The 570,491-nt window shown below is 42.9% G+C and overlaps 43 protein-coding genes and 3 long non-coding RNA genes across 95 annotated transcripts; 24 read left to right on the forward strand and 22 right to left on the reverse strand.

The window, feature by feature from the left end:
- Positions 1 to 10,314: 10,314 nt before the first annotated feature.
- LOC125761434 (heparan-sulfate 6-O-sulfotransferase 1) lies at positions 10,315 to 79,766 on the reverse strand. The gene is made up of 7 exons (XM_049422558.1): positions 77,283 to 79,766; positions 73,195 to 73,473; positions 59,992 to 60,325; positions 45,864 to 46,263; positions 41,803 to 43,651; positions 30,406 to 31,114; positions 10,315 to 13,455 (listed from the first exon to the last, which is right to left on the reverse strand). The coding sequence occupies exons 1-5, from the start codon at positions 77,487 to 77,489 to the stop codon at positions 43,513 to 43,515; spliced, it is 1,359 nt and encodes a 452-aa protein (XP_049278515.1). The 5' UTR covers positions 77,490 to 79,766; the 3' UTR covers positions 10,315 to 13,455; positions 30,406 to 31,114; positions 41,803 to 43,512.
- LOC125761447 (transmembrane protein 68-like) lies at positions 73,361 to 124,201 on the reverse strand. 5 transcript variants are annotated; one of them, XM_049422586.1, is made up of 7 exons: positions 91,618 to 91,865; positions 90,657 to 90,772; positions 90,453 to 90,585; positions 90,298 to 90,395; positions 89,861 to 90,222; positions 89,464 to 89,795; positions 73,361 to 73,473 (listed from the first exon to the last, which is right to left on the reverse strand). In XM_049422586.1, exons 2-6 carry the CDS (start codon positions 90,709 to 90,711, stop codon positions 89,478 to 89,480), a joined length of 966 nt encoding a protein of 321 aa, XP_049278543.1. In that variant the 5' UTR covers positions 90,712 to 90,772; positions 91,618 to 91,865; the 3' UTR covers positions 73,361 to 73,473; positions 89,464 to 89,477. The 5 variants fall into 5 exon arrangements, with proteins under 5 accessions (XP_049278543.1, XP_049278541.1, XP_049278542.1 ...); XM_049422584.1 differs by lacking the exon at positions 73,361 to 73,473 and adding an exon at positions 124,137 to 124,201 and having other exon boundaries at positions 89,279 to 89,795; positions 91,618 to 91,750; XM_049422585.1 differs by lacking the exon at positions 73,361 to 73,473 and having other exon boundaries at positions 89,279 to 89,795; positions 91,618 to 91,750; positions 91,823 to 91,885.
- Positions 79,802 to 84,656, forward strand: LOC125761427 (cytochrome P450 4g15-like). 3 transcript variants are annotated; one of them, XM_049422539.1, is made up of 3 exons: positions 79,802 to 80,623; positions 80,695 to 80,764; positions 83,813 to 84,656. In XM_049422539.1, the coding sequence occupies exons 1-3, from the start codon at positions 80,083 to 80,085 to the stop codon at positions 84,645 to 84,647; spliced, it is 1,446 nt and encodes a 481-aa protein (XP_049278496.1). In that variant the 5' UTR covers positions 79,802 to 80,082; the 3' UTR covers positions 84,648 to 84,656. The 3 variants fall into 3 exon arrangements, with proteins under 3 accessions (XP_049278496.1, XP_049278497.1, XP_049278495.1); XM_049422540.1 differs by lacking the exon at positions 80,695 to 80,764 and adding an exon at positions 83,677 to 83,746; XM_049422538.1 differs by lacking the exon at positions 83,813 to 84,656 and adding an exon at positions 80,830 to 82,508.
- Positions 82,565 to 87,664, forward strand: LOC125761426 (cytochrome P450 4C1-like). Of its 2 annotated transcripts, none has more exons than XM_049422537.1 (3): positions 82,565 to 83,601; positions 86,679 to 86,748; positions 86,814 to 87,664. In XM_049422537.1, the coding sequence occupies exons 1-3, from the start codon at positions 83,061 to 83,063 to the stop codon at positions 87,646 to 87,648; spliced, it is 1,446 nt and encodes a 481-aa protein (XP_049278494.1). In that variant the 5' UTR covers positions 82,565 to 83,060; the 3' UTR covers positions 87,649 to 87,664. The 2 variants fall into 2 exon arrangements, with proteins under 2 accessions (XP_049278494.1, XP_049278493.1); XM_049422536.1 differs by lacking the exon at positions 82,565 to 83,601 and adding an exon at positions 86,063 to 86,603.
- On the reverse strand, positions 87,671 to 89,079 carry LOC125761437 (protein HGH1 homolog). Of its 2 annotated transcripts, none has more exons than XM_049422572.1 (4): positions 88,891 to 89,079; positions 88,651 to 88,814; positions 87,847 to 88,571; positions 87,671 to 87,785 (listed from the first exon to the last, which is right to left on the reverse strand). In XM_049422572.1, the coding sequence occupies exons 1-4, from the start codon at positions 88,973 to 88,975 to the stop codon at positions 87,686 to 87,688; spliced, it is 1,074 nt and encodes a 357-aa protein (XP_049278529.1). In that variant the 5' UTR covers positions 88,976 to 89,079; the 3' UTR covers positions 87,671 to 87,685. The 2 variants fall into 2 exon arrangements, with proteins under 2 accessions (XP_049278529.1, XP_049278528.1); XM_049422571.1 differs by having other exon boundaries at positions 88,651 to 88,832.
- LOC125761445 (transmembrane protein 68) lies at positions 92,166 to 94,634 on the reverse strand. Its single transcript, XM_049422583.1, has 6 exons — positions 93,889 to 94,634; positions 93,580 to 93,778; positions 93,373 to 93,511; positions 93,193 to 93,296; positions 92,752 to 93,113; positions 92,166 to 92,677 (listed from the first exon to the last, which is right to left on the reverse strand). The coding sequence occupies exons 2-6, from the start codon at positions 93,650 to 93,652 to the stop codon at positions 92,366 to 92,368; spliced, it is 990 nt and encodes a 329-aa protein (XP_049278540.1). The 5' UTR covers positions 93,653 to 93,778; positions 93,889 to 94,634; the 3' UTR covers positions 92,166 to 92,365.
- LOC125761435 (26S proteasome non-ATPase regulatory subunit 11) lies at positions 95,063 to 97,052 on the reverse strand. The gene is made up of 4 exons (XM_049422559.1): positions 96,920 to 97,052; positions 95,993 to 96,660; positions 95,647 to 95,916; positions 95,063 to 95,584 (listed from the first exon to the last, which is right to left on the reverse strand). The coding sequence occupies exons 2-4, from the start codon at positions 96,527 to 96,529 to the stop codon at positions 95,141 to 95,143; spliced, it is 1,251 nt and encodes a 416-aa protein (XP_049278516.1). The 5' UTR covers positions 96,530 to 96,660; positions 96,920 to 97,052; the 3' UTR covers positions 95,063 to 95,140.
- LOC125761430 (translation initiation factor IF-2-like) lies at positions 97,293 to 102,643 on the forward strand. Its single transcript, XM_049422556.1, has 7 exons — positions 97,293 to 97,438; positions 97,532 to 97,691; positions 97,910 to 98,293; positions 98,361 to 98,497; positions 99,490 to 100,224; positions 101,879 to 102,036; positions 102,114 to 102,643. The coding sequence occupies exons 3-7, from the start codon at positions 98,078 to 98,080 to the stop codon at positions 102,263 to 102,265; spliced, it is 1,398 nt and encodes a 465-aa protein (XP_049278513.1). The 5' UTR covers positions 97,293 to 97,438; positions 97,532 to 97,691; positions 97,910 to 98,077; the 3' UTR covers positions 102,266 to 102,643.
- LOC125761436 (uncharacterized) lies at positions 102,745 to 160,613 on the forward strand. 10 transcript variants are annotated; one of them, XM_049422569.1, is made up of 9 exons: positions 102,745 to 103,044; positions 130,980 to 131,065; positions 146,991 to 147,177; positions 151,624 to 151,728; positions 154,453 to 154,587; positions 154,693 to 154,821; positions 154,891 to 155,059; positions 157,425 to 157,567; positions 158,039 to 160,613. In XM_049422569.1, the coding sequence occupies exons 1-9, from the start codon at positions 103,006 to 103,008 to the stop codon at positions 158,195 to 158,197; spliced, it is 1,152 nt and encodes a 383-aa protein (XP_049278526.1). In that variant the 5' UTR covers positions 102,745 to 103,005; the 3' UTR covers positions 158,198 to 160,613. The 10 variants fall into 10 exon arrangements, with proteins under 10 accessions (XP_049278526.1, XP_049278517.1, XP_049278520.1 ...); XM_049422560.1 differs by having other exon boundaries at positions 154,693 to 155,059; XM_049422563.1 differs by having other exon boundaries at positions 130,983 to 131,065; positions 154,693 to 155,059.
- A 9,868-nt stretch (positions 160,614 to 170,481) lies between these two features.
- On the forward strand, positions 170,482 to 261,877 carry LOC125761428 (glutamate-gated chloride channel). 14 transcript variants are annotated; one of them, XM_049422542.1, is made up of 13 exons: positions 170,482 to 171,498; positions 172,989 to 173,500; positions 210,092 to 210,177; positions 210,488 to 210,600; positions 232,994 to 233,064; positions 246,401 to 246,470; positions 249,997 to 250,233; positions 250,512 to 250,646; positions 250,805 to 251,122; positions 252,615 to 252,736; positions 253,247 to 253,371; positions 254,217 to 254,249; positions 256,210 to 261,877. In XM_049422542.1, exons 3-13 carry the CDS (start codon positions 210,116 to 210,118, stop codon positions 256,328 to 256,330), a joined length of 1,407 nt encoding a protein of 468 aa, XP_049278499.1. In that variant the 5' UTR covers positions 170,482 to 171,498; positions 172,989 to 173,500; positions 210,092 to 210,115; the 3' UTR covers positions 256,331 to 261,877. The 14 variants fall into 14 exon arrangements, with proteins under 14 accessions (XP_049278499.1, XP_049278501.1, XP_049278498.1 ...); XM_049422544.1 differs by lacking the exon at positions 232,994 to 233,064 and adding an exon at positions 227,265 to 227,332 and having other exon boundaries at positions 170,482 to 171,265; XM_049422541.1 differs by having other exon boundaries at positions 170,482 to 171,265.
- On the reverse strand, positions 261,321 to 278,713 carry LOC125761419 (serine proteinase stubble). 2 transcript variants are annotated; one of them, XM_049422527.1, is made up of 5 exons: positions 277,353 to 278,713; positions 264,239 to 264,346; positions 263,309 to 264,157; positions 262,390 to 263,238; positions 261,321 to 262,319 (listed from the first exon to the last, which is right to left on the reverse strand). In XM_049422527.1, the coding sequence occupies exons 1-5, from the start codon at positions 277,387 to 277,389 to the stop codon at positions 261,979 to 261,981; spliced, it is 2,184 nt and encodes a 727-aa protein (XP_049278484.1). In that variant the 5' UTR covers positions 277,390 to 278,713; the 3' UTR covers positions 261,321 to 261,978. The 2 variants fall into 2 exon arrangements, with proteins under 2 accessions (XP_049278484.1, XP_049278483.1); XM_049422526.1 differs by lacking the exon at positions 277,353 to 278,713 and having other exon boundaries at positions 264,239 to 265,748.
- A 752-nt stretch (positions 278,714 to 279,465) lies between these two features.
- LOC125761416 (uncharacterized) lies at positions 279,466 to 304,479 on the reverse strand. The gene is made up of 2 exons (XM_049422514.1): positions 300,559 to 304,479; positions 279,466 to 282,089 (listed from the first exon to the last, which is right to left on the reverse strand). The coding sequence occupies exons 1-2, from the start codon at positions 302,486 to 302,488 to the stop codon at positions 280,534 to 280,536; spliced, it is 3,486 nt and encodes a 1,161-aa protein (XP_049278471.1). The 5' UTR covers positions 302,489 to 304,479; the 3' UTR covers positions 279,466 to 280,533.
- A 462-nt stretch (positions 304,480 to 304,941) lies between these two features.
- Positions 304,942 to 306,530, reverse strand: LOC125761441 (uncharacterized). Its single transcript, XM_049422578.1, has 2 exons — positions 306,023 to 306,530; positions 304,942 to 305,952 (listed from the first exon to the last, which is right to left on the reverse strand). Exons 1-2 carry the CDS (start codon positions 306,384 to 306,386, stop codon positions 305,270 to 305,272), a joined length of 1,047 nt encoding a protein of 348 aa, XP_049278535.1. The 5' UTR covers positions 306,387 to 306,530; the 3' UTR covers positions 304,942 to 305,269.
- Positions 306,531 to 306,816: 286 nt separating this feature from the next.
- LOC125761443 (lysM and putative peptidoglycan-binding domain-containing protein 1) lies at positions 306,817 to 314,136 on the forward strand. Of its 2 annotated transcripts, XM_049422580.1 has the most exons (4): positions 306,817 to 307,360; positions 307,442 to 307,573; positions 309,326 to 309,541; positions 309,627 to 314,136. In XM_049422580.1, the coding sequence occupies exons 2-4, from the start codon at positions 307,508 to 307,510 to the stop codon at positions 310,359 to 310,361; spliced, it is 1,017 nt and encodes a 338-aa protein (XP_049278537.1). In that variant the 5' UTR covers positions 306,817 to 307,360; positions 307,442 to 307,507; the 3' UTR covers positions 310,362 to 314,136. The 2 variants fall into 2 exon arrangements, with proteins under 2 accessions (XP_049278537.1, XP_049278538.1); XM_049422581.1 differs by lacking the exons at positions 306,817 to 307,360; positions 307,442 to 307,573 and adding an exon at positions 307,580 to 309,105.
- A 34-nt stretch (positions 314,137 to 314,170) lies between these two features.
- On the reverse strand, positions 314,171 to 317,696 carry LOC125761423 (TRAF3-interacting protein 1). Its single transcript, XM_049422530.1, has 5 exons — positions 317,223 to 317,696; positions 316,980 to 317,097; positions 314,884 to 316,319; positions 314,614 to 314,816; positions 314,171 to 314,531 (listed from the first exon to the last, which is right to left on the reverse strand). Exons 1-5 carry the CDS (start codon positions 317,355 to 317,357, stop codon positions 314,381 to 314,383), a joined length of 2,043 nt encoding a protein of 680 aa, XP_049278487.1. The 5' UTR covers positions 317,358 to 317,696; the 3' UTR covers positions 314,171 to 314,380.
- A 99-nt stretch (positions 317,697 to 317,795) lies between these two features.
- Positions 317,796 to 318,650, reverse strand: LOC125761457 (UPF0547 protein C16orf87-like). The gene is made up of 3 exons (XM_049422602.1): positions 318,263 to 318,650; positions 318,033 to 318,184; positions 317,796 to 317,965 (listed from the first exon to the last, which is right to left on the reverse strand). The coding sequence occupies exons 1-3, from the start codon at positions 318,563 to 318,565 to the stop codon at positions 317,878 to 317,880; spliced, it is 543 nt and encodes a 180-aa protein (XP_049278559.1). The 5' UTR covers positions 318,566 to 318,650; the 3' UTR covers positions 317,796 to 317,877.
- Positions 318,651 to 318,773: 123 nt separating this feature from the next.
- On the forward strand, positions 318,774 to 331,906 carry LOC125761439 (formylglycine-generating enzyme). The gene is made up of 2 exons (XM_049422573.1): positions 318,774 to 320,736; positions 330,341 to 331,906. Exon 1 carries the CDS (start codon positions 318,977 to 318,979, stop codon positions 320,045 to 320,047), a length of 1,071 nt encoding a protein of 356 aa, XP_049278530.1. The 5' UTR covers positions 318,774 to 318,976; the 3' UTR covers positions 320,048 to 320,736; positions 330,341 to 331,906.
- A 139-nt stretch (positions 331,907 to 332,045) lies between these two features.
- Positions 332,046 to 342,979, forward strand: LOC125764626 (serine-rich adhesin for platelets). The gene is made up of 4 exons (XM_049429047.1): positions 332,046 to 334,284; positions 334,978 to 335,636; positions 335,708 to 337,864; positions 337,941 to 342,979. Exons 1-4 carry the CDS (start codon positions 332,046 to 332,048, stop codon positions 341,274 to 341,276), a joined length of 8,391 nt encoding a protein of 2,796 aa, XP_049285004.1. The 3' UTR covers positions 341,277 to 342,979.
- Positions 342,980 to 345,977: 2,998 nt separating this feature from the next.
- On the reverse strand, positions 345,978 to 347,259 carry LOC125761448 (RPII140-upstream gene protein). The gene is made up of 3 exons (XM_049422590.1): positions 346,870 to 347,259; positions 346,530 to 346,784; positions 345,978 to 346,459 (listed from the first exon to the last, which is right to left on the reverse strand). The coding sequence occupies exons 1-3, from the start codon at positions 347,067 to 347,069 to the stop codon at positions 346,009 to 346,011; spliced, it is 906 nt and encodes a 301-aa protein (XP_049278547.1). The 5' UTR covers positions 347,070 to 347,259; the 3' UTR covers positions 345,978 to 346,008.
- Positions 347,260 to 347,276: 17 nt separating this feature from the next.
- On the forward strand, positions 347,277 to 350,004 carry LOC125761425 (putative glycerol kinase 5). Its single transcript, XM_049422535.1, has 5 exons — positions 347,277 to 348,058; positions 348,125 to 348,218; positions 348,376 to 348,875; positions 348,944 to 349,381; positions 349,450 to 350,004. Exons 1-5 carry the CDS (start codon positions 347,936 to 347,938, stop codon positions 349,915 to 349,917), a joined length of 1,623 nt encoding a protein of 540 aa, XP_049278492.1. The 5' UTR covers positions 347,277 to 347,935; the 3' UTR covers positions 349,918 to 350,004.
- Positions 350,005 to 350,530: 526 nt separating this feature from the next.
- On the forward strand, positions 350,531 to 352,817 carry LOC125761442 (luciferin sulfotransferase). Its single transcript, XM_049422579.1, has 6 exons — positions 350,531 to 350,887; positions 350,955 to 351,067; positions 351,142 to 351,263; positions 351,335 to 351,533; positions 351,601 to 351,727; positions 351,793 to 352,817. The coding sequence occupies exons 1-6, from the start codon at positions 350,818 to 350,820 to the stop codon at positions 352,179 to 352,181; spliced, it is 1,020 nt and encodes a 339-aa protein (XP_049278536.1). The 5' UTR covers positions 350,531 to 350,817; the 3' UTR covers positions 352,182 to 352,817.
- Positions 352,818 to 352,952: 135 nt separating this feature from the next.
- LOC125761420 (endoplasmin) lies at positions 352,953 to 356,345 on the forward strand. Its single transcript, XM_049422528.1, has 2 exons — positions 352,953 to 353,126; positions 353,288 to 356,345. Exons 1-2 carry the CDS (start codon positions 353,081 to 353,083, stop codon positions 355,636 to 355,638), a joined length of 2,397 nt encoding a protein of 798 aa, XP_049278485.1. The 5' UTR covers positions 352,953 to 353,080; the 3' UTR covers positions 355,639 to 356,345.
- Positions 356,346 to 356,877: 532 nt separating this feature from the next.
- Positions 356,878 to 359,581, forward strand: LOC125761424 (bifunctional purine biosynthesis protein ATIC). 3 transcript variants are annotated; one of them, XM_049422531.1, is made up of 3 exons: positions 356,878 to 356,986; positions 357,516 to 357,614; positions 357,687 to 359,581. In XM_049422531.1, exons 1-3 carry the CDS (start codon positions 356,947 to 356,949, stop codon positions 359,438 to 359,440), a joined length of 1,893 nt encoding a protein of 630 aa, XP_049278488.1. In that variant the 5' UTR covers positions 356,878 to 356,946; the 3' UTR covers positions 359,441 to 359,581. The 3 variants fall into 3 exon arrangements, with proteins under 3 accessions (XP_049278488.1, XP_049278489.1, XP_049278491.1); XM_049422532.1 differs by having other exon boundaries at positions 356,880 to 356,986; positions 357,544 to 357,614; XM_049422534.1 differs by having other exon boundaries at positions 356,886 to 357,141; positions 357,687 to 359,580.
- A 497-nt stretch (positions 359,582 to 360,078) lies between these two features.
- Positions 360,079 to 361,363, forward strand: LOC125761461 (cyclin-dependent kinase 2-associated protein 1). The gene has a single exon (XM_049422606.1). It carries the CDS (start codon positions 360,293 to 360,295, stop codon positions 360,785 to 360,787), a length of 495 nt encoding a protein of 164 aa, XP_049278563.1. The 5' UTR covers positions 360,079 to 360,292; the 3' UTR covers positions 360,788 to 361,363.
- Positions 361,364 to 361,570: 207 nt separating this feature from the next.
- Positions 361,571 to 368,418, forward strand: LOC125764627 (uncharacterized). The gene is made up of 4 exons (XM_049429049.1): positions 361,571 to 361,696; positions 362,009 to 363,367; positions 364,193 to 365,583; positions 366,670 to 368,418. The coding sequence occupies exons 2-4, from the start codon at positions 362,312 to 362,314 to the stop codon at positions 367,886 to 367,888; spliced, it is 3,666 nt and encodes a 1,221-aa protein (XP_049285006.1). The 5' UTR covers positions 361,571 to 361,696; positions 362,009 to 362,311; the 3' UTR covers positions 367,889 to 368,418.
- LOC125761431 (translation initiation factor IF-2-like) lies at positions 363,883 to 366,137 on the forward strand. Its single transcript, XM_049422557.1, has one exon. It carries the CDS (start codon positions 364,226 to 364,228, stop codon positions 365,585 to 365,587), a length of 1,362 nt encoding a protein of 453 aa, XP_049278514.1. The 5' UTR covers positions 363,883 to 364,225; the 3' UTR covers positions 365,588 to 366,137.
- A 162-nt stretch (positions 368,419 to 368,580) lies between the features above and the next one.
- On the forward strand, positions 368,581 to 370,104 carry LOC125761440 (diphthine methyltransferase). Of its 3 annotated transcripts, none has more exons than XM_049422574.1 (3): positions 368,581 to 368,702; positions 368,872 to 369,511; positions 369,579 to 370,104. In XM_049422574.1, the coding sequence occupies exons 2-3, from the start codon at positions 368,944 to 368,946 to the stop codon at positions 370,055 to 370,057; spliced, it is 1,047 nt and encodes a 348-aa protein (XP_049278531.1). In that variant the 5' UTR covers positions 368,581 to 368,702; positions 368,872 to 368,943; the 3' UTR covers positions 370,058 to 370,104. The 3 variants fall into 3 exon arrangements, with proteins under 3 accessions (XP_049278531.1, XP_049278534.1, XP_049278533.1); XM_049422577.1 differs by having other exon boundaries at positions 368,594 to 368,810; XM_049422576.1 differs by having other exon boundaries at positions 368,594 to 368,795.
- Positions 370,105 to 370,211: 107 nt separating this feature from the next.
- Positions 370,212 to 372,980, forward strand: LOC125761421 (zinc finger MYND domain-containing protein 11). Its single transcript, XM_049422529.1, has 5 exons — positions 370,212 to 370,465; positions 370,541 to 371,325; positions 371,401 to 371,623; positions 371,707 to 372,434; positions 372,503 to 372,980. Exons 1-5 carry the CDS (start codon positions 370,324 to 370,326, stop codon positions 372,674 to 372,676), a joined length of 2,052 nt encoding a protein of 683 aa, XP_049278486.1. The 5' UTR covers positions 370,212 to 370,323; the 3' UTR covers positions 372,677 to 372,980.
- Positions 372,695 to 374,453, reverse strand: LOC125761450 (pyridoxal phosphate phosphatase PHOSPHO2). The gene is made up of 2 exons (XM_049422592.1): positions 373,277 to 374,453; positions 372,695 to 373,202 (listed from the first exon to the last, which is right to left on the reverse strand). Exon 1 carries the CDS (start codon positions 374,438 to 374,440, stop codon positions 373,685 to 373,687), a length of 756 nt encoding a protein of 251 aa, XP_049278549.1. The 5' UTR covers positions 374,441 to 374,453; the 3' UTR covers positions 372,695 to 373,202; positions 373,277 to 373,684.
- Positions 374,454 to 374,923: 470 nt separating this feature from the next.
- LOC125761468 (uncharacterized) lies at positions 374,924 to 409,280 on the forward strand. The gene is made up of 2 exons (XR_007418112.1): positions 374,924 to 375,081; positions 406,398 to 409,280. It is a non-coding gene; the product is annotated as an uncharacterized LOC125761468 (long non-coding RNA).
- On the reverse strand, positions 376,791 to 379,688 carry LOC125761452 (serine protease snake-like). The gene is made up of 2 exons (XM_049422594.1): positions 379,275 to 379,688; positions 376,791 to 378,409 (listed from the first exon to the last, which is right to left on the reverse strand). Exons 1-2 carry the CDS (start codon positions 379,648 to 379,650, stop codon positions 378,060 to 378,062), a joined length of 726 nt encoding a protein of 241 aa, XP_049278551.1. The 5' UTR covers positions 379,651 to 379,688; the 3' UTR covers positions 376,791 to 378,059.
- LOC125761467 (uncharacterized) lies at positions 386,649 to 400,391 on the reverse strand. Its single transcript, XR_007418111.1, has 2 exons — positions 389,511 to 400,391; positions 386,649 to 388,701 (listed from the first exon to the last, which is right to left on the reverse strand). It is a non-coding gene; the product is annotated as an uncharacterized LOC125761467 (long non-coding RNA).
- Positions 403,223 to 415,624, reverse strand: LOC125761465 (uncharacterized). The gene is made up of 2 exons (XR_007418107.1): positions 411,460 to 415,624; positions 403,223 to 406,107 (listed from the first exon to the last, which is right to left on the reverse strand). It is a non-coding gene; the product is annotated as an uncharacterized LOC125761465 (long non-coding RNA).
- A 9,947-nt stretch (positions 415,625 to 425,571) lies between these two features.
- LOC125764632 (uncharacterized) lies at positions 425,572 to 435,713 on the reverse strand. The gene is made up of 3 exons (XM_049429059.1): positions 428,097 to 435,713; positions 427,512 to 428,040; positions 425,572 to 427,271 (listed from the first exon to the last, which is right to left on the reverse strand). Exons 1-3 carry the CDS (start codon positions 429,601 to 429,603, stop codon positions 427,235 to 427,237), a joined length of 2,073 nt encoding a protein of 690 aa, XP_049285016.1. The 5' UTR covers positions 429,604 to 435,713; the 3' UTR covers positions 425,572 to 427,234.
- A 7,034-nt stretch (positions 435,714 to 442,747) lies between these two features.
- LOC125761449 (protein trunk) lies at positions 442,748 to 446,085 on the forward strand. Its single transcript, XM_049422591.1, has one exon. The coding sequence runs from the start codon at positions 444,246 to 444,248 to the stop codon at positions 445,071 to 445,073; it is 828 nt and encodes a 275-aa protein (XP_049278548.1). The 5' UTR covers positions 442,748 to 444,245; the 3' UTR covers positions 445,074 to 446,085.
- A 423-nt stretch (positions 446,086 to 446,508) lies between these two features.
- Positions 446,509 to 449,006, forward strand: LOC125761463 (NPC intracellular cholesterol transporter 2-like). Its single transcript, XM_049422610.1, has 2 exons — positions 446,509 to 448,428; positions 448,516 to 449,006. Exons 1-2 carry the CDS (start codon positions 448,362 to 448,364, stop codon positions 448,899 to 448,901), a joined length of 453 nt encoding a protein of 150 aa, XP_049278567.1. The 5' UTR covers positions 446,509 to 448,361; the 3' UTR covers positions 448,902 to 449,006.
- A 30-nt stretch (positions 449,007 to 449,036) lies between these two features.
- Positions 449,037 to 449,745, forward strand: LOC125761464 (uncharacterized). The gene is made up of 2 exons (XM_049422611.1): positions 449,037 to 449,244; positions 449,329 to 449,745. Exons 1-2 carry the CDS (start codon positions 449,175 to 449,177, stop codon positions 449,703 to 449,705), a joined length of 447 nt encoding a protein of 148 aa, XP_049278568.1. The 5' UTR covers positions 449,037 to 449,174; the 3' UTR covers positions 449,706 to 449,745.
- Positions 449,746 to 455,441: 5,696 nt separating this feature from the next.
- Positions 455,442 to 459,156, forward strand: LOC125764638 (uncharacterized). Its single transcript, XM_049429071.1, has 4 exons — positions 455,442 to 456,287; positions 456,372 to 456,640; positions 458,562 to 458,763; positions 458,843 to 459,156. Exons 1-4 carry the CDS (start codon positions 455,972 to 455,974, stop codon positions 459,118 to 459,120), a joined length of 1,065 nt encoding a protein of 354 aa, XP_049285028.1. The 5' UTR covers positions 455,442 to 455,971; the 3' UTR covers positions 459,121 to 459,156.
- Positions 458,997 to 459,932, reverse strand: LOC125761462 (NPC intracellular cholesterol transporter 2-like). Of its 2 annotated transcripts, XM_049422608.1 has the most exons (3): positions 459,803 to 459,932; positions 459,317 to 459,731; positions 458,997 to 459,112 (listed from the first exon to the last, which is right to left on the reverse strand). In XM_049422608.1, the coding sequence occupies exons 1-2, from the start codon at positions 459,876 to 459,878 to the stop codon at positions 459,355 to 459,357; spliced, it is 453 nt and encodes a 150-aa protein (XP_049278565.1). In that variant the 5' UTR covers positions 459,879 to 459,932; the 3' UTR covers positions 458,997 to 459,112; positions 459,317 to 459,354. The 2 variants fall into 2 exon arrangements, with proteins under 2 accessions (XP_049278565.1, XP_049278564.1); XM_049422607.1 differs by lacking the exon at positions 458,997 to 459,112 and having other exon boundaries at positions 459,141 to 459,731.
- A 1,130-nt stretch (positions 459,933 to 461,062) lies between these two features.
- LOC125761458 (NPC intracellular cholesterol transporter 2) lies at positions 461,063 to 463,140 on the reverse strand. The gene is made up of 4 exons (XM_049422603.1): positions 462,702 to 463,140; positions 461,853 to 461,960; positions 461,361 to 461,530; positions 461,063 to 461,246 (listed from the first exon to the last, which is right to left on the reverse strand). The coding sequence occupies exons 1-4, from the start codon at positions 462,844 to 462,846 to the stop codon at positions 461,163 to 461,165; spliced, it is 507 nt and encodes a 168-aa protein (XP_049278560.1). The 5' UTR covers positions 462,847 to 463,140; the 3' UTR covers positions 461,063 to 461,162.
- A 117-nt stretch (positions 463,141 to 463,257) lies between these two features.
- Positions 463,258 to 464,038, forward strand: LOC125761456 (uncharacterized). The gene is made up of 2 exons (XM_049422600.1): positions 463,258 to 463,393; positions 463,463 to 464,038. Exons 1-2 carry the CDS (start codon positions 463,316 to 463,318, stop codon positions 463,937 to 463,939), a joined length of 555 nt encoding a protein of 184 aa, XP_049278557.1. The 5' UTR covers positions 463,258 to 463,315; the 3' UTR covers positions 463,940 to 464,038.
- Positions 464,039 to 468,302: 4,264 nt separating this feature from the next.
- Positions 468,303 to 469,239, reverse strand: LOC125761455 (uncharacterized). Its single transcript, XM_049422599.1, has 2 exons — positions 468,800 to 469,239; positions 468,303 to 468,721 (listed from the first exon to the last, which is right to left on the reverse strand). Exons 1-2 carry the CDS (start codon positions 469,022 to 469,024, stop codon positions 468,377 to 468,379), a joined length of 570 nt encoding a protein of 189 aa, XP_049278556.1. The 5' UTR covers positions 469,025 to 469,239; the 3' UTR covers positions 468,303 to 468,376.
- Positions 469,240 to 469,735: 496 nt separating this feature from the next.
- On the reverse strand, positions 469,736 to 472,411 carry LOC125761454 (uncharacterized). Of its 2 annotated transcripts, XM_049422598.1 has the most exons (3): positions 471,780 to 472,411; positions 470,467 to 471,716; positions 469,736 to 470,401 (listed from the first exon to the last, which is right to left on the reverse strand). In XM_049422598.1, the coding sequence occupies exons 1-2, from the start codon at positions 471,999 to 472,001 to the stop codon at positions 471,372 to 471,374; spliced, it is 567 nt and encodes a 188-aa protein (XP_049278555.1). In that variant the 5' UTR covers positions 472,002 to 472,411; the 3' UTR covers positions 469,736 to 470,401; positions 470,467 to 471,371. The 2 variants fall into 2 exon arrangements, with proteins under 2 accessions (XP_049278555.1, XP_049278554.1); XM_049422597.1 differs by lacking the exon at positions 471,780 to 472,411 and having other exon boundaries at positions 470,467 to 471,357.
- A 12,530-nt stretch (positions 472,412 to 484,941) lies between these two features.
- Positions 484,942 to 487,014, reverse strand: LOC125761453 (uncharacterized). Its single transcript, XM_049422595.1, has 3 exons — positions 486,919 to 487,014; positions 486,607 to 486,842; positions 484,942 to 486,542 (listed from the first exon to the last, which is right to left on the reverse strand). The coding sequence occupies exons 1-3, from the start codon at positions 486,935 to 486,937 to the stop codon at positions 486,204 to 486,206; spliced, it is 594 nt and encodes a 197-aa protein (XP_049278552.1). The 5' UTR covers positions 486,938 to 487,014; the 3' UTR covers positions 484,942 to 486,203.
- Positions 487,015 to 487,065: 51 nt separating this feature from the next.
- On the reverse strand, positions 487,066 to 490,826 carry LOC125761459 (ecdysteroid-regulated 16 kDa protein). 2 transcript variants are annotated; one of them, XM_049422604.1, is made up of 4 exons: positions 490,693 to 490,826; positions 487,829 to 487,989; positions 487,600 to 487,716; positions 487,066 to 487,513 (listed from the first exon to the last, which is right to left on the reverse strand). In XM_049422604.1, the coding sequence occupies exons 2-4, from the start codon at positions 487,923 to 487,925 to the stop codon at positions 487,227 to 487,229; spliced, it is 501 nt and encodes a 166-aa protein (XP_049278561.1). In that variant the 5' UTR covers positions 487,926 to 487,989; positions 490,693 to 490,826; the 3' UTR covers positions 487,066 to 487,226. The 2 variants fall into 2 exon arrangements, with proteins under 2 accessions (XP_049278561.1, XP_049278562.1); XM_049422605.1 differs by lacking the exon at positions 490,693 to 490,826 and adding an exon at positions 488,969 to 489,174.
- Positions 490,827 to 492,419: 1,593 nt separating this feature from the next.
- On the forward strand, positions 492,420 to 553,410 carry LOC125761417 (sodium/potassium-transporting ATPase subunit alpha). Of its 11 annotated transcripts, XM_049422519.1 has the most exons (12): positions 522,873 to 523,339; positions 526,898 to 527,035; positions 534,689 to 534,769; positions 538,060 to 538,185; positions 538,984 to 539,250; positions 539,349 to 539,534; positions 540,570 to 542,165; positions 542,269 to 542,484; positions 543,926 to 544,020; positions 551,818 to 551,992; positions 552,081 to 552,313; positions 552,411 to 553,410. In XM_049422519.1, exons 2-12 carry the CDS (start codon positions 527,027 to 527,029, stop codon positions 552,529 to 552,531), a joined length of 3,105 nt encoding a protein of 1,034 aa, XP_049278476.1. In that variant the 5' UTR covers positions 522,873 to 523,339; positions 526,898 to 527,026; the 3' UTR covers positions 552,532 to 553,410. The 11 variants fall into 11 exon arrangements, with proteins under 11 accessions (XP_049278482.1, XP_049278480.1, XP_049278475.1 ...); XM_049422518.1 differs by lacking the exons at positions 522,873 to 523,339; positions 526,898 to 527,035 and adding an exon at positions 492,841 to 492,961; XM_049422517.1 differs by lacking the exons at positions 522,873 to 523,339; positions 526,898 to 527,035; positions 543,926 to 544,020 and adding exons at positions 492,868 to 492,961; positions 542,980 to 543,074.
- The last annotated feature ends 17,081 nt before the right edge of the window (positions 553,411 to 570,491 follow it).

The following is a 570,491-nucleotide window of genomic DNA, read 5'->3' on the forward strand; positions in this document are numbered from 1 at the left end:
GTAAGCCTTATGAAATTTTCGAGTTGAAAATTTTTTTAAATTTTTTTTCCGATTTTTTATTCTTTTTTGAATTTAAAGCATTATTTGAGCGAAAAGAAACTTATTGCAACAAATTCCCATTAAAATATATCACATTTAAAAATTTTGCTTCATTGCTCAAAAATGAGGAAAATTTTACATTTTCTCGAACAGGGTAAGGAACTTAGTTCCTCGAATATCTTCTGGCACAGACATCTGAGGGCATGGCCGTCCAAGAAGAAAATGTAGCCATTGATGCCATCTATCGACCACATTTTAAAGATTGACGATCCGTTGGATACCGACCGAGTTATAGGCAAAAGTTGGTGCAAAAATGAGCCTTAGTAAATTTTCATTTTTTTAGAATTTTCTGATTTTTTCATTATTTTTCACTCATTTTTTATTTAAAACATTATTTGAGTGAAAAGTAACTCATTGCAATCAATTGGCATCAAAATAAAACAATTTAAATTTTTTTGCAAAATTTCCCAAAAAAATCGTAAGGGGTAAGCCTTATGAAATTTTCGAGTTGAAAATTTTTTTAAATTTTTTTTCCGATTTTTTATTCTTTTTTGAATTTAAAGCATTATTTGAGTGAAAAGAAACTTATTGCAACAAATTCCCATTAAAATATATCACATTTAAAAATTTTGCTACATTGCTCAAAAATGAAGAAAATTTTACATTTTCTCGAACAGGGTAAGGAACTTGGTTCCTCGAATATCTTCTGGCACAGACATCTGAGGGCATGGTCGTCCAAGAAGAAAATGTAGCCATTGATGCCATCTATCGACCACAGGTTAAAGATTGACGATTCGTTGAATAACGACCGAGTTATAGGCAAAGTTGGTGCAAAAATGAGAAAAATTTTACATTTTCTCGAACAGGGTAAGGAACTTGGTTCCTCGAATATCTTCTGGCACAGACATCTGAGGGCATGGCCGTCCAAGAAGAAAATGTAGCCATTGATGCCATCTATCGACCACATTTTAAAGATTGACGATCCGTTGGATACCGACCGAGTTATAGGCAAAAGTTGGTGCAAAAATGAGAAAAATTTAACATTTTCTCGAACAGGGTAAGGAACTTGGTTCCTCGAATATCTTCTGGCACAGACATCTGAGGGCATGGCCGTCCAAGAAGAAAATGTAGCCATTGATGCCATCTATCGACCACATTTTAAAGATTGACGATCCGTTGAATACCGACCGAGTTATAGGCAAAAGTTGGTGCAAAAATGAGCCTTAGTAAATTTTCATTTTTTTAGAATTTTCTGATTTTTTCATTATTTTTCACTCTTTTTTTATTTAAAACATTATTTGAGTGAAAAGTAACTCATTGCAATCAATTGGCATCAAAATAAAACAATTTAAATTTTTTTGCAAAATTTCCCAAAAAAATCGTAAGGGGTAAGCCTTATGAAATTTTCGAGTTGAAAATTTTTTTAAATTTTTTTTCCGATTTTTTATTCTTTTTTTAATTTAAAGCATTATTTGAGTGAAAAGAAACTTATTGCAACAAATTCCCATTAAAATATATCACATTTAAAAATTTTGCTTCATTGCTCAAAAATGAGGAAAATTTTACATTTTCTCGAACAGGGTAAGGAACTTGGTTCCTCGAATATCTTCTGGCACAGACATCTGAGGGCATGGCCGTCCAAGAAGAAAATGTAGCCATTGATGCCATCTATCGACCACAGGTTAAAGATTGACGATTCGTTGAATAACGACCGAGTTATAGGCAAAGTTGGTGCAAAAATGAGAAAAATTTTTCATTTTCTCGAACAGGGTAAGGAACTTGGTTCCTCGAATATCTTCTGGCATAGACATCTGAGGGCATGGTCGTCCAAGAAGAAAATGTAGCCATTGATGCCATCTATCGACCACATTTTAAAGATTAACGATCCGTTGGATACCGACCGAGTTATAGGCAAAAGTTGGTGCAAAAATGAGAAAAATTTTACATTTTCTCGAACAGGGTAAGGAACTTGGTTCCTCGAATATCTTCTGGCACAGACATCTGAGGGCATGGCCGTCCAAGAAGAAAATGTAGCCATGGATGCCATCTATCGACCACATTTTAAAGATTGACGATCCGTTGGATACCGACCGAGTTATAGGCAAAAGTTGGTGCAAAAATGAGCCTTAGTAAATTTTCATTTTTTTGAATTTTTCGATTTTTTCATTATTTTTCACTCTTTTTTTATTTAAAACATTATTTGAGTGAAAAGTAACTCATTGCAATCAATTGGCATCAAAATAAAACAATTTAATTTTTTTTGCAAAATTTCCCAAAAAAATCGTAAGGGGTAAGCCTTATGAAATTTTCGAGTTGAAAATTTTTTTAATTTTTTTTCCGATTTTTTATTCTTTTTTGAATTTAAAGCATTATTTGAGTGAAAAGAAACTTATTGCAACAAATTCCCATTAAAATATATCACATTTAAAAATTTTGCTTCATTGCTCAAAAATGAGGAAAATTTTACATTTTCTCGAACAGGGTAAGGAACTTGGTTCCTCGAATATCTTCTGGCACAGACATCTGAGGGCATGGCCGTCCAAGAAGAAAATGTAGCCATTGATGCCATCTATCGACCACAGGTTAAAGATTGACGATTCGTTGAATAACGACCGAGTTATAGGCAAAGTTGGTGCAAAAATGAGAAAAATTTTACATTTTCTCGAACAGGGTAAGGAACTTGGTTCCTCGAATATCTTCTGGCACAGACATCTGAGGGCATGGCCGTCCAAGAAGAAAATGTAGCCATTGATGCCATCTATCGACCACATTTTAAAGATTGACGATCCGTTGGACACCGACCGAGTTATAGGCAAAAGTTGGTGCAAAAATGAGAAAAATTTTACATTTTCTCGAACAGGGTAAGGAACTTGGTTCCTCGAATATCTTCTGGCACAGACATCTGAGGGCATGGCCGTCCAAGAAGAAAATGTAGCCATTGATGCCATCTATCGACCACATTTTAAAGATTGACGATCCGTTGGATACCGACCGAGTTATAGGCAAAAGTTGGTGCAAAAATGAGCCTTAGTAAATTTTCATTTTTTTGAAATTTTTGATTTTTTCATTATTTTTCACTCTTTTTTTATTTAAAACATTATTTGAGTGAAAAGTAACTCATTGCAATCAATTGGCATCAAAATAAAACAATTTAAATTTTTTTGCAAAATTTCCCAAAAAAATCGTAAGGGGTAAGCCTTATGAAATTTTCGAGTTGAAAATTTTTTTAAATTTTTTTTCCGATTTTTTATTCTTTTTTGAATTTAAAGCATTATTTGAGCGAAAAGAAACTTATTGCAACAAATTCCCATTAAAATATATCACATTTAAAAATTTTGCTTCATTGCTCAAAAATGAGGAAAATTTTACATTTTCTCGAACAGGGTAAGGAACTTAGTTCCTCGAATATCTTCTGGCACAGACATCTGAGGGCATGGCCGTCCAAGAAGAAAATGTAGCCATTGATGCCATCTATCGACCACATTTTAAAGATTGACGATCCGTTGGATACCGACCGAGTTATAGGCAAAAGTTGGTGCAAAAATGAGCCTTAGTAAATTTTCATTTTTTTGAATTTTTCGATTTTTTCATTATTTTTCACTCATTTTTTATTTAAAACATTATTTGAGTGAAAAGTAACTCATTGCAATCAATTGGCATCAAAATAAAACAATTTAAATTTTTTTGCAAAATTTCCCAAAAAAATCGTAAGGGGTAAGCCTTATGAAATTTTCGAGTTGAAAATTTTTTTAAATTTTTTTTCCGATTTTTTATTCTTTTTTGAATTTAAAGCATTATTTGAGTGAAAAGAAACTTATTGCAACAAATTCCCATTAAAATATATCACATTTAAAAATTTTGCTACATTGCTCAAAAATGAAGAAAATTTTACATTTTCTCGAACAGGGTAAGGAACTTGGTTCCTCGAATATCTTCTGGCACAGACATCTGAGGGCATGGTCGTCCAAGAAGAAAATGTAGCCATTGATGCCATCTATCGACCACAGGTTAAAGATTGACGATTCGTTGAATAACGACCGAGTTATAGGCAAAGTTGGTGCAAAAATGAGAAAAATTTTACATTTTCTCGAACAGGGTAAGGAACTTGGTTCCTCGAATATCTTCTGGCACAGACATCTGAGGGCATGGCCGTCCAAGAAGAAAATGTAGCCATTGATGCCATCTATCGACCACATTTTAAAGATTGACGATCCGTTGGATACCGACCGAGTTATAGGCAAAAGTTGGTGCAAAAATGAGAAAAATTTAACATTTTCTCGAACAGGGTAAGGAACTTGGTTCCTCGAATATCTTCTGGCACAGACATCTGAGGGCATGGCCGTCCAAGAAGAAAATGTAGCCATTGATGCCATCTATCGACCACATTTTAAAGATTGACGATCCGTTGGATACCGACCGAGTTATAGGCAAAAGTTGGTGCAAAAATGAGCCTTAGTAAATTTTCATTTTTTTGAATTTTTTGATTTTTTCATTATTTTTCACTCTTTTTTTATTTAAAACATTATTTGAGTGAAAAGTAACTCATTGCAATCAATTGGCATCAAAATAAAACAATTTAAATTTTTTTGCAAAATTTCCCAAAAAAATCGTAAGGGGTAAGCCTTATGAAATTTTCGAGTTGAAAATTTTTTTAAATTTTTTTTCCGATTTTTTATTCTTTTTTGAATTTAAAGCATTATTTGAGTGAAAAGAAACTTATTGCAACAAATTCCCATTAAAATATATCACATTTAAAAATTTTGCTTCATTGCTCAAAAATGAGGAAAATTTTACATTTTCTCGAACAGGGTAAGGAACTTGGTTCCTCGAATATCTTCTGGCACAGACATCTGAGGGCATGGCCGTCCAAGAAGAAAATGTAGCCATTGATGCCATCTATCGACCACAGGTTAAAGATTGACGATTCGTTGAATAACGACCGAGTTATAGGCAAAGTTGTTGCAAAAATGAGAAAAATTTTTCATTTTCTCGAACAGGGTAAGGAACTTGGTTCCTCGAATATCTTCTGGCACAGACATCTGAGGGCATGGCCGTCCAAGAAGAAAATGTAGCCATTGATGCCATCTATCGACCACATTTTAAAGATTGACGATCCGTTGGATACCGACCGAGTTATAGGCAAAAGTTGGTGCAAAAATGAAGAAAATTTTACATTTTCTCGAACAGGGTAAGGAACTTGGTTCCTCGAATATCTTCTGGCACAGACATCTGAGGGCATGGCCGTCCAAGAAGAAAATGTAGCCATTGATGCCATCTATCGACCACATTTTAAAGATTGGCGATCCGTCGGATACCGACCGAGTTATAGGCAAAAGTTGGTGCAAAAATGAGCCTTAGTAAATTTTCATTTTTTTGAATTTTTCGATTTTTTCATTATTTTTCACTCTTTTTTTATTTAAAACATTATTTGAGTGAAAAGTAACTCATTGCAATCAATTGGCATCAAATTAAACCATTTTAAATTTTTTTGCAAAATTTCCCAAAAAAATCGTAAGGGGTAAGCCTTATGAAATTTTCGAGTTGAAAATTTTTTTCCGATTTTTTATTCTTTTTTGAATTTAAAGCATTATTTGAGTGAAAAGAAACTTATTGCAACAAATTCCCATTAAAATATATCACATTTAAAAATTTTGCTACATTGCTCAAAAATGAGGAAAATTTTACATTTTCTCGAACAGGGTAAGGAACTTGGTTCCTCGAATATCTTCTGGCACAGACATCTGAGGGCATGGCCGTCCAAGAAGAAAATGTAGCCATTGATGCCATCTATCGACCACAGGTTAAAGATTGACGATTCGTTGAATAACGACCGAGTTATAGGCAAAGTTGGTGCAAAAATGAGAAAAATTTTACATTTTCTCGAACAGGGTAAGGAACTTGGTTCCTCGAATATCTTCTGGCACAGACATCTGAGGGCATGGCCGTCCAAGAAGAAAATGTAGCCATTGATGCCATCTATCGACCACATTTTAAAGATTGACGATCCGTTGGATACCGACCGAGTTATAGGCAAAAGTTGGTGCAAAAATGAGAAAAATTTTACATTTTCTCGAACAGGGTAAGGAACTTGGTTCCTCGAATATCTTCTGGCACAGACATCTGAGGGCATGGCCGTCCAAGAAGAAAATGTAGCCATTGATGCCATCTATCGACCACAGGTTAAAGATTGGCGATCCGTTGGATACCGACCGAGTTATAGGCAAAAGTTGGTGCAAAAATGAGCCTTAGTAAATTTTCATTTTTTTGAATTTTTTGATTTTTTCATTATTTTTCACTCTTTTTTTATTTAAAACATTATTTGAGTGAAAAGTAACTCATTGCAATCAATTGGCATCAAAATAAAACAATTTAATTTTTTTTGCAAAATTTCCCAAAAAAATCGTAAGGGGTAAGCCTTATGAAATTTTCGAGTTGAAAATTTTTGTAAAATTTTTTTCCGATTTTTTATTCTTTTTTGAATTTAAAGCATTATTTGAGTGAAAAGAAACTTATTGTAGCCATTAGTGCCATCTATCGACCACAGGTTAAAGATTGACGATTCGTTGAATAACGACCGAGTTATAGGCAAAAGTTGGCGCAAAAATGAGAAAAATTTTACATTTTCTCGAACAGGGTAAGGAAGTTGGTTCCTCGAATATCTTCTGGCACAGACATCTGAGGGCATGGCCGTCCAAGAAGTAAATGTAGCCATTGATACCATCTATCGACCACAGGTTAAAGATTGACGATCCGTTGGATACCGACCGAGTTATAGGCAAAAGTTGGTGCAAAAATGAGCCTTAGTAAATTTTCATTTTTTTGAATTTTTCGATTTTTTTATTATTTTTCACTCTTTTTTTATTTAAAACATTATTTGAGTGAAAAGTAACTCATTGCAATCAATTGGCATCAAAATAAAACAATTTAAATTTTTTTGCAAAATTTCCCAAAAAAATCGTAAGGGGTAAGCCTTATGAAATTTTCGAGTTGAAAATTTTTTAAAATTTTTTTCCGATTTTTTATTCTTTTTTGAATTTCAAGCATTATTTGAGTGAAAAGAAACTTATTGCAACAAATTCCCATTAAAATATATCACATTTAAAAATTTTGCTTCATTGCTCAAAAATGAGGAAAGTTTAACATTTTCTCGAACAGGGTAAGGAACTTGGTTCCTCGAATATCTTCTGGCACAGACATCTGAGGGCATGGCCGTCCAAGAAGAAAATGTAGCCATTGATGCCATCTATCGACCACAGGTTAAAGATTGACGATTCGTTGAATAACGACCGAGTTATAGGCAAAAGTTGGTGCAAAAATGAGAAAAATTTTATATTTTCTCAAACAGGGTAAGGAACTTGGTTCCTCGAATATCTTCTGGCACAGACATCTGAGGGCATGGCCGTCCAAGAAGTAAATGTAGCCATTGATACCATCTATCGACCACAGGTTAAAGATTGACGATCCGTTGGATACCGACCGAGTTATAGGCAAAAGTTGGTGCAAAAATGAGCCTTAGTAAATTTTCATTTTTTTGAATTTTTTGATTTTTTTATTATTTTTCACTCTTTTTTTATTTAAAACATTATTTAAGTGAAAAGTAACTCATTGCAATCAATTGGCATCAAAATAAAACAATTTAAATTTTTTTGCAAAATTTCCCAAAAAAATCGTAAGGGGTAAGCCTTATGAAATTTTCGAGTTGAAAATTTTTGTAAAATTTTTTTCCGATTTTTTATTCTTTTTTGAATTTAAAGCATTATTTGAGTGAAAAGAAACTTATTGTAGCCATTAGTGCCATCTATCGACCACAGGTTAAAGATTGACGATTCGTTGAATAACGACCGAGTTATAGGCAAAAGTTGGCGCAAAAATGAGAAAAATTTAACATTTTCTCGAACAGGGTAAGGAAGTTGGTTCCTCGAATAACTTCTGGCACAGACATCTGAGGGCATGGCCGTCCAAGAAGAAAATGTAGCCATTAGTGCCATCTATCGACCACAGGTTAAAGATTGGCGATCCGTTGGATACCGACCGAGTTATAGGCAAAAGTTGGTGCAAAAATGAGGAAAATTTAACATTTTCTCAAACAGGGTAAGGAAGTTGGTTCCTCGAATAACTTCTGGCACAGACATCTGAGGGCATGGCCGTCCAAGAAGAAAATGTAGCCATTGATGCCATCTATCGACCACATTTTAAAGATTGGCGATCCGTTGGATACCGACCGAGTTATAGGCAAAAGTTGGTGCAAAAATGAGCCTTAGTAAATTTTCATTTTTTTGAATTTTTTGATTTTTTCATTATTTTCACTCTTTTTTATTTAAAACATTATTTGAGTGAAAAGTAACTCATTGCAATCAATTGGCATCAAAATAAAACAATTTAAATTTTTTTGCAAAATTTCCCAAAAAAATCGTAAGGGGTAAGCCTTATGAAATTTTCGAGTTGAAAATTTTTTTAAAATTTTTTTCCGATTTTTTATTCTTTTTTGAATTTAAAGCATTATTTCAGTGAAAAGAAACTTATTGCAACAAATTCCCATTAAAATATATCACATTTAAAAATTTTGCTACATTGCTCAAAAATGAAGAAAATTTTACATTTTCTCGAACAGGGTAAGGAACTTGGTTCCTCGAATATCTTCTGGCACAGACATCTGAGGGCATGGCCGTCCAAGAAGAAAATGTAGCCATTGATGCCATCTATCGACCACAGGTTAAAGATTGACGATTCGTTGAATAACGACCGAGTTATAGGCAAAGTTGGTGCAAAAATGAGAAAAATTTTACATTTTCTCGAACAGGGTAAGGAACTTGGTTCCTCGAATATCTTCTGGCACAGACATCTGAGGGCATGGCCGTCCAAGAAGAAAATGTAGCCATTGATGCCATCTATCGACCACATTTTAAAGATTGACGATCCGTTGGATACCGACCGAGTTATAGGCAAAAGTTGGTGCAAAAATGAGCCTTATATAATTTTCGAATTTATAGATTTTTTTTAATTTTTTTTCATTTTTCATTCTTTTTTATTTAAAGCATTATTTGAGTGCAACGAAACTTATTACAAAGAATTCGCATCAAAATAAATCAATTTATCAGCCTTAGGAGTAGTGGCGTATCAAGCTTCTGGGATGCCCTAAGTGGCAAGGTAATTGTTATTCTCATCTCTAAAATGAACAGACGCATGACCGACTTCAATGCATTACTCATTGCTAGCATCAGTTTCCGGATTATACATATTTTTATTCATATTGTATAACATTCTCACAAGAGTGTGTTCCTTCTATTTATCTATTTATGAATATTGCTTGAAAAACATCGTAAAATTGTAGCTTTAAAAAATTGTAAAACAGGTTAAAATTTCATGGTGCTAGAAATCCGCAGAAAACTCATCCAAAATCTATAGAATAAACATCTTAAATACACAAACCCTCGTTTAAAATATTGCTTAATCATTTAAAGAAAATGAAAAAAAACATCTGGGAAATCCGGTTGGCGGATTTCGATAGATTTCAAATTAATTACAGTGGCTGTGTGCACATAAACAGCCAAACCGTTAATGCACAGTGGTTATTTTCGTTGAATAAAATATTCTGGCTGCGTACATTACGCACGCAGCCACTTTCGTCGCACAGTGCATAGTGTTTCATTATCCTAAAAAAACGTTTATCGAAATAACAAGACAGTATCCCTCAAAAAATAGTAATTACCATCGTTCACTAGTTCCGCTGAAAGCATCCAACAAAGTGGTTCGGTTCGACCGTTCGTTTTTGCCGCAAGCGGCCGCTGAAAAGTACCGAAAACTGATTTTTCAACACCAAGAGAGCATCCAACCGAGGAGGTAACACCAGCTGGTCAAAATCAATACATCAAATTGCATACCCCTTAGGCGCAGCAAGAGTTACGTTTTGCGTTATATGCACACTGGTTTTCTTCCATCATAATTGGGGTCATTTAAGCGTTTTGCGCCTAACAGTATGCAATCGCATTGCATGGCGTTAGCTGTCATGTGGGAGGACCGTTGTGAATGTAACGCCTTTTTGCGCCTGAAGGGTATGCAATTCGATGTATTGATTTTGACCAGCTGGTGTTACCTCTTCGGTTGGATGCTCTCTTGGTGTTGAAAAATCAGTTTTTGGTAGATTTTCGTTTCGTTTTCGTGCGATCATCGTAGTGAAATTTTCGACCAGCGATTTGAAGAGCTGCTGTGAAACTGTTTAACAACGAAAAAGACGATTTGCAATTAAACTTTCGCATGAAATAAAACATCGGACCATTAAATTTATGCACCTCACTCGGTAAGATTTTATTTTGTTCATATCATAATATAATCTTTGTTTATGCGTACTCGTTACGCGTTTTGCAACGTGGTGTATGTGGATTTTTTTGCGTGTTGTTTCTATCCTTTCTCCGTTCACAAATTTTCCTTCGCCCCAACATTTTATTTCTACTGCACCTTACTAATGCCTAACAAAATGCTTCCGTTCTGTACAAATGGCCTGTATTCTCAACCTGAAAGTATTTCGCTTACAATCTAAACGTTGCTTTTTCGCACTATATTTTTCAATCACTTTTTGCGCTTATACATTATAGTAACGCTACATACAAAATTGAGGGGGTTAAGATCGGAAAAGAACCAAACAGAAGATGGGCAACGCACCTGTTTTGTTGCTATATTTGGTTTAATTGTATCCGTTTGTTGTTCCTTTCCCTGTTAACCTACTCCTTACAGACAAACCACACACGCACACGCACGGGTTCTGTGGCCCTTTGAAGTCAGTTTTTCAGCTATGAAATATTCGTTTACTCCTTTAAATGCAACTAGTTTTGTTTGATTTGCGCGTGTTATAATTGAAACATGGTTTTTTTGGTTGAAAATAATAAAACAGACAGTACAACGAATTGTGAAAAACAAACAAAACCATTGACAAAAGCTTCACCGAACAAGAAAATAAGCTCGCCAACTACGATTATCTCATACCCAGGTGCGTGTTTTTGTCCTTGGCTACCCCTCTGGCAACCGCATGGGTGTGTGGGATTTTTCCCGTTCACACATAAAGCTCTCTTTTGAATTTACTGCTTTTTTCGCCACAACCCTGGAAAAAGGTCCCTTTTTCACATGCCACTGTTGTTACAGATGGGATTAACATTTCACATCGCGCATCTTCTTGCACAGCCCCGGGGGGTGGTGGAGGGGTTTGGGAAATTTATGGCGAAAATTAGCGAATCACAAAAACGCTTCTTCCTACAACGGCAATCAAATAATAAATGAACGCATCCCGCCCCCTCTTTCCATCCGCAAACCCGCGGTTTTATCCCTTGCTCCCTGTCCCGTTTTTATCGAAGTATCGCAAACAATAAATTGTTATAATTTCCTCGCATCCGTCCTACATCAAAACAAAGAGCCAATGGTGACCGACCCTAGGCACGTCTCTGTCTAGGAGAGGCTGAGGATTTGTGTTAATGCCTGTACTGGCTGCCTGTTAAGGAACTACAGTCCCTTCGAACCTTGCTAAAGGTTTATTTGTGTGGGGTTTCGGGCAAAAAGATCCGCCAAACCGCACGAAGCATAACTAAATTAACCTCATTCACAAAGTTCAATGTGTTTTTTTGGGGGAGGGTGGCGCTGTATTGGTGGTATATATCGTGTAGCTGTTCTCTTCTATCTCCTGTGAGTTTTTATGTGTAAAGCGATAGGGAGATGAATGACAAAAAGAAAGAAAAATTAAATAAAAAGAAAAGTTACAATACGAGCTAAAGTTGATTAAGCTTTGTTTGTGTGCTTTCGATGAATTGTGTGTAATGGACACTGTGTGGTGCAAGATGACTGGATAGTGATTTTAGAAAAAAAAACCTGATATAGAACCCCTTTTGGTTGCTTACAGAGTTTTGCTATTCCTCGTTTCATTTCAAACCGGTGGGAATTTGTATGCTTCCTTGCGCGTCTTCTTACAATCGCAGCAATAAGGGAAAGGTTCTTATGAAAATTGTGATTCTTCTTACAATTTTTTTTCTTCAAAAAGGGAAAGTAGTGCTGATAAAATTCATCCTTTTTGTTTTTGGGTAAAACATATAACAAAATCCAGAATGTTAAAATCCATTACCAACGTTAATTGCTATCATGTTTTTAAACTTTGTCCCCATTTTAACGTGTAATTTTGTTGATTTGAAGTGTTACACCTGTTTTCCTATAATTCGCTCTTATAGGTAATATTTACTTTTCCCTCGCTTATTAACTCTTCTGCACTTGTCATGAACCTTTTTCACTCTCTATTCTATCGTTCTATTTCGTTTTGATATGATTTTGTCGTATTTTTGAATGTTGTGTAATGTTTGTTATGCCATGTTATTGAAATAAGACACACACACACACTCACATGTGTTGATGCTTGCTTTTCCTCCATGCTTTCATACTATTGCACTATGGTTTATGAAATTGCATTTGATGAAAAGTTGAAAAGTGTTCCCCCGCCTAATTCACACACACTTCCGGGCTTTCCCCATAACCCTATACACGGCGAAGGACAGCCCTCCGATGGGTTGAGGAATTAGGAAAAAAAAGGAAACAAAGTTTAAAACTAAACACTTCTACTCGTTATTAGCTTTGCAAGCTAGCTATAAAACATAAAAGCACGCATCGAGATCTTCTCTAGCACATGATGATGCGCGTGGTAGTACTTGTGTGCTTCCTGCTTTAGTTATTTGTCTGACTAACTTTCTTCTGGCACCGGTTGCAATTTATCGTATAAAAAATGACACACACACACACATCACCGTTGTGCGGATGTAACACATAATGCAGATGTGCCACAAACTAAAACCCCCTTGACTGTCCCCCGATGCAAAAACAAGTGCAAAAGCTCTCGCTTTTATAATCTTTGGTACGCCACCGCTCACTCTTCTAGCGGCGTTGCGGAAACATTCTCTTCACGGTTGTTCGCTTTGCGTGTTCCATTCTCTGTTCCTGATGTCCTGATCCAATTTTCAAGATTGTTTCCTTCACAGTGACAATTCTTTCTTCCTATCCTTTTTTGGGGATTATAACAATATAAAACGTAGTAGTTTTAACCCTAAATCTAACAAAATCTAAATGTCTAAATGAAAAGATGTGTCCAGTTAGGGAACACGCACTATGGGTAAGGCTGCTTTTACCTATTCACATGCCCTAGAGGTTGCGCTTATATACTACACGCTAAAAGCTTATTAACTAAAACTGTACAAGTGTTGCGAGTTATGCGGCGCCGTTCTCCATATGTTTTTTGTCTGGATGAATTTGTTGTTGAAGAGAGCATTATCAGAGCATTAAGCAGGATAGTACTGTGTTGTAGAGTACGTGGTGGTGCTTCCAAAAGCGTAAAATAGAGTTTCATCCATTATTAGCACGGACTGCTGGCATTATTAGAAGCAACCGGATCTTCTGCAATGAGAAAGAAATTAAAGGAAAAGATATTAATGAAACGAATAAAATATCAAGCTTTTCATTTAATTAACAAATAATAGTAGACATGACAAAAATATTATACAGACACCTATACACGACCAAAAATGATGTAAAAATAATTTTGAAGAAAGTCGTCACCTATAGGAGACTCGTCGAAGAATAAACGATACAAGGAATACGCAGAAGATCATTGATGCAACACAACTGATGGAGTTAATGGACATATACTCCGCACAGGAGGAATTTATTCGGAAGACCTTAATCAATTAAGTGGTTAAAATCTACGAAGAGATGATTTTGCTCCATTTTCTTTTAGAGAATTCCATTTTGCGTCTCAAAGTTTCAGGCTTTGGGAATCATCAATCAATTAGGTTCTTGACATACGCTGACAAAGGTGTTATTTACCAGGTGTTAGTCTTATATACTAAAAGCTTGTGATCCCCAGGACAACGGAGAGATGAAGTACAAGAAGAGGTTGATCATTATACTATTAAGTCCATACATTTGTACAGATTTTGTTCACAAGTCCGGTATATCTTATTTAAGAAGGAAAAGGAGCTTAATAGGCACGCAATTAAAAAAATACGAAGGGATCAATAAGGTAATAAAGGACACTTTCGATCTGTAATCAAACTTCTGTGTGTCTCCTGGATGATCGTGGCTTAAGATAACAAAACTTCACAGAGATATCCGAGAGCATTTTTTTTGCTATACGGAATAAATGATCTGTTGGTGTCGACGGATTCGTTTTTGAAGGTTTTTACTAGACGATCATGGAGAAATTTACTCGAGTAAAGAGTCGAATAATACTTTACTTGTCATCCTACTTACTCACACTATTATCGATCATCCCTCCACAAAAATTTACCTGCAACAAGCAGAAGAATTTTTCGATCCAAAAGCACTAGGTTAAAACGTTAAGATGTACAGAACAACCATCCATTCGCTTCAAAAGCATTCGGAACAACATTCCACGCTTGTTTCCCTATTTGATCTCCTCTGGTTCCCACGAACCAATTTCACACATACCGGATTTTAAAAAGTAAACCAAAGTCCGCAAAACGGTTGCGGTTGCTGACGTTTAAAGGAGCAAAGTTTCGAAGTCGGTTGAAAAGCAAAAAAAAAAAACGACGATACACTTGGATGTTGTGTATTGGGGAGTTTTTTGTTGGCAGCACTACACTGTAATGGTAAAAATGGTTTTACAGTGAAACCACAAAACCTGTGAAAGGAAAAAGCTCGTACCAAAGATTGATGAGTTTGCCACCAGTTACTTTTGTACATTTTTGTTTGGTTTTAGTAGATCGGAGGGGAAAAACAAGGTTGCATGTAGTGCAAAGTAAGTAAATGAAATCAAACACTTTAATAGAAAATCAATCTATCATAACAACCAGTCTTCATCGAAATCAAAACACCATATTTAGTGATTTACTTTAGAACAATCCCTGATTGTGCTTTCCATTGCAACAGTGCAAGAATAGTCAGCAACACATCTCTCGAAGCATACTTCACAAACACAGTGCCGAGAACGTGACACGAATGCGTCCGTTCAGATTAAGAGAAGAAATGTGAATCAAAAATACGTAAGCAGCGCAATCTTGGAAATGGAATGGATGGAATAATATTTGCACTGTTTGCAACACGATACGATGTGTGTTTCATGTTGTGCTATAACCAACAAATGGCATTTAGAAGCAGCACTTCGGTAAGTAGTGAAGCGGCCATATTGCGAATGGGAGAGAGAATGTGTGTTTTGTTAGTATACAGTGGTTAATTCGTTTCCTATTGCGCGTCAGTGCGATGACACATTTATAATCTGTCCGGAAGGAATTGTTCACCCACAACAATGAACACAGACACTAACGATACATTAAATTGTACCAATTAACTTGTAATAATCAATTGTTTCATTTCAGTGCTGTGCGCCTTTTTTATACTAACTTCCCGCCCAGCATAATTGGATTCACCACCACCACGCGGGAGGGTCACGACCATTCAAAGTGAACAATTGTCCATTAGCAACGCAACTCATCGCTTTTCGCCCTCGCTGTAATAGAGCGTAATTTTAATCGTTTTCAAAAGGATTCTTTTTTATTATACGATCTCTCCTACACAAAAGTGGCTCGCTAGTAGTAAGGGGCTTTTGTACGATAATACAGTTAGCGGCTCAATTGTCTATCAGTGATTCGATGTGCTCTCGAAACCCAGCTGTCCAACAGATTGCGCTTTCCATCTGGTGCGTTGCGTTCTTCAGTATATTCGACTGATGGCATAAAGGAGTTAGTTGAAGTTTCTGATATCTCTGAGCCATCATCATATCTACTCTTTAAGCTATGTTTAAATATGGATGTGTATTAAATTTTAAACTCCGATCAGATTTTCCCGCGTGTCGTCAGATTTATTGGAACACATTCCGCATATCTCATATTTCCCAACTTCCTCCATTACTCGTAATGCATTCAGAATTTCGGCTGACTCTCGGAAAGAAAACCTTCATAAAGATAGAGATTAAAAATTGATCAGTGTTTTAACTTGTTTAAACCACAAACCCAAAATTCAACACGAGAGATTGTTTAACCAAGTTATTCAAGGTTTTCTATAGCAAACCAAATGACATGTTAATCAACAAAGATCATGTTAAAGAAATTATCTTTAGGTGTAACATTAACAATATCTGGATACGTTGTTAATCTGTAAAACTTTCGCTAGAAAACATTTTTGTGTAGCGGGACAAATGCCTTTCACAGTGAGGCACATTTTTAATAAAGCTGTTCATATTTTGTTATAATTAATTAGACCAGTACCACAATGAACCACAGCATTAAAACCTCAAACATGAAAAAAGTAAATATGCTGTAATTATACAAATTGTTACATCGTACATACATTCACAGCAGCAACACACAGCTAAAACTTATAATTTCCATCCAATTGAAACTGCGTGGTTCAATCACATTGTGTTCAGCAACATGTCCCTCCCTTTAGCCTAAGCTACAATTCAACGTTAAATCGTCCGTTAAAGGACGAACCATATCCTGAACCGTATCATAATTGCTATCACGACCGGGTATTTCACATAAACTTTCACCCCCCTCAGTATGTGTGTGTGTGTATTGTGGTTGCTTTTTTTGTCTCGCGTGCGATTAAAAAGCGCTCTCATTAATTAACCATTCTAATTAGCAGGGAAAGCCATTTACATTTCCCGTCGGCTTCATCGTTACACAAATCTGCTCGTATCAGCGGGATTTTTTTTTGTTGGTTTGATAACATCACCAGGAGAACAGTTAGTCAGACATTCAAATCCATCCAGACGGCTGGCAGTTGTTACCTCCTGCTGATCCATCCCTGATCTATCAATGGCACCAGCACCTTTTGCAGCCATTATATGATGGTATTCCATATTCAAGTAGATTTAACCAAAAGTTCAACGAAGCATCATCAACCCACCTCCCCGCAGAAAGGACATCCATTTCGAATGGAATTTAAACTGAAAGAGCTATCTCCTGGGGACTCGGGGATGATAAATTTGTGTGCGTGTGTGTGTGTGTGTGTGTGTCTGGTGTTTGCATATATGAGCAAGCTCCATCGTCAACGGAGAAAATGTTGCTGATGTAGGCTACTTATGCATGGCCGAATTTCATATATATTCTACCCAGCAGCTTACAACGCTTCATCGGATCAACGGATAGGGAAGCGGATGATTTCGCGGCACTGTATCTCGATGCCAAGACAAATTCCCGTGCTGATCTCTGTTCGCGTATAATGACTTCTATTCTAGCCGAGAAGACGAGGCTTTGTGAACAGGTCTCTCACCACTACTACGTCCCTAGACGACGAATAGACGACCGTCAACGCCAATGTGTTCTGATGCGTTGGAATGATTATGCTAGAAAATGAAGAATAAGGTCACCTCATGTTTCTCTGTTTCAGTCGAGTTTTGCCGAACGTTGTGAGCCACCGAATGTAAATATCGAAATGTATGCTCCACATGATGTGACGATGGGCGTGTGAAGAGTTAGTTCGTGCCATGGTTGCTTTCCTTCGAATGGAGTCTGCGAAAAGATAAACTTCTACTTGTGCATCTGTGCGTGTGTGGTGTGCACTTTTTTTTTCTTGTTTTACACAAAAACTCTTTGACATTTGTCCTTTCAATTCTATGCCTCTGAACCTGTCCCTATTGGAACTTCCGTCTCTACTGGTCCTTTCTTTTAGTTCGAAAACAGCAAAATCAGGAAGCAGAGGAGCAAACCATACCCAGCATGGCATTACATCAAGTCAGAGTGTCACAACAGAACATAGCAGCCGGAGTCTGCCAGCAGCCACATCAAAATGGTACACACCTCCTGCTAGAATTAGCCTTCCGGGTGTGGAGAGTAGCTGTGAAAGACAGCATTCATTCACTGCCAGGGAAGGTGGGTCTTTCAAGCCGAATTTTACAACGAAACCAACGCTCGCAATCACCGCACACGGTTGTTATCGTACACCCACAGGACGATGAATGTCCTAAGGTCACGGCGGTTGGTTGTAAGGAGCCCCCATGGCTGGTGAGGTGGAGAGGTGAGTGAATGATGATGATGATGGTGCTCGATTAGGCCTATAGAGTCCCACATGCTTCTCTGGTAAACGATGTGACATCACACCACCATTAGGATGTAAAAGGAATGTGTCTCCACGTTTTTAGCTCGCTTTACACTTCAGGAATAGTTTTTGAAGATATTACTTCCTGTACAGTGATAAACTTTTACTATTACAGTGACTTTAAGAGAATACTCTTAAACAAAGAGATGTTGAAAGTTAGGAATCCTTACAACATGTCCTTCGTAACAGTTTTTTCCCTACAATTCTATTATAATCACTGGTGGCTAGTAGCTTATCCTTCAGTATCAGTTTTACAATGATAAACAAACCTAAAAATACTGTTCTTACGACGTCGAAAAGCAATACTCCACGACGATTTACTCCTCTTCTTCTTCTTGGCTTAACGACCTTACAGGTCACGCCGGCCATTTCTGGCTTACTAGACTTATTTTACCACGTAGCCGGATAGTCAGTCCTTGCTACGGGGGGACGGTCCGGATGGGATTTGAACCCGGTCCGGCCGTGTGGACTGGCGCCGTTTATCACATGCACCACCGAGCCGCCCCGATTTACTCCTCTTCTAGAGCATGAAATTGAGGGACATTTTGTACTAAATATTGTACAATTTTCCAACTTTGTAACATATTTCAACAGCGATTAAGTGTGCTACTGCAATTTGATTTGAGACTAAATGTTTAGCACTCTACTGTAAAGCCACCATTACTCAATCCATGTAGTGTAGGACCCGATATTCCTCTTGTCGAATCCAAACACATCGTAAACCTTCGACCGGAACGGGGGCTCGCCATTCAAACGACGTGTTACAATGCTGCAGGCATCTCAAATTCGCAACCTGTCAACCAGCGTATACCGGAGCCTGGGAACGATTCCGAATCGGTACGGGTCATACATTTGTTCCGTTGTCAACGGTATCATCCCGAGGGCGGCATCGTATAAATATAGCGTGTCCTTCTCATTTTACCAAACCAACACTAACACCCTTCGACGTGCTGCCTAAAAACGGGAGGAGCAGAAGTTTTGCTGCCAGCAAAAGCCGAAGCTTTGGACGGAGAAGACGAACTCGGGTTGCACTTTGGGATGAAGTTTGATCCATGGCGCAAAACCAGAATCAACGAATGACCTGTAGCGTGTGTAGGGCTGAGGTTCATCGAGCGGTTATTGGGGAGTTGTATACGTGCACGGTATGAGGAGCAGTTTCGCGTGAGTGACGATACAATGCGACAGCTTCCGGCGGTTCTCCGTATTGCCGGTATTTTGCCGCTTTTCCGATAGTATCACGAGGAAACGACTAGCAGCAGAGGCAGCAACGGCAGGAGGAGCAGTAGCAGGAGTAGTAGTACTATTGTGCTCAGCTGTCCCGTACCTACGATGCGATGGCCTACGGTGGGCATCATCAAAGGCAAAGGTGCCAAGTTCATCGAAGCAAAGCATCGTTCAGCCTTGTAATTCTCAGTTTACTCGACTGGTTGCGCTCGAGGAAGGAAAAAAGGGCAGCACAGCACACACACACACACGTAGACGACGATGCGTATATGGGCTTAGTGTATGGGCGTTGTGCGAGTCCGGTACCAAATCGATAAAAGGACCCTTCCGTTCTGCAATGTTTGGTTTGGACGTGCACATGACAAAACGAAGATTTACAGCTCAATAACGTCCGAGACCCTTTGGGTCGTATCTTATGTTCCGATTCCCATACAGCAGGATATCAGTGGAGGTGGGAGAGAGAAAGAGAGACGTGCCCGTGACACACAACCGCTCTTGGATCTATCAGGGAGGATATTCTTGATGGTCCCTTTTCTGGATCTTGTGATTGTGTTTACAAATCTTCACAGCAATTCATTGCTGGCCTCCGGTTTGCCGACAGGAAGTCGTCGGCCCGTTGATCAAACGAATCGTTGCTTTGGATCCGATGGAAAATATATCACTTTCCTCGCAACACTGGAAACCAATTGGATTGATTAAAGCACTTTTCGATTGATAGGAGATAAGATATGCGTATTCATTGCATATCAACCATAGGGAATCAATAACAATCGTTTGAGGGAAAATTAAGAAAAGAAATAAACAATTTGTTTAGAACTTTATGAATAATTCACCAAGGTGAGAATTTTTTAATATCGTTTGGCATTAAAGACAATCAATTGTTAAAAGTCAAGGAAATATTCCGTATATTAATTATTTTTTGCCATGACACTCCCCTATACTACAACAAGAAGACATTATTGACTTGGTAAGGAGTGACGAAAATCAATCAATCTTTTCTTATGATTTTCTTCAATACTTGAAGAATAAGCGGACCGAACGTATATAAGCCGAGTCACAAAAGCAAAAACGAAGGAAAGGAAACGTAAAAATGATTATCTAACTTCTCAGGTACGTTCGGAATGTCGCCTGAAGTGCCACTTTCCTTCATAATTTACTTTCCTCAACTGATTACGGTAATCATCGGGAAAACACATGCATTCCCCGCATCCACATCGTTCAATTTGCCACCCCCCAACAGTGAAAGCAATTTAACTAACGTCTGTTCGCTTTCGGATCCTTCAGCCGGTGTTTGGTGTTGTGGAAGGGTGGGTTATTCTTTTGCAAATCCCGTAGAGTAAGAGTAAAAGAAACGATCCAATTCAATTGGAGCACTCTCGAAGGAAGGGCAAAATTATTTGCATATCTACGAAGGTTAGGGGTAGTTCTTCCTTGAGGGCAGGCAGGGAACACATCACACGGCCTATCATTAGAAGGTTCAGTGATCCACAAGCTTACCATTGTACCATCTCTTTGGGGCGAAGAAGTGAAACAGAGTTCTGATGGTTGCAAAATGCAAAAAATTGCTCTCAAAACACAATCACCAGAGGAATGAAAAAGAACGCAAGGGAATTTTTCAAAGGATATGGGGATTTGCACAAAAAAAAAACAATATCTAACTCGCCCCATTCCAAAAACAAGGAGACAAACGGTCCTCCCCAAAAAAGGAAAGCATTCTACAGAAAAGCCACACCACAAAGCCGGATGCGAGAGAGCAAGGTTTTACGATCTGCAGGGCTGTTACAGAAGTCTCGATTTAAAAACCGCGAAATCCGCGCCAAGCCACTTGAAATCCGCGCCAGATTTTCAAAACCGCGCCAATACGAAAGTAACTCATTGAACTTATTGAATCAAGGTATTGACAATGAAAAAAACGTACTCAGTAATATAGAACGAAACCAATAGTCTTATTTTTATTTTAGGTTAGAACATTTGTAACAAAATATAGTAAATTAACCCTATACGCTTTTCAAATGAATAACAGATTTATGCGCTTATGGGGCAAAAAAATGTACGTCTAAATTTTGTATTCCTAAAGAGATCTATTCTGCTAAGTTCTATTCTATTCTATTCTGATCAGGTTTCTGGAAACCAATAATTTTATTCTGATCAAATTTACGAATTTTTAAATCGGGTTGGTTGGGCAAAGTTTATGAGGTTGAAAAGATAGACAATGTTTTTGAAACCAAACATTTGGGTTTAGACAGTGGATTAAAGAAAGTCGAAGAGATAATTTTGCCCAATTGCTTAGCAATGTAACATACTTGCTTGATAATAACACGATAATAATAACGAATTTTACTACCTCGTTTCATACATGAGCCCTTCCAAAATTTTTTTGATAAACAAAATGTTGGTGGTAGTTCATCATTACGTATTACTATATCATATGCTATTCTATTCTGCTAATAAACACAATTTTTGGTGGAAGTTCATCATTACGTATTAAGCTAAACTAAGTTATTCGATCATCAGTGCCTGGCACTACCAATATGCTAGAAATTCATGAAATCTGATTCAGTAGCTTATGTTGTCAAAAAATGCGTAAGAAAAAATAATTACAAAATTACTACACTCTATAACCATAGAATTCAAAAAAACATGCATTCAAAACGCCCGATAATTAAAAATGTATAAAAAAACGGATTAGAATTGTATTACTTATCTTTCTTTAGCTCACCTAGTTTTTTCTGCGCATCTGCCTCTTCACTCAGTAATTTTTCGTGTTGTTCCACCATGATTTTTAAGCAGGCTACTTGAGGGTTGTCATTTTTAAGCTTTTTCAACTGAGTTGTTATAATACTCGTTAACTCCTCTCTTGCTTCTCGTTTCATTTTTACAACATTCTTCTGTTCGTCAAGTTCTTTTTTTTTGCTGCTCAATCGTAGATCTTCATTCTTCTTTTCTTGTTTTTCTTTTTCTATTTTTTCGTAGTGCGTCTGCCTAGCTATCTTTGCTTTTAACAACAATTCCTTTGGTGGAATAAACTTTTCAAGATCGTTGTTGAAAAATTGCATTCCATTAATAATGTTTTTTCGATGGTTGAATAGTTCTTCCGACATGCATGAACTTTTTTCTGTCATAACCATTTTGGAAGACGAGAAGCGTCGTTCAGCCTCCGCATTGGAGTGGGAAATGGTGATAATAATTTGGAACAGCTTCTTCAGTTCCACGAAATCGTGCAGCCGAAAAAGAACAGCATAAAACTCCAAGTCATTATTATATGTTGGAAGCGAAAGCTTTAAATTTTTTAGGACCACAATTTCATCAAAAACGCGAATTTTATCGAGTTTAAAATCGACTTTTTCAGCTAATTTCATAATTGTTTCCTCTGATTTTGTCGAAAAAATCTTGGAAGGGCTCATGTATGAAACGAGATAGTAAAATTCGTGGGGAATGTTGTTATCAAGCAAGTATGTTACTAGTTTTACTACAAACTTTTTCATACCTTCTTTAAGAGTGATGATAACCTGTTCATTTGTCTCAGTCATTGCTAAGCAACTGGGCAAAATAATCTCTTCGACTTTCTTGAATCCACTGTCTAAACCCAAATGTTTGGTTTCAAAAACATTGTCAATCTTTTCAACCTCATAAACTTTGCCCAACCAACCCGACATAAAAGCTTTTATATATTCGTAAATTTTAAACAGAACAAAATCATTGGTTTCGAGAAACTTGATCAATTTTTCAGCATCAGTGCACACCTCAATAACAAATCTAATGATTGACCTGATACCTTTAATCGACAGTACTCTAACAATGACGTCTTCATGATAACTAAGTTTTTTTCTTCCGGAGTGTGTCAATTTGGCCTTCAGTTCGAAAAGTTCGTCAATGTTATGAAGCAGGACCTGTGCTGCATTGCCTAACATTACCCAACGAGTTTCAACAAATTTTACAAATTTTTTTGGTTTTTTTTTACAATTTTTTTTAAATTCTTCCCATCTGGATGGCACATCAAAATAGTAATAAACTACCTTTGCCAACTCAGACACCTCAATCCCAAATTCTTTCAATGCATATTTCACAGCATTGTGTATTATGTGGGCTGGGCATGATCCTGTATCTACTAGCTGGAATCCTCTTTCACGCATCAGCTTGCTGTTAATTTTTCGCTCAAGGCTTTGGTTTACTTTTGGCCCATCCTTGCTTATCATGACAAGGAGTTCTAAAGGGAGTTTTGCAGCTTCCAGCCCTTCGAGAATTTTCCCCAGAAGAATTTCAGCTGTTGCTTTGCCAAGAAAAGCGGAATCCAAATGGAAGAACATGAGTTTCGTCAAATGGCTTGAAAAATATTTAACCGTCACTTCCATTTCCTTGAGTCTGTTGTTTCCTTCGGTCTCGTCGAACAACAGTGAATAGTATTCCCCCCGAACATCCTTCAAAAAAAGGTCCCTGAAGAATGGTCCGATTGCGTAATTGACCATATCGGTCATTTTCTGCCGATACAAACTGAATCCCTTCAAATCATTAGGCGCTATCGCGCGTAGCACCTTGGTATCCTTTTCAGCTGAGTTGAACGATGCGTTCTTCATTACTGTGTGTATGATCCAAGTAACCTCTTTTTCGAGAATGCCTCCGTCCATGAGGTGAAGACGCAAACTCACTGGAAATTTTGACGTGCATGGTTGGGGTTCCCCTTGTAAAGAAACTACGGCGTCGTTTGCTCCAGCCGAAGCACGAGCACTTTCCTAAAAATATATGCACATAAAACAGTAAATTGAGTTTTGAGTTTGATGCTTCCTGCATTGTCAAACATACCTGATCCAAAGGTACCAATCGTAGTTGACTTGTGCTCTTATGCGATTTGGCAAGGTTAGTATGTTTTGCGGTTTTAGCATGATCATTGAGTGCAGTTATTCCTCGGTTCTCGAAAGTTATTTTCTTTCGATTGCAAATTTTACAATATACCTCTCCGGACTTCAACGAACGATCATCGTAAACAATATACGATTCGTATTTTGACCCATTGGGATCTTGTTTCTGGAGCCAACTAATCTCGAATCGTGTCTTTCCTACAAAGCATAAACTTCTATCAATATATACTAAAAATACCAAGTTTTTTCCTTACCCATGTTTTTGTGGATACTTGGGTACAATCACAAAAGAATGTGTAACTAAAATTCGAGTATTTGCTTTTTCAAAATCGCGTCAAAACGTTTTCGTCACCATGCACCAGAGCACAAAATGATATGACAAACAGACAGAATAGTTTGACATTTGATGCATAATCCCGCCAAAATAAGTTCATGTATGCTGTGTACTATAAAACAGTGATGTCAAACTCTATTTGGCTTCTAATGGGTCAGTTGCAAATAAAATGAGTAGTCGGAAGGAATTAGAACTCAACAGTTGTTTGGACTACACTAACACGCTTTTGATTTCCTCTTGAAGTTTAAGAAGAATACACACACGACGAATATAAATTATTCCTTAAATTTCTAAGTTATACCTCAATCAAAATCGGAAAGTCGAAAATAATCGAAGTTCTCGTTATTCTTTAGCGAGCGGGATGTTTGACATGTCTGCCCTAAAAGTACCCGTAGAGACGGCCCGGTGATGTATGTGATAAACGGCGCTGGTCTAACGACTGTCTATTCTGCTATGTAATAAAATAAGTCTTGATGCGGTCTAGTTATTCTTAAGAAGTAAAACAAACTAGAACCGAGTACATGTACCCGATTAAAAAAGAAACAATTTGGGTTTTTTTTCTAACGTAAATTCGTTTCATCCTGTTTCTTTCTCCGTATGAATGAAAAGTTTCAATCCACACACTCAAATAAAAATCCGCCCGCTTTCTCGCTCCGTTCGTTTGAAATCACATGTGCCAGAGTGAGAAGTTGGTCTGTTTTGTTGTATGATGCACTCAACCATATTGAAAACTTTCAGCGCGAGACTTGTTTGTGACTGGCAAAGATGAAAATAGGTGTTCAAAACATGTAATCACTTTTTTGCATTGTATGTCCTACAAACAAAATAAGTATGCTTTCTCATTACGTTCATTACATTCAGAATTGTTAAAATGAGCAATTTTTCGATTTTGATTGTGAGGAAATTTGCTCTGAAGTAAAAATAATGAAAATTTTAGACGTTATTTTTTACATTTACGCAAAATCCGCGCCGATGAAGAGTAAAAACGCGCGAAATCCGCGCGAAACGCAAAATCCGCGCGAAACGCAAAATACGCGCCAGCTGTAACAGCCCTGGATCTGTTTACGAATGCATAAATTACGGCGCAGACAAAGAATGTTCCGTCGTCAGTACAGTATTCGCATACACGCACCCCAAAAACAGATCACTGTGGCAACATTTGTCCGCCAGTTTAAAGAAGGAAGGAAGGTCAGCAGCCGAAAAATAAAACCCCCCCCCCCCCCCCCCAAACACTGGAGGTTTATTGTTATAACAATTTATATTTCTTTTTAAACGGGAAAACACACCCGTAAACAAATTTGTGTCAAGCTGCGCGTCTAGGCTTTTAAAGTTTTATGAGTCCTCCATGTTCAAATTGGATCAAACTGGCGATCATCTTCTCAGTGTAAACATTGTTTGCTGTCCTGGTATGGTTCATCATATTGAAACCTACAAGCAGAATTTATTAAATTTGTTTATTCTCCCCCCCCGGGTGCAGATTGTTCTGCCCTTCCCTACTCTCGTCGCTCATTCCAGCCATTTGATGATGTTCGATTAAACGAAAGTAAAAACGTGCAAAATGTATATTTATTAATCGCTTTTTTGTACCCTTCATCTCATAACACCCATCCTTCCCCCTTAAAACGGAAAGTGACTTGATCAAACATTTATAATACGATTTTATTTACACTTCATTATCGATGGACACCATCGCCGCCGCTTCCACATCGGATGGACACGGAAGGGAAAGCAGAGCACGCGCTTTGTGTCGTAATTTACATATTGATCTCGTGAAAATTGCCCATCCATTTCCTATCGAGCGTTCCGAACCGCGAATGGAAGGACATTTCGTTCCAAACCGTTTGTGGTTCAGCTGGCACGATGTTGGCCACAACAAATTTTGTTAATAATTTTCAAACGATCTGTCGGTGGTTGCTACTGTGAACAGCGTGACTAACGTGACTAAACGTTGTGCCGAAGGATGAAATAGAGCCAAACAGTGTGAGAAGGATGAACATTTTCAAATTAATTTATTTTCAGTATTTTCCTCTACCTGTGACGCTTTCCGCAGCCATGTGTTTCGTACGAATATTGTTTAATTGAAAATGTTCAAAAACCTTTCCCATCAAATGCGGGAGGATATAAGCAAAGTATCCGGGTGACTTTGGTTGGTGGTTCTAATTTCCCACGCGCCAAGCTTTCCTTCCCGCAAGAAACGGGAAAAGTGCGCCCATTAAAGTATAGCTAAAGCTGGTGCTGCGAGTGGCCCCCCGGAGGGCTAGGCAATTAAAATTTAGCAAACAAAAACCGTGCACGGATTCGTGGATTCCATCGCCGGATGACTGTATCCGGTAAACCCATTGAGCTTCCGCATGGAAAACGATGATCAACCATCTCTTCGATCGTATGACGTGTTGGAGGAGGATGAGGAGTCGATGAGCGCGCGAGGAATGGAAAGCTGTTGGCAAATTGAATAAAACGTTGGGAAATTTGGTGGCTTTCCATCGACATTACCACATTCCCAAAAAGGAACGATGATTCGACATCCTCTCGAACTCGCACCGTTCAGTGAAGCAAAACACTGGTGTGCCGAATCCGACAGGCATTCTTCATTATACTTAACGGGGGCAGATGCGATAGCAAATGAGGTTTCGACAGGGCAATGCATCGGATGCACTTTCCATGGCGCGCTCCTAGACGTGGTTCTTGGCAAACGTGTGTCTGCTATTCGTAAAGTGAATGACTTTATACTACACTGTCACCGAGGGGGGCACTAACACTAAACCGACGAACATCACCCCCAACGAAACCCAGAGCGTTCTGATGTTCGATTTTCGAGAAAATTTGTGGAATATCCCAGGCTTGATGAAAGGTGCATAATTTACAGCAGTTTACGAGGACATAACTTTCGGTACGTATGGATGAGGGACAAAAACACACACACAACTGTGGGGCACACGGATAGGAGTTTTCACGCAAATAAAACTAAAACCCCAATGATGGGCCAGCTCGCGTACACGTTTATCGTTTTGCATAAACAGTGAACTCATCAAAATTGCATTCCATTTTCGAGAACTATCATTTTAGTGGTGCTCACAGATGAATAAACTACTACTACATGTTGCCCTTTCATTGCACTGCATGTTTGAGGTGGATGGAAACTGATGGACGGTGTCCTTTTTTCATTTTGTTTCGATAAAATTTCAACACCATGTGTAGGTTGACGTTACAAACTGCTGCAAAGAGGTTTCTATCATCGAAACTCAAATAAGGTTTTATATTAAGGGAAAGTAGACATGTGTAAATCATTCATTCAACGATTAATTAAGAAATAAAAATATAGCGACAAACAACAAGAGAAACTTTTCGACCAAAAGCAAGACTTCCATTTTGGTATTATTCGCTTTGTCTTTTTTTCCAATACAAGATTAATCACTTAAAGCACAAATAACTGCCAGTAACCTTCAGTAACATTTTTGAAACCAATTTTAAAACGATCTAATGATCAATTAGAATCGCTTTGTAAAAATTCTTTCAATAGTGCAAATTTCTTTTCATCAACTCTTCGCATCAATTTCGAAAATTGCCCATCAACATGCAAACAAATTAGGCATTCAAATTACTTCTTTTTAGCCCAAGGGAATTGGTTTAATAACTAAACTTTCATCGTAATCGATGACGAGCTAGGGTCAATTCTTCTTATTCATCTTACAGCCGGTTCCGGTACCTTGAATACGGGCAACACTACAAAAGCATTTCCCAACTGGAAGCACAAATCACACCATCCATCAAATGAGGGGGATGGTAGAATGAAAGCGAATTTCCATAGTCCTTAAGCACCAACGAAGCTAATAACAACAATATCAGTGATGATCGAAATAATTGTACAAGCCTCCTGGTACGCAGGATCCTGCCTTTGCTCTGCAGACAAGACGTTACCAACCACCAAAAGGAACAATCTGGAGAGCAACCTTTCGTGATAGCCACAAATTTTCCACAACTGCGACAACAAAGACGAGAAACCAAGGTAACGCCTTCGCGTACGACTTGTTTATCGCACCCTCTCGAATGGGGAGGAGAAATTAAATGGGCTTTCATTCAATTAGCAGCATCCCTCTGGCATTATTCGCACCATTTCCGGCAGCGAAATTGGACGCACCAAGTGTTGTTTGCGCAAAGGATACACTAGATGTCGCCAGTAAGCACACATTCAAAACCTTTGATACAGTGCACTATGTGGGGATGATGGTTTTTCCGAGGTAGCTAACTTGTGTATTTCCTACTCCATTATTCACCATTCACCAGAGCAGCTACAACGCGAATCCTTCGCCCGATAGTTTACCCAGTTTCGGTTTGCAATAGCAAATGAACCATTTACTGGTTATACATACAACATGGAGTGTTAACTACGTGCACGAAAACAGCAGTTCAATTTCCGGTACATTTCACACTTTCCCTCGAAAGGTGTTGGGAAGCCACTCGTTCGACGTATAATTAGAAACCACAACTGATCCTACTCGAATGCTATCGATGCTGGATGGCAGTAACCACACATGTGGATCGTGGAATTTAAGAAAAGCGTGTGAAATCCTTGTACACCATTAACAAGATGCAGCGCTGAAACTACCGCCATTGCTCTGGGAAAGATATTTCAAAGCACCACGAAAAAAGGGAAATTTTAGAGCCAAATTTATGAGCATCCCTTTCCAACAACGACGATGTGCAGCGTTAGAAGGGTGCTCCAAAAACAGCAAATTAAACACCCATCGAGCGAGTGTGTTCCACGTGGGTAACCTGGCTCCGTGCTACTGGTTCGTGGTTCTAGCATGCACGTCCACGTGTATGTGTGTGTGTAGGTTTAGTTCAACCAATTCTTTTCCCTCCAACCGATCGATTGTCGATCGATGGCTTTAGTCCACCACCCTTGGGACAACTAAAACCGCTGGCACGAACACTGCAACGTTGGTGCATGGCGCCGACAAAATCCCTAAAAACGATGAAACCGGCATAAGCTGGGGGAAGGAAAGAAAACACGGATGGTTGGAAAATGGTGTGCCTTTTCCCGTTTATAAAACCGAAGCGAGAAAAGCACCGAATACGTGCTCGAGATTCTTCTCCGTCCTTCCGACACTTGAATTGGAAGTTGGTGGAATTCAAAGAGATCAAAAGCTGCTAAGAAGCTATTGGAAAACTAGTGGAATGGAAAGTGGGAAAATGAATGCATATAGCGTACGTATAGGGCACGAATAGAAGGGAAATATGTTGCAATGAAAGCATTTCTCAGACCAAACAAAAACGGTATAAGAAACATACGAAAGACCATCCGGGCCCTTGCAGAGTAAAAATGTCTTAAAGGTAACGATTTTCTTGCCACTAAAACTGCAGCGATAGGTTGTAAAAGTTGTTATAGAAAAAAAATTTAAATTGCTTACTTAACGCAACAAACAATATTTTAGCACTTTGTGACACGACACAAAACCAGTTTCAAACGGGTCCTACTAAAATACTTAGGAAAAAGCTTTTATGAACTCTCCCTCTCTCCCTCTCTTGTCTCCCTGCAATCCTTTTTCTTTGTTGACTAACTGATTAGATCAGGCCCATCCATTTCCCGTGCAGTTATTGCACCACCCGAGTACGTGTTAAAATGACCGAGTCGTCGCAACAAAACATCGCAGTAGAGAGAGAGAGGAGCAGAAAAAAACACTCGAATAGCAAAAGTCACGCAGCACCGGACACATTCCTTGTTTCCCTTATTTCCTCTTCCCTCTCTCCTATCCAGGCAGTACTTTCATTGGTGTGAAATTACATTCTTCCGAGGTTAAATCAAAGGAAACAACCCCCAGACAGGGGTGTGTACAACGAGACAGCGAGCCTTTACAGCAAGTGTGTACTCACCCCAAAGCTATCCAGCATCAAGAAGTCTTCGTTCGTCTGCTACCGCCGAAGGGGGAGCGCGTCGTTATGATCCGGCAACACCGAGACGCGTTTGTCGGGCAGTCTACTATTGCTTAACCGCGCTTGGAGAAAGCTGCCTGTTTCTGTGTGTTTTTTTACATTATTCCAACCGTTCTGGCTCCTGTGAGTGGATCATTCCTGTTCGCGGCGTCAGCTTTATCCTGTCGAGTTGTTTCGAGTAGTGTGTGTGTGTCGGACTAGCCCCCACCCGTGGAGGAGGTCCTTCCCGTCGTGGAACACTAATCACTGAAGAAAGCGACCACAATGACGGGATGGGAGGAGGAGATGGAACCAGGCATAACATCAGCGACAGCACAAAAATGGTAGCTGCTTGTATACCTTCCTCAGACGTCCACGTGTACATCTCCACATACGACCCCAAGTCACATAGCAAACATTGTGTGCTTCCTTCATGCCAGAGCTTGATTGCTCACCAACATACATTGCGCTCGAATACGTAAACGAGGTCATAGGCCAGAGGACCGTCGTTCGCATCGCTAGTGAACAACCGGTGTGACGTTCTTGGAACATGGTGCACTCTTATTCGTCTGACGTGTCGGAAGATTTGTGCCTTTTCTGCTCATTCTCTCGGTAAATCTCGGTCGGTCGGACCGTGCACCACACAGTCTGCCCTTCAAGATGTTGCACTCTGAAAATAGCACAAACAAAAAAAAAGAAATGAATAAATGAGTTGAAATTAAAATATATTCTAATGAAATTAGCTAACAGAACCGACATGTTTTCTAAGCCCACACAGTGGAGCGACTTTTGCTTGAAGTGTGTTCTTTGTTTAATCCCGCTCTCATAAAGAAGTCCTCTTACCACACTTGGAAGTATCTCCACTTAATGCATCTCTTATTTTCTGTTCTTTTTATTTTAATGTAAAAAAAAAGATTTTTCTGAATGGGATAAACTGTTGTAGAACGTTGCGTGGGCCTAAAGGAAAGTTTTATAACTGGATGCAGAACGGTAAATATGAAAACAAGTACGCCTGCGTTTGTACAAATATATGCATGCGTATAAATCGGCTATACAGAACGTAAAGAAAAAAGCTGTAGCATAACTTTATCCGAAATCAAGACGCACAACAATTCTACGGATATATGCTCTCGCTTGCCAACCCTCCCTCATTCCGATGCATGTTGAACCGCGGTACAACCGAAAAAGGCTTTTTACCCCGCACCTAAAACAGTTATTCCACTTTTAAGAAAAACAAAATGTGATGAAATTAATGCAACTGGAAATCGGGTGGAGAAACAAGCAGAATGGACCCATTTTTTTCCACTCGGAAAAGTTTAACGGTTCAAAAAGTTTTCAACGTGCTTTTTTACCGTATTTTTTTTTTTACTTTCCCCTGGCAGAACGAAGACATTTATGTGTGTGATAAAGCAACGTTGTGTGTCCTGAAAGAAGGCACGGGGTTCACAGTTAGTTGGCAAGCGGAATGAAAAAAAGGGTTTGAATGTTTTAATCAACCGGTCAACTTTTCACTACACTCCGGCTTTGCCGCTCTCGTATACTCTCCATACAGAGGGATCTTGGATTCGTGGGGTATGGGTATGTTTGATAAGTCCGTTTTTTTATACCACGGATCTTCTCGCTACTGTGAACGCATACTGTCGGACTGTACTGACAGTGGAATTTTTGATTTTGGATCCCCTCTGGCAATGAAGGGGAAGGGATTTTCGGTAGGTTCGAGAATTTGTGTTGACTTATAACAATCTGGGTTCTTCATGTCGAAAGATTCCTTTTTTGTATTAGGTGTAATTGTTGAGCAGATTCTCCTTTTCAACTGGAAGCACCAAAAAAAAACGAACGTATTAATTAAGTTTATTTTACGTTCAACAAACATTCCCCATCCGAAGCATATAGTATGCGCCATTTCGCTAAATATCCTACCGCAACGGTTGTTGATGTTTTACGCGAACAAGACAAAAACATATAAATTCCCTAAAATCAACAGCGACCACAACAGCAAGCGAGCATAAATTATGAAACGCTACCAACTGCAAAGTTTCCGCATCGAAACATTCCCACTGGCTGCATGTTTCCTTATCATACTTATTGGTTTAGCGGGTGATGAAATAACTCGCGTAAGACAACGAACTTCCGGTGTCTCCGTCCACCGTCAACAGCCACAGCCATCTGACATCCATCCAACCCCACCCGCGCGATACACGGTATCCCCAACGATGGTGTGGAATGTTTTTGATCCGATAACATTCTTCCACCACTTTCGCGCGGGTAACCCCTGCAACTTTGGAGGAGCGAGTGTTTGTGTCCCCGGACAGGTGACGTGCCGTGATGTGTCGGAAAACTAAGGCCTAGACACTACCATCTTCCATTAGATAATGCACTACGACTTTTGGAAAGGTGGAAAGAGCAAACTTTTTGGAACAATTTGGCACGGAAACAGCGACAACAGGACGAGAGGGTTGTTATTCGCAAGCATTCGGATTGAGTACTGTTTCGTCCGTTCAAGAGTTTATCCTTTTTTTTAATATCCTTCCTTTCGCTCATCGTGACTGTTTTGTTGAAGGGATTGAAATGAGGGCTTTCTAGCATAAACAGGCTCATCACTTTGGAAACGGCCAGGAACCTGCGTGAGAAGAGCGTGGAAAATCAGGTGACTATCTTCCCATTCAGAACGGTTCTACTTCCCAGTTTCGACAAGAAGAAAGTGCCTATAGAAAGACTACGTGGAAAGGTAACGACTTGGCGCTACTCGATAGAAAGTAGAGTTCGCTCCACTTGAATCTATCTTTCGTCTTGGATAACACAGGACTTCTCCTTTTTGGGGAAAGTTTACGATTCTGACACGTGCAGACATACCCCAGCGCTCCATTGTATATCCTTGGAGTTTATCGACAAAATTTGCTGCTTGGTTTTCTTTGCTTTTCTCCATATTTTTTTCAGATCTTCGTTTTAATAATCACATTGTTTACCTGGTAGCTCACAGCTGAAAACCGAAGAAAAGATAAAATAATAAAAAAATATAGCAACACACGGAAGAAGCGTCATTTTGCTTTGCGCCATCTTGGAAAACACTTATCACCAAGGGAGAGCAACCTACAAACTACCCCACAACATGGGCTCGAAGAATACTCGAGTCGCTACACGGTACATGGTGCTAACTAGGGGTGGTGACTTTTGGAGCTAGGACACCCTCCAGGAAACGAATAACCAACAGCCACTTATTACGGCGCGGGTACGACTGTTATCATCATCAACAATGGGGAGGCGCACAATGTTTTATTATTATTTTTTTTAGGAAAACGTCCTCCCCGTTTTGGGGGGCACACCCAGGCTGATGTTGACACGGAACTTGAGACCTATTCATAAAACTTGGAACAATACAGCGCGCATCTGACGTTTAAACGCTAATGATAATAGGACGGTTCGTGGTAAATCGACCACCTTGGGGATCCTTGGGGATCGTGTCCTTTAAAGAGCTGAGTAAGATGAAAGATAAAACGGAGAAATATCTATTTAAGATGAATCTTATTTTGCATTTTCGTACAACCGTCTCGTGGGAACTCAAAAACAAAGACACGCATGCAACCGAGGCGCTTCTCTAAATCATCTCTGCAATATTATTCGACCAAACAAAAGTATGTCTTACGCTGCCTGAGAAGCCAAGATGCACACCAATATTTGGAGACTTTAGTCACCCGAAGGTGTACGTGTGTGCTCAACATCCTAATGCTCACGTGTTTCGAAGCATAAATGTCATCAGCTGGGGCATGGAATTGGTAGTTAAGAAAATACAGTACAAACATCCTTCGTAGAAACTTCAAGGCTCGAGATAAAGCATGATCTAGGAGCGTGCGGGTTAACACAGTCCCTCATTGGCCATTAGACGGTGCCACGGTCTTCTAGGAACGGTCGTGCAATCTTCGGAAAATCCACTAAATGTTGTCGACGGTTTGGCCACGCCGGGTTAGAAAAGTACCCCGGTTTGGATGGTATAACATTACATTACTGCCGGCGCCTACACATCCGATCTCTGGAAATGGTTTCCATCCTTGCATCTTCTACTGTCTTGTAAGGAAAGGGCGAGTGAGTCTCTCAAAGAATTAACGATGGTCACTAATCAGAGGACGGCTTTTCTTAGTACCATCGGTGTAAAGATCACCGTTATGGTTGGGGGAGGCGTTCAAAGCAATCTCCATGTCCAGCCGTAATAGAGCCTTTTCCTTCTATCACGTGTCCTTTTGGAAGAGTGAAGCGAGATGAACCGTTAAACAGCTACGCCAGCAACCGGCACCGTCGTATTAGCTTTTGCCGTAGACTAGAGAAATCTAATTTAAGCCAACAACGTCCAGAAGTACACCAATAGCCGGCGGCCCAAGCTGTCATTGTGTGACTTCGGTCAGCACGCATATTACTTACAGCCGGCTCAAATGTGACGTGGAGAACGAACCTTACAGTGTGTTCAATCAGAATATGTACAACAATTTATTCTTTTTTTAGCGATTTTTCCCCTTATTATAAAGACAATTTACGGGAAGGTTTCTGTTAGGTTTAAAAGAATGTTCAATAGAACTAATAAATGTATAGAACATTGTATAGAAAATGAGTTCTAAAAAAATAAAACATTTATACTGGTTGCGTTTGTCTACCAGGAGGTAACACAATAGAAATTCTGTACACAATCATGTTGTGCACACTGTAGACTTACAGTAGGAAAAGCGTTGAACAAATCTCACCATAATAAAGAATGACCCAAAGGTTCAATGATGCTAGACCGAATTATTACCACCTTGGGCAATATTATCATGATCGTGATTCACCATCAATAGCCTACACACACATAAAACCATTTCCATTCCCTTGAATGTGAATGATAATAATTCTCTACACGCTTCTTGTAATATCTACCTTTGAAGTACAAGAAACAGAAACAAATATTTATACGAACACAGGGACGCTCTGCGATGGTGGACGTACTTTGATGATGACAAAATTGCGTCTCAAAACGACCCGAGCCAAAGTACAATGGCGCCATGTTTTCACGATCGTTCAACATTACAACCGTAATAATATGACACATTTTACTATTGCACACAATATTCAATCATTTTACTATTTCGTGAAGCATGGCCCGTACGTGAAGCATACCCGAATATGATGCACAGTAGGGAAAAAAAGCTTCCCATTGCATGTGAATATAAAAAAGCAGTGCCGGTCACATAAAACCATGAAACACGCGAAGAAATTATCCGTAAAAAATAATGTTATTCGCGCTGATTGCAACGTTTATGTTTCGCCAGTGACACGTAACACCGTGCTGGAAATTGAGGAACGAAGAATCATAAAGGAAAGGTCCTCTGTCTGTCTGGTACTACACAGCGCACACCTATGCGAGGCACGGAACAACCCCATGCCGAAACATGACCGCTTACACGATGATCCGCGCGTTCCCAACAAAACACGACATGGCCGGCGGTTTTTTTCCCCACATTTCCTTCAGTTTTGTTGGTTTTATAGGTTCGAATAACGGCGACACCAACCGACCGGTGCGCGGTAGTAGCTCGTCGCTCGCCCGGTGTTCTTGGGGTTCGATTCCAATTCGTTTCAATTCCGCTTCCGATCTCATCCCTTTGCTTCCAATTTCACTAATTGCTAGCATAAAACCGATAATGACATTACGATGATGGCCATTCTGGAATCGTTATCTCGTCGTTTTCGTGCCATTGCCGGTCGGCGGCGGCGGCGACAGACGTGTGCGCGCCCCGGGAAAGCTTTCTACCCCACCCCAGGGTGGATCGATCTAATAAAGAAGAAGTAAAGAAGCGATGCTTCGATCGCTGCGAATATGAAACTGAGCGTATATTTTCCGTGTTGTGGTGGCATGGTGAATGTCTGATGGGAAATGGGCCACCCCGTTAGAAAGATGTTAAGAGAAGCAACAAAAAACAAAAAAGGACATCGACATCGATGAACCGTGAACCGAAGTGTACCGTGGCAGCACCAAAACGGGTGACCTAATCGTCATCATATTCGATTTTAGGACGAACACGCGGCCCTTTTTTTGTTGCACGTATTGGAAATAGTGATTTTCACCTAATTCAACCACAGGGTAACGAGCGGAGAGAATTTTTGATACAACACGAACCAATGAATAAAAAGGGATTCATTTTCAGCACTCACAGGAAGTTTTGTGCAACAACGATCAGCTTTGGATAGCATTTGATGTTAACTTTTTTGCGGCCTATTCCGTACGGTTGGTCGCACATTATGTTCATGTTGAAATTTGAGAACATAACATAAAACATTTCAACATTGTATTTCAACAAATAAGGGCATTAATTTCCGAGAAAGGATCGTTCAAACAAATGATTCATCCAGGACTCCTTACCATACAGGCCCGTAGAGGAGCTTATCGTTTTCTCTATCATGGTTTGACCGAAAGGAAAACTTTATTTAGCTAGTCTACATAATCCTTCAGCACATGATTTGACATGGTTCGTTTGGTAAAGCGATTCCTTTACCCTGTACTGTACGGAATTTCCACAAGGGGGTTTTTCCGGTCAACGCAAACTAATGCGCTGGTTCTCCCATACGGCGCACACATGTTCACTAGCCCGTAATGATGGGTTTGGTCCAGTAGTAAAAAATACGAACCTTTTCCTTTTCTGACTAGATCCATCCATCTGTCACAACCCATATCTGAAACTCCGAGAGGGCGACCACCAACCGCGAACGCTAGAAGATCTGAAACTGCGCACATAAACACCAACATCGTTGATGGTTTCGCTTCGGGACTTCTCACTGTCAGTCACATCCTCCGCCGACCATATGTTGCCGTGAAATGGTTCGGGGTCCAGTTCATCGTCAATATACCGAACACATCACTATGTCCACCGTCACCACCGCTAGCAGCCAAGCGACCATCGATGAAGTAATTGAGAAATGGAAATGAGTGACTTTTATGGATCTCCATTTTTTCTACACCCTCGACAAGAACCTTGGGAAGGTCATTCGGCATTAGACCGGACACAAGGTAACTGGCCACAATCGAACACACCCCTTCATCTGCAAATGCTGCAAGCTACGACCCATATTCCATCACCGGTTATTGGTTTTTCTGGCTTGCCTTCTCTCTCTCTCTCTCTCTCTTGATCCGAACGATTTATTTATGCTCATTTGCAAACCGCGACAGACAGCGGAATATCCAGATCCTTCCTTCCACGGACTTCTTTCTCGTCGCTCGGTAAAGCAGCAGTAGTTAATGAGCGACCATTGAACATCTGACGGAAGGCACAGATATTTGGGGAGCCCAATAAAAAAATAACCACCCCACAGCATGGGTTTGGGTGGTCCTTGGGCAGCGCGGAAGAGTAACACACACAATGATTGATTCCACGCGCGTTGGTCACCGAGGTTGGGCTGGTCGTACGAATGCGCCCCACCGGACAGGGTATAAGTGATTCGTGCCATCAAAAGCGAAATCAGTAGAACACATCGAAGAAATTTATATCGGAATAAATTATGCAAATAATATCATCGACGATTGTGAGCTTTTACTGAGCGATCCGGTTTTGTAAGGCATTGGGTAGGAAAGGAAAACAGAAAAACCACAAACAGAGAGAAAGAGAGAGAGAGAGAGAGAGAGAGAGAGAGAGAGAGAGAGAGAGAGGGAGTGTGTGGTTGATGCATCGAAGCGATTTTCGTACATAACAATGGGGTAAAGCGATAGAATGACGCTTTTTGCTTTTAATGAAATTAAAATTGTTTTATATTACAACACTGGCGAAAGTGCTCGTAGTGTTGGGAATGGGAAGAATAGTTACGGATCAAGATATTCAAACTGCAGCGACAATATCCCCCCAAAAGCTCGCGAACCATTCAAAAACAAAGAAACCAGAGTGGGACACCCAATCAATGCAAATGTAAGCGATGAAGTTATTAATAACAATTCAATGACATTCTGAAGCAACAACAGATTAAGCTATTTAAATAATGATTTGATTACTTTTCTGTACTCAACTCCATCTGCTCGTTCCTAGGTCCAACTCTACAAGTGACTAGGTCAAAGATTGTATTTGTACAACAACACCATACCGAAAATGCAAAGGATCCGGTGGACTAGGTCACCAATAACATTATTTCCACTTATGGAGAAGATCCATCAAACTTCCCTCCAGCTATCAGCGAGGATTTTCACTAAAATTTTTCTTGGTGGCAAGAAGAAAGGCAACTTGGTTAATATGACATTGGAGAAGGTTATCTGTCACTCGGAAGGGGGAATCTCGAGGACCTTCTCAAACAAACATTAACTTCACATCCATATACACTATGCCCAGACGTTATTAGACCATAGGCACATTAATCGGCAGCGTTAATATAATATTTAACAGTAATTAATTAAAGATTCTGGCCGACCCTAGGTGAGCTGATTGCGTCGTGAGAATGAAACCGGATGCCTGAACTTTTGTTATCCATCGCACAAGATTTGTAATATTCTGCAACATATATCGAGAATAATTCCTTCTATTAGGAGACTATTTTCAATTAAACTTCAAATTAGATTTGAAGAGTAAAGTTCACTACTGTATTGAAGTTGTCACAAACAGAAACCAAGTCAAATGTTTACTTACTACTGCATTGTATAATTCAATTTCATTCTCACGTATTTACCAAAGCTCTTTTTCTTCACTGCAATGTAAATATATGTACAAGTCTTCAAATGGCGTTCATGTGCTGATTTTCAACACCTCAATATCAACATTCTTGCGAAAGCATTTTGTGTATTTACTATAACTTTGTCTACTAAAAAATACGCAAAAAATACCTCAAGCAAAACGCAATCGATGGCAAATGTACGTTCAGCGACAACGCTTCACCTGTGTGGATATCTTCAATTCGTTTGAAATCAACTATCGTGGACAAATAATTATCATAACACAAACTGCTTGCAATTAACGTTGATACGAGAAACTTCCCTCTCAGAGCTCGCACGACTATTAAACGGCCGTCTAAAAGCCAGGGGTTTGTTCCAGGAAATATTTGTATATAAATTGACGTAAAGCAGTTGTATTGCATTACTTGGCTAGAATTGCACGAGCACAATACCCCAGCAACACGTTGCACTCGTTGCAAATTAATTCATCTGCCTTCAAGTCACAATCGTTGGCTCTAATACGGCATCCATCAAAACTGAACCTGCCTGATAGTGGTAGTTCCCAACCATGCGCACCAGAATAGCGGACGCGGGTGTAGTTAAATTAATGAATTTATGGTTTTATGTCTGCTGTGAGGGTTTTATTTCTATCTGTGGCCCCTTCTTTCCTCTCCGCGTTCTTCCAGCCACCCCGGTTGCGCCCTGGCGTTCATGTAAGCGTTATAGTGATAGCGCAGACGACCATTTAGTGGCGACCAATCAACGGACCAAGTGACGCAGCACCCGACGCACCCGAATATGCTGGCGTCGAAGCTTGTTGACGGTCGTTTGTATAAGCTTTTGCCGGAAGCGAACGACGCCAACATCTTCTAGCGATGCTGTACAGTGTGTCTACTCCGCAAGCGTTATGGAGATGCGAGCGTGCAAAATGAGAAATAATTGACACAAACAGGGACGTTTGTCTAGTGCCCTCTGTTCCAACGGGTTCAAGCACTCAATGAACGTCCAGCTGAAAATGAGAATGATTTCTCCAGGTTCCCAGGAAAGCGAAAGGGAGGATGATAAAAATGTATCTCGTCACAAGTATACCGGACGGTAGGGATTACTGGAGAGCAGCAAAGAAGAGGTGGACGGAGGGAGAAGAGGTCAGCGACAAACACTGGTGTCAATAGCAAATTAAGTTACTCGACGCAGAAATAGCGCTCACACCGTACGCAATGTTCGAGCGATGGACGCGAGCTAATCGAGCAGGACATGATACCGTCAACTTTGGGGTTCATCATCCACCCATTCCTTCGTGGTCTGGAACGAATCTCACCCACCGACCAGGACGTATTGCGAACGACAGATGAACGGAATGGACATGAGTTTTTTCTTCTTCTTACTTTCCCCTCTTTCTAGCATCTACTACATTTTTTGGAGCTCCGTGATATAGTGTGTCCTTTCAGTTTGGGCCATCAATACTAGGCTTTAGCACGCACAAGATACACCAAAAGCCGCCCCCGAATGAATGTTTTATCGTTTCCATTGCGCGTTGTTATGGATGCTGAAGGACTGGACGAAAACAGCAGGGGGAGGATCGATTTATACGAAATGCCATTTGCGAAGATGTGTGATGGGAATTAGAAACGCGGGCGAGGACCTTTGCCAACAACGGTTCGAAACGAACCGAACGAACGAGAGCCTGATTACGTTTCTTCTTCATCTGCACTCACGCATGCACACACACACATACGCGCACGGACGCTATTTCTGACGATGATCCCGTACCCGAAATGGCCGAAACGGTGGCAACCGTACAGTTCATCCTATAACCGATCGAATTGGTTATTCCAAACTCCCTAACCTAATTCTCGTCAGCTCATCATCTACCGAAGACCTCCAGGGATGGCTGAAATGACCGTGCGGTTCCGTGAGACGCGCGCGCGCGCGCGCCACCCTCTTACTTTCACTATCGATAGGTCCGTGTCCGTCGAGGCGGAAAGAACATACCGAAACGCTTTCCGCAACGTATATCGTGGACATTTCATAATGGAAACCGATGAAACGTGCCCTTTTTTTTGGCCAGCGGGTGTCCTCGTCCAGGAGTACGGGTGGCAGGGGGGTGGAGCCAAACAAAATGGAATGGATTCACCCTTATTGGATTACTGTTTCTCGTGGCACAAAATAGCGTGACCGCCATCGAAACCGCAACGGCCAAACAGAGACCGGATTGAACCGAAGAAACAAGCGAACGATAGCCAGGCCCTTGTCCCTGTGCATAATAGAAGCAATGGTGCTTCGTTTCGAACTAAACTCAATCGAATGTTTCAGTCACATTCCATTAATTCGTGCGATTGCGAGAAGACTAGCTTTGAATGGCCGGGAAAATCATCATTTCATTATACTTCCACCAAACAACCTCGTCGGGTTGTTGACGAATTGTAGGAAAAGTTTCATTTCGATAGTCACCGACTAAAGTGGAGAGAGAGAGAAAGAGAGAGAGAGAAAGGAATCAAATAATTTATGTTCGCATTTGTTTTTGAACAAACTCAGCCCAAAGAGATGTATGAAAATCATCCAATCCAGCGATAAATCCTTTTGAGCATTAATCACACCCGGAGCCCATTAATGAGTGTGCGCATTAGAACAATCTGCGACGCAGAATGTATGTATGAGTGTTTCGGAGAAATTTAAAAGCATTTTTCAAAACGACTACATTATCTACTTACATGGTATTACACACATCCATTTCCGGTGACGCGAAATGGAGATGACTGTGCGTCTAAGGACGATCCTGGATGATGAAACCAGCGGGATGACGATGCACGGGTACCGAGCATGGTGACATGATGACAGGTTACATTAACTCGTTAACTCGAAGATTTCAGTGAGTACGAGTTTCACATTTCACTTTTCATCACCCGGTCGGTCGGTAGTATACGCGTGCCTCGTCTCGCGACGATACCATTAAACCGTACACGAATGGGGCGTTTCATCAGTCGTCGGAGTATTTTCGGTTCTGTTTTGTTCTGTGAGTCGTTTCCAGTACGGTATCACAAGTAGGACGAACGAGAAACAAACGGAAGTCAATCTTCACTGCATATCCGCGCGTTCAACGGCACAGATGATGCATTCACGACTGAACCACCAACACTTTCTACACCTTCTAGCAACATCTTTTCAAAACTTCATTTCGCTCTACAGCTGCCCTTGTTTCGCACACTTCTGGATTTCTACTGCTCGTGAGTTTCATTTTTAAAAACTCTTACCATTTGTAAACCGCCGCTTTACAAGCGAACGTTTTAAAATTAATGCAGTTTACACTTTGCTGTCACTTTTCGTTTTCCCCTGAGAATGCATTTGTGCGGATATGCCTACAAGAGCAAACAACCACAGGTGAATGTGTGTTTAACTGACTTTTTTGTCTAAGTCCGCGATATTCAACGTGTTGTTACTTGTTGCTAGCGTTTCGACAAAACACTTCACTGTCTATTTTTTTATGATAAATTTCTTACAGCTAAACTAAAGCCTTACACAGTACACCACCACTGCCTTGACACCATCCGTACGGTCTGAAATCGTAACGAAAGAGCTCCCGATCTGGGGAAGGTCAAATATACGCAACGAAAGCTCTGCACGTCCAGCGCGTTGCTTCTCCATTCCAGCATGGATGACGAATCGATGCTAATGAAGCATTATGTGCAACACGGGGCAACGATTGAATGAATTTTTTAAAAGCTTATACTGTCACCTTTACACTACTACTGCTGGTGGTGGGGTATAGGGCGGCCCATTGTCCAATAATCTCTTTGATCCACTTTGGCGCCCATCTCATCACTGTTATCCCGTTTCGTATTCGATATCCAATTTAGTAACCGCAACAGCACGCATCCGATCCATACCGTTCCCGGTAAGTATGCTACCGTGCGCAGAACATTGCGCACTACGATCATATCATCGCTCAGGCTTTGTATCGCACGACGACGGTTCTATCGCTGCAACAGCTTAGTTGCATCAACGGTCGGGTGCGTATTCTCGTGCTTGCGGATGCGTTGTTCGGGGTGTTGCTTATTAGTCTTCTTACGCCTACGTTCACTGCTAGGACTAGTCGTCAGATTGAGCTTAGCACTAATGGGGTTGTCAACGTCACCGTGTGACGGTCTCGCGTATCCACCGCCACCGCTTCCGGCGCGCTGATGATTGATTGAGTTTTGATGAGCGACGGTACCGGCATTGGCCACGGTACTGTGGTTACCGCCTCCGCTAGACACCGCTGCACGAAACGACGATGGTCCGATGGCCGGCAACGGTCCACCGCTGCCACTGTCCGACTTCCAGCGCCGCCGTCCTCCACCAGCAGTGCCGGTGGTGATGATACGGTCGCGGTCATCCTGCGGTGTCATCATCGCCGGAGCCGAACGGGCCCGCGGGGCCCGATATCAGTGATGCTCGTTGCTGGGCATGTCGTCAATGTTGCTGTCCCAGTTGAACTCCGTCACGCCACTCCGCACGCCCAGATTGCCCAGATGCGCGAACCGGACCTCGAAGTCGTTATCTTTGGCTTTGAGTCTTTCGAATCTGTTGCGGTGGGACGACAAAACCGCACAACATCCAGCCAACGGGCCAGCCAAAACACCGGGAAAAGAGAAATGCCAAACAAACAGAAGAATATTTTAGTATATGGTAAGCAGCAAATCGTGCCGAGCTGGTGACGGTAATGGATTGTCAACTTTTGGGCTGGAAGATTTGGTAGAGCCGTTGGGTGTGTTGGGTAACACCAACAGGTTAATGGCTTCGTGACTTCCTGACGAGGCGCGATATCCCCGTACGGGGATGCTTTCCGTGATTTCGTAATTTATTTCTAGCTGCCATTGAATACGATTATACAGCGTTAATCGATAAGCTAATGGTTTCACCACTTTGCCCTCTATCCACCGGTTTCATCCTAAAAAAAAGGATACACAGAGTGTGTGGTTTAAATGTTACCCAACGGTAAACAAATGTTTTGACAATGTATCGTTACATTTAGAACTGTCCTTCGCCTTTTCCCTGCCTTTAGCGCAAGGAAGCATTTATTCACTTTTTTATGACTGATTTTATCTGCTTTCTTTATCCGAACAAACTTCTCACTTCAAACCCTAGTAAAGTAACAAAAGACCACAACCAGTTTACAATTTAATAAAATGCTCGCCCCAACTTTATTATCCTGCGCTAAAAAAGTCATAAAGTAGCAGCAGTCCAACAGCCACAATAACTTCCCTTTTATCGCGATGGTCAGTTAATGCGCTTCCACTAGCTTAATCCGCTTGAAATGACCCGGATAAGCCGCAAATGCAATAGAGAGTTACAACACAATTCTTACGTTTCTGCACTGCAGCGCAGCACAACGGTAAGCGCCCATTTCGGGAAGGTGTCGAACGAAAGTCTACGTACAAACACACTTTTTTGCTCCCATGAAAAATGCCTTAAGCTACAGAGATTTACACACAGCTCCGAGCGTGCCCCGAGCGTGCAAAACAAATGCAACCAAAGCCAACGTGTGTGGCGTGCGGTTGTCTCATAATAATTCGCTAGTTTTTATTGCGCCAATCGTTTGTATGCCAAGTCGTGTTTAGAGTTAATAGTCGATTGTGGTCGTGCCAAATATTAAGGACGGTGGGTAGCAGGTAAACACTGCAAAGCATTAAACGCACTCACAATTACCAGACGGGTCAGTTTAGCACCTTTTGTCAGGATGGGAAAACCACGTGAAACTATTTTGCCAAAAGATCGTACCGGTTGCGGGGACAGGAATTTATGTTACTGTCACAACAAACCACACTATCGTGTAACTGTCTTCGATTGTCTGGTTAACTTCTTGGCCCCGATTTATGGTAAGATGCAACTGACGAGCAAGTAGCGCACACGGCAACTCTTATCTCTAGTCATTTATCACACTTGAACGAGTGCAGTGAAGATTATGTTTTTTGGGGCGGAGTGTGTGCCTCAACAGGAATAGTTTTAACATGCGGCAGCGACGATGAGTCTTTAGCATGCCACATACACACACACACACACACAAACACACCGTTGGTGTATTTTCCGTGTCGGGAAGGAAACAAAAATCAAGCCATCGAAATATGCATTCCATTCCGGACGGAACGACCGTATGATAAGTGCACAGAACATGCACTGCTAGATAATGCCGTGCACGGAAACTATGAGAGACGGTGCAAACGCAAGCAGTAGCTGCAGCTGAAGTAACAAGCGAGAAAAAATACAATTGTACAAACAGATTGCATGTCAGGATGGTATTAGAAATAGAATCGCTTTCATTCTTCTTTTCTTTTTCATCGGAGTACCACCACTACCACGTCCAGGCAATCAAACGTTCCGTACGCTTTGTGGAGCACTTTCAATTAATAACTGTTCCGCCCAGAACGAAAGATGCATCACCGCACCATTACACCGCCACCTGCCGAAGCGAGGAGCCTTTTTTTGCCTGTTCGTCCTCTACGGACGAGCGGATTAAAAAAAAAGCGTTGAGAACATGTTGGTCGCCGGAAGAAAATACAAACTGCTAAACGAAAGTGTATCTAGAACCTGACCGGATAGTATCGGACCGGGTGAGAAAGTTCTTCAGTGTTCGCCGTTGTTGCACGCGACCCTGCCGTTTCGTGCTACGTTAATAAACGCTTCGAGGCCGGAAGTGCCCACTTGCCACAACGCCACACAAAATTTAAACCACACGAGGGTTCTTGCATCCTTTTGCCGACCAGCTTGCCGAAAGGGCAGGGATTATGGATTGTACCTTTGGAACATTAGCTTCTTCGCGAACGCGTACAGCTCGAGGTCTAGCGCGTTCAGCTGGTCGATGCGGGCCCGCTGGCCCGGTGTCAGGCTGTTCATCGTCACCGTCGACACGGTGGTGTTATGCTGCTCGAACGGTATCGCGAACCGTAGGTTGAACGTTTCTTCGAAGATGTACTGCGAAATCTTCTGGTACTCGGTCAGACCGAAGTAGGACATGGCCGCTAGGTTGCGCTTGGCGCTGGCCAACATGATACGGTCCCGTTCGGCACCCGGCATGTACGTTTTGTTGTAACAACCGACCAGGGCCAGGTCGGCGAGCATGCGCGTCTGTCGGTTGGCGGCCAGATTGCTTTCGCACCCGGCGAACTCATCCAGCGCCACACCATTCCAGTTGGCACCTGTACAAGAAGGGGAGAAAAACAGAAATTCATTAATAATGACAAGTATTTCTTACGGGTAACTTCAAACTACACCACAAACAAAACCGTGCGATAGGCACATGAAAACAGCGTCCAGATTCCAGTCTCGTCGAAGCTGTGACAAGGTTTTCTCACACCATATTACACTATTCATTTGCACAGCATAATTTGGACAACGTAATAAAAGACCATCCCATCTTTCTACATCCCCACATGACGACCTATGGGAGTGTGTTTTGTGTAAACAAGCTGTTGATACCTTTCCGCGACCGAAAGACCAGCGGAGTTTTAAAAGCAAACAACAGAGTAGCAGCGAGGTCACAGCCAAACATCTTGGATGTGAACGGGAACAGTAAAGGCCGGCTGTGAAAGATGTTTCGTGCAGCAGGAACCCTTGATGCCCCGTACAACCAAACAATCAAACGCTCTTAAGTACTACAATATTTGATTACACGCGGTGTATTGAGACAGCCGCTTCGGAGTCAAACATCAAGCAAGTGAAAATCGTATCTTCGGTTCGGTTTCTTCGGTTTCCTTTTCCCAAGCTTCAACATGCATTGAGGGCCGTCAAACATTTTGAACACTTAACTGAGAGCATCAAAAATGGCAATAAAAAATATGAAAATTTCATTATTAAATATGTATGCTTGCTTTTATCATTGTCATAAAAATCAAAGGCTCTTTTCCATTGGATCGCATTTTCTGTGTGATCTCGGTGATCGACTTTTGAATATGTTGACACCGAAGGTGCCGCACAATAAAACACACTCTCATACGTACAGTGAGTGTTTCAATTCGCACAAATTAATGTTGATTCGATTCAATTACGTTACGCCACAACACTCTGCACATGATTGACATATAACACCGCCTAAACCATAAATGAAGAATTTCAAAACACAGTCGTGTTTCTTCAAGTACGTGTTACTTCGTTTGGCGAAATTTGAACGAACGCCATTGAACGAACTGTACATTAATTAATGAACAAGCGTCGTGTTTCAAAAACACAACTTTATACCACACCACAACGTCATCACCAGATCATTCCAGTTGGTTATATTGTGTGAAGTAATAAGAACAAACAGTTTCCACACCAACTCGAGTAGCTTACCCAAGATGCTTGAAAAGACATCCTGGATGAACGAAATGGATGAAGGTACACAAATAAATTTAATTACATTAGAGATGGAAGGTGAAGATAGCTGGTAACTCATCTAACTAAATCACAAACACGCCATCAAAGACAGGGATGTGTTTGAATACGCCAGAGCCAAAGCCAACACTTCAATGCCTTCGCTGAATGGCAAATCTATCAATCTTTGAGTAATTGAGCGCGAACTCGTCAGCACACGTCCGGTTCGATTATGCTGACGATGTGTGCATTTTCCGAATATAAATATTGATAGTGAACTTCGCTTGCCAAGGAGACACCTAGTCTCATACGGACCAGTGCAGCAAATGTCCGTGACCCATGAGAATGACGTCGATGACATGGTGCTCGTCGATGGTTCTCATTTGTTTCCATCCGACACGGTTGATTTCACAGATCAATTACAAAATCGGAATCATCCAGTCAGAGCGTTACATTTCTCTTCACCCCACCCGTTATGTTCACGGGGCGAAGCAAGATTATCATAATCGTTCAATCACATCCTGTGCTTGTGCTAGTTAACCCTGGTAGAGCTAGACTCCTTAAAGCATGCTTACATCTCGTGCAACTTGCCATAACTCGCTATAGAAACTTCGGGTTGCTTGGGTACAACGGGTGACCACCAATGCTGGTAATGTGGAGAATAGACAACAATCGCCTATCTTCTTCCACTTTCTTCAAAAAGACATAAAGTATTGTTCATACTGATGTCTGTCTTACGGTCGTCATTGTCATCATCTGCGTGTCGTCGTATCGGTGTACACAAATGCAACATTTTTATGAAATCCCACAAAGCATTAAATTGCAACAATATGAACTTCATCGTTTGCATCACCTTTTGTTTTTGATCCTGTACCGCGAAACACCTCCGCATCGACACAGCGAGAGCGCTCTGGCACAACCAACCAACATAGCGCTAGCCGAACGCTTCACATCGAAAGGCCAAACCCTTTGGGGAGCCATTTCTTGAGCCATCGACCCGAACTCAACTTTCACGGAACTTAGGGGCACACAGGATGATGTCATGTCCCGGGCGGGTTAAAGTTATTTGGATCGGGAATAGATTTTGTGGAAGGCATCACAACACCCGGTAGAGCGAACACGGTGTCGGCGGCCGGCATCGTTGTCGGTATGCAAATTTACAATCGTTGTTATTACTTTGCACCACGTGGCAACGAAGAGAGCAGCATCAATAAAAGGGAACACCCAAGCCAAGCCTCCGCACAGGTTCTGTAAAAAAAATACAGAACCGAGAACACTCCACGATTGGCTTCTAGTGTGCAAAGAGCAGCATCTTGGCGCCACAGCATGGTGTTAGCTTCATTTGGTGGAGCATACTAGAATCAAACTCAGCACAACCGTGTCTACCGGGATCTCCAAGATGCTGCGCTGTGTATCTTTGCTTTCTTGGCGTTTTTTTTTTAAATGTTCTTCGTATACGGCGAGCGGTTTTACACACCCAGTACATCCGAAAGCCCGCTGGGAAGCATCGAGGCGTGTAGAAAAACAATTATATTCGCGAACATTTCGAGGTTGGCAAATACATTCGGGAACAGAGCGCACTAGGGCCGAACGAAAAAAAAGGGAAGACATCCAAATGGAAAAACCACCGTCTCTGTTGAGCGAAAATTCTGCTGTTATTCCGTTCATGTCAGTGGTCGGCAACCATCATGAAAAGATGAACCATCATGTGGGATCATCTTTTTTCACTTTGAAGTTGGCTGTTATAAATTGTACCACAAATTGTACGTGTAATTGAACTATAATTCTGGTGCCTGAGAATAATCAAAAAATCGAATTAATTGTTCAAATTTTCCTTGAGAAGAATGTGGCATTGGGATCTCTCTTAATGACTTATACCATGCTACAAGGTTGGAAACATATAAGAACTGAAATAATGTCTGATTTTTAAACAAAAAGCCCTTTAGGCTCGAGATATTTGCCGACCACTGGTTAAGATTCATCATTTGTCCTTTGTGCTTCGTCAACTTTTCTTTCAAACGAAGTAATGAATGTGCAATACGAGAAGGCAATGGAAAATTACGTGGAACTTTTCATTCTCCTCCTAACAGCACACAAGGACGTCTGCTTCGTAGCCAAATAATTCCCCAAACGCGATTCGAATGGTTCTGTTTGAAGAGATGGCAAATGGCGAGAAAAAAAGAAAAAGCACATCGGGACATTTAAAAGAAAAACCCCCAATGGACACAGTAAGCAGCGAGTGATCAAAACATAGAATGGAAAATATATATAATTTCTACCCTGGCACACTGGAAACTACGGTCAAACTAACATTGGATAGAGAAACGGTGCGCTGGGACAGCGAAATAAAAATTCCCATTCCCGATTGTGGTCATTCCAAAGTGCCTAAGGAGAAACAACCACACACACATACACAAGTAGTAACAGTGTTCCCGAGCGAACATTTCGGAACAAACATTGAAGCATTTACTTTTTTGTATAATAAACCAAATAAAGGAACCAAACATACCTCAGCCAACCAGACGTAGGAGTTTAGAAAAGATGTGATCAAAGTTTGAACAGCGGAAATATGATGCCTGAGCAATTCCGACCAGAGTCTTGAACGGCTTCATCTTCGCCTTTTCCCTCCGGACGGGGAGAGAAAAAAAAGGAAAGCTTTTGTCAAACAAACGATTACAACTCAAACAAAGTACAATCCCTCCAGAGATTGTTCGACATTTTCCAGCAGCCAAACTAAACTTGCCATGGATCTTTCTTCGTACTTCGGCGTTCGATCCCGTGGAAATGAAGTTTACTTTTAGTAAGCTTGTTTTTTTCATCTCCTCATCCGGTACCAATAGTTAACGAAGAATTATTTAAGAACGAATTTTCATTACATTGTAACGTTTTTAGCACACAACACGCTGGCGAACCAGAACGTATGAAGGAAGGAAAATGTCCCCTTCCTCCGAAGAACGAAAAACCCCATCTCGTCACTTTCATTTTCCAGGTCACCGGGGTTTAGAAGGAGACTTTGTGTGATGTTCGTTAGCTTATATCGTATGCCGGGGGGCTGTTTAAATCAAAGTCTCAATGCTCCATTTCTTTTGCTGCTACGACTGCTAACGTTGCGTTATGCCCAAACGTGGGCCAAGTAAGTGAAGGGATACCCGAACAGGGAATGATCATTTATGGAAGGCGTAGACGGAAAACACCTTTTTGGAACCGGCAAACAGTGAGACGAAAAATGTTACTTATTTTTTCCCCCATCCGGAAGCCAACAAATGAGAAGAAAGGACAAACCTGGTGGCTTCGGCTTCCGGATACACTAAGGAGAGTCGCGCACATACACCAAGGCCAGCACCACATCAAGCTTCCACTATGTGTGGGCATCAAACCGTAGAGTACGATTATTTTCTTATGCAAATAGATGCATGTTAGGGAAGATTAAAAACTTGGCCATGAATTATTCATTTCCCATCCTTTGGAGACGAGCAAAGGGATTTTTATGCTATTTTTTTTCACTCTCTCATTTTTCTCCATCGCGGACACGTTGCTGTGCGGGGAAAAAAGCATCGACCACAAACGGTTTCAACACGCAAACCAAAATCAACTCCCCTGTTTGTAAGCGTACACCCCCGAGCAGACCTTCTTCTACCCTATTTGACAAATCTAACCACCGCCGGTAGACATCATCATCAACAACGGCTTTCAGTGCGCCACCGAACCATTATTGGAAGCTTCCACACCGTGTGTATGGGGGTGTAATGGTTGGGGAACACATTCGAACATCACCTGGTGCGCATCGTCCTTCGGTCTTCCGGTATTACGAGCTGATCATATACCGGTTGAACAATTTTTGCCGGCACGGGGAATCCCCATCATTTTCCATCACTTTATTTTCACTGCTCGCTGCGGTGTACGCGATAAGCAACATGGAAAACGATATTCATTTTCCATTTTCATGAGCCCTACGATCGAGGAGATGGGAAAGCCACCCTTGTACACCCCCCCCCCCCCCCCCCCCCCCCCTTGGAGACAGTGTTCTTTACGCTCACGACGAAAGACACGACCCAACAAGCAACAAAACCGGTGACATGCAAATGTATAACCGCAATCTGTAACTGAAAGATGGTTCGGGGAAAATTTGCAAAAACATACACCCGGATATCACACAACCGGTATTGCGAATGGAAGAAAGTTTTTCTCCAATTAAAAATAATGAGCAGCGGTGTCGATTCGCCGAGGAAGATCGTTTTCCTCGGTGTCGCTTGCAAACGAAACACGGCGAAGTGCGTATTTCTTTCATTCTTTCCCACGGCTTTGCTTGCACTCGCTAGTTGTTATTAAAAGCTTGTTTGTTTTGCTATTATTTCTTCCTTACTTGTAGCAGGTATGATTGAAGTTGTACGTGACTCAACATACGGAGAAATTGAAATGAAGAAACTAAATTAATTCGATTGCCCATCACAATAAAACACTAAAGAAATAAAGCTTTTGAAATGAGGTAGAATATTTAATGTTTAATTCATCGCAGAATAATGATGATTGAAGCAATCACTCCAATTTAAATGCCATCTTCAACTGTTGAGGCTTTGCTGGGCAATGTTGAAATTCCGGATTAATCCTTCAACGGAATGATTTAAAGCCCATTACAAAGATGACAACGACATTTCAACCACGGAACCACGGAGCCAAAAAGCTTATTTGAGGACCAATAATCCATATAATCCCATAACGATTGGATCAAGTCATTTGCAGAGCTTCATTTTCCATCAGCACGCAAAACAGAATAATTCATGAATGATGCTATCCTTGCTTATTTACGACATTTGCAGAGATAATTGTTTTAAAGCTAGTTTTAAATCTATTACTGAATTTCAGCGAGGAGTCGCTACCACATAAGCGGCGAAGATTTCTACACGACAGGACCGGGTGTCAAATCATTTCCGGACTGATTCTTGTGCGTAGAACTGACTATCCGCCGCCTACGGGTAAATCTAGGCAAGGAAATCCATAAAAGGCAGGCCCTCAATATCTATTCTGAGGTTGTAGTGACCACAGAAAAAGAAGAATAGCATCACCAAACAACATTAGGAATATTTATGATAAATCTTTACAATTGGCAAGCCTAAGGTAAGGTACTAACTATCATTCACTCAGGGCTCAATGACCTATTAGGACATTTGCTTACTATTAAGATTTAATTTAAGCGAGTATTTGGAAACATTCTTTACATGACACGATGGCATAATTTGTTTCCTCCTAGAGGCTCCAGAATTATAAATATCTCTCAAGGATTTACCGTGATTAGATTCTCGGTATAAGCCGTACATGTTTAGAATAATTATTTTGATTAAAAACATTAATAGAAGATATACGAACGAAATAAGTTTAAAAAAACGCAAGAAGATTCTTCATTGTATAAAAATCTATGATCACGTCTCATGCAAAACATTGGTGCAGCGCGCATCTTCATGAAATTGAGTACACTCAGCCCTTCAAGGTAACCCAATTTGCTGGCCCTTGTGAAATGATAGTGTCCAGTGTTGGCGAATAAATTTATGGCGACCCTCCTTTGCCGACTCCATCGCCGTCTCCATTCCGCAAGCGTACCTCAGGATTTAAAGACAATAATGGCTACGCCATGGCAAACATTCGCACACTTTATCGTCTCTTGCCTTGCGATGCTGATTGCTCCGGAAAATGGTGTAAATTTGCTTCCTTGAGATGTGCACAAGACCCAACCCTGGTTGCTGGTTGTGGCCAATCGTTTCGAGTGGACGATGGGTTCTAAAATAAAACCGCAATGATTTCGTTTTTATTTCCATCGTTCAATCGTATTTCGGGTTTCCGGACCGCGAAGAAAGCAGATAGTATTGCCAAGGAAAGATAACATAAAAACCGATACCATGCTGGAATTGGTGGTACGGAGAGGGTTGTTTTTTGGAAAATTGCCGTATCGTTGGGCTTCGTGACTATAGAGGGAAAGCAATTTTCGTTTTCTCCATCCTTTCGGGAGATGGGACAAAGAAAGTGGAAACTTTGTACAGACGGCACATGTTGGCACCTTGCATGTTTGATACTTGAATGGTGAAACCGGAAGAACGTCACTAGAGCACTAAGAGATTTTTCATGTATAACTTAACTTCTCTGCTATCGTGGAATCCCGTATTTGACAATTTTTTTTGGGATAGTATGTTTCGCATGGACCTGGGTAAGTATCCCCATATTAGTATAAGGCAAAAAGGAATTTATTCAAAACGGTAAATAGATAAACCAAGAAAGGAATGAACGATTCGTGACATGGTTAAACTCTAACAAGATAAGCATAAGACACTTATTACCTTGGGCCTCAATATACCACGGCAACGTTTGAATTTTTCTTACCAAACGAAGTGATTAAAGTATTGCTTTTCGCAAACATTTTCCACTACAGTTTCTGCATTTCGTTGTTTTTTTTCACTTCCTTTTACTTAAATGCAAACTCGATTCGACCACATCAAAAACCAAACTTTTAGTACAGAAAAGCTTAATAAAAGTGAATTGAAATTGTGAAGAAAAGGATACTTGAGTAAGGACCGAACCGAAGAGAACTAGCCTTCCGAGAACAACGGGAACCTGGTGAGTACACTTGAGAGAACCGAACTTCAGAACGGACAACGGAACAACGAACCGACATATAAATCCGCCTTTCAACCGGGCCACGAACTGACGAACTGCCTGATGCCTAGAACTGATCGGAATGGTGCAGAGGTGGTAGAAAGGATTGCGATTTTCGCTATTCATCTATTTCAGTTCCGAGAGCAGAATAAACGAAATCAAACTCATCTGAGTTGGGACTCCGTGTGCGTGCTTGTGTATGTTCAGGACTAGAATGTGGGGGGTGAGTAATCCCTAGGGTGTGCTTTAGTAGTGCCAGAGTATGTCCTTCGCAGAACAAACTCAGCTCGAGTTGGATAGCAACAGAGCGCTGGCGGTGGCTGTGTTGACTAGCTTCTTCATTTGGCTGTGTATTTCGTTAACTATACCGGGTTCCTCTTTGCATGATCTGAACATATAAATCTTTCAACCGTGCTTACATTTGCCCATGTATATGGTACAAGAAAGTGAGCAAAAAAAAACATAAAAGAACAAGAAACGAAATTTCCACACCCAACCATAACGAAAAATCCTTATATTTGCCCCACATTCTCGAGACATCCGAACAGACCGGAAAGGGGAAATAAATGTAAACCAACGAAAGCGTATAATTTAACTCCAGGGGGAAAAAGACACCAATATGTATTCGAAATTTTCTCGTCCATAAGCACTTACGGCGAGAGTTAGACAAAGGATAAAAGGTGGTAAAAGGTTTGGCTTACAATATCGCATGGTTGGTGGATGCATGATCGCGAATCGCTCTGCTTGAGAAAGGAAAATTCACATTTCGTTACTATTGGAGTGAAAAAAAAGATTTCCTTTCTCAACACCTCCGAGTCCTTTTAATGCTAAGCATTTGTTGCAAAGGAATAACACAATTCAATAATGCATGTGTTACGCTAGCTGATGCATTTCGAATCGTCAAAATAACTAAGCGAACGGCTTCATACCTCAGTCCAACGTATATTACTTTGATGTTAAAAGCCAGAGTATTACACCTAAATCTTTTATGGTTTCATTTTTCACATTAGGAAATGAAATATAATATTAGTTAGAAACTTCAAAAAGGGAAAATTTCACGTGAAAACTTCATGCGTGAATTAAAACATAATCCACCTTCCATGGATGGATGGATGAAAGCACAATCGCCCAGTACCAGAATATTGCCGTAATGCTGTGGTTTCCCAAAAAACTGACCCAAACCAACCACCATTGTTTAGTGTTTCGTCCTACGGTAGTACTTTCTCGTGTATAGCATTGAATTGTTATATTGAAATTTTCCTGTTTCCGTTTCCGGCCCAGTGGGTCAGAATGGAATGGCAACCAAATGATTGAATTGAAGGAGAGAAAGGTGCAGAGGAACCTCATCATTGCCAGCCAACGTCCCCATTGTCGGTGCTGAGGAGAAATGGATTCCGTTGGGAGACACAATTTGATGAAATTAAACGAATTGCCATTTCCGGTTCCATTGGTATTTATGCAGCTTTTCCCAACCGGACAGAACCAAAACTCCGACGAGACGTCCAAATCTACCGATTTTCTGTCGACCCTTGATGTCCCAAAACATTTTCGGTGATCTGCAAATGGCTTCAAGTTCGAAAGTTCGAAGGAAATGGACGATCGAGGTTACACACGGAATGTAGAGGTGGAGTAGTTCCTTCTTTTTTTTTACACGATAACTGGAAAATGATGAAGGAAGGTAAATTGCGATTAAGCAAAAAGAAAAAAAGTATACATCCGCAGCCAGATCCAATCCTAACCATTTGGTTGACATCCAACTCTCGAAACCCAATTCCATTGGCACAAATCGCTTCCGGCGACAAACGGAAAGGATTTCTTTTTTGATCGTTCTATTCTAAAAAGGAAAAAGTTTTACGAGTTAGCACCAAAAAAAAAACGCTACCACAAAACCTTTTGAATACTGAAAAGTGATGCAAAATAAGGAAAAGTTGCGCAACACCGTTTGGAACATTTTTTTGCCCTCTTTTTTTTATTTGAACACACGTTCAATCCCTCAACGTCAGATACAAACAATAATAAAAAAAAACGTAAAAGCTTCCTGAAAATGCAAATGCTGCTTGCTAAATCCGGAAAAAGGATCTTTACGAGAAAACGGAAATTCAAATTATCTTATCCTTCTTTCAATGATTAATTCTTTTTTTTTTCAATCAAATTCTTTGCCCTGTTTCCATATCCCCAAGTTGCTTTAGATTACTGCCGGGCTCCACACCAACATTTCACAGCATTGACATACCATTACACTGATCAATATCCCTCTCGACTGGAAGCGTTTCACATCATTGCATGACTAAATCGTACTAACACGGCGGGGAGGACTTGGATTCCTTTCAAAATGGATGAATTTAAAACAACCAACTGAAAGGCATAACAATGTTCCGGGATAACGTCAGCTTCCAGGACAGTAATCGTTCTACCGCTTTTGTTTCGGAACTGTTCCGGCACTTCAACATAAAATCTAAAACAATCCTTACATTTGCTCATTGAAGCGTGCCAGGTAGCTCCATTTCTAACAGAGCTATTCTTCCGACCAGCTAGCACAAATTGATCACGACGATAGTTGACTATTTTTAACCAATAAAAAGTCGTTCTATCAAGCCCACCCAGTTAGTACAGAGGAAATGCGAACAAGCTCGAAACGATCCGGCCGCTTTTCCCGACCACAGCACCAGAGCAGGGAATCTCGAACCAGGGTTTGAGACTTTTTTCGCCCATTTCCTGTTGTTCATCCAAGGTCGCGTTGCAACAAACTAGGGCGACTATGAAAATCGTTGAGAGAGAGAAAAAAAAGGGAAAACAAACTACTTTTCCCCACAATTCGCTCGTTTTATTCTTCCATTTTCATTCGCGACGAAACGCTAACGATCCTCGAAGTGAAAGGTGAATGCCGAACGGTTGAACTTCATTATCCTGACAAAAGAAAAAGTCTGAACCAATATTTTTCTCTATCCATTCTTCTGCGACGCCGTTTTTTTTCCTCAGGAGTGTGATTACGGATGGATGTTTAGCCCTAATGGAAACTATTTTCCGACGTTGCTTACACACTGATTATGATGAAGGGGACCACACTTTTGTGTCCCAACTCTCTTACTGACATAAGAGCGGCAAAACGATGATATACTAACAGCATGAATACCACACAACGTTCTAGTGCCGAACGGAAATGCAAACACGTGCCATCGCACACCCTATATATGGTTGTAAATGATTGAAAAGGTGAAAATCAGTATTTATGAATTGCAATTTACGCTTCTCGCGATACGAATTGCTTTATCCTGCGTATAATATGATGAAAAATTGCCGTCCTGATGCTTTCTAATTAACCTTGGTGCTTAGAATGAAATTTTGGCTGGAAGTTACACCCGAACACACCCGATTATAGCTCTCTTGGGGGTAATGCTAAGTTTGTCATGTTAATTAATCTCTAGTTTTAGTGCCCACGATTCATACATCTGCCATACTAGTTTAATTTCAACATGGCAATAAATATAGGTAATGAAATAAATGACTTTTGCTGCACGATTTCTTGCGCTTTTCAATCGCATTTTTTCAGATCTGCCTGTTGAGTTGTGTGTATGTCATGTCATCGATATAGAGCCATTTAGGCAACCTAACTACAGAATATATATGGTAGCTAATCAACTATTGAAGAACTCGGAAACCATCACAAACTTCACCCATATTGAATACATTGCATAATTATAGGCGTAAACATCCCTACATTTTCACTATGGGAAAATTAACTTTAAACAAGTAAACATAATTTAATAAATTTCCCTAAACGGACATGATAAGAGATTTGTACAAAAAAAGGTATCCATTCATCCATTTTTTTGGACTCAAAAACACATATCTCAAACAGTTTGTTTGCGATAAACATACCCCCCCATCACATAGGTAACATTTATTTGATGTACGAATAAATTGGTTCAGTGTTTGAATCACTTCGCTTCCATTAATCAAACATAATAAATACGTTTCAGGCTTCAATGAATATTTCTCATTTTTGCCATGCACGAAACGGTGAAACTAAAATACTCGCTTGATTAAATGCAAACACATTTGTTTGTACGCTCAGGCTGTATGAAAGCGCACGCGGCATGCGAGATAGAATCATCATCAGGATATTCTGTTTGTTTTATAGATTTTTCCAAATTATAAGAGAAAAAGTTACTAAAGTACACATCTATGCTGTAGAGTTTTCGGGTGTACATTTGTATGAAAAGAAAATTCCGATTGAATTAATCTGTAGGTTTAATGCGGTTCCAGCAGCGATTCTGGTAGTTTACGTGATTAATTTTTTTTTACGGTACAGCAATCCTCTTAATTCAACTCCAAAAATTCTCCCTATTTTCAATTGCAAACACGTACGCATCGGCGATTATTCGCTTAAAATCTCTGCCACTTTATACAACCACTTTTCAGCAACAGATGAGCACAGTATTAGTGGATCATCAATTTTTAAAACCGATCTGTACGCTGCCGAATATCTCCAACTGCTTTGTTTGCTGTTTTTGGGAGTGTTTGGTAACGTTGCGCCACGACCAAAAACAAAAAATGCAAATTTTAATCATCCAAACTCACCAGAATTTTGATGACCTTACAACAAAAACCGCAAGCCAACAGAATGCAAAATGCAACACATGCAAGCAATAGTCCTTTTGTAACATTCTCTTCTGTCCCAAATGAACCCATCTCATCAGACAGTATGTGAATACTAATTGCTAGAACCCTAGTGGACGAACTCCAAAAGATCCGCAGCGTCTGTTACCAAGTTTTTGCACATATTTACACCCATGTAGACCCATTTAGACAACACGTACTAAATAACTATTTTCCAGTTCACCCAGTTGCGGCACATCACAAATATCTTGCCCCAAGCACTGGTTCATCGTTTCTGAACGGAAATATGTGTGTTAATGGATCTGCACGCACACGCACTAAGAGCCATCTCGCCTAAATCCACACACCGCAATGGCAAAAACTATTTTTATAATCCTTTGCCCCATCATATCGCCGCTGGTGCCGAATGTTACGATCCGAATGGATCACGCCGGAAGTCCGTGCGGACCTCGTTCCGTTTCAATTACGGTGGTTTTCAAGCTTTACACTTCAAATTGGTATCCCGAAGCACGTCCAGCTGCGCATCCCGAGGTTGCTGGTTGTCGATGCGCAACAAATGATGGTCCCTACCATCCACGTGCTTCCTTCTCCTTCGTTACCGACTTTTGCCTCAAGCTCAACCACACAGTCTCTGTCTACGAAATCTTTTTCCCCCAAACTTAGTCAACCGTGCTTGTAGGTTTAAGCACATTCCGTCCTGCCCTGTTCCGGATCACCATCCGAACACGGATAGGGAACGAAGGACATCAACGCCACGGACGAGTCTATCGCCGATGAAGGCACATCTCGGCACACAGCGTTTCGTGCTGTTCGTGTTGGGTAAAAATTCACCCCACGTCCTTCTAATTACAATGCAAGACACGACTACGATCCACAAACAGTGGCGAATATGCTCGCGGTGACCCGGCGTACAGTTTCGTCTGCTGCACAACGAGTCGGATGTACAAATTGTCAAAATGATGGCGCGAGTCCCCCACCCACGAAATGTCCTTGCATGCATTACTATGCACGCTGGGAATAAATCCGTAAATGCAGACGAAGGAGCGCATATGTTCGGAATGGAAGCGCATATTTTGTATCATGTCGATTGCAGCTTTAAGCTTTCCATCGATCGGAACGGCACGTTCTGATGCAAGAGGACCCCACCAAAAAGAAAAGATAGCATCCGACAAACACTGAGCTGATTCTTGAACATCTACAAAAAATGCACAGTGGAGATAGACACGCCTATATGTATAAAACAAAACATATTTCAAAACTCCCACAAGACGGTACCATTATTTCCCAGTTCCGGTTCCCATTTCCAAACTCACCGTTGTAGCAGGGCGGAAGCTCGTCGGGCGTTGCGTGCCGCCCCAGGCACCAATGGCGAGCATTTTTCCACGTGGCACCACGCTGCACGTGCCGGAACTCGGACAGGTAGCGCGCGATCGGTTCGCGCAGTAACGTGATGTAGAAGTAGCGTCGCTTGGCCGTTTCGCCCTCGTTCTTGTCCAGCTCCTGATCGACGCACCCGGTCAGTTCGGTCCAGTCCGCGTGCAGACCACATTTCCAGCCGGTGGAATAGCGCGAAAATAGCCAGTTTTCGTTCCGGTGCGGTCGGAAGCAATAGCAGCGTTTCTTTTTACGCTGGCAAGTGCACGGACGCTGGAAAGGAAAAAGAGTGAATGGAGAGAAAAATAAATAAATTGACTGCTATTATTATATCACGTTGCAAGAGGATATAAGATTAACTGTTTGACATGAATCAAATAGTTTGTACGAACCGTTAGACACTTCTTTATAGAAAATATAAACATTTGATTATCCGTATTGCGGTCAGGCCGTTCTACATGAATAAAACAACCTTTGATTCTTCATTATATCTTGTAAAATAATTTATACAGACACATAAATTATGTATTACACTTCCTTTCAAAATTAAACTCCATCCCCCCGCTTGGGTACATATTGTAAAGCTCAACGAGATAAACGTTACGGAGCGAAAGCGCGTAAGGAATCTCTAGAAACGAACGCATAAAACAATCCATCCCAAAGATCTCCGGCTGCGGTTGTCGATGGTGATAGAATTTGTTATCTGCACCTTTCGACCGCGCTGCGGTTAGCTCTCCGCATCCGCCCCACACTGCCCAACCTGCGCGGATAGGTTGCTGCATCAACAAAACGATTCGTGAACGAATACCGTGACGCGGATACGGGTTGAAATAGGTTTGTTTGCGAATACTGTGTACTGTACCGCGACTTAAAATAGACTCCAAAAGGTACAAGACATGGGAAAAGGTGACGACGTGCACTGGAAGATGCGCACGGATGTTGAGCATTTATTTACATTTCACCCTCCTGACCAGTTGCACACCCTACACCCTAGTGATCTTCCCGTCTCGGGCGGAGTGCAACGAGATCAAGACAAAACACACCGCTGTGCGCTCGGTCGTTGTTTCGTTTTAAGGGATCTTAAGTTTATTTAAATTCATTCATCTCCGCGTTTGGAGTTTTCCTTCGTCGTTCGCTGTCCGTCCGTTGGCTTCCGACGCGCACGATACGCCTGTCCGCGGGAGGAACAAATTTGAATTAACAATAAGTGCATAATTTCATTGCTTTATTGCGCTCGGGCCCTGTGTGTCTCTTCTCCTTCGGGTAGCTACTCTTCAGAGCCGCTACACGACGTTGCGCGTTGCGCGACGACAGCTGGATGGGTTTGGAGAAAAGATAGTAAAAGATGTTTACGTACAATAGAACCGGTACGAATGGTGTTTTTTTTGTTGGGAAGCACACAGAAGTATTGAACAGGGGTACCCAACACCATCACCAGATAAAATGGAAACATTGAACGCAATATTTATGACCCGGTCTAAGAATGCAGCATATGATTGGACAATTACGATAACTCACCAGGAGATGGAACAAAACAGATATACCAAACGTTTCATGGCATATGTTCCCTTTTTCGTACAGTACTGAAAACAAACCATCTATAGCAGTGCAGCTATCTATCGGGCAGAGTTCCATTGAAGTAGTAGCATAATATTTACACTTTATTGCACTTTCCCTTAGAACGGTTCTATAAAACATCCGCTTGAGGGAAGGAAAGCACAACAAAACAAAATAAACGGATACTTCACATCCCATACGAAAATGATCATTCTTTCCGCTTTCCATTTACAAGCAAGACTGCACTTTAGCGGGTTTGTTTACGTAGCACAATTATGGTTTTCCCATTCGAAAGCTTCGTTCATTCTCCATTCTCTATACCCGACTCTCGCTATTCATGGCACGGTCACATTTCAAACGTCCAAGAAGCAACATTTAAATCATCATGTCAGAGATTTATCACAAATAAAATCCTTCTGGTACTACACAACCATGGTCAGATAATGGTCAGTGATTCGTGGAATGTTCCCCGAACGCATGGCGACTGTAAACTGCATATTCCAATCCCCTTGTCCCCTTGGGTGCAATCATAAATGCAAGCACTGCGCACACACAAACACACGGGGCCATTGCAGTAAACGCACGGCCCATTTGGCAACGGATTTCAATCCGGATTGGGTGGGCCCCTCGTTTATGTTTCTCCTCATTTCAACCGCAACAATTCGAACTCAACCGGTTCGGGTCAATGGATCGTAACGTGTATATATATATATATCCGGAGATAAGCTTCCTCGTTCCTTTTTTTACTTTTCCTTCCTTCACATTCATCTTTGGCTGTGACAGAAGCACCGAGATATGGAATTAATATTCCAAAAAAGAAACATACATTAAAAATGACAACATCCGTTCGTGCAACTTCGCGTCACCCGGTAGACCACGCACTCACCGGTCACGACATAAACGACGCTGACAACTGCGTTGAGACGGAAGCTCAAGCTCATCACGCTTGACAGTGCATGTGGCTGAACGGGCACAAACGCAACCGCACATCATGTCAATCAGAAAGATGTGCGCTCGATACATGCCGACCAATCTAAAGAACTACGTCGCTGCGCTGAAACTACTCAGGCCCCGGTTGTTCAGTAAAAGTACATATGGTTGGCTTATCGAAAGGTGAAATCTTGAAACCAGCACACACGCACGGGTATGGTTGCGTACAGCTCGGTGTTTATCGACGCAGGAAAGAAATTAGCCCTCCGTACAGATGATGCTGTGCGTTGAAAACAGGATTATGACGCACACAAACCATCACCGACAGCACGGCCTTGACGAGCGGTTTGCCGAGATGAAGTTATTTTGATAAAATTTCAAAACCATACAACCAACTCGCTAGGCGCTTGGATAGGAATCTGAAATTTTAGGATAAAACTACCCGCAAAAATTCCTTCCCCTGAAAGCTGATTTAGGTTGTCGCCTTTGCCACACGAAACCCAAAAAAGGGGCTTCCGTGAAGCCGCTAGAACGGAGAAAGATGTCTGTTTTGGCGGAACAAACACAAAAGTTAATTTAGATTGACTTGATTTTTCAACCTCCGTGTCAAGATTGCTGCATACAGTCGGAACGGGGAAAGAACTTTCTTCATTTTGCAACCGAGAAAACGAAACGAAGCATAAACGATCCTGCTCCGGTGTTCCCGCTCTTACACGTAAAAGCCGGAAGAAACAGGTTGACAAGCTTTATCGAAATTATCGTAAGCAACCAAACCACCCGCTGGGACTGTTGGTAAAGCTGACACATGCAAGCGTACCCATCGTTTTACCTCCTATGGTGAGAAAACACAGTGAAACTTTGGATCGTATTGCTTCAAAATGTATGCTTGCCTATCGCAGAAGCTCTGTTTCGGCTTATGAACGATCCGGTATATTGCCCACCGCAGGCGACACTAACAAACTTCCAATCTTCTTCGCTCCCAACCACCACTAATCGGTTGTGTCACATTGCGTACGGAAACTTCATCTTGAGGAACATAACGCGTCAGCTGTATCATGACGATAGATATACAGAATGATATGCTGAAACCGTGGTGTGTGGTGTATGCATTCGAATGAGAGACACCCATCGCCATCGAACTATCTTTTGCTCAAACGGTAAACGCCATGCGTCGGTTAAGATGCTAGCGTCTGTGACGGGCACAAAAATAGATGTGAACAGATGATTTACGAAACATCATCACACCCATAGTTCTAGACGTTGTAACAATTTTAAAAGAGCTGTCTATGTCGATTGAAGACTCAAGCAGTGTAGTTCGTAATGCACGACACAATAATAACCCGGGCCGGGTTTCAACTCCGTGCTTCGACTGAAGCATACGCGCATTGCGCAGGATTTGTTAACATTCCGCTTGTGGATAATTCAAGGTTGAATTTCATCTCCCTAAAATGAAATAACATTATCACATTTAATGATGCATTTACCTAATTTGTACAAATAAAACGATGCCACAGTTCATTACCTCAGAAGAATTCCTTTTACCTTCAGAGTTGCATAACGTAACATTAGCTTTATACTGCACCGACGCTACCGTGTTTGTACTCCAATCGAAATCAAATTATACCGGACGACAAAGCGGCTTTATACGTCCACCGCTACACCTACAGGCTGTCTAATAACGATCGGGTTCTTCTCCACAAAAATCCTCACCCTACCGCATGCATATGCCGCATTTTCTCACATGTGTCACATGTGCTACATAAAATCAATTAACAAGTTATGAAAATAGATTCAAATTAGGGCATCAGCTACCGATGAGAGCAGCAGATGGGAGTTGCAAGCGTACTGCAACCTATCCGGATATCATATTTGACCAAATACACAGTGTGCACAGACACGAAGCGAAACATTATGATTTATAAAATTTTAATATTATTCAAATAATGAAATATATAACATTCCTGGGACCGGGTCGGTGGTGTACATGATAACCGGCGCCATAGCAAGGACTCACTGTCCAGCTACGTGGTAAAAATAAGCCTAGACATATGAAAAATTTAATTTTGTTACAAACCATTTTTGCCAATCTGTATTTTCGATACATACATACAGCGCACTGAACTAATTTCAAGCGATCTCTATGCAACGAAAGATTTTTTTTCATTATTCACGAAACCTTCGAAGCTTTTTTTATATTTCTCATATAATCGTATTAAAATAACACTATCAAAAGCTGGCTTACTTTGCTGTCGTCAACGATATAGCGGCTGAAAGGGTGCAGAAACATCAGACGGATGGTAGAAAATGATGAACACATTTCACCGTGAGCACACATGACGAGAAAAGCGGACAATGATGGGAATATTAAAAGAAAAAAAGCATCCAAAACGCGCAACATGCAAAATACGGCGACATCGGGTTGAACAAGGAATTTCGTGTCGCCAGCAGAAAAGCAAGTTCGCATAGTACAATGGTTGAGTTATGATGCATTGGCATCCGGTGGTACAGATTTTCCAAATACTAAAGTTCCTGCTAAACTCCTTTCACTACTATTCTCCCAGCTTTCCACGGTGTATCGATCTGATTTCATGTCGGAAATTCAACTCGATGAACTATTGCCTAAAATTTGGGTATATTAATAGACCGAAATGGCGGAAGAAGAAAAAAGATTTCCCCCCATTCGCCATAACAATCGCAACTCGGTTGGGGTCTCGGTGTACGTGTGTCTACAGCAAGAGGAAATGCATCGAAACGTGATCGCGATAGTAATTGCTAGCTTGCGCTAAAAATGATCGATTCACCAAGCGCACTGCATGTACACCACAGACTTCCACAATGTTCACCATAAACGCCACACACCAAAAAAAATAAAAATGGTCCGAGCATTGTCGTACTTCCCATTCATGATCGCAATTCAAATAGCCGGTGCCGGTGGAGTGGTGTGAATGGCAGAGACACGGTAAGCAACCACTCAGTTTGTAGCGCCATATGCGCTGACTCGACTAGACTCCGACTGGGTGCCGGTTCTTCTCCGTTCCGTCGAGCAATAGGGTTTTGCTTAACAAAAAAACAATCTCCGGTGCATTGCAAAAACCGACGACGAAAGCTGTGTGGGCGAAACGTGCGTTCTATGGTATGGTTTTCGATGCTTCATTTTTTGCCTCCTGTGGAGAACAGTTAGTCGAACGTTTTCGCGCGTTCTATCCGTCAACAGTTTTATGAGCCGAGCTAGGGTAGCCGTACCGCCGTAGTACCGCCGTGTGAAGAACCTTCTCCCTAGCTGGCCCGACTCCACCCAATGTCTGTCTCAGTCGTCTTTCACGGGTCTTTACCCTGAAAATCGAACAGCTCCGCGCGGCCCTACTACTAAGTGGGGGTATAAGTGATTTTGGCTATTTTTCATTCCCGAAATTCTAAAAAAAAAATAGAAAAAATAAATGTGAATGAAAATTGAAACGGACCGAGCAGCACCGAGCTTCTCACACCCACTCCCGACCGATGTTGATAGTTTTCAATTTGTTCCCAGCTACCACCCTAGCTCCAAAAGGTTGCGGACGCTTCTGTTTTCTGTTCCGTTTCGAAGCGTACTTCCATTTCCGCCCGTGACAGTTGATATATTTCGCACGCTTTGTACACCACGGATATGCGCTGGCAGGGGGAATGTTACCAAATATTCTCATCCAAACCACTAGGACTAAGGTGCCTTCACCCTTACACTCTGCAATACATATGCAACTTGTTGCAACAACTTTCCACCCTTTGAGAGGAACACAGTCGAAGGGAATGGCGCTTTCTGTCAAAGCGACCGATGGGAAGATCATTTGTGACCTGTCAACACGGGTCGTTGCGCGCTTGGCGGTGAATGAAGAAGGGAAAAAATCCTTACCCATTACCACCATTGTAGCCACCACAAACCAGAAAGAGGTGCTAACAGTTTAATAATGTTTTATAGTCAAATTCCGCCAAAGCGGGAGAAAAAAGCATGTTTATGTTTCACATTCTTACGGCGCCAAAAAGAAAGAGAAACATTCCAGCAGCATTGGTGAAATGAAAATGTTATTAACAGCGTGATGAAAACTGTGGCATCCAATTGAACAGACGGTCGGGTCTTACGGGCAAGTGTAACGCACTTCAAAAAAAGCGTCTTTTTCGCTATACTCTGTTGAGAATTTCTGTTTCCCACCCCTCCCAAAAAACTGGATCCTTTTATGTTTTTTTGCGCCCGATTGAAACGTCTCCCCGATGGTCGACGTCTTCGTGTACTTGAGAGTGCACCGTATGGCGCCGTCACAGCAATAAGATGTTTGAAATTCTTTGTTTTACATCACCAGTGAAATGGAAGATGGCAAGATACAATAATATCGAGTGACGAATGGGAGAAGAGAACAGCAGGCACAAGCAATTCTTCCAAAAACTTCGATTCGTTTATTGATTGTTCACTGCGTTTTACATCCATTTCAGATTAATAGCGACCATAAATAAAATGTGTTGAAATAATGTGGGAAACAGATTTGAGTGAGCGGTGAGCCACAGGGGCAAGAACACTGCCATAAGCCAAACATAAAAGATTATATTTTACATCCATTTTCAGCCGCTAGTAATGGTTCCAGCTTCAGCAAAGTATGTTTAAATTTTTTAAAAACCAACAGCGAAAAATGAAAATGAATCATCCCCACTTGTGGAAGATAACAAAACCAGAAACGTATCGTTGTAGTTATGATTCGACAATAACTTCGTTCGGATATAGACAGAAACAATATGTAGAACAATATAGAACAATATAAAATAGCTCTTTGCCTGTGAATATTTCCCTTTGGAATCAATTGAAATTGCTCAACGGCCTTGTTGTTAATATTAATCCAAAGATTTCTACAACTGATGAAGTATTTTTTTTCTGTATACAATGAATCACCATCTCGTAATTGTCTATAAGAAACTTTTTTCACCTTCTTTCTATGGTCGTAAACCTGTGCGCTGTTTCATTGAATGTCACGATTAAATTTACAAACAAAAGAATCCAAAACATAAAGCTCTAGCAATGAATTACGAAACCTTGCTTGTCCTACAATAAACCACAAAGCCCATCGAATTTATCCCGTTGCCGTATCTTCGCTGGCAAAAAGGTGAAACCCATTTCTATCTTGGATCATCTTCAAGATGCTTCCTCTGTCCCCTCGAAACGCATTATCACATCTTTCCACCCGCGTAGTGTTTACATCGTTACAAAGGAAAATATTTCACCGTGTGCAAATTTATATATAATATTCCTTCCATTTCTTCACACGGGGAGGGTGATTACACTGTCACACAGATTCAGGTCGCTTCCAGGGTTTAAAACACCCCCCCCCCCCCCCCCCCCTCCCCAAAACAATAACTATTCGTCATCGTAATGGGCCGCATTTCGGCGTCAATCGTCCTCCAAGTCCTACAAGACACAAAGTTACCCAAATGTTAGCCATCTTTAAACGAAATGACTTCAATGGAAGGATCGCCATTTTCCTCACCCACCAGACGCTTTCTTTTCCTTTCACTCGTAACGAAATGATTTATCCCGGTGCGATATTTATGTACGGTTTGGTCTCCTGTTTTTTTCCCCACTTTTATTCGTTTTGAAATCTTTAATAGCGGCTACCAACGTAAGAAAACACATCGACACAGAGTCTCCCACCGTAGACGTGCACACCCGTTGTCATTAAAATGCCTAACATGAGGTAAGTTTTTTTTTCGTTTATTTCAGCACCGTTTATCGTGGCGCATTTGACGCCACCTCATGGTGTTTCTACAGGGGGAAATAGAGGCCGCCGGTCAAAATCGGAGCCAGTCTCGTGGGGAAATACAGATGTATTATCCTCGCCGTAATCACCGCGAAATCGGATTTTTTTTCTGTGTTGTTACAATATGCACACAACACACACACAGACCGAGAGGGTTCACACTCACCCAATCAAGGCATGGAATGTGGGGCCCCCACGTACGCACTCATATGCGGGGCCAGAATTGCTTTCGAGACACCTCTCGTAAAGCGTTCACTTCCTTTTTTCGCTCGTTCTCTCCCCTTCTCTATTGCTCAGGCGGCTTGGGGTGATCAAATTACGAAACGGAAATAATTCCAACCAAATAAAACCAACAGGTTGGCGCCACCAGTCAAGTCCAACAGGGAGGGAGTACTGAATTAACCAACCCGACCGGCGGATAAGGGCGGCGCGTACGATTAGCAGCAGGCTAGCGCGAAAGAGCAAACCCCCAAAGGTGCAGAGGTTTGCTTGTGGAGCATCGGCTCCCAAGAGCAACACATCGGCCGAACCTTAGTTTGGTGGTTCGTATTTCCGGAAGCCCCCTTTTGCGTAGAGCAAATGAAACGTAAAGCATCGTAATACCCAAAAATAGGTTCTTCCAAGGAAAGCAAAAAGATCGATAATGCCGCCGTTACGCACCAACCTAAATCGAAGAAGTACACAACCGTACCACAGAGTTCGCTAGACACCGGGTCGATTGACTCTAACCCCTCCGCGCACGTTGTGTGCCAACCGATTTCCCTCAAGAAGAACCCATCTCCAAATCCCAATCACAACGCGAACAAAAAATCCCCAAAACAAGAGCAAAACATCACAAACACACAGTGGAACACGGCTGCAGCAATCGGCCGGTAGTCAGGCATCAATCTGTCGATAAAACCGAACAACGCCGACGGAGCCGCTGTGCGTCTTAATGCGTACACACCACAGGGAAAAAGGTATGTGTTAGGGCTAAAAGACGACTGCCGCCGTAGACCTTTGGCTTCACTTTCAAACCACCTGCGCTTCGTCCCCTCCGTAAACATCAGCAACCCGAATGCGGATAAGCCACAGGTTTCGGGAGTTTATGGGACACAATAAAAATAGATTTTCGGCCATTTCCTGATTTAAATGTCAACGTGAATAAAATAATGAACGTACGCGCCGGGGTGAGGTTTTACGTTTAGGTACGCATTGGCAGGGGTTTTGATTCTGACATTGATGCAAACGGACGTAGTGGAAGAAACATCGAAAAATGGCTGACGCACGATACAGGGTTTTAGCTTCCTTTGGTAGATCTTTACTGACGGAATTTCTTTTTTTTTCGCTTGGCACTTTCGTATGTAGTGAAACTGATGGACAACATTTAATACGATCAGAGAGTTTTATAACCAGAATGGCGTAGGTAGTTGCAACGGATAAGAAACTGCTTCTGTGCTTTTGGTGCTCCAATAATCTGCTAGGTCATGCCGACTTGCGAGACTCGGCGGACAAGACTCGGTCTGTTTCGATTCTCTTGTGTGAAAACCAAGCACCTCAAACTCAAAACTCCATTAACCTACAAATAAAAAATACTCCATAAAATAACATCAATCAATTGCTTCCATAAACTAAGTGTTCAATTCGAATTCTCCAAAAGCTCCATATGTTTGTGTTGTACTAATTAACGAAAGTAAATAAAATGATCCATTTAAAGTTTGTTACTGTAGTACTCACAAAGACACACACTAAGACGGCTCTCCCTTCAACGGAACCAAGTGGGGTATTCTTACTGCCACGGTCAAGATAAACTGTGTAAGCAATTTAGAGCGCCCAACACATCACACCCCAAACATGGAACGCAACTGTAGCCAATAAAAATGAGAGAATGATAGGGAATTATTTTGACACTGTCCTTTTAAGGGGGAACCTGCCCGAACGCACGGGCATCGAACGAAGAAGCGCATGTGTCAATCCGCTGCCATTTACGGTGACCGAGACACGTCTAACCATCCATGCCTTCCCGCTTTCTTGCCCTCCACACTCCACTAAAGGGCAATTGCGGGTGTGTGCGTGTGTGGGGTGGGGAGAAAAAAAACTGTCTCATAAGAAAGAATGTGTCTTTCCCCCGGAGAGACCACCAACGATTTCAGCACATATCAGCGCTTTGTCTGTGACACCCGGCTTAGCGGGCAACTAACCAGACAGGACATACCCCAAAACGTTTGTTGTAGTTTTTTTTTCTTTTCTTTCACGGATCACCCGCACATTACAACCATAAAGAACATAATTTACGCTCATTTTCACAGAGACGTGCCAAAGCACCGAAACAACACACGCTTGCCAAACGATGGTGGTCAGCCAAGACAGACGCACTTCAACCCGACCTGCGAATCAACTTGGAAAAAGCAAGCTGCACGAAAGACACAATGTACAATGTCCCTGGTGCCGGTATTCGCACTGTGCCGCTTAATCATCATCTCACCATGTATGAATGGACAGCATTTTGGTTACAGCAGAAACCAGAAGTGAAGCCAAATTTTTGGCCAAAAACCGCGCAACAAACACAGTCAACAAGACAAAAAAAAATGCGTTTGCCACAAAACATGCGCCTGCGTCCGATTTACGGCTAAACATAATGCAACATCATTTACATTCATGGGGACAATATCCGGTGTCGATTCACCGTCTGAAACCGCACCGTGATGCATTGTTTAGTGACAGAGTTTCATGATAAAAAAAGTCAAAAAAGGAATATCATTTAGATGTTTGCAGGTATAAAATAATAAAATAATATCAAAGAAAATTCTTTCTTCTAATACAAATGCATCCAGCTATTCACGATACATGCAAACCATGTTTTCTCAATAAAACTCTTAATGAATTGGAATTGACTGATAAATGACTCTAGTAAAGTAACTCTCAGCACCGAACTTTAACAACATTCCAACAACAAGATGTCACATAACCTGAACCATTACTTCCCAGGGTGTGTTTGTGTGTTCCAGTAAGTGAGCACAGTGAGTACAAAAACAGCAATACATCATCCGCCCAACATCCCACATGAAATGGATGCTCTTCACTCTAAGCGAACATTCGCCTTTTTATGTTTCCTGCTATTTAATCCTACGTTTAATGGCGAGTATTAGTGCAATACAGACGGCACTAAAAGTAAGCGTTAGAGCGCGCAAACTAACGAAACAGTGGTACGACTATTCTACCCTCCAACGGTATAGTTTTACGCGAGTTACAAAACCATTTACTCATATGGATGATGATTGCTACTGTCACTGGGCATCATCGACTGTCCATCAGGCGGCTTTTGACATTCGATCAACGATACTTTTTTTTCAATAAAAAGATTTCAATTCACTCCATACTTGCATTTCCCTAGCGCCGTTTGCCCTTTGCTACCAAAGAGGTGGATCGATTTAAACCGAACCGAACGGCTCAACTGTACCGGGGACAAGCTTCTCTTGCCACCTTTTCACCAGAGATCGATCGCGATGTTGTGACTGGCTAACCTTTCACATATTCTGTGGAACACTCAGCTCCCGAAGGACCCCCGAAGGGAGAGAAACCGGGCAACCGAATGAAGAAGGCATCATTTGAGCTTGCTAATTGGAAGATATTCGTGCAATTTAACTACCACTTAAAAGATCGCAAAATATTTCCACTTCCGGCAAGCATGGTTCTCTCTGCTGGACACAGTTGTTTTTTAGCCGGCAGAAAAGGATTTCTAATTTACGAAATTCCATTCCAGTGCTGGATGTTGTTCCAGTGCGATTCTTTGTAGTGGACTGCAGAGAGAGAAAGGGTGGACCATAAATCACGTCAGTTGAACGGTTGCTCATGCAAGAGAATTCAGTTCTTTTTTTCTTCGATTCGGTTCATCTACACCACATACCCGGTTTTAGTGCCCCATATGCAATCCCGGTGCAATCGAGGTCCATTTGGTACCAGGTGGGCACATATGAATTAGTGCTGACAGGGACACAACAATGCCGACGCTCCAGTAACGGTAGGACGAGACGGTGGATTGTCCATTTCAGTGTCCCGATCCACCTGGAAACCATTGCAGGTAACATATATGCAGGGAGCTTCACTATCAGAAAATATTCTTTCGATCTAGTACAGAGCATACCAAGGTACAACCATTGGAAGATGGAAAATGGAACTAAAATCCTTCAACGCCACAATCGGGAAAGCAGAAATGGAAACAAATAGTCCCGTCTCGAACGAAATCATTAGAGAGGGGCCACACCACGACGTACTCCAGTTATCTCGACTGGCTCCCCGAAAATGTCCCGCCACCGTTTACGACCAATCGGAAATTTTTGCTGAATTTACGGAAACAGGATACTTATACCTTCCCTGCCGTCTCGCTGCGGGCGAAGATGAAAGCATAGCCGAGAGAAAGAATAACAAAAAAAACGAGTGTCAAGAGTATTCACAAAACAAAATCGGGCAAAAGAATACTTCATCTGTGTGCACACAAGGAAAAACAACATTCCGCCGAGAATCTGACCGTGTGACGGGGTGGTTCGTTCCGTAACGTTTCGTCTGATTTTTTTTTTCCTGGCCAGAAGTGCTCCTTTGTGACTACTTTAACTTTCAACATTCAGGTGCAATCTTCTTTAATTCCTTTCCGGCGATAGGGTGAAACAAACAAAAAAAAAAGATACGAACAAAGAAGTTGCTGCCTTTTTTGGCACGAGAATATATCCTGTTTTTTTTTCTTATTTTTAAAATCATTCCAAAGAAAAGTACACAAAACAGTTAAAGAACGGGAGGGAAAACCCTTAATCGTATTGTGTAGTACCAACAAACCAAACGTGACAATGGTTTTGCACCACACTTGGTACCCTATTCCGCCCAACCACCCCAGGTTCAATTGCTTACCTTCAGGTCCAGATCACGCACCAAATGTTTACCGAAGGAGGTGCCGCCCGTTTTCTGGATGTGCAGAAACACCATCACGTCGTGTGCGTTCATGTCGAACTGGAAGTCATCGTTCAGCACCTCCTCGTAGCTGAGGCCCGGGTTCGCCAGCAGATTCTGCTGGACCGGTTTGCCGAGATTATCGTGCTCGTAACCAGCCGTTAGCTCCAGGCCGGAACTACCGCTCGACAGACCGAGCCCTGCCGATGAGGTGCTGTCCCGGCGCGAAAGGGCACACACCTGCAATGAGAATAAGCGAAAAATCAGACGAAAAACATTAGCAATGGCGTGAGGCAGGTGTAGGTGATATGGGTTTGTACGCTGCGCGGGGGGGGGGGACACGATTTACGACTCTGCAGGAAGACCAGAAAAGGGAACCGGAGTTTACTTTCAAGGGGACGAAATACACTTGCGCTTTCTTGGGTGCGAAAGAATGGGTTAAGTACACAAGAGATAGCGAGGAAATCAAACAGTACGCCACGGGTACCACGTTCAAGATTCGCCCTCAGCACACACACAAAAAACACACACAGTACGCGTAATCTCAATGTTTATGTTTGCTCTCTAATTGAAATGGCTAGAACAGCTTCCTAATGCCACGGGCCTACATGCCCGTCCCAGGGCAAGATTAATCGCTATCAAAGACCATTGACTGATAGGTCGGCCGACATTGCTGGAGAAAGCAATCCACTGATTTGTTATAGGATTTTGTTTTAAGAAAGCTCCTCTGTCTGCTTCACTAAATTACTTCCTTTCCTGCAATTCTTACGACCTTTACAATCTGTCCAAGGATAGAAACCAAGTAATCTCAGTGCTTTAGCTGGTCGCAACACACACTCAGGAGCAAAGACTAAAATAAAACAAACAAAAAAAACAGTTATAAAAAGCATTTCCAATATATAGGGATGGTACCGGTTACAGCATTTTTGTCAACGTGATTTTTTATTTTTTGCTCGTTAACTCCTTTACGTAGCGCCAACGGTAATGGAAGTCTCAACAAACAACTACAACGAAACAAAAAAAAAACTTAAAGGAACACAAACACACACACACAGATACATGCATGGTCCTTGGGGTGCGATAATTTATGATGCAAAGATCCCAACTTCGCAAACAACTTTGCCCACTGAAGAAGCGCCTTCAGAAATTACATCATCGTGCAAGGAACTTCATCGTCTTTTCGGACGGAAAGTTTACTGACACGTAAAATCGTGACAGTGGCCGCACCAAACCAGCACCATCTGTTGACACATTTGACGATTGTCTGGAGCATCCGATCGAATTCCTTCAGCGTCGTTTCTGGTCCTACAACACAAAAAAAACACCGACAAACTTCGCATCACATGAATACTGGGCGATGGGTTTGGAACTTTATCAAAACATCGTTAGCATGAACGAGCAAAAAGTTTGAGCGCTTTAGTTTTGCTGTGTGTACTTGGCGTTACAAAACCCCGGGAAACGAGAAGCGATCTCAAAGCCAACTATTGCAGTTGGTCACCGCCAGTGCCTTTCGGGTTCGACGGCACGTTCACTTCAGGCAAAAACATCTTAAAAGTAAATCAACTCCTTCCCAGCTTACAACAGGCGAATGCTAATCAATTCGGTGTGGAAGAAGTATGCGCGGTAAAGGGATGTTGATTAGAGCCGTGCGTTAGTGGCCTCCTTACTAATTCTGCTGAGAAAGATGGCGTACCTATCAGTTTGCTACATCTCCGGCAGATGTGTCCCGTGGATAAGATGGAACGGTTAACGATATCCACAAAACCCTTCAACAATATCCTGCGCTGTACCCCTTTTTGGTTTTTGGTTCTCATCAGCCAATATGCTACAGGGGCGTCTATTTCCTCGCTTCTTCTACATCTACTCTCCGTGCGTACCGCTGTCCGGCAACACATATAGAGTGGCGCTGCCAAAAATGGCAAAATTATGATTGATATGGGAACGTTTAATGTCCACCGGCCGGTCGTCTACAGTGCCCGAAACACTACCCAATCCCAATGGACAGTGGGCATGGAGACGGATGAATGATGAAATCAACGCTACATCACCGAAACCGCACAAGTTAGCCGAAATGTGTCCAACGGCCCAACATATGTTGGGCCTCTCTTCGAATGATGATGGTACCAGTTTTCTGGTTCGCTTGTTCGCTATGGCACGTCTGCTTGGTTGATGGTTTTATGAGACATTCCGACATGCCGTCACCCTCTCTGTCTCCTGCGCTAGCACAGACAAAAAAAAACTATGCGAAATTGTAACGGTCGGCCGAACAAATGAGATCACATACATAAAGGTTCTCGTCGGAAGCGGCAGCAATTGTTGATGGCAGCATGCGCTCGTGATTGAATGCTAAAATGAAAGAAATAAATTGTCCGATAGACGCTGGTCTGGGTCATAACTCACGCACAGCTAAAGAACCACTGGAGCTGTGATGAAGAGCAACGGAATCAATCACCCCTTGAAGGACGAAACGGCAAAACGAAACCGTTATGACTTGACTCCTACACATCTAGGGTAGGAAAACTACGCATTCCTGAACGTTCCAAGCATTTGTTCTTGGACAGGCCACCAAAAATTCTGAAGTCAGGTTTCTTCGCGAGAGAAAATGCTCTTTGGAATCCAGTCGCGAAAACCCCGATGTAATAGGAAACATTCAAACATAGACCACGATTTGTTTCGTACGGTTCTCCAATCCTACAAACCAACCCCCACACTTCACAGCATCGATGAATTTTCGAGTGTTTCATTAAACAAAAGCAAAACAAAAAATACAACGGTCGGAAAAACCAAAAAGCCGACCAGTACACCACTTGAACACAGCAATTGAAGGATGCTCGGAACCCGCTACTTCCTTCTGAACCGGTACGCATAGCATTTTGCAAAAGTAGAACCTCAACAACCAAAAAAATAAAAATACAAACGAAACTCACCACAGGAAAATTGTGTGAGTATTTTCGAGTGGTGCTCCTACTTTGGGAAATGTTCCCGCCACATTCAACAAAGAGAACGCTGGAATATAATTTTTAGAATTAAAGCCAAAAACGCCGCTCATCAACCACAGCAGCAAAAAAAAGGGCAATATTAGGAAGAAAATTACACACCAAACCCGGTAAACGATAGGGATGAAGGAGGAGATGCCATCGACGATTTGCATGGCTGTCTTTGCGGCGTGGTAGAAGAATAATTCAGGAAGCGCACTGGACGAGGATGTGGCGGATGTGGTAAAATTTTAATCAAGAAATTCATTCCATGCTCTGAGAAATTGAAGTTTGTCTCGATGGGGCGCGCGATGAAAACCGCAGCGAAAAACTTATTAGCGGTTGGGTTACGTTTTCGCAGTGTCCACAGTCTTTGCATTGGAAAGACCAGATGACCCAGGGAGAAGGAAAAAAACATTTCCTTTTCGGGGCTTTTCATTGAATGATGTACGTTTAAAAAATAAGAACTGTATGCTACATTAATGAAACCATTTCAGAACGTTCTGCTCGTGTGAAGACCACAGAAAACGATGGATGTGTTCTTCTTGGTTTCTGACAGTGACTTGTTAGCGCTTTTGTCGCGTATCCATTTTTAGAATACTTTAGTGATGATAGTTTAAGAAAAGGCCACAGCCAGAGTATAATGCTCTACAATCATCAGCGCATGTTGCGTATTGACATTAGACTGAAGATCTTCAATATTAAAGAGAATCAGATGATCAAGCAGACCACAAGCAGAGATAAAATAGTGTTAGTTTATTATCGCCCCAACATGAGGCACTTTGGAATGGTCTTCAAGTCCATTAGAAACTGCCGAAAATTCCGAATTCCAGTCCAGTAAAGGACATGTCATGTATATCTATAAACAAGACCTTACTTTAACATATTTTTAATTCATCCAATTAGGGAAAAACAGCATTTTTACTATTTCAGAATGATCTTTCCATGGCAAGAACTTCGAGCTTCTGAAGCGAAATTTCCTTTTTTTCCAAACCAAATAAATGCTACAAATATAACACCTAAAATGATAAAAATGATTCCCGTTAATCCCGAACTATTCACACTTTCTCTTACCTGATCCGGACAGTAGTAGCCAAAGCCGATGATACCGGCAATGGTGAGAAACAGACAGAAGATGATGATCGGTCGTCGGAACCTCCAGCGGGGCTCCATCTTCTTGATTTCGTACACTCCACTGGACAGTAGCAATGTCAGATCACTATCTACCTTCACGGAAATACTCTTTTTCATATCCAACGAAGGGATCATTACCTTCTTCATTTGCACGGTAAATAGTGTACACCTCGTGTATGTGTGTATGAGCTGTTCTTTAATAATTGGTCCGCTTTTTTTCGCTATAACGGTCACTACTCCGGTTGCGGTTGTGTGTCACGTTACGCTACGCAGATGAGATCTTCACTTTCCCTCACGCTTGCGTTCGGAGGATGATGTTTCAATAGTACACACACACACACACGCACACATACGCACATCAATGCAGGGTGGGAAACGTGCTCAACGAGGTGATAATGATATGATTGGAAGGCCGGCAAACAACAATTGGAATCGGAAGAACCACACTAGACACCCTTTCCGATCGCACACTAAACAGCCAGCCAGTCGATGAACTCTGGTTCAGGTAGGGGGTGTGTTTCAGACAGATCGAAAAGCTGGCTCACTCAACCCGTTGGGATATATCGTTACGAAGCAAAACAACCGATGCACGTTATGTCAGAACCACAATTTTCTTCATGGCTTGCTGAGCTATTTGCCATCCACCGTAATGCAGGTGTGTGAGTAGCTAGATTGGGCCTTGGGGATTGGTTTATGCTTTTCACTTCTTCTTAGAAATGACCTTCGAACTGCAAACTGCACGAATTGCACAGAAAAGCGCACACTGTGAGTCACCGAAATAGAGACAAACTGGAACACTGCACCATTGGATTTGTGCGAAACGCGTGTTTTTCTTTACGATGAAACGATCGATGCTCCCGTAAACGTTCTCCCACCATCGCTAACCCAAGGACCGCATAGCTCTACCCTGTGCGATGTTTACCACAAACATCGTCTCGATTGCATCGTACTGGACAGAAGGGGCTACGATTTCTACCGACCCATCGAAATTAACACCTCCAAATGGCTTCTCCACATCTATCGTACAATCGCTTCCATCTCCATTTCTCTATCTTTCATTGTTAGTTAACGCCAAAATCGGACCCTTGCTCACATCATCGCCATCTAGGGCCGCGTTGGACACATCGTGCGAACGGTGTATGGGGCAAAGAAAAAACCAACATTTAGCCTTCACCGTAGGATGTTATTTCGTTTCCCAGAAGGAGAATCTTCGCCACCGTCGTCGTCTCGTAGTTCTGGTTTCACCACTGACGACAACAACACACGCTCCTCTCCACACAGCTCCCCAACCCGCGTGAGCGTGTGTGTGCGCACTTCTTCGGGATAACAACAGCAGCAATGATGCTTTGTTTTGCTCGTATTTTTCACACTGTCGCAGCCGGATTGCTGCTTTCTGGTACTTTCTTTAGCATGGAAAACACAGACGTAAAGTGCACGGCACTGAACGAACCACACGCGACTTTATCGTTTGCGATTTGGCTGGGGAAGTTTGATATTTTTGGCTAAAGAACAAAACGTACGATGGCCGCGCGCGGAGAACCGTACTTTCATGTTCCTTCGAGTTTCGCGGAATTTGTTTGACTGTGTCCGTCCGCAGTCCACAGAACGTAGTCAACTTCGCGGCTCGTTTCTTTACCAACACACTGACACGCAACTTTGACAGCACCCATTTGGAAACGGCGGTAACGTAAATGAATCTTTTTTTTTCTACGCCATGGTTAATTTTGTAGCTTGATACAACACAATTCACAGCACAACTAGTGATTTAAGAAAAGGCCATATTATACTCTTCTCGTAGAAATTTTCCGATCTTCATAACGCATCAAAGAAAATGTTGTTTAATGGTGATATTATTTCGAAGAAGCTATTCGAACTTCAAACATCTGTCGAAGAAATGTCAATTGTCTGACATTCTGCGCCCCGATGAAAATACTATTCAAATGATAAGATACGCGCACAAATGCGTTCGCATATTTTTCAAATCGATAAAATAAAATGTGTCGTCGAATTGGCGACTTTTCCAGTCTTTTTGAGACTCTAAAAATTATGCATAACACCACAAAATCTCCTTTTCTCCTTCGCAATCTCCTCCTCTCTTTCTCATCACGTTAATGAAACTTTCCACTTTTGTTCGAAACAGTGAAAGGAATGTTTTTGCATTATCGTTGGTTCTATCTAAGTTTAAATATGTATGTAGAGATGGAGATAACATCATACGCAAATCGTCTCAATGATTTGTTCGATGGATGTATCATTTACCTAATACGAGATAGCCGTTTTGAGATCGTAGTATTTAATGGCGCGACGAACCAAATACGTTAAAATTAACTCACTACACTGTAACAGCGGAAAGATACGCAGCGAAATATTAAAATTCTTCCAATATCCGTACTCCCTATCTGCGGCTTGATTTGTTTAGAAACTTTTCCATGCCATATGCTTATATAATATGCATATAATAACACGAAACAAAAGCAACGGTTGTTGAGGTACATTGAAGTGACACTTTTCCCAGTACCCCCCATGCTTACGCACGAAAAAAGCACGTGTCATGCACAAAGCTAGCCGCCAGCAATTAGCGTTAAATGATAATTCGTTAAACAAATGAGCAGCAATGATACGACAATCGCATCAGCGTTGTACACGCTGGATTAATTATCCCCTTTTCTTCTATTTGAGAAACATCTTGCAAGATGAAAACATAAAAACTCCCTCACAATGTTGACCGGAAGCATTCAAAATGTTTCACGCGATCGCGCAGTGCGTTCTGTTTTTCGTTACCGTCTACTGTTATCGGTTATGGCAAAATCGTCGAACGTGGAAGTTACTGGGCCGTTTACCTGGCCCACCGAATTTTCCTCTCATCGGTTCGATGTATCTCATCCCCGGTAGAGATACATCCCGATATCTTAAAACATTGATCGACCTAACCGCCACTTGTGGACCTGCTTACTGCATCTGGCTCGGACCCATACCGGTAGTCATCGTTAGTTCGGCTGATCATGCTCGAACAATACTGAACTCACCAGCAACGGTGGACAAAGCGGACTTCTATCGCTTTACACCACTTCATGGAATTTTTTCGCTTGCAGCACATAAATGGCGAGTCCATCGGAAATTGATTCAACCCACCTTTAATCAGTCCATTCTTCGTAGCTTCATACCGGTGTTTGAGAAAAAGGCTGAAACATTGGTGCTTCGATTGTCTGAGCTCGCCGAGAAGGATCAACCGTTTGATATCTATCGCTTTACCGCCAAGTGTACGTTGGATATGATTTTTGGTAAGTAACGCAGAAGGATGGCAAAGATATCGTTGTTCATAAATACAAAAAAACGCTTTTTTCTCTTTTAGCCACAACGCTAGGAACTGATATGCACATTCAGGAAGCTTCTACTTACCGCTATTTGGATATACTTGAAGAGTAAGTGACTCATATACCTCTTCCCTACAAATGCGAACTTTAAGATATTCTATTTATTTATCCAGGCTTTTCGAAATCGCAACCATACGAGCGGTCAACATTTTCCTTCATCCACAGTGGCTTTACCGTTGTACCTCGTTGTATCGTAAGGAGGTAAAAGCATTGAAAGAATTTTGTCGTCCAGCTAAAACAATTTTACACGAGAAACGAACTACTGGAATGTTTAGCGAATGTTCAGACAAACACTTCAGTCTTGTTGATCAGCTACAGACCACAACACTCGATAGCGAAGCCGTCGAGAAAGAGTTAAACACAATCATATTCGCTGGCAACGAAACAAGTGCCATGACCGTGGCCAACACTATCCTTCTGCTAGCGATGCATCCAGAGGTGCAAGGAAAACTTTTCAACGAATTGCGAATTAACTGTGGCCTTGAGGTGGAAAACATTGATAACGAAACTTTGAACCGTCTCACCTACATGGAGATGGTACTGAAGGAATCACTGCGATTCCTACCAATTGCCCCCGTCATTGGTCGAAGAACCTCAGAAGAAATCGATCTTGGTGAGTATCGTCTGCCAGCCAATATCAACGTCGTTATCGACATATTCGATATTCATCGCAACCCGGATTATTGGGGACATGATGCCGACCGATTTCGTCCAGAGCGGTTTGAAGGGCTCCAGTACGATCGGTATGCATTCCTGCCCTTCAGTGGTGGGTCACGGAATTGTATCGGCTATCGGTACGCCTGGCTTTCGATGAAGATAATGCTGCTGAAGGTACTCACACGCTACCGAATTGAAACCGATCTAAAGCTGGAAGATTTAGGCACGAAAATAGCTCTTACGTTGAAAATTGCTAACGGACATATGGTGCGCCTGAAAAAGAGACAATAAACACACGATTGCCAGTGCAAAATTGATGTCTACCCTTCTTGCTAAGCTAAGCTTGTCTACCTTCTTGAACATGGGGTTGATTGTCATGCCAAATTTTAAACATGCAGGGAACTCCCACTTCCAGTGCCTCTGAATACTTTTTTCGTACCGTCCGCTGAACAAATATCTGGTTGTGTTGATAGATTACATGTATTATTGCATACTTAGATGTTTATGCGCATTGTTCTATTAGGTATTGTAAAAAAATATGATAAATAAATGACTTATATCTTGGGGCGGCCCTGTGGTGCATGTGAAAAACGGCGCTCGTCCACACGGCAGGGACCGGGTTCAAATCCCATCCGGACCGTCTCCCCGTAGCATGGACTGACTATCCGGCTACGTGGTAAAATAAGTCTTGATACGGCCAGGCCGTTCTAACTGAGCAAAAAAAAATGACTTATAGACGGATTTGTTTTTAGCGCAGCAGATGCGAATACACTATTTTGGTCTAAATAATGAGAACACATCGGTTATACAATCTGGTGGCAGCTAATCTTAAGTCTTCGTTTAACGGTTTTACACCAACTAGCTATTGTACAGGTCTGTGTCTGTGGCTTGTGTATGTTATCATATTAATAACGACCATTTGACAATCTAATGTTCCCAAGCATCCCAAGTATATCTAAACATCCCAAGTATATCACAGACGGAGAACACGAAACATTTGGAATCAATTTCGTGACTAGCGTAATATAGAGCAGACGCGTGTAACTGTATTTCATGGGATATCACAACGAACAGGGATAAAAAGGGGAAAGTAGTGAGCTTCATCGACTTGTGATTTTCTTCACAGTCAAAGTGATTGTTGCCAACCTCAATAATCAAAATATCCGGTAACCGAAAACTTGTTTCAATTGCTCTGAAGGTCGCTTAAGATTTATCTTACAAAATGAAAACGTAAAACCTTTCACTCGGAAATAGTGATGAGCAAATAAGACTTTCGATCCAACCGATCCGAATCTACTTCGCGATCGATTCTCCGCATCCGATCCGAATCTTTCTTTCGAAACAAGTTGTTTGTTTTTGTGATGAAGGTGAAAGGAGAATGGTTTTTGGGATGGATGGATTGAACGCAATATGTGGAGCTTAACAACATCTCGACACATCCGACCACAAGTAAGAATAATTTTCGGGTTCCGATGCTAACTGATCCGGAACATTTCGATCGCAATCCGAATTCCTTTGAATCCCATTTCTGAATCCAGTATCAAGATCCAAGATCGATACGATCGGTCCGGATCAATCCAAACACGAATCGAAACTCCGAAATCCGATTCCGCATCCAGTATGCCCAACACTACAAAGAGACTCGAATCTCCGGAATTTTATCACTAACCAGAGACATTCATTCAAAATGTTTCACGCGATCGTGCAGTGCGTTCTGTTTTTCGTTACCGTCTACTGTTATCGGCTATGGCAAAATCGTCGAACGTGGAAGTTACTGGGCCGTTTACCTGGCCCACCGAATTTTCCACTCATCGGTTCGATGTATCTCATCCCCGGTAGAGATACATCCCGATATCTTAAAACATTGATCGACCTAACAGCCACTTGTGGACCTGCTTACTGCTTCTGGCTCGGACCCATACCGGTAGTCATCGTTAGTTCGGCTGATCATGCTCGAACAATATTGAACTCACCAGCAGCGGTAGACAAAGCGTACTTCTATCGCTTTGCACAACTCCATGGAATTTTTTCGCTTCCAGCACATAAATGGCGAGTCCATCGGAAATTGATTCAACCCACCTTTAATCAGTCCATTCTTCGTAGCTTCATACCGGTGTTTGAGAAAAAGGCTGAAACATTGGTGCTTCGATTGTCTGAGCTCGCCGAGAAGGATCAACCGTTTGATATCTATCGCTTTACCGCCAAGTGTACGTTGGATATGATTTTTGGTAAGTAACGCAGAAGGATGTCAAAGATATCGTTGTTCGTAAATACAAAAAAATATACGCTTTTTTCTCTTTTAGCCACAATGCTAGGAACTGATATGCACATTCAGGAAGCTTCTACTTGCCGCTATTTGGATATACTTGAAGAGTAAGTGACTCATAATACCTCTTCCCTACAAATGCGAACTTTAAGATATTCTATTTATTTATCCAGGCTTTTCGAAATCGTAACCATACGAATCTTCAACATTTTCCTTCATCCACAGTGGCTTTACCGTTGTACCTCGTTGTATCGTAAGGAGGTAAAAGCATTGAAAGAATTTTGTCGTCCAGCTAAAACAATTTTACACGAGAAACGAACTACTGGAATGTTGAGCGAATGTTCAGACAAGCCCTTCAGTCTTGTTGATCAGCTACAGAGCACAACACTCGATAGCGAAGCCATCGAGAAAGAGATAATCGCAATCATATTCGCTGGCAACGAAACAAGTGCCATGACCGTGGCCAACACTATCCTTCTGCTAGCGATGCATCCAGAGGTGCAAGGAAAACTTTTCAACGAATTGCGAATTAACTGTGGCCTTGAGGTGGAAAACATTGATTACGAAACTTTGAACCGTCTCACCTACATGGAGATGGTACTGAAGGAATCGCTGCGATTCCTACCAACTGTCCCAATCGTTGCACGAAAAATCTCAGAAGAAATCGATCTTGGTGAGTATCGTCTGCCAGCCAATATCAACGTCGTTATCGACATATTCGATATTCATCGCAACCCGGATTATTGGGGACATGATGCCGACCGATTTCGTCCAGAGCGGTTTGAAGGGCTCCAGTACGATCGGTATGCATTCCTGCCCTTCAGTGGTGGGTCACGGAATTGTATCGGCTATCGGTACGCCTGGCTTTCGATGAAGATAATGCTGCTGAAGGTACTCACACGCTACCGAATTGAAACCGATCTAAAGCTGGAAGATTTAGGCACGAAAATAGCTCTTACGTTGAAAATTGCTAACGGACATATGGTGCGCCTGAAAAAGAGACAATAAACACACGATTGCCAGTGCAAAATTGATGTCTACCCTTCTTGCTAAGCTAAGCTTGTCTACCTTCTTGAACATGGGGTTGATTGTCATGCCAAATTTTAAACATGCAAGGAACTCCCACTTCCAGTGCCTCTGAATACTTTTTTCGTACCGTCCGCTGAACAAATATCTGGTTGTCTTGATAGATTACATGTATTATTGCATACTTAGATGTTTATGCGCATTGTTCTATTAGGTATTGTAAAAAAATATGATAAATAAATGACTTATATCTTGGGGCGGCCCTGTGGTGCATGTGAAAAACGGCGCTCGTCCACACGGCAGGGACCGGGTTCAAATCCCATCCGGACCGTCTCCCCGTAGCATGGACTGACTATCCGGCTACGTGGTAAAATAAGTCTTGATACGGCCAGGCCGTTCTAACTGAGCAAAAAAAAATGACTTATAGACGGATTTGTTTTTAGCGCAGCAGATGCGAATACACTATTTTGGTCTAAATAATGAGAACACATCGGTTATACAATCTGGTGGCAGCTAATCTTAAGTCTTCGTTTAACGGTTTTACACCAACTAGCTATTGTACAGGTCTGTGTCTGTGGCTTGTGTATGTTATCATATTAATAACGACCATTTGACAATCTAATGTTCCCAAGCATCCCAAGTATATCTAAACATCCCAAGTATATCACAGACGGAGAACACGAAACATTTGGAATCAATTTCGTGACTAGCGTAATATAGAGCAGACGCGTGTAACTGTATTTCATGGGATATCACAACGAACAGGGATAAAAAGGGGAAAGTAGTGAGCTTCATCGACTTGTGATTTTCTTCACAGTCAAAGTGATTGTTGCCAACCTCAATAATCAAAATATCTGGTAACCGAAAACTTGTTTCAATTGCTCTGAAGGTCGCTTAAGATTTATCTTACAAAATGAAAACGTAAAACCTTTCACTCGGAAATAGTGATGAGCAAATAAGACTTTCGATCCAACCGATCCGAATCTACTTCGCGATCGATTCTCCGCATCCGATCCGAATCTTTCTTTCGAAACAAGTTGTTTGTTTTTGTGATGAAGGTGAAAGGAGAATGGTTTTTGGGATGGATGGATTGAACGCAATATGTGGAGCTTAACAACATCTCGACACATCCGACCACAAGTAAGAATAATTTTCGGGTTCCGATGCTAACTGATCCGGAACATTTCGATCGCAATCCGAATTCCTTTGAATCCCATTTCTGAATCCAGTATCAAGATCCAAGATCGATACGATCGGTCCGGATCAATCCAAACACGAATCGAAACTCCGAAATCCGATTCCGCATCCAGTATGCCCAACACTACAAAGAGACTCGAATCTCCGGAATTTTATCCGCATCTCGTACGCTTAACACTAACCAGAGACATTCATTCAAAATGTTTCACGCGATCGCGCAGTGCGTTCTGTTTTTCGTTACCGTCTACTGTTATCGGTTATGGCAAAATCGTCGAACGTGGAAGTTACTGGGCCGTTTACCTGGCCCACCGAATTTTCCTCTCATCGGTTCGATGTATCTCATCCCCGGTAGAGATACATCCCGATATCTTAAAACATTGATCGACCTAACAGCCACTTGTGGACCTGCTTACTGCTTCTGGCTCGGACCCATACCGGTAGTCATCGTTAGTTCGGCTGATCATGCTCGAACAATATTGAACTCACCAGCAGCGGTGGAAAAAGCGTACTTCTATCGCTTTGCACAACTCCATGGAATTTTTTCGCTTCCAGCACATAAATGGCGAGTCCATCGGAAATTGATTCAACCCACCTTTAATCAGTCCATTCTTCGTAGCTTCATACCGGTGTTTGAGAAAAAGGCTGAAACATTGGTGCTTCGATTGTCTGAGCTCGCCGAGAAGGATCAACCGTTTGATATCTATCGCTTTACCGCCAAGTGTACGTTGGATATGATTTTTGGTAAGTAACGCAGAAGGATGTCAAAGATATCGTTGTTCGTAAATACAAAAAAATATACGCTTTTTTCTCTTTTAGCCACAACGCTAGGAACTGATATGCACATTCAGGAAGCTTCTACTTGCCGCTATTTGGATATACTTGAAGAGTAAGTGACTCATATACCTCTTCCCTACAAATGCGAACTTTAAGATATTCTATTTATTTATCCAGGCTTTTCGAAATCGTAACCATACGAATCGCCAATGTTTTCCTTCATCCACAGTGGCTTTTCTGTTGTACCTCGTTGTATCGTAAGGAGGTAAAAGCATTGAAAGAATTTTGTCGTCCAGCTAAAACAATTTTACACGAGAAACGAACTACTGGAATGTTGAGCGAATGTTCAGACAAGCCCTTCAGTCTTGTTGATCAGCTACAGAGCACAACACTCGATAGCGAAGCCATCGAGAAAGAGATAATCGCAATCATATTCGCTGGCAACGAAACAAGTGCCCTGACCGTGGCCAACACTATCCTTCTGCTAGCGATGCATCCAGAGGTACAGGGAAAACTTTTCAACGAATTGCGAATTAACTGTGGCCTTGAGGTGGAAAACATTAATAACGAAACTTTGAACCGTCTCACCTACATGGAGATGGTACTGAAGGAATCGCTGCGATTCCTACCAATTGTCCCACTCGTTGCACGAAAAATCTCAGAAGAAATCGATCTTGGTGAGTATCGTCTGCCAGCCAATATCAACGTCGTTATCGACATATTCGATATTCATCGCAACCCGGATTATTGGGGATATGATGCCGACCGATTTCGTCCAGAGCGGTTTGAAGGGCTCCAGTACGATCGGTATGCATTTCTGCCCTTCAGTGGTGGGTCACGGAATTGTATCGGCTATCGGTACGCCTGGCTTTCGATGAAGATAATGCTGCTGAAGGTACTCACACGCTACCGAATTGAAACCGATCTAAAGCTGGAAGATTTAGGCACGAAAATAGCTCTTACGTTGAAAATTGCTAACGGACATATGGTGCGCCTGAAAAAGAGACAATAAATACACGATTGCCAATGCGAAATTGATGTGTTTGGTTCTATTTTCCAGCCTCTTCACTCATGCTATCAATCTTCGCTTTCACATCATCCGGAATTTCTAGTTCCTTCAGATTATCTTCCCCAATTTCCTCTTCCGTCCTGCGAAACAACATAATTGTGTTAGAAAGCAATGTATTATGTAGCGATAATATTTACTCACCTAATCAATATGTCCACAACATTCTCTACCGCGCTCAGTACGACCTTGTCTCCATCCGGACTGCATTCGAATTTGTGCAACTCCCGCAAAATCTCGTACGTACCCTGTCCTCGCAAATGCGATCTGCCCTTACGTGTCGCACATAGCTGTGCTAATGATTCCACCAGCATTTTGCGCACATCCGGATCCTCCTCGCGCTTCTTATCCGGTCCTAAGTATTGTAAATCTACGGGCAGTTTGTCATTCGTCTCATCATCAAGTTCCTCCGGGCCAGCGAGTGGCAGCAAGATAAACGGCAGAACGTTAATTTCCTCGCTCAAAAGCCATTCGTGCACGGAGGAATCGAAGCAGACATTTTTAAGCAAACCGACAGCACCACCCCGACGCACAATGCTTCCCTCATGGTGTACGAAGGGAAGCAACCGTCTCAACAATCCTGTCGCCTGATTACAAAACACATCACGACCTGCCTTGCTTTGCGACACGTTGCTAAACAGTGGACCGAGGTAATTGAGATGGCACTTTTGCTTGTTGTAGTTAATGCGCGTAAAGCATGTGGTTAGCTTTTCCAATGCGAACTCTATCGCCAGCAGATGCTTCAAGACTCGCTCGACGAGATGCTCAGGGCGGGTGATATTGCACAGTACCATGCACCAAGCATCGCTCAATCGGCAACCTTCGTCGAGTATCGCCTCGTACGCTGCTGGAACTAATCGTTCGGAGAGCTAAAAACAACAGCCCAAAGAGTTTTAGATCTGTTTTTGGAACTACCTTTTCCACAGCAGTAAACATCAAGGAGGGTACCTTATCTACTACGACAGCCGCTCCGATCACTTCAGCTGTGATGTTAACGAGACACAGAACAGCGTCCTTCGCTACGGATTCTTCGCTTGTCAAATTGAGCAGATTATTCAGTAGCGTTTCATTTTTCACCAGCAATTGTATGCCTTCCGCCGAGCCAGTAAGACCTGAAAGAAAGAATCCACCTATTGGAACTATAGCTAAACCCCAACCCATAAACTTCCCTTGATAATCTTCACTTACCTAGTACATGGGACAGAGACACAACCCTTAAATCGAGACGCGCGTTTTTTGATAAAAATGGAACGATTTCTTCTAATGCTTCCATTGGAGTAAAAAAAAACGGAAAATGCGCTAAAACTGACCGACTTTGACCGCAGCGGGTTACGAATGGCACTTGAAATTGCGGTTTGTTTTGATGTTAGCACATGGTTTGTTATGACGCAAGTGCAATAGCTAATCAAACCAACATGCTTTCTCGTTTTGGCAGGTGGGATTTTTAGTTAGGTAGAGCCAAAAAGCATATTAAACAGATTTGGACATTTGAATGACATATTGTACAACAATTTGTCGTAAACTTTACATGATATTGAAGCGAATTAAAAATCGTTCAAGTGATTCATATTATCCAACATACAGAACAAAAATATATAATTTCACTCATGAGAGATGCTCACTGTGCAGTTACTTGCTATAAATTTTAAATTCATATTTTACTGATTCATTCTCAATAGCAATGCCGCATTGAAGCAACATTACTTAAGTTCGCTTTTTATTCGAAAGATAAAAAACTAATAGAAAAATAAACACACTTACATCATGGACTATAATTACGTTTCCTTTCTCTGCAAGTGCACTGCTTCAAATCGATCACCGATGGCTTGCAAAATTTCACCGGGACGTCGCTGGTGTTCTTGAACTAGCTCTGCAATAGCACCGGCAACCTTTTCCTGCAAATCGGCAGGGCTCAGCGAACCATCGTACGGTATCGGTTTGCCAAGCACCGTGCGCAACTTGACAGGAAAGCCGCCATAAATGGGCAGGACGGGAATTTTCAACACGTTATAGATGCGTACAAACAGCCACCTGGCCAACGATACGGTACGAAAGCATTCACGTATGTTAACCGTGAACATGGGAATGATGGGCTGAAACGAGATGATGTGTGTACAACCGTTGCTTTGGCTTTCGGCTATAGCTTCACTTTACTTACCACCTTCGCTTCCAGCGCTACTCTCGCGAATCCAGTTCGATTTTTCCATAGCACCTCATACATATTATCACCAAACTGGGCCTCATACACGCCACCCGGTGCAATCGACAGCAGCTCACCGGCACGCAACGTAGACACGCATGACTGCACCGAGCCAGAAGTGACCTTCATTACGCGCGAAACAAGCCGCCAGCCGGGAATATGATCCAGAAACCGATCGCCAACCGTGTGGATCAGACGGTTTCGTTTCAACATCGTGTCGGCCGTCAGATAGTACATATCGATGGGTAGTGCACCGTGATAATAGATCAACAGTGCGGGCCCTGTCTCGGGCAGATTTTCCAGACCAGTTACTTCATATCCTGCAAGAAAAGAAGTATGCAAAAAGATACTTTTAAAATGCCATTCTGATATATTAATTACCAACAACATATTACCATGAAATATTCTACTATGAAGGTTCCAAACGTACGCCATTAACCATCGAGCCTTGTTCCAGAATTCATTTTCATTGCTATTTCTCCAGAACTGCAAGCTAACACAGAACATTTGTTATCCACTAGTAAGTAGTGCAGCACATCGCCCAACTTACCGAACGATATTGCAAAGATGTAAATACGGAATGGATGATAAAATCAATAACACATACATCCACGGCAGTACAAACATCACCAACAGGGGTAGCGATAAATTATGCATCCATCCAAACCACTCCGGAACTGCAGCTGAAAATTATGAGTTGTAAAGATTGTTATTAGTTTCCTTTTTTTGGGGAGTGAGTTTTGCGAACATTTACCAATCAATGTGCTGCCCAGTCCAGGGAAAATCGTCGAGCCGCTTCCGTTGTCCATGCCTTATGTTGTGTCTGCGCACGATGGTCTCGTTGTGAAGACCTAGCCCAACATGCGGAATCTACAGCATGCAAAAATAATGGAGGGTTGAAAGGTTATGTAAAATTGGTAACCGACGTGACCGCATGCACCGCACTTGCAAAATTATCATTGCAAGCGCGGGTTATCTAATGGGACTGCCTCACTCTGTTGGGTTGGTGGGTCTTATCAACGGATTTCGTTTTGAACTGTAGTGTTCTACTTAATCTACCGTTTTAAGCAGTGGTCGGCAACGTTTGGTGTAATTGATTTTAAATGACTGCGCGCGAAAAACAAATGTTTGGCTTATTTACTAGGTCACCGAAGCCGTCCGCTCGATCAGGCGATCGAAACGCTTTGGCTAAAAAATGCTACGTTGCATTTTTTTATGATAATAAGCATCGCCGCGCTCGAGCGTCCCCTTTGCCCACAAGTTCGCTGTCAATTGGTTCCTGTGATCACATGCGCGATCACATTGATGATCGGCTGTTTGACCATGCTACGGTTTAAACATGAAGACCAAAAACAAGTGCAAATTGTAAGCTTAAGAATTATATATCTAGCCGCATTGTGCAATTTGAATAAAGTTAGTGTGAAATCACATCAGCAAGGCGTTACTATTATTACTTCCGGTTGCTCCGGAGTAAGTTTCATGCGTGATAAATACGTTGGCAATAATTTGAAGTCAAATTAATGATCATTTGAAACGTAATGAAGGCTAATTTTTTCGTGTACAGAACTGACTTTATAATGAAATCAAATATAACTGTTAAACGTTGAACGATAAAAATTATATTTATGTATGAAAGCTTCATTTTTAAATTGTTCCATCGAGTGTAAAGTTTATCAATCCCTGCATTTAAAACAAATGATTTAGATTATTGTTACCTTTTTTTTTGTTAGTCTGCCACTGCGCTCTGTCCAATGCGCCAAACGTATGCAGCAGAAGAAAATCGATATCGACGTATCATGCGTGCAGTCGAAGTGCATGTGCACCTGTTGAGCTTCAGTAAATGTTGAACTGTGAAAAAAATAATAAAATAAAACATAAATGAAAACAAACAAACAAAGCGCGTGCTATTGTTTTAACCACCAATGATTCACTTTGAAGACCCTACTCCCCAGTGGGCCAACAAACAAACCAAACTAACCGACCGAATCGTCTGTCAACGATGTTCCCTTATCGCGTACGATAGGAAATTGTAGTGTAATTTACGACCGTTAATCTAATTTGCTTCCATGCGTGCTTGTTTGCTACGCCAAAACGGCAATTTTGGGGTGCGTAATACGTAGCGACGCGTCTAGTAGAGTCTCAATTGCCATCACGGTATGGCGGAGCGCGATGACTTGTGACGTAGCAATACGAAACAATTCTTGTTGTCTTATGTCCCACTACTTTCGGAGGCAACTTTGGCAAGCAACGGTAATGTAAATCGTTTGTTTAAATCTCATTTGTAATTTACACATCTATTAAGTACAGATATATTAAATACATCCGATCGTTTTGTTCTGTTACGTGTTTTACGTTTTGGGACACGCAGAACCACAATAGCACCTACCACGAAAAAAGGTAAAACATTTAATCGTACGGAAAGGAAACATAAACCGGTGAATGCGCACGTTCGGGCCACGGGTTTCATCTTGCTTTTGCCTTTCTGGTGATGAAACGATCCATCAGTGCATGGAATATGCTGCCTGGGATACGCTGGTGCTTGTTGATAAGCTCCTCGATCGCATACGCGACCTTCTCCTGCAGATCCTCGGGCGTCAGGGACGGATCGTACGGTATCGGTGCGCCCAAATGTGTACGGAACTTGACCGGAAACCCACCGTAGATTGGTCGTACCGGGAACCGGACCGCGTTGTACAGTTTGATGAATAGGCGTTTTGCTAGACCGACGGAACGAAAGCCTTCGCGAAGATTTTCGGTAAACATCGGAATGATGGGCTAAAAAAGTGCAAAATAGTAATCATTAGTGGATCCATACGAAAACCCTCTTTTTTTCGCCACCCCGTACTAACCGCTTTCGAATCGATGGCCACCTTAGCGAAGCCAACCCGTTGCCGCCAGAGAAGTTCATAGTTGCTGTCACCAAACTGTGCTTCGTACACGCCTCCCGGTGCAATCGACAGCATGTTTCCGTCGCGCAATACGCTCGCACACGATTGTACCGTGCCGGGACTGATCTTCATGACGCGGGCAAGCAGCTTCCACCCGGGTACTTTGTTAAGGAACCGATCACCGACGGTATAAATCAGACGTTGTCTCTTCAGGTAGATGCGTGCAGTAAAGTAATACATATCGATCGGGATCGCACCGTGGTAGTAGATGATCAGCGCTGGGCCAGTTTCCGGTAAATTCTCTAAGCCACAAACTTCATAACCTATTAAGAGAGGTGGGGGGGGGGGGGGGGGGGGGGAACGATTAAGCATTGGAATGCAAAAGATAATTAAGAGTCTTACCATGAAATATCCACCCGTGGGCATCCCATACAACGGCGACGAGGGTTCGAGCAACATCCCAGAAGTCAAAATCTCCCTCATTATAAACCTGCAATATAAACCGGCTATTCCGAGCAATATAAAACGGACATTATTTATATACTCTTACAATAGAAGGAAGGTGAACCTGTATCTCATTACCTGTGCAGCTTGTAAATGTAGAGAAATGATATGGTACAGTAAATTAACAGCACAAATGCGCAAGGCAGTAGGAATGTAACCAGCACCGGTGTAAGCAACCGGTACAACCATATCGAATAGTCCAAGTCAATGTATTGTCCTGGGCATAGGGGTGGGAAATGGTAAAACGTTGTCTTCGTTGTAAGAGTCGTGTGTTGGATGTCTTACCAATATATGCGAAAAAAGTGGAATTGCCTACAGTCTCATTACTCAGTGGTATCAAATCGTCTACCGTGCTCATCTTGAAGCGGCAGCAGCAACGTAAGCCTTACGTTCTTCCAATCTGTTCTTACCAACCAACCGTCGTCCAATCGGGAATAGAAGCGGTACGTTCTGGATTCGTTAGTCAAGCCGAGTGCACTGCAAACTACACAAAATGGCATAGCATTAGTCGATAGTGTTTTAAGGCCAATGCTAATTAACCTGACTACTGATGACCATGACCGTTTTGCGATGTCGCGGTTGGAGCAAACTTACCCGCTCTAAACGTACAAAATCGCACAGCTGGCAGAATGGTTTCACGTAGATCCAGCAATGGGGTAGCAGTCACGGAATATCGCACCGATCGTCGTTTGTGGCGGTTGTGCATTGAGAAGAAAATGTCACCAAAAGCTGTGCACAAACTGTGGCAGCCTTGTCTTTACCAGCTCCAGAACTTTTCTTTCTTATCGGCGGTCACAAGGGATAGCGATGATGACGACACGGAGCATCATCAATACGCTATGCATTGTGTTTCTGCGCTCGAATGCACAACTAACTGAAGCACTGACGGCCACACAAAACACTTTGTCCCTACGTTCGATTTCTTTGTGGGACGCGCGTTTCGTTTAGCAGACTGCTTGTGTTTGTACACATTGGCCACAGCCTTGTGGTTTGCGTTTTCTCCTAATTACGAATCAATCGCGTCAATATACTGTGAATGACACATCAAAATAAAAAAAAAAACCCACGATAAACCACCCTTCTCTGTCCTCGCGCAACCCTTAACAAAATGTGTTGTTTTGTTTACGCTACCCTTGTTTGACAGCTGATCGTTACCGGTGTGTGAGTCCGATGAGCGACCTTAATGTATGTGTATGTGTGTTGGGCAAGCGAACACAACATTCCAAACGTCAAAAGTTAAACCGCACACAATTCGCTTTCGTTTTGGCCAATTTCTCTCTTGATGAATGGAACTTTCTATTTTGATTCGCATTTTCGGTGAAATAATTTATTCGTAGCATCCTTGAATTTCGGTTCTGCACGACAATGGAATTTTGTGAGTCTTTTGAGCAGAGTTATGAACCAAGTTTCGACATACTTCAAATTATGGAATAGACTAATGCATTGTCAGGCGTTGGTTAGTTAGCTGTGCAAATGATTTTCTTCTTGTACGGACAATTTATTCCTTTACGGCGGAAGATTTCATTTCAAGGATGCACTTACATTGGCCAACTAACTTACATATTTGCAATTTTAACTTTCAGCCTGACTACGGAGCAGTGAACATTCAGATTTAAAAATGAAATTTTACATTCGTCAGTCGGATTTGTTTTGAATGAAAGAAGAGATAGAGAGAGTTTTGTAATAGATAACCCGTGGTATGGATTCTCTACACAAGTGGGGAGTTTTGTTTCTTTGAGCCGGAAAAAAAACAACACGATACGGAGGGTAGAGGTTAAGACTGGTAGACAAATTAATTAATTTGCATTATGCGCTAACCGTTGCCGGGAACAAAAACCACCACGTTTTACGTCAGCTTCTTCGCCTTCTGATAGAGCGTATCGACCACCTTGCCCATGTGCTGTATCGTTTCCAGTGCAGTCTCGTAAGTTTTGTCGACCGGCGTTTCTTCGAACACGATCAACACGCCTATACCTTGATCCAGAATGCCACTAAACTTCTTGTCCAGAATCATCTGTGAGAGCTTCTTTTCAACCTGAGCGATGGGCAGGGCAATCTGTTCTGCGATGAAGCTCACCTCACACTGTGAGTACGGCTCGATAATACGACACAGGTTCTGCTCGAGCATCGTATCGTACAGTGTGCCCAGATGTGCCTTCACGATCACATCGTCCTCCAGTTCCTTCTTGTACTGCTTCAGAGCGTCCTGAAAGTCGGCCAGCGAGCGTTTGTGCGATGCTTCCGCGACCGCCTTCATGGCGTCGATATCGCGGCCCGAGTATGTGATGGCCTGTAACGGAAATCACATCTATCACATTCTTAACACACTTTACAGCTAGTTTTGGTACGTACCAGCTTGCCACTGACAATTTGATTCACATCGTCTGACTGACCGAGCATGATCTTGCACAGCAGCATGTACTTCAGTGCGGTCAGTGCCTTGCTGCTCTGCACAGAATCGAATCCTTCGAACGCTTCATAGAAATACGAGAAGGCGGTTTTGAAATCACGCTCGTCGGCCGCATGCAAAATTCCCGATTGCAGATCAAGCGTAGCCTGCACCTTCGGTGCACAGTAGATTGCATTAGCTGTAGTACGTGCGGACGTGAGGGCGGCACGGGCCTACAATGGAGAAACAAAATGTTTGAGATAGATTCCTTCTTCGCTAATACGGATAAGCTTCCGGATTTGTTCATACCTTCGGTAAATTGCTCAAGGCGTGATACGTTTTGCTCTCGAGCAGCTGTACCTCGACGAGCAGATTTTTATCGTCCAGCTTCTTCAGTTCCTTTAACAGCTGGCTGCCAAGATTAAGCGCTTCCGTGTACATGCCCGTGTCGAAGTAGAGCGCAATCAGTCGAGCCTCAAGCGACTGCCGGAGGAAGGTGCGCTTTTCCTGCTTCGCCCATTCGATGCACTCCTTACACAACTGCACTTCTATACCTGTTTCGGCTTCCAGATCAAGAAACAGATCAACTAGCGAACGTACCAGTTTGGCAGCTTTCGCCTTGCTCAGGAAGCTCAGGAACGGACGGGTCACTTTGATAAGATCAGCCAGCTCCTTGGCCTTGCCTTCCTTCTTGTACGTTTCGCCCAGTTCGAGAATTTTCTGTTCCTTCTGTCTGATCTGTTCTTCATCGTTTTCGTCCACCTCGAGATCACGGGCAAAGTTGGTCATATCCTGCCGATTCAGCGAGTGCGATTGGGCACGGTCGATCAGCATAGCACCAGCCATCTCGATACAACTGTGGTTCAGTAGTACTGTGCCTTTGTATGTTCTATCGTTGCTAGGGTTGTCTCCGTACTGTCAATGCAAACGACTCTCGCTACACGGTAATGTGAATCAGCGTTTAAAACGTTGAGTGGCTGAAAGTGTTTGATTCAAGATTTTAAATGCCTTTTGTTTCCAGCCAACCATTCGTCAGGGACAAAGAAGAGGCAGGAATGCGGAAAGCCGTGCATGTGTCTCGGTTCGAGGACAATGACGTTCAAAATCGCACAAGTCATCGGAACGCTACGCCGAAGCAGATGTCAACAAGTTCGGATTTTGTACATTTTCGAACGCAAAACACATGCCCTTCTGCTAGTCCTTCACGTTTGCCTTTGCACCAGAAGCTTGACTCACCGAAAACGGAATGATTTGCACTTGAAGATCAATTATATTTCGTGAAATTCGCGCAACAATTAGACGAAATGTTCGTGGACGATTGGTTTTTGATGAAGCGGTTTGACAGTACTATTTCTGTTCAGTCATTCTATGACGTTTCGCGCGGCTAGATTGGCAGCGCTGGTTTCAGATTGGAAACCAACCGTTTCCGAAGCGTTCCAGCGTTTATGTTGGCAAATATTAATTTATTTTTCAATTATTTTGGGTTATGTTGGGTAAAATTACAACAGTTTTTTAAAAAAAAAAAAAAATGGAGAATTTTAAATTTACAAATGGTAATGTAGCCAAAGTATTTTTACGATAATGTGTATCAAACGTCTACAATAAGGCCAAACGTCTTCGGCTTGCGTCTTATGCCCGATATTTGTTCCTGTTGTCAACGCATTCGTTCGCTGGCAGGCACAAATTCAGAACGTGGGTAGCAAGAGAAGCTTTCATAAAAATTATTAAAACCAGGGTAACTGCTGAAACGAACAGGTACGTTTAGCTTGAAATCAAAGGTATCGATAGCCCTTCACATGCGAAAAGTATTTAAAACCCTTTTCTGCATCTTTCCCTTGGTCATTACAGCCCGAAACGGATCACGTCGTAGTTGTACGCGGTGTTGTGGCGGAAGTGCAGAGAAAAAGTTAGATTGTAAAAATCTAAGCAAAAGACTAGAGAAAAAGTGGTTTTCGTGGTACATTAACAAATATCGTCTCGTGTAAAAGTGATTTGTGGATTGTGTGAGGTGAGTTCGTTTGGTATTTGCTTCCTTGGTTCATGTGATTTTTTTTGCGCATCTAAGCACACTGTTGAATTTCGTCATCATGGCGGCGTTCACGGTTCCGAAAATAGAATCCCTGCCTGCACGAGTGATCTCATGCGCACGGACGCAGGATGCAACAGATCAGTTGTGGTTTTTATTTTAATTGACTGCTTTTTTTGTTGTTGCTTTTTCTTCGGCAGAAAATCACCATTTTGACAAAGACCAGCCTAAAGTACACACCTTCCCCATCATTCCTGGTACATACCGCACACTTGTGTGAAGGTGTTTGTGTGAGTGTGTAGACGCGCTCGAGATTGCGCTTGTGTGTTGCAAAGTGTAAAGCCGTTGCTTCTATCAGAATCGCCAAGATGAATGCAGGGATGAGCAAAATACATTTCGTCAACACGACGGGTGTGTCGTTGAATGATCGCTTCACATCGATGACCAAAACGCATGTTGGATACGGCGCGGCTCCGGTAATGATGGAAGCACCGCTTGCCCGGCCGAATCCTGTTGCCATGGTAGATAGCAACCGTCGACTAATTGATCAGTGGGATCGTTTACATGCGCTGCTGGCCACAAAAGTAAGTTAAAAGCTTGAAGAACGAGGTGTAGGAGTTTGGTACTAATATCACATCGGTGTATTTTTAGACGACCAGTAACATTCGTTCGGCCAGGCAACGGCTTCAGCGTAATACATTGGCGCAGCAGATGAAGCGTACCATGACTCGGCTGCCCGGCGGTGTACGCCGTTTGCAGCGATCAAACAGCTTTACCGATGTAGCAACGTAAGTATTTAAGAATACTGTTAAAACATTTATCATATTTTCAGTCGCAAACTAATAATGTTCATGCTCCTTGAACATAGGTTAACATCACCTTCGTTTCTTTTAATCGAATTTGATGTCATAATTCAAGGGAAAATATATTCACTGTCACGAATCAGAACAGATAGTTTCTCTCTCTGTTGTGATGCAATGGCATAGTACAGGCCAATGGAAATACAACTCTTCGTTACGATTGTCCTTGAATATAGGTTAACATCACTTTTGATTTTGTTCCTCAAATTTGATGTCATAATTCAAGGGAAACTATATTCACTGCCACGAATCAGGACAGATAGTTTCTTTTTCTGTTGTGATGCAATGGCATAGTACAGGCCAATGGAAATACAACTCTTCGTTACGATTGTCCTTGAATATAGGTTAACATCACTTTTGATTTTGTTCCTCAAATTTGATGTCATAATTCAAGGGAAACTATATTCACTGCCACGAATCAGGACAGATAGTTTCTTTTTCTGTTGTGATGCAATGGCAAAGTACAGGCCAATGGAAATACAACTCTTCGTTACGATTGACCTTGAATATAGGTTAACATCACTTTTGATTTTGTTCCTCAAATTTGATGTCATAATTCAAGGAAGATTAAACTCTGTGCCACGAATCAGTCTTGAGCCTTTTGCTGCTCGATTCTGAGGCAAAGGTACAGTACACCGTGCTAAACGTACGCAGTTGTCCTTGGGTAAAGGTTAGCATCATTTTCGAAACCTGTGTTTCTGAATTTTGTGTCGTACTGTAAGGGAACAGTAAAAAAAAAACGACGGAAAAGCCAGAAATAAATTCTGTCATGTTTGATTTCTGGGACTTACGCTTCTTTACATGAAATTGAAAGTCTTTCGCTATCATCCGACGATCGAAATGATCGTCCGTTGTGATGTGAATTTAATTTAGTTTTAACTGATAAAACTTAATTTCCCCTTTTTCCAATTTATCTCCAGGATGAATGCTGATCGGGTGGAACTGTTGCAGAGGGTGCGTGGTCGTACACCGACGGTCTCTTCCCGCCTGGGTGCGGCCCGTAACGTAAGCCGCGGTCGCAGTATGTCACGAGGACGAAGTGCTTCACGGAATCGCAGCACATCCCGCGGACGACAGCCTTCGCTTACTCGTTCGAACTCACAGACCAACCTACAACGTGCCGGTTCTCGCACCAACTTGACTCGCGCCGGATCCCGCACCAACTTGACCCGTGCCGGATCCCGCACCAACTTAACTCGGGCCGGATCCCGTACCAACTTGGCTCGCGCCGGAAGTCGTAATGGACTGAACACAGCTCGTAAAACGATCGCACCAAATGATGCCCGACGGCGTATAAACCGCAACAACCTGATTGCCAATCGGTTGGGTACAGTTAACGGTGCGGTCGGCGCACGTGGCCGTAGCCGCAGTCGAAGCCGTGTCCGTGGAGCAGCAGCAGCAGCAGCAGCTAATGCGCCGCCGTCTGGAGCCCAAAATGGCCGAGCACGATCGCGATCGCGTAAACGTGTCGGATCTAGAACACGAGCGGGAAGCGTGAACAGCCGGCTCGGTATGAATCGTACGAACGAGCCAACCAACGCTGCCAGTGGCCGACGGGCCAATGGAGGCCGAGTGACTAAACGAAGCCGTAGCACCCGCCGCGGTGTGCCTAATGCCTCAACGGCCGGTGCACGCGCTGGACGCCCGCTGAAGAGGTAATGCTAGTTGAAATTCAAAGGCGCGCGGTGATCCATAAAATGGGCTATCCCACCTGACACGTGCTATACACCACTGACGGAAAGAGTCTGCATATCTTGAAAAGGAAAACGGACAGAGAGAAAGCATTTCCCTCCCCCCCCAAGGCTGGCAGATGTGAGGGAGCAATATTTATTCCACCACTTAACCTTAATAGGGGTCAACTGAAGCAATCCGCAGGCGGGTTCGAATGCTTCTTTCTAAAGTTCTGCAGTTACTTATGTAAAGGGTTTGATTCGTATGTTAGTCACAAAGCTGACGATGACATGTTAAACGATTCACCAAGCTTATTTGCGCCCTTTGATGTGGACGATTCCTTACGCCAAACACGGAAGAAGCACGAACAGTACGAGACAAGCATGTTTTCATACTCCTCCGAAATGAAGACGCCCGATGCAAAAAGAATCGTCACTGTCATATAGTTTGTCATACGGATTAATTCAGTCGGAAACCATCGATCCGTCCGTACCACTACCAACGACCTTCTCATTTTAGCTCCGGCCCCAGCGGAGGATAGAAACGGCATCTCATCGTGTTGAATAATGATTGTCATATTTGCAGTAAAGCTACTATCGCCGGTTTGAGATTGACTTACGAAGCAACGCTGGTAAAAGAGTCGCACTCCTCGATTGTCCAGTTCTTTTGTCGTTCCAAAGGAATCGATAGCATTGAATGGGCAGAGCATAATCGAGTATTTACCGCGTTGCATACCGTGTTCTGCTCAGGACACGTGCCGTAGTCTCTAACTCGCCGTGTTGATACGCAGTTAAGCATTTCTGTTTCTGGCTGTGCAATGGAGATAACAGAAAGCGTCCGCGTCCTGGAGTCGTTATGGTTGCTATAGCAACTTTGAGCAATTGAGATGACGAGCAGTAATTGAACATTTGGGTGAGAAAACGCGCATATTGTTGGAAAAGTGACAGTACGCGTTACCCCAGCAACAAAAACATGACTCCTGCTCGTTTCGAACGGATGGCAAATATAAACTGTCGTTTGTATGCGCTTCTGCTGCTGCGTAATCGCACTGAAGCGCAATGTCAGACAACATCATCATCAACAACAGCCATATGTGTGTGTGTGTATGTGGCCGCAACGAACGAGAAAGGGAAAGGACATTTTCCAACTTGCTTCATCTGCTGTGTTGGGCGGGCTAGCTAGATGCGCATCGGAGATGTGAAAAGGAAAGCGCGTAAAGATCGTAATCTTCTCTACTAGTGTCGTTGTTGGTGTGAAAGCGGTTGTTGGGACTGGTCGTTGTGCTGTACTGGTGAGATAACCATTAACGAAACCTCATGTGTGGTTTAAACATATTTCTGATTGAAGGTATTTGCCGGGGAATATTTGCTCTATCACTATCGCTAAATGTATTTGTTTTCCTTCGAGATGTAGCGATATTGTCTGCATCTTGAAAACTGTCCTGCAAACGATCATCCCACCGAACGATGATGGGTGTGGTGCAAGCGGATTGGTCTACTTCGCCTTCGTCTATCGGAACTGGATCATACATTCTCTTCCGTTCTTCTCCGTAAAGCAACATCATCGAATGCAGCATGAGGGTGTACAGCATCCGGATGACTGAATTTTGAACAACGACCATCACTATTTTCTTTGCAGAGAAGCGCCCAAACGCAAAGGAGCGGGTGGTAAAGCAATGGCGGGAGCAGCCAACAACGGCGGCAGAGCTAATGGTGGAGGAGGTGCAGGTGCAGCATCCAGTAGACGTGGACGATCCCGATCACGCCGTGCAAATTCGCGCGTTCGTGGACGCAGTGGTGAGTGGTGTCACATTTGCTTGCTTGGTCGTGAGATTTGTAAATTGTAACCGTTCGCCTTAACTTTCTCTTTACAGCTTCAAACAATCGTACCGGACATGTAAAGCAGCAGCCCAAGAGCCGCGAAGAGCTGGACTGTGAGCTGGATCAGTATATGGCAAACACGAAGTCGTCGCTCGATAAAGAAATGGATCAGTATATGAATGGCTTCGATTCGGTACGCATCTGAAGCAGCTCATCGATCGATCCAGCCATACATTAACCTACACTAACAGGCAAGCCGTTTTAAACTAATATCCGCTACTGTGGACATTAGGTGAACTCTATACCTTTAAATGGGTATTATTACGACGTATCATTAAGCAAGACACACGAATGCATTTGCGGGACTCTGGTAAAGTTTGTACACCTATATATTGCCAGGAGTGACGACATCGTGACTTACAATATAAGTTCGAAGTTAGTTTTATTCAACTATACTACCAGTAAACGCTATATATGAAACAGTGTATCATGTACAAAGGATTCTCACGTAGTTTGTTAACATTATATGAATAAAGAAGAAAAAAAAAGAATTTTAATTCACATTTAGGTGAACACAAGCGAAGTATTGCGAGTTTTTGTGTTGCTGCATATGGCATTTCTAGCGCTGTCTGATGACATTTACTAGCTTCACCCACTCATTCGGTGGCGTTCGATCTCACCATAATATACGCGATGCGTGACTTGCGCGGAAGCGTACGTTTTGTTTGACAGTTTTGTCAAAGGGTAGGTCACGGAACAGATGACATAAACAACAACAGTGAAGTTCACTGCCGGTAAACATTGTGTTTTTTAGGCAGGAAAATAGGAAGAAAGTAAGATAAAATTGTTCGTGAAAAGTGTTCCCAGAGTGCGTGAATTGTGTGCGTTGTGCGTGTGGTATATACTAACAGAAGATTAGAGAGAGAGACAGAGAGAGTGTAACCAATGGCAACGATGATTTCCGAGGAAGAAACCCTCGTACAGGTGAGTTTGTTTTGCTTAGTAAAAGAAGCGCCCTTCAGCATTGTTTTCCAGGGTGGAATGTTTAACGGTAATAAGCACATTATGAATGTGAATCCATGATGATAATACATAAATCCTAAAGCCCATCGATCGTTCGAAAAAAAAAACTTTTCAATACTAACATCGTTATTGTTTCGCTGAGCTCCATCACTTTCAATGTCATACAGCTGATAAGTGGTGAGCTCACAAACATAAAATTGATATGCACTTGTGAGGAGAGAGAGAGATAGAGGGAACTGGCAAGATTGTGGCGTGCAATATTTGTAGCAAAAAATAAAAACACGTACAGTTTTAATTGCACATTTTAATTCCTTCCCAAGAACGTGCTTAATTGTCTGCCCTGAAACTTTTGTTTTATGCAACAGCAAATGCGTAACATCCTTTTCTACAAATTTAAGGTAAATCGTCCCAAAACATGCACACTGTTTCGCAATGTACGATCGAAAACGTTTCTTTATGGGCGAATCATTAACAAACGACATGGTTTCGGCTTCCGAACGTGTACAGTGACTGCACCAGTGAGAGCAGCGCGAAGATAAGATGTGATAAGTTGATGGGAGAATGATACGATATGGCAAAGTTTCACTTACACGGCTCGTTGGGTCGTATATGGACGTGATTGATGTGCTGTTACAATTTTATCATCACATAAAAGTTTGTAATACCTCTCGGTGCTTTAGGACGGTAATTCCATTACCGATTTGTTGCTCTCCGTACCCACCATTAAGATGATGGACCGACACAGTGGTAAGGGAAAGAAGTTTTGGGCAAAGATGCTTTGTGGAATTCACTTGTACAGTAAAACCATGATATGAGATGTGAAGAAGAACGAAGACTCAAGAGCAAACAGCAGGGCAAAAGTTGCACTTGGCAACTTTTATGTGCTGTCTTTTTCGAAGCATGGAAGCATAATTAAATCTTCGCAAAGTCAATTTATTACCCATCGATGATCTACATGCAATGGAATGGAACACATTTTTTGTATGGCTTTTTTGTTTTTTTTTTCTTCTTCTGTTCAGCATTAAACAACGGACGCACAAATTCCCAACAAGCCAAGCTGTTAGCTGTGGGGTAATAAAACAAAACGACTGCTTCCGGCATGTTGGGTACGTTTTTGTTTTACCATCCTACGTACACCCCATTTACTCCAAAGTACGGCATGAAGGATGTGCATTTTTTTACCATTTCACTACCATGAACAAAACAAGGCTCCATCAACCTTAAGCTTAAGCCTTTCCTTATTGAATTCTTCACACGGGCAATATCCAGGACACTGTTGTGTGTGTGTGTGTGCGTGTGTGTCTTGGGGCCTGGGGGCCATGCATGTTTTCTGCATGTACGTTCTTTGTTTCCCATATTGGTGACGTACTACCACCCAGACGTTCTCCACCAAGCACTCCGCCATGTCTTACCGAGGTAGATAGATCAGGGAAGATTTAGTTCCCCGTTGCCGGTTGGTACTGGTTCTAGTTTTACCGCACACCAAATGGTTTTAGCTTTGCGCAAGAGTATGTGTCTGTGTGCGCTTGAGTGTGTCTAAAACCGCAGAGACTTGAGGGTTTTTGCAAATCGCTTCCAAACTCCCAAACATACACGCGTTCGTGAGTGATGGTGCTTATCGTGGAAATTCAAACATGAGGTTTCCATTCCACTATAAATCCACCCATTTTTTTCCATTCCTGCCTCACGTGTGTAGACATTCTTTGGCATTATCCTTACCTCTCTGCAGAGAAGTGGTGAGGAGTAATCGACTGTAGGGGGACAAAAAAAGGGAACTGCTCCATAAGCGAAACGGCAAAAATGTCAACCAACGTTTTTACCCGCTTCACCAGTGCGACACCCGATGATGCGTGTGTAAACGTAGTTGAAAAGATTATGTTTGATCGCTTAAAAAAAAAGAAAGAAAAAGGATCACCTTCACGAGCCAGAGAAACTGGGTGATGGCATATGTGTGTGACACTCGCTCTGGTAAATTCCGATGAGGGAAAGTTCTGTACCACACCAACATACCTTGAAGCTTTCAGCAAACTAAAGAAAAAAAAACGAACCTGATGATGGTTACAAAATCACTCCGAACCGGGACGTGGTGCCAGGAGCAGGTGTCGAAAGGATATCATATTTCCCGGTTCGGTGCGAAAGCGAACAAACAACGGAGCAAAAAAAACCACCTTCCCTTTCGCGGTATAAGCAACTACTTTACCGACGCTTTCGAGTGGTATGCCGATTGTTTAGACGCCTGGCATGTGGGGTTATATCAAATAAGCCCGAATGAGCTTTTTCGACTTAATCACCGCTCCGGAAAGACATCCGCGGCAGCACGACGGATTTCGGCGATGGAAGATGAGGATGAGTGCGTGTGTGTGGGTGTGTGTGTTTGTGATTGCATGCCTTCATATTTCTTCCTTGCAAGTCGTCCTTGTAAAAAGAACTGCAACCACCTGCCAAAGCCCTCCGGTGATGCAGTAGTGCGCGCAGAAGTTTACACCCGAAGATAACTCCGTGTAACGTCTGCAATGATCAAGGGTGTGGGAGAAAGGGAAAAAAAGAAACGGAAAACTCCCCACACAATACACTCACATATACATTTAGCCACATTCTTTCTTAGCGCGAATCCTCTAAGGGTAAATGGAAATACGCAGAATAACGGCGTAACGGTAGTAAGATAAAGCTTCGTGAGATTGTTTTACGTGGTTTCCCATTCCCTTTGGAGGAGGGTAATTACTTTCTGTAAAAGCTGCCAACTATTTACTACGGTACCAAAGGGTAGGGAACGATGTAGATGAGGATGATCGAGTAGAAGTGTATTAATACTAAATAAGTATCTTTAGAATTGTTAAGCTTCCTTCAGTGTACGAAAATGTTAACTCTGAATCTCTGATGAATCTGGGTTTGAATATGTCATTTAGTATTGCAGTCGACGGGCAATTGTCGACTTGGGCAGAAAACTGGAAGAACCTTTGTTGGGAAATGTCAGCCAAACACGCATCAGTGGAGCGTGTCAGTACAGGACTCCATGCGCCTTCACCTGATATAGACAGCTATTACTTCCATGCTGGTCAAGGAGAATTTCAAGACATTAGTCGATGGTAATGCTCTCAATAAAATTCTCATAAGAACAAGAGATGAAATATGTCTGAGGATCTTCGCAGAAATAGAAATATACACTACAGAGGAGATCGCAGTCCAAGAAAACACGTGATCACATGACCCATATTACTCTAGGCACCTTCAATTATTAGCTCAACAAAACTGGGACTGATGTACTGCTATTCACGTAGTCCCTATCACGTTAAGCGACTTTCTACAAGAGTAAACTCTATCGTCCACGTAATGATGTTCTGTCCAAACTTTGGTTGAGACGCCAGTCTCTACAAGACAGGACCGGGAATCAAATCCCATCCGGTCCAAACCTCCGTACGCAGGACTAACTATCTTCTTGAGGCTGTAGTGCTACAAAAGTAGAAGACAAGTATGCGGATTGTATCACCAATTCGTGATAAATGTAGTTTACCATAATCATAAGATACAGGTACTAAAACGTTGTTGTAGAGATCATTTATTGAAGCGGCATAGGACAACTTATCACAAAGAAACAAATTTCCGATTAGTACTGAGAGACGTAGTGTAGTATCCCACGTACTGATATAAATTAGACAAATGGGATTCGTTTGAAGGTGGATTGAGTTGTATCAATGAATAAAGTTTTGTCTCCACACTCCCACCTTAACCAAAGCTCACACGCCGCGATCCTTTGTACGGATTGCAGCTATTGTGAGTCATTCTGTCGGTCATTCATATTTAATAAACAGATACGACCAACGCACTAAAGATAAATTAGTACTTCTCGGCAAGCGGCAACTACGTTTTTATATGTTCCAGCTATTTCCAGACTGTTCAACTTAATTTGCTACTTGCTAAGAATGCTTACCCAAGACAACCCGTATTTCTTGTTGCCACACGAACCACACGAGCCACACACACACACACATACCCTTTCCGAAAGCGAACGGTCGTAAGAAATCAGTAAGACGAACTCGCCGCCAAAACCGCCTATCCCAGCAGTATTCGCTATTAATGTCCTGTTATGGTTTTAGGTTGCCTTTAGCACGGTTCTTGGTTGCTGTTGCCCGGTAATGTCTCAACAGGCCCCCCGAACAAGCGTCTCTCGCTAAAGCCCCTAAATTGCTACAATTCATTTGCTACTTCTACTGCTGCTGTTGCTGAGCCTAACCAAACTACGGCCAGGAGTAACACCAGATTCTGGAGGGGATATTAACGCAACATGAAACATCCCCCGCATCCCATTTCCAACCTTTTTTCCTTCCGAACGGAACGGATTGATTGAATAACATCAATCAATTAGCAGCGGGACGGACGACACTTCGACGGGAGTGCATGAGACAGAGGGTGCGAGTGCGAGTTAAAGCTGGGGCGCAAGCAGTCCTACGCCTAGTACCGACGAAACGAATATCCAATATCGGAACTCAGCTTGCGTTCTTATGTTCTGCGGCAAATGGAAGTAGATTTCCGCTTATTTTCGTGTGAACCCTGCTCCACCCGATCCGACTCTCCCCCATCCCAGGGTCCACCTGCAAGTAGAGGAAGGCTAAGTGGATTTTGAAGACACTCTTAAGGGATTTGTTTTAGCCCCCCGAGGGGGGTAGTAGTTGTGTCCGCGTGTGTTTCCTTAGTCCGTTTTCGGCTTCATCATCCATCAGGCAATTTGATTGAACCGATACTACGGCGATACAATGTTTCCCCATTTCACCATGGTCGCCGACGACTTGGCCCGGATAAAAGGAGATCGGCGAGCTGTGAACCGAAGGGCGGGTGGTGTACGGTTACTGTTTTATGCCAAAGAAACATTGTCGGATCGTGAACTTGCGTCCTGTGCGTCATGGGCACGGATTTACTCGCGGCGCTATCAAGTTATCGTAATCGTGAATTTGCAACATAAGACGCCGGGTACACGCGGCGGTGGTGGCGGCTGCCAGAGCAAAGCGTCGGAGAATGTAAAAGTAATTTGTATTTTTATGAACCATCGTAAAAGCTTCCAGCACAACCACCGCAACGTTTCGTTTCGGACCTATCCGGTGAAGAAAATTTGCCTGTGTGTGTGTTTGTTCGGGTGAGTTTTAAGGGAAAGGTACAAACATTTCGGTGGAAATAATTCAAGTTGTTTCAACATTAACGCGAAACATTCTGGGAGGGTCGTTGATCATCAGCACTCATTCCAGTACTCCGGAGGTGCCATCAGGCTCAAACCCGAGCAGCACGAAGACTTTCACGTATCGTCAATTTCGCAAATGAAGAGGTGAACGAGTCACGACACAGTATCCTGCAAAAAGGAAGCTCCTGCTTCAAGCCCGCTGCTAGTACTATCCCACAATTCTCTCAGCAAGTACCGAAATGTTCGTGTTTTGTAAAATGGAGCTTTCGGTTCGTGCTTGGATGAAGTATTCCCAGTTCTGGGTTGGAAAATTGTCAACAAGAAAAGATTGACAAAATACTCCATCTCACTGATCTTTTTTTGTTGTTACCACCCATCGTAACATTCAACCCATTTCACCACCCTCCCTCGCTTTCTCCCAAAACTTTTCCCTCCCTCAACACATGGTGAAATAATTAAGCAGTGCAGTGCTATAAAAAGTTAATCAAACGATTGCTAATTTGTTTACCACCGGGGTGTGCCGGTTTTGCTTTGCTCGGTTATATTTTTTATTTTCGCTTTGTTTTGCCCTGTTGCCCAATCGAGGCACACGGGGTTCTCCTTATGGGGTGGGGGAGGGTAAAAATTTACGGTTATCTGGTTGTCACTTTAAGCTGCCCCGGGAGTGGGCGAAATTGAGGTTCATTTTTTAAGCAGGTCTGGTCGTTCTTGTGCCAGTAAGGGCACCCGGTGGTACACCGGGACAGTAAAGCGGTTACACCAAGCGATTAAACCGCACGAGAAAGGTAGGTCGTTTTTTTGCAGATGGTTGGAAAGGAGGATGGCCACAAGTATGGTTTCTACAATGTCCTGGACCTGTGCTCAAGCCCTCTCTCGCTCGCCCTTCTCCTTCGTCCCCTGTTGAATCGGCCGTATGCCGTTGATCATTTCGATTGTTATTTGTTTTCTCGCCGCGTTGTGTTCTAACCAATGCATGGTGGAAACTGGAGGTTTCGCCAGGAGGAATACGAGAAAAATTCGTGATAATCATCAGCATAACGAAGCCTTCTCGCCCCCTTTGCCGCTTTTGGTGGAAGGTTCTCATTCATTTGTTTGAATAAATATACATACCAACTGGGCTATCTTTTATGTTTTGTTCGCGCACCAAAGGGACGAATATACTCGTCGCTGATCGCCATCGCCCATAACGAGTGAAGCGCAAACAAAAAAGCAACGGAAACACCGATAAAAGGATATATTAACAACCAACTGAAGGAAGAACGAAAAAAAAAGAAACAAACGATAACACAGGAAACCAACCAACTCGGATCTCTTGGTCAGGCGTTGGATTATGGTACGAGTTGCGAGTGTGGTAGGTACGCGCGCCCTGGGTATAATTTACCTTTATAATTTATTCCATCAATTCGCGTGGGCTAATTTTGGAGTGGGTTCAGCGAAACAAACCAAAAACAAAACAAAAAAAAACATTTTGAACTGAAAACTCTCGCTGTTTGTGATTTTTGGAGCGAATGTAGCAAAGGGACAAGAATATTGATGATGAAATTGACTAACTGACGTTCAACATTGTCAGCAACATGGATGTGTGGGTCATTAGTGATGATGAACGGGGCCGTAAGTACGGGTCAATAGAGTCGATAAATTACTTTTGCAAGCATGCTTTCTAGCGTTTGTTTTTTTTGGTTAAAAGTAATTTACCTCCATTGTTATAGTAATCTGTTGTCGTTTGATACTCTCGACGCAAAGATTGTGATAAAAAGCTCTGTTTTGGTAAAATTTTTGCATTGATTTTATATGATAAATTATATGTGGTTTGGTTATAATCGTAAGAAAAGATGGCAATTTTTAATGTTTGCTTTTGAGATATTCACATTTTATTTTTTTGCTGGAATTCAATTCACAACTTCAACTCAACCATTATAGCATAATGTTTTGTAATTTGAAACGATACGAAAGATGAATAGTCCGCACGTTTTAGATATTTATGGAATTGACTAGCTTTAGATCAAAAAAATGTTGAATCCTTAGAGGTAATTCCGTTGACTTGGTTTTGGGTTCCTATCACCTAAAAGTATGTAGCCAACATTTCAAGGAACAATTGTTATAGCTTTAGGAGAATTATAGAAGATAGGTGACGTGTTTCAGTTGGAGTAAGTTATCATTCCCGGAAATCTTCAAGATCGCAAGGATTCCTTCAGGATGTCAGTCGGATAGTAAACATTAACATTTTTTGATTTTTGCATTTACTACAGTTTTAAATATGAATCTGAAATAGTGTCTTCAATAAGCAATAAAAAAATTAATTAATGATAAAAGAAAGAAATGGAAATCTTCAGATACACATCACTTTTTTTTTTAATTTGTTTGAAATGTAGCCAAGATGGTCCAACTTGGAAAAATGGAGAAGAAATTTAATATTCTTATCTGTTGAATATTTGCAAAAATTATGTATCAACATAAATGCGACTGTAAAAATTTGCACTGGGTTATAAATTCTAGCCCAGATTTTGTTCCCCAATTGTTAGGCCTAAAGCTACTTCCCTTAAATACAAGCAAAAGAGTCATAATTTCCCCCAATCCTCTCATGATCCAATTACTCATGCAAAATGGCAATAAAATGAAGCATTTTGCTTATACTTCATTCACATCAACTTTTATGACGCATCATGTTGCTGCTGGCGAAAGACCTTGAAGCACACGATGAACGAGATGAAGAAACGATCCTTCTTTTTATCTGCAAATGCGACGTAATTTAGCTTGTGGTACGATGGGTTGCCGCCTGTACTCCCATAAGCTGGAGAGAATTTATTGTTTTACAACAATCAAACCCCACCGGCACTGGCCAGACGGACATAGGGAAATGGATATGGATGAGCGAAAGATTTATGCGTTTGCGAAATGCGGGGATAGTTAAGGCTCAATGAGGCCTTTGTCCCGTGTGTGCCATTGTGTGTGTGTCGTAAAAGTGCTGATTCTTAACGGACCTTTGAAGACAGTTGTCAGTCGAAGGATGAAGCTTTGCCGCTACTAATTGCACTCAGCAGCACACTAACTACCGGCTGTCAAAATAGCTACTTGACAGTTCGCCCTTTTGACAGCGTACGTCCATTCGTCGCGTCGATTGTTTTATGGTTTCACACGTTCCAGCGTGAAGGTATCGAAGGTCTATGGCACGGGGCAACTTCCCTCAAATGAAGGATAAAAACACACTCACAGCATGTGGTAAAAGGGCCATTTCGGAACCGGCTTTCCCTCGGCTCGTGTCACCTTTTCCATTGTTGTCTGCGGCACTTTCGGCCATTATCGGACCAACCGTTCTTCGTTTCTTGTTTGTTTGTTTTTTTTTGTTTTGCTTTTTCGTTGGTTTGGTGGTGCTTTCACCATTCGACCGTTCCCCCCCCCCCCCCCACCCTTTGTGGTTGTTTTATATCATCGGTTTGCCGCAAGCAGTCAGTCCAACTGTGGGAAACATACACACGTACACAGCAGGCACACGATGGCCGTAGTGTCAAATGACAACGATTTATTTGCGTCACCAGTGGCATTAATTTTATTTCTCCCATACGTGCTGAATTGCGTATACAATTCGATTAAATGGCACCCATTTGGAGTTCGGGTCCATTGTCGTCCCCGTGTTCAGCAACATCAACATCAGCGTCCAAATGAGTCTCCTGAACCGGCAAAATGGTGCACACAGTGGAAATGAAATTGCAATTGATGGAACAAGATGAAGTTCGGATAAAATGGGAAGGAGTAAGGGAGGCAGGCGGGAAGGGGGCTGTGTTTCCGGAGGAGGAAAAATGGGGCAGCAAGCGGAATGCGAAGGGAGGGAGCCGTGGGAAAATGCTCTAGATACAGAAACTATCCGAAATGGCAAGACAGTAGCAAATCGAAATGGAATCGAGAAAAATAGCCACCAGTTGGGATGGAGCCGCCTAGTCGTGGAAGTGGTTTGCTTGGTTTGGGGTGGGGGGAGAGGCTGCTTGGTGCCGGTTGCAGGGGAAATTCGATTTCGGTGCAAAATCGAATATGTTGAACCGACCGATCACAGTTGGATGGTTGGATTTTATTTACTTTCCGCAGCGGCCACGCGGTGCTGCTGCAGTCGATCGAATTATTTCTGCCGATTTGTTTGCCATCATCGGTGCTGTAGTAAATGACAGTTGTTTTTGGGGTGTTTCGCCCCTTTCAAAGGGCAAGGGGAGAGAGGGGGAGGGGGTCACTTATTTTCCATTGCTTTCGATCAGAGATTTTCACCGGGGGAAATGAGAAGGAGGGAACCTTTTTCGCACCGTATCCTTCATCGCACGCATCCCGAAAATCCACGGAGACGGAAATGATATGTTATGCGTCAGTTGGCCTGCCGTTAGGCTCCCGTGAGGATTCGGCAACCATAATGTGCGGAATAGCCCGCTGCGGAAACGGTCGACGTCGCAGAATAATGCAAAAATGACACGCAGCAGAGCAAGCAGTTGCGGTTGTCTATTGATTATTCAACCAACCACCACTGGCCCCCGGTGCTGTCCCGCTTTGCGCAAAAGCTTTGCAGTCCGCCAGAACTATTGTGTGGTGCGTGTGTTTCTTGCGTCGCATGGTTTGGCGTAATCTGTGGCGCGGAACTGCGTTCCTAGCATGGTAAGGTGAGATTGAAATTGGGTGATGTAAATTTTGACGCTCCCTTTGACGGAAAACTTGCATGTTTTTGTTGGAATAATTTTAAGGAAACATTTTTTACTCCAATCCGACTGGATTGACATATCATTTTCGTATGCGATAAGGTAAAAGTTGACTAAAATAGAAATTATAATGAGATTTCAATTAAACTCGATGTAAAAAAACTCGATGCTATTACACACGATTGAAATGAAATGTTAGTATGCCATTAGTATTTTTGCAATACTGATTGCATACATTTAGGCGTTAATAACCCCGAAAGGTGTTGTCGATATATTTGTATTTTTCAACGCCTAAATGTATGCAATCTCTAGTTTGTAAAATCATTGTTAACATTCAACATTTGTATTCTCGATGGTTCTTCTGTTACAAAGTTATAACAAACCCGTCTGACTGTCGATTTGCCATGTTAACAAACTCAACATGGCGTAAAATTCGTACGTTTGCAACCTTCAACTCATTGAGTTCATGCACTTGAGCAAATCACATTAGGCCATCATTGCGGCCGATTGGTTAAATGTCAAATCCCGTTCAAATTGCCTATGTTCCCCGGCTCAGTACGTCAACTAGTGAAACCTAGTGCCCCGCTTCGAAACCGTCCCAAATCTGTTGCGCTGACATTTGGAAACGGTTGCAACTGTAAACACACAAGTTCGTAGGTCAATTAAACCGATTTCGTACGTCTGGTGTACCCCGGTACCCCGTACCAACGTGGCATGGTGAAACAGCCTGTCAGGAAGCTACTTTCGAACATGGAATCCATCCATCCGAGGTTGGCCCGTGTCCCTTCGGGGGTGCCAGCTGCAAGACGATAACACGATTTACGTACTGCACACGCAGTACCACCACATCCTGCGTATGGGCGCGGTTGTGGTAGGTTTGCGCCACAGGCGAATATTGATCAACCATCCAGCCATCGGGCTGGAGTGTGCAACAATAACGCCACCGTCGACAACAAGAACAACAGGAATCGGTTGGCGCCCCATCAGCCCAGCGCGGTCTCGGTGTAAGGATGATCGAAAGCCGCGAGATCCGTGCCACCGATATACAGCGTTACCGTTGCAATGCGGCGTACGGGCGGCACTGTTACGCTGCTGTGCGGGGTAACCGTGGTGGTGACTCCCGATGGGACCGAGGTGTCTATTCGGTGGCGCAAAATTAAGTGCTCCCATGAATGCTCACCGTGAGCACTAACGATTGCAATGCAGGCAGTCGAGAAAGCGGTGACGAACAATGTATTGAAGCTGTGCACTGGTACGGATTAACACCGGGTAAGGGATTGTGCCGGATAGGAAAGTGTAGCCGAGTGGCGAGGATTAATCTGCATAATGCAGACACAGGGTCGGTGTTAAGCGGGGGGCAAGAGAAGGACGATCGGTAGGCCGTACGAGCGGACGAAGGTTAAGGGTATAAATATTTTATAGAGCACGAATATGCGTGCCCAGGCCCACTATGAATTGATGCAGCAGTGGCGCATGGTAGAGCGAAATAGATCCGCTGGAAGTTTATTGAATAATGCAAAGAAGATGGCCTCCTCGGTTTGCCGAAGCGTTATTGGTTCACGTCGATACGATACGGTAACACACTTCATTCTGTTTGCTCGTCAACAAAGTTCGTTTCATGAAACCAGGCAGAACTTTACGACTTGAATTTGGGAGCTTTTTAAAGGTTTTACCATCGTAGTATGGCGTAGTTTACTTCACAATAGCTCATAATTTTAGCCAATTGTACTTTATAAGTAAAAAAAACTGATAAGAAACTTCACGCAACAGAAACGTTCCATATAAATATTCATCAACTTGTTTCAAAGATAAAAACAAAGATGATAGCAAAATTAAAAAAAAAATCAGATGTGACGCCTGAATTTATGCAAACTGCAAGGCGCACCTATATTTTTAATTGTTTGTCAAGGTTTAAATTTGCCATTTCTTAAAAATAAAAATGAAATTAAATGTAAGAAAAACACGAAAATGTAATCTAAATCTTCTTAAATAAAAAAAAAAGTTAGAAGTACGTATTGTTGCTTTTATTTGATTTTATATCAGTAAACTATTAGCAGCTCAATGTTGCAGAACGATCTCTGGGTTGATTGAGCCAGGTCAGTTTGAAAATAGTACATTTTTTTAGCAGGACTCTAACCCGACTTTTAAGCTCAAAATTTAATACTAGCAACTCATAGTGAAATTATGCCCAAAAACCTATTTAAGGCATATGAAAGCTATAGATAAAATTTTATGTTTATTACCACTGATGACAACCTACCCGAATTGCTAGAATGCTAGTTTGTTAGCACAATTTATTCTTCCTTCTGAAATGTTGCTAGTAGTCAAATCCTGAATCTAATTCATATGCAAAGCCTCACAGCTCAAATATATAAAAGATGGATGTAACAAATCGGAAAATATGCAGCTTTTCGCCAACAAACTGCAGCGCAGACCTGTCACTAAATATTACCACTAATCCTTTCCCTCTGGCTTTGCTTTGTGTGACAACAATACAGTGTGTTGTAAAAATTTGCCACGCCAAAAAAATACATACATAGCCATCAAATCACAGTCGAAGCAAAAACGTGTCCGACGTATGTACCATCGAGAGGTGACTTTGTGAAACAATGCAGATTTAATTACCGTTTGGTGTGTTTGGCGGCGCAGGGATCGCTAGCGCGTACATATGTCTTCGTTCGGTATGATTTTTTTTCATGCCAGTCTCAACATTGAAGCTGCGCACCTAAATGTGCTTTGGCATCGATTTATTTTCACACCCAAAAAAAAGAAAAAAAAAGTTTTTCAAAACTGTTCCGTGCCGTACGCAAAAAGGAAAAGCTCTTCTCGCACGCGCTCTTTATCTACTATTGCGCTTTTTGGGGTGAGTGTCACCCTATTGTGTTCTGCGTGAAACGATGCACATTAAAAAAGCAAACGTTATTTTATGCACTCTCGTGCATAATTAATTTTCTCTCCCGACCACCACCTTTACCACCGTTCGTGGATTACCCTTAAGGCGGGGTAGACGCTTTGGTTGAGCCGGTCAAAAATTGCTTTCAACAGCGAACAGTGATGCCCGGTGGATGCTTGCACGCTCCGAGGCGGATCGTTGGAAATATATGGTATCGGGCAACCATGGCACTACCGGGCACCGGATCCGAATACCTAGCGATGATGCCCGCTGAAGGCTGTTGTGCTTTTTCGTCTCCTCTTACTATTTGCGCACGATTGTTTTAGGAGAGTGTTTGTTTGAAAGCACGCGTGATTCATGCTTTTCGTGGCCACGAACCCCAATTGCTTTGGGGCCCAAAAGAGAACCGTGGGGAGGACGCTTTCGCAGCTAGGATTCCCACCCCTTTTGGGGTGCAAGGGTACATAAATAATAATAATATCGCACAAAACGGATGGCAGTTCGGGAACGCCATCAGAGTGCAAAACGGCACGGCGATGCATATCGGATGCATCCACTGCTATCGGGCATCGATGCACGCAACATGCAACAACATGCACCTTATGTATGAGAACCAATAAACGCAATCGAGGTCAACCTGTCTTCCGCTACGGAGGCACAATAAAACCCTACCCCATGAAATAACAGCAAAACGCTGAAATGGCTGCTATGCGCTTGAAAGGAGAATGTGTTTCTTTTTTTTTTTTTGAAATTTCCCCCCCCCCCTTTTTGCTGCTTTTCTAATGATGTGTATCCCGCGCTGACGGGTAACCGATTGCATTGTGAATATTGGAAATGCCAAATGGGAACAAGCCGTTGTGTTTTTTGGGCAGGATCGCTTTTTATCAGTGTACCGTTCATCAAATAAATCGGACTCCCGTTTTTTTTCTATTCGCTGCTCGCTTTCATACTTTGCCAACCGGCGAAGAAGAGATTGGTGCGTTGTGTTGGCCACTTTTTTTCTCAAAAAATGTTGGTAAAGCTCGCGTGTCATAACGAGCTGGTACAGCCGGAAATGCGCCAAGAACTGGAACTTTGTTTGGTTGCGCGCGTGCGGACATTTAGTCGGAGTGCACGAATGCATTTTGGGTTGAGTTGATTTGGTGAATGATTGCATGCCGACAGCGTTAATGCAATTCGTGGATGGAAAATCCACGCTTGTGGGTGGGTGCTATTTATATAAGGGCTGTGTTTGCACTGCTTATTGAGACTGTTTTTAAATGTAAATAGGCAATTGTTGTCCTGTCACTGTGTTTGTTGAACTATTTGTAATGTTCTACACGCTGTAGATAATTGAGACAAGGCTTTTTGGTGGTTGAGAAACGAGTATTTGTGGAACTGTAATCAACGAGCTGTTACATTGATAAAATCTGTCAGCATTACTCATTCCTTTCGTTACGTTATGAGAACGAATTCCAGACAGCAGAGTTTTTGGTTTTTAGGGCGTAAAAAAGGGCGTCTAAATATTTTTAAAAAAATGTTCGTTTTTGACTGTATAGCGCCTGAAAGTATGCCACCACAATTAGGGGTCTACAAGTAATTGGGAAATAATGTTAATATGTAGTTTGCTTGTTGATAATTACTTTTTGAGAATTTATTGCATACATTTAGGCGCTTAGTACCATGAAATGATAAAATTGTTCTTTGGTATGTACGTTTACCATACACTGTTATTAGTTGGATAAATTATTCACCATCTCGAGAACTTACCCTCCCGTAGGAAACAGCAAGCTAATTTAGCGCACCACAAAATGTGCTAATTGTGCGCGATCCCGTTGGAAATTATCCATTTGATAGATTGCATCGAATATCACCGGTGACGTTAGGGTTTGTGATTAGATCGTGATTAAGTTTGCCCTAAAATCCCATTGAAATCCGATCACACACAGCTGCTCTGTGCAATTTTACATACAGCGCAAAAGCATCACCAGCTAGAAAATCCACTACAAAGGGTTAGTGCCTGTGTAGTCCGCTATCGGGGAGGGTGATGTGTGCAAGCATTTTGAGTTGATTGGTTCCAGTGGCGTAATTCTATTGCATGTATGTCGAGCACGATTGACCGCACTGTGCTGTGTGGCTATGTTTGTCTTGACAATCGTGTCTGTCCATCCGGTTGGGGGGGGGGGGGGGGGGGGGGGGTTTGCGGTGTTGTGTGTTTATTGTAAACAACTGGCCTTCACCGTGAACCATGGCGCTTGTACCAGAGCACAGATAATGACACATCTTCTAGCCATGGACGGGGGTTGTAAGTTGTAAAGCCATTGCAAGCGTTGTATATTTTTTGCTAGAATCACAATACAATCGATCGATCATCAAACGAACAAATCGGAATGATTACGATATGGTATTCTAATTTTGTACAATAAAACATGTCGAAATCAACATAACATAAATCACTGTGCAGAACTTGAATATATTACATAACCTTGTTTCTCTCATTGTAACTAATAGAATAAATAAATAAATAAATAAAAACTTCAACTGCCGCACGTCACCATGCAAAAGGGAGGGAAAAAACTATTCAATCCACACAGATTGCTCGTAGGGGGGTTTTCAAATAGGAGTAGGATCGCTCTTCAATCGCTAAAGTGCCGCTTCACCACAGACGAAGCTCAGTTCAGTCGTCAATTGTAAGCGCATCGCATACGATCACCATATTAGCCCGGAGTAGTGTTTCAAGAGAGTTGTGTTCTACTAGGGAAAAAACGTGTGTGATCAGTATTTTACATAGCTCTGTGAAGTGTTTGTTTGATAGAACGTAAAATCTAACTAACACATCAGTAAGCATGTCATTGGTAGAGAATATTCCCGTACTAGTTGAGGTTTGTATCGCTTCGTTGCTCATAAATTATGGAAACGGTTTGATCGGAACATATGTAGATTTCAAGTGTTCTTTTTCCCGTAATTATGTGGTTTATGCTAGTGTTGATTAATTGACATTTTTGCTTTTAGATTGCACTACTTCAATTTCAATTTAATTTTTAGTGTCGTTAATAAAGAAAAGGGAATAAGCATGAACTGATTTGCGTACCTTTATGCAATGAACTATCAACTAAAACATGAAACTATTTTCAATTGAGATTGTTTCTTCGGGGGTTCCATCGGGGGTTTCAATTTTTTCTGTTTCTGTTTCCTAATATCTTGTAGAATGTTACACAAATAATGATTGCATACTGTCAGACGTTGATGATCAACATTATTTGTAAAACAAAAATTTTTCGCTTCCTGCTAAGAAATATTTCATTCTTAAGTAATATTATCTACTAAGCTTTGTTTTTTATTAGTCTGTTTCGAGGTATCGAACTTGCCCGGAAAATAATTATGCTTCGTAGGACATATTTTTAGAATTCTACCTTTCCGCAACATAATCCATCATGCAAACAATTCATCTGTACTATTCGAAGAGCGACAATGGAGGGCGCAAAGTTTCGCGAGTTCCACTTGCTTTTCAACTAGTAATTGGAAAAGTTCTAGTTGCTCACAGCTTTCGCCATAAAGTCACCATAATAACTGTGAATCCCCGCTCGTGATCGTTCCAACCGTCACGAATGTGACCCGTCGCTAGCTCGTTCTTAAACTTTGCCTCGTTAGCATTGTTACGCCTGTGGACCGGCCATAGTAGACGGATGCCGATGTGTCTGCAATATACATGTACATGCCCATCACACCCATTGCAATCAATCAGTTAATTATTGCACTTGCGGCGCGAATATTGAAGTTTGGAAAATACAACGCAGCTGACTGGGTCGTTTAATTGTGGACAGAGCGTTGCCAACTGCTACAATCGATCTGTACACCGATCGTTTGTTATGTGAAGTAAAATGTTGTGTCGGGTAGTGGTTGTCACCGTTTATTGTTACCGTTCCTCCTGATGAAGGTGCATCATCGTCTAGCTATTCACCTGCACTGCCTTCAAAGGTGATGGGTTTATGACATTTCTAGTACGACCCTTGCTTACCAAGCATGCAAATACACGGTTCCTGGGACGTAAACAGTTCACCCCCCGAAAGGTGAAAGGTCAAAAGGTAATCTTGTTTTTCCAGCCCACACAAATTTCCTTCCCGCGTGTAGGAGGGAAAGGTTATATATTTGTGTTGGTTCGTTAGCGTGTGATAACTGTGTGATTGAGTTGTTGTTTTTTGTTTAAATTATGTGGTAAATGCATCACAGACGAATGCCCAATTGATAACCCTGCTGACAGTTTCAATAGCAGGCAGAATTTATAGTAAGTTAATAATTGTATGTAATTTGCATAAATTTAGGCGTGTTTTTTCTCTCTCGAAGATGCTTTGCATACCTTGCCAAGTGTGTCATATTTTCAAGGAAAGTAATTGAATGCTGCACAGCTTGTTTATCGCTTCTATCAAGGCTATCAACTGGGCCAGTGCAGTGCAAACAGATGTCTGAAGAGATGCTGCACAAGCCAGTCGGTCGGAAAGCTCTAGCCGGTAATGAATTTGCATTGCAAATGTCACCAAGGAAATGTTTTATTTGCCATTTTTTTCCACCGCTCCACTATTTCTCCTTCTTGACCTTTTGTACCGGTGCATCATATGCAGATAGATGCTGATGATGATGATGATGCGTTGCATTCCTTCACCCTTGTGGGTTGTGTGCAGTGTTTCAGATGAATGTTTAATTAAGCAACTGTTCCATTAGGTGAACCAAATCGTAGCTAGTAAGTTAATTATGTTGATTAAACTGCGCCGCACGAGCAAACACAAACGGCACCATCGGAGAGTGTTGAATGCAAAACAAAAACATCCAACGTTTACATCTCGCGCCTTGTTTTTCTTTCGCCACACTACATCCGGCCAAGCGAAAGCTTTTAAAGTACGCGAAGGCCCATTAAATCGACCACTCCATCAGATCCTCCCAAAATGCGAAGTGTTTGGCAAGAGAATTTATTATTTATTCACACATTAGCGCGCGCAAGCCCGCTCCTTCTGCCCTCATATACTGAAGCCTTCTGCTTCTTTTGCTACTGCTGCTGCTAAGTGCTGAGCAAACTGTTGCTTTTGCGAATCTCAATAAATTTCCCATGAACCGGTAAATGGCAGGCATGGCGCATTTTTTCTTCTTCTCTTTTTTTCTCCACTCGTTCGTGTTCTGTTTGCTTGGGCCTGGGATGGGTTTTCCTTTTCCAGCTGTGAGCAATTGCGCTTTTTTCCCGTCGGCTATTTTATACGCTCAAAATACTCTTTCCCCCGCGTTCGATTGGTTTTTGGTGGCTTCGGTAAAGGTAAAAGGGTTAGGCATCGTCCACACATCGACACACACATGGTTCAGCTAGCGGGCACACGTACGCGCCAGGTCTTAAAAGGCAATAATCGTACAATCGTCAAGAAGTACTGTAGCACCCATATTGCCCCATACCAAACGATTGCCAACGTGCGAGGTTGGGATGTAGGCTGCAAAAAATGGCCCACATGTTGATGGGGGTGTAGAAAGTACGGTAAGAAAAGGGTGTTGGGATAAGATCAAAATGGCGCTTTTTGTACAGGGTGAGACAGGCATATGGGAACAAGACATTTTTATAAAATTGAACTATTCAGTAGAGTTTATTTATTTATATTTATTTTTCTGGATGAATAAAACAAAAAAAAAATATTATTCAATGAAAATTAATGTTGGCAGTTTGATGATTATTTGGAAGCTTCTGTAAGGCACGTTGGAGTGAAAGGTTGGATAGGTCAGACTGTGGGAACTGACTCAGGTTGACTAAAACCACAAAAGGGATAGATCTTTTAACTCGTTTTTCATACAATAACAGATATATCGGACCATTCGGAAGATGTTAGTATCGAGATGACCCCTTCAAAGTTAAGCTGGTGTTCATATATAAAGCTTTTCTAGCTGCATTAAAATAATAAATAAATCAAGATGTACATTTTTTATATGCCATGTAGTACCTTCCTTACATCTAATTTACATGGTGCCAGCTGTTTATCAAATCTATCGAAAGACATGACATTTTATTTGATTTGTTCTTAAAAAAACATGTGTACCACACTGTACAGGAAGCAGTGTACTTAAAAATACAAAACAAAAGGCAAACAAAAATTCTATACTGGAAGCCTTGTCGGCAGGCAAGGGACTTCTGCCCTGAAACATGTTTCCTCCCTCCGTTCGCTGAACATGAACGAATGAATCATATCACCACGATGGCAACCGACGGTACAAGATCATTGGAATGGTTCGATGTTTATGCATTCAGAGGACAGATAAAATGGTGAAAAAGTCATGTGTGAAGTCACAAATGTGCCTTCGGATGACTTTCGATGGGAAAACCCAAAAGCAATTGCTTCCCAGTATCGTATCCTTCTTTCGAATCTCCTTGTAGAATTGCTTGTCCGATACGTTTTTTTTTCTCTTTGGAAGCATGACAGTTCATCTTTGAGTATTTGTATGAAAAACCTCTCTGTGTAAAGAACGAGAGGGAAGGGAAGAAAGCGAGTGTTGGCACAAAAGACGATTGCCAAAAAGTCCTGATGCACCCCCGGTACCAGGGGGGGGCAGTATCACAATTTGCGAAATCCCAACGGCTGTTGTGCGTGTAAAACCCATTCACATGTTCCAATGTTCGAATGGTTGGGTCGAACGGTCGAGGGAGCATTTTGTGGAGCATGCAGTGACGGCCATAGACTCAGAACGCCCAGGACACATTGTTTAGCTTCTGCAGACGGCAGGACACCACACAAAAACCAGACCCACCTAGACGGGACTGTGTGTGTGTATGTCTGTGGCACTGTACAACTAGCTCGTATCCGCTAGTAACAGCCAAGCGGACACACTGGGTTGTGCAAACCCAGGACCGGTTCGAAGCCCTCAAGATCGTGCTCGAAATGAGCCAAAAATGGGACACACCACCACCCTGAAAATGGGAAGGTGGCTTTTTATTCCGATTTTTTCTTCTTCCCCCTACCCTCATTCCAGCTAACAACCACCAGCCTCCCTCCACATACAAAGAACCTGCAACAAAGTTCCTCCAAACAGCCTCAAACAGCTATTCGTACCAGCAGGGGGAGCGTAGGGCCCGTGGAGGAAACGGCACAGATAAGTTGTAGTCCTGTTGGTCCTGGCACTGTACGGTTGTCCTCCATCTACTAATTCCGTAAGGCACTTGGGCCACACTTCAGTTGGATGATAAATATTTGCACACATATTTGCTGACAGTTTGCAGCACTTTCGGAGTTTGCGTTCGTGATTGTAATTTCGTTTCACTTCCGCCCATGTAGGCACCAACACCGCTCTCCCGTTCCTCATCCCCCAAAAAACCCCATGGAACAATAGAAACACAAACGGCTCCACTTGCTCCATCTCGTCTTGCGTCCAGCGATATCAGACAACCCGGTTGCCGGTTGCAGACCCGTTTAGCATGTGTTGAAAGCGACAGGAAGTCCGGTGGCTCATTTCTTTTTTCTCCCCCCTTTTTTCCGCTATAGTGTGTTGTTTGCTTGCTCGTTGGCCGTTGGGTGCGCTGGAGCTCGGCTTGCTCACTTACGAGGCACCTTCCGGTTACAGTGTGCCAACCGGGAAGGGCGAGGCTACGAGCTGGGAGTATTGTTTTTTTCCACCACACATTTTGCTGTATGCGTGCCAGCGGAACATTTAGAGACAGACGGCATGGCGACGGTCCGAAAAGCAACCTCGAGTGTCCGGTTTAATTTCTCTTTAATGCGCAACACACACGCCGTTAAATCACAGCACAGCGAGGCGAGGTGCAGCTTAAATTCATTGCCACGCTATGCATGCTCTCGTCGCCCCGGCTTTGATTAATCCACACCCGGGTCAATTTCTAACTTTGTCTAACCACGAAGTTTTTTGCGACCGTTCGTGTTTTTGTCTCACCACATCGTTGCTAATTAAAATGAAGCAGGGCGAGTTTTTTTGTGTTTAATTCATGTACCTCATCCGACTGACTGGTTGTACGAGTTAAGATTATTTAATTATCCTCTTGCAAGAAGGGCATGCACATTGTGAGCGGCTTTGTGTATTTTTTTAATCATCTCATTGTGACGATTCTTTCTTGTGCCAGGGGGGGGGGTGACAAAAAAAAATCAGACCTTCTTATGATTTGCCCCGGAGGAACTTTGGAGCGACATTGAATATGATACTTATACCGAGTTTGATAAGTATCACTATGGGGTAGAAAGTATTTCTATATGGACAAAACAAAGCTGTAATGATTTGTCACTTAAATCATACAATTTACATTCTAAGCGCCTAAATTTATACTATCCCGAAAGCAATATATTTTAATTAATGGTTTACTTACCCTTTTAACCCTCGTTGTCTCGAAATCTGAAATGAGAAAATAAAATTGTTGCTTCATTATTTTTTTACTTATTTGTAATGGTTACCGTATGGAGACTTATATTAGGATACAGATACATTAGGATACAGATTTTCGGTACAAAATTAAAATTAATATGTTTGCTACCAAATCGTTCGGTATAATCTTCAAACTAGTTATTTTGCAATGAGCAAGAGTTGTTGAAATGTTTATAATTTTACGATAGGACATTTTTGTTAACCATTAAAAAAATGCATTAAACAACAGTATCTTGCCATTTCCCACTGTGCATCGATTTCCAGCCATTTGTCTTAAACTTTTACAAGTGACGTAAACCCATTGCCGTGTCACTGTCAGTCAGAGTGGAGTCACTTTTCTTTCAATTTGAAAGAAAAGCTTAAACTCGCATTGAAAGCAAGAAAAAGAACTCAGTTCCCGTTTCCACCCGCACTAACCCGCTTCAACCACAATCAGATTCGCAAGATTGCATAGAGAAAATGATCCCGGCCAGAGCAAGCAGCCCCGGCTGCTCCGTTCCCATAGCACGGAGCGCTAAAAACATCTTAATGAATTTTAATGAGCGCTTTTTTCTCCGTGTCCTGTTTCTTGGCTGTTGCTTTTAAGGGGAGGCCCCCGTATTACCGTGCTTTGACCACCGCATTTAAGAAAACTGCCGATCTGTTTAAGAGATGCTGGTTTGTCATATCGTAGCGTTGGGTGCCGCCGGCTTTTGCGGACCACTTTTCGTTTTGTGGAATCGATTCTTCGTGTTTCTTTTTACGCTGCCAGGCCGGGCATTTGGGAAGAAGCGGTACGGAAAAGTCATTTGAATGGAGGTATCTCACAAACGGGCATCAAGAAAATGGGCGAGAAAAAGAAAGAAAGAAAGATACGTAACAACCGAATGGCTGGGGAATGTATTTTGGAAGCTGTGAACCTTCACCGTGTTGGGGCAGAGAGGCTGGAAGGACTACAGCCAGGAAAAGCCCATCTAACCTGAAAAGTTGGATGCTGCAAGAGCTCATAAATTATGCATACCGGTGGCGGGGTTTCGGGCTTTCGGCGTGCAAATAGCTTTTCGGTTTTCGGTGTGTCTCTCCGTTGCCGTTTCCAAAAACAGGAGCAATAACCCAATCGGTGGGAGGAAAAAAATCTACACTGAAACACAAACAAACACACACCCACACATATAAAAATCGGGAAACAAATCACAGAAGAAATATGGAATACAATCATCGACGGTTGGATCGTTGGCTTCGTAACGCCGTTTCTGTGGTCTTATGGGAAAGTCTTGACAGCACGGCAACGAAGGAGCGGTGCCGATGGAAACGATCGAAAATGTAACCGAATTTCGGCATCCGTTTTTGATGGAAAATCTTCAAAGTATCATCGCCACAGCCATAGTACGGAGACAAATGGAGCTTACGGTGTGAGCTTTACGAGATGGGGACGGGATAAAAAAGGGTCCTCTCTCCAGCTCCATGCGTATCTACACGTGTTGCGTCCTTGCGTGGTGAGGAAAAATTGTACGCCCGTGTGTGTGTAAGTGCTTGAAGGAGTCAGCACCATAACCGGGAATCTGATTTCGTAGAAATGTCGTAACGCGAACGGCAGCGTATCATCGTGTGCCGGTTTTCCCTAGGACCCGCCGGTTTTAGATGAAATTTCCAAACCGAATAGCATTCAAATCCTTCAGCTTAAGTTTCCCTATTTCCATCTGCCTCCGTAGCTAATTGCAACGGAACAATTTCTGTGCTTGGTGTAGCCGAGAAGTATTTATAGACTTTCCAGTTTCCTGGAAGGGGATCCCTGGGATCTTTTTGGGATGGCGTGCGAAGTTGTCTCGGGGAGGTTTTCTTCTAGATACATAACGGATGGATGGAATGTGTTTCATAAGTGGCTTTCATTGTTTTAATATATTTTTGGTGAAAGATTCCATCACACCGTCATTTTGTGGCTGTTGGAAATCACATCACTGCATACCATTGGTTGGAATTGGAATTCTGCTTTATTACTATTTCTTTTCAAGTATTCCTATTCCAATCAAATTACATGATATAGCTAAAATAATTGGTAAAGTCTATTGTCATTAATGGGTTTATATATTTTTAAAAATGTTTCTTAATTTATTTTTTTTAAATATTATTGAGATGGAGATGCTGGTGCTTTTATCAAGAAATCAGAGCTTTGTTTAAGAATACTTTACATCTTTCAATACAATATGATACAATTTTCAAGCAGATACTTCAGAAATGAGTCGACGATGTGAGACGACATTACCGAGTTACAATTTTCTGTTAATATCACTAAAATTGAATATTCATTCTTCAACCTTCATGATCTCCTGGAGGTGGTGCGGTCAAGACACCTTCAAAACCCACCATGGTTTCGCAGAGGATTCTAATAGAATCCTGAAATACTAATGGAAATGTATCTCCACAAGGTTTGCGGATACAGTTATCTATTAATCTATTAGCACACCACGCAGAACTGAGAAACGGTAGTACAGAAACAACAATGCGATTCGGTCGATTACGACATTTTGTTGAGGTCGAGATCTTCAATCGAAATTGAAGTAGATATAAATTTCGTAGTTGTCCTTTCAATCCACCGAAAGTATAATTCCTTTCCTTTAGCTCTTTTTAAAGAGCCAGTAAGAGCTAGTAGTTTAAAGAGCTAAACCTAGTAACAAACACTGGAACTTTTCTCTCATTTAAAATGAAGCAACTTGCCACACGCATGCTTAATATCCGTCAATGATCTGGGCGTACACCGATGATGCTAACCTGTTCTTGTTCGTCCCGCATCAGTAAAACGAAACACTCCTACCGTGTTATTGAAATTGATTTTATCGCATTACGACATAAACCAAACCCCTGATTCCTACCTTTTATGCTTCAACCGGTTCCTCACTCGGTTAGTGGCATTATACGAAACATGCAATGGGTTAATAATAACCGCTAAACTTCGCTTCAATCTCAACCGAACCGCAGGGCCGTCAGCTTCATGCCGGCTTTCGTTGAACTCAGTTTCAACCCTGCCCAAAAGCTCTCCCCGGGAGTTGGAGTTTATTTCCCGGCCACATTACGGACCACAGTTTCTTCCGCTGCAGTCGCAACTTCACTCAAACCACCGGTCGTAGACGAGTTAATGATGGAAATATTTTCGGAAAAGCATCATCATACCCGACCCCGAACGGACAGCATAATCGGTTTCCATCCGTTCCCGTCTTTGGCTGGACGAGTATATTTTGTTTTCGACATGTTTTCCCCCACCCACCGACCGTTCGTGGCCCACCGCGCTCCGGTTAATCCTGCCGGTGCTTGTTGTAATCATAGTACCGCGCAAAGGCAGATGAGATGTACGGAGGCGAGCAGAGGCAAGCAAGCAGGATGGGGTTGTGTGCAGCGAGGTCTCATTACTCGTAACTCGAAGGATATGCCGGGGAACTACACAACGAGCTCAAACAGGCTCCATTATTTTGAAGCTTCGAGACAATCTTCGCACCAGTTTTTGGCGCGCCGAGAAAATAATCCCCGGGTGAAAGCGAAGGAAGTGAAGCGCATTAAAGGAGTATTTAATTTTCTCCCAAACGGGTTTCCTTGCGGAAACGGTTTAGGAAAACGATGTTCGGTACGGTTGCGAAGGAGTGCTGTGTCCGGGTCCGATGCGAATCTTCCGGCCGATCGTTCGCGTCGTCGTCGTCGTCGTGTGGTCGAACGGTGCTCTACGCCAGGACGAATGGAGGCAAAGAAGAATGTGGTGCCGGTAATGAATGGCGGTACGATGGGTCGGGTTCTTACCGAGTTTACTTCACCGTTCGAAGCGAACTTGCAGTACGACAGAAGAAAAGACTTCCGTTCTGCCGTCGTTCACCGACGAGGGCGAAGGATAATTCACAGTGGCGCTAATGTTAAAAGGATTACGCCTGAAAAAGCCGTGTCGTGTTGTAAATGGTCTTTCGCGTTCCGCCGGTTCGCTGGGTGCCCGGTAGCAGCCTAACACTTTACCCTCCGACGGCTTTCTTCGTGGAGACGTTCTGCTCAAGGGGAGGCTGTTCTGAAGCGGTGGATTTTCACACGCAATCAAAAAGAAATTTACCTTGCAATTTGGAGCAAAACTTTCCCGCACACTAGAAAGGAAATGGTGAACACCAGCCACAACATGTGTGTGCGATGGAGAATGACAATGACGATGAAACAAAACAACAACGACGCACACACACACACACAAATTCGCAGAACAGCAACTTAAGTCGTTCGGGTTTAGTTTAACTATTCCGGGCAGCATCTTAGGCGTTAATTTGCTGTTAACATTCTATCCATTGCTCGCACGAACCCGGACGAGAAACGATCCACAGGCATACGGCCATAATTTCGATGCATGAGGCAGGGTTTTAAATGGATTGTGTCACTGGAAATAACACTCGTGAAGAAGGGTATTACATGTACCCGGGCTGCATGTCCCTTCTGATCCAGAAGTGAAAAACCATTACTGCTTCTGCTGGCCGTAAGTTTACGATTGAGACCATCGGCCGTTCGAAACTGTTACTCAGCTTTTACAGAAACCCATAGTGCTGTAGTTTATTTAACAGTATGTTTGAGTTGAGGAAACAAGACACGAAAAGTATTCCTGTAATTGTCTTAGTTTTCTCTTCCAATGAAAATGCTTCTCTTGCGAAATCGATCCCATGTTTAGTGGTGTACTGCGTGTTACTAACATTAATAAAATTTAATGCGTTTAAGGCTTAGAAGATCTTTATTCAGTTTGAAGAATTCCTTCAACTATCTCTACTCTTGGTATTTGTATAGATTATCAGATTCTAATGATAATTCCTAACTAAAATATGGAGAATGTTGCTAAAATGACTAAAGCATTCATCTGGTCTGGTACTATCTGTTGATAGTCAATTGAAGTATTCGGTTAAATTATTCTCCTCTTGTAGAATAAGGCTACTGTGAATGTCGTCGGTCATATGATGGGAACGATATTGGACGATCAGAAACGTCATAAGCCTTAGACCTCCTGGAGTCCTTTTCTGGAGTCTGGAGTTTCCCAGATATTCGAACAACTGTCGAAGGAATTGAAGAACTCTCTCTTCCCCTATACTGTTTTTTAGTAATATAACCCCAAAAGTATACGGATATTCATATCCATTTATCGATCGTTCCTTCTAATTTTCCTATCCCGAGGATCTACAACAGTAGCGAGGTGTTTCAGGTAGGATAAATCTCCCTGTTAAGAGCTTCGTTTTGGATAGAGAACCGAATCTACGGTAGAACATAAGTCCAATTTCCATGTCTAATTGAAAAGCATTGCTCTGGAGGCTACTAACCAAGGTCTCTATTAAGTCTGTTCTTCAAGGAATTAACAATAACTCACGCTTTTAAAAGCTTTATATAATTGGCAGTAAGGCTCATTCCCCCTCTGGTCCTCATTCATTACATTATTTTGCAAACGTTCGTGCTACCCAGGATCTCACATCCAGTGTGACGTGTTTTGACCTACTCCAACTCCCAGCCTACGTCTACCTACCGAACCCAGCGAGCAACTGTCAATCTGGCCTAAAAATTCAAATTCCTTCAAAACCAACGTCAAATGCCACGGTCCGTAAACTTTCGCCATGCGCCAGGCACCAAAGCGAAGGCACCTGCGGAACCGATGCGTAGCAACGGACGTCATCGGCAGGTTCGGTTCACGGTAGGAACTATTTACCCCGTCGCTATAGTAACCGTGCGGTTAAGGTTTCTTCAATAAGCACGTTGCCAACGCGGCAATGGGTTCCACGGTACTTTCAGTGCACGGGAAAGTCAGAACCGTGGCCGACCATACGGGTCCATTTTCACGTTTTCCTCCCGTGCGGTCAGACCAGGTCGCTTGTTTGGTGCTGTCTCCCGTGATCTAGCTCAAGCAGCGTGTGCTCCGGCGTTTTCAGTAAACCGTACCGGAGAACCGTGTGTTTTGAGCTCCAAGCGTGCGTGCGTGCGCCTTTGCGTGTGTGTGTGTGTGTGTGCTTGTGTGTGGGCGTGTGCAGTACATGGGCTTGTACTGCAGTGTTTTCGATTGCCAGTCACCAGTTAGTGCAGAAATTTTCACCCTTTTTTCCAATCAGCCGCACGGCTGGTATTGCCCCATTGTGTGTGCGCGTTACTGACATCCATCGCACCATAGACAACAGCAACAAAACGTGCCCCTGCCTGGAGAGCCGGTAGCTGGCAAAAATCCGATTGGCTTAGTAGTTTTAGTGTTGGTGGTGGTGCCGACTAGAACCCCGTACGGCTAAGTGACGTACCACCGTTCCTTCCGAATCGTACCGACGATTTGTGTGTGTTGTTATGGTGCTTACCTTTTGACAGTTGGCTAATTATTGGAGATGCGTTTGTGTCGTTGTTTCGTTGCTCTTTTCCCCTAACCTCTCTTTAGCGCTAATTCCTAACCTTATTTCTATTTCTATGCGCCCTTTCCTACCATTTCCCGTACAAAACATGTACCGATGTCAACCATCGCTTGTGTTCCGCATGTTCGGCTGACATTGGAAGTGCTTTCTAGAAACCGTTTGTTTGTTGTTTGTTGCTTTGTTGTTTTACATTACTACTTCTGTGTGTGTGTTTCATCTCGTTTCACCCTTCGGACACGGACCGAAAAACCAGTGTCACTTGTTGGTGCAGCGTGTACTAATGAAATGCTTTTGTGTTTTCTTTTTTTGCCATGTTCTCCTGCTGCTAACTCCTGCCGTGCTTTTGGCTTCCTGTCGACTTAACCATGATTAACCGGCCCGCTGTAATGCCCAACATCGGATCAACGTACTTACGCGTCGGTACCCAGCAGCCGACGGAGCTCCCAGACGAGGACTTTATGACGAATCCTTCGCTGGCCATGGACGCTTGTTTCACCGCTTTCGATAAGGATGGGTAAGTAGTGATATGAAGGGGTCGTAGTTAAGTTAAGCAAAGATGGATGTTTTCCACGAAGGTCCATCGGATAAGGAAGGATAAAATATTTGTGCTTCGCCTATCTAACGATGTTGAGACTGAATTTTATTTTGATATGTTATACAAAACGTGTAATGAGAGTAGCGCTAGTGAGTGAGTTGAAGGTGAACGTGAGGATTGTGCCGGTGAGAACATGCCCGTGAGAACAGTAAAGCTCCTGTCCTTATTTCCCCCCCCCCTTTTTTATGCAACTTTCTACAAAGCCTTTCGAAGGACATGCGATAAAATGGTTATTTTTAATCTGTAATAATTTGAAATTATCCTTCCACGCTATCGTAAAACTCCAGTACTTGAGGCCATGAAATCAGCGTTCATACTTTTCTGTCTGTACACCTTTCCCGAACCCCCTCATCACGGCGGCAAACTTTCTTTCTGGTGACATCTGCAATTCACGTGCCTTGGTTGAAGGTCTCGCTTCTTGCGACGACGAATGATGGGGTTTCGACCATTTGTTTGTATCCCTTTTGATGGAAGCGCGTCCTATTGAAACGTTGTGTGCCCGCGGCACAACAAAGCGCGGCAAACCGGAGAATATGTCGCAGTGTGGGATAAAAATAAATCCCATTTTATGGCAATTCAATAAAATGCACTATCGCGCTACCGTGAGGCGCTTTGTTGCCCCACCCCCAAAGGGGTCTTTGTCGACCATCAGAGAGTTCCGTCAGGATGGGCGAGCGTATGTTTCCACCCGGTACCGCGGTTGTACGTACCTTCTCACTCGAGAAATTCGCATTCTGCAGCAAATAAGCGGCATCGGGGGTAAGGTTGATTGGTTGATTTCATGCCATCGGTTTTATGTTCTCAAATGAGCGAACGATTCCGCTCTTGGGGCTGTTGGCTGTGGGTACCTCTTTTATGTACCCGTACTGTGTATTTGATGGGCGGGTGGGGGATATAAAAATTGACACTTGCGTGTTCCACTTTTCACATTTCAATGATTCACTCTCAACACTACAGGATCTGTGTTGTGTGTTTAATCCGGTTTTGATTGCGGATGGTTAAATCAATCTTTACGATTGCATTACCATCATCACCATCCCGGTCCAGGTGCATCGGTATGACGTGTGGTTGCACTTTGGAACTCGAATAGTGGCAGCAAAACGATTTAAATCAATCGTAAACCGGGGTATGATGATTAGCATATGCTAAATGCTAAATGGAGGATGTATGTGTGTGTGTGGGAATGGAAAAAGTGACTGTTAAAGGGCATATCAATTATTGCCATACCACTCGCACTACAACATTCGGTGGAGGAGAAACAAAGCTAAACGAGCGATTGGAAATCGAACTGTATCGATCGTGATATACATTCCTGCTCATCATGAATCATATTTCTGCACATTTTCCCTCCATACTCAGCTCCCCCCAAGGGGTGGGGAGCCGGTGGGAGCATACATACATATCCTTTTCATGCTGTCAGGTCACGTACGTGATCGTACAAATCGCAGCAATACACCAGAACCAGAAACCAGCTACTGCGGCGTGGTGAATTGATTTTGATTTATAGCCCTCCTCCCACCCCCCCCCCCCCCCCCCCCCCCCCCCCCTCCAAATCTATTTCTCCTATGTGACACATACACACACGCACGCTACACGTTATGCATGTTCTTATTTCATGCAAATTGTCCTCCATTTATGGTTGATGGTACCGATGGATAAGGCTTGGCAGAAGATCCAGCTACTGACAACTGGATCGTCTTCTGCCACGCCCACCAGTCCACAAAATGTGTGTGGATAAAATTTCAAATCATATTGCTGCCGTGCTGCCATCGGGAAACGGGACAGAAATTGTTCGCTGTTGAAATATGGGAAGGAGAAAGCAAGAAAAAACAGAACGGTTTTACAAAAATTGCTTCCCACACGGTTTGTGAAAATTACGCGCGCACATCTCCTGTACGTACCAACAGAGGTGACGACCATGGTCACAATTTTCCTTTACACACCTCAACAAATCGGTGCTCTAGCATCCACTGCTTTTTTTTCGCTTCTTTGCGTACATGTAGTTGTTGTTGTGTTGCTGCAGGCGCCTCTCGCCATGGCGAAAGGAAAATGTATTACCTTTTGATCGGGCAATAAATTTCAAATTTTCTCACTGTTTAAACGCCCTGAACGACACTCACACATAGACCAACACACACACACAAACACTGTTGGTAGCACATCGTCACGGGGTGTATGTTCCGGTCGTGGCATGTCGAACCATTGAACGTGAAGCTTGTCGAAGTTTTCTTGACAAAAACTTCCCTACCCGCAAAAGAAACGGCTTCCGGTTTGGTGCCGTAGGTTTCAAACGGTCCGGGAAACGGGAGACGGTTCGAAAGAATAAGGGAACGCACCAAGAGCTTGGGTTGGAAAATTTATGTCTCACGCTCGGTTGAGATGTGACCTTCTTTTTTTTCTTTGGCCAAGGATGTGGTAAGCTGCCGAATGCATCGGAAGTTGCACGAGAGCACTGTTTTGCTCTTTTTTCATCTTTCCTAAAGATCCTCCCCCTCCCCCCGTGCTCCCACACCTCCCCCGATCATAAGAAAGGTAAGCCCGGGCTATAAAAAAGCACAACGGTTTCCTTCAACGCGTCCGCTGCAGCGTCGAGTGCAACAGCAACCAGGCGAGAACAGCGCAAAGCACATCCTATTTTGGCAACTCGAATCGCTAGTGTTTTATTCCTATTGTGTGAGGCTGTAAAGTTTTACGAGTGCCGGAGAGAGTGTCGTGTCGGATGCCCTGACTTTCGTTTGCCACGATTGCAATCGGCCCAGCGCACAGTGATTGTACGTTCGCGCTAAAATACCGATAGCATCGCGGTTCCCGTGTCTTACCCGTTTGGCTTTCGACACGTACCGTAGATAAATGTTAATCTGCCGTTTTTGGTGCTGGGATGCAATGCTGGTTTGGCGCGCACGGCAGAACACTGGCGAATTTATGGCAACAGAACTGTTTTTTCGGGACTCATCTTCCCTCGGGGATATATGCATGGTGGATGGTGGCTTTTACGATCGTTATTGTTAACATTGATGGGGAACCGGGGGTTTTATGGGCGAAAGTTTAAGCTTTCGATTGATTTGTGAAGTTAAGAGTTTTACGCTGCTGCTTTTGAATTGTGCCATTTTCTAACAAATGATAACTGCTACTATTTTCGACTTTGTATTTTAACGCGGGTTGTTATGTTCTGAGCTGGGCTCGTTTGGATATAACAGTTGAGGTAGTTTGTTTCTTTATCCGGAATGGTAGTTTTGAATGAGAATAAATTGGGCTAATTGTGTGTCTTATCGAAAAGTAAGTTAAAACAAGTGATGAGTTGGATGCAAACCATGTCTAAAAGTATGCAATGAAAGCCTTAAAGCAAATAAATTGCATACCTTTAGGCTTGTAGAGGTAGTAATAAACGAACAAATTGAGTTTAATTTTGTTTAAAATCTAACTGTGTCCGTGATAGAAGTGAATTGGAATAAATGTGCTATTTCCCGATTAACTCAATAAACAGAGGATGTATCATAATGCTTGAGGTATAGTCAGTAAACTTTCTGAGAGCTAAAGCGAAAGTAATTTATATTTGAAATTCCATCTGCCTGACCAATGGGTAATGGACGTCAGTATCCCCAAATACCTCCAGCAGTTTTATCATGCTTTTTCCCTAAGGGAGTTTAATGAAGCTATATCAAAACCCTTTATGAATAGAGAACTAAACTGTGAACATTGTAGAAATATTTACTTAATATTGTGCAGACATTATTGCGTACCTTAAAGGGGCCTTTAGTATATGCTCTTATGCTTTAAATAATAACAACTCTGGCACATCGCCAGATTAACAACATTCCTTCCTTGGCAATAGATTTTCATCCAGAAAAAAGACCTATCGTTAATTATGATTTATCCTTATCTTCATATGTCCTAGAGTTGGATATCCTATTGATTGTAACATTATACCTTTGCATGACATAACAACTGAAGGAAAATGCTTAGCTGCGGTATAAAAGAACATTTTTTCATCCCATTAAATTGGTATCATAAGGCACGAGATATTCATTTGCATGTCTGCTAGTGACGCGAAAGAACATCGGCCATTTCAATCAACAATTTGATATAATTGGATTGCATTGATACGGCATCGTTTTTTTTCTCTGCTTCCCAAAGGGCAGGAAGTGATAGTATGTAATAAAATAAAACTGCACAACAATTCTCGAGCCGAGGGTAGTGTCGGTACCGTGCAAAAGAAAAGGAACAAACAAAAAAAAAGAAAAAGGTCACCAAGTCATTTCCTTTTGCCAAAACTCCAGACGCCCGTCTCTGCGGGTTGCACTGGCAACATCGTCTTTATGTTCGTGCTGCTTCCGTGGCAGCCGGTGGTGGGCCATGCTCATGTTTGCATACTTCATCCAGCGTTCGCAACCGGGCGGTGGTAGTGCTTCACGCGCTCGTGGGTATATTTCTGTCCCAATATTTCCCTGTCCTCGCGTCAGCTTCATTCTATTGTGTTCGGGGTTCGGGTGTCGCCACGCCAGCGAGAACCAAGAATGGGTGTTTCCACGCTTCACACAAAGCGAAACACGGCTGGCGCTAGAAAGGTGTTGTCTCGCTATCGTTGCTACCGCAGATGCACAACTGCACAATGGGGTTGGCTGTAGCCCATGCCGCGGAGCAGCGAAGCAACATCGAGAGACAGTGACGGCCAGCCGGTGACAATGGAACCGACAACGAGTGACACTCGATTTGCTGTCACAATATTCCAGTGACAATGATTAGAGAAAGTCTGTCGGTGGTCCCCCGGTGCAAAGGAGGGGACCTGTGTGGACGTGTGAAAGGAGCAATAACACGCCCTGCCCTCCTGCCGCAAGCTTTATCAAAAGGAAGGAAGAGCGAGAGTGAGAGAGAAAGAGAAGAAAAAAAAAACATAGCAACAGTAAAAGAGTTGCACAGGAAGTGTGCAGGGGTTCGGTTCGGTTTCGGGGGTTTTTCATTTTTCTCGAACAACCGAACAGGGACGGTTCCCGGGGACGGGCCCACTTCTAGGCTAGTAAGTCCATGACGCTGACAGCTGCCTCCCTGTCCGGTGATGTTCGTGTCTGCTGAACTCCGATTGTGTGTGCCTCCATCGTCTATTGTTTTCGAGCCTGGCGAGCATCAAATTGGAAGCCTGTCATCGCTTTCGGTATGTGTGTATAGCTGCCTTAGCCATTGTACCAGGCACACGAGCCTGCACACGTCACTATTAATGGCTGGCGTGTTATGGGAAGGAGAACCGCTTGGCAGGCGGGTTTTTGCTTAGGGTGGATATTATTTGCCACCTAGCTAAACTCACCCATTTTCCCGCGAACTAATTTTGCCAGACACGACCGTCTCGTGTTGTGAGAGCTTTTCCATTTTAAGGGACGATAAAGGATGTTATTGGCGGTGATAGTTTGAGCCTTTTTCATGAGGAAAAAAATGCAACACACATTTGAGAAGGCAAATGTCTTCATAATCTATAGACGGTAGGGCTATTAGGCAATAAATGGGAATCGTACGACGATGTTAAGTAGCGTTCTTTCTTTAACGCCTAGATGAATGTGTTTAAACTAATCTTTTTGTACTGATTTTACACGATTCTCAATCGAGTTAAGTTTATATTGGTTGAATTTTGAAACACACAGCAATTTTTTTTCTTCAAAAAATTGTGCCTAAAAGCTTCTATAAATGTAGTTCCGTTATTTTAGAACTTTTTTTTCAAACGCATGTCCATCATTTACTAAATACTGGCTCGCGTTATCATAGCGCCTGAAAGTATGCAAATACTGTCCATAGAATTCCTTTTAATGGTTTAAGGAAAAAGTGTAGATTATTCTTGCCGATTTCTTTAACGGGTTTTAACCACCATTCCAGACAAAAACTCACAGTTTCACAAGTAAGAAATTCTTATTGTTCTATTAGTATTATTCGACTCTAATAGTGACAAACACTAAACTTTTATACTATCACTGAATATATCTCATCTAATATAGAGTATTTTTAGATAGATTTTTTATAAATATTTTGTTGAAACTGGCTCTTTCTGCCTTCATTTCTGTTTTATAGTCGACCACCATTAAAAATCACCTACGAGAAAAAAAAACTCACTACATCACTGTTGTAATGATCATTTCCTTATTCTTCATCTCATCCTGTTTCCTGCCCGCGTTTTCATTCCCCCGCACACGATCCACGCACACGGATATTAAAAGGTCCTTCCAAATGTCATCCAAACCTGGCCGCAAAAGTACCGCACAGAACAAATGAATCACAATTGCCTTTCATATAACGCAAGGGCAAGTTCACCGTTCGATCCGGTACGATGGGTTTTTTTGCGCGGGAGCGCACCATCAAGCACCATCAAAAAATTGTGCATATAAAGTGCAAAAAGTGCTTGCCCATTCCACCCGTTTCAGGCGGAGGGCGTCCTGTTTCCCGTCCAAAAGTTCGAATACGGGAATAACCGAAACCGCTCTCTCCGTGTGGGAGAGCCCCGGATACAGTCCCCCGGTCCGGAAGGCGGTGGAAAGACGAACAGGGGAAGGAAAACATTTCCGGATATCCGAAGTAATTTATTTTTTTGTGTGTGTGTCCTTCCTTGTGCTTTCCGAGGCCCGAGAAGAGCGCGGTGCTTGGGCGGTGTGTCAGCTACAGGCTCACAGCAGCAGCCGCACAACGAACGGGTTCGTTGATAAATTTCGATAGCGTGCTACCTTTTTCGGATGGGTTCACTTTTTTGTGGCCCTCTTTGGTTCACCACCACCACCACCAGCACCGCCAGTGAGCCGGGGCGTGCGTTCGTGTTCGTTCCGTGCTGCCATTTTGGAAAATCCGCTTCCATACGTAGGGCGAGGATTTTGTCTACCGTTTATTGAGAAGTATGGCGAATCCGCACGATTCCCCGGGTGCTTCGAAAGGTGGATCCATCTAAAAATGGAACCCCTGTTTCCTACCGTTCACCGTTTCACCCTTTCTCTACTGCTCAAAAGAGTTAAGGACTTGAGTGTGTGTGTGAGTGGGAGCGAGAAGGCACAAGAGCACAGGTTTTTTTGCGAACTGCATTTATCTACCATCCCCAGGAAGCCAGGGGTTATTGGACACCATTCGTCAGCTCGTGGCAGTGATCAGATCAAATAAATAAACCCACAGAGCTATGAGGGAATATTTCCTTTTTTCTATTCGCAATACCACACATCCCGGACACGTGTGTGTCCTCGTGTATGTAGATGCGTGTATGTGTGTGTGTGTGAGACCGAATAAAGGTTAGCAAATTTATTCATGGCTTGGAAAAATTGGTCCACTTTGGTGTATCCCGCAACCGGGGCGGTTTTCTGCACGATCCCATGAGCAACAAAATTAAATGAATCGAAATCGAGTTATATTTTCTCATTTGCGGTTATGATACCGCCATTAGTTTTCATCGATGAACATCAATTGTTTTCATTTATTTTCTGCACACCCGGATATTCGGAAGCTTACCAGTGAGGGTGAGGGTCCCCGGTATTCTATTTATGTATTTATTATCAAATTTTTACATTCTTCTCTCGGTAGACCACCAGGGTCGGAAAATCTCTTTAGCCCTTTCTTTTTGGTTTTGTTTTTTTTTATACCGGGCAAACGAGAAAGGTCGTCCGCTGGCCGGTGTAATGTTCTACTTTGTTCGCAAACTGGCAAGCAAACGGACCTTTGGCGCACATTTCACTGATGCATGATCCTCATCATCATCAGTTTCGTACCGTACCGTGTGTCCGCTTTGTGGAAAGATGGAAATTTATTACGGGTTTATCCTAAAGAGGGATCCCCTATTTCCTTGCTGCTGATGATGATGGGTGTAAATCCTTCTTTGTTTTACAGCGATATAATGTTTAGCCGTTTTTGATGTGTCTTTTCCTTAACATCTTCCCACCCTAACCCGAAGATGTTTCGAGTTTGCAGGTGAAACAAATGTGAACAAAACCTGTAATGACCAGGCGTCACTTTCAGTGGAAGGACATTTTCTAAATTTCATTCACCAGTTAGCGGTTCGCTGTCTCGTCAACCGGATACCACGTTGGTACCCGGTTGTCAACGGGAGGTTAGGAAATGGGTGGCAAGAAAAACACATCACATCGGGGTATGTGCTAATCGTGCGCTCGTTTATCTGCTGGCAACAATACCACCGTGCTGGGGGAAATAGTTTTCCGGTATGCAAAACACAAACACTCACACACGCGATATAATAAATCACTCATAAAGCGGTGGCAGTAAGATATGGCACTGATACGGGGGGGGGGACCATGTGCCGGGGAACGAAGCCGGTGGGTGGGTTCTCATGTAAATTGTTGTAGTTTTGGACGCTGCTCGACGTGTTGCTGGCACTGGCAGTGACAAAGTGCCGTTTGAAATGTTGTCGTAGCGGATGAGGGCAAATTTATGGTGCTCATGTTTTAAAACGCGCCACCGTTTCGTAAGTTGATGTTAAATAGTTGTATGACTGCAGTTACAAGAGTTTGTAGCACAAGCGTTTTTGGTGATTAGTTTGTGGGACACCTGTTTTTTGGTTGACCTGGGTGCGGGCGGAGGGAGAGAAGTTAATGTTTGATTTGGGCCGGTGAAAGGGCATCCGTTTTGTGCCAGAGGGGCATAAAAGTGACATTTGATACGATGTTGTGGTTATAAGTGGTCATGTTTTATAGGGATTAATAATTCAGTTTTATATCACGTGAAGCAGGGAAGTTTTTCCTATTAGACTTGATTGACATTAGACAACATTATCAGCCACAAATAAAAATATGTTTACTTTCTACATTAAAAATTATGTTTGTAGTAAGATTATACACATTTCTGTGATCTGTTAGCCAATGTTTTACTATTTTACAGAGCGACTAGGTCAGTTGGTAATATAAATTCATGGAACCCTTTTCTGCTATAATTTAGAAAAACGAATAATTTTTGTATGTCACAAGACAATGAAAAGCATAAAAAAGCTTTTGATTTCTATAAATTTCATTGAATTATTTCATACAATCGAAAAGTTTACGTCCAACTTAATAGCACACCATCTATTTCATGTTTGTTCTACGACGAAAAAATGAAAATATCCATACAAATCGTATTGTCTACTCGGTAGATATGAAGAAAAAAAGAACAAAACCAGAATTTTTAAAATTCTCATCTAAATGGTATTAGTTGGACAACTAAAAAAAACCCATCTTTCATGAAAGTTTCACGCAAATACGACGATGATGTACGATGAAAAGATGTACGCTTTAGAATTCGAAAAAACTAAAACTCCCATAAGGGGTATCAATCGAAAAATGTTAAAAATATTTAAAACATTTTTAAGTTTTTTCTTTTCTCACAAAATGGTGAAAACATTTTTTTTTACGCATTTTAAAAATTTCACGTCCGCACAAATTTCCTATAAAAAGATATGAGGAAATAAAAATGCAAAACTTACCCAGGTAGGCGGTCATTGACATCATATTGAGTAACGGTCCTGTTTGGATGAGATTGTGAACGGAACATTAAATAATGTTTAAAGCTACTTACAGTACATATCTAATACAATTGAATAAATTGTCTAACTGAAGAAGATAAATATAAAAATACATCTTTTTTCAAGCAGATAATTGTGGGATCAATAATTTGATTTTATATACTGTTGATCGTGGAATAACGATAGAATAATAACCGATAACGGCTGGAATAACAAAAGGAAATTAAATATCTCGAAAATATGTGTTAATAATAAAAATAATAATAAAAAGACTCATGTAAAATCATGTTTCCGTTCGCGTAGCGTTCGCCCATACAGCTTTATGCATACAATCCGCACACACAAAGCCCAAACAATAGTCACATATTAATCACCCATTTTCCCATCCACCGGCGGGGGATAGAGACTACAGAACAACGGGTTACCCCATGGGACGGCAAATGTGAGACGTCGTGTTCGATCGATCGAACCCACGACCACCGAGCGGTAGTTTCGTTCGGTTCGGGTGTGAACACATGAAATTCAATCAATCCCATATGCCACAAGACAGACGGGATGACGAAGCGAGAGCTAGCCCGGGCATGATTCGAAAGTAATTAGCGAACAGTTTGACGAGGCTATTCTTGAAAGACAATAATGGCAACGATGATGATGATGATATTTTGATGGAAATGAATAGATTTGCAAACCCCTCCCCATCGTCACCGGTTTGCCAGCGCCAGGGTGGGATTATGCTCTGCTGGAATTCGACACATTGCATCGAATTGGAAAGGATTGACGTCATGGATGGAACTCCCACATACATGCCCATCGAACGATGACGTCTGATGTGAAATTAAATCCAAACTGACCTCGGCAAATTCCATTAACGCTAGTTGATGAAGAATGGTATCTCTGGGCAAAAAGCGGTCCTACCCCGGAACTTGTTTTCTATCGTGTTGCATGTATAATTAACATCTTGTGCTGGCAATGGCAGCACGAGCATAAAAGTTCCCTTAAAGTAGCGTTTTGAATTGCTTGTTCGCGAGCACTTTACAAATTTCCCCTCGAGATGAACCATTTAGCTTAATTCGTTTTTGTGCTTAAATGATGAACCGTTTCTGGCAAACAAAAGCAACCGTCAGTGTGTGTGTGTCTGTGTGCGCGTGAAAAGTAACAGAGTGTTGCAAAAGGACGCATTCCGGGGTAAGTGAGTACCGGAAATAAAGCAACACAGTTCATTCAATGCACATACAATGCGCGCTCACCACCATTTATAAGGCTGCAAAAGTGCAGCAAAGAAATTAGGAAATGATGGGCCCCACACATACATAAAGGGGCCACCCCATCGGGCGGAAAAAGAGTTGGAGAGAGAAAAAGTTTTGCACTTGCGTTTCGATTTCATTTTCTTTTGAACTCTTTTTTTTCCTTCTTTCTTTCTGTGCCATTTCCCGCGAGACCGGCCGACAAACCCACTAGCCGGCAAAGCAAACGAGCGAGCACATGGTTCATGGCAATTAAACTTTTCCTCTCCAGCTGCTTAAAGGACAGGCCATTTTTCTTGAAACTTTCCACCCTCACTTCCGACTGCGACATCTCAGCCGCATCGTACATCGTAAAGGATCTGTTTTGCACGTCTTAAGCTAAAAACGACGACACGCTGCAGCTGGGTGCAATTATTCATGTGATACGTACCGATTCGGTAGTGGCTTGTTTCATTGCGCGCAAAGAAACTTTTATGACCATTGTTACGCTCTCGGGTAACCGGTGCACTTGGTTACAAACGCGTCATGTTGTGTATTTTAAAATTGTATTCCATTATCCGGGAGTGTTTCGGGGTTTGTACTTAAGAACCCGCTGGGGATTGGCTAGCCAAGGCAATGGGATGTTATTTGTTAGCCACCAGGCGTCTCCATTAACGGTTCTGTATGCAGCTAGAAAATGTTTTTAAAAACAAATATCCACCATATGGTGGGGTACTGCAATTTTGCAATACAAATAAATTTCTCTTGTGTTTATTGCTTGCTCAGAATTCAGAAAGTAAGATTTTTTTACGAGTTTTACAATAATCATCGACTTTTGATCGACTTTTCATTTTTCACTTTCTCTCTCTCTTTCACTGTAAAAGAAGTGAATGACAAACGTAAAAATGTGAAAATCATAAAATTTTACCCTTATTCATGAGAAATAAAGAAAGAAAAAAGGTGTAGAGCGGATATTGATTGAGCACTGCTAGGGGAAGGGTAAAATGGTTTGGTTTTGTTCGGGGAGGAAAACTTTTACCCGGAGCGTTGTCAAACGGCACAAAACAAATGCCTACGTCATGGGAATGCTCACGCCCGTTAGAAGCTCGAAAAGGGGAACCGGGGAGGGCGGAACGTCAGCGAACACCGGGTGGAGATGGGAAAAAGAAAAATGGTTCCGGGTTCTGGCAAACAACTAATCGTCGTTCCGACACGATATTGAATCCTGCCGCTACTGCTGATGTTAGCTTTCGTTTCGGGCCCATGTTTAGTCCCTTTTCCGCTCCGAAAATCCACTATGGCGCTCTTCGCCGTTCTAACCATTTTTACCTCGACTATTTTTCTCCCTTTTACCGCATCAATTTCAGCCAGTTTTGAACACGACGGTACATGATGGAGGACCTACCTCAGTTCTTCTCTTTTCCCTCTGTCTGGGAGGAAAACGCCAATAGTTTTAAATTTCCGCTGAACATGCAAATCCCTTCCCCCGTAAACGTCGGGGGGAACATCGCAGTGTGAAGATTTATACGAGTTTGAACTTGGATAATTGAGCAGTAATCGGGAGGCCAAATCTACACCGGTGTGTGTCCCTGAGAAACACTGGCAAGGGTACGAAATGTGCTGAAATTAGCTTGTTTTTAAGGTTTGCTTCTTACTCTTCTGCGAGATACATATCATTCATTCGTACCATGGACACGAAAATGGTTGCCACCACGACGGGGGTTTGCGCCATGACGCCCTATGAAGGACCCACTCAGGAAAGCGAAATTTGTTACAATTATACAATCTCGGCTAGTACCACCCTGGTGCTGTAGAGTTGTCGTTTCTCATGCTATGGCATAAAAAACACGGAGGTAAGCTCAAAACAGTGCACCTTTGGGGTGGAGTGAGTTTCATTAGGAACTTTTCTTTTTACATTCAACCAGTCACAGCATGGTCGTTTTGATGAATTGTGGAACGAAAAGTTGTGCTGCTGATAAATCTTAGCGATCGGATCGAATTGGGGTTTTCGTTGATTGTAAGCATGCGGCAGAACATGCCAAATGTTTCGCTAGTGTTTCGTAAGTTTGGCAATATAAAAATATAGAGTAATTATGTACGACATAAAATATTCAAGTCACGCAATTATTCATGTTATATTTATTACTTAAGAATATTAAATACAGCGTTAATTGTAGTGAATAAATGTTTTGAATAGGCTTCGAAATGATCTTAAAGCCACGAAAAGCGAAAGAACACAATATTTTACCAAAGTGTCCAAAGGACTTGTACTAAGGAATAAAGTCTTGTCTACCCAAATAACATTCTAAGTTGTATATAACCATAATTATGTAATGGCTGAGAGAGTCTACTCTACAAAACGCTGTTAAAATCTTGTTCTTAGTGAGAGAAATCAAATCTACTCTCCTTTGTTTACTCGCTAATGTCTATAAATCTTTCTTCGGTTTTAAGAAATCTATATACATTGAGTTTTTATGGTTTGATTAAAAAAATGGCTGCTCTACAATGGAGTTTGTAGAAAAGTTAATTTGATGCTCAGATACAAATCCTTCAACTGCTTCTACAGATAAGCTTGACGACGTACTTAATAGCGTATTTAACTTTTAATAATTTAAAGCTTTTTAAGAAGTTAAAGAAAACAAAACTGGTCAGTAGCATAGAAAGCTTGATTCAATACATCTGTGATAAAACTTTAATAAGACATGTTTCAGGCTAAAAAGCATAGGAAAAGCTTCTTGGGTAACTTGGTTCAACACAGCAAGGCAATGTACTTTTTCTGCTGCCATATCACAGTTATTTTTAGGGAAATAATTTCGTAGCATGGTTTACATAATATTCTATTACCCCAACAATAAATCAAAAGTGTTGCCATGACTTGAAAAGTGACATACGAAACTGCTGATGCGGCATCCTAATTTCGTCTAACTCATTTACATGTTTCCAAATGCTTTTACATGCCTAATTGAAAACAATTGTCCTATCTTCAAAACAGTGTAAAGCAAACCCCGAAAACGGAACGTTTGATTTGTTACTTACTCTTGTGCGCACGTCCCACATTCAGCGTACGAAAACTTTCTCCTTTGGTAAAGTGTAATATTTACCCATACCATACGGCACGATGGGTTCTTCCACATACCAGTCGCGCGGGAAAGAACGAACCGAGTCTACGAATTTCTCGAGATAAACTAGCGCTAACTGCAGAAGCGTTTACTGTTGCAGTGTTCTGCAAAGCGAAAGAGCGATGCCATCGTCGGTCACGATGATGATGATGATGATGATGACGTGTCGTGGCATAATTTTCGATAAAAGAGAAAAGGCAATGGGCGGCGACAATAAGCGCCGGTTCAGCGATTATGATTTTCTATGGAACCGTCAGTTCCGGATGCCGAAGCATAATCACAATCCTATTAGAAACTGCAACCATCAACCCGTTTTGGTTTGGTACGAGGCGCGTTTAACGAGGTAGGATAAATCTGGGCAAAAGTTTTCCACCCCAAAAGTTGAGTTGCCCAGCAGTCAGTTTCTTCACAGATTGGGGGTAGGGGAAAAAATGGAAGTAGTAAATAATTTTTCATCCTTAATTTTTTTTTTTCGTTTGTTCAATGCCAATCCGCCGTGAAAATGGTGTTTGTCAAGTAGTTGTGCATGAGAGAAAATCATATCGCTGGGTTGATCATTGCCAAGTATTGTGTCGGCCTGTGCATCCGATCGCCGGACTGCTCCCGGGACGAGATGCGACAGTACCGAAAGAATGTCGTTTTGTTTTGACTCTCGCCTCTTTCTAGGTTTCACACTTCATGTCTCTCTCTCTCTCTCTCTCTCTCTCTCTCTCTGTCTCTTTCGCTGACGGCTGAGCGCTTTCAAAGTCAGCAGCAAGCAATCGGTGTCGATTGCGGTGAAGCATAAAAATATGCAAATTAAACCCATAAATTGTCCATGGGACGGAAGGCGCAAGCATGCTGCCATAAAATAAAGTTGTCCAAACCGGCGGAGTTTGACGTGTGCACGGGGGGGGGGGGGGTGGTTGTGCGCAGAGAGGATGAATCGCCAAGCGACTTCTCGGGGTACGAATTGCAAACTTTGCCCCTATGTATGTGTGGCGCACAAATCAGAAAATCTTACCGATACTGAAACTGTCGCAATTCCCAAGATGCTGAAGCGTTTCTCAATTTTCTGTGCAGCTTTCAAATGAAATAATCCTCACCGCAAAAACCGTGCGCCAACATTGGGGGGGGAGGAAACAAATAGAACTGAACAGGGTGAAAGCTTTCACTCGGTCTTGATGGTCGATGGACGCGGACGTTCACCGCGTCCGCAAATGGAACTGACACTAATAAAGTTATAAAGTTGAGTTATTCATGGTGCGAAATAAAATTCAATCCCCATCGCCGGTAGGCAAGCGGAACGGCGATTGTACGGCTGTTGGAAAATTGACCAACCGCGGGAGGTGGAGAGGTAAGGAGGAAGGGAGGGTGGGGAAATAACCAGGGTAGAAAATCAACACCCAGACGGGATTTATTTCCACCCACCAGCCAGTATCGATGTACGTCAATCAGACATTTTAGGCTTGTTGTTTTCAAGGTTCTATTCGCGGTAGGAAATGTCTGCATGACCAGACCATTTCCCTTTTTATTTCGCTCACTCACCATCTTCCAGTAAACCGACCGAGAGGGTCGGACAAAAAAAATTTGAATACGACTAAAAATCCTACACCTATACAAGCACGCAGCAAAAAACAGAAACTTCGTATTGATTTATTTAATTTGCATCGTCTACGGTTTCGGTTCGGAGCGTTTTCGCTAGTCGCCCCCTTCGCGGGGAGGGAGGAAAGTTTTCCTTTCGGAAACCATCCCGCACCAAAATCCTTCGCAACATGCATATAAACGGTACGTTTGGTACGAGCCGGTCTCGCGGAGAAACTTTTGCAGTTCGCTCAACTGCATGTAATGTGCAGGGACGCGTCCGTAGAACCATGAAGAGAAACTTCGATTAAACCTTGCCCATTGACCTTTAGCATAGTGTCAAGGCAGAAACAAAAAGAAAAACCAAAGAAGGAGGTACGTGTACTCACATTCCCTATGCATCCAGCGTACGTAAAAGGGTTAGTTTTTTTTTATAAAATACATTAAATGTTTCTCTCACTCACTCTACTTCACAGAGATGATCGGCTTTCACTGAACGAGTTTACACTGATCTGTCGGGCACTGTTCCGGAATGATAAAGGTCACATCTACGTGGTACCGTCCGATCGTCTGGAGCAGATGTTTGCCGTGTTCGACAAGAACGAGGACGGCTACATCGATCGGGAGGAGTTCCAGTTCTGCTGGAACCAATGGATCAAGACGGTGAGTGTTCTACCCAAATAGGAAAAAGAAGCAATAAAAAAAGGGCTTGTGCCCTCGGCAAACTCTCAGAAGGTGTATTGATTGTATTTCTATATAACGTTTTTGCCGCGAAAATCAAATTTCCCGGCCAGCATTTTTCCGTGCAGTGCACTGGAATGTGTATGGAAATTAAATTTATTTCCCAAAAAAAGTAACAACACGACAAAGTGACGTAATAACGCGCTTTGTGTGGGTTGCAGTTGTTGTTCAAGTTCAATCGCTCGCTCGCGTTAGCGAATCGTACCTTCGTCCCGCGCACCAGTCCGGACGTGCAAAAATGGCAATCGATTTCAATCAACGTTCTGTTCCGGGGTGGTAAACCTTCAGCGGAGAAAGCCCGCCGCACCCCCCAAAAAACCCCGTTCCGTTCGCGCTCGGAATGGAAATGGAACGAGTTTGGTTCTTTGAGCAGCTAGAAAAAAGTACGCCCTGCGAACTAGTTCAAAGGCCACCACCATCGTGTTAGGTAGTGAATGCTGCTCAAGGCCAACAAGGAGGGGGGGGGGGGGGGGGAAGGAAGCAATGAAATGAGAAAGGGGGAGCGGAAGAAAAAGTAAGCAAAAGAACAGAAAAAAATCTGGCTCGTAACGTATAACCAAAGCCAATCCGGAGAAGTACCCAGGCACCGGAGTATTGCTTGGAAGAAAATCAATCATTCCGGTTTGAGGAGTCCTTCGATTGCCGGTGGAACGGCAACGGCAACGGCGACGCGGACAGTTGTCGAGCGACGGGCGAGAGCAATCTGTCTTCATTCCGTACGGGATGAGTCGAAGCATTTGAAGTCGCACAGCTCACCACCTGTTCCATCCGCCATCCAATAATAGGAGTCCCAATTTCCTTCCGGAAATGGCAGTTCTGGTTTGACTGCCGTGGCACATGAATGACTTTCGGCTTTCGGAGACGGGGATATGCAATCCTGCAGGCAACTGACCTTGCAGTATTGACTTTTCGTTTGCCCTGTTTAATTTTCTACGCTGCATCAAACAACCGCTGCTTAACCGCTTTTAAATTGTGCAGAGGTGATTTCTCAACTTTTGGGGCGAAGAAAATCAACATTTGAGCAAAGCAACTTAGTGGTAGGAGAAGAAAAAATTTATAAAGAAAATAATGTTATCAGTTTTGCATACTTTTAGGCGTTTTCATTTAAACACATCTAACATTTGATTTGTAATACTTATGATAAACAGGAAAACTTGCAGTGAAAATAGAATTTAAAAAACATGTATTGCTTCCTTTGAAATTGTAAAATTGACGGGTCTGTTGGTATGTCCATATTTATTTATTTCATATTAGAGTTGTGCCAGTGTGCACGAGCACATTATTAATTAAAATTGACAAATATGTCTTTTTGAAAAAAGTACTGGGCATGCATTTTCCATTGTCAAACCGATGTCCATTAAACAGAATACGACAAAGGATTCTAACATTCCTTTCATCTGATATGGCATGAAAAAATGGAATTTCAGTGCCCACAATTTTGCATAAATCAATGGACTAAAAATTTCAAATTTTTACAAAATCATACAACTCCTGTCGAAGTGTGAAGCACACAGAAGAAAGAAAAAAACACACGCATATAAAACAATTCCATCCATTTCAATCAACGTCAACGGCTTGTCGGCTTATCAATCAATGTGCAAAAAAGGGAAAAGGGCGTTGAGCACTCGCTGTTAACATTTACGACTGACGTACGCATTAATTAAACCACGGGCAAAAGTTTCACGAGATGGAAATGGAGACACAGTAAATCAATTAAAATGTCGATATTTGATTTCGGATAGCAAACGCGAATAGCTATCGCTACTGCACCCAGAACCATTTTTGGGGCGGACGGTGGCGCGAGGGGGAGTTTTTTTCGGTAGCATTATTGTGGTAAATTTTATATGAGAACTGGAGAGAAGATAAAAAAGCGTAAATATGAAACGATGGTCGTAATTTAACTGTAAAATAAAATTATAATCATTCAATTAAATCGTACCGAACAGATAACGCTCTCCATTGCAAGCAGGTTAGATTGATCGGAGGAAAATTAATTTGGTTTTTGCTGATTTATGTCCGAGGTTTTTCACACACGAGTGAAAAAAAACCCTTCAAATCCCCATTTCCTTCCACCATGACATGCTTCTTCCGTCTCCCATCGGGGGAAAAAAATAGCAAAGCATTTGGTGGTATTAGTCACTTGAGGAAGTAAGCAATACGAGAAAATCTGCTCGTCAATAAATTAGACCTCACCTTCTGCAGTTCTGCCGCAAAAGTTGATGAAGTCATCTATTGCTCCATTAGCTAGCCGTTTAAGCAACCAACCTCATTGCTAAGCTTGAAACGTTTCGCTTGCGGACGAATTCATTTTGCCAAGGTAGGTTACCTTCTTTTCCTTGTGCCGTTGGGGTTTTAGAAGCCTCTCCCCTGTTATGGGAAGCGTGTATATTCCCTCTCATGCGGGGGGGAAAAACACCATCCACTCTGTGTGTCTATCTGTGATCGAAACGACTTATGGCGAAAGCCTTAAAGAAGTTTCATGATTGGAATGTTTTATTTTTTGCCAACCTTAACGTACTGTGTAGTTTTATTTCACCCAATAATACGCACATTGCTTCGATTAGGTGAGGCAGGTTCGATTTTTACGCTCCCAGTTCCTGGCTCGGGACACATTGCTTTAGCGATTGCACACGCTATCAGGGTTCTGGTAAAGGTGTTCCCGACTTCCGCGTTCAAGAAGCTCTACCCGTAACGAATAGGACCGGTAAAAATCGGTTCGATTTGCAAACTCGATTTCAACACAACCTTCATTATTTCGGGAGGGAGGAAATGAAGTGTGTATGGCCAATACCAACTGAACCGGCCGGAAAAGCATTGCGTGAAATGAAGTGCCAACCTGAGTGCGCTTGTTCTGAATTTTTGCAAACCTTCTTTTTTTTGTGTGAAATTGAAGTAGGAGGTACTGCAGTGCGTTCTTCACAGTTTGTTCACAGTACACGGACACTTAACACGCTCCTTCAACTCGAACAGTGTTCGCTTCAAACAACACCCTCGAGCGGACGAAACGAAACCAAAAAAAAAAAACCCTCCCGCCGGTACCGCCTACAACGGAAAAAAGCACAATCCCATCAGTATAATGACGCCAAGAGCATACCGGATAATGTTGGTCAAGGGGTTGTTTCTGGGGGTGTAGTAGTACGGTGTACCCACATTTTTTCGTTTGTTTCTGTCCGGGGTGTGTTTGGTGAACGGTACACCAAATGAGCCACAATCGGGTGAAGTCAAACTCGTCCAACCGCAACGCTGCATATCCGATGCAGCTCAAGCATCCAGTGTTGGGCCACCGACTGTGTTGGGCGTCCAGCAAAGCGTTTTGTTTAAAATAACTCGATCCCTCCGGTGTGTGTGTGTGTTGGGCGTACGTCGTCGTGTTGCGCGTCTGGAACAAAAAAAAAGCTGGCACACACTTGTGCAGCCTCGATGGTTGTACGTTTTGCGGTAACATCAGACAAGACGACACTCGTCACGGAGTAGACCCCGGGTACGGACAATCAAAGTACCCAGTTCGGTGAAATATCTTTCACACTGAGGCCGGGCAAACGTTACCGTGTGCGTGAGACGTGAGACAACGATGGGCAAGAACATGAACCACCTTTCCGTTCCCTATCCACCGTTCGTCGTTTGAAACGTGCATCACGCGGGGATAAACGGTTTGATTGATGATAATTTTGTGAGAAGGATCTCTCACACACACACACACGCCGACCGGGGGCGATTACGTGACGTGAGAGGATTTTATCTTCCGGAAAGGTTTTCGACACATGAGAAGTGGCTTTTTTGTGTCGGTGTGGCCACACATGGTAGTAGTTCGCCTACCATCTATTTGCCGTTTTTGCGCTTGTGGAACCGACCATAGGAATGTGTTGTTGTTTTTTTTTTCTTCTTTTCCACATTCCCTTTTTATCGCTTCATCGGCGGGAAGTCCGGGTGTCCTATTATGCAAAAGCGGGTATAATGAGTACGATAGAAAAGATACATCCGCCCCGAGGGTGGCTTTTGTAGAACACGGTACCTTTTCGTCTTTCCTCTTTTTTTTTGGCTGTTGTTGTTGTTGTTGATGTTGTGGCATGAAAACGTATATAATGGACATGGCTTATTGGTTGCCAGGATATGACCGTAACACACACACACACACGCGCGCGCGTGGTTTAAATGCGCTACAAACAACGTTGTAGCGGTTCCCGTGATGAGTTGCAGCTTTCCCTGGTGTGAGATGGATTTGTTTTTTTTTTGTCATTTTTTTCCTCTTCATGCGGTTTGTTTGCTGCTTAAAAAACAGCTTTCCTACCGTATAAGTGTCTTCTTATTTTCGATGTGAAGTTTTTTTTCTACCACGCTTTCCGTTTATCCGGTTTCTTTTCGTTGCAGATCGTGCGTCCCATCAGCGCTTTTCTCATCGTCGACGTTCAGAACGACTTCATCAGCGGTTCGCTTAACATCAGCAACTGCAGCGCACAGCAGAACGGACTGGAGGTAGGTAACCGCTGTTGATGGACGTTAAAATTAACAACACTGTCAACTATTAATACGTTATCGCCTTTAGGAGATGGAGATTTTGGATTAGGGATTAGGGTCGAACGAGTGTTGAAGTTTTGATTAATTTAAAATTAAATACAAATGATTAACTTAATTTTATTTATGATTGATTATTTTGGTATTGGTAATTATTTTGCCTGCACTATTGTAAATTGTTTAGTTATGTCATATGAATGTCCTAACGAGTAGTGTTGAGTGATTCCGATTCACGACTTTAAACTGGAGAAATGACTCTTAACTGCAATATTTAAGATTCATTTATCTGCGGGAATCTATGAGAACGAATGAATCTTTTGAGACTCGACTCTTGATTTGAACGACTCTTCAAAGACTCTTTTCGTAAGATTCATGAAGTTGATCTTACTTTCAGAAAGTTGATTTAAAAACATATGCTTTTATTTACTCCTTCCGTATTTCATCGGTTTTCCAATTTTGTTTACAATGATTTGATCTTATTTATAAAGAAAGACTTCTTTCTAAAAATTTGAGTCGTTCAACGACTCACAACAAAAAATAATTTGTGCACTGGAGTTGCGTTTCTAAACAGATTTAAAACAGTTGACGAGAAACACATTGTCCACAACCTGCATTAGCACCATCCAGTTCGTGCTAAACTACTCTCCGCTTCCTGGGTCTAGACCGTATCATTATGCTGAGGTTCAAGCGTCGCTGAAAACAATATCGAGCTCGTTGCTAAAGGTTCGATAAAACGTGCACTGGAATTTCCATTCGTCTGCCGACTCGCCCCGACCATTTTCGCCAAGCGAGTTGACAGCAATGGGAAACACAAGCTAAAAGGGGCACCCCGGTTGGTGACCTTTTTTTCCCCCTCGTATGCTACTGCCACCATGCAATATCCTCAATTTGTAGCTACATTTCCTACTCCGGGGCCGGTATCGTCCGGACCACTTTTGACCTGGGTCTCTCCCTCTCTGTCGCGTACGTTTGCACGCAACAAACCATGCAGATGCATCGCCGCAAGGAATCGGATGGGACGACCAACGATGAAAGGATGGCTATTTTCAACTTGCAAGTGTAGGCGCCATTTTAAGATGCCGGATGAAATGACTTGGGTTGTGCTGGTTCCATCGGGAACAAGTCAACACATTAACACACACACGCCACACGGCCACGCAGACAATGTGGGAGATGGGTGATGTGAAATGGAACGGCAGAGAAGGTAACGACGCAGATTGGTAAACAAAAGGTGCAGGTCGAAAGGTCTCCTCCTGCTCCTGCTGTTGGAGCTGGTGAAGTTCGTTTGCTTTTAAGGCTTATCTTTAGCAGCGTGTATGAGATCCTTGGTCGGCTGATGTTTGCCCGGCTGTCGAGGAACCACACCGGCCAAGAGTGAAAGATGCGACGAGTTTCGAGGTTTTTAGCACCTTCTCCATTCTGTTGGGGTAGTGTGCAAAAAAACAAAAAAACACACACCCAGGATGCTGCTTCTACGTCTATCGCAACGATGCACAAATACAAACACACACACACGTACCCGCACCGGAGCGGATGCCAATCCGTGCTCGGAAATTTAATATACTCCGGCTGTTGGGGCCTGCCCGATGTGAAAGGTCAGTTTGTCAAACCGAGGCCGTTGGTTGGTGGAACCCCGATGTGCCAGGGTGTGGACTGTGCGAACGCAGATAAGGAGAAGCTATAAGATGGTCCATACAGCTTCAAGCTGGTCCGCTGGTTCGTGAGACGACGGACGTTAATTAACTTCCTTTTGTGTTCGATGCAAAACTTTCGATAGTTTTCCTTCTCGTGTTGATGATGATAGGGGGACAAAGCAGGATGTAGCAGGCAGAAGGCTCGGGGTTTGTTCCTAAGAATGGTGCCAGCAAAACGCAACATTTATGATGTGTAATTAATGCCAAAGACGTGAGCACAGGTTTTGGGGGAGGGCATGTGCTGCCCTGGTAGAAGATTGATGTTGTCCGCAGCGTAGTGACGTAATTTTTAAACGCAAACAATCTTCTTCTCTGCCCTGTTGGCCCGGGGTGACAAACATGGGTTTAGAAATTTGTTTTGAGATGTGCGCAGTTTGAGGATGGGTAACAACATTCGGGTGAGGTGTACGTGATTAATGAATGTGCCACGTTCGAATCAATGAGCGAAGCGTTCTAAAATTTGGCCTCAAGTGAGCTCATCAAGCTTACCATCGCCATTATGACGTTTTAAGCCATGCTGATCCACCAGTGTGCACTGGGTAGACGAATGTCTTATCTTTTGCTTCCTAAATAAAGTAAACCACACCCATAACCTGTTGCCCGCACGATGGTCCCACTGAGTGAGAACACTTATTAAGCCCACGCTCTTACCACCGATCGTTCATTAAGACTCCATTTTGTACGCACTGATGTATCCTCGGACGGGTACGTTTGCGTGACTTGCGTGACATCGCTGACAGTAGCCCGCGGACACTGAAAGGCCGTCAGATTTTTGTATTCTCTCACGTACTGCCCGCCGCACGGGCATGAAGTGCCCACCGGTGAACGGTGAATTAAATTACGACAGCTGTCAGGATCGGATCGCGTTCGAGGCGTTGAAATTGAAACCAACGTGCCGTCATCGTGGCAGTGTATCAACATTTCAATGTCTGCCTATTTTTCTCCTTTCTTTTCTTGCTTTTTCCCACTGACACACCATGCTCTCGGTTAGGTTATCGAGCCGATCAATAAGCTGCTGGATACGGTTGACTTCGATGCGGTGTTTTACTCGCTGGATTGGCACCCGAGCGATCACGTTTCCTTCATCGACAACATCAAACAGCGTCCTATTCATCCGACCAGTCCGGTAAGTTGCGAGACCTCTGTGTTGCGTTTTTCTTCTCGTTATCAGTACTTCTTTACTTTTCCGGTTGACTTATTAACGTTCCTAACGCCCGCATCTTCCTCACAGCTGAATGCGGACAACGCGCAGGTTTACGATACGGTCATTTTTGCCGGACCACCACCGATGAAGCAACGGCTTTGGCCACGCCACTGCGTACAAGATTCGTGGGGTTCCGAGCTGCATAAAGATTTAAAGGTGAGTCGAAGGATGAATGGTGAGGAACCTTTTTGCTTATCAAATTCACCGCTTTCCCATCCGTTGCAGGTTGTCGAGCACGGTGTGAAGGTGTATAAAGGCACTAACCCGGAGGTGGACTCGTACTCGGTGTTCTGGGACAACAAGAAGCTCTCCGACACGACACTGTGCGCTCAGCTGCGGCTTAAAGGCTCAACCGACATCTACGTGTGTGGACTAGCGTACGACGTGTGTGTCGGTAAGTTACAAGCTGGCAAGCAGACGCAGACGGCACAATAATGTTGTTACCGGATTCTGCTAAATAGTTATGCAAGACGGGGAAGTGCGCACAAAACAAACCAAAAAAAAAAAACTACCAATCGCACTCATTATCTGCTCGTGGATTCGAAATCGAATTGCATAAACTTAAAATCGACCAGGCGGAATTGAAGAATCGGAATTGCTGCGGTTGTTGTATCATTTCACAACGGGTACATTGTGTGCGTGTTTGGGGTTAAAAAATATTGTTTGACTCGATAGTCTTCCAGAGCTGGTTTTGTTAGATTTTAATAGTTTATATCGGACAGCATTTTTAGCATTCCGAAATGGAAATTGTGATTAAATCTATTTTAAATTATAATTTTTCTTCTGACCCAGTATAGCATTGTTTTCCCTACTTGGGTTAAATTTACCAAAATATATTGCACTAACTGTGCGATTACCAACTTAATGGAGGCGCATGGTACTTCATAAAACGTTGGTGTTTGAATTAATACTGTTTCGCTGAGTTATGGTTCTTTGCAATATGGAAATAATCATTACTTCTTCTTCTTCTTCTTGTTCAGTTAGAACGGCTTGGCCGTATCAAGACTTATTTTACCACGTAGCAGGATAGTCAGTCCGTGTTACGGGTAGACGATGCGGATGGGATTTGAAACCCCGTTCTGCTATGTGGACCGACGCCGTTTATCACATACACCACCGGGCCACCCCTAGAAATAATTATTAAATCGCTACTAAATCATATTTTTTGATTCCAACTCGGTACCGTAATGTTTGCGAATAACACCTTGATGGAGGCGCATGGTACTTCATAAAACTTTGATGTTTGAATTAGTACTGTTTCGCTGAGATGTGGTTCTTTGAAATTAATAAATCCCTTTTAAATCATAATTCCATACGTTGGAAGAAAAACACACAAATGCAACATAAACTTTTAAAAAAATATTTCACCACCGCCTTGTTGGAGACGCATGGTACTTCATACAATATTGATGTTTCATTTAATACGTTTAAACGTTATGTAATTGAGCGCAATTTTACATCATGAAGCCTCTTTATACATTAAAAACAACTGAACCAAAATTATACTTTCCATTGCTTCATTCACAAACTTGAATAAATTACTATAATGCAAAAAAAAGCAAATAGCAACATTTTGGACACCCATTCTAACGAGTGACCGTTGTGCATTAGTGCGCGATACGCGGTTGAAGCTGTGCTCAGACAGAGCATACTAGCGGCCGCATTGCCATTTTCAATTTCGACCACGTACTCAGTAATTAAGTTTGTTTCAATCTTGACAGATCGTTCGTATGCAGCATGGTTGGCGCCCTCTAGCGTACACTAGACGTTTAAGCGCACAAATAGCTATCGATTTTCTCGAAATGTTTTACACCGCCATGTGAAAACGTTTCATACTATTTCATTATCGCCGTTTAGCGATACTATACCTAAGCGGCATTGAAGATGGACACACAGTTTGTAGCTTATGGGAAGAATGTATTGCAAAGCATTCTTAAATGGTGGTTCACTACAAATACTATTGAAAATTACCATCTCCATTGAAGCATAACAAGAATGTACAAAAACGGATAAAATGATTACTAAAAAAAAGCCACATTTTACATTTTTCTTTGCAATGTGATATTTTCATTGAAATCTCATTACTTGTTGTTTGAAATAAAATGAACGAGCAAAAAGAAGCGAACGTAAAACGGACTCTGGGAAATGATTCAATTTCCTCGTAAGTAAGGAAATTAAATCGAACTTCAACCCACTCATCAAACCCTTTTGGCACTAAAAAAAAAGGGGAGAAAAATCAGGTACGAGCTCTTTCACCCGTGCTTTCGGATCGAGGTCATTTCCGGCGTAGTCACCCAAACCTCGTAGTAGCGCAATAGTAGTAAGGATGCGCATCTCTCGTATGCATGGGGTTTGCTTTTGCTACACCTTTAATAGCAAACACGATGGAGAAAAAAAAAATACGTTAGAACAAACCCTCAGGCACAGTGCATTAAAAATAGTGAACGGATGCAAAACAAGGAAGCTGAAAGCGAGAGCGAGAAAGATTACAAAACCGCTTCAGATGAATCAAACTGAACTCACCATGGGCAAGGGTACAAACTGGCAGGTATTGGGAGGTTGCGGTAGAGTGCTTCATTAAATAAATGAAAATCTACCAAATTAATCTACTAATAGGCTGGTCCGAGCGTGCCATTGCTTCCCCTCGTCGCTGTTTTTCCATCCAAATTGTCGCATCCATGCAGCCCTTCCTTCGCAGCACACTACATGCGGACTCTGAAATTTCATCCGAATTTTACGCTTTCAACTACTTTGCACAGGTGCAACAGCCATCGATGCGCTGTCGGCCGGCTACCGGACAATACTGATCGACGACTGTTGCCGGGGCGTCGATCTGAATGACATCGAGAGCACCAAGCAGACGGTAATTTCGAGCAATGGCGTCATCGTTTCATCCCGCGAGGTAAGTTTGCAATGAGGGTGAAAAAAGCCGCCCACTGCCCCTTCACGCTATTCTGGACGAAAAAAGGGAAATTAATTACTATCCAAAAGGGACTACAGTGCGAGATTGGAAAATGCGGGAAAAGAAAACACATAAGAGCACTCAGCAAAATTACCAACTCCTAAAATTGAATACCGAAGCTTTCGGATTCATCCGAACCCTCTACCCGCTGGTAGTGAGTGTTCCGGTTGGAAGAACCAACAAAGAGTGAAACCCCGGAATGGGGAAACTCCCTCTCAGCCGTTTCCGTACCAACTCTCATCGTGTTTCTCAAGCACTCGAAAAGCGTGTATTTATTTTTTGGCCACTTTTCCGATCACTACGACCGATCCATGTTGCGAAGATTTATCTCATCTCGCTTTTGCTGTTCCTCTTTCCGTTTGATGCATTGTTTTCCACCCATTTGTTTGCTTCTTGTTCTTCCGGTTTCAGGTCAAAGCCATGGTGGAAGGGCGGGACCGTCGCCCCGAGCTCGGCTACAAGTTGGCGATGGAGCTGAAAAATTCCGAATCGGACCTGTCGAAGAACAACGCCTGCAGAAGACAGTCCCAGCAGCAGCAGCAACAGCAACAGCAGCAACCATCACAGTAAACACATCGCGGACCCATTTCGTTTTCCCATCCGTGCTGGTTCCCATGGCTACAAGGCGAAATCATTTCGTGCGGCATAATATTAGGCAGACGGGAGCGCATCATCATCGGCTGGAACACATGAAAACCCTCTGTTTTACCGTTTACCATGTTTAGTTTGTCCAGCATCAGGTTTACATATTGCGTTAAGCCAGAACGCAACTTGTTGTTTTGTTTTCTCATCCCTTTTTTTTGTTTTGTTTTCTTATGTCCAGAACGCAAAAGCTTATAAACCATTGAAGGTTAGGGATTTTTTGTGTGTTCTATTACTTCCATTTCCCTGGAAGGTTGGAAAAGCAAAAAAAAAAAAGGGGGCGTAAATGCTTCCGAGAGAGTCATAAAGCTCCTTTCATTCGAATCCGTTTTAGCCCAACCGTTTCCTATTCCGGTATTCGGTTCGTGTTCATGCTTGCGGTGCTGGGTTTCCTTGGCGTATGTGTGTGCTTTCGCATTTCTTCACACACTCATAGCTCCCAGCTACCAGCAACCAGGTTATGTTGCACCCATTACCGTTTTATTGGTTTCGGCTGCCACACCGACCGGCAAGCCGAACTACCCAAGCCCAAACTTGAATGCTTCAATCTTGTGCGGTATTCGAATAGAAACTCAAAAAAAAGAAACAGGAACACTCAAATAAAACGAAACCGATGCAAAGCCCCGGGGCTGGGCTGGATCTGATTTAACCGAACGACGTCCGTAACGATTCTGGCTGGTCATCGAAGTTTATGGACCGATCGGAGAAAAAAAAAACCCCTCCAGTGATGGACGTGACACATCGTGCAAACATATCCTTGATTGGTGGCATCGGAAGGCAGCAGGAGGTTGTTCTATAGGGTGGAATGGTGGATTCTATCCAGCCACCCATCCTATAAACGGAAAGCCAATGATTTTGTTGTGGGTCAAGGTGTAAATTACTTTTTACAACCATGCGTACATACGTGTGTGAGTGTGTGTGTGTGTGCATGCATGCGCTTGTGTTGTACCGTCATAAAGCGACGCCTGCTGGTGTTCTGCTCTGCTGCAATCTGGGGCGAGGATTTGCTGTTATTGTTTATATTCACCTCACACTGGGTGGGAAAGCTATTTTATCGGGACGATTGAATTTAAATCCATGGTTACCTTTTCTTTTTTTTTTGGTAAAACATTTTTTATTGTTTATATTTTCATTCAACGCAACGGACACCAACTAGTGCGGAAACCTTTATTGCCCAAAAATGGTTCCCGATATGTGGCGGGTAAGGGAAAGGATGGACATAAGCAGCAACAACAACAAAATCATTGTGCCGATCATTATTAAAGGACACTTTTGTGCTTAACGATTGTATAAAATATGGTGATGGGAAGATCGTTTGTGGTTTGTTTAAAATTATAATATTATTTCGTCGTTTTTAATCGCTTTGTCTGGGGTGGTGGTGAGTAGGATCATGTGAAAAAGAAAATATTTTGCATCACAGCGTACAACATAAGTAGAAAATGTTCCATCAGTACACAAGAAAAAAAAGCATAAAAAAACTGCAAAAACCAGGGTCAAGCTAGGGAAACTTCGTTGTGAAACTAAGAGGAACATAAATTAAAGCACAAAAAAAAATCGGTTACCTAAAATATATTGTGTTCGTTTGCCCCTATTATCTCTAAACATAATTTAAGTGATTCGTTTCACCACTTTATAACTTGTAAAAAAAAAGAATCATGTTCAAATTTGTCCCCTTTTTAGCGGTGTGCAGTGTGTAGAGCTATTATTGTAGATACTTAATCATTCGGAGCGCTTAGCTAAGCTTTCTGACAGCGGCAGAAGGCTAAAGAAGCTAAATCGAACAAATAGACAAACACTTACAAAAGGAGAATAATAAAGCAAAAATAAAAAAACAAACTACACACACCAGAGAGCTTACGGCACACCGTTTTGGTACTACCAACATTGTTTAGAGCAATTGTTACATCGATGTTGCTTTCGTTAGGAGAAGCAAACGAAACGCGCACATTTGTAAGTGAAGTGAGCAGAACCGGAATATTGGAATGAAACAGAAACGTGACGAAGGGTACGCTTAGAACGTAGAACACATTTCGAGATGATTTTCCAAAATTATTGTACGTCCCATTGTCCCATTGTGTGTGCGTGCGTGTGCGTGCGTGTGCGTGCGTGTGTGTTTGCGAAGGAAAAGCTTACTGAGTATACAATTCCAGGATTCTGCTCACAAAGCGTTAATAATTCCATGGACAAAGTATTTCGAACGCGGCAAGGGAAGATTGCAAAATACAGATAGAGAAACGATAAGAACGGCAACAGCGGTGGGGACAGTTGAGGCGTGATTGAGGTGAAACTTTTCGGTGATTCGATAGAAAATAAAATGGTGCATCATCTGCAGCTAAATGTTTAATGCTTCGGAGTGGTACCTTTCTTTATGTGTACGGTTTTCTTTCTGCGTTACATTACGGCGTTGTTCTCTATCTTCGTTTATTTGCGCAAGGTACAGGAAGTTTGTTGCTTTGCTTTCTCACCCTATCATCAATTGTCGGATGTTTTCGAAAGTAAAGGCAACATGACGTCAGCGCAATATCTACAAATACTAGGAAAGCTCTTTTAATCATTCCTTATTCAAAAAGCCCAAGATGTACCGTTTCGTTTGATACTATCACGTTTATTTATAGGTTCGTTCAAACTGCAACAAGGGATGTGGTATGCTTTATTTTACAACTTGAGGTTCTACTAAAAGATTCCATTTGAGAATATTCAAACAGTTAGATTAGAGCTTTGTGGAATGATTACAACATTTAGGTATATTTGTTCCCTAACATGACGCATTGAAATTTGGCCGTTAGCTGATAGATCTTCTCCAAGGATAAGGACTAAATTATGCCTAAACTTCTTACTCTTGAACTCAAACTGAAGTGACCTGCTTCTATTCTGTATGTTGTGCAGAACTTTGGGTATTCCTCATGGTTCTGACCTTCGTGACGGATTTGTTGGGTAAAACAGTTTGTTTAGGTCCCATGTTAGTCAATATTATCAATAATGACCTTTGATTTCAAGTGATATGCTGTACAGAATCTTCATGAAAAAAAAATTCAACTACTTCTGCGTCAAAAGTGTTTTGCTTTTCCTAGAAGAATGACCTTCCAGAAACAGTACTCTTTTTTTCTCTTGGTTCTAAATTCAATAAATTCTCAACATTAAATAAATTTTTACGACACTATAGTGATATAACCTCCATTTAAAAATAACACAGTTCGCTAACCGCAATAAATATCCTAGCGATTTACGCGATCCGAAATAACATCTTATTAATGACAAAAAAAAATTCTATGTAACATAATTCAATTTTTAATATTATTTAACTCGCAACCAATATACGGGTTTAAAATAATCGTAAATAGTTAAACAACTCGTTCCAACGTCTGTATGAAAGTGTTTCATAAGCAGTTTCTTCTCGATATACCATTACACTTCCTCACCCCCTCAAGCTACTTCTTCGGCTGCTCCTAGCAATAACCTATCTGAGCCCCTCCACAGAAGCGACCGAAACCAGTCCCTTTTTGCCAGACATCCAGAAATTCATCTCCACTCATCAAACAACCAAGCAAAACAGCTTCACAAACGAGCAGAGCATGTAATGTCAAGATAGAGGCATCGGACAAGTGTAATCCGGCTAAATGTTTTCCCCGCTTCCTATCCAACCCTACCACAACCCCACCCACCGACACACACACACATACACAATGGCGCACGATGGAGGGTGGAAACCGATAAATCGACCCTTCGGCGCACGGTGAACGATAAAGCTTTCATTAGTGTGGCTGTAGCTGAGTGTAGTTTGGCGGGCTTGCGTTAGCTTGCGGGTTGCCACACACTGGGCGTCACCTTTGACCTATTGCCGGGCTGCGGTTCGGCACATGGTTGTGTGCCTGCTCCTGCAGGTAAGCACTAGCGACCCAGATGACGGATCAAAACTTCGGCTCCGAGTGGAACGGGCGAAAGCAATGGTAAATGCCAACTCTTTGCGTAAAGTTCTTAACGCCCGGAAAGCCCGGATCGTCTGAGCGGGGACCATTTGCTTTACCTGCAAGCAAAGCACAATTTTCATACACGATCCAGAGCGAGCATAGGAAACTGGAACGACACGTGAGGGGTGAAGGTGGTAGCGGCCACTAAGAATCTTATCGGTAGAGCTTTTGTTTTCACTGCACGGTAACGATTATTCAGAAAACGGAGGATGTAATTTATCACCCGTTCGGAGGCATCTCCTGGATAGAATAGGATGTATTGGTCTCCATGAACTGTCATCGATGTCATCGACCCCTCCCTGTCTTACATCGATTGACCCGAGTGCAATCGATCGCTACAACGAGCTGCATACAATGCAGTTTTGCTATTTCGATGCGTGTGCTGCTTTGCATCACATTTCATCATACCATGTCCCGGTAGGGTATCGCGTTACAAAGAGGCTTTTCCCGAGCGTACCTTTAAAATCAACCCCTTTCCGAAGCAATGGCCGAGGCTATGTTGTGTTAACGCGCTTCCCGATAAAGGGATGATATTAAAATAATCGATTTTGCCCGATAAATGTATGGAGCGGTGTGTAATGGATGCTGTTTAACCCTCAAGTAGGCAACCGGATACCCGGGTATTTTTTTCTACTTTGAACTGCAATAACTTTTATTTCATTGCTTTTATTGACCTGAAATTTTCAGTAGCCTCCCAACTTTTTATTTCCGAATTTTGGTACAAAAATTGTAATTTTAAACAAACAGTAAGTATTTTATTTTGATTTATTTTAAACTTTACCACGTAAGTTGGCAACCAGCATACCCGGGTATTCCATACATTTTGTATGGAGAATGACGTTTCTCTTCTTTTTCTTTTCGGATTTAAAATTTCAAATGGATCGTTAGTATTATCGTATCTAAAAAAATATAATAAATGATAATCTTTAATTATCATTATATTATTATTATTATAGTATATTATAGTATAGTATAGTATATAGTAAATAATTTATATAATATAATAAAAAAAACATTAATTGTATGCTTCAAAACGTATGGAATGCCCGGGTATGCCGGTTGCCAACTTACGTGTGTAAATTTGGTTGCCAACTCTACGGTTAATGTGAGTGCTTGTCTGAGAAATTTTGCCAGTACGCCTGAAGTTATGCAATATATGTTTTATAGGGATTAATTATCATCGTTTAGTGTGTTTCAAAAAATTACATTTTTAAATTGAAAACAGCCTTTCGCAAGGCTAATAAACAACACGGACCAAGCGGCATCGGAACTTTTTTATCATGCGATTATATAAAGTTTTATTTTGTCAAACACACAAAAGCATCTTATTAAAAAAACGCTGTCCAATTAACACCTCATTATAATTGTCGATCTATAAAAGTTTGCCAACGTAAGCTGTTAAATAATGCGCTTACTAAGCTTGTGGCTTGTTAATCTTCTCACCGAAAAAAAACATAATGAAATGAAAATTATGAGAACAATTGAATATTAACTTCCAACCGAACGTTATTGCACGAAAGCAAAAAAAGAAGAAGGCTATAATCTGTTGGGCAAGTTTTTCACAACAAAATGAAAGACAGAAACACTCACTTGTGCCGCACATCGCTTACTCCCTGAAGGAATCACAACTCATTTGAGATCGATAACAATATATTGATAAGAATTTTATGAAGCAACTACCGTTCTTGCCTTGCTTTTACCGCAATCGCCATTGCCACAGGGCAAAACAAAACCTCTTCGTGATAAAATGGGGGAAAAAAGGAACTTCAGGACTGCTACCCTTCGCTTCTTTTCCCACTGCCAGCCAACACCGCTGGCTTGTAAAGCTTCTCGTTTCGGAAATGTATGAGTTCGAACCATTCTTGAAGTAAGCGCTCGCATGTACCCGTGGCTCAAAATGGCTCGTTAGCGAAGACCGCACGGTCTATGTGGCAGAAACGGTAGGTTCAGTTTTATTTCTATTATGAAAACATTTTTCCACTCCCAACCGGCAACCGTGTCCCGGAATTTCCTTTCAATTTGCCCCTCCTCCACCCCCGGAACTATTCTCTCCCCCAATTTCAGGGTCTGAAAGGAAAGTTTATTTCTTCAAGCTCGAAAGCTCCCACAGGAAAGCAAGATCTATGTCGGGGTTTGTTTCTTCGTTTCGTTATCAACCCAGGGCACTAGCAGCTGTCTGCATTCCTGCTTCGGTACCAGGAAAAAAAGGTGCACCAAATGGGACGGGAGTGAAGAACGAACGGCACACAAACTATGCACACAATAACAACCCGAGCACACTGGCGGCCCAGCTTCCGTTACTAGTTTTCTTCACATTAACCTAGGCTTCTGGGGGCCGTTCCGACCGAAAACGGCACGGGATCTTACGGGGACGGTACACGGTACTGGGGCGTAGTATAGCAAGATAAACATATCAGCGATGAAACTTTCGCGACGTGAAGATGTATCTTTTCCTCTCGAGGGTTTTACCAGTACGCTCTTCATCTCGTTGCCTCTCGTTAGGCATTGGTTGAGTGTGTTCTATTTCTTTGTTTCTTTTTTCAGTTCTTTTTGCATGCATGGATTGCTGGCTGCAATCCACTCAAACTGGCCGGCAGTTGTAGTGAGGGGGAGGGAGAAGGGGAAAAACACCATGACAGGGAAGTGCAGCAACGACGATAAAGTAAGGAAGCGAAAAGTGCAGGATATGGACATTCTTTATCCAACTCAACAGCCCCATTGCCACGTATAACTAGAGGATAGGAATAAGCATGAAAAATGGACGGCCGTTGTAGCGGTTACTTCGAACAGGGAAAATCAAGCTTCGGTTTATACGTTCTTCGGTGGGTGGAAAGAGACTAGAGGGAATTCATCCCACCACCCCCAGGTTGGTGGTTAGAGCAGTGGTTGGGAAGCTTTTTTGGGAAAGGTATAAACAATTAATATATAAGATTAATAAACTTCGAAAGTGATGGAAGTCTCAGCTGTTTCTAACCAAATCATCAGGACTCTAAAAACTCCACATCAAAAACTATAATTAAGAATTATTTCAAAAAGCTTTTTGACCCTACAAGACCCTGCCAGACCCATTTTTAAAGCTAGAGTGCCTTGGTGTTTTAACGACGCAAGTCTCTACATAGATAATATCACAAAAATACTCAGATTTTCTCAGGAAAGCGTAAGGATATCGACATAAATCTGATCGATTGATCGTCAAAGGCATTGTTTAGCAAGATCCAAAAAAACATTAATACATTTGTATTAGTGTCGAAACACCTCAAAAACAACCTTTTTTGGTGCAGTTTGCCAACCACTGAAACATGGACGTCCATGAACTTAACCAGCATGACGTCATTAAGCTATTTTTTTTTGTACAATTTTCTTTGGAACTCGTCATCGTTGACAGTGCAGTTAGATTGCGTACAGCAAACGTTCCCATATCCGTGTGTCCTGCCGGTCGCGAAGTGTATCTTAGCGAAGGGCCTTTTTCCGCTGAACCCCGTACCCCGTCCTCCTCGTCAACTGTCCAGCGTCATCCATCCAACAAGAAGCGGAAAACACATAATCAATCTCAATTATTTTTTATGCTGCTTATTCCATTATGAACCGAAGAAGCGCATATACTGGTCGGTCTGACTGTCGTCCACAGTCCGCAGGCTTCATTTAGTCCGTATTCATCACTAAACTCTGCCTGGCCTTTTCGCTGGATTGTGTGTGGTACGAGACGATGGGCGAAACCAACCAAACGGTAAGATGTGCCAGGAAGGTAGTGTTGGTGGTTTAGCTGTTGGCTTCATTTTTGCATCGAATTACTCGTCGCTCACTCAGGATAGTCTGCTGTTATTGTTTTTCCTCGTGTTGCGTGCTGCTTTTCTTCATGTTCGTCTTTTTTATCCACTTCTTCTCCGCCTTTCTGCGGTGCAATCAAAGTAAGAGATACCGTTTGCTGCTGGTTTTCTTTCTTTCTTTCTTCTGTTTGTGATTTTTTTACCCTCCCTATTATGCCGCCATTCTCAAGAAGCTTGTTTGCGCAGACCAATCAACAAGCACGATAAAGAAGATGAAAAAAAGGAAGAAGGAAAAAAACGCATGGACCGTCTCGTTGCATCGTTACATCGTTTGTTTGGGATCGGTTCGGTGCTCAGCATGTGGCCGTTCATGTGATTGCTTGTGCAAGAAGAAAATGAACCTTTCCACTATGAGTGTGGCAGGGGAATGCACAAGGCAAGCGAAAGGCATCATCCTCTACCGACCGGCACACGGCGCACACCCGGACTGTTTGCACCGGACCGGAAAAGCTGCCACCACGGGAGGAAAACTCCCTACGGGGAAGTAAGAAACGATTGTTTTCGGAATCTGTACCACTTGTCCCTTTAACACACGCACACACACACACGTGCGCACACAGGCCACACCCTTACCGGGCAGGATTCAAATCAGGTTCGATTGAAACAAACTGAAACAGTTCGTTCCTTCGAAACAGACGCTTGTTTTTGCATGGTATTACAGGAAGCTTACACATTCGGTCCTGTATTGCATCTCCACCGATTCCTGGACCAGTTTTACCGCACCATATCCCAGCAACGGCAGTTCCACATTCGACACATACACGAACCGTTTTTCCGTTTCGTGTCCAAAAGCCCTCGTACCCGCGTCCTGTCCTGTCCGCGATTGCAGCGCGCGCAATATTCATTACTCAAAATGATTAATGCTTTCCATCATTATTCGCAGCACACTCTCACCACCGACGCAGCACTCGGCCGCAAGACAAATGACGACTCTTGTCCGGACAGCATCGCACAATTAGTTACATTTCACGCTCCAGCGTTAGCTCACGGTTTGGTGGCCCTGCCCCCCGGGTGCCACGTCTGTTTCGTCATATTTATGATTTAGCTTCTTGTTTCACTTTGTATTACCTTTTTTTTGGTTTTGTTTTTTGGTTTCTACTTGTTTACCCGTATTGCTTCGTACATGCGGCAGTTGATAGTTTTGCGAGTAGCTTTACATGCTGTTGAGAGGTCGAGATTACGATTTCAAAAAAGAAAAAAATTAAGAAACAAAGGTAGGAAAAACGATTCCGCAGTATCATGGTGTTGGTGTCAAATAAATGATGTATGAAAATAAACAAAAAGAAAATTTTGTTAACGTCTTGCAAACTTGTCAACCTGGTCTAGCTTTCATAAATAAATTGTTAAAATAGTAATTTCATTGGTTGCTTATCGTAAAACTTATCACAACGTGGAATCTTTATAAAGCAAAGACAATAAATATGACATATTATATGGGAAATATTGCTATAACACATCGATATGCTATTTCTAAGCTTCATTGAACCGCTTAACCTACCATGGCAAGTATGAACTCAAGCACAACTGCGCTGTTTCTCTTCAATTTCCATTCCATTCATCACTGTCATCGCCGTTTGCCCTCGGAGGACAAGGATCAGGCAACGATTGTGCAAACCGCGTCCCTTTGCGGTAGCGACCGAATCGGACAGTTGATGTGGAAGAACGCACCAGACGGCCGACGGTCCCCTTTCAATCCCAAATGCGGCCCCATTTTCCGTACTGATACGATTATGATCGAAGGTCCGGTTGAGTTGTGTAAGAATTGCTTCATTAACCGAACGATACAGGGCCGACCGATCCAATTCCCCTGGTCCGATAGCGGGCCAAGGCACACAATTATGCAAACTCAACATATACACCACAGTCACACGCATAGCCCTTCGTGCCTGATAGGACCGGTTGGAGTGTTTGATGAGAACGCTGGCCAGCTGTACGATAAATCACACCAGCAATGGCAAAAGTTGAGCAAAAGGACGGTTTCAACTCTCGAAGGGCGCGCACCGCTGAATGTTAAAACAGTGACAATCACGTCACTATCAGTAAAGCATTGCAAAAGCCCGAACCAAGTGGCGTTAGGAATGGAAATTTGCCATCGGGCTTTCTACTGGCAAATGGCCGTTTTCGGGTTACGTGGTTATGTGATGAAGAAACGATCGAACTACGCTACTATCACCGTTCCGTCGGTCGAAGGGAAGGAAAACTTTTAACCTAGCTCCCCATGCACCATGCCTCCAACCCATCAATCCCGGTCTGGGTAGGCTAAAACTCCTTTGGGGATAAGTTTTCCCCCGGGCAGATTTGCCAGCCGCAAAAGGATGTTTTCTTTCGGCCCGGAGCCGAATGCAGATGGTGGTGCGTTTATTTAAGCCATAACTCAACATCACCATCTGCCGGTTGATGGTGGTTTCAATAATTTTCCCCTATGGAAACATACACACACCGTGTATAAACGAATGGAAAGCACCATGGAAACTCATCACCGCAATGAGAAAGGAATGCTAATGTTAGGGGGATCCGCAAACCGCTGTACACATTGTTCGTTGGACGAGCGCGAACGAAAGCAAAAAAAACCCGAAAGCAAAAGAAGAAACAACAGATTGTCCTGACCGCTAGTGCTGCTGCATTTAAATTTCCCAATTTCTGGACGGATTCTTACACGAACGTACCAGCTCCAAAAGCCGCTAGGTGGCTTAAGAAGCGACACACTCGCGCGAAACGAAAGTTCGGAACCATGGGCCAGGATCCTTACCCATAATCGTATCAATTCGTTCAAATGGCTCATTCGTTTCCTCGCTGTCGGCACAAATTGGTCACAAACGATGTGATGCCGTCCGCCGCCATCATCGTTGCTGTCAGCGGCATCATCGTTTCGTTCCCTTTTTTCCCCCCAGCGCCCGAACCGTCCAGCTGTTTCGGAGGCATTTCGGAAGCGCGGAAAAATAAAGCCATAAGCACGGGATTTGCTACTGAAGTAAATGGTAATAAACGTAACAGAATTGATGTCCTGCCGTTTCCTTCCCTTCGGCGAAACAATAACTTCCTTCCCGTTTTGCAACCCCCTTGGCCAGCCGCTTCATCTGCTGTGTCACTGCTTCCTGTCCAAAATTACCTACCTACCTTCACCTTCCTACTGACCACCTTCTCTTCCTGTCAGCGAACGAAAATTAGACACGGTGCGGTGAACCAGACGAGAAGAACTACCAGGCGTCTCCATGAGCTATAACGAGCTCACTGCTCATCTCACGCGTAAGCGAGAGAGAACGAAACAGCAACTCACGGCCACAGCTCACCACTGCTCACTACTAGCCGTCCGGAGCGAAAACGAACAATTCCCACGCCATTACGTCACGCAATGCATCCCGTGCATATGTATGTAGACGTATCCCCGGTATGGATCGGGGACCATCCCACCGGGGAGTGATTGCACTGATTTCTGAGCCCGTTTCCTGTTCGCCTTTTGCCCCCCCCCCCTTTCTCAGTGATTTTGCGTGTGTATGTGTAGTAAACAAACAGCTGAGCTACAACTGAGACAGATCGGAGCTCAGCGTGAGTGCCTCACTCATCTTTGAGCGATGAGCAACTGCTAAGCGTCTCGCGAGAACCATCCCGAGAGCACGTGGAGTTGTTCGTAAAATGTGTTGGCTGGATGTGTGTGTGTGTGCATGTTTCAGGCATTCAAATGGCGGTTGAAATTTGCATCTGCCTTATCAGCATATCTGGTTGGTTGTTGTTTTTTTTTTTTCATTCTTCCCACTTGCTAAAATGGGGGGCCGCCTTTGGTCTATCGGCCGTTTGGCAAGATAATCGAAGTCGATTGGCAATAATAAAAAGGCCAGGATTACTACACTACATTTAGCGGGAACGACAGCGATGAATACGCGATGCGAAGGCTAAAAATGGCTGCAGACTGGAATTTTAAAAACATAAACAGCTTTAGAAGTACCACCTGCAAGATAAGGCTGAAGGTCATACTGTCACTTCTTGTACGAAAATACTTTAGACGGTCGGCAAACAAAAAGGGAAGCAAACTAGACTTCCATGGTAGAAACCCTTTTTTTGTAGCAGTTTATTGTTATGGTACTCAAGCTAGACACGTGCGGATTTGTATTTTAAATTGTTAGCATTGCAGGTTACTGATTCAATTTAACGATTCAAAGTAAAACGCAATCTTCTCCATTCTAAGAATATTTTCTCGTTGAAGAATGTAGATAGGAAATTTATAAAACATCGTAAATAACGAAGATTATATCAAAGGATGGATGGAAAAAAATTCAATTGCTAAATTTTTCAACTTTGTACGAAACGACAGTTATAGTTGGTGAAGTTGGTAATTGAAATTACGAATTAATTTTAAAAGTATTAAAAAGATGTTTATAGAACTACAACCATAATATTCCCATATTTATAATATTAAATAGGTATCTCAAGCTCATTTGTGTTGCAATTAAATTTGGAGAAATTTTAGTAAAATAGCTCACAAAATGGTCAACCCATTTTTATGAGAATAGTAAAGTAACGAATGCAATTGTTGACTGGTTGCGCAAATATCTAAGCAGACAAATAGACTGCAACATAATTTCCAAAAAAGCTAATTTCAATTATTACATTGTCGGTTCAGAACACTAACTCCATGTGTTCGCTCACACTGTTGAGATTTGACGCTCCCAAATTTGCTCCATCGTGTCCTTCTGCTCCCCAGTAACGCCACAAATCCTCGCGAGCGTATTTATGTACAAAAGTTTCGAAAGAGAGCTAGTGAGGGAGAGCAGAATCGTCACCGAACGCAATGCGTGAGAGTGTCAACAAATAGGGTACGAGCAAGATCATACCTTAATGACCGGATAAAGAGTAAAATCAGAGCCAAATAAACGAGTCAACAAAAGAAGCAACAAAAAACACACATCACCCTCTGGCTCTCGCTCTCTCGATTCACACACAGTAGAAGCTTCAACCACGCGGTACATTCGCTCTCTCGCGCGCACGGGAGCATAACGCGAACGAACTTACCCCCGCCAATCATAGCGACGGGTGAGTGTGAAATTCGCACAGGACTCACAGCGAAGCAACCCCAGCAGCAGCAGCAAGCAGCATCCAGGGCAAAAATTGGTCACCATCGATTTCAGTCAGGTGTAGTCTGCGTTGCGAACTGGTCGGAAGTGTTCTGCCTTTGCTCTCCACCAGCTGGTCAGCGTTTTCACTCAGTGAGTCTGCCTTTTTTTCTGCCTTTTTTGAATGGTCAAAGTGAAGTGCAAAAGTGTGTGCGAGCAAGTAGGAAAATTCGCACACAACACCAAAAAAGAAAAACGAAAGCTCAACAAAGCCCTAGATGTACCGTGTTTGAGGCTGTTCTCAATCGTATCGCATTCCTGCTACTTAGTCAGCAGATTTAGTTTCGTGGTTTCGTTTCCGTGGTGCGTGTACGTGTGAGTGTTGGGTACGTGTGTACGTGTGCATGGTTTTAGGCCTCCCCACAAAAAAAAACCCCAGCCTCAGCGAAACGGTGCCTGAAGTTTTCCGAACTGGAGCAAACAAGATCTGGATCGCTTCGGTGCGTTTAACGCCCCATTCCGTGACGCGAGTGGGCCTGTTTCTCAGTGCAGTTAACGCAAAATAGCAGTTCCTCGCAATGATAATCCTGTAACAAAACACTCACTACTACCTTGTTGTTTTGCAACAGCAAGCAAGCAAGCAACAACAACAAAAAAAGGGTCACAAGAAAACCAGAAGGTTTCTGGCCGTGGAGGTACGCTTTATGTGGATGGAAGTGGGCGAACAGAAGTACAACTACAACGGAAAGGAAACATAAAAATCCATCAAAAATCGACAGTGAGAGAGAAGCAGAGAGCAGCAACCGTATACGCGATATTTTTTTGCCTTTTTTTTTTTGGTTGAGTTTTCCCTTTTTTGCGTGTGTTGTAGCGCGACCGTGTAACGTAGGAGTGCCCTTTGCCGTTTCATCTGCAATATATAACAACAAAATTGACGGTCCTTCATCGAATGAACGGTTAGCGATTTGCTAAAAGCCCATTTACTTTCGCTGATCAAAGATCAAAGCGTTCACCAGTGCTTCCCGAGAAAAAGTCGACCTTTTGCGTGCTACCGAAGTAGGTAGGCACAAACCGTGAAAGTAGTGAAAGGAACGAAAAGCGAGAAAAAATAGATTAAATTCATCCAAAAATGCGTCTTTCCTTCGGCATGCCGTGTGTGTGTGTGCGTTTATGTGGTTGGTTTGTGGCAGATACCTTGGGGTTTACCACTGCCATCTCCGACGGACGGCAAAGTTTGGCTCCGGTCCAGTCATTTTCATTACATTCCTACGCTTTCGCGTTCGGTCCGTCGTATTCACACGCGCGATGCGAAGAATTATAAACGGTCAGCACACGGTGGAAACAAAACAAGTAGAAGAAAAAAAAACAATTTGTCGATCACAACAATTTCCTATTTTATATGAGTTAACCGGTAGCGCGTGGAGGTAAAGTTAGCCACACAATAGACCCCCGGGCTGATCGAAAACCCGTACGAAAGGGGGTCGAATCTAGACAGGGGGTCCGGAAAATGGTAAATGGCAAAGAAATAGAAAATTAATTTCAGCACTTTTTCTTCCCGTTTTCCGGACGATTGATGAGATTCTTTTGGTTAAAACTGTGTAAAAAGTTTAATCGGTTTCATTGCGGTTCGCTAGCAATGATAAACATTAAGATTAAAATACTTTTGGTGCAAAGCATTGGTGATATATTTGATGTTTTTATTAAAAAAAAAATTTATTTTCAAAAATCCGTTTCCTTTAACAAGACTCGAGTAATTTTAAATTTCAGACACTGATGAATAATAACGATGTTCGAGAGAGTTTAATTTAGCCTTTTGCTGGCCCTAAATCACCAACTTTCAATTGTCACTTTCTTTCGAAATCTCCCTCCTTATCAGCGTTGTATCGCAAAACAAAAAATCAAACAGTTCCGACACAAGAGGAAATGTTCGCAAACGACCCGACAAACAACGCGACGTACCACCAGCCGTGTGAATTTTCATTTACCGCCCGATAAATGACGTGAATAGCGCGCGTACAGGTGCTAGGTGACGTGTTTCGTTCGAAAATCGGGGCCACTTTTGTGCCGAGTTTTCCACCGTAGACCGTGCAACGATAGTTGTGACGAAATATGTGCACGTGTATGTGTGTGTGAGTGGGTGAGTGATTGTGCTTGAAGGGCCTTAAAGTCGGAGTCTCAATCCGACAGGCAAGCGAAACCTTCCACGGCCGAATACGTTGAAATTTATCGATACACAAACCGTAAACCACAAACGCGCCGTGCGTGAACGAGAGCGAGTTGGAAGCGAACGGGAAGGTGTTACGAACGTGGGCGTGATCTTCGAAGGGTACCAGTCGACGGGAACGGTGGAAAACCTCTAAACGCAACCAAAGAAATTACATCTTCCAGGTAAGCAAGATCAATCTTCACCTTCTTCGTCCCGTAGAACAGGAACAACAAAAAATTGTACAAAAGACCAGGCGTCTCCATGGTGTGGAGAAAAACGGCACATGCTAGAAACATTCCTAGGCAGTGACCGCAATCCGTTAGAGAAAGAGCTTTTGCACCATGGTTCAGCGATGCTCGAGTGGTTCGGAATGAAAAGCGAAGTCACAAAACAATTGCCTCACACACACCCCGCTGTATGTGTGCGTGAATGTGTGGATGAGAGTTTTCAAATGGGGGTGCGTTATTTAATGATGTTGCTAGAGCGGCTTCCACTGCGATAGAACACACTGTTTTTGTGTGTCAGTCAACAACGTTCCATGCATTCAGCAATGGGTCTTGTTGATAGCCACTGACTGACTTTCCTACTCTCCATCTTACGCGCCGCAATTACACACACACTCATCCCCAAGTGAAAGGGGTAGACTTTTGAATTTCGTTTCATTTATATATAGGGGTTTTATCTGCGAAGAATTTTTGCACTACTTCTATCGCGTATCCACCCACCTTTCTACACCATATTCAGCATTACCCGTACACTACACTCCGGTGAGTGTAACGGAACCTCACTCTACCGGGGTGGGTACCGCTACCAAAAAGGTGTTAAAATATAAAACTTTAAACATTTCATCCCCATCTGATGCTAAGCCTCTTCGGCTGAGAGATGGTAAGCTTACGGTGCGCGTTAGACACCCAGCCGTGGAAAAAAGGGTTGCACAAGTTACAGCAAAAAACAAAAACGGAATGAAAGCGATAAGAACCTGAAGCAAAAACAAACAAACATAAAAATGAATGACATAAAAAAAAGATGCAAAATCCTGCTTGGATGCCCAAACCCCCAAACCTTCGGTTTGAAAATGTTTTTTTTCCTCTCCTCTTCCTTTTTGTTTGACGTAAGAAATAAGGCCAGAGTATGCAAAAACGAATCACTACGGACGATGGACGATCATCACCAAGGGATGTTGGTACCCTACGAACTTGGTTGTAGAGCGAGAGAGAGAGAAGGAGAGAATGAGTGCGTAAAAGTAAGCGAAAGGACAGCTACCGAACCGCGTAGCAACGGACACGTAGCCGTGTGCACCAGTACCAACACTAGCAAACCGTTATCAACAACCAACAACAACCCGTCAGTACCCGCCGTCACGACTACAGAAGCTCGACGCGTACTTCATCGCATGGTACTGTGGATGCTGCAACGAAGCACACCACATTCACGCAGCATTCAAAACGCCCTGAATCGAGCTTTCTCTCCCACCGGTGCTCGCTCTCTCTCGCTGTTTACTGCTTTCTCCGAATCACTTCTCGGGAACTGCGTGTGTATGTGTGTGTGTCTTTTTTCATTTTATTCTTTGCTGCTTTTCTCCATGGTAGCATGGTTTCCTTCGTATTGTTTTGTGCGTGCCATAATATGGAAAAGAGAAAAAGCCCCCGACGAATGAGAGAGAGAGTGAGAGAGAGCGAGCGGGGAATAAACAGCAAGTTGTTTATGTGGCTGTGTGTATACGGTTGTACACTTTCGCTTCTCGTTGTTCTCTTGTGCTTGCCTTACGAACACAAAACTGCGTGCGGTAAGTTGTAATAGAAAACGACCAATACACAAACACACACAAACTTGACGAAGGGACAGGAGGGAAAAACCATTTCCCTATCATCTGTGAGCGCGCAAATCCCTTCCAATTCCAAACTGACGGATGACACTGACTGGCTGTGTTTTTGAGGGTGTATGTGACAAGGGTGGAGGTGACTAACACACAGTTAAAAAGGCATGAGCGTGCTTAAATATGTAACGGTAGTGTAACATTCTCATCCTTCATACCTTTTTGTTGTTGTTGCCGTAACGGCAGGGAGGCAGCGTGCGTGTCGAGAAAATTGAGCTATTCTCCTTCTCTATCCTGCATGCTGAAGAAAGGCTGAAGGAAGAAGCCGGAACAGTGGAGACTCATCTCGCGGGTTCTTTTACCTGTCCCATACACACATACACACATCGTTAACGGACCAGTTTACCATGGTGACGGTTTTATAACAGCGTTCAGTCCCGAACGGTGTACAATATTAATATTTTTTCGTTACACTTCAACTTGTAACGTCAAAGCGTTCGTTTGATAAATGGCCACTGTTTGATAGTAACGTTAAGCAGCGAAAAAATAGCTTGCTAAAATGCTTGTTTATCGATCTAAACTACTAAAGCCCGTGGTAGGTTGAAGAGGTAGGAAATCACGGAAAATGTCCCTCTGATAATCCGTGGAAATATGATTGAGTGTACAGCAATCGTTGATGGTCGCTTTCATTGCCATGTTCTACAACCAGTGTGCAGAGGGAAACAGCTGCAAACCATTGATTTTTCTTCTCTATTTCCATCTTCCATCTTCAGTTTTTGGGAATGGGGGAAAATCCAACCATCGCCGATCGTAGGGTGGAGTAATTAAAAATCAATTTTCCATCCATCCGCTGGTCGAGAGGGGATGGTTGCAAACGCACACACCCACACACACACACACAGTGAGTGAGCATAGCGTCCGAACAGAAGCAATGAATAAAAAAAGCACTCACACACACCTCATCTCAGTCAGGCACTCGAACTCTAAAGGACGATAGATAAAGACAGGGAAGAAGAAACATGACAGCAAATAAACCGATTGATAAGCGAGAGCACTCTCCGCCAAAAATGTGCACGTGTGAGAAAGAGGGAAATAGAGAGGAAAAGAGAGAACGAATGATAAAATGATTTTTATAGATGCGTGTGCAAGAAAGAGAGAGAATGAGAGAGATAGTGAGGAGGGTGAAGGGAGGGTTAGGTTGTTTTTTTTATTGTTGTTATTGCTGTTGCCGACGACGACAATGTTGTGAAATGGCAATAAATAAATACTATCGCATTCACACGCCCCCCACACACACACAAACCGGCACAGAGACACACATTTTAATGTTGTTCGTGACGCACACACCCAGACTTAGCACGGCAAAAGCGATTGATAGCGAAATCCATCATAAACATAGCAAAAAGGTTCCTCCCTCCTAGGACTGCTTCTTGTGCTTTTGGTGACACGTCCACCCACTCACCCCTCGCAAAAGCTGAAGCAGCGGGTTTTGCTCGAGCTATGAGAAAATGGCTGCTGCTTGCTGCTGTCTCCGGTTCGCATCCGGTTTGCATGATGGTCTCACTAAAGAGTGGGTGGGCAGAGGGAGAAGGGAGGAGGGAGGAGTTGAAATCACGGCAACCCATGGCAACCTCCATGGCGTACGGTACCAAACCGTGTGGTGGTGTGTTTTTCGGGAGGGGGCACAGAAAGCAGTGCTACGCGTGTGTGTGGGAAAATGTGCTGTTGCTCGTGCCTACTGCTCCAAAATGGGTGGCGGCCCCTTGTTGCTGTAGTGCGCGCTGATGAGAGGATACGCTATGTCGATGGGTAATAATGTTGCCCTTAGCTTGTATACTACCGTCACCTCCACATCACGGCTTCCGGTACACTTAGCGATCCGGCTGTCAATGTTACGAAGGGGCACGAATCGGGTGGGCGAATGAATGTTCCGTTCCTGGTGTGACTGATTCGCCTTTCTTGTCTCGTTCTCGCCCGCTCATCTTTCAAAACATCACCAATGCCCACCAAACCGAAAACCCTCGGTCAATCGTCAATTTGTCATCAAAAAGTGATCACTTGGGTGTGTCCATTTTGGGGAGGCCCGGCTCCCGGATCGGCCGGAACGGCAAATCTGTGATGTTGATGTTTTCGCATAAGGATTAGAGCGGATTTCAGCAGAATAGAGGATGGATCGGTCCCCTAGCACAAAGCGTCATGCACCACTACTGCTCTGTGTATTGCCCTGTAGAGAATGAGCAATTGATGGAGATGCTTCCTCGGTTCCGTGCTGAGTGGGGTTGCGTGGCGTGGAAATGCATTTGCTACTGAAAGCCGTACCGCCTGAATGGATATGTTTTTTTGGAACATGTCTTTTTTCTTTCATCCTCTCTGACCGGAAAAGCACTCTATACAATGATTTCGAAATTTACATGCCTTCGAGAGCACTAAAATAAATATTTTTATCTCTCGGCAAGTTTCACAAGTAGCAAGAAACGATGCCATTTTTTATCGCTCTGCTTCGTATCAATTTGTGGTAGAGATTGAAGAAAGCTTGGCGAAGGTGTCTATCAACGTCGTGAACATCATCATTCAATAATATTGATCATCTTGACATGCCAGTGAAGGCATCTTGTTCTTTTTTTGTTTTGTTTGCTACTGCAATACATTCATGCGTGAATATAAAGAATTGATGGCATCACGCAGATGAAAGAATTTAGGAAAGGACCATAAAGCTGGGCAATCAGTACTTCGGTGTGTAGAAGCTCACATTCCAGCTAAAAATGTTTTTTTATTCTGATTTTCGTTTATGATTTAAGCTTTTCATTGAATTTTTAAAGATCAATACGATAATTAAAGCTTGTCAGCAATTGAAAAACTGAAAAACGAGCGAAAATATTGCTTTCAATAATTGAAAAAAGGGCATTTCATTGAAATATAATCTCCGATTTGCATTTTGGGCTTGAACTAAGCTTGAAGTTCTGCAACAACTGTTTTTAATATACCGATGTGTTAGACGATATCTAAAACAAATATTCTTTATTGATATTCGCTTCTCTTGTAGTACGAACTAAACGGATTAAGATAGTTAATCCTTGTCCTGTATAATTCACAAAGCCTTAAAATATTCCTTTGAGCACACTTAAAAACTTTCCTAGCCACAGGTAAAAACTGCTGCTTTCGATTAGTGGCAACAAAAAAACAGGACCCTTTTGATTGATTTCCGATGACTCAGCACGAGTTCAATTTGTAGTTTTCTTCGATCGTGCTTAAAACTTTCGCATTCCCTGAAGAACACCGAAGAAAAGTTTTCCGATAAAATTTATCACAAAAACTGCAAAACAGAAAACTTTTTTTTAACATTTCTATGTTTAATGAGGTAAATAAATATAGTTGATAAAACATAAATAATGTTACATCTCTGCAACCGTTACAAATTAAATTAAATGCTAAAATTGTTGAATGAAATATTTTTATGTAAAAATTCACTTCAAAATCAACTTTGTGAGGCCGTTAAGAAACATTCAGGCACGGGTGAAGTTATTCATTCAAAATTTTGTACCATCACTACTAGACAGCAATTCTGCCCTGCCAATCTACAGATTGCCGGCACATTGAGAGAAAAATGAAAAAAAACCACGAAGAGAAACGTATCGACGAAGCAAAAGAAGAAGAAACCACTGTTTCTCGTAAATTTACCCAGCAAAAATGTAATAGAACGCTAAGTGACAGGTGTCAGAGGATGGATTCTGATCGGCAAACGCAGACAAGAGGATGAAGGAGTAAAATATTCCCCAACAAGCAGAATGTGTTTTCCCATCGCACCGTTACTTTGGGCCGGTAAGGGCCGGTGATGAAGGGAGTAGAAAAGGAAGAGAGGGAACAATTTTTGTCACTTTCTTTCACCCCTTTTTTACTCATCCCGCCTTGAGGGACCACGACCTAGCTGACGCGTTTTTCTTGCCGGTCTGGTGTATATGTCGCCTCTCATCTCAGTTGATTTTGCCGTTCGTGTACTTGAAGAATCGCTCGGCGGTGGACAAAAAAAACACAACCACTTGCGATCGATTCGTCGCCTGCAGCGGAAAAGATTGGCCGATTGGCCCGTCGCCAAGGTGTCTGCAAGCCGCTGAGACAGGCTGTAAAATTGCACACCAGCGAAGGTGGTCATCAACGGAAACGGTACCGGTGAGAGAGACGGTGCGATCCCTCGGCCACGGCAGTAATGCATTAATGGCTATCGTTGGCTACCCCGAGCGTTGTCTACGAAAGATTAGCAATCAGTGCTGTACGGCAACCTACATATTTTGGTGTCCGACAACAAACTTTGCGGATAACAAAAACACGACCACGACTTCGGACACTTGTAGAAGATGTGTACCGAGGTGTGGATGGATATGCGGTGGAGGTCAAGTAGACCGGTTCCGTACCGTGATGTTGATTGGGTTATTAATAAGCACTATTTTCGAACACTTAGCGGAAGTATGGTAGCAACACCGTCAACAACCACCAGGCACTTTAAATACGTTTGACGTTCACGGTATTAGTTAAACGGGAACGATTGCGAGAACGAACCGCGTGATGCGAAAGGGTATGGGCAAGTGAATTAAATTAATTATGCGTTTTGTGTGGGAAAAGGATGCAATGGTCTCCCGGTGGGAAATCTGCACCATGTGGTGATGATGCGTCCACGACACGGGCGACACAGCTGAATCATTATCGTCCCTCGGCTGCAATTTGATGAAATTTTATCTGACATAAATGGAAAACGCATCCGCGCAAAGGGAACGTGGTGGAGACTAATGCCGAATTAAGTCATCTAATGCAATCGAACGTGCCCATTTATACAGTGGGAGATTAAAATGAAATGGGCTGCCTCTTTAATGCCAAGGGAAACACGCGGCAAGGCTTAAGTGCTTTTCGCTAATTAACTATGCTATCGATGCCGGCAGCATTCTGTGCTGGTGGGCCAGGTGAGGTTCCCGATGAAGCAATCGATTCCATTTAGCAGAATTCATTTTTTTTTTCAACTCACAAGTTCGTTAAACCTGCCTGCTGCATCCAGCGGGTGCACACTTTCTCCGCCGATGCGTTCACGACGACTCGCGTCCGAATGGTGCGACATTTTCCGCCGACGGTGTTTCGTGTGTCCGCCAACACTCGGTGCTAAAAATACTATCCTACAGCCCCCAAGAAGCACAACACAACCCTACCGGTAAAGATCATCATCGGCCGTGCCATGGATGTGAATCTGTCTGTTAAAAATAGTTCAACTCAATTTCATCAAAAAATGGTTTCCACCGCGGTATGTGATGGGAGTCGTGAATTCTGCTGATGGATCTCCAATTGATCGGCATTTGTCCAGTTTTCGCGACAAGAAAGCTTTTTTTCTAGATGTAGGCTGTGTGAGATAATGCACGGAAATGACTGTAAAAGCACAACGATTGTTTTTGTGGTGAAATTTGGCAGAAATACCGGTAATTACCATTACACCAAGCGTCTTTTCCGTTGTCGGGGGAGAAAAGAAAATTTCACCTTCATTTACTGTACAGCTAATGGGACAAAAACAAAACGTTGTTTTGATTGTGGTGGGAAAAAATAACAAAAAACATCCACTAGGGAGCGAAAAAAAACTGCGGAACAACACGATATAGATCCGTATCGATGATGATGGATTTGTTGCTCACATTACATGGAAGGAGTTTTTTTTGTTCCAACTAACTTTGTTATGTTTCGATCTGTGTTGCTGTGGGTTTGCTCCATACGGCAGGCCATGCGACAGAGCGAACGGTGAATTTGCTTTAGTAAAATTAAAGAACAACAAACTGCACGCTCAAAAACCATTTCCCAAACGGTGGAATTTTCAGACGAGAAAAATGTGTTTATTTAAAATGGACAGCTTTTAGCACAATGTTTATGTGCACTGGTAGAGGGAACATGGGCACTTTCCATAGCTTAGAAGAAGCAGAATTCATTTTATGACTCACGAATTGAAAACAGAATATTGAGAAAAATTTCTTTACTTTCTTTAAAATGAAAAGAAAATTATTTTGACTATTTTCAATATATATATATACAAATGACATTAAAATTCGTGAAGCAAATTAAGTTGCAAAGTTGCTGTCAACACAGCATTCTAAATTGAAATGAAGTAGAAAACAATTCAAAAACAAAGCACCCACCGCGCAGACTTCCGATCCAAATTTATTCTAAGAAATGCTCCAATGAATAAAGCACTGAGCGTAATTAAAATAGCAACAAAAAAAACACCCTCTAACGTAAACAAAGCGACACTAAGCGTGCAGTGAAAATTCTAATTTCATGCTTCAAATTTACGGCGTCTCTAATTCAAAATGACGGCGTGGATAGATAAGTTTCCTTCCGCGCCGGTGGCGCCATGAAAGGTGGGAAAATTATTTTCACGACGAATATTTAAAACGTCATTAAATTGTTTCACCACCGCCCCAAAAGCAGTTCCTCACGGCGGTGCCGGTTAGCGATGCTCGGGAGCCGGCTTGATTTTCCGCACACATGTCATAAAGAAAAGCAAACGCGGCTAAGGTGAAAAGGAACCATAACCGTGCGCAGCTGCAGGTCGTTTGGACGTGGCCGTGGGAAAAGGAAAAAGCCACAACAACCAGTACTTCTTTTACGAGTCTAATACACTCTACACGTACAGGGTCTTCCATTTACTGGGTGGGTCGCCAGGCTAATGTCGCGAAATGTTGCATCCGTTCCGCAAAATCAACGAGAAAAAGGATTTTTTTATGGGCAAACTTCAAAAGAAAAACACCTTTTGCGCCCGTACACGAAGCAACGTAATCAATCTTTCATTCAGTTAATGACTTCTTTTTTATAGCACCTCCCGATATGGTGTTACGAGTTTTTGGGCATTTTTTCTCTCTCTCTCCCTTCTGCTCACCACGCGAATTTAATGATCAAACTTTGGGTGAAAACAAAAAAGGAAAGTTTTGCTTGCAAATGTGATACCTTACCGTATTGCTGTTAACAATGGAAGCCCACTTTGCTATTTATAACAGATTGGGTAATGGTAACATTCTTTTTCAGTTTTTATTGCCTTTTTTTGCGCCTTTACCAAGCTTAATTCATTAACAAGAATTATAACGGACGAAGCGCCAGTTGTGATCGCTCTTTTGTTGTAACATCGTGCCAAGCGCGTGAAGCATATCTAAACGCAATAAAGCATAGAGTGGAATGAACCAAAGAAGAAAAAAAATGAAAGCAAATTCTCACCACTCCAACTTCACACACACACACCTCTTTAAACAACATGGATAATAATCTTGCGAACACAAAAACTGACTCCACCCCAACTCCTCCCCCTCCCCCACCCTCTCCCACTCGACGGTTCCGTTTCATCTTCCTAACCTAACCTCAAACACGCGTTTCGTACATTTATGGGCAGGCATTCATCATTCCGCATTGCTGAAAGGTAGTTTGGCCAGTCGCTTAAAGGATACGCGCGCGTACGGTAACATAACGCGCACCATCACGACGGCTTGAATCGTCGCCATCATTAACCGGCCCGGGGGTCCGGGGTTTGGTGGATGATATTTTTTAAGCACTTAACGCACCATCCGCTTCACGGCAACGAACGGCGTAACACAGCAAAAACCACAGCCTAATTAACAACGCACCTTATCAACTTCGGGCGCCGGCGTCGGGCGCCGCCGTAAGTTCAATGGTGCCGATGGTGAGAGCGTTATATAAAGCGTAACATTATCGGTCTCCCGTTGTTGCTTCGACTGGTAGGCCTGGTGGCAAACAATCGCAACCCGATACCCGAACAATCCTTCATAATGTGCTTCATAATTGTTCCACCATCGGTTGAGCAATTTATTTGATTTATTAACGGCCACACGATGTAAAACCCTGCCCCAGAACGGTTGCCCTGTGTTGCCATTCTATCAACCACGGGCGGCAGTTTATCTTGTGGCTGGTTGGTATCACCAGACCACCCCCATTTCGCTCAGCGCCACTTACCTGGTGACATTTCGGTGAAAATCTTTCCTCCTTTCGGCACTCACGGGCGACCGGCGTGATAGTGCCCTACCGAAAACGGTATACAAATTGACGACGGTGCACCCGTACGCGCGTACGAGCTGCTTCGGTTTTCGGAAAATGATCGCTAATTTGCTTCACCTATTATGGAGCTTCATTTTCGCCGTCGCCGTCGCCGTTCCGCCCACCGCCCACCACTCCAGCGCCTTGGCCATGGTTTTGCTAATGCGATAGGCATGGGGTCGCCACGCACCTCATAAATTAGTCACACCAATCTTCATCGGTGATGGTGGTGGTGGTGGTTTTCTCTACTCACACCTTCAAACCCTTGCTCCCACTTCCCTTTCCAACCTGTCCGGAAGTTTCGGTAACATGGTTTCGGTTAAAAAAAAAGCGTAACCCAACCTGGCAAAGGGGAACATCTAGATCGCAACATCATTCTGCTCACGGTTCTGAGCAGACGGTAGGTCGTAGTGAGCCACCGCCTAATGGCAAGGCAAGATTTGGCTTAATGTTTACATTTCAATCATTTCGTGTCTTGATGTGAGAAATACACACAAAGAGGTAAGGAGGAGGTGGAGAGGAAGGTGACGTAGGAGGAGAGAAAAACGTTACACACAGACGGTACAAAACGATAACGATGACTTCTTCGATCGTCATCGGAAATGCGGTACCGGGCGCCTCCATCAATTTCGCTCCTACTTGATGGAGACGCCTGGTCGTTTTTGGGTTGGGGAGGTACCGCTGTTGATTTGGGTTTCGGTGTACGATCGGTGCTGGCGTTAGCCAATCATACTTCGGTTGCGTGTTGTTTCATTAAAAATGCATCACTTTTAGTGTGTGTGTGTGGGTAGTGGGTTACCGCCCTAGCCATTATCCTTAGTCGGTGCGCGGCCATGGGTAAAATGAACGGAAATTTGGATTGTAAATTAGCGGAAGTCTGATGCCGGTGTGTTGTTTGCAAAAGGGGTTGCCGGTTCTAGTTAGTTTTAGCTAGATTTGATTAATTGCCTTCGGATCGGATCAGCATTCATGCATGCGTAATGTAACGAGGTTATTTATTTATTAAAAGAAAATATTTCAAAACTTTGCCCAAGAAGGTGTCGAACACTTTCTTGGACTGTTTTACATAATGCAATGAAAAACATGTTATCAAGAATATTGTGCCACTGAAAAGTAGGACTGGCTTTTCGATGGCTAGAAAATACAAACTTTTTTATCAAATTACTTTGAATAACGCCACATTTAGAAAATTGTTGGAAAATCTATCCAACAATTAACATGCTTATTTGTCTTGTAAGTTAGTTCTGGTTCTTCAAAACATCAAAATGAGTTTAGAATATCTTGTCCAAGCGCCAAAGAGAGAAGCTACAGACGACAACTGACAGTTGTTTTTCTTTTAAAAAACGTTGCTCGAACCATCTCCTTAATAAATTAATAAAAAACACACAATAAACAATAAAAAAACCCGAGTTAGCATGCTTGATTTGTAGGTTTCTGTGTGAAAACACGACCCCACAAAAACATGTACGAAAATAGAAAAACCATGTTTGTGCATCAAGTTAAAACTGTTTCACGATTCAAAACTCTTTACCCATGCAAAGCACACTGATACGCCACCCGGTACAGACACTTGTCGGGCGAAATAAAATGAAACGAGTGGCCAGATTACGCACCCAGAACTTTCCAAAAAACCAGTTTGACCACTGATAGCATCAACGGTTAGCTTCATCAACTAATTCCCAGCCCCAGAAAACGGGTTGGGGTTGGAAACCCGTAAAGTAAACTACAATACGACCGAACTGTCTAAATAGCGTCTCACCATTGCGGCATAAAAGTTAAAGCCCAATGCAAACACACACACACACAGCATACCATAAATGGACCGATCACCATGCTCCACCAAACCCCGAAAACCGAACCATCACCGAACCACCTCGAGATAACGTTTTTATTTAATTTTATGCGGTAATTTTCTCCCTGACCAACCGAACCTTGATCTACTTCCATGCGGTAAGAGGCATAACGTTCTGGGCTGTGCCTTCGAGTTCGTCCTTTCACCAATTTAGGGTAGGACGGTCCTGTTCCGTTAATTCTGCCAACTCTTGCCTTTCCGCAGCAGCAGGCGGGCAACAGTGATGAAGCAATAACTGGCCATCGTCAGAAAATTGGGCCTCTAGCTGACAAAAGCGAAAAACTTTTCCTTTTTTTTTGGCACACGTTTGCACTAGAGCGCAAAAGCTAAAACCGGCGCTAAGATAGAAAGCATCACAAACCTACCAGAGGGAAGGAAGAAACAAAACACAAAAAAACTGCATGGAAAAGACGACGCCTCGAACTCACCTAAAAGCATGCCGTTAGTACCGAGGCTCGCGCGTTTCGTGACGCGGTCCATTCAGCAGCAGCAGCATCTCCATTTATGAAGCATCAATTTCACGCTCTACTCTAAATGGACGGCCATTTCCCGGCGTGTCCTTTTAGTGGCTTCACTTGGGAATGTTTTTTTCGTTGTTGTTGTTACCCTCTTTGTCCCATTGCCCTGTTTTGTTCATCTCATCCATCTATAAAGCTTTTCTTTTTTGGTTGCTTGCTTTCCAAATACTTTCCCTCGCTTTCGTGATGTCAGTTTGGTTTTGTTTTGTTCGTTTCACCCATTCCACCGTCCACCACCATGGTCACCACTTCGGCGTCCATTTCAACCACCAAGCATTTCCTCCATTTTCATTCAATATTTTCCTCTGAATGGGGTCCCTGGTTATGCTGCTAAAAATATTGCATCCTTTCCCGGGGCGCTACTACCAATTTCATGGCCTATTTTCGGTGCGCCACATTGCTTACGGTGCGTGCTTTCGTTCCACTTTTCGTCCACTCACCATTAGGCCCAGGGGTTTTGCGTGACGGTCGTGTTTCCGGGGGGGTAGGATTCGAACAGAACCCTTACCACAAGACGGATGGGTCATGAATGAAACCGGGAATCAACTCCCGGTGCAAGTGCGGTCGTGCGTGGCCAGCATCACGCGACCATAGCGAAGCGGTAAGGTGATGCTGCACCATTGTGGAGGGTTTTTTATTTTATTATCAAAAAGGATCACGGTGGCCTTCACCTTATACACTACCGTCTCCAGTAAGGCTTGGGGATGAAATTTCGGGATTTCGTTTCGGTGAAGTCTCACGGATTGCGAATGTGATTTATGGTGATGGCTCATGGATTTTTGGGGATGGCCACCATCGAATGGCTCTGGCAAAGTCTTGGGCGTTGGTTCTCGATCGGTTCATGCCTGAAAATCGGCTCACCGAAGAAAGTAATAACAATCGAGATGATGATGCACGGACGCTTGCCTGTTTGAAAATCCGACAAAACAGCCCCGAAAATCGAGGGGAAAAGGAAACAAAATGGGAACCCGGCAAAAACACACACACACCGGTTCGAGAGCGTTTTGGTCCCGATGCTGTAATCCGATAAAGACATTACCGAGGCCGTATGGGTCGGTGCCCTAAGCCAAGCGGGAAAGGTCGGCCTTAACGATGAGCTAATGATTTATGAAATTTTCTTCAATCTCCTTACCGTATATGTTCTGTGTTTGTGTGTTTGAATGGCTGCACATCCCAGGCAGCTAATGTGACAGGTAATGTATTAAATTTTTAATCAATAAAACAACACACGATCGAATAATCTTTTATGACGGTTCTATTTGATGATTCATCATTTGGGATAAAATGGGGGAAATATCCGTAACATCTGAGCAGATCAAAAGCATATTTATAAGAATTGTTTTTTTTATTTAAAAAAAAAAGCAGGGAAGAATTTTATTAACTTCCGAAGTAACATCTGTAGAATATAAATATTAATGTTAGCTTGTTTTAAGCCATGAACAATTTGTTAAATGGCTTTTCGCTAGGAATCGTCGAAACGGATTAATTTAATGATTGGGATCCTTTAGATGAAATTTAATAAATATTTATTTTTTCGAAATTTGTACAGGAAAGGAATCATTTTACTCATTTACCATTTTTACTATAAATGGCACCAGGTGCTTCAAGGCAGTGATGTGGAATATCAGCGTCTGAACATATTTAATCACGATTACAATAAATGGATTTGTCTATCCCTATGATCTGTTGCCCAGCTCCATGTTAGGGGTCGTTTAATATACTTATTACAATGTCTAATGTCTAAAACTTGGTCTAAGTCAAATACCATTTCCACCCTTTCTGGTGAACGTATTCTTACTATTCCACTATTTGGACTATGAAGGATTAACTTAGGAAGCTCAAGATTTAAGACAGCATCTGTCAAACATTCCAGCATATTTCGGGAATTGAAAACAGACTTTATAATGCAGAACCATTCGTTGCTTTTTGGTCGAAACTTTTGTTCTGCTGATATGTCAAATATCGCGAGGAATTTATTGAAGAGTTTTCTGGAAAACATCATGTACGTTTAAATTGCTTATTCAACCATTCTGAAGTATATTATAGATTGAAAAAAATGTTTATTAACAGTTTGTTTACATTTTTACCACATGTCAGCTGACTTTGCCAAATAGCTGCGATAAATGCTTTGTTTAGAATGTACGTCAAAGTACTTTGCTTGTTGCTAATAGCGTTCCAACGCCAAAAAGGCATACAATAAAACTAGATTAAAGCATAAAAAAAATTACACTTATTTCGTTTTATTCATACCATATAAAAAAACGGATTAACACAAAAAGCCAAAAACACAAACTGAACAAGGTTTGCAATAAAATAATTTTACCGTTACCTATAACTCCACTGTTTGCCTTTCTCCACGTGCATCGGATTGTAAATACGCTCACGTTTGCCACTATACTAATAAGCGATCGTTTGCCTATTTGGGTGTAAATAAACCCCTACTTTTCTTCAGTACACAAGCGACTGGTTGTACGGCAAACAGTCCCGGAATCGAAACCGTCAATTTCATTCAAATAAAATCCTAACCAAAAGCCTGCACTAACATCCGTCCGGGGCACATTTCAGTCGATCAAAATCAGAGCTCGCAAACAATAGACCACGAATAGACCGAAAAGGAGCTGAGGAAGGCAAGCGGCAAACGGAACAGTATGGATCATCAGCATCATCATCGTTGTGCTCATCATCATCACACCCATCGTCAACACGGTCGCTCTATAAACGCGACGAGCGACCGTTTGTTCGAAGTTTTGTCAAGCGCTTGGCAGCAGGCCAAGCGACAGAGCGTGCAGGAACTCAGTTGTTGTTGTGGCACCTCGGTTCTCGGTTGTACTCACGCTCATCATAGTGGTGCTGCTCATGAATAAAATAATCAAACCTACTCGACCGTTCGCTAGTGCCCTTACGCAGGGCCGGAGGGGGCGGTGGGCTTGGTACATGTGAAAAATCGAACCGTTTTACGCTACCCAATCCAACCCAAATCCGCACGTCCAACCCGTACCCACAAATAACAGCAAAGAAAAAAAAACCCCACGACGAGACCTTAAGACGTCGCGCGCGAGACGATCGTAAACGGTTTGATTCAGTTTTCCCGGCCCCGGTCTTAGTCTCGCGTCTCGCGAGGGTTTGTTTCACCCCTCGGTGGAACGGCCGAAAGCTACTGCCACCGCGCTAGGATCTAGGACCCGTAGGGACTTAACACGGGGAAGGGTCGCCCGGCACGGTTACGCATTTGTTCCAATTTATGCTACCGAATCGAATCAAGGCCACATGGCGGAGCGTGTTATAGACGCGTGTGTTTCTTTTTTTTTTGGTTTTGTTCTTGTTTCGCTTTTCGTTGATGTTTGATTTTTTGTTGTTGTTTATGCTTTCCATTCAACGAAAGCAAAACCGCCGGTGTGTCTTGGCGGTTAACGATAAAGTAAAACGACCAACCGAATCTGTGCCGAATGCCCGAATGGTTTTCCGGCAACACGGCAACCACACAGCCAGCGAGAAACGATCAGCTTTTCTAGCACACATGGCACCATGGAGGACTCGTAAACGTAACCTCAAATTGTCGTTTGAATGAAGAAAGAAAGCATGTACACGATTTCGTTTTTCTTTTTACCGCATACACATAAAAATAAACCCATACGGACCCCTGACCATTGTATGTTCGGCGAAAATAAAAGGCCATCTTCGCAAGAAGTAATAAATGTTATATGATTTTTCAATATATAATTATTTATAAACATGAAATCGAACGCATTTCTTATTGAAAAGAAAATAAATGACTTTCAAAAGGACATAAAAATATCGCACATCGATTTAGACCCGCTTCAGGCGAAACCGTGTTTTCCCCCTTTCGAAGCAAAACGAGGCGCAACCAGGAAGAAAGCGCATTTTATCGCTGCCCTTCTACAAACCTTCCGTCAGTACCGGAACTTTGAATGAAAACAATGCCATAAAAAGCAATTTTACTGCTATCGAGGATTGGGGACCCGCACCGTCAGTTGGTCGCTCCGGTCATTGCCGGTCAATTCGGGGCCAGCCTTGCGGTTCAACAATTGATCTGTGAACATTCCAATGTACTTCTCCCGCCCGCTTGCCCTTCCCACCCCCTCCTCCCTTGGTGTAACATCAGTCTGTTCCCACCCACTCCAGAACCGATCTCCGTGATTCGATTTTTTTTTTCATTTTCATTTAAACCCTAGACAACCCTCTTTATACTTAAGATGGTCGTCATTTATTCGCCAACATCCGTTACGGTGGCGTGGGATAGGTGGTAATGGTGGGAAGGGTGGACACATTTTTATGTATCACCCCTTTCCCGCTGCCATTCTACGTACTTCAATCCTGTTTGGAAAGTGATTTTTCCCAACCTGACCACGCTTCTGGCTCGCAAAAGGAGCTCCAGGATTAAGATCCTCATCTTCTTTTCAAACTCGTAAATCCTTTCTTCCGCTTCGACACTGTACGGAACGTGAAGATGTTGCTGCTTCGTGGCACAACCGAACAGCACCACCATTTGGGTTTTCCATTTGTTCGATGGAAAGCGCTCGCAGGCTTTGAACCGCGGCAAGGAAAAATAGGGTCTAGCTTTCCCTTCATTTTATGTTGATACTTTTACTGATTGTATTCCCCACGTTTTCGGGTCTTTCCCGCGGCGGTTGCCACTAGGGTGGGTTTTCTTTTCTTTCCTTTTTTTTGCTCCACTCCACGTGCATGTCGATTGTTTTGCTCGCGCGATGGGTATGGGGCGAACAATCGATGTTCGATTTATTTTTACTACCCAACTCCCACCCTACACCAGTGAGTGAGCGGTACACTCGCATGCGAGGCAGCGCGTAAGTCTACGTCAGCTTGCCAAAAAGGCTTTACGTTGCTGCAGGAGTCTGTTTTTCGCGCGCGCGTCTTTGGGCGCCCCGAAATTTAAGCTGCTTGAAAATATTTACCACCCTCTCGAGATTTATGTCACTTCATTCATTCATTGTCACGGCGCGGAGAGCGAGTAGTCGGAATAGTATATCACCCGTAGCCTTCCTTATCGGCACCGAACAAAGGATCTGGGGCGCGCTACAGCAGCGGGACATGTTTATGAAAAGGAAAAGGAAAATTATCATGCCCACACGGTGGTGCATGGTACACCACCACATCGGGGGTGGTGTTTTCCGTCCTGCTGTACATTTTTTTCCATCTAACCCTCCAAGTACGTTATGTACGTTCGCTTGGGAAAGGAAACGCTGCCACACAACTTGCATTAGTGACGGGCCACACGACGAAAAGCTCTTAAAGTAACCGGAAAAACTGGGAATATTTTTACCGTTTTTCGAACGATTGCATAAATTGTGGCGCTAATGGTTCGGATTCGATTTTTGTCATTTTGTTACGGACGGCGTGATACAGCTTGGCGAAGAAGAACACATTTATGCTTCGCATATCTGTTCCGAAAAACATTCATCGTACCTCCAAAAAAAAGGGCCGCAACGCTCATTCATTTAAACGCCTTGCTCCTTACGATGGATATTTGTTTAGCAGCGCAGCTGAATCGATAAGGATTTATAAATATCGAAACACTTGAACGAACATTCGTTCCTGAAGACGTTTTGCTAGAAAATCCTCCACTTTCCAGTGTGATCCTCCTTTAGGGATGATAGCGACATATATGGGGACCCGGTGCTTTCATAGAAATAGACGAAGTGAGAGAAAAAAAATCACACACTCATACACACCGAAGCAACGGGAAATAACGAAACCGAAGCGAAACATCGCAACGAACGACCGGGAAAATCCATCCGCAAGTCGTAAGCTGGCTGTTCGTACTGCTGGGGCCAACTTCTCGCCCCAGAGCAGGGGAGGGGAGGGCGGGTGGAAGCGATTTCCTTTCTGTCCATCCAGGACATCCTTGCTAGCACTCGAAACCAATGATGATGACGACTTCATCGCATAGCCTACATTTTCAAACCCAGTGAAACGCGTGAAGCGACAAACCGAAGAACTCCAGAAACTCGTGCGACCGTCAACGGTGGACGGATTTCCATCCGAAACACGAAAGATAATCCTACCTCCGTTGGCGAGGTTTGGAACAAAGGGTAGCATACCGGAGAAGGAGGAGGTTGTGTGGGGAAGTGGTGTGAGTTGTTTATTCCTTAATCCTTGGCACCATTGGAACGGAATTATACGGAACTACACCAATGGCCATGTGTGTGTTTGTATGTGTTGGTGTGTGTAGGTACATGACGGTGCGTCGATGGAAAATGAAACGACACTTCTGCTTCTCGGTCGCCTTTTTCGTCTAAGCCGCAATTTGAAGCTGTCCGTAATTGGAGTTTGCACTGTTTGCATAAGCAAATGATGATTTTGTGCGTGTATGTGTGTCTGTGCACGTGTTTTTGTGCGAATTCGAAAGAGGAAGGAGGTGTATGTGATGTGTGTTTTTTTTTCTTCTTCTCTCCCACCCGTTATACTTTCCCATTGCCATTGAGCCATGTTTAACGGTGGAAGTTAGCACAAAAGCAATCTTCCTTTGAATCTGGCTACCAGTGCCAGGGTCATTACAGGGCTTGCTTGTATTTGCTTTCTCTGCACGGGACGCTCATATTCAACGCAGAAGAATTAAAACATAACAACCAATGACACGACGCGTGTTATGATCGTTTGATCGATGCAGATGGAAAAAAACGTTGTATGGTGTGCATTTTTGTTAAGTCATAATTTGCGTAAAAATACAAATCAATCCACAGTTGGTCGGTTTTCGTTTGTTAGATCTGCATTAGTCGTCCAGAATGGTAATCGATTTATTTTTCTATTAGCAATCATATTATTTACCTTTGCTGCTTTTAGAAAGACATTTTGTTTACTCATAAGGTGCTGGGCAACGAGCGCTGACAAAAAGGTGAAAAATTTGACAAAACGGAGCTTTTGTCACTTTTTTGAGCTTTCGACAAAATTTTATTTTGTGGAAAATCCACGAAAAATGTTGACAAGAATGGTGACAAAAAGTTGACAAAATTTTGACGTTCGCTCAAAACGTAAACAAGCGCGCTTTAAAGAATTGCAGACCATTGCGGTGTTCTCTTTTGTTAAATTAACTGTATTTTATCCCTGTAAGGACACAGACCATCTTAATCAATTAATTTGTAGCGAAAATCACTGTAAAACTGCTTACATCGCGTTGAACATTCGTGTACGTTGAAGATGATGAAGATTTTGTCAATCATGGGTTGCTATGTTTTGTCAAAGTGTACAAATGTGTGCACGGCCACGGGAAAAACTATTTTTCGCAGTTGACAAGCGGTTTTTGTCACTTGAAAAATTTGTCACCTTTTTGTCAGCGCTCGTTGCCCAGCACCTATACGCGAAGTGTATTACCACGTATCGAAATGATAAACTGATTTAGTAAAACAAATTGCATAACATTAGGCGTATGGTTTAACGTACCGTCAATTTCAATTCAAAATGGCGGACCGAAGAGGTTCGAATATCTCGAAGTTCCCCGTAAGACAAATCCGAGTGTAATATCAATTCGAAGTTATGGACTCTCCTTATTTGTTCTTGAAGTATTTAGCGTTTCGTGCGACGTTAAAAAAATAAATTAATACAATTTTGTATGATTGAATAGGAAGGAACTTACCTGAATGTTCTGCAATAGACTCAATAATCTGTAAAATTTTCAAAAGCACACTTTTACAATACAATCTGTATTACTTTAAAAAAATAATTTAAATGTAGCGACGGTTCTATTTCTTGATAAATCACATCTAAAAAACGCCTATAATTATACAAACAGTGCGACAAAAATGATGTAATCACGTGTTATATTCAATATTTAACCCTACTTTTGCTTGCTCGATATGAATCAGAAACGAAGCAATGTCAACGACCGATTTCTAGGAGCTCTAGTTGGAGTAATATTATGTACCTTTCATTCTTAACGTTTCTTTTCAAATTTTTCAAACCCCACGTTACACATTTGTTATTGCACTTTCGTTAAGAATTATGTTCCACCAACCTGGCAGGCGAATCACCATTGTCGTTTGGTATGAATTAGCACTGCAACGAATTAATGGCCCTCCACTGTTTGTGGCAATGAATTGAGAAAGAAAAAAAAAAACAGAAGACGAACCAAAAAAAAAACAACAGTGAAAACGTTCCACATTCCACCCTTACCAACCGAGGTGTACGCATATTTCTTGGCGAATTGGAATTTCCACCACACTCATCACTGGCTTTTGCGCTGATGTCGCGTGGTAAAAACTTTCATGATTTATGTCTTCTGCAAAGCGCACCGCATCGACGTGATAGCAAACGTGCGGAGTTGGTTGATCAAAATGGACTAAGAAACCAAAAACAAAAAAAAATGAAAACTCCAGTGCATGAGGGAAAATGAAAGAAAAAGAAAAGTGCTTTCACAGAAAACGCAAAACTACCCATCCCATTACACCACAATGCAAACGCGCATTCGAGTGAGATTCGTCCTCGGCATTCGTTCCGTGGCAGCGGGTATGGACGAGGGGAGGGGGGGTTCCGGGTGGTCAGCAGGGAGGATTGCACAAGGACAAGAAAATCATTCAACATTTCACCACCTGCAGCGCGTGAGCAGGAGGCGAACGAGTGCACCCGTGCACACCGTGGAACTGTCATTAGGATAGAAGACAGGGGCGACCCAAATAAAAGTTGCAAGAGATGTAGGAAAAGTAAAGCAAAAAAAGAAAACGACGACCAACGGAATGCCTCCCCTATCTTTCTTTCTCTCTGTCGTTACCTCCCCATTTTTCTTCCATTTCCATACTTTCTTCAGCGCATCGCTGAAGCACTTTAACGATGTACCATCCTCAGTGGTTTTGCTTTTCATCGAAGCGTCCCCGATCCGGCGAAGGAGCCCACTTGCGAACCTCCGGGGAGGTTCGCTCCCAACAACAACCATTCATTTTCCAGCGCTTGGTCATGAATTTTCGCCTCACCGTTTCCACTCGAAAGGCAGGACAAATGAACAGAAGAAGAAGGAGAAAAAAAACCTTCCCCTCGAACACACAAATATAGCGACAACGTTTCGTTGGGTTTGTAATTTATCACAATCATATTCTTGGCCGCCGAAGCGACAGACACCACTGTTGTCAAAGCGTTACTGCTGCTGCGGCAACTTTTTATGTGCTGTCTCTCTGCTCTCCCATTTTTCTCATATGATTGGGAAAGGAAAACCGAGCAGGGATGATGCAGGAAAAAAGCTAGAGGAAATGTGAGGTAGGATTTGAAATGTGTCTTAACTCACTCGCTTGACACGCTCAGTATGCGCGCTGTCAACATTACACTGGTTGGTGGGTCGGCCTGATTTCTTTTTTGCAGTACTACAATTTCGCCCATTTTGACGTGCCTTGACGCATTACGATCTGTGATAGGGCTGGGGTACCGAAAATGCAAACCTCAAAGCTGCCGTATGCAACCGAGCGCGTATGATTAGAGTGAATGCTGTGAATCGCTTCATGCTATCGGACACCAGGGGGCTCCACCGGTAACTGGTGCTGGTCTGAGCAGCAAACACAACGACGCATTACCAACGGACAACCGGGCAGCCGATAACGGCCAAGCAACGTGACAACGTCCTCTTTACGTGCCTATCAGTACGTGTGTTTCTAGTTGCGTTGCGCTTGTGCTAAAGCATATTTCGAACCGAAAGATTACTGAGCAGAATGCATAAGTAGCAACTGGTGCAGCGGCAAGCACACCAAACGAGCGCATCCATTTGCGAGAGAGCCCCATTTCCCTCCCCCGGCCATGATGGGCAGATCTCGGACAGAGGATTCTTTGCCGGTCCCCATCACAGTAGTAGACGCACCATGGCATACAGGACAGGATTCCCTTCTTAGTGATGACACACGGGCCAGCACAAGAAGCCAGCAGGCAGCGCATTACGTGCAACGTGAGCTGGAAAGCAATGGAAACGCCCAGCCATTCGGACGTGAGTGGAATTTTAATGGCAGCACGATTGCATTCTCCAAGCACCGTTCCTCAGCAAAGGCACTTCTTTGTTTTTTTTTTGCACTACAATCCACACCAAACGGACGGGAACGAAGAGATCAACGCTCAAGGAGGCATGAAATTTATCATTTAATTACGCAAACCTCGGCCCTCGGTCGAGTAGTGCGCGTTTCGTTCGATCGATTCTTTGCTTCACTAGTCCAACAACGAGAACAAGGGCGGAAAATCGAAAGCAACAAAAAAACCAAGAAACTCGATCGAATTAATGCTGTCAAAATGTTTGTAAATACTGTGTGAAACCTTCATTCCATCCATTAGTGGTTCACGCTTTAAAACTGGCAAACAAATCGTTGCTCATCAATCATCGGTATACTTCCTTCCCCAGCCTCTGTTCCCGCCTCCCGGCATTCGCGATCGATTCATTCACGTACGCCCGGGTTAAGTACATTTGTTGAGTGAGAATTGCCCCATTCAAACGATGGACGAATTGAGGGAAAACCGCATGAGCGAAAGATTTCGAACTGCCATTACATTCCCTCTTAGCGTTACCATTATTATCGTGACCATAATCATCATTAGCACGTGCCGGTACGGCCCCCAACTACCGACAGACCCCTGAATCAGCATCCCCTACTACTAGATAGCGATCCGTTTGTTCCCGATACACCACCGGGAAAGCGGTGGCGTTTCTCGACATTTAAACAGTTGCATCTTCGCCCCCTACCGAAAGACAACGGTCGGTCGGTGATTGGGTTTTGTTGGCTAAAAATAAAGCAACTGTCAGCATGTACCGTACCATGGTTACTGGCCACGCGCTACCATCTCGAACGGGTGTGGAAAAACGTGCAGGAAAAACTACTCCAAACAGTTCATTTGTATTATTTGCTACTGGTGGAAAGGGACCATTTGCCAATTTAACCGTACTACTACCAATACTGTTTTTGTTCCATTCACACCCACTCGCAACAAACAACGGCACTGTGCAAGCTGTTGCCAATTTACATGGCAGTAACTCGTGGTCTTGTGCTGGAGGATGTAATCTGACCGGCACTGTTGGGCAATAGGGGATGATAAACCTCGATCAAATGATATTATGATGCGCATGGTATTTTCCGTAAGCAAGTATGATTGTTTGCAACTGGACGTTGGAGCTCAAGACTCTACGAATTGACACTGGAATATCACGTGTCTGGAATAATATACTTGGCACGTTTTGTGAACTATTCTGTTGTGATTACATTCTTAATGAAACATTCTATTTTGTATGGTAATGAAGATGACGCAAAGACCATAAAAAAATAATGAAACGATAGGTACCGGTTTCCAATAAATGTTCCTACTTGGGGTGAGGTATATTCCCCAGGAAATAATCTTCGACGCCTGAAAGTATGTAATCACTGTTATAGATACTTTTTAGTCTATTGTCGTATCAGATGAATCTTTTTTGAAGCATATTGCATACCTCTAGGCGATAAAGATGTTATATCTCTAAAACCTGCATGATCTACCGGACAAATACCAGTTATTACCAATAACTTAATACCAAATTCAGTTATTACCCAAAACTACAGTTGGAATATCTTTTTCTTTATGCAAAATGTAATCGAAAATGATGTTAATCATTAGACCATTCAGTCATAACAGCTACAATAGGATTTTAATGAACAGAACGATGATAAACCATGATTTAGCTACATTGCACTACTTTTTAATTAACTACAGTCCCTGTTTTACATACAAACATCTTGTAAATCTATAAAACGTCACCAAATAATACTACTAAGTGCCACCCCTGAGCAGACTTTACAACTTGGCCTCTCGACGGTTAATAAAAATGTTAAAGAACAGCATCGGTGTCCACCTTACCACTGTATGATGCCATTTTACACGCACCATGGGACAACCATCCCATGTTTTCCCAGTGTCCGTTTACACTTTTACAACCTTACGATGGTCGCGGCTCCCACGTGCTCCCCTCTTCACCGTTTGGCATCATTCTCATAAAGCCGGTTTCGATCGTTAATCGGTACCCGAAAACGCGTAAAAAAATCCACAGCTCATAATATGTCCATCTTTCTTCTGCTTTCAATAGTCTGTTCCGCCCGCATGGAATGGTATTTTTTACGGCCTTTTCACACTTTCTTCGCACTCGTTTGGATGCTCAGTATTTGGCAAGGAAAATTACTTGTGTTTTGTTTTTTTTTCGTTTTGCATTGCTTCACTCTTGATCACTCAGCTTGGTATGGCACTGTCGTGTGCCAGTATACACCCACTATCGAAAACAACGTCCTAGTGATAATTTTGTCTTTCGTGCCAACAGCGCCTGTATGTATGTGCAGCCGTCGCCGCCACCATCTTCAAAGTGCCGACGGTTGTCATTTTAATCTTCGTACAATTTGTAAGATTTATGGCGTTTGGCGTGGATTAAAATATGGGACCGATTGGTGTTTGCTATCGCACGCACGAGTTCTTTCTCATCAGTTGTTTTTTTTATTTGCCTGTGTATTGTTAGAAAATTTTACACCTCCCAAAACAAAGTGACAAAAAAGAATGAAAACTCCCACCAGTTGGCGGTCGTACGATTTATGACCTACCGATCCTCGCAGGAATAATCAAACAATTTTTTGATTACATACCACGGTTTCGCTCATTCTGTAAGGGAATCCACTTTCCAGAAACGACGAAGCAATGTCGTCTAGGGCAGGGATCGACAAAGCGTCTGAATTTGTGTAATATAATCGTTTTTTTTTAGGAAAAGGGTAGGAATAAAAACCAAATGCAATTAGATCAATCCTTAAACAGCTCGAGAAAAAAACCAATAAAAATTTTAATATCATACTTTGTATGGTGTTAAGGGCAACGTTTTGGAATTTTGAAACTCTTTTCGAAGTAATTTCCTAGTAAACTCATTTACGCTCTCCGTAATGCATATATTTAGGCGCCTTTCACTTTTTTCGCTTAAATCTTAAACAAAAAATGCCTGCCAACCCCTGCTGTTCGTGACTCTTACACTTTCTACAAGCGTCTAGCCTGTCGAGCTCGATAAGGATCGTCAAGCAAGCGTAACCGGCAACCGGTTTCACACATGTCGCGTTCCATAAAACATCCTTCGTCTCCACGGAGAGGACATCTTTTGTCACACCCACAACCACAGTCCACCCCCAAATAGCAATCTCTCTAGCAAAGGTTTGTTGAAGCAAAAATAAAAAAAAAATCTTACTTGACGCAAAGGTTCTCCCCGATTTTTATTGCTCCAGTTGTCGACAAACGGGCGCCACCGCCTTCCGAATGATGAGAAAAAAGACAACAACAGCAAAAACTGTAAAAAAATAAGGCCCCAGGACGACGCGATCCTTCCAGCTCGGTAGATAGAAAATTTAACTTTTCACCATCCGCACACAAAAGTCCCCGATCTTTTCCCGATCGGGACAAGCTGACGATGCGGAGCCTCGAAATCCCGTGATACCAAGAGACAGGAAGCATAAAAACGCACACACACACAACATCTCCTTCCTTGTAGAACTGTCATTGCGGGTGAAAGGAGCATTTTTTTCGCCACTCCTTCGTTGTTACTGCCATCACCCATACCCCAAAAAAAACCATCCGGTGTATGCAAAGGTAGCATCAAATGTGCACCAGGTGTGCTGAAGTATCCTTAAGACAACCGGTAAATAAAAATAGAGCACCATCGTTTAACCTTTCCCTGCGAAAACAAAATAAGAACCAAAATAAAAAGAACGTTCCCTCGTGCCCCTTGCTTATGCGATTTGGGAAGGGTGGGGGGTCATGCCTGATAATATCATAAAACGACAGCAAAAATGACTGCTCTCTGATCGCGACTTTGTCGCACTTTATCCGATGGGAACCGAGTCGATTTGAACTTTAGCCCCACCATGTACGGAAGAGCATTTCTCTAGCTTTTTTCCCCCGTGTTTTGTTTTAGAAACTCTTGAACCAAAATACGAACAAGTCACCCCAATATGCGAGCTTAGTAAGAGACGCACATCCTTGTTTGAGCCTGCCCACACACAAACACACACGCAAAACGGTATAGGGAGTCACTTTTTTTACGCGCGACAGAAACTCGCTTATCAAAATGCTAATCGCCTGCCTGCCGATTAAAGGCGTCGCTTACTCTTCCTGGACGATTTTCCGAGTTCTTCTTTGTTCTGTGTCGTTGCTCGTTGGGTTGTTGTTTTCCAGATGCTTGCGACATTCTATCGTGTTCGCGTTATTTTTTTTTCAGTTGGCCACTTTCCCATCCCGGACCGAAGCGGCCGTGTAAAACGCTGGGTACAGGTCGGCAAACTTCGAAGAAAATGTCGTCCCGAACACGTGGAACACGTTTCCTTACTCCAAACTCAGTAGGAAAAGAACACAAAATAAACAAAACGCAACTTAGCTTCAACGGGGATTTCGGTTTTCGGTGGAGTGAAGCGATAGTGCATTTGATTTGATATTCATGATCTTTAATGCTAAGCTCGTTTTGGTGTGTGCTATCCTTACTACCGCACGAATCAACCACCATTTGCCGGGGGAATGAAAGGCGCAAGAGGGTGATATGTAGGACGACGCAAAACGGCGCTCGTCGGTGTGAAATGAAATTATAATTTTAGTATATTAATGGCACACGCGTTCGGTGGTGCTTTCGAGTTCGAAAAACCCAGCGCAGCACTTCCGGTCCCGTGATGGTGGGTGTATGTGTTCCTCTTTTACGGTTGCGCTACCATCGCATGAATAACGCAGCAGGTGATTATTGGTTTTCGGAATGGGGGTAAACCTATCCGTCCCGCCTTGCTTCCGACACTCACGCGTTAATGGTGTGCACGCGACTCCATAAGCCAATGGGGCCGGATATTTATGCAAGTGGTTTAATAGAATTATTTTAGAATGCTTTGATGCTTTCGGCAGGTCATCAAAACCATAAGCTCGTCTAGTTGGTGCGCTGACGCGGATACTCTGGTTTTTTTTGTCGGAGCCTAAATCAATGATGAAATTTAAGAACCGAAATAAAATCCTTTCGGTATTGTATATTTGTTGTATGAAGTTATGCGTTCATTGGTCAAAAGGTAATTCATGCCCAATTGAACTCGGTTTCATGGTTATGCATTGGGTAAGCAGATTAACTGTGAGCATGTGCCATACAAACGACCGAAAGTAATTTGAGAAGAATATGTTTCAATTACTACATCACTACAGCTTCATAATCACTATACTATAATTCCGTAACAAGAGCATATACATACTTTCAGGCTTCATGTTTTTAACCTGATTGCATCCAAATTGCATACTTTACGGGGTCAATAAAAGCCCCTTTTAATTGGCAAATCTAACGCCAAATTTTAAATATTTTGTTTGCCCTCTTGGTCTTTCTTACACAGCTTTAGTGATCAGATCTTTCGGTGTCATTTTAATGACATGATCAACCCATCAAAACCTGTCGAGTCAAATTCTCCGCACAATAATGCGGTAAGCAATCAGGACTATAAGATACAACAAAAATTATGTATAAATAATACAAAAATGAAAGTTATTAGGAGTATTTTAGAAATGATTAGTTCAATAACTAGCACACAAAAATATAATAATAATAGTTTTGGACGCCCTATAAACCCGTCAGAAATTGCTTTAAAATTCAGTACAACGCAAGAACACCACGGAATTTAAAAACCTTGAGGTTGTTTGGTCTCATAATTGTTTCATTCATGAAGCGTATACCAACAAACCAACTGCTTGTTATGCGATTTTATACACAACATTCGAAACTTTTATCTCATCTCCATATCTCGCACGACACCACACAATTTGCCAAACAATTGTCACCTATTAAACGTGACAAAAGCAATCGGGATTACATCAACACCGAACAGCAAAGGATAATCTCTAACTTTCTGGCCAAACAGAAAACTCTTTCCATCTCCACCAAAACGCCAGTACGATAGCCACCGAAGGACCCACCGAGGAAAAAGGGACAAAGATTAACGGACAACATGCTGCACACTAATAATGCCCTTCCAGCGTCACTTTGCAGCAGCATTGCAAACTAGCGTCCGTTATGGACAGTTAATGGCCCTACTATTACCAACTGTGCTTGCACTATAATTCCCCACTATAATAATTAATCAAATGTACAAAGCTCGGTGCGTAATGAGCAGATTATGCAATCGTTAAATGTCTGCAAGGGGCAAAAAACAAGTGAAACACACGCACAGATGCTACTAAAAATATTATCCTCCCTTATTTTCCATTCTGCTGTGTCCTGACTGTCTATGATAATCGTTCATACTTTTTTTGTTTCTCTCCCACAATGAACCATCTACTTCTGTCTATTTCTAGCATCCACCATTTTTGGGTCACGTTGCACGCTTCGCACGAGCGTTCGTTAATTTGTTGTAGTTGTTTTTTTTCGTCTTGCTTCTGCCTTTTTTGTGTCTTCCCTACCCTTGGATGGGCTTACGCAACGGAAGTCGCGACTGAATCATGAAACAAAAACCGCCCGATTGTCTTTCGCTGTGGGGTTATTATTTTTGTTTCCCAAAAAATCCGCACGCTCCTAAAAACAAAAAACCCCGTCGACACGGACCAGTCGTAGATAGCAAGATAGCGTAACCTACCTAACATTCCCGAACCCACGAACGATCAAGCAAAAAAAAAACACAAAGAAGCAAAAAACGGAAAACATACAGAAAGCTCGTCGCACTTTGTATTTAATTATTTAATTAAATTCAGCATTTGTGGGCACCCGATATTGTGATCTCCGTCATGGTAGGGAAGCAAACGACGATTGGCCACTGTTCGCCTGCCAGCTGTCGTCGTCTGGCCACAAATGACAGAGTGAAGCATCCTTCTATTTCCTCCAACCCTGCCTGGGTATCATTTTATGGCAGTCGCAATTTTTTTTTTGTAATGTTCTGCCTCTCTTCACATCTCATCGTCCCTCAGACAATTGCGTCAATCTGGCGGAGCAACAAAAACCGTAGGGTTGTAGTAGTGCGAAGGTTTCGAAGGGTAGTTCTCATTACGGTTGGTCACTGTAAACTGCAACCGAGTCATTTGCGATTATGCACTTTTGCGGTCAGTGGCAGCGAGCGAAATAGCGCGCTCTAAATTATCCATTACACTACACCCCACCCCCTTCGGGCACGCCACGGCACCATTCGCTATCGAGCGGAAAGCGAAAATTAAGGTTTCATTAGCCTTACGTCACCGACCGATACACCGGAAAATGAGCCAGGGAAGGCCACTGTTACGCGGATTGAATTAAAACATCGATGCGCAAAGAAGATGAGCCCGAAATGGAATGGGAAGCGGGGAAGTGGGTTTGGGGTTGCGATGGGGGGAGAAGATCCCGGTCGCCTTTTGGGTCGAAAAATACGAGCAAAAGAAACCATTGAAACTTTGCACGCTAAAGGGAAATTAGATTGTTAAACCTCCCCCCCCCCTTTCCCCTCTCTCTCTCTCCACCCCTCCCTTAGCCGGAATGTAGAGGACCGGTGGGAGACAGGTAGACGAGTAGCACGTCGCGACCAGAATTGATTGCACGATTTACACGAGAGCTCCCCCTTTTAATGCTTCTCCGTACCATTTTTCCCCCTCTGTCCTTCCTTTGCCCTCTCCCCTTCCTCTCCCACATCCCGTTACACTACCGGGCGTGTGGGTCGCTTTAATTAAGTTAAACTTTTATTATCATTCTAATTTAATTGGATAATTTAAGCGCGACATTGCGCAGCACTGTCGCGAAACAACCGATGCTACTGATGCTACTGGTTTGTTGAGCGGATTTTTCAACCGTCTCCCGTCCACCTTCCACGACAAATTCCCCTCCTCGCGAAATCGACGCCCCACGAGGCAAAAGTGGCTCGATAGTCTTCGTTCCACCCGTCCCCAAACACACACACTTTTTTTGAGAAGTAAAGCTTGAAGAAATAGATGACTTTATCTAACTTCCGGTCGGTTACTGTGTCTCACATTGCCCATCCTTCCCGTTCTCCTCACCAAAAACCACCAAAAAACTCACCCGCACTTCCATAAAGAAAGAAACAGCACCAGAAAGCATGGGGACCCACACATTCCAGCATGAAATCTCCCATTTTCTGCGTATGACTTCTCTTCCGGACGGGCGCCCGGTAACTGTTACGGATGATGTCGGTTAATGGAAATGGCTACATTGGAAATGGTTTCTATTTTTTTTCGAAACTTCCGCCCCACTTACATATTTTCGTGCTGGTTGGGAGAATGTTTTTTCGGAGGATTGGGTCCGTTGATAACGAGCAGGTTTAGCACGGTTTGCCGTACGCAAGTGACGCACAGTAGGATTATTCACGTAATCACACGGGATTTTTTTTTTTCGTTTGCTTGCGCTAGCTCACTACCACCAAACATGTTCCCATTGTGGGGCTGCAATGATTTAGTGTTTGCAAATAAAAAACAGTGTCGAATTACATTCACATCTTATGTTGGGATATTTTTTTTAATTTGATACTGAGTGTGACGAAGGGACATTTTAATATTAGGCTGTTGACTCTTAAGAGCTTTAGGAACAATTTTCGTAGGATTTAGCATTTCAACGACTGTTACCTTTTCTGATTTATTATTCTTGAATGTTGGTTTATTGCTAATTCGTTACTTTTACGATATTGTTCAAATTATCATATTTTTCTTGGAGTATGTTTAAGGATGTTGAATATATTAAATGTTTAAAATTGTGTGTACTAAAACGCAGTAAAGTAAAACATAACAAATTACACATTGAAATATATTTCACACAAGGAAAACATTGCACTTAACCTTTGTTCGATAATGAACGTGCCTCTAAACGTTACCGTTTGTGACAAGTACCTTCACCAAGTGTTTCCAATGTCCCATCAACATTAATCACTTCACTCATTAATTATATTTTCTGTTTCCGACGGTTAAACAATGTTTGACTACGCTAACAGCTTTGCACATCAAAATGTAACTTTCAAAAAACTTTACCAACTCATCGCACACGCTTTCGCACTCCACTGTCTGCACTACACACCTGGCAAAAGGTAAAGTAGTAAAAGCCGACGAAGGAAAAGCAAGGAAAAAAATCGTTAATCGCCTACATGCACACCGTTCCCTTTAAATGCTGCTCGTACAGAGGTTGAGATGCCCAAGAGCAAAATAAAAGAAAAAAAAGGCGAAACCCAATATACGTTGTGTAGGTACTGGGAAAAGCAGAGCAACAGAAAAAAACCTAATTACCATAAGTATCAATTTTCTCCAGCATCCTACGCGTGAGGACAACCTCGTGATAAAAGTCGACGCAATCACGGGTAGAAGAGGCATAACACCTCCAATCCCGCCTTTTTTCCGCTCCATCACTCCACTGCCGAATAAACTTTTGGGTCCTTCTCCTCCTTAGTTTCTTCTTCCCCTGCACGATCGTCAACCCTCCAAGCGAATGCCACGCGCTTCGGAATTCGGCCCCGAAACTAACCCGAAAGCATCACCAAAAATCCTGGAACGGAACGACACCCAATTAACGGGACATTCGCATTTTTTTCGCTTCGCATCGTCTTCATTTTTGCTTCCACCATTCGCTTTCTCTCCCTCTCTCCCGGTGCCACCTCATCCTTCAGCACGCAAATCAAATCGTGAGGATAAATCCTTCACACGACCTTCGAGCAGGACGTAGAACCCGGTTGCGAACGGTTACCGGGAGCGCACCGGGTGGCAAATGGCCCCCGGATGTGACCCTCCGGGTGCTACCTTTTGGGCCGCAGTAAGAAAAAAAGGGGTCGGTAAAGAAATGACACGACACGGTGAGTGAACGAGTCACATGTACCAAAAAAAACCGGCCAAAAAAAACCCCAGAATTCCTCACCAAAAGCAACTCCCGGTGATAATATTTTCCCCCTTTTTCACTTTGCTCTTTGCTCAAAAGATTCCAACGAAGGATAAGAAATGGGAAGGTTAGTGTGCCGGGCGGAGCGAAAGCCAACCAAAGTGTCACACTTATTTCTGGAAGGAATCGAAAAAGATGGACCTCCCCCCTCCGCCTTCCTATCATCCAGTGCGAATTTCATGTCATTTTTTTTGGTACAGCATCTCAGAAACGATCATCAGAACATCTTTTAGAACGGCCCATCCTCACCATAATTTCTTTACCAGCGTCGACAGAAGGGAAGAGTGACATCGAAAGCTTCGCCTCATCACGATACATAAGCTCAATGTCCTGTGCACAATGTCGTTAGAGATAAGGACACTCGAGCGAGAGCGGTCACCGAGTAAAAGTTTGACACTTGAGAATACAATTTCAGCTTCTACTACTGCTGCTACTACCGCTACTACTACTACTACTACTACTACAAGTACTCATGGCTACTAGCACACTAACTCCTTTTTATTTCTCGATACAAGTTAGGATTATTCACTCACCGGGTATAAGCGAACCTGCGTAAGAAGCGCTTGTCTGCAGGAAAAGGATAGAAAAGAACATACTGAAAAGAGATGGAAAAAAGCGGAAACATAAACATGAAAAATGTACACCCAAATACTCAACACACACACACATACACACACACAGACAGAGACGCATATTCACAGTTTCCACGGTCCACCGAACGAAAAAGGACTCTCATCCGGATCCGTCCGTTCGTGAAGTGAACCGAACTGATCGTAACCCTCTGCCAGCACACGGGTCGACACACTTTACGCATCGATACCGTCCGTCATCATCGTCGTTCGTCCACGTGCCAATACACGGGTACCGAATAACGGCAAACAAGAAACTTAGTTAGAGCGAAGCCTCTTGAGAAAGTGACCAACAGATACGGATGACGCTTGCCATCGTCGTCGGTCCGGGTGGGATTTTTTTTCCGCCCGATCCGAATCCGAAAGGAACGGTTCTTCATGTAGAGTGCCGGAAGGATCAAGCAAATGAGAAATCGAATGGTTTGTTTATCGACGAACTTGAGCAGTGTTGTTGAATGTCGAATCAATCAAGCGAGTTTCGGAGTTTCGAGCATTTTTTTTATTTCGTTCTTGCTCTCTCTCTCTCTCCCCAATAAGGAGATGGGGAGGGAAAGAAGAGAAAACAGCGGAAGGGAAGGGAAGAAAAGGATTAGTTTTTCAGGCGTGTCGCTGCTTGAACCTAGTGACGCGAGAGGTAGGACATTGGGATATTAAAAGAACAGAAATGTCAACCAGATCGGTGCCGCCCGGCATCGGTTCTTGACATATTGCAAAGATTATTTGGGGAACACTTGTGGACAAAAGAAGAACAAAAAAGCTAGAATACGTATGTTTTCTTGATGTATTGGTTTTTTTTTGTATATGACAAATAAACTCTAACGCCTGAAACGCCATTAAGCTTTAGATGAGGTTAGATTGAATTTAAATATGAGCCTGTTTGTTAAACATGTTTTGTTATGTGATTTGCATAACTTTTAAAGTTCTTTGATATGCGCCTGAATGTATGCAAGATAGCAAAAATGCAGACGACGACCGTTTTGGGTTTTTATCTACATTCCTGGTTATAATTGACTTCACTTACCCAGTCAATATAGCCGATTCTACCTAATGGGGGATTAGCCCGAATGGAATTTAGTATCGTTCCTTGCGTATAAACGACTTGCGCCTCCACCGTTTCTGTGAATCCGGATCCCAAAAGAATTTCAAAACCAATTTTTTGGGAAAACGAAATAAAAACAATTACAAACATTTAAAACTTTAACTAAACTTACCACATCATTAGCTCTTGTTTCTACAATAAAAAAAGAACCACAACGGAGAAGAAAAAAAACAAAACAAAAAATCAGTCTAAATAAATAAAATTATAAATTATTCAACCATTACAACTGGTGCCAGTACGAAGCATTCCTGTTTCACTTCCAAAAACAATAATTTATCATTCGTGCGCATAAATCATGCCCGCTCGCGTTTCGCTGCATTCGAAATGTATATTCATGCAATTTTTCCCCATAAGAAACAAAACACACGCAAACAAAAAAAAACCCTGGGCACACTTTATCATAACGGAGACCACCACCCTCCATTGTTTCCACCCTTGTTCTAACCCCCCGGCCCCCCCCCCCCCCCCTGCCAATCGTACACGATTTCCCTTACGGTCCTCGACCGTGCTCATCACACGAACAAAGTGAATCAAATCGTCATGATTTTTCTTCTCAAATTGCCCATAATGATGTTCATTCGAGAAAGCTTTCCCGTGTTACGGTACTGTTTCCACGCGAACCGACAGTGGAACCGTGTGGTACCGGTCCCATCGGGTGTAGCAGGCGAAAGCGATTTCTTCAAAGCATTAAAACAAGATATGAAACAGGGCACAGGGTAATATGTTGAGTGTAAAAAGAGCGACATCAAACAAAAAAAACAAGCTCCCTTCACTAGTACGGTTTGGCATGGCATACGCAGTGGAGAAAAAAGATTCATGTTACAACGTAATTTACTTCCCCGTGCCATTAGTCTTCCGGAGGAACGATGGTTCAGTCGCACACACACACACACACACACTTCCTGGATGTCGTTGGGATGGGAAAGGTATTTGCAATCGGCATCGCACGCCATTCGATGTCGTCCCTTTGTACGTTTCACTTTCACTTTTAGCACACGTCATTTATTCACTGGTGGATGGCTTCGGATGGTGAAAAATTATCCTTCACATGCAAACCAGAAAGAAGCTCACGCGGTATGGTTTTCCACGCATTCATGTGTGTGAGTGTGTGTTGTTTGAAAATTTTCCCACCGTCGATACACAGTGGACCCATAAAAACTTCCCATTCGCAAAGGGAATTTGCGGGTTGGAAGGTTGGAAATAAAACACCGAAACACTACCCCCCCCCCCATTCCTCCATTCCAGTTGGCCGGGACAGGTTAGCGGTCGGTCAAACAAAAACGATCACCTTGCGTAAATGGAAAAGATTGTTGGTTAACCGGAACAACTTCGAGCGTTATGTATCGGCTAACTTTGACGGAAAAGCAAAATAAAAAAAAAACACAACAAATCCTCATCCCCACCTGAACTTGTAGTGAACCGAAAAGTTCTATTGTTTCCATCCCTTTCCCCATACATCGCGGCTTTAATCATTGCCGATTTACCGCAACTTTCAGGTCAGGGAAAACTTTCCCTTTTCCGATCGAGGGCGCACTCGGTTGGGCCAGGTACGGCGGGTGGAAAGATGGTGAAAGGGTACGCGCGAACACACGTGTGGAAAACTTTTCCACCCGTACCGAGGTGTGCTGGATTGACCTTAGCGCCAAAGGACGTTCGAAAGCTCAAAGGATTGATAGCATAACCGTACCGCATAAGCAAGAGCACACATAAACATACGCGCACACGATCAATTTTGGACCATCTAAACAAACGGAACCAAACGGAACGGCATGGAAGGCACTAACAAAATAGAACAACAATAACAAAAAAAGGTCAACCGGAACCTAACGCTAACCCCCAAGTTAGGCTGTGGTTCGAGAGCCAAAACCGTCGTTCATCAATCGTCGTTACGCAACGTGCCGTAGATTAACGACTGCTTCCCTCCTTTTTGAGGTGGTAGAAGAATGTTTGGTTTCGCTCTCCCCGGTGGGACACCAAATTCAATCTATTCCCAATAGGTTTATAGTGTGGATAAGTGGAAAACCCCGAACGGAAAAGGAAACAAAAAAAACTTACTCACACTCATTCGAACCAACGAACAGAGAAGAATTCCCTTTTGGGATGGAGTGCGTGGTTACCCACAAGCTTTGCGATTTGATGTGGCTTTTACTTACACTGTTGCGCAACAAGAAAAATGACAGACGGCGAAGCGAAGAAGCATCTTCCTATTACATTCCAAGAGACATTTTTTATTTCCTCCTCCCTTTTTTTATGAAGTCAGTTTGAAGTTGAGCTACTCCTAGGTTCCGCTTATACCCACCACCCCGCTTGATAAGTATCTGTCAATAAAAGCCTCCATTCTGCCACGCTTCTTCACAGTGTAAAGCGGAATGGCTCAAATAGTTCACCTTCACTCTGACACCGGCATAACCGGAGGATACGACACCATCCGAGCCGGAACAGTTTTGCGGCCCCCTCGGGGTGGGTATGGTGCTAGAACCATCCAAACACTGATCGTTTGTAATTTCCCATCGAGACCGGTAGCGATGAGTACCGAAGCTTTATAACAAAACCCCTTTCGGGGCCGGACGGTCCGGAAGACTGTAATAAACTCGGCGCATCGAGTACTATGCCGTGAGCTGTCCACTCACTGCTGGCGCCATACCACGAAAACGGGAAGGTATTAAAAAGCTCGTTTAGCTATATCGCTGCGTTTTATCTGGGAAACGAGCTGGTCGCACCTCACCGTACCGGGTGAGGCCAGGGATCGTTTTGAAGTAAAGTGACTGATATAAAAGCTGAGTTAGTGTCAACTTATGCTGGAATGCTACCGCTGTACGTGTGCCTTTCCCTTTGCGATTGTCATCTTACGATCTAATAATGAGCCAACCGTTTCTCTTTATAAAACTGTCGTTAGAAATTTTACTACCTAGAGGTTTTTCAAATGCACGATGCTATTTTTTATTTCTCCGCTCTCTTTACTTGCAGGATCCATAATCGAACGTTACCAGAATGGCCTCGGGCCATTTCTTTTGGGCCATATTTTACTTCGCTTGCCTGTGCAGTGCATCGCTGTAAGTATATAATAAGATAATTTCGTTTTACTGCAAACGCCCAAAGTTATGCAATTCGTCAAACAAAGAACACAAATGTATTGTTTTATGATAAAAAAGCACTAATTTTAAGTCATTATTTTTAGATAATTCATGATAAAAATGTTACTTGTCACTGTAACTTATGAAATTCATACAATACATGATTACACGAAAAATATGCAATGAAATTCGATTTTTTGTCCGAATTCAATTTAAATTATATTAATAACGCATCACAGTTCACGGACCACAAACAATTGAACTCCTCACTTTTTCCGCCCCTTTCCAGTGCCAACAATGCCAAAGTTAACTTTCGCGAGAAGGAAAAGAAGATTCTAGATCAAATTCTGGGCGCCGGCAAGTACGACGCTCGTATCCGACCGTCGGGCATCAACGGAACCGGTAAGGCCAGCCTTTGTGTCCAGTTTTGTTTCGCTTACTCGGTTTCGGCCTGTTCTACTCTACTTTCTGCCCTTAAGTTTAGCTTTTGATTTTCGTGTCCTGGGTTTTGTGCATTCGATGCCGTTTTCTTTTCTTTGTTTAGACTTTTATTTTGTTCTTAGTGGATTGAAAATTCTCTCTTACGTTGGCTAATTTATAAATGAGTAAAAGTAATTTGCTTTGGAGTAGAAAATATTAAATTATAGTTCGATTTTTTCTTTATTTAACACCGCGAAATTAAGCGCGGTAATGTTTGGAAGATTTTTATATACTGCCATATCAGTTGAATTTAAGTTCACTATCAACATCACTCAAATCCAGTTGAGTTGATGTGTTCAATAATTGTTTCTAATGTTTCAAATTTTTTTCCATGTTACTATTATAAATTTTCATTTTTTATTTAAATTTAAATCAAGTGAAAATCGAGTTCTTTTCGATTCCACTGTGACGTTCACTAGTGAATGTCCTATTTTAGAAAAAAAAACAATTAGATTGAAGGGGAAGAAAACAAACATTGAATTGTTTCATAATTTATAAAAATGACACCAAAAGATGACGCGCCAAAAAAAAATCGCGAAAATAAATCAAATGAAAAAGTGAAAGTTACTTGCACCCTCTACCAACAAACTTTTGTGCTTCTCTCGAGAGTATTTTATTTAACACCAACAAGTGACTCTCCTTTGATATACCCGCAAAACGAAAAAAAATCCAAGCCAAATAAACCAGTGGCAACTCTCAAAGGATTTTCGAACTTTTGACGGAGGTTGAACGATTCTGGGCACTATGGCACCGCTTTTTTGTAGGGCGCCATTTCCTTCGCCCTACATTTCCAAGAATGCTTTCCCAACTTCCAAGGGATTGGGGTTATATCTGCTCTAATCCCGAGCTGCAATAGAGTGACAGCTTTTGTTTTGCTTTGCTTTTTTTTCTTCTTATCGTTCTGATTTAAAATCACCGATCTCAAACCAATCATTTGGAACACCCCCCGCAAAAAAAAAAACGATGGAAAACCGAAGCACTTGACAAAAATCACAAAAAAAATCTCTGAAAACAAATCACCCACAAGCTTTAGTGTTCATTTTCCCCTTTTTGGTAAAGTTTCCATTTCCAAGCGTTTCTTGTCGCTTTTGTTTTGTTACGTTTTTTGGGTGACCCGTACATGGGCAAAGGGTCCCGATGGTGCCCGTATGGTGGGTGGTGCCGTGCATTTTAATCGCATGTAAATGAGATGCCAAAAACATAACCCCACTCTCATGGAAAGGAAAATGGCAGTTGCAAAACACAACCTCCAGCTGTGAAGATGGAGAGCAAATTTAGTAACTGACGGCGTACACGGGGAAGGGACAAACAGCGACGGGTGGTAAACACACGGTGGTCTGTAGAAATATTCGGACAAATTGCCCAACAACCTTAACCTGACGGTCAAACACTAACACACACGTACCCATTGGTCAACCACTATAACTGAGGTGATCGGGATGGCACCAGCACTGAGGAGAAGATGTCCTGCTAAAACAACACATTTTCAAATATTGTTTTTTTTTTGTTGTCCTCTTCTTTGGACATCTTAACCCTCGCCTTTTGTTAAAGCAACATACAAAAAATTCCTCCCAAAAAAAAGGATAAAAAACACGGAATGACATTACTTAAAAACGTCCAACACAACTTTTACTTCCACGATAACTTGGAACGCCGTGGACATACATATACACACACACTTTTCGGTTATTTTTTGTTTTTTGTTTCAGGCCCCAAAAAATCACATAAAAACCCCGCTCAAAACGCAAACGCCGTTCGTCCTTCAATCATACAAATTGCCAAATTAGGCAAAAAACTTCACGACACCACCAGGCTTCTCGACATTTTGCTTTGCCACATCTCCTTAAGGTGGGGTGGGCCCATTTACCTTCTGGATGGCCGGTAACCAAAAAAAGCTTCTACCCTGCAAAATGGCTTCCGGCTTTCGGTGTGGTTGTACGGCAAAAGCAAGTGAAGTGACATTTTGTGTGTTCTTCCCAAGCAGTATTTCGATAGTATACGGTGTATCGGGGACACCACCGCTGAGCGGACATGTAAAATCAGCTATTTGAATTTCGCTCAACCAAATCGACTGCTGATGAGCTGCTTGGCTGAGTGTCTGAAGTTGAGAATTCTGCTGGCAAATGTTGTTGAAGCTTGAAATGGAAAACTTTTCCCCAAATCCATCAAACCACGTGCAGGGTGTGAGATGGAGAGTTGTGCTGTGTTTCTTGGTCCTGGTTAGGAATGTGGATGTGGAAGACCTTGCCTTAAGAGCACCAGCCGTGTTAGAGGTTAGGCACGGCTGGCGGACACAAATTGAGCCACCCATAATTTACCTAAGCTCATCGTGCAAGTTAAGTTGGGATGATGTGCTCGTACACGGGGGCTTAGACAAACGGACGAGAAAGCGTGTTCGTCTGCCAGCGTGATCCATTTGGAAACACATCCCCACCAAAAACCGCTGTCCATTTTCGTAACACAGCAACCAGTTAGTGTTGCTTTCGGGCAACCCCTGCTACGGTTCTGTGGTTGATTTGTTTTCTCCGATTTTTTTGTTGCTGTTGAAGTCTTCATGCCTTTTAACAAAGAAGAAAAAATCTCCTTTTTCTCGTAATCTTGAACACATAAAAAATATGTACAACCAAACCCGAAACCCGAAAAAGGAGAAGGCAAAACCTAAAAAAAAACCCGGAGCCTCGCATTAGCGCGCACTCCCTGAAGATATTTCAAGTTTTGCCTGTCTTAAATTGATACCCCAGTCTGTGTGGATCAGAACACAAATAAGGGCGGACTGGAAACAACTTACAATCTTCCCTTCTTTCTCCCTGCGCGAGAGTTACCCAAAAGAGTTTTACCGTACGCTACGCGAAAGTAAAAGTTTGTTCGACCTATTAGTGAGTTAAGCAAATTGTCTGCACAGCCCATTGTTTGCCGTTGGTCATTTTTCTGAAAGATTGCCCCCTAAACTGAGCTGGCACTAGAGCAGGCGCGATACAACGTGCAGCCCCCAGCCCCAAGTGAACGAACGAAACTTGGAGTTTCGGTATTGATGAAGGTCAAAATTGTGGACCTCAGTTCACACTCCCCCATCGAATGAACTTTGCGGTAGCTATAGCTGACTGACTTAGGGTGAACGGAAGGCAGACACCTTCACCACAGCAGCAGTAGCAGCAGAAGTGTTTACTTTTTTGGGGATGTTTACCTTTCTTTTCTCGATTGTCCCACTCCTAACGCGAAAAAAAAATCTCCCTCTTGTCCATTGCTTAGCTTTGCAGCAAAGAAAAACCCCCCAAAAATGTATTAAGGGAGTCAAACGAACGTTCGCCAAAGTTCGTGCTATTGGAAATTTTCTTCATCCAACTTATTGCCGCTCTCCCTCTTTAACATGAACGCAACGTTCTCGGATGGTGGGATGTTCTTTATACAACCATTCAACCACCGTAATCGACCTAGATGACTTGGGCATTAATCTTTAAACGGTTCGTCAACACACAGCTACACATATTCACCGTGCACGGGGTGTAGTAGTGGCTCGTGGTTTTGTCCCGCACGCCATAAACGATGATATTATTGCACTCTCAGACAAACATTTGACTTAAATCGCTCCCATCAAGCACCGGGAATACAAATCGCCGGCAATATGTGTGCACCACTTATGTGGCCCGGGTGCTCGTAAAACTTTCTCTCGGTCCCGTATGCACAAAAAAAAACCCGCTCCCGTACGGGAGGACGTTTGCCCAATTGGATAGTTTTTACTACGGGCATCGTAAAATAAGCGACGAGCCACGAAGGTCCATACCAAGGAGTGTATGTATAGTTTAATGCTGAGACGAACATAAAATATCCATGTGAAGCTTGTGGTGGATACGTGCCTGACCGACGGCACGGCTTACCTTTCCTGTGTGTTCGATGGATGATTCCAAAAAGAAAAAAAGTAATCACAAAGAAAACGGTGTTTAAAGATGAAACACACGTATCTTGTGCATTGTACATAAGGCAAGAATTTTAGAACCTTCAAAAAGAACTACTTCCCATCAACACTAACCTTTCGCTTGGTTTCGGCTAATCTGTCATGTTTTGTGTAAGACGTATCAGTATGGTGGTGGCAAACAGGGAACTCTCGTCTAGAGATGTACATTAGGCAAAGCTTCCGCTTCCGTTGTAAATAAGCTTCCTATCGTTTTGAATGTGTACTTCAAACGCTGTACTTTAGTTTATTTTCACTTACGCAATAAAACAAAATACCGTCGCACCAGAAACAACATCCACCACAACACAGCAACAGACCCGAATACACACGTCTGGTGTAAATAGTAACCACGAATACACTACCTCCATTAGCATACACTTTTTGAGTGATGAAAAATGTAAAATTTTCACTAGATTTATTCCCATCTGTATTTTTTTCAAAATAGCTCCAATAAGTTGCTACTAAAAACCACTACAAAACGTTACCACACACAAGCCAGTAAGACGTAAGACGTTTCACTTATACGTTTGATATGACAGTTCGTCCCACTGTAAGACGATTAAAACAAATGCTTTCACGCTGTACACGTTAGCTTGCCACTGTGTAAAGTCACACATTCAGAAGCACCAACATGAAGTTAATTAATGTTGCACAAAAGTGTCTCCTTATTTGAACAACACAACTGTTGTGAAGAACAGTTGCGTTCGGCCAGCGTTTATTGTTTTAGTGAAACTTGCCGCAGTTAAGAGACTAACAGTGGGTTATTAGATTTCCGTTTTTAAATGTATTTAATGATACTGAAACCCATTAACAAGCACGATAAAAAGCAGATAAAACCGTCCACATCTGGTACGCTGCATCGTAAACAAGGATATACCCTTCGCGATTCTGCTGGAAGAGATGATCAACAAATTTCACTCACTCTAAAGCGATACAAATCGTGTACAAACTTTTGCACACAATTTACAGCACCCCTTAATTCGACGGCGGGCATCATTTTATCATCCAAGTTAAAATGAAACAAAAAAAAAAAACAACTAAAAACACAATATTTTGACCATTTTTCTTTTTCAATTTTCTCTCTTTTCCTGAATGGCGCGCGCGCTTGAACGCAAAAAAACCAAAAAAAAAAACCACAAAAACAAAACATTCTGTATCGTGCTCGTGTCACTGTCGAACTTGGTCGCTTTCTTCGTTTGCAAACCAACTAACTGAAACTGGTCACGATCCACAACCTGCGACTGCAACTTTCTCCATGCACACAAAAACACCAAAAATGAATCAAATATTGGAACAAAAACCGTTCTACAAAATACAACCACATACTCCATCTTATCAATAACACTGTGAACTGAAAACATTTCTACATTTTGTCGCATTATAAACAATGATAAAAAAACTGCAAAACGCAATAAACGAAATTCCACACGTTCTCCAAATCTCACCAAACAAAACAAAACCAAAAAACAAACAAAACAAACAACAAACCAAACAACTCCTACGCCAGATGGTCCGGCGATCGTTCGTATCAATCTGTTCGTTCGAAGCATTATGACCATCAGTGACATTAAGATGGTAAGTTTCCGTTTGTCTTCTGCCAAAAACCAGCCTTGTGCAATCAATGCATAAACAACAAAAAATCAAACTACCCCTCGTTCGACTCTGCATCTCCTCATTTCGCCTATTTAGAGCAAAACCACACGAACAATCACATCCTTATGAATGAATGAGTTAGTAAATAAAAACAGAATGTACATCAAGCGTTCTTAATAGTTCCGCCATTTGCTTTAAAAAAAAAAACACCACAACTTCCTAACGCAACAAACACGTTACTTTTTGTTAGTGTAGTAACCAGTCAGTTCCCCGCCCGTAGTACGGCCAGGATATCGCTCGGTTTTTTTTCCGTTCGAATTTGTAATTTTTTCGTATTTTCTTCTCGAGCGTTCTTCTCTAGAACTTGTTCGTTGCATTCCCGTTGCGTCCTTTTACTCGCTTGCGCGTAGTCCTAATGATGTTTTGGTTTGCTACTGTGCGATCTACGGTTTGATTGCGTTACTAATAGTGCTCATTGCTGTGTATGTGTGTGCGTGACTCAAGGATCGTTCGAGTTCGGTTGTGATAGATAAAATTTTAATTCGAACTTAAGTACTCTGATTGGAACATTTCTTTAAACTGACGACGATGTCTAAATCTCCAATCAAATCTTATCCTCAAGATCAAAGAGTCGACGATGTGTTACACACATACACAGGCTCCAGAAGGGATGAAATGCAATCCAGTGTTGGAAAAGTCATTCTAAAATGGCGATCGCTTGCTTTTAGCGTTTTTATTGTTTTGGTTTTGCTCGATAACTTCTTTTTCGATTTCGACCTCCCAATTTCGTATACAACACTGCAAATGCGTGACGAATGGCTTAGCGGTTATATTATTCAAATTTAATTACCTAAATACGCTCTTCAAATGTCATGTCATTTCCACCATCCGATCACGAAATGGTTAACCATTTGCTACGAAAAGAAAAAAATCCATTTTAATAAAATTGTAACTTTTAAACCTACTATCACACCATTACGGATCGGAATCGGTTCGGAACTCGTTAGTGGCATCCCATCGTTACCAATATTTCTTTGAACTATATTCATCTAGATTGATTGATCGCGCAATTAACGCCTTTGACCGATGGCTTACCCCGCAAGTTTTTCTAGCGTTTGTTTGTTTGCTTACATGTTTGCCTTTTTAATTAATATTACTCTTACAGTTACAAATAATCCCTTCAGTCTAATTTTTGAACCATTTCCTGTCTTGCTGTTTGCGTTTCCTTGGCCATGTTTTGTATTTTTCTCCGCAAGCAATATGCGATGCGTGTTTTGATTAGCGTTAGATACACACCCATAGTGGTTTTTTGTTTGTTTTATTCTCAACCGCATCTGCCACAGTAGCGCGCAAAAGGGTTCATTAATTCCATTTTCATCATATCATATTTGGTAGCTCAGTGTTGTTGTTTTTTTTTTACATTAAAACAGGCAATACTGTCGATAGAGCATGAACGTTGCTAATCCGACAGCCATCCCAACCGGGCTGTTTGATCAAAGTAAATAACGTCAAAATAAATCTTGACACTGTGAGCAATCAAAACCATTTCAAGCTCAACCGGTCAGTGGTCGGTTTGTACTTTGGGTTTCTTTTTTTGTTTGTTTTTATTTCCATCGATGCCATGCAACGTACGCATCTCCACAATGTGTTTTGTCTGCAGCACACCATGGTCAAAAAGTGTAAACGTATAAAATGTTATACCAGTTTGCGAAGGCAGCCAGGGAAAGTGAGTGTTAACCTAAAAAAAAAACAAAAAGAAGTAATAAAATCCGCAATACGGAAAATCTCACCCTCGTCGTTTCACACCATCGCGCGCCATGGGGCTTTTGCTGCATCGATTAAAGAGCCCGACCAGTGTTATTAAAAGCGCACACCTTCACCCCGGCTTATGACACCGGAGCGGAGGCTTCATCATCTTTAGCCCCGAATCCTGACCCCGCCCGTTCTCCCAAGGGGGAAAGAGAGTGTTGCTTGTGCCGGGGCGAACACTCAGCCGGATTAGCTCACCGTACTTTCTTTTATCCTCTGCATTTTCTTTCCCCCTTCCCATATTATAGTGTTGTTGTTGAGCTTCTAGTGCTGCTGCTGCTGCTGCTGCTGTTGCAGGTGTTTGCCGCCTATCCACCGCAGAGCCAAACCGTTCCCACCTTTTCAACAATTCCCCCCACCGATACCTGTGTCTCGGAAAGTTCCGACCGGTGCGACTCAGCTACAAACCACAGAATTGCAATCTCCTGTTGAAAACGGACGGGGGACCCTCCGGCGTTCATTTATTCATTTCATTTCAGCTCGATGCCTCAAATTGCTGCGGCCGGCACAAATTGGGGACTGCTACTGCAGTCGAATCCTATAAATAAATAAGACCACCACACACACACATCCACACACTCGACTCGCGTCTCGGTTCCCTTCGCTTTCATCAAGTGGTCCCACCGTTCGGAACAAACGCGCACGATGCGCTTCCTTTAATCCAGAGTAAACTCTCCTGGGTGTACCGGGATACGTTTTTCTTTTCGTTTCCCCACATTTTCATTCCTACCCTGCCGGTATTATTATGTTCGTCGCTCATTGCCACACACGCTAACGGAATGGAGGCTGCACCACCCCACGTAAAGAAAAGTGCTTGCATATTAAACATCCATTCTCCCGTTCGCTCATGCCTTCTTCATATCATCACGATAAAAAGGACTACCCCAAATTGGGTGCTTCATTTCGGTTTGCTTGATTGTGGGCGGTTTTCAATGCTTTCTTTCCCGACCTTCCACACGCCCTTGTCCACCTTTAGTATGTGCCAAAAAACCTCTGACAGCTTTTGGGCAGCATGGTGGAACCGCAAAATAATGCTCCACTTATTACGATCATCATCACCGTCAGCAGCAGCAGCAGCAGCAGCACCAGAGACACACATGCACCATGACCTTTTCCCACTTCCCGCACAACGTACAAATGAGGATGAGTTTTAATGAAACATTTGCCTTCCGCTCTGATGACAGGCTAGTTGTCATATCCAGGCACAGACACAGAAATACAGATACACATTTTCATATGTGGCCACCGATGATGGTTTGACCGTGACAGTGGGTTCCTTCTCGAAAAGGATGCTGCTGGTGTTTTTTTTGCTGGGCTTCCCAAACTGAAGCCATAAATTTAATTTTGTTTCCCTTGTCACTCTCCTGTATCGCTTGTCTAGCTTTAATCCTATAATCATAAATACTGCTTGCAATAGGGAGAAACAATATTAAACGTTTAACGGGAGTTACTTTAAACAAAAACAGCTCTTTTGTGTCATTGTGCGTCAGTGAAAGTAAAACGCCTAAATGTATGCAATAGCGAGCATAAGGATCACTTTTTATAACCAATGGAATGCTTTTTAGCACAATTTGCACACCGAACATGGTTTAGAATGTTTTGAAAGCCATTTTAATGGTACAATTTAACCCCAAAATTTGAGTCCTAGAACGGATAATCAAAAGATTATTCCATACAAAAATCTAAACCAATAAAGTACGACTCATGACCTATAGCGAATGGTCATCAAGGCATTCATGAATTTGGATTTCCAGCTCAATATGATTGCTCATGCATGATGGTTGAAGCTGTACGATTTTCACCACAAGTGAGCTTTATGAAATATGCAGCCCCTAACACCGGCTGTTGGAGTAGTGGAGCACGAACAAAAAAGCTGGAAAAAATAAATGTGTTCTCTAAACTAGCACATGATATGCTTTTACTTCACGTAAGAAAAAAAGACCAAAGAAGAAAAAAATCCAACACTTGAATTCAACTTCATCGGTAACAAAAAAAACGGGAAACCATTTGTGCTTTACTGGTACATTTTTCTTTCTACACCTGTACCAGTCAAGTACGCCTAACACACGGAACATGATGTTTTTAAAAGTTAGTCAGAAACGAATGTTATCCCTTGCTTTCTACGAAACCCAGCAAAAGCGGCAACTTCCATCGGTACAAGGAACCGGAGTAAGGATGTTGTACCATAGCCAGCCACACTAAGCCGTCACACTAACAGCCCAGTTCACACCACAAAAACAACAACAACAACAACACACCCAATTCCGCTTTCCTGTGCCAACTTGGGCGAAGTGCAAATCCTGAGAACAAATAAACAAATCACGCAAACACATGTTGTACCGTGCGCTTATGCACCTGGATTGCAACCACCCTACAAAAACCTACCCCCATCCATCGTCCTTTGGCCAGTTTTCCGGTGTTCCTTCCTTTCTTGGTGGGTATTGGGTGGGGTGTAAGAAAATGTTTACGGGTCGCGCATTTTCGCACTCCTTCGCCCAGCAGAGCTTAGGTTCCATTTTCATTAAAAAATGCTAGCCATCCATGGTCGGGTTTGTGCCTCGAATCATGAATCGTAAAACCGTGCAACAGCTTGTGACCTTTCCACCCCAAAACCCCTATACACGCAGCTGAACGGTTAAAACGAGTTTTTGTTGTTGTCTCGTTTCTCATTTCCTCAGTTTCATAATTTGCCCATTTCAAAACGATGAAAAAGTTTACCAACTGGATTACTGCCGATGCATGCGGCTACCCTTATGTTCTGTTGCCGTTGTTCCGACCCGTGTTACAAGCAAAAGGGCCAACAGCAAAAGCAGTAGTACTAGCACCTTTACCTAGCAAATGGTAAACGGAAAAGCCAATTAGACGCTTACACCTGCCTACACCGGGAACTGACTGCCAACCCGATAAAAAAGCAAGAAAACGAGAAATAGAGGAGAGAGAATGAAAAAAAAAAGATAAAATAAAACACTTGACCATGGTTGTGTTCAGTCATACTTATCACATTTAACCTTTTTTTTCTTCCTCGATTTTCATTTTTTACCACAAGTCAGCGCGAACAAGTTTCGGTGTAGAATTTATAGTACACGTTGCTTTCTTCCGTATGTACTTTTTTTTGTTTTGTTTCGTTTTGTTTCGCTCATCTTGCTCACCTTCTTCACTTTGCTAACATCGCTTATGCTAACGTTTTTGAGACACGCCATTTTTCCATTCAAAAACGTTCCTTCTCTCACATAATTCTGCCTGGTCTGGTTTGCCGCCTTGTGCATTTAGTTTTTACAACTTTTTAGCTAACCATTTACATTTCAATGCAAATTGTACTTTTTTTTCTCCTATCCTTCATTTTTCTCGTTCAAATTTTGGTTTTATGTGTGCGTTTGTAATTGAACTTTAAACCGGTGTGTACCGGGTTCCATTGTTACCCCCGCCCGCCAGTGGATGGGGCACAATCATTTACAAGAATCAACCAAACAACCATAATAATCACCAGCCTTTACGATAGGCCATGACCACTGGTGGAATGTACAAAATGTGTACAATTGCACAGCAGCAACCGGAAGTTGACATTTTTCATTTCAAAACCCCTTTCAAAACCTGCTCAATGGTTTGCCTCGTGGCAAACTATTTTTAAATAAGCAACGTAATGGCAATGTCAGTTTTGCTAGTTCTGTCAACAAAATATGCTTCCTTTCGGTTCAACTTTCTTTCTCCTAATGGAATTTCTTAATGGCAGTTTTTCCTCGGTTGTTGATTGATTCTTGTTCGTTTCCATTTCTTGTTTGTGGTATTTTTTTTTGTAATAGCTTCTGCTACTGGTAGGGTAGCATGATTTCTCAATTTTGAATAGTTGTACTTCACCTACATTTCTTGAACTTTCCTTATTTCTGGTCTTTGTAATTGGGTATGCGTTTTTTTTGGAAAAATGGTTCTTTAAACATTCGCTATTAGCTAGGGATTTTGTTCGCAAGCTTTTCGAGAGTTGCATTGTGTTTAATAAACTTTTTGAGCCTATCAAAAGTAGCACAGTTAAACATATTAGAATCGTTTAAACAATCATGCACATTATGCGCTATACACTGGAAATGCGAACTTCATCATTCACAAGCTCATTTAGCTCTGTTCTCCAATAAAGCTTCATCCAATCCCTAAATTCTTCATCGCTAAGTTTAAACTGTTACATTCACATTCTCAGTTGAATTCTAAACTCCAACTTCATCCCTACATTAAGACTTTTGATCGCCTCTTCTTTTTGGGGGTATAAAACCCAACATCGTCCCATTTGTCGCATTCCAGCATTAAAGCGCATAAAAGCAAAGAAACAATGTGCAAAAAAAAGCTCACTACCATCGGTGATTAAATTAGCTTCACTTTTTCCCCCCCACGAGCTGGCCATGCTCTAGTCCCTAGGCGCTAATGCGCTAAGCTGATAATACGCTTCTTCCATGGTTGGTTTGCCCGTGTGTTTCATCGCTTATTCATTACACGTTTTTCCATTCGTTCCCGGTTCGGTGATGCTGCATGCATGCGCTGCCAGTTCGGTGGCCCCCCTTTTTGGCGGGCAAGAAGTTTCCGCTTTTTCTGTTCGCTTTCCCTCCTACTATTTTACTGGTTCGCTGCATCCGTGGTTCTTAACTTTTCTGCTCAGTTTGTGTGCTGTTTCCGCTTCCGTTCTAGGTAGTAGCATTTTCCCACTATCTTCACTTTGCTCCAAACCCGAAGAGCTGCCGCACTATCCGTTCGATCAGCCGCGAAGCGCGAATGAGCTAAAAGTATTGTTTCATTGTTGTTATTTACAAACTCTGCTGGTAGCGAATGGAAATGATGGGCCATGAGCCGTAATCGATCGATGGCTTTAGCTTTAGCGGGAGGGAAGTGACAGTGCAAGAAAACTTGCAGTGCTTCACGCGAAGCACGCTGGACGATCAGTCCGGGGTAAGCGGGTTCAGAAAGTGAAGAACGCGCTACTCCTTTCCCGTCAGCTGCTGCTGCTGCTGCTGCTGCTGCTAAACATGCGCCAAAAATGTCTCTTAATTGCCTGTTCTTTTCCCGTATTTCGATCGTAATGGAAAAAGACGTACGATCCAAAATGCGCATCCCTTAAACCACTAATGGAAAAATGGACGACACTCGGGGGTGTGGGTGAAAGCAAAGGACGGGTTGGGCAAAAACTTTCACAAATGCTCGCGGTGGATCCATTTTGGCCTGGTCCGCCTCATGCCCGCCCATCCGCACGACGTCGAACCAAACGAGCTTTTGCATTTTGTCGTCAGCTGCCGAAAATGGATTCGGTACCACTTTTGTTTGCTAGTGTTTTGGGTTTTTGCAAAACGGTAGAAAGCTCTCCATTAACAACTCCAAAAAACCGACACTCGACAGGCACGGAATGGGACAGGTTTTGATCCCCCAGAGATTCATGGTGAGTGAAACCATACGCAGGCAAAAGAAACTGAGCGTCTGCGAACAAAACCTGAGCCCAACCCTCGCCTCCGCTTGGGAGGAGTATTGCAGAACATTGTGTCGTCGTCATCGTTGGATATTGGTGGAAACAAGAAATTTTCACTTTTTGGCCGTAGCAGCATCAAACAGCTAGCCATATGCTACCCGACGTTCTTGGCCCCGGTCGAGCACGAAACGGGGGAAAACGTCCCCCAAAAAGGATGAGGTGCAAATGGTAGCGTGGAAAAAGGCATGTTCTACGGCCAAATCCGTCCGGTAATGCACCGGCACGTACTTGAAATTCTTCGAAACGTGATGTTGCATGTGGTCCCCATTTAGAATGCCGCTCGGTGCTGTTTCGATGGTATTGGAGTACGATTTTCCCCCAAGGAGGCAAGCGGTAAAAGCTGGTTGAAAAACACAACCCGCTTTGCTAGTTGGCAAAACTATTTGCACAACTTGCCTTGCAAAAAAACAAGGGAGACGGAGCACCTGATCCGCTTTTCCATTTCGGTCCGGTACGTGTGTTAGGTTTGCATCTCAATCTGAGAGTGACATGTTGATCAATATTAAAGAAAATTGTACTTTTTCCTCGACTGTTCAGTGAAACGATTGGAACACTACACTGCTAACATTTTACCGCCGTGGTATGGGAATTGCCCCTTTAGGAGAACCCACCCTTCGGCCGAAAACGGAATGATACACACAAGTACACTAAAATGTACAAACACGCCTTCGCTGAAGGGTACTACAATCGTTGGAAGAAAATAATGAAAGAACAACGCACATCACTGTACATGCTATCGCTCGGAACCATATCAATTACATCGTTGAAATTGCTACATTTCTACTGCTGCTGGCTTGACCATCGGCCACTCGAGCGATAGGAGAGGATAAATTCTAGCATCCTCAGGCAAGCCTGTACCGTACCGTTTTCCACTCTTCGGGCTGCCACACAGCATCGGGTCCAATTTCCCAACATTGCCAAATTATTTCCGAGGACGTTTCTCGCCGAGCCATGCCGCCCGGACAATATGGCAAAATAATCCCGGTACCGGAAAAGCATCCCCTCGGGGCCAGTCGGCAGAAGGACAAGGACGATAAAAATAACACAATAATCGACTCGAACCTTGTTCGAGCACGCGTTTGCTAGGAAGTAATTGCTTCTGCTTGGAGTTTTGCTTTTTTTCCTCCTGGAAGTGCACACATACTTGAGAGAACCGATACCTTCCGGTTTCTCATTGAATTTTAGCTACTGTGGCCGTCTCTATTGACCGAACAGATCGTCAATTATTTGTGTGCTGAAAGGAACATGTCGCGCTTAAAGCAACAGCCCCTAGTGTCGATGAGGTCGATCATCAAGCCATAAAAAGAGAACCCGGTGGGCAAGATGAATTTTACCAAACTTTATGTTTAAAGTTTGTTTTGTTGGGAGAATATTTTTATGATCCACCTATCCGTCGGGGTGGGTACCTCTTTTACAGAGCACTCCAGTTCCCATTCATCCAGTTCCATTTAAAATAGGTTTATGGTTCTTTCGAAGAAGAAAAAAAAACAGACGGAAGTCCAATTAAAACATCCCTTTCGACGTAATAAATGCTCCAGCGGTAGCACACCAAAGGGTCTATGGAAACCAACCGAAAACAAGCTGCATGGGCCGTAAGGTTCGAGCATGAAATTTCCCTCGAGCACACTGGAACCATCGACACGGCACTATCGGGTTGCCATTGCCAGCAACAACAATAGCAACAAATACCGAAAAGCTCAGTGTACGTCAGAGGTCGGAGCGCGTTTTCAAGCCAAATTAGGAACGCCCTTAACGTCGTACCTTCCTTTCGGCACCTTCGGTCTGGGTTGGGACCAATGCAGGGCGGCGCATTCAGGGAGCTTGAAAGTTTAAAAGCATTCTCAATAAACGCTAATGGAACTGCTACCCACGGGACAAAAGGGGGTATGCAAATAGTTGGGATTGCATCTCGAGAGTGCTTCGGGTAGACGGTGGATTAGCTCACAGTTTCCCTCAACCGTGTGATGCGGTAATGCTGAAACTTAGCATCGGTACCTCGAAAGTAGTTTACGCATTGTAAGTTGATTGCACTGTCACTTACCCAAGAGCATGTGTAGGAGATTCTTTCCCTTGCAGTTCACCTAAAAAGGGGGAAAAAACAAGTTATTGAAACGTTACGTTTTGTGTTAGTGCGTATGAATTGTGAGCTAACTTACTTCTATGCTCATCAGAAATTGTTTCGTCCGCCATTCGCAGGATATTCCTGTTGAAAGTTTCCTTTCACAAGCTTGCAACGATTCGCCAGAGTATTACTAGCGCGTTACTTTGTAGCTTACACTCTGTACTCAATAGTTACAAGATCTCGTTCACTGATTATAGCGATATGTGCACCAATTTGCCAATACTTCCCTGCTTTGATGCATACTAAACACTTTCCCCTTTGCACACACAACACTCACTCACAACACCTCACACAACACGATCGAACGCTTTTACAGTAATGATGACGGACCCGCGAACTGCTACGTGAACGTTCCGCTCTGTTGGCATCATTGTTTTCATCAGATTGAGGGCATTTACTGTATCCTCATTGGTCTATTTCACTTAACGAATTCGAAACCATTGCTAAATTGCCATCCCGTACATCTCGGGATCATAATACTATACACACACACACATACGCAAACACACTCACTCAGTATCGACTGATTTGTACCAAATATGAACTCTTCACTGTAAAACACTACACAGAAACACAACCACAGTCTTGTAAATACACCCGTATTCGGAAATACTAGCTGGAAAAGCTCTATTGCTACACAATTTTCAGCATTTCTATTGTTCATGATTTCCAGCATTACTAGCCGTACCACGCTTCTTTACTTCACGCAATCGAACTTGTCAACAAGCTGTCAGCGAGGCCACAGTTTGACAGCTGGTTATTACGATACGTGCGGGATTTTGGTGCAAACTTCTTCTACACTATTTCTAGCTGTTTTTGTTTGATTTAAGGTGTTTAATTTTGTTCTTACTTTTTTATATCAAAGTTTACCACCACGTGGGTGTTATCTTTTTGGTTGACGATTTTTGATTTTGTATTTTGAAAGCGCACCGCGGAAAAAGGAAGCACAACAACGGTTTTTGGCAGCAAAACAGCATGCTAGAGCTGGTTGGTTTTGCGCGGCGCATTCAATGATGATTTATGTTCCACAATCTTAATCTTTAAGTATTACAACAACAGCAGCCGTGACTTATGTTTCTATACCACTCTAATACAAGCATCTAATCTTTCTACCGCCAACTCAACTGCCAACATCTCTTCTCTCTTTTCATTATGGGCATCGTCGTCATCTGTTTATGTGCAACTTTTTAACGCATTTTGTCGTATATAAAACAAACGAACAAACAAATATGTACAAAACAAACTATATAACGATTGTGGCATTCCAAAACCACCTCATTGTGTGATGATCGTGCAAAAAAAAATGAAACAAAATAAAAAAAAAAATATCTAATACTACGTCACTGTTTCAACTGCGCCTCAAAAACGGTATCGTACGCTTCGTTCGATCGACGGTTTCGGGACGACCGGAAACGTCAAACACAAACGTCGACTGCAACCGACTGCAAAAATGACGAACTACCGAAATCGTACGAACTAAAACTAAAAACAAACCAAAAAAAAATTCAAACCGATACCATATCAAACCAATGTAACTAAAAAAACCACCCCAACTGTCGCTCAAAATGCAACTACTTTCGCAAATCGATTCGCTCGTGCACACCACACAGATGGTCCGGCCGTTGTTCGCGTCAACATTTTTGTAAGAAGTATATCAAAAATCGATGACGTGACTATGGTAAGTGTAGAAGTGCGACGGTATCAGCTCCTCTAAAACAAAATAAAACCAAGAAAAAAAAATACTATCGAAACATCCCGTATCGAAACCATAGAGCACAGTAACGATAAACAGAACCCTACAACAGTCGGAATGAAATTTTAAACTAAAGTATTTCAAAACCACTCTCTCCTGCCCTAGTTTTTAAAAAGATCACATACACACACAGAAACATATTCCACAGTTTCACGTTTACTTCCTTTCACTCCCAATTTTGTGTTTTGTTTTTAAACGTCACTCGTTTTAGTGCAAACATTTCTCTACCGGCGAGTAGGTATCGAATACCTGTCGAAGCAAACTGCAAATAGTCACATTCGTACATATAACATGATCACTCCACTAAATGCAATCACCATCTTCTCCCTAACCGATCTAATCGCCATATCACCAACGCCACCCTTCACCACTACATCACACTGAAGGCCAAAGGATTTCTTCTGCGAGGCCAAACACTCCGGTCCGAGCGCGAAATCACAAAATGGCGCGGACTGTTCGAAGAGCTTGATTATCTTTCAATGTTCCATGTTACGTTTTGGATTTGGTTTCGGTTCGGTTCCGGTTTGACCTCAACACTTCTCCCGTGTTCGCTCTTGTGTGTGCGTTTTGTTTGCTTTTGTTTGTGTGCCATTCACTTACACTCCTTCCGCGTGTTCCTTGCGCAAGCGTAGTGTAACGATCAGTAACGCCATCTTTGACTTTTGCTTTCGTTAGTGCAGTTAAGTAGGGCTTCTTTATTATTCATTTAAATGTTCGTTTGTCATTTCATTTGTGTTTTCTGTTGGATTTACCTTGGTTTCATGCTGTTTTTTTTTCTTGCAGGGATGTTGTTTATTTTTCTCACCATAGTTCCACCGGTGTTTAATTTCTTGTTTTGGTCTTTCAAAATTTTCAAATTCAAAATTTTCTTATGACTTGGATTTTGATTTTTGGCATACTGATTTTATCCCGTCACGATTGACTATGTGCCTTCCAGTTTTGTTTTACTCATTGTGCAAAATGGTTACACCAATTTTCTTTCCTAAGTTTCGTTAACTTTTTTGTTGTTGTTGTTATCCTACACGTTCGCATTGGTTTGTTGAACTAACAGTCAGTTGTCAGTTGTGTTTTTTTTCTTTTATACTCATTACTTTACTGCTCTCACTTCTTGTTTGGGGGTTCTTCTTTTTTGTTCAAGGCATACATTATTACATTATTTCTAGCTACTGTTATGACTGTCTTGTTTGATTATTACTTATTTAATTATCTTTTTAGTGTTATCTTTCATTATTTCCAGTTTTATTGAGAAATGAATACTTTAGTAGGTTTTTTTTTCTTCGTTTGTTTTACACTCATTGGTATAATTTATCTATATGCACGATCAGATGGAATCAAAATATGTGAACGGCATTGTGTGTCCATAACATCCACAAACTTTTATCTTCGAAATTTTCCTTCCGATTCTTTGTCACAATGTACTGATAGAAAAGGAAAATCGTCTAACGATTTACTTCTCTCGTAACAAGAGCAAACGCATCTGAAACACTTTTAGATCGCTGTCGATCACATCTATTATTGCTCATTGTACCGTAGCTTAAAACACTCCGGCATTGCAGCAAAAACAACAAAAACACAAAGTCAACGATTAGCTCTATCTGAATTTACAAGCTGATACTGTCTCTGAAACTTTTACCATTAGTACAAAGAAACACAGTAATTCATATTCTATTTCGCATTCGCATTGTTCACGTAGAATTTTATCTCGTCTTGCGCTATAACCGTACTTCTTCATGTAGTTATTCACTCCAGTCAGTTTTTGTCTCGAAGTAATGCGTTTGTTATTTCATACATTTGTCCAAAGTTTTGAAATTTTGCAAATTCGTATTCTTGCTTTTGCATTTTTGAATGTCTTTTTTCATTTATCTTTTCGTTCTTCTATTATCTGCTTTATTAATTATTTTGCTTTGGATTTTGTGTTGTGTCTCTTTTTATTCCTTTGTACAGATCCATCAAAATGATGAAAATGATTTATTTTCCACAATTTTTATTTACTATAATCGGATATCTTGATTGTAATATTATTAAACTAAATGTATTACACTTTTGCCGAGTCTACTCGGTTCAGCTCAGCATAACACGTGCCACGTGACGCACTACGCAATGCAACATTCAGTGAACTAATCGTTGGCTTTCTTGCAGGATCGAAATAATTGGCCCGATATGCGCGAGCAGTTCACACGTTTTCTTTCCCATGCTTGCACCATCCCAAATGGCACGATTCGCTGATCCTATCGCCGTTTCTAACACCAATTCCTTACTTATCCTGCTGTAGCTTAATTCCTATCCCAGGTTTACGGCTGACATTAGTTGTTGATTCAAACAATTTTAGTTTTTTTTAAATCCTTTTTACAATTTGTTACTTAACGTTGCACCGGAAAGTCATCAGCGTAGTGTCCACCTTTAAATATGTTTTACGCTCCTTGCAATTTTTTCCCCTTACAATCGTCCCATGTGAATTGGTCTGTATTCGGTTTGTTTTTTTCATGCTTCCCTTGCGTTTTTGTCCATCTTCCTTTAATTTACCATTTAAAGTTAATTACTGTGATACTCAAAAAGTGTGAATTTGTTGTTTGTTCGGCAATTGATATTTATATTTCATATTCCCATATTCCATCTCGTTCTCGTTGACACTGGTGTGTTTTATTTTCGGTGTTTACACGAAATTTTATTAAAAATATATAAAGCAACTAAAAGGTTTTTAAACCTCCGTTTTTTCCCCTTACCATTTGATGTTAATTTTATCCGACTATTTCGTTTCCTGTTTCGTTCTCTAACACTAATTGCGTCTCGATTGTGAATGTGTTTGTCGTAAATGGTATTTGCTTCTTATCAATAACTTTAAGCGTGCGTAACTATATTTAATAATTCCTATTTTTTTCACACACTGCTAACCAAACAATACAAGTAACTGGTAGATTTGTTGTGGACAATAAAAAAAACTAAAATTACCAAAAATCATCAGTGAACTGTTCAATGCTACTTACTACTATCGGCTAACCGAACACAGCAGACAAAATTGACGATGGGTAGGGTCACGCACACCGACCTTCCTACAACAGTTCCTTAATCGGTGTAGATAAAGCCATCTGTCACCCTGTCGTTGTCAATAAATGTTAGCGTAAACAGTAGCGAAGCGTCCGTTCTGTCTTAGCGCCTTTCTCTCACGTCACCGCAAGTGCAACGCAACTGTCACTAGCTGTATATCTCCATCTTGTTGTGATCCTTTTGATCCTCGGCGTGTACGACATGTACGGCATGTAAAGTTTGGTTCCAACTTCCCCACAGTTCAACCTAGTTGCTGTGCTGTGCGATCTGTTCATTGTATCTAATCTGCCTCTCTTTTCAGTGTTACTGTTAAGCACGTAGGTGTCTCTCTGTTGTGTGGTATTCTAAGTCGTAGAGTAATTGTAGATTATTTTGCTAGTATTTTTTCTTTTTATAAAACTGATGAACAATCCACCTATTTACACTATCTTGTACTGTACGTATATCTGTATGGATTCGTCAATCGTGAACGATCCTGACAACGAAACGAATCTCCCGTATAGAAGCGACGTCTGCAACACTTCTACTGAACAACGTACGACCACCGGAGCTCATACGCTCCATTTATTTCGTTACAACCGAGTAGTTTGATTAATGTACAAAAATTAAACAAGCACCAAAACGGCCTAGATTCCCTGTATAGTCAGCTTCGAAATTGCTTAATAGTATGGAACAAAATATCATTACCAGCCAATGGAAATTCTCTGCTATTCGTTCGATCATCAACCAACCATACAATAGTTCGCTGAATGTCACTGTAGCTTTATGCAATATATTTGCTTCGATATTGCGTTTGATTACTATTCTTTTGTGCTGTTATTTTTACATTATTGTTTTCGCTTTCTCTTTTTGCCTACTCTCTTGCGCATCCAATGTTTTTAGCTATACTAATTCTTACACTTCTAATGATTCTCCGTTTTATTCTGATTCTTTGTTTTATTTTACCATTTTTTAAATATATATTTGGTATCTTTTTTGTCTCGCTCTTCTTCGTTTTTATTCTTCTAACTACGTGCGTTGTAGTTATTTGCCAATTCTCTTTCAGTCATGCGCTTTCTCTATGTCTCTTTTGCTGTAAAAAAAAGAAAACATTTATACCCGTTTGTCCTACTATTTACAGTCAACGAAATTGGTACTAAATAACATTGTGTATCTAATCTAAAATGTTCTACTTATAGTACCTTCTACTGTTGTTTCTTGTTAGTCTACGTATACCACTCCTCTAGGCGAGTTTACTAAGAACGTAACGATTGTTATCCGTGTATATGAATAAATATATTGTACTCTCTCTCTTTCTCTCTCTCTCTCTCCTCACATAGTTACTTAATGGCACCTAGGTAAAGACGCACATTCGGCGTTACGGGGTGCGATTCTTAAACAAACCGTTGTATGTTGTATACGACGGGATACGGGTTTCTGTGCTCTCGATGAAACTTCAGCTCAAAAGTCGTCCTTTGAAAACTAAAACATCAATCATAACCTTTTTTGCCAAACCAAGTACCAGTTTGAGTAGGAATTTTACGTTTAACTGCTATCTTTGGTAGTGTGTAGAGCATATCAAGCAACATTGTTATGGGCGTAGTGTTTTCTGTTAAGCCTTCTCATCACATGCAATTCATGCGAAAAACCGAATTCATACGATTCCATTCACTCATTACCTACCGTAGTGTAATTAGATGCGCAAGCAGCAATGTAAAACAAAAAAAACAGCAAACTGCATCAGGATGTTATACGATCTGCAGCGAACGTTTCACTGCATCCAATTTTTGTGAGAAAAAATAAGCAAAACCGTTGCCATCGTTAGAATGTACGGTGCTGCGGCGCTAGTGCAACCGGTGTATAAGTTTTTTGGTGCAATTTGAATCCACTCTAAACTCTAACCGTAAGCTAGTACATTTGATGCATTCATTGCATTCATTTTTGCCGATTTTTTGGTTGCCGTTTTCGTTTCTAGTTAAGGTTTTTCCGTTTGTGATCGACTACATATGATTTGTGTTCTATATATATACATATGTTTTTGGGTTTCTTTTTCTGTATTTCCAATGATAATTATTCTCTCTTTCCTTCGTTGATCTTAGTTCGTAAGTGTACTCAAAAGCTAAACCATTCAGTGACCACCACTGTCGTCAACTACTACCGATACAATCGATATGCAGTGCTAATTAATTTTCTCTCTTTTTTTTACACTCGTACCCGTACTCGCAAACTGCTTTTACAATCGATCTAAACCAAACCAAAAAAAAAATACCACACCTCCGTACCTCCCTGCTGTACCGATCCGGGTTGTGAAATACACATAACTGGCCAACAACAATTATCCTGAAAAAAACAAACAAACAAACAAAACCGGTCGCAAAACTTCGTTGAACTGAACACCCGCAACATCATAAAACAAAACCCCGAAACAAAACGCACCCAACATTCAATTTGTCGCCCGTTGTGTTGAACGTGCGTTTGCCCGGCATTCCCATCGATACAAATAAAAAAAAATACTCACAAAAAATATAATCAAATTCAAACCAAAAAAAAATCAACCCATAGACGATAAGGCCACACAGGTGTACGTCAACATGTTCCTAAGATCGATCTCAAAAATCGACGATTACAAAATGGTGAGTTAGTGTGCATTTGTAACAGTCCCAGACAACAACCAAAAAAAAAGAAATACAAGTCCGTAAATTAATCTGTTCAATCAAATCACACCAGTTTGTACAGTGTTTCTCGTTTTCCTGTGCGTCCTCTTGTGCCGTCATTGTTGCGGAATAGTTGCTAATGCAAAACCAAAAAAAAAAACATTAAATTTAACTCATTGTTGTGTTGTGTGTCTCAGCGCACCGGTGTTATATACGTCTACGTTAAGGAAACAATGCATCACCGCCTACACACACTTGTACAAACTACACAGCCAAAAAAGGCCAGTTCAATCTGGCCGGGTGCCCGCCCTTAAATGCCAAATTGTCTTTCGGCTTCTCTGTCTCTGTCTCTGTTTTGTTTCCCTGTTTCTTTACCTTTCCTTACGTTGATTCAGTGTCTATCTCGTGTCCGTTCATGTACGTTACGTTGTTACGAAAACATAAAATCAATAAAACATATCAATAAACGCTATCACATTCAACCAGAACAACAACAAATATTTCAGTTATAGTTTTTCGCACGGAGGTTTCATTCAATTCAAGGCTAGATTCAGCGCATAAAGTGTTAACTGTAATACTTTCATATCCTTTCATCTACATTCCCTCTGCCACACCTACACGATCTTCCTGAGCAAATAGTTTTCCATCGTTAGTTGCCTTCCTCCAAAAACCTGCTCCTATTTCATACGAACTATCTACATAAGACATCAGACTCCCTCCGGTTAGCATCATTTTCTACCACCTATACAAGACATTTATACGCATAAATACAAAAACCACACACACACACACACACACATGGACCTACATATATGAAATCGATCCCAATCAGTCTCGATCGTTCAATATCACTAAACTGTTTCACCAAGAAGAAAAAAAAAGATTCATTCATCGTTTTTGTTTTACTTTCATTTTTGTTTATCTTTGTTTAATGTTGAGTTTTTACTTTTATGTGTTTTTCTTTGTTTTCCAGTGTTTTTTTTTTTAATTTTGTTTCTAATAATCTAACAAACGTGTATTGTTATGCCGACACACTAGTGTGCCAGTGGCATGCCTAACCGAATCTCTCTAAACTATTAATCTTACACATTTTCTTCTAATACACCATATCTCGTGCGTGGTGACGCCAAAGTGCAATCATTCAACTGTTCAGTGTAAACAATCGCAGTACATCTGTCAGTGTTGATTTGACAGCTAGTAGCTGACAGCATCCGACGCCGTCCGGCCCAAAAGTATATCTATCTGATCGTGTTTGTTTGTATGTGTGTGTGTGTGTGTGTAAACGTGCGTGTGCGCTTTTTTTCGTGTGTTTCGTGTGTGCGTGATTAATGTACGTTTTGCATACTTCATCGATGTCTACTGATTAAACACGTGTGTTGATGTCTAATATAACACGCTCACCAACTCGTGCATCCTTGTGATTTTACTGTTTTTGTCCGCACAAACGAATGATGCCGTCCCAATGGTATTGTTACCAAGCAAAGAACCGTGATCGGAAATTAAAAGCTTGGTCCGGTGCTTAGCGCACGTTGTTCTAAACATCAAAGTTACTTCTCAAAACATGTTCACACTTGAACAGGAATACTTACAACAGTACCGATCCAATTTTCTTTATCTCTCTTTCTCTCTCTGTCTCTCTCTCTTCCGGAATACACTCAGAATATACTACCATTATTCGCACAGACACACATGGAAACACAGCTGTACACAGATACCAGCGTACATGACCGTTCCCTTTCACAGTATAAAGTGAGTGGACCAGTCGATCTACTAGGCCACGTTACCATTGTTCACGTTCTCGTTTGTTCTTTACTTTCAAGTGTTTCTGTTGCCCCGGTTGTTCTTTCTATCGTGATCTTCTGCTATTCGCTTGTTTCGTACCATTCCATTCTTACTACCGAACGTGTGTTTCTGTGCGTGTGCGTATGTGTGTGTGTGTGTGTATGTATTTTGTATGTGTTTGTATGTGTGCAGGGTACAATTTTTACTTCGACTTCCGGTAACAGCATCCTGCCGTACGGAGAAACAACAGCATTGTTATAACATGCAAAAGGCGCCAACCGGATTCGAAGGAACCCGTTTTTCTTTACATCCCCTTTTCCGTCGGAAGAACCCATCCAGTTACACACCAGACGTGTTTTGGGTGAACTGAACACGAACAGAAGAAGAAGAAGAAAAACATATATACACACATACATTAAAACACACCAAAACAACTGTCTTTGTGTCTGGTCAACTGTTCCCACAATGCGGAAACTTGTCTTAGTTCTATGCAAAGTGTGTTTGTTATGCATAAAACAACGTCGCATACCGATTGCATTGTTTTGCTCTTTTTCTATAAGTTCAGTTCTAGTTCTGGTAAGATACTTTACATTCTCATAGTTTGATTACATATTTTTGCTTCGTAGTTAAATTATGAAATGTTTCGTTCTGTTTTATTATATGTAAATGATATTTTGCATTAAATTTACTATTTTCTCAATGTTCTGCTTTTTTACATTTCAATCTTGCTTTTCTTTGTTATTTCTTTAAGAACTTTTTTATCTTTTCTACCACAACACTTGAAATGTATTTCATGTATACACATTTGAAGTCATTCATTCACTATACAAAATGCTTTCATCTATCAAACTCACCCTTATCAGTGTATCTTCATTTGTTGCATTCGTTTCATGTTTATGGGTACAAAAGATTTAAACTATTCATTCTAATAGAAAGTTTTGCTTTTATATAAAAAAATCCTTTACTTACTCCCTTCGAACATTCTCCCAATCTCGTCATCTCAATAAACGAATTAATTGTGTTAATTGATTAACGTTAATTGATATTCGCATTGAAACCTTCTTCGTCTCTCTGTTCTAGTTATAATCAATCAAAAATTTTCAATTACTTCGTCGTTCCCGTTACACATCAGAATGTGCAACTCATTAAGCTCACGCCCTAACAAACAAAACATTCGATAAGGGAACGTTTCCAAAGCGTTTTGTGTTTAATTATCATGTATCTCATGCAAAGCAACTTTTCCATTCGGAAAAGTGATAATAATTTGCCAATTTAGCGGAACTCGTCGGATAACACGTTCTACCATTTTTTATCGCTCTCTTCACTACTCACCGTTTCCTCACGGTGGAGTTCCACTTGCGCATTAATCCAATCAAGCTGGAAAGAGAGACATTTTGAATGCAAATGTTTTTTTTTCACTAGAATTAATTATCATCTACCTATCTATGGTGGATTGAAAAAGCACTACGATATAGCAGGTGTTGTTCCATTGCTATCTTAGTCAAGCTGAAGGTAGCGTGCAGCAGAGCGAACAGCGCATCAACATCAACAATAAAAAAGAGAAACGAAAACACCCGGCAGCAACAACGAAAAAATGCTAATCAAATCCAAGGTCCTGATTTGATGAGCACATTTACATTTTCACTCGTTCCACTAGCCGACTTGCCGAGTGATTCACAATTCGCATCCCAGTACCCCGTGGCAAAATAATTCAAAAACATCCTCATCATCTTCATCACCATTTCCGTATCCGCTTGCAAAACAACATTTTGCGAACAGCGACCAAAAAAGGATCACACACCGTGTCGCTCGCATTCCTGTCGCGTTGTCATCGCCAGGCCTGGCTGGTGACTGTTGGTTTGGCGGTATTGGTGAGCCGAAGGGATTACTATTGCAAAAGCCCAAACAGACCGAACCCCCGTGCATGTGGCGTCCCGACCACTTGACACGATTGTCGAGCACTGTTTGCTGCTTCCGCCTACGAATGACATCATTAGCGTACCCGCACTGAGGGACATACGGCCCGGGACATCTTCCTCACCCTTCTCCGCCCCAACCCTGGTTGACCTTCGACAGAAAGAAAGGGGCTGACCTTATACTGGTTCGTATGTAGTGCCGACAAACAAACAAACAAACAAACAAAAAAACGCACTGACAATGTTAGTATGCGGATGAAACCCTTCAGCGTTAGCAAACCCGGATGGAAGATTTACATCTCATTAAGCGAAACCTGCGTGATGGACCTGCTGCTGCGTTGCGGATCCGGAAGCAGGGCAAACCGAACAACCGAAGGAATGGGTGCGTGATTGCTTTCGTAGCAAATTTTACAAATCACCATGCGTCTCCATCGTGGTACTAATGGAGGAACCATCGACCCATTCGTAGCACAACCATTTTCTGGTACTTATGGACCATTCGTTGAATTGATTTAAAGTGAAGTTCATTTCGTGCATCAAAAGCGTGCGGTTAAAATTCACCAAACGATTCCAAAATGAAAATGTTGCAAACAATGCCATAAACAACCAGGCGTCTCCATTGCTCATTGCTTCACGTTTTTATTACGGGCCACACCAAAACGGTAAACCGAAAACCATGTACCAATGGACCGAGGATGGTGATTTTATCCTCTAAATAATTATTCTGTCACTGTGCTAAGATCATAAAATATGGCGCGCAATGACCAAACGACTAGCGTTCGCAAACATTTGCGACCCAAAATGTACCACAGCCTAAGCACCGATCCATGTATTTGAAACGATTTTTATGGAAATAAAAATACAAACACACACACACGCGCGTGCTCACAAAATTAAGCTCACAAATGGTGCCTGTACCGGGGCGCAAGCGCTGGTAGAATTATCTCAACGAGGCACACCAATGGCCGACCTCGACCGGGTTCGAACCGGCTTAAACTCTAGACCGTAAAATTAATAAGCTATTAAATTTGCACCGACACAAGCGCTTCGGCCAGCATCCGTCCAGGCTGGCACTCGACACACGACGAAGACGATTTCGAGCTTGTTCGAGCTCTACTTTAGCGCTACTACGGTTTACCGGTAGCTAACAAAAAAGGAAATAGAACGAAATAAAAAAAACCCCCGCCTCACGAACGACACGAGGCTGCCGAGTCCGTTTCGCATTTATTGGCCCAAAAGTTCCCCTAGTAAAGTGCATTTTACGGTTATCGGTCCGCCATAAGTCAGCCTACCCCTTAGCGGGTACCGGTTTGTCCCGAGCGAAATCTTACCGAGCTGCCGAGGTGTATGTGCATTGGCCACAAATTTTGAAAGTGCGCTTCCCACCGTCTAACCAGCGCTATACTGTTTGTGCCCCCAGCCCGGCGAGTTGCGAGCGTATGATCGCTTCAGGAAAACTTTTCCAATTAACTTTAAAACCCATCCCGAAATGTTCGCTCGTCTCGGTTCTTCCCTTGGTTTTTACTTTTTTTTCCTTCTTCTTCTTCTTCTTCTTCTTCCTCCACCACCATTTCAGTTGGGACACAGCCCAGCAGCAGCATCTTTTAGCACACTCGACTCGTAATGTGCTTTGACCACTCGACCACATTCAAAATGCAGACGATCGAACACCGTTCTTCCATGTTTCACCGTTTTCCATCGGTGTTTTGTGGAACTGATACGTGTAGCACTGGTGGTACCACCGGTTAGCATTTTGCAAAACTCAACTACCGTTCCCTTGGTTTGCATGACGGAGGGTAGCCGGGTTCCGTTTATTTTATTGACGTTACTTTACGATTGCAATCCATTTCCCCGACGGTGGTTCAATTTTACGAAATTGCACGAGTTAAATATTGCAACGAATTGGTGGTAGTACAGATAAAGCTCATCGAATCGGTTGTCAATCTGGCACAGGAGGAAGTTCTGGTGAGCACAACCGGAGGAAGCGAAGAACTTCCTTCCTAACTTACACCGAGAGCTTACAGTGCGATGCACTGCAGTGAGTTATATTTATGTTTGTAGCCACATGGAACAATCTTCTATCTCAGTGCTTTTTAATGCACGCCACGGTTACGGTTATTGAAGGGGGTGGGGGGTCAAAAAAACCCCCACCTTCCTCCCCAAAAAACCCAAATGCGGCGCAACGATAACAAGCTTGATTTCTGTAAACATTAAGATGGTGGTTTGTTTGCTTTCTTTTCCTGCAATTGCTGTGCATAAATTACCATTCATTTGCAGCAGTACAAACATTTCGTACCGATGCAAAACGCAGTTAATCTTTCCACCCCGTACCGTATCGGTAACAGGCGGGATACAGATACACGGAAGAGCGAACGACAGCAGAAGAGAAAGCGTGGAATAAAATATGGTAACTTGTGAAACCATCCCCGCCCTCAACATGCCCTCCTTCTATCTCCTTTGCCAACGATAACACGAATACGAACCGCATTGTTCAAGTTGTTGAATAATGCAATAACTCGTGCCCGGCCCGCAAGCTACATACACGATGGCTGCGTCTTGCATTCGCGATGCCATAAAAAATGAATGCAAATAAATCCCCAAAGACACAAAGTCCGGAGGGGGGGCAAAATCGGCAGGGAGAAACCTTCCACCCGCCCGCCGCGTTCGGGATGCTTTTCGCTGACCACGGGCCACCGTCGGGTTTTGGCCACAAATGGTGAGAATAAATTATGACGCCACACTGCATCACAGTGTCCGTATCTTCATCTTCATCATCATCGTCGTCATCAGCGTAAAGCTGGCGCACATGCCTCCCGGCGCGTAGAACGCAGGCTCTTTTGGATTCTTTGTTTTATTATAACCAACTGCAAGAAGGTGTGTATTTCTTTGTATGGCACAAAGAGGCAAGCAAATGCTGCAACACCGTTCAAAGTTTGCTCACAGCTCGGGCCAAAACGGTACGGTACTTCTGGTTTCGAACTAGAAATGATATGCGGGCTTTATAGTATGGGCAATGGTTTTAAACATAAGCTAATGCTATTTTTCAAACTAAATTGCATTCACATGAGGCTAAAAAATGGTGAGAAAGGATTTTAATTAATAGAGACAACAAATCCCCACAGTTCGGTGCCAGATTTTTAGGAAGAAAATGGTTTCCCTTTAAAGAAAATTACACGCTTTTTGGGGAAATATTAGAAATTTTGAGTATATTTTTATACAATGTCAAATGTCTATTTTATATTTCTTAGAATCGAGATTGAAATTTTTGGTCATTTTCTTTTCTATTTTGTTATAAAATTTAAGTAATTTAAAGACAATTGAAGGATAAACGAAATGTCTTCTATTTAGGTTTCCAAAATTCCATATTCACAGTACATATCGAAGAATATATTGTACTTTCTGTTTGTAATAAAGTCGATACAAGTTAACATAAAACAGACTTTTGTAAATGAATCTCCTCATCTACAAACCTTTTTAGTAAAATTGAATAAGCTTCATTACAAGTAGTAATTTTGTCTTAACGTAAACAGTTAAATAGATGTAAAATTATTCGCCATCTTTTACCAGAAGTGCCACTGTATCCGAGGTTCATAATTAACGCTTATTGTGTCATCATATTCATTTATTCACATCATCATCAACGTGCATCTTCTGTATGCTTTCTCTGCTTTTAACCATCTGTTATGTTGTAACCTTCCCCTCAATTCATCGTAACTGTACCCTGAAGTGTCATTCTCTTTCGTACACTCCCACAAAAACACACACACACATACAAACTCATCCACACATACTGGCACACATGTAAATTATTCCCTACACCCTCGGCAAAACATTTTAACAACCTGAACCACTGTTTGAAGGAACCCGTTCCACCCAAGCCCAGTGGAACTCGATGCAAAACCTACCACGCTGCATAAAGCTCATGATCATATTTTGCATAATTGATTAATGTTTGATCAAACTTTGTGTGGAAAAGCACCTTCCTCCGGAATCGTTAGATAAATAAATGACGATGCTAAACACCTCTTGGTGAAGCTTTTTCACGAAACGATAACTTTCTTCCCAAAAAACAAAATAAAACTCAATTTAAACGTTACACCTGGCTGATCGATAAAAAATCGACACACATGATCCGTCACTATCACAGGGCTGGGGGCTCGGAACGGTAAAACACACACCGCTTCAGCACCCTGAGAACCCCATGAAACAAATCAACCAATCTATAAAAGCAACATAAAATACGTGTCCATAAGAAGTTAAAGAAAATAAAAACTGAAACCCCCCAAAAAAAGAGAGAGAAAATTTACACCACAAGCAGCTGTCGTTGGTTTGCAGCCATCAATGAATTGATTTGCCATTACAGCGTTGATTCCTTGCGCCGATAAACCGAGGAAAAAACTAAGTAAAAATCTACACCTAACCAAAACCGGACCCAGCGCGCGTAAAACTCTTTTCGCAATAATCAAATCAAATATTGTTTTCTTCAATTTTTTTTTGTTATGGTTTCCTATTCGGTTCGGTCAGATGGTTTATTTTCTCTTCCATTCTTTGTGTACACGTTTCATTTCGATATTCATTTCGCTCATACTGTGGAATGGTGAATGTGATAAAAGATAAACGCACCCCATGTAGCGGCAGCGTGTGCACGCGCCCGCCCTAGCGTATGTATGTGTGTGCGTGTGTGTTGTAAGTGTGTGCGTATGTGTGTGTAAGTGTGTCTGTTTGTATGTATGTAAAGACAACATGCTGGCAAATAGTGGTTTGCCAGCGACTGGAACAAACGCTTTGACGTTCGACACTAGACTCCAAAACAGCATAAAAATCAGGTATTTCACGAACAAACTCCACGAGACGAGACAGCTCGGTGCTGCCTGTCGTAAGAATGAATGTTGTAGGTTGGAGGCTGGAGCGAAAGAGGCATTAAGAGAATCCAAGCGTCAGCTACGACACTTCAATGCCAGACTACTAGTAGTGTACGAGAACGCTTCGCGTCGTAACTGTCAAAGTGACAGCATCTCTTAAGCTACTTAGATGAGTTGAACGCGTATACTAAAGCACTTGTAACTCGGAATCCGTACCGACTAAAGTGTGGCGGAGTGACACGTTTGAATTCTCATAATTGCCTCACCTTAACTCCTTCTCTACCTTCCATCATCTTACTTATCAGGCGTTTACTCCACAGCCTAATGCAGTCTGTGAAGGATATGCGCATCACAGGAGATGTTCCAAAAACGAAACTCAATTTTACGCTAAGAAAAACAAAACAAACTAATGACAAACACACACTTTTCAAACTATCTTTTTTCTGCTGCCCACTGTTCACAAATTAATTCGATCCTTTCAATACATTACATACAAAACAGACGTTACAGATCTTTAACCATCACTATGGTAACGACGGTCTGTTTATTACTACTACTACATACTAAGCTATCTAACTGTCAACTGGATGCTAACCTTGAAACAAAATGAGGTTACGTTTCCCCGGGCAACCGGATCTAAAAAGTTACAGAAACTTGACAATGTATCCACCACTACTACAACCACCACCACCACCACCATCACCACACACGACAACGTCACGTGTATTTCGAAAAAATATAAAAGAACCAGCATTTCTTTCTGACGATCGTGCCTGACACAAGATGGCTGGTGGCTGGTGGTTGGTTGGTTCCGCTGCGAAACATACTTCAAACGTTCGTGTTTTGGTCGGTTTTGTTTTGTTCATTTCTGTTGACGAGTGTGTATATTTTGATGTGTTTATTTTTTTCTAGGCGTCTTTCTTCCCATAGCGGACTTGCACCCTATCCGACCCTACCGAAAAAATGGGGCGGGAAAAACAGTTGGGTTTTGGGACGTCTCCGCACGTACAGGATCTACGGGGATCCAGCACTTCAAACCTCGCGCAATAATAGCCTTAGCCAAGCGAAAACGAAAAACAAAAACGAAAAGAAATCAAGAAAAACAAATACAAATGTATGTTCCGCGAATGCATGCTCGCGGACGTTCTGCGACTCCTTCTCTAGGTTTCTTCATACATAGTTACGGATGCACGTATGTTTTTAGCTGCATGCGCATCATTCTCGTCAAAAAAAACACACACATAGAGACACACTCTTTCTATCTGTCTCACTCTATCTCTATCTCTTAGTGCATGTTTCATAGCTGCCTTCGATGTGCAAGTATGCATGACGTGATGCATGTAGCTCGCGCGCGCATGTATGTTCTCGCACGTAAAAGCATGGGCACGGGAAAGTAGATAACGATGAAAGCATGCCGATGATGATGATGATGATAATGCATGATGATTGTTGCATGTTGTGCTGCATGTGTATCACCGATTCCCTTTCTCTCGCCTCCCCCATCCTTGCATCCCCCCTTGCACACACACACTCGCAGTAGTTTCCCTGGTTTGCATGGTGCATCGTGGTTGTGCATGTTCGAAAACAATCGCCGTGTCTCAGCCGTTTTGTCGCATGAAATGTTTCTCTCGCATGATAGCATTAAGCATTAGATTTGCGTTGGTCTTTTTTTTTGCGGCCCTTTTCTTTCTCTCACACCCCGGTTTTGTACCTTTCCTATTACTTACGTGGTGCTTTCAAACGCTGCTACTGCAAAACAATAAAAGCACGTTATAAAATGTACGTTACCACTACACCGAAATTTGCCTTTTGTTTGCATGGTTCGATAAATCGCATCTTCATGGCATGGCATGTGCCTGTTTTTTTTTCAACCCCCTCACCCTACCCCTTCTGGGTTGTTATGCTACTTCTCGGCTACAATTTCATCCGCACATCAACAGCGGCCAAATCATTCAGGTGCATGCTGCCTGCATGTATGCATGTTGCGCTTCTGCACGACACCTAGTGCATGTTCGCCTGGTGCCTGATGCATGATTGCATGACAAAGATTGCATGTTGTCTTTTATTTTCTCCACCCCCACCCCCCCAACCACGCTCCCTCTTCATGCTCCACCTACCTGGTCCCATATCAGTAATGGTTTCCTTTAGCATGGGCACACTCTTCCATCCCTTCCGTCACGAAAACACCGGCCAATTGGAATGTTTTTAGATAAGAAGAACCAAAAATAAAAAAAAAAACACCCACCCATACACAAGAAATAAGTTTAAAATTTTAAATCTTCTCAACCTTCCCAAGTAAAAACCAAAAAAAGAAAAGAAAGTTATACACACCAAGACACAAACCACACCACACAGAGAGCGAACAGAATGCACCCAACACGGCGATGGCATTTTCCGCATCTGCCACCGTACCCAGGCACCGGAAATAAAATCCCCCCATTTCCACCAATTCTTACTCTCTATTTTTTTTTACCTTCACCTGCATGAACGGATTTTTTTTCTTTACGTTTGTCTGTTTAATGGAAATTCAACACTTGGAAAAGAGGGCACACATATGAGGGGGGGTGGCGCCGCAGGGTGGCATTTAAAAGGGTGGGACGGGGAAAAGAACTAGAGAAACATTGTCCATTTGTCTGTCGCATTTTCTTTTTTGTGGTCCCATCATGCAATCCTTACCTATATTTGGTGGAATGTATTGTTAAAAGATAAAAAAAACTATGTTAGAAAAAACGACTACCTAGAGGGAAAATTATCCTCCCTTGCGCCCATTTCTTTAATGCCACCCGTAGCACCTACACCAGCGTGTGTGCTTTTTGTGTTGTTTTCCCCCAAACAGTACTACTCCCCTCTACCTGCTACATGCTGCCTTCCGCAACCAAACACAAGAAATAAAATAAACAAACGATATCAAGCTTTCGGTTCATGGATTTTCCCAGTGCTATTTTCCCTACCCACCCCCCAAAAAATGGTATTTTGTACGGTTTTTATTCGGGCTTTAATTTACATACTTTCGAGCGGCTTTCTGCCACCCTCTAGTGTTCTTATCGACACCGATTTTCCGAAATTTCCTGACCTCCCATCTCCCCACCACCGGTACATTTTCCCCCCTTTAGTTGTGAGTTCCACCGTTACGATTAACATTCTTCACATTCTGATCCCCGTTTTTTACCTTCCTTCTTTCTTTCTTTCTTTTATACCGCAATTTTTTTCCATTTCCTAGTGTGCATCGTTTTTTTTTTCTCTCGTTTACATTCTCTTTGCTTTATAAAGTCTCGAGTTTTCTCATTTTATAATCCCATTTTTATCTACTTTGGGGATCCTTTATTAGTAATTACACTCCACTGTCCCTCTAACACACGTTTTCTTCTTTAGATTTTTTGTCTCATTTTCTTATCTCGAGTAATTTGTCTCTTTTATCTTTCTCCTTCCTCTGTCTATTTCTCTTTTACATACGAAGGAATAGTTTCAAAAGTTGTATTTCTCTGTCTTTCCCACTTTTTCTCTCATGCGTTCCAAACAAAAGACTTTTAAAACTCATTTCAATGTATTAATTATTTAGACGGGGGGCACATCATGGCACTCATCCATGATGGTCCCAACTGATGTGACCAACTGGATGGAAACTACCTTCCCTAGCCCTAACCAATTCCCTTTTTCCATCTAATTGTTTTTCATTTGATATCTCATCCTTCTACTCCATCGTCCGATAAGGATATGTGGGATCGAAATATCGACATTCTTCCCATTCTTGTACCTTGTGAAATAACTCACAAAGAATGTCTCTTCTTTTTTTTCAAACCAAATTCCTCTCCTACATAGTTCAGTATTTTTTTGGTGTTTAGGAGCTCCCGGACTATTGCTAAGGCTTAACCTGATTTTAGACAATACCACAGATCCAGCGAGGGAAAGTTCTAGGGAAAGTTCGATTCCATCCACACATCCATACACACATGAAATATTGCTCAATTAGAGAAAAAACATCCTCCGTCTCCTTTGGTCCTGTTTTTTTTACGTTTCTCCATCCATTTCCCAGCGTATCCTCTGTCCAGTCGTTTCCGGTTTATATTTTTATTAGCCAATACCATGAGCAACAAGTGGAAACAAGAAACATGATATCGATTTGAATAACTTCCTCACATCCTAACATTAGTTGGAACATTGTGAAACCGCCAAACTCGAGCTAGCAAAATAGACCGGAAAAACATGATTTTATAAAATAAATTCCCTTCCTTACCAAACAACCAAACCCCCTGTACCTAGCTGCATCGAACCTACCCTCGTAGTGACAATCAATTCCACTCCCCAAACCCCTTTCTCGCTCTCTGTTTTTCACTCTTTTGCTCTAGTTTCCCCGCCCCCGCCAAAATGATACCCCTTGACCAAATTAGTCAGCTCTCGTTTGTTTTAAATACCTATAACAATCATTCCAAAATTAACAAACTCCAAAATAAAAAAAAACAATATACAATCATCGCCGTCTTTAATTTAAGTGCACATCGTATGCATACAAAAGTTGCGCCATATTACTAATGCCTTTCTTTTTCTTCCGTCTTCCAACATGGCTGCCATCATACGCAAACGCACACACGCGTGTCGTTCAACTGTCTGCGCATCGAAACCGTTGATCTCCAACCAATAACGTGCGAAACAAAACATTACAAACAAAACACACTTACATCATGCATACATCATGTAAACACGAAATATAACGCACACCAAACCAAAAAAAAAACAAACAACATGACGACCCCGTAGGAGTACAGTGTACAGCTTACGTTCCGAGAACAGTGGCTGGACGAACGATTAAAGTTCGATGACATCGGAGGTAAGTATGGTGTGGAAATAGTACCTTTTTGGGTAGTAACCCCGGGAAAGATGGCTTTGAAAAACGTTTGCCCCCCCAAAAAGGCAAATTAATTTTGCCTCTAAAATCTGTAACAGATTTTATTAAAAGTCTTCCTTTTTTCTTAATGTTTGTCTTATATATAAACTTATTTTTCGGGGAATCAGAGTAGACCTTGCTGTAGTTGGATGTACCTTCTCACTAGCATCTTTCTGCTGTAGTGTGTCATCTTGTCAGTCCTTGCGTGTTCACCCACCGTGTTTGCTACTACAGCAAAAGCAAACCCATCCGCAGGCGGGCGAGCTCGTCGACGTCGTACAGATTAAATTTTCGCTAAACGTCATAAGCGTTTCAATCATCTCCTTTAGCGGGAAATTAGAGTAGGCTTTGCGCCCACCATCGACACCATCACCATCACCACCACCACGGACCTGAGTGGAGCAACCTGCCTCAGCAAAACGACGAAACGAAACCCCAGTTGCCAATTTCAGGCACTAAAGGACCCTCCCCCTCTGGAACGGAGGAGGCGGTGTTTTGTACCGAAAATCATTTTCATCGCCTTGCTCGATCGTAAATTCGATATGTTACACTTGGCTTGCCACTCGTTTGATGTGCAGGAGAGTGTGGGATCTGGGGAAGCCATAATAATGTTTTTCCACCCCTTCCTACAAAAATCATTTCTATATCCATCGCTACCGGAGCGAGCGCCTGCATGTAGGCATACCGCATTACAACAGCGCCATCTCTCATCATCCAAACCCCGGTCGCGTTAGCCGAATCCGAACGGTACGGCGTCCCGTTCGTTTCCCGATCAAACGTCGCGCACACGTGCTTGTTTCGCAGTTCCGGTTCCACTTCCACCAACCCGCAAGCGAATGAAAGCTTCCGAACACCATCGATTACCGGAACAAACTTGAAATTCTTCCCCAACTGAAACGTACCCCCAATAGCCCCCTCGGGGTAACTTTGCCTAGCGCCTAGATTGCTGACGAAATTCGATTACGCTTCATCGACCGATCCCAAAAGGCTACGACGACGACACACACACAAACAAGAACGTCCCCCAGAACGTGCCAATCAAGGGCTTTTCGTTCCCTCGGGGAAGAACAAGGTTGGGACAACTTTTACCAACGCGCTGTGTCCGTCTCTTTTCCCTCTAGAATTCTTCTCCAAACACCAAAAAGAGAGTAGAAAAAAACCTCTCCCCCATACCAGTTCATGTGAACGGAGGCAATCAGCGTTTGAGAAAAATCGCGAACTCTTGCAAAATATTGATATTCCTATCCAAGACGACCGGTCCCATCAATCTCACGCGAAGAAAGAAACCCTGGGTGACACTTCCCAGGGCCAAACTTCACCAGCTCGTTGGGCATTTCCGGTTCGAATCTTTAAACATTGACACATATGCCCCGTACAAACCCCGTGCACATATGTATGTATGTGTTGACTCCTCATCCATAATATGATTCCTCATCCTTTCCGCCCTGCTAGCAGCAAATAAACCCGGAACTCATGTTTTCTGTACGCTTCCTACTTACTCTACTTCATCATACCATCCGGTAGACGGTAGAAAACGTCCGTTCCCCCGGAGGGAAGTCCCAGAAACGCAATAATGTTGATAAAATGAGTCCCCGGTGGAGTACGGCGGGGATCGTCGCAAAACAGTAAACACATGTTCTCTATCCGTTTCCGGCACCGGAAGCGATGGACGAGTTTCGACGAGCAGAGAAAAATTTTCGTTAAAAAAAAACCAAATGGAAAGAAATCAATTTGGTCTCGGTCGGCTCGTTAGGATCGACGCAAAGAAATAAATATGTGTATCTACGTGTATCTAGAGGAGCAAGCAAAGCAAGAAGCGTCCGTCGTACAACCGTACACCATCGTCGCTGCTGGTCATGTGGTTATCCGTGGTGAGATGCGAAAAACCATTACCAGTTCCTCACATACCCGCCTGAAACACCGTCACCATCGTCGCAGTTGTCCCGCAGTTCTAACGGGAACAGCACCAAGATTGTCCAACTTCCCTTTCGGCTTCACCGGGGAAGCGGCTGCTCGAGGCTCGAGGCAACTCACGCACAAGCACACAAGCACGCACACCTCTCCGCCGGACGCGCACATACAAGCACACACCAACAAAAAAAAAGAAAACAAGCGGTACGGATGAACGGTTAAAGGGCTGGTCGACGAGGGCGATGAAACACGGATCTATCATCGACTACGGTCTATAGCAGTCTACGCCTTCGTTCGGTCTTCGGTCAGTGTATGTCTAACAAGGGCTGTAAAGTTTACATATCAATCATAATTTACCTACCCACCAACCCATCGTCGAAACTCTCACAATACCCCTCTCTACTCTCCCCCCTGTCGCCCTTGCCGAGCCCTTCGGCACAACCAAAACGGTCTCCAAGCAGAGACGCGACGTCTAAGCATAAAATTCAAACAGGTCCTCTCGCCAAAAACCTTCCAAGATAGACGAAACTGCGTGTTCTATGTGTTCATGCAGCAGTCAAAACTAGACCCATCCCACGATGGCCGATGGTGTCTGTTATGAGGTTACCCTCATCTCCATGACTCGGGAAGGAGAAAGGAAGGGCCCTCCTCTTCCATCCCGCAGTCTCCTCACCTGCTCTTTTAACGGAGTACGTGATAAAAAATGGATCAAAATTGATACTCTACAATCTTAACGGCTCGTTCGTATTTCGTAGCCAGTTCCTGTGTGAATTTCCCCAGGAACAGCTCAACTAGAACCAAGCGTGCCCGGTTCGCCCACGAGAAAATGGTTGCTATTGGATAGCAAAATGCGAACGCGAACACAAACTGTCCTAAGCAAACAGAGTGGCCAGAGTTCGTAGAATCACAATCCGGAGTCGGCTGCTTTGTTTTTTTTCATCATCCTCCTATCACATTTAATTCCTCTTTAAACTACTCCCCGATGACCCATTTCGGGAGGAAATAAAATGAAATAATGGAAGATTTATTGTTTCGGGTGCACTTTGGTTCTTAATCAGATTTTCTCAATTCTCGTTAGAGGTTTTTTGAAAGAGCGCACAGTCGACTCCGGTCGGCTTAGGTTCTAGTGCCAAGCGTGACAGATAATTAATCAGAAGATAAATGTGAAAAGTTGATCACCAGTTTGAAAAGGCACCAGCAATGGTGAAGATAGGACAAAAAAATTGTGTTCTCTTTTTTTAATGCTCCATTTCGACTCGAAGTGAAGCGTAAGCGTCGTCTGTCTGCTTTGGGACAGTAGTAGTAGGTAGGAAGAAATGTCACATCTGTCAGAAAAGATGCAAAATCGTCAGCCATGACAGGAGAATCCAGCTGAAGTATACTAACAAGTTTCGTTTATACAAATTTAAATTGCCATCTACGCCGAAAAAAAAGAAGCCAAAGCTCTACACCACCGCTCGTGCAATCTCTCTTTCTCTCTGTCTCTCTCTCTCTCACACACACACAAACACAATCTTCTTTCACCGTCTTCACTTCTTCTTCCTCGCTCTTCACGCAGGCCGCTTAAAGTACCTTACACTGACCGAAGCAAACCGTGTGTGGATGCCTGACTTGTTCTTCTCGAACGAGAAGGAAGGTCACTTCCACAACATCATTATGCCGAACGTCTATATCCGTATCTTCCCGTACGGATCGGTACTATATAGCATACGTATTTCACTCACGTTGGCCTGCCCGATGAATCTCAAGCTGTACCCACTGGATCGTCAGGTGTGCTCGCTGCGTATGGCAAGTTGTAAGTACCGTTTTTTCCCACCCAAAGACGTACCTACATACTCAAACGCTACTCGTACAGACACACACAACACACACAACAGACAGCGTCCTTCGTCCTTCCCGATGTACGTTCCCCTTTTTTTCCTTTTCCAACAACCCAATTCCCACAAACAACACAATACACGAGCTGCCCAAATAAAAAAACATGGCAGAAACCTCGCTGCCCCATGAAATGTTCCGACGTTGCCCGACGGATGTAAACGACGGACTAATCGGGTGTGCCGTGCTTCTCCGCAGATGGTTGGACGACGGCCGATCTAGTGTTTCTGTGGAAGGAGGGCGATCCTGTGCAGGTGGTGAAGAATCTGCATCTGCCCCGGTTCACGCTGGAGAAGTTCTTGACCGATTACTGCAACAGCAAGACCAACACCGGTAAGTGCTTTGCGTTATGGACGCGGCACTCGCATGAGAACGGTCTTGCGAACACAGCAACAACATCCAGCGTGACAGTTTACACAGCGTCACTAACGTTACGTCTTCTTGTCCCGCTTCCTGTCCCGCTTGCTACTCGCCTCCTCACATCTCCGCAGGTGAATACAGTTGCCTGAAGGTGGATCTGCTGTTCAAGCGCGAGTTCTCGTACTATCTGATCCAGATCTACATCCCCTGCTGCATGTTGGTCATCGTGTCCTGGGTCTCGTTCTGGCTCGATCAGGGTGCGGTACCGGCTCGGGTGTCGCTCGGCGTTACCACCCTGCTTACGATGGCGACGCAAACGTCGGGCATCAACGCATCGCTACCGCCCGTCTCCTACACGAAAGCCATCGACGTGTGGACCGGCGTCTGTTTGACGTTTGTGTTCGGGGCACTGCTCGAGTTTGCCCTGGTCAACTACGCGTCCCGTTCAGGTTTGCTAATTTTATTGTTCGTGTATGTGTTTATCTGTGTCGCCGTGATGCGTTTATGATTTCCGTTTTGTTCTTTTTTATTTACTTTACTTTACTTTACAAGCCCACTTACTCTTCTATCCGCCTTTTCCTTACGTCCACGAACGGTACACGTCCCGGTCCCTTGGGCTACTTGACAGCGACCGTTTTCCCGCTACTAACAGCAGCACGTGACAGCAGACAGCAGCAGCAGTCGTAGTGCAAGCATAGTAGTAACCGGAAAGCAGCAGCAGCAGTCCCAATAGACAGCTGTCAAGTGTCAAAGTCGCTGCCAAGTCAGCCCTACTGCCGGCACGTTACTGTTTTGCTGGACGGCCATTTCCCTAAGCATTCCAAGGTGCACGAGTGCACAATAACATTCGCTCGCGTGCCTCAATGCTGTACAGTAGCCGTTTTATCTTCGCTTCATTTATCTGTGTACGTCCGTCTTTTGTCTTTATTATCGGCCAGCAACACTAGAAACAGACCAACCTATACAAAACCATTTTAGTTTCCCACGTCCGCGTTATCACATGTGCTCGTCGTTCTTACGTTCTATATATTTCTGGGCTAGTTTTCCGTTGTTTTCTAATGCAATAACCTTAAATAATACAACCGTAGTACGAACCGATTATAATGATGTCACCCGCATCTCTTTTTTCGTTTCTTTTCTCCTCTCCTCCTGCTGCTCACGTCACTCACGTTACGTTACGTTACCGGTTGCGTTACTCGTCCGCTGCATCGATACACACACACAAACACATTTATGTCATTTTTTGCGCGATCACCTATTCGTTTTATATATCGTTTCTTTCGTTCGACAAACTTTATATCCACCATTCCGTCCGTCACCATCTTACGTTGTCGTTTGCGCTCATTTTCATCCCGCCACCATTCGTAATTCAATCGTATTCCTTTCACGCGATACCGTAAATCAATCACAAAATGACACTTTCGCCCATCGCTGTCAACTCATCTGTCATACCGTATAACACTATGATCGATACTACGGGCGCACACGCACACGCGCGTACTTGATTCACGTTTTGTGTCTACGCTGTCAATCAACAATAACAATCACTTTCGAACACAAATCGAACACTTGTGCCGGTCGAATCACTGTCTCACGCATTACTGTTTGCTCAAACTAACGTTTTCCATTACCTATCGCGCATTTATTACCTTTTGGCTGCCCTTGTGCATTACTTAAATTACATTCTACACAATATCAACAACAATAATCAAACAACCTCGCGCACTCGCATACAACCCTTGATGTATTTGCTGTCTATTTTGACATTCCTTAATAACTGGAAATCCTCTAATCATCTACGCATACGAATGTCGTACACATTTCATACACATCGTCATGTATCGTCACCATCGAAACGCCACATCCTTCATTTTTTCCTCCCATTTTTGGAACACATAAATTCTTTTGCGCTTCTATATCAATCCATTCATGCTCACCAAGCGGATAGGGCAGCAGACATGCACCGAGAGAATATGAAGAAAAAGCGCCGCGAAATGGAACAGGCCAGCCTGGACGCGGCTTCAGATCTGCTGGACACCGACAGTAACGCCACCTTTGCGATGGTTTGTATCGGGCAGGGTTTCGCTAGGGGGGTATGCAAAGCGCCGGGACCTAACCTCAACCCTAACCCTTTTGGACAAAAAGCAAAACACAAAAAACCAAGACCGACAAAGCATCGGCCAGAAAATCGTTTCGTTCAACAATGATCTTATCACCGTTTCCGTTAGGGATGAGCGTATAAATACTGTCATACAGTAGTACCAAACATAGTAGTCGCTAGTAGTAATCGTCGTTTACGCTAGAACAACCACATGTTCGAGCGTATGTGTGTAAAGTCATCAATGTTACCATGCCAACGTGGTACAGTAAAGCTCTTTCAATTTCCATTTTCCTACCTACTTCCAAACTTGTTTCGCCAAACCGCCAGTAAAAAAAACCCAATTTCTCGAAGCCATTTCGGTTTTGGAAATTAAGGAACAACTTCATCTCAAGCAACACAAACTGCTAACATGTTCTAACCAGAGTTACGTCTGTCTGTCAGTTCGAGTAATTGCCTGCATTACATTTTCCAGAAACCGCTGGTGCGCCACCCTGGTGATCCGTTGGCACTGGAAAAGCTTCGCCAGTGCGAAGTGCATATGCAGGCCCCGAAGCGGCCAAACTGCTGCCGTAGCTGGCTGTCAAAGTTCCCAACCAGGTAAGCTTAGTCGTGCTACTATGTCCTCGTACTGCGTGCCTTGCTCCACCAAACCAAACCGTACGTGTGCCCTATCGCTCTTTTGCGCGCTCTCTCTCTCTCTCTTTCTCTATCCCTCTGTGTGTGTCTCTCTCTCTGTTTCTTTGTCAAAAAAACCCCTTTTGAAAACCCTTCTAAAAATGGCGCACGCACGTCACTGGCATCATCCAGATAGCGACAGAACCCAAAAACGTAACTGGAAGGATCGTTTTGCCGAGCAAAGTTTTTAACGTATTTTTTTCCGTTTTCCATCATTCCGTTCCGTTACACGTGTACACACTGTGGTTGTGTTCTGTTTTTGTCTACTTTCTCTTCTGTCCGTTGTTTTAGTCGATTGGTTTTGTGCAACCTTTTTCGTTTCCCAACAGACACACTGGCACAAACAGTTACTTACATTCACCGAACACCACCACTGTTCACAAGAATAAATTCACAATGAATCTACAAAACAAAAAACAGCCAGCGCTTGACACGAGGTCTCTCTTTCTTCTCCCTCTGTTTGGTCACACTTTGAGTCCCCGTCCCTGTGTCCCTGTGATCTTGAGCAACTAGCGTGCAAAACAAAAGATCGCTGGTGCCTCACCAATCGGTGATACATAAGCGTATCGCGTATAGCCTCCTACCGATGGCAGGAATTAAGTAGTCCGCATTGTAACGTGGATTGTACGTGCGAAAAATATGTAATGTCATCTGTTTATTCTTCCATGTTACGGAAATCACGGCCAATTGAAAACAAACAAACAAATCTTCATACTCAAACCAATTGAATCGAATAACTTCATCCCCGAACACCCGACTACGTAAAGCCCCTTCAAAAAGGTGCCGTGTCTGGGACGAGGGTAATTACTTTTACTACTACCACTTTACTAATTTCGCCTACTTACTATCGCCTTTAATTACTACCATCAAGCAAGCTCTCGTACTTGTGCTCTGTTTTTAAATTCATTTCATTTTCATTTTTGTGCTACCTCTTTGCTACCAACTTACATATACATACTAACCCGTTCTACTGTTTGTTGTTTTCGTATTTCATGCGCCTTGCAAAAAAACAAACCCGTTTGGTTTTCGGTCTTTCTTATCATCCTTCTATTACAAACTAGCGTCTTTTGCGTCATTCATACTCGGATTCTGCTTTTCGCTGAGCATATCCTTCGCTGACAGTTTTGGTAAAAGAAACAGCACGAGCGTATTTGAATCGCCCGAAATAGCGTCCATTTGGGACGTTTTCTGGCAATCTGGTAGCACTTGAAAGTATGCAATCAAGATTTTGTGGAAAGTTTGCTATAAATGGTCTGAGAGACTGTAGCGATACGCTGAACCGTTCAGCGACCTCCAAAGTCTGTCGTTGAACGAAACAAAAAAATATAAATTGCATACCTTTAGGCGCATTGGAAAGTAGATGAGTGGAGTAATACACTTAGTAATAAAAAACATATTTTGTAAAGAGTATTGCATAACTAAAGGCGTGTTATCTAGCTGAAAAGTATATGTCGATGCCTGTTTCTTTAAACAGAACTGTCAAAGAGACGATCATTGTTCAAGTAAATGCTAATAGAAAGTAAACATCATTCTCAACATCATGCATCTTGCAAATAAAAAAAACAAAAACATTAACCAAAGATCTGTTACATTTTAATTTCCTATCCTAGCACTAGCAAAAACGGAACCTTTTGCATATTGTGTTTGAGTTTTTGTTTTTGGCAGCTTGGTTTGGTTTAGTTTTGTAACCCAAGTAGAAACACATTAGCTTCGGTTTCATGCTCGACCGCTTTCCGATTCGATGCGTATCCTTGCCTCAATACAATTTTTCCATCCACTGTCTACATTCTCATACGAAATTGGACGATCTATGCTATGCTAGATGGAAAGTAATAACACATTTCGCCCCCAAAAAAAACCCCCCATTCCACCGGAACAAAAACTGTAGCAGCAATTTTGTTTGTAAATATTCATCCCATTTCATGTCGTCCATGACGGTTTCGTCCTTCGCGGTAACAATGCAAAAGAAGTAGGTTTTCCCGGTCGTCTTCAGCCTATGGAGGCGTAGATTCGCCCAAGGCTCACCATCCAACCGGCGGCAGGCCTAACATGCCCCGAACCGAACCGTGGCGAACCGGATGCTCATTCATACACGCTCATGTAACACACACTGCATACACAGATACCAGATAAAGCACACACACACAAATTCGTTCATTTCTTGATGCGCTCCTAATTTTAGTCTTCTATTTCGTTAGTTTACCTTCCGAAACCTTCCACAACAATAAAACGAAACAAAAACTACTAAAGCCTCTTCCGTCATTTCACTACTGTCCGATCCTTTTGTGGCTCCTCCTAGTACGTTTAGTCTCGAACGGATCGGTCCCATACCATCAGAAAATAGCAACAAAATGCAATCCCTTAACATCACCGTATTGAGCTACTGTTACCGACTTTCTCCTCCCATCTTACTCACAGTTTGTCGTTTTTTTCTTTCTTTCTTTTGTATGCATCGAATGAAATTTTATCATGCTCATTGAAATAGCTCAAACACACATAAATATATATATATTCTTTAGATACTTACCTTGTCTTGTCTGCATACGTTTTTTCGTTGTGTGACGTGATGATCAATCTAGTCCAGTTAGTTGATCGATCTTGATCACCTAGTAGCTCGCGTATACGTACCATCGCACGTGCGCACCCGCATGCCACAATCACCTAGCTAATGGAAAATTGTTTCTCTTCCTCTGTCTCTGTTCCCCGCCTTCACTTGTCTCCTACGCTCGATCTTCTACGCTCGATCACGGACGTGTACAGACAATGTTCGCGCTCGAAACGCATCGACGTTATCTCGCGGATAACGTTCCCGCTGGTGTTTGCCCTGTTCAACCTGGTCTACTGGAGCACCTATCTCTTCCGCGAAGAGGAGGAGGACTAAGCGAGTAACGAAGTTGCAATAGCAAAACCCACGTAGCAGAATAGCACCATGTCCACTATTGCTCTAAGTGACCGGTTCCAGCAAACACTACGTGCTACGTCAGCTCTCAGCAACCCTAGATGGTAACGGTGCGTGAGATGACTTCGAACGTAAACGCAACACGCTTTACATGCCGACGGTTGGAAGGATGAAGCAGCAAACGGTCGCCATGGCAACACGCATACAGTCAATCGCTCAACAACAACATCAACAGTCATAACGCACTAAGTCTACGATCGTGCCGTAAATGTTACGCACGACAAACAATGTTACGCACAGTTTCATCAGCACCGCAATAAGCTCAGCTCAGTATATCAACTCACACCCCCCCAATAAAAACAACAACAAATCAAGCATGCCTGTTAATATGTAGCACATAGTTCGGTTTATAGCAAAAGCAGCAGCATTTATGGAGAGAAATAAAACAATTATACCGGTTCACACAAAATACCCGTTCACTGCACAGCAGTAATCAACACTTCTAACTTCTCGCCACTATCATGGTGAGCTGATGGAATCAGGTCTAGTCATACAAGGACAGCAACACAGTAGAGCCACGTCGCGACAGGATAATGTTTCATTCTAAGGCAGGATCATTTCTTCAAGACAGCGCCGAAAAAGGTAGAGTTGTTAGGGGAATTGCATACTTTCAGGCCCAAAGGAAAATTATTTCACTCTCATCGTTTATATTAAGGTCATGTTCAACTATATGCTCAACTCATTTTAGTTCACCCATCGGTCACACAGAAACACGCACACCTAAGTAAACCCCATGCTGCCATTTGCTCGGTTTCTTCGGTAGTTTGGACAGACAGAGTGCCTTTAGCTTGGAATTAGTTCACCTTTTCATCGGTAAGCTCAACAGTTCGGTTTTGTTTCTATTCTATTGTTTTCCTCAGACAAGGCAGGAAGAGGTTGTAACGGTACGGTAAGCACACATTAATCACACAAAAATATACATTCAGTGTACGTCCCGATCTCATTAAGCTAGTGCCATAGTTGTTAAAACATTTGCGGTTGTGAATGCGGACCGGGACAAATCACACGTACAAGCATACACACAAAAACACACACGTTGTCGGTTTTTCTTTGCCAGAAACAAATCCATGTTTTCCAACATTCGTTTGTTCTTTGAAAACCAAAAACAGACCGTTAAACTTGTTCAAAAATGGCTTATTCGAAAACGAAATTATAGGCACAATTTCTTGCACTGGGAAGATTTTCTATCCTTACTAAGAACTATACTGCTAAAGCAACAATCAGACAGATGTGCGTGCTTTTGTTGTCCTTTTACGTCGCCAAGTTTTGTTTTATCCTGTTGCTCATGTTGCATAGTAAAAAACAAACAAACAAAAGAGAATTAAAACTACCAATACAATAGTAAGTACCCGTAGAGCGTTTGGGACGCAGTCCAACATTATGAAGTGCTAGTGCGTGCGAGGTGTTGCAAAACCGTTTGGTATTTTTGTACAAAAACAAAACGCATTACAAAAAAAAACAAACGAAAAAAAACTCTATGTGCGAAACAAGCAAAAGGAAAACAATGTTCTTTCATAAAGCTATATCCAAAACAAAACAATTTAAATACGCATATACTAATGCAGTAATCACCTAGGCATGGAAGGGAGGCCACACAGATAACACAATGCAAACAATCGTATAAACTATTCACGTGCAGGAAGATAAATAGTTCACCAGTTTTCTTAAACGTATAAAGGCACTAAGCATTATAAAAACGAAACAACAACACACACACACCCACACAGCAGGAAGCGAAACACGAGCGATAATTAGCGAAGGAAGAAAACTTTAATGTAGTGGATTAAATTAAAGCAAACAAACAAACAAAAAAACCAAGGGGGAAACTCTTTAAAAAATTACAGGGTCATAGCTATTGTTGGCACGAAAGCACAACATTAAGTAAAACGAGATTCTATCATCACCGCTAACAGATTATAAACTGATAACAAGATCGTGTAAAGTATAAGCAGCAAATGAATAACAAACAAGCTATCCATAGTGAACACTATGAACAACCACTACACACAGGACACCAGCACGTCAAAAGAAAAAAACAACACACACACACGATCGCAGCAACCCTAGGGGATAAATCTTAGTACTGTAAGCGAAAGACATGTCAAACAAATCGAACGAAGATTATTTTAGATGTTATAAATGGTAGAGTATCACTTTACTGTGCTGTGTGCGAATGCGCGTATTGAACGGAAAATGAATGGAACCGGTGTGCGTGTGTACATGTGTCCGTGTGTGTGTGTGTGTGTGTGTGTGCATTTAGAAGATAAACGAAAGTGGAAACGAAAGTGTGTAGTAAGGTAGAACAAACAAAATGGAAACGAAATGGCGTATGATGCGGAAGAAAGAATCGTACCGAAACAAAAATGGCGCAAGTTAGCTGATGGCGTGTTAAAGCATTACCGAATCAAAACAACAACAAAAAAAACAAAAACCAAAACTGAAAACTGTTCTCTGTAGTGTTTTTTTCTAAGTAAGTACACAACAAGAAAAACATAAGAAATCTTTGCTAGAAAGAGAGAGGGGAAGATAGGGAGAGAGAGTGGAAGAGAGATGATAGAGGTAGAAAAACAAAAACAAAAAACTTTAACAAGCTAGATCCCAGCCATTCGATGAGCTGCGTTATGTGGTTGCACGTGTTTTTATATGAAATTTTAAAACGTATTTTCTAGATCAAAACGCTCTAGAGACCGAATCCTGGAGGGATCCGGCTGGGTATGAAGAAAAAAAAAAATGCGCGAACAGAATGTGGAATCAAATAAGCGAGTGTGAACTAGAACTAGATCTTCTTCATGCGCTAGATAGTTTGTTTTCTTTCCGTTCGTTTCTGTTTGTTGTTTGTTTTTTGCTTAGCAAATTTTCCAAACAAACAAAAAATCCACCATTTTGGGTTCATGAAACAATATACACGGTACGAGCCGGGCCCGTACCACCGAAAGGTTTTGTTTGTTTGTTTCGAGCGAGGGAAGGCGATCGGAAGTGACACAAAAATGGTAGTTTCTGCTAGTTCTGGATGTTAAAACGATGAGAAAAAAAATATATACGCAGTGTATAGTTTACAACATTTTCACGCAGCATTGCGAAATTCGTAGTTTCAGCAGCGAACCCAGCAGGTCGCGAACAAAACAAATCGAATTTTGCCCACTAAACTGTATAGTTCGAATCGGGTTTGTGGTTATATTTTGCCGTTGCCGTGGCGACCGTTGTAGGGTTTCGCCCGCCGGACTGAAATATTTCCATTTCATAATGAAAGATTTCATGCACGCGTGCGTGTGCAGCCGTTGTACGGTGTTGTATGTGGCCTTCCCTTCTTGTCGGCCGGCTCATCGGATTTTAGAAAACGAAGCAAACAAAAAGCAAACTCACCCTGTCCGGCGTTAATGCGATATTATCGTCGCGTAATATTTTGTTTAAATGTGTTGTGAGGTGTTATATGCATACTGTTAGCCGCTGTTTCTCTGTATCGCGTTGTATCACTTCGTGCAGCAAAGCAGCAAAACAAAAATGGGACGCTCTGTAAGCGCGTGTCCAGGACACGTGTACCGGCGTGGTGCAAGACGTGGGTGCACACAAGCAAAAGCAGAGCAAAACCTACTGAAGTATCGCTAATCGAGTGTAATAAACAATCAAAGAGAAAATCTTATCTACGTAAATATGGCAAAAGGTGTCAAACAATCTGTCTATAAAAACATAAAACTGTAGATTTTCCTACGTGACGTTGGTGTTAAGTGGGGTGAAAGGTAGAAGAAAAAGAAGAAGAAGAAGAAGAAAAAAAACCCTTGTAACTGTGGTGCTGTGCATTAAACAAAAAAAAATGAAAACAAAAAAAAAACAACACAAGATTTTAACGAAAATGTTATTCGTATTCGAGCCGAATCCCATACACCGAGAACCATACGGCCTAGCTGCGTTGGTTCGTAACCGAAAACAAATATTAAGCAGAATCTAACTGATAGCAGCTAATTATATTAAAGTTGTACGACGAGCAGCTCCACACAATTGGCATCTTCCAACCGTTCTGCCATTGCCACTTTACACGGAACTTTAACGGCAAGTAGGTTTGCCAGCGAGCCACTGATATACCATCAAGCAAGATGTTGTCCATAAGAAGCCTAGAAGCCGAACTAACGATATACTCTCAATATACTCTCCCAGCACACCTTTCTCAGCTGCAAGAGCGAAAAAAAAACACAAACCTAATGCCCAACTAATGTCGGTCAGCGTGTTTGACCAACCGAGGGCAGGATGAAGGACGGTCAAGATATCAGCACAAATGGGAGAGTAAATCGTGTAGTAAGAAACCCCGTAATGTACTTGTGTAAAATATACTAGTGTCGAATCTTTGAACGTTTCATGTTACAAAAAAACAAACAAAAAAAACACACACACACAAAAACTGCAAACACAAAACTCCCCGTGCGGATGTGCATGGCAGCGCCAAAACCAAAAACAAAAAATTAAATAAAACTAGATTTAAAAACAAAAGCAAAAAACAATGAGATATAAATGCCCATGGTCACTGATTTCATGCCGTGGGCACACTGACGATGGTGGATCAGTTTGAATGAGGATGATGTCTATCGATAAGTAGTAGTTTACTTAAATGCACGTTTCTCACACGATGGAAGAAAACATATGTGACCGCAGCAGCCAGCCAGAGAGGGAATACTGTTTCGTTTTATCGCTAAACCACAGCTCACTGCGATGCAACGCGGAAAACTGCACAGTATGAATCGGCATGGAAAAGGGAAATACAATTATATAGGAAACCAGGAACGAACAGGATGCTATTGTTTGTATAGTGATGGAGGGAGGAAGGGAGAGGAGGATGGGATAATGCAAAACAAAAAAAAAACATGGGAAAAACATGAAAAACAACAAATAATGAAAAACCCGATTGAATGCGATACACGTGTTAATTGTTTGACATTTTGAAATATTTCATTATTTCGCTGCATCAGCATGGTTGCTGCTGTTCTTGGGTCAATTGTTTCATACACAATTATCTTCCGTTGTTCTTGTTAGTGTTCTTAATGCACTAGATCTCTATCTCCATGCGTCCCCATTTGCTAAGCTCGGTTCCCTGTGTCTCTCGTTACTACGCTACAGCGTTTCGCGTTGTAGTTTTGTTATTATTACTATAAAATAATGGTTATACTACATCAGCTTTACGGTACGTTTTATTGATCAGCTTCATTCGTTCCATCAGCGTTATCAATTAGACACGATCAGGAATGCGGCACTGGCTCTCTCTCTCTCTCTGTCACTAGCGCGATGCATAGTCTCGTATAAGTTAGTTTATAAATTAGGATAAACAAAAAAAAACACAAGAAAAGGCTAACACTAATTGATTACCGATAGTGGAGCGCGGAACGTGAATGAGTGGGATAGCGAACAAAAAAAAAACACGAGCCGGAACGGATGAAGAATTAAGCAGAAATAAATTATATACAAAAAACCGAAAACACGAAACATGTGTTTCATTTCCATTATGCTCTAGGTTCTGGGATCCGAAATTGGACGTAACTCCGTATCACACTAACTGCCAGGGGGTTATATGGCCTTTCCTCTGCTTACTTCTTTGTATTTTCCCTTATCCACTCCATGTACTCGCTAATGCGTGTGTATACACCCGGGTAGCCCGGTTCTCCACACTTGTTGCCGAACGAAACGACACCGACCTGTGTCCAGCGGGCCTCGACCAACATCATGAGCGGTCCACCAGAATCACCCTGGCACGCATCGACACCACCTTCTGAAAATCCGGCACACACGAAATTGTCCGTGATCGGTTGAAAGTATGCCCGGTTGCAGTCTTCGTTTCGCCAGACCGGTAGTGTCGCTTGCTGCTGCTTGGTCGATTCCTTACCACCGTAATACGTTGTGCCCCAACCGACAACCGTTGCTCGCCGACCTAAAGAATGAAGATACAGATGGGAAAGATTTTAACTTTGGGTCACATCAAACCGTACGATCGCACCTACCTGCTAGTCGCTCCTTGGACGGTAGATTTGGCCCCGGTAGACACACCGGTATGACGTACTTCGACTTACGAACCGGTTTGTCCAGCACGAGCAGCGCAATATCGTTGTAGAATCCAACGCGCGAAAACCTTGGATGGGCACGGACCTCCGTCACCTTGTACGTAACCGGAGCCGACGGTTCCCCGTCCGTGGACAGATCGATATCACCCAACCGTACGGTGAACTGGCGTGCCGCAAACGGACGTTGCCGAGAGTCGCGCGTACAATGGGCCGCCGTCAGGATGTACTTCGTGCCGATCAGTGATCCACCGCACCAGAACTCGGTACGCTTTGTGCCGTGCAGAAAGATGGCTGCCATCCATGGCCACTGTCCGGTAGGTGCCTCGATACCACCCACGATCCTACCGGACGAGTACTCCTGCTGACCGCAGTCCTCCGGATCAACGATGTTATCGATCGGCTTCAAAGTGGCCGATAGAACCGCTCCACTATCCGCCGGAGATACCGTGTACACTGGCACGAGTGGCCGCTTGGTGGTGGTGGTTGTAGTCGTCGTACTCGTCGTGACCGATGGTTTAGCAACGGGACTGAGTACTAAGGAACCACCACTACCCGATCCGGTTTGCTGTGGTGGTCGGGATGGTCTCGGTGTCGTCAGCAACGTACTGGTGGTTGTAATCGGACAACAAACTCCCGGCACAAACAGGCTCTTGAAGCAGAGCGATTCTCGCAGATGGCTCAGATCCAAGAGCAACCCCGGACACGTACTCAAATCCTCACACCTTCCCGGCCGTCCGTCGGGCGTACGACACCGATTTTCAATATCCTTCGTTGACTCCACGATTTTGTCTACAAGAAAAAGTGACATATAAACATTGAAAGACTTTTGATGATGAAATTCTTGGCTCCTTCCACTTACTGCTCGGTGCCGGTTCTGGACGACGCGTCGTTGTAGTCGTCGTGGTTAGCCGCATCTCCTGATGTGCCGGATCCTTTCGCTTTACCTTGTTCTTCTTCTTCTTTTTCTTCTTCTTTTTTTGCTCGGTTGCTGCACTACCTGCCGGTACCGGGACGGATGCGATCTTGTTGTCGATCGTTCCACCGAGCGTTAGTTCGTTGTCTTCCTTACGCTGTGCAACTACTGCAAGTGATCCGATAGTGGATGAATCGACTGTTGGCTCCAAAGTACTGGTGGACAAGATCACTAGCGGTCCCGAGGTGACCGCACTGATTGCTTCGGAACCCTCGCCATTACCACCATTACCCACCCGCTTGATCAGAGGTTCGATTGTTTTGGTAATGTTTTGTCCGAGAACCGTTTTCGTGAGGGTGAGTAGCGCTTCTGGGACGGTTTCTTTCGTACCGGGGTCAACCTGCGTGATGGCACTGGCTTCCTGTCCCTTGGTAATGTTTACGATGTACCGACCAACCGTATTCAGTGCACCGAGCGTCTCCGACAGCTTATTGAAGGCCGCATCGGACAGTAGTCTCGCTCGTGTCGTGCTCGTTTCTACTACCGGTACCGGAAGCTCTGGTTTGGCGGGCTGCTCTTCCTCTTCCTCGTCATCCTCTTCGTCCTCCTCCTCCTCCTCATCATCATCGTCGTCATCGTCGTCATCATCTCCTAGGCCAAAGTCAAAGTAATCATCGTCATCGTCCTCATCGTCGTCGTCGTCTTCCTCCTCCTCAGCGGGACGCTGTTTGCCAACCGGACGCAACTTGGTGATCTTCGATCCACTCACAGGAACTACCGGCAATCGTGACCCAGCTGCCAGATAAAAATTAAAACCAATGTACCAATATCCACATTATTCATAAGCCTCTTTGGCCGACAACTCCACCCGCTTACCTCGAATACCGGAATCGATCAGGGCTGGGCTGGATCTTCTGTTTCCTCCGCTCGAACTATCGCCCCTAACCAGGGTGTGTGACAGGAGCAGTGCCGTCACCAATAACACTGTAACGGACAAAAAAGCAACAAAGATGGAATGATTATGAACTTGCGTGTGGAGAAGCAAAAAAAACCCTCTTTGCAAACGCACAAACAGCATTAAGTAATCGCGAAACCCCTGGGAAACCGGTTTCGCGAATTTAGGCCACTTTCTTCTTTGCTTCAAACCACACCATATGCAACATGCCTCCAATCCATCTTCCGACACCGACCGGCGAACCTCGTTTGGACGGTTTTGTTGTTGTCCAATTTTAAATGCCTGCAGGGCATCCGGAACTAAGGAATATGTTCGCATGTGTGCACTTCCATCGTTACCGCGTTTTGTTCCGCTTTTTGATGGTTTATTTTTGCTGCTTGTGACCACATGTGACCAAATGGTGCGTTATGCAATTTGGTCCATTTTTGCGGTCTGCGTTTGTGGCCGCGTAATAACCACGTCGCTAACACGTCAAGGCAAATGTCAGTTAAGGGTTTGTAATTCAATGTAATCCTCTCACGATCATCCGCGCAATTGATATTCATACAAAGCAATGGTGAAGGCTTCGCTAGGAAATCTAACCGAACCGACGTGATAGGACGTGACATTGGATTAGTAGTGGTAAATAAATGATTTCCTGATCAGCATGTTTTATAAAATCTTATCAATGTTCTCCGCTAGTAACGCTTTCGTCCTCAGTTTTCTTAGTCTTTCTCAATCGCCTTATCATTTTCACATATTTGAGAATTTCCCTTCCAGAGTGTCCCTTAGTTTTTAATCCGCTTAATTGCTTATACTTTTTAATATGTCATTTTCTAAACATCGGTGTTAAAATCCCAAACAGACCGGAAGCACTAGCGCAAGTAAATTGCGAAAGTAATCATGCTGAAGTTATGTTTCAACTTTCGTTTTCATCCGCTTGTCAGTGTACCTTTTAGTACATTAGTAAACATGTGTTTGCGGGACAACTGTAATGCAGTATGCTTGGCCTCTGCATTGTCTGCAGTCTCGGAAACTTCTTGTTCACCTCGCAAACAACGGCAACAACAAAAAAACGCAATCCAACCAACCTGGGTAATGGATAAAATGTTAAATTATTATGATACGCCTTCCCGGTCACCCCTTCCTTCCTCACCGCATGTCCCATTTCCACTGCACCGTGGCAATGTTCTGCAAGTCGGACGAAGTGAAGAAAATAAGACACAATAAATGGCGCACGTAAGGAGCGTTGGTGGTGGACCCGCGGCAAGGAGAAAGCAGGAAACCCGAACCGAATGAACTGTACGGAATGCTCTCACAAACACACAAACCCCTGCTTGTGTGCACGTGTGCGCGGGAGGGCGGAAAACGACAACGGACGTGCTTGAAATTGTAGCAAAAAGGGTGTAAAGATGGAATTTGTTTACAAAATCCAACATCCGAATTTTAAGCGTGCATCCTCAACCTGAACAGCGGGTGCGGAAGGGTTTCGGAAAGATGCAAAACAAAAGGCAAAAAGCTGAGCGAAAAGAAATTACTTCTTGCATTACCATTTGCACGTGGCAAGGCAACGTGTGCGATACCGGTGTTGGAAGGTAAAGGAAAGGTTATGTATTTTTAACGGTAAAAAAACACACACAACGACGGTGGAAACGAAAACTACGTTTTACGTTCATACCGAACGTGCTGACAAAAGTAAAGTTTGAATCACACCGATTACGCATAAACTCAAGCGCACCGAAGAAGAAACCAATCCGCTCCACAAACGTCAGATGACGCGTTCGGTATTTGCCCGTCCGTCTAGAGATCTAGTAGGTAGTGCAGCAGTGAAAGTGAATTATGAATCATTTTGTGCTTGGCGTTTTGGTGGTGGTTCCGTGGTTACGATTTCGCTTCGGTTTCGGTTTCGCATTTCATACCAAGCGGTTCTTTCCTTTGGCCGACCGATCATCTCAAACTGTTTCCTTTGTTTCGTTAATATGTCTCATACCGTAATTTATAATAACACGTTGTTGCATGAAATGAAGCGGCGTAGTTCAGTTGCTATGGTTTAACAGCGTTAAGAAGGTTGCGTTCCGAGTAGGTTAAGGCGACGGAAATTCTTAACCGTTCCGCTTATACCTACTGCGTAAACCTTCATCAAGTTACGGTAACGCTAATCCAAATATCGATTATAATCTGGAAAAAATGGGATTTAATAATGTATACTTAAATTCTCATTACAAAAAGTTGCCGTAAAGATGCCTCAGCATTAGCTACGGCTGAAACGTCAAAGATCTCAAACGCATTAGACATAAGAAATCGTTCATTATTAATCTGTTGAAACGAATGCACACATTCTTCACGCTACGGAAGATTTCCCAAACGAAGAGGAAAGTAAAATCGTTCTGCTCACTCTCTGTCTCTATCCACAGCATCCATTAAATCTTCCGTTAGGTCATCAGCCATCCGAAACCGGTTCTTGAAGCGTTCAACGATACGAATGACACCATGGCACGAGATCATTAGATTTTCTTGCTGCCACCGTAAAGAACGTGGCGTCTTCTAGCGGATGGCGTCAAGGAGTGAAAGTAACGGCAGTCCCAATGGTGATTCTAATGTGTTATATAGCAGGTGATAAAATGGTCCCCAAGAAAATTGAAAGTCTTTGCGATGAAAGACGTGAGCTTTAGGAATAAGAATGCCCCATGCATATAAATTACTATTTCTATTCTATAACTGCTAATGTACTAGAACACTTACTTTCACATTTAAAATAGTCTTAGTTATAAAAAAAGTTTTAAAAGCTTCGAAATTAGAACTCTTTTACTGTAACTCTTCCCGTTGTTCAAGACTAATGTCTAATTATCTAAATATCCTCTACTATTGTTACCGCCACATAATTTGTCAATACTATTTCTTGCCAATTTATATAACTAAGAACAACTAACTAATATAAAGCCATAAAACCAGCTGCTAGAAGCTTTTTCCCACCTCCAGCATCATTTGGGATTATAAGCTTGAAATATTTCATAGACTATCCTGGATGAAACATTTCATCAAAGATAGTAAAGAATTTCCAACATGTACGCAAATGATACTATTACTTGCTAATTACTCTTCCGTTGTGCTGCTTCTTTATGTAAGGGTAGTTTTTTTGCAAAAATTCCTTTTTTTATTTTTTGCTACATTATTTAAACAAAATCTGAAATCCTTCTCAACGTGTCAGCATCGAATAAAAGAGTCATTAAATTTCGAGGAATAGGGAAGTGACTTGCGCTTTTCGTATTAGGGTTAAGTTCTGATAGTCAAAAAAATCGTATGAAAGGAACAGTAAATAGGCTAAGATGAGTGTGCGCAGACAGTTTAAAACGTTTGCGAGAGAAAAAAAACATTCACCTGAGTTCACTTAAGGATGATCGTCAACGCAACATTTCTGCTGCACATTTGTGATTCGAACCGCTGCATTGAGCAGCATTTTCATTAAATTAAAACATCTGAACGAGAAAGCTTAACTATTCGCTAAGCAAGCCTAACAAGCCGGAGCCGCTTATGAAATCTGCGAGTGGAGCACATTGGGGGAGTGGAATGGGGAGGGGGGGGAGGGTGGTTTTTCCCGTACCACCCCCGTACCAACCATTAATCGCGAACGTGACACGCGACAAGCAGCAGTGCTGCTGCTGTGTTTGATTTTTGGGCTGTTGTACCACACGGAACCACATTTCCCATGCCGCAGTTTCGCTTTCATTCGTTTCGTTTGTGTAACATTTTCCACAAACCCGGGGGATCCACCGTCGATTACACACTCTATCCGCTTTTCACTCGACACTCGACATGGCCACCCCGTTCGTGCATATTTAACTTCTTTGCTTGCTTGCTTCGTTGGATCAATTTTGCAATTGTTATTGTTTCTTCGGCAAAGCCGTCAGCTCCACCACCATTCAGAGCATCGCTTTTTGACCTTCCCTCCCCCCTATCGGCATTTGCATGTTTGCATTGCTTTTAAGGCCGCATTTCTTTCCATCCGTCTCCATCTTCTCGTACGCTTCAAATACCGAAAAAAGGAAAACAAACAAATAAACATCGTACTGTTTCTCCGTTTATCATTTCTTCATTACAATGAGCATACACACACACGCGCGAACGTAGCCAAACGTAACCTGGCAACCGGGGGCGACGGTGAGTGTGTTGCTTTTGTATCGTCTTGTAGCCTTAGCCTTTGCCTTCTTCGCTTTCGTACATTACAATTCGCCAAATGCTTATACCCATTTGGTGAGGTTGAGTTTATATTGTTGAGCTGTGTGTGTTGTTTCCTTTTTTTTCTTTTTTTTTTTGGTTGGGCCATTAGTCCACAGCGACCATAATCAGTAATGAGCGTTACCCCTTCCCTCTTCGGGACGCGTGTATCTTTCTCCTGGAGCATAACGCCAGCAACAGCAACAACAACAACAGCAAACAAACGGCACCTTCATTTCCCTTTCAATTCGGCAGGACGGCGACTCCCCGGCCTAATGATGGCTCGAACAATAACCGAAAGATTGCACAACCGAAAGCGGAGATCCCCCCCCCCAGCAGCAAAACTGATAATGATACGGTGCGGAATTATGTAGCATGACGCACCGGGTAAGCGCACAGTAGTGCGGCGGGCCGGATCACGATTGCACCGGATGGAATGGAAAACGCAACGAGAGCGCATCGTGCCGGAACAGCGCCCGCTCGTAATCAACCCCGTTGAGCTCGGGCAGGTTGATTGTACGCAAGCCTTTTTTGGACACTTTGGCTAGATTGGGTTGGATTCGTTCGGGGTCAGATGGCCTTACCCGTACAACGCATCCGAATGCACGAGTACCATCCATTATGCTTATTACGATGTAATTTCATTTTGAGCCACTAAACTGTCATTGCGATTGTTGCTTATCAACACTTGCAAGCACGCGGGAGAGGTATTCATCATTCAATTATCTTTTGCAAGGGACGCATTTGTTGCTTGTATCGTTTACGATAATTCGATAACGTAACACTTGGTAACAGGGTGAAAGTTACCAATGGAACAAAGCTTTTGCGTAATGAGTTTTTACACCAAAAAAACACAAAAATTCGTGGTTCATGGAGGTCTTTCTGCAATGATTTATACTGCAATTTGTCCTGTTCTTGTCCTGTGTTAACTTGAAGATTTTGTATAACAACTTTTTTCCCTAAGATCGGAGACATTCTCATGACGTGATCAGTCCACTCTGGTTGATACATCCTCTAAGTCAAGGATCTTCAAACTACGGCCCGCGAGGCCCTCCCAAGAGATTCCGAGATTAGACCTCAGCTGTGGCTATTCTACTCAAAGCGACCCGCCACCAAAAAAGTTTGAAGACCCCTGCTCTAAGTAATATTTCCTTGAAGTTGGGCAGTTTAAAGTAGAATCAAATCTTGAACAATAAGTAATTTATATCGGAAGTTAAAAGGCATTTCTCAATGTCTCATTCATATTGAACCTGACGTATGTCTCTTCTTGGGCTTTAATGACCTTACAGGTCACGCCGGCCATTTCTGGCTTACTAGACTTATTTTTACCACGTAGCCGGATAGTCAGTCCTTGCTACGGGGGGACGGTCCGGATGGGATTTGATCCCCGGTCCTGCCCGTGTGGACTGGCGCCGTTTATCACATGCACCACCGAGCCGCCCCTAAACCTGACGTATGTACAACTCGTAATAAATAACTTCTAATTGATCCCACCATATGTCTATTGAATCTGACGTTTGTACAACTCGTAATAAATAACTTCTAATTGATCCCACCATGTGTCTATTTAACCTGACGTTTGTATAACTCGTAATAAATAACTTCTAATTGATCCCACCGTATGTCTAGTAACTTCTTCTGCCAATCACCGCGTCTAGTATCTTCTATGTCTAGTATCTTCTTCTGCCAATCACTGCGATGATTGGAGATCTCTTCCTCTTGTAGGATATTAGCTTGGCCACTGTTTGATGTTAATTTAAAATTTCTCTTGATTGATTGACAAATCATAAATGTCAAACCTTCTCCAATACTGCAATCGCTTTAAAAGAACCTTTAAACTCCTGCATCACTTCCATCCGTTTGCCATCATAATCGCTTACCGAACCACATATCGAACAAGGAAGATACGCATCGCAAAATCTATCATAAAATGGCCACCTATCATGGCGACCTTTCCATGAAAGGAAAACGTAACTCCTAGACGCCCTTGCCGTGTAACACACCCTAACGATGTCTTTTTAATCGACCCATCAATAAAGTTGTATTGCAAAAATTAAGAAAAAAAAAATCACACACACGATCGTAAACATTGAAAACATCACTTTCAATATGTTTGCAGCGAAAGGTGTCAAGATAAAGCGGGCGAAGATAGGAAGAAGGAAAACAAGAAGCAACACACACACACGGACACGCACACGGGCATAAGTGTTTGGCGCCAGCTTTAAGCCCAACCGTGATTAGATGGCGCCAATCTTTGCCTTCGTTTCCGTTAAAGCTTCTTGCCTTTTACCCAACCTTCAGCCTACCAGCAGCCGATCGTCAATTACTGTCACTTTTAGCCGGCTGTCAATTTTTATTACACCATTTCGCCCGCAATTATGCACCTGCACCGTACGATCGCGGAAGTGCGGGGTCGGAAGTGCAGTAAAAAAAAACAACAACCACTCGCACACCCATCCACTTCCTGGGCCACCGTGTCTCAAGAGGGGCCGTGAAAATGGCCATGAAAGCGCACCACACTGGTTAATGGTTTGGTCCTGCTAATGTTTCTCAACGCCTGGTTTGAGCTTATGATAGGCGAACGAAAGTGAAAAGATTCGTGATCGGGCGTGTTTCGATCATCGTCGTTTGCCGCAGCGTCTCTAGCTCAATCTGTTTTATTTCTTTTTTTCTTTTCTTTCCGATTCCGTCTATAGGTTTCGTTATTCAACCTGGCCGGCGGAAGGTGTTGGCAAAAAAAAACATAACTCAGTCTCCCCGTTATAGCTTCTTAATCGATCGATCAACTTCAGACGGGCTCCAAGGTACGCGTGCCCCTTTTTGGTAGTGGATAGGTAAAAGAAGAGAGAGAAAAAAACAGATACATAAACACACACATAAAGAAAGTAATTATATAGAGAAAAAATCTTTCAAGCCAGACCAGGCAAGGGCCGGTCATTGAATGAGTGGACGCCTACAGTAACCAAGCCAAACACAACAGCAAAAAACAACATACAAACAAACGCCCATTTTGCCACCGGTCATACTTCAGACCCCCCACATTTATCTAATCGATTAATCAGCGCGAAATCTTCCTTCACATTTGTGTGTGTTTTTTTCTTCAAACCTCCCCTGAGGAGTGAGGAACAAGTTTCAGCTACAGCTGCCGGAAACGGAGCTCCGAGTAAGGTTACCGACGTGGAACTGGAACCGGACGTATGTATGTACCGGATATGGGGATGGCGTTTTTTTTTTTGCTGAGGAGCAGCAGCCTAGCTGATATCCCGACGGATTCAAATGGAGAAACTGGTCGGTTTCGAAACCGAAAGGCCGAATAAGTTTACGAAGCGATCGGATGCGTTTCGGAAGATGTTGGAAAATAATTAAATAAAACTGACCCCAGCCGAGTAGCTGGAACAACTCATTAGCTGGTGACAACGGTCAGTGCAAGTGGTTCGTTCGGTTTGAAGTTTCCCTATATTCTCTCCTACCTGATAATGATGATGATGATAACGCGAAGCGAACAAAATAGTTTGCATACATAAAATGGGGATCAGGATCGTTTACATTAGTAATGTAAATTATTAAAATGATATTGATTTCTATTCAGGTTCATGCTTCTGAAGATTTATTGTCGTTGAATTTGTCGTTGAAAATTTTGTCGTTGATCGCTCAATTACTTGTTTGCTGTTAGCTATAAGGCTGTGTCGTTGGTTCACAACGCCTGAAAGTATGCTATCATTTTTTCTACTATAATTTGTTATAGTAATTAGTCGTCTAAGTTGAATGTGATCAATCCTTTGTATGAAAAAAACTATCATTAACAGTATGTATATTGCATACATTTAGGCAATAATACCCTCAAATTGTCAACTTAAGTCAAAGCATGTAGTACGCTTAAGGAATATTTCATTAAATGTCCACTTCTTCAGTACTACTTGAAGAAGCAGATAATCATCATGAATCATTGCATTTTAAACGCACTGCCCAAACAAAGGATAATTTGAACATTTTCCCGATCGTTTTGAGTTCAGCGCTTCTCGCTGAAGTCTTTGTCTATTTGCCTTTAATTCAGCATCCTACTACGAATACCTGTCCAACCACAGCTTCAGACACATCTGTTCACAGCTAATGATGCTACATTAGCACGTACAACCGTGACAACGGGATGTCTTCGGGTAGACTGATGAGCAACATCGATCTACACGTGGTTACTTCGCGGCACAATCATGACTTTGTGTTTGGTAAATCAAGCCAGACCGCCAGACAAGGGGTACAAGCGGCGAAGAATTCTTCCTTCAGCGGAAGGGCTAAACGGGACGTCCGGCATTGTCCAGCCGGTTATGCGATCATGAAGAATGGGGTCAACCGTGACGAACAGCAGGAACCAAAGGGGATGATGGAATGAATTCACCGAGTGGCAATAAAAAATAATAAAAAAAACTCCTCTCATACACACGAGTTGTGTGGTACAAGCGCCGTATCAAACGAGCGAGAAATAAAATCCAACACACACACACACACACACACACACACACACACACACACACACACACACAGACACAAACCCAGGCGCGGATCGGGTACTTCAACCTGTTGGGAACTTGATGAATATTTCATGAGCGCCAAACCGCCCTCGAACCCGATCCGATACGGGTACGGTACTGTGTGATGCTGGTCGGATTTTACACAGCTCCCTTTTGGCCACGCTGTCTCTTTGCCTGCTTGCTCTTGTTCGCTTTCTTCGCCTTTTGAAGGGGCTTTCATTTTCCGGCGGTTAAAGTTTATCGCTTTATTAAGCGGCGATAACGGTTGGTGATTGACCGTGATAGATCAGGACCGGTGGTCAGTGGTTTTGCGAATCACCAACCGGCGAAGGAAGCCTCCCCCCTAAAATAATACCACAAATTTAGCCAACAAAAAAACACGAGAGGGATAATTGAAAGATTTTGATACTTATGCAAACAAATGTAGATAGATTTATTCAAATTCAAAACAACAAAAAAAAGCCCCTCGCGTTGACGTTATTATCGACGACCGACTTAAAGAGTGACAGCTGTCACGCGGTATGCAAACATTTAGGCGTGCAGCTTGTAAAACATGTCATCGTGTTGATTATTTAATAGCTTTTCGCACCATAATTTATTACCCTCCCGTGAGTTTATTTTCATTGCAGTACTGATTTACAACCGCACCGCTGTGTGAGGGATGTCCCAGTTTGTACAGATTTATGGCTTTGCGTTATGTTTAGTTTCGCAAAATTTACAAACAAAACCCATCGGTGTATACTAATCAGGTTAATATCAGGTTGAGGGGCAAAGAGCATAAAAAATATACCGACAGATGAAACAAGCGCAGCCTTCTTCCCACGCTCAGTATGTTGAGGAATTGATTTAAAAATAGTGTCCCATTTTTTCATTTTTCGTTTATTACTTCACACGGACGCATGGGGTTTGGGGGAAGTACGGTTATATGATGGAGTAAGAATCAGGGATAACGCTACCGTGACCTGCATTTGCCTTGTGCAGGATGTTACCCAGATGCAGCCAGATGGCATTTGGCCAGCGAAGTACCGATGCTTTCCTCTGATGACACATCCAAACAGTTGGCCTTGAAGGCTGCACACTAATATCGCACCGAAGGAAGGTTTTCTTTGTCACATTTATTTGTCTTCGAAAACGTGTCATTTGCTATTCCCAATACATTGAACAGCAAAACGCAATTAAGATGGAATTATAAACGCAAATTGAGTCACCATCCACTTTGTGCCACTTCATCAAATTTAATAGCTTTAACAACCATCGTCCTTTTTATCATTCAGTCCCGATATCTTTCATAGTTTGACAGATTAATCATCCTCATGATATTTGCACAATCAATCTTAAAGACGAACTAAAGTCCTTCGAAAACCAGCTTCGCAACCCTCGGCATCCTAATGATAATTAGCTTTCGCCTACTCGCTCGCGTTTGTATATTGGACGTGTTTTTGGTTCCTGCCAACGTTCGGTAGCGCCCAATTATCATTTCTTAATCAGAAAGGAAAGCTCATAAATATTCAACAACCAATGCTGGGACTAAAGCCTTTCGGGCCAAGTATTGGAACGATTTGCGAAACAGTGTTCACTTTAAATATTTTCCCCCGGCGTCTTTTACAAAGGACGTGATATACCTGCTTTAAATGAAGAATGTATTTCACTACTTTGTTCGCATCGCTTTCTTTACCCGGTTGACTTCTGCTCCGGCCACTGATCGAGTTCATGATGCAATCGGCGTACTTTTGTGACCCCATCCAAAACCGGAGAGAGCATAAACCCGGACACGCGTACCACCAGCAAGAAGGGGTGTATATGGTCGGGAAAGCCCTGAAGGTAAGCGAGCGCTGCAATGGCTGCAATCGTCACCCGGTCTGGAGGCCATCGCATTGATGACCCACTTCCAGCAACAGAGCCGAACGGTGGAGAGTGGAGAGAGATGATTTCGAAAGAAAGAAAAGAAGGAACGTCCACTGTTGCGTCGCAACCGGTAACCATTACGCAACTGCGCCAACTGCAATTTGAACATCGGTAATCCGTAGCTAATCAAACATGCAACACATTTCACCATACGACCGGGATGAGTCACTTGTGCGTTGTTCGGAGGTGTCACTACAACACCCATCGGATTGGGCATCATTTCGTTTGTCACGTGATTAATTTGAGGGGGGGAAACTATTTCCCTCCCGTGTATTTTATTCTCTTGTTACAAGATATTTGTGTCAAAATTTTACAACCATACGAGAAAGCGTGTGGCCATAAGCGAAGTGTGTTAAAACTTAAACTCTCATAAAACCATAAACAGTCGCCACTACGTTTGACGGTGTGATTTTTTTTCACTCCATAAGTGTGTCTTTTTTGCTGGAGATCTAAACTTATGGAACTCAATTTATTGCACTATTATACATAATAGTCTTGCAAGAAAATTTGTGATTTTTGTTAAATATTACCAATTTAAATATTACCAATAACGAAAATAAATTACCAATAAATACCTGCATAACATAGACAAGAAATTCGTCATTGAAACTACAAGAATACTTTTTCCAATTTTAAGTAATTCCTAGAAGTCGTTATCCTTTACGGTGTCAACTATAGACATTAAGTTATAAAACTGTTCTTAAGAACAAATTACATATACGATTGCATACTTTTAGGCGAAACCCTTCCGTAATGATTCATCTACTTAAGCTATAAAAATAATCAAAAGTGATTAAGATAACTTCGGAAAATCAGAAGAATGCACTCCGTACTTGATGTAGTGTAAGTGATCATTTGCATTATCACTTTTTCCACCCCTGTCAGTACAGCCCAAAAGCAACACACACTAAAACTGAAATGTGAAATGTATTCCCGGATATCCCATGGCGTCTTCCGTGACGCCGACGCAATACGCGACTCGATCCAAGATCCGGCCAGCTACAAAATCACACACAAACACACACACACAAGCAGTACACGATCGCACGATTGCGTGCCACGGGCTTCAATCCATGAAGCCGGTTAAGAAAAGACGAGTCGAGATTTGATACTCACCCACCCCACTTCCCTCCTCCCCACCTGTTAAGCGAGATTCGATCGAAGTTCGCAGTGCAAAAAAAAAGGGAAGCAGTGCTGTAGCAGCGTCCGGAAGTGAGACCTTTCCATGCGAGATGAGTCGCAGAGTAAAAGTGGCACCGTGTTTGGCATCATTTTGACAAGGGAATGCATTTTCCTTACCTTCCCATTTTTTTTTATCGGGTTTAACACTACGATAGGTGGGATGAATGCTCACATTCACATTTTCCCTTACATTCGCTTTGGAAGTGCACGCTGCAATTGTGCATTGTTTCACGCACACGAATCACCGGATGAAGCGCCCCCAAAAAGGCACGATAAGTAGAAGGGAAGGAAGCTTTTGAAAGTGGTTGGTTTTATGAGATCAGCTAATCGTTTGGCAATCGAAAACGCGGGATCTCTCGATGTGAGCGATTAATTCGTCGGTGTAGATTTCAGGGGAGTTAAAGCTCATTAAGAGAGAGAAAATGGCCGATTCGAACTCGAGTGTCAATTTGTTTTGATTCACCAATTAGCTTGGCCGTACCTTACCGGACAAATTTTGACCTCAACTATCTGCATTTCTTGTAGCATTATTGACAATAATTGGTTTCCTTAACAAAATTTCCATTTTGTTCAGTTTAAATATTTTGAACCAATATTTTTACTCTTTCAAAAAAAATTCAAGGATGTTGATTTATTTTTCTATCACCAAAAGTATATTTTAAAAATTATCGAATTCAAAAAACAATAAGTAATAAAATGTTATACTAGTTTTACTACAATACTTTACATGCGCGGTGAACTTGAAAAATACCAGTATTCTTCTAAGAATATGTTTCAAATTTAAATTACATTTCCGGGTGCGTTCTGGCATAATAAATAAGAACTCGTTTCACCGTGGGTTCCCATTGCTCATTCATTTATTTCCCATATCTCATTTCTGAGGTCTCATATCTCACACAGCTTAATGTGCCCCATCATTTTCACCAATCCGTTTTTATTTTTTAAATATGACCACATAAAAGCACCGTTATTTTACTTTTCTTAATTCATTTATTATTACCATTTAATGGATGGGACCCACATTGAAACGGTTTAACTGGAAGGGGGAACTTTTTTTATTCGTTCGTCCAGATAAACAATATGCGGATCCGGACCAGTTGCCGTCCAGCCCGCCAGAACACTACCGTGTGCCAACTGGTGAATTGTTCCAGTTGTGAACCCAAAAAAAGGTTTAAAGTTGCAAACCAAATCACCAAACCTTTCCCACGCGCTGCTTAACTGCACTTACCCGCTAGTGGCACATTGGTCCGAAATGTTGATCCCATGCTGAATGGCTCCAGTGCCGCTCAACGCGCAGGAGCAGGAGCAAACGAGGGTTAAATGCGGATGTACAGCCGTCGCACGGGTAGGGGTCGCCACGTCTTTCAGATTTGGCGCTGTAGCTTGATGGGTCTTTTCTTCCTTTGTATGTAGGTTTCTGCTGCTGCTGTTGTTGCTGTTGTCGGTACCAATCTCCGTTTAAACTCTCTGAAGGCGCATGCCGGAAATGTGCGCACGCCAAAAACCACAAGTACAAACAGACACACACACACACACAAACACACGCACTCGCACACGTGCACAAACGGATACGTGTGCGGTAGATTTTTTTTATTTCTTTCTTCTTTTCTACTATTTAACGAACCGTGGGGCCGGCCACTCTTACATAAGGCGCTTCTGGTTGTAACTGCTTCTTGACCACGCCATGCACGCACATGCGACACTGTCACACGCACTCGGTCGGTGGTTTTTCCTTTTGCACTTTACGCAATTGAAAATTTATTGCACACCCGGGGTGCCTGCCAGTCGAGCAGTGAAAAAGACGAATAATGAAACAAACAAAAAAATTGTACGTATATGCAACGATTATGCCGGATGCACTGCCGGCAAAAAGGACGATACGCGAGACGTCGTTATATCTTTTTTTTTGTTTTATTAAACTTTCCTGTTCCCTACTACCGTCGTGTGCCTTTGAGACCTTATTTTTTTCTCACTGGCGTCTTGTTTGTTTTACTTTCCGATGGGAGGTTTTACTTTTTTGTTGTTGTTGTTGCAAAACCAAAAGGGTAGACACCATATAATCTTTTACCGTTAACAGTTAACCCAAAAGGTGTACGGGACGAGAAAGATGGTGCATGCAGCCACATGGAGCGAACACAAACAAATTAAATATATCTATATGTACACTTCCGGTTTCGGATCCCGGTCCGGGGAAGATTGGCGGCAATGGGTTGCGGTAGGATGACTTTCGTTTTCACCATCCAGCGGTACACAAATGGTGCGATCCCGTGCCCATAACGTGAGATATTGCAAAAGGTTGACCAGTGTGGTACAACCGCTTCTTCTGCGGCAACAACCCGCTACCCGCACTGTGCAACTTCACTGCAATTCTAAGGCCCGATTTGACACTTGTCTACTTTGCTCCATCGGTAGTCGGTAGGCGTTAGATCGATCGATACGAATCAATGCAAAACTCACACTTTCAGCTAACACCGATACACAGCGCAAACAGCCACAACGGTGGCGTTGATCAGAGCGACGAAACAACAAAACGTGCGAGCGCGCGCGCGTTCAAAAGACGTCCGGTGCGCGTCACGTTTCGATCGGGTTTGTGGTGGCACACGCGACGATCGTACGGACGATCTTGCAGCGAACCATCGCACGCTGCGTACATTTCTCCACCATTTCTTCGCTGCCGGTTTGGTGTGGTGCGCGCGCCCGCTTTATGGAGAGGGAAAGCCATACGAAGAGATGCGAGCAAAGGGTTCGTCGCTTTCGATTGCATGCAGGTCCCACCTACGATGGGCGTAAGGTGCTATATTAGCCGGTTGCGAAGATTGCAAGTTCGATAATGTACCAGAGATAGAGCGAAATGGGAAAGAGAGATACATGGAAAGAAAATTGTTAATAAGCTTGTTTTCCTTCGGCAAGTAGTAATAAGCTCGACTGCAAACTATCTGCAAAATACTGTTTTAATCTAATTTTAATTGTTTTTTACACTGGGTATTTCAATTTGTAGTGCATATTGCATACATTTTGGATAAATTTTAAGGGTTAGCCGCTTGGTATGACAACTAGATGGCGCTAGCATACACAAATGTTTGACATATAGAGCGCGCTAGCTACACCAAACGAAGCTAAATTTCATTTGTCTCATGTTTTTTTCCTTTTTTTTAAATACTCCTACCTTGTTGTTACTGATTTTCTAATAAATCTAATAAAATAAATGATTTTCTAATAAAAATAATAAAGCAGAGCTAAGAAATACCAACAGCACAAATGCAGCCATTCGGCTGTCGGACCCATTACACTGTACCTTTCGAATGTGTTTTGCATCAAACCTTCTTCCACAAACAGTCATATTAATCATTTCAGAAGATTCATAAGAATCTCGATATCGTTCAAGATTTATTTCGTAACATTAGTTTGTGGTCTCAAGGTAAACGAATTCCATTGATTGTTTCCATCCGATAGATAAGGTCAAAGCAGGTAGCCAAATATCGAGGCTAGTGCATTTTACATAAATATGTACACTCTCTTAAGGACGAAACTTTTGCATCAATACACATCTAGAGATAAAATTCTTTACAGATGAGATTTCCATCCATGTACACGCACCATTGATACTATATCCTTCTGGCACACGTGTAGGTTGGCATCGGTTCGAATGATCTTGCTTAACAATCTCAATAGACTATTTCGTTTCTGTTACTGACTTTCGTAATCGTTTCTTTGTAATTGCTCGTAAAGGACACATCCCATCTATTATTCCTTACTTGTGCTTGATAACATCTACCACGTAGAAAGCTAAATATTTACACTAATTGAGTTGCCGCATGGATCTATCGGTGGTTCACGTTGAAACCGATCCATGTATTTGGTGCATGCCAGATCTTCTTCCGGCGTATTACAAACGGGCAGCTTTATCTACTATTTTCTATTTGGCTACCATCTACTACTGCATTGTTGTCATTCATTACCCCGCTGACGATCGGTCTCTTGAATAGGAATTATTATAAAGTTTAAGTAAAATTAATCACGGTGCAGAAAAGAAACTCCAGTCGATTTCTTCTCCCTTCTGACTACTATTTACTGATATGCTAATAGCGTAAATCCGACGACATTCCAACAATCACAACAAAGTAAAACATTGGCGCTTGCTTCACACAACTTTCAGATACGATCAGTTCAGACACAGATCTTTACTGTCTACACCGTTCTCTTTCGTTTGTGCCATATCTCTACTATTCTGCTAGCAGATTTGCTATTCTGCTCTTTACTCTTGGCTATTTCATGAAACTAAAACTTATCTGGCACAGGTACATTTACTTATTAGCCCCCTTTAATTCTCTCTCTCTCGCGCTCGACGGTATGGGACTTTCTACGAGGAACCCTACAAGAAGCAGGGGAAATTCGAGACAACGAGTTATTTATCCGCTACCACCCACAACACCTGCCGGAGTGGCAGAACCACTGCCGGGTAATATTTCCCCCGTTTCGCTCATCGCACGATCTGCCTTGTTGCGGATGTCCTTATGCCGTCGCAGTGTTCTGGCCGCCGGCAACGGTATTCCCTGTCGGCGCAGAATTTCATAATCACGCGTACCGATTTCATTCTTAATGTCAAGCGCCGAATTGATCATCTCCTGCGTCCATCGCTTCGGATTCTCCGGCAGTGTGTTGAGAAACTCTACATGTGCCGGTGACAGCTTGGTCATGTCGAACATAGGCGTATCCTTGTCGAAGATCGAATGATGTTCGAACATGCTCAACGAGGAATCTTCCCCACCGACCGCACTGCCGTTCAGATGGTCCAGCTGTGAAGGATGTATACCGGCCGCGGCTGCTGCAGCCATCGCTGCAGCAATGGCGGCCGCTGTTAGTACAGGATTTGCACCCTCGGTGGGAGAGGCATCTCCAGCGATGCTATCGAACAGCGGATGACGCGACGGATCCGCCTGTGTCAACCGGTTGTACAGTTCCAGTTGTCGCTGGTGCTCCTGCTCCTGCTCCTGCTGCTGCTGTTCGCGTGCCTGCTGCTCCACGAGCTCACGGTTTCGCTGTTCTTCCTGTTCCTGGGCTAGCTCAAGCGCTGATGACTCATCTGACTTATGTCGCTTTCGCTCAGGACCACCAACTCGGCGACCGCTCAGCCGGGAAAGATCTTCCAGCCCGTTATCCTGCTCATAGCGCGTTAGCATTGCCAGCGTTGGAATGTTAAGAAACTCCTGTTTCCGCAGCGTTTCGTAGCTACCACTACCAAGCTCATTCTTCAGTTCGAGCGAACGTTGCAGCTCGTAGTCGGAAAAGCCCTTCGTGTTCATGGTGAGCGTTTGCAGGAAACTAATCTGTGGCAGCGTTAGTATGCTCACATCAAAATGACCACCGTCGGGATCGTGTTCCGGTTTGAGCAGCTCCTTATCCGTATCGTTGCCGAACGGAAACAGCACACCGGAACCATTGTCAACCGGACCGGTACCGGACTCTACTCCACCTCCCGCAGACCCGTATCGTGGTACCGTACGCGATTGATTCGTGGGCGAGTCGTCCATTTCGTTGAGCTTACGCTTCCGACCCATTACGTCCACACCGTCCGGCACGTGGGCGGCGTGGCGATACTTGCGAAGCGTCTTCACACTCGGCAGTGGCATACCGTCCTTCCGGCGCAATGATTCATACTCCCGGCTACCAATGATACGCCGGATGTCGTTGCATGTTCGCAGCTCGTACGGTGTCCACTTCTTCCGGAAGCCCACCATCGACTTAAGGAACTCGATTTGTGCCTGTGACAGTGTTTGCTGCTGTTGCGGTTGCTGTCCTTGTCCTTGGCCGTAATGATAGCTGCCATCCTCGCCATTCAAATGCATTCCAGCAGCTTCCTCATAACGGCTCGCTTCCAGCAAGGATGTCGGATCTTGGTATCCATCTTCATCCTCATCGTCATCATCGTCCGCATTGTGCTGGTAGTAGTTTATATCTGGCGATGCTGCGAAGCATAAGAAAATTGAACAGTAACATTAATTTGAATATCTATTTTCATTTTAATTAATATATGCTATACGAGTTTCAAATTATAACGTTCTTTTAGAACATTCGAATTCTCACTTATTGTATTGTCACACACTTATTGCAATTGTCACCTTGCGGTAAATTATTGAGAATGTGACGAATGATGTCTCTTATTTTTATCGCATCGCTGGATATTCAGTTTTGAATACAGTCTACAGTCGTGGCCGCCCTGGCCGCCGAAAGAATCAAGTTATTGCATTAATATAACCAAGAATTAGAGTCAACTATTCATAAGTAACCGGAGTAAATAACATCGATGATATATCTCTCATGAGTCTAGTCTAACTAAAGAGATGAAGAAAACCCATGAGCATTGTCCATTGCTTAAAATTGTTATGTGATTGTTAATTTGTTTTTGAAAATTTGTTCTAAACCTATCATTATGATCGGTGTGGGCAGAAATAGAGGGCCTTTACACGTCAAAAGGTGCCATGTTCTTGATCGTTTTTTCACCGAAACCGGTTACACGGTATAAATATTCGCCTTGTATCCTCGATGTATCACTGGCAGGATTTGCATACGACGCGCGATTGGAGAAGCTGTACATGTGTCGGGTGGATTTTTTTTTGTTTATTAGACAAGAAGTGGCCGCTTCGCTACAGAAAGTGCGACCATCCGAGATTTCGGGTGGGAAACCCAACGGCACTGAGTGAAGACGATTGCCGCGCCTTTCGTACATATGCACGGCGGCTGCTCAGCCTCGTTCGACCGATCTCTCTGGTGACACTGTGTTCGTTTTATACCTTTCTACCGCTTGTTCTTCGGCTTATTCATCTTGTTCGCACTTTAGTCCGGTGGCAAAATCGAACGCCAATCAGCGCTAAATCGTATCGTATGGCACAAGGCGTCGACTACCATCGAAGGAACATCGAGACCCGAAATTTACCAACCATACGTTGGGAGGGTGGTCTGAGCGAATGATTCAAAGCAGCCGCAGTAGCGGTAGAGGTTTTGGATCGGGAAGCGTCATGTCCCCGACACTCATATACACCCCACAACACCGGATCGTCGTCTTCCCTTCTTCTTGTTCTGTGTCTGACAAGATGGGTGACAGTGCGGTGTTTGTTGCTGCCCCTTTCGGTGATGCCGATCGTCGCCTAGTGGTGGTCGTCGCCGTCATCGGGGTCGCGCGTACGGGTTGCTGAGCCGTGCGCGTTGGTGTTCGTGGTCGCACAACGGGAACCGGGTGGGACCAGGTTGGCAGACGGAAGCGGGGGGTTGGCCGTACGAGTGAAGGGCATTTTGACGGGCCGCGGTCATCGCCGGTGGTGATGGTGGTGATGTAATCACGTACAAAACACCATACGGACGAAACCGAATGGACGTCGGTGCAAAGTTGGCGAAGCGCGATAAGAAAAACCAGCGACTTGCTCGCGGTCGGCGGTCCCTGTTGCGGCTCGCGTGGCCACCGATGACAACCACATTCTCGACCTCGCTTTGATGCTACCTCATTTGATTGTTTTCTTCGTCTTATTAACCACCATCAGGGCAACAACTAAGGCAGCAATGAAATTTAAGTCAACGCATCCATGCTTCAATCGAAAAGTGGTTTACAACAGGCCTTCCTTAATATATTTATGAAACTCTAAAAGTAATACATTGTACATGGTTTTTACATGGTACATGGTGCAAAAACAAGAATTGATTAGCAAATGTAACCATCGCCATACCGGCGTTGATGTCCACTCTCGCCGCCTTCAACTCTGGAAGACAGCCGCCTGGTCAGTGCCACCGCAAAGCAGATAAGCATCATCATTGGGGACGGGAGTTTTATTTGAACCGCAACTTATGATAACATTGCTAAACTCGACGACACCGAGGCACCATTCCCCTTCCTGCCAACAATTGAGTGCTCACGACGAATTAGCCACCGATAACCGTGCAATGTCTCACCCTCATTTGTACGTTGCCATACCCCACCAACATTAGCCAACAAGATCTTCGATTCGACCTCACGCTCGAAAGAGAAACCCTCGCTCGCAAGCCTTGACAGTGTTCCGGTTCCAACATGCGCAAGCCTGATGTGTGTGCCCTCAACACTTTTGGGTCAAACCATGGATCCACCGACACCTGAAGCTAAGTCTTTGCTGCCTTTCAAGGTTGTCATGGTTGCCGGGTTTCCACCCTAAAAAGGTGACCGAATGGTCTGACATTTTGAGAGACCCAAAACACACATAGACAAGACTGAACCGGAGCTAATCTTTCTGTCACCGCCACCTGAATGATCGTTTCCGGCAAGGTCAGGACCTTATGTTAAGGCCGGATGCGAACGATAATGACCTCGTGTTCCACTGAAAAGCACCGAACCTGGGGCTCTCTGACACTCCGAAAAATCCATTCCAAACTTCAAACCCATTATGCCACGCTTCGGTTTGGTGTGTGGAAATCTCCAAGATTTTTAAAACTTAAAGATATCCGGTGGCAGGGGTTCCTTTCTTTCCTTTTGTTTTTTCCCCCCTAAAGGATGACCATAACGGCCAACCCAACGCCATGCTAGCGATCCAAAACGGGTTTGTGGACGACGTGGCCGTAACAACCATCTTTTGCCCACAAATGCACAAAAGTGACAGGTCGCACACTAAAAATAGCACCACGTAGACCATACCGTTGCCGGGTTTGCAGAATTTGCCACATCCACAGCCACGAGCCGGCGACCGTGACGTTGAACGTTGGGTTGCGCGTGCAAAAGTTTCGTTAGGCTTGCTTCTGCTGTTTTTGATGGGAAATGATGATTTCATATCGTGGTTCACATCACCAATCATGGAGCAAAACCTGAAGTTTGGAGGTCCTTAAAACTTTATGTTCTGAACTCAGTTAAGTAATCTTCCTTAAGCCACATTTCAATGAGATCGAATACGATTTAATTTTTAAATATTCTTCAAAGTTAAGTTTTCAACTAAATACACACATTCGTCATTTACAAGTTTCACATCACATGCATGTCGTCAAAGGTAGTCAACACTGATCAGTCAGTTAAGTTAACATCTTCGCAGTTTTGCGAAAAGTATCAGAAGACAATCTTATCCCATTCTCAATGACGAAACATTTTGTCCCGAATGTTCACTTCTTCAGGGTAGATAAATTTTAAAACTCAATGACCTGTTATAAAATATCTCGATCCCACAGCAACGCGCCCCCTTAGATTTTGGAAGCGGAAAAATGGACGGTCGCATTTTTTTTCATTATACATCAACAACGGCAAAAAAAGGCACCGAATACTACCCAAAAACCAGTCAGGTGCCTGTGTGACCATGATGAACACCACCAATACCGCTGTGAGGCGACAGATCGAAGGTGCCTTCCGTTGCCTCCCGGTAGAAGCACCGGCATGGCACATGGGGCACTCTGCGGCATAGCTATGGCAAAGGCCAAACCCAGACCCTCACTAAAAGCCACACACCCGTCCACCCGCCGTACCAAACTCGTTCCACTGCCCTCATCCTATCCGCCACATGAACCGGATGCGCGGTGTGAGCGCGCACGCGGAGAACGCGGCAAAGAATCTGCAGCCTGTTGGCAAGAAGAGCACGAGGCTCGCTAACCGATCGCCACGAGAGCATGATCGCGGGTGCGTGAGTGAGCCAACCTAAATACGCGGAACGATCTCAACGGTCGGCGGAAGAACAGAGTAAGAGAGCACCGAAAGGTATCGGGTGCGAGTGAACGGCGCCGTGCACAGGGATGGGTGAAGACGAGCACAACAGAGGCACAACACAACAAACGAAGAAAAAAAATCATACACAGCAGCTGCGTCAGCATTCAGCGTCAGACCAGCCCCGGACCATCGGACACTCGTGCACACGGAACGGGTGGTAAGGCACGGCGGCAGCAGGCAAGCAGAAGGGAACGAATGATCGAGCAGTAGCGCGGAAGTGAAGTGAAGCGAGAAGCGTGTGTAGCTTCGTTTGCGGCCACAAACGCAACGGAGCGACATCATCTCACATTTGGGCTGGGCCCGGGGTCGGCTCCTTCCACGTGTTTCGCGCGTATCGGTTGAGGCACACGCACGAAGGTAGCAGCGTTCTGAAGCGCAACTCAACCGAAAACCGGCCATCCGGACAGTAGGTGGAGGAGGAGGAATAAAAAAAAACGTCACCAAGTTCCTCTCTCTCAGCACACACAACAGGCATCGAGAAAACCCATTTGTAATCGTCGCCAACCACCGCTAACTGGGGCCAGCACTGACTGATCAGACGTAATACGCGGCCTGCTGGGACGCGTCGTACTGCAACGATCATGGCACCACATGCGAGAGCGAGAAAATGGCCGATGAGCCAAACAGGCCCGCCACCGACAAAGGGAATGTGAGCGAAGGAAATAAAAAAAAAACAAACTCATATTCCGTTCAGGCCAGTTCCACCTCCGTGATCGCCGATCGGATAGACGACAGCACAGCACTCGCGTACACTCTCGCGCACACGCAGAGTGGCCTCGAGCGCGAACCCCTTGTGAAAGAGCCCATCACCGCCATCACCACCACAGGCAGGCCGGCGGGGATGCCGCGATCAACACACGATGGGCGATGATAAGAAGCAAACGCAACACGGGCTCTGGCCATACGGTCCTTCAACAAACCAGCTGCCTGCCGGTTGCGTCTGGAGTTTCGGGAAGCAGCTGACAACAACGCCACCGCTAAGAGCACACCGCTTGCGTGTCGGCGGGGCCACAGTCACGCTGATACGGTAGTGTGTGCGGTGGCCATGTACACGACGCCATGCGTGTATCTCGCGCGCATGTGGCCACCTTCCACGATCCATGTACGCACACACGCACAGACATATGGTACACAAATAAAAGAGAGATCAGGGCCATTTGGGGCCATATGCGGGAGCTTTTTTTTGTCGTTCAGTGCGCCACCATTCCACGCCTCTTCTATGTGAGCCTTTCGTGAGGTCACCATCACTTGACGCTCTACGAATCGACATCATAGGTCTCGTTGTACAAAAGGATTTATATTTATACAGTTTTGTTAGAAATGTTACAGGACATACTTCCAAAGGAGTCAACATCAGAGATGACTTAATACAGGCGCACACATCCGGAAACCGAAATGTGTCACCGAACGTCACTGGTTCAACTATCATTATTCCCTCGAAAAAGCCTCGTAATAATCTTGCATATAGATTAAAGCACCCATCTAATGCACTCACACTGATGACGACTATGCGACACAGCGAGCACGAAATATACATACAACGCCCGATATCGTCATTGATGATGACCAATGTAACGTTACAACAGTCACAACACGAAAGAATTGTACTAGGCATTCGTGCACTCAATTTATGTCTAGGCTCTCCAATTATCACGGCACTCGAAAATATATTCCACACATAGCACAGCAACTATATTGAAGGGCCGATTATGCTGAGATGTAGAAAATTCAATAGAAATGATTTTCCAATATTTCACCACTTCTAGCGATGAAAAAATAAACAAAGGGTATTCATAACTACACAAGATGTGCATCGGAAGAAATTGGAATAACCCGAGGGAGAAAAGCCTACAACGACAAATTTGAGGATGAAAATCAAGGATCTTATCTTTTGATCTGTTTGAGCAATTTAGAATAACCACTATTAGTTGCTATTATGTAGTTCCCAATACAATTTCTTCTTTTTCTATATGCGAGCCACTTTGGTACGGCATGCGATCCCAGATTCCTTGGGCCCTTTCCATACTAATCCGAAATATTGAGAACAAGATCTCTAGAGTTTTTCGACTGATAACTCAGATCTAATGTCGCAGTTCCTGTTATGACTCGCCTAGAAGTTGAATATCTAGGGCACTCTGGTCAGTTCTAAACAGACTCTCAACAGTTTCGCACGCGGACAATCGATAACGGTTGAACATGTAATCAAGAGTCATAAATGAGTACAGCCAACTGTTATTTTTGGTTATTTTTATGTAGATGCTTTCGGACAAAACAGTTTGTTTGCGTATTTAAGTATATCAATATCCATTAGTAATAAGGAAACAATTGTCGTATCCATCACTTATCGCCGAACTTCCGGTGGTAAAATTGCTCCAAAACTATTACCTTTGCCGGGGGTAGAACATTTAGCAACAGCATCCGATTCCTCTCCGAAAGAACAAATTAATCGAAACCGCAGCCATATTCACGCACACGGATACAGTCCACAATCGCCCGGACCACATCTCTTCACCTCCAGGCTTTCCACTAAAACACACACACAGAGAGGAGTTGGGAGAGGATAAACGCCATGATGAGCCGAGTGCATTCAATTAACCCGTTCCGTCACATATGCACCAATCATTTCCCCGATGCATGGCATTTAGGCATGAAAGTGCACCCCGGTCAAGATATCGGTCATATAGCTCGTATTATATTGTATCTGTCCTGCAAAAACTAGGAACCGGCCAATGCCGACCCGGAACCGAGGAGAGATTTAAAACAACGAAATTAAAAAAAACAACATCCACCCCCAATACCCACCCAGGTTGCTCATCAATTTGTATTCCAATTGCACACGCACAAACGCGTGCGCACACGCACATAAATAAGCGCGCACACATACACAGATGTGCACACCAAATGGGTCATCGGTTGGCAAATACAAATAAGCAATCAAATTTCAAATTCCTCCTTTTCGCGAAACATATTTGCAAAGGGAAGTGTTGCGGGAGGAATGATACTTGAGGGGGGATGGGTATGCCCTCCACGCCCTCCCCAAAAAAAGAGGGGGGGGGGGTGCGTTTTCCTATGTACTGCTACGCGCACATCCAGCAATCAGCGAGGGCATTTACCTGTTCCCCTGGGTCGGTGGGTGATGTGGGCGAATAGTGAGTGGGTGGTTTATATGACCCCAGAACCTCCATCATCCTTCCTTTGTTTCCAGTGTTTCCTGCAGAAGTATGATTTCTATATACGATTCCTTCCCGCATCCTCAGCTACACCATCCCAGTTGAATTGCCATGCGATAGTATTGGTGCTCGGTGCACAACAATACTGCACACATCATCATCCTTATCTAGTTTCAAATATTATCACCCATAATAACTAGCTACCGTCACCATCATCATCATCATCAAAACCATCATCGGTGAGTTGTGCATAATCTTCTACTGAGCCTTTCCCTTGTCGTATGCAGACCCGTGCAACATAATTGACAGTCCGCTTATTACACCATTAACATCACACCATCAACAGAGCACACGTTGCACAAATACATTAATGTCATTAATGTGCAAATTTTGTATCCTTGCGCTTCTCCATTTCTCCGTGAATCTGGAATAATACATCACTAAAAAGAGACTATAGTACTCAAGAACCCGTAATGCAACTCACAGGATTTTCATCGAACATACGACTTTGGTAACTTGATATCCTAATTTCCTCAAAAATGAGTTCATAACCCCAAGAAGTGTTGTCTCGGGTACCGATAAAAGGTTTAATTTTAATTTACAGTATCAATAATAAATGGCTAGAGAATTTCTCCCCAACTGATCGTTTAAAACTAACATGTAATTAACCATTCCTATACTATCATCATAAAACGAGGATCGCCAAGAAGATCTCCATTGATCCTTTCAGCTACAGTTCCCATGAAGCACTCCTTTCTACCAGCCAATTATCGCTAGCGGTTCTAGATTCTTCAACACACGATCAGTAACCCGGACAGGGGCATGGGCGAAAGACTCTGAAGCGATGTGAAAAGGGATGGCCTGCGTTGATGATGAAGCGACTGATGCTCTCACAGGCCTTAGCACGGTTAGCCTCTGCTACTCCATGGCCACACGGCAACAAGACGGTCGTGTTGGGCACAGTTCCACCAAACTTCCCACATATAACACAGGCATGTGTGTATGTGTTTCACATTCCTCGTCTCCCTTCCCCAAAACACACATAATGCTCCCACTCGTACTGTGTAACCGTCAGATAGCTTCCTGCCCGCGCGACGGGACTGGTACGGTGAGACCGACAGATGGCATTGCGGCCACGGTCTCGGTGTCCCTCGAGCGAGACACGTCGAAGCAAAAGGCCCGGGCCTCGAATGGTAACAAGAAACAGGCGGGGAAAGAAAGACAGACAAAGACAAAAGCGCAATAGCACGAACACGCAAAATGCGGCAACGTGGCCGTACGCTTCGCAAAAAAGAGGATTGTGGCCGCAGCCACCGTTACCAGGGCCAAAATGTAACCGCGACCCACCATTCTAGCCCAACTGACATATTCTTACTTCGCTAACCGTGCTCTTTCGGGCAAAGGTTTCAAAAAATTTTGTAAACCAAAAAAAGCAAGGAGAAATGTGAGTTATATTTTAGCGTATTTAAAAGTGGGAGAGTAAGCTGAAACACGGTGTCCTTGTGGATCCCATACCCAGGACTCTCCGTAGCAATAATTTTGTTTTTTTAATGTAAATAATTTATTGAAAGTTCGTTAAAAGGAGTATTATTGTTCAATACAGTGCCAAAGAAATTAACAAAATAATTCAAACTTATTTCCAGTCTAACAAAGACATTAATTGATGGAAATATTGAATGAAACAATTTCTTCAGCAAAACTTAATGATCTGGAAACACCTAACAAAGATCTATCAACCACTGACGTCTTCTTATAATCGCTACATCTTACAAGGCCTAAACCCAAACTTTGGGTGGTCTGATGTGCCATTTTTCGACACAGAAAGGAAGCCATACACGGTACGACAACCCGGTGCGGGACCACTCCGCAACATGCGGCGCTCACCAGAAATCTTACGGGACCGGATAGGAAAGCCAACGAAACAAGCGCCACCATACCGAGAGACCGCTTTATGGCTGTGTGTTGGTGAATTGATGGCAGCAAACTCACACACCCCGAAACCGCGTCCCTATCAGGGCCCCGTTGCGCTGTTACACCCGCACCAATACCAATACCGAAAGTACCAACGACCCTCTTCTAACCTTTTCCGGTTTACTGGCCAGCCAGGGGCCTGGATCCTGCGCCATACACTCTTCGCTGCAGCAACACACCCGGCGGCCTTCCCCGCCACAGCATCTTTATCGAAGAAAAAGGTAATCTTCGTTTGCCACTTTCTTTTTCCCGTGCCGCACACCGCTGCGTCACCATCAGCAGGACTCTTTCTCTGTGTGGCAGCGGTCCCCTTCTTGTACAAAGTTTTCCAACACCCGGCTTACCTTCCCCATCACAAAAAACCATCACAATACCAAAAATGTATATACACACACACATACACACGAACACAGAAAAGAGGGCAACCGAAACCCAAGGGGTCGAAATGGAAGGAAAGAAATGGGGTGGAGTGTTTTTTGGGATGGGATGCGAGAAAAACGCGTTCCTTCGGTCCTCAGTAAGGGATGAAGTTGGCCAGCCCCGTGTAGGAAGAAGCAACAACAGCAAAAAAATGGGATAGAAAACCCTCTCCCATTGCACACAGCCAACTGCTGCCCTTCTTCTGTGACCGTGGAACACCATGGGTTTCCGGATCGGCCCGAAGGTCGACGGTGTCCACCAGCGACAACACGGTCCTGCGTCCCTTCCAACATCCTTCAAAGCAAGAGGAGGACGCAAACGCACACAGAGAAACGAGCTGGAAAAAAAGAAGATAAAAAAAGGCCAAAAGGGGATTCTGGGTTTACTGGCCACAGGAAGGATGACAGGGACACATCAGAAGCGGACGAAAACTGATCGATACTGCCAATGGTCCCGGGATGGCTACAAAATGGCCGTCCCCTGTTAGGAAATGGGTAGGCCATCCGCCACCTACGTGGGGCAGAGACAGATGACGAAGGCTAAGGAATGGCTACCAATAGCAGGCAACCATCTCAAGAATTGTTACCTACAAATTATTAAGTTTTGCTTCAAGACATTTCAAAACAGTATCTTTCTTACAGAAAAGCTTATATAGAATGAAGAAGATATTGATATCAAATATCAGTATTTTACACTTTCGGTGAATTCTCCACATTATCGGCTCTACGGCAACTTCTTCATCTTAAACAAATTGTGCGCAATATCTTCAAAAGAACGTCCTATAATCAAAATAATTACAATGATCGTCTTGCTTAACTTGTCGTTCCTTCGCATGGGATAATTATTACATGATTTTAAAGATAATTATGCAAAGCTTACAGCATCCTGGTAACAAAAAAATGGAAAAAAGAATACATTCCTACGCACTACATAACAACTCCAAAATGTCCTGGGAGATAAATATAACGGCCAGTTGGAGCACAAAAACACAACCAGGTCCAGGACCTCCTAACGTCCCTTGGAAGCATCAAAAGCCCAATATCATGGTTGGCCTTCCCTTATACTGACTGATAGGGCGCTGCTCTACGGGCGTTTCCACTCGCCCCATGATTGCTTGCTCCTCCTCTCTCCCTTCGTCTCTTCTACTGCTGCCCCCCCCCCCCCCCCCCTCGGCTACACTTCCCATTTTCCGACACCGAGGTAAAAATCCACCTTTCCACCGCCCACAGCAAGAGTTCCTGCGGCCGCTGTCGATGGTATTTTATCGATTTTCTCGGTGGCTTTTCTCCTGGCCCCCTGTCACCCTACGTCACACTCCCTCCCCTCTTCTGCACGAGGATGTGAACTCCAAGGATCGAAAGAGAGAGAGAGTGCGAGTGAACGAGAGCGCGCGGTTGTGGCCCGATTTTATGAAGGGGACCAACGAAATCCGGGAAATTCTACGTGGCGCACCATTTGCGTGGCCTCCGCATCAAACCGACCTTTCGGCACACACAGAGGGTTGTTGCTCGTGTTGGTGTGTTGTCCCCTGGCAGTGCGAGGCGAACGAAGGGGGCATGCTGAAACACAGGCAGCATCAGGCAGGACTAACTTCAATCCACCGTTCCGCCGAAATACTGTGTCCCGCCCTTCCTTCCCTTCTGTTACGGTACGATACGAAATGACTGTAGCATCCGTTCGGCGGGGGAGTACAAAGCACACCCACTCACACATACATGCACAACCAAACACCCACTCCTCATCAAGTGTCCTGCTGCCAACCGATGCCCAGAACCCGGGGTGAATAATCCCGGGGTGAAAGCTTCGAGGGCGCAACCATTTCACACAGAGTTCCCCCCGAAAAATCTGGTGGCCAACGTTGGGCACAAAATGGCGCACACAACTGCCGATGGATGCTGGCAGGTGAAGTGAATGATGGGAAAATGAGATTTTTTTGTTATTGTTGTTCTACCCTTTTACAATGAAAACTACATATTTCCATGAAAATCGAATAAAGTGAAAATTTTACCCATTCAACCTTGATGTGCTGATGCTCGGTGGGTACGTTCGCAACTTTTTTTCTGGTTTACCATTTAAAACATTTACAGCTCAGATTGGTTAAGCTTTGAAGGCGTGCTAGGAAAAAACATCTATTGTGCAACGACATTACAGGAAATATGGACAGAAATGTAATAATAACTGTACTAAAATCACTACACCATGGAAGCATATTAATTTTTCTCCCACCCACGCAAACGACTGCGAGTGACAGAAAAATAATTAAAATACAAAACCAAACTATCCAGCATCACCATCCAGCTTTCCAAGCACACCGGAGAGCGAATAGAAATTTTCATTAATATAAGCGACAATTTTTCCTCCTATATTTCGGTTTACTTATATATTTCACTCACACCTTGCGCACTCCATTACAGAACCCGTGGGAAACCCCAACAACCCGACCGTATGATTTTCGGAAACATACATTTTTATTTAAAAAAAAACACAAAGAATGCATATCACGAGAACTGGGCGATTGGGAAGGATATTTCATTGGATAATCGAACGCCTACCAATGGTCATCACCATCGACCCACTTGCCCTGCGGTTCCTGTTCCATCGCAAATCCAGCTTGATGTACAAAGCCGATGACTGTAATTTCAGCCCGAATATACTATGTGGCGGAGGGAGGGACGGGAGAAGAGACATACGCTTTTCATTCCAATATTTCACATGCGCGAGATCGTCAATAATTATATCCCCAATACCGGCGGGATGTGTTGGTGGCTGATGATTCGAGGGTACTGTGCCGGAATGTGAGTGAGCTTTGTGGTCCAGCGAATGAATTAAATGGTGAAGGATGCTCGGATCGAAAGTACCGTGTGGGAAAGTGGATAAAATGTTATCCTAAAATCGTGCATTTTTTTACACCCTGAATCCTTTTTAACTGTATGCATTGGCACGTGAATGCATATCAAAAGCCCCGAGATAAATCAGGACTCTCATTAATTTGCACAGCCCCGGGTGGATGAGAGATGTCCAGCTGGGTTTCAGTGAAATGGACATAAAACACGTTCGGGCAAAACTAATAAAGAACATCAATAGAATGGAATTACTATTGATGTGCTATGGCTATATGCACACAGGAAAAAAACAAACACACAAAAAGCGGTACAGTTTAGTTTGCAAGCCGCAAATTGGGCCGCTTTTCATTGCGGCCTAACAAAAAAAAAAGTATAGAACACTAATGGACAAAAGAATCCACCCGCGTTCAGCTCGTTGGGGTTGTGTGAAAGTATCCTGCGCCGTACACTAAATTTTTGTTTTATCCTTATTTGAATCTCCATTTTAGATTTTTGATTTTATCTTTCACATAGCAACGTGCTACATTATAGAGTAGTTCATTGATCGACTGACGATGAAAAGAGTCCATGGTGGGGTGTTCATGCTCTAAGAGAGAAAGAGAGAGAGAGAGAGAGAGAGAGAGAGAGAGAGAGAGAGAGAGAGAGAGAGAGAGAAGCCCACGAGAGAAAATCCTTCGGAAAATTCGTAACCTGCACCGAAGCAGTGCCTGTCCAGAGGTCCGAAAGTATTGCGGCCTACACGAAAAACTGGTAGCCCGGGCCACCCGTTGTACATTTTTTCAACCACCGAAGCACCGAACTAACGGTGGGGTAATTATTTGACCACTAGAGGAACCGCTGAATGGAAAAACGGGTGTCCACAAACCGGGTCGGAAAAACTATTTTGTGAAATCAACCCACAACACTCCCGGTTGGCCAGTACATAGTTTTTTGTTATCTGGTTTGAAATTTACCTACCAGCCAAAATATAAAACTAGGAAAATAAAATAATACTAACCGAAGAGATGGAAAACCAATTCCACCAATGCAAAATGTCTGTATGTGCATATGTACTGATTCGAATAGAATCTGCTGATAAATGCCGAGAGGTAAAATAAAAAGCATTATAAAAAAAGTGCGATGAGAGTTTATATCTGCCAAAGCTTAAAACAAAATAATGGTATTATGTAAAGGATAGACAACATAATAAATTAAATAGTGAGCGACGATTTGTGTTCCAAACTCGTCTAGTGCATGTACTGTCCTGTCCCAAATGGCGTCAGTTGAAAGTTAACACAAATACAAATTATTTAAATATCACAAAGACAAATAAATGGATTCTGATTACTGATCACATTAACTGTCCCATACAGCAAAGAAGCCATTAAAATTGAAATTTATTTAATATTTCGCAAGGGTTTTTCTGGAAAATATGCAATCAACAACCAACTTCTGAACACCCTACGCAACAGATGGTGGTAAAATTAATTTAAAAAAAACACAAAGTGATTCTCCTTAGAAATGACAGCATAAGCAACGAACCCTACAACATACGCTCAGTACATTTTTTAATTTTATTGAGCGGAAAATGCATGAAATAACATCAAATTTCATAATCAATTCAGATTTGTAACAATTGGTCACCTATGGTGACGAATTATGGTCTTCAGACGGACGTTGAAACCATCGCATGCTGCCCAAAAGTGACTCGAAGATATTTTGGAAAATTCTAGGAGAAGCGCTTGCTTAAGGTGATCGACACTTTGGTATTTTTTAGTGTTAACCTTACTTTCTAAAATACACCAGGCACAATAATCCAAGGGATTGGCATCTGGTGATTTTGGTGGCCATTATGCGGTGGAAATGAAGCGAGTAACCTCATTTCCTAAACATTCTTGGGTGGAGAATGCTGAGTCCTCTTGGAATGTCCAAGGAATTCAGAGTTCGCTCCAAAATATTTTCAAGATAGATTTGCGCATTTATTTTCATACCCCTCTGATTAACATGATTTCATTCAACAATTCTATTAAAGTTTTTCCTTTTTTAAAGATTTGCTTAACTAAACAAAACAGTAAAGAAAAATGTTCTATTGCATCTGCGGTCCAAGGAAATTCCAACCGATATCTACTAGGCAAAACAACTCTATAAGTCACTATCCGTGTGTGTTAACAACCAACCTGGCAGACGTGAAACTGATACTCTAATCTTTATACTAAAGTTGCTTCGATCCAAGAAACTGATCAACCATTGGACACATCATTAAAACTTCCATCCAATGATTCCATAGCCCTGACACCCATTTCAGGACTTACACTTCCACACGTAACACACACCTTCACACTGGAAGAAATGCCGCAAAATTTGAACACAACCGAGAACAGAAATTTTGTTTTCCCAAATGAGAGCACAACGCAAGAATAAAAAAAGCGTATTCCAAAAATCAGCAAAAACTCAAGACACGGTCGAGACAACCAAAAGGGCCACTGGCGTACAGTGTGTGTGGCGGACACGACGTACAGCAGAGAGCGTCAACGGCAAAAAGCTCCGGTGTGCAGGTTTTGGGTAGAAAAGCAGTTTCAACTTGATACCGGTACCCGTTGTGGAAGGCCAAGAAGATGGGCTATATACAGATGGGCAACCCAAAACTCACCGTTGCCACACTGCCATGGCGCACGACGCAATCCAAAGGTGACCTGAAAGAGCAGCAGAACAAAAAGAACCCCACGCCAAACGAAAGAAAGAGAGCTGCATTGAAACTGGCTAGGGAAGGGCCGCGAGGATGAATGGGTTTGTGTGTGTGTGGGTGGGTATTGGGGTGTGTGTGTGCGGGGACGATGCTCCTTCGTGCGTTCCTTGTTACTTCCCTCGGTAACATAATCCTCACAGCGATGAGAACAAGAGAAAGAGCGATACGTAAGGCGAAATGGTATAGGATGCGAACCGAGGGATGATGATGAGTCCCTTTTCTCTCGTTATCGTCCTCTTCCACCCGCCCGGCCGGTGGCTGCCGGACCACGCTGGCAGTGTAAAAACCAGCCCACGAAGAGAATCGACCGTTGAGTTGGCAGAAAAAAGGGCCCCGATAGACCGTGTTTGGCCGAGGGAGCGTACTCTGGGTGAGAGGTGCCGGTTACACGACCGCATGCATGTCGACGACCGGGGCCACTGGTACGACGCTACGGATATCCTTCGGTCCGTTTGACGTATAAACAAAAAACAAAACACAAAATAAAGTAGAAGCACATCCAGGGAACGAGACAGACCGCATCGAAGCAACGGAAGTGTGTGAGCGAGAGAAACAAGCTTGGGCACCCAGACGGGCACAACAACACCATGGCGCGGATGGCCATGGGCAACGGCACGAACATCGACGTCACATCGGTGCTGTGTGTCCCTTCCGTTTGCAAGCAGGGCAAGCCAAACGAAACCTGCTTCCACCAACCTCGTGTGAGCTTAAAATAAATGGACGAGAATTACGGATAAAATAAAACCAAAACTCACAAAACTTCAGAGATAAAAACGGGATAGTTTGGGGAGAGGGATGACAAAACGGGTGGAAAAAAGGCTTCCAAGTGTGGGGGATACTTATGGTAAGAAACAGTGGGTATGGTCCAACGCCTTGGTAGGGTCCTTCCTTGAAAGTTACAGGAAGATCTGGGCCAAGAAAACCTTTGGATGGTTGTTCAGTGTGGGCTTCAAGAAATTCACCCCGACATGTACACATTTACACTACTTGTGTGAGGAAATTATCGAAACCAAGCAGAGCAGAGGGCAGAAGGATGGATTTTAATTGAAGCAAAATAGTTTAATTAAACACTTCTCGGTTTAGAAACCTTAGCACAACTAGCCCCGGATTGCAGATCTCTCTTGGGCTGGCTGAAGAGCTGAAGATCTGAAGAGCTAAAAGTAAGAACAATCAAAATAAGATCTCTTAATTCTTCCGCCGGTTCATCATTTACTTTGAAAGAATGATTGTTCTAATCATTCACTTTTTTTCGTAAGTAATATATTCATCAAAAGTGATGATAAAATCTCAAAATAAAGAATTTGCCACTCAAAAGCATCTAGTTAGATTTCGAACTATTCGACGAACATCCCTTGTTGGATAGATGGAGACTTCTTATCTCGGTGCCCATTCTACAGCTGACTCACTCTCTCTGTCGATTATTTTTCATAAAACAAAGCACCCTTTAGATCTTCTTTTCTCTTTCTGAATTCTCTAGGCCTCCCTGAGCTTGATCCTCAATATTTTCTGAGTCCCTTTTTTGCAAGGGTATAGACGAGAGACGATGGGAGCTGGAAGGGATTTTACGATCCCTTCTTTCTAACCAGTGCGCCATGGTGAAACAAATTCTTATCCAACTGGCCGGAATGCGATGAAAAAGGGCGTAGGGATCGCCATCCCGTTTCGGGTTCAAACAAGGCCGGTCAAAAGGGAAGAGAGTGAAGCGATTGGAACGAAGAGACCGGACGGGGGATGAATTTAATAAAATCGCTCCCGCCCGGAATGGAATGAAACGGAAACGTATCGTTGCGTGCTGCTACCACCCAGCACCAGGATGGCTACCGAGGTGAGGAAGAGCATGTCAGGTGAAACAGGAGGGGAAAAAAAGGTTCAAGCATTGGCAGGATACCCCAACCTCCCGGTTCATGGATTTTTACCTTCGATCGCTCCACTGTGGACATACAAAAAAAGTCACACACATAAAAAAGAAGGCCAAACCCACGCTGAGAATGGTTTCCCGTGCCCAATGTGTCCCACAACGAGGTTGCTGGTAACGGTTGCCGAACCGTGTCTCTTTTTTTCTTCTTCTCCCCCGGCACAAGAAAGAAACCCCTTGACAACCGGGGACCGATGATTGTGGCCGAAGCTGAGGCAAAAGTTCTCTTCAAACAATCTCGCCCAACTCTCCAACGACACTCCCACCAACTGGCGGGATCACAGTGAAACAGGAGTGCGGCCAAAAGTTACAAGCTGCGCCACACAAACACTCACAGCACGGTCTCCGCACAACACTGTTGAAGGGCTGGCCGGCTCGATAACCTCATGACCTGCGTTCGCACGTAGCTTCATGCTTCAAGGGGACCTTTTCCACGTTGCCATCGGGACAAATTTGTCCCCTTTGGAGTACAGGCGGAATAGCGTAGCCATGGAATAGGACACGCGCAGTGCAGCCCCGACACAAACATACACACGCCGGTACCAAACACCGCCGACCCTGTACATGACGAGGTAAATCGTGGGGGGGACATATCTCGAAATAGCTGACATGTTCGGGAAACTCTGGGGATTCGAGAACAAACAGGCGGCAAATTCCCTTCGTCCATCACTGGACAGCGCGTGGGGAAGATTCGCGATCCCTTCAGGCCTTCTGCCGGGCCTGCGGATGGCCTTCCAGGTCGATATATCGTTCCCCCCTTCAGCTCTCGAATGTCCTGCCGGGAGGGAATTCATACGGATACTAGACCACGTCACCCGAGACTTTGCCCATAGGAAAAGGGAACGACCTGGGAGAATGACTCCGCCGGATTTGGGACAAGAGCCGCAGAACACGATTAGCTTGCTTTTATAAGCGCGCACCGTCCTTCCAACTGACGCGTGACAGCATACCCGTGATGTTCATCCTCCGAGAAACGGGGCCATTCGATTAAATTCCTTGTTTCAGAATGATCTCAGCCACAGCGTACCACACGATGGACCCGTTTGCAAAGCATGGCCTAAGGTAAAGCTCTTCATTCCATTCCACCAAACCATTCTTGTCCTTCCCAACCAACACTACCCCACACGGCCATCTTTGCCTTTCCCGGGAGTCGTGTTCTGAGAAAATCAATACTTTACACCCGGCCGAGTTCGGTTGCCGGGTTAGTGTTCTGGCTGCGTGACTGGCATCGGCACCCTACAAACGTCGCCCTGTGCTTTGTGCCATGGGAAGTATACGGCACCAAACCCTTCACACACCACTACAGCCATTCGAGCAAAGCAATGCAAGTAGATCTTCAACGAAGGGTGATTTCTAGGGTTGGACGCATCTCGGTATTCCCCTTTCTGCGCTTCATCTTCTTGAGCAATCTCAAGACGATTTGAAACCAAATTCGCGACCAGGTCGCAATGAAATGGGGGTGCAAAAATGGGAAAAATCCTTGAACACCGCAACCAGAAGCAATTTTTACAATTCTTAGCTGAGTTGGCAAAACATGCTGACAAATGCTTGATAATAGATTCTAGAATTAAGATAAATCTGGGAACTCCAACTCCAATTAACTAATGTTCAAAATAACTTAAACCTTCTCCAATTAATGTTGAACATGTGTAGCTAATCAAGTAAATATCTTTCCATAACAACTTACCGGTAAAACTGACGGGATCCTGCTCCGTTTTGATATCCTGCAGCTGCACATCCGGTGCATGATGCCGAAGCTGCTGGTGCTGGTGAGAATTGTACGACGGATGTCGTCTCTGTTCGTTCCGATTGTGATCAACCGTCCGTCCCGTACCACTACCGTTGGCCTTCGTCTGTTTCTTCTTTCCACCCGATTGTTCCAACCTTCGTTGTAGTACACCGTCCGTCCGCACCGACACGACGGCAGCCTCCTCCTCCTCATCCTCATCGTCGTCTTCCTCTTCCGGCACGTCATCCACCTCGATCGGAGCGGTCACTTTCGTTACAGCAGCCCCCGCATTCGCCAGGGCTGCCGCTGCCGCTGCTGCTCCACCAGACTTACGCAATGACTCCAGATACCGGGTGATGGTACGCAAGCTAGGTAGCAGCAGCTCACCGTCCTTGATCAACGACTTGTACGCCTGGATGCCCATGGCTGTCTTGATTTTCATCGCTGCCACTATCATCGGTTCACGCCACTTCCGGTTACGGTCCTCGTCCGCAGGCCCAACGGTCAGTGGATGTGGCGACGCATTGCCCACATTGGTACCGGCCGCGACCGAACCACCACCGGTCATGTTGCCCAACCTCACCGACATGCGTTTCAGTTTGCGCTTGGTTGCGTGCAATTCCTTGCGCGTTACGTCGTACTTCGACCGTACCTCGGCTAGCTGCCGCTGACAGCTCTGCAGATCCGCCGTCAGACGGGCTGAATCCGGTCGTTCCAGTATCGGTGCCACGGTAGATACCTTCCCCACCGTACGCGATACGTCCGCCTCAACCCGCGGCAGTGGTGGAGGAGGTGGAGGTGGTGGAAATAACAACGTTTCTGAATGGTTTCCTTCTTCGCTGCCGTTCTGCTGTTCCTCCTTCGGGATATCATTCTCATGGATGGTAACGGTTTCGGCCGGGGATGACTGTGCGGATGGTCCGGTTTCCTCTGTCAGGTTTAACGATTCTCCCGAAATTGGTTGCTCTTCCGGACCAGATATCTCCTGCTCTTTGTCGGTTTCGTTCACCTCGCCAGACCGTGGAGATTGGGACGTGGCACTTTCCTCATCCATCCTACCCACATCCACCAGTTCAGTTTTCACCTGTTCCTGCTCTCGCTTCATCGACTGTTGCTCCAGCACCGGTTGCAATTTCACCTTTTTCGCCGAACTGGCACCCTCACTATCACTGTTGCTATTGCTGCTGCTGCTGCTACCGCCACCGTTGCTAGTGCTTCTGCTACGGCCTTCTGCGCTAGTACTGTTTCCGTTACTATTGCTGCCGGTACTACTGCAGCTGCTGCTCCTACTGCGACTACTATGGTCAGACTGTGAACGTTTTCGGCTTTCGCCTTTTAGCTCAGCAGCTGCGCCTGCTACCTTTGGTTCACTGTTTGCCGCACACTTAGCATCCACGGCAGCGTCATCCGCACTACCATCACCATCATCTTTATCACCATGCGCGACTGTCTGCTCCATCTCCATGGTTACCGGTGGTGTAGTGTCCTTTGTTTCCTCCTCGTGCTTGTCTGTCATCGTTGCGTCCGCAACGATTTCTTGCTTCAGTTCTAATGATTCTACCTCTGGTGCTACCGGTGCTGTCTCAGGAATTGCCTTCACACTATTCTTCGCTGATGATTCCTCCGGTTCCGTTTTCGGCGTAGATTCATCTTCAGTCGTTTCTGCTTCTTGTTTGAGTGTTGCTTTTGTTTCGCTTTTCTCATCACTCGCTGCTTCCGCTGACTCACGCATTGGCGAGCAGGACGATCTGTCTTGTCCCTTCCCGGTGTTGTCTTCTGCTGTGGTATCCGCCGGAGAAGCAGTCGGTTCGATGCGCGGCGAATCTCTTCCACCTTCTCGCTTTGACTCTTCCGGTTCTGACAGCGGTGTCTGCTTTGATTCTGCCATCGTGTGCTTTTGCGTGGTGCTTCGATGGACACGTCTCGTTGCAATGTTTGTTCGGGCAGTGTTTTGTAGCGGGCATGAAGCAAACTAGCTTACAACCAAAAAATTCCTTCACTTAGCACACTTTACACGCACACCTAGTGTATATGATTGTACGCGAAATGTGAGGAGGTTTCACTTTCACTTGCTTCTTTTCTCGTTTACAAAACTACACTACCGAAGCGGACAACCCGCCGTCTTATGGCCGATGCAACCGCTAACTGAATGTTCTCGATGTCCTCCACCCGGTTTGTGGTACGCTGCGTTTTCTGCGGAGGAGGCTGGAGCTGGAGTTGTTGTTGTCGGTGACCGTCGTTTTTTTTTTTCGTTTTCGTTTTGCTTTGTCCACCTTCTTCAGGTCGACTGGACGGGACGCAATTCCCGGGACCTACGCTCCACTAGCGGCGATGGGGCTCGACGATAAATAATTCGTCCGCCATTGCCCTCACCCGTCACCCAGATGGCACCCAGTCGGGCGGGCGGTATGTCCGTACGGTTGATGGAGCGCGCAACGATGGTTGGGCAGGGAGCGACGTCACACACCGCGCGTCGACCCGTTTCGTTTTGTTGTTTTTTTTTGTTCGTTCGCCCCGTGAGCGAGATAAACGCGCGGGCACCAGCGTGTCGCGACGCACACAGGCTTAGCGCGCCCGGCAAATGGACGACCGCACATACAGGCGGACCAGCGGAGAAAAAAGGGGTGTTGGACGCGACCGACACGATACGCGACGACCACGGGGCCCGAAAACCGACCACGACCACGACAACGACGACCGATGACGCCGATGGCCTCGACGAGCGAACGGCACGGCGAGTGCACGGCGCGCGGCTACAAAACCGAAGGCCACGCGGCGCACCCCCTTCGCCACCCTATTCCTTCCGTCTTCCTGCTGTGAACGGTTGTGTACGTCCGTTCCCCTCCGGTTACGCTTTGGCTTTGCCGCGCTATCGCTCTCTCTCGTTCACTCTCGTTCACGGAGTGGATTTCTCACGCCAAGCACCCTGGGTGCCGCAAGCTCGCAGCACATCTGAACCGGCTGCGGTGACGGTCGTTCTTCTGTGTATATGTATTAGTGCGTGGAGGGACCCTTTTTCCGTCGCTGTCCACACGTACGCACACACACCTTATCCCAGCCGTGGCCACAAGCACGGAACGGAATTACGCCGCGACGGATCCAACCACTAGGTACAAAAAAGGGGCAAGAAGCAGAAGAAGCACGTCAAACCACCAACTTGGCCACCGTCATCATGCACACGAACACAGCGTACGGTTGATCTGTCCCCCTGCTTGGACAAGTGTCAAGAATAGGGAACCACTTTCTGGTTACCTGTCACGCGATTCTCTTATCGTACGGTTCGGAAAATGCACCTCTTTGCAACACCACACAACTGGACGATTGGACTTTTATTTTCACTTATTGGTTATTTGGTGCTCTTCTTGCAGGACACTTTCACCTACATACACATTAACACGCGCACGCACATCCGTGGTTCCGTACCTTCAACACAAGGGCCAACCTTCTTAGTACGAACATTAAGCAAACTCAAACCTTCACAAATCACATACAAACAGAAACATTATCATCCTTTGCACGTGGTTCCGAACGTTTGGTCGTCTTTTTCCGATCGAATCTGTTTCCCGAACAGATCTGCTTCCTGAAGAAGTTTTCCCCGTTAATGCACGATTGCTACTTTCGCTAGCCCATTTCCTTATCGGAACAATGTGCCGGTACTTTCTTTATTGCTAGAGTTACACTTTTCCTACGATCATTACCTTCACCTACATGTACACACCACTTATTTTGCCAATCCACTGACGCAATTGTTATATCCCGAAATGCGGAGCGCTCTGCTACGTCCGACCGCTTCGAGAAACTTTTGTAAACAGCATTGTTGTTGACTTTCAACGTCAGTTTCATACCCATTCTAAAGGTCCCGGTACACGTGCGAAGCACGATACATGGGAAGGAGATTAACGTTATTTACCTAAACAAACCCAGCATCATTCCCTTCGTAATTTGTGAGCAAACCTTTGTAACTAACAACCTAATATTACTTTAGTATTTTTTTTATTTTCTGAACCACTACAAAAGACAAAGGAACAGATTCAGGCGATAAAACAAGTTAATACGGAGTGCAAATTATCGCCGAATTTGCTTTCAGTGTAGCATGGCATCTATATTAGCAAAGAGTGCTGTCAAACCAAGGAAAATCGTCAATTTTCGGGAAACATCGCGTAGAAATGTCACCGAAGATCTAAATATTGCCCGATGAAAAAACTACACAATTTCTGAATAATGTCCTAGCTAAATTTAAATATGCTAACAGTAAAAAAACAAATATATTTTACTTAGCACAAAAGGGGAATACAACGGTAATAAACCAGCAAATGCATTGAGATTCCATATTAATGAGTTTATCTTAATCCAAGCGAATACCATTCCATTTCAGCTAAGACCATTCTAACTTTAAATAACAAGACCTTTAATTTGCTGTAAAATCACAATGAATTTTGCTTTCTGATACTAGTTGTGACAGTGAAAAGTTTATTAAAATATACGTTTGTTAATGAGTAATAAGTCGCGATCCTTTACTTGGAATAATTGTTAACCCTTATTGAAGAGCCTTCTCAGTTCGCCCTACGTCATTGATCTTTGTAACGTAAAAATTTCCAGAAAGATCTATTAAGATCGTCTTAATTCTTATCCAACTATGCTGTAATTCATCCATTTGCTTACTAGTTAATCAACAGTCCAATGAACTGGATGGATCCGGTTGATCGAGTACTTCCCGCATGTTTCGTACGATATTCTCGTAAAATGTCAGACTCCGTTTCAACCTATTAATTTTCATAAGATAATGCTCTTTTGGCATCTGTACGTACTCCTCGCCTTTGAAGATGAATTCACTGATTTTATCATCCTTCTCCACCACCATTTCGTCACTGCTTTTGGAAGTCAAAGTGTCATCATTCTGTTCAATGATTGTGATTGCATTTGTAGATGATGAAACTGGTGATTTGAGGGTTGTTCGGAATACTTCTTCCGGTGCCTTTTCAACAGTACTTTCCTTCTCAACCACTGGTGTTAGTCGCAACGTTTGTTGCTGTGCATTCTTGCTGTTTTGTACTGGCACAAGACGTACGCTGTTACCGTCCAACTGTACCGTTTTTATATTTGCCTCCTTGTTGAGAGTTTTTGGAGAAGCAGTTGTGTTCAACAGCTTCATCTTCATTTCTGCCATTTTTGCAGCAACGTGTTTACGCTTGCGTGTATAATCGAACCGGGACGTCGAAGGTTCCGTGTTTAATTCAACCAGTTTGTTGATGCTTTCAACGTTGGCGACCGAAAGAGTCGATGTGTTTTCATCTATTGTCATGGTGTTACCTGCGTCTTGATCATCTGTTGAGTCTTTATCATCAAGAAACTCTAGAAAACGGGAAAGACATGTTTCCGCATTATTTAAAACCAAACAAATATACACTAAAACTGTAACTACCTTCTGGCAGATCATCTGAATCAAGCATTTCTTCAGTAATCTCTTCCACGATCTCTAACATCTCGTTTTTCTCCAACTCGCCATCACGTTCATTAAATGGAAAGGGAACCGCATTTGCCAGCAGTAACGTACGTCTTTGGCTGCGACAAATGTAAATGCTGGAAAAATGCCGCTCACAAAGAAAGCGATACATCCTGTTTTCTGCCACATTTTGCGGAACGCCTGCTGCCTTTATCCATATTTCGCATCGATCTTGCTGTTTGGGGAATGCGAAAAACGTAACCGCAGGGTTGGCAAGCGAATTATTTCCGCACTCGAAGTAGGAACAGCACTTTTTATTCGCATTAATCCGATAAGTATTCATTTTAGCGGCGCGCTCGTTATCGGCGGCGTCTTTCTTCGTTCGTGTTGAAGCTTCTTTTGTTGTGGCGTTGATTTCGTAAACAATCAAATCTAAACCAGGCTCGTACAGTTAACTTAACTGACAGTCGTGCTCGAACAGCGGTCGTTCGGGAGATGTCTGAAGGCACACAGAAGAGTTTAATCAATATTTTGACCTAAACCGAATATTTTATAGGCATGTACAATTAATAGCAAGCATTCAGGTGTTCATTAACGTACAATAATAAGTTAATGAAACACTAATTTCATCAATAATCAAACGCTATGATACATGCTGCTCCCAACTGTCAAAATTGCGCGTCGGTGATTTGTGTGAAAACGTTCATGGACCAGCCCCGCCGTCTCTACGCACTTTGCGTTTGAATGGCTCGTTAAATTATGGTGCACAACATCACATAAACGCAGCAACTCCCGTCAGGCACGCGCACATATCAATCGCAGTCGTATTGTGGTCAACTGATCGTCAGTGTCAAGCAGTGCAAAGATCATCACCGCCGGGAAGGAAGCTCAGCACATGCAGGCGAAATAGAGAACGAGCAAGATTTGGCCGGTGTTGTGACACTTCTACCCAACTGCCTCTATTACTTCCGCTAAACACAGCATACCCAGAACATTGAGGCAATGAAACCGTTAGCGTATGCGTATGGTTGAAGCAACCGAAAATTGTTTGTCGTCACTGCCGCACTGATTGGTGATAACGAAAAGTGAAACAAAGTGTATTGCTGCAAAAGGGCGTACCGACCGACCGTACGTACGTGTTCGCGGGTCGGACGCGAGAGAAGGGCGAGCTGGGTGTTATCTTCTTTGTATGCAAAATTCCAACTCGGTGCAAACGTACGTGGGATTACCGGGAACTGTTCGTGCTCGAGACTGCATTCCCAGCGGCTGGTGTTTTCGTGGTCAAGGCAAACGTTGCTGGATGGTCTGTGCTTTCATGTGTGTGTCGAGTGGTTAGGATAAGCGTGATTTATTAGCTACAATTAAGCATCATCTTCACACAATACTCCCGGATTGCAGCTTCCGACGCATACACACGTAGAAGAACGGAGGGAGAAAGAAACTGGTGTTCCTGCGCTGCGCCACATGATGAGTCTCGAAACGATGAGCGATTTGAGGAAAAAGTACAAAAACTGGAGATCGTACGTAAAGGTAAGCAAGCGAAATGGCACCACAAAAGTAAATAATTCCTCCTCGACGATCGAGCAAAAGACGATTGCTTCATTGCACATGTGTATGCACCCGGCGGGGCGGTCAACGATCCGCAACTCCGTGGGGCATCATCACCGCCGTCAGCCAGTCAACGAACCACGGCTTCGTGATGTTATGAAATGTGTGTGTGTGTGCTTTTTCTTTCTGATTTAGACCATTTGGTAAGCGTGTTACAACCCGGACACAACAACGTGCCTGGTGATCGACTTGATGATCGAACCATACAACGTACAAACACACATACCGACAAATTCGCAACCCTTCTGGCATTTACGACACGGATTTACCCGTGGTGGATTTTTTTATTTGTCCAAAAACTCCCTTTCCCCACTGGGATTTGCGTGTCTTATACAGTGACGCGTTATGGCAGATGAATCACAGCCTCATGTTTTCTTTTCGTTTTAGGCTGTTGCGTGATCTTGCACGATTCTTATTTTGCCTAAATAAACGCGTAGAAATTAGGCAACTGGGTTAATTCTATTCGCTAATCGAATGATCTAGCATGCATCGGTGGTTTTGCGATTCGCGGACAGCGAACGATTGCAACATCTTTGCTAAAGATCCATCACACAGCAAAGTTCGAACGATCACTGATTTTTCCTTGCGCATTCGGGGTGGTTTTGGGAAGTTTTTTTTTCAGTCGAATGCATGAGATCCGAGAGACAAGGTCACGGGATGGTAATTGCATTACGGCAACGAAAGTTTGTCCGGCGCGTTGTTTTGCGCCGATCGAGGCAGGTGGAATGATGCGTGTGTGATGATAGTGCGGTTCGCTAGTGTTATCGCGTTTTGCCGAAGCGGCTACGCATTAATTACCCGTCGTAACGTTGCCTCCATCAATCAACGTTAACAATTCGCATAGCCAACAATCGCTCTAGCAGTACGCTCATGTGTGAGTGCATTATCGCACTTTAAAACCACAATAGATTAATGGCAAATTTCGATTTGTTTATTTATTTGTTCACATTAGCGCCCTATCAGAGGAGGCTCTCTCTTTGTTTGTACAGATAGTGGTGATTAAAATTAGTCTTTTTTATTATTTTAATTTAAATAAGCTTATCACATAATTAACATACGCGTATAATAATCGTTTACCAGACACTTATCGTTCTATCATCGCGAACGTGCCTTTGTTTTCATTTGTACGAGTTTTGAATCGTATTCTTTCGTACCGTTTAGAGGGGCGCTTTCGTTACTTCAAGTAAAGTTTCTGCGTGCTGCCCTTCTGCATCAGCTCGGTTGCAGCTGTCAAATTCTTAGCAAAAAGAAAAGCTCAAAATCGGGTGAAAGCAAGTGCGCTCTGCTATTGGTATTTTTCGTTCGCATATTGAAAAGAAAATCGTGCTAAAGTTTGCCTCTTTGTTGCGGAAAATGCTATTCCTGTTCACGTGAACCGAAATCTTGTGGTGCCCTAGTAACACCGTACGTTAAAAGCTGTCCATCATGCCGTGGTGCGATTAAGAAATAATCAAGTACGTTAGTCGTGGCAGATGTCCGATTTGGTGGTTTTGACTGGCCTAGGCAGCGACAGTGATACACGGAGGCTATTTAAAAAAACTTAATCGTAACACAATTCTCGAAATAGAATGGACGGATTGATTGTTTGTTTGGTGATGTGCTTCTAATTCGCTCTCCCTTATCTGTTGTGCGTACTGTGCGTATTGGCGTGCGTGTGTGTGTACGCGCTGGCAGTTTGTAAAGCTTGTTTCAGACGCCGGAATGGAAGATGAAACCATGTTTGGTGAAAAGCAATCGATACGGGACTCGGCCCGCTCGCTAAAGAAGTACGGCAGCATATCCGGCGGAAGTCGAAGCCCGGCCGCACTGCAGCCCACCGACGCATTGATACGGCACGACGTCGAGCGGACCGACACGCTGCAAGGCCTTGCCTTGAAGTACGGATGTAGCGTAAGTATAGTTAACTTAAACGACGCCCATAAATAGAATCCATCAGTCTGTTTACCTATCGCATCTGTGCGTTTTTTGTTTCCAGATGGAACAAATTAGGCGAGTAAATAGGCTACTGCCAACGGATACCATCTTCCTGCGGCCGTTTCTTATGATTCCAGTATCGAAAGACTCGCCCCATTATCCTAAGGATCCTGAAGCAATCATACGTCCAAACGCGCTAGCCAGCCGGATGTCATCCGGTAGTGGTGGTGCAGCTAGCGGCAGCGGTAACAGCATTATTAGCAACAATAACAACAGCATCAGCTCCGATGGCAATGGGTACTCGCTGAGCGAGGAATCGCCGCTCGTATCACCGGAGGAGGAAAGTCGCAAGAATCTGGAAGAGTTTCTTGGCAAAATCGACAGCTCGATCGCGTCCACGCGCAAATGCATCGCGGAGGTGCAGCGAAACAGTGACTTCGTGACGAGCAGCCAGAGCGACGATAACCTATTTTTCTCGTCCTCGTCGGGTGGCGGTGTTAGCGGGAGCGGTAGCAGTGGGTACTATTCGAAACCGCGTGCCTATTCGAATGCGTCGTCTTCGTCCTCGATCTCGTCTTACCAGCAGTATCACTATCACGTGCCGAGCGGTGGCAACAGTTCGCAACACGCGTCCGTTGCCGCTGGTGGCAGCGGCGTCAACCATCACAAGCGGCAGAGTTCATCCGGCAGTGCGGCATCCGATACGAATCAGCTGATTGTGATGACGCAAGGCAAGCGGGTGCAAAGTTCGCTACAAAAGCTGGAACGTCAGCAAGATGAACTGTTCGAATTGTAGCACCAGCCGTGGTTGGCAAAGGCGGATTCCACCGGAGCAAAGCGAACACTGGAAGGAGATTCATTCCTGAGCTTTGCGATGGATGACGACGACGACGATGACGCCGAAGACGATCATAACGGTGTGAACTGCCCGATCGGTTTAGAGACACAAGCTCTAATGGTGGTTCCTGTAGGATACGGTGGTCTTATTGCATCACACTATCATCATCCTCATCATTACATCACTCGGTATGTACGCCATCGACATACGCTCCACGTACAATTACAAACGTTTGGCGCTAGTTTAAAGGGCAAGCTGGGCAGCATTGTTGGCGTACTAATTAATCGTACGCGACGCACTGGTAACATTACGTTGCCATCTGCCGTCCCAACAATCGAAGGTACAAGCCTTTAATCGTTACCGATGGACTGACACCCTTTGTGCAATCCTTGTTTAGGGGTAGCCTTTCCAAAGGATCACTTCGGTTAGGTGTCTGTGGGAATCTTATTGTGCTAATTTACCATACCAAGTCCTCATCCAATCACGAACTTTTTTCAATCAGTTAAGCATATATTTATCCAAACTAGCTATTATGATTTCACCCAATGTAGGACGGTGCTTGAATGGGTGAGTCGAAAGTCGTGCCCGTTGTATTATTTTTGCCCCGATCCTTGTACTCGTACAAAGTGGTTGGGTAAACTCCACCGCACGAGATAAGTGCGGTATCAAACACAGTATATTTTTGATGTTTGAGGACTAGCAAGTCCCCACCCACCATAACCGTGCAGAGCACACACACACGCAGGCGGTGATACATTCACTATCGGAAGAATGGTTTCCCCGTTGAGTCCAAAACGATGGGAAGCGCGCAAATGTAGGTGCAAATGAGTGCTGATTCGAATAGCAATTAAACAGTTGGACAGCAACACAGGAGAAGAAACAATCCGACCGAAAGGTGCTATTATATCTAGATTAGTAGAAAAAAGTACACTGAATCCGCGTCATTTAATCAGCTTCATCCGTGCACATTTACCACACAACCATCTAGCGTATGGGCAGAACAGTACACGGCGTCCAGAAGATATCGCAACGCTTTTACAGATAAGCACTCGCAGTAGGGCGTCCGTCGTACATCCTACAAAAGACGCTTAAATAGGTCGTCATTGTCCATGGTGTCTGCGAAGAAAGTGTGATATGATCTTGAGTATATCACATTCATTCTTACCAACCTCGTTCCCAACCAGGAACGGATAAGATGATTGGCTGCGACATGGATGTATTGTGACGCAGTGCTAGCAAAAAAAAACAACACACACGCCATTCAGCGACAATCGTTTCAACAATCGTTGAGAGCATCATGCATACAACAACCTGCGTCACTTAGCGACAAACCGCAGAAATGCGCGGCTTTAATGCACGTTTCTATTTTCATCCTTCACTTTTGTGGGACATGGCGAGAAAGGGAGGGAGAGTGTTAATTGCATCCACAATCCGGCACCTGGTTTCGGTGGAACCCAACACCCAACACTTAGGGCACCTACTACGAGGTATTGCAAGTGTTTTGGCGCTTTTCGTACCTCACAATACTAGAGATTGTGGACATGGCTAGTTTACAGTTGCAGTTTAAAAATAGTCAAATTGCACGCACTCATGAAACATGTTGTGTTTCTTTTAAACGATTCAAACCACATTTCATGACTCATCACACCTAATAGTTAAGTGTCGTTATTCCGATCATTTATCATATTACATATCGTCGTGAAATATTTTATCAAAAGTAGTGAAACAAAGCACAGTGTAGGAAAGATGGCAGGAAATAATGAAAAGGAATTGAACCGCAAAGATAAAAAAGATAGAGAGAATAACCGTCTGCATGGCGAACAAATTAGCTAACCAAACGAATCAAATAATAATATCAATCGTTTTCCAGTTATTTGCTTTACAAAACGTTCCAACTCACACAACTGTTGTAGGTAATTTACAAAGGAGTAAATTATTTATATTACATTTATTCATCACATCGCGCACACACACACATGCAGTGCGGAACCAAAGTATAACGTGTCAATATAAATCTGTTCGGATGTTTGGCGTCTGATTTTATTATGCAAATCATTGCAAAAGCTTAACCTAGCGTGAAACAAATTAATGGACTATTAATTATTAAAACATTGCTGACCGGTTTTGGGTTCCCGTACTGATTAATTTCAGCGTTGTATTTTTTTTTTTCATTAACAACCGTTATCTTCACCAATTGTGTGTGGTTGATAAGGATAAAATTGCCAGCATAATACGTTTAATATTTAATTGTTACAAAACGCGGAAACAATGTCAGAAGTGTAAATTGTTTTGAATCATTTCATAAATCTTATTATAAATCTCGTGTTATATAACACTGCTGTACAAATCATTAATATGTTATGCCATTTTGCATACAAAAATGAAATTGAATCACACCAATGTGTCTGAATACATTCAACAGAAAAACAACACATTTAAAACGAAAGCATAAAACGTTATTAGTTAAGTTATTTTCAAAATTGTGATATCATTTATTACGAAGCTACTGTTTGTAAGTAATCTCATTTCAATCGCTAACATCAACGCTTTTTGCCTCGTTTTATTCGCTACGGATGGAATCTTACCGTATCATCATTCTTAACATAGCAATTAAGGGCTCCGGATAAACCCGAATTGAATGTAGTTTGAACTGGACGGACCATCTGATCTTAATTCCACTAGCAAAACCAAAACGCCTGTAAAGTGAAATATAAGAAATGTGTATAAAACAAAAAAAGCTCCTATAATACTTCACGATCAGCACAGTTCCGGGAGATGATTTGAAGAAAAATTCCAAAACTACCAGAACATCACACCAAGTTACTTTCTTATTCTGGCTCGTGTAAATAAAGACCATACTTTGGCCATAAAGTATAGTCAATAATAGACGACTAACTAAGAGAAGCATAGTTCGGGATAAAATCTCGACTGATTGTCCAGCTATGGGTAAGCCAAGCCACAGATATTCAGTCAACTGAGCAAGGCAAATCACACAAGACCTTTGAAAATCGAGACTAGAGTATTCAACTAAGAGGGCGTTAATAGAGACATTCAAACGAGATTACACATCTGATGATCAATCGTATCAAGCGACTGGTGGTTTAATAGGAGGTATCTTGAAGATCTTGTTACATGGCTGGAAGTTTCATTCATGATTTACTGCCCGGCAATTCCTTAACTATATAAAGAAAGAGAAGTAAAAACTTAAAGAAATCAATCATAAAAAAGATCACCAGCAGCAACATGCATAGAATTTTGAGGGAAATACTTATTATCAACAAGAGCTTATATTCCGTCTTTTTAAGTTTTAATTCCGACGAAACTTTCAGCCATGTAAAATTGCGTAACCTCAGTTGGCAGATGCCCAAAACTCCCTTTGAAATAAAGCGCGCGCGCGCGTGCGAAAACGAGCCTTAGCCGTGTAAATGTGTGTATGATAATGGTAATAGTAATAATCTTAAAGAGACGTTTACAATGTCGATAAAGGAACAACCAATGTAAAGGAATCGCGTAAACGAAAGTAGCGTGCTTGTGTATATAGTGTGAACATATACGAACAACTCCACTGGCTGTAAAGTAACTGGCAAGGGAAATAGCAGAGTGTAGCGAGCTCCATCGAATGGGGCCGGGATGTGTTATGTTGATATAGAAGGACACAGAAACATGAGAAGCAGTGAGAAACCGCTAAAGTAAATGAAATAAAATATATCTATATCATGTTTAACCAAACAAACTACATCAAATACGCGTCCGTTATCCGGTGACGATCATCTGTGTGATCATCTGTGTGATCATCTGTGCTGCGTTTATTCTTCATTAAAGTTCGTTACTATATGTGGTTCGTTTGCAATTCGTTCTGCGAAGAGGACACTTGTGGTGGATTGGAATAAAAATGGGAGGGAAAATTACAATCTCATGCTGCTACTACAACTACATGGTGATTATCCATGTACACGCCGATCGCGCGTAACGTTTCGCTAAATTTCCGTCATGTACAGTCGTTCAATCTTCTGCTCGTTTTGCAAAATGTTGCCCCGCGTTGTGTCGATCATTTCGCGGTACTCTTTGATGTTTACTTCAATCTGCTGCAACTGTTGCTTCAGTGGTTCGATGGCGTTCTCCGTCGCACTGGAAATTATCACATTTTAAATTAGTGGTGCTAACACGTTTCGAAACATTTTGCGGAAAACATCGGTGTGCAATACTGTACCTTCGCTCTTTGTTTAGCTCCACCATGGATTGGGTATAGATCTGCTGCCAGCTAGCTAACTCCCGCTCCATGGAGTCGATATCTTCCTGGATGAAATCCATCAGCTTCCCGAGCGGATTCACGGAACGGGTTAACTTTTGTATCGATTCGCGCAACGATTCCATCTGCTTCGCCGACGACTGTCTTTGTCCGGCGGTCCATTCCTGTAGGGAAGGAGGGAAATCATACCTGTTTTAAAAAACATTCCGAAACATTGAATAACACAGTTACCATATCTGCTTTCCGTAGCATCTCACTGTCGGTTCCCGTGTGGGTGGAAAATTCTTTCTGTGTTTCCAAAATTTGCTGCACCAGATGGCCCTGTTGCTCTTCCTGTTCGGCAGACTGCAGCAACTGCTGTGCCGTCGTTTCTTCCGTGGCCACGCTTGGGTTGATCACTCGTCCGTACACGATGTCATCGGTGACGGTTGTCGGGTCCTCGATCACGATCAAATTCTCACCATCGTCATCCAACAGCTCACTATTGAACACTTCCATCTTGACGTTGATTTCGCCGAGCTTTTGCGTTTCGTTCGGTTGCAGTATTACTTCGACGTTTTTCTCCTTCCGACGCGGTGCACCCGGTCTTGCCGACGGTGGCCGAACACTGGGTGGTCTCAGGCTGGTCCGTGGTCTCATAACCGTCTCTACAGATTGCTGACGGTGCATCGCAGGTTTTGTGGACGGTTTCGATTCAGCCGGTGCAGCCGTTACCGAGACTTCTGGCGTTCGGTTGGGGCCCATATCGCCGGGTGCAGCTTCCTCGTTACCCGATGTATCGGGACCCATTGTGCCACCACTATCCTGTCTACTGAGCGAACTATGCAATCCATTGAATTGGTTCATCTCCGACAGTGCATTATTTTCGCTTGCCGTCAAACTATTTTGCTTTTTCAGCGAAGATCGTCGGCTGCTACTGTTACTGCCGGGTTGCTGTTGTTGCTGCTTTCGCTTCTCATGCTCCTCGTCGGCCGATGGTACGGCATTATCTTCGCCATTTGCGTCGGCTATAGTTACTGGCTCTCCAAACTCCTTCAGCGAATCCCTTCGCTTGCGACTATCATGCGGTGTTCCGTTTGTAACCGTTTCCGTACCATTTGTTATCGGTTCCGGACGAACCGGTACTACCTTTTCCGGTCCGACCGTGGGATGTTGCTCTTCCGGGATGGAGGAAATGCGTTTAAGTGTTTTCTCTTTCCCTTTGCTAGGCTTATCGGGCTTCTTTTTAGTTGATTCATTGGAAACTTTAGTACCGTTCGGTTTAGTTTTTCCCTTTTCCGTTCTGCTTTCTGATTGCTGAACGGATGAAACATTCTTACCAACATCCTTTTCCTTTCCAACTTTGGTGTTTTTATCCTTCCGTTTATCCACGACTGTAGTTTCCTTCTCTTTTGGCTTTTCTTTCGTCTTTTGTTGCTGTGACTTTTTGTCCTCGCGTGTCTCTACTTTGGTGGTACCATTTGTTTCAGGGACACCGTTTGTCGTGCCGTTGGCGGTTCCATTTACCTTCACATTGTCACCTAAGTATTGTCGCACTATGTCTGTTGTGCTTAGCTTTTCTTCCAACGCACTTGCAAGTGCCTGCAGGAGTTCGTTTGTACGTTCCGGTTCCAAACCGGCCACGATTTTCGAAGGCCGAACTTTTAGTTCACGGCCTGTTGTCAGTTCTGTAGAACGAAAGCAGATAGGGGGATGTAAGTGAAACGTTCACATAAGTAGACATGGTCTATCTTTTCCAATTTCCAAACAAAGACTTTATAACCACTTGTCACGTTGTGAAATTAACACTGAAGAATTATTGCCGTTTTTGGATTATTCCTCCACTGCTCTGTTGTTGTGAAAAGACCAAAAAGTGTCTGAAGAATTGTATAATTGATTTACATTTTTGTTTCTATAGGTTCCATGAAACAACCCCAAAATGAAAATTTTTGAGATGGACTTTATCAACTTAAAAATTTGAAAATTTAAACAAATGAAGAGTTCATGATAAATACATATGTTCACTCCGGCGTTATACGTTACGTTACGATGATTCAGCAAAAGGGACAAATAGAAGAATGAGAACGGAAATCAATAATCATCCAACGACTGACCACTGGAGAACAGGTCATCTGGTTTGAGGTCTGGCAAGGTCATCGAAATGGAAAGCCACCCGAAGGTTTCGCGTTAATAAGCATATCAGATAGCAGGAAGGGAAAAATGCTACGGGTTTCTAACGATTTTGTGTCTGTTGATCAGTCCCCGCCAACAGCGTGTCTCTATGTCAACAGGATACCCTAAGGATTGATGCCAAATAAACAACCAGCGAACCACCATTAACTACTTACTAACGACGTCAATGAGCTTCTGTAGAAACGCCATTTTCGAGTCCCGATCCTTAATATTGTCCGAATTTAGTTCGTCCGCCGTATACAAACCTTCCAGCAGGCCATGCTCTCGTATTATCTGCATTGGAAATAAAAGCAGAACAAAAAGTACGCACGCAAATTCCGTCGCATTACTTAAAATGACCACAAACCGGCGATATCGATCGCCATCGCGTAGCGGAAAAGCGAACGCGATTAACGTACCGCGTGAACGATGTCATGCAGGAAACGGAACGGTGGCTTACGCAGCAGTTTATCGGTCAGTGCCGGACGTTTGACAAATTTACCGAGCGAACTTTGCGTTTTCTTCAAAACGGTCGCATCCAGTTCGGATGCCATTTTTCGGAACAGCGTTTCACTATCGTTGGGCACACGTTATCAATGTAGGGTATGAACTATGCTGACACATTGCTCGAACTTTCCGGATTAACTATACAACCCTTTCGACCCTTCGAAGTTGTTCGATGATTCGATGGAATACGACTGACCCACTTTCGGTGACAAGGAATAACTTGGACAACGTAGCTCGGCTGCTCGGCAGATACACACTACTATAGAACAACAAAGCGTTTAATGAACGTGTTTAGGCTATGAAAGTGTTATTCTCGGTGTTGTAGACCAATCATCACCATGGAAACCGCTGACGTACGTTGGAGTTTTCAACCAGCGCTGCAGGACGCAACCGTCGTAGCAAGGACAAGAAATTGTTCCAAACGAATGCAGCCTATCGAGTCCCCGTTACATTCGGGGCGAGAAATGAAACTACGCCTTATTAAATTTACATTGAAAGTATTGTATTCGGGCCGACTTAATCTAGGAATGATTTATAAAATAATTACGCCTTTCCTCCGTTGCGTGCTTAGGGCTGGGTCCACACAACGGAACCAATTTTACGATTAATTTCAGATAAAATAATAGCGGCTACTTCTTGCTTATCGAATGGTAGTCTGGAAAGAAAAGAGAAAACAGGTTAGTATTCCCATATTTACTCAGTGAATGTTTATGTTATTTTACTTTGCGGCTAAATCCCCACCACCGTCAATCTCTTCCTTCTTTGCTCGGCGGTTTGCATGCCGATTAGCTCTGGCCGCTTGAGTATCCTTTGCTGTGATCAGCTGTGTTTGTTTCGCATCCTTCCCCTTGAAAAGAGATGATTTTGACGATTTCTGCAAAAATAGATAGTGAGCGATAGCGATGGTGGTTGCAAATCTCTCAAACCATGGACAGAGGAGTGAAGGACGTACCTTTGTTTTCTTTTTCTTCTTTTCGTACTGTAGTGAATCGTAGTAGTTGGGCTTTTCACGACGAACTCGACTCGTCCGACGGCGCTGAACCTGCCCAGAACCTTTGCGCCCATCGCTGCAACTGGCGGACGCTGCTTGGGCCGCTTTACGCTTCGCTGTTTTCGTGCGCGATGGTGGCTCGTATACGGCCGCACTGGATTGGCGCATACTGAAAATGTGTCCACAGGAACATTTCTTTGACGCAATCGCCACCTGCACCTCACACTCTGGACAATGTTTGGTAATCATTCGAGTTTTTACCATGTTCCAGTGGCCGACCCGAAAAGAAATTATGCTTTCTCCATTCGCTCGGCTGGACGTTTGACAGTGAAATCGTAAATATAAACAAACAACATACTACGCGATGGAAATGGTCCGCGTGTAGATCAAGCGATCGATTTCTGGGATTGTATGTGCAGCATGCATTTACGATTTTCCTTTTCTGTTTTCCAAATCTTTGTACGGGTTGTTTAGGGGTGAACGGTTGTTCTAGATAAATTCACACTATTTTCATAAAAAGCTGCTCAATATTTTCTATATTTTAAAATATAAAACTGAAAAACGATGCAATTGTGTGACATTTCGCTATTTGACAACGCTTTTTTCAACAAACCTCGAATCAGCTGATCTGCTGCAACGCGCTATGTTGACAAACACAATTTTCTTCGCTGCAGAATGGACCAACCCAACCGGTATTGTTTGGTTTTGCTTATTTTAAACTGTTTTTTAGTGTTTCAACTTGTAACCAGTGATTGTGGATGCAATAAGCTAAAACGAAATGCCGAAGGACAAGAGCTACCGAAGGAGCGCGTTATATTCCCATCCGAAGCGAAATCTTCTCAGGAAGAAACTAGCGAACCTGAAAGTTTGTTGGACTTGGTCGAACATTCCAAGCTTTTCGAAGCGATGAGCCTCATTCCAGGAGGAGAGTATACTATCGGCACAAACGAGCCAATTTTTGTCAAAGATCGCGAGTCACCATCGCGCCCGGTATCAATCCGTGACTATTACCTCGACCAGTACGAAGTGTCCAATGCACAGTTCAAAGAGTTTGTGGAGCAAACTGGGTACATAACGGAGGCAGAGAAATTCGGAGACAGTTTCGTATTTCAGCAGTTGCTCACGGACGAAGTGCGCAAGCAGTACGAAGATTACCGTGTAGCCGCTGCTCCATGGTGGTATAAGTTACGAGGAGCCTCCTGGAAACATCCGGAAGGAGATCATTCACGTGATGTAAACGATCGGTTGGACCATCCAGTGGTGCACGTATCATGGAACGACGCTGTGGCCTACTGTAGCTGGAAAGGAAAGCGTCTCCCAACGGAAGCGGAATGGGAAGCGGCTTGTCGTGGTGGACGGAAGCAGAAACTTTTCCCTTGGGGCAACAAGCTGATGCCTAAGGACCGACACATGATGAACATTTGGCAGGGCGAATTTCCAGAGAAAAATTTAGTGGAAGATGGATGCGAAACCACCTGTCCGGTGTCGTCCTTCCGGCAGAATCCGTTCGATCTGTACAATATTGTTGGGAATGTTTGGGAGTGGACGGCGGATTTGTGGGATCCGAAAGAAGCTGCTATCCAGCGAAGTCCGTCAAGTGAACCACCAAATCGTGTGAAGAAAGGCGGATCGTACCTGTGCCATGAATCTTACTGCTATCGCTATCGATGTGCGGCACGATCGCAGAATACGGAAGACAGTTCAGCAGGAAATCTAGGTTTCCGTTGTGCGGCTGATGCTAACTGATACAATTGTTTACGCATAGCAAATACGCATTAAGTTGTGATAATCTCAATGACCACTTCAAAGCTTCCGGCGAACGGATAATGTAACAACGTTGTATTGCTTGTAATTCCGTAACGTATAGCATTTTGTATAACATATAAAATTAAATAATATTATTAATTATCTCACGTACGATTTCAGAACTTTTTGTAAAAAGGATGAGAAGTGCATAGAAGGAATATAGTAATGGTTCTAGCAATTTTTCCAATGAAATTTATTAAAATAAATTCCAATTAAATTTGAAACATTCAAAGCTGTTTTCATTCTACCGAATCTTTTGAACTCTAGCTCAACTCAATCCGGGTACAGCATAAACACAAATTTGTGGACCGCCGTAAACAATAAAAATAGAATGATTTCTAGTCTGCTCAACAATATTTTACTATTGGTTGTATTTCTCAATTTCTGAAACAATTAAATACTCTTGATTTCATGTATTTTATCAACAAATAAACAACTATTTTATGCCGCTGAAATTGTCCAATTTGACGTTTTCGTTCAAAGTTGGACGAGTTTGACATTTTCGTTAAAAAAATCCCGAAGCGAAGAAAAAGCAAAACGAAGAGAGTGAAAAAATGGATGTTAAACATAAAAAGGAACAGAAGCAAGAGTAATAGTTAGGATTTAGTGCGTTTTGAATGATAAAAAAGGTAAATGTGTGCTGAAAAAATGTCGCCCGTTCTTAAGTATCGTTGGGAAGAATGTTATTATGTCCGCTTGGTGAGCAAATGCAGCAAAACGCTAGCTCCGTTTTTACTCGCTCTGTAGTGTGGTGTTCTGGTACGGTGTCCAAGGGCGAAAATGGGGGGAGGGGTTGGCTTACGGTGAAAAAAGGGAACGGGCTCCACACCGTCCTGCTAAGTGCGTACCGTGTATAGAATGGGTTTTCCACCGATTTCCCCTTTTCGAATGTGGTACCGTGCCCGATGAAAAAAGTGGACAAGTGCTCAAGGTGGCAACATTGTGTACTTTCGATAACTGCGCTGTGGTGCGCTGTACACTATTAAAGCCAGGGAAAGGTTCCGCCGGGGGAGTCAGCGTAGTCCATGTTACCTGGCACCCTGCCTACGTGTGTGTGCTTATGTGTATGTGTTGGTGTGGTGCAAAACCCTTGGCCAGTCAACGCCAACCCTTGTGACGGGGAACCGCTAGGTTCGGGGTGGAAAATTTTCCCAGTCATATAATCATTAGTAGTGGCCTCTTTCTCCTGGTGCCCTTTTTTTTTGCTAGTGCGTTCGATAGTGTGCACATGACCGCGGAGTGTTCTAGTGATTTTAGCTGAAAAAAGAGAGAAAATAACATCGTACGATGATATCATCCAGTGGCGGGTTAGCAGCAGCAGTAGAAAGAATGGTGTGTCGAGTCGTGTGTACCATTAGGCACTTCCTAGGTCTCCCGTTTGCCTGCCGAAAACTTCGCAAAATGCGGCCATGCACCGAAGAAAGAAGCGAACCACACTGTGTTGCGCCTGGTGCTTTGATGGCACATTCGCACACACGCACCATGCCAACGCATGAACCGTACACCATTGTGCCATTCGAATGTACACGCACTTCTACGCACGCATCGTAACACCCGATGGATGGCGTGATTGGGCGATGGAGACGATGGCTATGTGGACAAGACAACGGCTTACGCGTACCGCACAAGCGGAACTTCGCGAAATTGTTAAAACCTTTTTTTCTTCATCGATGAAATAAGTAGAAAGCAAATAAGAATATTTAAAAAAATATATTATATTTTTTTTTAGTTTTGCACAAAGTACAAGTACCGTCCATACAAACACACATACAACACAACAACGACATTCGCTCACCAGCAGAATGGGTGCGCGGGTGTGCCCTTTTCTGTGGGCAAACCTGTTTTGCAGCAGCTGATTGGCAACTGGCTGGAATTTCCCGAAACGCCTGGCGGCTAAACTTTCTAAATATCCAGTCGGGTCTGGCGGGTTAACTGCTATAGCGAAGTTAATTCGCGCTTTGCAGCCGTTCCGGGGCAGACTTTTAAAGATCTCAGTATCGAACGGGTGCACACACACGTGCCGCATGTGTGTGTTGGCGATAAAGTTAGACAACACAGCCTACTGTGAATAGTTGTTAAAGCGTGTGACCGTCAAGCATGTTTTTGGAAAAAAATTGTACTGCAAAACATAGTTGTACTGATGTGAAAAGAAAATTATCTTTTGTGCAAAAAAAAACGCAGCAATTGCTCAAAGCATTGTGCGTGCATTTCACGCGTGTGACAACGATTAGAACACAATTGGCAATATGTAAAGTTGGGGCCAATATAAAACAGCCCCAAATTGGCGACACATTCGCCGCTTTGTGCATTTTACATTCATCGAAATCTGAATCTCTCCCCCGCTCATTTACTTACTACATTCATCTCTCTTTCTCTCACGTGTGCGCGATCTAATCACGCTGCCGTTCGTACAATTCGCGCTAAAAACAAAAACACACCATTTACTAGCACTCTCCAACTCAACTCAACAAAGCAAATTCTCTTTCCCACTGCGATAAACATAAAACATACAAACACGCACACACCTACAACACATCACACTTAAGCGGTGCATCGCGTGTGCAGCAGCAGGCAAGTGATGCACTTTCGCGGAAACAACGCATACATAGGGCCGGCTAGTGGCTGCTACAGTGTGATGATGATGTGATGTGTGTGTGTTTTTTTCTCTCTCTCGACGTGTTTGCAATGCTCTCAGAAAATTTGCCAACGCCTGCTTGTGCTGGTGAGAGGACGGTGTCGATCGTAGTCGAACCCACAGCTGTGCAACACTGCAGTTTCAGTGCATCTCTCGCAGTGTGCAGCACAGTGCACAGACATGGGGTGCGTTTTTTTTCTTTCTTTTCATTCTATCATTTGCGCAATCTTTTCCTGCTGTGATCAACTGTCCGTGCCCGGTCAAATTTGCTTTGCAACGGATGCGTGTGCGTTTCTTTTCCATCTCACAGATTTGCGCGATTTGCGTAGGGTAGGTGATGATCTTCCGCAAGGGAATCCGAAATGGTTACTTTTGTCTGACAGCGAGCCCTTAGTACTGCTTCTAGTTTCAACCATCAGTTCCAAAGTCCAGACAGACCACACATAACCTTTCACCATTCACACCATCTTTCACCATACGTTCGGCGCGTCGCTCAACACTTCACCATGGTGTCTATTGTCCTCGATTCTAATGAAAGAAGGCAAATGATGATGATGAGTGTTCTAAATCGAAGATCGCGTGCCATTGTGTGTAAGGTGTGAGAACGGTACTTACAGGGGAAGAAAAAGAAAAACCCCTCCCACCCCCCGCCCACAATCTGCGCGTAAGTTTACGCGAAATGTTGGTAAGGGTTTTTTTTCAACTTGACCAATCCCTCCTACCCAACGGCCACGCTACTCGGCTCCGATAAAAGGGCAAACTGACGTAGGGTCCTTCGTCAGCCAGCTTCAGCTGGCCACACATATGCAAACGAGTAGGCACCATACGTGCGTGAATACGTGTGCCTTGCCTCATCGAATGTGAAACAAAGTGTGATATAATCATTTGCAATTGCAGTTCGCTTGTCGCGTTTTGTTCGTTTTGCGCGAGCTAGTAGTGTGTGCGTTTCCTTTCTGCATGGCACGATTGCAACTGCAACTGCATTTACACACACTCACACACATGCGCGCTCAGAACAAGTACACGTCGGTACGCGAGCTTCTGTGTGCATGGGGATGGGTGGGGTGGACAGGTCGTGCGTGAAACAACGGTTTTGGGTTGACAAAAAAAAGGAAACGACGCAACGAAGAATCACGCGTTGGTGTGTGTGTGTTTGTGTGTGCGTTCGCGTGTCGAGGAGCGAAGCTGAAGGGCTGCTGCGATTAGACGGCATGACAAGTGATGGTGAAAACGATGAGTGGTGATGTTGGTGGTGAATATGATGATGATCGAGACGAGATGTGAAAGTAAACAGTACGAACCGTGAGTGACAATGAATGCCGGTCTGACGTTAACCACAAATTACAGATATCCTTCTACGTGCTACAAAACACCAAAATTCTGTCCCTTCTACGTCACAATATTTACCACCGTGAAGGTGTGTCTTGTGCTACTGTCTCCTTGTATATCCTCTCATGAATGGGAAGGAAGTGTTTCATGATGAAAGCGTGTCACAAAGCTATCGTTGTAGTGTATAATCGTTGTTTGCATGTGGTAGGAGAGGAAAATTACCAGCATCAGCACACACACACACGCAGACATACATCCACATACACAACATTTGCTGCGTGCGATTAGTTGCAGGAATGCCACCAGTTCTCCCACCCTTAATTCTTCCCTTAATTCGCCCACCCCCAATTGAATTCTCCCCTTCCTTCTTCTCGGTAGTAACTGCACGTGTGTTAGCTGTGAGGCAGTAGTTAGTATGCCACGTTAATGACCAGTTCGGCACAGATAAATGGCGGTGATTGATTCTTTGCACATTTCACCCACTTCTCTGTTCTATACCGTCGATTTAATTGATCGACAACCCTGTCGATGAAAGACGCGCACGGTTGGTTCGAAATGTCATTTACGCCACTTACCTTCACAACCGATCGGTGAATTGATCGTGCTTTCGGAATGAGCAAACGATTAGAACGCCTCATCATAATCAACCTAATTTTTGGGTTGAATTGTACCGTAGCTGACAATTGAATTTATTTACAATGTAACCAACAATTGGAAGATTGTTTAAAACGCTTAGTAATTCTTGTGATAATCGCTCTCCCTTCTTATTTGGTCCTGATCTGTCATTTAAAACAGCTGTCTATCTGTGACTTGAATTAAATTGTTTCACAGATACGTGAGAGGCACGATTCAGTTGACCTTTCAACCCAAACCGGGTGTTGGAGTCGTGAATTACCGCACATGGCACATGTTTATTATTAGATATAAATCTTCAAATGCTCTATTTTTGCTGCTAACCTGTTTTTTCCGCAATGCAATGGTTTCCTATCCTATAAGCCCTACCGAAGGTAATATTGAAATCTCCTACAAACACGATAAAGTATCGGTGGGGTTTCATAAAACGATTAAGATAACAAAGCATCAGTGGTGCATAATCATCGATAACAAAGGAATAGATCATTTTAAAAAAATTGCTTTTAAATCTCTAATGGACAAGGAGCATTTATTTATTCATCGAGAAACTGCTTTTCGAAGGGGATGGAAACATTTCGCATCTGAATTGACTTGGTATTCCGGGGCAGTATGTTTTCTTTTGAACCTGGACATTACGTATACGTTCTGCTTAGGAGAATGGCAAATTTAAAGATTTTTTTATATTTCTTTATTTTTTTTTATTTAAAGCATTTTTTGAGTGAAAAGAAACCTATTTCAACAATTTCGCTTTAAAATACATCAATTTATAAAATTTTGATAAATTTCCCAAAAAAAACCAAGGCTAACCCCTTAGGAAATTTTCGGGTTTTCAGATTTTTTTTATTTTTTTCTTTTTTTATGCTTTCTTCTATTTAAAGCATTATTTGAGTGAAAAGAAACTTATTCCAACCAATTCGCATCAAAATAAATCAATTTTTTAAATTTTGCTAAATTTCCCAAAAAAAACCAAGGCTAACCCCTTAGGAAATTTTCAGGTTTTCAGATTTTTTTTATTGTTTTCTTATTTTTTATGCTTTCTTCTATTTAAAGCGTTATTTGAGTGAAAAGAAACTTATTCCAACCAATTCGCATCAAAATAAATCAATTTTTTTAAAATTTGGCTAAATTTCCCAAAAAAAACCAAGGCTAACCCCTTAGGAAATTTTCGAGTTTTCAGTATTTTTTATTTTTTTCTTATTTTTTATGCTTTCTTCTATTTAAAGCGTTATTTGAGTGAAAAGAAACTTATTTCAACCAATTTGAATCAAAATAAATCAATTTATAAAATTTTGCAAAATTACTGAAAAAAAATCTAAGACCTAGCCTTAGGAAATTTTAAAATTTTTATATTTTTTTTTATTATGTTTTATTTTTTTTTTATTTAAAGCATTATTTGAGTGAAAAAAAAACTTATTTCAAGCAAATTCGCATTAAAATACATCAATTTATAACGACAGCAGATCAAAACTTAATGACAAAACCGGATAAATAAGATAGACAATAGATTGAAATAATATCTTTTTATTAAATAAATGAAGGTTTCAAACAGAAGACTATGCGCAAACGATCAGTAATAATAGTAAGCGCGAGCAATTGAAATTTACTAAAAAAACGGAAAATTTGCTAAATAATGCGTTTGTTGACATTAGTTCTTAATTCTTCTTCACATAAAAATATCCCATGCGTAGCATAGCGCCACCTAACAACAGCAAAGGTGAGAAAGATTGAGGGATACAAATTGTGCATTACAACACACGAGCCGACGATGTTTCTGTGCGTGCCTATTGCGTGTTTGTGCGAGCGAGAGCAACACCATGCTTCCAGTGCAGCACAAACGAGTGAAAGAGCGCAGTAGAAAACAAAAACAAAAATCCTCATCCCACGTTTGTATCCTGTATCCTTGGCTTCATTCAACGAAACGCCTGCTCAGTTACGCTCTTGTGTAGTAGTATACGTTGCTACGCGTTATTTTCTACGCACCTTCCATCCTGCTTCAATGGAACCACCAGCAGCGTGGTGTGTGCATGCGTTCTTTGCGCACGCAAGGTGTTTGCCCTCTTTCGTTGATGGTGGCGTACATTTGCGTTCGTTCGCAACCGAACTCCAGCAGCAGTGGGCAAACTCTAAACATACGCCGAATCCGGTGAGGGGTTTGTTTTGGTTTGCACGAAACGTACCATATTCTGAATGGTGGAAATACTGCCGCTTGGGAGTTGGGTTTTTACGTCGTTTCCTTTTTGGAAGCACGTGTTTGCATGAATGTTTTATACTGCAGCGTACAGTACACAGGATTGATATGCATTTATACGAAGAATGGAGATGATTCTACGCAATTATAAGCATTAAATTAATGTAATAATAATCAAAGTGTAAAATAACAAGTAACAACATGTTGGCAGGAAAAAGCTGATTTAAAACTACATTAATTAAAGAAAAAAAATATTAGCAAGAAAGATCAAACCACAAGCACTTTTCGTGGTAAAAATTTGTGTAATTTAATCCACATGGTAATAATTTAATCCACATGGATTTGATATGGAACAAAAATATGCAGGGACAACAATTTACCACAAAACCAATAGGTCAAACCTTGAAACCAATGCCAGATAGTAATCGTACGGCAATTTGCAGCGCATTTCGTGTAGGAATGATTTTCTTTTTTACAATATTACCTTGAGTTTGAGGGAGGAAAAAACTGTACAACAGTAATGTCAAAAACCAAGAAAAAAAAGAGCTCATGCCAAACTTTGTATCCCTTCTGTGAAGGATTCCCAACGCCCGAAGGTTGGCCATGTTGGTTTGTAGTTGTTGTGATCGATGACCTGTCTGCAATGTTGCCCTTGTGTGTGTTAGCGGAGGAAACCTTCCGGTTATGAAACCGAACAAGAAAGAGCTATAAAACTGCACCAGAAAGGACGTTGCAATTAGTGACATGCAATATCCACAAGCCAGAACAAAGATACTTTGCGGGAGACGCTGGTGGTGGAGCTGTTGGGGGTTTTTCGAATTTTTTTTGTTGCTCGCAAGATGCAAAAACCAAGCCAAACCACTCCATCGATATTAACGACAGTTTGCAAGACGGATTTTTTCCAAACCATGCAAAGAACGTGTGGTGAGATTTGCTTGTTGCACACAAATGTTACTCATACGATTTGTTCTAATTTTGCGTTACCATGTTCAGAAAGATGTGTGTGAACTGCCTTTTTTTCTTCAGCAAATAAAGCAGTTCGGTTCGGTCAGTTACGTTCGGGTTAGCCGCGTCCAAAGGTACTCATTATTGGATCGATAACAATTGCCGTGGGGATGGAGTAAGTAAAGCGGGAGGGTTTTTTTTTAGCCCTTTGGTCAACCCACAGCAAAACCAAACTTCCCCATGAAACGTGACAATCGGCAGCGGAGGAGTAAAAGATGGCTTGTGTCGAAGGTGGTCAAGCGACACTTTATCATTGCGATTACTGTTACTGCTATTTGCAGTAATATATACGTACCAGATATGTATGTGTGGTTGCAATTTTGCTACACGATGCACAATGCACAAGCAGTTTCCTATGCAGTTTGTTGTGCGGCATGCCGCAAGCATTCAGAAAGATAATTTATGTGTCGGAATAGTTTATGGCGTAATGGTTAGGACCACAGTATGAAGTCGGGGAACACTTTTTAACATCTTTCTATAAACAAAACAGACGAGTTGTGAGGGTGAATAATTGGAAGATTTCGTTACGTTTTGTTTCAATTATTCATTGCATTCTTGTTGCTTGTCGATACAAGTGTTGTGCAAAATGTGCTGTTTGTTTATTTACGGAAACATTCATCGTATACTGCTTGTACAGCAGTTGATCTATACAGCAAATTGATGGGACATTTTTTATCCTCTTTTTTAATTATTTTTTCAATATTATTCTTTTTCAGTTAATGATAATACTTTAAGCAATTGATATTAACTTTAACTGTGATGTGTTGAAGACTTGTCTCATGGGTTTGTTCTTTCAGACGGCACGATCAGTTCCAAATTCGATCCGGGGTCATAAGGAGAAGAAAAGAAGTAATGTTATGAGAATGTATTGAAAGGAAAAATGTTTCCACAAACAATAGCACGTGCAAACTTTAATCTAAAATCTGGAAAGCTTACTCTCTTCCATTGCATCATCCTGTATTTCCTGGTAAGATCAAACTACGATCGCTTTGCATCCGTTGCAGCGATCGCATGAATCACGTTGACATCATCATCATCATCACCGGAGGAAACGAAATTTGTGATGCATTTTGTCTTCTTTACAGCAGCACATACATTTCAGTCAATCTTGCCCATATGCCGACCCGACGACACCCGGAGTGAATTGTTTGCGATGCAAAAATTATTCTTAACATGACGTAATGCCACTACTGTAAAGCCCGACCGCTCTTGACATTGCCCAGACCGTGATAAGTGTACCACGATGCGCGTGTGTACCCCACGTACATACCGTACACTTACCTCCCTACTCGTGCATTTGTTTGGACCCGGTCCGGTGGTAAAACCACTTGGGTGCGCGAATGTATCGCGCCAGCTGCGATGAGCTCATGAAGGGCACGCAGAGTAAAACACAACCCACTGTAAGAAAGAGTGAGGGTGCGTCACATCTCAGGGCAGCAATTGTTGTTTGTGCCAGATTCTGTTCTATCGTTCTGTCCACCGTCGCGGTACAGCGGTACGGTTATTTCCCGCGTAGCGCGCGCACGATATGTACGCGGAAGATATTTCAACCCGACATTCATCTTTATCATCGTTTTCAATGCACGTACCACACGGCTTCTTGACCTACGAAACTGATGCTGTGCGCACACCGCACATGTGTGCAAAACGGTGGGCAAAACAGGTTTGTGCGGCTTCCCTTGCCGATATAATGACCTCCTTCCGACAGTAGCGCAAACGCACACAATGATCGCGCGATCATATGTTCCCCGGGATCGCTGCAACCTGTTTCCTGATCGTGTTGCAGTTTTCTGTTTTGTTTCGTGCACCTTCATGCGTGAATAAAAAATGATCAAAATATCAAACAAAATTTAAAATAATTTGTGCATGTACGATTAATTTATTATTGAAACAATATTTTAATGTAAAATGTAAACCGATTTGTTGCGATTTGTTCTCAACCATTTTTAAAGCTGCACAAAAAAGGCAGAGCTGCAGCACGATCAGCTGCTGCTGCTGTCTCGTTGGTTGCAGTGGGGGGGCAAAGAAAAAAGGCTTGTGTTTGTGTACGAGACACGAGTCAAGTGGGAAGCGTAATTATGCCGCGTGGGGTATATTGATGAGATTGTTAGATTGGATGCGACCGGTACTAGAACAACCCTTATGCACGCGAAGTTGTCCGAAGCACAACACTAATCGTATGCGAGTCGTTTCGTGAGCCACCATTTAACACCTACGGCGGAAAACGGTACTGGATGGAACCGGATTTTGCGTTAGACAAAAATCAGTAGCCCTTTTTTTGCAGCAAACGATCGACGATCGACGGCATCAGCAATAATTCGCGCCGTGAAGTGGAAGAAATAATCAACATGATCAGTCTTTATTTATACTTTACTGGTTGAATGACTTTTTTAATGTAACGCACGTTCTTTTGTACCATTTCGTTGTTCTTCTCTTCATCTAGGAAAAAAAGGCTAGTGTGGTGAACCGATACACGAATGCGTGCATGCAAAAATAAACACACGACAAAGAAGGAAATAATTAAAAAGAGGGTAGGATCGAATCCCAGCGCTACATACAAGCAAAACACGCAAGAGAGAACCCAAAGTGTTGTCATACAAAGGAGGAATTTACGTATGTCCAGTAGCGTGTGTTTCGAAAATGGCGAAGCAGTAGAGCCAAGATCATTGTCGCAGTGTCGAGAAGCAAAAGCCAACCAGTAAGGAACAAAGATTGTGTCCGATGTAAAGTGCACACACCATACACACGAACGTCCAGTGTGCGACGTCGCAACACACTGCTGCGTGGTGCTGCGGTTATGCTGATAGTTGGTCAAGCGAACGTGATTACACACACCGTACGGAACTCGGGGATCTCGGTGCTGGTGCTGGCGGCTCGGCACGACACCAGCGTACACCTTCCGTTTCGATCGGACCCCGGCCTAGTCCCGGTTGGGGCCCATAGTGACCGAGGGAGACGACGAGCCGACAATACTGTACCGATCTCTCTCGTCGCACAATACTACAACCAGCAGCAGCAGTAGCAGTAGCAACAAGCAAGTACGTGAACAAATCCGGCAAAACGAACACATTACACATAGGCCGGGCGGTATTGGCGTCGGTGTGTCTATTAAGTGAACAGAAGCAGTAGAAGTACACCACCCGACGTAACCTAATAGTGGTGGTTTTTGTTTTTCAAGAAACACAGTCAGACCCCAACAAGCGGAGCGCCGAGTTCGGCTACGCGGCGACTACTTATTACACTCGATCGCCCATCTGTGTACTTAGAAAATATAACCGTGGCGACGGGTTCTAGAAAGCAGCAGCAGCAGCAAACTGTCGAGAGCAAAAGCGACTTACACGATTACCGGACAGTTTCAATTAGTGCATGAAGCAGAAGAAGTTGCCGGAGGGAAAACAAAAGGTAGAGAGGCAATAAAATAAACCAGCCAGCTTCCCGTGCTTTCAACAAAACAAGAGGCTACCGAACCGTGTACACGTTACAGGTGCTGTCGGGATAAGGTGTGGACATTTAGACGGTGAGTGAATTTTGCCTACACGGTGACGGCTCGGCCAGAATTTTCGCCGACGGGGGGGCAGATGCAAAAACAAGTGGAACACAGAACAGATGATTGTCGGGTTATATTTAGCCAGTTCTGGTTACTAAAATTAACCTTAACGAGCCGACGGCGGGAACTGTCCGAAGATTGAGAGAGAGACAGAGAGACAGAGAGACAGAGAGAAGGTCAACAGAAAACAGGAGGTAGAAGGCAAAAACAAATACCATACAACACAGTTATAGGCTGGTTTTGGTTCGATAAATACAAGCATCAAAATACACGCGTACGAACAAACCGGAATCAGCCGGCAGTTACAGGATAAAGCGGATAACGGAACCGGTCCCGGGAAAGGTGATACAAGAAAGCGCGAAAGGGCAATATACACATTTGCGCTAGTTAAAGCGGACCGAATAATTCCGTGTAATACTGCACTAATAAAGCAAACGGCGCAAACGCCTACGTATTATCGTACATTCATCGGTGCTAGCGGTGGTTTTGCAAATAGATTGTTGTACGCGTAATACTAGTGCATTACTATTATCACTACCAATCACCATCCATCACCCGAACTGAAACCTGAAGCCGGCGGTGTGGCAAAGCTGTTGGGAAAATGAATATAGATCCATCGAAAAAGGCACAAGAACAGGAAGAGCAGAATCAGCAAACGACGACAAAGGCGACGACGACGACGACGACAGTGACAACAACAGCTACCACCACCAACAACACGGTACTGGCATTACTAATTTCACCCTCATCGCCCTCGTCAGCGTCGACCGTTTCGCCCACTGCTTCATCGATTTCGAAAAACAGCAGCACCGACGAGGTCGATGAAACTACGGCGGAAGCAGAACCTTCGCAATCCGAAGCAAACGCTAGCAAAGCACCGGCGACAAATCGAGGGCAGGACGATGAACAGCGGCAGCTTGCAGATGAAGATGACCACCGCAATAACAGTACGGCGGTTCGGCAGCATGAGCAGCGTTCGGGTACGGAATCGCTCGGCGTTGAGTGTCGGGCCGCAACAACCGCTACGATGACACTAGCAGTAACGGACACTGCTACACTGCTCGGCCAATGCATACAAGAAAACGTGACCACCGAATTAAGGACACTCGATGTAGAAGCGGCAGCGATTGCCCATCCGTCCGGACTGGGAGACGGTGGGTCTGTGATGGAGGGTGCAGCAGACAGGGAAAGCGACAGCGCGAAGGATGACGATACACTGTCATCGTTGATGCAGCCGGTACACGAGTTAACCGCGGAAGCCTTATCACCAAAAACACCACAACCGTTGTCATCGAGTTCAAGCTCAAGCTCATCCACCACCTCAACGCCGTCCGTCGGTGAGGAACGGCGCCTACCGGTTGTGCCGGAAGAGGATGCGTACGCGGAAGACACCACACCGGCAGGCGAACAGTGTTACCACCAGCAGCCGCTAGCGTCCAACAATAATAAACTAGAGGGCGATCTCACACCATCGGCGGACAGTGGTGGTAGCGGCTGCATCAATGACCGCTTCAACAACAACAGCAAGCGCAGTGATAGTGACTTTCAAACCGTGGGCGACAGCACGCAAACGAAGGTTAGCGACAGGACTGACGACGACGATGACAATGATGATGGTGAGCCAGCAACGTCCTTATCGTCCGCCAGCGGTCACACCGTTGTCGTCGTCGGCCCGCTGTTGGAGGAAGGCGTCCCAACGTCTGGTGCGACACCCGCAACCGAAATAGCGCTAGGACAAGGCGAACAGCAGAGGTGTGCCATCGGCAGCTGCACCGTAAAGATTGTCCCGAGCGACGAACACGAACGGCGACCGGTAGTGTCGCAACCGTTGTTGGGAAAAGCAGAACGTACCGAGGTAGCGAAAACGGCGAATGACGACAATAAGTGCGAGCTGTCCGTAGCACCGATAGAGTTAGTACAAACGTTACCGATCGAAACGACCGACCCCACGACTACAGCGACACGGCACGGCGGCTTAATGACCGTTGTCGGTGGTGTAATAACAGCTGCCGGTGTGACCGTGGCGGCAAATGAAACGAATGAAGACAGTGAAGGTGTGGTGTCGTTGGTGGGGACGGACGCGACGGTGCAAACCGTGGAAAGCAAAACGTTTGCCAGTGCCGAGGGTTCGCCACCATCATCCTCAATATCGTCCACTTCCTCCTCGTCCTCTACGGCGCCGCTATCACCCCCGACATCCTCCGTGTCCTCGTTGTCTTCGTCCGAATCGTCGCCAGAAGTGTTGGCCGAAACCCAACAAGAACCTTCTGGCAAGGGGGATGGCACTCAACTCGTCGCAGACAATCGACCGTTATGTGATAGTGCACCGAAAGGACACTACCTTGAGGGAGAAAGATTTTCCGATGCTGTGCTGCAGCGGTCGCAACCATCGTCACCACCGTGTTCAGACCTTCGTACGACAGGTGTGGTTCCGCCATCGGGCACCGCCGTGGACGAAGGTGCCGGCATTGGTGAGGAACGCACGCAAACCACGACAAGCACGCGTCTTTTAACACTAGCCGAGGAGCTGTCGCAGGCAGCAGCCGTCGCATCTTCGTCACCGTCGTCGACATCGTTAGCAGTAAGCGCAACGCCATCATCCGCAGTCGTAGATGTCCTACCAAAGAGTGCTGCCGATACAGCAGCAGCGGTGGTCAGTGGTAGCAGCCGAAGTGCGTCCCCTGTACTGCACAGTAGTTTGAAGAAATCGAGCAAAATGGGAGTCCCAACTGGTGCGGCAGCAGCAACGGCAAAGAGTGAAAATAGAAGACGTGTGTCCTTTCCGAAGGATGCGCAGCTTATCACTGGCTATCTGGATCCGGTCAATCCTTGGGCAAGCAGTAAGTATTCGTTCGGAGAGTTTTTACGCAATTTAGTATCCAATTAGCAACAGTAAGTAGGTTTATCTAATAAATGAAGCATAAAGCTTAATCACAGAACTGAACATAGACATTAAAAAATGGACAAATTTTTTCTTTATTTTCCATACGAGCTCTTTGCCACGTAATGGTGAATCAGACATTGTTTCATGTTTTCTCGCTATCCTATTGTGCACAGAAAACATTTGATAATGTTATCAGTAAATTTGTAACGATCAGTACGAAAACTGAAAGGCAATTGCGTTCGAAGTTCTGTTCGAACAACAGCTGGTGTAACACTAGAACGAAGAAGTTTCACTTGATGAGGTATTTCGTGTCCACTAGATATAGCAGATTTGGTACATATTATAAGTTCCCTTTTCTGGAAAAGGTCAGAGGAATCATACAACATTCCAGGGCAAAGTAATTTCTGGAGGATGAAGCAAATGGGCAAACAGCGAAGAAGTACTTGGACAAAATCTTTTTGTGGGGAAGCTTGAAGCTTTCTTTTCTCTTGACCTAAGGTTCTGGCTAACCGATTTTTTTAGTCCTTCACAATTTTCAGTTTTTAAATACAAAGATAATAGTGTCCTCAAAACCAGCACAGAGATGCACATTGCACGTGATCAGTCCCAAAATTTCCGTTTCAAACTTTACACCTGTTTCCTTTTGCAGTATCGATTTGCGAAACACCGGAGCTGCTGGAGCTGTACCGCAGCTCTTGCCGGCGACACAACACAATGCCGCTCAAAACGGTACTGGAGCATCTGCAATCGATCGATGTCACGAAGGGCCGTGTGCCGTTACTGTCGCTCAAAGATCAACATCTCAGCTACAGCGGATGTGAAGCGCTGGAAGAGATCTTCAAGCATGTGCAATATCGATGCATAGATCTTTCGCACAGTGGGTTGGACGATGTGACGGCAACCGTAATGTTCGACATCATCGAGTACTACGAGGCGGCGAATGAGCTGGACATATCGGACAATCTGCAGATGTCGGGCAAAAGCTGGACGGCTTGCATTAACATGATCAAGAAGAGTCAGGAGCTGAACGTGCTGGTGTTGCGCGGTCCCGCATTATCCGACTACCAGGCGAATAATCTCGCTAAAGCGCTGAATACCTCCGCCATACACACGCTGAAGCTGGAACATTGCGTGCTTAGCCAGCAACCGATCGCATCGCTTTGCACCATTCTGAAGCGCAACAAGGTGTTGCGGGAGCTTTGGTTAGCGCACAATCAGCTGAGCTGCGAAGATGCGCTACAGATCGCAAATCTGCTACGGGCGAACTTTTACATACAGCTGATCGACATTTCGAACAACATGATCGGGGTAGGTGTAAAAGACAAAATATTGATCAATTATTCGAGTTGTATTAAATATTACTTTTGCTTCTCCGACAGGACAAAGGGGTGGAGCACATTGTCAGTGCGATTGTAGAACAGGCGGTACACTTTAAGGACGTGCAGGACAAGAAGCGTAAAAGTGAACTAAGCTTTTCCGATTTATCGAGCAGCCTGAACAGCATCAACAGTGCGAAAAACTACTTCCCGCAGCGGTTGCGATCGTCCGATTCGGATACAATTGCCAGAACGGCCGAAGCCGATCTGAATGTGTCACCTTCGACCCTAACACTCACACCACCAGTAACGCCACCGTCGACTCCCGCTCTTCCATCGTGTGAAATGACCACGGAGGAGAAGGTGAAAAAGGTGGCCAGCGGAAGGTTGGAAACGTCAAACGGCAACACCGACACCACCACCACCACCACCTCCATTACCTTCGCGGTAGAAGATGCGGCCACAGTGTATACGATGCAGCAGCCCGACAATGATGAAACGAACCCACCACTACCTCCATCACCACCCACACCGCAAACGCCCGGTGCTGTTGCTCCAACGAACGTGAATCTAGTGGAACTGAGTACAAAACATAGTGTAAGTCTACAAACAACTAGTGATAGAGAGAAGCTGGACATGGTGGCGCGCCCCGTAATGATGACGGCCGAGGAAGAAGCACTGATGAATTCCTCTAGCGCTGGAGCAACAGCAGGGACGGCAACTCACCCAGCGGCATTGGGCGAGAGTGATGAGAGCAAGACGATGAGCACCTCAGCGGAAACAGTACAAACCGACCAGCAGGAGTCGACGGTTGTGCAAGCAAATGTGGATTGTGTGGAGTTGTTGGTGAGCTTAGACGATTCGCATTCGGATAGTCCGGTACCGCAGGCGCCCAAAAAGCCCCGATTGGCAAAGCAGGACAGTGTCTTGACGGAGTTTGAGGCATCGCTATCTACGGCCATGGAAATTGGGGACCAAAGAGAAGAGGAAGAAAAGGCAACGAATGTTTCGGAACGCGTTAGGACACCTGAACAGCAGGTTACCAAGGAAGGCGCGAGAGCAAACATGATGGAAGAAGACGTCCCTGAGCTCTGCACCGATTACGATGATGATGGTAGCAATTTAAGAATTTCGCAAGAAAATCTCTTCGTCGATCTTGGCATACCCGCCCTGAGCGAGGAAGAGCAATCGGAAACGAGAAGTGCTTCCGTCGAATCGTCCGGGGATGTGTTTTCGCCGCTCGCTCCACCGTCGAAGAAGGATGAGTTTCAGCTGTTGATTGAAAAGTCGCAGCAGAAAGAGAAGGCTCCGCATGCTGAATGTGCTGAAGTTTCGCTGCAGGGTACGGGTACGAGTTTGGGACAGCGTGATGCCATGTTGACGGGAACGGAAACGATGGCCGGAGTACGAGAAAGAAAAAGTGCCATTAGCAGTGATGAGCGATCGGATCCACCGTCAACCAAGAAGAAGGATCGTACGCAGTCGAGCAGCAGTGATAGTTGCGCCGTGGAGCAGGGAATTCAGATGGTGAATGTTGCTATCAAGGACAATGTGCCGCTGTCCCGCTCGCTCGATTCGGTCGGCGGTGATGGTGATTCTGACTTTGAAAGCAGCAGCCCGTTCCGAACGACGGCTCCCAGCACCTTCCCGAACGAGCGTTCGTTCAGCTCCGAGAGCCTAAACAGCGAAACGTCCATCGATTCGAATGATTCGAAATCAAGCCTTAAAATACACGAGTCCAAGTTTGCCGCCAAAAACGGTACACTGGAACGGCAGCAGTCGAATGTGAACCGTGACACGGTTGGCACGGAACAAACGGCAAGCAATCCCTGCGGGCTGCAAGTGTTGGTGCTATGGAACAATGAAATTACCCGCAACTCGGCACGCCACTTTCAACGGCTGCTGGAAAGGACTAGCACGCTGGACACGCTGAACGTGGGCAGCAATCAGCTGTGCAACAGCTTCGTTACCGGAATCAGTGGGAGCTTAAAGGCGAACACGACGCTCACAAATCTCGGACTGCAAGGAGCGCATCTGTCGGACAAAGGTGTTAAGACGATGGCGGAGATCATCGAGTTCGGTGGTAATTCATCGCTGCAGAGAATTGATCTAAGACATAACAACATTCAGAAGGGTGGCTTAGAGGCGTTAAACGAAGCGATGAAGTCCAACAAATCACTCACCCGTATCGATCTGGATGACACACCGCGAAGGATCAAGGTAAGTAGCCGGGGGGGCGAAGTAAACGATAAGTTTGTATGAATTATAGTAACTCATCGGGTTTCTCGGCTTCCAGGATACTTCGCTCGATGGCGTAGGATCGGAGTACAGCCGGTTGGTGAACAACATTCGGGCCCAGTGCGAACGCAACAAGAACCCTCCGGAACCGAGCGAACCCATCAGCACCTCGGTCCGACGTGCCCGGGCAAATTATCTCAGTTCGCGCAAGATATCCCTCACCTGCCCATCGATCAAAACGTCACCGAGCGCGATTGCGGACAAGCAGCATCTGCTCGATCCGAACGGTGGGTGCAAAAAGGCAGCGACCGGTGGTCGTTTGCGTTCACCATTGCCCAGTCCCATTCCTTCACCGATTGCCTCGCCGGTACCGAGTCCGTCCCGCAACCGATTCCATGTTTCGCGCGTGACCGATTCAACCGGCGGGGGGTCCGCCTCCTCACCGTCGCCCTCGTCGACTGGCAGTTCGCCGACGCTGTTCTTTCCCTCGAACTCCCGGTTTCGTGTGGTGACGGTGGCCGAGCCGGATCTCGCTGGTGCTAAAAGTGCTAACAATCCGTATCGTAGTAGCAGCACGATCAGTCTACCCATGAGCAAATCTTCCACCTCATCATTTGCCGTGGGCACTACCGGTACCGGAACGGCATCGCCGACCACGATCAATCGGCGTCCGGTGTGCAGTTCCGCACCGACACTCTCATCCTTTCCTTCGTCGCCACTGTCTCCACTGGCTGCGGGTGTGCCGGTGGTGGGACGCACGGGAATAGCTAGCCAAACACCATCCCCACTGTTGCCACCTTCATACAGCAGCGGGAGTAACAGTACGTTCCATACGACAATGCTATCATCGCCACTGATCACACCGGCTGCGGGATTAATGGCAGGATCATCACCTACCATGCCCACGCTACTTCCAGTCCCAAACACCGCGATGCCTTTGGGAGTTACACAGGGTACACTGCTACAGCAGCAACAGCAACAGCAGCTTCAATACCAGCCACTACCACCACCACAGATCGTACCAATGCTGCATCAGCAGCAGCAGCCGCAAAACTATCACTTTGTCACAACGTTCGGTCCGGGCGGCAACACAACCGTTCCTCTTCAGCTAACCCATGTACAGAATTACACCACCGAACCACTACTTTCATCTACGCTACAACCACAGATCGTACACCAAACCACGTACGTCCAACAACAACAACAGATTCCACCACAACAGACACCATCAGGCACGGGCAAGGTGCGTCAGCATGCATCTGAATCAGCTAATCAGCATAGCAGCAGCAACAACAGTAGCACCCTACACGATTCCGTACTTTCCTCTACCAGCATCGAAAGTCCCGATCTGGAGGTAAAGCGATTTATGTCCGGTGGTGTCATGCTGGACGATAGCTGCTGTTCGTCGATCAGCAGCAACAGCATTGATTCGATCGATAATGCTAACTTCAACATCAACACCTCCATTAGCTCGACGGATGAAAGTTTCGATTTGATTGTCAGCTCACCACCGCCGGTTACTGCTACCTCGACCGGGTGTTCCGGTGCCATCCCCAGCACGGTCCAGTTGGTACTAGCTGCTAGAGATGGTTCGTCAGACTCAAGCAATAACGTTAGCTCCACATCACGCGTCCTGGAGGAGGAGAGTACGCTCATTCCAAGGGTGTCGGTGCCCAACGTCTCGCTGCCAAGTGGTGAGGCGCTAAAAGGGACGCTAGATGCATCGACAAGCGGTTCCAGTATGGTACACGTGAATCTAGCCAGCTCGCAAGAATCACTGTACGATGTGCACGATTTGTCAGGATCCTCAAACTCTCCATCCATGTCGGCTGCAGCAAACTATGCACATGCTGCAAAGTTGCTGCCGGCATCCTTGGGTGCTAGTGCTGTTCCCGCACCAAGCACGGCAGCTACGGGAATGGCACCATTGGTGGGCACCAATAACTCCAACGAAAGCACGCTCACATCGGTGCAAAACCTCGAACGCGAACCAACAGTTACCAAGGTTGCGAGTGAGAAGCCACCACGCGTACGTAAAACGTCTTGGATACTGGGCGGCAGTGGTGGTAGTGGAAGCAACAATAAGCACACCGATTCAGGCTCGAGTGGTGGCAGCACACCGACGCCCAGCGGTGGTAGTGGCTACCCGCCAGCCATCGAGAAGCTGCTCAGCATCTTTAATCCGAGCAATTTGTTTTCGTCGAACCGATCATCCGTATCCGCCAGTCCACCGCCGGCAGCCGCGCAGGAAGGGGTGGCTCACAGCGGTGGATCACAGCCACCATCGCGCAAGGAAAGTCCCATGGGTGGTTTGTTTCACTGGGCGCATCACAGTACCGGCAGTAGCAACAATACCAGTGCCAACACTAGCCCAACCGCAGCCAAAAAGGATGACGATCGTGCGGTGCTGAAGGTAAACGTTTCGCCCGAAACGACCCTCACGCCGCAACAGCTACAACCGTTGCAGAATCAGGTACATCTTCAAACGATGGCGGCAGGACACCATCATCAACAGCAAAGCGTCGAACATATGCCACCACAGTTGAAGGTCGAGATGAAGGAAAACATTTCGCCGGAAAACACGATCACTAACAAGCTGCTACTTTCCTCGAATGCAGCTCCGGTCAGTGCGGCCTCCTTGGGCGGTATGGATGCATTATCAACCGTTGCGATCGTATCCACACCGACAGTGAGCGTGCCGCTAGTTGGTGGCGTTACTCAGCATACGAAGGTAATCTTTCAACTCGGTGGAGATTACGACGAATTGGAGGATGATATCGATACGCTCACGAACAAATACGGTAACCATCCGAGCTTGGGTAGCGGTGGTGTGGCGACTGGTACTGGTGGCGGTGGAACTGGAATACACTATTTCGGTGGTGTCGGTGGCATTCAGCAAAGCGGACCAAACAGTCTGCTGGGCGGAAGTACAACGAGCAACAGTAGCGGTATTAGCATCGGCAGTGGAACCAGTGCCGGTGATATGATGAGCGGTAGTAGCGGAATGGTCGTTTCACCATCTCCGAGTGCTACCAGTGGCCAGTCGGCCACCTCGGACACGGTCGTTGTGTTGAGCCATCTCGGACAGATTGCTCGTGATTCGCTCAGCATGTTCAAGAATCCAAGTCTCACCTCACAGGATTCGATTTCGATCCGTTCGATGGATTCGCTGACGGAGATAGGAAGTGATAGTGCATCCGGCACTGGTAAAACCGCATCAATGGCCGCTCCACCTTCATCGCTGCTCGATGTCTCAACAGCCGGCCGTAAAGACGTACCAGCAGCGGTACCAACAACATCGACAAGAACTTCTTCATCTACATCATCAACCACAACACAAATATCACCATCCGCAACAGCAGCACCATTGGCTGACAGACAGGAAACACGCTAGGGAACATGGAATGAACGAAGGGTGATAGTGGAAGTACTTATCTAAACCATCCATACTGGTTCATCTGTGTGATTTACTATTGATTAGTTTCGTTCCATACAAACGATTTGCCTTGATCTTACTTTCAGTTAGTGCGCTTTCTTAACAAGGGGATACGTAGTTGCCTACATGCTGGATTCTTGTCTTTTGCGGTGTCTCTCGCTATGCCAAACGTTCTGTTAGTCACAATTATGGCATTTCTTTGTTTTTATTTATGAACTATTTCGGAATAATTTCAATGAAGTAATCGATGGTTAGCCATTACGTTGCGTTACGGTACGACTGGCTCAAATGTACTAAGTGAACAAAAGGGGTGAAAAAACACATGTTACGTTTTGTGTTTAAAATTGTGAAACTTTTCGCAATACCCAAGGATATATCGGTCGGTTTGATGCTTGTGCTCTCATTACATCCGTGCTTTCAGTCCTCTTAAAAAAAGAAACATAATGTGCCTTCTTGAATAATTGAATCAATTTAATCATGAACTGAGAAATTGAATGAAACGCGATCGTAAAGCGGAGTTAGTTGATCATCTGTAAACAAAAAAAAAAGAAAACAGAGAGCCCGGGATATGAAGCTAAACGTGAGAGAAAAATACATCTGCTACGATGTACAATGATTGCATTATTGGATGAACAGCAACAACAACTTTGATATACTATAACTGACTGAATAGAATATATACATAACTATGAAACTAAACAAACCAACAAAAAAAAGCAAGCAAGCATACAAAAGCGTGATCGCGCGTGCTTTACTACACTGCAATTAGGACTGAAGAAAGAGCGATAGCAAAGCCGCCCCTGGGTCCTGGGTACAAATGAGTTCGGAGTAGAGCCAGTTCGGACTTTTGATTTGAGTTTAACTTATTTTCAAACTATTTTTCGATATGGTTTTATTTATGATCTTCTTTAATAGAACAGGGAAAACTACGATTTGCAATATAATTTTGTTCTCGAATATGGAAACGGTTTGCAATGCTAATATCAATAGCTAGTAGAAGCTGACTTTAAAGTGAAGAAGAATCGATCTGCAATAAGAAAGTTTTTTTTAAATTAGTAATGCTTTGAATGAATGGAAAACAATCCGCAGCTGCAGCGCATTGTTGAGCATTTGTTTTGCTACAAAAATTAATAAGATCGTACGAAGGATTTTGGCATTAATCATTTTGGCTCGTTGCCGAGCTGCCGATGCCGAGAAGATAGATAAATACAAACGATTACTTTGCCGTAAAACACGTAATTAGTGTCCTGTGCGCTAATGTGCGCCGTTGTACACTAGTGATGCCGGTTGCTTTTGATCCGTTCGGCCTTCTTCCGTGCGACAGCTAGTTGGCAACATGCAGTGACAAACCAATTAATCATGGGCGAGCGCGTAGAACACCTGTGGTTTTCTTTTTTTCCACAAAAGACAAGAATTCTGGCTAATAGGAATATGTGTCTCTTTGAACAATAATTGCGCCAAAATTTATGTTCGCGGTACACAGAATTACGTCTTTAGGCAACAGGCAGATGAAAGTATTTTGATCATTAAAATTTAATCGAAAATTTAAAAAAAAACCTCTTACGTTAAACATTTGATTGTGGAAAAAGGTTGTTGAAACTTAAGGAGAAAAATTTAAAAAAGAGAATCGCATCGTAACGAAGTACTATAATTTTGCATCCTTAAAATTGGAAAAAAGGAACGGAAGAACACTTTGGCGTAAAATAGCATCTGTGGCATTATGGAATTTGCATTCCGGAATTTCATATCCTAATAGTGAATGAAACATATGCTATTTTATGCGAAAGTGCGAAAAAGCGATTAGAAAACGAAGCAAAGGAAAAGAGCGAAAGGGAGAGAAAGTAAGGTTGTACGTACTTATTGATTTTTGGTTAGAATATTTGACATACTTTTACTTACGGCGATAGGCGATAAATGGCGCTCATGAAATTAATTTAGGCAAACGTTTACTTAAAAAAATAACACATACAACACAACACACATGCACACAGTAATATGGATGGAAGTGTAATGGTTAGGAAGTAGTATGAACAGCGGATCGTGCAGCAAAACGGTGAAGCGCGATAATTTATCATTCATACACGTGTAAAGAACAAAATGCGAGGCCACCGCGAATCCCTTTCTAATGTATCATGCATACCTATCACACAGCGGCAACCTATTGTCACCTTTTCCTTCCATTGTAAGAGTCCACGCATTCGAAGTACGCATTGTTAGGGCCACCATCGTTTAGAATCATTCATCGTGTTCCCTAAAACCTGTTTGTATTTGATATATCTCTCCAAACACACCAACGGGCTCTTATCACGCACTCTGCTCCACCGCTTCCGGAATTCCAGTATGTATAACAATAATTGATTTTACTGATTTTTCTCGAGCCGATCGTATGAAGATCACTGTTGGTCGTGGTGGTTCGAAATGGTTCTTGCTTTAGTGGAAGTTGCTTCTGTGCGCATATCTGTGTACAACCTAGTTTCCTTCTTCTGTGATACAAGAAAAGCACACTTGTGATAAAGTGAAATTTATTCGTACATAATTTTTGTTGGTATTCGTTTGTTTGTTTTTTTTTGTTTGTTTAATCCTGTTTTAATTCTGTTGTCCTTAGTTCTACCTCCATTTACTTACTCCAATCGTCCCGGGTTTTTTGTTTATTTCGTTCTCTCCCTTGTTAATGTTTAATGTACTTTTATGAATTGACTTAACTTGATGAAACAAGTACGAATTGAGTGATAGAGAGAGAGAGGTAAGCGAGCGCGCTAGATAACAAACAAACAAAAAAACAGTCGTGAAAAGAACGTGATAGTGTTGTGAACGTGAAAGTATGAATGAAAGAGAGAATTTTGAATATGCTGAATGAATGGTGTGTATGTGTGTGTACAGTACACGCAATGATATGCGCGGTAGAATTAATATCTGGCTGGCGTACAAACAATACTATAAGCAAGTAACAAACGAAACGAACCAACAGAGAACTCTACGAAACATGGCTCTAGAAAACCAAAACCATCTTTTGCTTATGCTCAACAATGTACAGTACATAAATGTTTTTTTAAGTGACAGTGGCACCAAAAACCCATTGGATTCAAACGGATACTATTTTTCAACCATCGGAGTGGAGTGCGATAAGGCTTTTTTGGTGTGGAGGATGATACATTAACGCGACATCACAGAATCACTAGTATCACGTTCTAATTTAAGCCTGTGTCCTGCGGGAGCAAAGACAACACAGATGAAGGGATTTTGACGTGACACAATTCAATGTATGGTCAGGTTCCGTTCCGCTCTATTCCGATTTTCGAAAGATTCATTCTGACGGTGATCTTCGGGTCTCGTGTTTTTTAAATTGAAAAGCGTGGAAGGAACTTTAGTTAGGCTCCTCACAGTCCTCTAAGGTCTTGTCTAACCAGCTGACATAGTGAAAAAAAAGTCCAGTTACCCATTCTATCAATAGGGACGAAATCTGTCTGAATGAATCTTTCCAAATATCGATGGGAGTTGATTCTGAAGTTGTAAGTTGCTTTAAATTACATACCCTCCCCCAAGGAACACATCCCTTAGTGATTTCATACACATACGCTCAACGAGGAAAAGCAATAGAACTTCATCTTTCATCTCAACAAAACCAGACGGTGCTTCACGCAACATAGCATGGTCAGCTTCTTGTGGCTGCTGGCTATCCCTTCGTTCATGTATCCCTCGAACGCTTCTCTCCACTATCATTTTCCAGTTAAGCTTCCCACCTCATCCTTAGCTCGTCGTTAAATCGGAAGGAGAAACAAAAAAAAACATCCCACAAATTCACGCGCCAAATTTATTAGGAGCGGGTATGTTTTCATGTTAAATTTTCATTTCTTTTCTGTTCTTTTCTATGTCCCTTTATTGTACGCGCGCATCGGTCGTTTATTCGATTGCGTTTTAAATGTTTCTTCAAATCGCAATAGAATTATAAAACCAACACACATTACATACACACCTTTACCTATATGTAGATAGATTTTTTAATAATTTTATTATGTTGTACCGTTAATAAAACCGAAAAGTAACCGTTGAGTTTATTGTCTCAAAACCAACTCGTTGTGTTTAACCACCGACCCGGCGACCCCCTCCTTACTGAGGTGAGCTATGCTTGCCACCAGTAGACCACGTGTTTTGGGGCGTTTTAATTTCAATATACACAAAACTATAACATACTGTGACCCCGTATGAATTAGCGCTCCGTTAATGTTAGATCCTTTTTTCCCTTTCTCTTTCTCGCTCCTGTTTTTGTTGTCCTCGTTCTTCCCCCGTCCCCGTCCCCTCCCTTTATCCCTTAGATGCGTGCGGAGCGGCAGTACTGCTTCAGCTACGCCTTAAGCACGAGCAGCAGCAAGCCAAAAAGAAGCTAATGAAATCCAAATCCTTGCCCGACATGAAGACAATAAGTTAAACAGGAGGCATGGAGCAAGCAAACTGTTTCCGATCCTTTAAACCGCTTTCCTCTGTCCGTCTCTTACCGCTCATCTTCACCTTTCCGCCCGCAGCGAGGTATTCAGTTTGTGTGTATCTTCTTTCTATACATCCGTTTGAAATAAACTTCTTCTTCCTGTACTTCTGTACTATCTGATCTAACCAAGTGGTGTTTTATAAGCGCAAGCAGAAAGAAAACGCAAGAACGCATCCTTTACGGGTGGATCGGTATGTTTGTTTTGCTTTATTTAGCCTTTACTTCCGTTTGTTCTTCCTGCTCCATCTTCTTCAAAAGCGATTCCCGTTCAACTGCTAGTTGAATTTTTCGCTTTTCTGCTTCGATTGCCTCAAGATCGATGTTGGCGGTGCCGAACTTATTGTGGTGATGTGCGAGCAGTGGTTCCTCTTCCGTGCTCGATTGCTTTTTTAACGAATCCCGTATGACCTGTTCGCGGTTCGTGTGCCATTTGTATTGCCAGAATCGTACCTCCTCCATCGTGGTACCGGTAGCACGCATTATGCCGAGCGAGAGACCACCGGCCAGTCCGCCGAGCGCTAGTCCCACTAGCCCACCGGAAGCCATCCCACGGAGACCCATGCTGAATTTATACATGGCACCCGTAACGGTACCTGCAGCCATGTATTCGTACAACGAAGACTTTCCTCGATACACCGACACCATCGTTTGTATGCCGCTGGAAAGCCGTTATGGAAGTGAAACATTAGTCTAATGGTAAAGAAATAAGGGATCATGGTGTGGCTTACACGTAGCTGGTGGTAAAGAGCGCCAAACGCCAACCCCATCGGAACGCACCCTTAGCGAAGTTAAGCGTCACCTGGTCCTGTAGCTTCTTTTTCGCCTCAAAGCTTGACTGGAACGCAGTTGCCTGGTTACGCTCGAGAAAGTTCATGTAGGCGACACGCGAATTAACAAACCCACCATAGCAGGCACCGAACAGAAACCCCAAAAATCCGGCCTGATAGATGGAGTTCAGTTCGCTCGATACTCGTCCAAATTCGCTGAAAACAAGAAATGATATGCACAACAGTTTTAGTTAAGAAAAAAAAGAACATAATCGGCTTTCGGTGGATCGGTTACACTTACTCAATTGTAAACATCATATGCAATCGTTCCATACCGGTTTGTTTGTCACCGGGCGCCTCCTCGTACATGCTCTGTACGGTTTTGGTGTCGATTTTAATCTGATCATGATCGTTTACGGTGAATGGGAGCAGTCCGGCCGACACTATACCACCCGGAACGAACAGTTTGTGAACCGTTTTCCGAAGCATTCTTGATTGCATGGCCACAGCACACGAAAAACCTCGATGTACTACACTACCGCGGAATAGTTTGCATAACTAGATGTGTTTTTTTTCTGCTAAGCCAAGTTTTGACAGTCAGCTGTTATGGCGTACCGCTGTACAATGGGTTTGTTTACATGCTTTTGGACGAATATATTGACATATGTTCGGTGTGTTATTGTTTTGTTAGGGGCCATAGGTATAATTGACTCTTTCAGCGAGTTATTGAATTGTTCCAGTCGAAATACGCGTATCGGACAACAGCGGATGCAGTACTAGAACGGCTGTCAAATTCCGCACATAAAAATCGGCCCGCAGATACCCGACGTGGCCCGGCCCGACACGATTTGGTATGTTGGAAAGCAACATATACAGTGCGACTTCCTTTGACGAAGCATAGCGAACAATACACACCACCATCGCGCTAAGCTAACCGATTTATCAGTTCGGAGTCTTGTCAGCGGGGGGGCCACATACATATGTTGGTACAAATCTTGGAACCAGGATCAATCATCGCTATCCCCACCACTGAAGTCACTGTGCTTGTTGCTATCAATGATTTTATTCGCTTGAATTGAAATCGGTCGTTTTGCGCTGAGACGATGACGACGATCTGGCAGAGTTTCTTGCGCAGCGGTGCGGCAACAACGTTATCGTTACATCGCCGTCCTGTTAGTCGGCTCCCGCCCCGTAGCCGTACGTTGTCGTCACAGTTGTCGGAAGTGATTTGTGTTGCTGCGGAAAGTACTTTACTTTAGCGCCCTGCCCTTTGGAGTGTCGTTAGTGATGTGATGTCGAGTGCAAGTGGCGCATAAGTGGAATCGACAAACAATAAAGGGGCTTCGTCACTAGTTTCCCAATCACGAATGGAGGCTACTGATCGACATTATATAGCGACGCTCGACGTTGGCACTACGACCATTCGGTGCTTTATATACGCGACAAGTACAAACGGAGAACCAGCCTCGATCGGCACGGCCTATGATCAGGTAAGTTTATCTTCCTCAATTACGAATATTCCCCGTACGCTGAAACACTTATTTCTCTCTTTTCAGGTTCAATTAATTTATCCAGCCCCGGGATGGGTTGAAATTAACCCGGATAAACTGTGGACCAGTGTGTTGCAAACCATACGCAAAGCAACCGAAGGTCAGTAGGAATCAGCATTATATAAAAAAAATCACTTTGATATTGCTTATCTAATCGGTTAAAAATATGTTTTATTGGTGGCTGGCAGAACGTTGATAATGAATTTACGGATTAAATGTAACTTCATATTTTTTTAACCGGTGCATTCTCCTCATAGATGCAAACCTATCCATGGATCAACTTACCTGTTTGGCCATTTCGACACAGAGAAATAGCTTTACTTGCTGGAATCGTAACACAGGCCAAGTGTATCACAACTTCATCACATGGAAAGACTTGCGGGCCGATCAGCTCGTCAAAGATTGGAACAACAGCCTCATGCTGCGCGTAATCAAATTAGGAGCGAGCTTTTTACATTTTTTCACCCGTAGCAAACGATTTCTGGCTGGCAGTGTCATCAAGCTGATGAATCCACAGGTTACGCTGCGATTGTCCTGGGTGCTGCAGAATAATCCTTCGCTTAAAGAGGATCTGAAAACCGGCAACGTGCTTTATGGGACGATTGATTCCTGGTTGCTGTACCGTTTGCGCCAGGGAACCGATCCTGCTGGACCAGTAGAGCACATAAGCGATGTGACTAATTGCACCTCGACCGGATTCTATGATCCTTTCGGTGAAGAGTGGGCTGGTTGGGCTCTGAGTCTATTTTCCATTAAGGTATGCTGTATGCAACGCTCCCGATGCTTAAACATACTTAATACAAACAGTTCATTACTTCATTGCAGAAAGAATTACTACCGAAAGTGGTGGATAATTCGTACGATTTTGGCCACGTGCATGAGACACTTCTGGGAACGAAAATTAAAATAGCCGCATCGGTTAGCGACCAGTCAGCTTCGTTGTGGGGCACCTGTTGCTTCGAACGGGGCGACGTGAAGATCACCATGGGAACCGGTTCCTTCCTTAACGTTAACACTGGAACAAAGTGCCTTGCCTCGGTGCACGGGCTGTATCCGCTAATTGGCTACAAGCTGCAGAGTGGAAAGGATTCGATGGTGGACATTAACTACCTCATGGAGGGTGCGTCCAATGATACGGGTTCCATCATCGAATGGGCGCTCAATATGGGCTTCTTCGAGGATCCAGCAGAAAGCGCCAGTATGGCGATGTCTGTCCCCAACTCAGACGGTGTCCTGTTCGTACCTGCATTCAGTGGACTTGGGGTAAGTTCTACGAAAACGTTTGAACGTGTCTATATAATTTAAGCTCCCTCATACACCACTTTTTCCAGCCACCAATACAGGACGATTCCGCCGGTAGTGGATTCATCGGGATTAAGCCGTCCACGCGTAAAGAGCACATGGTTCGAGCGCTACTAGAAAGTCTCGCTTTCCGTGTGGCACTACTGCACGACTGTGCCCTAAAGGAAACGGGTTTCTCGTTCACCAGCATCAAGGTTGATGGAGGAGTGTCAAAGAACGATTTCATCTGCCAAACGCTGGCCAATCTAACAGGCATTGTGGTGGAAAGGGGTGAAGTGACAGATTCCACGGCGATGGGTGCAATGTTCATGGCGGGGTTAAATTGCGGCATCTGGAACACGAAGCAACAGCTCGTCGATGTAAGGAAAGTGGAGAAAAAATTCTCCCCAGATATGACCCAGAGAACGAAGCAGCTGAAGCAAATGAGAGGTTGGGAGCGGGCGGTGGACCGTTTTAAAAAATGGTACATACTTGAGGACATTAAAAACCTAGACTGATAATGTGATATTTTTATACAGTGAAATAGCAATAAACAAATAAAAAAACAATGGATGGTTGTAAACCGGCAATCGTATCAGCTTAAATCGTGTGTGATTTATATGTTGTTGTCGCACATGTAAAATGCTGTAAAACATTGTTTTAATTAATGCGATCATCAACCAATTTGTTCGTCTTATTGTATCATATTAGCGTAATATGTATAAAATGAGAAAAACTTTAAAAATTTAAAAATAGAAAACAGTGAAATAGAAGCAGAACAGAATCTGGTTCGTATTTCGAATAAATGAAACACATTTCCAAAGAAAGTATTCCGTAAAACCTTGCAAAAAACGCCTCTTCATCTCAAGACCATCTCAAAGTGTGCATATTTCCTCCACACAACTGATAAACTTTCTCTTTGCCAATAATTGTTTTTCCCCGTAAGCAAATCAACAAAGAAAAGCCACAGAAATGGAAGCTGTCGGTAGTGGAATGTCTATTGTTTGATCACTAACGATAGACGGAAGTTACATGTGCCGAGCCGTTGATTAACGCATATCTGCTTCCATCTGTCCCTTTCTTTACGTAGCATAGAAATCGCTTCCTGGTTATGATTGTGCGTCTCAACACACACAAGCGCCACCTTCGTTTCGTTTCGGTGTCTGCTTCCAGCGAACACCCCAAAAGCTTCGGAACTGTGTCAACAAAAAACTTTCTCCTACTTGAACACAAAACACCTAGCAAAATGTGCTGCTGGTCAGCATATTTCAACCAGCGCGATGATGAGGATGACGATGATGGTTATTGACCGGTCGTTGCGAAGGGTCGTCTGATCGTTCAGTTTCGTTTTCGATCGCAGTGTCGTCGGATGTTGTATTGTAAATCGCGCTTGATCAGTTAAAGGTGCCACTTTCAAGATGTCGTTCCCGTACAGTATAAATTTTGTGGAGCCCAAACAGAACGAGCAGTTGCTGAAAGATTTTCATGGTTTGTTTGCCTTTTATAGGCAGCGTGTTACAGTTGGACATTTTTATATACTGTTCTCGTTTTACAGGAGAACGTACCGGATTTGTTCAAGTTGGAGAAAAGCGTTGGTTTTTCCCGTCCCGTTTCAAACAGTACGCCGAAAGTTTGTACTCGTTCGAGGCGCGATCGGACGATACGTGGGTAATGAATGTTTAGTGAAAACAGAAAACAGTGAAATGCTTCAAAATACACCAAACAGTATTTGTTCTCCCTAGATCGTCACCTATCCACGATCGGGCACAACGTGGACACAGGAGATGGTTTGGTTGATATGCAACGAACTTGACTTTGAAACCGCCAAAAACATACCGTTGACGCAGAGATTTCCCTTTCTGGAGTTAGTACTGTGGCTAGTAGTAAGATATTGCAGCTCTTTTACCTTAACTGTTTTGTAACTATTCGCTACAGATTTCATTTGTTTCTGCATGATGAAATGAAGGCAAAATTGTTGAAGGAAAACGAACACGACATTGAACATATGAAGTTCATTGAACAGATATCTCAACCCGTCGGGCTTATGCTGTCGGAAATGAAGACTCCTCGGTACATTAAAACTCATCTGCCCATATCGCTACTACCTCCGAGCGTGTTTGAGAAGAAGGCCAAGGTGAGAAGGGCAAGGCACAGAAAAATATGAAATGTAAAAACAAAACCCCCGTTTTCCTCGTTCGTAGATCATTTATGTCGCACGGAACCCTTCCGATGTGGCTGTGTCCTACTACCATCTCAATCGTTTGTATCGGACTCAGGGATATGTGAATGATTTTGAAACATTTTACAACTATTTTGAGAAGGATTTGAGTGAGTTTGGTAAACGTTTTATTCAACTGATTGAAAAGTATGGTAATTAATCTATCTTCTTTTAGCTGCCTGGTCACCGTACTGGACCCACATCAAGGAAGGCTGGGCTGAGAAGGATCGTGAAAACGTTCTCTTTATGTACTACGAAGACATGAAGCGTAATCTGCCTGCCACCGTCCGTAAGACGGCCGCCTTTCTGGGCAAAAGTTTCACCGATCAGCAAATCGAAACCATGTGTACACATCTGGACATTCGGAACTTCCGCAACAACAAATCGGTCACGTGTGAGGAGCTCAAAACCGTTGGCATCTTGAACAGTGGCGAACAGGGATTCGTTCGCAATGGACAGGTGCGTGCCAATGCGGAGGAGATGACGGAGGATATCAAACGACGGATTGGCGAATGGATGGAGCAGAATTTGAACGGAACCGATATAAAGTTCCCGGACTGTTAGCGCTGGTTGTGAACTCTCTAGACAGATCATCTAAACTTGATCGAGAAGCAAAGAGCTCTAATAATTTTTTTATGTTTTGAGTACTTTGTTTGTTTAGTAAATGTAATTCTTTTTAATTTCACGATTGATGACAATCAATTGAATTGAGAGGATTCACGAAATCGTGGAAAATGCAACCTGTTTTTCAATTTGCGAGAGGGAAAGCATTTCTAATGCATATTTTATGGAGCTTTTTGGTTGGGAAATTTAAATACCGGTTTAGTGGCGTTTACACATACGAGGCTAAATCGAAAAGTAACTTCACAAACACGAAATGTCTTCATAAAGTGAAATTATTATAACTTTTTGCTATATTTTATTTACTTTTATGAACCTTGTATAACCGTAAAAACAACCTCCAAGCAGATTAAATATGTATTAAAATTAAAAAAAATTAAAATCGTTTCATGTCTCGCGCAACTAAAGAAAGGGAGGTCCAATCTCGCTTATGGCCTCGCACCGTGTAAATGCACCTTATGACCAGGAGCCTGATTTGGACCAATCAGAAATCGCCAAATATTCTTGAAAGCACCACGTAAGGAGATCATCCCATACGAAGCACTGCAATAGCACAGACTACTGTGACGTCATGTGCTTCAACAAGTTAGAGCAAGCAGGACAGAATGCTATGCTTCAAGCGACCCATCGTCTGGGTACGACTACGAACGACGGCTTCGTTTATCATTTATTTGACAGCGGCTTTCTGTACCGCAAGGAGTATTCGTTTGCAAACCGTCGAAGCAGCGGCTTTTCCGTAGCTTGGACAGCTCTATTCCGACGACAATTATCCGTTCCCTGTCGATTCCGGTGGACATCGGGTTTTGTGTGTACGTAAAGGTAGTCTGTGTAACCGTGCCACTATGAAGTACTTGCTACTTCTAGTACTGGGTGTGTTCCTGATTTCAGGTAAGTCGGGCGAATTGTTCTACTCGCCATTGGGACCACCATCGTGTACGTGGCCAATCGAACATTCGAGATATGGTGCCCGAATGTTGCAATCTCGCTCATCAAACGCCACCATGTGTTTCTGTTGACGTGGATCTACAAAGGGGATTAATCCGTTGCAGGAATTCACCACGTACGTGCGGAAGCCGATGATGACGATGACACACTGCCAAGGGTGGACAATGATCTCGGCGCATCAAAGGAAGGTTCGCGAACTGATGCGGAGGCGGTCAAGCGTGAAGAGGAAGCTATCAAACTGGACGGTCTCAACGTGGCCCAGATGAAGGAACTGCGGGAAAAGTCGGAAAAGTTTACCTTCCAGGCGGAGGTGAACCGCATGATGAAGCTCATCATTAACTCGCTGTACCGCAATAAGGAAATTTTCCTCCGCGAGTTGATTTCGAACGCATCGGACGCACTGGACAAGATTCGTCTGCTGTCGCTAACAGATCCTTCCGTGCTGGACAGTAATCGGAATCTGGAGGTAAAGATCAAGGCGGACAAGGAGGGCAAGGTGCTGCACATCATCGACACCGGTATCGGCATGACGAAGCAAGATCTCGTGAACAATTTGGGTACGATCGCTAAATCCGGCACGGCCGATTTCCTGTCAAAGATGCAGGAGAAGGACAAGGCTGACGGACAGGACGTGAACGATATGATCGGCCAGTTCGGTGTCGGTTTCTACTCGGCATTCCTCGTAGCCGATCGGGTCGTAGTGACGACGAAGCACAACGACGACAAACAGTACATTTGGGAGTCGGATGCTGCCAGCTTTAGCATTGTGGAGGATCCGCGTGGTAACACCCTGGAACGTGGTTCGCAGGTCTCGCTGCATCTGAAGGAGGAAGCCCTCGACTTCCTGGAGGACGATACGGTCAAGCAGCTGATCAAGAAGTACTCGCAGTTCATCAACTTCCCGATCTACATGTGGACGAGCAAGGAAGTGGAAGAGGAGGTGGCCGTCGAGGAGGAAACCACCGAAAAACCGGTGGACAAGAACGAGGACAGCACGGACGAGGAGGAGGACGTGAAGGTCGAGGAGGAAGAGACGACCGACAGTGACAAACCGAAGACGAAGAAGGTGAAGAAAACAGTCTGGAACTGGGAGATCATGAACGACAGCAAACCGATCTGGACGCGCAAGGTCAGCGAAGTGACGGATGAAGAGTACACCGAGTTCTACAAGAGCCTCACCAAGGACACGTCGGAACCGCTGACCCAAACGCACTTCATCGCGGAAGGAGAGGTAACGTTCAAGTCGCTGTTGTTCGTGCCGAAGGTACAACCGTCGGAAAGCTTCAACAAGTACGGCACGAAGGCGGACAACATCAAACTGTACGTGCGCCGAGTGTTCATTACGGATGAGTTCAACGACATGATGCCGAACTATCTAAACTTCATCCGTGGTGTGGTCGATTCCGACGATCTGCCGCTGAACGTGTCGCGTGAAACACTCCAGCAGCACAAACTGATCAAGGTGATCAAGAAGAAGCTCGTCCGCAAGGCGCTCGATATGATCAAGAAGATCGACAAGGAGCAGTACGACAAGTTCTGGCAGGAGTACTCCACCAACATTAAGCTGGGCATCATGGAGGATCCGAGCAATCGGTCGCGATTGGCCAAGCTGCTCCGGTTCCAGTCGTCCTCGACGAAGAACAAGGAATTCACAGGCCTGTCGGACTATGTGGCACGCATGAAGCCCAAGCAGGACAACATCTACTTCATTGCCGGTCCGAACCGTGCCGAGATTGAAAAGTCCCCGTTCGTCGAGCGTTTGCTGTCGCGCGGCTATGAGGTTCTCTTCCTGGTGGAGGCAGTCGATGAGTACAGCATTTCTGCACTGCCCGAGTTTGACGGCAAACGGTTCCAGAACGTTGCCAAGGAGGGCTTCACGTTGAACGAATCCGAAGAGACGAAGGCACGCTTCGAGGAGTTGAAGACGGAGTACGAGCCACTGCTGAAATGGTTGAACGATGTCGCGTTGAAGGACAAGATTGCTAAAGCCCAGCTGTCCGAACGGCTGGCCAACTCGCCGTGTGCCCTGGTCGCCTCGATGTTTGGCTGGACGGGCAACATGGAACGATTGGCACTGGCCAATGCGCACCAGAAAACGGACGATCCGCAGCGCCACTACTATCTGAATCAGAAGAAGACGCTCGAAATCAACCCGCGCCATCCGCTGATGCGTGAGCTGCTGCGCCGAGTAGAGGTAGACACGGACGATCTTGTGGCGAAGGATATGGCGGTGCTGATGTTCAACACGGCTACGTTGCGATCGGGCTTCCAGCTGCCGGAAACGGCCGACTTTGCCGACAGCATCGAGCGCATGATGCGCCAAACGTTGGGTGTATCGCTGGACGAACAACCCGAGCAGGAAGTGTTCGTAGACGAACCGGCAGAGGACGAGGCGGGTGGTGCGGACGAGGAAGAAGAATCCATCGATGCCGATGGGGAGCATGACGAGCTGTAATAAGCTGTAACAAGCCGAAGGACAACCGACACGTGGATGATGTGGCCGCATCATTGTATGACTGAAGAAAAGTTAATGTGTGTACGTGTGTATTCTATTGTATGTAAGTGATACAGATGAATGTATGTGCGTGTGTGTGTGTGTGAATTGTATCGTAAGGATCATAGTATAGCGCGCGCAGGGTGAAAATTGAGGACTGATGAGCTGCTGCTTCCGATTCCGAGTGGGAGAATCTGAAGACGGTTCAACACAACCGAATGATCAACGGGAACAGCAACACAGAGCAGGCAGTACATGGTGAAGAAGACTAACCGGAAGGACAAATTTTATTGTCCTAAACCATTGTAACCTGCCCTGCGTAGCTCGAAGAAAAAACAAAAACACTGCTAAAGTCGAAAACACTCCTTACTATATTGTTTAAGAGTTAGGAATTTCCCTCCATGTATGTTTTTTTTTTCGTTTTCGTATTTTCGTTAATCGTGATTGTGTTCAAGTGCAATTTATTATATTTTTTGCAGCATTCGTATGAATGCCATTCAGGAATATATATATGTACATGAACAGAACAAAGACTATTAAAAGATATTTCCTGTTTTCTTTGAATTAACAACAAAAACAACAGCTAGAAACGAAAATAATTTTATGAAACAACAAATGAAAAGTGGAAAATAGCAAAGAAGCGAAATAAAACCATCATCAAACTTTAATGCCTTTTTGATTGCTTTATGTTATATTGTGAAAACCGATATAGTACAAGGTCGTATGGTAATGTACCTGGATGGACGGTGAGCCACGTAGGTTGAATACAATTGATTACATCGGATTGACTTATTCTTACTTTAAACTGGACTTTAAAATGCTTCGATCAACAAAAATTTAAGTTCTTTCCACATTTATGTACGAATATCTAATTTGATTCAAAAGTTACAAACTTACGCACCAAACATGTGCTGTTGTTGCCTTAGCAACTGTTTGGCGAAGTCGTTACAACCACGTGGTGTTTGTCAAAGGCGAATGAAATCAATTAAATTAGGCAGAATAGAAAACCCGATCTCCCCACTCTTACATTGCGGGTGCGTCTTTTGTTGTGTAAACTTTTATCATGCCGGTAAAATGAATTCCGCTACCACTACAAACAAACAACAAGATACGCACAAAATTATGAGCGATCGCGTATGATTGCGATCTTGCGTCTAATGGAAAGAGATGGAGGAAATGTTTCGCTTGTCTGGTAGCCACAAGTTCGCATCATCAGCAGAGTTGCGCTTTTTAACAGCGTAAATTAACCTTGCCAATCAAGCGGAATCCATGTGCTGGAAACGAACGATCGCTTCCTTTGCCGGATGCTGTGAGTAAGAACGTATGGTGTGCTTTTTATTGTGCTCTACAGCTCGTTCCGTAACATTGTCCTGTTCTTTCTGTGGGTACTAATCTTGCACGGTCTCCATTTAAATACCCAACGTGTATCGCGGATCGTGAACCATCCTGATCTCATAAAAACAAGTGAGTAAAACATTCACGAGCCGCTTGATTTGTAGTACACGTCCTTGTTTGTAAAAAGCATGACCTGCTTCATCATGTGTGTGTGTGTGTTTCCTCATCCCTTTACAACAAACAATCCCTAACCTCCAAAATTGACCTGCTTGCGGTTTCGCTTTACAAGCGTCGTTTAGTTCCTATCACTATTGGCACTATCGCCGCTCCAGAACGAGCCAGAAGAGAATGATGGAATGGTGGGTCGATTTCACCGGCAAGGTCTCCGTTGGTAACGCAGCTTCCCCTTACGTTGATGCATCCAACGAGGGCACCTTATCAGCGTTCCGGGTGTTATTGTTTTTGTACGGATCATACTATCGATCGATTCTTGCGTTTTCTAGCGTTTCATTTCTGGACCTCCGAGAGCAGTCTTTGCGTGACTTCGACAGTGAAAGGTTGGAAACGATACAGCACCATCACCATGGCCAGTGGAAAAATTGGTAAGTCGGCGTGGTCACGAATGATTCTGGATCGCTCTAATTCACTTTAATTTCCACTCGATCAATTCCCAGCCCTCGTAAGTGTGTCGGACAAGTCCGGGCTGATCGAGTTTGCCAAGGGATTGAACGAGCTCGGCTTGAAGCTGGTAGCAAGTGGTGGAACGGCGAAAGCGATCCGCGACCAATGTTTGCCCGTGCGCGATGTTTCGGATATTACCGGTGCACCGGAAATGCTTGGTGGGCGAGTGAAAACTCTCCATCCGGCGGTGCATGCCGGTATTTTGGCGCGTATGACCGAATCCGACCAGCGGGACATTCGTCAGCAGAGCTATGAGTTGGCTCAGATTGTCGTGTGCAATCTGTACCCATTCGGATTGACCATCTCCAAGCCGGACGTGACGATTGCGGATGCGGTGGAAAACATCGACATCGGTGGAGTGACGCTGTTGCGGGCCGCTGCTAAGAACCATCAGCGTGCCACGGTGCTTTGCGACCCGAAGGACTATCCGAAGGTGTTGGATGAGATCCGGCAGCATGGCGATACGACTCCGGCCACCCGTCAGGTGCTGGCGCTTAAAGCGTTCACACACACCGCTGAGTACGATGCGATCATTTCCGACTACTTCCGCAAGCAGTACTCGGCGGGTGTATCGCAGCTTAATCTGCGCTACGGCATGAACCCGCACCAGAAACCGGCCCAGATCTTTACCATGCTGGAACGGTTGCCTCTGAAGGTGGTTAATGCGGCACCGGGCTTTATTAATCTGTGCGACGCACTAAATGGATGGCAGTTGGTGCGTGAACTGAAGCGCGCACTCGGTCTGCCGGCTGCAACCAGCTTCAAGCACGTGTCGCCTGCCGGTGCAGCAGTTGGCGTGCCACTGTCCCTCGACCAGGCCAAGCTGTGCATGGTGGACGATATGTATGATAGTCTAACACCGCTGGCTACGGCTTACGCTCGTGCTCGCGGTGCTGACCGTATGTCCTCGTTCGGTGATTTTGTTGCACTGTCCGATACATGTGATCTTGCCACGGCCAAGATCATCTCGCGCGAAGTATCGGACGGTATCATTGCGCCGGGCTACACTGAGGAAGCGCTCGAGGTACTGCGCAAGAAGAAGAACGGTTCGTACTGTGTACTGCAGATTGATCCCACATACGAACCGAGCCCGGTCGAACGCAAAACGCTGTTCGGATTGCAGCTCGAGCAACGGCGCAACGATGCCGACATTAACAAGGCGCTGTTCACTAATGTCGTTACCAAGAACAAAACACTACCGGAGGGGGCATTGCGCGATATGATCGTGGCCACTATCGCGCTCAAATACACGCAGAGCAATTCCGTCTGTTACGCGAAGGACGGACAGGTGGTTGGAATTGGTGCGGGACAGCAGTCACGTATTCACTGTACGCGGTTGGCCGGTGACAAAGCCGACAACTGGTGGTTGCGCCAGCATCCGCGCGTTACCGGTATGCAATTCCGGAAGGGAGTTAAGCGAGCAGAAATTTCGAACGCGATCGATAACTACGTGAACGGAACGGTTGGCAAGGATATGCCGGTGGCGCAGTTTGAAGCAATGCTGGAGAAGGTACCGGCCCCGCTCACCGTAGACGACAAGGAGAAGTGGACGCGCCAGCTGACGGGCGTTTCCCTCGGTTCGGATGCGTTCTTCCCGTTCCGGGACAATGTCGATCGGGCGAAGCTGAGTGGCGTGTCGTACATTGCGAGCCCATCCGGTTCGACGAACGATGCGGGTGTGATCGAGGCATGCAACGAACACGACATCGTGATGGTGCACACAAATCTCCGTCTTTTCCATCATTAAACTTGGACATTCGTTTTATTGTAGGATTTATAAAATCACATAAAAAATGCGATCGTTGAGGGGAAGAATAAAAAGCATATTTGCGAATAGGATAATAGGATGAAAAAAGGACGCGTTTTTAATAAAAGATGAATGTACATTCTATGTTTCCACTTTCGCTTTCGCAAAGCAACGCATGCCTATTGCTAGGCACAGGGCTTGTTGCGACGTTATCAATTGATCGTCTTGGAACTAGGTTAGCAACGCAAGATCGAACGTGTTTACGATTCGACATTATCAATTTATGATGCGCTTCTCTGACGCAGTGCTAAACAAGTTTTGCGATCCTGAGTGATCTTTATCAAGCAATGGCTAGTTCCCTTTTCGATAGGGAAGGAATTCAAAGTTTGATACACACTATTTTTGTGGAACATTTCAGTGAAATGTGCTACCTTACTGTAATACATAAAAAGAGAATCGACTTTATCATGCCCAATAGCCCTTTGCAGTCGGTACCCGTTTTCTTTTTTTATTATTTTGTAAATTCTTGCCCACCATCAAATACCATTCTCGATTATCAAACGGTTGCTAACGTATCATTTAAAATGTATTGACATTCCATTCATTGACAGCAACCGCCAGACATAGAAGAAAATGCATTTGAGTGCTTGTTTTCGGTTTGTGTGGATGCCCTCCCCCTTTCCTTCTTCTCCTTTACCACGACGAATTGCATTGCATCGATGCAGCGATGCATTTATCTGTCAATAATTGTTTTAGTTCTGTTCTCCTTGGCCTCTTGCGCGCTATCTGTGCTTGCGTATCGGATTGTTATTTTAGTTATTTGTGAAACGAAAACTCTTCCCCCTCTTTGCGATGGACTACGTCGATATACAGGCCGTTGAATCGAAGCTTACCGACGTGACGGTCACTCCGATACCGATGATAAAGAATGCACATACCAATCACAACACCGGGAGCAGCAGCAGCAGCAACTACAACAACAACACGGCCAATATTACGATAACTCCGCAGATTAATCATCGCAGCAGCAGTAGCAACAACCAACATAGCAGTGTATCCTCTTCGGCCAACGATGGGTCCTCGGGTGCACTAGCATTAACCGTCGGCTCAAACAACAGTGCTGCAAATCTGGTGGCCCCGGTCACTACGTTTAATCACTTCCCCAACAACGCAGGACTGTCGAAGTACGCTCAGCTCCTAATGGTGATCGAGGAGATGGGACGCGACTTACGTCCAACGTACTCCGGAAGTAGAAATTCAGCCGAGCGGCTGAAACGATTGATCGTGCACGCCCGCATTCTGGTTCGGGAGTGCTTGGTAGAAACGGAACGATCCGCAAGACAGTAACCGTAGGGTGACACAAGCAAAACCCCTACACGATCCAGCCGTGGTATCCGCCGTTTCTCACTCTAACTTACTCTCATTCTTCAAGTGCATTCGTAAGCAGTCCTTGGCTTTTCCGGGGACGGCCATGTTGTGACATCAGCCGGATGTCGATGGTACGGTACAACGTTTAACATAATCCATAGTACAAAAAGGACAGCGTAATGTTTGTGGCCGGAATGCATTGCAGTAGACGGAAGACGATGCATAATCAGTTAACGGTAGAGTTGAGAGCAGCCTTAGCTAATAACATAGACTGTGTATTTACGTTACGGAAGTAGCAAAGCAAGCAAGAACGAAGTATACCAAAACACAACCCAACAAAGGTGCAGCATGTATACAGAAGTTTTGCAGCGAGAGCAGACACGATCGCATCGCTGATGAAATGCTCTCTTTTTTCTACAAAACATATAAACAAGCGTAATAAAAGACGATACAATTGTGTAGCCTTTAACTATATACAATCGCGATTGTGTAGACATACCCTGTAGTAGGGAGCTGATAAAGGGATAAATAAATGCATATTTAAAGTAAACCACACTCGCATTGTATCGATATTACACAAAAAAAGCAAAACGATCCAAACAATTGGTCTATCTTTTGCCAATTTTAACCGTATCGAACACACGGAATCAGGCGCAGTACGTAACCAGGGGCTGTAAACAGCTGATTGTTGATAAACATAGCCGACCACTACGATCGGATTATTCGTGCGAAAAGTTTCGTTAAAAATAGCGAAGCTTTTGACAATAGCTTCGTTGAAAAAAATAATGCTTTCATTGAAGAAAATAAGCAAATTTTACTACGAACCATTCATTAGAATACTTTCGAGCGTATTTCTACAGCAAGTACGTGAAATCTCATCGCACATTGGTAAGTACAAGGAGTAGAAAATCTGCAGGGAAGTGCATTGCTGGTCCGCGGTAGATTCCACATGACATTTGATTGTCCAGCTTGTGCTGACAAAAAGTCGATCAATTGTGATGTTTTTGCACGCACTAGCTGCAGGATTTTGAGAACTAATGAATCAAAACATTTGCTGTGCAATCTCTGTGATGCAATACCGCTAGATCCATGCACTGGTGATGGTCGCGCTAAGTGCGGAGAAGTGTTTGAATACGTCCGGCACAATGTTGGAGCAGTGTTGTTGTTCTAAACATCCAAACAATGCACTCTTCTACACAGGTTGAAACAGGTGCCCACTATGCAATGAACGCAAAGGGACAGCGTAAACAACAGTGCAATAGTAGTACGTATTCGTTCGACGTTCGATCCACCGATAGTGATTGAAACGGGCCCTAGTTTTTGGACGATTTAAGCAGCTCAGCGTACAGGTAAATACACACCATGATACTTGTTTGGTGAGGCATACTCTACAGTAGCACCTGTAGTAAATACGGCGTCTGTGAAGTAACTGCCTCCTATCCCGTCGGATAGTTGAACAAAACGAACAAAAAATCCCTCCCACTTGCTATCGATTTCGACACAATGAACGCGCCATATCCGCCACCGAATGCCTGCTACACCGACATCAAGCAGGGTATCCTTTCCTACACGCTGCCCCTACGCACAGACTTGAGCGATATTCCCGGGCCACCCATCAGCTTGCTGCCAGCACCACCCAGCAGCTTACTACCCACGCCAGACAAATCGTCCAACGCGTCCAACCAGAAGAAAAAGCGCCGAGGATACATAAACGAAAGCGAAGAGGCACGCGCACGCCGCCTAGCGCGCAACGCCGAACGTATGCGCCAGAAACGTGCCACCGAATCGGAAGAAGAATACCGCCAGCGGTTGGCCAAAAATGCAGAAAGCAATCGGCGGAAGCGGCAAAATGAGACTGACCTGGAACGCACCATTCGGCATGCACGCAGCGCGGCAAGGGAACGGTTGCGAAGGGCAATGGAAACCCCGGAGCAGCGGGCAGTGCGGTTAGCGAAGCTGGCCGAAAGGATGCGTATAGCCCGGGCGAACGAAACACCCGAACAGCGAGCGGTTCGGTTGGCAAAAAATGCGGCCAAAGCGAAGGAGCGCTTGCTAAAGGAGTCCCCGGAACAGTGGATCGAACGGAAGCGAAAGAAAGCCGAGTATGCACGTCGTAAACGGAGCGGCCACGGCAATACGACTAGTTCGGCAGGAAGCAGTAGTAGCAACGACGCAGCCATACACAGCACACTCACTTCGCCCGATCTTTCCTTCAGCCAGGTGTCCAACAGCCATAGCTACGTACCGGACCTTGGCCATGGAGTGCCGCCCGACGTGAAAGACATCAAGCTGATAGCGTCGCCCAAGCAAAACCACGCGCAGCAACCCGAACAGATCTACAGTACACCACACCTTCCGTTCATGGAGCACGAGGTGAAAGCTTCCGAGTTTCTGCCGAGCGTCCAGCATCCGGGATCGACTGCGCTACATCCGGACCTGTCCTGTCCAAACAATCTGCTTAAGTTTCACATGCTACCCTACTCGCTACCGCCTGGTGCAGTTGCGGCAACGGCTGGTCCCGGTATGCAGCATCCAGGACATGTGGAGTACAAGGGCAAATGAAATTCGGTGATACGGGCGACATAAAGTAAGAGCAAGAACCGTGAACACGATGATTATAACGTGAACACGACGATTATAACGCTGTACACCGCAAGTAAATCGACTCGCTATTAGAAGACACAGCTGGAAGCGGAATAACAACCACAATTAACAATGTGCAAAAACCAACAAAAAGGGGGAAAATAACCTTAGGCAATATACAAAACTATCTATATAACAGACACAATAAGCTTAAGAAGAAACGTATGTTGAAGCGATCGTAATTTTGCAAATAGTGCGTTAGGAAGTCCTTATTTGTTTTTGTTTTTATGTTTTATCATCATGGGAAATGCACGTGAAGAAGTATGCTGAACTCGACGAGAATCATAATAAGATTGCCTGTTTCTTTCGTAGCTCGTAACACGAATTGTAAAATAAAAGAATTTGAAATATCACGGAAATCTTCGCACGTGTTGTCTTAATGTGTTATTCATTTTAAATGCGCGATTATTAATTATTGTAGCTTAATTGCATTCTTGTCTTGCATCTTAGCACTGTGTTTTGTTTTTGGGCAGGCACTGTAAAGACGCCTGTCAAGCGTGCATCTACCGTGAAGAAGTACTGGACACGTAACTATACACGTCAGGGTAAAGTTTTGGGGAAATGTTTAGAAAAGATCAATTTCCAAACTAGAGGGAAGAGTGAAGCAAAAAAATACATGCAAGTTTCGCAAAAGGTATTATTGATCGGATGGCAAAGTGAAGTTGACAGTAGAATTGTGCAGGCGTGCGAATTATTGGTGGTTTATTTTGAAAACAGTTGCTCCTCTAACGCTTCACCCAGTGTCGGTATGTTAGAGGAGTATCGCCACGAAATATGAATGGATTTTTCCAAATCAATACGTACTACAATGAGTTTAAGCAAGAGGTCGACGCTGCTTATGCCGCTGCACCGATACAACAGCCAACCCAGCAGCAGCATCAGCAATCCCAGCAGCCACCGCCACCATCAGCATCATCACAACAAATCGCCGTTAGCGACGGTAGCATCACTTCCTCTGAGCACTCCTTGAGCAGAAAGGAAACAAACTTAACAAAGAATCAGCGAAGGTTTTTAAACGAAAGTGAGGAAGCGCGGGAGAAGCGACTGGCCCGGAACGCGGAGCGTATGCGCCAGAAGCGGGCAATGGAAACGGAGGAACAAAGCCGAAAACGTATGGCCGAAAACGCGGAACGCATGCGAAGGAAACGAGCAGCCGAAACGGAAGAAGAGTACCGAATGAGAATGGAGCGGAACGCGGCATTCAAAATGACCGACGAGTATCGGCGCCGCCTGACTGAAAATGCCGAACGGAACAGACGAAGGCGCCAGAACGAGACAGATTTGGAGCGGAGCATTAGGCGGGCACGGAGCGCTGCCCGGGAACGGTTACGGCGTGCGATGGAAACACCGGAACAGCGTGCGATTCGTTTGGCGAAGTTAGCTGAACGGATGCGTATGACGCGCGAACGTTTGTGGACAACGATCGAAACACCGGAACAGAGGGCCGAACGGTTGGCGAAGCTAGCCGAACGGATGCGCTATGCCCGTGCGAATGAAACACCAGAACAGCGAGCGGTCCGGTTGGCAAAGAATGCTGCCCGAGCGCGCCAACGTTTCCTAAACGAATCGCCCGAACAGTGGATTGAAAGGAAGCGGAAAAAGGCCGAATATGCACGCCAGAAGCGTGCCGCAGCAGCTGCTGTTGGTGTAGGTGGTAATGGTTCCCTTTCGTCTACCAGGCCACCATCCAATACTACATCCGTCAGTCACGGAAGCAGTTTGCAACACACGCCGATGGGTTTCCCCGGACATGCACCAACAACGTTGCCGGAAACAATTCTCCATACGAGTGGACCACAACCCACCAGCAGTTCGAGCAGCAATGCGGCTGCTTCATCGTTCGCTTTGAGCACAAAGGACAGCAGCAAAGGGACCATGTCGTCGAAACACACGACCTCGAGTGGTTCCGTACAGTTGCAACCGGAACAAATCTATTCCACACCACAGGTCATATTTAGCGGTGGTGATTTTAAACCGCACGAGCTGCTAAACGGGCAACACCTGGTGATGCAGACCGACCCAAACTGTCCCAGTTCCAATCTATACAAAGTGCACATACTGCCGTACCCGTTTCCGACGTCCGCGGCAGCGGGTGCGTCGCACATGGAACAGTCGAGCGCCTACAAAACTAAGTAATCGTCAGTTGCGCTAATGATGGCCATACGGCAGACCGAGTGCTTCGTATGTCGTGAGAAATTTGTAATAAGTTAGCCAAGTAGGAGGCACTATAGCCGGGGTGCTATAACTGCTGCTGCTACTCCTGCTGCAGAGCCATTTGGAGCCAACCGTTTGGGCGAAGCAGCGAATTTGAACATTTTATTAACTGCTAAATCTTAATTAATCGATTGAACGATTATGCATATTAGTGTGGTTATTTGGTATTCTAATTTTAAACTTTCGCATACTTGTACACTCCGTTGCAATGGAGTATCTTCCACGGATTCTACGGTTCGACCGAGAAACGGTTTTATGTGTTTTCTCTCTCACTTGCTAGTCGTCCTACTGGGGAAACCAGTAATTGCATGTTTCAGTGAGCAACAAAGATAGTTTTGCTTCTGCCCCCAAAATGTCCTTCCCAGTCCATTTATTGTGTACATGCATATTAGCAGGATTCATCTGGTGATCGCAGTGCGATACTAATAGCGAACTGTCGAAGAAATAAACTTATGAATCAGTGATTACATTAGCCTTGTTTTTTTTGTTTGGTTTACGATGATTGTCGGTAGATAAATCTCTTTTTACTGAAGATCTGATTCATTCCGAAACCTTATTTCAAATTGCGAAAATGAGTTCCCCTCTTCAGGTTGCCGTTTGCAAAATTGGTTTCCAAAACAATTTTGTGAATAAGGCAAATTAACAAAGATATGTACATGTATTCATTTCTTACGATAAATGCTTATAATTACGTATTCAAGTTAAGTACTGCGAAAATACTTGCTTCGACAAGGATACAAAATAAATATCACACAATTATGCACTGCACTGTAATGGGAAGACGAATAAAACGAATCCTTCCACAAGCGCGAGTAAACGCAGCTGATGTGTCAGATGATGTATCGCTAAAAATAAAACTCAACCTGCAGTTGTTTTGTGTATTCGGTACGCGAAAAAGAAAAGTTGTTTTGAAAAGCGTTTTTTCCCAAGCGGTCGTTTGTCAACAGTGGAAAAGTTTGCAGTACATTGCTGCCCCCGAATGTGTTCCATAAGGCAAGCATGTAAACGCACCACCAGCTAATAAATATGAATGGATTCTTTCAGATCAATCCATACTATAATGACATTAAGCAGGAAATCGTGTCCCCATATGCAGTACCTGTCGTGGCGACCACTTTACCGCAAACAGTACAGAACGTCGTACCACCACAGTCCGGCAACGGTACAGACGTCGAGCGTTCCTTAAGCATACATCAATCATTGACCAAAAGTCAGCGACGGTTTTTGCACGAGAGTCCCGAAGCCCGCGCCAAGCGACTGGCCCGAAACGCGGAGCGAATGCGTCAGAAGCGAGCAGCCGAATCGGAGGAAGAGTATCGCAAACGAATGGCACAAAACGCCGAAAGGATGCGCAAAAAGCGAGCAGCAGAAACGGAGGAGGAGTATCGGAACCGGATGCAACGCAATGCCGAATGCAAATCGGGCGAAGAGTACCAGATCCGGTTGGCCAAGAACGCCGAGCGGAACCGTATGAGACGGCAAAACGAGACTGATCTAGAGCGCAGCATACGGCGGGCCCGTAGTGCGGCACGGGAACGGTTACGACGTGCGATGGAAACACCGGAGCAGCGCGCCATCCGATTAGCCAAGCTGGCTGAACGAATGCGAATTTCGCGGGCAAACGAAACACCGCAGCAACGTGCCCTAAGGTTAGCGAAAAATGCGGCCAAGGCTAAGGAACGGCTGTTAAACGAAACACCGGAGCAGTGGATTGAACGGAAACGGAAAAAGGCAGAGTATGCTCGCCAGAAGCGTGGTGCCGCAGCCGCTGCTGCCAAACTAGGCCTACCGACAACCTGTAATTCCTCTAGCAGCAATGCCAGCAGCTCTACCAGCCTCAGCGTACCGTCAACACAGGGCGACACGGTAAGCTACACCCATGCACCGACGGCAAATACGACGTACAATCTCGAACCGACACATTCGCTGTCGCAAACGTCCCTCGTATCGCTGTCGACGACGGACCTGAAAGACATTAAGCTAATAACAGCAGCACAAAAACCGGGCCAAATGTTGCAACTGCCGGAGCAACTGTACGCTACATCACACATCCCATTCAACGGGACCGACCTGAAACCGCCTGAATTTCTAACCAGCAATAGTCAATCGGGCCCTCCTCACATCATGCAGCCGGAGCTTTACAAGTTTCACATGCTGCCCTTCACGTTCTCTCCCACGGCCGGTGCAGTGCATCCGACGCAAGCGGATTACAAAGGCAAATAGGTGTACGACCCGCAATTCCCGTCGTATTTGACACTGAGACGCGTAGCTAAGCTACAGGGAGTAACATTTGGTAATTTTAAAATTTAATTTACGCTACAGTAGGTATAATTTTAAAACCGGTTATGCATAAGGAACTTACTCAGCAATTTTCTAGGCCTGCTGGTTTAGGTGTTTACGTTTCGTAGGGAATACAGGCTAGACACAGTATGCTATGAATGCGATCGCACAGTACGCCACGCATCTTTCATTCCAACCGAAGCGACTACTATGTGCAAAAATAAGAGGTGAGGTATATCACGTAGGTATATCGTAACCAACCTAGCAACTAAAAACCTGCACCTCAAAACAGAATAAACACCGGTCGATAAGCAGAAGATCTGTATGATAAAATTTCATTTCAAGTGTAGTTTTCTTAGTAGTAAGCAAAACTCTGGTAGCGAGCGTTGTGTTCTCGAGGTAAATCAATTAACCTAGTCATTTTCGTCATAAGCAAAGGTTGAATAAAATGGTATTATAATCTGAAAATAGTATGCTTTCTAATGGTGTACAATTTGTTTTACTCTTGCAAGCATAACTTGTATAAGTGGATATTAAATGGGCATGTATATAGGCAAGGCACAAACTCCTCGTCCCGCGAGAACAAGTGCAGAGTGTTGAACGAACGACTATAAATACCTGCACGGTGAGATGAATGTAAATAAAAACATAATAACAAGCTGGGCTGTACATTATGCTTAGTGTTGATAAGAATTGTTTTAATATAACAGAAGAAAACGTGTTTGTTTGAGTATTACATACATTAAAGCAGCTAAGGGTGAGTAACAAGAGAAAGTTTCAATGATTAAGCAAAGGAGTCCCAGTTAGATTTACAACAAAACCTGGTGAACAAAGTTAAACACGTGCTATAGTTTGTATCGGAACTGTACGAAAAGGTTGCAAAAATAGTTTAGTTTCTCCTAATATAATCATCCTATTCATTTCAGTGAAATTTTAGTGAAGACCGTAAGAAAAGATACGACAAACGAACAACATATTGGATTCTACCTAGGACTAAAATGGGCAAACTAAGCATCAAAACAATTGTATCATATGACACTGAACAACCTGCCGATTCTGTTGAATGGTGCCCACAGGAGGGATTGGAAGACATATTCGTGTGTGGCACCTATCAGTTGGAACGAGACCAGGAATCATCTTCGGCTAACCGGAAAGGACGAATATTGCTATTCCGTAAGGAAGATTCACTAACTCTCCTACAAACGATCGACAGATCGGCCGTGTTGGACCAGAAATGGAACCCATGTGTAAAGAACCAATTAGCCGTAGCTGGAGCAGACGGCACGGTAATAATCTATGCGCTAATCGAATCCACCGGACAGCTCATGCTCGAATACAAAGCTACGGCAAAGCTACGTGGTGATGAAACCAACGATCGAAATCTGTTAACGCTGGCGCTTGATTGGAGCCCAGATGGGAAGCGGATCATAGTAAGCGATTCGCATGGTTGTGTTGAAATGTTAAGCTTTGAAAATGGTCTGCTCCCCATTCACGGATGGAAGGTACACGGCTTTGAGGCGTGGACCTGTGCTTTTAGCCACCATAACGAAAATCTCATGTTTAGTGGTAAAAGAAATCCGTCTAAATGAGAGATCTGAAGAATTTAACTTAATTTTGGCATTCTATTTCGTAGGAGGAGACGATTGTTTTCTGTACGCGCACGATATACGCTGCCCAGCCGAACCAGTCGTGAAAGGTAAAAATAAAACACATTCAGCCGGTGTCACCTCTCTGCTATCCTTAGCCCACCGAGAACACGTTCTACTTACCGGAAGTTACGATGAAAATGTGCGGCTTTTTGATGAACGACAGCTTAAATCTTGTGTGTCCGAGCTGCCTCTGCAGGGCGGTGTTTGGCGTTTACGAACGAACCGAAACAGGGAACCGGATAATATTCTGTGCGGCTGCATGTATCATAACTTTAGCGTGGTTCATGTGAAGCCAGACGATACGTTCGAGTTAGTTGGCGAATACGGTGAACATGAAAGCATATGTTACGGGTGCGATTGGCAACAGGTCGGGGAAAATTATCGTTCTGGGAAACATGTAATTGCAACTTGTTCGTTTTATGACCATAAACTATGCATTTCGGAGGTATGCACATGTATGTGAAGAAATAAATAAAATGTAACTTTTCCTTTGAACTTGAACACACGACACTGACGGATTCTGCGAACTTTTAAAAATGCGCCCAGGTGGTGTAACTGATATTATTGTGTGTACTACACTGCGAATGACATTTGCAACGGGTTTTGTTTTTCCTACTGACAGTTCATTGTAATCTGTCAAACGGTTGGAAAACAAGCAAAAGTTATTGCGAGCGAAGCCTTCTGCAGAAACAGTCTACCGCAGTGTTTGGTTGCATTTTCTCATCCTCAATGTCCGCTACTTGGCAACAACAAACGCCCTGTGGCGTTATTAAAGCAATATGGGGCCACATTAGCACCACCCCATCGGGTGAAATAGAGCACTCGAAATTAGTGAAACTGTTAAGCAAATCTTTGCAACTAGATAGTACGGGTAAGTAATATTTCGTAGATCGGTAACACTACTTCATCATGTAAACCTTTCATTGTACCGAATCTCTTTTTTTAGAATTAGCCGAAAAGCACATACAAACGGCACTGGAAGACCAGCTCATAGTGCTGTGCATTCGAGCAAAGCAGCGTGGTAAACAAAAATCCAGCACCAACTACACAATCCCCAGCTTACAAACGGTGTCTGACGAACAGCCGGACAAATGTTGCTACGAATGTCACAATACCGGGAGCGTTATAAAATGTGAAGGTTGCATGAGAAGTTTTCACGATGGTTGCCTAAAATCTCCGAAAGAGAAACAGCAAGAGCTGCGACAGTTTGTGTCTAAGGAAAAGCGTATCATCATATCAGCGTCAGAGGAACAACCGACTCCACGAGCACAGAGACGAAACTCCACTGTATCGGTTGCCACCATGGATGAGAGTACTGTTTGGCCAGCAGACTTGCAACAGGATGATGACGAGTCGGTTGAGGTCGTAGATGAAGAAATGCCCGGAATTGAGGTAAAACGAGAGACCATGAGTCTGGATTCTTCCTTTCACAACGTGAAGGTGGAGAACGATGTAAAGGAAGGCCTGCTAACGGATGAGCTTATGTTTGTGGGACTGATTCGACCGCCCAATCGACGTCTCGAAAAAATGCTTAACACTACAATTAAACCGGAAGAGCCGTTCGACAGTGAGGACGTTGCAACACAGGCGATCGAAAATGATACGCTGATGAGCCGGAGCTGTTATGCCTGCCATGTGCTGAAGAGCAATCCCATCAACATCTCGCCCAATATTAGCACGCAGGAACTAAACTATTTGCTGAATTTCGTCGTAAAGGAGTACAAATCGTGGGTTAGTATCAAAGTCTATTAATTGAATGCTTTAAATCAGGCAAGATGTGTAAACAATTTTTTTCATTCTTTTTAGCTCCCAAAAGACACCTTTTCACCCACAAAGCTTTTTAGGGGCAAGTCTGCCAAGACGGTGCTATCGAGCAAAGTTATAGACATTTGCAAGACGGTGTTTCTTCGTACGCCTACATCGATTGCAGATGTTGAAGCAAAGATCGCGAACGAACAGTACACTAGCCTAGAAGAGTTCCATGTTGATTTGCTGGACATTGTACACAACTTAGGCATCATCCATGGAGGTAAGGCGATTAACTGACGTAACAATTATTTTATACAAAACATTTTAAATCACATTCTTTCTATCATACATACGTTTTTGTAGTGACCTCGCTAGACTACAGTGCGGGAATGTATTTTCTCGCTGATTGCCTTTATGAACTGCGGGAAATACGCCAGTGTTCCGATTGTTATCGCCATTCGTCCGAAAAGTTGCAACCGGATTGGTTTACGCGGCCATGCCGCACGCGCCACGAGGTGGTATTCGCCAAACAAAAAAGCTTCCAATATTGGCCAGCGAAAGTGGTGCGGGTGACAAATGATAAGTACGATGTGCGATTCTTCGGCGACAAGCATATGCGAGCGTTGGTAAATGCAAACTGTGTTAGACCAATTGACACGGAGTTACGCACACTTCGAGTAAACGTTAAGCATCGTGGATTCCAGCAAGCCATGGACGAATTGCTACAGTACCAATCGTTATCAGAAGGCTTTAGAGAACAATATTCCTTTCTATCCGTACGTCAGATGTTAGAAAGCTCTCTTCCGGTCACGCGGTGTGAGGATATAGATAGAGTAGCAAGCAGTGGTATCACATCCAGACCGGTTACGAGAAAGCGGAACCAAGCAACTCAACAACCCAGCACACCAGCAGCTGACTCTGCTATTCAGCAGAAGCATAGAAAGTTGTTGGACCGGCTTACGAATCCGGTGGATCTGAGAGCGAAAGCTTTACAATTACTTCAGGAAGGCGAAGAACAATTCTCTCGTAAGTTGGAGCTCTTGAATGAAAAGCATCGTCAGGAAATAAGTGACGTAAAGAAAAAGCAATGGGTAAGTGTTTTTTTCAACGTGTATCGTATCTACACGTGTTCTAACTGTATTTCATTAATCGCTTCCAGTGCGCCACGTGTGAGAAGGAGGCCAGAATACAGTGTTGTTGGAACACATTCTATTGCACGACAGCTTGCCAGAAAAATCACTGGGTACAGCATCAGAAGCGACACCAGGCAGGCGGAAGGTACCATCGTCTACGTTCCGTGTCCGTCAATCCATTAACACAGCATGAAAGCTAATGTTGCAGTACGCAGTCCTTGGATAGTGTACAGTTTGAAGATGTTTTATTTACTGTTACCATTTAACGATTGAACCTCTGTACATAATTTATTTATTTTAAAGCTAACGAAACTGCACTCTCACGTTGTAAGGACTCAAGAATAATTAGCATTCGCTATACTATTCATCCTTTCATATTTTCTACGGCTTACTAGTCGTACAGTCGAAATAAGTTTTGTTGCTTTTCGATAGACTTTCGCTGTTAATGAAATCGTTTTATAGTACTTCCAACGTTAAATAAAAACAAAGAACGTACACATTTTACTTTTTGCTGTCTTGTACCAACGTAGCAAAATTTCACACTTTAGAAGACTACAATTTGTTACATTACTTGGCGCACCGCTCAGTCCACTTCAACTAGATAAAGTACCGGTCGCACTGCGTTTCGAATCGCTGTTCGCCTCTGCTACGTTTTCTGTACCAGCGGCAAGATGTTTCAATCGTTGTCTTTCCACATCCCGACGAACTCCTTCGTGCAATCGCTCGCTAGCAGCGCATGGGAAGAAAATGCACGATATTTCTTTACGGAACACGGTAACGATATTCACGATAATTCTTACCGATCCGCCGCTTGGCTATAGTGAACGTAAGCGATGAGGCTTCCACTTGCGATACAGGCGGAAATAAACGTTAATTTAGCTGCCGTCGACATAATGCTGTTCACTTTCCGGCCGAAAGAAGTTGCAAAACAATGCAAATTTCGTCTTCCCTCTTGACGTTTCTCATACAAAACGTAAACAAACCCTGCCTCTGGCACCTGCTTCCACTTGCAACACCTATTCTACTATCCAAGCACCAATGTTCATCAAAGAAGCCGTGGTGTTTTTTTATTACCAAAAATGTTGTTTATTAAAAAGAAAGATTAACAAAAGTTTTTGCACTTTGCGAGTCTCAAACATATAGATAACACATCACTGTTCTTATTCAATGCAATAGCATTGAAATAGCGTCGGAACATATTACAAAAATCAGTCCTCCTCCAGTTCAGTCCATATGAGGTCATTCAGCTCGTGCCCATCCGTCCACTGCAGTACTTTGGCAAGGTACGGATGCTCCAGCTTCCCGATGGCGCTCTGCAGCGCATCGTGGCAAGAGAATCCGCGCCGTGCACAGGCGTAACCGTTGCTGCCCAGTCGCAGCATCGGACAAACGTCGTTTTTGCCATCGCCCGCGTAAAACACCTTCTCGTACTCGATCTGCCGTTCGTCGTGCTGGCGGCGTAGAAATTCGTTCAAAATCTTACCTTTGCACAGATTCTTCGAACTTAGTGTGCACTCCGTCTGGAAGTGGTATGGCCGTAGCTCCAGCAGCCCATTACTGTCGAAACGGGCCGGATTGGTGAACACCGTGTGTATGAACGGACCGATATCGTTGAAATCATTCCACACTCGTATGAACTCCGAATTAGAATCGCTGATTATAATCACATCGAACCCATGCCGTACCAGGTTGGCAATGCAGGACTTCATACCCGGCACTTCCGGTATGCCGCGTATTGCCGAACTAATGTCCATCGGTTTGAAGCCGTTTTGGTGCAGCAGCCGGAAGATGCGCTGCATGTACGGGATCCATCCGCACGATCGCAGTATGCTTTGGACATCCGATGGAACGCCTCCAGGGCCGAGCAAATCACGCACCACAATGTCCGTGTTGTGTTCGCAGACCGTGTGGTCAAAATCTAGTACCGCAAGCCGCTTCAATATTCGACCGCTGCTGGAGAACATCCTTACGCGGTACGAACGTTGTGATTGTTTACTGTTTGCCGTTTTGAACACGCACGCACGTACACACAAGAGCACTCCACAGTCTTACGTACAGGATCGAACGATCTGGCAGTTGAGTTGAAAATGCATTCATGAATGGTGAAGTTTATCGAGCTGTGCTCGGGTACGGTGCACGCGGACCACTAAAACGGAACAACATCCCTTCCCGCGGCAGCCGGTGTGAGTGAAGGACGGAGAATTTTCGATGTCGTCTTAAAAACGCCGCCCCCGAGATGTGTTTTTTTGCCCTGTGCCACGTTCTATTTTAAATGAGAAAGTTCAATATCAACAAGTGAGATGATAGGAGGGCGCGGCTGTTGCTGCTGCTGCTGCTGATGCACAAGCACTAACCACTGCGACATGAGAAGATGGATTCGGATGGTCCACTTTACGTCAACAATAACAATCAGTGGCAGTGGGAACACCGCCCGGTCCCGGTCCTGCGCCGCAGATGACAACAAAACATCACCACTATAGTGAAGAAAGTGCGGTACAAACGAACGAGAAGGATACGGGATGGACACGGCCAGTGTGCGAACGGTTGGTGGAAACAGGTCATTTATTTTGTCGCTATTTTATCGTACTACTCGACAAATGTTGAGGTAAGTATCGTTTTTCTCTTGACTTGTGTGGGGTGGGCACAAAAGTAGGGTTGTTGTTTGCAGTACAAAACACTACGCCGAACGTGGGTTTGAATCTCATGTGGAAAATTGATCCAAGTTGATTGTTTATGCCTACAAAGAATGGTTTATTTGTTAACAAATCATATTAGGAAATTATTAGCAAAATGTAGTAAATGGACAGAAAAAAACATTGCTAAATTGTTCTATTATTCATCAAAAACCCACGGCAGTTGTGTTTTAGTTAACAATTGGATATGTGCAACAAGTAACTTATAGATTAACTAAACCATTTCAAAATAATTCAACCAAAAATGATAGGCATTTGCTACGGTAGGGCAAAAATAGAAAGTTCCAATGGGTTTAAATGAATTTTATAGTTACGTTCCACCATAACTGACATTCATTTGGTCAATAGAATTAAACCCTAAAAAGATCTGCGTTACTGCTAACGGGTCCATTCGCAAGAAGAACCCGGATGGTGTACAATCGTGAGTGGGATTTCCAAGACCACAAAACAGTTGTAATGCATAACAAGTAAGTTGGATACAAAAGCTTCCCAAGCATGCCATGCCAAAAGACATGCGGAAAAACACGCAAGTCAGTCCATAGACAACCCATAACATAACTATTCATTTTTCTGTTGAGGATAAAAGAAAAAAAGCTAATGAGATTGGCAAGATAGAAGTTTTTAAAGTTGTAAAGAACAAACAATAACACTTTTTCATGATTTTTCATGATTTTTTTGTATTTTATCATAATTATGTTATGTTATCATAATTTAGACAAAATGACTAAATAATTTATTAATTTAATAGACCCATCAGAATCCTGGTCACATGGCATCAATTTATGATTTATATATTAAGTGCTTCTGATTCATAAGAAGAGAGATCCATACTCTGGTACTGGAGACGAACGGTTGTAAGATCCATCCCGAAAATCGAATGTCCTGAAACGGGACTTGATCTCAAAACCATTGCACCAGTTCGATTGGTATGATACTAGAATAATTGATAATAATCCATTGATCCACTGTAGTTAAATGTGATTGCGGCTAAATTGAAACCATGAATGTCCGGTAGAAAGGGATTCACTTTAGCTTTCCTTTTACTTAATAAACCAAAATGATTTTTGTTGTATGTCTTAAGCTAAAATAAGTTTTTAAATTTAAATTAAATCTAAATTTAAATAAGCGTTTATTTAAATTATTATGTTCACCTTTCATGATTATAACACAGAGAAACGATTTTTAACATTCCCATAGTTTGTAGTTTAGTTTAAAAGCTGCAAAGTACATTCATGGTTTGTTGTGCGCATTTTGCAATGTTTTTGTACAGCGGTTAATTTGTTACAGCGGTACGTCGAAGGCAACATAGCAGCTGCGGAACAAATGTTCGTCTTATTTTTGTTTTAGATAAGCTTGATTCTTGGGAAACTTGATTTAAATTACGTAGAACATAGTTTTATAATATAAACAATAATTAGAGCAAGCACAATTTAAAAAGCATTAAATGAGACACAGTTCGAAGTTTTATAAAAAATATATTTGAACTGATTTTAGCTTTATATTTGACTAATTATAAAGTTTAAAATTTAACTTGCAGTATTACTACATGGTATCATTTATCAGTAAGTTTCTGAAGATTTTCACTAGTTTAACTTTTCCTTACTAGTTTGGATCACGTCTTAAAGTTGAATATAAAATAGGAGCTGCAGATACCTAAACCCTTGAATAGACCCATTCAAGGTTTTATAAATACATTTTAATTGTGAACGATTTCCCTTGAAACAAGCATATGTAGTTGTTCGAGATACTTTGAAATGCAATTTATGCAACTAAAAGTCACTGTTTTTATTACATTATTTTTAAAACAGATAAAAAGTCAGATTACTACAATTAATGCCTAAATGCACTGATAATCATATTAAAATTCTTAACAGTTGGTAAGGAACTGAATATTCGGTAACGAAGTAAAATCAAGTCTGGTAGTTCATTACATTCCAGGCGTGCGTCTCCATGATAAAGATGGAGAATGCACATAAGTTTAGGCACATTACACTATGGCGCAATATACAAACCATCACTTGGTTATAAGCAACCGTTTTCTCTTGGTCCGTCCTATGATTCATCTATGGAGGCTTCCATTTCTATGTAGATCTGTAACTTAATGCAGGAACAGTATATTTACTTATCAATACAATCCTCATGTTGCATTAATGTACGCTGTTAGTAGTTTTGTTGTTGTCATTTTCTGATAATGTTTTTGCTTTTGTCATAATCTATTACTAAGTAGTATGCTGCTGTTGGATAATTAATTGTAATACACTAAAGACATAATTTATTTCATTGCTTGTCTTCATACATGAGTCAGTTTACCGGTATGTAACATATCGTTAATGATCTCAAGGAAACTTCTAAATACTGTAGCATTTAAGTGCATTTTTTTATACGATAATGTCATGTATCGTTCTTTGTAACGTAGTTTGTATAAACATTTAATATCGTTCGCAAGATTGCAACAGAGAGACTTACAAAAGTATCAAAAATAGATGATATAAATACTTTGGATTGCACTATCTCAATACACAACCTGAAAGTATGAAGTTTAAAAATGGAATATACTATATAATGCTTACATAAACAATTTGTGATGAATGAATAATTTAAATATAAAAAATTAAGTACTTTTTGCCCACTAAATCTCCATTTTGTTTAGAGAGAACGTCTGCAGGGAAGATTCCTCTCTACAATAAGGATTGCTCTTTTTTGTTTCACGGATTTTTCGTTACTCCGGACAACGGCAACAGTCGTTTTATGGTTTTACGTATAGTTCAGTTCTTCTATTAGGAACACATTCAAGGCAGCACATAAGGCAAGAAGCAAATGGCATGTTTTGGCAAGATATTCTTCACGATCTTTGGCACTGGGTCTGGGTGTGATGGACGATGGTGGTTCACTAGTCCGTTGTCATCTGCAACTCCCGTTCGATCCATCCGATGTAGGACGATACGCGCGTATAAAGTCCTGGCCGATTAACCGTCCCGCAGATACCACCATTCGAGGTAATGCCGACGATATAGTAGCGATCGGTTATTCCCTTCAAACCAGCGAAGGAAACCTTCAGCTGCAGGGGACCACCGGAATCACCTTCGCACGTATCCTTGCCACCGTGCGGATCTCCGGCACACAGTTGACTGGGCAGCACACCCTGGCGCAGGCGTCGGTTGCGGTACAGTAGCTGGTTGCACTGGTTGTTGGGCACGATCGGAATCTGCACACGTTGCAGTACCATGGACGGTTCTTCAACTGTAAATGAGAATTAAAGTTTGACGTTTTATTTTTGCTAGAAATTATCAGCACTGTGTACGGAAATTAAATTAGCATATCAGTTTTAAATGACACCATATTTGTACCAGGAATGAAGATGAAGGGACTAGGAGAGGGGGGGCAAAATTGGAGCAAAGTTCCAAACTAGTTCGAGCATATGTCAATTGTGAGATTTGCTGTTCATTTCTTGGCCTAAAAATGGTTTATTTTTGCTCACTAGTCCTTCTCACATACTCACTCTCACCTATGTTGTGTTATCTACCGATATTTTAGTGAAAAGTTAAAAACTTCCTAAAAACCTACTGGAAACAACTTTCCTTTCCCGTACGTGTGTTGCCATCCATCGTGAAAATTTAGACATCCATCTAAAGAAAGTTTAACGTTTTCTTATTTTACAAAACCAACTTCCTAGTTTTAACTATAAAACACTACACTATTTTTAGTTTTGTTCATAAGTAGTGGTACACAAAATGTGGAAAATTGCGAAATTGAGATGCGTTGCGTGTGTGTGGAAGTGTGTTGTGGAGGGTTGAAAATTCTCGTTGACAATCGTAGATGATGTCCGCGATTGGAACTGGTTTGCATGGAAATGAAGGCTAGCGTTAGTTTTACGTTGTCACGTAGGCCTTTAAAGCATGTTCCTTTTACTAGTAATGATGAAACCATTTTGAAACTTTTTTTTTTAATTTTACGGTACTTTGTACAAAAATTTCCTTCAGTTTTAAGCAAACTGAATGAAAAAAAGCAATTTAAACCATAGTTCATTTCTAAAAAATTCACAAAAAAATCACAATCACAAACTCCGTTTGCAGATAAATCACGTAATACGTCACGAATAACTTACAGTGGCCAAGTTTACCCCATCCGGTAGCAATGAGTGGTACATTGTTTGGGATCTTTTCGCTCGTCCACAGATAGGCGGGTTGGATGGTGGTCACCGGCGTTGCCAGCTGTATCAGTGCGATATCGTTGTACGAAAGAACTCCACCATATCCCGGATGCTGGACAATCATCCGTACCTCAACGATAAGCGATGGGTAGCGTAGATCGCGGCTGCCGAGTTGTACCACGGTCGGGGGATTTGACATGCCGACGTGTGCGCAGTGTGCCGCCGTCAGGACGAAGCGTTCCGCTATTAGCGAACCTCCGCAGAACCATTCGTAACCACCGACACATCCGCCACCGTCCGAATAGATGCAGGACCGTCCCAGTACGGCCATATGTGGGTACTCGCCGGGGATCGCATTTTCGCCACCCACTATAGTTCTGGTTTTAGTCTCACTCTTTAGTACTTTTTTCTTTTGCTTTAGTTTTACTGGTTTCGAAAGATATTCACACTTCACGAGCATCACGTTCACGGTTCAGCTAGTGGCATCCCGTATAAGGATCAGCTTGCACCAAGCAGCACATCCGTTGCGTTCTTCCAGTCGATACGGAATGAGCGAACCGTCGATGACCGTGCGCGATTCGACCGAGCGGCGGGCGTGCGCTTTCCGAAGCGTTCGGCGATGGTGCGTCATCGTTGTGTCCATCCCGCAGTAGAGTGCCGAGATCAAGAATTGACACGATCGAAGATGAACTGGTGAAGAGGGCTTTACACGCTAAGCTTTATGCCGAACTTTACAGCGGGCAGCACACGCACACAAAGCCTTCGTGCGTATTGGCGCTCCAAAGGAGCTTTGAAGGTTGCGCGTATTCGCGTGGTCGATTCGCGCGTACGTACTGCTGCACGGGGGGGTATTGCGATCACTCATGACGCCACGACAAAAACTGGAGGACGAAGTGAGTAAAGAGTCAGGACGGTACGATAACGAAGAACGGGCGGAACGTTGAAGGATGGGGAAGAGGAAGGAAACGTGTGAAGGTCCCGAAGGGAAAGGGGTGGCGCTGTGTTAAATGCTCGACTTCTTTTGGAGTTGCACCGTGTGTCAAGCGCAGGTATGTAAATGGACAAAAACCCGATGGATAGGGAGCGTTAAGTGACCTTCGGCCGACGAATGAGCCCTTGCTAGATTTTGGCTCATTTTCATAAGATATTATCACAGTTTGGGGAAGTAGTAAACGAACCACAGTAAAACAGGATCTATCACCGTTATCAATTCTGATCGGTCGCACACATGTCGATGACCTTGTACTTGAGCGGTCCATTCTTGTTGTACGAGATGGGGCTATTTTTAGCATACACGTTTCTATTTTATCACCGCTAGAACTACAGTGCGTACCGCATGAAGTTGGTCAGTGATTGGAGGAATGTAAAATTTTAGTGTTAATTATCGCTTTCGGTTCATCTTTCCTTCCTTAGCTTGGGTAACGCACTTTGCCTTATGGACTTTAGGTTAGATATTCCAAAATATAAATTTTCAATCGTGTCAGTTGGTAGGTTAGTGAATCTCTCTCTTTTCTTGATTTAACAACCTTGCAGGGCATGCCGGCCATTTCTGGTTTACTAGGCTTATTTTTATCACGTAGGCGGATAGTCAGTCCTTGGTACGGGTGGACGACTCGGAAGGGATTTGATAGCAGACCCTATCGTGTCCGGCTACGTGGCAAAAAATAATTCTAGTAAGCCAGAAATGGTCAGCAAGAAACTATGTAGGTATATGTTATTACTTTTTGAACCAAATTATAACAAATATTTGGGAGCGACCCGGTGGTATCTCTGGTAAACGGCGCCGGTCCACACGGCAGGACTGGGGCTCAAATGCCATCCGGACCGCCTCCCCGTAGCAAGGACTGACTACCCTTCTACATGGTAAAATAAGTATTGATTCGGCCTGACCGTTTTTAAGAAGTAAAAAAAAACAAATATTTGGTAACATTTAAAGCTGCAATAATTTTGAATATTTACCCAACTTAGTGTAAGCTTTTTTGACCAAACACCTGTCGCTTGCCTAACCCATAGTGTCTTCACAACACTAAATATTGAAAGACGATGAATGCATCATTGGATGGGAGGGTGCTATTCAATGGTGGCAATGGAGTTGCCAGCGGAGCCACCCATGAATCATACTCGACACTACTTCGGTGGTGGTGGACAGTTTTTGTAAGCATGTACGCACGATGCATACACGTTGTTTGTTTTTGGTGAGCGCGGATGATGGATGGGACCGGGGAGGTGGTTTTATGCTACCGGCTTCGGTACAACACCGGAAAGTTGCCGGATTGCTGAGCAAAAGCTCGCCGATCGATCGAGCACCAGGATCATAATATAGTCTTGTTTACCTTTCTGCTCTCGTTTACAACCCCGCTGCTCGTCTGTTGGCGCGTCGATCGAATGACGTGGCAACGTGTGAACTTTGTGCGGTGTGCGAAATGTGCCGTGATGGAGGAGGCTTGGCTTTTGGCACGGTTGCAGCCACATTCCGCGCGTGCAATCCCTTTTCGACCGGAAACGGTTCGGAAGCCTGCGTAACTATCCTTTCGCTTCGTATCACGAGCCGGGCCGATCATTTCCTTTTGATCATTGTCTACAGCTTCACGCCCGAGAGGATGCTGCATATGGCAAGGTCACGGGAGGTGAAAATGGTGGAAAAGGGTGCTGTAACATTTGGGGTGTAAGGTGAATGAATCATCGGCCAGTCAATGGAGGCCAACAATAGTTGAATGGGGAGACGGATATTGGATGAAAATTTCGGAAGGAATGTATACTTGGTGTGAAGGTAAAGTTTATTGTTCCTTATGTGCGGTTTGTTAGTTATTTTATAATTGATCTTTTAGTTGTGTTACTTTTATAGTTACATCGAAGTTCAAATCTGTTTTCTTTCTCAAAGAACTTAGAATATAAATAATTCAATACCAATTGTTTCAATGCAACTACTGTTAGTTATTTATCATGAGTCATCATCATCGTTAAATCCACTATCAAAAACTTTACTTAGTGTTTTATTTTTTAATTCGGATTATTTAGACGTATTCTATACTTTTGAGATTATATTCAATGTTGGTAGCCATTTCGGATAAATTTGGCTACAAAGCTACATTAATCTTTAATAATATATTTTTAATTAATTAAATACATTACAAACACCCGGAGCGCATTGTCTGTTTATCTCTTATAGTTTTTTTTTTATAAAATTTTAATAAAAATTAGTTTTTATCCATTGAATATAATTGTACCGTGTCTAAAACTATACGAACTTCTTCTTCTGCATAACTGGCTCAGAAGATCTTGAACTGCAATTTCTTGTTTTCCTTGATTTTATTTCCCCGCCAGCAAAATAGTAAATCCAGCGTAAGAACGATTCGTATGAGATTTGGATAGGATAGTCATGTGTCAGCGTCCACTACTAAATCACCATTTTAATTAGGACAACTATATTTTTCCGCACGTTTTGATTGTTTCCCATCAAATGCTAAGAGGATCACAGAAAGGAACGGTTTGCATTACGTTGCGTTTGGATCTTCTAATTGTTTCGTGAGGATTAAAATAATTCATTGCAATTTACGGTTGAACGTTGACGCACTCAATGTTTCGTGTAGCAAGTAGGGGTGTAAATAGTTTGATTATTAGACAAACAAATTGTGTCATGGTCACGATAGTGCAACGGGCGACTGTTGACTCACTTGGTCATTTGAGGACTCCAATGAGAACAAAACAGTTGAATGGTTAATGTTAAGTTACTCATTACGATGTTGTAGGTTCATCCACAATCTTCTCTGCTTCTTTCTCTCTTCTCTCTCTTCTTCTATTTTCTCTTCTTGTTGTATTTTTAAAATAAAAAAAGAAGATATTTAATCTTATTTGTATATTCGTACAGAAATAATTCATCGTTGGCGGGAAAGAACTTTTTTTTTAATTAGCATCTACTCACATTTACAGCATACTGTTTTTATTGTAGATAATTTATGTTTGCCACAAAACGTCATCAATCGAGTGGATGCAAATCCTGCAATTGACCTTACCCAGCGTACGCTACATTGATCGGCCGATCATGCAAAACGTGCCGAATTTATCAATCACAGCTTATTATGAAATGTAGTGACGTATGCGGCTAGTGTTCGCTAGTGTCTAGTGAAATGCAGGCCACCACCACCACCAAACCACAAATGACGCAAGCGATACAATCACGCGGATGCGTAGGTTTATGCTCGCGGCTCCATCGTCATCAATTTGCAGCGCTTTACCTTCAAACCGCCGTCACCGTCCGATGGGTTGGATAGATCCGGTCCATTCATGAAACCAAATCGAAAGATGTGGAGCTTAAAAGAGAGTACGTTTGAGGTAGACGTGAAAGAAAACAATGTGCAAGTCATCCGTGGCCGCAATGTATAGAAATAGTGGCTAGAATTGTAGACGATTGTAATTGAATTACTGTATCCGCTTTGATCCGGTTAAAGCAAATGTTTGTTTAGTCTAGTATTTTGGCAACCAGGATACTCTTTTCGCATTTGTTTTTTATTGCAAAGTAGCTCAAAATTCCGTCGCCAAAGATCGATGACCCTTTTAGGTGCATCAGAGAAAAGGTAGCTTAAAAGCTTCATAATAAGCTTTACATGTGGGGAAGGACGATAGTACAGATGCTGCAGTGACCTCATTACAGCGAGTAAAACATTACAGTTGCTAAGCTCTCTCTGAGTTAGCCACGTCACAAAAATAACACTAGGCAGAAAGAAGAGCCAGTCTTCATTGGGCGAGAAAGGAGTGGATCGCATTGAAAAGGGTTTGAAATGACGCCAATAATCGTTGAGCAGGGTTGGACATCAAACAGTTGTTCAATGACTAAGTTATTAAATAAAATAACTAAATCAATATGCTTTCATAGCATTGGACACATTTGTCTGACATCGCCATTACCTGTTCATTTAGGTACGATCGTCTTAGTAGATGAGTAACCGGTAAACGATCTTTATAGAAGAATCCAATCCATTCCATTACGATTGAGTGGTTGTACAAAATACGACACGCTTCTAGGCCCAGTGGACCTTATTGCCCCAGTGGAAGTTAAATTATTTTCTTTTAGCAGCTTAGCCGTACGAGAAATAAAAACAAACGCGAAACACATGCGCCTCACGTTTGCAAATGTACGTACGCGAGCCAGTTTTGGGCGGTTTGATGTAAACAATCTAATGTGTTAATTTGCGTCGAAGCTATAGTGGCCTGGTGTGTGGCTAAGCAGGTTTAAAAATCTGATGGATCGGGGCATCGAAATCTGATGAATGTGTGACACGCGATCATTTGATATATGGGTTGTGTGAATGGGAGAAACAAAATTAAGATAGCAGAGGCTTGTTGTTGCTAATTTGAAATCGTGCTTTCAGGATATGGTGTAAACAACAAACTCGGCTCTTCTCGGGTTCAAGAAGTGTGATATATTTGGCTACGGCGTAATAAAGTTTTTGTTTACTTTACATTTCTTACCTTTCGTTTAATGCATTTTTCGCATTAGGATAAACGTCTGTAATAAATAAAATAAATTTAGACAAATAACGTACGGAAAGGCTGTTCAAGTTCTGTTCTAGGAGCTTTAAGTTTTATTTTTTGCACAAGACTTTGAATCTAAGAAAATAGTTTCGACCTGAAAAAACATGGAGTAAGGAATATACAAAAATCTTCTATTTTAGAAAAAGGATAACATTTTTAAAAGATATTGAAAATAATCACTCACAAACCCTTTTGCATTCGTTTAGAACAATCACATTTTAGTACACCGTAAAAGGTCGAAAATTTGAAACACTGCGTAACGCACCAGTTACGCGCCTGCTGGCACGCAATCTCCTATACGCACTTTACTCGTTGCAAATGTACACTTTTAGGCGTCGACCGCCTTTCGGCTGCTTTCACACTGCTTCACCGATCGTATGTTCGGGCATTAGCGCGACGGCAGGGCGGATAGTGGCTGTGAAGATGTAAATAACCACACAACCAGCTAACCACACTGCCAGAGCGTATATTGCCCCAGTTGGGGATGCAATGCGGACGGTGTTGTGCTGGAGAAAAGGCCTCCTTCCGGTATGATGGTCGTTGCGATACTGATCCTGATCGTCGTCCCTCAGCAATGACAACTCTGCCTGTTACGATTTGTTACACTATTGCTGGTCCGGGGTTTTTGGGAAGGACGTTGACGACGGTTCGGACGATCGTTTCCATTTGCCAGCTGCTGCCATTCATTTGCCGAGTTAGGTTGTCGGTTACCGGGATGAGAATAGTATTACCGTTCGGGCGGCTTACCGAAATTGTTCTAAATTCTACATTCTACATGCGCGTGGCTACGGACAATGCGCGGGCTTCTACGGCGACATTCAAATGTCTCCTAAATCTGTTACTGTGCCCTTGGCAGCCGCACTGGCACCAACTGGTACCGCCACACGAGACATGCAAAAGATCGGGTGATCTTTCTGGATGGTCAAAAAAATCGATCGAGATGAAATCGACATAATTTTCCTCCACTGTTGGGTGTGTTTTAAGATTAAAGTCTATTTCACCATCGATTGGGAAGCTGCATGCTCTTGCATTAATTTGTTTCTTGTTTTTTTTTGGGTTTCCTTTCCCATGGTGCAATTATTCACACGGGGCTGCACATCGCAAAAGCATCGTTTGCCAGTACGTTCGATTGGAATTACCACCGAAATGCACGAGCACATGTCGGAGCGGTTAACGTACGAAAGGTCGGTCGAAAACCTGCGCTACTGACAAACAGATGCAACACACAGAACGCGATGCAGAACACCCAATCTTTCCCCACTGATGGGGCTATAAATAATCTATCCGCTTTCCTGCACGGTCGTCCACCACCTGTAAGCACGAAACCGCAGTAACTCAGTAACTGGTGCCAAATAAACGTCCCCATCACAAGCTTGTCCCCTTTTTTTGGGGGGGAAGCAGCAAAGAAACTGCTCAACATCCCCATTCTTATCCCTACGACAAAATACTGGGTTGATCATACGATCTGTCTAGAAAAAAGGGTTTTAAGGGTGACGGATTGCAAATAGATTACTAGTCAGTTGCCTTTTTTTAGTAGGAGAAACCGAGGGAAATACATTATTACTACATAATTAAAACATATGCTCCAGCTACGCTTCCTTACCGTATTTTCTTTCGGATTGTTTCTTGATCAGGTTGTGTTTTAAACGCAAAGGAAAAGATTGCTTACAAAGTAATAAAGAAATAAACGCCAATTTGTATACCGTTGAGGAGTTGTTGGTGATATTTATTCGCTTATTTACAAACATGCCAAACGCAAGTAAACGTAAGTAGCTGACGAGAAAGGTTTCGCTCATAAACAGGGATCATATTTTTGTTTTTTTTTTATTTTACTAGAATAAAAAAAAATGAACCAAAGAAATTAAAGGTGATAGAATTTATTAAGATCAAACTGCATATAAACGTTTCGCACGCTGTTTTGTATCGAAGTGTTGAACTACTGTTTTGCTCGTTGCTGCGTTGATGCTGTTTTTACTGCTGCTGTCAACTAGCCATAACTTAATAAGAATGTTCCTTTTTTTTTTTTGCTCCATCATATTACTTCGCCCTTCCTCACATTTATAACGCAAAACACACAATATATTACACCACTGTAAAATGCACACGCACATGCAGCGCAATAACGCGATGTGCGCCAATCAGCTCGCGCATCGATGATTCAGTGCGCGTATTACGTTGAAAATACATTCACACCCACCCGCTTCGGGCGCTAACCACCCACACACCCTTCGTCCCTTTTTAGGTTTTTTTGTTGTTGTTGCATTCGACTGCATGCGGTTAGGCTTCTGCTCTTCTTGCACTCCCGTACGACGAATATCGATTCTGGAATGTCGTACCAGATAGTGCATTTACAAATACCTCAAATGGAATAGCTCGATGTAAATGCACCTCTGACACGTACCCCAAAACTCAACAAGCAAGAAAGCATACCACCGGAATTCTATTGAATAGTTGCCCGAAATTTAATCCTTACATTACGTTCATCATCATCATCATCATCGTCTAAACGTCATCGTAAACATCATGGGTTTTTTTATCTAATACTTATCGTCTTCTATTGCCCAGTTTTATGTCTCATAAGTACATCCAGTGATGTCCAAGCTATTACCCGGTGTACAAATGTGTGCTTACTATCTACAATTGAGATAGACTCACACACATGCAATTCCGCAATTGCAATTCTACGAGATGCGGTGCGATGTATTGTGCAACAGAAAACTGCATTCTACGCGCATTTCTTACTCAAAAGAGAAACCCTGACGAAGGTGTTCTGTTTGTTCTTCGTAGTGTTGCGCATGGGAGTTCGCGCACATGCATTCGTTTTTGCTGTCGTAACCTCGCAAGCATCGCAAGATCTTTTGTAAAACTTAATTGCAGGAAGAGAATTGATCTGTCAAAGCAAAAGAGCTTCCAAGTTCAAGTATTGTCAGGTGAATTATACAATGCAGGTCGCTTGTTTAAACGATGAAGGTTTTGTGTCCACCAACACCAACCTGGAAGTATCGTTTTTATATGTTTACGAAGAGAACCGGCTTTGGTGTTCGTTATCGTTCAATAGAACTTCAAACCATTCGACAATGCATCTCGCAGTTGCATTTTAAGAATTTTTGTAAGTTTTTTTTCAAATCATTACTTGATTTGAGTATGGATTGCATCCTTCTACAGAGATGTCTTATTGATCTCCATTAACTTTTCTTCGCCAAATGTGTTTCATGACACAAAAACCCCTTTTGAGTGCATTTTTACGATTAAAGATACTTTAATTGGTGTGTAAAGTAACAAAAAAATAGAATTTTATCTCATTTCATCATTAAGACATTGGAATACAATCACATGTCTTCTTAACATCTTCTCTGTCTGGGTGTCTGATATCCAACTTCACCAAGGTCACCGATTTGCACAACGTCTGAATGAAACTGCATTTTAAATGCAACACACGAGCACAGTTGCGTGCTTAGTACACGACCACCACTGTGGCTCGTGACGTTTTTACGTATCTAAACATTATGATGGTAGTTTCTTCTGTGGTTTTGTTCGATAACACCATTTGAAGCTTTTTATTGAATATCGGAATAGGCTATTCTAGCAATCAAACACACTGTGTTTTTCGAACGATCTTGTACGATACCGATCATTACCGTAACATTTGTTTCCACCTTATCGAAGTACAATTATTAGGATATATTGGAGAGTGTGAGCCATCCAGGCGTACACGTCTTAGTTTTATCTCCACCTTTTCCCTATTTCTTACAAAACCGTTGCAACAATCCACCGGCGTGTATGCTCATCTGATTAGCGGTACCTTCCCTGGCCTGGTGTGTTCTAGTTGGATGAGTCCCAGTTTTTTTTCCTGCTTTGTAGAGATGAGAATAACGACTCTTTTCAGTGAGTCAACTCAGAGTGAATGAGTAGGTATAAGGAGTCAGCTCGTTTATCGACTCATTTCGGAGTCATAAAAAACCCGGTTCGGTCATTTTACTCACTCATGAGTGTAAGCATGTAGCCATGGTGAGTCGAGTTGCTAAAAGAGTAAATACGTGAGTTGAAACGAAAATGAGTTGAAACAAAAATGAGTTGAAACGAAAATGAGTTGAAACAAAAATGAGTTGAAACAAAAATGAGTTGAAACCAATCGTTTGATATACATGAGTTGAAACGGAAAACATGTGTACCATACCCAAACTAGCCAAATGAATATACTCATGAGTGAGTAGGATAATAAATATCCGAATAAGTATCCCGTTTCATGTCAATGCCGATCAGTCTAGCCCGCTTGTTCGCTTATGCACGTTTGATAGCTAGGCAGAGCGAGAAGTATATTCATTTGGCTAGTTTGGGTATTGTACACATGTATTGCGTTTCAACTCATGTGTATCAAACGTTTCGTTTCAACTCGCTTTTGTTTCAACTCATTTTTGTTTCAACTCATTTTTGTTTCAACTCATTTTCGTTTCAACTCATTTTTGTTTCAACTCATTTTCGTTTCAACTCACGTATTTACTCTTTTAGCAACTCGACTCACCACGACTACATGTTTACACTCATGAGTGAGTAAGTGAAAAAAGAGTCGCTAAAACTCATCGTGATGAGTGAACGAAACTCGTTCACTACACCGTTTCAACTCACTATCTCACTCTTACTCACTTTGCACATCTCTACTGCTTTGCACCCACCCATCGAAAGCAACATACGCCCAACGGCAGTTGGATCATAATATGATAATTATGCTTTAAAATTACGCACCAACATGCTCGCGTTCGGTGTAGAACGGTTCCCGTACCGAACGCGGACCTTCCCCAACCTGGTGAAGGTGGCTTGGTTTCGATGCTTCGGATGGATTGCGTTCAAGCGTTTTCCTTCCCTTTTCGTTGTATGAGAACCCAACCGGAAAACCAGCTGACGGACGGATCTTTGGAGCTCGGAGGTTGCGAAACCGGTACAGTTACACCACAATTATAGCTTCCGTTCTTTCTTCCCACCGAAAACCAGCCCATCATCCCGGAAGACCTGGAAATTGGGAAGAATTGAGGATGGACTAGCTTGTGAGTCACTCGTGAGCGCTTATCAGAGATGGTGGTAGCTGTGGAGTTAAACACCATCCAACATGGTCAAAATCAAACTTTATTAACTTTTGGGTCAATTTCTCACACCGTCTGTAGCGTTTTCTAGCAAACGGTATCCCACGACATTGGAGCAACGCCTTCATCGAACGTACGAGTTCCCGATTGCGTTCCCTGTACATTCGGAATCTGATGAATTCGTTTGAAATCCAAAAAACAACGGATTGCGCTTCCTATATACGTACGGAATGCCTCGCTACAGCTGTGTGCGTCAGTGTAGTGGCATTGTTTCACCTACATTTTACAGTCCCGCACCGGTAACACCAGACCTCGATCGGTTGTACTGTACGGTAACGGTAGTTCCGTTCTTCACGTTCCGCAGATCTCCATACAACTTCTATCACCCTGTTCGTTCGTATATGTCACACATGTTCGAGGTTGATTAGAATGGCGGCAAGTGCCCGTCCCATGTGCATCGCCATCGTACACAATTTGAGGCCCGTTACCATCGCCACGCGTTCGAACTCCATTGTTTTCCTGCTTGGGTACAGATAATGGGTCGTCTCACTGCGCGATAACGGCGGCGTGACACACTAGCTGCCCGACACAGGTCCATTATTTAATATATACCCGCGATAACCTCACACTGTTCCAGTCACAGTGGCCGGCATGCAACAAGTCTATCCTCAACATTCTCCCAAAAAAAACGGCATCATCCAGCTCAATCCAGATTGGAGGTCCGGTTTCGTTTTGTGTTCGTGCCTTGTTCCAACCATTCGTAGGAAATATTGGAGAATAGCCTACAGTTGGACTGTATACTATGTACAGCAAAGTTGATCAGTTGTGTCTTATCTTATCATACCACGTAACGGCTCAGTTTGCACCTCTTTACCGTAGGGGGTGCCGCGTTTATCTGTTGCATGGTACCTGGCTCATGGTTACATTCTTGCAAATTCCCCTCGCAGGACCGTCTTCGTAAAAAAAGTTTCGATGAGGCGTCACGATAAAATCTAGGTGACGACCTTTGAAATTCGTACACCCAGCCGTTGTGCGATAAGACCGGTCATTGTCGGGTGCTGTAAACTCGATAAGACAACCGATTTCAAGCATGATTAGCCATTTTTTTGTTGGGAAATGGCGTCCTTATTTTCTTCACCGTCTGACGTCTTTGAAGAAGCCAAAACTATGAGTCAAATGAGTTGCAAACTGTGGTCACATTACGCGATGTGAGACACTTGGCACTGTTGGGTTTGTTCTCATTTTAATGCTGCTTTGCCAGACAAGCATCTGTGGCATGTGTGCCAATGGGCGAGGACACATTTAAACTAAGCTTTATATAACGAACGAACAAAAGGATTTGATTGCCAGCGGTGGCGTTTGGGGGGGATGTAAAATCTTGGGCTTCTGCAAACACTTTTAACATTTGCCAATAACACTTGAAGGATATGTGATGACGAAGGAATTCACTCGAAGATATACATACAAATGCATACACGTGCGCCAAAAAGGTCATGATGCGTCATTGAGCAACAAAAAAAAAGGACAAATGGACGTCCGCTGGGCAGCGAACACATTAAACGGTGGGACGTTTGCCAAAGCACAAAACCGACAAAAGTGGATCGCAGACTTTTGTCTGTCCCGTCCTTATTCTTGGATTTAAACTCTTGTACAGCTAATTCTGCGCCCGGAAACATTGAACAAGGCGATGAGATGCTTGTTCAATAAGAATAATCATTTCTCGAATTTCTTATGATGTCCGGATTTTTTGGGTTTTAAATGAAGGGGAAAAAACGAATACCATGTCACCATGGTCAGTGCAATAAAATTCTTGCACCTTGCATAATGCACAATGCATTTTACGGCACGCAGCAACAAAAAAAAACAATACAACATAGCGTACGAGAAGTGTGTTCTAGAGCTGTCCCGGTTTTGCATGGCCGTCGGCTTATTTTGGCACACAAGCACTAAAGCACCGTTCGGTTGTCATCGTACCGTTCTCAACCTGATGTTGTAGGTGTTCCCTTCCCGCCCCACACAACCGGTACCTTTCGCCCACCGTTTCTTCCGACCACTCTTCGGTGGTGCATTCAAACATTTAGGACGACTTTGTGCAAGGTTGTGTCTTCCCACTCCATATGACCTCCCCACACACACGTACACACTGTGTGACTTCCCACTTTCCCGAATGGTTCGTGATGACAGGCTTCCGACATTGGTTCGACGTCGGTCGTCGATCACTGTTACCGTCCTAATGCGAGGGTTGTGCCCGGGGATTGAAGCCGTTCCATTCCTAACCTATATGCAGATCGATCGTACAGTGAGGTGGCAGGCATACATGAACCCACCCACTCCCCATTCCCGTACAGTATGGCACATTTTTCGTGCACTGCTTCAATTTGGGGAGTTGGTCTAAACGCTGCAGCTAAAATGTGGAAGGTCTTTTGCATACATTTCCGAACAGAGGCTAGAGTGATGAGTAGCAACAACAAAAAAAACCACATCAGGAAAAAACCTCTCTGCTTGTTACAATATATTCTACTAGTTTCTCGTCCAACTCAGACACCGTTTGTATTGCAATAAAAATGGCCACCAGGCTATCAGAACGCTGTTCTACAACACGTTCTACCTCCCCAACTGCAACAACTGCCCACCTAACCCTTATATTCCTGGGCCGGATGTTAGGTGGATCTGGGGGTCTTTCTGTCCATTTTTTTTGTGTTTGTGTGTGCTGTTCAAATGTGATTTTGTTTTTTTTTGTTGTTGTACCACCAACTATTTGCCAGCTACTCAGCTACACCAACGCGACTGGTTGGCATATCGCTGACAGACACACACTCGCAGCAGCGCAAGTGGCAGCCGACGTCTGCCGACTGCAACTGCAACATACTGACCTTCATTTGCTATTGCACAATTTTTGCACCGGCGTGTACACGGCCCGTTGCATTGCCTGCCCGTTTGTGAAGGCTGCGTTGTTCTTTTGCGCATACCTATTTCCTGACTGCTCCCCAAACCTGAGCACACGTACGTTGATATAACCTTATCCGCGTGGTGGTGCTGTAGGGTTTTTATTTAGACAAAAGCCCTTGCATACACTCGCACACACACAGAGTCAAAGTTGATGGGACCTTGAACGGTTCTGATGTAATAAGATCCATTGCGTTTGCTTTTCCTGAGCGCTTCTCACCCGGCCTAGTTGGAAGAATATTGAGGAGAAATGGTGTAATTATTTGATTAGCCTTAGTTTTGCACCAGTTTCATGAATGATTTCAAAATGTTGTTTGCATTCAGTTTGGCATTCAGATATTCAACTACAACATGTACAACAGCTTAGAGATCTGGTGTGTGTGTTCTTCAAAACGTTTACTTCTGTAACCTTTCCCTTGCGCGGATATTGGTTTGCGAGCTCAATTAGAGCTACTGCGCTAACTATCGTGCTAGCTGATCCGGCAGAGCTGATTCTGGGTTAAGTGGTTCTAGAAGCTGAACCTTTACACCGTAGCAAACTCTTAGGAAAAAAAAACTATCTCAACAAGCTATCTGTGCGTTTCGAACTGTGTGTTTGTGGTGACGAGTTATAGCCCCACAACTATAACTTCAAACTGTGAAGTAGTGCTTTGTGAGGCCACTCTTACGGAAATGACACGTTTAAGGAGAAAATAAACAGCACACACACGCACACATGCCGGGACGTGATCCGAGAAGTTGTAACGCTGCTTGCCGTTTTTGCCAGCTAACGTTCGTCATATCTCACGTGTCCCCGTGCGTGGAAGAGCAGTGAGGAGGAGATGAGGAGGCAAGGGGAGTGTATATTGTTCCACGCGAACGGTACCCGCTGATGAAACGGTTGGTCAAACATGGACGACGATCAACCGTCATCTGGCGACGATGACACGCACCTCTCCAAACGTGGCCTCCTCCTGACCATACGGCGCAACCATTCTCCGGCAAGTCGGCCTTGTTGCGACGAATCCCTTGCGTTCCCACGTACCGCTCATTTGCTGTAACGCGTTTTCTTACTAGCAACCAGCAGTAGCAGCGGTTTACCCGAAAGATCCAAAAACAAAACCACCGTACGATCGTTTTTTTTTTTCATACAAAAATGCACACACAGCCGCACACGCACATGGGTACAATTTTCACCGACCTAATTTTCCCCTTGCTTCGTTGAGTTCTTCCCCGTTGCTACTGCTGCACAGTGAAGCAGTGAAAATGAGCATCAACTGTCCAAAACGGTGAGTCGCTCCCTCTCTCTTCCTTCCTTACGGTAGTTTTTCTACTACTTGAGGGAATTTTTCCTTCCAACAATTAAGCTTTATAATACTTTCCAATGTCTGTAGTAAATGGGTGATAAGTGTCAACTACGCCTTGACGTCCACCGAAATTCAAAAGTTTTTTTTCCATTCCTCTTACAATGAGGTGTTATCACTCTTTGTATGTGTGTATGTGCACACAGTTGCATCGTCCAACAAGATGCAACGAGCGCGCATATAAATGCACCACCGCACCGACAAGTTGACACGTCGGAATAAGGCAAATGCCGCGTATCGGATGTTGTGGTAGTCGGAACGCGAGACAAATCCGAATCCCCGAGTGTGTGGTGCGACACTGTGTGGTGGAGAAAGCGATAAGAAATACACACAAACACACAAACACACAAGAGTAAACTTGTTGTGACGATTGTGTAAAATTGTTGAATCGACAGAAAAGAGCTCCAAGTAGTTTGTTTTTTTGTTTTCTCGCTTGTAGTCCACGTTGCCACGAGTGGACAGTAAGACGATGTTATATCATCAACTGTGAGAAGGCCTGCCGGATGGGACACGTTTCTATCTTCCCTAGCTTTAGTACGCATGATCGCGAAGATCAAGATCAGGGGACATTCACAACATCATGTTGTTGGGTTTCTGTGTCCCTGTCTCTGTGTGTTTGTGTGTTCTACTCTTAGTGGATAATGTCCAGATGCACGATTTCACACCCCACCGGCATTATTGGGAAACGATGGTCTAACTGACTACGCTGACTACTACTACTACCAATAGCAAACGAACTCTGCTGATGCTGACGATGACGTTTGACGACGACTTTCGATGTGAACGCGTTTGTCCATATTAGTGTCACAGAACATATCTTTCGCACGTCTTTCTAGTGTGCATAATGGTTTCATCTTCTTCGGGAGCACCACAACAACAAAGCGGCAGAGGACGAAAGCATCCAACACGTCAGCGCTTAAAAAGAGGAAACAAAACAGAAAAAAACGCTTCAACAGTGGCCGCTTCCGTTCCCGATTGTCCGCGTGTTGTCCTTGTTGTGTGTGTGCCCCCCAAAAACGCTCGCAATTCCGATTGTTTCAAACCAGGTTTTTGGGTACTTTCCAGTCCAAGATCACAACGGCACACGCAATCAAAAATCCTCAAATTCCGAAATGTTCACACCCTGCACACTAGCCCGCACACAAACTGCACCGATGTACTAACAGTGCGTCGTAATGGTACTAAGGAAATGAAGATTTCCACATCCCACAGCGAAACTGTCCCGAATTCGGTGCCGTTTTTTGTGAACAGTTTCTAGCGTGACACTCGTCTGCCACAATCGAACAGAGTCACAATAAAACACTCTCACATACACGCGCACAAACACACTCATGCACAGAATAGTCGCAAAGTTGGGGGGTGTGGTGTTCGGGGTTGCGGATCTTCGCAATTGCACTCTTTAGCACCAGAGGGCACGTCGATCATGCATTGTGCTGCACGTAATTGATGTTCCTCTCCGTTGGGGCGGGTTGGAAACGGCGAAACGAAAATCAAACTGCTTCCTGGTACGGTAGAGAAGACTGATGCTGCCCCGGACACCATGCCGTGCTGTCGTTACATCCATCCCGCAATCCAGCTCGTAGTCCGTAGGGGTTGTTAGGGTGTTTTACGTATCCCAAGTCCAAGCCGCCAATTTATCACCCCGTTTTCCCCCGGGGAGGGGGAGGAGAGGGGGCGGTAATGGGGAACAATCCGGCTAGACTAGACCGGGTACACGTTGCAGCCAACGATAGCGACGAGCGCATCCCAGCAGAGATCGCGACCAACTGACGGATGGGAACGCGCGCACACAACAGCTGAGCCATCGCCAAACCGCTTTCAGTTTTGGGGTGGGTGTGTGCGCAACCCTCTACAGGTGCCCCATGCCTTTGCAGTGTGTTTGTGTGTATGTGTGTGTTGCGGGACAGCGATTAAGGGTGGGAAGGGTGGGGTTGGGGATAGTGGGATCGGATTGGTGTTTAATGTGGGAGCGTGTACGGGCACACACCTTGCCGGGGTGCCAAGTGGAAAAGCACTGAAATGGCCTGGCCGCGCACTAACGGGTAAATAGCTTTCAAGTGCGCGCATACATGCGTACTAAATAGCCAACTCCTAGCTCCCTCTCTATTTTGTTGCATACAATCTCTCTCGCTTTTTCGCTCTCTCTCACACGCTCTCTCTCTCACCCTTCATCTTTTCGTGGAACAACGGATTTATCTCCATCTATCGATACGTTTGGTACGGCGAACAAGTGAGAAACAGGGCTACAGGGTAAAGATTCCGTGTCTGTGTGTGCGGACCGCGCGAATGAGATGCCATTGTCGTCCCTTTGCCTCCCGCATCCAACAGCAGCAAAAGGGCCCGAATGGGTGCGGCGGGACGCACGATCAGCGCGAGCGGCCAAATTCGAATTCGTGAAAGAATCTGCTCTCGTCTGTCCTTTTTGTGGTGCACGCTGTATCCACAATCCACTCTCGCGGACCTCATGGTTTCGGTGGTCACTCAAACGCGTTTGGTCCGGTGGTCAGAATTTTTGGACCCATCGCGAACATCGAACTAGATGCGCCGAACTGTCTGTGATCCACGTGATCGACGGTGCTTCGAGTGGTCGTTACACGACGCCCTAGCTTGCGAGTGTGAGTGTAAAAGACACGAACTTTTCTTCGAAATTATTATGTCTGTTTAATTATTTGAACAATATCACATCATTTCGTGTTTTGAATTTAAAGAAAAAAAACATACCCTCTCTTCTCCGCCTGACAACGATGAAGACACACGAAGCTCGTACTCGGACAAAATAGAAGCACACCCAGCACACAGCGAAACATTCCGTGTGAAGGATAAACGCGACTAAAAATAATACAAAAACGGCGCAACGCGCACTTACGGTGGGGTCGGAAAATTCTTACCCTCCCACACCCTGTTCCGTCGTCCGTTTTTCCACCCTCGGCCATTTTAAGAGTGTCTTCTCTCGTGCCGTTGGTGGAACTCATTCATTCCCTCTTCCCACGTTTACCCCCCTTCCCCGGTCGTAATTGGTTCGACACTCACCCACCGTGAAACAGCGATGGTGCGGTGTCACCCTTGCCGGAAGGCGTGAGGGCAGACGAACGAGGCGTGGAAAATACCACCCGAGTGAAAGTTTCCGATGGCGGGAAAAGGCAAACGAGTGTGATTTGCTTTTCATTTGCGTGTCGTCGTTGTACATGTTTTTTGTTGTTGGTTTTTTTGCTGTTGCTCATGCATTTCCCAAAGACTTTTCTCCTTTAATTCGGGGAAAACCATTCCGCTGCGTTGTGTTACAGGTTGGATGGAAAATGCTTATGCGATCATTCGCTCACTCGTCCATAAGGGTGGAAAATGTGGTGCACATACATAAAGCTCTGTTTTGCTTATTCCGAGTATCGCGTTACGCTTCTTTGCGGACTATTTTGTCTGCGAGATAAAAACGCGATCCGTTTTGCAGTGGAAATGTACTTACACACCGTGTGGTACAATCGATTGTACTGGTGAGATGAAGTAAATCGAACAAATAATCTTAATGAGTGTTGATAAGATTGTGTGTTTTTTTTTGTTGCTCTTTTGTGCCGTAGCGTAATTGTTATTCGTTCTCGGTGTGTTCATTAAAATGCATCATGCAAAATCAAAACACACCCTAGCTTTGACATTCCGCAGACGCAACACTAAATGAAGCTTTAGCGGCAAACTGTTGGATACAGGGTTTTCAAGCGCTATTTGCACGTTTCAGTATGATTATTTGTAATCAAAATGGGTTTTTTTTTTGCAAATTTAAGTCTTGTTCAATTTCTTCCTATTGCTCAAGATGAATTCTTGGTTATTGAGTTGATTCTGTAGGAAGCTTTCTCAACTGACACATCCGCCATATTGGAAAGCTTTTAAAAAGGGGTTGAAAAAGCTTTCGACATAACCAATTTCCTCTTGGAAAGGTTCTGAAGAAAGTTGAAAAGATTCCACATCTATTGCTACACATTCTACTTCAACTTGAAAAGAGTCTAGAAATGGTAAAAATTTCCTCTCCATTGCTCTGTACTGATTTTCGTAATGAGAGGTGCAAATTTAGACGCAAATGGAAACAGATCGATCTGTATTAAAAATCGAACCAGCAGACAAAGTTAATGATAACAAAACCGATCTATCCTCCCATGGCGATGAATTGCAGACGCAGATAGCGTTGAGAGCGTTGGTAATAATCATAATTGTATGCGAAAAAAAAATCATGTGGAGAAATCCAGTAGCAACGGTTCATTAGACTAGCTGATATCCCGCCACATCTGGACATGGTGTTGCTGCCTGCTTTCCTTCATTTCACCACCAACTTCCCCTTCATCCCTCTCGCAAACATTCCCGTGTAACTGGAACATTAATTTCGATAGAATACCTTCAATTCCCTCGACAGGAAAAAAAGGGGTTTGGGGGCTGTAGGTGTGCTGCGGATAGGCGGAGACCCATAGCAGAGAGTTGTTTAAATGCAATTATTAACATATTTTACCCAATTCCGCTCATTTGCACCTTTCGACTGCCTATAACAACGCCGATTGCGCGCTGTGTTACCATTTTCTTTTGTTTTGCCTCCAAGCGCAGTTAGAAACTTAACAGTACACGCGTGGCTTTTCTCTCTCTATCTCTCTCTCTTTGTTGCTCTTGCTTGTCTATTTCTATCGCTTTCCCGTTTCGATCCGTGCATTTTCATTTGCACTGCCCTTCTTCCTTCGCTTTGCGGTGGTTTTGTTCCGTTGCGTTCGATCCGTGCTTAGCGGCAAATCTATGCTCACCACGCCAACGGTGTGGCATGCTATGCGTAACGCGGCTATTGCACTTCGCGAGGGTGGAAGGGGGGGGAAGGGCATCAGACAATGCATTCCCAAAACTGTCCCCCAGTTTCGATCTTGTCGTTCCTATTTCTATACCATCCCCGTGTTCTGTTGCGTTCAGGGAAAATCCGTCCAAGTGTGTGTTCTGTTTCGGTGCGGTAGTGCAAATGTTGCAACATGAAGAGAGTGAAGCAAAGAGAGGTGGGAGTTGCGAGGTGGTAACAGTTTGTGTTTGAGGTTTTTAGAGCGCTTGCATTCCCACGTCCCGTCACCCGAACGGACAACCGCGCGGGACGTTGTCTCGCGGTGTAGATCGAGCGTAGAACGATCGCGAGCAATAGCGATGATCTAATGTGCAATCGGGAGTTGCACACGGTATGAGATGCACTCGAAGGAAAGGAAAAAAATGGAATAGTGGAAACTCAACCAACACCCCAAAAACAAATGGGCAATACCACACACACACAAACACACAAATACTTGCAGATAGTCGGTGTAGATGTTGTGCACTTTTACGCAACTGGCCATGTGTGTCAGCCAAATGACCGAATGATGGTGTGTTGTTTTGGTCCACCCAAAATTATGGAAACTTTGACCGAGGATTTTGAATTTCCCAACTGCAATAGGGACTGATTTTTAGGTAATTAACGGGAAGATATACAATCTGCAAAATCTACGATCAAAAGGCCTTAAGAATATTGAACTGAATCTGATAAACAAACTGTTCAAGAATGGGAATGAGATTTTAAGTTGAAGTAACACATCTCAGCTACTAACAGTTGTTAGTAACTTCTAGCAATTATTTACCTCAAATGCTAAATTAAACCTTCCAAATACCTAGAAAGTTATCTCATTATAGTTATTATATAGAAGAAGGGATGTTTTTTTGTTCGTGTTGAATAATACATAAGAAAAGTTTAACCTTACTTACAACCCAACAAATGATTGATAGAGAACATGTAACACAATTTGCTGCCATACTTTCACAATTACTATTTTTGCACCGCAACCTTCCCCCAGACGGACTTTTTTTTTTGTTGCTTCCCGCATGTAACAAACGCTTGTGTTGCACCGATAATGCAATGCACCGTAGTAACACGATCATCGGCTTTAGTGAATGCGTTCGCGAGCCTGCCAAATGGTGGAAGCAGAGAAAAAAACATGTAATGTGCTCACTCTAGTTTCCAATGGGCGATGGAGTGAATCAAACGGAACACGGTACTCTGTACGTTAGCTTTTCGCACCCTTTAATGAATAGGGGGATGAAGAAGGGCCCCAAAACAGGGATGATGTTGCAGGGAGAAGGGAAAATTCCCGCTAGTATGCTAGACAGCATAAACTGTGCTGACGCCCCCGAGCGGACCAAATCCATCCGCAACAAGTGCAGTAAAATGGTTAACTTAGATCAAGGACTGTTCATGTACGATTGTGAAGGAGAGGGAGCCCCTTCTTCTTGTTCACCTTCCCAAGGGCAGTTCAATGCCATCAGATGCACAACAATCAAATATGTTCTGGTGGCATTTTCTTTGTAGCAATCATAAGTGAAAATCCGTAAAGTAAGGGAATAGTTGCACGCCCTTTATTGTCTAAAGCACCTGCAAAAGGTGTTGGATTAGAAACACTTTCCCTCTGCGTGATTGTGGTTAGCTTAATACGTGCGACGTTTAATAGATTTGTCGCAAAACAAAATGCTGTCAGTTTGCTATAAAACGTATCCGAAAACTAATTGCTACTAAAACCATAATTTTCTTAGTGCTGATACCATAAAATGGTTTATTTTTCTTCATTTTATTATGGTATTTGTTTTAAACAAAACTATTATTACAGTCTAGTACAGCAACAGTAGCAGCAGGATTTGAGCAATTAAATAATCAGTAATATAAACTTTGAATATGTTAAACGGAAGATTTCAATATACAAAATTATTTTTAAAAAATAATAAAAATCAACACAATCTGATCAAGAAACGTACCGAGGTTGCCACAGTATTTAAAAGGCAAATTCAAATGTTAATTAATTAAATAATAAATACTTACCAGAAATGGTGTTTGATTAACTGGTTCCATCGTCAACTGGCTGCTTCTGCGTATCTTCCAAATTAGTTTTCCTTTTGTCATTTTTCACTGTTGGAAATAAAAAGGCATTTTTTTAATTTCTAATGTTAAAACATCAAACAACTTAAGGTGATAGATACTATTCCAGGCATCCATTGATAATTAACTTAAGTATTCGATCTCGTATTTTCTAGGCATTTGTTTAGTTTACATCCATGTGTGTGTCCTTTGCCGTGCTGCTGGCATTGAGCCGGTACAAACGCTCCATATGACTGTGACCGTGAAACAATACGCATTTTTACCTTCACCAAGGGGCAGGAATTCAACTGCTTCAACCGATGGAAACAAATCATCTATCGGAATGCAGGTAGGCAGGGTGGCAGCGTACACATCCCTTGCATATCATCTTTTGTAAGAAGTAGGAGTAGAAAAAAACAGAAATAACGCAAACTAAAAGTATGTTGTTGCATGTAACAAAAAAAAAGAAACACTTCTCCAGGGCTACTAACCCTTTCGATCGTGCATAAATCATTTGCGGCACACAGAGCAAACAAAAACGCCCCCTCCGCTCCAGTGTTGGCGAACCTTCAATGCATACGGTCCCGCCGTTCGATGCACTTTATCTGGTGCATAGAGAAAATCACTCAGCAGTATCAAAGCGTGCACTAATGTGCATCGAGTGAAGCGAGTGACGTACCGTTTGCTTAGTAACTGCAAGCGCCACGGTCCATAAACCGTGCTTGTGCAAAACCACTGGAGAAAGCGATCGCGAATTGTCGATCGTATCGGGAACGGTTATTTTGTGGCTTCAAAACCGAAAATGAACATTCTTGGCTAAGTGCCAAGATAAAGAAGCTTTAAAATTTCCACATCGAAACCTTTTTCATTTGTATCATAATTATGTTTTTAAAAAATAATTTTTATCAATAATTTCCTTTTCTAGATTTTACATCAGCTTATAATTTGCTACTGCTAGGTAATTGTTTAGTTCGTTTTTTTGCAAACAAATAAAAGTTTTGTGTAATACTTGGCAAGTGTTTATGAACAACACCGAACATCGGCATAAGTACCTGCCAAAAAGGATAAAGGAAGAACAGGCAGTTTATTTGTTTTGTGAAGGAAGAAAAAATGTTACATCTGACCGTTACTAATTTTAGTAAGAACTATCGGTTTGCCGTCAGATGGTCACTAACCTACCCTCTTGTCTTGCTGCTACACATCGCACAGTTCGAGTCCACGTAGGTACGAACACACTCCCACTCTCAGTTTGTGGTAGGATATTTTTAGGGTTAACTCCTTTCCTTAATGTTTAGATTGGTTGCTGCATTTTTTCCGCTACCGCTTGTTGTCCCACGTTAGATGAGTGTTTGCATCGCACAAAATCTCGAACAAAATCTCGAACAAAAAAAAAAACAACCCTCGATCGACCTGCAGAGAAGTTGGTCAAATGAACATCCGAAAGAAATTTGCATTCGAAAACAGTTACAGCAGGTCGCACGCGGTGTTGCGTGTTTGCTGTATGCTAGATTGGCCCATACTTTGTCACCAAAGTGTCCACTTCGATAGATTAATAATCATTATCAATAATTCAAACCTAGTTTAAGGCTGCAAACAGATCAAGCAGTTCGCTTGAACATCGGTTGCGAAGTAAACCAATAAGAGACCTTTCGTCGCTCAAAAAAATAAAATCGTAGAGAACGTTGGAGTTGGACGTCGGAACGGAGGATGGATGTGGCCGGTGTGAGATGGATACGAAAATAAGATCGTCCTCGGCATCGGTGATAGGTCGAAAGTGTCGCGATGAAGATTTGGCACAAACATGCCATTTACGTGCCACTTGCATTCACGCTGCAAGAGTTGCACGCTGCACAAAAAAACCACTTGGTGTCCAATGCATTAAATCCTACCCGATGCTGACCGGGTTTACGGACGCTCTCCCACACACACACACTCAGCGTGTACCGCGCACACGATGCAGATACAAATCGCGTAGATCTTGTGGTACCCGATCGCTCCGTGGTGTGTTTGGGTTTGATAAAAATAAATCGTAATTACATAAAATAATTGCACTTGCCAAGTAGGCAGGCTTGTTTGTTTGAAGGTTTTTTTTGTCGCGCAACGGGGTGGGCTGGCCAAGAAGGGGGGGGGGGGGGTAGTGTTTTGGGTTGGGATAGTTAAATTAATTATTCATCACCACCCGATTTGTGTGCCTGTGTACCATAGAAGCAACGGGGCAACTATCTTGGGCGTGTTAACCTTTTCCGCAAAGGTAACCATGACCATATGTTGCGATTAACTAAAACTCGATTTTTCGCTAGCCAAAATAATGTCATTAGTGTGTGAAAATGTACCTGAATTTAAAAAGCAATTTACAGCAAACCATTCAAATGTGTCGTTGTAATAACATAAAAAGTTTTCCTTTCTAATGCGAAAAGAAAATCCGTTCACGTTTTGCGTCATGCAGGTTGCATACTTTTAGGCTGTTTCTATTTCAACCCTTATTTGAACGTTATTTTTTCTACCGTACTTAGGCTGGTTCATGGGGAAACGTGTCGGTAGCGGAAAAGAAATTATGTTTTTCTAGTTAGAGAAATACTAATCACACACCTGGGTAGTGTACAATTGTATACAACATAAGATTTAAATTTGTATACAACTCACAACGGTTAGCTGCTGTCGGCTTTAGCTTCCATCGGCGTAAATGAGCGCTAACGAAGCGATGAATTGCAATGCTTATTGTATGGCAACGGTAGCAGTAGCTTTCCTCGTCAAGCTTTTCATTTTTCCGAGCCGAGATAGTCACTCATTTTCCCCGCTCGGAAAATACACGTCGGACACTGCGCCGTTGGCTGATGACTCGTTGATCATGTCCCGAGCGTGGCTGTTGGCGAATGAAGAAGTGCAGTGGAAAATGGTTTTCTGCTCTCTTTCCACGATGCATTCCACGGTGCAGTAAGAACTCAACCCGGCCACTGAGATACCACCAGATGTGTTCACTAGTTTGAATCGATATGCACAGCGAGCACAAGGAGTATCCCAGTGGCTGAGGGTTCGACTAAAGCGGCACGAAACAGGGCTGTTTGAGTTTAGCAGGAAGAATTCCTAAAAATAAATAAATAAACATAATTAACATTCTATTCACAAAATAATGAGAAAAGAAGAGTGTTTTTTTATAATTTGAAACATATAAAAAGATATTTTTAATCTTATTCACATAAACTTTCCATTAACGCAGGTGCACTTGCTCGATCTCATATTCGTGCGATCTTTGCTGCATATTGAATATCAAAATTTGCGTTTCGTAACGATTACGCTCCCGCATACGCGGGTGCCCTTTGTGATGAAACCGGAACGAAGACGATTCCTGCCCTTTTTTCTGGGTGTGCGGTGGGGGTATTTTGCACTCACGTTTTGCGCAATCGCTTCCCACATGACGCCAAACACGGTGCTGCCATTAGCGGTAGTCGATGGTGCCGTGTGACTCACGAGTCACGTTTCACGCCCGCCGATACACGTGCCGTTTCTAATTGGCACGGTGTTTGTGTGTGTGTGCGGAATTAGAGCATAGAGAGGTCATAGATGGGAGGGACGGTATTGGTTGATGAGGTTTAAAAATGTTTTAATAATTGTTTTAATAAATAACGCCCCAGTTTGTCAGATCATCTGAAAACTTATCCAATGTTGGACATTTTGTATGCGCCCTGGATGTGTGATGTAATCGTCAGTCACTCAACGGTGAGCACTCGGCACTCGTTTGGCACTCATTTTTGTTGATTGCATACTGCGAAAGGGGAGATCAACAAAATGAATCATCCCCATCGTGTCGTGTTCACGTTTCGTAGGGGTTGTGCGTGACTTGGGTGGTGGTGGTGGGAGAGCATGGTTTGGAGACAAGTGTTTGGTTGGCACGCTCCGAACCTTTGCTGGTGTGTGTGTGTGTGCGCGCGATACAGATAGACGAACCGTGCGTTCGTCAGAGACCTTTGTGCCGGTGGGGCGTTGGTAGAGGGGGGTGGTGACTCGCGGTGAAACAGGTCCGGGATAATGTGGAGCAGCAGCAGAATGGGGGTGAAGTTACACCAATACTAGCGCCAAACCACGTATCTGGGTGTGCTGTGCGCATGTTGATGTTACCAAACGAGCGAACTCGTTTCACGTTCAAGTTCAAGTTTAACAACTATGGCACATTATCTGGTTCCCCGTTTTCAACTTGCTCCACTGCTCGTTGCACACGTCCAATGGGGACGGGTCGGTCGAGGGGTAGAAGGCGTCCGGCCGGGTGTAGCAGCTGTTGCCCCAACATCTACATTATGCTACCTCCCTTTGCCGTTGTGTTGTTGGCACCTAAAGACATCTGGAACTGTTTGACTCGCTTCCTCCTTCGAATGGTGTATGGCGCACACTTTCCTTCTGTGTCTTTCGCTTTCATCTGAAGACGTTGGGCGCAATGTGTGTGTGTGTGCCTTAGATGGATGTGAAGGAACTATCCAGTTCCCCTCGCCATTCCCTACAACCCCTTCCCATTCAACTCACTTCCTTCGTGTGCACCATTCATCGCTCTTCCGTTACAAGTTCAAGGTATTTGCAATTTGCTGGCTGCCTGAAATTACCACATCTCTACGGGGCAATCTATCTTTCGATACTTTGCTCCCGCTTCGCAAAAGGGCACAAGAGATACGGCTGCGGGGTTGGGCGTGGGGTTGGGAGGGGTGAGAAGGGATATATATATTTTTTCTTTCCACAACAATCTTGTGCGCCGCCACGGTTTCGGTAGACTTCTTCGTGGTGGCCTACTTCTTAGCAAAACTTTGGTTGTTCCCCCCCTCGTTTGGTGCTTGCGTGTACGTGGAGTTTAATGTTGTGTGCTGCAAATGTAAATGCGATGGCACGATGGTGGATGTGGTCGTGTGTTTGCAATTGTTTCATCGGTTCATTTTCACCTTCGGCACTAAGGAGCTGCGAATGTTTTATGGTACTAGCGAATTAATTGGCCTCCATCTGCCATCGCGCTCGTTCGTTTATCGCTGTAAAAAGGTAAAAAAAGATAGATAGATGGAAAGTATTAGTAAATGTGAAGGAAAGCAGCATTGATTAGATCATGAAAATTTATTGTATTTTAATTACTTTCTACAATAGTACTACTTGAATTCCCCAGACTAAAACTAAAGTATTGGAGTGGATTTTCTGGGATTTTTTCTATTTTCTTAATCTTGTTCAACATTAAAATTACTTTTTCTTAAGTTTGGTTGAATTGGTTTACTTTTTATAAAATTAGTATATATTATATTTTTTGTAATACTTTTTTTAATCTTAGGCTTAGCTGGCTATAAGTATTCTAAACATCACCACGAATTGACAAGGAAAAATGGTATCCGATCACAAGACACTGTAGTCTAGTGCTGGAAACAAAACTAGTGTACTGGGTTCGTGATTGTGCTAGAAACCCGACAGAAAGAAGACGCTAGATCGAAACGAACGAAACGAGTTTTGCGAGTTTGCGAAACGGCTAACTGTCCTGCGAACTCCACCTGGTCGAATGGGCACACGCAGACAAAGCAAAGAGCAGCAAAAAAAATCACAAATCTCTTCAGCAGTAATACATCCATAGGCTAGCTCATTTCCAGAAGGAAGAAGGGCACACTGCTTTCCACCACCAATGGTGAAAAAAGGCACAGTAAACTACTCGCCCATTCCACGCCTTAGCAGCGCATCCCGCTTGCAAACGCACACGGAAACCAAAAGTACGAAGCAGCGATTGTGCAATAAAACGAAGATGGTTGGCCAACCAGCTTTTAAGGCAACACGCAACGAAGCAGTTAAAAAGGCAACAACGAAAATAAAAGTTTCGCATGCTGTAGTAACGAGCCGCAAGATCGCAAGAAGTTGGCAGCTCAAGTTCAAAGTCAAACTGTGCGAAACGTGCAATGTGCAAAAGTGGAGAAAAAAAAGTCGCAATGAAATATAAGCAAATAGCAAAAAAGAAAAAACAAAACAAAAGAAACGGAAAAAAGTAGAATATTTCGCACATTGCATGCTACAAGTCGATCCGAACAAGACAACAAAAGCAAATGTTGATTTAAGCGAGAAAAGATATCGCAACGGAGCAACGGCAAAGGAGTGTGAATCAAAAGTGCGATAAAGTGAAATCAAAAGAAACCACCAGCAGCAGCGAAATGGGTACAACAGACTGTAGAAGTAAAATGGACATGAAGATGCGCAGCAGCACACACATGTGTAGGGAAAATGGAAAGTAAGAACACAAAAAAACCCGCGAAAGAGCGAAAGCAGAGAAGAATTATAATCAGAAAATAAACGTAAGTCTTACGTAATATCCTCCAGTGAGAAGAGAATTTGTAGCTTTTGTAGAATTGGTAGAGATCGTGCATTTTTTTTCCAAGATTAATGATAGATAGCTCATATTACACAGCTGCTATATTAGCACAATTTCGCTTACTTTAAAAAGTGCATCCATTTTACTTTAATGTTGTTTATTGTGATCCTTTCTAAATAGATCGCTATATCTTTATAATATTCTCCAACACTTTATGCAACTTGTATAGACAAAACCCTAAAACTAAACATAGTAAAATTGCTCTAGAACCTTAAAATAAAACAGTAACACGATCCACACTAATGTATGCCATAATCGACGATCGGTCTGATGTGCTCAAAAACGTAAAAAGTGTTATTTTGATAAACCGGTTTTGTAGGGACGAAATGCCGGGTTTCTCGCCAGTTTTAAGCGTTTGATCGTTCATTGGCGGCACGATTCGCACACACTAAGGTCGACTCACCATTCCTACAATCGGCCTGTTATGCAACGGCTCTGTATGAGAAAACCAGTTCCAACCCTCATTATCACCGCCCCCCCACCCCAACCAGTAGGGAGTCAAATTTTAAGATTCTAAGACCGGAACGGTTCGGGGTGCGACACGCAAATTGTGCAAAAAGCGAAAAGAAAAGGAAGAAGACGACGACAAAAAAACAACAAAACTCCCCTTCTTCGATTTCGTGACGCTGGGTTAGAACGAAACTGTTTCGTCAAAAGAAGCTTTGCGTTCTGTCGTGCGTGCAGTTACCGGCTGGAACGGACGTTTATTGTTTATTTGCAAATAAAAAAAAGGTATGTTCGTTCTGCAGTCAAACCTTTATTTTGTTTGGAGGGGAATTTTTTTTACGAAACGGAATAATAACAATACTGAAAAGAGTAACTCATTTTGGATAGGGCAATTATGGGATCAAGTTGAATGTCATACGAATGTTTGCTAATCACGCAAGATCGTTTTTAAATGATCTCTTCTTCTCATAATTTGTTCATTGCGGTTGGTTCAAAAAGCTCAAGATATTCATCCAAAAATTCCAAAATATTTTTTTTTTAGCGTACGAAACGGCCAAGCCATTTTCTAGAAAATGTCTGAAATCTGAAATCTTTCACACTACATCGAGCGGGAGAAATGCAATGTCGTTTCTATTATGCATTTTTGCATTTAATATTCCTGTTCTCATCGTTTGTGTGTTTGTGTGTGTGTGGGAGGGGGGATGGGTTTTGTCATTAACGTCGATAATTAGATCATACGTGTGAGACGGTGGACTGAGGAGGAGACACGCTTGTACTAACCATGGCGTGTTGTTATATCGTCGATCGATTGCACATATCGCTGTACCGCGCTGTGTAGTTGTGTAATGGGTCAACTATTACTACTACACTACTACTACTCGTACCTACTACCACCACTACTGGCAAAGGCCAAAAACAAAATGGAACCCATCTTCATCATCATCATCATCTGCAGTAGCAGCAGCAGCAGCAGCAGCATGCAATACCTTTTATCAGGAGCACCATTTCTTTCATAATTCAGAGCGATTGAAACGGACGTGTTTGTACCTGTCTCCCATATTTTGTACTGCTCACCCACTCACACATGTGCCATCTCTGTCTACACGGTCTATTGCTATCTCGTTTTTCGTGTATATCTTTCACCCTCTAGCAACCCTTCTTTGATGCCCCAAAATGTCTTTCAAGATCGATTTTTGCAGCGAACGACAAGCACATGCAGTTGCAATTGCATCATTCAGCCGAACTTGCGGTAGCGCTTTTTTATATCAACAACAAAAATAAATTCCTGAGCGAACTGCTGGATTCGGCAGCAAACAATTGCATCATGTTAGGTACATCCATTTGTTTGTTTTTTTTTTTAATAAAAGAAGCATATTTTGCATCTTTGTTTATGGAAAATATTAATTCCACACTCACACTGTAACTGAACAGAAACATTTGATGGACGCGTACCAACACACATTGATCAACCGTACACCACATTGAACCTTGCTGGAATATGCGCATTTTGTTGTCATCGCTGATAAATATTGTGGGCGGCATATGCCTGTACGTCATCATCCCTATCGCGTCTTGGGGAAGCAAGAAGCAGACAAAAGAAATGTTTGCCAACGTGAGTTTGTGTTTTGTTTGGATTTTTTTGTGTGTTGTTTTGTTTGCACACGATAAGATCGCTCAAATAATGTTTCAATAATTGCACGACTGGTATAAACACGGCGAGCTAATGAGAAATTTAATGGCGTTTTAGAGCAGTAATCGTTTACGTGTTGTTGTGCTAATTTCTTCATTACCCGTCGGATTGCAATGTTTGTTTTTGAACCGTAAATTAAGGAATATAAATTAATGTTTTTTTTTCTATTACTGCCAGTATGCCACCACCAGATGACGCTGGCAGAAAATGTGGAGAGGATCGGGGAGAAGAGTCCGGGTGGGGAGAGGGGATGGAGCGTTTCACTTGGTAACGCCATCTTGAATCCATTTACGCCAACACAACACTTGCATTCAGGGATGTATGTGTGTGTGTGTGTGTGTGTGTGTGTGTGTGTGTGTGTGTGTGTGTGTGTGTGTGTGTGTGTGTGTCTGTGTTGTTAAGGGCTAGAAACAACTGCGAGAGGATAAACAGGCTCATGGATGGTACGCTTTCTCTAATGGGTTCAACACTATGCACTTCCGATGCAATTTTTCCTCACTATATCATTCACCAAGTACGTAAGTGTGAGCGAGCGAAACGATCAATGTTCTGCCTGAGACAGAGCAAACTAGATGCGATTGAGTGCGAGAGTAAAAGAGGGGTTTCGCTAGAAAATAGTGTTAGAAAGAGCGACACAACATGCATACCGTCCAGTGGAGACTATGCCATATCCTTCATCCACTGATTGCAAAAAGGGTCACTCGAAAATATGCCACGAAGGAAGTAGTTTTTTTTCAACCTCTTGTGAAGCATTGTATGCATTTCGATCATAAATAAGTTGCATTGTTGTACAGCAGGAAAAAGAATAATTAGACGAAAATTGCTGCACGTGTGAAATAGGGGCGCAATGTGATGGAGCCGCCTGGTCAGCTGTTCATGTTGTTTAACATTTCATGATTTTATTACTTTTTTCCTTTTTCACACAAAAACACACTCACATTTGTTGAAAAGAATGTGTCCATAGGGAGAAAAATTAACTACAACTTACTTGAGTTTTGGTATGATGGAACAAAATCGGTTGGAAATGTGTAACAGAAAACCTTTCCTTTGCGAAAAATGTCACTAATTACACTAAAAATTACACTAACTAATCATCGCTAGGTACAAGCAAACCGTTAACACCTCCATAGTTTAACTTTACACAACTTTTGAATTTTATGCACAAGAAAAAAAAAACAATGCGCCTCCATTTTGTGCAACGATCACAAACTAGATAATAAAAAAAATAAACAATTGCCCAAAACTGCATCTGCATCACAAGGCACACAGCACGCGCGGTTTGTCCAGCTCCAGCTGGAGTCAGGCGTGCACATCCCAAAGATATCCGTTGCCGCGTATGAATGAACCGGAGGGAAAAAACACAATGAACTTGAACTTGGAAAACGGCACTCGGTTCGGCGTTCCGATCCGGTGTGCGCACATCATTTGTCCCTGTACACAACCCAGCACTCACACACGTGCAGCGGGTTGAATTGTGTGGGGCCATTACACACTACTACCTGTACACGGCCAACACGATACATACGACAACACACAGCGGGATGAATTTGTAGGGCTCATGTAAATTCATTTGCCAAAGGGGCTACTTTCGAGGGTGAAGTGCATTTTACAATACAATGTTGCATCGGAATTTGGGGGGGGGGGGATGGGGGGGAGGATGCGCTAGGAGGGTAAGATGTTTTTTTTTACATTTGATAAAATAGTATCTAAGTAAAGGAAACTACTAAGTTTATTTAATTTACAAAATAAATCACATTTTTCGGTTCTTTAATTTACTAAAATTATTCTCTAAATTGTCCCATTTTATCACCAATTTACCCTTATTTTACATCTCAGTGAAACACTTACCTCCCGTTTACTATCTCTCTCTTGCTCTCTCTCTCTCTTTCATAACCACATACACAGCAACACACGCCGTTAAGCAATGGCGTCGAATATAGGGGAGACCAACAATAACTGCAGCGAGTTTGTCGTTTGCATTGCGCAGCTGAGCTGGGCGCTTTTGTGCATTCGCGTGCATTCCATCTGCCTGCGTCCCGTGTCAGCTGGGATGCGGTATGGTGAAGACACCGCATCAGGTGATGAAATCGATCCACCCAAACCGTGTACAATCGTTCCACACTTTCACACAACACACATACACACACACGTGGTAGAAATGCGACCCCACAGAAGGGTGGCTTTCGATTTCAATTAGCATCGAATTTTGTTCCTTCTAGCGTTGCACATCCATACACACACAAATACAACGCGAAGTCGTTGCATTTCATCGCAATGCTTGGTACGGTTGTGATGAATTTGTTGCGGAAAGCGGGACATTTAATTTTAAGTGCAAACTACATTATCCAATAAAGCGTTTGATAAATGGAATTTCACAATATTGTTAAGCCTTTAGCAGACTTCTGTCAACGTTCACTTTTTTGTTGTTGCTAAAATGCACATGTTTCTTACCACAGTTTTAAACACCAGTAGATAAATAGACGTCACAAGCGTGTAGCGCACATTAAAATTTCAAAACACACGAGAGAAAAAAAAAAACAGGAAAAACAAACACACTTGTAATCGTTTGAGAGGAATGTTTTCCAATTGGTACTGGAACGACGGGCACAATATGTACGTCAACGTCGACTAATTGACGTTCACTACGCACAGGTGATCCGGGAACCATTCTCGGCAGTTCGACGACGACGGCTTCTGCTCCATTCGGCTGACGATGGTTGAGTGCGGGAACAAAACAAACAACATCCAATCCCTACTCCAACACACGGGTGCCAGCACACGGATAACGCGCACGCATACACACACACACAAACACACACACACGTCGTCTGTTTCATCGCACTAACACATCGACCGCATCTCCGTGATCATCATTCAGCCACCCCATGTCCCCTCACACACAGTGTACCGGCACACCCTACCAACCCCCCATACCCCCCCGTACCTCCTAATCAACCCCCTTTCCCACCTACTTCCACATCCGCGGGTTTACTGAGGTTCCCGAGGGAATTTGCACACTTTTTCGTACAACGCAATTTCTTGACATTCCCGAACGTTTTGTCGTCGTCGCTGTTTAGCACGACGTGCGCGCCTGTCACACACGAATATGCGGTGGGGGGATGCTGTTATACTGTTGATTTTTCTAAATTTATTTAATTTTACTTTACCATTCGATCCATCATCGAAGCAGGCGGAAAATTATTATTTTCAAAGTACCTCGAATAAAAAATGGATCCGGGCGGAAATTTCCACAATGGGCGGAAAGGGGGTTGTTTGTATAAAATCCAAACATTAATTTTCAACCCCTATTTCGGTTTTGTATTGGGTTTATAATTAAAATTAAAAAAAGGTTCTATTTATGCATTATTTTGTCTTTTGCTGAGATGTTAAACACACTGACACCGGCCACCCACACACGCACACACACACACACACATACACTTAGCATTATAATTGTCCCGCGTACGGTGGAAAATTCCAGATTCCAGCACCATTGTTTGTTGTCGCGTTGTGTTTTGGGTTGTCCCTGCTTTCCCTTCAACTGGATGCTACTGCTGAAGCTTACCGGAATCGGAATGGGTGCGTTGTTTTCCACGACCACACCGTTCGACTGTCGCGGCGATAATGAAAATGGCTGCAAAAATGTTCCACCGTCCTCGTACAGCCGTACGGATAGGGGTGGGGGTGGCGGTAGGCCGAAAATTGATTTCCAATTTGCGTTCTAACGCGTCCAACCACGGTGACTAACAGTGTGTGTGTGTGTGTATGTTTTGGTCACTGCCATACGGATTGTGCCTCCTACACGCACCGCCCAGTGTTCTGTTGTTTTGGATTCAGCCCCGTTTTCCGATTTGTTCTACAGTTGTTACTTGTTTCGAGCCAACGGGGACCCTTTCGGGAGCCGTAAACGGGAAGGCTAAAGCGAGAGTATGGTGAGCGAAAGAGAGATGGAAAGAAGAGAGCGTGCGGGTGGGAAGGGAGGAAAGGAAACCCCCCACCTCCCCAATGCACTTTGCTTATAGCTGAGGCTGTGTGTGTTTGTGTGTACGTATATTTTCACTGATGGTGTTGAAAAGGGATGAACAGGAACATCGTTCCACCCTATCAAAGTAGGTTGTGCAATTGGGTGAACTGTACAGGGTGGTGTAGTGTAAAATATTGCTAAAATAATATTTTATATCACCTTTCATTTATAGTATGATATTACTACAAATGCATTTGTTATAAATTGACAAGCTCTAAATTATATAATTGTTGTGTGTTTTAAATTATTTTCATTCAATCAAAACCACCCTGTGTGCACGTGTTTTTGCTGTTGCTAATGTTGCTCTAATAGGAAAGATGCCAACAAATAATACTTCAAGTAACGCGTTGCATTTGCTTAAATTGGTTAATTGCGCACAAAGTTTCATCATTTTTTTTACCTTTTATATCGTATTCCAAACAGTGGCTAAACAGTTACGGGTAAACTTGTGCTTGCGGCAAATAAAATAATAAAATCCTCCAAACGCCATTGATGCGCACGTTGATGATGATGTCATCCGGTTCGATGCATTAAGATTCCCCTCCGTCCCGTTGTAGTTCCCTTTTTGTTTTCCCACAACCCCAATCGGTCTCCGATCAACCCCATTCCACGGGTGCTATTTGACAGCTGTGGTTCCGATTTCCTTCCTGACCTATGCTAACTCGGGGAAGGCCACAAAGAGGAAGAAGAATGAGAAAAGACTAAGTAAAAAAATATATATATACGCACATAAAACTGCATTCATCATACGATGTGTAGACATTAGGCCGTTACTGGTTGCTAATGCCTATAAAACCATGTCCCGCTGAGAGTAGAACGCACGAATCGAAGCGTTTAATTTGGTTTTGCACTCCTCAGCCCCCCTCCCGCAGGGGGAGGGTGATCCGATATCCAGTGGGTTAGGACCTGCTTTGAATTAGTTCTTGCCCTTACCAGGGCCGGGGCACAATAATCGATAGCAAATGGCGACCGGTTCGAAACGGTTTTAGCTGTTTTGCTGAGTGAGTTCCTACAATTTTGCCCATAATTGGAAGCCGCCCGTTTCACAACTGGGGATGATCGTGCTCGAACACACACAAATACATGTTCATGGGTGCGTCATTGATCGAGTAGATCAATTCCAAGATGTCTTCGCCATTTTGCCAGTGAGTAGAATGTTCCCACAGGAGGCAATAGGCAACAGTTCAGTGTGCGTGTGAGTGTTAATGTGTTTTTATGTTTTTTTTTCTTCTCTTGCTTCCCTTTTTTACCCGGCTCTCGTGTTTTCTTATGCCGCGCTGGCTACTTCGATCGTTGCGATGAACCTCCAAGATGCTAGTTTGTTGTTTTTGTTTTTGTTTTGTTCGCCTCCCCCCCACCCCGCGCCCCCTTCTGTCATTCCACCCCATTATCAATGTGTGTTGAAGAACTGTACGAAACGCTTCCCTTTTTGGCTGGTGTGCGTACCATCTCTGTATGTGCTCCCCTTACCTGCTTCCTCTTGTCTATAACCTCTCTCCTTTTACCTCGCCCCCCACCTCACCCAACCCTTTTTGGCGATGGTTTGTTCGCGATACGTTTCGCCCGTTTCGCGTGCTCCTGCAATGCGATATGTTCCCGAGGCGGTTGGTGCGCCTGCGTATCGCGCACGACCTTGACAGTGAACTTGAATTTTCCTCTGTCATATTTATTAGCGACCCACTTCCACTGTCGCGCGCTCGTGCAGCTCCCCGGCACTGTGCGAACCGTGGCCGACCTCTGAATTCTGGTTTCGCTTGTGCGAACTCAAGTGTATTGAGTTGAGTTTTTTTGAGCTTCTTTCTGTTCTCTCTCTCTCTCGCTCTCTCTGTCTCTCTCTCGTCATGAATTTTCGTTTCCTCGGTCCCTCAATTCTGCCCAATTCATTGCTCGAGGGAGTAAGCGACGTTGTATTAAGATGTGGAGTACCCTGTATACACAGGTGGTGCGTTTGGTAGATCTTCCCGTGGGGATCGGGCGGTACAATAGTGTCACGGTGGGTGGGATGATTAAAATAGACAGAATTAAAAAAAAAATCCCTCTGTTTTTTTCCTGGAAGAAGAGAGTTCCAAACATTCTCAAAGTGATGCAGAAACGACACATTACTGTAAACGCATCTACTGGCAAGATAACGTCAAGGAAGAAGCAGAAACATTCCTATGTTTAGATAAGAATTAAAACATGGAAAAGGCATTTGAATGGAATGCAAAAATAAAAGTCGAAAAAATAGAAATTATTTATGTTTATTTGTATTGAAACCGACTTTCGAATAGAATTGGTTTAGACAGAAATCAAAAACCTTATCGATTGATCCTGTCGTGGTGATCGTAATGTGTAACGATTGTCGTATTTACCGAAATATTTGTCATTTTCTACATCGGTTTGTGTCCTTTGAGAAGAAAAGGTTAAGTTATAACCATTTCTGAATTCTTTTCAATATAAAGTCTAGAGCGTAGAGATATAAATGGAATCGTCAACGATTCCTTTTGCTTTTGCAATTTGAAGTCGTTTCTGTTTGCTCCCCTAATATAATAGAGAGAATATTTTCAACTAAAAACTTATCAATTTGGTAGGTGACATAATTGAAATACTGCATCATTTCTCAGTTTTACAAGTCTTTCTTTGAAGCACTGTAAGGAGAGCATATTTTCAACAGACTCAAGTTTCGTCATAAATCATTGGAAACCAAAAAGTTTTTAAAATTGCATGAAAGAAGATATTGCAATCAGCTAGATTTTAAACATTTCCATTTATGACAAAATAAAAAAAATGGCGTTAATAGACATGAAATACGTGTTAATAAATGTTGCTTTAAATTTTTAAATAAATTTTTTATTTTTTAAATAAATAATTGCTGACTATTTCATAACGAACAAAATCGATTTAATATGTTATTAACAGCTATTTTTCACCGCTACTGAGCACTGTAAGGAATATTATATATTTTATTTCTCTAACGCAAACCCTCTCTCGTTCAAATCCGCAATCGATGCAAATACTTTGTGGTTTGAAAATAGCTAGAAAAAGTGCAACCACACCATTCGACCGGGTGTGGTACACCCGTCCGTGTTACATCGGACAAGGTTACAGCTGACAGCACTACTGAACCAAAACGAAGAACGGAAGTAAAACAAATCAAACATCCGTACCGAACCAGTACAAATCTTTCACCGGCAAAACCACGGGCCCATCTGGATTGTTTATTTTTAGCCGATTCCCTTGTCCTTCCAACGCTATTTCCTACCCTCCTCGGGGTTGAGGGTGTTCCGTTCATGATGGCACCGGGCGTCATATGATGTGTGCGAACTGTGTAGCGATTTGCGTGCATTTGATCGTTTTTTTTTATCACGTATGAAGTTAATGCATGGGCGTGTGCACTTGCATTTCCTTCCATGCACGAAGTGGAAATCCTTTATCCTAACTCCACCAAAAAAAAAGAGACCATTCGGAAAATACCATAAAAGGAAGGTAGCAGCAAAGGGTGTGGTAAGAATCGGGGTGTACCGCCGATAGCAACAATAGAACGGGTGGATGAGAATCTGGGGGAGGGTAAAAATCACAATAAAATGCACGGTCAATTATAACCTTGAACGGCTAAGGAAGGGGGGGGGGGGGGGGGAGGGGGTGCAAACCGAAGATGACGCTGGCAGTTGCATCGTTTGCAACTGCGCTGGCGCACCGCTTGCAATGGGCGCATGTGCGCGTGCATATGCGGGCACGTGCGCGTCAGAACAGGTGACAACCCTAGCAAGGGTGTAGCAAGGGTGGATGGCGCGGGGAAGGCGCTGGTTTTAGTGTGCTTCCAACAGGAAAGTAGTCGCAGCTGTAGCGGCCTGTGGTAAATGTAATTATTTTGCCTTCCTGCCATCCAACTGCCTTTTTATATGGTTTTTTTTCCTTCTTCCTCTGCTGATGCTCTGTGTGTGCTTCTTAATTCCCGTGTAAACATACACAGTCTCGCCTATAAGCCCCCGGCGGTGATGTAGTCTCATCTGACGGGTGCGGGTGTGATTAAGTGTCACAAGTTTGTAATCGCGAGATGCTGCGAGATGGATGATCGATGCATTTTATTCGGTTGAAGAGCTGTATGCGGGAAGTAGAATTACATTTTGCATGTGCAGCGAAACAACTGGGAAGTCGCTCTACAGTGCATTACAAATTGGCACCAGCACAAAGCAGGGCATTAGGTAAGGAATAGTTAGTAATAAATAAAATAATTCAAATGTTCCAGACGCGAACGAGATTAGTTCAAAAAAAGCATTCCTTGTTAGCAATCACTGTGTTGTGGCCTCTGTTGAGAAAAATAGAAACACCTCACACGTACGCCATTAATGAATTGAATCGCTTGAATAATGTGTGTTTATATGTCTATCGGGACGCTGTCTATTGAGTCAGCAATACCAACCCATGGTGTGGCATGATTTCTCCAGTGATTGACGCATCTCGATCATTTTTCTTGGGATTTTTCCCCCCTTCTCTGTATAAAGTTCTTTGTTCTCATTGCAGTGAATGTTACTGCACGGTTTGGTGCTATTACTGGAACTGGGATTGATGCCAAGTGGCATTACGTAAGGTGCAACGTGGTACTGCAGGCAACAAAAGTAGGTGGCCAGAATCGATTTGTGCTCCCGGGTGTTGTTGAAAGGTTGCTTCTAACATTTACAGTGTTTAGTATTAAGGAGTAAGTATCTACTGATGAAAAGTAATATAAAATTTCCAGGAATAGCTATATTTAAGTATCATTTATTTGACCATAAAAGCTTACCGGTTTGTATAAAATTCCAATCTAATGAAAGAAACACTTTTGAAAACTGAAAGCTCACACCCTTTTGTCTTCGGTCATGCACGAGAAAACAAATGAAGAACGTTCCGGAACAAACTATTCTTCCATCCTGGGGCTTGGCCTTGGTAAGGAAACAGGACAGCTTTACACTGGGAACTATTTGATTCACACACAAACACACTCCAGGAACTACACATCGTTAGATGCATTTTCACAGCTCTTTCTCTCTTTCTCTGTTTCTTTCTTTCTCTGTCTCCTCCTAATATCGCAAATGTCATATTCCCCCGGAGTACAAACCATTACAAACCTGTACATGTTATCTCCAAGCAGCCAGGCTCCAAAGCCACGCTCGATAGGGATTAGGGGGGATGTTGGACGTTGGTAGCACAATCAGCTTGTTCGAGTAGTTGGACAATAAATTTGCAAACTATGATCTCGAGAATTTGGAGTTTAAAAACCATCAGATGCTTTTGCGGAATAACCTTTTTAAACCGAAAGATCACGGAAATCGGACAGACGGGATAGTCAGTACGTCGGTACTTTCTGTTCCGAGCACGAACGAATGTCATGACATTTTCCAGCCATCGATTTTCCCATAAGTGTTTCTGCAACTTTCGGCACTCCGCTCCCCGGTCCCTTCTCGCTCGAGTAGGAAAATGCTTTGTTGGCGTTTGCGTGATGACGGTTGTGTTGGTGCTGCCAGTATGCAAGGATGAGACCAGTATGGGGATGGAAATTTGAAGGTCGCGCACCGCCAGCCAGGACGAACACCGTGTGGAAAAATCGATTGAACTTGAGCTTGAAAATTTTCCATCTACACCAATACCAAAAAAGGCGTAAGCGAATCTACCAATACACGCAACACACACGGTACGGGGTATTGTTCGTTTAGTCTTTGTTGGACGACAAGCGACTATGCGACTATGCGGTGTCACTCCCTGCTGATAGTAGTAGTGTAAGGGCAGATGATTGTTATTTCGATATTTTCCATCAGCTTTGTTGTTGTTTTGAGCAACAACAAAAAATAAACCACAATTGGGAAGAGAGTATCACCTAGCAGAGGATACAGTGCAGACATTCGGCGGACAGGACGGTTATTTTATTGGGTGGCGTTGGGCAGGGCTTCCAAGCAGGAAGCCAAGAGTTTATGAACACTCACACTGCGTTTTGGCAATGGTTGGCCCATGCGCTTCGCATGTCGCCGTTGTCTTTTGTGCAATTTGGAACTATTCCATCTTACGAAATGCGCCTTCCTGGGGATTGTGAAGATGCCAGAAAACTTGCCCTCCACATAAAAAAAATGAGCTAAGTAAGTTATAAGCACGGTACCGTTTACGGGATAAAGCTAAGTTGCCTATCTACGGTGAACTGTTGTTCCGTGTTTAAGTGTTACTCCAACAACAACGAAAAAAGAAAGGAATCAAAAAAAGGGCATAAGGGTTTGCGGCCACATACCACGCACTTGGTGTGACTGTGTTTGTGCCAAGAATGATGGAAGGATTAGGATTTTGGATGGGAACTGTTTTTTTGCAAGCGAGCGAGAGGGCACCATAATGGGCCATCTCGGAACGGAAACGGATGTGGCAGCGTGCCAAGCATGAAAGATTGACCGTGCCCGCAGGAACGGAGAAGATGGAGCGAGTAAAAATACTGCCATGAAACGAGGTCGGTTTTGAGGTGGAGATGAAAAGAAAGATGTTCTTCTTGGGGAATTGCGTCGTAGAAAATTTTGGATTGCTGCTGTACTTTAGAGTAGAGTTTTAAGTTTATAATTATTCCTTTTTTGTACTTTATTTTAATTTAATTTAGTAATTTAAATTAATTTTTAATACAAACATTTTAAAAAGTATTTTAAAATTCTTTAAGTCCTATTGTTTACATCACACAAAACGTTTCATCAAAGCAAAGTATTTTCCCCCCACGATGACCTTGCTTTCGACTAGCAAGATGCATTGGAATGTGGCTGCTGGTGCACGCATCTGTGTGGGACGAGCGATTGGGAGATGCAGCTCGTACGAAGAAAGCTGTGGTACGTCGTACGTGATGAAATGCACCTTCCAGCTGTTTTGTGCACGCTGGCGGATATTCCTTCTGAACTGCAATAGATGATTTCGGCTGTGTGTATAATGCAGAAAGGTCAGTGATCAGGGTTTGTTGGTGCGGTTTTTTTTTCGTACAAAGAATGTGTAAACAGCGGTGAAATAATGTAAACCAACTTGCCATTCCTAACCCCCAACTTTACTTTGTGGATGTAAATAGTTCAGCTTTTCGGTGAAGGTGGAATATATTTGGCATTTGAAGTTATATGTTTGGTAAAACATGTTAACACCCTTTGCTTTGTTACGTCCTGTCATTTTACTCAATCAATCTGTACAGTGTACAGATTTGGTATAAAATATTGTCTTGACACCACCAAGATATTGATCCAACATCCAACATTCCTTCAATATGGAACCGTTCGGTAGGAGAAAGGTCAATTTTCACTCCGAACTACAAAGCTTATGCTGATATAACGAATACGAGAAGAAAAAAAGATCACCAAAATAAAACTGTTGTATACAGCTAGTTAAACATAATGTGGGACAACAATTTTTTTCTGCTTAATTAATAAAAAGATAATTTTTAGAGTTTAATTTCGAATATTTATTTCAAATGTTTAAATTTAAAAATTTAAAAAAAATTTTTTTAATAAAAGAGCTAGGTATTTCCCTATTAGTGATTTAAGCTGATGAAAACTATCTTCATAATTTATTTTTAATTTGATACATGGATTTGATGCATCAAATCTAACAACAAATAAACATTTGAATGAAAACGTTCTAACCCACCATTAACCCATCTGAAAGGGTCGGTTCAGATGAGATAAATCTACGATCTTCACTGTGCTAGATCATACATCGAAAGTACTAGATCATAAATTCATGTTCAATATATAATTCTTTAGAGTTTAAAATCGCACAGAAAATATGGCACAGTGTCCGAACGAACCTTCCACCAACTGTAATCAAGGGAATCGTAAGCACACTACTACAGTGCCGCCTTACAATCCCCAGTATTATGTTCGATGAACAATGAAAGCCACGGTGAAAATGGTAGATGAAAAAGTTGCAGCTAAGAGTATGTAAATGTACCCTTTCGCATGATGGATATTGATGAATTTCCATCCATCGTTATTTAGAGATTTATCCTGTGTCCTCCTTTGAACTTTGTTGTGATTTGTTTGTTTGTTTATGTTTTTGCAATGTATCGTTATAGCATGAAATTACTTTCCCCTTTATTAATATGCAATATTTCCATTTGCTGGTAAACTTTGGCTTGAATTGGAGACGCATGCGTTCGTATCACGTGTACTGATGTGAAGGGGAAAATAAATTGATAAAGAGCAACAAAACATTTCTACAAACAGTTTGATAGACAAACTTGGGCAAATGCAATGTTATGATTAAAATTTCGTTTGGATTTCCTATTGTTATGTGGTTCAATAGGTATATGAAATAATTATGGAGAAATTTTCATTTATAAAAAAACATCTGCCCTTCCCAGCTATTCTTTATGAATTTCTTCAAATAAACATAAACAAAGGCACTAACCACCAAGCTTAATTGCAATAGAGAACAAGCGAGGTTGTTTCTGTTTTGTAGTCTTCTTTTCTTTTTTTCGCTCAATGTTTGCATTACCGCGGCATTGATTGAAGAGGGCCATTTTGGCCCTGGCCGTGAAAAACAAACTGCTGGATTTTCTTCAATCTTTACCCGTTCCGCAGTTCTGCTAGATATGCGTACAGTGCGGACGGATACGGCGTGAGGAGTTGTTTGGCACCGAATGGGATAGATTTTTCCATTTCCATTTGTGGTGTTAAGCGAAGGGTAGGAGCACAACGGGAGAAAGTGGCAACCAACTTGCACCAGTTGTTGGTGGTGTGTACATACATATTAGTCTCTTTCTGGTTGTTGGCAAATTTTGCTTCATTGCACGGTTGCGCGCCAGTGTGCTGAAATGAATTGATGGTGTGTGTGTATGTGTTTGTACGTGAAAAGTGACCTTGGCCTTTAGAATCCGGGGAAGCAGCAATTGAGCTACAACAGTACACGGACGGTGCGATGGTATTGGTGTACGTTGGAATTCATCCAAATTTCGGCATCACAGTCCCAAACGCTTTGTGTTTTTGGCCTCGGGGGATTAAATGCTACCAAAACCGATGACAGGATGCTGCGTATGAAACTGTAGCGAATTTAACCGGAAACATGGAATCAGCTGTGCGATTGATAATTTTATAAATTAGCAACAAACATTGTAATGTGAGGACGATTTCTAATTCGTGCATTAGTCGGAAGAGTAGATGAATAAAAAGTGTTTTAAAGTATTCGGTTCGATGTTTACTATCTGAAATGTGTGAAAGTTTAGGAATTATCATTTGTTTGTCCTTCTCGTTGAGTTAAATCATCGTCTAACGAGTTATGTAAGCGCTCTGGAATTAGACTTTGTTGCAGTAGTACGAAAATTATGTAAAAGAAAACAAATTTATTTAGTATTAAAACAAAGTAAAATCTCGGGCTTCAGGTCTCATCATTACATTTCGGTAAATCATTCAATCTAGCTTTATATTGCTTAAGTCTTCTTAAAACCATTCAATACTCATAACAATCATAATTTTCATGATTATCTTCGTAAAAAAACGTAAATAGCAGTTGAATAGAAAATAATTTGTTGATAATTATTGATTATAAAATTAATGTTCTACGGCTTTGTAACACAACGGTCTATTTGAATCGCTGACACATAAAACATCAAAATAACGCTAGTTTAATGTTTGACATGTAGATGGCGTTAGTACACTAGAAGCTTTTACATGTAGGTACCGCTGCATGTAAAGCACACTTCCGGTAAATTAAGTTTGAAAAAGAAGCGTTTTTTAAACGTAAACGATACGTTGATTTTCCAAAAAAGTGTGTGAAAATGGAAAAATATCAAAGTTTGAAATTATTAAAAATGATAAATACCTATGGGATTGAAACAGCGCTCCGCCTTATTTCTTGAATACATCCAAGAAGACGATAATATAAAAATAGTACAGCTGAAAAGTCTGCAAAGTTTTTTATTTATTTATATGCCTTAGCTAGTTCTGGATGTAATTTAAACAAATTTAATACAACTTTGGTTCGATACTGCTGTGTTTCCTGTTCAAATTGAGTTATGTGTGTGTTTTATTTTTACATTTACCACTTACATAATCAATTATTACACACCCATGTATAATACACGCGTTACAAATATGTAACATACCACTGCTAAAACCCAACACCGGAACAGGCTGTTAAATCTCACTGTTGCAATCCATCAGCTTATGGCAGATTCCACACGTCCGCGTTAAAAACTATACTGTAATTTATTGACTTTCCTGAATATTGTATGAATCGTGCAAATGGCACAACGAGCGAACAATTCTCACGAATTCCATACATATTTTTTTATCTATCGATTCACATTCGAGGTGGTTAGTAGGCAACAAAGCGAAACGAGCGAGTGAGTACTTTACCTCCCCGTAACAAACCGTTGTCACAAAGAAGGTTCAGTTGTTTGTGGTTTTAGCGAATATGCGGAACATCAACAGCGGAAAGCTGGAACACACATACACCTAACCTCGACTGTTATTCCATTAAAATGACAGTCTTTACCACCTCGCATACCTTTCCAATTAAAGCCATTCACCCACCGGCCGGGGGTGCAACTGCAGTTCGGCCCCAAGTACCGAAACGCCATCGTTTGGGCATCGTTTGTTTTTTGCATAATTTATGCACCGTTGACATTGTGTTGTAATTTTTGCCATCCACTTTATGGCCGTAGCTGGTGACAGCGGTGAAGACGACACACGGAATTAAGTTCTTACGGTGCTATTGAATAGTTGATGGGACACTAGGATGGGGCAACGGCTAGATAGTTGGGTGTGAGAGGCTTAATGATATATCTGACCAAAATGGCAACTTTCCTTTCGCTTCTTACTGTCCCTCCTTCCTTTCGAGTCTGTTGCTAATTACCGAGGGCTTTTATGGGGAACTTTCAAGCCAAAGCCCCCCGAATGCGGAGACCCCGATTGGTTCCGGTCGACCCACGCGTGCATAGGTTGTCGCGACCGATTTGCATCCGGCAGCATAATTGGGGATGGACAGTACCCATGTCAAACGCCAGCTGGTCTAAAGTACACGCCTTTGATAAACTGCTTCACGGAAGGTCATCAACAAGCGACTGGCGGTGATGTAGGTGATTAACTTTGATAACTCAATCTTGACATAAACGTGGTGATTAAATGAGCGATTGTTTATTTTGGCAAGCCACATCGTTGTCTGTTGTCGAGTATCGGTTATTGTTGAAAATTGATAGTTTTACATTTTGTCCAACAGATGTATTGGGAAAATTAAGTAAATTCATATTTCATCTATTGGATTTTAATGGTTGGAGTAGATTCCTAAGTCCACGTGTACATCGGGATGTGACTTAATACACTTCAGGGTTTGGTTCAAATCTCGAATAAACCGAAACTTTATACCAAGGACTAATAAGGACGGCCTCGTGACAAAAAAAGTCGAGATAAAAGTGTCTGATGGATGATTTCACTCCGAAGTTAATAGTTAGGGACATACTGAAACTTTGAGAAGAAACTTTGGGAGCTCTTTTTAGACAAATGAAAGGCGATGCACATGTTAAAGATGCCCTCAGAGCAAACTAAGCGTGGTGGACGGGTTACATGCACCTTAAAGATAGAGCTGCGGCATAAAAACCGAGACTTACTGTGATCCGAGTCAAAAGAACCTCCACGAACTCTTGAAGATTGTTTAAATTTTCCGGCCCAATTTAATGTGGTGGTTTGACATTGTTGTAGAGTCGACGAATTAGTCAATTTATTTTTGTATATTTTGTACCAGATGGAGACTCCTGGTTGTTCACTTAAATACGAACATAAATTATAATTTTAATTTAATTAATAAGTTCAATTTTATTCAATTTTTAATGATCGAAAAATCAGATTGGGTTACTTTTTAATTTGAAAATTCTGTCCGTTAAACATAATCATTAAAAATTGTATAAAATAGAACTAATTAATTAAAACATAATCCTTATTGAAGTTACTTTTTAAGTGAGCAACCAGGAGTCTCCATCTGGTACATTAATTACAAGGAAAGCAAAAATGTAATTAACCAGTTCATAAAAAGTTTCATTTAAATTTCTTAAGTTAATAGGAATGTGCTATACTCGAAGTATGAAAAAATAATCTTCGCGTGTATCGTTTCTTTTCCCATCCAAAGTTATTTCATTATCGTTGATTATCGCCAACATCATTCCAGCACTTATACAATGCCGGAGTAGCACAATGAATAGGAAATGCATTATAAAAGTCAATTTGTACGTGATTCAATTTCCCCCCGCTATCATGACCGCACGGTGAACACGAAAGAAAAATCCTTCCCACGTTACTTACCGAACCGTAGAAATGCTTTTTTCGGAGACATTTTCCCCGATTGCTTACCGTTTCCTGCTAGCCCTGCGACACACTTTGCCTCGTGCACTAGCGTGTAACAAACCATTCTCCCTAGGGCGTCTAATGTACGGTAAATATTTGATTTCTCTCTGTGACACCCATACTCACGGTGGGGTTTTCTATCAAGAAAAAACGGCCGTACGGAACTCCCCTAGACGTATCCGAATCGGGACCAATCAGAATAAAACAAACAGCTAAAATGCTCAAATCCAATCATTAAACAGTGAACAGTGGATCCTTTCGATCTGTCCCTGGTATTCTTGGAACTTGTCTTTTATTCCCCGACGAAAAGACAAGCAACTGGTCGTGTGTGGTCAGTAGCAGCAAAAATGTCAATCATAAATCGATATCGGTCTGCACAACGAACATCTCGGTGTTGGTTCTCGGTAATCGAAACCCAGTTTACCTTTTGCTGACCGGAAATTGAATGACAAACCACTACGATTGTTTGACCGGTGAGTCCGGTTGTTGGTGTGTGTGTTTGTGTGTGGTTGTTTCTTCTGTTGTCTTTGACAGGGGTTAAGAATATGTTGATGTTGGATTAAACATGTCACATGAATGAAGATAATCAAAGTAAAGTAAACGACCCATGGTCCGGTTTGTTTTAAGTGTTCCATTTTATTTAGTTACCTTTCTTCGAATGCTAGCCATGCTGTTTGATTCTCGATACGACCGGAAACCGATCGAGCATCCGTTTCATTTATTAGAGACATTTTTCAAAGGAAAACAGTGGCTGGTTTTGTTTTGTGATGGGAAAAATATTAAAACTACAACAACAGACTCTATTTATTAGCTAATAACGATTTATCCCATCCAGTTTTTTGGGGTTCTTGCAATGTAAGTTACCGGAAGCTGTGTCCATAAGCCGACGGGTTCATTCGCTTCTAAATGCCGTCGGTTGTTGCTGGATATGTTGCAGAATCGAACGGGCGGGGGAAAACGTTGGCAGTGGCTGGGATTGTTGGGCCGTACCGGGCGTGCCGGTTGGGACTTGTTGCTGCATTGCCCCAAACACCGACGCTAGGGCAGGATTCGGTTGGTTTAGTGGAGTGTGATCATTAGCTACAGCTGGAGGCTGTTGGATGGAGGACGGGATAGCCATGCTGGGTGAAGTAGTGTTGGTGGTGGTGGTGGCGGCACTCGGCAGATGTGAAGAAGGTGGTGGATGTGACGATGCTACTGCCGAGCCGTGGGTTGCTGTTGCAGTAACAGAAAGTGGATTAGGATGTGCCGCTGGCCAAAGGGGAGCAGCGGCCAGTCGTGGCACTGGCCGCAAAATGTTGGGTCAGGTTTTGTCACGCGCGAACTGAAACGGTTGAAAGCTGAAATGGTGACAAGTAACACAATTATAAGAACAGGAGTCACGTAAGCTAAAAACAATGAATTATGCAGTAGAGTAGACTCTTAATTACAAATGAACTGATGTAAAAAAATTACAAATGTTATATGTTAAACATCTCTTAGTAAATCAATACGTTAAATAAGAAATTCTTAACAAAAACCACTTAGAGCAAAGAGATTACAAAATAATTTCAAGGACTAGGTAACTATGCAGCACTCACCATTTCAAGTAATCCTCATACTGATGCTGCCGCACGTACTGAAACGCCGAGAGACGCTCTCGCTGCTGAAGATACAGCTCACCGAGTGACTGCCAGCGACGTTTTTCAAGCTCACTGTAGTGTGAAACATTTGGCCCAACGTTCCCGCCCATCGTGCCAGCTCCTCCACCACCACCGGCAGCCAGACCAGAGACCATGCCACTGTAACAGGCGGCAAACGGAAACAGAGCCGAAGCGGAAGTTGGTGCCGCTAATGGGCGCGTCAGTTTGTCGAATGCTGCCGCAAAGCATCCACCGGACGGTCCACCATTGGACAGCAAATGATGGCCGGTGGGAAATGTAGCTCCGAGACTAGTAACAGCCGTCGAACCGCTGGAAGTGGGTGTACTGAAGGAGTCACTGTTGAATGGAGTAGGTCGCAGGTCCATGTTACGTAGGAGAGTTGGTTCCATTTGGTGTGAAATGGCGTGCTTCTTTAGGTAACTTTGTCTGCAATTGCAACAAAAAAGAAGGTGGAATAGAAAATTATCTTGAACCACACAGAAGAACAGACCGATTTTGCTCTCAAAAGGCAACCGTACCTGCGAAACGTTTTCCCGCATTGTCCACAAGGATAAGATTCTTCTTCGGCGGTAGATGCAGTTGGCAAAACCGGCTGCTGTTGATGATTATCGTTTGAATTGTCCAAAATTTCAATCGGTTCGTCCTCGGAGCTGCGCTCTTCCTGCCGCGTGGCAGCAGCTTTCGGACCACCTTTTCTACCATCAGAGGACATTCCGCGCGGTTTGTGCCAGCGCTTGTGTGAGGCCAGATTAGCTGGACAGTTGAACACTTTGTCACACTCGGAGCACCGATACTCGATGTGCACGATACGCGAGCAGCGATGCTGTGCCAAACCGAACGCATCGTCATACAGCGCACGGCACAGCTGGCACAGGTAGGATCCGATCTTGTTATCAATCTTCGAAAGGATCTCCTTCGCTTCGTCCGTAATTTCGACTACGTTGAACGCGGGATCGATGTCACCTTTCCGCACGACAAGCTCTTCACCATCCTGCAGCTTCCGGATGATCGTACCGGAGACGGGGCTTGTGTTGTCCTCATCTACCGCACCTTGACGACGTGCCTTCGTACGACGTCGCTCGCTCTTGGAGGATGTACCGCGGCCACTCGACCCAGTAGCTGCGGAATGCGTTTTCTTTGTGCTGGTCGAAGGGAAACTACGCTCGAACAGCCGTGCGAAGCCTTCAATGGCCTGCAGATGGAGCCGCTCCTCCGCATAGTAGCGTTGACCCTCGTTCAGCACTGCTGCACTATCGTTTTCCTTTTCCTCACTGTCAACAATGTTGATCGATTCTTTACTATCATCATCTTCCTCATTATCTAGTGATTCCACATCAATATTGGAACAATCCGACTTATCCCGGCTCGATCGTTCGTCGTGATCGTCCTCACGATCTTCGCGAGCGTGGTGTTCGGCACCACCAGTAATATCAATAAACTCGTCCACTTTGCCACGTGATCGATCCACACTATCCTTCACACATAAGGTCTCCCCATCGACCGGTCTCACACCATCGACGGAAGGATACTTGAACGGAACCGAACGCGCACTGTCATCGAAGTACTGAAACACTTCTGCCCGATTCTCGCATTCACTCAGCGTCGTGTTGGCATAGTAGCGTTTATCGTCGATACACACCGTGTCCGAGAACTGGTTCTTGGCACTCCGCCAACTTTCCGTTGTTCGGGTCACAGCGGTAGGAATGACGGCCGTCGATTCGTCGAACGACTTCAAACGTTTTCTTGGCGGAGACGGTGTTGAAGGCGGTGTCATGGGCACATTCGTCGGACGCAGTGAAAGGTCCAGCGGGCTTGGGAACTCTTTCGGACGGAGAGCACGCGACGGTGCTGGATCACCGTCGGCAGAATAAAAGAACTGCTGGAAGTAGCTCACGGGTGGTGAGCTGACGGCGTTAAGCTCTGACTGTGGGTCCTGCTGTTGTGGTTGCTTCTGGAGATAGTCGAGTGTGGTACTGTATGCAGGTAGTAGCATTCCTTGGCTTTCACTAGAGACACCCAAGCTGTTCATTGTTTCCCGTGTATCGTTTCACTTCATCACATTTACGAAATTTTATTGCCACACTTACACAAACTAATTTTTTCCCCAGTTATGGAGCGCCTTGCTAGTCGATTCTTACATATAAATCTTGTAGATATTGTAACGGTCACCAATCGACGGCAATCACTACATCCGTGGCAGCACTAGTTTAGTTGCGTCCTTTGCACTACACGGCTTAGCAGCAACTAAACCGTTCCTTCGCGCCATGGTACACGGAGTTCGGCAAGGATATTCCTTGCCAGGCACATAACCAATAGCAGATAACCCCTTTGGCAGATGGTTCTGCGCATACTCGTCAACGCCTACGTCATTGGTAATGCAAAAGCCGTAGGAATATACCTCAAACAGGCAAACCCGGCTCGACCTATCGGTATGGCGCATGCCACGCGCAACAAGTGATTCTACCATCAAACATTCGGGAGCGGGTCTCTTTTTCTCTTCTGCAGATAAACTCGTAACGCGTCCACATCCTGACTCAAGGATGTTCGCAACATTAGTAGTAACACTGCGGACTGCCATCTTGGTCACGCCCAGCTAGAGAAGATAACTGCTCACACACCCGTACCGCTCGGTACGGATGTTTATTTATTCATATCACTTCTCCCCTATTGCCGTGGGCGAAGTGGCGAAGTTTGTCCAGGAAAAGTAATTTCGGTTCAATCTAGCCACCTATCTAGATGGTAAACGGGTGGGTCACTGTACATAGCACAGGAGAAGCCAACAAGATGAACCGGAGGCCAACGTACGTCTACCGAAGGACTTTATGGCGGAAATCATTGCACTGTACGGACTAATGCAATGCGCTTTCGTGGCAAACGGCGCGGCAAAGGCTTGGGTGCGGTTAGTCCGGATTAACCGCAGTACATACATACATACTCGAGGAGCTCGGTTATGGTAAAAACACGGCCACCCTTTTTGTTGCCGAAACGGGCCGGCTTTCTGTGCCAAACCCATGTGTGCCGCGAAAGAAACTCGAATCGTACGCTGTACGCCACGGTGGAATTGCTCCATTGGATCGCTCTTCCTTGGTCTTCCGATCCGAACCCGATTCCATCGGATTGGGACCGTCGCCAGAATGGGAATGCTTTTAGAGATATTTCCCAGAACCGGTATGCAGACTCGTCCGTTGGCACGCTGCACGTGGGGGGAGGAGGCGGTTCGCAGAAGGTAGCAAAAATGGTGAGGTTTTTGATATGTTTTTTTGTTGTTGTTCTTCGCTTTCGGGGTTGTACCTACTGTACTCATCCAAAGCCCTAACGCCGAAGGGTTTTATGCGGGGTTGTAATACTTTTACAAAATAAAGGGTCGAAAAATGTTCTTGTCTAGCGTCGAACTGCGAAGTGAAGTTTTTCGGTAAACCGATTGCGTTACTCTAGTTATGTGATATTTCATGGTGATGTGACCATGTGTTGGACCACGCGCTGGGACAACTGTTTACGTTGTCGTTTAATGTTTTTTAAATCCTTATGTATTAAAAACTTGTTCCTTCTTGTGTGGGGTTGTTTGATAATTGCATAGTTTTCTAAGAATTTTATCATAACGCAATGTATAGAAGAAATAGTTACAGCACATTTTTTAAGATAAAATACGAGAATATCATAACATTTTTAGAATTAAAGTTTGAAGAATAGTTTAAGATGGAACGTATGAAATATTTTTCAACAAAACTTGTAGTATTGGAATTTTCATATAAATTAAATGCTTATTAATGTGGGAAGAGCTAAAGTTCGCCCCGTCGGATTTATTGAGTGATACGTATGGAGTTTATACAGACTCTAGAGGTATTATAACTGATCTGCGTTGTAGTTTAATAGACCGTTCTTGTTATTGCCTTAACGTTGTTTGGGCAAAGTTGACCACACTGGGGACATATAGCTTGGAAGATCTACTTTCACTACGTAAATGGTTAGTTCTTTGTGCCGAAGGCAGATACGCATCATTCTGAGGTTTTCGGTGTACTTGGACCACATGCCGTGGTATTCTCAATCTGCGATGGAGGGTTGATGCGTTCTCCAGAAAAGCTGGGATAATGGATTGGCAGCTGAAGGCGCTCGACCGTGAGTGGATTAGAGGACTCTTGCAGTAGGAAAAGACCATTGTGCGAATGTAGCGCCTGTTAAGTAAGTATTGTCAGATGTTGTAATGAAACTTCATCTCAAATTGTAATATACTAACAATTTAGCCATTTATATTTGCTGTTAATAAATCGGAGCTTAAAAAATGGAATCAATAGGTAAAAAATTTACAACATATTTACCAGTAATCAATTACGAGAATCAATCGTGGAAAGAAGTGGTGTCATAAATCGTAAATTAATCAACCAAAAACGTGAATATCAACGTTAGATTTTATCCGAAGCTTGCACTGATCATTTCGTTTCCAGTTAAAAAAAAACGAACGCTCGCTATCAATCCTTTCATATTTGCTGGTTTTATCGTAATCTGCAATCTATCGTTTTAGCCCATAGCAAACAAAAAAAATCTGAAAAAAGCCATTGACACTCAGCCATCAATAAAATTAGTCTGGCAGAAAGATCACGCGATTCCGAACACAAAAAAAAAACGAAAAAAGCGATACAAAATCAAACAAGCATATAGCAACTGAAGTGCAAAATCGTTGATTTATGATCCAAATATCATCAGACGACGTGACGCGATGTTGTAAATCCTGCAGCACATTCCGATTGCACCTGAGCGGATAGTCCGTTTGTTCGATTTTTGGGGACGAGATTGTAAAATCAGCACTTCTGAACCACCGGGGACCCACAGGTGGTGTGGAAAGCGGATTAAAAGCTTCAAGCGCAATGTGACAGAACTAGCGCGTTCGTCATATTGTACAGGTGGACAAATCATGGAAATGTGACGATTTTTTTTGCATCACGTATCGAGCCCACGACTGCTGAAAGTATCGATTTATCACTGAAATCAGCGGTCCACCTTAAGGTGACGATATATCACGCGGATTTGTGGCTTCGCGTCTCGACAGCAAACGGCTTGGACGGTAAATATGCCACAATCGGCTTGATTTGGCTTTGGCCTAGTGTGATGTAGAAGTGCAGGAAGACAAAAAAATAGGGAAGTGCTTTCGTTGCACAACTCTACTCGTGAGGTGATTAAGGATGGACAGTGGTTTTTCTTTTGGCTGCAGTTACGATGCAGTGCAGTGCAGCAAGACTTTTCGATTGGTTTGGTTCGTCGCAGTTCAATGATAGAGACCGTTCGTCCTTGGCGTAAGCATTAGGCTAATGCTAAGCCGTGTCATAAGAATGCAGTTTGAGTGACAAAATAAGACAAAGAACGTAACGTGTGTATTGCATTTACGCTCAGAACTGTGCCAATCCGTATTGATCAACGGATGGAAACGGTGCGAAAAGGGCGATAGTATTTTGGTGAGGCAAATAATCTATATTTTTTATGGCACACCGAAAGAAATCGTTACTACAGATAACTATATCTATTAGACAAAGCAATGATTATTTTTAAATTATTTTCAATCAATAACTTTACCGTTCCCTACCAGTAAGTAAACGAAATTACCTTCACTAGATTTAATAGAGTGCCAAGTAAATGTCGATACCAAGTTTCCCCCCCAATCGTGTGGGATTTTCCCATGTAAAGATTCGCCAAAAATGCTACACTTCCCCGTCGGATCGAGGATTTCCCCCTCTTTCCAAAAATAAAAACGAGATCCTTTCAATTTTCCACGCATTTTACCGGCAAACCTTTTCCATCACCTATTGGTAATGCTTGTATGTTGGATAACTCCCGCGTCAGCGACAAAAAAAAAAGAGTCTTTCCCTCGATAACGCAATCAAAAATCCATCACTTTTGAAGATTGCTCAGAAAGGTGCAGCGTCGAGGTAAATGCGTCGAAGAAGCACTAACCTTTACAAAATAGCCAGTTGTGAATTTTTGGGAAAACAGCGATGAAAAACATTGCGTGTGTAATCCGCTCTAGTGTGAAAAAAATGTATGAAGAATGTTTCATTTTTTCCGGAAGTGAACGTACAGATTTGAACAAGGAAGGAAACATTTACTTTTTAGAAACTGTACAGAGTTTGACAAAATTGTCTATTGAAGATTGCCAAATTTGGAACCTAGTACAGTGATGTCCGTGGGTGATGCATTCGTTTCGATACTCTTGGGAATATACCTAGGAAGTTACCCTGGTGATAGTCAACCATTTGGTAGTGAATGTTTGCCTTACTTATTTCGTAGCGTTTTGGTGTAGATCGCATTAGAAATTAGAGGAATTTGAGAGTGTAGATAGCGTCAGAGAAAGCTACATAGTTTTGATGGTTGCATAGTTACATGATAGACCAAATAATAATGATGAGAAGCATATGGTGGGATCACCTTAAAATTGTATACTACGAGCTTTTGACGTAGTAGCTTTGATATCAGAATTTATCAAGGAAATTCTGATCTCACGGAATAAAGTAAAGAGAAGCTATAAAGAGTAGCCTTGCACAAAACTATTTTATGCCTTATAAGCCAACATAAAACTTAATAATAAGATTTTACGCCTTTTACACACCGAGAGCATCACATCTTGCAAGCGACTTTTATAAAGAAATCCAAAGTAAAAAAAAAAATCGATCAATTGCATTACAGTAGCGAACAAACGTGATGCTCCCAGATGCGCGTCAATTCATATGCCATCCCAACGGGAAGGATATTATGTAAAATTCTGTCTCAATCAACCCCCGTACACGATTACCATCCATCCGTTCGATCCGTCCAATTTCTATGCTTCGTTTGTGTAGCATGCGTTCTGCAACCTGCTCAAAGGTACGCTTGGGGAGCAAAAAAAAAACCACCCCGACAGAATAACGCACCTATGTCTTCGGTCGGGAAGTACTTCCCAATTCCAGCATTGCTAAGAGCACTAACGGTGGCAAAATCGTGCCACAGCAATGGCATTATTCGAGGGAACCGTCCCAGGAAGCGTTATTATAAGCGCATTTTCCGCAAACTCTACGCTTGCATATTTGCTTGCGGAAGATTGTTCTTTTGTTCGTTTTTGCCAGGATCGAAACGGTTGCTTCTGCTTCCGCTTTCCTTCCTTCCCTGGTGGTTAGGAGGATTCTTTACATCCTACCCTTTTCCGTTTTTGCCCATCCGCTTCCTGCTGTCGCCGATTTGCCGCTGCCATATTGTGCTTAAGAAGATTATCTTATTATTGTTATTATCATACGGCAAGGCGCGGTTGTTGGTGTTGTGTGGAACATTTTCTTTGCGTCCCTCTACTCGATGCATCCGGTTCCCTGGTTTTCCATCACATTTGGACGCACTTTTGGCATGATTTATTAAACTTACACGAACGGCGCATAATGGATAATGGATGCGGTACCATCAGTCCGTGGTGGATTACATCCGAAGGATTACGCAACGATGCAAAGCCACTATCGACAGGTCAGACCACCGTACCAGGGGTACGTCTGCTGGTCATTTTGACGCTGGTCACTTGTGAAGCATAAGCAAGCCTGGTGTGGATAATTGAAAACAGCTTCAACGATCCGGAACGAATAATTTTGTTTTCGACCAGCTTAAAGCCACACGATCAGAACGAAATAATAAACCGGGCGAAGATACTGCCCATGGCCAGCAGCACTTCATCCACCCATCCTCCATCACCCTCTCCCCTCGGGGGCCGCGGTGTACTTCATCCATTTTCCCATGATTTTTGTTCCCTGCGTGGCAAGCTACGGCCAACTCCTCGCCAATTCACGCGCAACGATAATGAAGTGGGCGTAATTTAATCGCGCTGTTTGCATAGTAATTGAAATTTAAGGCAATTTTTGTTTCCGGCAAACTTTATTATCCGCACTGGTGGGTGTAGCAAAAATGAAGTAAAGCAGTTTGGTACGCAAAACCAAGATGCTACCAAAGTGAAGAATTGGTTTAAAAATTAGCATAAATTTTAGACAGATCCGTTCCGTTCCGGCCAACAACCCGGTGGTTAGGATTGAGGAAATTGAGCGTGAGTAAATGGACAGATTTGTTGATAAAGTTATTATTATGGAAAATTAAATGATTACATTGCACTTAGCCGAAAATGAGGTGCGTAAATGAGGCAACAAACAGCACTGTGACATCGACAAAATATTGGATTGGATGTTGACTTGGTATTTTTTTATTGTTCGTGACCAATTTGAATAAATGTTTAAAAATTTAACTCTGTTTTCAAGCAATCTTTTTTTTCTTGGTGTCTCCATGTTATACTCCTTCCGTTGCTAAATGACTCTATGATGAAAATAAGTAGCTCGAGTAGCAATGAGTTTAATTGTCCAAATAGACCAGTCTCAAGGATGATTCTCTCATCTCATTCGCTACCGCTTTAACCTGCTCATCCATAACGGTATGAAATAATTCCACAGTCACCAGCCAGTTCATTAGTGACTGTCTCAATTTCCAACAGCATTCCAATTATGAACCCTCAACAGTGCTAATAAAGCAAACCGTACTGCAACCGTACCCCGAAACGGCTGCCAGCGAGCCAAAAACGGCATGAAGCCAAAGGTCACAAATTTAATAACAATTAATTCCACATTGTTTGCTGTCATCAACCGTTCAACCTACCTGATTCTCCGATACGCCGTGCTCCATACTATTTCCCCTGCATTGCTGAGTATTTCCGAACGGCGTAACGAACATTGTGCTGTTAATTACGGCAAAACACAAGCGTAAAGTGAAAATTAAATTGCGACACTAATAACTTCATTTCCATCCCGGCCCGGGTGAGCTCGGACGTGTTTCAACCCTTCAAACCCGAGGGTTGACGGATGTTTGACGAAATGAGACACGTGTGCGTGTTGGATGCTTTGCTAGACACCGTAAAAAAGGACATCGTACGGTAGGCATCTCGTATGTGGAGTGGAACGGAATGTCCATCAGGAATATTTTTGGAACACCCTTATCTCGCTAGTGAAACTGAAACATGCCAAGACGTGAGCGTAGGTGATGATCGATTGCAGCACATCCGGATACGTGGGAACGCATCCCAGAGTGGAATGTTTTTTTTAATGAAGAAACAGTACTAAAAGCATTGAAGTAAAAACTTAACACAAGCAATTCCAGTTACCAATTACTTCTGCAAATCTTCCCAACGATTCTACCGTTTTGGTTCAACTTTCATGATGAAAGAGAAACGTTTGTAGGAAAAGAAAACTTAGTAATTTCTTTACCACACAACTATGGATGGATTTGCACCGAATGGGATGAAACACATTGTCCTTTTTTTACACTCGAAACACATCCTTGAATCAGCATGATTGCTGAAGTGTGCTCATTTTAACAATGTGGTCAACGACGCCAAACCCAAACGACCGTGTTAGGGATGGATGAACGAGAAAATTTGTAGAAAGAGAAAAAAGAATCTCACAAACCTTCACAACTTTGTCACCTTTGTTGTTGGCATCTGAAATGGTTGGGAAAAGAACATGGGACAGGTTAAGCGGGTTGCATTATTTTCGGTACTATGTTTGTATGGTCTGTTCTAGTTTCTTTCGGTGTTTGTTCATTTGATGTCAGTTAACGATACATTAATGCTTGATTGTAGGATAAAATCTTAAAGAGCAGCATCTTCCATTAGCATGTTCCAAGAATAGTGCCAGTTTCAGAATAACAAAGTTCTTAAATTTTGTGCTGTACTGAACTCTTGTAGTAAGCATGATGCACTAATAATCGTGGCAAGAGCGCCGACAGCCGGAAATTGTTTTCCTAAATAGATAATTTATTTTTAGTTTAGACTATTTCTCCCAAAATCCCAAGTCAGACAAGTTTTAACCTTATTGATCTTCACCCAAGGTCTCACTGTTATCTGCCAAGAAAATCAAGGCCAAGAAAAGACCTTTGAGGATATTTGTACTTCTGCATTGTTTGTCATAGCAATGATATTGTAGATCGTCTTTAAATCTTGAGGATCTCAGGACTTTTTAGAGATTTTAGAAGGATTTTTTTCTGTAGAATCAAATAGATGACCATGAAGGCAAGATCAATTTGACAACTCGCAACTCATCATCTCGGAATTCAGTATCTTGTTCAAATAGCTGCCAAATTTGTCTATCATCTTTCACTTGTCGCTTAAAGCCCAATTGTGTGTCTAACTGTTAAATTGTCTAAATTGTCTAAATTGTTAAAAATGACTCAAAACAACTATTTTTAAAATTGTTGAAATAAAAAAAAATATCTTTCTTAACCTGCAGCATAACTTGCATCTTCTAGTCTCCCCTGTTGACATAATAAATCCATGTTTCCTTTGTCCGTTTTGTTATCACTGAAATACGATGACATATTTTCAATCAGATTAAGAAATTCTCTTTTCGCCCACATCTCGTCCAAAAGCGTATAAGGACACCTGGAAAGTAAAATTCTTTCTTTGTTTGCTTTACATCAGTCGCCCAAAAGGCTCTGAAACGGTACAGTACATGACCAGCAGTATGTCCCCTTCGCTGCTACCATCTAGATAATCTGCCAACAATAACATCTCAATTAGTTACGACATTCTTGACACGCGTAACGTACCACACAAGGAATGTGTCACACTGGTCGAACAGTTTGGTCATCGTGTTGGCAAATCCTCACCAGACTTTAGCGCCGTATCGAATGGTGTACGAGTGTATTAACTTTTCACAATTGATTTTACGCGTTGAGTACATGGTGGGAGGTAGGAGATGAAAGGTGACAGATTTTTTGTACCCTCTCTTCCTAAACGCTCTTAGTTCCTCGGGTCGTCTAAAGCATCCACTAAGCTGTTGGACGACGGTATTGAAGAAACTTATGCAGACGTTCAAAGATCGCTAGTCGTAGACGATGCTTATGCGGAATTGTAAATGATTTTTAGACCTGTATGGGATGCATACTCCGGGTGGGCAGACAAAGATGAAAGGACAATTACATTCGCATACCACATCCTGAGAATTTCGTATCATCAAAGTATCTTCGGTCTTACATCACCCAAAAGACCTGTACGGTAATCCCCTCTACGAGTTCCCATGGCAGAAAGTTGTGGACACAATTTATTCCCTTCGAGAAATAGGAATCCCTCACTGGAGCGTTGGGGTGGGATTGGACTTTTTGTGACATTTGTGGTAAATTCCTGTAAGTCGTTGCACCACAGGGAATTGAAAACGGTCCGATTGGAGGATAGCAATAGTTGGGCAGGAGGAAGTATGTATTTTTCTTCTCGAACTGCTCGAGTGTGTATTTGATTAAAATTGGTCCAGAACCCCGCGCATAGAAACTACTATTAACGCATTTGGAAGTGATTTGATAACACCCTTCACAAAGTAAGAAAGAATGCAGAACGAAACGGAATGGAACATTCCACAGGTTCACCGAACCGCGGCTGATTTGTGAATGCGAATGAAAATTAATGCCAATCCGTGCGGTAATTAGCTCCTGACTCGGATCGTTCATTAAGCGCCACCTCAGATCGCTCAAAACTCATCGTTCGGGCGATGGTTGGACGATAAAAAGAGGAAGTTTTCAGCTAGCGATACCAACCTGGCGCAACTGTCCCAAGGTGTGCCATAATTAATTACACCGAAATTGAAACTTTCCACCGATACGGATCGCCGATATGCCTGGACCTTAGATATTACGATCAAACGCATCCAGCAAAGAATGCGAAAGGCGATAATGGTAAAAGAAGGAGCAGAACAACAAAAAAAGAAGAAAATTCACCCAACAAACAGGTCCTAGAAGCTGCAGGTTTACGGAAATAAACATTAAGGAAACATTAAGTGGCGCATTATAGGGGATGGAGAGCTTGTACGATGTCCACTGGGTTGGCTTGGGAAAAGGGAGTTCGTTCGTGACGGACACCGCGGTTTCGTGATGGTGAGTGCAAGGCGGTAAGGGATTTATGGAATTTTTAATAACATTCTAATGGAAGCACGTCCGTGTTGGTTTGATGAGGAAGAAAGCCACGAGAAAAATGGCGCATTACAGTCGCCAACGACCAACTTTGAAGATCATTAGCAAGGCACTTTAGTGTACTTAATATGCTGGTAGAGCTGGTATTATATTTTTGCGTCCGTTTATTAGCACTAAACTGTGTGTACGATGGGTTTGCGTGGTATAATTTTTAAATTCATTTTAAAGTAAATGTATTTCAATTTCACCGCAGATCACCAATGTTTGCAAGTTATGCAGAATGTCATATAAATGGCTTTATCTATAGTTAAGTGTTTGCTTAAAGCGAGCGTCAAACCTTCAATACCGAGCAAGATTAAAAGAGAATCGACCGTAATAACAAAATTGCTTCCACTGGAACCACTATGGCTTCTTGCGCTTCCAGAGTAGAGTGGATAAAAGAGGGAGAAAAAAATGTCCATCCTGTCACCGCAAAGCCTTAATCCTAGCCGAGCGTTCGATTATCCTTTTGGCATTGTGTAGCTTCCTTTATTGCGTAGGATTGGCGTCTGGCATGAAGGAAAGGAAAGGTTTTAGCAGCAACAGTCCAATCAACCATTGTTCTCGCCTGCAGGAACTTGCAATCTGTTTTCCCTAGTCGTTCGGTATCAACCGGAAGAAAGTTGACAATCGAGCAGGAAAAGTGGAAATGTTTCACTACAGAAACCTTCCCTTTAAACAAACGCATACAGCCAGAGAAAATCCGTGGAATGTTGTTACGATTATGCTCGATTCGTGGCCATGGCCTGTAGTAATTTTATCTCCAGAAGAAGAAACAGATTGTGCGCCACAAGGTACACCTTGTTCCGCCCAGGATTGGTAGGAATTGTTTTCCTTCAATTCTCGCCAGTAACGAACACGATTGCACTTGACAGCGACCGTAGGCTAATGTAGCTACATCTTTCAACGATTTTTAACGAGCTCATTAGCATAATCATTATCAGCGTCGCGATCAATTGACTTTTCCACGAGGCGTCACACAACCGGCGCGCATCGTTGTTGGCAAACCATCCCGATGCAACAGATTGCAGTGGATCTGGTGCCAGCATAAGGTGGGACAGATTTTCCTTCTATAGATGTTCCTTTCCATCCATCGGGCTGTAGTGGAAAGCATGTCATCAGGCGCTCCGTTTTGCTGTTAGAACAGATGAATTCAATTTTAAAGTACAAAAAAACAAGTTCGAGAGTTGCTGGTTGAACATATCCTTGCGCACCCTTATGCGTAGTGCAGTTCCTTTTCACCCTTCGCCGTTTCCTCGGGCGATGGAAATCGGTTTACAATTTCCGAAGGGGATGTTTTAGAAGGCTAATTGAGCGAACCGGTAGGGCAGCGGCAGAAACGGTTTCGTGCCGGAACATTGCGTGTAAACAGAGGGGTTGTGATACGCGGCGTCGATAGTAAGATGTTGATGCGTCCGGGTGTTGAAGTGGTGCCGGGATTTGTTTACAGCTGTAAAGGGTGTTTTACGGCTGCTTGAGGAGATGTTGTACAAATCACTCCATAATGGGGGTCACGGGGTGTCAATGCTTGTGCGCGAGAGTGGCCCGGGACGGGTGAGGCGTGTGAAATTTTGCTATAAAGCGGAACCGATCTTGATGAACCTGTCATAATGTTTTTACAAGCTTGTTTTATGATTTTTATATGATCATGTGACTTACAAAATACGATACTAGAATGTCGGGTTTGATTTTTTTAATCAACAAAAAATGTTAGATATTTAGAGTAAATTAAAATGGAGTTAAAATTAAAATAAACAAAAGTTTAACAACATATAATATAATATATTTCGTTTGTTCATGTTATATAAATGAAAATCTTGATAACTTAACTTCAATTTTCGATTGTTTTTAAACCTCTAACCCTCAATGATTTTAAATTAAATTATATTTTTCTACGGAAAAACTAAAGTCGTCACAAAAAAGGAACGATCAGTATTCGCAATATAAGGAAAAATAAATACTACGACAACCCCATCATTTATCCATAAACCTGTCAATTAGAACGAAAATTATAACTTTCTTCCACATTTCTACACCCTTATTGACCGACTGGCCGTGTGCCGTGCGATAAATTGGTTCGCAAACAGTACTTTACCGTCGTTGCGCTGATGAATTTAATTAGCCAATACTAGTGGTTAACTTCACGTGGACAAACACGGAGAGCGTTCATGCAGAAGTATCTCGCTTTGTTTTATACGGAAAGGAAACCATACCCATACGCAAATGGGTCGATGGTAAAAATATCACTGCACAAAGCAAAACTCAACACTTCATTTAATTTCATTGCAAAACACTTGCAGCTGAATACGGGAAACCGGATGTAATTTCTTTGATTGCATTCGCACTCATAAGGATGTGAAGGAGAGAGCGTCCGGAGTGTGAGTTTGTGGCGTGCAGAGAAAGCATAAACTTATCTTTAGGAAATCGGATTGAAGAAATGAAATTAAAGAACAGAAACCTGGCAAAGAACAAGGCAAAAAAACGCACACACAGCTGAAGGTTTCAAACGAGTGCACGTGTGAAAAGTAATGAATTTAATGAAACCTTCCACATGGCCTTTGCACATCCGGCATTGTATGTGGAAAAAGGACACTAGACAAGCAGCAGAACAATTATTTGAAAAATTACATTAAAATCGAGACATTCTTTGTGTCAACATGGTGCTGGGTGCAGTTCTGCACGGGGAAATCAATTTCGCATCATGGCTTAGTGAAGTGAACAGACAAGCAGCGATATATGGCGAAAAAAAGGAAAAAACCCCTGTACCAGATTTTCCCAGATACGCCACACTGTCGTTGTTAACGTTTGCCGGAATGGAGTAGAAATCGGAATCGAATTACGGGGAAAGATCTCTTTGATAGCTTAGTGCATCAAAAAGGAAGAGACCCGGGCATCGATCCCCGGGAGAAGCAGCACTAAGGTTGACGGTAATGGTGCCGAAGATTAAATTTATCCCCCAGAAATCCTACATCCCGTAGGCATGCAGGCAGGTGATGACGCATGCAGCAGCATTGCCTGATGCCACCGTCGATAATTCTTCACTCGCTCACATGCCACCACGAGTTTAGAAGAAGAAAAAAAAATTCGTTGATTCTACGTCACAAATCGGCTGGAAATCAGTAAATTTAATATTTTCCAGTGAGATTGATACCGTGTTTTGCTTGTTGCCTTCTACCTTCGAGGGCTAATGTCTCTCTCTCCAAGAAATTGCGTCTTGGGATGTAGTGGAAGTTTTTGCAGCCCGAAACTAATCCGATCACAACAGACGTTCCCGGGTGTCGTTTCTTCTGGGTGCTTAGTAGCAAAAAAAAAAAGCGCGCGTACGTTTCGGGTGTCAGTATTTCGGTAACGTGAACTCTTCCTTCCACAGTGAGGAAATAAAAGTAGACACATCTAAATCCCGTGCAGCATTCCGTCCCTTTATCACATTATCGATGAGATTTGTTCGCTTCTTTTCGTTTTTCGAACAATCCGTCCCCGGGGCTAGGTGAGAGAAGAAAGGAAGGTAGTGGAAGGCAACAGGGTACACCTTTAACCTTGAATTCCGTAAGTTTTCGTCGATCGGCATCCAGCATGGCGCAATTTCCGTACGGGAGAGCTGTAATACGGGAGGGCGTATTTATTCCCAATTTGACCAGAATTGTTGTTAGCTGGCGCATGCTTTTGACTACCACAAAGTTAATGTGATTGTCATTGTTTCCGCGTACTATACCGTACGGTGGTACATCGGAGAGTCGAACACCCTTTCTGGGGGAAAATGGTCACTCGGCTGTACCCCGGGTGCGAAAAGGTTCTGCTGCTTTACATTCGTTTGATCACTAGCAGGCCCTTGTGGCACGTAAATTAAGATCATGTTCGATGCAGCTACCTGTTGGTCCCTCCTGTAGATCGTGGGACGAGTTCAAAGCGAAACGTCAAAGTCGTTTACAAAGTAAACAAACACCGCCCTCCCATCGCGTACGCACCTTTAACCCGGTTCGGCCCCTCCGCATCACTTGTCCGTTACAGCTGGGCTTGCTGTAGGCTCAGGTAGCCTGGGCCTGGTTGTACTACTGAGGATGCATACATGTGGAACGCAGACAGGCAGGCAGACGGGTTGGTTCGCAAAAACGTAACCTGCCAGGCAAAAGGCACGATGGTAAACGATCTGCCAGGTAGTCGAGGTTTGCCGGAGTGCCTGGAGTAGGAAGAGGACAAGAAATCGAACCTGTTGCTATCTGTGGCAGTGGTGAAAACGAGAGAAGTCTGCTATTTGCTATAAAACTGTCCGCATACTATCATTACCCCTTGTTAACGTTGCCAGCGTGTCGTCAGTCTGCCATCAAATTTGGCACCAACAAGATCACGGTCGAAGAGGATCACGTTCGGTACGAGCGACAACCAAAAATTGCTGCGTGTGAAATCAGCGTGTTCAAGTGTTAAGCGTGCTGTATACTAGCTAGATTAGTAGTGCAAATAGTACAGACAAGTGCAAAACACAATAAAACAAACCAAGAAAAAAGCGAGTCCATATACAGTGCGTAAAGGGTCCGCGGTTTGTGAAATCTTCGGGTGAGAGTGCGTGACACAAGACTCGTTTGACAGCCTGATCCTCATTAGGTTTGCTTCACTGTGTGCGTACGATCGTGTTATGATAAGGTAGCCCTTAGTGACGGGTTATCCGCAACGCATTTGTTTGTATTCCCGACACGCATCATGTTCCTGCGGGCACTGCTGGCCGTAATGTTGCTGTTGCTGACGCTGATACTGCTACAGTGCGATGGCCGGGCATTGAAACGAGACAAATCCATACCAAACGATGATGGTTACAGCTTTCTGGCGAAGAAAGCGGCCACGGAGAATGCTTGCGAGCAGCTACCACCACCGGTGCTGACCGAAATACTAGGACCGGCGTTTAATCCACGCTACATGAGCATCGAGGAACCACCGGTAGCGGACAGTGGTGCAGACCAATCGAACCCGGCCGGAAAGCGGGATGCGGAACCATTTCCACCGTTCTACGTTGACGATAAGTATTCGCTCGAGTTAAGCCACAAACCGGCCTGGGAGGTGAAACACGTTTCGGAACCGATTCCACACGGTGAGCTACTTGGGCCGGTTCGGACACGGCGTGACCTGTTCAACGACATCCTCGACACGCTAGAACCGGCAACATCTGCGGAGTCGACACGCACGGCTCGATCGTTCGGTGGAAAGGGTCGTACGCGATCGTCCGGGTCCGGTGGTACACCACGACCATGGGAGTGTGAGGCAAAGATACGGTGGATCGATCTTGGTCCGGAGTACTTTCCACGCTTTCTGAGGACGGTCGAGTGCACGAGACAGAACTGCTGGTACGGCCACTACTCCTGTCAGCCGCGCTCGTTCACGGTGAAGATTCTGCGGAGGCGAACCGGCGAATGCGTCCAGAGCGATCGATTACGGCGCATCGGTGTCGACGGATTGCCGGGCGAGCTGCGGGAACTCTGGGTATGGGAGGAACGGGCCGTCAACTTCTGCTGTGACTGTGCGCCTGCCTTCTGAGCGGAACCGGATGTGGGATCCCTTTCGCAGGGAAGCTGTTGTTGTTTGTGCGTTGTATATTTAAGCGTTTATTTAAATCTTTCGTACTCGTTGACGCACTGGTAAATCTTAATGTTGACATTTGGATAAGTGGCAAAAGAAGAAAAAGAGCGGAGGAAAAACAAGCAGCAGTAGTAGTATAAGTCATGTAGTCTTAAACGTGTACATATTTAGTCATACATTCGGGATCCTAGGTGTTAAGGGATCGCAACGGGTGCAAATGTAACTTTACGGCACACAAACCGGTGGGAGAGCAGTTGGTGGTACCAAGACGATCATCATTTGCCCGTTGTTGAACTCAGTGTTTGTTGTGTGCACGTGCGCACGTGCGGGGTGTGTTTGTGTGTGTGTGTGGGCGTGAAGTAACAAATAAAACGTAAAGCTTACCGCTGCCCAGCAGCGGACAGAAGATACCCATTTGATTTGATTGTTTGTACACGACTCTTTAGGAAAAGGATACGATCACCGAAGGTGAAATGTAAGTATGGCAATGAGGCATAAATTTTCGCTACCCGTCGTGCTGTGTGTCGCATTACTTTACCTCGACGTTTCTTATTTTTAGACCGAAAAGGGCGAGGGTAAGAGATAGCTTAAACCAACATTACATACGTTGGCCGAAAGGGCACGGAATTGCACTGGAAGCCAAATGTTTGTCACTTGTCGGACGAATCGGGTCCATTAGCTTGGTTTGGCCAGTGCCACAGCATCATCCGCCGTTAGAGCGCTTACGAGAAGGGAGAAGAATGTTAAAGTGCTTACCCGGTTTAAGGACTAGCTTCAGCGTCCTTGTTATGGTTTGCATAAATATTGAAAATTAGCTGCTAACAAATTGTTCCGTGTGTTGATCGACATATTGTCGAGGATTCTAATTTCACGTCAGCAGCGTAACAGCATGTAGACAAGGCAATGCATATTCATAAACCGTAACGCGTCGTTTTTAAAAAGATTTTCCCCCATTCAGGAGAGATGAAACCTTTTTTGTCTATTGCCGTGAAAAGATTAAGATTTATGGTTATGTGTAAGATTTATAAATTTATTTTATTTAAAATTTGCCTTTCGAGTGATAGCATTTATCAGCTCCAAAACATTATTTGTTTCCAAACGATGTTATTTGTATTTTTTCATGATTAAATATAATCATTAATCGTTGCTAAAGAAGATATCCAATGTATGCATTGGATTTGTCATAGGTTTACATCGTTGAGAAGTTGTGAAACACAATTTAGCTGAAGTTCCTCTAGAGTACAGTTGTGAAAACTCCTTTTAGCATATCGCTTCTGAAACGCAGCAGGAAAACGTTTTCCCGTAAGAACTAAGGGACATAGGATTTTCCCGCGGGGCTATCATTGAATTGCGCTAACGTCGAACCTTGCCCACGAATACACATTGGACCGCTTCCACGGCCGATTCCCTATGCCCGGCAACTACACGGGCCGTTTAGTTGAGCAAATATTTTAACGTATCAGTTACATCAGCTAAATCTGGTGTGCAAACCGTACCGTGATTCCATTCACCGTTGGATCTTCAGGCATTGCTCCGTGCACCGTTCGGACGAACCTGCTGGTAATTACCATTATCGTGTCCGATTACACAACAGTTGCAGCACTACCTGGAATTTGAACACGAAAGCCCAACGGCCAAACAAATGTACAGCGTTTGTGTCGTTTGTTTTACGTGTGGTTTTTGGTGTGGATGGTGAACGCTGTAGAAACATTCTAGCAAAAACCATCTTCGATATAGTATCAATTACACCGGTCTTGTATATCATAGATATGCTTACGTACCGGAATAAGATTTCATTAGATCGTAAGTTGTTTAAAACACCTTGTGTACTAAAATCTGATTAGACGCGTAAAGGTGATAGTGGCTTGTTAATTGTCCTCAAAAATCTGCGAAGATAACTCTTATTTCTGGAAACTATAACCCAATTTTGCCTCCAAACAGCGAAGGAGCCGAGTAATAATAGAACAAGGTTTTTTTTTTCTCCCGGGAGGTTATCTGTGGAACACATTCATAGTTTATCCTGTTTGGCTGAGTCTAAGAGGCATAATATTTTGTTGGTACTCGCTCGTGAGCATTAAGCACGTCTATTGGGAAAACATAGATTAGCTGCATTTATACGCAATCTATCGCGGCAAAAACAATTATGACGAAGAACGTACACACGCAGAAGAAACGAATATTGATAAAAAAAGGAGATAACAAACAAAAGGAACATAATCAGCGATTATATCAGGGGGCAGGTTATACAATGATTGGCTGAAATAATATTCCGATGTCTCTTATCGTAGAACACAACCGTGTGGCCCACAAAGTAAGGACGATAAAACGGCTCAAGGAAGAATGCGATTACCGGGTATGTTCAATGACGCGTAACGACGGTTAATCGATAGGGAAAACGTTGAGATGGTGTAATGGAAGAATTCCGAATTGTGCTGTTGCCGTGTTGCTGTGTCGTGTGGATAAGATAAGCTAACTATAACCTACAGCAACCGAATCTTTGTTATACAGTCACAAAAACGGTTAATATCAGTAATCAATTGCCCCCCAAACGAGATGATCTCCAGTGTTTACTGCCAAAAACAGGATTAATCCGTTTGGAAATATGACTTGATGCACGTTTTTAATTGTGTGCGATAAGTATTGCTCAAGGAATGAGCAGGGATTTCAAGCTCCTACTTAAATTAAATAAAATTGTTGCTCTTCCACGATCTATTACTTATGCAAACTAAGATAATGGAGCTTGATTGTTTAAAAAGTAAAGTAAAAATTGTATTATAAAACTACCAGTTTATTTTCTTCACCAAGAATAATGTTCTGTATACACATAATCTAAGCCTAGGTTGCCTATATCAGTCTTCCCTCACAATCGTAAACAGTTCATCGAATACTTCAGCTGTACTTCGCCCATCGAATCATTACGATGCCAAAAGTAGCTAAGTCACGCTGTATGCTTCTACTGGCATATCATTGAATCATATATGCTCCACCGGAGGAAGTGGAAAGCACCCCACGCAAAAGCATCTAATCTTTCTGATCTAATGCTTTAATCCCGGGATGGATGGACTGACGTTCATAGAGGGTGAGTCCGGGTGATAAAATGTATCGCCGCAGCGCGATAAGATACAAAAGTATCAGTTGGCAATTGGTTATTTTGCTGTTAAATATCCTGCGCGTAACAACAAACGGAGCAGTACAGTGCGCAGTAAACTTTACCAGAGATCTCGACGGTTGTGCCAGTGTTTGAAGATGAAGACCATTCTGTTCGTAGTTGCTTGCCTTCCAGCGTTTGCATTCGGTCTTGCGGTGAGACCCTGTAAGTGCCGTAATTTACCATTATTCGGATGGTTTTAATTTTGTACTAACCCCTTATTTCGCTGCCTTATGCCGGATGCTTTTGCAGGTGCCAATAATGCGCCCATTCCACAGGATGTACGCGTGGTAGGCTGCACGGCAGAACCGTGCGTCATTCCGATTGGCGGTATGGTCGATATGGACTGTGACTTCGTTTCGCCCCGTGCCACCCAAACTGTGCAGGCAACGCTCGACATCTTTTTGGGAGATTTCCGCGTACCGTACGATCTGCCTGCTGCGCAGCAGAATGCTTGCAACTTCTTCGAGGCCGGCAGCTGTCCGGTGACGGAGGGTGAGTTCATCAACTACCATTTGAACACACCGGCGGCCGCACCGTTCGCGGGCATCACTGTCGATCTGCAGCTTCAGCTGACTGACGACAATGGGCAACCACTGTTCTGCTTCCGTTCGTCTGCCCAGATCGTGGCCGTGTAAAACTATTCTCTGTGGTGTGCGACATTTGTAATGGACAGTAAAAAACAAAAACGCAGCTAATAAAATGATCTGTTGAAGGGGTTAGACGAAATGTCCCTTAATCAATGGTCCGTTGTGCATGCCGCGATTAAAGTGTGCAAGACTTATCTTATCTGGTTCTAAGCTCGAAGCTCTGCAGCTGCGGGAGCTGTTTATTATCTTAACCTTAACCCATGGCATGTTCAGTAGACTCTGAACGGTAGTTGTTACAACACGGTCGACAAGGATTGCAAAATGATCAAGCAAATCGTAGCAGTGGTTCTGATGTTCGTGGCTGTTGCCCAAGGATTGCAGACTATCCAATGTAAGTGGTTACGCTAGTTGTTAGCAATGTTTTAGCGGCTAGTTACGGCGGCGTAACGTGTACAATTTTTTTTGTCTGTGAAAGGCTCCAACAATCGACCTGCGCCCGAGGAAGTCATCATACCGGGATGCAGTAGTCTTCCCTGCTCGGTCCCGAACCAGTCGGATTTTAACTTTAGCGTGCGTTTCGCACCGACCTTCCCCACCAACACACTGACCGTGGACGTGCGTGCTTCGCTGTTGGGTCTTTTCCTTCCCTACGAGGTACCTGAGCATCTGCGCAATGGTTGCAACAACATTAACACTTCCTGCCCACTGACAGCCGGTCAGAGTGTAACACTCACCGGTACTGCACCGGTGGAGGCTCCACTTACTGGTGTCACGGTTACGATGGAGTTCGAAATTACCGGCGACGGTGGCCAGGTGGCCGTTTGCTTTGCCGCCACGGTGACCCTGACTTAAGGGGAACAAACGTGAATAAATAATAAAATAAAAATAAATGCTTTACCAGCATAAGTGTTGAGTTTCTACTTCTTTTTCTTGGCTAAACGACCCCTAAGGACATGTCGGCCATTTCTAGCTTACTAGAAACTTTTTTTTACCACGTTTACCACGAGTTGGACAGTTAGTCCTTGTTACGGGGGCATGGTCCGGATGGGATTTGATACCCGGTTCTGTCGTGTGGAACCAGCGCTGTTTATCACATACACTACCGGGCTACCCCAATGTTGAGTTTATTTTGCATAAATTACTGATTTTGTTGTCTGTTCTGCTATTTATTGTTTAACAACCTTCTTGATCCGTATCATAATTTATTGATTCAATGGTACTAAAAATACACGTCGACTTATCGCTGTTAAAACACCTGTTTCAATACCTCGTATTAAATTTTCTCGTCATCTTGTAAAATAAAATAAAAAAATCTCTTGACGTCAATACCATCTCAAAAAAGTTTATATAAAACGAAAACAAAATAAATTGTAAAAACAAAGCAAAACAAAACAGTATATACCCTAAAGGCAGAGATGGCAAATGTGTTGTAAATAATATCCAATTTCCCACTAATTCGAAAATGATTTTTGCATCGCTGCTCATTGCCTAATATAATTGTTGTAAACAAACGGTATTTACACCGACCGCCGCTGTCACTGCGGTTTCTAATGTCGACATAAATGTGTAGATCTTGTCATTCGATCAAAAAGGTTAGAACTGTGGTGAGTTTAGGTTTGCGAAAACTTATAAAATGGGCGGGATCACAAACAACGAACCTCTTTTGTAGAAAATCGGCAAGGAATAAAGCAACTAATTTTTTGCTTCGCAATAGCGTTCCTAAAGAAAGTCTGAAAAAGCCGCGTTTTTCTACATTCCAAAAAATTAGTTTGGAAATTCTAAAATTCCAAAAAATTAGTTAGATTCGTTATTATTTGCAACTTATTTGCTACGAACTACTAATTTCGGGCGCGCTTCTACAAATTCCGCTAAAAGGTGTAAGTATTATCCACCGGGGATAATCGCGAACGCGAGTAAAGTTTCGGGAGTGCAATTGTGATCAGTGCGCGCGAGTGTAAAAGGTGAATCGCGAGATGGAACACGACGATCTGACGGTGCAAGACGGGCGTATGACGAGCCAGCGAGAGGGCCATGAAACACCCTCGATTGACCGGCCGGCAGAGCACGACAACGTAGTCGCGGTGAATACGACGCCATCGTGTTCAGCTCAAGTACCCGTGGCCGTCGAAGGATCGCCCCAGAGCGAAGGGAGGCTAAGCCACCGAGGCGAGCAAACTATGCAAACCCCGTGGGGATATTTTCCGGTAAGATACACGAACGTCGGTACGCCGAACGTGACACCGCAGATAGCCCGGCCGCTCCCTAACCAGAAATCGGCAAGCGCACAAAATGATCATACACAACCGGACTTCGCGGGAGGCGTCAATGATGGCGCATCCAACTCAGCGATGGCGAACACTCATCGGACAGTGACCCCTGGCTGGTTAATGACCTCCGAGCAGGAACTACGAAGGAAGCAGCTTGAGCTTGATCGGTTAAAAATCGAAGTGCAACAAGGTTTAGTGGAACTCCGCGAGCGTGAGCTGGAGTTATTAAAAATAGGTCGAGTAGATGCGAGCGAACCACCTACCGAATTGGAAAAGGCGAGTGCATGGCTGCTGAACAAAGAAAATGGTGTTTCAACTGACGCTGCGGAAAGGCCCATCGGATCCTTCGAAAAGGTCCAACGCTCTCGATATGCGGATAACCCGACCACAGCCACACGAAACCCAGCAACGTTATATGAAGCAACTACGCCATGTGATCCGGATTTCCGGGAGTGGCAACGCGCGCTCGATGAACTTCTGTCGCGAGATCCTCGCAACAGGCACAAGACGACGCACGGAAACGGTAACAACTTTGGACACAGCACTTTGGCACAACCATTCGGACACGAGTATCAACACGGCACATCGGCACAAACACACGCTCAATTTTACGGACGCAGCACCTCTTCACCACCCCGCGTACAAGATCGCGGATACAACACCTTCGCACAGCCTCACGGACCCGTTCACCAGGCTAGCGCATTTACACATCCACACACGATCGCACCTGGAACTCACCCGTACAACCCGTTGACTGATGGACATGCAGGAACTTTCGGATATTCCGGATACACATTCTTGAGCCAATCCCAAATTGCCGCAAGAAAGGCCAGCGGAAGAGAGTTGCCTACCTTCTCAGGATCAGCAGAACAGTGGCCACTCTTTATTGCAAGCTACGAGCACTCTACGGCGGTCTGCGGTTATTCCGACGATGAAAACCTGATGAGGTTGCAGAAAGCGTTGAAAGGAGCTGCATTGGAAGCGGTGAGTTCGTTGCTGTTGCTGCCATCGGGATTGAAGGAAGCTATAGCCACACTCAAGCTGCGCTTCGGTAGACCTGATGTGATTGTGGACGCGTTGATAGAGAAAGTGAGGAGCATGCCAGCACCAAGAGCTGATAGACTGGAGACTTTGGCCGACTTTGGATTCGCGGTACGAAACATGTGTGCGACCATCAGGGCGTCTGGGCTGCCCGAATACACATGCAACGTAGTCCTGATGAAGGAGCTGGTATCGAAACTGCCGCCGACGACCTGCATCGAGTGGGCGAGACATCAACAGCGGTTACCCAGCGTAACGTTGACGGAGTTCGGGAGTTGGATCAGCGACCTGGCAGAGGCTCTTAGTAGAGTGGTTCCCGCAAGATCTGACGGACTGTCAGACACAGACCGCCGGCGCAGTGGGAAACCTTCACGACCAGAGCAGCGTCATCCGACCACCACGCACATGAACGTGCACGCTACAGCCCCGAGCGGTAAGTACACTCCTCCTACACCTAAATGTTCTGCATGCCAGGGAGAGTGTGCAGCCCTAGTTGATTGTCAACGTTTCCTCGAGATGACGGTAGCTGCAAGAAAGGAACACGTAAGTGAATGTAAACTGTGCCGAAAATGTTTAAAACGTCATAAAGGGTGGTGCCATCTTAAAACGCTCTGTGGTTTGAACGGCTGCGAGGCGATGCATCACAAGCTACTTCATGGGGCCTTGAGTACCAGTAACGCGCCGGAGAAGCACTGTTTAACGCATTCCGGCTCAAATGATCGCACCTTGTTCCGTTATGTCCCGGTAATGGTACGTGGTAAAGACGGCAGAGTGGTTCACACGTTCGCGTTTCTCGACGAAGGATCATCGTCGACCTTCATGGACCACAGTCTGGTGGAAGAGTTGGGTTTGAGTGGTATGTCCCGGCCGTTGTGTCTCAAGTGGACAGGAGATGCAACCAGAGATGAAAAGGCCTCCGTCCAATTAGCGGTGCAGATCTCTGGTGCATACAAAGGGGCTCCCGTACACGACTTGGCTAAGGTGCACACCGTTACCAATCTAGCGTTACCCTCACAGTCGATTGATATGCAACAATTGGAAGCAGCGTACCCACACCTGAAACGTTTGCAGCTAACTTCTTACACAAATGCCGTACCTCGACTTCTAATTGGTGTAGATAACTGTAGATTGGGAAAATCTCTAAAATGTATAGAAGGAAGGATGAACGAACCAATTGCATCAAAAACGCGCCTGGGCTGGATTATATACGGACCGTGTCCGATTGCAACCGCTAACGTGACTGGAGGTCACAGAAACTTTCATATTTGCAGTGTCGAGGGAAACAGCGATGATCTGCCGACGGCTGAGGTCAAGGCTTATCCCTCTCTGGATTCGCTCGGTATCACTAAACTTCCGCGTCAACTCAAATTCAAGCACGATGAACAGGCGTTGGCGATACGTAGCGAGGAAACGAAGCTGCAGGGTGACAGGTTCGAAACAGGACAACGTTGGAAATACGACGACAACCGCTTGCCGTGTAACAAAGCTGCCGCCTTGAAACGCCACGTGATCCCGAAGTTGACCAAAACACCGGATCTAACACCAAGTCGCTGGTTCAACGAGCCGAGTTTCCTATGGGACCCAGAGTCGAACTGGCCGATGTATGAAGCACCTACTACGAGTACAGCCGAGGCACTACGTCCCAACGTGGTACATCACAGCATCGTTGATCAGCTAATAGAATTCAACCGCTTTTCCAGATGGAAAAGGCTTCTGCGAGCAGTAGGATATGCGGTAAGATTCATTCCTAACGTCCGTCGTGCCATGCGGAGACACATCTTTTTAGGAGGACCACTAACGCAGAAGGAACGGGCGCAAGCTGAGTGTATTCTGTTTAGCAGAATACAAGCAGATGTTTATGCACGCGTGCTATGTTGCCTGAAAAGGGAGCCACCCCGGTCGCAGCCATGGAAGAGCAGAGTAGAGAAGAGCAGCCCGCTTTACAAACTTTCACCGGTACTCGACGCACACGAAGTAGTGAGGATGCGAGGACGACTAGCCGGTACCTTGAATGTCAGCGAAACACTCCGCCAAAGGGGAATTATATTTACCTGTCGGACGTCCCGAGCGATGCACCTGGAGATGGCTCATTTACTGATCACGGCTTCCTGTATCATGGCGATTCGACGTTTTGTTCGACGTGGAAAACCCTGGGAGATGATTCCGAATTTGGTCGGTTCGGCACGGGAACTGGAAGAGGCACTTCACGCTGTTGATGTCGACGCGCTGATGGCTGAATTTGCTGGCACGGATATGAAGTGGAGCTTCAACCCGCCGGCTGCCCCACACTTCGGCGGATGCTGGGAGCGGTTGGTCCGCTCTGTAAAGAAGGTTCTAGGTCAGTTCAATTTACCACGGAACCCGACGGATGAAGTCCTGATGTCCGCGTTCACCGAAATCGAGGTCGACATCAATTCGAGACTACTGACATACGTACCATCGAAGCCGCCCGTCGTATTTACCGAAGGTGGTGCCGTCGTGAAATCAGCTTGGCGAGCCGCTCAGCACTTCGCCGGCTTATTCTGGAAGAGGTGGATAGCCGAATATCTTTCTAGGTTGACCCGTCGATCGAAGTGGTTCGAAAACGTGCGGCCAATCCAGCTGGGTGACACAGTAGTAGCAATCGATAACTGTTTACCGCACAACAGTTGGCCAAAAGCTCGTGTGATCGCGGTATTTAGGGCCGAAGATGGTAAAGTGAGATAGGCGAGCGTTCGAACTACTAGCGGCATTTACAAACGTCCTGCAACGAAACTAGCGTTATTTAAATATCGACAGCAAAATACTTACCGGTGAGGAGAGAGATTAGTACGATAGCAAGCGCGTGCGAAAATTGACAACGAAAACATTAATGACAGCGACAGGAAGTTGAGTGAGATATAAAGATCGGTTTTCTCACTGCAGGGGGCAATGTTGTAAACAAACGGTATTTACACCGACCGCCGCTGTCACTGCGGTTTCTAATGTCGACATAAATGTGTAGATCTTGTCATTCGATCAAAAAGGTTAGAACTGTGGTGAGTTTAGGTTTGCGAAAACTTATAAAATGAGCGGGATCACAAACAACGAACCTCTTTTGTAGAAAATCGGCAAGGAATAAAGCAACTAATTTTTTGCTTCGCAATAGCGTTCCTAAAGAAAGTCTGAAAAAGCCGCGTTTTTCTACAATAATCATACGTTGAGATGTATTATTTGAATTTAGGATAAATTTTTTACTAAATAAAATTTCGGCTCTAACGTAAACAACTGTTGCAATTGTCGTGTACTAAAACCTGTACTAACAATAGCATTGAGGAGGGCTTGAAATGTTTCACCGTATGTTGCGAATATTTTGTTACGCCTTTAATTATAGAGCTGGTTGTCGATTTGTTTCCACCAAATTACAAGAGAGCTGCGATGTAGAACTGGGAGAACAAGGTGAGATACAGATTTCTGTTCCTCAATGAATTACTCTGCGATAGAAATGATTTCTTATCGGATCGTACAGGTTGATGATAAGGCTACGTTTATGTTACACTTTGCGTAAGTTGCAAACCCGATACGTTTTATGAACTTTAAACTGACTCACACACGGTAGAGGCACTAGGAAAAACGTGATTACCGTCGTTGACGCTTATCGAACGCGATTGATTAGTGTATTGGTCAGGTGTTCTTATAATTAGAAAAGTAAGGCACCATGTCCATTGCAGAAGTCCGGGAGATCCTCACCGTACGATAACTGGACCACAACATCTTGCAGGTGTCCCGAACACCTGCACTTCGTTCGGATAAGATTAGTCTTCACATCAAGGTGATTTGCACCATCGACAGATGTACCGTGGTATAAAAACATGCGTACCCGATCCTGGGACAGTCAAGTGCAGAGTGCCGGCGTGCAGACAATTAGAGTCTCAAATCAGCTCACGAGGAAGGCTCCATTCAACCAACTATCCGTCAAAGATGTACCGGTTCGCAGTTTTGCTAGTGGCCCTCGTTGCCAGCGGTAGCCTTACGGAGGCACTGGAGACTCATGCCTGCTCAAACGGACGCCCTCATCCGGGAAGGGTGGAGATCTCTGGATGTGCGCAAATGCCCTGCGAGCTGGTTCGTGGTAGCGATGTCGGAATGGTTCTAGATTGGGAAGCACGTAAGTGAAGCGCGATGGCCATAGAACAATATTATGGCTTAGTGATTTGAAGGTATACTAAGTATATTTCTGTCTTTCTTACAGCATTCTCTGCCCAATCGTTGCACTATCGTGTAGTGGCTACCGCCCTCGGTATCACCGCTCCTTATGAGTTGCCGCCAGATCGTGCTGCTGCCTGCAATTGGCTGTCCGGTTCTGCGTGCCCCATCAGCCAGGGTGAAGACATCGTCAGCACTCTTAGCATGCCTGTTCTACCGATCTACCCGCTGGTCAGTCTAGTTATTGAAGTAAGCGTGATAGATGAGCAGACACGTACACACACGTGCTTTGCTGTGGATGCTCGTGTGGTTGTTGCTTAAAAGCGAACCATAATCGTGATATGTAATGTAGTGAAATAAATTTAAATGCAATAGAATAGATGCTAAACGATAAACAACCATCGTAGTTTGATTTTAGAATAATCGTTTTAACAACTTTAGTATCGTCGTTGTTGGATAATATGCTCCAAGTTTGGTATTCAAAATTATTTAAAAAAAACTCTCAAATGCACTTTAATGTTTAATCAAAATAGTTTGTTGTCTTATTTGCACATGCCCTTGTTTTCTTTATCATCACAATAATGATTATAAACAATTTCTACTGTTCCTGCTATGATGCACAGTGAAAATTTGAAACTAAAAAATGCAAAAATGTTGTAGAATATTCTACAAAAAAATAGAAAATTCTTTTGTCTGAACAAAATATGTAAGAAAAATAAAACCGTACACTAACACACTTGTAAACAAAATAAGATGTTTGTATCATCGATCTTATCAACTTTTCCGACCATGGCTCAGTCTCGATGAATAAGGAAAAACGGCGTTCCCCTGTATAAAATTATTTGATTTGGGAGTATCATTCGCAGAAGAAAAGTTGCTTGATAATCAAGTAAAAAGTTTCTTAATGAAGTTGATTAACGATTTCGTTACGAGTTTAATGTTTGCTTATTACTTTAAGAAACTTCTTGTACGAATTTCCAGGCCAAATTAACAAAAAAGTAGATTAGTGAACGATCGTTTAAATATTCACCTTCCAGTAGTGGTGAAAATTAATTTGAACAGATATTAAACTCACCAGTGTGCAGCACCATCTAGCTGTGAATAGTTGAAGCACGTAACGTTAGGGAGTGTTCTGTCTCATCTCTCTTTAAATGTAATTTTGTAATCATATCTGTCGGTTTTAGCGAAATTAGTAAAATCACGACACCTTTTACATGCATTATTATTCAATGCTACTATTTCTCAGAGGCACAGCAATGGTTTGTGGGTTTAATACTGCTTCCAAAGGGGTTTAGTACTGCTGTATCGTAAAACAAATCCATTCATCTGGTTCAACAGCAACTGCAACAATTGACTGAGTCCATAATTTAGTATTGCTTTGTCAATACTAATTGGTTTCTTTCGATAGTTTCTAGAAATCAATTCCGTATTTTCTTATCGATTCCTTACGTTTCGTAACATTTATTTAAACAGCATACATTAAAATAATTAGAACTAAACCGAAGTGTGTGACCATGCCAGCACGTGTTACATGACAATGTATGATCAATCCGCAAGTAGTGCGATAAAATAACTTCTTTCACTACTTTAGTGCTATGTCGAACAAAAATGGTAAGCAACTTCAGACTACACGCCCTGAGAATCTCCTGTTGACCACTCCACGGTATCAATAGCGTAACGAAGTTAGCGTTATCATTAAATTGTTGTTACGATTACGGCAGCCAGATTCGTCAGCAAGTACTTGAACTCAACGCATGGCTCAACGGGAAGAAGAAGTCCACACTCATCCACCACGAATGGAAAGGGTCCAAAAAAAACACACGCGAAAAGTACATGAACTGGGCGATTTGGCAAATCCAGCCGCAATTATAACAATTCGGTGCCTCAAGTGGACCACCTGTTCGCTTTTATCGCTGGGCTTATCGCCGCTGGTAGTTATCATGGGATTCACTTCAATAAAGTAAGAAAAAGTTGACTAAAACACAAAAAAACTTTCCTCCTGTACAGACCTATCAGACGATGTACGTACGCCAGGGCTCTTCGATACATGGTATTTTCTTAGCGACCCGTACCACCTATATAGACCCGTGCAATGGTGCGTTAAAGATCTTTCTACAACACCAAAAAAAAATTTACAACCCTTTGCGGTTGCTTCGAGCTGGCGTATAAAAACGGGCGCCAAAATTAGGATAGCTTGTCAAACGTGAAAGCTTATTGGCGGCAGCAAGAAGTTTAGGAAGTCTCGCAAACAACCACAACCATGATCCGCGCTCTTCTTCTGATTGCCCTCGTGCCAGCTGTTGTATACGGTAACGTTGGCCGTGCCTGCACGGGTGGACGTCCGCAAGCGGCCAATGTCGACATTGTTGGTTGCAGTGCTCCGCCTTGCGATCTGATCCGCGGCCAGGACGTGATCGCTTACATTGATTTCACTACTGGTAAGTAGTAGCATTGGAGGATGGTTTCGATTGTCGCATTCTAATAACAAACACGCTTCACACTCGACCTTTGCTGTAGACCGTGCTGTTACCTCCATGACGACTGTCCCGACGGCTACCGCTCTCGGTATCACCGCACCCTACCCGCTTCCGGCTGAGTTTGCTGATACTTGTGCTTGGCTTGAGGGTTCCAGCTGTCCCCTTAGTGCCAACGAGGACGTTACCTACCGACTAACGATTCCGGTACTGTCGATCTATCCGCTGGTTAGTTTGAGCATCGAAATCGATATTGTGGACGATAACGACGAATCTGTCACCTGTTTCGTGGTTGATGCGCAAGTCGTTCCAGCTAATTAAGTGGAAATAAAAGCAAACTGTAGTGTTCTAAAGTAATTGATTTATTCATCTTTTCTATCCCGGCGCTCTACAGATATTGAATATTGAGAGAAAAAGTGTCAAATCGTATGCGAAATGTTTTCGATTAACATTTTCCATACGATTTGACACTTTTTTGCTCAATGTTCAATAACTGTAGAACGCCGAGTATACGTACTTCACGCAAAAACATTATTGTAACAGACAGTGTATACTTTAGACCACCTTCGCTGCTAGCTGGAAGCAGGTAACAGCCGTATCATCCTGATCAACTAGCTTCAGTTCCACCGTCAACGTTATGGAAGGATAACTTGCCAGCACTGGTATGCGCAGCTGGTACGTCACATCCTCATCTTGGGATACAGGACACATGCCTCCGATGAGCGACTTGCATGCATCTTTCTGATCATCCGGCAGCTCGAAAGGTATCGTTGCTCCAGCAAAGATTGTTTGTATCTTTGGCACAAGTGATACCAATTGTCGATCTGCCTTAAAGTCGACCAACACTGTCGAATCCTTTCCCTTCTGCAATTCGCACGGCGATGCCGCACATCCGATCACATCCACCGATGCTGGCAGTGGACCGTCAGAACCTGCAGAATATCCAAAGTGAATGAGCTTGTTTCCTTGGTAGCTGCTCGAAAGAAACACACAGTTCACTTACACTGCTGTACTATAACTACATCTGCAGTGGCCAGACTGGAAAAGGCAATAATGGACACAAACGCTAGCAGCTGCATGATGAAATTGGAAGATGGAAATACAAGTGCCAAGGAATTCTAGAAGCACATTGCTTAAATACCTGCAAACCTGCGGATCGTTACAACGCTGAAGAGAATTCAACACTTAAACATTCGGATTTCCATTGCTATCGATTAGGCTCGGCTGTACAACTGCAAGTAAAAAAACGAATGGCATACACCTGGTGTTTCAAGTGGCCTACGAAGGGCTGACGATAATCCACTCATTGCTTAGGGGTTTTGTTTTGCCAGATGCAGTTTCTCTTTCGTTCCAGTCGTAACGCTAATTGAAAAACTGTATGAATTCTACTACCATGCGGATTTTCCTACTCCAACTGCACAAAACTTGTTTATATTAGGTATTTGTAACTCATTCCACTTTTTAAAGTATTCGTTTATGTTCAAACAGGTTTTCTTGAGGTATATTGACTAATAATCTAGGAGATGGTGTGTCACATAACCCAGGATAAGGTCGTTCACCTCTATTCTAAACAACCGGATATCAGTTCGGATATCACACGATTGGCGCTATTTGTAGTTCCAACTGAAAAGCAATACGTATGTACCTCTTCCATTAAATCTCTTACGTAATATAAGCGTAATATAATACCTATTGTTTTTATTTTTAACAAAAAAAGGTCTTCCGCCCGAGATTTAAAATTTATCTTTATGTTCTTGTCGACAAAGCCGCCTCCACACAGACCGAAGATGGTAGCGCCATCTATCCGTCAAATGTGCAAACTAGACGTACAAATTCGAATGAGCTGTTATACATTTTTAAAACTATATTCTCCAACAATTATTTTCAAATTTTAAGTAGGTTTTATTCTATTTTACGATGGCTATAATAATATTTACTGTGAGCAACAGTTTTTTTTTCATACAAAGATCCTTTTATTTTTTTAAATAATTTATTTAAGACATTAAGACTTTTTACCATATAACTCCATATTTCATTTCATCTTGATCATGGAATGTTAGTTTAGTATTACATAAAATTAGAATTCTTTTTTAGTGGTGCTTTTAAATAGCTCTTACAGATTTGTTGTTGCGTTTATCATAAAGTTCTCAAATGTTCGCAACATGTTTGCAAACATGTTGTTTGTAATAACTGTAAACTATTTATGTTGCAGGTTCAAGCGTATTTATTTTAAATTAAAATAAAAAAACATTTATACTAAAAGTTACAATGTTTATAATCTCTGAAGTTTCTTTAATCTCACTGATACAGTTTGAGTAAGAATTAGCAGTTTACATTTGAATGAAGCCATCCGGTACGCCAACTCATTGAATGCAAACTGGTAGCTGATAGCAGAGCAGCATATCACCCAATTTGTTTTTTAACTCCCAGCGAAGCTTTCCATTAATCTGTCGTAAGGATAGAGCACGTCATGTGATTAGTTCAACGGGTACAAACACAACTCTTTCTGGGTTAGGCCAAGCGGGAAGCTTTAGGTAAGCTGAGCCCACTCGAAAACTTACCGGTGGGAGATCCACATTGACGTAGATGTTCGCTGAGAACAGTAGTCCTTGCGTGCTCTGCAGCGGACAGACGCTGCCCTCGCAGGTGGTAGGAGTGATAACGGCTTTCGTCTTAACGTTGTTCAGTATAAAGTACGCTTCGTGCTTAAGCACACTGTCCGTCGATGCACCTGGGTGGGCGATAGGCATGGGAAAAGATGGACGTTATGAGATCAATAAAAAAAGACCTTACAAACTCGGCAAATATTTAGTTTCGTATAGTAAATCGATTGTCCGACAGCATTGGTAGTTGTTGTTATTTTCTTCTTTACGGCACACAGCTGAAGCGCCACTTCAGACGTTTGGTAATACGGAGGTGAAGATGTGGTTTCGCTGGATATTGAGACCAATTGGCGGTGCATAAGGTTGTTGCTTTGTTCTTCGTCGAGTGCGTTCGTTCGTATGTTGATCGTTTGGCAAAGAAAGTCAAACCATGTACCAACCGGCACTTACCATTGGAGCTGAATTCAGCCTTGACGGTAACGTTTGCGCCACGATGCATCGTACAGGGTGCGGTTGCACAACTGGACAGATTAATAGATATGACATCGTACTTTGTGCCTGTGGAAAGGGAACGAAGGGAAGTATAGAAGGATTAAGATGTTATTTAAACTTGTGAATACAATGAAGCTTTTGTAGCTCCATGTTGTAGATACGCCTTATTGATGTAGCAGATCTTTGCTAGAAACAATACTGCAATAATGATTTCGGCTTTATTTCTTACAAATGTTTATACGACGTGTGAAATTTCTATATTGACAGTCAAACACGTACTTTGAACCTGATTAATGCGAACAACAGAAGTTCAGAAATCAGTTATCAGTTCTTTTAATAAACCATCAATCACACGGTTTGCGTACATTTGCAGGGATGTCAAACAAATGGGCCTGTTACCTCGGTGTAACTGACCCGTAACATGACAATTTTAAACAGACATGAAATTATGAAAAGTGAACAACCTCAGATATTTTATGCTAATCCCTTTCCCATCGAACATCTTTAAACAAGCAATAAGTTAATGCTAATAAAACACACATATAAGCATTATTAACAATAAACAAGGCTAATAAAATCTTCCAATCATTGCTTGGTATTTACCAGCGAGAAATTCCGCACAAAACACTTCAAACTTTATTAATCTTGCTCTTCGATCACTTATCATAGCCGAAGTTGCGGCTAATACAGCAGCAAGCAATCAATCTTTGCATGTGACATTTTGTATTACACATATTTCCGGCCAAATACAGTCCCAAAACAGACTGAGTTTGGAATGGATTGAGAGAAGTAAAAATGTTTACTTACCGCAGTCTTCAAAGATGAGACTGGAGCTGACGAGTGGGTGACGATGGAATTTCCGCCATAGATCCCACCAACGCATAATACCTCCCTCGGCCGAGCCTGCAAGAAGCACACAGCACATCACCACGATACATGCACTCCATTTCATTTTTTTTAACAAATTGTTGTGTTCGTTAAGTACGTATCAATTACAATAGCAGAAGAATATAAATTGCTCGGGATTTACGGTGGCTCGCTACCGGGTTTGTTGTAACGTGAGCGAATGATGGTACACGACTAACGCTTGCACAAGTGCTCCAATGTCCAATATGGTAGCCCTGCGAGTGGTCTTTTGATCCATGTAGAATCACACTGATAACAATCGATTTAAACCGTTCGTTTTTCCTATCCGTGGATTGTTGTCCAATGTGATTAGGAACATCGATTTCGTTGAATAGCCACCAAGTACATGCACTGTGCGTGAGTCGTACACACTAAGGTTTGTTGTTTTCTGTCACGAGAACATGAAACTTCCGGCCACACTACGTGGTAAAGCAGCTTAACGAAGAGTACATAAAGCGATGCACAATGAGCTGCTCTTTACATAGATTCGCTCCACGGATCTGCGACAAAAGAAGATGACAGAGATGACGTTTTGGAGAGTTACTCTGTCATTGGTTTGTATTGTGTGGGGATATGGAGCCACTGCAAATAATGTAAGTATGTGCTAAATAACAAGCGAGAGATGGGTGATGAAACGCTTTAAACTCCATGTCTGTTCGCAGAACTATGATGTCCACATCGATAAACTGGAGCGTGTTGGGGATACGGGTGAATATTTTACCTACAACTACACGTACGAGAAAATCTCCGACATGAAGTTTTCCATGGGAGCACAAGTACAGCAGCTGAAGGAGCTGGACGATACCTACACGGTGAAGGCACTGATGGCCCGTGCCGATCTTGCGGAAGGTAGTGAGTACGAGGTAATGATGGACCTCCAGAAGTCACTGTGCGACTGGATGCGGACGATCTACAAAGCGTATTTTTATGAGGAGTTAGCTAAGGTGAGCAACTTTCCTCACTACGACACGTGCCCACTACCGGTGGCCGAGTACGTCGTGGAGAACTATGTGCTCGATACGGAACCGTACAGCGAGATGATGTCCGAGGGCCGATGGAAGATGGAAATGATGCTGATGAAGGATGGTCAAGTGTGTTCCGGTATGGTCATGATGACCACGGTCAAACCGAAAGAATAGGGATAGATCCCACTAGCTAGAAAATACGTTCATTATGCATGTTGTAGTACATTTGAAAATGTTGGGTTATCATTAAAAGAGATTGTAGTACAAAGATGAGCCAATCCGTAGTAGTAGCTATCGATATGACAAGCGGTATTACTCCAAAGACTTTGATGACAAGAGGGGTTGATAGGATAATCAAATGCCATCGATAAAAACTGTCATCCGAGCATCAAATCATCAATGCTACAATACCACAAAATCGGGACACGACAGCAAGAATTTATGGCCAAAATCTATTAATTCTGCCATCATGCATCAGGAAATATTAAAACTGTATGTGCTGGGAGTCCTGCTAAGGTGATCAGTCAGAACAAGTGGGTTAGTCTGATCGGCAAGCACATGAAACGGGATCCGCCTCTGCTTAGGAAATTGGAAAATTTATAGTATTTTTTTAATTTTTTTATTATTTTTTATTCTTTTTTTATTTAAAGCATTATTTGACCGAAAAGAAACTTATTTCAACCAATTCCCATTAAAATATATCACATTTAAAAATTTTGCTACATTGCTCAAAAATGAGGAAACAGGGTACAACAAAAGTTTATCAAACAGGGTAAGGAACTTGGTTCCACGAATAACTTCTGGCACAGACATCTGAGGGCATGGTCGTCCAAGAAGAAAATGTAGCCATTGATGTCTACTATCGACCACAGGTTAAAGATTGGCGATCCGTTAGATATCGACCGAGTTATAGGCAAAACTTGGTGCAAAAATGAAGAAAATTTTACATTTTCTCGGACAGGGTAAGGAACTTGGTTCCTCGAATAACTTCTGGCACAGACATCTGAGGGCATGGCTGTCCATAAAGAAAATGTAGCCATTGGTGCCATCTATCGACCACAGGTTAAAGATTGGCGATCCGTTGGATATCGACCGAGTTATAGGTAAAAGTTGGTGCAAAAATGAGAAAAATTTTACATTTTCGCGAACAGGGTAATGAACTTGGTTCCTCGAATAACTTCTGGTACAGACATCTGAGGGCATGGCCGTCCAAGAAGAAAATGTAGCCATTGGTGCCATCTATCGACCACAGGTTAAAGATTGGCGATCCGTTAGATACCGACCGAGTTATAGGCAAAACTTGGTGCAAAAATGAAGAAAATTTTACATTTTCTCGAACAGGGTAATGAACTTGGTTCCTCGAATAACTTCTGGCACAGACATCTGAGGGCATGGCCGTCCAAGAAGAAAATGTAGCCATTGGTGCCATCTATCGACCACAGGTTAAAGATTGGCGATCCGTTGGATATCGACCGAATTATAGGTAAAAGTTGGTGCAAAAATTAGAAAAATTTAACATTTTTTCAAACAGGGTAAGGAACTTGGTTCCTCGAATAACTTCTGGCACAGAGATCTGAGGGCATGGCCGTCCAAGCAGAAAATGTAGCCATTGGTGCCATCTATCGACTACAGGTTAAAGATTGGCGAACCGTTAGATATAGATCGAGTTATAGGCAAAAGTTGGTGCAAAAATGAGCGTTAGTAAATTTTCATTTTTTTGATTTTTTCATTATTTTTCACTCTTTTTTTTATTTAAAACATTACTTGAGTGTAAAGAAACTTATTGCAACCAATTGGCATTAAAATAAAACAATTTATTTTTTTTTGCAAAATTTCCCAAAAAAATCGTAAGGGGTAAACCTTATGAAATTTTCGAGTTGAAAATTTTTAAAATTTTTTTTTTCGATTTTTTATTCTTTTTTTATTTTAAAGCACTATTTAAGTGAAAAGAAACTTATTGCAACAAATTCCCATTAAAATATATCACATTTAAAAATTTTGCTACATTGCTCAATAATGAAGAAAATTTTACATTTTCTCGAACAGGGTAAGGAACTTGGTTCCTCGAATAACTTCTGGCACAGACATCTGAGGGCATGGCCGTGCAAGAAGAAAATGTAGCCATTGGTGCCATCTATCGACCACAGGTTAAAGATTGGCGATCCGTTAGATACCGACCGAGTTATAGGCAAAACTTGGTGCAAAATTAAGAAAATTTTACATTTTCTCGAACAGGGTAATGAACTTGGTTCCTCGAATAACTTCTGGCACAGAGATCTGAGGGCATGGCCGTCCAAGAAGAAAATGTAGCCATTGGTGCCATCTATCGACCACAGGTTAAAGATTGGCGATCCGTTGGATACCGACCGAGTTATAGGTAAAAGTTGGTGAAAAATGAAAAAAATTTAACATTTTCTCAAACAGGGTAAGGAACTTTGTTCTGCAAAACGGTTCAATTGAACTTTCGCTAGATAGATGAGTTCCCGCTAGATGACGCTAGATAGCGATTTCGGTTGAGTGAGGAGCTTCGGCTAAGCGAGGATATTCGGCTGAGCGAGATGAGTGCCGCTGAATAAAAGCCCACCGAAGCTGGCGCCAGGGCTCTTTCCCTAGCGACTCAGAGAACAAGCAGAGGTTTTTTTAACACCACGCCAATTCACCAAACACACAATCCACACACCACACACAAAATACACGTGTTGTAAAAATATAAGAGTTGAGTTAAAGAAAACTGCGTGTCGCGAAAAAATATTTTAGGGAAAGAAATCTGTGATTGCTGGACGCAATCTTTGTTGCTGGACGCAACAAACTTGGTTCCTCGAATAACTTCTGGTACAGACATCTGAGGGCATGGCCGTCCAAGAAGAAAATGTAGCCATTGGTGCCATCTATCGACCACAGGTTAAAGATTGGCGATCCGTTAGATATAGATCGAGTTATAGGCAAAAGTTGCTGCAAAAATGAGCGTTAGTAAATTTTCATTTTTTTGATTTTTTCATTATTTTTCACTCTTTTTTTTATTTAAAACATTACTTGAGTGTAAAGAAACTTATTGCAACCAATTGGCATTAAAATAAAACAATTTATTTTTTTTTGCAAAATTTCCCAAAAAAATCGTAAGGGGTAAGCCTTATGAAATTTTCGAGTTGAAAATTTTTTAAAATTTTTTTTTCGATTTTTTATTCTTTTTTTAATTTAAAGCACTATTTAAGTGAGAAGAAACTTATTGCAACAAATTCCCATTAAAATATATCACATTTAAAAATTTTGCTACATTGCTCAATAATGAAGAAAATTTTACATTTTCTCGAACAGGGTAAGGAACTTGGTTCCTCGAATAACTTCTGGCACAGAGATCTGAGGGCATGGCCGTCCAAGAAGAAAATGTAGCCATTGGTGCCATCTATCGACCACAGGTTAAAGATTGGCGATCCGTTGGATACCGACCGAGTTATAGGTAAAAGTTGGTGAAAAATGAAAAAAATTTAACATTTTTTCAAACAGGGTAAGGAACTTGGTTCCTCGAATAACTTCTGGTACAGACATCTGAGGGCATGGCCGTCCAAGAAGAAAATGTAGCCATTGGTGCCATCTATCGACCACAGGTTAAAGATTGGCGATCCGTTAGATATAGATCGAGTTATAGGCAAAAGTTGCTGCAAAAATGAGCGTTAGTAAATTTTCATTTTTTTGATTTTTTCATTATTTTTCACTCTTTTTTTATTTAAAACATTACTTGAGTGTAAAGAAACTTATTGCAACCAATTGGCATTAAAATAAAACAATTTATTTTTTTTTGCAAAATTTCCCAAAAAAATCGTAAGGGGTAAGCCTTATGAAATTTTCGAGTTGAAAATTTTTTAAAATTTTTTTTTCGATTTTTTATTCTTTTTTTAATTTAAAGCACTATTTAAGTGAGAAGAAACTTATTGCAACAAATTCCCATTAAAATATATCACATTTAAAAATTTTGCTACATTGCTCAATAATGAAGAAAATTTTACATTTTCTCGAACAGGGTAAGGAACTTGGTTCCTCGAATAACTTCTGGCACAGAGATCTGAGGGCATGGCCGTCCAAGCAGAAAATGTAGCCATTGGTGCCATCTATCGACCACAGGTTAAAGATTGGCGATTCGTTGGATATCGACCGAGTTATAGGTAAAAGTTGGTGCAAAAATGAGCCTTAGCAAATTTTTAAATTTTTAGAATTTTTTTATATTTTTAATTTTTTTTTACTCTTTTTTTTATTTAAAGCATTATTTGAGTGAAAAGAAACTTAATTCGACCAATTCGCATTAAAATAAATCAATTTCTAAATTTTTGCAAAATTTCCCAAAAAAATAAAAGCATGCAGCATAGCCTTAGGAAATTTTCGAATTTTTAGAATTTAAAAAAACAATTTTATTGTTTTTTATTGCTATTTTATTTAAAGCATTGTTTGAGTGAAATAAACTTATTTCAACAAATTCGCATTAAAATAAATCAATTTATAAAATTTTGCTAATTTACTCAAAAAAAACTAAGGCTTCAGCCTTAGGAAATTAGGAAATTTATAGATCTTTTGGGGATTTATTTGTTTATTTCCGCTGGTATCAATTCTTACATCTCCTCAAACATATTCTTTCGTCAGCTTCACATACATCTCACCACGGGCAACAATTTCACCTGTCGCGATAATACGCAGCTCGGTCGTAGCACGCCAGAACCCTTCCGGCACGACGATCGGTATAACGGATGAATCAATGTACGCATCCTTCACCCAATATTCACCCTTCGGGAATGGACACAATCCCTCGTCCGGTACGAATGGTAGATTGGTGAAGTTAAGAAATAGATGCTGATAGTCATGGTAGTGGGTTTTTATAAACTCACAAAACGGTCGTGACGCAAGTTTCATCGGGTACGCATCGTACTGATTGTTACCCTGAGCGCTACGAGCAAAGCTAAGGCCGTACTGGAAAGGATATGAAAGAAGATGTATTAATTTATGCAAACCCAACAACATACCGTTTTAAACATTCAATGACAATACCTCGTACTTGTCACTTAGGTCAATTAGCAGTGCTCCTGTACCGTTCAGCACCGAGAGCGTACGATTGAACTTTCTTACGCGTAGCTTTTCCACGTTAAAGATTTCCGAACCGTTGATGTGCTCCCATCGGTCGAAGTCTACGATCACCTTCATGAGTCCTGCACTCGGATCGAGAAAGAAAAAAGCAATGGCAACTGTTGCCAACAATGCGATGGATGACCGCATGATATGTTTTCACGTAAACGATTGGCCAATTACAGCCTCTGTTTTATATCAGACATTGCCCTTAAAACGTGAGCTTTGAGCGAACTTTAAATTGCACTCGCGTGATGATAGCGTGGTGATCTATTTGAGATAATATTTTGCCCCTTGTTTCCTGTATCCCTGTGATTTTTGTGGGATAACGTGCGATGTAAACGGAAACATAACAATCATTAATTCAAAGGTTACATGAAAAACACAATAATTAAACAACTTAACTTCAATCCTTATTAGTAAACAAATAATTTGCGTTTGGCTTTTTTTTGTTTTGTGGCAATACAACCTCTTGAGGTCTAGCTTTGCCATTTCTTGCTTTCTTTGACTTATAAATACCCATATCGAGACAGTCAATACGGACGCAGGAGGTAAGGTTCGAATGGGATTTGAGTTCAGGATGGGATTTATCCTGTCCTACCGTGTACACCACCGGGCAGCTCACGATTAGTTGTCGTGTTTAATTCTACTTGTAAATGAGGTGAATGGCTCTCTAATTTTCACTCTAATTTTATTCATTTATAATCTGAAAAGAAAGCAGCACACATGTTTTGGGATATCAATTATAGGATTAAAACGCTCACTTCTTCAAGCGTTCCTTTCTTATGTACAGAGTGTCAATCAAGTGGCCGGTGGCCTGCGTACCTCCGAATGCAGGACTTATTATCCGGCTACGGGTAGATCAAGTCAAGGAAAGGAAAGAAAATGGTAGGCCAAGACTTCTCCTGAGATTGGCACATTAATTTAGTCAATTGTGCAAAACTTATTGCAGTATGACTAATTTTAATATACGATATTTTTGTTTGAATGTTTCAAGACCTTTCGAACGGATCGAATATTAAATTAAAAACATTAACAATGATTTTGATTTATTTTAATACTTTAACACAAATTTCTCTTTCCTTTCTCATTTGATAACAGATATCTTGATCGACTTTATAATGTTCAATGTTTTATATTTTGCAATTTGATCATATTACAGACAATCAAGAAGCATTTTTTTCAAGCAATTTCCTTCGTTAATTTGACATACAAAGATCCAGTCGATACCAATTCATTCGTTTCGATAATGCGTAGATCAGATGAGGCCCTCCAATGTCCTTCCGGTACGACCACCGGTATAACGGACGAATCGACGTACGCATCCTTTACCCAATATTTTCCCTTGGGAAACGGGCACAGTCCTTCATCCGGTACAAATGGTAGATTGGTGAACTTCAGAAACAGATGCTGATACTCTCGGTAGTACGTTTTTATAAACTCACAGAACGGTCGTGACGCAAGCTTCATCGGGTACGCATTATACTGATTATTGCCTTGGGCACTACGTGCGAAGTTAAAACCAAACTGATCGAGCAAGAAGAAATTTTAGTTATACCTGAAGCTGTGCATATAAACGCCAAAATCCATACCTTATACTTATCGTCCAGATCGGCCAGTAACTCTCCCGTACCGTTCAGGACCGACATCGTCCGGTTGTATTTTCGCACACGAATCATTTCCATGTTGAATAAATCCGTCCCATTAAACAATTCCCAACGATCAAAATCGATTATGACTTTTATCAGTCCATCACATCGTTTCAACGTGAAGAACAGCAGGACAAATGCCAGTGCGTTTAGGTACAAGGTGATTCTCATGGTCGCGATGCTTTTCGGGAACACTACTGACTATGTATTCATTATAATATGTTCCTTTTATTGGATGTGAAGTTGTACGGATATTGTTATTTGCGTGATCACTAACAGTTGCAACGAAATAGTAGCAACAATGTTTATAAATCTGACCCACAATTAATGGCACTTAGACAATGTTTTCTAACGTATAGATAAAACTAAAAATACAATTCGAAATAACAGTACGAGACTTTTGCAAAATTGTTTTCATACAAGAGTATTATCAATGTACTGGGACTTAATTACATGGCTTTAATGATCATGTTAGGCGGAGTTGGGATCTCTTATTTACTTGTTAGAATATAATTAAAAGATTCAAACAAACAATTTGTCAAATAATGCAATGCATGCAATTTGTGTGGACTTTGAGTGTAGCTTAAATAGTCATGATTATTCACAAACTGCACATTGATTTTCCATTTGTGATGGATGTTGTATTTTGTTTCAATTTATTAACTTTCTCCTTCTTGGCGCTGACGACGTATTAGGTCTTATGTCCGCCATAACTGTTTGATTTGATTTATTTTTAAAACGTAGCCTGATAGTCGGTTCTTGGTAAGGGAACAATCCGAATTGTATTTTGATACTGAATTCTGAACTCATAAACTCATTATTGCAAAGTATTTCCCTGCTGATTTATTCTACATTAGTTCTTTACTTAATCTAACGTACATCGACCCACGGGCCACAAGCTCCCCGGTAACCGTATCGACAAGATCGGTAGTACAGCGCCACAGTCCTTCCGGCACGACCACTGGTATGACGGACGAGTCAATGTACGCATCCTTCGCCCAGTAAGTCCCTTTCGGGAATGGACATAATCCTTCAGCCGTCACAGGCGGTAGGTTGGTATACTTCAGAAACAGATGCTGATATTCACGATAGTACGTATTGATAAAGTCGCAGAACGGTTTCGCTGCTAGCTTCATTGGGTACGCATTGAACTGATTGTTACCCTGGGCACTACGTGCAAAGTGTACTCCATACTGGAAAAGGAGAGAAGTTATACATTTCTACGGTAGTAAAAGGATTCGTCTCTCGCAAATTACCGTGTAACGATTGTCCAGATCGACTAGCAGCACTCCCGTACCGTTCATCACCGAAAGCGTTCGGTTAAACTTACGTATTCGAAATTTTTCCATGTTGAAGAACGCTGAACCATTATTAACTTCCCATCGATCAAAGTCTAGAATTACGCGTAGTAAACCGTCACCAGGATCAATCAGGAACAGTGCAACGGTGAATGGTATTGTTAGCAGAATCGACCGCATAATGTTTTGTGTTGGATTTACTTGGAAAGCACTTTGCAGAGTGAAAAGACAAACGCCATAAAAAAGGTGTTATATGTATTAAGTGGTGTGTTGTACTACTACTACACTACACCCAAAATGCTCTTGTTAATGAAGTTATCGGTTAATCAATTACGTGTATTCCATCATCGCGGATGATCGCGGTTGCAGATTTCGTTAATACATGATTACAATTATAATTACAACTGACATGATTCAGTTGTAAGCGAACTGATAATGTTTTTTGATAGAACTCAGGCAACACAATCAAGCGATTTACACGATTGAGTATCATTGTACAGCACGGAATTTGTACTGTTCCGGTGCCGGTTTCACACGACAGGATCGTGCATCAAATCCTATCTGGAACGTTGCTCAGTAGCAAGGACGGATGTTGCTGACGGGAACAAATCGGACTACGGTCCGCCGTATTAAGTTGACTACGCGAAGGATAGTCAACTGGAAACTTCTTGCGCAAGTTTCTTTTGCCGTTGATAGGCTATTTTCCGTAGATCGGCGATTGAGCAGTTCTGACAGTAGGCTGTGTATTGAAAACTCAATATCAATTCCTAATGTGGAGTGCCGCTCGAATCGCCTACAGAAAAGACTCGTAGGTTCCAAGTTCGGATAACAAGTGAAGTTTTATTGAAAATTATCCAGCTTATATACTAACAAAGTTTAATGGTATTAGTTCTTATTCTACACGCAGTAAGTGTGTGTTAGTTTCAAGAACGTAAGGGTAAATTCCTAGTTTACCTCCTAATGTTAGTTTAGGATTCTGTAATGCGATCCGATTCGGCCTTGTTTAGTTAATTGCACCGAGCGCATAGGCGCGTGTTTCCTTACCGCTACTGTGCGTACGTTACTCAGATGCAAGCGGCTACCCGATGGAATTGTTTTAAGGATCAAGTGCAAGTTTATTATTGCCTGCCATATGCTACGGCTTGCGGGCGTATGGCGCTTATCGCTATTTGTTTTCCTCTCGTTCGTAGATGGATGCCGTTTTACTCGCGTCGGAGCCTTACCGATATTAGCATTGCGAGATGCCCTATGCCTAACTATTTCGGGTAGTCGATTGTTTAAAATATCAAGGCTCGAACAAGCCAATCCTTGTGATGTGTTTATTACTTGCTTGCCTACCGCAACGCGGTGGCGTTAGATCGCGTTGATCTTTCCCTATTTTCTTTTGGTTTCATCCTAAATAAACACATGGCTAAGTTCTGTTTTGGTGCTCTATCCTAAACCTTTTTAGTTATTAAATGTTTATGCTATTGAAAGCAGGTCATTGTGCTGCACATGCGTTCCTTACCCTGAGTTGAACGCACTCGAGTCGGTTATTCTATTTTCCATTTTAGACCTCCTTCGCTTGACCTACGCAACGCGTGATTTAATTGCCGTAGAACAAACCTTTCCAATGTTCTTATCTATTTTGGTCTAATCCAAACCCTATGTAACATTTTTCAATGCCAGCTATTGATTAATCTTGCATGCCTCCTGCCTGGTGAAAGTGAATCTTTTTCTTTCTTACGATAGATCGAATTTTCTTACGCGTACGCTTGTGAATTTTGTCGCGTCCGTAACATTCCACCCCTGGTAAAACTACCTGTTAGTTTTACCAAATTTCGCGACATTATTCCTACTTAGTTTCACTCTTATTGAATTGATACCTGAATTGGACGCATGTTGCTGCTTTAGCTGATGAGTTGAAGAGTGGGCATACTTGTAGGATGTCGTTGCTATGATGACGCTGCTATTGAGGACTATCGATGGCGCATATGTTGGGGTATAGTTTGGTTTTGGTGTTTGGAAGACGTGGTACCTGAGTTTCTTCTTCGTCGTTCTCGTTGATTGTGACGACTTCTGGTGATTCGTTTTCATATCGCTTTTTCATCATATGGTTTCGATGCGATAACAGATTCGTCAACGAATCCCAAAATGCGGCTAAGAGCTGCCAGCCGATGCCATAGATGTCGTACAGGATTCTACCATGAATTACGGTGTCAATGATGAATTTAACGACTCGAGTGAACATGTAGATGCCAATTGCCGTAGACGTGACGTTGCCCAGCCACGTTGACCATGATACGAACTTAGACCAGTATTTATCGAACGCGCCGTGAATGATATTCTCAGGAATTAGAGTATCAAACGTGAAGCCTTGAAGGTTTGGATGCTGACCAGATATCATCTTGTGTATGACCGAAGAGGCGATCCTCTTATTGCTTTGTTCATACACCATGTCCTTCATTTGTTGTAGACTTTCATAGTCATATACACCACTTTTCATCAAACTTGGTAGTGGAGTGTAGGACCAGCTTGTTATGATGTCTGTCGTTAACTCTTGCGGTGCCGTCGTCTCTCGTAGCCCTTGATCTGTTGTATACCATCTTCCTCCGATGTTGAATTTCGCGGGAAGAATTGGCGAGCAAACTATTTGGGTGCCTTTCAGTTGTAACATTCTAGTTACTGGCGCTATGAACATCGAGCGATTGTTGTATTTTACCGGAACTTCCTGATAGCATTCATCTCTTTTCTCATAGGTGACGAACACCGGTTTGCATTCAATGATGTACAATATTTCTGCGGCAACTACCGCCGTGTGCCCAGGTCGTTTAATCAAATTAGAAACGAATTCGCTAGGATTCAGACGAGCTAGCGTTAGCTTTGTTTCTAGAAGCGCCTTGTCGACTTTGCACAATTCCGTCATCACCGTTGTGTAGACGTCGTTCAGCTTTTGCCCGAGGTAACTTTCCACTAAAGTTATTTTGGAGTTGAAGTAGGTAAAGAGATCCAGGTTTCTCCCATTTACCGCCTTGCGTTTAAACGGCGATTGATAACCGTTTAACTCAAGTATGAATATCCTCGGATGGTCCGTTTTATAGCTGTTGAAGCCGCAGATTTGCTTCACATCGCGAGCCCTTATGGAAAACATTTGCTCGTTTGTCAGTAAGGTATACACAGCATTCGTATTAGCAATCCCGTCGTTGCCGAACGTCTTGTTGACCGTACCCTCGTAGATGATTTCGAACTCAGTTCTCTCGCACAGTTTTTGATGATTTACCTCCCAGGTGAGGTAACCGTACTCGGAATCCAAACACCAACCAACACTATACGGACATACAACGCCATTTCGCAGTATTATTTGGTCTTCTTCGATGTCAACCGTTGCCGTATAGTCGAACATGCTGATCTCGTACTCGTAATACACCAACGCGTTTTCCCATCTACCAGATGGCGTCGTGTAGAGTCCTCCGACGCACGCTGAGCCCTTGACACTGCCGATGACTAACGTTTGCCCTCTTGTAGTTTGATTGCGTCGTACTTCCCTAACCTTGTGATTGAGAGAGAGTGAAACCTCACCTAACGTTTGGTCATGTTTACATGCTCCTGGGGTGAATTCCTTTATAATATATGCAAACCCTTTTTCATATTCTGATGTGTGAGACCAAGCTCCGCAATGCTTAATCGTTCTCTTGATTATTACCTTACATTGGTGAACGTGAGTTACTGTCTTTGGACTTCTTTGTAATACTTGTATTCTGGTCTCTACTGTTGTTATATTCTTGAATTGAGGCATACAAGAAGCTACTTTTGTGAGCGAATAACTCGTTATGTTGATATTATCGTTTGCACAGTCATATGCAATTAGACCGTTTGCCGGACTCCCGAAGGCTCTTGCTGAAATGAAAAGCAACATCATTATTACCAGGTTCCACGTATTATATTTTCCCCAACGAGTATTAGCAGTATTCGATTGGTATATTTTTAAACGCTCGTTTGCTTCCTTTGCAGCCGTGACATCTTTTGTGTTAGCCCTTAGGATCTTAGCGTTCCTTGCGCAAGGTTTTATTTGATGTTTCTTTACCTTACGCTTTATTGGCAATTGATCACTTTTTTCTGTGATAGTGTCTTCTGCGTGGACCCCATTGATATTTTTATCTAATGAAATCGATTCTTTTTTCGACTCCTTACCTTCTTGCTTTATAACCTCTTTTTCGTTATAAGCGCCCAAAAACGCTATCCCAGTAGCGGGTCTGCAGTATGTACCTATTGCAGTTTTTACTTGAGCGGATCTTATCTGTCCGTCTTTATGCATCGTTTCACGCATGCTATCTTTTTCTTGGACTATCATGGCGTGATCTTGCTGTAACAATTCATTGCTACCTAATTTCCCATAGACTAACCAACCTAGTCTTGTTTTCATTCCAATTGGTTCTTCAGGTTTGCCATATCGATGTTTAATCCCCATTAATAAATGATTATTGTTCAGTCCTATCAAAATTGTTGGACGAACGTTTTCAAAACTTTCAATTGGTAACTTTTTTAAGTGGCGATATTTCTGACTCATCTCATCGTAACATAGCGATTGGACTGGCAATTTTAATTCTCTAATTGTTCTTACGTCCTTTAAACGAAAACCTCTTTTCGTTGCACCTTTGATGACCAATTGGACTTTTTGGCTAGCTTCATGAACCGTTTCTATGCCTTGTGCCCATGTGAGCTGAAGCGGTGTTTTTGGCCCGGTTAAATTCAATTGTCGAGCGACATTCGCATCTATCATTGTCAATGATGATCCAGGGTCCAAAAATGCATAAGTATTAATGGATTTATTTCCATTAATCAATCTTACCGGTAATATTTGATAGTAAGTTTCACATGTTCCTTCCACCTCGTGGTGGTTATTTATCTGCTCCGGTTGGATTGGAACAACTTGTCTTACATGAAGCATCTTGTGATGCTTATCCTTGCACCCGGTGATTCCACATGGCTTAGCGAATCTACAATCCTTGATTGTATGTTTGTTTGATGTCAAGCATCCAAAACACAATTGATTTTCATTTGCTATTTTCCCTCGCTGTGATGGAATTCGCTTTACCAGTGCGAAGCATTTAACCGTCTTATGCGGCTTGCTACATATTAGACAACCTTTAGTTATCTTTTTAGCCTGTTTGACAACTTTTCCTTTTTGAATTGAGGCTTGTTTCTGCGAAGTACCCTGATCATGTAAATTAACATGCCCCTTTTGAGTATGAAGACTAATCGTGCTCATCATTTCCGCCGTCTTGGCGTAGGGTTTGAGCCACCGACATAATTCTTCTAAGTTCTGCACGTCTAGTGATGACGATGCAGCCGCCATATGTTCCGCTCTTTTCACTTGAATGTGATGCGGTAACTTGGCCGTTAAATCCATAACTAATCTATGGTCATTTAGGTATGTCGGTCTTTCCATCAGGTGTACAATTTTGACGAGGTTCTCCAAAGCACTCGTCATTTCCGAGACCACGTTTTTAGATTCCTTTCGTATTTTTTGAAGATCGTTTAGCAACTCCAGGTATACTAAATCTGGTCTCCCGAAAGTCTCATTTAAACGTTTTATTATCTCGGGAACATTTTCGGCCTCCATCATCAATTGTTGAACACTTTTATAAGCTGTTCCTTGTAAAACCTGTTTGAGACGATTCAAGTTTTCTAGGTTAGAAAATTGTCCTTCTTTGGACGTGTCGTCAAACGTTTTCTTGAAGTTGGGCCATTCCTTAGGGTTGCCATCGAATTTGGGTAATTGCATCAAGGCCTGTCTCTTGATCAGGATCCCTATCTGGGTGGATTCACCACCGTTAGTTGCCAGTAGCTTAACGAACTCCTTCGTTTGCTGTTGTTGGCTAACTATTATTTGTGATACAATTTCTTCGAAGCTTTGTTTCTTCCCCAAACTTCCTTCTGGGTTATTTATTTCGCTTTCTGCGAAAGTCTTGATCTCACCCTTTTGTCGATTAAGCTCGTTCTTAATCTGTTGGCACTTGCCACATAGCCAGCATTCCTCTGGCAATGGTTTCTGTGTCAATTTGACACATTCCAGGTGAAACCATCGGTCACACTCCGAACATGTGACCATTGTTTCTTCAGAGGTATCCACCTTATAACAAAGTCGGCACCTGCCGTTTGTATTTGTTGTGAATTTGTAAGGCATTTTGGACGAATCAATGATTTCCTTGCCGTGCTTATTAATAAGGATGGTTTTACTTACCCTCTTTTATCGGATCGTTTTTTACCTTCCTTTGATGCCCCGGCTGGAATCGTTGTGTGATGGTGAATGATAAAACCGCGAATGCTGAGTCTGAACTTGACACCTTTGCCCGTATATTACTCACTTTTCACGATAGTAGAAGTTTAAGTATAGTGTTTATGAACGATTTCTTTCGTTCGTTTAGTAACTAAATAACTGAAAACTTCTTATCAATTTTTCACCATCAGTTTTAACGTCACTTGTAACTGCCTTACTGAAAGTTCTGCTCTTCTACTGACTTAGATTGTTGCGACGCTTAATCACTTTTTAGCCGTCTTCACTAGTCACTTGATACACAGAACTATATTGCTGTTCTTTTGGCGACAGCACACCTTTCTTACGTGATTCGGTCACAGAGAATGCAATTTCGCGCAAGCTATTGCAAACTCCTCTCTGGAGCCACCATTTGTTGCTGACGGGAACAAATCGGACTACGGTCCGCCGTATTAAGTTGACTACGCGAAGGATAGTCAACTGGAAACTTCTTGCGCAAGTTTCTTTTGCCGTTGATAGGCTATTTTCCGTAGATCGGCGATTGAGCAGTTCTGACAGTAGGCTGTGTATTGAAAACTCAATATCAATTCCTAATGTGGAGTGCCGCTCGAATCGCCTACAGAAAAGACTCGTAGGTTCCAAGTTCGGATAACAAGTGAAGTTTTATTGAAAATTATCCAGCTTATATACTAACAAAGTTTAATGGTATTAGTTCTTATTCTACACGCAGTAAGTGTGTGTTAGTTTCAAGAACGTAAGGGTAAATTCCTAGTTTACCTCCTAATGTTAGTTTAGGATTCTGTAATGCGATCCGATTCGGCCTTGTTTAGTTAATTGCACCGAGCGCATAGGCGCGTGTTTCCTTACCGCTACTGTGCGTACGTTACTCAGATGCAAGCGGCTACCCGATGGAATTGTTTTAAGGATCAAGTGCAAGTTTATTATTGCCTGCCATATGCTACGGCTTGCGGGCGTATGGCGCTTATCGCTATTTGTTTTCCTCTCGTTCGTAGATGGATGCCGTTTTACTCGCGTCGGAGCCTTACCGATATTAGCATTGCGAGATGCCCTATGCCTAACTATTTCGGGTAGTCGATTGTTTAAAATATCAAGGCTCGAACAAGCCAATCCTTGTGATGTGTTTATTACTTGCTTGCCTACCGCAACGCGGTGGCGTTAGATCGCGTTGATCTTTCCCTATTTTCTTTTGGTTTCATCCTAAATAAACACATGGCTAAGTTCTGTTTTGGTGCTCTATCCTAAACCTTTTTAGTTATTAAATGTTTATGCTATTGAAAGCAGGTCATTGTGCTGCACATGCGTTCCTTACCCTGAGTTGAACGCACTCGAGTCGGTTATTCTATTTTCCATTTTAGACCTCCTTCGCTTGACCTACGCAACGCGTGATTTAATTGCCGTAGAACAAACCTTTCCAATGTTCTTATCTATTTTGGTCTAATCCAAACCCTATGTAACATTTTTCAATGCCAGCTATTGATTAATCTTGCATGCCTCCTGCCTGGTGAAAGTGAATCTTTTTCTTTCTTACGATAGATCGAATTTTCTTACGCGTACGCTTGTGAATTTTGTCGCGTCCGTAACATTCCACCCCTGGTAAAACTACCTGTTAGTTTTACCAAATTTCGCGACATTATTCCTACTTAGTTTCACTCTTATTGAATTGATACCTGAATTGGACGCATGTTGCTGCTTTAGCTGATGAGTTGAAGAGTGGGCATACTTGTAGGATGTCGTTGCTATGATGACGCTGCTATTGAGGACTATCGATGGCGCATATGTTGGGGTATAGTTTGGTTTTGGTGTTTGGAAGACGTGGTACCTGAGTTTCTTCTTCGTCGTTCTCGTTGATTGTGACGACTTCTGGTGATTCGTTTTCATATCGCTTTTTCATCATATGGTTTCGATGCGATAACAGATTCGTCAACGAATCCCAAAATGCGGCTAAGAGCTGCCAGCCGATGCCATAGATGTCGTACAGGATTCTACCATGAATTACGGTGTCAATGATGAATTTAACGACTCGAGTGAACATGTAGATGCCAATTGCCGTAGACGTGACGTTGCCCAGCCACGTTGACCATGATACGAACTTAGACCAGTATTTATCGAACGCGCCGTGAATGATATTCTCAGGAATTAGAGTATCAAACGTGAAGCCTTGAAGGTTTGGATGCTGACCAGATATCATCTTGTGTATGACCGAAGAGGCGATCCTCTTATTGCTTTGTTCATACACCATGTCCTTCATTTGTTGTAGACTTTCATAGTCATATACACCACTTTTCATCAAACTTGGTAGTGGAGTGTAGGACCAGCTTGTTATGATGTCTGTCGTTAACTCTTGCGGTGCCGTCGTCTCTCGTAGCCCTTGATCTGTTGTATACCATCTTCCTCCGATGTTGAATTTCGCGGGAAGAATTGGCGAGCAAACTATTTGGGTGCCTTTCAGTTGTAACATTCTAGTTACTGGCGCTATGAACATCGAGCGATTGTTGTATTTTACCGGAACTTCCTGATAGCATTCATCTCTTTTCTCATAGGTGACGAACACCGGTTTGCATTCAATGATGTACAATATTTCTGCGGCAACTACCGCCGTGTGCCCAGGTCGTTTAATCAAATTAGAAACGAATTCGCTAGGATTCAGACGAGCTAGCGTTAGCTTTGTTTCTAGAAGCGCCTTGTCGACTTTGCACAATTCCGTCATCACCGTTGTGTAGACGTCGTTCAGCTTTTGCCCGAGGTAACTTTCCACTAAAGTTATTTTGGAGTTGAAGTAGGTAAAGAGATCCAGGTTTCTCCCATTTACCGCCTTGCGTTTAAACGGCGATTGATAACCGTTTAACTCAAGTATGAATATCCTCGGATGGTCCGTTTTATAGCTGTTGAAGCCGCAGATTTGCTTCACATCGCGAGCCCTTATGGAAAACATTTGCTCGTTTGTCAGTAAGGTATACACAGCATTCGTATTAGCAATCCCGTCGTTGCCGAACGTCTTGTTGACCGTACCCTCGTAGATGATTTCGAACTCAGTTCTCTCGCACAGTTTTTGATGATTTACCTCCCAGGTGAGGTAACCGTACTCGGAATCCAAACACCAACCAACACTATACGGACATACAACGCCATTTCGCAGTATTATTTGGTCTTCTTCGATGTCAACCGTTGCCGTATAGTCGAACATGCTGATCTCGTACTCGTAATACACCAACGCGTTTTCCCATCTACCAGATGGCGTCGTGTAGAGTCCTCCGACGCACGCTGAGCCCTTGACACTGCCGATGACTAACGTTTGCCCTCTTGTAGTTTGATTGCGTCGTACTTCCCTAACCTTGTGATTGAGAGAGAGTGAAACCTCACCTAACGTTTGGTCATGTTTACATGCTCCTGGGGTGAATTCCTTTATAATATATGCAAACCCTTTTTCATATTCTGATGTGTGAGACCAAGCTCCGCAATGCTTAATCGTTCTCTTGATTATTACCTTACATTGGTGAACGTGAGTTACTGTCTTTGGACTTCTTTGTAATACTTGTATTCTGGTCTCTACTGTTGTTATATTCTTGAATTGAGGCATACAAGAAGCTACTTTTGTGAGCGAATAACTCGTTATGTTGATATTATCGTTTGCACAGTCATATGCAATTAGACCGTTTGCCGGACTCCCGAAGGCTCTTGCTGAAATGAAAAGCAACATCATTATTACCAGGTTCCACGTATTATATTTTCCCCAACGAGTATTAGCAGTATTCGATTGGTATATTTTTAAACGCTCGTTTGCTTCCTTTGCAGCCGTGACATCTTTTGTGTTAGCCCTTAGGATCTTAGCGTTCCTTGCGCAAGGTTTTATTTGATGTTTCTTTACCTTACGCTTTATTGGCAATTGATCACTTTTTTCTGTGATAGTGTCTTCTGCGTGGACCCCATTGATATTTTTATCTAATGAAATCGATTCTTTTTTCGACTCCTTACCTTCTTGCTTTATAACCTCTTTTTCGTTATAAGCGCCCAAAAACGCTATCCCAGTAGCGGGTCTGCAGTATGTACCTATTGCAGTTTTTACTTGAGCGGATCTTATCTGTCCGTCTTTATGCATCGTTTCACGCATGCTATCTTTTTCTTGGACTATCATGGCGTGATCTTGCTGTAACAATTCATTGCTACCTAATTTCCCAGAGACTAACCAACCTAGTCTTGTTTTCATTCCAATTGGTTCTTCAGGTTTGCCATATCGATGTTTAATCCCCATTAATAAATGATTATTGTTCAGTCCTATCAAAATTGTTGGACGAACGTTTTCAAAACTTTCAATTGGTAACTTTTTTAAGTGGCGATATTTCTGACTCATCTCATCGTAACATAGCGATTGGACTGGCAATTTTAATTCTCTAATTGTTCTTACGTCCTTTAAACGAAAACCTCTTTTCGTTGCACCTTTGATGACCAATTGGACTTTTTGGCTAGCTTCATGAACCGTTTCTATGCCTTGTGCCCATGTGAGCTGAAGCGGTGTTTTTGGCCCGGTTAAATTCAATTGTCGAGCGACATTCGCATCTATCATTGTCAATGATGATCCAGGGTCCAAAAATGCATAAGTATTAATGGATTTATTTCCATTAATCAATCTTACCGGTAATATTTGATAGTAAGTTTCACATGTTCCTTCCACCTCGTGGTGGTTATTTATCTGCTCCGGTTGGATTGGAACAACTTGTCTTACATGAAGCATCTTGTGATGCTTATCCTTGCACCCGGTGATTCCACATGGCTTAGCGAATCTACAATCCTTGATTGTATGTTTGTTTGATGTCAAGCATCCAAAACACAATTGATTTTCATTTGCTATTTTCCCTCGCTGTGATGGAATTCGCTTTACCAGTGCGAAGCATTTAACCGTCTTATGCGGCTTGCTACATATTAGACAACCTTTAGTTATCTTTTTAGCCTGTTTGACAACTTTTCCTTTTTGAATTGAGGCTTGTTTCTGCGAAGTACCCTGATCATGTAAATTAACATGCCCCTTTTGAGTATGAAGACTAATCGTGCTCATCATTTCCGCCGTCTTGGCGTAGGGTTTGAGCCACCGACATAATTCTTCTAAGTTCTGCACGTCTAGTGATGACGATGCAGCCGCCATATGTTCCGCTCTTTTCACTTGAATGTGATGCGGTAACTTGGCCGTTAAATCCATAACTAATCTATGGTCATTTAGGTATGTCGGTCTTTCCATCAGGTGTACAATTTTGACGAGGTTCTCCAAAGCACTCGTCATTTCCGAGACCACGTTTTTAGATTCCTTTCGTATTTTTTGAAGATCGTTTAGCAACTCCAGGTATACTAAATCTGGTCTCCCGAAAGTCTCATTTAAACGTTTTATTATCTCGGGAACATTTTCGGCCTCCATCATCAATTGTTGAACACTTTTATAAGCTGTTCCTTGTAAAACCTGTTTGAGACGATTCAAGTTTTCTAGGTTAGAAAATTGTCCTTCTTTGGACGTGTCGTCAAACGTTTTCTTGAAGTTGGGCCATTCCTTAGGGTTGCCATCGAATTTGGGTAATTGCATCAAGGCCTGTCTCTTGATCAGGATCCCTATCTGGGTGGATTCACCACCGTTAGTTGCCAGTAGCTTAACGAACTCCTTCGTTTGCTGTTGTTGGCTAACTATTATTTGTGATACAATTTCTTCGAAGCTTTGTTTCTTCCCCAAACTTCCTTCTGGGTTATTTATTTCGCTTTCTGCGAAAGTCTTGATCTCACCCTTTTGTCGATTAAGCTCGTTCTTAATCTGTTGGCACTTGCCACATAGCCAGCATTCCTCTGGCAATGGTTTCTGTGTCAATTTGACACATTCCAGGTGAAACCATCGGTCACACTCCGAACATGTGACCATTGTTTCTTCAGAGGTATCCACCTTATAACAAAGTCGGCACCTGCCGTTTGTATTTGTTGTGAATTTGTAAGGCATTTTGGACGAATCAATGATTTCCTTGCCGTGCTTATTAATAAGGATGGTTTTACTTACCCTCTTTTATCGGATCGTTTTTTACCTTCCTTTGATGCCCCGGCTGGAATCGTTGTGTGATGGTGAATGATAAAACCGCGAATGCTGAGTCTGAACTTGACACCTTTGCCCGTATATTACTCACTTTTCACGATAGTAGAAGTTTAAGTATAGTGTTTATGAACGATTTCTTTCGTTCGTTTAGTAACTAAATAACTGAAAACTTCTTATCAATTTTTCACCATCAGTTTTAACGTCACTTGTAACTGCCTTACTGAAAGTTCTGCTCTTCTACTGACTTAGATTGTTGCGACGCTTAATCACTTTTTAGCCGTCTTCACTAGTCACTTGATACACAGAACTATATTGCTGTTCTTTTGGCGACAGCACACCTTTCTTACGTGATTCGGTCACAGAGAATGCAATTTCGCGCAAGCTATTGCAAACTCCTCTCTGGAGCCACCATTTGTTGCTGACGGGAACAAATCGGACTACGGTCCGCCGTATTAAGTTGACTACGCGAAGGATAGTCAACTGGAAACTTCTTGCGCAAGTTTCTTTTGCCGTTGATAGGCTATTTTCCGTAGATCGGCGATTGAGCAGTTCTGACAGTAGGCTGTGTATTGAAAACTCAATATCAATTCCTAATGTGGAGTGCCGCTCGAATCGCCTACAGAAAAGACTCGTAGGTTCCAAGTTCGGATAACAAGTGAAGTTTTATTGAAAATTATCCAGCTTATATACTAACAAAGTTTAATGGTATTAGTTCTTATTCTACACGCAGTAAGTGTGTGTTAGTTTCAAGAACGTAAGGGTAAATTCCTAGTTTACCTCCTAATGTTAGTTTAGGATTCTGTAATGCGATCCGATTCGGCCTTGTTTAGTTAATTGCACCGAGCGCATAGGCGCGTGTTTCCTTACCGCTACTGTGCGTACGTTACTCAGATGCAAGCGGCTACCCGATGGAATTGTTTTAAGGATCAAGTGCAAGTTTATTATTGCCTGCCATATGCTACGGCTTGCGGGCGTATGGCGCTTATCGCTATTTGTTTTCCTCTCGTTCGTAGATGGATGCCGTTTTACTCGCGTCGGAGCCTTACCGATATTAGCATTGCGAGATGCCCTATGCCTAACTATTTCGGGTAGTCGATTGTTTAAAATATCAAGGCTCGAACAAGCCAATCCTTGTGATGTGTTTATTACTTGCTTGCCTACCGCAACGCGGTGGCGTTAGATCGCGTTGATCTTTCCCTATTTTCTTTTGGTTTCATCCTAAATAAACACATGGCTAAGTTCTGTTTTGGTGCTCTATCCTAAACCTTTTTAGTTATTAAATGTTTATGCTATTGAAAGCAGGTCATTGTGCTGCACATGCGTTCCTTACCCTGAGTTGAACGCACTCGAGTCGGTTATTCTATTTTCCATTTTAGACCTCCTTCGCTTGACCTACGCAACGCGTGATTTAATTGCCGTAGAACAAACCTTTCCAATGTTCTTATCTATTTTGGTCTAATCCAAACCCTATGTAACATTTTTCAATGCCAGCTATTGATTAATCTTGCATGCCTCCTGCCTGGTGAAAGTGAATCTTTTTCTTTCTTACGATAGATCGAATTTTCTTACGCGTACGCTTGTGAATTTTGTCGCGTCCGTAACAACGGACTATACGTCGACGTAGTAAAGAAAAAGAAGAAGATGAAAAAGAAGAAGAAGATGAAGAAGAAGAAGAAGATGAAGAAGAAGAAGAAGAAGAAGAAGAAGAAGAAGAAGAAGAAGAAAAAGAAACATCTAAAGCTAGTCTGTGATAAAAGACCTGTCTTCCCTCCTATGGAAACTTTCATAAATGAACTTGACAGAGTCAAGCCATTTGGGTAACTTTGGGTTTTGTAAGATTTTTTAGGTAAGTACTAGTAGTTTATTCGGTGGATAAACAATTCATCATCCTAGGCTGATGTTGTCATAATGCTCTCCCGAATTGATTCCCTTGTTCTCTCTAAAATTGTTAGCCACTTTATTTATGAGTTATGCCATTTACCATCTACGAAAAAACAATATTTATGAGGTTGTGAAATATTTCAATCTAGATGTTCGGACGAGCGTACTAAAAGATGGCGTCTCGTGTAACTTTAAAAAGTACTTCGGAAACAAATACAACTCGCTCATCAATCACCGTTAGCAGCACAAGCTCTATCTTCCACAGGCCTGGCTGGAAGTAATTGTTGATAATCTTAGAATCGAGCACCTTGTTCTTGATGTAATACTGCTGCTTCGGAAAGGGACATGTTCCCACATCGGGAAAGTTGGTCATATTGCGATAAAACTCCCGATAGTCACGATACGTCGTGTTTAGGAATGTGCACACCTTCTGCGCGGGTATGCGGAATGGCGAACGGACGAATTGATTGTTGCCCAGCGTGCTGTACGACATATAACCGGAAAACTGCAACACGAAATAATACGTTACGTTTTGGAAATATTTTTCCTCTTGTTTTTTAAATACTCACGGCATAATCATCATTCAAATTTCTGTGCAATTCGAATGTTCCATTAAATACGGTTAGTGTTCGGTTGTATTTGCGTATGCGTAAGTTGGTTGCATCGATTACGTCGGTTCCATTTACTTGCTGGAATCGTTCATACATCACATAGACCGTAGATGTGTGAACACCCAGTGTCAGCATCAACAGTGCGCAGAGAATGTTTGTTGGTAAAATATTTGTTGATCTATAAAACATGCTGTCTACACAAACGAATTCGTTCAACTATCGTTACCCAGCACAGAACCTAAACTATTATGAAATTTGCCAAAAACCTACATTTATCACTATGGCACATACTAGTTGCGTCACTAGGGACGAACAAGATCGCTTGTTGTTGCTTCCCGCTTTATCGTTCATCTCGACATTGCACGCAGCATCACAAACTGAAGTCATCAAAACATGATATAATAACACAGATTATGATTTACATAAAAGTACTCCACTCTTTACTGTGCATCATTTTAGCCCAAAACGTTCTGGTAGACCTAAAACGTATCACTCGGCAAGCTAACGCGATCGTACAGCTCTGCTATTCACTGATGTAGTACGTTTGTGCCCTTAGCGGACGCGGATTGACTGCGTGCTTAAACAATTTTAGCCGGCACCTCAAAGCACGTGATCGATCGACCACTCTTCGTCTGCAGCTCCCAGTGGATGGTCATGCTGGGGATTTTCGGGTAGATTTCGAGCACATCGAAGCTACGCTTGTACACAACCGGCACGCCAGCCTTCAGTGGACACTCGAGCTTAGTTGTACCGTCTTCCTCGAACAGATACGGACAGGCACTGGTACCATCGACACCAATGAACGGCAACGGTAGACCGACGATCTTTGCGAACACGGTCGTGCTAAGGCTCTTCACATCTTCGGCTGTGATAGTTAAAAAAGAAAACCAAACACCATACACGTATTAGTGCGAGATCGAAAGATTACGTAGGTCAAACCAAATGACTTACTCGGAGTGAACTTTTGGTTAATGCTAACGGTCGTGCGTCGTTTCAACTTGCACGGTCCCTTCTCACAATTGCTAATATCTACGACGTTCTCCTCGATCGGCACTAAACTGCGAGTGGCTGTGCAATAGCATGAAAAAAGAGAACAAGAAAACAAAAAACCAATTTGCATAGAGCGTACGCTAATAAAGACGAAAGACTGCAACAGCAGTATAAGCGACGAAACGCTTACCACCGCACGATTCGACGACAGTTGCTTGAACGGAACCGTTTAAACTGCACACCGCAACAATGGTGGCAATGGCGAACAGGGCAGGGAATGCTTTCATGATTACGCTGCACTTCAAGCTGGCTGGAACGGGTTCGCGGAATACTCCGATCGTGGGATAAGATCTAAGTAAAGGAGCAGTGAGTGATAAGGAAGAAAAAAAAGGGAAGCGATTAAAGATGAGCATTAATTAGTAATTTGTATGGATGGAAGTGTAAGGTAGCAAAAATGATTCATAAACTCGTTTGAAACACGCTTCCACAAACTTCCCCTCCTAGTGGCATCGCAGTGATCGATAATTAGAACTAGCTGAATGATCCAACCGTTCGGACCTTTGTGTTCGTAAGGTGAGTAAAACACGATAATCAATATACAGTGGGTACTTTTCCGTACCACAGCCACTGGCCCCAACCCGTGTCAAACAGGTTCGCCAATAGGCACACAAATCAGATCGCAAAATGTAATGGAGGGAACGTGCTTGTGTACCGTAGCCACACATCATGATGCGCCACAAGATGAACGGAGGATTGCATGAGGCAATTAAAACGCCAATGAAGCCAACCGATCTATGCATTATTTATCACCTTTCACGCAAAGTTAGACGGCGTGCTAAAAGTGTTGTTGACCATACGCTTTTTGTTCGCAATCGTAAGGCAGGAAATGATTATGAAATGTGAAGTATCTCCACAAGGGTCAGTGTTGAAGTGGCAAAAGAAGTAGTGTCTTTGTCACAATTGTTTTTTTTTTGTTGAAAAGAATGTTGCCATTTGTTCTAAATGTGCAGATAATAAAACTTTTCTTTGACCTTCTTAAAAATATGCAACGTTTTTTTTCTCTCAAGCTTGCTTTCATATTGAATTTTTATGTATAAGCTTCAAAAATGTAAGCTCTGCTCCGTTTGTCCTTGGTCCGAGCAAGTATGACATAACAGCAAACACGGCAGAAGCACTCTAAACACTGGACCAAACATTTTTATATGCCCCCAGACAGCAACAACCGTTGTGTCCAGGTGAAGGGAACACAATTGCTGCATCATCATGACATCAGTTGTCTACACGCACGCACATTGAGCACATACGCTTTTTTGTAGTTTAAGTTTTTTACCTTACTTAATTTTCGCTCTCAATCTTTTCACTTTCACACACGCACACACACGCACACTGGTTACGATTGTTCCCTTAAGGTATGGTTGATGCCGATCTGTTAGTAAAAGGGCGAGAAGCTCTCCGAAAATTGGACAACGAAATTCAGGACTCTCCTCACCGGTAGAATGTTCGTACGCGAATGATCGTTCTGGTGTTGTTAAAAGCGCGTTTTAAATTTATAACAAACGCCAAACGGTGGACCAAACGAGTAGGTTGTGCAGACGACGAGCAAAGAAGACCCCCCGGCGGGCGGGAAACGACCACGATCGCAAAAGGGTGTGTTTACTGTGCGGAGAAGATCCGGAGTTGCCCCGGACCTTGCCTTGCCTTTGGTTGGTTCCCTTTTCTTCCGTTTCCACGGTGATGCGTACGTGAGCGGAATGCGTTAATGTTGGATTATTCTTCCTGCTCAGCTCGCGACAGCTCGGTTGAACTTCCGTACCGTGTACCGTGTGTTACTATGGTTCACGAACAAAGCCCCTTAAGGTTTGCTTAGACCCCTGGAGGGATTAGAGATCGTAAGGGGGAAGAAACATAAATGCAATCAAGCCAAATGGTGCAACGTACGGTGCATAATTCAACCTGCAGGCGAAACGTGATTAGTGCGACGCATGATCGATCGTCCGATCCGGGATACTGAGTGGTTTACAATAATGAGATTGGATGTTCTTCTCCAACCTTAGAGAGAGACGGTAAGAGACGATACGGTAGGAAAGGAATTATAATTAAATTCCTCACTCATACGGCTGCCCCGACATGGTATGAAAGGTTATTTTGAGTCTCAAAAATCCTTGAGAATATTAAGCTGATACCGGTTGTTGGCCTGTGTTACAAGCATCGGTGTGTGAAGCATGGTACCGAAAAGCGGGTAGATGTGCATTAATTAGCCAATACGCAACGGATGGATGTGGATAGATAGATTCTGTCCGAAGCACAACGTAAACAACGGCACGACGCCATTTGAACATCGCCATCTTGAGGTGTTGTTTGGTGTAAACATTGATAAATCTTTTTCGCTAGTCCAAAACACCCTGTGTTCCAATTGTGGAATCAACCAACCGAGGCCATTTTTCTTTGGTTTGTGCTCTTCGAATGGTAATTGAAGGAAGGCAAACAAAAGCTCATTTCGACAACACTTCCTGTCAGCTTTTTGTGTGATTTATGATCATGCTTAGATCTGTTTCATGTAATGATGAATGTTTGAAAAACATTGTTTGTACACGAGGTTCTTTATGTGATCGATAGTACTGCATGATCAATACACTCGAGTTTCACTTTGCTTCTAGTCAACTCTACAAAACATTAATCCGCAATTGAAACTGTACATAAGAAAAAAAATCGGATAAGAACCAACATCTGGCTGGACACAGAGAACCGGGGAAATCGATGCACTACGTGAATGGAATATTTATATAAGCGATCAGCTTATCTGACGATACCGTTTTTACCGTAATGCTTCATTTGTATGTATCGTCCATCACCGCAAAAGATGTTCAGTGAACTTGAAACGTATTAGCACTTCCCCATTCGCGTCGCATCGTCGCAAAACGCGAGAAATCGTAAGACAACAATGCCCACTGCCGTCACCTTCACCTGCATTCACGTGTAACATTTGGGGCGCACTTTCGTCCGAGCGATCAGGCGAAGAAATCAGATTCTAGACGTCTGAAATGTTACACTTACACGGGTGTCGTAACACGGTGAAGTCGCACGAAAACCTTGCACTCGTCGCCGTTGTCCGGTGGCTACTGAAGGCTAACACAGGCCGGGCTCGAAAGCTCTAGACTCTTAGTAGTTGCGGCTGGTTCGGTTGTCTCCCACCCTGCGCACAACGAAAGCCTTGCGTGCTCAGAGGTTTGCAGCTCATTACGCCCGCTCCCCGCCCCAGAAGAGCAACATCGGCAGGGCTAACCGGACCTGGAGTTCCTTGTTCGGTATATTGTTTTAAGGGGGCCACACTCTCATCCGGCAGCTGTGCGGCTCTATCTCTACGCTCTCCGGTCATGTGTAGCGTTTTGGAGAAGCTCAAGGTAAGCTAGATTGGTGGAGAAAAGATTCAGGAACGCAACAAAGCTAGCTCGAACCATAGGCCACCATGTTTCATGTGCGCATCTTTCTTCTGCGCGGAAATGGAACGTTTCAAATATGCGCAATGATGCACACCTTTGAAGCTTATCTTCAACTTCCTGCTATTGGAAATTGTTTGCGAATCAACTTCTGTGACCATGACACCTTCCCACCCCGTAATGCCGGTAACATTTTTGTATATTTCGCATTAAACAAGCGAGAAACTGTCTTTCTGCCGTACCTGACCTTCGATTCGATGCATCGCCAGTCTGAAGAGTGTGTCTGCGGCTTTAGAACAAGTTTTCTCACCTTCAACATAATTTGCAAATCGTTTGAAATTAGTCACCTGTTTAGTTTGCTAAATCACGTGCAACTTAGTATTTCTTTTACATAGAGGTACTAAGTACAAAGTTTGTTTCCTTTATGTTTTCTTTTTTAGTCATTTTACTGAAGTAGCCGTAACAGGTTGATGGGAGTATAATGAGCACGTAATAAAATAAATACATTATTTGTGTTTTATGAGAATTTTAAACGCATATAACTACAAACTTGTACAAACTTGAGACTGTATAAAGATCACAATTCCCGAAATGTCACTTGTTCGAGTAATGTTTCACAGCGCTTTGAAAAACCACTCACTTTTTTACACTTTATTTTATGGTTTTAGGCTGAAATCTTACTACAAACTGATTGTGAACTGTCTATGAAAATAAAAAAATAAATAAGTACAATTTACAGAGCTTACATACATTTTGTTTAATATCAGTAGAGTTAATTGTGCGTTCAATGTAGTAAGAAAACTATAGAAATACATATTTTAATTTACTTATGATTTATAAATTTGTGTGAATGAAGCAATAAGGCCGGGCACTTTTTATTAAAATACCTTTATCAAATACTTTTTTCTAAATTGCGCAATCATAAAAATATGTTTAAAAATTTGAAAAGAAAAGGAAATGCATGTTCGAAAACCGTTGATGAATGGTTGTCGAATTCGAAATCGAAACCTAAATTTCGAAGTACTTCGGCCAACTTCGGAAAAGATCGGGTATTTTGTTTATAAGCATTTGGGTTGAGTTCTTCAATGTTGATATTTTTCTCAAGGTACCTAAATATTATTTACGTAATTTTGATGTTATTTTTATATCTTTTCAAATGTTGGTATATTTTACCACGGAAGTTTATTGTTGTTGTTGAAATTTTCAGTCCATCGCAATTTAAATTAAGTTTCAAATAGTTAAAAATTACACGAAGGAAAGAAACTCGAACTGACTTTCAAAGCATCACCCCTTCACCCGTTTTTCTATTAACCTTTGGCACAGTTTTCTTCATGACAGCACCTTTCTTTCGTAAAGTTTGGTCGTTCGTGTTGTTAGATTTTTAAGTCTTCTTGTCGTGGTGTGGAAAACAGGTGAAAATCCAACGGTGTTCGGAAAGCGAAAGCGAATAGCCGGTGTGTAACGTAAGGGAACAGGAAAACATTCACGGTTAACACCCTGCAACGAAAACAGCCTCAATCCAGCCCGCAAATTGTGTTTGTGCTCCATCTTCACCTACGCTTTGGGTCGGTGCCATCGCTGGCGGGGCACGGTCCCCCCGTGTGTGTGTGTGTTATTTTGTAACGTACGTGTTTGTGTGTGTGGGTGTGTTGGTGGGTGTTTTCGGAGTGCGTGAACGCGTGAAGGACATCATCCGTCGTCGAGGGGAAAAAAGGGCCACTTATCCATTTCCATCCGGGCTCGTTAGGTAGAGCCAGCACAAAAGGTGAGAACGAACGAGGCGTGGATCAAGGTGTTCCGTTCGGTTAGCATAGTTCCCAGACCACATAGAAACACAGTAAGCAAGGCAGGCGTCAAGCAGAATGGCGCGGTCGATGGATGAAGAGGTAAGTGGTTGCTTTAATTATCCTGTTAAGAAATCTTCGGAACCATGTTCCGTTTCGTTGTACAATCGGAGAGCCTTAATGTTACGTATGCTAATGGAGCACGCAACGGAGGAAGACATGCGTAAGGATGGTAAATTTCGTATTTTAAATTTGTAGGGTAAATGTGTTTAATTAGCCGTACTGGTATGGAAGATGTGACGAATGAAGCAAACTGAACACGGAGCTTGTTGACCTTCCTGTGGCCTACTGCGATGGCGGGGGGGAATGTAAAGAAGGTCCCCAACGGCTCCCCACGATCGACAGTGGCGGCAGTGCAGCACCGATGGTGGTGTGTTTTCGCTCTGCGCAGCATCGCTGGGTTATATCTAGCAATCGCCGCAGCATGCCATGGGATGATTATTTCCGACGCCTTTCCGTTGTCTAATGTCGTCTAATGTCGTCGAAGATGCAAACCACCACCCGCCAATTGATGAAGGTGTGGAAGAAATAGCTTACCGCTGCATACACACACGGCGACCGATTAGAGGCGACCCGATCGCACAGGGCCACCCGAGACTACGCCCATGTTCGCGCGACACGCGCTACTCACGGTTTGTGCTTGTGTCGGTGTGTATGCGCGCGTGTGTGTGTATATATGTTGCTGTGTTACAGCACGAATACATAATTTGTCTAACGTTGCTGATGGTGAGCGCGGTATAGTCCCGGTGATAATGGTGGACGGACCTGGCGGGAACCAGTCGATCCGGGATCAAACTAATGACGTTCGCACATATTGAGAGACGTATTAGGTGACACGCCCGAACGGAATGGGTTTAAGGGTTGCAGCTGTACAGGCCTGTGCCAGTGATGACCGTTAATGAATGGCGTCGGCGGTGGTGGAAGTTGTGACGGGTACGGTACCAATTAGCTGCGCCTCTACACCCGTCCCTATGATGACATTCGTCGTTATGAATGGTTTCTCTTGTACAGCCAAAACAACTCCACCATCACCGTACAGGGTGATTCGTGGTTTGCTGCAGTGCAATAAATGCACGAGCACGACCTATGCTTCAATCGAAGCAACATTTAATCGTTCGGTGGTAGAGAAACATAGCAAGCGCGATGCACACCCGATGGTTGCTTTGATTGCCGAGTTGCCGAGTTGCCGAATTGTTTTCCTTTCGCCATCTCTTGCCTACACCGTTTGCAGGTGGCTGGCTCGTCGATTGTCTGTTGCTTCTGGTGCCGGTGTTCTAGCCGTGAGTTTCCTTATCGTACCGGGTGTACGGAATATCATTGAGGTAGTCCCGGGTTTTGATGTTTGACCGAATGAAAGCGAACAGAAGAATGGAAGAAAAACAGTATGAAATGGTGTCATACCGCGTACCCGAACACCTGATACGTGTTATCTGATAAATTACGGAACCACATGGTAGCTCTTCACGCGAGTTTCAACCGGATGAGACATCTGTTTCGAAGGTTTTTTTTTAGTTGTGCAGACATAAAAACCAACTCTTCTTTTTCAAGCGCAGTTGCTTCAAATGAAGGCATTTGTTCATGCACACAATTATTTAATTACTAAACAAACTGAGCTGATGCTTGAGTCATGTATTTGTAAAATTTCTTTCCCTCGTATAGGCTCCCTATTACACTACGTTCTACTAACGCGCGCTATCAGCAGCATATGAATCATGATTCCAGAATAAACTGGATCGCCTGTTTACAGCGATGTACAGTTTAATTCGTACATTTGTTTGTCTTGTTTTAAGTTGTTAGAGTTATTAATTATTTCTTGTTAGAGTTATGAGTTGTGTTTTTTTCATTATTTCTTTAATGGGTTTTATTTTTTCACATTATGTTCATCATATTTCTGATAGATTTATTTGTGTAAATGTAATCGTAAATGCTTTAGTGTTGCTTTTCGAAAGGTTAGGTATCAAAGTATTGTAATTTCCTTTATGAATGATAAACTATATCATTCGCCGTTTTAGCCCAATTAAAGTTGTGCTCAAATTCACGTGTCCGTCATTAGTTGCGCTTAACTGTGTGTACGGGTAAGGTTCGTATTGCAGTAGGCACCCGTACCTAATGTGCACGCATACGCCTGTAGTGGTGCCGTTTGACACATCGTGAAAACCGCGAAAGTGTGCTGCTGCTGCTGCTGTGGGGGTGCGGCGTCTGCGCATTCTTATGAAAACATACAACCCTTTCGCACTCGCCCCTAAACAAACTCCCCCCCTTGAGTTGGGAGCCGTTGCAATATCGTTTGACTGAGAGCGATTGCACGATCGGTTTCGATCGATACTTGCTCATCTCGGGCTTTGTAACGATCCAGATGAAACTGCTTCCGGCGCGGGATGATCGACGTAACGATGCAACGATGGTAGTGTGAGATAATCAATGTTTTGTGTTACTATTGCTGCATCAAACATTCTGAGAAATAAAGGTTTTTTTGTTGAGATATTGGGCGAATTAAGGCGATATTACGTCATGATAAGAAGCATCTTTGGGGTGTATGATGATTTAAGTTAGATAGCTTAAATTAATTAATAGCTTAAAACAATCGAGGAAATATCGAGTGATGAATTCAGCAAAAAATCACTCGAAATCGCATATTTTAAACAATTTTTTTTTAATTATTTCACCCCTTATTGATTTTTTTGCAGATTTTTTTTTTACATTTTTCCGCATTGTTTCCATTACTGTTGATTACGTTTACTTCCTTTAAAATTACGGCTGAGTATCCCTTCACTTCTTGCCATGAAAAAGTAACGCATGCACCAGCGACCTACCGGCTGACATTGACCATGACGCTATATCGAAATGCATTCCGCTCCGTAGTGACATTGAACGGCGAGAAATCGTAAGTTTTGTGGCTACTTTTTGCGTTCCGTATCTTCCCCAAAGTGTTGCTGAGGGTCATTTGGACATTGGACGGGCAAATGCGTTTAGCAGCAGATCGGGTTTTTTCATCCACCTTCTACAGCTTTGGAATGTTTTGTTTTTTCATCCCTTATTTCAACCGCACAGATCCACGTGAATCCCCTGGTTGGTATTGTGTCGCACGTGACCGATCGCTAGTGAAATATGTTAGGCTGTTGTTACAGTCCAACTGTTGTTTGTTTCGAACATTTGAACGTAATAAATTTTTAACTCGTACCGCTGTGCATGACCGGGGTGCTTATCCTTCTAAAGGTGAAAAATGTCCAGAAAAGAAATCCCCAGTTTTTTAATGATCGAACCGTGCAAAAACCTGAACTGCGGGTAGTTTCTTCTCCTTACTTTCAACCACCTGGACACCCCGTTGTAGGGGGGTTATCCCAAAAATCCCCAAAAAGCAGTTAGGAGTTACACAACACGAGGTAAGGAAGGTAAGAGGGTTGATAATAGAAGGGGGAACGTGTGTCGTCTTAGGCGACAGAGCTTGCAAACGTAAATCGCGTCCGTGCCAGGTTTTTGTTGAAATACAAATATAAATGAGTGGTGCGAAATTGAAATAATCCGATCGTGGTGGAAAAGGGACACAAGGAAAAGGGGAAAGAGGGGAGGAATAAATAAGGGAGGAAGGGAGTTTTGATGTGTATGTAAACGATCGGAAAACCAGTTCCAACCTGCAATAATCGGTGACAGAAAGGGAAATGGGAAGATCGGGAGTTGGCCAACCCCGAGTGTGGTTTTTTTTTCGCTCTCTCGAAGCAGCAGGAACACGTAGAAGGGTGTAGAACCGGTCTTTTACCTAGCAACTGGTGTCCCGTGTCCTCTGCTGCAGGTGAGGGAACCTTCAGCACCATGCTCTTCAACCCCTCCCCGTGTTTGCCGGTTTCCAATTTTAACGAGACAAATATCTCGCACTCTGTTGATGCAAAATTATCATCTGCGATGGAATAAACGGATACGATTGTGACGCGGTTATTGTGTTTCTTGTTGTGTTTTTATCTCTGTTGTTGTTGAAGTGGTCATTCATCTGAATTAAAATTCGTGATACAAGAGATTGACCACTGATCGAAAGTAAGAGAGAGAGAGAGTTACAAAAAACAATTATTCTGAATTGACACAAAAATTGGGGATGATACGCACGGACTGTCGTTGACATATGTCAAACTGATCGCTGCAATCCTAATGAGCCGCCGGTGTCCTCTGATGGTAAAATGAATGATTAGTAGCAGGTTTCGTTCCAATATGCTCGTTTTTGCTACGATCGATCACGATGTTTCGGTAGGCTCAAGTTAATCGCAAACATCATCGTACTCTCAGCCAGCCGCGACATACCGTAACACCTTCTCAATACGTGTATTATTTTTTTTGTTGCTCTAAGTTTTCATCCCCCTCCCCAAAATCCACTTGCTCTCTTCGCACATGACACGAATTGCTTACACCTTCGTGCCTTCACCCGTGTAAGCTCCTCTGCCTGATCGAGCACTTTCAAGTACTGGCGCTATATTTATTTGCGATAGAACACACCGATCGTGCAACGCGAAAGACCACGATGGTGGTTGGTGTGTATTCGTGTGCCGCGTTTCTTAGTCCGCGCGAACAGTTTTGATAGATTTTATTTAGGTCACTTTTACTAGAGCCCCGAAGATTGCAAGACTATGTGTGTGAGAATGCGGGTGGTGCGTGCGGCGGACGGGATATATGGGGGTAAGAACGCTCAAGGTCCAGCTCACGGGGTTGTCCATCCCTAGCAACCACCCCACTGTCTCGCTTTCATAAACCATACACATACACTCAGGCAGGCTTCGATTAGATTTGTTCCGTACGTGCGTTTCTGCAACACGAACTGTCAGGTGGTGCGCTGCGTGTGCGTACGCGTAGTGTGCGCTTGGTGCGCCGACCAACAGATGGCGCCAGTAGCGATTGCATCGGCTGGTGTAATGTGAAACGTGCAGTATTTGGATTTTTGTAATTTTGTTGTGATTCTAAGCAAGGAAGAAAATATTGTTGGGATATTTTGTAAATGTTGGGTTATAATAATTGTTTAAAATTATTACTTCCACTACTGCTTGATTTTATGACGATATTTATGACGAAGAGAGTCACCTGCACCTGAGACTCTTTGACATGGAAACTCCATTTGTTGGGGATTTGGTATTTTCTCAGTCATACGAGTGTTTGGTGGTTTTTTTCTCTCCTGCACCGATGATAGTTGTAGGTTTGTTTGCAAATTTTCTATCGCGGACAGTACTTTGCCATTTAGTGCGACAAATATTAGCTCACGACGGTACTCGAAGCAGTACGAGAGTATGTATGTTTAAGCGAAAGAAGCTTTCAACGAGAAGACGATACTATCAGAAATGTTTTGATACAGTACAACAACATAGAATGAGTGATGCCACATGTTTAGTTTCTTTTATCAATATTTATCAAAGAAAAGCTTCACTCGTCAAGTTACATTTTTACGATGGGCCAATATTGACGGCGCCCTCTACAAAAGTCACACGATTTTCAAACACATTCGCGCTGCATTGCATAGCACCTTACCTGCATGCTGGTGTTTACATTTATCACATTCTTATTGCTGTAAAGCCGCGTACAAGAGCCGTAAAGCAAGCGTAATATATGCGTGCCATGCTCTGGTCTGTTGTTACCAAGCGAACGGAAAGTCACAAAACCAGCCAATCGCCAGATAGTATAAATGGACGAAGATTTACCAGTGATGATACTGGCACAAAAAAAAAGATGGACGAAAGCAACAACATAGAAAACACGCAACGATCACACAACTGCAACTAAGAAGTGTGGTGTTGCGTGATAGAGAACGTGATGCATAGAGGGAATGGGATAATAATAAGTCAAAGTTCCACTCGTGAAGGACGTTTCGGCAAAAACGAACGAGAAAAAAAAACACGCTACATGGTATAACGACGAGTAAATAAATATTAAAACCAATTCACCGTCTGTCCCAATGATGTATCAAATGATTGACAATCAAGAAGGAGCCGTGTGATCGAGCAACCCGATCGAGCTCCGGGTGACGTTGCGGCCCCCGGCTGGCGACGACGTCGATTGTTTAGTATTTCACTTTACGCTTAGTGAAGTTCTCGATTTTTTTGTTGCTGTTGCCTATTTCATTGCTATTTGACCAAGGTGATAATGTAAACAATATGACGGGTTTTGCTGTTGATGACGTCCAAAAATGATCTGTGCATCAGTGTGTTGAGTTTTTTTTTTAATTTATGACCCAAAAGAAGGAGAGAGACAGAGCAGCGAGATGTATCGCCGTCATCAACACATGTGTCATAATAACTTGCAACTTGCTGCAAAACGCATCTTCGCCAGCAAGGTAGTGTGGTGTTATTATTATTTTTTTGTATGTTGTCTATATGCCACAGTTTCTGTTTCTATGCGCATCATCTGCAAGAGTATGGATTGCTTCTAGATGAAAAATCCCTCTACCACAGTCTCGAAGATCTGTTTTTTAACTATAAATAACGTACCGGTTTGCCATTTGACACACATGAGGCATGGATGAAAATAAAAGAAGAGAAAAAAAAAGACATATCCACGGAACGGTCAGAATTGTTTCGTTGAATCCTTTTTTCTTTTCAATGATTAATATAAAATGTCAATCATAGAATTAATATTTACTAATTCTAATCCCCACACCTTCTCCTATCCCGTTTCTTCCCGATCGTGTACGAAAGTTTGATGTTTGCTTTTTGCTACAAAGCGCAAGAAATTTGAACGTGAAGTCTCTAGCTCACCCTTCCCGGCGTGAAACGTATCGTCGCGACACGGTTGGATAGAGTTTTTCACAACCGGTGCCAAAACTCATGGTATGATGACGCGTTTCAGTCGCGTGATGATCATGATGTTGATGTTTTTTGCGCCGATGATTGGGTCATTGGGAAGTGGCTTGCGCCGTTCCAAGACGCGAGTGTCTCACGCCGGATCTGCTCGCAGGAATCTTCCGCCCCGATGGAGATGGCATTTTCGGGCAGAAATATCACATTTCGATCAAGAGCAAACCCCTTTTCGGTCCATCTTCTATCCGTCACCTTTTCGAAGGTTATGCTGGTTAATTGTGCAAGAAGAAAAAAAAGAAGTGTCAAGAGCATATGTGCGGTAAATGACGAAATGCCGGCTAAAAAAAGCATATTTTAATCCAAATCACTTTTGCGTGGAGATAAAGAAAATGTTCGCCTAATATCGTTCGGTACGGGAACGGCTCCTGTTAGGTATATTGTCCGTTTAATTCCAATCATACTGATAACAGCGGAAAAAAACTTTAAAATTTGAACGAAATTCAGTGAAAACATTTGTTCGGTAATGTTGACATAAATGCGATGTGTGATCTACTGGAGAGAGATAACAGTTGGTTTATAATTTTATGTCGCTCCAAGGGGGTTTAGGGCGATTACTCATCATCGGCGAAAAATGTTGCTAAGCGTGCGATAAAAATTACAACCTACCAGAAAAATCTGCAGAAAACGAAATAAAGACAGTGCTTCGTCTAGTGTGCATTAAATTAGCGCCAAAAATGGAGAGCGTGTGTTCCGTCAAAATGGCCATTGAAATCGTCACCGCATGTCGCATGATTGATCGGTTAGTAACTGTTGTTAAAGGGGAGATTTCCCCCTTTTTTACGTGTAGCTTTAATGATTAAAAAAGTGATTCGGAACAAGTATTCATAGGCGGGTGGGCCCACTGTCCGGGTAATGATGGCGTTACCACCCCCTCCTTGGTATGTCAGGTGTACAGATAATGTGTAAATGATAATATCGATAAGGATAATTTTCAGCGTTGTTTGACATCTGTTAGTTTCGATGGTTTCATATCATACGGTTCGGTAAAGGAAAGGAGTTGTTGGAAGCAAACCCGGAGCTATTTTTTTTTGTTTTACTCATCAGCAGGCCCAAAAAACATACCAAGAACAACCATCGCTTATCAACGTTGTCTTTTCTTGGGACTTTTTTTTTGTGTTCCAGGCGGAGTTTTTTTTTTGAACAGCTCCAACCCGGTTTTAAATTTACCAGTAGACGCCGGTCCGTGTCGTGATACATACCGATAGCATCGCTCACTGCTCGTACACTGGCAGCCAAAATTGCTTGTGTTTCCGCTCGTTTGGAAATTAGATAAGGAAAAAGAGAGTGGCCCCCGTTTTACGGGTAAGTTGTCTTATGTAACAACGAAACTCGTGTTATTGATCTGCAGCCGTGTCTTTTGCTTTTGCGAAATGTTTTCGAAGCAGAAATTGAAGTATCAAACCCCGAAAAGGGATAACCACGTCTGTTGGGGAGAAAAAGAAATTGGCAAGGATTTCTAGAATTTTTGTTGTTGTCGCTTTCTTAGCCTTCCTCCCGTCCATCATCTTTCGTTTAGATTAATTTTAGTTTTGCACTGTACTTATATTTCTTTTCGCAAATGTGTACACGATGACACAGTTATTCCACTTTACGGTAACTCGAGTGACGGTAGCTTATGCTTCCTGTCCCAATGCATTCTACTTCCGGTACGGTTCTGTGTGTAGATGGTAGATAAAGCGCTCACAAGCAAAAAAAAGAGTTAAATAAAATCCATAAAAAAACGATGACGTCACTGGGAGTTCTGAAGCGCGAGTGCATCGAATGTTGAAATATGAAACAACGTTCTGAATCTCCTCCTGCCGGGAGGTTTTGTGAGCCTAGTGGAGGACCACGTTTCGACGTCGCTTATAATATTCTGCATTCTAAAGAACTGCACAACCTGCTGATGAAGATAATGGAGACGGCGAAAGCCGATTGACAGGAACGTGAGCCTCCATTGCACTAGTTGATTATTTTCTGCCATTTGTTGGGAAACGATGGCGAACGGCACGAACATTAAACAGGGCGACGACGTGATCATGGTTTGATTACTTTTTAGTAATTCTTACAAAATTTGTGTAGTAATTTGAATGGTTTGTTAAACCTTGTCCAGTTTGTACCGCCCCGCATACTTTGAGAGCAAATCGTGTTGAGGAAAGCTTTTTTTTTAACACACCACGGAAGAAACCGCACGTACACTCGCATTCTTATTCTATTAGCTATTGATTTTTTACTCCAAATAAAGCAACTGTGAATCTGGTTTCGGAAAGCCAGTGACGGAACGGTACGAAAAGGCATGAAGGAGGAGGCGGCCCAGAATGGGTATTCGTTGTACCGTAGCTCAGGTTACGTAAAGAGGCGATTGTGAAACGTTACATCATAAGCACTCATTTATTATGCTTGCGATGTACAGTGGAAAGGTTAGCATAATGTTTGGCGAACGAAATAGTTCGGTTCTAGGTTGAATAGTTACTTCTTGCTGCAATCAAGATTGCGGGTGTAATGGGAAAGATTTTAAAATATATTGTAGATGTGGATGCATTTTTCATTCCATCCCCCATTCTGTCGGCCATCCCCATTCGTTCTGGCACGATCGATTTACTGCCATTGGTTCATTGTTACTGGAACCATTTTGTGGCGGAAAATTTTCCTTAGACAGATATAAAGATGGAGTAGACGTGCATATGTTCGTTTCGCTGTTCGTTGGGTTGTATCTGAATGGGGGAGCAAAAAAAACGAATACGAGGTGGAAAATGGGTGAAAATATGGGTGGAACACAGGTCTACCAGACAGCCCGACTCCATGTGGGCGCCGTCTCGTTACCGCTCTCCATCGCATCTGCCCTTCGTCCGTTGTTATTGATGTGCTGTTCTGGTACGGTATGAGTTTTGCTCACCGACAAAACTGACGACCAGTAGGAGCCTTGTTTGCGTACCGAGGACAATAATTAGTTTGTAAATCAATTACTCATGAAAGCTGATAGTTGAATAATAACAGCATCATACGTTGTGGATGTGGAGGAGTTCTCCTCAGAAATAAAATCCAAATTTTAAACAAGGTTTGAACAATTGAGTTTAGTGTAGTGATACGTGTGTTGCATATTTGTAAAATGATTTCCTTAGATGTTACGTAAGGTGTTTTGTATTAAATTCAATGTCGTTATCACACGAGGTGCATGTAAAACAATTCGGTTGTTTTTATTCTATCAATTATGCTTTTTTTACCGTTCCGCAGTAAATGTCACCCTCGGCTATATTGGTGAGACTTTGAGGACTTACCTTGGGAGGGGTCAATAAAAAAACAGCACCTCCCCACCCCCACCTCCCAGCACCGTGTGTGTGTGCAATCGATTTGTCCGCATTGGATGGCGCAGAGCATTACGTTGTAGGCAACGCGCAACCAGTTAACCGGTTCCAGCGATTGAATACGGATCGGTGCGAAGGATTAAACCATTCGCCTTGAACGAGACACCGAAGACCTTCTTCTACGCCCCCCGGGGAGGGGGTAGAAATGGGAGAGTAGGGGTAGGGATGTTGCGGGGTAGCTATCCCAAACTGTGTTAGCAGCAAAAAAAACCGAATCAAACCGATAAGGCTGATATCGATTTTTCATCGCACGGACCAACTCGTGCACCGATAGTAATGACGTGTTTTTGTCGATGTCTTACCGTTTCTTTCTATATTTCTCCTGGTGTGCTCTTTTTTTTGTTGCTTTGGCACCTTAATCACGCAACTCACGTCTTCTTTTTTTATTTGGAGAGGGATTGTGTGACTGTCCATCCCCCTGCGGGGTCATTGTTGCGGGAAGGCGAAGTGTTATGCGCCGAAAGGGTTCTGCTGGTATGGCGCCTTATCGTATCGTCCCTTTTCCGATTGCAGACTTGGTATCGTCGAAGGGATAGCCGCTTGCCGCTTATCAGTTTGCCCATAGACAACTGTGGTCGAAATTCTGCAAGGTCGAGAAGCGATAAATAAACCCACACACATACCGGTGGTTTACACCACGAAACAATCATTCAGGGTTTTGTAGGGAAAATAAACAAAAAAAGGCAGTCTATTAGCACGCATACTGACCAGCAGCTAATGTACATGCAGAGGTTTTAAAGTGAGTTAATATCTGGTTACGTAACTGTGTGTTACCTGATGCTTGGGATCCTTGTTAATTCGAAAGGGAAGGCTATATTTCGTATCCGAATGTGTGAATGATTCTTTCTTTTTCCACTGTAGTGGCGTGTTGTGGGTGAAGTTAATTGCATTATTTTTCCAGGCCAGGCCAGGAAGAAGGGCACAGGAGAAAGCGAACTAGAAAGGCAAATATCCAACGCAATTCTTAGCCGGACTACGTGTGGGGTAAAAAGGTTTCCAGTGTTTAGCATTATGTGCCTCCAGGTTTCCATCGTTATGCGATTAAAGGTTTCGCACATTTAACAACAGTGGTCGCCCCGAAATCCCGGTCCACACACACGCATACGAGTCTTCCGCCGATGGAATGTTATTGATTTAGCTTTTTTTATCGCTTTTGTTCGTCACCTTACCGTCGACGATTAGAATTGAAAGTTGTTGGAGGTTGTTGTTGTTGTTGCTGTGTGCATTGTATAATTTCTGAGAGCATATTTGGTTGAATATGGAGAATCATGTGGCTCCCTTTTTCCTATGAAAGAGAAATTGTGCGTGACCAGCAGCGGGCTTGGTGTCCTTCACTAATCTCCCAAACGAATACCATCGAATGGTAGGCGATTTAATATGAGATCCCGTAGGAACTCATGAGTGTAACAGTAAAATAAAAAAAGAGAGATGCGAAAAGAAAAAAACGGATGCGCGCATCCTTACTGCACAGATGAAAAGTGCGCAATGGCGTGCTTGTGTATTGGTAAACGAGCCCTCCATGTGTCTGGTTGTGTCCATCATGTACGTAATCACGCACGCACGCCCTCACGCACGGTCGATGTGTCACGTTTTGTTGTCTTGCGTTATCCGCACAAGAATTAGTTGTCTCCGCATTTTCCACACATTGGAGAAAATGACAGTCGCTCAAGGACGGAATATTGTTGGGGAATATTGCTGGGGAGGTCTTTCAGTTGCATCAGGAAATAATCCTCGATGAGACGGGGTATGGGTATTAGTTGGGACCTGGATTCAAACGACAGTATTGGAAAATTCGTCTTTCCCAGTCTATATATGCCATCTACTCGGAATCTCAGTACCGCGCCTTGCTGTTTTAAAAAAACGAAACTTCACTGCTCACGTGTTTAATGCTCCTGTCGTAGGGCGTTTGGCGCTGGTTATATAACCCGTTGCAGTCGATGCAGTTTCATCATATTGCAACGATTATAGAAGCTGGAGAATGTTTTGTTCTTTGACGCAGAGTTAACGGCACGTTTCTTTGTTGGGCTGGGAAATTATTGAGAATATTTAATTGCAAGTATTTTGTATGTTAGAAATATTCTTTTCTTCAATGTCGAATAGATTGTGTCCATAGTTCTCAACAAGAACTGAGTGCATTTCTGTGGACATCCTTGAAATGGTTATGAAATTTCAGATCTCTGGACCATTCGTGTCAGAAGCGAATGTTTTGCACCGATTAGGGCGTACCGCATTATACGATGTGCTAGTTAGAATGTTAGAAGATTTACGATCGCACTTACAATGATTGCCCTAGTCGGGTCGGGATGCCTTCGCTGCGTGCTCAGGAACCGGGGTAAACTCTCTAATGCTCCATGCTCCAAGCGCGTGCCGCGTGGGGTGATGTGGCTGACGTTTTCCCTTTTTTGCCGTTATTGCGCTAGCGATGAAGAACCGGCCGAAGATGGTGTCAGGTCAGTAAAGCACAAAAAACCCACGGAGATAAAAGTGCGGATGCATCAATTTAGCGATCGGAGCTCTCGGGCGGTTGTCACACTCGAAGTCGTACGCTACCACAACAACATAGTAGTGTTTCGCTGGCTATTGTGGCTACTGATGATACCTTTCAAACGCACTTTTCTGACGAGATAATTTAGCCTAATCAGGCAAGCTGTAGCTGATGTGTAGCTACTGGCCGGCGGATTAGATTCGGTAGTTGGAGCTCTAGGTTAAGGAAGATATTCTTGCAGCATTACTCATAAGTTGTGACTTTTGCCGTATAGAATATTCCATTTTGCACTAGCCCTGCGACTGTGCCATATTGAAGCATTTTAGAAGTACGTCCACTATCTATCCGCCATACCGGTAATCTACTGCTCTCAAAAGCATCACCTCTCGGGACGGATAAGTGGGGCCAAGATTGATTTTTATTTATCAAGCACACGACTAAGTACGGTTTTTTTGCGGGCGGGGAAACTGGTGGTAGTTCAATCCTTCCGTTTCGTTTCGAAGATAATGGTAGGGTTGTAAAGTAGGGCAAAATGTTGACAATGAGTACGGCGAAACTTAAACGACCAATTACGCCACTATACACTCCAGTAGCAGGGAAGGCATTGAGCCTTTGCAAACAATTATCATTTAGCCCACCGGTTACCGGGTTGGTGATGGGGCCGACATTATAACTCCTCCGTACGTCTGCTACTACTACTACTGGAACCTACCTCCACGTCGCGCACTTCTCTGGCACCTCCAAGCAGTCGGGGGTCGAACTTGATGTGTAAAATATTGCCAGTACGTGTAAAGTAAGCAATTGAGCAATGTGCTACGGTTACAGCCGGGCGGATGCCGATTTCGAGCACTGGCCCTACTGAGAAGGGCAGATGGTGCAAACAATGGCGACGGACACGTGAAAAGGCCATAAAAAGTGGTTCTCGCTGGATGTGTGAATGATTGCCGTTGCACACCGAGCGACGGACGAGGAATGGAGGTTCTGTGGAGTCGCCGGGAGTAAGGATTACGGTGGCGATTTGCGTTTGCGATGGACTTAAAATGATGTTTGAAGGGCGTTTGGTGTTTCTACCACACCTTCGGGCTTTCGGTACGAAGCGAAGCAGCTTCGTTCCAGGCGACGGTCGAAATACGGCTAGATATGTGGCGTGGATTTATTTTTTTGCAGCCTTTTGTTTTCTAATGCCTCCGGGATGCGGTTGAAGAATGTGAATGATGATAATAAGAACGCACGAACAATAGACGACGCGCCTGATCACGGATGTCTTCAATTGAAAGCAATATTTGTATGCATAAATGATAGCTGCCGAGAGCAAGTATGCTTCTGTTTTCTTCGTATCTTTCTCTTTCCAGCCTTTTTTTCTTCATCTTCATTTGTTCGCTACGACACACGGTCGTGGGTTGATCTTCATTCTTGCATACGTCAGCGTATTAGTGACGGATAGGCTAAGGGTAAACGATAGCACCGTACCGATGGCGTTGGTTGTGTAACACTGTTTGCCAGACTAATCAACGCGATGATGTCAAAAATTTGATACCCTCCCGTTTCTTGGCGGATGTTGACGACCAATTTGCTCGGGACGCGGTTAAAAATTGGATACGGTTTTGTGACCTTCTTTGCCTTATCGATGTCCTCGTGAAGATGTACAAATTGTCCTAAATAGGTAGCAAAGGATATTTGTGTTGTGCAAGATGTGTTTCTTGTGATGTGACGACGTGTCTCATTGGTTCATCATAATAATGACCACCAATTAGAATCTGCCGAGACAAAGGATTTTCGAAACACAATTAACACCGTGTGCGCGATGATATTGTGGTGAGATTTTCTTCCATTGACGTGGTTGGAAATTAACACTTGCGTATATTTTCTGTTGGTCTAATTTAATGTTGTTCTAGACTGTTACGCAATACCTTTATTTCCGGGTTCACCTCAACCGGTCGAGATGTTGTGTAATTGGCTGGTCACTTGGTAACAAGTAATATCAATCTGCCTTACGCATTTTATGTATATTTTCTTGGTGACAGTGCAAGAAACTTCAAAGCTTTTCACCTCCAAAAATGCGATTTCTCCTCGCAAGCATAGAATCGATCGTAAAGCGAGGGAATGGAATTGTTTCTCTCTACACATTACATATATCCTTGAAATTTTCTTGGCAGTGTGACATAACCAACCGGATGCCAAATGTCACACATTTTTATTGCTATCCACATCCGTAAGGATCGAACCCCAAACGGAAATGCATGGAAAAGGGGGCGCTGAGCGGGTGTGAATAATGTTTCTTTGAAGTAGAGTAAAAATTAACAAGTTTGGCCTAAAGCCCTAGGGTCGAACATCGCCGTGCAGCAGCATGTAGCAAAGTTTAATGGCAACGATGACATTGAGTTCGTTTAGGGGGGAAAAAAAGATTACGATGTTGGGTAACGACCCTAGAACACTGGGTGTTTGAAGCTCGCAAGCTTTCCAATTTCACTACAGGCGACATTCGAGCTTAGAATTCTGTCTCATTGTTCAGGATTTGGGTGAATTTTAGTTCAAAGTTCACAGTGAACCGTACCTTGGCCAGCATGGTACGGTGTGTAGTGCCTTTTCATCAAATTATGTAACCGCTTGGGTTGAAAATTTCGTGATCCCTTTTCCCGAAGGAGCAGAGAGCATCGAAAGGCTCTCGCGTATGGCACCGGAAGCGAACGTGGAGAGCCTGCGAGAGCCATCTCTTACGGTCGCTCACAACGCTGGAAAACGGATGAGTTCTGTCGGAAAATGAGTACCGGAGCAGCTTTTTTTTGTTTTTGTAAGCTTTTCCGTAACTCATTTGTAATGTAATTTTTCTTGTTCCACGCGAAGGAAACAAGAAAACTCACCCTTAATTTTTATCTAAGTTTGATGTGGAAATATCACTTTTACACACGAATCTGGATGGCTCTCTGGTGGGCTTTTGCTGGAACTGTTCTCTCGAACGCTTCTCCTGGGATGACCGAAGCTCTGAGTGTGTGCTTTCTCCCGGCTTTTCCGAACCTTTGGTGCAGTGTGTGCGTTCATGGGATAACAGGGAACTTGCAGGCGAAGCGGTAAGGCACTGAAGCCACCGCGACCTACCCCCAAGCATCCCCTCTTTCCCCAAAGCTACGTTTTGCTCCCATCGTGCTGCGGTACGTATGCTCAGAGCGTCAACTTACCGTTCAGGGTTATGTAATATTTTCCATGTGCCCCGTTCACACACAAACACTGAACCAGTTTCGGATGGCCTACTTACAAATACACGCGAAAGCACGTACACAGGCTCGCTTCAATAGTGTGCTTTAGGGATGATTTCTCCTGCACTGTTGTTTCACAATTCAGCTTTCTCCTGTATTAGACGTTCTGCTCTCCTCTCTTTGGAATGTAAATAAGTTTGCTTCTCTGAAGTTGAGTTTGCTGGAAAAGGGTCGAGGAAAAAGGAGAGCAATGGAAAATGGAGAGGGCGCCAGGGTGGAATGGCAAAAAAAAACTCGTAAAGTCCTGTGGGAAGCTTTTCTAATTGACGTCATCAAATTCAAGCTTTCGTTGCGATTGGGAGCCGTTTTTCGAAAGGTTATTTTTGCTGTAATTTGCCCACTCGGCTGACGATAAAACAAGCCCCTCTTTTGTATCAAACAAGGGAGGGTTTTTTTGTTTGTTTGTTTGTTTTATTTTTACAAAGCAGCCAAAGTTATTGTACAACCAGCGGCAAATGTAGCATTGGTAGGTGAATTGTTCTGTCATTATGAGTAATGAGCAAAATAGCCGTATCGTTTTGGGTCAGTTCTTCATGAATGTGGATCGTTTTGCTGGAAAGTTTGCGAGTTCGGAGTAGAAGAACTTCCCAATAGTGACGATGATGTAACCTAGTGGCAATCGACCGTCAGGTTTTTGGTACCGACAAAGGAAGAGCGCAGATTCCAACAATTCAGTTAGAGGGTGCCTTCTGCAAGAAGTCAGAGATTGGTGGAAAAATAAGTTTTTCCAGCCGAGCCTCCTCCTCGTGTTCGTTACCCGCTTGGCACGAAGACGAAAACGGTAATATGCAACCTTGGAGTACGGGAATACCTTTGCGATGAGAAAGTTTTTTTGTTTTCTTCTAGTTCTGCATGTTTTGGCCAAGGAAAGCCGAACCATCATTATTATTCAATCCTGTATCCGCTTCGCTGAGTACGACATAACCTAACTTCCTTGAGCGTACCCGGTGTCAGCGCTTGGAACAGAAGTACGGCAAACTGTCTATATTCTGAAACCCAATAGTGCACACCCCGTGGGTGACGTACGTTTGCTAAGTCATAAATAGTGTAAACCACCAGCCCCGACCGGAAGGCTCCTCGCTGACGCCATTGCAATCATGCAACATTTTGTGCATTTGCTCCTGATGGAAGTTTGAAGCCATGGATACAGAGGGATGGAGAAGGGGTGGTGGGTGAAGTGCGGCCGGCGGGTTTTGTACACTTTTGCCACCCTGTTTGCTATGTGAACAACGACCCAGATCGTACCGATGTTATGTTTCCTTTTTCTTTTTGGCAATGTGTTGACGCTCCTGTACGCCGTGTTTCACATGTTCGCCAACTTCTGCTTTTGGTGCGATTTAAAGGAAAATTGCAATTCGAATTTCTACATTACCGCGCTGGTTTACCATACCCGGTTGGCAAATCGTATTTCAGCTTTTCTTGTGAAGCTTATTGTGCACAGGTCCTTCCTAACGCACACACATTCACTTAGAGTGGTACTCGATCGGGGCGGCAGGTCATCGGAGGGTTTTCCTCTTGGGAGAAACAGAAGATAGAGAGTAAGAGAGGGAGAGAAAGAGCATGGAAACGAGCGGAAGTATTAACGATTGAATTCCACTTGTAAAAATAAAAATGGATACAAGGATACTTGTGGCGTCGGGCACTCTCTGGAGCTTTTTCCCCACTTGGCAAGCTGTTTGTACGCCATCTATTGTACATATAACGCTTGATCTGATTTTGCGTTTGGCTAAATCAATAGGGGTGTGTTTGTGCGACGAGTCGAGTACATCTTAGATGAAAGCCTTTTTATTGCTGCCAGCTTCAGCTAATGTTCCACTTTTGTCTGACTGCCAGTTACGCCAATTGTTTCTGGGGCCTTACTGTATAAATTCTGTTGCTCTTTAGAAAGTCCATAGATCCACCCCGGAGCAAACTCATGTCACATCAGGATACGGCGTACAAAACGATAGTACTGGTCGACATTGGACCAGATGGGTAAACGGGCTGGTCTAATGCTCATGTTCCGATAATCGCTCTAGCGGCGGTAGCATAAGATCCATCAAGGAAGTGGATGGTGACAGGGTGGCGGAGTGCACATTGTTTCACTCGATTTGTTTGCGAATATGAGTGGTTGAAGCTTACCAGGCACAGGGCAACAGAACGTGTCGCCCAGCTTGCTGCCATTGCGAAACATGTTTGTTTCAGCTGAAGTTCTGCTTCCGGTTGTCCATTGCCGCTCGACAAATGGTTTGTACAATGAAAATGCCTTTTTGCCACGGCGAGAGGGTGCATTCTTCCACCGTCTGCCACCCCCGCTTTTGATCGATATTCGTTTTAGACCCCGTTGCACGCGGGCGATATGTAATGGCGTGTATGCAGTTTGCTAGTTTCACCGGCGTGGTGAAAGAAGCATTCACACGAGCGCACGTTTCTGTGTACGGCTCATAAAATCGATAAATTGAAGGTAATGCTACCAACACACAGCATACCATCGAGCCACTGTTGTACGCTGTGACCGTGAGCAGCGTGTAATGTGTGTTTGTGTGTCCTGTTTGCAGGCGCTTGTGTTTTCTATCGGTTCGCGTTTAATGTATGTGTTTGGTGTGTGGTCATATGATGTTTGAAATAAGTTTACTCCAGCCGTTATAAGAAAAAAAAAACTGAACAAGATAGAGGGGCTGGATAAGTTAAGTAAGAAAAAAGTATGTTTAGTACTTTCAATTATTGTGGGTGGATTTAATGTGTTGTTTAAGTTTTTCCAAAATTGACAAAGTTGAGCGAATGTCAGGATCTCGTATGTTCTATTTATAGCTAAAACATCTGTCAATAATATTGCACCATTATTTTTATTCATTTTTATAGGCGTTATATATTTTTATAGCGAAATTATAGCGAATTTTTAATCAAAAAGGTGTCATTTCCTAGAAGCTTTACTTCAATTCTATAAAATAGAGAGAAGTGCGGCTGAGTCCTATTGTTTACTTCAGTTAATTAATCCTGTGGTGGGAGCAGGACTACGTCGTATATTATGAACTACTTTCGACCAACACATCAGTGAGGAATCTAGCAAATTCGTTCTGAAGCGCGCATTGTAGGAAAAAAGCGATCATCATGTCGTACGTATCGTACAGTGTGAGAAATTCCTGCTATAAAGCCGTGCAATATGGATCTGTTTCGGTTTTTTCGTAAACAATGATTCATAATTTCGAGACTCACTCTAGTACCGATTTTGCCTTGCTATCTGCCACTGTGGCCTCTGCACCTGTATCGGGCCACAAAAAAAAATCAGCATTACCTCAGCATGTGATGCGCATGCGGTAAGAAATGGCGCTTAAATGGCAAAGAATTCACGATAGAGACAGAGAGCAGTTTTTATCGGCTTATCTGATAGTCTTCGCACGGGATTTGGCACATTGCAGTGTAAACTGGAGCTCTGGGGCATGGTTTGTGGTATAAAACATACAACAATAAATGGCCACAGTTACAGTACAGTGACGGATAGACACACACACACACACGCGCACGCATCACCATACAATCCATTCGTTTGGACACATTGATAAATGTTTCCTCATTTGCCAGTGGCAACAGTATCGCCGAAAGTTCGCCGAATGGGGTTTAAATTTTGCTGCAATTTAAAAGATCGATTACGCACCCCAGCCCCAAGGTATGTTACGCACGCAGAGCGATAAAAATACGGCATGATAAAACGATGGTACGGCTCACACGCGAGCATTAGCCACTGGTGCCGATGGGGTTCATGCTGGTAGCAGCTAGTAATGAGCAGTGCTGGTAGATTGAAGGATGACTCCGAATATCCGAAGGCATTCTTTGACCCTTGGTTTATATAGCGCGCCCGGAAAAGTTGGTGGTTCGAGGTTTTTTTTTGCCTGAACACACATCTGCGATGAATTAACTCCCTGTTTGCGCACTCATTAAAGCTGCTTGGAGGGTGGATAAGGAATACATTGCCAACTACCTCTTCCTGTTGTCCGCATGATGTTTGGATGAATCTCAAATGGTAAAGGGGTGCCAAATACAGGTGGAAAAGCGAAGAGAGAGCGAGAGATCGTCAGCACAAACAAACCCCCGACATCTTCTTCTCAGTTGTGGAGGGACGCCATCCGGTAGACGGAACCTATTTATAGGTGTACCATTTTAGACCAAAAATAAAACACCTCCATGGTTTGAAGTGTGAGCGCGCGAACACGTCAGGGGATGCGAGGATGATGAGGATCAAGATGCTTCGACACCGGTTTTCACTCGCCTGTTGAGATAGTGGGTGATTCTTCCCCGGTGCTTTACTGCTTAGTGGTTAGTGCGCCTACCTAAGGGTAACCCATCTAGCTGTTGTAGAGCTTCATCACTCCTATAGCACAGCTGTACGCTGATCGTGGTAGAGCATCAACACATCCAAGGTTAATCCACACATGCCTCAGGAGTCTGCGGTTCTGGTTTTAGCGAATGCCTGGTCCGGGTGTGTTTGGTGACGTACCTGCAATCAGCATGGCCAACCGAACTCGGCAGCTGGTCCGATTGACGTAGGTCCGACGAATGCTTTTGCGCTCTAGATTTGGCAGGGTCGAGCGTTGTTAAATCGATGACGATACTGGGTACACTGTTGCCTTCGCAGACGGGGACAAGATACAAACATGCCGGGAAGGACACAGTACACTTGTGTGTTTGTGCGTGTGAAATGGAAAGGAGAATGTGTGTGAAATAGAGAGAGAGATAGAGAGTCCCAGTACTGCTTAAATGATGAGAAGAGATAGATTGTGACTATTTTTACCATAGTTCATCCAAGCGTAAGTGTCACACAGTGCGATTGCTGCCACCGAACGTGTGAAATAATAATTGGAAACGAAGCTGATTTTTTGCAGGTTGAATTTTTAGACACACAGAGATGCTGAAGAATCGTGGCAAAGTAAATATGGTCGGCTTTATGACGTTATTGGCTGACTGTTTTATACAATTTTAGCAGACGTGGTACGGTTTTTCTCCACGAGTGTCAAATTTTGCTGCCTTCGTACCATTAGAGTGTATCGACCCTGCAAAAAACTGAATTGACGTCACCATTCAACGTTGGTAATAGACAACCCAAATAATGAACCTATCCTTCATCGATATCATCACCAATCTGAACTTGTGAGCTGTTCTCCGTATCTTTGTAAAGCAACTGCAACTAGATGCAACTGGACGATCAATATCAGGTGCCGCCCAGTAGTAGCCGTGTAAAACTGGCATAATCCAATGCCCGCAGGCTGTTCTGTCTGGATTCGTCCAGTTTTTGAAAACTCATTTTTACCATAGTTGCGAGTTGCTTTTCGTTAGCGATCCGTTCTCGGACCAAAGATAAGCCTGTAAACAGAAACGGGTCAGACGTGTCGACCAGCGCTTCATTTATCCGGATGAAACCGCCCAGATGCAGGCTGGTTGTCGCAGATAGGGGAGTGATATCCGTTAAAGAGGGGGCACATTGACAAGACACGCTGTACTTTCTCGAACCTCCGTATCGACGTATAGGCTGTCAACGGTTTTGTTTGGGTAAGCGCAATGACCATGGAAGGCAGACGCGGCCGTGACGAAACAGCAAAAAAGGATATCTGGTTTGAACTGGTTCGCTCAGCTTGATATACCCCTGGTCCCGTCAGGGTGGTGCCTCGCGCAGTGTGAGAAAGCAGATGTTTTGAAAGGATGTTTTGTTTGGGTTTTGCAATGCTCACGCTCTTTTGCCAGACGGAATGGCGTTGATCGTTCAGATGCACTCGCCGCACGCGGATAACGATGTTTGACGATGGAAGTAGTAGTGCGGTCTAATATTGGGTGAGAGCTGCATAGAAAATGAGTTCAATTTCTGGCGCAACTTGATTTTCAAAGGTGTTTTTGTGGTGTTGTAAAATGTTAGGAGTAGTTTATAACTGCTGCTGATAGCCGATGTTAACTACATAGATCATCTCTCCTTAAGATATCTTCTTTTCTTTTCAATTGTAAGAAAAGTATACGTCCATTTACGAGAAATAAAGTAAAAGAAATTACTTTAAAAATACGTAATGGAAGTATTTCTGAAATGCACTCGGAAATTCCTACCATGCATGCCAGTTTGTACGATGACGTGACGTTTACGATTCGCGCTGTTACGCGATGATTAAGTCGGCCACCCCGTGGTACTTCGTGGTTGAACGAACCGGTTGCTTTTAATTTTGTAAATCTGCCCATCACCAGATCAAACCTGTATCTGGTGCTGTTTGTTTTGGGATTACTTGTTTAGAAAACATACCGGCTCGGCGGTGGCGGTCTGTTGGACTGATAGCGCGGTATGTTTGTCCGTTTCAACCGGCACGAGTTTCGAATCGTCTGTTTATCGCGTGTTCGATAATAGCGAATTAAGAGAATGGATAGATGATTCAGATCAAATAAATAATCATTTTTTGTTTTGATTTACTGCCAGAGGGGGTGTTAAGCATCGTAAGTATTATTTTTTTTTCATTAGCAATTGGAAGAAAAATATCTTTCTGTTATAAAGTTGACAAAATTTATAACTAAATAGGACCTATTAAGGTGTGCTAAAACGGATTTATTGTCTTCTGTCAAAATTGTTAATAAATTATGAGTTTAACAAAAAACTGGGCGCCTCCATCATACAGCAGGAATTGTTCCAATGAAAGTAATGATGATACCCGTACCATTTTGTTCGACAAATGATTAAATGATTCGTTTGCATTACCCGCGTAACCTTGCAATTTGCAGTGGCGCTATTATCGACTGGTACAATTTGTTCACTGACGTCCTATTAGCACAGTTGTTCTTTTTTTTGTCGAACTTCTTCGAACAGTTCGCATGCTGGTGCGACAATGACAATTTCCACCGTAAACAAAGCAAGAGCGCCAGTGTGCAAATGATGCAACAGTCCAACGCTGGAAATCCGAGATAACCTTGCAATCATCTGATACATGATCACTGAATGCGCTTGTGAATGTGGGGAATGGTTTTTGGGTTGTCGATGCGTACAGAGCATGTTCCCTTTGTTCCAAAATCGTCTTATCACAAATGTGTCGTGCGTCCTTAGCCAGGGTATGTTGAAATTGATAAAATCTAGCACTAAATTGTCTTAAATGATTGTCCCTGGGCCAGTGGAAACTAGTATGGGCTGGAGGATAAGAAGGTACGAAAGAGATACTGGGTACTAAACGTGTTACCAGCCACTGGACGCTGAATTGAGATTCATTCGGAGATGGTATGGTTTAGGGTAGGGATGGTGAAAAAAGACGTTCAAGCAGCTTTGTTGTAGCCAACGGAAGTGACCAATTGCAGTTCGTCTTGATCTTGGGCCTTGATATCTAAACGTTTCCAAGTCCAAAGTGTGCAGAGATGAGCTAAGAAAGAGTTTAATAAAAAAAGCACATAATCTGCCATTATATTTTTTATATGATTTGTAAGACTTTTTTTAAATTTAAGTACAGAAATTATATTAAAAAAAAACTAACCTGTTACATTTTCATGGACCGTATCGAATGCACGAATTGGGCCATTTCATCGTTTGGTATACGCGATAGACGATCCTGTTGCAAACGCTTGCTGGCCTCGGTCAACGTTTGACGGAAGCACGGTTTCAAACGAATGCTAATTGACGCTAGATCCGTCGGCTCATTGCACACATAATCGTTGAACTACGCACACGACGAATGCTCGATATCTGGCACCTTCGCTTGCGCTACGAACTGATCGTTATTTTACAGTAAATATTCACACACTTCCAAGACGAATGTGATGTGCTTTTCTAGCAAAACATCATGCGCTTGGGAGGGGATTTAAGTCTTTGCCCGAGCGATTGGGGGGTGGTAATGGTGGGGTTGTGAGGGTGAGTTTGTTGTTTATGCAAAAACAGTAGCCAGAGATAATGAAAGCTAATTAGTGATTAGCAGTGTGAGCATCGAGGGCCACGGATATATGGATAAGACACAGACCGACGGTAAAGCGGAATATTAGTATTGCAGTACCGGGCAAAAAGATGTTGTTGAAGAAAGATGGAGCTCGGGGAGGTGTGGAACAGAAGGCCAACGGTAGCACGGATCTAAGTGAGATCGTTTATCACACTTCCGAGAGAGTCGTGAAATGTAGCCGGACTGTGCATGCAACACTATTTACATGCACAAGTGTGTGCGAGTGTGCGCTACATCTAGCGGACGCCCATGCTAACGGTTGGTGACCGTGAAGGTTCGTTAGAACTAATTGGAAATAGACACACCAAGCATGGACGGGATCTTGGCGGCGTGGGGATATTTTTTTTTGCCTTGTGCCTCTCCCCGTACACCGGACAACGTGACAGTGACGACAAATATCCCGTCCGAAAGCGGTTCGTCTCTTATGAGGTGGAACGATAACGAATCTGCATATGAGCGATTTCGTAAATCACACCACAGGCATAACATGGGCAGGAATAGTTTGATGATGGCAAGGCAAGTATCTAGCACAATGTTGCAGATATTTGCAAAAGCTGACGTTGGTGAAAGGAAAAAGAAAGCTTCCTTTTTCTAGCCGCCAGTTTCTCCGTTCCAGCTTCTGCAGCATCCATCATAGAGGTAGATTCACGTTTGCCATTTTGTCTGCCTTCCGCTGCTCGATGACGTCGATCGATGATGGTTTCGGTTGTCACAGGTTTTGAGAGCATGTTTCATTAGTACCAGGCCTCAGTCATCATCGAAGTGGTCTCTTCCGTTCCAGGCTGCTGCTACGGTACACGGCATCTTTGCCCTATCTCGACCGTTCACTTCCACTGAACGGAGATCTGTAAGGCAGGCTTCGGTAGACATACGGCCGAAGAAATATGACCAACTCAAATGCTTTTTACAGCTGCCAAGCGAAGAAGAATGCATGCCGCGTTGGCATACACACGCTTTTGTATGCTCGTACAATAATCATCCGAAGCGGAGCGAAATGAGAACATTCATTTCCTACGTCATTTCCTTAACACATGGCCTCCCGTGCTACCCCTCACGGGCGCGATGCCTGTATGACGGGAAAAAAGTTAATTGGCAACGGAAGAGGGAAGGTATGAACGTGTTCGGAAGGGTTGGGATCCTCGCGGGCGGGTACAAAACGGGGTCGTAGTGTACGTGTCCGTGTATGTATGAGACTCGGTCTCGGTGCATGTGTTTGTGTTCGCATTTTTCAGCTAATGCAGTACTGCACCGGTGTAGCGAGTTGATAAGATAGCAAAGATAACCTAACCGAAGGGTGTACCTTTTACTCCATTATCTTCACCTGCGGTTTGGGGACCTGGGTGGAAGACAAACTGGTAGAATATAGCCGACGCTAGGAGGCAAGTGCTCCTACACCTTCTCATCGATACTCTTCCATTATTTGGCCCTAACGGAGGGATATATCTGGAGCGTGCTTGAGGATGATTGAGCTACAACGCTAATGCTTTACTGCAGTGCAAAATCCTTTGCTGCATTATTTCAGCTCCTGTCGTTTGCCTGATGAACGTGAGGATATTTTTGATTAACTTTGAAAACATTTGTTTTAATGATTCTTTGGACATTCTACAAGTACATATTTCGACGGGTAAGCAGAACATTTTTACACTCGAGACACCGCACTGTAGGACTGCAGTGGACGATTGTGCGCGGGATAATGATACGAAACACGGGGTACGGTTACTGTTTGGCAGCCTTGTTGTATCCGCGCACATTACTGCGCCCGCTAAACTGGTCGCATCGTTTTCGTGAGGAATTGAATAATGGCCGGTGCTGATTCCGCTCAATATATGCGTATGTATATTGCATGACATGTGTGCCCCCTCCTGCTGGTCTGAATTATGTCAGGCATAAAAACGTGTGTACCCCAAATCCTCACCGCGACGGTGCTAAAGTATTCTCGAGTAACGTCCTGGAAAACGAGAGAGAGAGAGAGAGAGAGAGATGGGGAGATAGAGAGAAAGAGCGGGACGTGTTAGGTTGAAACATGTACCGAAAATTGAACGTCTTGCAACCGGGTCGGAGACGCTTCCATACGCGCGGAGGAAGAATAAAGTTCTCGAGGCTGGTCAATCAGTGCGATCATCATAATTGAGGAACACTGCTCCGGTTTGCGCGAACGAACCCCGGAGGACACACGCGCATGATATAGCTCACCGGCGGTATAAAATTTGCTGGCTGGAGTAGTGCGATCCGTCGCGGCATATGTCGCCGGCGGTGCGTGGTCTGCTGTGGTGTGGCCGCTTTGCGAATAATTGTACGGATAAATTATGGGACCGATGCTTGGCGGTGGCATAATGCAATATCCCCAAGACATGACAGGCAGGCAGAAGACCTGGTTGTGAAATTCAATATTTATGTCTTCCTTGTTAGAGTGATATAGTCCACAGTTCCTGTGGACGTACGCTAGACCCGACGGACAGACCTTCGAATGGTGTTCGTCGTAGGCAATCAAGAAATAGTCGAATTTCTTCCGCCCAGCCGTAACGAATCGTTACGTTTTGGAGCATTGTGCTTGCTAAATTTTGCAACAGGGTTGTTGATGAACTTCATAAGAAGTATAATGCTTTGTCCTTCCTGATGCTATGCTTTCCATTTGTGATGATGTTCCATGTTGTGCTAAGTGGTCACACATGCCACTAGAGAGGTTTGGGTGTGCAAACTACTGTCCAAGGCGATGCGAAGTCGTGTGCGACTTAATCTCAAGGGGGTGTCCCTCTTGAGTGTGTCGAAACAACGCAACTATCGAACGAAAGTCACATTAAATTGTTTTTTAGCGTCCGTTTACTGCAGATGGATGATAAAATAAACAGGGTGCTTGATTAAGTATTGCCTCACGCAAGTTTATCGATAGCACGTCATGTTGAGAGACCAGGCGCGTCATCGTGTGGTGCACCGGCCAAGGCAGGAGCTGTCACTATCTTCAACTTCGCGTACTTGTTTCGCCTTCCAACGCAAGCGTTTCGATGGCGGCAGATAGGACACGTTAATCGATTTTGACTCGCCAAATAATGATGACACACGAGGCACGCTAATCGAAAGGTACAAAAAAATGGTCCTATCGTATCCAGCCCCCCCCCCCCCCAAACAGCAAAACGCGAGAGCAAAAGGTTTTAATGAAACACGTGCTCGAATTCTTGTCTGAATTCCGGGCAGTGCGAGGTCGAACGGACGTAAAGATATTGATAGTTTGGTTATCGCTCGCTAAACTTATGCCAATTTTGACAGACGCTCGGAGCACAGACCGCCAGAGAGGAGAAGGAAAGACTGTGTGCAGGACTTTGAGGTGTTGTTTGCCAACGATCGTGATACTGGCGATAATATGTTGGTTTGCTTACAGTGCCCCGGTGCTAATAGTTTGTTTGCTTGTTCGCCAATCCTGTTGGTACGTCCAAATGGGACAAAGTTGTGAAAATTAATAGTCACATGAAAATTGGGTACACTCGCCTCTTCCTGCCCGCAATCCCCTCGACCTCAATACAAAAAGAAAACGGGAAGATGGACAAGCGTTGGTTTGCTTCGAGGAGTTTGATTTTCAAAATCTGGATAAATTTATCCAATGTTCTAAAATTGTGAATGTCGCAAATTGTTACCCACGTTGAGTACATAGAATATCAACCTTGTTCAAGTGGAAGTTTTATATGTACACGAAAGAATATTATAAAGTTACTCGCTTCTCGGGATTTGTCTCTCGAAATCCTGGTTTCGTAAGATCTCTCCTCCGGTTATTTGTCGCCAAAGGTGTCAATCGGGTGATGTTGGGTGATGTGCCAAGCTTCATTTTTTTTTTGCTCGTCCCCACCGCCCATATTCACGTTTCCGGTACGGAAGTTTGCCAGCAAGCGGAAATCTAATAAAACTTCTTCCAATTTCACCATCATAAAGTGGCGGTTAGTGAAAATGCCCCTGGACGAAGTAAACCTTTTGCTGTGCTCGGGAACTCCGATGGATCGTGAGATGATCCAATGGTACACAAATCTATAGACACAGACACACAGACACACACGTCTCCGGTGGTATTCTCGGCAAAAGGGACAGGCGAAAATGACATTCCGGAGCAGTATTAGAACCGAATCAGGACGGATATCCTTATGAAGATGGAAGGCATCGGTGCGGATAGGCCTCGGCAAAGGGAAAATCCAATTTTTAATCCCTACCTCATGACATTTGATATGTTGTTCTATAAAAAGGAACCCCGAGAGAAGACAAATAATGCGGTAAATGGAACATGGCAGCGGGAAAACATTTTCCGGGGGCCTCCCAAGTTGGAAGGTTTTCGGTGAAAAGAGCAAGGACATGCGACGGAGGGCGACAGTTTCCGATTGGCTGTTTTTGTGGGGGAGTTTTTTGTTGTTGTTGTTGTGTGCTATCGGATTTGTTGGTCTATTCCTTGCTGTTGCCGTACAAAATGTGGCAATTTGTTGTGTTGTGTAAGCCCCATGTTCTTGGCGACCTCTATCGCTAGACAACAATCGCTTAAGCATTTGATGCTTTACGGAAAGGTTGGAAAAGAATAGTGTACAAATAAGACATTTTGTTTCTGTGTGTGTGTTTTTGTTGTTGTTGTTGCTTCGCTTTACGATATGCAGCTGACAGAACAAATCGATGCCATTTTGTGGAAGTCATCAAAAAATTCGAATCCATCACTAGCACCTGCTCACTCTTCTTCCCCGTTCTACGTCCAGTACGGTTGATAGTGTGTCTGTCTTTTATCACCTTCCGGCTGGTTGTCGCCCGTTGTCTGTTGTCGCTTTGCAGGACAAATCTGCTGGTAAGAGCCGCACTGCTATTGTGCAATCAAATGTGGATTACGTACGGGGACGAGCTGCTCACGATCGAGCGATAAGCTGCTGCTATACACGTACCTTATCCGGTTAGGCTAAGCAGTCACTCGTACGCTCTTGGTTACCGTTCCGGTAGTTTTTTGGGCACGTTATAGTACGTCTTTCTCTTTTCGGAAAAGCTTACATTGTACAGCTGCTATTGCAAGCTCAACCTAGCTCGCGCGTGTGTATGTGTGCTGATTGATACACGCGGCTCACCTGCATTCGTGTGTCTGTGAGTGTATGTTCGAATTTCTCCCGACATCCTGAAGGCGTTTGGCGCTCCGGCGAGATGGAGGCGCTTGGTGCTGCGAATGGAAAATGGGATTATGCAATTCCTTAACCAGCTCGGATCGGTTGGAGCCTCAATTGCTCGTTCGATGCCAACTTCCTGCCAAGGGGGGAGGGGTAGGTGGAACCACCCTGCATCTTGGTCATGGGAAAGCTTTTGTTTTTTTCCCTTCTCGAAGCTTTTATTTCGTTATGTTTGCTCTTAAACTTGTAGCAACGGATATTGCGAGAGAATCTCTCACGAAGATTTGACAATACTGTGAAGTTACGGAAGTTACAAAGTTTTGACCGTACCGAGAATTCAACAATTCTCGGATACCACCTTGTGAATGGTGAATGTGGATGCGATATTAAACATTAATTTTGTTACAGAAGCAATGAAAAATTGCTTCTACACTGAATTGCATGCTGCAGAGTGTATAAGAGCGCTGTAATGATACTTATAGCATACATATTTTTGTGACGCAGTATGACGTCATACAGCTGGCGCACTCGTCGTTCACGCGGTTCAATTCCGCGCTCCAGAAAGCTTTCGATTACGAGCGATAAAGCGAAAGAGAGAGAGAGAGAAGGACAGGGAAGGGAGAGAGAGAGAGGATGTCTGTGGGAAGGGTGAGTATGAGGACACAAAATGGAAGTTTGCGCGGGTTCGGGACGAGGATTACTAAGAAGAAAAGAGCACGAAGGAGAGCGAGAGATAGATACGGGGAGAGAAGGTGAACGAGAGAGTGAGAGCATTGAAATTGATTCTCTACGAAGTGTGTAGTGTCTACACCGAAAAGGATGTTGGTACAGGCCAACCCCTACCATCCAAGGGGGTTGAATGGGTAGTAGACACATTGCTCTCGCGCTCTCAAATCTCGCTCCATAGTTCTCCCCCTCCCCTTCCCACCGTCGCTAGGGGGTACTTTTCCGATCGCCCTGTCGAAACGCACCGAGCGCGGCTCGAAAGCGCTTAAACGAAAGCCACCGCACTGATGCTGCTCAGTTGAGCGCCGTGCCTGATCGAAGAAGGTCGCGTTTTACTGGTGTTCTCTCGATCCGACCACAACCCCCCCGGAGCAGGACTGGTCCGCCCTTCAGCGCACAGTGTGCTGGCCGTGAGCGTGTGTTCCGTTGTGGCGTGTGGCTTTCGTGTGCGCGTACGTGCGCGCTAACGTGAGTGTGCGTGCGTGCGGTCCTGTGTGTGTGTGCGCTACCATTTGTTGGTTGTGCGCCGGATAGCGAGTGTGTACCTTGTGCGTGTGTGCGAGTGTGAGTGTATCGCGCACACCTATCCTTTGCGTGTGAACGCGCGCGTGTGTGTGTGTGGCTGTTGGTGTCGCTCCCTTTCACCACCACTACCACCAACACCATCCAGCCTTTCGTTGTTACGTCCGGTCTGAGGAGAAAGAATTAAAGTTCAACGTGAAGAAGAGTCTTTCAGCTAAATATCAAATAGGTGCGTAAAGCTGCAAAACACGAATCGTGCTCGTGACACGGTTTTCTGCATCTCTGTGCGTCCGGGTTGTTAAAACGGGCACAGATTGCGACACCAAATTTCAGACACCACCAGACCCCCCATGCTCTGTACGGTCGACACTGGACGACTTTGTTTGATGTGTTGTGTGTGTCCCTTTTCCGTTTGGTAAAAAAAAACGAAACGAAAATTGCTCCAAGCAGTATCGTGCATCATCGTACTGAAAGGACTATAAGTTGTGCCTGGAAAGCGGTGTAAAAGGTGGCAGGTTGAACGAACCTGGGTGGAGATATAAGTGAAACATATCTTTCCTACCAAAATGCGAAGAGTACTAGCGCAGAATTGTAGTGCAGTGATGATGTGGATGAACGATGTGTGTTACACGCGAGTGCGAGCGTTGGTGTTTCACTTCCAATACTCAAGGCTGACGGGGCCCCAGGACAGCAAGGACACATGATGCGTTCCGTCTTATATCGCTCCGGTGGAGAGTTCCACTGCCCACAATGCTTAGGCTCGCGGGTCGATAGATTTTTCCCTTACTCAGTGATACCGATAATTATTCCCTTTTCTGTAAGCTACACCTTATGACCTCCAAAAATGACCTACACACAAAGAAGAATGTGTGGAGTCCGCGCGCGTGTATGTGTGTTGGGATATGTTGATTTTCATTTATGAAGAATAGTGTGATTTAAGAATGTTAGCCTGTTTCACAGTAGTTCCCGTTTTCTTTTTTTGCAACACGGAACCATCCGGTTACAGTACAAGGACATAGGTACAAAGCTAGCAAGGCAAAGCACAAGAGGTGAAAATATGGTTCAATAAAAAAGCACTGTTATCCTTTCGATCGAAACGGTGAGAAACCGCTCTCTCGTGAGAGTGTTGCTCTGAACAGGGCACTCATGGAAATAAGGGTGTAGGAAAATGAGTGCTCCCGAAAGGAGATGGAACTCACATTAATTTTTGGTGAGAGCAAGCAAGAGTAATTCTTTTGCATTCTCTCACGCTCTTTGGTTCTCCTTCTAGAGTAGGAGTTTTTTCTCATCCGTCAGGAACTCTAACACGGGCTCTCCCATCCTGAAGGACGGTTGATCCTTCGCGTTTCGGTCGACTTAACCTCGTCTCGACAAGGCAAACGAAGGCGTCTCGCGATTGGGACGCATCGGCTGCCAACTGGTGGTGGATTCATTCCAGTCGACATTCTTTCACTATACGCTTCACTTTACGAAAGTGAAGCAATACCACCCACACTTGATCGTACGGTTCAAAGGAAGCAAAGGTGTGTTAAGGGAAAAGTCGCACTGTGCACTGTCACCAAACAAAAACCATAACCGAAATCGGGTGTTAAACCGGCGTTAGTACTTCTTTCCGGTAGAAATTGTGTTCCTAAGGTGTGTGAATATGTTTGCATGCTTTATATAATCCTTCTTGCGATGTGCAAAACTACCGATTATTGTATCGCAATAATAAAAAAAAATGCATCACACTCTATAGATCACGTCACATTCACAACGTGTGAATGGTGATGTCCGCGGGTGATTGCGTGGTTTCATTCGGTTGAGAAGAGACCTTGGACAGACAGTGGCAGTAGCAGCAGTAGCAGAAGCAGGATAGGAAAAAATATGGCAGTAGGGCAGAAAATAGATTCACCACACAATTGAGTGGTTCTTGTTGACTCCCCGTAGCGTAAGCAGCACAGAATACTCAGAAATACTTTGCGCGTAAAACGGCAAAGAAAAAAAGGATTTAAAAGTGTTAAAAAAAACCATGCGACAACGCTGAAGAAAATAGTTAATTACGGTGAGAAGAAGAGATGTGATAAATATAATGTTCCCTTTTTTTCTACGGTGAGGGTGTATTTCGTGCATCGTCTTGGTAGTGTTCTTTTCCACGCCGTGACAAAGAGAGAGGAGAGAGGGAGGGAAAGAAAAAAAAAAGAAACATTCCCATGTGCTGTAGGTTTTTTTTTGAAAAATTTCAATCATTTTGTTGTAATACTGAGATAAAACAATACCACAATCCGGTGGAGAAAAGATGTGCGAACGATATAGTGGATTTGTGTTGGTGCACTACAAGTGATAAGAGAAAAGGACGTGTGAAGAAGCTTGGGGTTGGGCTAAACATTGACATAGTGTGTGAAAAGGATTATGTGCTTCTTGCAAAAAGTGCCGTCGAAAGGAAGTTAAACACCATTCGTGAACCTTGTGCGTAACATCCGGATGTATGCATCATCACGTGTGCTCAATATGCGACATTGTACCATTACTTACAACGAAATGCTACTACTATTGCTCTAATTATTACTATTACTACTACTATTTTCGCTCATAGTGTTTTACTTTCCATTAAAAAAGGGTTTAAATTAATATGTCAGGCGATCAGGCGATCATTCGGAAATGGAATTAAACATTGGAGCAAATATTTGCAACCAACTGGTGGATGCTCTCGGTTCTCTCATTAAACACAGTTTCTTTGACTCTTTCTTTTTTTTCACTCCGTCTCGCGTCACTTCGGTGTATTCGAGAGGAAGCTGGATGAACCATTCTCATGGTCTGTAGAGAAGCATAGAAAAAACTCTGAATAAAAATATATTTTTGGGTATTTATATGAAAATAGGCAACTTTTTTTTTGGGGGCGAAAACTGAAATGTTTCATCTCTAGGCGTCTCGAGACACGTTTACGTTTTCTGCGTGTTGTGTGTCTTTTCTGGCCACAGCTAGACGTTTGTGGACAGGCCGTCGCCGTTATTCTCCGGTTTCGGCAACGTTCTGCTGGTCTGTTTAAACCACGGTAGAAGAATATTTTTGGCATCATTTGGTACGGGTTGTTCGCGGGAACGGCAATTGGGTGGCAATCCCATCTGTTACGTATTTGTTTTCATTTTTTTTTTCTTTAAGTTTTTGCACGCCGTTGGCAGGTGCTATACCAGTGAACAATGTTCCCATCAAACGTACCAACGAACGCTCTCGAGTAGTAGACACTTTCCTTTCTCAGCGAGAAGATGAGAATGAACGACAGCAGGATAAGAGAGAGAGAGAGAGTGTGAGAGAGTATCGCCGATGAGTGACCGAGATTGAATGGACGGAGATCAGTCCGAGAGACGAACGGATTTTCCACGGAGCTTTTCAGCATGCTGAAAATGTTCTCCCGCACAGTTATTTCCATCTCAATTTTTCACCTTCGCCAGAAGCTTATGTCCCGTCCTTCGCCGTTGTTTGAGGGGTTGGAAATAGTAGGAAGCAGAGGGTGTATGATGGGGCGTATGGTAAAGAAAACGTCGCGTTGCGCAACTGTTTCGATCGAACGGCGTGTTCTCGTTCCGTGGCCGTATTCGAACTCTTGGTAGGATATGGGACGACCGATGGTGTACCGTCTCATGCGTACATGTGCGTCGACGTTTGGAGTGGTCACTGTTGGTCGATGTTAACATTGCTTTGGTAGCATAAGTTCCCATTTACATGGTTGTTAATTGAGTGTGTTTATTATTTCTTTTTTCTTTTGTTTTCCTTATGTTTCTGCATCTAAATTTTCTGCTCCATACAGTGAGAGTTCATATCCGCATTTGCAAACTTTGCACACGGTGGTGTGTGTGTGTTCAATACATACACATTACCGCTGGTTTTGTCCTAGCCGTATTTGTCCTTCGATTCCCGTTCGGCATTAGAGGGAACAATGCCGCAGGTAGGTTTCAGTCCGTGGAAGTAAGAGTTTTGTGGAGCGTGAGAAAAATGTAAAGAATTTTTAAAATATATTTTATTTGATTAGCTTGAATGTCAACGAATGTTACGAACGAACTTAATAAATAATCGATCGAAGTTAGAACACACGTAACGAATAATTCCAGCATAACGATTACATAATGATGTGCAAGGACATGATCGGGAGCAATGTTTATTAAAAAAAATAATAATTTGTAAGAGACAATATATTAAATCGGAAATACGACAATTATTCATATCTTGAGATGATCAAAGTCTTGTTGCAGTATGTTGCTTTTAGCATATTACATAACGATGCGGCAAACTACTTCAATTATCTCTTCGAAGGGAGGTTTTTAACTATGGGCAGAAAATTAGACCAACTTTTTAATGTGAAATTTAATATCAAATAAATATTTTTTTTCGGAATTAAAAATATTATTTATTAAATAAATTCCATAAATATTAAATTCTGGAATATTTTTCTTTGTAAACATTTTTCTTGGTAAAACGTATTTCACATCCAACCGGGGGAAAAACGCTCTTGCTTTGCAAACGTACAAATAATAATTACTGCCCGGTGATTCACACCCTATCGGTCTTGCTCTGGTGTACCGTGAACAAAAATACCCATTCACAGTGTCAAGTGTGCTAGCGCAAATCACTAACCTCCCACCGCCCCCAGACGCAAACAGCAAAACATTCCAGCAGAAATAAATCAATCACCTTCGCTCGCTCACCAAACGATCGGATGCGTTACGATTCGATGGACATAGATTGAGCCGCGAAACACGAACGCCCGATTTAGTGTGTGTTCATGCAGATGTTCATGCGTTCGCACATTTCCCACCACCTCATCAGCGACGAGCGCAAGCACGTTTTGTTTGATTGTGGGTCAATGATGATGGTGGCAGAATAAACGGCCATGCGATCGCAAACCGCTTTGATTGATGGTCCGGTTTGAAGAAGACGCGCCGATCGGGCGGGGGAGGTGAGCTCGACATGGTGGAAAGATTGTTGCTCGTGTACAGCCCCAGACCAAACACATTTTCACTTGTCTGTGTGTCTGTATTGTGTGCGGGGTTTTGGAGGACATTAGCCGGCAAAAAGTGAACAACATAAAGCAAAGTTGCTGTTTTACATTTTTTTCGCTCGTTTTTTGTTACTGTTTGTGTCCGCAAGGAAAGACGTTGAGTTTTAGTATTGGCGAGAGAAACAGAGAGAAAAAAATCCTTTTACTTTGTACAAAGCAGATTTACGATTTCATAAATTTTCACGCTTCGAACACTTTGAAGATGACAGCGATCCGCCGGTTTTGCAACGTTTGTGGGCAGGTGTGGGATGTAACAACCCGTCCCCATTGATGTAAACCATGCGTTCTAGACTTTGCAACCAAATCCTCTAGCCGATGGGGGTGCAAGTTGGTGACGCCTTGATGCTAGAACTAGAACTGCACAAAAATGGGTGTTGTTGCGTCGGAATGTGGTTTGTTTCTTTTTTTTGTTGTTGCTACTACCTCCGATGTAATCGAACCAAGGCGACATGAACCACCGAATGCCTCCTCCCACCCACCTCCGGAAACCACCAGTCTAGATCCCACCGTATACAGTGGCCATTGCGCGATCGAATCAGTTTTGCACATCCGCCCAGCCTGAAGGATGCATACGTTGAGATTTAATTTAAAGCTTTTTATGGAGCTCTAGCCAACCACTATCGGTTCCAGTTTTACCTTCGAGCTGTAGATAAATAGATCGGTTTGTGGTGTGGGGTGGCGGACTGCATCGGTGATCATGATTTGAACTTGATCTTGTTTAGCGCTTCGAACGACGAGTGCCACCACTAACTACATACCATTGAGCTTGTATTGCTCAACTTCCCTTGCTCTGCTTGTTGTTTTTTTCTCTCACTTTACTAGGGGAAGGACAGAGAATTAAACGGCGAAGCAGTTTCCGAGATTAAGTATCGCTCATGTTTATTCAAATACACTGTTGGCTGGTTCATTTAAAGCGTTGCAGTAATAAGGCACGGGGCACTAATATAAACAGTTTGAAGGAAAAATTTAAAAACTTGGAATCTTTTGTTGGAACTTTGGAATGAAAATCTTTTCAAAAAACTATTAATTTTGTGTATTGTAAAACTCAAGCAAATAATAAAAAAAAATTGTAAAAATGGTTTTGTTTGTTTGCTTTAAAAGCTCAAGCAATTTATCGATAAGACCAATTTAATTTAAAAATGGAATTCCTCTTTCCATCGTGCTGTAAACCAAATGTAGTGTTAATTGTACTCAGGTAAATTATTGTTAGATGTTAAATGGTGGGTTTTCCCCCCTGAACAAACATCTCGTTCACCGGTCAACACAAACGCCATTCCTTAGAACGTATTTATCGCACTTTGCTTGTCACGTTTAGCTTTGTCCACACGGGGCACTACTTCACTATACCTCACCTGAAAGAAGTTGTTTGTGTATGTACTTTGGGTGTGAAGACTGATGAGGACAAGTCGCAAATAGTACAAAACAGAGTTGGTGAGATTTTTTATTGGACAATAAAAATAACTTTTATAAGTGAGCAAATTACAGTTCTTGCTCGAGCTACAGAAAGAACATGTAACATGTCGTGGTCACCAACAAAACGAAATACTTTCAGATATTCCAGCACAATATCCAGACGTTGCGTGTCTGAAGGAATTGCGTTGTAAGGTGTAGCGTTGGTCCGTGGATTTATTGACACACCGAAACTACTCCCTCCAATGTCCATAACTCTTCAAATTGTTCCAATATTGACACACTTGTCCCAAAACTAATGGTGCCTCTCGTCGGTAACCGGAAGCAAACCGGAACGAAACGGAAATAGATTCCATCGATTCGGAGATGTACGGTGAGGATTGGTGTGCGGTGTTTGCACTGAACAGGTTTATTTAAATTTCAGTTTCTTATCGCAATCAAATGCAAAAGAATGGTGTCGACGAAAGAAGATGCGAGGCAGTAGTAGTGCTGAGATAGCTTACGTGCGTTATATTGCTTTACCCAGTGGATAAAATGATTTGGTGAGGGAGAAAGATTAATTCTGTTGATTGTGTTGAACCGTTTTCGACGACTTCCGGTCGGGAATTGCCTTTTTTGCAGCTGATGGAAACTTTCTTTCCCAACTCGAAAAAGTATTTCATTGTTTGATCTTCAAGCGTTCCTATTCGGGACACGTTAACCAACTCAACCGCCAACTCAAGTTTTAGTTTGAAGGCAGGGTAAAGGAATCGTTTTTTTGCCGAATGCTCCATTCTTTAAGTGCTTCCGGTTGGAAGAATGCGTCAACATAAAAGATGAGATTTTTGTTGCCTGACTAGAACTCCGGAGCATTATTGGTTCTTTGGCGAAGGAAAGAATCAGATTACGTCTGAAACTGTTGCGAGTGGAACCGGATTAGAATGATTGGAAAAGTGCCGATTTGACATTTAAGTTTAAGACCCTTAAGTCACCCTACGGAGGTTTCACACACTTACAGTGTTGATGTAGTTGGATTTCCGGGGTATATTTACATATTTCATGGTATTTCTTGGACGGAAATCATTGATGGATGTATTTTTGTTTGGTTCTGCTGAAAGGATTTCCCCCTTTAGCACATCACCATCTGTCTAATCCTTGGGGAAAGCAGGTCGAAAGTAAGCTGAAATCTGGGATTTCAAACAGCGAAGTGATCGAGCTGTAAAGCTAAATACAGACCGCTTCATAATATCTGCTAGTGTCGAATGGTGTGTTCGGCGGTTTTATTAGTGAAATGAAAAATAAACAAACCATCGAGGGCGTGAACAGCACAGAGTTCAGTTAAACTTAGACCATAAGACGGATGATGACGATGCGTTGAGAGGTTATTCCCGCGTATTGCTACTTCTCGTACATTGAAACACGCTTGAAGCTGTACGAAACCTGAAGCAGGCCGATCATCTGGGCGGCGAAGAGATTTTTTTTAACTACTTGTCGTGACAGAAAGGTCAATCTACATCGGCTGTGTACGGGCATGCAGCACTCTACAATGTGTACGCAACCGACTTTGGTGCGGATCGATGTATAAAAACAATCAACAAAATGTAAATAATCAGCCAAAAACCGACCATACACACGTGGCCATTGATTGATGGTGCAAAAGGCTTCAACGTGATGTTAATGTTTCTTCTCTCTCTCTTTGCCTCGCTACTTTTGAACATCGTTTTGCTTCGTGTGTGTTTTTTTGTTGTTGGTTGATATGACGATTAGCGCTGATCGAACAGAAATTCTGCGCCCGGAAATGTAAACAGAAGGCCGTACTCGTGCCCGAGAAAATCATCGTCATCGTGCAGTTTTGTAGCGGATCGCACTGAAGATTATGCCCGGCGATAGCGATTCTCTCGTGTCTTGGACGATAGATGAGGCCGTTTTGTGGCGTTATACAGCAGAGAAAAGAGAGTTTACTTGACCGGCACCCTTGCGGTCTGTCCCGGAAGGTACAAACATTTGTTGAGAAAGCGTTTCTTATCAGTATCCGGCTGTGCTTGTCAAGATTTAGGGGGCTGTAAAGCGCGAAATCCGATCGTAAATTCATCGCGCGGTTCTGGAGCTGCGCGCGCTCATCAACTTGATCTGGGTCGAGTTGGTTTTTGTGACCGGGTTTTGGCACTTGACAACGAATGGTGTGTTTTGATGGGGTTCTCCCCCCTTAAGTTGGGGGAGAAACCACCGTACCTTGTTTCAACGGTAGGTATAACTTCCCGGCCATGTGTTTGTCGTTTGCATTAGCACTCACCCTGGCTCGTTTGCTCGTTCACTGAATGATGTTGATGTTGACAGTGGATCATCCGGGGGACGTTTATCAGCGACTCATGCTAATGAGTGGTGTAGTTGTTTACGGATGGATTAAAGTAAGAAAGGAAGGATTAATATGGAAAATTGCACACATGTGCGAAAACATTACGATGGAGTGCACCACAGCGGCTAGTGTCTGGTAGTTTTCCAGTGATGATTATAAAAGCGGATAAGATTCGCAAAAATTTGTTTTCATATAATCAGGAGAAATGTTTGATAAATTTATACATTATTTTATTAATATCGAGATTGATCAAATTAATTATATGAATGAGATTAATATTTCAATTTTAAAAAGAACCAGGCGCCTCCATCAAAATCATATATCATTATTTACTATCTTACGAAACGCGTGACATTGAAATGAGTAAAATATGAAATAAATCATAACTCACCACTATTGAGCGTAGTTGCGCGGAAATGTCTCTTAACTGCGTTGATGTTTGAGCCATCCGTTGATGTCGTTTATTATTAGAAGAAAAATGACAACAATTTGCTGGTGCTCGGTATTGGTTTTTTAAATCTTTTTTTTTTTGAGTTTTCCTACCGGTGCCGAAGTATACTAAACCTTGCGTTTGGCACCTGGCCAATCGGTCATCAGAAGCTAGTGAGAAACACTCCTCACAACATACGCCCGGCTTAAAACATGTTCTGCTATTCCGTGAAAGGCCATTGATGTTGAGCAGATTTGACGATCCCTTGGTGACCATAATATCTTGGGGATTTTGTGATATAAAATTCGAAACTAGGTTTGAAACGTGGCGGAAAACACAAGATTCAAACCTGTTTCGTCCTCATTTACTTTGCAACCCGGTGCGGCAGTGTAGTCGTGCTGGTAACGCTTTATTATTATTTATTTTTTTCGCTGCGCATCTGTCTGTCCGAGTTTACGACACTGACCTTAAGCTGATCTTTGGACGTGGTTGTGAAGCGGGCTAGTGTAAGTGTTGGTAAAGCATGCAGCTGTAGCGTCTTACAAAACTTACGAAATATTTATTTCTCTATACATGTAATCGGTGATGTAGCTAAGGGTGTTTGTTTATTCACATTAACCCAACGTTAGGAATTGTGGAATATTTCATTTGCGAGTTGGTTTTCCATTGCATAATTATGTAATGAAAATATTTTTTTCTAGAGGCATTGGCATTGACACTTCCATGTCATTTAACACTACAAGGGAAAATTACTCTCCACCTCTTGGTCGTAATGTTTTCAATGGGTTTTTATTGATACATATTATTCCCAATAGATGGGATTCCCATGTCCCATTACAGCACCGGTGGAAGTAATTGTCACTGGTCGTCTAAGGTCACCGCTGCTGGTGTCTCTATCATTTGGGACTTTACCACAGGAAGGATTTGGGAAGAGTTTCCAGCAAGATATTCTCCACCTTCCTTGCAGCGGGCGATCTGCGGTGTTACATACTGGTGTTATACATAATTTTATGCACGGGAAAATTCGGTAGCAAATGAGACGATCGAAGGAATTCTCCCGATTATATAACACGAAAATCGTGACTGCGCATGTCCTCTCTTACAGGCGCAGAGCACGTAGGCTGTATTAGAGCTTTTTCTTTCTTTTCTTCTTTAGCGATGGTGTAATGAGTTCTCTCGACCAAACCAAACCTTCCTGGCGGTTTTTTTCCGAGAAAATACCATACCAACTGATGGTTCCAAACGAAAAAGTGGAGCAGCTGTGGTACCGCATAAACACTCAACCTAACCTTTCAAGCACTCACCATCGTGAGTTCCCTTTTTGAGGGGGGGTAGATCGATGTCAGTTATAATTATTACTATGCAGCTATTGTCGTGCAAAAGAAAAATGAAAACCGTTTTTCTTTTCGGGGTGCATTTATACCATCCAACAGAAACCGAGTTACGGTGCACACTAGCACAATAATGTACTGACAACGAATAATGCCGCATAGCTAAATGGTAGAGTTTTGTATTGCCCGTAATGCCCCAACAACGTTACATTACGTGACTGCGGTACTCAGCTATAAATGGTGCAGGAAGAGAGTAATGTCATAGGAAGTATTTCTACCTTTAACCTTTTCTGCAACAAATATGTTGTCGCCTGTGCCTAGTCCTTTGTGTTCTGATATCGAAGAATGGCTGTAGGAAATATTCACTTTATTGAGAAAAAGTCCTTCAATGAACAATTTTTTAAAATTGTAAAAATTTCTCAAAATTGTCCAACCTGATTGTTATTAAGTTCGTTCGCTTATTCGTTGTTCAGTATCAGTTACTTCACTTGCTCTTAAAATTTCGTTGTATAACCTCTGCGCTCTCCGAAACTTAAGGCTCTCCGATTGTACATAGTTTGTGCATGCTTGTTGTGCCGTCTTATTTTTCATTTATAAATCAACTTATGCTAATCATATTTTATTTTCATTTTGTTTTGTTTATATGTACTTTTTTTTACACCTCCATTTTACCTGCCTGATACGTGTCGTCCTGCAACGAAATGCATGCGTCCGCGGATTGTCGTGTGATCGTATGATCTCTGCGTATGCTGCTGCTGTGTGTGTAAATTTGTTTTCATGTTGTTTTGTTGTTTATCGTTTTTTTTTGTTATCCTTTTTGTAATATTTCAATTTCGTCAATTACCATTGCTTATCGCTGCATACGAATATCTTATTTGTATGCCGTTCAATAAACGCGCACGCAACATTCCAATCAACCGTTTTTTTGTGTGTGTCGTGGACATTGTGCTGCGAATAAATTCATTTAAATACAAACACAATTCATTAATAAACACACAAACGAAACATATCATCATTCATCAACCCCATCTGCGCAGACCGGTAGGACGGACTCGTACCGTGTGGCCACGGTGGCCCCACTTAAGGATGACAATCGCACAGCCGATGGCCAGTTCAAGGTAGTACTGACGTTATGATTATTATTTTTTACAACCAAAAATTATCTTATTATTTAAAAAAAACACTCTAAAAACTAGTTAGATGATTTGAAGTAAACTAACATTTGGAAACATTTTCTTTGATGCTATTTATGTTTTGTGTAACACAAATTTTGATTTAGCCATTAACACACACAGAAAAAAATAACATTCACTGACGCTTTTTTTTAGGATTTACACGACATTTAACTGAAACTTGGCACAATATATCGATGTTAGAATTGACCTGAAAAGTAATGGTTCGCTTACGTCACTATTCATACACTTACACAGACCATAACAATGCCGCAAAAAATTGATTCATTCACCTGTGCTTCCTTTGAAGCACTAGTATCTGGCCATGTAGTCTAACGATGCAATGAATGTACAATCGTATCCATCACAGTCGTTGGGAGTCATTTTTCATGTGTGACTTTTTGTAGGATTTTCCTCCGCAAACTCCTCGCGTGCGGCCTTTCGCCACGGCAGAAGTGCATGGCATTCCGGCAGATAATTTCAACTGTCCAGGCTGTGTGTATGCCAAAAAACGCGAACACGATACATACCGTAACAAATGTCACGATTGGCAGTTTGCCTAATCTCGTACATGCGCCTGTCCCATGCGTCGTCGATGTTTTTTGAAGGGCTTAGAGCTTAGGAGTCAAACAAAAACAGGAAAAACAAAACAAAAATCATGGTGTAGGAGAATTTTTGGTGTGCACGAACAAATGACACCGGGCCATGTTTCGTTTTATCATGCCGATACATCGCGGGCGGCCTCCCCGACGATGGCACCTAATCCGAATGTATTGGGCATCCATAAATGTGGCGCGGCACGTTACGTAACACTGACATTATACTGCCTTAATTTTATGGAGCTACTTTGGTCGGCAGGTACACCAAATTGGTGTCTATTTATTTTGCGATAATAGATTTTGGAGGGTGTGGAATAACTAACTTCCTATAATGACGTTTATGACGTTGGTTCAGTATCCGCATTGACGTTTTTCCTCATTTACCGGGCTACATAGTAATGATAGTAATAAAACATTCGCCTCAGAATTGATCCGAACAATTGCCGCCGTAATACGTCACGCTTGGCAAACGACACTGTACCATTGATGCGAGTCATCTCGCCAAATTTGACCACTCGTGGACATACCGTGTGTTTGATCAAGCTACTAACAATCGAGCATTCATTTTGTTTCCCAGCTGCGTGTATGTATTTCTTTTTGTTGAAGTCATATCATTTTACCGATTAAACCAAGCTGGTTAATTCGTTAACCTTGGAAAAATGTGTTTTTTTAAGAAAAATATTTTTAATGTTGAGTTTGTGATGGAACGATTACATCATTGTAGTTATTTATCGTGATTTATTTTGCTTTTATATTCATCAGCATTGCTCTCATATCATTTACTGTCATTATTAATATAATTAAAATGTACATGTTAATTTGTTCGTAGTATGTTTTAGTTGTGTTATCAATGTTTGTCCTTTTTGTTGCATGATTAATATAAAACAGGTAAGAATATTAGCTTTCTTATTTATATGAGTTGTAGTACGTTTCAAAAGGTTATATTTTTCTGTGTAAATCGACTAGGATTTTAACAGAAAAATGAGGTTATGTATTTATTGATGTTACAGTATTTGTGTACTCCATTTTGTTTTAGATAGATTTTATATCTCGTCTAGTTTTAATGAACAGCCTGAGAAGTACTGCTTCACCAAGTACACACTTGAAAGATAAAGAAGAATAACGTGACCAGACTTACAATCATTCGTACGATAGAACGTACTGTTTGTATTGTTTTACTGTTTTTACTTTAAGGAGGCCAGTGTTCAGCATTGGCCACACTATCAACTTCGTTTCTTTTAATCCCTTGAAGCTGCTTGTAGACACTTAATTCGCTCGTAGTTTTATATTGTGCTCTAGTTGTTGGATATACGGTCACCGAGAGCTTCCACTAAAAAGGGTGCAAATAACACTCGTAAGTCCTTGAAATAATCGAACGGCGACAGTTACACTTTCCACGTACGCAGCTCTACTGAACTAGAGTAGAGTCTAGTACAAGGGGGAGTGAAGTGAAGAGAAAATAAAAACCGAAACGGAAAATAACTCTTTTCCATCGAGCCGTGCGGTGGCAGCTAAATCGAAACTAGAGCGCCTGTAAACTGGCCTGCACCTAGAACAAGTATCCATTAACGAGCGTGTTTGCATTTGTGATGAGACACACCAGCCGATGTGCCTGAATGGTGTGTGGCGTATGCACGCCAGTTGAAACGAACGAGCATTAGGGCCAGTAAAAATCCCTACTGAGATAGAGGGACCAATCCTAGAAATGCAAACACTTTTGCAAAGCGTATCGTGTGACGCAATTCTCGACACATCACATCATAGGTCGTTGTGGTTCCTCTGCTTTTTTTTTGCGTAACCCGACGCCCAGGAGACCATTAGCCCCGGGGCTTGGTTTTTGGTGAAGCGAATGGAAGCAGTCTGCTGCACATTTTATGTCACATTATTAGTGTGATTATTTTAACAATATTTTGCTCGGAAAGGCACTATATGATTAATGTTAGGTTCGACAGCTTTTCCCAGGATATTACACTATCTTCATCAGACACGCAAAAGATTAAAGATAATGAATGGGAATCGGTATAAAACGTAATTACAATATGCAATTAACAAATAATAAATATTTTACTAGCTACAGTATGGTTCGAAATGGTACTTAAAATTATTCTTCTCTATTATTAAGCGATCATTAAACTGTTAAAATGGTAATACTAATAACGAATAGTAATGGTAGTAGTGGTTGTAGTAATATACTCGACAGTAGCTTGAGTTGGTGCTGGTAAATGAAGTAGTTCGATTGAATCCAACAGCGTATACACTCGTCTACCTCACGGATCTCCTTGGTGTTAGCAACTTTTACCAAACGTTTTGATTGACACGTCGGTATCTTATCGATCTTACGAGCAACCGTTACGGGAAGGGTTATCGGAAACACTAATGATGCTTCTCGGACGGTAACGATGAGATGAAGTGACTCGGAATCACGCCGGCCTCTGTCAGTTGAATTCCAGTGTTCGATAGAGCAAGCATTTCTCAGTGTACTTTTGTACGCAGCATAGCTACAGTGCTCAGTGCAATTGATCGTTATACCAACCCGTGTGGTGATGAAAGCAATTTATGTTAATCGTAATACTTTGGTTTTTCTTTCCTCTCTGTAAACTATCGCTACTTTCGCTGCTTCCGGTTTGAACCTGACAGTCAAGACGCAAAATGCCGCCAAAAAAGAAAACTGATTTAGATGATCTGAAGCAGGAGCTCGACATCGATTACCACAAGATCACACCGGAGGAACTGTACCAGCGACTACAGACACATCCGGAAAATGTAAGTAAAATAGCTACTAATGAACGGTGAGCGGTGTTATAAAAGGAAAATAAGGTGTTTATACGGCTCGTCTAAAAAGTGTCTAAAAAACAATGTTTGTTTAGTTTGAGTTATTTTGAAATTATTCAACATTGACGATTTTTTTAGCAAGTCAAAAGAGTAACTACGCGGAAAATGTTATACAGACGTAAATTGACACAGAAACAGGCAGCAATAGCTTTGTTGTCAATGGCATTCACCTTGAAGGTGGCATCGCACGATGAGTTAGGGAAACCGTCTTATCACAACGTACTATAAAGTGTGTTTCATCAATCTTAACCGTCAAACCTATCTTAAATCGAACCAGTTTATGATACGCGGCAGGTTTGGCCTGGTTGATGGCGGTAACGAACCTTCCGAACCAGTCAAAATCGGTAGTAAATGTTTATTGTTTCGCAACTCGGTATTTATTTAGCAATATGTTTTATCATCGCATAATGCACACGGAATGACTATGATCAAAGACGCTTTGGTTATTTTGATAACAGTCCTATTGCATTAAGTGTCAACTGTCCAAGTGGACGGTAAATGGTTTATTGCATACATAATAGATCCGTAATGTCTTGCGTTTATCCCGGTTTTGGATGTTTGCAGTCACTTTTTTTAATCAGCGAAATATTCGAAATAATCGTAATAGAAACCTTCAGTTTAATAGGCAAATAAAATATTAGATCAAGGCACAGTCGGACGATTGATTTTGTTGTTGTAGAGCTGGTGTTATGCAATTTTTCCTAATTTTTTTGTTTTTTCTTCCTTTAGGGTCTGAGTCATGCAAAAGCCAAGGAGAATTTGGAACGTGATGGACCAAACGCCCTGACCCCACCCAAACAGACGCCCGAATGGGTTAAGTTCTGTAAGAATCTCTTCGGCGGTTTCGCTCTGCTCCTGTGGATCGGTGCCATCCTCTGTTTCATCGCTTATTCGATCCAGGCCAGTACCGTTGAGGAACCGGCTGATGATAATCTGTATCTCGGTATCGTGCTGGCCGCTGTCGTGATAGTTACCGGCATTTTCTCATACTACCAGGTAAGGGAGTCAAAAAGTGTGCAGAAGTAATCAATCGATTGTAATTTTATGGGTGATAAATAATATGCATTTGTTGTTATTTGTTTTTTTCCTTTTAGGAATCGAAAAGTTCGAAAATTATGGAATCGTTCAAGAACATGGTGCCCCAGTTCGCTACCGTGCTGCGTGAGGGTGAGAAGCTGACCCTGCGCGCCGAAGATCTGGTCATCGGTGATGTCGTAGAGGTCAAGTTCGGCGATAGGATACCGGCAGATGTTCGCATCATCGAAGCGCGTAACTTCAAGGTAATACGGTTGTACAGCAAACTATGCCGGTAGTCAACGCAAAGGTCACAAATCGGTTGAATGTTAGGGAATGCGCTATGAGGTTTGGTGTGATGAAGTAATGGCGGTGCCTAGCACATACCACACAGACCGCGAGCAAACTTATCCAGCCTATCCACCCATCGTTCATTAATAATGAAATTTAATTCCTTTGAATTGAGGCCATTTTTCGTAAGGATAGGATGTTAGGCAAAAAACGAGTGCAACTGTATGTTTGTGCGTGCGACCAAGGGAGAAGTATAGAACCTTGGCGGGCAGTGGGGAGGTTAGTTGTTCAATTGCGGCATTCGCGAAACGTTCCAATCATGCTAGGAAACTATGTGGAGCACAAAATAATTGAAGCGATGCTCTCGAAAACAACACCCACGGAGGAAGGAAGAAACTGGTGTTCGGTTCGCTGCGTGCGTGTTTACCGGTGGGGAATCATTGTGTTGCAGTGGCCCGTACCCCGATTGTCGGGTTTTATGATGATTCGTTTTGATTGGTTTTACCGCGCTTTCATCACACATCCGAACCCCGTCCAATTCTTACTGTTTGATGTATCGCACATACGAGCACGTCCAATCCGATCTGCTGAATGAATGAAGAGAACCGAACCGAAATGAGTTGATTGTGCAACGGGCGGACACACTCAATGCGACCCGACCGTAGGATGTGCTGGTTTTCATTGAAGCAGGATCCAGCTGTTTAATACGTAAGAGTGAAGAGGGATGTTGGTTATTGCAAAAAAACCCGCTGCATGTTTTTGTCGCACCTCTATCAATTTTAGCGGCATCTAAAACGAGAAATATTACTTTTTTATTTGAGAGAGACAGTAAGACATGCTAGAATGTATTATATCGTAGAATTCATTGTGATTGCGGCACAAGTCAAATTGCATCAAGAATCAACGATTTATGACCGATCGCGTACAAATCGACGTTTTGTACTGTTTATGAAATCAGTTTGTCTAAGATCTAAAAAAAATTAACATATATCATTTTCACTTCCATTCAGGTTGACAACTCGTCGTTGACTGGTGAATCCGAGCCTCAGTCCCGTGGACCCGATTTTACTCATGAAAACCCTCTGGAAACGAAAAATTTGGCCTTCTTCTCGACCAACGCTGTTGAAGGAACTGCTAAGGGTGTTGTCATCAGCTGTGGTGATCATACCGTGATGGGACGTATTGCAGGTTTGGCTTCGGGTCTGGATACTGGTGAGACTCCAATCGCTAAGGAAATTCACCATTTCATTCATCTGATCACGGGTGTCGCTGTGTTCCTCGGTGTGACGTTCTTCGTTATCGCATTCATCCTCGGTTATCACTGGCTGGACGCTGTCATCTTCCTGATCGGTATCATTGTCGCCAACGTACCGGAGGGTCTGCTGGCCACCGTCACCGTGTGTCTGACGCTCACTGCCAAACGTATGGCTTCGAAGAATTGTCTGGTAAAGAATCTGGAAGCCGTAGAAACACTCGGCTCGACTTCGACTATCTGCTCGGATAAGACTGGTACGCTGACCCAGAACCGGATGACCGTTGCGCATATGTGGTTTGACAATCAGATCATTGAAGCCGATACCACTGAGGATCAGAGTGGTGTGCAGTACGATCGCACTAGCCCTGGATTCAAGGCCCTGTCCCGCATCGCTACACTGTGCAACCGTGCTGAATTCAAGGGAGGTCAAGATGGTGTTCCAATTCTGAAGAAGGAGGTAAGCGGTGACGCTTCCGAAGCCGCTCTGCTGAAGTGTATGGAGTTGGCCCTTGGAGACGTAATGAACATCCGCAAGCGCAACAAGAAGGTGTGCGAAATTCCATTCAACTCCACCAACAAGTACCAGGTGTCGATCCATGAGACAGAGGATCCCAGTGATCCGCGCTATCTGTTGGTCATGAAGGGTGCCCCTGAGCGTATTTTGGAACGTTGCTCGACCATCTTCATCAACGGCAAGGAGAAGCTTATGGACGAAGAAATGAAGGAAGCATTCAACAATGCCTACCTGGAGCTGGGCGGTCTCGGTGAGCGTGTGCTCGGATTCTGCGATTTCCTGCTGCCATCGGATAAGTACCCGGTCGGTTTCAAGTTCAACTCGGACGAAGTGAACTTCCAGGTCGAAAATCTGCGCTTCGTTGGACTAATGTCCATGATTGATCCTCCGCGTGCTGCTGTCCCAGACGCCGTAGCCAAGTGCCGCTCGGCCGGTATCAAGGTCATCATGGTTACTGGCGATCACCCGATCACTGCTAAGGCCATCGCTAAGTCTGTCGGTATTATCTCGGAGGGCAACGAAACCGTGGAGGACATTGCCCAGCGATTGAACATCCCGGTGTCAGAGGTGAATCCACGTGAGGCAAAGGCTGCCGTCGTGCACGGTTCGGAACTCCGTGACCTGTCGTCGGACCAGATGGACGAAATTCTGCGCTACCATACGGAAATTGTGTTTGCACGTACCTCGCCACAACAGAAGCTGATCATCGTGGAGGGTTGCCAGCGCATGGGAGCTATTGTCGCTGTAACTGGTGACGGTGTGAACGATTCGCCCGCCTTAAAGAAGGCTGACATCGGTGTTGCCATGGGTATTGCCGGTTCGGATGTGTCGAAGCAGGTACGGTTTACTTGGACACTAATGAGGACGTTTTTACCGATATGCCTTCGGGAATAGTACATTCCAGTATATTTATACTCATATATTCTTACACTACTTTTAGGCTGCTGACATGATTCTGCTCGATGATAACTTTGCTTCGATTGTTACTGGTGTCGAGGAGGGACGTCTGATTTTCGATAACTTGAAGAAATCGATTGCCTATACGTTGACATCTAACATTCCGGAAATTTCGCCCTTCCTGGCATTCATCTTGTGCGACATTCCGCTACCGCTCGGCACTGTCACTATTCTGTGTATCGATTTGGGCACGGACATGGTAAGTTTACTCGATTCCACAGTCCACGTGAATATTGGTTCTTTTTCTTCCTGCAATGTTGAACGAAATGTTGAGTCTTAGCGACTGCGCGCGCGCGTGTGTAATAATTTAAAGATTACCGCAAAGTGTTGCGAATTATTCCAACCACCTTCTGGACGATGGTAATGTACCAATGGCATCGCGATAAGTTTTGCAAACGGCAGTGCAAAACAGCGACGATGGCAGTAACAGCTAATAGAATCGATTTGTTACTTTAGCTTTCGCATTCCTTGATATGAGTGAAAATGTATCTTCCATACAGAACGGTTTGTTTCAACACTCTCTTAGGTCTCGATAGTGTTACTGTTTGTAAGTGATAATCGAGAGATACGTTTAACATTTTTTTCTTTTCTGTACATTTTTATCCCTCCGCATAATCATTGCCCATGTGGTACAATGGGTTTCCACAAATCAAAACCCCCTATCTCGAAATCGACGTGCATACTATTTTGCTAGGTGCCGGCCATATCGCTGGCCTACGAAGAGTCCGAGTCCGATATTATGAAACGACGGCCTCGTAATCCGTACCAAGACAAGCTGGTGAACGAGAGGTAACCATGATTGGTTGCGTATATACTTTCGATCATTTTTTATACAGTCTCTTCATTCTGCTATTTTGTTTCCGTATTCTTTTGAACTTGTTATTTTTCTTTATTTACGTAGTTAATTATTTAGACAAAGAGCTGTCTAGCGTCACAAAGCTAGTGAGGCAAATTTATCTATTTCTCTTATACGTACTATAACCTACTTACACCCGTGATCTTTAACGAAAAGGTGTATTTTTCTTTATCTCACTTTTCTTATTTTCTGAATCACATGCCTATATCTCTTTTTATATTTCCTCTCTCTTCTTCTATAAATCTTTTTTATAAAATATTTAACTTATTCGCTATAAGTATAATTATTATTGCTCTTTTTATCGTTTCCCTTTCTACTCTTATCTTATTACCTATCTTAACTATCGTAAAGTTATATTGCATTCTACATCTAGACTGTCACTTGCCAAAGTAGTAAACAGTGATGCAAAACAGACGCTAGAAGACGCTCTTGATATGCTTTCAAAAACTATTATATATTGATACTAGCTACAGTTATAGGCTAGTTAAATATTTACCGGTAAACAAAAAGCAGGTATGTTTGCTAAGATGCATAAGTAGAAATAATTGTTTATTTTTGCGTATAGCAAGACACGTCAATGTTTAGTGGGATTTTGTAAAGGGGCGAGACTGATTTAGCTGACAATATTACTATGGTAGATTTCTTTTTTGTGATAGAATGTCGAGTTTTTTTTGTGTACAATGTTATCACAACTGAAACTGAATTGGAACCAAAGAGATAATATTTTTAACTTTTTTTCCCTCCATGATACGCACTGTGAATCCAAACGCGCCTCTCTACCTAGGTACCTGCCATTTCGCTAGCCTACGAACATGCAGAGTCCGATATCATGAAACGACCACCGCGTGATCCATTCAACGATAAACTTGTCAATGAGAGGTTCTTATATACTTTTGTTCGATTATAATTTTGGGTTTATTTGATAAATTTGCCATACTAAACATTAACGATTATTCCTACGAATGAACCGCTGCCAAATAACATTAAACCACAAACCAACGATGCTTCTAACGCAAAGAGAATGCACTTTAAAACTTCAACTAACGAAGCTACGCACTCTAAAACAAAGGAAGGATTAATTAAGAAAAGGGGTAGCATTTATAATCCATTGGGAACTAAATCTTTTACCCAAGCAACAGCTAGTGTGATGCGAATGCTGTTAAGTAATAAGAAGCATTTCATTAACATCTAGTCAGTAAGATGGTTAAGATATGATTGATGCTATGGCCCTTAACTTATGCTAAGCTAAGAAGATGTATCATACTACCGTTCGATTCAACTCGGATGCAAACCAACATGCATTCTGGTGTACAAAGCAAACTAAACCCCTTCTCACTACTATTACACACGTACAACATCATGACAGACTAGCACTCTCTATACTATCCTGCAACTGTCCCTCGAAATGTCCTGCCAAACCCTGTTCATTCAAACAGTCAGCTATCATTCGCGTTTTTCGCCTACACTCATTCGACTACTGTACCTATCGTTTACCATCTATCTTTCCCTACATATCTTCGTACAGGATATTTGTTTTATTCTTATATGCCCTTCTTACGATCATGAACCGTGTATGTAAATCGTATGCCATCTCGTTGTTGACATATCCCTTTCGAAGCTTCTCCAAAATTGGAAGAAGTAGTAAATCCCGATACCTTCTAGTGTCCAAGCGACGAAACCTGCCATTGAGTCCAACCGTTTTGTTTAAAGTCAAGTGTAACGCTTTTGTGAACGTCTTGTTTTGCTTCTGTTTTTTTTGTTGACTCGCCGATAACGGAGTTTTCTATCGAAACCGATTACTTTCCCCTCGTATTTCTTCTCTGGCGCAAAAAAAAAATTATACCAACATGTTAACCACTTTCTATTATGTAACCCGCTTAGTAATCAAACAATCTTTTTCTTCTTCTTTTCTTATCGATCATAACTAATCATGCAAAATGTAATAACCACAAATATTTGTGTCAATCCGGCGACAAATACGATTTTTCACAACCAACATACATTTTAATCCTTCGATGCCCTTCGATCGTATCATCGTATTATGCGCCAATTGTGCGCTCGTTCCTGTTCGTGCCTAAAAAAACACATCATTCATTCACAAACACAATGTTTTGCTTCATGTGAACATTTTGTGTGCGTGTGCGTTCACGTACGAAAACACCACCGCCATGATGGTATCGTCGGTTCTTCATTGGTTGATCATCTGATCATGCAATACTCCCCGATCTACACGCATCATTGTTCGAATGGTTCGCCCGCCCATCATACATGCACTAATCCGCCCCAAACCACACACTGCAACGTCCTTGCGCTATGTTTGTGTGTATTTGTGCGTGTAAATCCATGTTCGTATGTCCCACCGCTGTGCGATGTACGCAGGTTCCCGCTATCTCACTTGCCTACGAGGAAGCCGAATCCGATATCATGAAACGCCAGCCCCGTAACCCGTTCACTGATAAATTGGTCAACGAAAGGTAAACCATTATCCCTGGAATCACAAAATCAAGCCAAGCAACAACAAGCAAACAAAAAAAAATCCACACAAAATGCATACTGCCAAGCGTGTTAACGTTATCTAGGCACTCACTGATCCTGACGCTCCGCGAGGGAAAGGCGAATGCCACAAACATGCGTTTACGCTTGCCAGTTGTATACTTTTCTTTTTCAAACATATCCTTCAGTGTGTGTGTGTGTCTGTTATACTATCGTGATCTCTTTATTTTTGTGTTGTTGTGTACTAATTGTTATAAGCTGCGGCTACTAAGCCGCCATTTGCTGGCGACACGAAGCCGCCATCTACTAGATTTGAAAGATACTCTATCTCTCTTCTCTTTCTCTCTCTCTGTCTAATATTATGTGTGAGTGTCTGTTGTTTTCGTGTGCGAGTATTGTTTTGTAATAATCCTTCTTGCTATTACCCTTCTCGTAAGTTTTGGTTTCGCAATTTAATCCGGTGTTGGGAGTATGGTTTTTTTGTAATATCGTTTGATTTAGAAATTGGCTAGCCCCGTTTTGGTTTTTGACCACACTCGATAGTATTTTTCTACTCTGTTCAATCATGCTGTGCTGTAGACAATAATCAAAGAAAAATTCCACTTGTTAAGACGATTATATTTTTCATTGACTGTTGTCCGGTACATTATTCTTCTTATTCGTATACCTTTGCTAGATCTCTGTTTCTCTCTCTCTCCTTCTATTTCTCTCTGTATCCTATTGTTGTTTTTTTACATTATCGCAACTCACTCTATTTTACGATATGTTCGTTCCTTGGACACTCAGTTTCTACTTCTTTATTCGCTTGACATTGTCGAGAAAAGTAATTTCGAAACGAATCGCTGGGCGATTCCATTAGATTAGTAAACGCATAAAACCACAGCGAAGGTAAGTTCGAATTCCTTCTCCATTATCCTTCCCAAAACACACACAATTCAAAGCAAACAATGTATCCAACCTTGGTCAGGTTCGCCAACAGAATTTCATCTTTAGTGTTATACGTTTCTGTTATACATTATGGTCGCAATCATATTTCCATTCCATTCCCTTCTTTTTCGTGCGATGTACATACATTGCCGGGAAAGAATGGTTTATTTTCTATTCAAATCGAAACCATTTTCATTGTTCGTTCATGCGGTCGCCTTATTACCTTTCCGCTCCTCGTATCCTGTTTCGCTTTCCGCTCTGTGGAACATTCATACTTTACTAAACAACACTGAACAAATTCCCGTTAAGCAATGTATGCTGCTTTTGTTCGACCGTAAAGGGCACACACACAATGGTGCACAACACAAGAACAAACACATAGCAGAATTTTTCACCTGCCTGACGTTCAACGACTTTTGAATGATATTTTCTGTTGACAGGAACCGTGTGCACCGTGAATCGTGCGTTACTATTACTATCCCAATTCTGTCTGTCAGTCAACTGTTTCGTTTGGATCTTCTTAGCACCACCTGGTCTCGATACACTGAAACCCTTACATAGTTGGAACGAAACATTAGCGATATGGTTTTCTGTTTGGTTCGATTTAGTTTGTGTATTTCCTAGTTAAAATGCATCCCCGGAGTGCGCTAGAATAGAATACGCAGATCTTCACATCTTAAAAACAGCTCTCTCTCTTTCTATTATCCTCTCTTTCTAAGAACGTTACTCTTCTCTCTTTCTTGCAATTTCCACTCAACTTGTTAGCTAGTAGGACATTTTCTTGATTCTACACAAAAGGAAGATACAATAGCTGAGACACTATCTACCATTAGTATCTATCCTAGTCTAAGTTTGATCGATTCTTACCTTTTTACCACACCAAAAACACAGTTTCTCTCTATTGCAACAGTGTTTTTCTTTCTACCTCCAATGCCATGAACGATTCTGTAGTAAATATGTGTTATCCTTCATATCTCTATGGTTCAAACGATCTATTAGCTAGCTGCTCCGAAACGTTTAGCTTTAACGAACTCGCTCACCGATGTGATGTGTAGTTGCTAAGTTGTGTAATTCGAACTCATGCGAACTCAGAACAAGTAAAACAACCAAAATGTGTATCATCGCTTGCCACTGGCTAATCTGCACATCGAAGTCTCTGTGCTCGATGCCTTCTACGTGACTACATCGTCTCTTTCTCTAGCTATGGCATCTAATGTAACCGTCATGTACAGTGCAGCATTACATTGATAGCCTACCGACAGACTATCATTTGCTAGCTGCTGCACTTGTGTACGAATGCCACTATGTAACTCTCTTTACCTTTAGTACATCGTTAAGTTTAGTTTATTCATACTAATATATTTACATGTGAACTTTTCAACCACTTCATTTTTCCCCTCTTGTGTGTACGTGTGTGTGTGCGTGTGTACGTGTGTGTGTGTACGTGTGTGCATGCGTGCACGCCAATACGTGCGGTGCATTCCTCTGCCCACCTCGTGCGCAACTCCGTTCCGCAGGTACCGGCCATTTCGCTCGCCTACGAAGCACCGGAGAGTGACATTATGAAGCGCCGACCGAGAGATCCTTATCGTGACAACTTGGTCAACCGCAGGTCAGGATACGTTGCCACGTTTCTTGTATAAACGTTCCACCGAATCGAACTCATCATCGTTATGCGTTACGTTGATTCACCCATATAAATATGATTATGTACACGCTACATTTTCCGTTACTTTTCTGTTACCTGTTCTGTCACATGTGATCTCGTACCTACCTTTTTGTGTCTTGTGTTTTTTGTTTTGTTTTGTTTTATTTGTTTGTTCGTACAGCTCGTTCATTGGGATGTAACACTTAGAACATTCAAATGAACGAAGAGATTATGCGTACTTCGTGGTGGTAGTTTGCTGCTGCTGCTTCGATTGACCAAACGTTCAAGCGTTATGGTTTTTACTCGTTTTTCTTTTGTATGTATGTTATCATTGATGTTCTGTTTTTGTCTTATTTGTCCGAGTAATTTACCGTTTTCGTTGATGAATGTTTGTATTTTATGTTTCCACCAGCGAATCTTTGTTGTTTAATTTTCTATATTGTTTTGTGCTAAAACCGAAGTAAAATCCCCAGGACACAACGTGATTGAGAAGTGTTGTTGTAACAATTTTGTTCTCTACCTTACCGTTATTGGTGTTATTGGACCTGCAAATTGTAACGCTTTCAATAGCGTTACTTTGAAACGTTTCTGTATTGTTTCTTTTTTAATGTAAGCTTCCTCATGTCTGTAGTATGTTTCTCTACATTCTTGATCCTGCTTGAGCCAACAGTGCCAGCTACCTTCACACTTGAATTGTAACATTCTTCAGATGTTACTAAGTATCATTTATGGTAACGAATTTGCGTATCCTTTTGGACTTGCTTGAAAGTACTGGTCTACCTGATAATTTTGCATTATTAGACGCGTTGAAAATGAATTGAACAATTTTGACGATAACAAAAAAAAACTTCTTCCCAATCGTTCCATCTGTGCGTGTTCACGGTGGAATGTTACTCACAATTCTTTTCTATCTCTTACACCAACAACGATATCTTCCTATCTTTCTCCTTTTTTCTATCTATATCCATCACTAGCGTTGGCCTTGCGTCCTAGAATGCCATAGTGTGAACGATTAGAACGAGCCTACTAGTATATACTTTCCTGTACTATCTCAATATTTGGTTTTCACTTCTAACAACACTGTCGGCATTGCCGAAATGTGTCCATGAGTTTTTGTTTTTGAGATAGCTGAATATATCTATTTCTTCTCTTTTCTTTACTTTCTAATGTTACCGTTTCTTCCTCATGTTATACGTTATACTTTTTTTCAGTTCCATCTGTTCCATACGAACGGCTTCTGTTAGTGGAAGTTTTGATTTTTGATTTAGTGATCAGTTTGTTCACATTACACCACTCTAGATGTTGTTGTGTTAGCTGAGTACGGTAGAATCGCGACCTTGCGTTAAACGTTTTATTATCTTTTATTTTTCTTTTAGACAGTTTGGAATGATTATAATAGCATCGTTTGCCACGAGTTGTTTTTTTTACGTTTCTGTTACAGTTCACATACACCCAAGATCCGTTCTGTCACGTTAGATTACACACACGTTAGTGGATCAAATGCAATTCCTTAAGAAATGAAAATCAAATCATCTTTCTAAAATGCTCTCTCAATCAAGTATTGAATGATTTGGCTTGTACGCAAATCGTACACAAGTGCATTTGATTTTCCTTTACCAAGCACCCGATCAGAATGTGAGAGATCCTGCTGAACTAAAAACCATACGTCCCCCCTTTAAAACATGTTAATACCATATAATGAAACACATCCCGTGCCAAACTCTGTTCTGTGTATATGTTGTTGTCCTTCGCTTTAGATGTAATGTTGCAATATGGCGTTGCCCGTTTTATGAAACGATATGTAGTAGTCTGCCCCCCCGTTCGCAAACTCCTTGTTAATCTATTGCTGTGTATAAGTGTGTGTATGTATGTATGTATGTGAGTTTATATATTATGTGTTAGATAATGCAGCTGTTCTTTCTTGTGAGATGATTCAACCGAATGCTTACCGGCAAAGTAGCATTCTATCGTTTTGATGTTAGCAATAGAGTTTAGCTATGTTAGATGTTTACTCCACAAACTCCCGACTTATTGCAAAACAAAAAACCGTAAATTTTTACTCAAATTCCATCCCATTAGAGCGCACAGTTCTTTTTATTTTTGTCTTGTGTTTTATTATTAAATTCGAAATGGCATTATGAATCGACCTTTAGGAGGAAATAAGTTGTATTTTTTATGTTCCTAATTGATTCCCTACCTTTTCAATCAATTAAGCCATGAATATTTATTAGTGATTTTACAACTAGCGTAAACTAGTTTTAGAAATTTTGTCCCCGATAGTTGTGTTACTTAATAGATAAAAAAATGTTCACAAAAAACGTTCCACAATGAACAGTTTCGACAAAATATTCTTTCTCACGCCACGAAACATAACGTCCGTCCGTTCGTTCCTACCATTGTGTACTTTTCCTTCGACCGGAAATTCACCGTTCCATTTATATCAACCACCACTCCCGCCCCCAACTCCACTTTTTCCCGTTTTTGTCGCCAATATTTCAAACTCTAAATGTCTCCAGATCAAACAGTGAGTATTTCGTATGAGAAAAGTGTGTTTTCTTTTCCTTTACTCTTTACCTTTTTCAACTGCTCTATCTCTCTGTCCTTTCTATTGTACTTGGCCTTTCCTACATTTCTTTCTTCTTTCTTCTTCTTGTAAGCTTCTTTGGAAGAATTTCACTGATCCGTTTTTATTTTTTTGTAACTTTTTCTTACATTTCTTCCTAATGCTAGGCAAACACCACTGCTTGCCGTTGCCTAACTTAAATTTAATTTTATCAACTACCTCCTAAACTGTATCCCATAGAGTAACTGCATGAACTTTGAAGCTTTATTTTTCTCTCTATTACTGTGCTTAATTGTGTACAGCGAAAATCCGAATATCCTCCATGTGTCCTCCGATTATGTCTAATATTTATCAATAAAAAGGAGATATAGCGAATCTCCAAGAGATATTGGGCGTTCCGCTGTATTTTACTTCTCTATACTAAATGATCGTTAGATCATTTCCCCCTATCTTGTACACTCTCGTACAAGGTCTTAAAAATGTATTATTGTAAAACTGGCTTTAGATTTAATGGATTGTAGTGTAAAATAATTCGCTTCTGTGTTATACTGCCCTGCACGCTTGATGCTTATGTAGTGATTAAGTGGTATGATTTGTAGCTTTAAGTATTGTTAATTATCTTTTAAGCTAATAATAAGCCCGCTTTACTAAGTAACCTAACTCGTATGCTCTAATGTAACGCTTTCTTTTTACTAATTGGGGCGCTGGGACAAATGCGTTTGGTTTTCACTCGGTGCTGATTGATTGGTAACAGCCAGACGAACTACGGTTTGCCGAGAACGAATGTATCGTGCTCTAGCTTCCCAACCAAACAGTACACGAGTGTAAACTGTGTCCTAATAGCTGATCACTAACATTAGTTTCGTACAAAACAAAACAACTCATCCGTAAAATAATTACTAACCGATCCGTCGATCCGTTGAAACAAAGTTTTTAATTATGTTTCTTTTTTTCCGTCTTACCCTCTCGTCCTGTATCCCATCGTTCCCCACGTACAATTTTTATCTTTCCTCTCAAATGTGCACAAACCATCACCGAAATGCAGACTTATCTCGATGGCTTACGGTCAGATCGGTATGATTCAGGCAGCTGCCGGTTTCTTCGTGTACTTCGTCATCATGGCTGAGAACGGATTCTTGCCGCTGAAGCTGTTCGGTCTCCGCAAGAGCTGGGACTCGAAAGCCATTAACGATCTCACCGATTCGTACGGTCAGGAATGGGTAAGTGTTTTTTGTTCGCAGTTCGAATATGTAGATGCAGTATAAGAATGATTTAATAACCTGTGTATGTTTTCTTCTTTACCTAAAGACCTACCGCGATCGCAAGACCCTCGAGTTTACCTGCCACACCGCGTTCTTCGTGTCGATTGTCGTTGTCCAGTGGGCCGATTTGATCATCTGTAAGACTCGCCGTAACTCGATTTTCCACCAGGGTATGAGAAACTGGGCCCTCAACTTTGGTCTCGTGTTCGAAACGATACTTGCTGCCATTCTGTCCTACACGCCGGGCATGGACAAGGGTCTGCGCATGTTCCCACTGAAGTACGTATTTGTGTTGCGGATGTCGCAAACTGCACAAAAAATCACTAGTTCGGTTGTACTAATCTGATCTGTTTTTCTCCTATCTTCTTCACAATAGATTCGTTTGGTGGCTACCAGCTTTACCGTTCAGCTTGTCCATCTTCGTGTATGACGAAATTCGTCGCTTCTACTTGAGACGCAATCCAGGCGGCTGGCTAGAGCAAGAAACGTACTATTAGGTCAACAAATTTATATTTAAAAAGATTAATTAAACAAACAAACAACAAAAAAACAAACAAAACCAACTCCCCCCACACACAGACACATACAACACGCACACAAACACAGACATGCATACTCTATACATGAACCAGCCATACATAAGAAATGCTCACGGGCAACAAACATATGCACCCACACACACACACACAGCCCCTCCACACACGTACACACACACACATACACAACAAACACTTCGAACCACGGAGCCTGGTCGGAAGGAGAGGGAGTAAGGATTGTGCAACGCTACATAGTATGAGCGATAGAACGGTGCAAAACACACATTATAATAAACCAATATAAGAAATCGTGTGGATAGTTTGCGAGCAAAAGAAGAATAAAATAAGCATTAATACGAACGAATATAGTAGTACGACGGTTAAGCAGTTTTAGCAGCACGGACGGACGGTGTAGCAGTGGCAGATAAAAAAAAGCTAGCTAGCTAGGGTAAGACGAGAATGGAAGGAACACAGCATCGATCGTAACGCGATTCCGCGCAAGCCCAACCTGAACCGTGCGTGCGCGCGCGTGTGGTGCACGGCACCACCCTAGGGATAGGGGCGTTTGTGGGCGTAGGAGCGGCAGAGCAAACTCCTACCAGCGAATCACGGAACCGGATCGGGACCCGGAACACGAGTGTTTAGAGGAAAGGGCACAAAAACAGCGCGCAGGTCCAAAGTGTGTGTGTGTATGTGCCGTGTTTGTTCATTAAAAGTCCGGTTCAAAGAAGTGGCGCGGCCATCGGCCTCCCCCATCCCCCCACCAGTTGGGGGGAAAACATCGGTAATATGGCGCCTTAATAAACACTCTATCTGTGGGAGAAAACACCACCTCACGAATACGCACACGTATCGATGATATGGAATATTGGCAAATGAGAGAACGAACACAACCTAGTGCTGTGTGTATGATGATAATGATGATGATGATGATGACGTACGCCTCGGTGGTAGGGAAAGGGATGTTGTTTTTGTTTTTGGTTGATTTTGTTTGTTGTTATTGCGAAGGACCGTCGCAAGGATTACTGATAAGTAAAAAAGAAAAGAAAATGTTTAACCCACGCTAACACACGTGTGTCCCAGTTTGATACGTGCTGTGTCACGTATAGGCACTTACCCTACCAAGCAAGGTGTGCAAAATTAACTCCCGAAATGAATCTTTTTTATGCGACATCGGATGGGATGGTCGCGTCGCAATGTGTATTGCGTCTTCGCAAATGGGTTCGAATAGTTTTCTCATCTATTTTCCTCTAAAAAATCTTGACTCCGAATCGTTCCGACGAGTGGTCTGTGAACGTGCTGTGTTTGTGTGTATATGCACGCTCCATGCGTATGTGCGTGTTTGTTTGGTTGAGAACTCATTGGAATATGATGCGCGTACCAGCACCAGGAAGGGAAATGGTAGGAAAATGCGCAATATAAATACATGTGTGTGTGTGTGCGCGCACGTTTTTTTAAGATACTTTGTAGAAAGGATATTTATCCAACAAACCATTTGCGGCTTAGGGTCAGAACAGCGCCAAGTGCAGCGGGGGAAAATATGAATGAAATCAATCTATATCTAGAAGCGTACACTACCAACACACACACACATATACGGCCGTAGGTGTGATGTAGTTCAAAGGATGAAGCAGTAAAAAATCAAACACCTAGAAGCGTCCCCAATTATGAGCGGAGAACTATTGAAAAGACACACCCCCTCACACCGGTGAGCCGCCAGTGTGGGTCAAAGTTTTCCCCCATCGTGCCGCAGGGGAGATTGTTTTGGTATTGTTTTACTAATTGTGGTTTTTTTTATTACTATCTATTACTATTATTAATTCTCAACGCTTTGCCGCAGACGTTTTGTAGCAAGAGAACTATAGAGCAAGCTGTTAGACTATGATATGATGAGAAAGTGTGTGTGTGTGTGTGTGTGTGCGTGCGAACGCGCGTGTGTGTGGTCAGGAGAGGTGGTTTTATACGATTTGTTTTTAATGTTATTTTATGTTTCGTTTGTTTGTTCTGTTTCGTATTTACTGTCCGATTCGACCGTGTGTACACGTTGGAACTATTTGCTGCCAACACACGCATCTCGTATCATCATCAATCAAACGCGCCATGAAATGCTACCATTTTATATCACCTCTTAGCCGATAGCCATTGTGTCCGTGTGTGTGCGTGTGTGTGTGTGTGAGCTGTGCACTGCGTTGCTTAAAAACCGTGCTGAAACTCTGCTAGATATATTGTTTTGTTTTGAGCGTAATGTTTTAGATGCAGCAGAGAGAGCGAGAGAATAAATAGAAGCAAGGGAAAAAGTGCACAGCAGCTGTGTGCACCGCATGTTTTCAATTTTGGTCTTGGACACACACGACGCGTTCAGAGATATTGTAAATGTAAAAGGCGTTATGTCTTCGTTACAAGCATACCGCGCAATTACGTGTCCCTCACTCAAACCACCAGTTAGCCGAGCATAGCCGTTATATGTCCGGGGAATTTGCCCGTCGCCGTATCCTGTCGCCAAAGTGGCGGCTTGCAACAATATCGAACGTTTGCAAAAAGCGAGGGCCTACACGGTTCAGAGCGGAAATGGAAAACCCCCTTTTTTGTGGGTCACTTTTTCCGCTGTTTTTTCCCCCCCTCCCTCGTTCATTGTTCATTCTATTAGACGATAAATTGACGATACACCCGGCAGCAGAAAAAAGTAAAACAAAATGAAACAACGCCGACGTTGGGGACAGGACGGGCATAAATCTACACACACACGCGCGCGCTTTCGCGTGCAAATACACACGATGCAAATGATTGAAATCAATTCGTTGTTAGTTACTGAAGAAAAATGAAGAAGTAATAAAGTAAATAATACACTCGGAACGTAATTTAAAAGTGAGTAAACAAAAAAAAAAGAAAAAACCCATAGTACTAGAATAAAGAAAAACAGAAAAGAAAAAAAGGAAAGAAGAGAGTTGTGTCTGTATGTGTCTGTGCGTTTGGAATGAAATATTTAATGCAAGGCAAAGGAATTCGTTGTTACCGCTGTCGAATGGTATGACGAATCGCCCGCTTGACACACTTGGTCAATAACGCCGACGTACATTTCTAAACATTCGCATACACGACGAGGGGGAATAAAGCTACTATAGTACAGATACAGAGGAAAATACCCACCCGCGGATCAAAAGAGTACATCAGGACACGACGAATATATTAATGAAGGTTTGCGAAATGCTACCTTCAAGTCACCTAAGATCGATGCAAATATTAAACCTTTAACGAAGAAAAAGCAAACAAACATGAATCACAAAATGCAAAACACAAAACACACACACACACATATGTACACTTAGAAACGAAATAGAATTTCAATGATATATTGCGACAAGAGGAAGTGAAGGCAAAACCAACAAGGTAAAAAAAGCAAGACAGAGAGTAGTTAATTGCTACAAATAGAAGAAGAAAACACAAAAGGAAAAACAAATAAAAAAAACACAAAGGAAGCAGAATTTGTTATGTTCATAAGTGAAAAGGGAAATGAGTAAAACACACACACACGTACACAAACACAAACACAATGCAGTGCAGAGTGCTGAGAGATAACGTTAAAAGTAGAGAATTAAATAAACAAAAAAACGCGGATCTGTTTTTGGTTTGTTTCTTTTCTTCATGTTTTGTTTCATTTTGTTTTTGTTTTTTGTTGTGCTGTGTCAGTACGATTTGGTTTGATTTTTCACACAATTAGCATTGCAAATGGTGGTGCGAAGTGGTGACGTTGTTGTTGTTGTTGTTATTGTCGTTTTAAAATTTTATTTCCGTACTTTGGCTGTAAATTTTGTTACATCCTCCTGCTCTCTCGTTCTCTCTCTCTCTTTCCCATGCTACCCGTTATCGTGCGCACACACACACTCACTCACACGCACTTTAAAACTGTTAACTGTCCATGTTTTGTTATCGTAAAGGAAAGCTGAAGACAAAAACAATGCCCCAATGGCAGTGTGATTCGGTGCAGCGAGATATGATGTATTTGTTGTGTAGTAACACTCGTTTTAATAGTAAACAAAACAGTTTTTTCCGTGATGTTTTCTTTACAATTTCGGTCGCTTATAAAGCAGAGAGTAAGTATAATAATGTAGGAAGAGTATAGCAGCAGCTAAGATGAAAACAAAGCAAACAAAAAAAATGAATAAATAAAGTAAATCAGCCTAAGTCTTGTTAGTGTTTGAACTTGTGCAGTAACGCAGTATAGAGAAGCAGACAAACAAAAAAGAAAAACAAAACAAACAAACAAATCGATCGATCGAACGAACAAACAGACAACATGAAATCAAATAAAGCGAAAGCGATATTTATGGCGGTAGTTAGTAGTGAGCGGGATGAGCTAAACGTTTAATATCGCAGGACTATGATAGAGAACGGACACAGTTCAGTGTCAGTTCAGGAGAAAACAGATTTAACTACACACACACACACATACACACGCACATTCACACGTACACACAAAAGCAACGCGTCACATAAAACTGCCCGATTGTTGTAAATGAAAAATAAATAATTATATAATAAAGATTAATAATGCGAATACAACAAAAGCGAGAAGAAGATTATACCGTGGGGGAAGGGTGGTGTGTGTGTTAAGCGGGGATAAAGGGGGGAAAAATGCACCTAGCGTAAAGAAAAGTGAACAGCAAAATAAAACAAAACACAACTACAACCTTTCACTAAACCAAAAAAAATGTGTACTATCCACTCGATCACGGGTGGATGTAGAACGAAAAACACGAGCGATTTAATGGTATGATCAAACAAATAAACAAACAAACGAAAAAAAAATGAACAAACTCGGTACCAAACAAATCCCACGCCCACGATAAATAAAGAAAATAATTAAGTAAATAAATAATAAAGTGAAGAAAAAAAAATTACACACAAACATTCACCTACACGCGTGGAATCGCTCCTGCTTAATCTCTTTAATCAGGTGTCCTTAATCAGGAACCCGGGTGGTAGTTGAGGAAACCGAAGCGGCTATGTCGTAAGCAATTAATTATGTGAAACAAGCAAGAATCCATATGGACGATAATGAAGATAATGAGTCTATTTCGTTTAATGCTGAACTAGCGAAACGCCTCCTTACGCCGACTAGTTTGCAAAACACATTAAATAAAAGCAAGCAAGATACAATTGATGAAAAACGGTACAACCCGGCACAGAGATCCACTACATACACACAGAAGAAGAAGAAACAAACACTAAACTACCTAATGCCCATCACAAAAGTACCAACACTGTGCTCTCTGTCGCGCACCGAGTACGGATAAGGGTTGGTTTATTCGTTCGTAGCACACAGACGTAGGCTTAATAAAAAGGGAGATTTGCTGCCGTCGCCGCCATCGCTGCCACCGCCTCCGCTGCCGTAATCCCTGTTGCTCTCTATCACAGACACATACAAAAACACACACACGCACAAGCGGACGTACAAGAACGCATACAGATTTCAGCATTGCCGAACAGCAAACCAAACAAAACAACATAAAACACAACCATAAGTAAAAGCCAGCAGCAGCAGCAGCAGCAACAAGTAAAAACACTAAAATGTAATAAAAACGAACAAAAGAAGCAAAAAAAAACAAACAAAACATGATAAAAACAAACTATGATTAGCTAAATTTGCAGCAAGCTCTTGTACGAAAGTAAGTAACACAAGTTAAAAAATAAGCTCGTTTAAAAACAAACAAACAAGAAACCACACACGCACACATACAAAAAGAAACAAAAGAGAAAGAGAAACAACAAGGAAACAAAGATAGCAACACAGTATGTGGACGAGGTTGGTGAAGTGTGAAGAAGAGGAGAGCAAAAAGTAAAGGAGAAAATTGCGCAAAAGCACAAGCAAAACTTGAAGAAATAAGACATGCGGAAATGTGAAAAAAAAGTTAGTGGAAAATAGGAAAAGAGGGAGAGAGAGAGAGCACACGAGGAATGAAACTATTTGGAACAATGCAGCCGATCAAGAAGTATGCCGATTAAGTAGAATGCAGAGTTTAAATTACTAACAAGTAAATTGTAAGAAAATTCCAGTTGAACGGTAAAGCCGCAGCCGCTGAATGGATGGAAAAGGAAAGGAGATGGGCAAGGATCGAACGAAGTGTGAAGCAGAGGATGGAACGTTTGGAAGACTTCCGGCCTCGAATAGCCGCTTCGAATGCCGCACCGATACGATCATGAAGGTGTGTGAGTGGATGTGTGTGTGCGTGTATGTGCCGTGTAGGTGCGTATGTGTACACACTGCTCGAAAGTTTTCTCCCAGGAGGAAACGATCCAGTCGTTTGTGGTTGGCCTGGAGTTCAACCCAGGATCAGCAGACCAAACAGACCGCATCAGCAGACTCCAGCGCAATTCGTGTCGGTGAGCGTGATAGAGTGAACGAATGGGTGGGTGCAGATTATGCAGAAGTGAGAAGAAGGATGGAAGTGTGTGCAGCCAGTAGTTATGAGCCCGGTACCAACTGCGACAAAGAACCATCATATACCGAATGGACTATAGTTTCTGAATGAATAAACGAAAATTAAGAACCTGAAAGATTTGTCAAATAAAACAGAGAAATAGTATTGAAAAAAAAATACAAAACTAATCGGGCCATCGTGTGTGTGTGTTAAGTGATAAAAACAAAAACCAATGCGAAAACAGACATGAAGGAAAGAAATCACACTACAAAAATGCAACAGAAAAGTTCGCCGAAATTAAAGTAATTGGTGGGGATTCTATTTGTAGGGCATGTACATGTTGTTGGTAAGTATAGCTGAGTGGGACTTTTAGTCGTCCCAAACGTCCCCAGAGCAAGTTGCCTTTATATGGCAGTCCAGCATTCAGCATATTAGTATTTCATACATTTGTTGATAATATCACATTAACATTAAACAAAGTGATCGTTAATGTAAAGGCACATGGCGGATGGAAAGCTTCAACGTGGATTTTCTCTGTTTTTATCGAAACCCATTAAACTGACCATTTCTGTAAAACGTTGTTTCTAACGATGGCGACTTGAATGATGGAAAAGAGACGAAGGCTGATTTCTAGTTCATCCGACATATTCTCCCTTACATTTTTGTGTTTCAAAGAATTGTAATCTTTCTAGCTTTTATTGCAAATTAAATAACAGTCACAGTGAAGATCAAAACTGTGAGTAAATAAAATCCGAATTTCTTTCCTTTCGTACATGTAGCTACGACTGTACAAAAAGGTACTTGCTCACGAAGCGTATGTAACGCTTCCGCGTAACGCCTTGTATGCATGCACGAACAAAAATTGCATACCAGCAGGCGCAAAGCAATGGAAACAAGTGACTATAACGCAAACGCGATATAGAAAAACTTTTGCGAAACTCCATATAAAAAAATTGCAAAAAGCCGCTATACGTGTATTTTTAGCGAAAAATCGCTATTCGAAGCGCTTTTTACTCAAATAATTTAAATAGAAGAAAGCATAAAAAATAAGAAAAAAAAAATCTTTAAACTCGAAAATTTTCTAAGGATATAGCCTTGGTTTTTTTTTTGGGAAATTTAGCAAAATTTTAAAAATTGATTTAATTTGATGCGAATTGGTTGGAATAAGTTTCTTTTCACTCAAATAATGCTTTAAATTAAAAGGAATGAAAAATAATAAAAAAAATAAAAAAATTCTAAAAATTTGAAACTTTCCTAATGCTCATTCTTGCACAAAGTTTTGCCTATAACTCGATCTATATCTAACGGATCGCCAATCTTTAACCTGTGGTCGATAGATGGCACTAATGGCTACATTTTCTTCTTGGACGGCCATGCCCTCAGATGTCTGTGCCAGAAGTTATTCGAGGAACCAAGTTCCTTACCCTTTTTGGGAAAATGTAAGATTTTCCTCATTTTTGAGCAATGTAGCAAAATTTTTAAATGTGATATATTTTAATGGGAATTTGTTGCAAAAAGTTTCTTTTCACTCAAATAATGCTTTAAACTATAAAAAGAATAAAAAATCAGAAAAAAATTTTAAAAAAATTTTCAACTCGAAAATTTCATAAGGCTTACCCCTTACGATTTTTTTGGGAAATTTTGCAAAAAAAAATTAAATTGTTTTATTTTAATGCCAATTGGTTGCAATGAGTTTCTTTTCACTCAAGTAATGTTTTAAATAAAAAAAAGAGTGAAAAATAATGAAAAAATCAAAAAATTCTAAAAATATGAAAATTTACTAAGGCTCATTTTTGCACCAACTTTTACCTATAACTCGGTCTATATCTAACGGAACGCCAATCTTTAACTTGTGCTCGATAGATGGCATCAATGACTACATTTTCTTCTTGGACGGCCATGCCGTCAGATGTCTGTGCCAGAAGATATTCGAGGAACCAAGTTCCATACCCTGTTTGAGAAAATGTAAAATTTTCTTCATTTTTGTGCCAACTTTTGCCTATAACTCGGTCGGTATCCAACGGATCGCCAATCTTTAACTTGTGGTCGATAGATGGCATCAATGGCTACATTTTCTTCTTGGACGGCCATGCCCTCAGATGTCTGTGCCAGAAGATATTCGAGGAACCAAGTTCCATACCCTGTTTGAGAAAATGTAAAATTTTCTTCATTTTTAAGCCAACTTTTGCCTTTAACTCGGTCGGTATCCAACGAATCGCCAATCTTTAACTTGTGGTCGATAGATGGCATCAATGGCTTCATTTTCTTCTTGGACGGCCATGCCCTCAGATCTCTGTGCCAGAAGTTATTCGAGGAACCAAGTTCCATACCCTGTTTGAGAAAATGTAAAATCTTCCTCATTTTTGAGCAATGTAGCAAATTTTTTAAATGTGATATATTTTAATGGGAATTTGTTGCAATAAGTTTCTTTTCACTCAAATAATGCTTCAAAATAAAAAAAGAACAAAAAAATCAGGAAAAAATTTTTAACTCGAAAATTTCATAAGGCTTACCCCTTACGATTTTTTTGGGAAATTTTGCAAAAAAAATTAAATAGTTTTATTTTAATGCCAATTGGTTGCAATGAGTTTCTTTTCACTCAAGTAATGTTTTAAATAAAAAAAAGAGTGAAAAATAATGAAAAAATCAAAAAATTCTAAAATATGAAAATTTACTAAGGCTCATTTTTGCACCAACTTTTGCCTATAACTCGGTCTATATCTAACGGAACTCCAATCTTTAACTTGTGCTCGATAGATGGCATCAATGGCTACATTTTCTTCTTGGACGGCCATGCCGTCAGATGTCTGTGCCAGAAGATATTCGAGGAACCAAGTTCCATACCCTGTTTGAGAAAATGTAAAATTTTCCTCATTTTTCCGCCAACTTTCGCCTATAACTCGGTCGGTATCCAACGAATCGTCAATCTTTAACCTGTGGTCGATAGATGGCATCAATGGCTACATTTTCTTCTTGGACGGCCATGCCCTCAGATCTCTGTGCCAGAAGTTATTCCAGGAACCAAGTTCCTTACCCTGTTTGAGAAAATGTGAAATTTTCCTCATTTTTGAGCAATGTAGCAAAATTTTTAAATGTGATATATTTTCAAGGGAATTTGTTGCAATAAGTTTCTTTTCACTTTAATAGTGCTTTAAACTAAAAAAAGAATAAAAAATCAGAAAAAAATTTTAAAAAAATTTTCAACTCGAAAATTTCATAAGGCTTACCCCTTACGATTTTTTTGGGAAATTTTGCAAAAAAAAAATTAAATTGTTTTATTTTAATGCCAATTGGTTGCAATGAGTTTCTTTTCACTCAAGTAATGTTTTAAATAAAAAAAAGAGTGAAAAATAATGAAAAAATCAAAAAATTCTAAAGTATGAAAATTTACTAAGGCTCATTTTTGCACCAACTTTTGCCTATAACTCGGTCTATATCTAACGGAACGCCAATCTTTAACTTGTGCTCGATAGATGGCATCAATGGCTACATTTTCTTCTTGGACGGCCATGCCGTCAGATGTCTGTGCCAGAAGATATTCGAGGAACCAAGTTCCATACCCTGTTTGAGAAAATGTAAAATTTTCCTCATTTTTGCGCCAACTTTTGCCTATAACTCGGTCGGTATCCAACGAATCGCCAATCTTTAACTTGTGGTCGATAGATGGCATCAATGGCTACATTTTCTTCTTGGACGGCCATGCCCTCAGATGTCTGTGCCAGAAGATATTCGAGGAACCAAGTTCCATACCATGTTTGAGAAAATGTGAAATCTTCCTCATTTTTGAGCAATGTAGCAAAATTTTTAAATGTGATATATTTTCATGGGAATTTGTTGCAATAAGTTTATTTTCACTTAAATAGTGCTTTAAACTAAAAAAAGAATAAAAAATCAGAAAAAAAATTTAAAAAAATTTTCAACTCGAAAATTTCATAAGGCTTACCCCTTACGATTTTTTTGGGAAATTTTGCAAAAAAAATTAAATTGTTTTATTTTAATGCCAATTGGTTGCAATGAGTTTCTTTTCACTCAAGTAATGTTTTAAATAAAAAAAAGAGTGAAAAATAATGAAAAAATCAAAAAATTCTAAAAATATGAAAATTTACTAAGGCTCATTTTTGCACCAACTTTTGCCTATAACTCGGTCTATATCTAACGGAACGCCAATCTTTAACTTGTGCTCGATAGATGGCATCAATGGCTACATTTTCTTCTTGGACGGCCATGCCGTCAGATGTCTGTGCCAGAAGATATTCGAGGAACCAAGTTCCATACCCTGTTTGAGAAAATGTAAAATTTTCCTCATTTTTGAGCAATGTAGCAAAATTTTTAAATGTGATATATTTTCATGGGAATTTGTTGCAATAAGTTTCTTTTCACTCAAATAATGCCTTAAAATAAAAAAAGAATAAAAAATCAGAAAAAATTTTAAAAAATTTTTCAACTCGAAAATTTCATAAGGCTTACCCCTTACGATTTTTTTGGGAAATTTTGCAAAAAAAATTAAATTGTTTTTTTTTTAATGCCAATTGGTTGCAATGAGTTTCTTTTCACTCAAGTAATGTTTTAAATAAAAAAAAGAGTGAAAAATAATGAAAAAATCAAAAAATTCTAAAGTATGAAAGTTTACTAAGGCTCATTTTTGCACCAACTTTTGCCTATAACTCGGTCTATATCCAACGGAACTCCAATCTTTAACTTGTGCTCGATAGATGGCATCAATGACTACATTTTCTTCTTGGACGGCCATGCCGTCAGATGTCTGTGCCAGAAAATATTCGAGGAACCAAGTTCCTTACCCTGTTTGAGAAAATGTAAAATTTTCCTCATTTTTGCGCCAACTTTTGCCTATAACTCGGTCGGTATCCAACGAATCGTCAATCTTTAACTTGTGGTCGATAGATGGCATCAATGGCTACATTTTCTTCTTGGACGGCCATGCCCTCAGTTCTCTGTGCCAGAAGTTATTCCAGGAACCAAGTTCCTTACCCTGTTTGAGAAAATGTGAAATTTTCCTCATTTTTGAGCAATGTAGCAAAATTTTTAAATGTGATATATTTTCATGGGAATTTGTTGCAATAAGTTAATTTTCACTTTAATAGTGCTTTAAACTAAAAAAAGAATAAAAAATCAGAAAAAAATTTTAAAAAAATTTTCAACTCGAAAATTTCATAAGGCTTACCCCTTACGATTTTTTTGGGAAATTTTGCAAAAAAAAAATTAAATTGATTTATTTTAATGCCAATTGGTTACAATGAGTTTCTTTTCACTCAAGTAATGTTTTAAATAAAAAAAAGAGTGAAAAATAATGAAAAAATCAAAAAATTCTAAAAATATGAAAATTTACTAAGGCTCATTTTTACACCAACTTTTGCCTATAACTCGGTCTATATCTAACGGAACGCCAATCTTTAACTTGTGCTCGATAGATGGCATCAATGACTACATTTTCTTCTTGGACGGCCATGCCCTCAGATCTCTGTGCCAGAAGTTATTCGAGGAACCAAGTTCCTTACCCTGTTTGAGAAAATGTAAAATTTTCCTCATTTTTGAGCAATGTAGCAAAAATTTTAAATGTGATATATTTTAATGGGAATTTGTTGCAATAAGTTTCTTTTCACTCAAATAATGCTTTAAAATAAAAAAAGAATAAAAAATCAGAAAAAAATTTTAAAAAATTTTTCAACTCGAAAATTTCATAAGGCTTACCCCTTACGATTTTTTTGGGAAATTTTGCAAAAAAAATTAAATTGTTTTATTTTAATGCCAATTGGTTGCAATGAGTTTCTTTTCACTCAAGTAATGTTTTAAATAAAAAAAAGAGTGAAAAATAATGAAAAAATCAAAAAATTCTAAAGTATGAAAATTTACTAAGGCTCATTTTTGCACCAACTTTTGCCTATAACTCGGTCTATATCCAACGGAACTCCAATCTTTAACTTGTGCTCGATAGATGGCATCAATGACTACATTTTCTTCTTGGACGGCCATGCCGTCAGATGTCTGTGCCAGAAGATATTCGAGGAACCAAGTTCCATACCCTGTTTGAGAAAATGTAAAATTTTCTTCATTTTTGCGCCAACTTTTGCCTATAACTCGGTCGGTATCCAACGGATCGCCAATCTTTAACCTGTGGTCGATAGATGGCATCAATGGCTACATTTTCTTCTTGGACGGCCATGCCCTCAGATCTCTGTGCCAGAAGTTATTCGAGGAACCAAGTTCCTTACCCTGTTTGAGAAAATGTAAAATTTTCCTCATTTTTGAGCAATGTAGCAAAAATTTTAAATGTGATATATTTTAATGGGAATTTGTTGCAATAAGTTTCTTTTCACTCAAATAATGCTTTAAAATAAAAAAAGAATAAAAAATCAGAAAAAAATTTTAAAAAATTTTTCAACTCGAAAATTTCATAAGGCTTACCCCTTACGATTTTTTTGGGAAATTTTGCAAAAAAAATTAAATTGTTTTATTTTAATGCCAATTGGTTGCAATGAGTTTCTTTTCACTCAAGTAATGTTTTAAATAAAAAAAAGAGTGAAAAATAATGAAAAAATCAAAAAATTCTAAAGTATGAAAATTTACTAAGGCTCATTTTTGCACCAACTTTTACCTATAACTCGGTCTATATCCAACGGAACTCCAATCTTTAACTTGTGCTCGATAGATGGCATCAATGACTACATTTTCTTCTTGGACGGCCATGCCGTCAGATGTCTGTGCCAGAAGATATTCGAGGAACCAAGTTCCATACCCTGTTTGAGAAAATGTAAAATTTTCTTCATTTTTGCGCCAACTTTTGCCTATAACTCGGTCGGTATCCAACGGATCGCCAATCTTTAACCTGTGGTCGATAGATGGCATCAATGGCTACATTTTCTTCTTGGACGGCCATGCCCTCAGATCTCTGTGCCAGAAGTTATTCGAGGAACCAAGTTCCTTACCCTGTTTGAGAAAATGTAAAATTTTCCTCATTTTTGAGCAATGTAGCAAAAATTTTAAATGTGATATATTTTAATGGGAATTTGTTGCAATAAGTTTCTTTTCACTCAAATAATGCTTTAAAATAAAAAAAGAATAAAAAATCAGAAAAAAATTTTAAAAAATTTTTCAACTCGAAAATTTCATAAGGCTTACCCCTTACGATTTTTTTGGGAAATTTTGCAAAAAAAATTAAATTGTTTTATTTTAATGCCAATTGGTTGCAATGAGTTTCTTTTCACTCAAGTAATGTTTTAAATAAAAAAAAGAGTGAAAAATAATGAAAAAATCAAAAACTTCTAAAGTATGAAAATTTACTAAGGCTCATTTTTGCACCAACTTTTGCCTATAACTCGGTCTATATCCAACGGAACTCCAATCTTTAACTTGTGCTCGATAGATGGCATCAATGACTACATTTTCTTCTTGGACGGCCATGCCGTCAGATGTCTGTGCCAGAAGATATTCGAGGAACCAAGTTCCATACCCTGTTTGAGAAAATGTAAAATTTTCTTCATTTTTGCGCCAACTTTTGCCTATAACTCGGTCTATATCCAACGGAACTCCAATCTTTAACTTGTGCTCGATAGATGGCATCAATGGCTACATTTTCTTCTTGGACGGCCATGCCGTCAGATGTCTGTGCCAGAAGATATTCGAGGAACCAAGTTCCATACCCTGTTTGAGAAAATGTAAAATTTTCCTCATTTTTGCGCCAACTTTTGCCTATAACTCGGTCGGTATCCAACGAATCGTCAATCTTTAACCTGTGGTCGATAGATGGCATCAATGGCTACATTTTCTTCTTGGACGGCCATGCCCTCAGATCTCTGTGCCAGAAGTTATTCCAGGAACCAAGTTCCTTACCCTGTTTGAGAAAATGTGAAATTTTCCTCATTTTTGCGCCAACTTTTGCCTATAACTCGGTCGGTATCCAACGAATCGTCAATCTTTAACCTGTGGTCGATAGATGGCATCAATGGCTACATTTTCTTCTTGGACGGCCATGCCCTCAGATCTCTGTGCCAGAAGTTATTCCAGGAACCAAGTTCCTTACCCTGTTTGAGAAAATGTGAAATTTTCCTCATTTTTGAGCAATGTAGCAAAATTTTTAAATGTGATATATTTTCATGGGAATTTGTTGCAATAAGTTTATTTTCATTCAAATAATGCTTTAAAATAAAAAAAGAATAAAAAATCAGAAAAAAATTTTAAAAAATTTTTCAACTCGAAAATTTCATAAGGCTTACCCCTTACGATTTTTTTGGGAAATTTTGCAAAAAAAATTAAATTGTTTTTTTTTAATGCCAATTGGTTGCAATGAGTTTCTTTTCACTCAAGTAATGTTTTAAATAAAAAAAAGAGTGAAAAATAATGAAAAAATCAAAAAATTCTAAAGTATGAAAATTTACTAAGGCTCATTTTTGCACCAACTTTTGCCTATAACTCGGTCTATATCCAACGGAACGCCAATCTTTAACTTGTGCTCGATAGATGGCATCAATGGCTACATTTTCTTCTTGGACGGCCATGCCCTAAGATGTCTGTGCCAGAAGATATTCGAGGAACCAAGTTCCTTACCCTGTTTGAGAAAATGTAAAATGTTCCTCATTTTTGAGCACTGTAGCAAAATTTTTAAATGTGATATATTTTCATGGGAATTTGTTGCAATAAGTTTATTTTCACTTAAATAGTGCTTTAAACTAAAAAAAGAATAAAAAATCAGAAAAAAATTTTAAAAAAATTTTCAACTCGAAAATTTCATAAGGCTTACCCCTTACGATTTTTTTGGGAAATTTTGCAAACAAAAATTAAATTGTTTTATTTTAATGCCAATTGGTTGCAATGAGTTTCTTTTCACTCAAGTAATGTTTTAAATAAAAAAAAGAGTGAAAAATAATGAAAAAATCAAAAAATTCTAAAGTATGAAAATTTACTAAGGCTCATTTTTGCACCAACTTTTGCCTATAACTCGGTCGGTATCCAACGAATCGCCAATCTTTAACTTGTGGTCGATAGATGGCATCAATGGCTACATTTTCTTCTTGGACGGCCATGCCCTCAGATCTCTGTGCCAGAAGTTATTCGAGGAACCAAGTTCCATACCCTGTTTGAGAAAATGTAAAATCTTCCTCATTTTTGAGCAATGTAGCAAATTTTTTAAATGTGATATATTTTAATGGGAATTTGTTGCAATAAGTTTCTTTTCACTCAAATAATGCTTTAAAATAAAAAAAGAATAAAAAATCAGGAAAAAATTTTTAACTCGAAAATTTCATAAGGCTTACCCCTTACGATTTTTTTGGGAAATTTTGCAAAAAAAATTAAATTGTTTTATTTTAATGCCAATTGGTTGCAATGAGTTTCTTTTCACTCAAGTAATGTTTTAAATAAAAAAAAGAGTGAAAAATAATGAAAAAATCAAAAAATTCTAAAAATATGAAAATTTACTAAGGCTCATTTTTGCACCAACTTTTGCCTATAACTCGGTCTATATCTAACGGAACTCCAATCTTTAACTTGTGCTCGATAGATGGCATCAATGGCTACATTTTCTTCTTGGACGGCCATGCCGTCAGATGTCTGTGCCAGAAGATATTCGAGGAACCAAGTTCCATACCCTGTTTGAGAAAATGTAAAATTTTCCTCATTTTTGCGCCAACTTTTGCCTATAACTCGGTCGGTATCCAACGAATCGTCAATCTTTAACCTGTGGTCGATAGATGGCATCAATGGCTACATTTTCTTCTTGGACGGCCATGCCCTCAGATCTCTGTGCCAGAAGTTATTCCAGGAACCAAGTTCCTTACCCTGTTTGAGAAAATGTGAAATTTTCCTCATTTTTGAGCAATGTAGCAAAATTTTTAAATGTGATATATTTTCATGGGAATTTGTTGCAATAAGTTTATTTTCACTTAAATAGTGCTTTAAACTAAAAAAAGAATAAAAAATCAGAAAAAAATTTTAAAAAAATTTTCAACTCGAAAATTTCATAAGGCTTACCCCTTACGATTTTTTTGGGAAATTTTGCAAAAAAAAATTAAATTGTTTTATTTTAATGCCAATTGGTTGCAATGAGTTTCTTTTCACTCAAGTAATGTTTTAAATAAAAAAAAGAGTGAAAAATAATGAAAAAATCAAAAAATTCTAAAGTATGAAAATTTACTAAGGCTCATTTTTGCACCAACTTTTGCCTATAACTCGGTCGGTATCCAACGAATCGCCAATCTTTAACTTGTGGTCGATAGATGGCATCAATGGCTACATTTTCTTCTTGGACGGCCATGCCCTCAGATGTCTGTGCCAGAAGATATTCGAGGAACCAAGTTCCATACCCTGTTTGAGAAAATGTAAAATTTTCCTCATTTTTGCGCCAACTTTTGCCTATAACTCGGTCGGTATCCAACGAATCGTCAATCTTTAACCTGTGGTCGATAGATGGCATCAATGGCTACATTTTCTTCTTGGACGGCCATGCCCTCAGATCTCTGTGCCAGAAGTTATTCCAGGAACCAAGTTCCTTACCCTGTTTGAGAAAATGTGAAATCTTCCTCATTTTTGAGCAATGTAGCAAAATTTTTAAATGTGATATATTTTCATGGGAATTTGTTGCAATAAGTTTATTTTCACTTAAATAGTGCTTTAAACTAAAAAAAGAATAAAAAATCAGAAAAAAATTTTAAAAAAAATTTCAACTCGAAAATTTCATAAGGCTTACCCCTTACGATTTTTTTTGGGAAATTTTGCAAAAAAAATTAAATTGTTTTATTTTAATGCCAATTGGTTGCAATGAGTTTCTTTTCACTCAAGTAATGTTTTAAATAAAAAAAAGAGTGAAAAATAATGAAAAAATCAAAAAATTCTAAAAATATGAAAATTTACTAAGGCTCATTTTTGCACCAACTTTTGCCTATAACTCGGTCTATATCTAACGGAACTCCAATCTTTAACTTGTGCTCGATAGATGGCATCAATGGCTACATTTTCTTCTTGGACGGCCATGCCGTCAGATGTCTGTGCCAGAAGATATTCGAGGAACCAAGTTCCATACCCTGTTTGAGAAAATGTAAAATTTTCCTCATTTTTGCGCCAACTTTTGCCTATAACTCGGTCGGTATCCAACGAATCGTCAATCTTTAACCTGTGGTCGATAGATGGCATCAATGGCTACATTTTCTTCTTGGACGGCCATGCCCTCAGATGTCTGTGCCAGAAGATATTCGAGGAACCAAGTTCCATACCCTGTTTGAGAAAATGTAAAATTTTCTTCATTTTTGCGCCAACTTTTGCCTATAACTCGGTCGGTATCCAACGAATCGCCAATCTTTAACTTGTGGTCGATAGATGGCATCAATGGCTACATTTTCTTCTTGGACGGCCATGCCCTCAGATCTCTGTGCCAGAAGTTATTCGAGGAACCAAGTTCCATACCCTGTTTGAGAAAATGTAAAATATTCCTCATTTTTGAGCAATGTAGCAAATTTTTTAAATGTGATATATTTTAATGGGAATTTGTTGCAA

This window comes from Anopheles funestus, chromosome 2RL (genome assembly GCF_943734845.2).
Source record: "Anopheles funestus chromosome 2RL, idAnoFuneDA-416_04, whole genome shotgun sequence".
Taxonomy (NCBI): Eukaryota; Metazoa; Arthropoda; class Insecta; order Diptera; family Culicidae; genus Anopheles; species Anopheles funestus.

What these genes read in the sequence shown, in the direction of transcription:
- LOC125761434 (XM_049422558.1), bottom strand. Translation starts at nt 77,489, where the DNA reads ATGAAGAAGGTAATGATCCCTTCGTTGGATATGAAAAAGAGTATTTCC. An exon ending in TGCGTGATCTGGACCTGAAG is followed by an intron (nt 60,326 to 73,194) that starts GTAAGCAATTGA and finishes TTTCCTTTCCAG; the next exon opens with CGTCCGTGCACTTGCCAGCG. An exon ending in AAGAAGCTAATGTTCCAAAG is followed by an intron (nt 43,652 to 45,863) that starts GTACAATCCATA and finishes CCACCGCAACAG; the next exon opens with ATTCGAAAGACTCAAAGCCA.
- LOC125761427 (XM_049422539.1), top strand. Translation starts at nt 80,083, where the DNA reads ATGTTTCACGCGATCGCGCAGTGCGTTCTGTTTTTCGTTACCGTCTAC. An exon ending in TACGTTGGATATGATTTTTG is followed by an intron (nt 80,624 to 80,694) that starts GTAAGTAACGCA and finishes TTTCTCTTTTAG; the next exon opens with CCACAACGCTAGGAACTGAT. An exon ending in TATTTGGATATACTTGAAGA is followed by an intron (nt 80,765 to 83,812) that starts GTAAGTGACTCA and finishes TTATTTATCCAG; the next exon opens with GCTTTTCGAAATCGTAACCA.
- LOC125761426 (XM_049422537.1), top strand. Translation starts at nt 83,061, where the DNA reads ATGTTTCACGCGATCGTGCAGTGCGTTCTGTTTTTCGTTACCGTCTAC. An exon ending in TACGTTGGATATGATTTTTG is followed by an intron (nt 83,602 to 86,678) that starts GTAAGTAACGCA and finishes TTTCTCTTTTAG; the next exon opens with CCACAACGCTAGGAACTGAT. An exon ending in TATTTGGATATACTTGAAGA is followed by an intron (nt 86,749 to 86,813) that starts GTAAGTGACTCA and finishes TTATTTATCCAG; the next exon opens with GCTTTTCGAAATCGTAACCA.
- LOC125761437 (XM_049422571.1), bottom strand. Translation starts at nt 88,975, where the DNA reads ATGGAAGCATTAGAAGAAATCGTTCCATTTTTATCAAAAAACGCGCGT. An exon ending in CGGCTGTCGTAGTAGATAAG is followed by an intron (nt 88,572 to 88,650) that starts GTACCCTCCTTG and finishes TGTTGTTTTTAG; the next exon opens with CTCTCCGAACGATTAGTTCC. An exon ending in GTTGTGGACATATTGATTAG is followed by an intron (nt 87,786 to 87,846) that starts GTGAGTAAATAT and finishes GTTGTTTCGCAG; the next exon opens with GACGGAAGAGGAAATTGGGG.
- LOC125761447 (XM_049422586.1), bottom strand. Translation starts at nt 90,711, where the DNA reads ATGGACAACGGAAGCGGCTCGACGATTTTCCCTGGACTGGGCAGCACA. An exon ending in ACTGGGCAGCACATTGATTG is followed by an intron (nt 90,586 to 90,656) that starts GTAAATGTTCGC and finishes CATAATTTTCAG; the next exon opens with CTGCAGTTCCGGAGTGGTTT. An exon ending in TCATAGTAGAATATTTCATG is followed by an intron (nt 90,223 to 90,297) that starts GTAATATGTTGT and finishes CTTTTCTTGCAG; the next exon opens with GATATGAAGTAACTGGTCTG.
- LOC125761445 (XM_049422583.1), bottom strand. Translation starts at nt 93,652, where the DNA reads ATGAGCACGGTAGACGATTTGATACCACTGAGTAATGAGACTGTAGGC. An exon ending in CACTTTTTTCGCATATATTG is followed by an intron (nt 93,512 to 93,579) that starts GTAAGACATCCA and finishes CCCTATGCCCAG; the next exon opens with GACAATACATTGACTTGGAC. An exon ending in TACATTTACAAGCTGCACAG is followed by an intron (nt 93,297 to 93,372) that starts GTAATGAGATAC and finishes TGCTCGGAATAG; the next exon opens with CCGGTTTATATTGCAGGTTT.
- LOC125761435 (XM_049422559.1), bottom strand. Translation starts at nt 96,529, where the DNA reads ATGGCTGGTGCTATGCTGATCGACCGTGCCCAATCGCACTCGCTGAAT. An exon ending in CCTTGAGCAATTTACCGAAG is followed by an intron (nt 95,917 to 95,992) that starts GTATGAACAAAT and finishes TCTCCATTGTAG; the next exon opens with GCCCGTGCCGCCCTCACGTC. An exon ending in AAATTGTCAGTGGCAAGCTG is followed by an intron (nt 95,585 to 95,646) that starts GTACGTACCAAA and finishes TTTCCGTTACAG; the next exon opens with GCCATCACATACTCGGGCCG.
- LOC125761430 (XM_049422556.1), top strand. Translation starts at nt 98,078, where the DNA reads ATGAATGCAGGGATGAGCAAAATACATTTCGTCAACACGACGGGTGTG. An exon ending in GCTGGACGCCCGCTGAAGAG is followed by an intron (nt 100,225 to 101,878) that starts GTAATGCTAGTT and finishes TTTTCTTTGCAG; the next exon opens with AGAAGCGCCCAAACGCAAAG. An exon ending in GCGCGTTCGTGGACGCAGTG is followed by an intron (nt 102,037 to 102,113) that starts GTGAGTGGTGTC and finishes TTCTCTTTACAG; the next exon opens with CTTCAAACAATCGTACCGGA.
- LOC125761436 (XM_049422560.1), top strand. Translation starts at nt 103,006, where the DNA reads ATGGCAACGATGATTTCCGAGGAAGAAACCCTCGTACAG. An exon ending in GGAACCAATGGATCAAGACG is followed by an intron (nt 147,178 to 151,623) that starts GTGAGTGTTCTA and finishes TTTTCGTTGCAG; the next exon opens with ATCGTGCGTCCCATCAGCGC. An exon ending in CACAGCAGAACGGACTGGAG is followed by an intron (nt 151,729 to 154,452) that starts GTAGGTAACCGC and finishes GCTCTCGGTTAG; the next exon opens with GTTATCGAGCCGATCAATAA.
- LOC125761428 (XM_049422542.1), top strand. Translation starts at nt 210,116, where the DNA reads ATGGCCTCGGGCCATTTCTTTTGGGCCATATTTTACTTCGCTTGCCTG. An exon ending in GTCGGGCATCAACGGAACCG is followed by an intron (nt 210,601 to 232,993) that starts GTAAGGCCAGCC and finishes ATCAACCCATAG; the next exon opens with ACGATAAGGCCACACAGGTG. An exon ending in AAATCGACGATTACAAAATG is followed by an intron (nt 233,065 to 246,400) that starts GTGAGTTAGTGT and finishes ACGACCCCGTAG; the next exon opens with GAGTACAGTGTACAGCTTAC.
- LOC125761419 (XM_049422526.1), bottom strand. Translation starts at nt 264,635, where the DNA reads ATGCGAACATATTCCTTAGTTCCGGATGCCCTGCAGGCATTTAAAATT. An exon ending in GATCGATTCCGGTATTCGAG is followed by an intron (nt 264,158 to 264,238) that starts GTAAGCGGGTGG and finishes TTTATCTGGCAG; the next exon opens with CTGGGTCACGATTGCCGGTA. An exon ending in TCCAGAACCGGCACCGAGCA is followed by an intron (nt 263,239 to 263,308) that starts GTAAGTGGAAGG and finishes TTTTTCTTGTAG; the next exon opens with ACAAAATCGTGGAGTCAACG.
- LOC125761416 (XM_049422514.1), bottom strand. Translation starts at nt 302,488, where the DNA reads ATGGCAGAATCAAAGCAGACACCGCTGTCAGAACCGGAAGAGTCAAAG. An exon ending in GGATCCCGTCAGTTTTACCG is followed by an intron (nt 282,090 to 300,558) that starts GTAAGTTGTTAT and finishes TATGCTTCGCAG; the next exon opens with CATCGCCAGATATAAACTAC.
- LOC125761441 (XM_049422578.1), bottom strand. Translation starts at nt 306,386, where the DNA reads ATGAATACTTATCGGATTAATGCGAATAAAAAGTGCTGTTCCTACTTC. An exon ending in TTCAGATGATCTGCCAGAAG is followed by an intron (nt 305,953 to 306,022) that starts GTAGTTACAGTT and finishes CCCGTTTTCTAG; the next exon opens with AGTTTCTTGATGATAAAGAC.
- LOC125761443 (XM_049422580.1), top strand. Translation starts at nt 307,508, where the DNA reads ATGATGAGTCTCGAAACGATGAGCGATTTGAGGAAAAAGTACAAAAAC. An exon ending in ACTGGAGATCGTACGTAAAG is followed by an intron (nt 307,574 to 309,325) that starts GTAAGCAAGCGA and finishes ACGCGCTGGCAG; the next exon opens with TTTGTAAAGCTTGTTTCAGA. An exon ending in CCTTGAAGTACGGATGTAGC is followed by an intron (nt 309,542 to 309,626) that starts GTAAGTATAGTT and finishes TTTTGTTTCCAG; the next exon opens with ATGGAACAAATTAGGCGAGT.
- LOC125761423 (XM_049422530.1), bottom strand. Translation starts at nt 317,357, where the DNA reads ATGGCATCCGAACTGGATGCGACCGTTTTGAAGAAAACGCAAAGTTCG. An exon ending in TGCATGACATCGTTCACGCG is followed by an intron (nt 317,098 to 317,222) that starts GTACGTTAATCG and finishes TTTCCAATGCAG; the next exon opens with ATAATACGAGAGCATGGCCT. An exon ending in TGCTACGGAAAGCAGATATG is followed by an intron (nt 314,817 to 314,883) that starts GTAACTGTGTTA and finishes CCTTCCCTACAG; the next exon opens with GAATGGACCGCCGGACAAAG.
- LOC125761457 (XM_049422602.1), bottom strand. Translation starts at nt 318,565, where the DNA reads ATGGTAAAAACTCGAATGATTACCAAACATTGTCCAGAGTGTGAGGTG. An exon ending in AGAAGAAAAAGAAAACAAAG is followed by an intron (nt 318,185 to 318,262) that starts GTACGTCCTTCA and finishes CTATTTTTGCAG; the next exon opens with AAATCGTCAAAATCATCTCT. An exon ending in GGTGGGGATTTAGCCGCAAA is followed by an intron (nt 317,966 to 318,032) that starts GTAAAATAACAT and finishes TTTTCTTTCCAG; the next exon opens with ACTACCATTCGATAAGCAAG.
- LOC125761439 (XM_049422573.1), top strand. Translation starts at nt 318,977, where the DNA reads ATGGACCAACCCAACCGGTATTGTTTGGTTTTGCTTATTTTAAACTGT.
- LOC125764626 (XM_049429047.1), top strand. Translation starts at nt 332,046, where the DNA reads ATGAATATAGATCCATCGAAAAAGGCACAAGAACAGGAAGAGCAGAAT. An exon ending in TTTCGAACAACATGATCGGG is followed by an intron (nt 335,637 to 335,707) that starts GTAGGTGTAAAA and finishes CTTCTCCGACAG; the next exon opens with GACAAAGGGGTGGAGCACAT. An exon ending in ACACACCGCGAAGGATCAAG is followed by an intron (nt 337,865 to 337,940) that starts GTAAGTAGCCGG and finishes CTCGGCTTCCAG; the next exon opens with GATACTTCGCTCGATGGCGT.
- LOC125761448 (XM_049422590.1), bottom strand. Translation starts at nt 347,069, where the DNA reads ATGCAATCAAGAATGCTTCGGAAAACGGTTCACAAACTGTTCGTTCCG. An exon ending in CATATGATGTTTACAATTGA is followed by an intron (nt 346,785 to 346,869) that starts GTAAGTGTAACC and finishes TCTTGTTTTCAG; the next exon opens with CGAATTTGGACGAGTATCGA. An exon ending in CTCTTTACCACCAGCTACGT is followed by an intron (nt 346,460 to 346,529) that starts GTAAGCCACACC and finishes ACGGCTTTCCAG; the next exon opens with CGGCATACAAACGATGGTGT.
- LOC125761425 (XM_049422535.1), top strand. Translation starts at nt 347,936, where the DNA reads ATGGAGGCTACTGATCGACATTATATAGCGACGCTCGACGTTGGCACT. An exon ending in TCGGCACGGCCTATGATCAG is followed by an intron (nt 348,059 to 348,124) that starts GTAAGTTTATCT and finishes CTCTCTTTTCAG; the next exon opens with GTTCAATTAATTTATCCAGC. An exon ending in TGAGTCTATTTTCCATTAAG is followed by an intron (nt 348,876 to 348,943) that starts GTATGCTGTATG and finishes ACTTCATTGCAG; the next exon opens with AAAGAATTACTACCGAAAGT.
- LOC125761442 (XM_049422579.1), top strand. Translation starts at nt 350,818, where the DNA reads ATGTCGTTCCCGTACAGTATAAATTTTGTGGAGCCCAAACAGAACGAG. An exon ending in CAGAGATTTCCCTTTCTGGA is followed by an intron (nt 351,264 to 351,334) that starts GTTAGTACTGTG and finishes TATTCGCTACAG; the next exon opens with ATTTCATTTGTTTCTGCATG. An exon ending in TGTTTGAGAAGAAGGCCAAG is followed by an intron (nt 351,534 to 351,600) that starts GTGAGAAGGGCA and finishes CCTCGTTCGTAG; the next exon opens with ATCATTTATGTCGCACGGAA.
- LOC125761420 (XM_049422528.1), top strand. Translation starts at nt 353,081, where the DNA reads ATGAAGTACTTGCTACTTCTAGTACTGGGTGTGTTCCTGATTTCAG. An exon ending in GGGTGTGTTCCTGATTTCAG is followed by an intron (nt 353,127 to 353,287) that starts GTAAGTCGGGCG and finishes AATCCGTTGCAG; the next exon opens with GAATTCACCACGTACGTGCG.
- LOC125761424 (XM_049422531.1), top strand. Translation starts at nt 356,947, where the DNA reads ATGTGCTGGAAACGAACGATCGCTTCCTTTGCCGGATGCT. An exon ending in CGCTTCCTTTGCCGGATGCT is followed by an intron (nt 356,987 to 357,515) that starts GTGAGTAAGAAC and finishes TGCGTTTTCTAG; the next exon opens with CGTTTCATTTCTGGACCTCC. An exon ending in CATGGCCAGTGGAAAAATTG is followed by an intron (nt 357,615 to 357,686) that starts GTAAGTCGGCGT and finishes ATCAATTCCCAG; the next exon opens with CCCTCGTAAGTGTGTCGGAC.
- LOC125761461 (XM_049422606.1), top strand. Translation starts at nt 360,293, where the DNA reads ATGGACTACGTCGATATACAGGCCGTTGAATCGAAGCTTACCGACGTG.
- LOC125764627 (XM_049429049.1), top strand. Translation starts at nt 362,312, where the DNA reads ATGAACGCGCCATATCCGCCACCGAATGCCTGCTACACCGACATCAAG. An exon ending in ATGTGGAGTACAAGGGCAAA is followed by an intron (nt 363,368 to 364,192) that starts TGAAATTCGGTG and finishes CGCTTCACCCAG; the next exon opens with TGTCGGTATGTTAGAGGAGT. An exon ending in TCGAGCGCCTACAAAACTAA is followed by an intron (nt 365,584 to 366,669) that starts GTAATCGTCAGT and finishes GGCAAGCATGTA; the next exon opens with AACGCACCACCAGCTAATAA.
- LOC125761431 (XM_049422557.1), top strand. Translation starts at nt 364,226, where the DNA reads ATGAATGGATTTTTCCAAATCAATACGTACTACAATGAGTTTAAGCAA.
- LOC125761440 (XM_049422574.1), top strand. Translation starts at nt 368,944, where the DNA reads ATGGGCAAACTAAGCATCAAAACAATTGTATCATATGACACTGAACAA. An exon ending in CGAAAATCTCATGTTTAGTG is followed by an intron (nt 369,512 to 369,578) that starts GTAAAAGAAATC and finishes TCTATTTCGTAG; the next exon opens with GAGGAGACGATTGTTTTCTG.
- LOC125761421 (XM_049422529.1), top strand. Translation starts at nt 370,324, where the DNA reads ATGTCCGCTACTTGGCAACAACAAACGCCCTGTGGCGTTATTAAAGCA. An exon ending in TTTGCAACTAGATAGTACGG is followed by an intron (nt 370,466 to 370,540) that starts GTAAGTAATATT and finishes CTCTTTTTTTAG; the next exon opens with AATTAGCCGAAAAGCACATA. An exon ending in CTTAGGCATCATCCATGGAG is followed by an intron (nt 371,624 to 371,706) that starts GTAAGGCGATTA and finishes ACGTTTTTGTAG; the next exon opens with TGACCTCGCTAGACTACAGT.
- LOC125761450 (XM_049422592.1), bottom strand. Translation starts at nt 374,440, where the DNA reads ATGTTCTCCAGCAGCGGTCGAATATTGAAGCGGCTTGCGGTACTAGAT.
- LOC125761452 (XM_049422594.1), bottom strand. Translation starts at nt 379,650, where the DNA reads ATGGCCGTACTGGGACGGTCCTGCATCTATTCGGACGGTGGCGGATGT. An exon ending in ATGGGGTAAACTTGGCCACT is followed by an intron (nt 378,410 to 379,274) that starts GTAAGTTATTCG and finishes TCTCATTTACAG; the next exon opens with TTGAAGAACCGTCCATGGTA.
- LOC125764632 (XM_049429059.1), bottom strand. Translation starts at nt 429,603, where the DNA reads ATGAACAGCTTGGGTGTCTCTAGTGAAAGCCAAGGAATGCTACTACCT. An exon ending in ACAATGCGGGAAAACGTTTC is followed by an intron (nt 428,041 to 428,096) that starts GCAGGTACGGTT and finishes GTGTGGTTCAAG; the next exon opens with ATAATTTTCTATTCCACCTT. An exon ending in TATGAGGATTACTTGAAATG is followed by an intron (nt 427,272 to 427,511) that starts GTGAGTGCTGCA and finishes TCACCATTTCAG; the next exon opens with CTTTCAACCGTTTCAGTTCG.
- LOC125761449 (XM_049422591.1), top strand. Translation starts at nt 444,246, where the DNA reads ATGTTCCTGCGGGCACTGCTGGCCGTAATGTTGCTGTTGCTGACGCTG.
- LOC125761463 (XM_049422610.1), top strand. Translation starts at nt 448,362, where the DNA reads ATGAAGACCATTCTGTTCGTAGTTGCTTGCCTTCCAGCGTTTGCATTC. An exon ending in CGGTCTTGCGGTGAGACCCT is followed by an intron (nt 448,429 to 448,515) that starts GTAAGTGCCGTA and finishes ATGCTTTTGCAG; the next exon opens with GTGCCAATAATGCGCCCATT.
- LOC125761464 (XM_049422611.1), top strand. Translation starts at nt 449,175, where the DNA reads ATGATCAAGCAAATCGTAGCAGTGGTTCTGATGTTCGTGGCTGTTGCC. An exon ending in AGGATTGCAGACTATCCAAT is followed by an intron (nt 449,245 to 449,328) that starts GTAAGTGGTTAC and finishes TGTCTGTGAAAG; the next exon opens with GCTCCAACAATCGACCTGCG.
- LOC125764638 (XM_049429071.1), top strand. Translation starts at nt 455,972, where the DNA reads ATGTACCGTGGTATAAAAACATGCGTACCCGATCCTGGGACAGTCAAG. An exon ending in GGTTCTAGATTGGGAAGCAC is followed by an intron (nt 456,288 to 456,371) that starts GTAAGTGAAGCG and finishes TCTTTCTTACAG; the next exon opens with CATTCTCTGCCCAATCGTTG. An exon ending in TGGATGCTCGTGTGGTTGTT is followed by an intron (nt 456,641 to 458,561) that starts GCTTAAAAGCGA and finishes CAAGAAGTTTAG; the next exon opens with GAAGTCTCGCAAACAACCAC.
- LOC125761462 (XM_049422608.1), bottom strand. Translation starts at nt 459,878, where the DNA reads ATGCAGCTGCTAGCGTTTGTGTCCATTATTGCCTTTTCCAGTCTGGCC. An exon ending in TGTAGTTATAGTACAGCAGT is followed by an intron (nt 459,732 to 459,802) that starts GTAAGTGAACTG and finishes GATATTCTGCAG; the next exon opens with GTTCTGACGGTCCACTGCCA.
- LOC125761458 (XM_049422603.1), bottom strand. Translation starts at nt 462,846, where the DNA reads ATGAAATGGAGTGCATGTATCGTGGTGATGTGCTGTGTGCTTCTTGCA. An exon ending in GGCTGAATTCAGCTCCAATG is followed by an intron (nt 461,531 to 461,852) that starts GTAAGTGCCGGT and finishes TCGCCCACCCAG; the next exon opens with GTGCATCGACGGACAGTGTG. An exon ending in TCAATGTGGATCTCCCACCG is followed by an intron (nt 461,247 to 461,360) that starts GTAAGTTTTCGA and finishes TCCTTACGACAG; the next exon opens with ATTAATGGAAAGCTTCGCTG.
- LOC125761456 (XM_049422600.1), top strand. Translation starts at nt 463,316, where the DNA reads ATGACAGAGATGACGTTTTGGAGAGTTACTCTGTCATTGGTTTGTATT. An exon ending in ATGGAGCCACTGCAAATAAT is followed by an intron (nt 463,394 to 463,462) that starts GTAAGTATGTGC and finishes GTCTGTTCGCAG; the next exon opens with AACTATGATGTCCACATCGA.
- LOC125761455 (XM_049422599.1), bottom strand. Translation starts at nt 469,024, where the DNA reads ATGCGGTCATCCATCGCATTGTTGGCAACAGTTGCCATTGCTTTTTTC. An exon ending in ACCTAAGTGACAAGTACGAG is followed by an intron (nt 468,722 to 468,799) that starts GTATTGTCATTG and finishes TATCCTTTCCAG; the next exon opens with TACGGCCTTAGCTTTGCTCG.
- LOC125761454 (XM_049422597.1), bottom strand. Translation starts at nt 470,694, where the DNA reads ATGAGAATCACCTTGTACCTAAACGCACTGGCATTTGTCCTGCTGTTC. An exon ending in ATCTGGACGATAAGTATAAG is followed by an intron (nt 470,402 to 470,466) that starts GTATGGATTTTG and finishes TTGCTCGATCAG; the next exon opens with TTTGGTTTTAACTTCGCACG.
- LOC125761453 (XM_049422595.1), bottom strand. An exon ending in ATTTGAATGATGATTATGCC is followed by an intron (nt 486,543 to 486,606) that starts GTGAGTATTTAA and finishes TTCGTGTTGCAG; the next exon opens with TTTTCCGGTTATATGTCGTA.
- LOC125761459 (XM_049422604.1), bottom strand. Translation starts at nt 487,925, where the DNA reads ATGAAAGCATTCCCTGCCCTGTTCGCCATTGCCACCATTGTTGCGGTG. An exon ending in TGTCGTCGAATCGTGCGGTG is followed by an intron (nt 487,717 to 487,828) that starts GTAAGCGTTTCG and finishes GCTATTGCACAG; the next exon opens with CCACTCGCAGTTTAGTGCCG. An exon ending in TAACCAAAAGTTCACTCCGA is followed by an intron (nt 487,514 to 487,599) that starts GTAAGTCATTTG and finishes TAACTATCACAG; the next exon opens with CCGAAGATGTGAAGAGCCTT.
- LOC125761417 (XM_049422518.1), top strand. Translation starts at nt 492,938, where the DNA reads ATGGCGCGGTCGATGGATGAAGAG. An exon ending in TACAGACACATCCGGAAAAT is followed by an intron (nt 538,186 to 538,983) that starts GTAAGTAAAATA and finishes TTCTTCCTTTAG; the next exon opens with GGTCTGAGTCATGCAAAAGC. An exon ending in TCGAAGCGCGTAACTTCAAG is followed by an intron (nt 539,535 to 540,569) that starts GTAATACGGTTG and finishes ACTTCCATTCAG; the next exon opens with GTTGACAACTCGTCGTTGAC.